Here is a 421850-nt window from a genome sequence, read left to right on the forward strand (position 1 = left end):
TATTATTCATTTGTGTATTTGTTGAGCACTTAGTATCAGATGATCCTAGAGAAATAATTGGTCTTGATATCTGCTCCAGACAATCTAGTTAGGGAGGCAGCCCCTTTGCAGAAAACATTACGTCATTGCAAGAAGGAGTACACAGTCAAATGCAGGAGTTGTATCAGCCTTTCACTGGATGTATTTGAAAATGCTTGGCGGTCGTTTTCTGACCATGGAACACATAATTCTTGGGGCAATGAGCTGGATAGTAATGAGAGTCCACTTTATTTCTCTACACAGTAACATTGGTCTGCCTGCAGTCAGCGAATCCTCCTAAACCTTGTTCATTACATCCGGAGATCATAAAGCAAAAGGGCAAATCAAGATTTCCTCTAAGATGCTTTACCCCCAAAGGACTCTTTCTTACCTGTAACTCTGATAAAGACAGCAAGGATGGACTGCCCAACTGGTACTCCTCAGGAGGCCAGTCAGTGCAGCCTCAGTTTCCTGGTGATCCCTTTGTCTTTAGGGACATTCAGAGAGAGGGGTTCATGACCTCTCTAGGCAACCCACTTCAGTGCTTAATTTCACATCCATCAAATCCTTCCATCCACCCCACATGCTGCAGGACAGACACACCTTCTCTTCTTCTGTCCTCAGAGAAGGAGAATCATGGATTTGGGGCCTCTGTGTCAGAGGCTTTCAGAGAGCAAAACTGTTTGGTCCCCCAGTTTTCTCTCCACTAGGTCCCATTATCCAGGCTCTTTGTGCATGCCACCCCAGGATGTGTTTCTGCCCCTCCCTCCTGTAATGGGCCTTATTTCCCAACCAATCAACAGTCAATATATTCTAGGTATTATGGGGGATGCAGTCATTTAAGAAAGGGACTCTGCCTTCAAAGAGTTTACATGACTAGCACACAGGAAGCAGCTGCAAGGAATACGGAGTACTTAAAATTATGCAGCACAGACTCTGTGATCACTGAAGGAGTTGAGGTCCAGGAAGATAGTGTGGGCTGGTATTGTCAGCCCACACTAACAATAAGGGAGGGAGGATTGAGGTGAGCAAAATACGGGTGGGAGCAGAGAGGGACAGTAAGAACCAAAGTTAGGCAGTGCTATGTGAATTTAAAGCCAGACTTCCTCAGCAAATGATGGGAGAATTGTTCCTTCCTTCCCTCCTTCCTCCCATCCTCCCTCCCTCCCTTTCTCCCTTCCACCTTCCTTCCTTCAATGAATGTCTATCAAGGGCCGGACACTGAGCTATATCCAGGGCATGCAAAGACAAAGAAGGCCTGGTCCTCCCCCTTGAGAATTTTACAGTCTAATATTGAGAAACAGAATGGAAGGTCAGGCAGAGCCTCCGTTATTTAGGTCGGAGCACTTTGCCAAGGCTTCTGTGATGCTTCTTTTCACAACGCATGTGATATCTTGTGGTACTAGGTATCTTTGTCTAATCTCCCCCTTTGCCTTTCTCTTCCCTGTCCTTGAATTGCAAGGCTTTTGAAGACACAGACTGACTTTACTTCACCTTTATTTCCACCTGTGAACTGCCTCACACAGGGTAGTGTCTCTGCACTGATGTGTTGAAGTGCATTGAGTTGAAATCAGAGCAGGGATCTGGCTGTCCCCCTCCAGCCAAGGGCAGCTCACTTCCTGCGGGACTCCCACCTCACCCCACCCCGACCTTCATCTGTGAAAATGTTACATATCTCTCTAAAGCCATTTGCTCAGGAAGGCTCTCCTGACTTTTCTAATTGTACGTGTTTTCCTGGGCTTCTGAGACTCAGTACTTTGTACCTCTCTCGCAGTATGGTTTGTATTGATGTCTTTGGGGATATGTCTGACCTCTTCCCCTGAACAGTAAACCCTTTGAAGCTGAGGACAGTGTTTTATTCACATCTGTATCTCCCATAGCACTAACCCTGTACATGGCGCTTGGTAGATCCTCAACAGTTGAAAGAGCTTTAGGAGAGCAGGTCCTGCAGACCTGGGGAATCGGGATCACTGGAGGTTTCTTTCCTGGCCCCTTCATCACTGTAAGCATTTTCCTTCAACTCTTGCAGAATTTCTAAGTCTCTGACAATCTGTCAAGCCCTAGGTATAAGGGGAACATAAGAGTCCAGCAATCTCAAGGTATGAGGGGAGTACTGTCTCAAGGTGCCTGCATACACGAACACAGCACACACACTCCTTCATTTCAGAGAATACACCCACAGTGATGGATCCTAATGAAACGAATTAAGTCAATTCTGCATCAAGAAAATGGAAGGGAGCTGTAGGAGAGCTCACACTGGTCCAAGGTGCTCCAGCCTGGGTGGAGGTGGCGGGAGGATTAGTAAGTGAAGGAGCACACGTGTCCTTCTGTTCCTTGCTAGGAGGTGTGCTGTGTCTCGTTGCCTCCGGGGCAGGTTTGTTCCCTGCATGGGGCTCTCTATGGATGCTGCTTCTGCATTTCCTGGGCAACTCCTTTCTCTCATTTTGCCACCGGCTCTGCAGAGCTACTCCTAGCCCACCCCTTGCTTACAGCATCGGGACTGCCCACTTAACCCTTCCTGTGGCACCTCTGTCAGTGCCTTCTGAGGGAACCTCTCAAGTCCCAGGGACAGCATCTCTCATACACACACACACACACACACACACACACACATACACAGCTTCTTTGCCAGGAAATTCAGAATTTATATTAACTGTTTTCAGTTCTTTTTTTCAACCCTAGTATTATGGTTGTTTTTTTTTTTAAAGAGCAGCTTTATTGAGCTATAGCTTACATACCATAAAATTCACCTGTTCAAAGTGTACAACTGAATGGTTTTTATTATATTTAGAGTTGAGCAACCATCACGTAATCTGATTTTAGAACATTGTCATCACCCCAAAAGTAATATATGCTATTTTCTCTTTTATTCTAAATATATATTTATTTAGTTTAGGTTTTTTTTCATCTGCTCATTAAAAGAAAAAAAAGACATTAAGGGGAAAGTGAAACTCCTAGAATTACTAAGAATGCAAAGGAGTTATAACTCACAAAGAGTGTTTCACTAAACTGCCATGTATGGCTGAAATGATTTAATTAGCCCGGCCAAGATGCACACTTTGTTGTGGTGTATGCTCTTGAGTGCATGTCCAGGGCCACATCTTTGAACGTTTTCCAGTTTGTTGTGTCTTTCTCTAATGCCACTGGGCTCTTCTGTGGGTTTGGCAGAGGCAATATTGCAAAATCCAGATTGCTAATTCTCACAAGGCAGTCATTTCGTAATGCGCTTAGGATGGTACCACATGCACATGTGTATTTAATACACTTTTTTCTTTTGCTGTGATGGAAATTCTTTAATTTTTATTAACTTAATTTAACGCATGAAGTAATTGCATTAGTCGCTGCATGAGGTAATTGCAGCCACATGGAAGCTCTGGGCTCCTAAAACTCAGCTCCCATCGCCCACAGGTAATATGCTAAGGAGTTGAGCTGAAGACTCTTTTTGAGCCTCTCTCATGACTGACCCAGTGATGTGCTAAAGCTGCAGTCCTTAATCTGGCTGCACAGGAACTTTAAAAATATCCCTGTGCCTGCCCCCATCCTCAAACATTTGAATTTAATTGTCTTAGGGGGAGGTCCTAGCAAGGGTGGTTTTAAAAAGCTCCCAGCTTATTCTAATTTGCAACCCAGGCTGAGAACCACTGTTCTACTAGTGACTAAGTCAGGATCATGTTAATCAGTTGAACCATGTGAAATTACCATCTTCGGGGGGCAAAACCAGTTCAATATAGGCAATTTCATACAATTCAGTCTAATACATGGGCAATTGGTTTTTATTTTTGAGGGGGAGGTAAGATTGTCCTCCCAAAGGCATTCTACAGGAAACCCCTGTCCAGTGACAGGGAAGCCAATGACCTATTCTGTCAAGATGCTGCCCCTTGATGGACAAGACCCCCTGCATCTCCCCTTCCAGTGGAGCTTAGTTCAGAAGCCTGAAGCCGCCAGGCATGAAGGGAAATGAGCTAAGCAGGCCAAGGGTGAGACAACCAGAGGTTTCCAGCGAACATGACAGAGAACCTTGGTCCCTCCTTCAAAGGCATTTACATCTAAGAATATAAATATTTTAAATACAGGGCAGGCCAAATAAAACACATGGTTGAGGGAAATCTGGTGCTCAGGCCTGTAGTTTGTGACCTTGTCCTGAAATGTAGATGTTCATAGAAGAGGGAGGTGGCCCAGAACAGGAGAGGACAGGATACTCAACACAGCAGGCCTAGGAGCCCAGGGAGAAAGCAGCCAACAGCTCACTGCCATGCCTGGTGTGCTCCGGGGGACCCTGTGCGAGAAACAGGGAGGCAAGACACGTTGGCACGGGGCCCTTTGGGGAAGGGAGTGCAGGGGATCCATGAGGGGAGTGTGTAAGCGTTTCGAGAGAGGTTAGCACATCCCTGGCAGAAATGGTACTACCAGGATAGCATTTCCTCCAAGACAATGCACAAGAAAAGGGGGAAGAGAAAAACAGTTTAAGACAATGCCCAGACACCCTCTGACCTGTTTCTCCTCTGGCATTCTGGTTTTCATTCACCGTGGCGAGCACTCACCCAAATCCAAAACACTGGGTGTCCTAGACGCATCGTCCTCACCCACCTCCAATCAGTACCAACTTCCACCAACCCTGGTTCCTAAAGACTCCTCGAATCCAGTTCCTTCCCTCCAGCCTTACCACTACTGCTCCTGTTCAGGTTCAGGCTCCGTTTTCTCCCCCTGGATTATGGCAGTGATTCTTTTTCCAGCCTCTCCGTCTCTAATCTTTCCACCTTGACTCCTTGCAATCTGTTCCAGAATATCCACATAGACAATTCCATCTGGAAAGATCTTTCCAAAAGGAAATCTGAACCACATTATACGCCTGCTTATAACCTTTCAGTGACCCAAAGAATAAAGCCGAAGGTTCTCAGCAGAGCATATAAAACCCCCAGGGTTGGGACCCACTTGCCCCTATGGCCTTCTCAGCCTTCTTTGCCACGCACTTTACATTCTGGAAATACTGAACTGTGTAAAGCTCTCCTGCATACCCCATGCTAGTTCATGCCTGTGTGCTTTTGCTCAAGTTGTTCTCTGTTTGTAATTCCCTTCCCACGTTCCTCCAGCCTTACTCATCCTTTAAAATGTCATCTTTATGGAAAAGCTAAGTACCCCATCTCTCAGCTCCCCTAAGCCTCTGCACATCCCTCTATCTTACAGTGATTTAAGATCTTTCTTCTGTTTAAAATATAGGCATTTACTATATGTTTCCCTCTAAACTTCAGATACGTCCTATAAATTTTGGTATCTTGCATTTTGTTTTCATTTTCTAATTTCCCTTGTGATTACTTCTTTGATCCATTGGTTTTTTAGGAGTATGTTGTTTAATTTCCACATGTTTGTGAATTTCCCAAATTTCCTTCTGTTATTGATTTCTAATTTCATTCCGTCATGGTTATAAAACATACTTTGTATGACTTTAGTCTTTTTAAATCTGTTGAGGCCTGTATTATAGCCTAACACATGAACTATCCTGGAATGTTTCTACTACAGTCAAGAAGAATGCACATCCTGTTTTTGTTGGGTGGCGTGTTCTGTAGATCTCTAGGTGTAGTTGGTTTATAGTGTTGTTCAAGTCTCCTATTTTCTTGTTGATTGATATTCTGTATAGTTGTTCTTTCCATTACTGAGAGTGGGTATGCATTAAAGTCACCAACTATTATTGTTGAATTGTCTATTTTCCCTTCAATTCTGTCAGTTTTTGCTTCATGTATCTTGCGGCACCATTATTAGGTGTGTATGTGTTTATAATAGTTATGTCTTCTGGACGGATTCTGACCCTTTATCGTTATAAAATGTCCTTCTTTGGGACTTCCCTGGCCATCCGGTGGTTAAGACTCCGCATTTCCATTGCAGGGAGCATGGGTTCGTTCCCTGGTCGGGAAACTAAGATTCCACATGCTGCACGGTGCAGCCAAATTTTTTTTAAGAATAAAATGTCCTTCTTTGTCTTTAGCAACATTTTTTTAAAAGTCTACTTTGTCTGATATTAGTATAACCACCCAAACTCTTTTTGGTTACTCTTTGCATGGAATATCATTCTCCACTCTTTTTCTTTCAATCTAAAGTATATCTCTTGTACATATCATACAGTTGGATTGTGTTTTTTAATCCATTCTGGCAGTATCTGCCTCTTTTTTGGGGGGGGCGGGTACGCGGGCCTCTCACCGTTGTTCCCTCTCCCGTTGCGGAGCACAGGCTCTGGACGCGCAGGCTCAGCGGCCATGGCTCACGGGCCCAGCCGCTCCGCGGCATGTGGGATCCTCCCGGATCGGGGCACGAACCCGCGTCCCCTGCGTCGGCAGGCGGACTCCCAACGACTGCGCCACCAGGGAAGCCCATTTTTCTCCTATTTTTAAACTTCTGAAGTATAACATATATGTAGAAGATTATAAGCATACAGCTCCATGAAATTTCACACATTGAGCACACCTGTGTAACCAGCATCTTCTAATCACTACCTTCCCCCAAGGGTAGACACTATCCTGGCATCTAACATCATAGACAAGTTTGTCTGCTTTTGTACCTCATATAGATGGAAACTGATTGGATCCTGACAAGTCCTTTTCTGAATGCACAGTATTCTTCTGCATCTGGTGTCTTTCACTTAACATTACATCTGTGAGATTCATCCACGTTGTATGTAGTTACAGATCATTCATTCTCATTGCTGAATAGAATTCCACTGGGACAATATGTTACAATTTATTTATCCAGTTTTATTCTTGATGGACATGGGGATAGTTTCCAGATTTTGGCTGTTACAAATATTGCTGCTATGAGCATTCTTCTGCCATGAAGAGTGTTTTGCTCACCTATGAGTGGAGCTGCTCGGTAATCGGGTATGTTTATATTCAGACTTAGTAGATAGTGCCAGTTTTCCAAAGGGATGGTACCAATTTACACTCACAGCAGCAGCGCATGAATGGCAGTAGCTGCACATTCATGCCACCTGGATCCTTTCTGAGCCACTGAATTGACCTGACCTGGAATGGTCTACTTCCAACTGTGTGAGCGTTCAAGCAATGGCTAGCCAGACTCTCTGTTACCTGCAGCCCAGAGCTTTCCAACTAAGGCACACTACTAGGGTAGATCCTGTGCTTTGCTCTGAAGACATCTTTCCTTAAAGACAAACCACTTTCTGACCTGGTGGGTCACCCACTGCCATGGCTGAGGCCTTAGTGTTTCTTTAGGGAGTGGCACCACCCACCCAGACCCTCCTCATTTCTTTCCTAGGCTATTGCAATTCTCTGCTAATGGATTTTCTCATTAATCTCCTCACTCCAGTATATCCTCATATATTGTCACATATACCTCACAGTTGAACTCCTGAGGTCTCGTGGATAATCTAAAAAGAACTGAGGGCTTCCCTGGTGGCGCAGTGGTTAAGAATCCACCTGCCAATGCAGGGGACACGGGTTTGAGCCCTGGTCCAGGAAGATCCCACATGCCACGAAGCAACTAAGCCTGTGTGCCACAACTACTGAGCCTGCGCTCTAGAGCCCGAGAGCCACAACTACTGAAGCCTGTGCACCTAGAGCCCGTGCTCCGCAACAAGAGAAGCCACCGCAATGAGAAGGCTGCACACCGCAGTGAAGAGTAGCTCCTGTTCGCCGCAACTAGAGAAAGCCCGTGCACAGCAACAAAGACCCAACACAGCCAAAAATAAATAAATTTTTAAAAAAAGCTTTAAAAAGAACTGAAATTGTTTTCTTTGATAATCCATTTAGCTACCCAAGAATACACTGAAAGTGTTCTTTGCTAACAGCCAACTAATCGCCCAGCAGAGTAACTACCATTAACTGAGAACTCATTTTATTTGCCAAGCCCTGTGCTAAGAGCATCACATATTTTATCTTATTTTATTCTCACAATAAACTTAAAAAAGGTCTTTGTGCCAGTTATCAATTTATGGCCTCTCAGCTCCAATCTACCCTTCATTGCCTGCTCTGTGAAAATCACATTGGACCTTTTAAATACTTTTCCTTTGCTGGGTGGCACCATGTTAAGCCCTGTCAGTAGCAGGTGCCGGAGAGACACTGCAAGAAGGAAGGGGCTTTCCATCTCCATGCTATTGTGCCCATCTCGGATGGCCAGGCTCCTGTAGTGCACAACGGCCAGGGGCTTCCCTAATTCCCCTTCTGGTGTCTCTAGTGAGACACCTCTCCATAAATGGGTTTTTCCAGAACCCTAGAGGGTGGGTTTTAAGCAAGTTTAGAGATTTCCAGCAAGTCCCTCTGTTGCAGCTCCACGGAGACTTCTCTGCTACTCAGTGAGCTGGATCTTCGTCCTAGGAAGGGAGGGGCTTCCTTGGTGCTTTATCTCAGCTGGAGGGGCTGGTGGCTGCCCCTTGTGTCTGCTTTTTTTGAACGCTATAGTTTTCTTCACTTTTTAGCAGCCAATCCCTCCTTACTCCGATCCACTATTATAGTTAATAACTCTTTCAAATTACTGTATAATTTCTATTTCCTGCTTGGATCCTGAAGGATTAGTCCTTGTCTGATTACCCTTTTTTTTTTTTTTTTTGAGTTAATGATTGTTTTTCCTTTTTATTTGTTTAGTTGTCCTTGTTATTATTATTATTTCAATCCCCAAATCTCTGCCAGTTGCCTATATCTCCTCTCTGTAAAGTCAAACATATTAGTTATTCCAACAATTTCACCTTCCTTAAGAAATCTTTCCTTGGAGGCTTCTGATTCACTCCTACACAGACTTTTTGCCCTTTTTACTTGGTCTCCCTTCAACGTCAGGTTGGGAATCTCCTTGGACTCTCCCGTGTGGATCACTCATCCATGTGCTTCCAAATTTTGTCACTTTCTTTTTTCCTCCCTATGTTTGCAAGTGTATGCCTTTAAAAATACCCTTTGAGGCCATAGTTACAGGCCCAGTTTTATGTTCCTTTAGTCTGGCTTTACGCAAATTTTCACTGTTTGCTATCCGTTTTAGAGAATCTGTGTTTATTAATATCACTGCTAAGTTTCTAACAAAGAGCTCATTTCATTTAGGAAAAAAAATCATTTTATTGTTGTTTTAGCAGGGTTTGGGGAGGAGCCAAAAAAAATACACGTGTGTTTATTCTGTTATCTTTACCCAGAATTCCCTGTAGATATTCCTTTGAAATCTACTTTTTATTTTTAACTTACCGGTATATCATTAACAACTTCCCACACTATTACATATTCTTTTATTACATTTTCTTAGATTACTAAAACATTTAAAAATATCTTTGGTAACCTCTGCTGAAGACATGCTATAGTTTATTTAGCAGTTTTTCCTTTGTTGGACATTTAGGTTGATTGCATTTGTTTGCCCCTGATAAATTTTTATAAGGGTTGAGGGGTAGACCAGCACAACAGAGACGGGGGTGCTCACCCAGGACCCTGGCAGACATGACACAGAGACCGCTTGTCATGTTCACAGCCCAGTTATACTCCCAGGGGCTCTGGAGAATCCATAAAAGACTAGAATTATCTTGTTTGATGACCCATCCAGCTGCCAAGGGCAGAACATCCTGACCTCCCTCTTCGCTAGCTGCCTGCTAATCAACAGCTCATCCAAGAAAAGGCAAAGTTCATTATTTCCAACTTCTCTTCAGTTTTTCCTTCTCCCTTTTCTCCTCTATTTTGCATTTAACTCTTAACTTTGCCTTCAATGTATGAAATAGATCTGCTATTGGCTTCCCTTGAACACAAGTACGTAGTGTGCTCTTAATTAATTTTCTGTCTTTGAGTTAATATTTGACACTCTAACCTACCATGTTTCTGTGCTCATTCTCCTGGATAAATCAGTGTGTTCATCCAGGACCATCTTCCATGGATAAATGAGGCCCCATCTAACTTCTGGGTGGGTCTAGATTCTGTGGCACCATCTTGGCTCATCTGACTTCAGCACATAAGTGGGAGAGAACAATTTTAGCATCTCTGGTTATAAAATGCATCAAATAATGGCATAATTACACAGAAATAAATATAGGATGCTCGATGAAAAGCTAAGTTGTGGAGAAATTTACGGGGAAACTGAAAATAATTTTGACCCTTCAAGTCTTTACCCTCCTCTATACATAAACACAGACTGGCATTTCACAGGTAAATGCAAGGTTTTCAACATCCAGCAGTTTGGAGCAATGAAAAAAAAAAAAGGTCAGAAGTAAAACACTTTACACAGTGCCTTTCCTTGTGCTTTTTAAAACGCGAAAGAGGCTCAAGCAACAACATTCTCCTTCTGAGTTGAAACCCACAGGGGCTGAGGCAGCCCTGGGACAGTGCTCCTTTCATGAACTATGAGTGAAGACTGGGCTTATTCATAGAACTCGTTGGGCAGTTAGACCACACCCTTCCTAGGCTGCTGCTTTTGACCCAGTCTGTGGTGTAGGCTGGGCCTTGATGGCATCACTGACCTCCAGAGGGCAAATCGGGACCCTTCTGAAGTGGCCTTTTTGGGGAAGCATGCTGAAGGGGGAGCTTTAAGGTCAGGTAGGATCTGTTGCTCTTGGTAGTCAGGCTTTCAACCCGCATTTCCTGAGCTGCTGCCACATGCAAGGCCCGGGAACAATACAGAGCGCCAGTCTGGTGGGGAGACAGACACGTCCAGCTAGAATCACAAGACAGTCTTTTCACACTCCTTGATCAAATAACAAACCCCTAACCACCAGCTGTGTGTGCCAGCTCCACAATTTCAATAGAGAAGAAGTTTAGGGGAGCCTGTTTGGTTGGAAGGGCATAGCCAGGGAACTGGACGGAACAGTTTCTTCTTAAATTGTATACTGCACACCAATACATATGGCAAAGTTTTCCAAAGATGTTTTTATTTGTGTATATAAGATTGAGAAAATGTCAGTTTTCCATATTTCACCACATTTTAAAATGTTTTTCTTACTTTGTTATTATGCAAGGAGGTAGGGGAGCCATGGGTGGAGAGGGTAGGAGGGCAGCTAAAGCTCCCAGGCCCGCCTTGTGCTGCCTCTAGCCAGGCCCTGCATTAGGCACAAAGGACGTTATCCAGCACTGTCCCCACTGCAGAGGTTACTGTGTCCAGGAGACTCTATGCAAATAAAAAAGGCCATAGAGGGTAATAAATGCTGCAGATCATTCTTCCACTGTTTATTGAGTACCTACTACAAGCCAGCCACAGGATTGGGCCCTGAGGGTACGAGAGTCCTTGTTCCCTGATCTCACGGGGCAGGGAGACCCTAGGAGTGGGGTCATCTGATTTAATACAGGACAGCCAGTTAAATTGGAATTTCAGAGAAACAAAGCACAATTTTTTTTTTTTTTTTTTTTTTTTTTTTGGTGATACGCGGGCCTCTCACTGCTGTGGCCTCTCCCGTTGCGGAGCACAGGCTCCGGACACACAGCCCCAGCGGCCATGGCTCACGGGCCCAGCCGCTCCGCGGCATGTGGGATCTTCCCGGACCAGGGCACGAACCCGTGTCCCCTGCATCGGCAGGCGGACTCTCAACCACTGCGCCACCAGGGAAGCCCCAAAGCACAACTTTTTAGTACAAGTTATGTTCCATGCAATGTTCTGATTTGTTAAGTCAGACAGCAGATAGGAGAGCCCATAAAGAACACAAAGTGCTCAGGAACGCAGAGGGAGAAGAACCTCCTTCAAGTCCCTGCCTATGTGGCATCTCCTCAGGGAGGCCACTGCAACCGGCCCTGCACCTTCATGGCTCTAAAATTACAGTACGTGTGGGTGTGTTTATCATCAGTCTCGCCCGGGAGAATGGGAGCTCCCCCAGCGCAGCGTCCTTATCCATCCTACTCACCGTTCTGATTTCCAGCAAGCAGGTGTTCAGGAAATACTTGTTGAATCGATGAATGTCCCTGGGGAGATGGAAGGAGGGCATGGTGCTCAGGGGAGGTGGGATTGGAGTAGGGTCTTCGCTAAATAGAGGGGTAGGAAGGACCTTCCAGGTAGGGGGACCAGTGTGAGCAGGGATGTGCAGGGGCTGAAGAGCAGGTGGCTGTGTTTTACGGGTGTGTAGGGGATGCGTCTGGGAAGGAGGTGGGAATGAGAAAAGTAGCAGGGGTCTGGCCGGGGCAGGATCTCGTGTGCCTACCCCACTGAGGGGGAACCATGGGAGGTTTTAAGGTTTAAGGGAGAATCGGAGAAGTGTGCGGTCAGAGCAGAGAAGGTGGCCTGGAGGCTATCTCAGCCTCACGAAGGTCTGAGTGAGAGGGTCTGAACTGAGGCCAGGATAGTGCTGGTGGAGAAGAGGGGACCATTGGTGGGTATTTAGGGGAAGAATCAGCAGGACTTGAGTATGCAAAGTGCTAGAAGACAAGGTAACGGATTCTGCCTTGGTTGGGGGGAGAGAGGGTGACGTTTCATCAGGTTCCTGAACACTCCGGGGGGGCAGGGGCAAGGTCTTGGGTTGGGAGGAAGGAATTCTAAGCAGAGCCAATCATCACAAGTACATGTGCCAAGGAGCAATGGGACCCGACCTTGTGGGGAACGGTGGGCACTCTATAAATAACCAAGAACAACTGACCTGCAATTCTCTCCACATATAAATAACAGCTCACACCTTGGCCCCACCAGCTGGGAGGAGCCCTGGGTTATGGCTACGACGAGTCTAGTACGTGATAAGTTTTCCCCCAAAGGGCCATGACCTCAGAGAACAAATTCTCCCTTGGAGAGTCATGTGGGTAGCTCAGCTGTTTCTGAGTGGTGAGGCCTAAGGATTAAAAAGCAAACACGCGGAGATGGACGGTGAGCTAATGGCGTTTGACAGGACAGCGATGATTCTAAAGCCATGTGAGCGGTTGGATAGGAAATTAAGATCATGAGTATCTGCTCTGAGCCAGGCCCAGCCCTAGTCCTGAGGTCTCTGCCATCTGCCCTTCCTGCTTGGGCTTAGAGTGAAGGTCAGGGTTGGTGAAGAGAGGATAGAGTTTTATTGTGGATCTTTGTTTTTACGTATAATTTTATCTTATTATTTTTATTATTTATTATTTATTTATATTTTGGCCATGCCTCGTGGCTTGTGGCATCTCAGTTCCCCGACCAGGGATTGAACCCAGGCCATGGCAGTGAAAGCCTGGAATTCTAACTACTAGGCCACCAGGAAACTCCTTTGTTGTTTTTTGCTTTTACTAAATTGTTTTTTATTTGCATACAGTGAAAGTCACTTTTTTTTGGTGTATAATGTATGCATTTTTACACGCCTATAGATTCTTGTGACCTCAGACAGGATATAGAACAATTCCAACACCCCAAAGGTTTCTCTAGTGATGCCCCTTTTGTATTCAGACATTTTCTCCCATCTTTAGACTCTGGCAACTACTACTCTGTTCTCTGTTCCTATATTTTTGTCTTGTCCAGAATGTCATAGAAATGGAATCATGTAGTAGGTACCTTCTGGAGATTGGGTTTTTACTCAGCACAATGCATCTGAGATCCAACCACGCTGATGCAAATGTCATAGTCTATTCCTTTTCACTGCCCAGTAGTTTTCCGTGTATACATGTAACAGTTTATCCACTCGCTGTTGAAAGACATCAGGTTATTTCCAGTTTGGGGCCATCATCAATGATGCTGGTATAAACATTCATATACAGGTTTTTGTGTGAAATACATTTTCATTTCTTTAGGATAAATGCTGAAAAGTGGATTGTTGGCTCCCATGGAGATGAAGGTTTAACTTTTTTTTTTTTTGCGGTACGCGGGCCTCTCACTGCTGTGGCCTCTCCCGTTGCGGAGCACAGGCTCCGGACGCGCAGGCTCAGCGGCCATGGCTCACGGGCCCAGCCGCTCCGCGGCATGTGGGCTCTTCCCGGACCGGGGCACGAACCCGCGTCCCCTGCATCGGCAGGCGGACTCTCAACCACTGCGCCACCAGGGAAGCCCGAAGGTTTAACTTTTTAAGAAATTGCCTGTTTTCCAGAATGACTGTACCATTTTGCCTACGAGAGGGCCAAGTTTTGTTGTTGATTTTTCTTTTCATTTGTCTCTTCCTTTCTTTTGTTTCTTCTTTCTTTCTTTTAAATTTTTATCGAAGTAGAGCTTACATGCCACATCTTTTTTTTTTTTTTTTTTGGCCATGCCATGGAGCTTGCGGGATCTTAGTTCCCTGACCAGGGATCAAACCCCGGCCCCCTGCAATGGAAGCATGGATTCCTAACCATTGGACCCCCAGGGAATTCCCTACATGCCATCTTAAGTGTAACATGTGTAAAAGTAGATGAACTTTTATCTATATACACACCCATGTAACTACCACCCAGATCAAGATATAGAACCTTCCCAGCACCTCCTCCCATTAAATACCCCACAATCCAGCAGGGGAATTGCTATCCTGACTTCTACCACCGTAGATTAGTGTTGCCTGTTTCAGAGCTGCATTTATATGGAGTCATACTGTATGGAATCTTGTGTCTGCCTTCTCTTCGCTCAACATCACGTGAAGTCCATCCAGGTTGATGTGCGCGGCAGAGTGTCTGTCTTTTTTGTATTGCTGAGTAGTGTTGCAGTGTATGACAATGCCTCAATATTCACTCTCCTCTGATGAACATGTGGGTTGGATCCAGTTTTGTGGCTGTTAGGAATAAAGCTGCTCTGAATATTGTTGGGTGTTTCTGTATGTTTTGGGTAGCCACAAGCACTCATTTCTGTTGGGTGCACACCCAGGAATAGAATTACTGGGTATGTTTAGCACTAGTAGAAACTGCCCAAGAGTTTTCCAAGAGAGGGACCAATTTACAGTCCCACCAGCAAGGTAGACGTTTGCCCTGCAACCGGACACTTGGTGTCGTCAGGTCTTTTCATTGTAGCCATTCCAAGTGGAAGTATAGTCATATCTCATTGTGCTTTTAATTCTCATTTCCCTGATAACTAATGATATTGAGCATCTTTTCACATGTTTCTTGGCCATTTGTATATCCTCTTTTGTGAGGAGCCTTTTGTCCATTTTTAAGGTTGGGTTATCTTGTTGACCTGTCTTTGCAGGAGAATGGAGGCCCTATGAAGTATCTGAACTTAGCCAGTGATCACCTCAGAGAGAAAACTGACATTGGCCTGGGGGCAAAGGATGTTTTTTGTGGTGTGAGTGGGAAGAAGGGAGAGGGGAGCTGTCTCCTCTGAAATCTTGCACAGCCTGGGGGGGTTCTATGTAGTTGGCTCACTGGCCTCAAAGATCTGGAAAGCCCCTCTCCCACTCCTGGTCTTTCTCACAAGCCCCTTTGGTAAATATTGGGAGATTGGGGTCTGGGGAGGGACCAGCCTCTCCTCCCAGATCACAGTGCTGACTGCTCTGCACAACAAGCCGGGCCTGTGATTGACTGAGGACCATTCTGGAGGGCAGAGTGAGACAGGGTGCTGTCTAGTGCTCCTCTATGCAGTGAGACACCCTGAGAGAGGTGTCACCCTGGGCCCCTGGCAGTGTGTCCAATGGGGTTTACGGGACAGCCGGAAGGCTTCACCTACCACACCCCTGGGCCTGTGACTGTGTCTGACTGTGTAAGTTATACCTACATCACTTGTCTTCTGGGGAATACAGTCTAATCACTGAAACAGTTTTTTTTTTTTTTTATTGAAGTGAAATGTGTTTACAGAAAAGTTTAAAAATCAGAAGCTAACAGATAAATTATCACAGAATGAACACACCCATGTAACAACCACCTAGGTCAAGAAATAGAACATTTCCAGCATCCCAGGAGCCCCACCTACCTTCTCCCAATTGCTGTCTTGTTTGTCTTTCTCGAAGGTAACCACTATCCTGGCTTTTAACAGCAGAGATAAGTTTTGCCTGTGTCTGAATGGACGCTGTTTCTGGATAGTGAGAGGGGTGTCAGAGCAAACCTCTCTTAGGGATACCCCTCTCTGTGCGTACTGTTTCAGAAAGTGCTGGGTGTGCTCATTTGTTTAGCAATATTATAGCATTCCCTCACTGAGTTATAAACCACATGTGGTCAGGAATTTTTCCTACCTTGTTTACTGCTATATTCCCAATGACTAGAACAGTGCTTGATACATACGGGGAGCTCCATAAATATTTGCTGAATGAATGAGCATTGTTGAGAGAGCATCAGTGTGTCACTGCTCACACATATGAAGTCCATAGACCTGGATGTGGAGAGGAAGGAACATGGCTGGGGGCTAGAGAAGCAGCAAAGTCCAGAGAAGAAAGGGAACAAGCGGAACCAGAGACTTGGGAGGGAGCGGGAATGGAGAATGGCGCAGCTGGCCAGGCAGACTCATGCCCATGTCTGATAGGTCACAGACAGTTGAGGTCTCCACGGTGAAGTTTACACTAATGCCCTCTCCTCCTCCTAGCCCCAGGGTCTCCCCTCACTTTGAAAAAAGCCTAATCCCAACATCAGAAGCCCCTCTCCTCTCTGCTTATTTTGCTAAAGTCTGCTCTGCCCACCTAAAATCAGGCCCTAACCAGACAGAGTCTAGATGAGACTAAACTTCCTCTTAATGGAAAGACAGGGGGGTCTTTTTCTCTAAGGTCTGGATCTAGCAGGCCAAAGGAAAACACAAAATCCCTTCAGCAATGAGGACATCATAGAGGCCACCAGATGTTAGCTAAGGTTGACTTCCCACAGAAAACAATCAAGTGGAAATTTACCTCATTACGAAGCTTCAATTTCCCTGAAGTTTGGGAGGAGAAGGGAGTTATAAAATGCTGCATAAACACAGTAACCAAGATAATAATAACATAGAGTGTGAGTGAGCTAGATTAATCATTCCAGCTTGGGGGCAGAGCAAAAATCAACACCATTCCAAGCACATTCATTTCATTCATTGATTTTTCAAACGTTGGCTCAGCACCTGCTTTGAGTTAGATATTATTCTAGGGCTGGTTGTACAGAAATGAACAAGATGTTGGGTCTGTCCCCAGATTTTACGGTTTAGTGGAAGTCAGCCAACTTCTGTACCTGAGATCATACGTGCGTAAGTTTTGCCACTCTGGGTCAAAGACGTGCCATCAGAGAACTCCGTCGTCTTTCTTGTTGTTAACCTCAGAAGTTTTGAACTTGCAGTGATGCATCCTAGTTCCCTTACGCTCTGTCTCTCCTAACTCTTGGACCCACCTGCCTTTTGCGATCCTGCCTCTTAGGGTAATGAGTCCTGGAATCCCGTTCCCTGTTGGGGGAACTGGGTGACCTCCTCTTTTGGTTTCATAAGCTTATCTCTCACACTTTAAGGGGGATCCTCTAGTGAACAGTTTCCATGTGTGAACTCACCATGTTTCCTTCAGGCTTGCTCTTCCCACTGTATGTCTCATGCCTTTGAAGGGCATCACCGTTCACTCCATTCTCCGAGTCAGAAAACCGAGATGATGCTCTCTTCTCCCGTCCCCCATTGCTCATGGCCACCATGCGACATCAGAGTGTTAAAGCAGCACTGGGTCCGAGCAGATGGGGGTAGGAAATGGAGTGGGGAAGTGGTTCATTGGCTGTGTTGATGCCTAGGGTCCTACAAAGACTGCTCTGTAACCTCTGGCCCTAACTTAGTCCTTTAGTTCAACTAGGATGGGACCCAGAGATCTCATCATCCCACCTCTGCCTCATTCTCTCCTCCTCCTTTTTAGGTTCTCCTGCCCAAAACAAAACACTCTGTCTCTTTCATTTGGCCAACAAACACAAGCTTCTGTTAAAAACAAGACAACAGGCCCAAAATGGAGTTGCTTATGCTAAGCCCACGTCACCAACCTGAGACTTAATTGTGTTTTTGGCTCTCCCGGAAATAGAATCTTAAACCAGTCAAGCAGGAATTGCCTAATCAGCATTAGTTAGGTAATCTGCCTGATAGGCCCTGCCATCCACTAAAGGAAAGTAACTTTGCAATAACAAACCCACTGTTTTCTGCCTAGTATAACTTCCTTGTTCCTACTCTCTTTTCCCTACAAAACTCTTTTATTTGGTAAACTCCTTGGAGTTCCTTTCTATCTGCTAGATTGGATGCTATCTGATTCATAAATCATTGAATAAAGCCAATAAGATCTTTAATATTTACTCAGTTGAATTTTGTTTTTTGAGAACTTCTATTCATATAAGCTCATGCAAGTAGCTACTTTGGAGATGAGGTGTCTCTAACATGGCAGACAAACCTTATGTTTAGACACTGATCTGATATTTGGTAACTGAATGAATGAATCTATACTATTTATGTTCCAACAGCTTTGAATCACATACGTTGTCACTCTTCTCCCTGATACACTGAAGAGGCCCAGGGTCTGAATTTTCTTTCTTCTTCGCCATTTAAACTGATTCTCCCAAGACACAGTGGCCTTTAGAGGATTCCAGGAGCAGACACAGCACAGCTCTACATAAGGCAGAACAATATGCCTTGTTTTGTTTCAACATATATTTTCAACAATTTGCTTCTCTTCTGTCAACTAACACAGTCTGGCAGGATTTTCATTCAATCATTCAATAATAATACATTGAGAATTTACTCTGTGCCAGTGAGTGTGCTAGAGGCCAGGGTACAAAAGTGAACCAAACACAGTACAATCTCAGCCCTTAAAAAAATTCACAACTCACAGTGCAGTAGAGTCAGTGCTAGAGTGGGGTTGGGGACAGGCCCGGGACAGGAAGAGGCACATGGGAGAGGATCCTAACCCAGGCTTTGGTTTTTTAACCTTTTTCTTTTGGAAACTTCCAAACATATACAAATGTTGTGAGCACAATGAACTCTCATGTAGCAGCCATCATCCAGCTTCAACAGTTATCCATATCCTGCCATTCTTATTTCATCTGTCTCCTGATCCCACATTTTTTCTTGAGTATTTTAAAAACCAACCCCAGATATTATATCATTTCTCCCATTTCGATTTTCTGTTTGTAGCTCTAACCGATGAGGCATGCCCTAACCAGTCTCAAAGGGGACAGGAAGGCTCCCTGGAGGCAGTGGCATCTAATCTGAGGTCTGGAGGAGTAGGATTGGCAGCCACGTGGGTAAAAGTGACAGGGCAGGAGGAGGAGGGCAGGAAGGGGCAAACGTTTCAGACTGAAGGAAGAGTTTGTGCAGAGGTCAAAGGTGAGGGGAATGTGACGTGTTTAGCACTTTGTCACTCACCTGTGGTCTATGGACCAGCAGAATTGGCATTATCTGGGAGCTTGTTAGAACTCTAGAATCTAGAGCCCCACCCCAGGTCTAGGGAATCAGAATCTGAGTTTTTATCAAAGTCCCCAGGAAATTCATTTGCACATCAAGTCTGAGAGGTAGTGGGTTAAGGGACTCTCTAAGGATCAGTGCAGCTAGAAATTAGAACGGCATTGAGGTTGGAGCAAAAGGGGCAAGGTCGGCAAGGCCCCTAAAGCCAAGGCAAGGTCTTGGCGTTTGCCCTGACACCAGAGGAGAGCTGCTGACAGGGTTGAGCAGGGAGTGATGTGGTCAGATTTGCCTTTTAGGCGGCAACTCTGCTGCAATGGGGAGAGTGGATTAAGGTGGAGGAGGTGGGAGCCCCGGAAACGCGTCAGGCTTTTGTTCCCTTCGAAGCTACAGGGTGCAGGGTCTGGACAGGGACTCTGGAGCCCAACAGCCTCGCCTGTGTTGTATTTTCATTGTATTATTCAAACCCCAACCTGGCTTCTTACAAACGGAATAGCTGTGGCTTGAGACAAAGCTACTTGACTTGTCTGAGCCTCTCTTTCCTCATCTGTCCCAAGCATGGCACTTTCTTTTTACGGGACTTTGATCGCAGCATCAAAGAAGAGTGAATGCTTAGAAATAGAGCCTGATTTTGACACGTTTGGAATTCAAATAGCCACAGAAATGCTACAACTGCCTGGCTCTACACCCACCCGCCTCTAGCCCAGACTGCAGCATTTGGGCCCCTTCCCTTCCAGAAAGCCCTGTGGTCGGGGCAAGACCACAGAATTGGGGCTGGAGACTCAGCTTCTAGAGCAGTCAGTTCAGAGCTCCACCTATCCTGGAACCTTTGCTTCTTGAGAGGCAGCGCCCCTGGCCAGCCCTCCGTGCCTGTTCTCACACCTGCCTGCCTGCCTGGGCTCAGGCCAATTCTCTCACCTGGAGTGCAGGTGTGCGGGCATCTGCTTATTCCTCACTATCAAGTAAGCCACTATGTTTGGGACATTGTGCTCTGTGCTTTGGGGACCTGAGGATAAGTGAGGAACAGAACTCTCCTCCCCTCAGCCTGTCAGAACCCTTCCTGTTCTTTGAGCCCAGGTCCACCCCCTCAGTGGCACCTCACCTGCCCATGTTGAGCTCAAATGGCCGGTGAAACTGCAGCCCAGAAACAGCATGGAGGTGAGTTTCTGATAGGGACATGTCACCAGAGAACAGTTAGCAGGCCCTGAGGGGCCCGGATCACCCCTGCCCAAAGGTCATGTGCTGTGAGTAGGGACCAAGCTTAGCTGATCAGGGAGGGCCTGAAGGGGTCATTTGCCTGAGGTCAAAGGGCCAAGGGACCACACCAGTGGGTGCCTGACTCCCTTTCCTTTCTCTCCTGGTGCTGCACCTCCACCAGTGGCCACACGGGGTCAGTGTCCTTTCATGCTTGGGTTGGCACAGTTGGTTGGGAACTGCCCTGGACCCCACAGCTCTCCGTAGCATCTCTCGGCAGAGAGTTCTGGCTAACTGTGCAAAAAACTTCCCTAAGGCTTGGAGCAATGTGGTCAGAGGGACCCAGTAGTCTGGGTGAGGAAGAAGAGCAGCAGGTTATTTGCACAGTCACGTTGTTTCACTGAGAGGAGCCACAGGACCCTGCACAGGCTGGCTCCATGCTCTCTGACTGTATAAAAACAGTAGGCACTCGAGACTTCCCTGGTGGTGCAGTGGGTAAGACTCCGCGCTCGCAATGCAGGGGGCCCGGGGTCCATCCCTGGTCAGGGAACTAGATCCCACATGCATGCCACAACTAAGAGATCGTATGCCACAACTAAAGAGCTGGCGAGCCGCAACTAAGGAGCCCACATGCTGCAACTAAGGAGCCCACCAGCCGCAATTAAGACCCGGAGCAACCAAATAAATAAATAAATAAATAAACAAAACAGTAGGCACTCACTTGGGCCGATGTGGGGTGAGCAGGAAATTGTGCAATAACAGGCGAAAAGCCTGAATTATGCAAGTTTAGGAAGATGGAGTGTCATGCCCCTCAGGAACATCTGGGGATTCCAATCAACTGCAGCCCACCTCTGCTGGTCCTGTTTTTAACAGCTACAGGACACCTAGTCTCAGGTAGTTCTGGTTGTTCGGGTCTCAGGCCAGGCCACGAGGCCCGGGGGGCTCACTTGTAGAGTGTGGTGTGTGCTGTGTATGTGCTGACACAATGGCCAACCACCCTGCCGACAGGGCTTTCTGAAGGAAAGTCCCCAGAGGCCTAATCAAGCAAAGGCATGTCTCACTGGCTGGCAGACCCTCCCACTCCCCAGAGGGGTGAGGTGTTCCTCGGCTTTAAGTTGTTGATGGCTCCCACAGCCTGAGAGATGAGGCCAGGATGGAGACTTTGGAGGTGGAGTGCGCTGCGGACCCCAGGGGACTCTGAGGACCGAGATTGGCCCCAAACCTGGGCCCAGGCCCAGATCTAGGCTTTGTGGGTCTGAAGCTTTTACCATTTGGGTATCTCTTTAAGAAAAATAATATAAAATTACAAGTACAAAATTGTATTTGTAAATACAATTTTATAAGTATTTACTTAGAATGAGATTTTTACTTAGAATGAGAAATAAATATTTACTTAGAAATAAATACTTCCTTAGAATGGGACAAGAGGTGACGTCAAATTACAAATTTTAAAAAACTGACAAATAGCACAAATATCACAAAACCTAGAAAAATAACCTTTTTGTTAACCGACCACTACACCTCTACAGTATCTTTCCAGGTGTTTTTGGCTGCATACTCTTTGATAACCACTTCATTTGTCAGCAATCTTATAATATTTTCTAGAGGAAGAATAGGAAGATAATTCAATCTTTACTATGGCTGATCAAAATTTTATGTAATATCGCTACAGGTTTATGCTTACAAACTCAGGAATTCATACATTCAATTTTGTCAGTCCCAGCAAAGAGAGAAAACATGTGGTGTGCTTATAATTGTAATATGCTGCATTATTAAGTATATTCTTGACAAGAGAGAACCTCCCGGCAGAGGAAAACTTTGACTGGACATTGCTGAGAACCAAACTCGGTCTTTTACATTTATGATGACTGGAGGAATTTTCCACACACTAGCTTCTGATTCTGTACATTTTGAACCTTGTTTCTCTCACATTTCCCACCTACTTCCGGTACTAGGTGCTGCAGGTCACATTCATATTGCAACATGGCCTTTGGTCATGAGTCGTGAGTGGACAGGAGGAACATTGCTAGGAGCCATTCCTACACTGGGGAAAGGGTGCTAGACATTATTTAACGATACTAGGAAGTCACTGCAAATCACATATATAATTGCACTCTGGGCTCAATTTCCCCTTAGCCAGGTACTAAAAATGCCCATAGCCATTCCAAACACAGTCCACCATGAAAGGAAGTGTGACCAAGAGATGTCAAACTGGGAAAAGACTATAGCCTTTTTTTTTTTTTAGGTGATGGATATTTTAATTAAGTCAAAGGGGGAATCTTTTCCCAATGTATACATATATCAATCATCTAAGATGATGGTCTTAATTGATAATGGTTAATATATCTCATTCTTCCAAATTTTAAGCAACTGCTAAGGGCCTCTCCCAGGTCCTTGCCAGTGAGGGGTCCTGAAGCTCATGCTTCATTAGGTTCATGCTAAATCCACCCTTGCCTAGAACCCATCACTCTCTCCCCGCTTCTTCCCTCTTCCAGGAATTGGCTTGCCTTCTTTGCTCTCCACCGCCCAACTTGTGTTCCTTCTGGTGGAGGAATTTCTTCCCCTCCCAGATGGAAGCCAGAGCAGATCTGGGTCCCCAGCCTCTCTAGGACCTTGCTCTTCCTTCCAGTAAATATACGGCCCTTCTAAGCTTTCCACTGATTTGACAAGTAGAGACAACAGACATAGGAAATAAAACAAATCCTTCTAACTTGCCTTAATCTTCTTTCCACTTGGGTGTCCCAGAGAGACAAAGGCACACCTTTGATGGTATTGATGGTGCACCTTTAGCTGTGACCAGAGGGCTGAAGTGAGTAATCATATTTCTGAGGAAAACATATCTGGGATCTCCACAGGCTTTTCTCCCTTGAGTGAGGGTTGAAGCTCTAGGTTGACAAGATGAGATAGAGGCTGGGGTAACTGGTGGCTGATGTTGGGGTCATTGCCATTTCCCCCCCAAGGCCCCACAAGACCCTACCCTGAGTTGTCCTTGGATGAGACCAAATCGCCTGATGGCAAAGGCTGTGTCTTACTTATCTACATGTCCCCTGCGCCTAGCATGCTTCTTGGTATGTAGTTGGTGCTCAATGAATTTGAAGAGCAGAATGGGGTTGGGGGATCTGACTGCTCCCAGGAGGACCCTGAGGGCATAATAAAGGCTGTTTTGTGCCTGAGTGGCCATGGGTGTAATGAGGGTCAGGGGACAGCCCATAAAACGCAGCAACCAGGTAACCGGGGCCAAACCAGCTGCCTTCCTTCCCTTTGCCCACTTTCTCATCTACAACACTATTTTGTTTAACAAGGTTCTTCCTTCAGAAATCAGGCAAAGACCAACTGCAGCCTAGCGTTTATATGCAGGCATTTCTTGGAAAATTAGTATGCTTTAACAAATCCTGAATCCTGAGAAAAATCAATCTGGGAAACAGGGAAAAGTATTATAATTCTCCCGTGAGAATCAAAGCTTAACAGTCAACACAGAGACATGACTGGTTTGAAGGATTCCACTGACATCTAGTGAAATCAGAATCAGAAAGTGCTGATAACTCCGAGTTGAGGGTTGAGGTCGACATTTTTGGGAACAGTGATGGGAGCAGAGATGTGGTCACCATATAATCGGTCTTGCTTAAAGCTGTTATGATATTATGAGTGTGTGTTTGTGGCCCTGTTTGGTGCTTGAGTTACTACTGCAAACAACATAAATATTAATAGGGTTATATACTTTGTATACTTTATTCAAATCCCATGAGTGGTGTTCCAAGAAATAACAAGCTCTGAAAGCAAAAATAAGTTCCTAAATTGGCAATTCTAACACAATTCTGTATAGCACTGTTTACTTTGTTAGAAGATCTGAATGTTACATTATCCAAATATAACACAACCCAACAACACACGTTGTCTTCCCATGTTTGCATATTCACTATAGGCCGTGATTCTTTGTGAATACCACTAATGTTAATATTTCTTATATATTAAACAAAAATTTTTAGATATACATAATAATGAGTAAAGAGTATCAAGAATGTTGAAAGTGTTTTAAGAATAACTTATGGCTTTGGAAAATTTCCAAGAATTCCCAGGAATTTAACTTCTTGTTCCTGAATCCTAAAGTTAGATACCTGTCAAGAATTTGGAAACACTATTCTAGCCTCCGTGAGGATCCAATTTTGAGTTAGGGGACTGAATGAATCAAGTTTTATGGATTAGGACACTGGCTGGGGAGCTGTTAGGGTCACCTCATTGTCTCCTGATAAACATCCAGGTGGAAATCTCAGCCCAGGGCACATAATTCGTGTTTGGGTCGGTGGGTTGCACTGAAGTAAGGAATTAAGAATCACAAGGGATATGGGGGGTTGTCCAATGACCTTGCCCTGGGAGAGCACCCATGACAGACAAGCCTACACCCACTGTTTCCTTACCCATGACCCCCCAGGCTCCCCACAGCCTCCAGCCCTGCAGAAGGGAGCACTCACCTTCTCCCAAGGGAAGTAACTTTCTTTTGTGCTGCCCAGGTCAGGGATTTGGAAGGCAGTACGATTGCCCCTCATCCCTCAGTATCCATCAGGGATTGGTTCCAAGACCCCCAGGATCTCAAAATCCCCCAACCAAGTCCCTTATATAAAGTGGTGTTGTATTTGCGTATAACCTCCTCCTATATACTTTAAATCATCTCTAGATTACTTAGCATACCTAATGCAGTGTAAATGCTAAGTAAATTCGTTGTAAGTACAATGTAAATGCTATGGAGATAGTTGCCAGCACACTGCAAATTCAAGCTTTGCTTTTTGGAACTTCCTGGAAATTTTTAAAAAATATTTTTATCTGCGGTTGGTTGAATCCACAGATGTGGAACATGTGGGTACAGAGGGCCCACTGTATATGATTCTTTAACTTGAATTCTCATGAGGAAAGAGCTCTGGGTCTGATTCAATAACCCAGATTTGAGTCCCGTATCTGTCAAGTACAAGCCTTATCACGCTGGCCTCTGTCTGTTTACATGAGTGTTCCACCAGGCTCTGAGGCTGGGGTACTGAAAAAATACTGGTTAAATAAATGAATAGATAAGCAAATAAATGAGTAGTTGGGAAGGCATTTGTGAAGGAGCTGGAGCCTGATAGGCACAATATCTGGTCATCACAAAAGAAAAATGAGAACTTTGGGTTAAACAAGATGGATTGAAAACATATGTATATCTCTCCTCCCTCCCCACACTCCATTTAAGAAGAAGTTTCATTAAAAAACACTGGGACTTCCCTGGAGGTCCAGTGGTTAAGACTCCGTGCTTCCACTGCAGGGGGCACGGGTTCAATCCCTGGTCAGGGAACTAAGATCCCACATGGGACACGGCATAGCCAAAAAAAAAAAAAAAAAAAAAAAAGAAAGAAATACAAAAGGTGTAAACTCCCAGAGACAAAGATAAGAGATGTCAACAACTGTTTAAAAGACAGAATAGGTGGAACTGGCCTGTCCGGGCCAAGGAGGCTGCAGTAGGTGCCAGCTTCCTCAGAAGGTGGGGGGCGAAATGGGGCAGAGCACGCAGGGAGAGTCGGAACCCACCTCTCCTGTCCTCACCCTTGTGGGAGATGGGAAGTTTATTCACTGCAGAAATAGATCAGACAGACCACCTTCCAGGTCACAAGGCCCAGCGGACTGGAAGGCACCCACTGAAGTCAAGGCAATTGAGTACAAGGCCTCACACTATCCTCTGAGGCCCCAGGGGCCCTTTTCCACCCTGAACTGAGCAGCCCAGCAACTGTAGGTGCTTCCAGGTTGGCAGCTGGAGGGTTCTTCTCTGGAAAAACTGACCAGCTTGACAGAAAAGACCTACAGCTTCTGAAATTTGGGTCCTCCCAACAAAATAAGCAGGTCTCAGCCTGGTCACTCTGTAGAGAGCTCCAGCAGGCCCGATGCCTGGTGCAACACTCAGAGAGGCCCACTCAATCACTCCCAGACAGCCCAGGGTCACCAGAGTGGGAGAAAATCATTAGTAAACCAACAAACACAAACTTGGCCTTGTATTCAAGTTTTAGGGAAAATGCTCAGAAAACACTATCCAGGCATAGCTTGGAGATATTGCAGGTGCGTTTTCAGACCACCACGATAAAGCAAATAAAGCAAGTCACATGAATTTTGTTGTTTCCCAGTGCATGTATTAGTTATGTTTACACTACACTGTAATCTATTAAGTGTGCAATTGCATTATGTCTAAAAAAATAATGTACACCCCTTAATTAAAAAATACTTTATCACTGAAAAATGCTGACCATCACCTGACAATGCAGAGTTGCCACAAACCTTTAATTTGTAAAAACCTCAATATTTGCAAAGCGCCATAAGGCAAGGTATGCCTGTGAATATTTAAAACAACTACCACTCTACTGCAGAAGTAAGAGAACAAGTAGAATTATCCTGATCTGCTAGGAGTTTACATTGAGTTTTGAAAACCATGCTTTTTATGAAAAAAGGCTTATGTGAACTTCAAACCATTAATATTATTCACATAGTTGTAAATTTATGATTAACATAATTATCTAAATAAGGTTTCACAAATCTGATGACTAATTCAAGAATAGGAGGTGTTTTCTATGTGTTTCTTATATTAAAAACAAGTTTTAATGCAAATAAAGTTTCTTTTTTTTTTTTTTTTGCGGTACGCGGGCCTCTCACTGTTGTGGCCCCTCCCGTTGCGGAGCACAGGCTCCGGACGCGCAGGCTCAGCGACCATGGCTCATGGGCACAGCCGCTCCGCGGCATGTGGGATCTTCCTGGACCGGAGCACGAACCCGTGTCCCCTGCATCGGCAGGCGGACTCTCAACCACTGTGCCACCAGGGAAGCCCAAGTTTCTTATTTTTTATTCCTTAGGTGTCAGGAGTTTTAAAGAACAGAAAATACAGTGTACAGTAAAATGCAATCTGATTTGGGATTTTAAATTTTACCCTAGTGAATTTACCTGGCAAAGCATTTTATTGAAAAAAACCCTAATTTCTTTTCCTTAAGAGGGGAACTTATATATATTTTAAATTATATTTTATTTCTAAAGGGAGGCTTATTTATGTTTTGCTTTTTTTGGCTTATGTAATTTTTATCCATACCAGACAACCCCCAATGTTAAAGATGGAGACAAAACAAGCAAAAATAAATAAACAGAAATCAAAAAGAAATTCAGGAAACAAAGATAATGTAATGTACAGAAGAAAACTTAAGCAATTATAATGAACCTCAGAAAGATCAGGAGCCATAAAAAAGAGGGCAACATATACACCCAGAGAACAAAAAATAGTTCTTGGAAATATGATAGTCAAAATAAATTCAGGGGCTTCCCTGGTGGCGCAGTGGTTGAGAGTCCGCCTGCCGATGCAGGGGACACGGGTTCGTGCCCCTGTCCGGGAAGATCTCACATGCCGCGGAGCGGCTGGGCCCGTGAGCCGTGTCCACTGGGCCTGCGCATCCGGAGACTGTGCTCCGCAATGGGAGAGGCCACAGCAGTGAGAGGCCTGCGTACCGCAAAAAATAAATAAATAAATAAAATAAAATAAATTCAGTAGGAGGGGTGGAATGTAAATTTGTGGAAATCTCTCAGAAAGTAGAACAAAAAGAGAGATGGAAAATAAGGTGGTCAAATATCATATACTAGAGAAGTTTCAGTGGAAGAGACCAGGGGAAATTGAGGAAGACACTATCAACAAACTAATACAAGAAATATTTTCAGCAGCTTGAGGCCATAAATCACCAGTCTGAAAGGTCCCACGGGGCACCAGCAAGAAGAATGAAAATAGAGCCAACCCAAGGTACTTAATCTTGAATTGTCAGAACATCCAGAATATAGAGATGATGCTATCGGCTTGTGGAGTCAAGGAATAAAGTCACAGGCAAAGATCAATAGTGAGAAAGGGATGAGGTTTCTCACCAGCAGCGCTGGGAACCAGAAGACAAGGAAATGATCCCTTCAAAATAATGGGAGAAATGCCTTCCAGTTTCAGCTTCTATTTCCAGCCAAGCTCTTAATCTTGGGAGGACAGACTAAAGGCATTTCAAACCTGTAGGGTTTAAAACAATGTACCTCCCATGCACATGTGTCTCAGGAAGCTACTGGAGCAGGAGCTCCAGCAAAATGAGGGAGTAAACCGAGAAAGAGAACTCCAAAGGGAGATGAGGGGAATCTCCAGGATAAGGTTGAAGACAAGTCCTGGATGGCAGCCCTGAACTCCCTCAGGTCCAGGTCAGGGCCGAGGCTGGGAGTTGGGGGACGGGGTGTATCAGAGGAAAAACAGACGTGGCCCATTACCTGGGTGTCAGATCACATAGAGAGAGAGGGGTTTATGGAGAAAAATTAATGATAGGTACATAGAGAAGAAAGCAAACAAAAAAGGCAGTTCTGAATGCACGGGTGGGGTAGAGGTGAAGAAGCTGCACCGGAAAGAGAGTGTAATCTGGAGCCAGGAACCTCAGCTGGGAACAGTATTTACTTAGTAATAATACAAATACTGAATATTGATTTTTAAATACTGCCATACAACTTACCGTGAGGTGGGAGGGTAGAAGTGTGTGTGTGTGTGTGTTTGGGCGGGGGTGGGGGTGGGTGGGGCGTGTAAGAGAGATAAATTCTTATCTTTTGTGGTAGAAGTCAATAAAGGATGTCTAGAATGAAAAATAAAGAAATAGCCTTTTAAAGATGGAGATAAATTTTTAAAAATAGCTACAGGAAATAAAGGTGGCTTCCCCTGGGGTTGGGGCTCAAAGGGGGATAGGAGTGGTGGAGGACCCTTGTTTTTTATTACAAGCCTTGAAATACCATTTAGCTGTGAAAACCATGTATCTGTATTAGTGTGCTAAAAACAAAAACTGATGGCAATTCCCCAAACTTCTGCCCTCCCCCCTCTTTATACTACAACCCAACCAGGCCCTCTGCACTCAGAAACCAGGTCTCCATGCATCTAAGAAAGGGCTTAAGTCCCCTGAAGCCCACCAGTCACCAAAAGCAGAAGCAGCCTCTGTGTCCCTTCGTGAGAGAGAGAGAAACTCAGCCAACAGCGCAGCAGCCGGTGGAGAGGGTTTATTCCCTCACCTTCCCTCTATGCTGCTGGGCTCCTGCCCAGACTTGATTCTTTACTAAATCAAACCCTAAATCTCCTGCCTCACCCTCACACCAGATCCAGCCAAACTAACTTTGCAGGAGGATTTATTAAACTGGAGGCACTTACAAAGGGGGAAAACACACACACACACACACACACACACACACACACACACACACCCCTCAAACCACAAGGCACCTTCGGTTGCTATTGTCCTCTGGAGAGAGCAGGATGGATGGGCTGCCCTGGGAGATCCCGCAGATCGGAAACTCATTACAGATGTGAGACTCAGAGTAACAGGGACACTTGGAGACCTGAACGTTTCAGGAGTTTGGGGGTATTCACGTGTTGCCTGGAAACCAGAGACCAAATAGGAAACAGGCAGCCCCAGGAGAGAGAGGCTTAAATATTTCAGCATCATTTCCAGAGTTGAAGGCTGCCTGCCAGGGCCTGAGGGCAGCTGTGGTCCTTATTTTTCCTCAGTCTCAGATCATCAGAACTCCTCGCACCTCATGACCCACCCGGCCCAATCTCACTTTGCACCTCTTAGAGGTAGAGGTTAGATTCTTAAAGGGCCCACGTTGGAGTCCATGTGTACACACACACGCACACACACACACGGCTGCAAAGCCATTTTCTGGCACTGGCACTGGTTTTTATGAAGCTGGAAGTTTAACAGAAATGATGGCTCACACCTCCAGGCTTCCTGCAGCTGCAGTGGTATCTTGTTCAGGGGGCTCTGACTTACTGCTTCCATTTGTGTGACCCTGGGTGAGGCTGTGTCTGTCTGAGTCCATCCCAGAATCTGTAGCGGGAGCGGAGTGTGGCCAAACTTGGAGACTTCCTGGGACACAAGGGAGCCCAGAGCATGAAACTCAAGTAGCCCCCATCTGAACACACCAACTGTGTCTTTCTCTGCTGCAGACACAGACCGGGCCAAAGGCGTTCCCTTCAATGTGCCCTGCCCCTTACGCTCTGTGTCCTTCTCTGTCACTGCAAACCCGTGTGGAATCCCCTCCCCACTTCCCACCTGAAGACCTCCCTGGGGGCTCTGGCGTTTTGTACTCACCCCTCCTCCACACCCTGCAGCTCTGACTGCAATTCTCATTTGGCTCTAGCATCTGCACACTTGGATGTCTGGGGCATGTGTGTGGTGTGAATTTCAGAGTCAGGCAGACCTCGTTTTCCATCACCAGTTGGATCTGGGGCAACCTAACCTCTCTTAGTCTCAGTTTCTTCATCTATAAAAACATGCACAATCCTTTCCTTTCAGTTGTGAGGATTGGGGATTATGAAATATCTGGGTCCTAAATAGACCTTTCTCCAAAGATATACAAATGGTCAACAAGCACATGAAAAGTTGCTCAACATCATTAGTCATTAGGGAAATGAAAATTAAAGCCACAATGAGATAACACTCCACACCTACTAGAATGGCTGTAACAATAAAAAGGAAAATGAAAAATAACAAGTGTTGACGAGGATGTGGAACAATCGGAACACTCGTACGTTGTTGGTGGGAATATAAAATAGAGCAGCTGCTGTGGAAGACAGTTTAGTGGATCATCAGAAAGCTAAAAATAGACTTACCATATGACCCAGGAATCCCACTGTTAGATATATACCCCCAAAGAATCAAAAACAGATACTCAAATAAAAACTTGTGCATGAATGTTCATAGCAGCATTATTCACAATAGCCAAAAGGGAGAAACCACCCAAATATCCTTCAACTGATGAATGGATAAACAAAATGTGGTCTATCTACCCAATGGAATATTATTCGGCTATAAGAAGGAATGAAGTTCTGATACATGCTACAACATAATCAACCTATGCTAAATGAAAGAAGCCCAAAACAAAAGATCACTTATGTGGTTCCATCTGCATGAAATATCCAGATTAGGTAAATCCACAGAAACAGATTTTTTTGGGGGGCTGGTAAATATTTTATTCAGTGGGGCCCCTGTTACTATTTCTGGTGCAGATCTGACTCTTCTGTAAGGGAATTTCCAATGTGAATGTGAGAAGACAAACCCACAAAGAAGCCCTGGTAAATACGGTAAATAGGATAAATAGCAGGACGTGTGCACAAGGTTTCAAGGGAAATTGGATGACAGAGTGGTTCATTCCACTTTGAAGATTGGGCACCTTGGCTAGTCTTTGAAATCACCAGGTAAACGTGAGCAGAAGCCCCCTCCAAGCAAAGGACATGGCATGGGTAGAAACAGCAGACTAGCACTTGCCAGGGGCTGGGGAGAATAACGGCTTAATGTGTACAGGGTTTCCTTTTGAGGTGATGAAGATGAGCTAGATAGAGGTGGTAGTTGCACAATACTGTGAATGTAGTAAATGCCACTGTATTGTACACTTTAAAATAATTAATTTTATGTTATGTGAATTTTACCCCAATTAAAAAAAAATCTCTACTACAGGCCCATGTTTGATGATGGATGAAGATCTTTGGTTTTCAAACATGGCTGCACATAGGAGTCACCAGTCAATACTGATGCCTGGGTCCCACATCCAGTTTTCTAACATAATTGGCATGAGGAGAGGCGTGAACACAGAGCTTTATGAAACCTGCCCAAGGGATCCCAACACCCAGGACCTTCCCTTCTATTTCCACTGGGCTGGCACCTCTTCCTCCCAGCTTGCAGGCTTGCAGAAGGCTCCAGGGCAGCTAGACAAATTGTCCTTTGCTGACCTTGGCTGTGCTACATCATAATTGCGTAACAGGGTCTGACCTGGTACTTGAGCATGTGAATGTGGGAAGCAGTGAAATGTTAGATTTATATGTGAATGTGTAAAGAAATGTACAAGGCCTCTGGGGTGTGAGATCTGTGTCTATGACGGTAAGCGAGGGTGGCCAGCCACGGCCTTAAACCCTTCTACCTTGAAGGAGGCGTTCCAGTATTTCCTATGCAAGTCACCTGTGGAGCCAACCCCAAAATGGTACAGTAAGCCACGGGAGGAGCGTGTCTGATTCTTCTGGAAAAAGGTGTTGGGGAAATTTTCAACATGATTTTCCAACTTAACTCTGACCAAGCACAAAAAATTGGAAAGTACAGATGGTAGATCTTATGGGGAGGTCACTATGCCATCTTAGAGCCAATGGTAACTAGACAGCCAGGGAAGTACCAGGACTGCAAACACAGTGCCTTGGTTATCCACTGCTGCATGACAAACTAACCCAACACCTCACAGCCACTGAGATGTCTACTCTTAAACAAAAACCTGAAGAACAGAAAACAGGAAGTGTTGGTGAGTATGTGGAGAGATTGGAACACTTGTGCACTGTTGGTGGAAATGTAAAATGGTGCAGCTGCTATGGAAAATAGTACGGCAGTTCCTCCAAAAATTAAAGACAGAATTACCATATGATCCAGCAATTCTGCTTCTGGGTTTATACCCCGCAAAATTGAAAACTTGAAGAGATATTTGTACCCACATGTTCCTAGCAGTATTTTTCACAATATCCTAAAGGTGGAAGCATTCCAAGTGTCCATCAATGGATGAATGGATAAACAAAATGTGATATACACGTACACACAATAGAATATTATTTAGCTTTAAAAAGGAAGGAAATTCCGGGACTTCCCCGGTGGCACAGTGGTTAAGAATCCGCCTGCCACTGCAGAGGACATGGGTTCGATCCCTGGTCTGGGAAGATCCCACATGCCGCAAAGCGACTAAGCCAGTGAGTCACAACTACTGAGCCTGTGCTCTACAGCCCACAAGCCACAACTACTGAGCCCACGTGTGGCAACTACTGAAGCCCGCGTGCCTAGAGCCCGTGCTCCGCAATAAGAGAAGCCACCGCAATGAGAAGCCCACGCACTGCAACGAAGAGTAGCCCCCGCTCACTGCAACTAGAGAAAGCCCACGCACAGCAAGAAAGACCCAACACAGCCAAAAATAAAATAAATATTTAAAAGAAAAAAAAAAAAAGGAAGGAAATTCTGACACATGCTATACCATGAAGACACTTAAAGACATTATGCTAGGTGAAATAAACCAGTCACAAAAGGACAAATATGATACAATTCTACTTGAATGAGCTACTTAGAGTAGTATTGGGTTGGCCAAAGAAGTTCCTTCGGTTTTAAAGTAAAAATAAAAGACACATTTTTCATTTCACCAAGAACTTTATTGAACAACATATTCACCCTTTTGTTCCACTGCCTTCTGCCATTTTTCAGGCAACTTCATAATTCTATCTTCCCTTAACTTTTCATCTTTTTGAGCAAAGAACTGTTCCAGGTGCCTTTTACAGTCTTCCAGGGAATTGAAATTTTTTCCATTAAGAGAATTTTTAAACACCGAAGTAAATGGAAATCCAAAGGTGCAACGCCTGATGAATATGGCGGATGAATCAGAACTTCCCAGCCAAGCTGTAACAGTTTTGCCTGGTCATCAAAAAACATGCAGTCTTGCGTTATCCTGATGGGAGATGATGCATTTTCTGTTGACTAATTCCAGATGCTTTTTGTTGAGTGCTGCTTTCAGTTGGTCTAACTGGGAGCAGTACTTGTTGGAATTAATCACTTGGTTTTCTGGAAGGAGCTCATAATAGAGGACTCACTTCCAGTCCCACCATATACACATATACACAACGTCACCTTCTTTGGATGAAGATCGGCCTTTGGAGTGGTTAGTGGTGGTTCATTTCGCTTGCACTGCGATCTCCTCCATTCCATATCATTGTACAGTATCCACTTTTCATCACCCGTCACAATTTGTTTTAAAAACGGAATTTTTTTTTACGTTTCAGTAGAGAATCACATGCGGAAATATGGTCAAGAAGGTTTTTTCGCTTAACTTATGTGGAACCCAAACATCAAAGTGATTAACATAACCAAGCTGGGGCAAGTAATTTTCAATGCTTGATTTGGATATTTTGAGTATGTCAGCTGTGTCCCATGGAGTATAACATTGATTGTTCTCAATTAATGTCTCGATTTGATCGCTATCAACTTCAACTGCTCTACCCCACCGTGGAGCATCGTCCAGCGAGAAATCTCCATCGTGAAACTTCACAAACCACTTTTGACACGTTCGATTAGTCACAGCACCTTCTCCATACACTGCACAAATATTTTCTTGCATTTCAGTTTAGTTTTTACCTTTCTTGAAATAATAAAGCATAACATGCTGAAAATGTTGTTTTTCTTCCGTCTTCAATATTAAAATGGCTACACAAAAATTCACCTATTTTGATGTTTTATTTATTTATTTAATTTTATTTTTTTGGTTGTGTTGGGTCTTCGTTTCTGTGCAAGGGCTCTCTCTAGTTGCGGCAAGCGGGGGCCACTCTTCATCGCGGTGCGCGGGCCCCTCACTGTTGCGGCTTCTCCTGTTGTGGGGCACAGGCTCCAGACGTGCAGGCTCAGCAGCTGTGGCTCGCGGGCCCAGCCGCTCCGCGGCATGTGGGATCCCCCCAGACCAGGGCTTGAACCCGTGTCCCCTGCATTGGCAGGCAGACTCTCAACCACTGCACCACCAGAGAAGCCCATAAGTTTTTTTTTAAATGCACGCTGATGTGACAGCTGTCACATACAATCTAACAAAATTGTTTCGATTGAAGTTAAAGACAACTAAGCGCTACTAGAGCCATCTTACAGAAAAACTGAATGAAGAGTTTGGCCAACCCAATAAAATTCATAGAGACAGAAAGTAGAATGGTGGTTGCCAAGGGCTGGGGCAACAGAGTTACTGTTTCATGGGTACAGAGTTTTAGTTTGAGAAGATGAAAATTATTCTGTGGATGGATGGTGGTGATGGTAGCACAACAATGTGAATGTACTTAATGCCACTGAAACTTATACTTAAAAAGGATTAAAATAATAAATTTTATGTATTTTTACTCCAATTTTACAAAAAGTTTATATACTACCCCCCCACCAAAAAAAAAAACCAACCCAACCAAGACCCATTATATTATCTCTCATGATTCGGTGCATTCTCTGGGCCTGCCTGAGAGGTACTCTTTCTCCATGTGATGTCCGCTGGGGCTGCAGTCATCTGGGGCTTGGCTGGGACTCACTCATGTGGTTGGCACTCTGGGGGGAACACCTGGAAGGTGGGCTCAGCTGGGACACTGGGGTGACTGGGCCTCTCTCTCCTTGCAGACTCAGGGCCTCATCCTCCCCAAGTGGCCTCTCCAAATGGTCACTCCAGCAGGGTAGCCAGACTTCTTACATGGCAGTCTTGGGCTCCCAAAGGTGCAAAGCCAGGAGATGCCAGACTTTCTTATGGCTCAGGCCCTGACCTGACACAGCACGAGAGCCACCACATCCCACTGGTTAAAGAGATCCATAGGCCCAGCCTGGATTCAAGGGAGGGTCATATACTAGGTGGTGAATACTGGGAGGTGGTGGGTCCTTGGGGACCATTTTTACAGACTCACTGCCAGGCTCAGTATTTCTAGAACTGGAATTTATCACCTCCTCCATTCTCCCCTACCCACATCTCTGTCTGCCCAATCTGCCCCTCTTCTTGGGTTCCTCATCTCGAGGAGGGGCACAACCACCCAGTCCCCTAACACTGAGCCCAGACTCTCCCCTGAAGTTCCCCTCTCTTCTCTGCCCCTCCCCCAACAAACTCAGTCACCAGAAAGGCCTGCTTGTCTGTATCCTAAACACCTCCACTCTCCCCCAACCCCCTGTCATGGTCTTCCTCTAGGACACTGCCATCCCATGCATGGGCTACTGAAAGCACCCCTCTACCTGACTCGCCTCCTGGACTGGCCCCCTCCATCCCTCCCCAACACTCCCCCAGAGAGAGCAAGCTACAAAGTCAGTGGGTCCTGTCCTCTTGAAGTCTTCCCCACCTTCCTGAGTGTTCCCAGGGCACAGACCTAGCTCCTGTGCAGGGCACACCGATCACCTTCCCCGGCCACTCAATCTAAAGTGGCTCCCGGGTGCTCTGCCCGATGGGGCTGGCTTTTATGTTCGTGACAGAACTTCTCCTTACCCACTATCCTTCTATTTATTTGTCCCTCTCCTCCTTGATGCCTCTTCTCCTTGCTTCTGCTTCCTGTTGTGTATTTTCCGTACGTGTAGTCATTTACATGTCTTCTCTTTCCTTAGGTTGAACTGTATGGAATTATTAATGATCTCGACTTTTTTAGATCTTCAAAAAAATTCCAGGTTCATATGGTCCAGGCCGATGGATTATGAGCTACGTGTAAGTGAGTGACTTCGTATCTTGGTATCTTAACGAGTCATTCCCATGTATCAGGCCTCCCCATGTATTAGGGAAGGATTTCAGAAAGTCCGAGGAAAGGCAGGCATGACCCCAGAGACACGAAAAAGCAATACAATGTGAGAGGGACAGGAAGTCCTAGAAAAGAAAGTTCTGAGAGTTTAACCAGGAATAACCTCAGTGAAGAGAGGCATGTCTAAATAAATGGAACAGGGTTCTCTTTAAAAAGCTCTTTATCTGAAAGAACACACATCAGTCCTGGATGGGGGACAGAGAAGCAAGGACAAACTGAAGGGAAGAGCAAGAATACTTTCAGAATAGTGTCAGGAAAGGTAAAGCTGAGCTTTGAAAAAAACAGTTGTTCTCGTTTGGTTGTTTTTGTTTATTGTTTGTGTATTTGTTTCCTATTGCTGCTGTAACAAATTACCACAATTTTAGTGGCTTAAAACAATACAAATTCATAATCTTACAATTCTGGAGATCAGAAGTCTAACTCAATCAAGGTGTTGGCACTCTGTATTCCTTCTGGAGGCACTAGGGGAGAATCTGTTTTCTTGCCTTTCCAACCTTCTAGAGGTTGCCCACATTCCTTGTCTAGTGGCCCCTTACTCCATCTTCAAAACCAGTAACATCGGGCCATGCCTGTCTCATGCTGCCATCTCTTCTATCTCCCTTTATTGCCTCCCTCTTCTACTTTTAACGACACTTGTGACTTCCTTGGCCCACTAGGATAGTCCAAGATAATCTCCTTATTTTACAGGCAGCTAATTAATAACCTTAATTCTATCTGCAACCTTACATTCCTTAATTCCATAGACATCCTCTTTGCTAAGTAACATAACACATTCATAGATTCTCAGGATTAGGATGTGGGCATCTTTGGGGGACCATTCTGTCTGTCATAGTTATTTTAGTTTTCTTTGGAAGAGTAAGAAAGATTAATTAGAAAGGGGTAGACCCACTGCTTGGTGGTAAATGCTGATGGGTGTCAGAGCCCACTCAGATGCTATCTGCTCCATAAAGGGGAAAACAAACAATTTTAAGAGGAAATTGCAACACAACATGGAGTGAGATAGTGTAGCCCGTGAGAATCTTGGTTCACAAATCCAAATGTGCAAGAAAGGTCACATTTCTCCATTTTCTTCAAATTGGCAAGTTCCTATCCTGCCAGGTTGGCAGGAAACCCAATTTGAATTATTACCCAAGGCTCCTCCTTTCCCTGGAATTCAGAGGCTGCACCTCTGAACAATCAATCATTACCATCACTACAGTTCTACCTGCCAGGCACTGCTCTAAGTATTTACACATGTGAACTCATTTAATCCTCATAACAATCCTGACACAAGTAATACTAACATCTCCATTTTACAGGTGAAGAAACTGAGACCCAGAGAGGTTCAGGAACTTGTCCAAAGTCACACAGCTCTAGGCTCGTATGGTTGTGGCTGATATCTTCCTTGTCTGAACTCAGAGTGATCCCTTGAAGGTTTTCTCTGTTTGAATGCCACGTGTGGGTGTGGAAATCGTTGATGAGATGGGGCACCCTGGTACCGGTGCTCTAGCCTCTCCAGGGGTACCAGGCAGCCATCGACCCAGGACTTGCTCCTTCCTGTCTTTTTTTTTTTTAGGAGGTCCATCAAGGCACTTACCCCGCATCCTCCCTATCTTGATTGATGACTATTTTTTTTTGCCTCAGGGAATTCTGTCCCCTAATCTTCCAATTGCCATAAAAATATTTATCATAATCTCTTCAACCAATTCCAGAATAGACAGCCAAGTGAGTACTTCTATTTTGGGCCTCATTATATAAAACTCCCATAGAAGGTAACACATAAGGACCCAGCTACCTTCACCAATCTTGGCACCAGGACATTTATTTTTAAAAAATTTTTATTTATTTGGCTGCTCTCTGAGCTGCAGCACGTGGGATCTTTGTTGCCCGGGCAGGATCTTCTTTGCTTCACGCGGGCTCTTAGTTGCGGCATGAGGGATCTAGTTTTGACCAGGGATTGAACCCGGGCCCCTGCGTTGGGAGCACAAAGTCTTAATCACTGGACCACCAGAGAAGTCCCGGGACCAGGACATTTAAAGGAGAAATTATCCAGTTACACAAGGAAGGGAGTTCCTGGCACCTTTAACCTAGTTCAGATACATCCCAGAGCATGGACAGAACCTGCAAAGAATATCCCCAAATTCTGATTGGTCCTAGTTGAGGAGTCTATGGGAAATAATTAGATGAAGTCATGAGGGTGGGGTCCTAATGGTGGGATCAACGCCCTTATAAGAAGACGAAGAGACACCAGAGCACCCTCTTTCTCTCTCTCTTTACCGCATGAGAACACAGTGAGAAGGTGGCTATCTGTAAGCCAGGATGAGGTGTCTCACCAGAATCCGACTCTGCTGGCACAGTGATCTTGGACTTTCAGTCTACAGAACTGTGAGAAAATAAAATCTCCATTGTTTCAGCCATCCAGACTGTGATATTTTGTTATGGCCGCCCAAGTTGACTAATGTAGATGGGCTTGTAGGCTGGTTCCATGAAAGTTCTTGAAAAGGGCTTATTAATGGAATTCTATCAAGGGGGGGTGGGCAGGGATCAGGGCAGACCTAAACTGACATGTACAGGGTACTTAGGTCTTGTGCCTCTCTTGCTGAGAATAGTGGGTAGGGCTACCAGGAGGGAGTGGAGAATTTTTTTTAGGGTGCAGTGCCTAATTTAAATCAAAGCAGGGAGCAATAGCATGAAGCAATACTTCTTTTCAAAATGCTTTAAACTAACAATGTTTCCCACCCCACGTGACCACCACAGAAGGAACCCTGACCCCACAGCCAGAGCCCATTGGCTCAAGATTATGTTTACAGAGGGCCGGGGTTGCAGAGACCAGAAGGGCTGACCAAATGTCAGCCATTTCAGGGGGGAACAAGCACACTTGCCCAGAAACAGCGAGTCATGTGCATTCTTATCACAGAGGGAGGCTGGAGCTGTGATTTCTCTCCTAACTGGTCTCCCTGCTTCCCCGCAGTCTACTCTCCACATGGCAGTCAATTAGCCTTTTCAATCTTAAGTCAGAATTCTCCAGTGACTCCTCATCCCTCCAGGGTAGAAGCCGAAGTCCTCCCCTCGGAAGTCCTAGGGGGTCTGGCCCCACCTTCCTCCCTCTCAGCTCAGCTCCCGCTGCCCTCCCCTCGCTCACTCCACCCAGGTCCTGCTGGCCTCCTTGCTATTCCTGCAACACACCCGGCTTTGGGCTTTGCACAGGCTGTCCCCTCTACTCACAACACTTTCCTCCAGATGCCCAGATGGCTCCCTCCCTCAACTCCTTCAAGTCTTTGCTCCTGTGTCATCTTCTCAATGAGGCCTACCCTGACTATCCTATTTAAAATTGCAGCCCTTGATGGCCAAAAAGCCCATGAACAGATGCTCAACATCACTAATTATCAGAGAAATGCAAATCAAAACTACAGTGAGGTATAGCTTCACACTGGTCAGAATGGCCATCATCAAAAAGTCTACAAACAATAAATGCTGGAGAAGGTGTGGAGAAAAGGCAACCCTCTTGCACTGTTGGTGGGAATGTAAATTGGTACAGCCACTATGGAGAACAGTATGGAGGTTCCTTAAAAATCTAAAAAATCTAAAAATAGAATTACCATATGATCCAGCAATCTCACTCCCGGGAGTATACCTGGACAAAACTGTAATTCAAAAAGATACATGCACCCCTATGTACATAGCAGCACTATTCACAATACCCAAGACATGGAAGCAACCTACATGTTCACTGACAGAGGGATGGGTAAAGATGATGGGGTACCTATATACAATGGAATATTACTCAGCCATAAAAAAGAATGAAATAATGGCATTTGCAGCAACATGGATGTACCTAGAGATTATCCTACTAAGTTAAGTCAGACAGAGGAAGAGAAAGATCATATGATATCACTCATACGTGGGATCTAATTAAAAAACGTTATAAATGAACTTATTTACAAAACAAAACCAGACTCACAGATTTTGAAAACACACTTATGGTTACCAAAGGGGAAACGTGGAGGGGAGGGATAAATTAGGAGCCTGGATTAACATACACACACTACTATATACAAAAGACATAACCAACAGGACTACTGTATAGCACAGGGAACTCTACCCAGTGTTTTGTAATAACCTATATGGGAGAAGAATCTGAAAAAGGATACATGTATATGTATAACTGAATCACTGTGCTGTATACCTGAAACTAACAGAACTTGTAAATCAACCATATTCCAATAAAATTTTAAAAAATAAAATAAAATAAAAATAAAAAACTAAAAAAAAATTGCAGCCCTCAACTTATGTTTATTGTCTTTCTCCCTTAGCTAGATGGTCAGCTCTCTGAGGGCAGGGGTTTTGGTCTATTTTGTTCACTATTATATCCCAAGCATCTAGAGTAACAGCTGGCCCATTGGATTCCTTAGTAATCTCTGCTGCCACTTCCTGTTCTGCCCCTTCTGGTACAGGGTAGAACCACACTCTCCCCACTCCTCTGGAATGGCCATTGGATTTGTTTTGGCTCCTGAAATGTGAGTACAAGATGACAGGTGCTACTTCCAAAAGGGACGTTTCACAGCCAGTGTGTGACTCGCCCCCTGCATCCTGTATGTTTGCCCTCATCCCTTAGGACGGGGTGGAGCAAAGCCCCTGCAACCTGAGGTGCACAGTAGCGTTGGCAAGAAAGACACCTTGCTGTTTTAGTCACTGAGATGATGGGGATGTTTGTTACTGCAGAATAACCTAGCTGATCTTGACTGATACATTAGGACCTCAATAAATATTTAATGAATAAATAGTCAATGAATCCTTTGGCTGTCTTCATAATAGTCCTGAGTTAAAGAACTCCACTCTAGGTGTTGACAGATATACCATATACAATAATAACATTAGTTATTATCAGTATTATTAGGGTTTTTTTGAGTGCCAAACGCTTAAAAAGTTTGCAAGGCACAGATCTAAGCATTTTACGTGTACATATTCATTTAATTCTCAGAAATTAAATCTGAGATAAGTGCTATTATTATTCCCGTTTGTCAGATGAAACTGCAGCATGGACAAGTTCAGGCCAGATCCACCGGTCACCTCTTGACTTTTATTAGTCAACATTCTGGAGCTCACAGTGGATGAACCCCAGCTCCAACAGACCTCAGTCAAAGCGTGCCAGCTGGCGGTGGGAATACCTGCAGTCATCATCTCCTTATATCTCTGCAGCCTCTGGGTGTGGAATGAGGCAGGAATGTGTGCTCAGAAACAGGGAGGGGCTGACAGCTTAGTAACCTGCAGAGCTGGGTGATAGATCACTTGGATGACTCCATGTCTGGTTAATATCTCAGGGTGTTGTAAGTGGTTTGGCTGCCAGTAAAATTCCCCAAAATATGATTGGGAAACACCCAATCATCCAGGAAAAAAAAAAAAATCCAACCCCCACCTTAGCCCTTTAATTTTTAAATTCTTTGTGTATTCTTTGGGAAAATTCAATCCATATGTTTCTCAGTCTTTTATACACTGAAATGTTTCCTAGGGAGTTTTGACTTCCCCAAACCTCAGAACCTTCCCCCACTTTCCTCTCCCTGTCTTCTGCATTATCCCATCTCTCCCAACACTTTAGAAGTGGGAATTCATGTTCCAGCAAAAGCCAAACTTGGGGGAAACACTAAGGCTATGCCCTGAGAAGCATGAATGGCTTTGAGCCACTGAGATGCCTCCAGGGGCCTCCTCCAGGGGCCGTCACCTCCGAGCCTCACGCAGCATCAGACAGACTGCCCTCATCCATTCCCTGCGTGTCCCACTCCCTGAGCGTTGCTTTTGGAGCCGTGGAGGCAGCTTTTGGGACCTCAATGTCTCTTTACACACTTGGAATCAGGACAGTACAAAGCCAGGTAGTACAAAGCCTTATGTGAAACCAGACAGGGATTCACATTTTGTTGGGAGCCTGGGGTCTTGGCCAGGAGAATCCCAAGATAGCTCTACCCACTCCTGATAGTGGCTTTTCATCGAGGGCCAGCTGGGGACAGGCGAGTGGAAAGGGGAGCGTGTGTAGTGCAGTGGGGCCGAAGTGCGGTCTATGTTGGGGCTTCAAGCCAAGATCCACATGGTAGAAGTGATAATAATTATTAATGCCTGACATTTGTGTAACACTTCATAGTTTTAAAAATGCTGTCAGCAGCTTGATATAGCCAGTATTTTGGAGCCAAAATGTTTAGATTCCCATTCTTTGTCCTAGCTGTGCAACCCTGGGCAAATCACCTAACCTCTCTGAGCCTCCATTTACTCATTTGTGAAATGGGGAAAATAATGATTCCTGTTTCATAGGCTAGTTGTGAATCTCGTGGGCAAACTCCAGCAAACTCACGTTCAAGTTGTAAAGTGCTAACAGCTGAAGGTGGCTGTTGTGGAGTTGACACCTCATCTCACTTGACATTCAAGGGTTTTTTTTTTTCACTTTTTAAAAAAATTGAAGTATAGTTAATTTACAACGCTGTGTTAGTTTCAAGTGTACAGTAAAGTGATTCATTCATATATATATATATATTCTTTTTCAGATTCTCCACCATTATAGGTGTAGTTTCCTGTGCTATACAGGTCATTGTTATTTACCTATTTTATATATCACAGTGTGTATATGTTAATCTCAAAGATGCTCGTCTTGATGCTCAAGAGCCTGACCGCGCCCAAAGATGACAAATGAATTTTCAACTTTCCATATATTTTTTCTACAAAGGAAAGCAGATGTCACTCTCTGGCTCACCTTCCTGTCTTGAGTTCTCCTGGTTGCCAGCAGTGCGTGTGGGTCACAGAATTCTGGGCGCTGGGGGTCTGCTGGGGCCCATTTCTAGCAGGGACCATGGATCGCCCACAAGGGAGAACTCATCCTGATGGAGGAAAGGGTAGAAGTCAGGGCTTGGGGTGGCTGTCTGAAGGGGAGAGGTGGCTTTGAGTACCTCTGGGGAATCCCAGCAGGAAGGTCAATAAACACAAGGGATGGAATAATTTCCCTAAGTTCCTTCTCAGCCCAGGAGGACAGGCCTGCATGAAGCTGAGACCCCCAGGGTGAGGTGCTGCATGGAGAAGCCTCAGTACCATCCGGGGGCCCAGGGGCCCTTCTTGGGCTCCGGGGAGCACTTGGCAGAGGATGCCTTTACAGGGGCTGGAAGAAAGGCGCAGTAAGAGTGGGGTGGGCACCACAGTGCTGCCTTGGTACGGCCAGAGACAGCCCCAGGGACTCCCAGAATTAGGGTACCTTGTAGCAGGCATCCCATGATAGCAGGTGGAGGCCAGGAGGGCAGCCATGTTCGTCCTGTAGTGACTGTGACACTACTTGGCCTGAGGCTCCCGTGCATGGGCAGTGGGGGTCACCAGGTAAAGGCCTGAGCTCCTTAGCATGGCGCATGAGGCTCGACTGGGCCCCTGCCTGTCCCTCCCTTGGACCATCCTTATCTCACCGCTTACAGCCCCCGGACTCTGCCTGAACCTTCTCCTCCCCTACCCTTTCTGCCTGGCAGTCACTTACACCAATTCACTGTTTTTCTCAGGGCCCAGCAGAGTACTTGATAAATCGTGGAAAACATCTATGAAAAAATGAATAAGTGGAGAGAGTGAGGGACTCACCCGGATTCTCTAGTATTCAAACCAAGACCCAAACCCAAGTCTCCAGCATCAGCTGCGTTTGGTGCTTGTGCCCTTCTCCCGGGTTTCTGCAGTTGCTGCCGGAGGGATGACGGCCACAGACACAAAGCCCCGTGAAGCTTGTGTCCAGCCAGCACACTCACCTTGCCTGGAGCAGGCAGGAAGAAGGCGCCCAACGCCCTCTCTGCAGCCAGGGCTTGTCTGCCTGTCGCAGGGGCCTCAGCTTTGCCACTGAGCTGGGTGTTGCTGGTCACTCCTGGTTCTGGTTCCACTGGGCTCTTGAGGTGCCTCTTCCTGAGCAGGAATGAAAATCTGACGAAGCCAGAGAAAGTATCACCAGCCAGTGTGATGCGAGCCTCCTGTGGAGAGGGCTCCAGGTGAGATGTGTTTTTGCTGCACATTAGGATCACCTGGGGAGCTTCAAAAACCACAATGCCCAGGCTTCACCCCATAGCAGAATTGCTGGAGGTGGGACCCAGGTATCAGTAGTCTTTAAAACACCCCAGAAACATGGATGGACCTAGAGAATATTATGCTTAGTGGAATAAGTCAGACAGAGAAAGACAAATACTATATGATATCTTTATAAGTGGAATCTAAAAAGTAATACAAATGAATGTATATACAAAACAGAAACAGACTCACAGACATAGAAAACAAACTTGTGTTTACCAAAGGGGAGAGGAAAGTGCAGAGGGACAATGGGGTAGATGGGATTAACAGATACAAACTACTATACATAAAATAGATAGGGCTTCCCTGGTGGCGCAGTGGTTGAGAATCCGCCTGCCGATGCAGGGGACACGGGTTCGTGCCCAGGTCCGGGAAGATCCCACATGCCGCAGAGCGGCTGGGCCCGTGAGCCATGGCCGCTGAGTCTGCGCGTCCGGAGCCTGTGCTCCGCAATGGGAGGGGCCACAACAGTGAGAGGCCCGCGTACCGCAAAAAAAAAAAAAAAAAGATAGCAACAAGGATATATTGTACAGTGCAGGTAATTATACTCATTATCTTGTAATAACCTATAATGGAATATAACCTGCAAAAATACTGAATCACTATGCTGTATACCTGAAACTACCATAATACAATAAATCATCTCTACTTCAATAAAAAACAAATAATGCCCCACGGGACTCCAAGGTGTGGCCAAGTTTGAAAAAAAGGTGACCTAGGGAATTTTAAAAAAATCCTCATGTCCCAGCCTCACCCTAAACCAATGAAATGAGACTCTCTGTGAGGGCCTGGGCGTTCTTTTGGTTGGTTTTGATAGGTCTCCAGGTGGTAGTAATGTGCAGGGGGCTGAGAACCTCTGATGAAGTCCAACACCCTCATTTAGCCCACAAAGAATCTGCAGCCCAGAAAGGTCAAGGTACTTGCCTGAGGACATGTAATGTACAGTGGGGGTGGGACCAGGCTATGAACCCAGCTCTAGGGTCCTGAATCCTAATCCACTGCCCTTCCTATCACACAGGGAAGCCAGCACTCATGGAGACTCCCTCTAGACATTCATTTCACAATTTAGGTGTTGGGTTGGCAGTTGGTCAAGACGTTGCAAGATCACCCTTGACTGACCAGAGAACTTGCATGCGGCCACCACTCCCCTCCCTGAACTTTGTCAAACCTGAAGGGCAAAGCCCTTTGGAGAGACATCACCCAACTCAGTGGGAACAGATTCAGAGTTCTTGTGATGCTGAGACTGATACAGATGGTGATGATAAGACATGAACAGGTGTGGGGTAAAAATCTAGAAGAGCGAGCCCTACCCAGAGGGATTATCTGGGCTGCACTCTCCCTGTTCTCTTCTGGAAACTGCCTGGGGTTTCTATGCCTCTTGCCCTGATTCAGTTCTCTTTCTGTCCTTCCCATTATGTGGTTCTGTGGGAGCATCATGGGTTTGAAGACAGACTGCCCCGGTTGGAAACCAATACTTATTGAGTGCCTTCCATGTGTAGGCACTGTACTTTCATGTCTTTGTCTTCTCTTAATACTCAGAAGAATTAATACTCCCGTAGGGATCATTAATGCCCATTTTACAGACAAGAAAACTAAGGCTTGGGGAGGTTAGTAGCTTGCTCCAGATCACCTGGGTAGTAAGTGATGGAGCTGGGATCTAAACTCAGGGTGCAAAGTCTGTGCTTTCTCTCCTGGAGCACACTGCCTCCCAGCATGGGCCTCATCCAGTTCACTTCAGTCAGGTCTGAGCTCTTCTTCATCTGTCAAAATCGTCCTCATCTTTTGGGACCTCAGGGACTCACTTCCTGCCCTTGTAACGCATGCCATAGCCTGGACTGTGCCTGGTCTGTCTGCCACCTTCATGGTGCCATCTCTCATTTTCCTCTTGATCCCTGGGTACTCGGCCCATGGGAGGAGCCCAGAAATGTGTAGTGGTCTCTATGGCCAGCAGAGCCACGGAATTCTCCAGCCCTGTGAGGAGACATACCAGGTGCTGGGGAAGCAGAGACCTTGTTCCACTCTGCCCCACCCAAGACCTCACCTCCTGGAATCTCTTCAATTCAAGAGGTCTCCTTCCCAACAGACTTCTTTCAGATCCAAATATGTAACTAGGGGAAGGTAAACCACAAGCCATGATCAGCTTGTCATGAATTTACTTGGGATAAGTAAGTCCACTAACCCGGCTCTTCAATTTTTTTTTTTTTTGTGGTACGCGGGCCTCTCACTGTTGTGGCCTCTCCCGTTGCGGAGCACAGGCTCCGGACGCGCAGGCTCAGCGGCCATGGCTCATGGGCCTAGCCGCTCCGCGGCATGTGGGATCTTCCCGGACCGGGGCACGAACCCGTGTCCCCTCTATCGGCAGGCGGACTCTCAACCACTGCGCCACCAGGGAAGCCCTGGCGCTTCAATTTTATATGACATTTTTATTATTGCCACAACTTTTCAGTAACGTTGAAGGAATTTAGAGATAACAGTCCAATGTATAATCTTACCTACTCTTCTTACACAATTGTTTTCATTTGTGTCTCTTTTTCAACCTTTAGCCAGAGAAATACACAGTTTTAGAATTAGTTCTAATCACGGTTTATAAACAATTTTGTGTTCTGCTTATTTTACTTGGAAGTAACCTACAAGCATCTTTCTATACTCTCATCTTCACGTTGATCCATTCTAATATCTGTAGAGTCTTCTATCACATCTTTGAGCCATGGTTAAATTATTCCCCAATAGTTGAAGATGGAAGTTAATTTTTATAAATAATTGTATGATGGAGATCTTTGCCCATACATTTCTTTTGGAGGGACAGAGAGGCTAGGACTGTTGTGTGTGGAGGTAGGGAGCCAGTGAAGAGACAGAACTCACTCGGGTGGATTTGTGTTGGGGAAAGGCGAGAAATGAGGCTGGAAACAGGGCCGCTGGACTAGCTGTTAGCCTGGGGAGTGATTCTTCTCCAGGTCTGACTTTCTCTGGCTCAGAGTGGAGAACAGTGATGAGGATGAAGGGGCTGATTACATTTGGCAATTTCTTATAATCAGGAAAGGGGGAAAAAAATAAGCTAACGCTTGATTAGGTAAACAACCGAGATCCAAGTTGCTGTGTCCAGACCCTGAGTGAGAGCAGGCTGCCTAGCGTCTGTCTCAATTCTAACAACGCTCTCAGATGAACACAGTCCTGCAGGGTCAGGAAAGAAGCTGCACTGTCTTGTCTCAGCCAAGGGGGCAGGTGATGCTCAGGCCAGACGCTCCCCACAGCACCACTAGGAATGGCTGCTTGGGAGATGAGAGAAGGTCTTTCTCGGCAAACCCGCCGCTGTTCCTCACTTCTGTGGTTCCTCCAGAGGCTCCAGAACATACCAGGAAAACCTGGGGAGACATCTTCTGGAATGGCCAGGGCTTGCTCCAAAAGCCTCTATTGCCTTGGTTCCAGGTCTCCATCACCTTTTTCTCTAGGGTTAGCAATGGGGAGAGGTGGCTGGCCCCTTCTCTGGGTCCCAGCCTCTTGGGCTGTTTGCTAATTTTTGTTTTGGAACTCTGGTGTTAAGTAAAAACATCAGGGATTCCTGGCAAGGACTCAGACAAAATGAGAATTAGAAAAACAGAAGAGTCTCCAAGTTTTCCCAAGCAAATAGCCCAAGCTGTTGATGGCCCCTTTGGAAACAGACAGCTTCAAACCACCTGCCTTTAGCTTGAGAGGCTTTCTCTGCTAGTGGTTCATGTTAGAAATTCTGACCCATATGTCCAACTGAAACTGACTGTTAGATGTTTCCATCTGAATGGAAACATATCAAACTCAATAGGTTTGATACAAAGTTGATCATGTGCCCCGCCCCATTCCCTTGGAATGTACAATGGAGAAAACAGTTGAAAACCAAATCATTGCAGGCAGCGTCCTTCTGAGGGTGAGGCAGTGGCACAGTTTCTATCAATGGGCAAATAAATCTATGTCCATCTCCCTTCCCCTTGCAGGAAGGGGTGGGGAGAATAGGTGAGAGCTGCAGAGAAAGGCTTAGTGGCCACTGATGACTTATACTGTGAGAAAAGTAGGTGGAAGCTACCAGGTATGTTGTGTTAAGTTGGAAATAGTAGTATAAACATGTTACCTTTCTGTCTCTGTTACCCTCAGGGTGGCACCCTTGCCCCTGTCCCTCACTTCCCCCGATGCTCACATGCACCTCAAGCTCCCAGATTGTGGTCTCTGATATCACTAACAGGAACGAGGATTCCACGGAGGACAGCTGAGTCCATGTACTGAGGCTGGAAAAAAGTTAGGATAGGTCTGGAACATCTTGTTGCCAGAAAGCAAGAATGCTTTCAAGGATGTCAGGGGCAGTGTTGCAAGGACAAAGGAGCCAAACCAGGGGGCTTCTGGGCCAAGCTTTGACCATTTGGGCATTAATTAGAACAAGTCGAGCCAGAGAAAGAATGTGGGTTCAAGACAATTCTCAAAAAATTCTGAAGTATGTAGCGCAGTGGTTGGAGAACAAAAGGACAGAGACTACAATGGTGTATGTTAATTTGTATTGACTTTAGTAAGTGGGCACTTCATATAAACAGGTCTTTTGTTTCTTCTATTAATTACATATCTGTTTACCAAGGAGAGATATGTTTTTGTTTCTATCTGTGAAAGCAGGAAAGAATAAATCAGGGAACACTGAGTTAGCCAACTTGTTGAGGAAAAAGTAGGCACTGTCCCAGGATGGGGCTTCTCAGCACTGGGGTCACACAGGACAACTGAGTAAAGGTGGGTCCCTCTGTGTTCCATGGGGTCCTAGAGAGGAGCAGAAACTATGGACTTGGTGCCTCCTCCCTTGCGGTATGAAACTTTGAGATGGTCTCTATAAATTATAATACAACACCAGCAAGGAGATGCACATTTTTAATAATGCTAACAGATCAGCTCAATACATCATGATGACAGGACAATGGGTTAGGCCAACGCTGGCCAAGCAAGATGAGAATTCATCTCATTTCAGAGGGAAAATTCAATGCTGTCAAACTGGAAACCTTCCCCAGAAGTGTGGACTTGAAAAGTCTTATTGAAGAAACAAAGAATAATTATGAAAAGGATCCCCCCTTCCATTTGATTTCTTTTCCTTTGCAACCCAGGCTTACATCCTGACCCAGAATGAATTGTTCGACCACCCAGATTTTGCAACTCCAGCAGTCAAAGTTGGTATTTTTCTTTTTCCTTTTTGTCTGGTAAGATTGTTAAAATCCCTAGGAAGGTAAAAATAGTACTTGGTAAAAATCACTGATATCCTAGGAAGGTGTCAAAACTGGCACCCCAGAAAGGTGTGGAATTCAGGATAAGAAACAAAGTGAATCCCACAATATTAGCACTTTTAGAATAGGTTTTGATGTAAGGGTATCGACCAGCTTTGGAATTGTAATATTTTGTACATTTAATGCATGTAGAGTTTTTAAGAGGATCTGCTATATTAAATTTGTGAATTTAAATTAAATGTTTGGAGGTATTTCTTTAAGTTTGCAATCAATGTTAAATGCTTGTGAAAATCCGATGGGCTAAATTAATGAATTTTTGGAAAAAGTATTTTTAGAACAGTTTCAGGTTCACAGCAAAATAGTGGGAAGTAGAGAATTCCCATTTACCCGCTGTCCCCCAACCAGATGCAGCCTCCCACACTGTCAACATCCCTCACCAGATAGTAGGTACTATAATCAGTGAACCTGCACTGACATATCATCATCACCCAGAGCCCATCGTTTGCTCTAGGGGTCACTCTTGGTGGTGGGCACTCTATGGGTGTGGACAAATGTATAATGCTCTGTATCCACCATTACAGTGTCACACAGAGTAGTTTCACTGCCCTAAAAAGCCTCTGTGCTCTGCCCATTCATTCCTCCCTCCCTGCCAACCCTTGGCAACCACTGAGCCTTTCACTGTCTTCATAATTTTGCCCTTTCCAGAACATCATGTAGTTGGAATCATACAGTATGTAGACTTTACAGTTTGGCTTCTTTCACTTAGTAACATGCATTTAAGCTTCCTTCATGTCTTTTCATGGCTTGGTAGCTCATTTTTTTCCTTTAGTGCTCAATAATATTCCATCGTCTGGATGTACCACAGTTTATTTATCCATTCACCTACCGAAGGACATCCTGATTGCTTCCAAGTTTTGGCAATTATGAATAAAGCTGCTATAAATAGTTGTGCGCAGGTTATTGTTTAGACATAAGTTTCAATTCCTTTGGGTAAATACCAAGGAGTACAATTGCTGGATCATGTGGTAAGAGTATGTTTAGTTTTGGAAGAAACTGTCCAACTGTCTTCCAGAGTGGCTGTACCACTTTATGTACCCACCAGCAGTGAATGAGAGTTCCTGTTGCTTCACATCCTCCAAGCATTCGGTGCTGTCATTGCTCTGGATTTTGGCTGTTCTGATAGATGTGGAGTGGTATCTCATTGTTTACCATGAATTTTTTTTATTAGCTGTGTTAGTAGTGTGTGAATATTTAAAGGAATGCTGATAGTTTAAGGAATGATGATTGTTATACTTTCATAAGATTAATCAATGGACATTAAACCAGGTGTAAAGAGTAGTCAGTATTCCTCTCCATGCCCAGAGGCCCTTCAGACTTGAAATTGCCCTCAGTGGCCTGAACATGCACTGAACATTGCAGGCCTGGGCGAGGGGTAGCAAAAAAGGGCCAAGTTGCTCTCTGTGATAGATACAAGGATTTGCGGTGGCGGGTGTCAAGGGCAGAGGGATTCAGTCAAGGTTGGAGAGAGGGGGACAAAGAAATATGGCAGGAGACCAAAGCCCGGGATTGTGGATATGGCTAAGGAAACGTTTAAGAATGGGCAGTTTAATATTAAGTTTGATGTAATTAGCATCACTGTGATGTGGACCTTCTCCATTTCCACAAATTGGCTACGCTGTGTGAGTGAGCTTTTTTTCCTGTGGAACTCCAGGAAAAGTGACTGAGCTCCACGCCTGTGTCCATGGGGTAGAGAGAAGGAAGAGCTATGGGCAGGGAGAGGTGAGGGGGACTGAGTTACTTAATTAATCTGGGGCCGCTCTACCCAAGGACTTTGTAGGGATTCTGTGGCAGGGAATGGGGGAGGGAGGGTAGGGTTTATATGTGACGTGTGATGCACTAGTCCTTTACCAGCTTGCAAAGTGTTGAAATTCCAGGAAGTTTCGTGAGTTGGTTGTCAAACCATCGGTAGATCGAAATCTGCCACGGAGGGAGGTATTTATACCACGGAAACTGGCACAATCATTACACATCAGCAACTTGCCCAGCTCTGTCCACAGCTGCTTGTTAAACATTTACCCATGAGGCCATTTCTGGTCTGGCTCCGGGCCTCTCTCTGGACCCAGCTCACACACCAGGAGGGCCTAAGGGCTCATAATTCCTGTCTCCTGGCTTTCTGCAAATGCTGCTCCCTTTCCCTGGCTCCTTTTCATTTTACAAGATTCAACTCCAATGTCACCTCCTGGGGAAAGACTCCACTTGGGGCTGCTGCCTGCATACACAGTGCCTTGAATGCTTGAGGAAAAGTGTCTTGATCCTGGGGGTCCTCCCCGACATGTCCCTTGAGATGGGCCTGTGGATTCACTCATTTCTGAGTCAGGAGAGCCTGGCATGGGGCTGGGTCCTCTCTGATCTTCTGCAGAATGATCTCCCAGAGCAGGTTTAGTCTTTAAGGACAGTCACGGAGGGACCGTTTCAAAGACGCTGTCTTTGAAATTAGAGAGGAAATTCTCCGGGGTTCCCTGGATGGGGTGAGGTGAAGGGCGGCTAGAGTTGGGCCTGCTGACGCCACAGGGAATGACAGAGAAGACACCCTCCTGAGCGCGGAGGCCTGGAGTTTCCCTCCGCATGGCAGGAGCGCTGGCTTGCGGTCCCCCTCCGTCGGGGTGGAGGAACCAATCTCGCAGCGTGAACTGGTCCCCAAGCCTCTGGGATGGCTCCCAGCTGTCGACACACGGGCCAGGCCTGGCTGCCTGCTGCCGGTGTGCTGTTGCTCCCAGCCAGAGCCACTTTCCGACCCCGCAGACTTGTCAGCAGGACTGGAAATGGTGACTTGAATGAAAAATTTAAACCGTGGGGAAACTGTTCAGGGCTGCAGAGAGAAGTGCTGCTCTCAGGGCTTTTACAGGGGTCTCTAGTCCCCAAAGATGATACTGGCTCAGGGTGTTCACAACTCACTCCTGCCCCCAGCTCCATCAATTCCGTTTTGGGGGAAAGGGTGGTAGAAGACGCACAGAAAAATGGGGAGATGCCAGCTGAGCTGGCCTCAGGAACCTGCCTGGAACAGGAAACCGAGCTGCTGGCCCCCTGGAGGACCCTGGGGGGAGATGCGGGTCACTGAAGACAGCAGTGATATGGGGGAAGGACAGGCGGGAGGGCCAGGTGGGGCTGGCAGAAGTATGTTCCCTGACACTGTTTCTTAGTCTCGAAGCAGCACCCTATCACAAACACTATTTGCTTTAGAATCCTGAAGTTCATTTAAAAATTCTTATTGACAAGGGTTATAAAATACACAAGCCAATTTTCCTGGTGGTGATAGGACACTGTCCCCATGCCCAGCAGGAGATGGCTTAGAATGAAGTGGAAGGCCGGGAACCAAGACGGGTAAGTCACCCCACATCCTGGTTGGCCAGAAGTCCTGCCCAGGTGCCTGCCCCAACCCTGTGCTTTCTGGTCAGAATGTGCTCTTCACTGCCTTACCTCTCTGGTTTTAGATTTTCCTGAGTGGCCAAGACTTCTTTTCCTGGAAAGCCGAGTGTCTGTTTCTCCCGCTTCTCTGGTGCCCAAGTAAGCCTGCTGTTCTAATGTCACCGCTGCTTTCCTGGGAACCGCTCCAGGGTGGTTGATGGTAGCTTGCAGAAACCCTTTTTGCTCAAAGAAAGCCATCTCTGCGCCAGGTGTGCCTGCCAGGGGAGACCTGGGAATGTGAAATTCCTTAGCAGGTTTGCTCTGAGGGCTGAAAGCAACTGAATGGTTTTAGAGGATCATGTTGAGCTTTTGTTATTCTTGTCATTCTGGCCTGAGATGCTCAAGTATCGTATGTTCCCTTGTGTCTCCTTTCCCCCTTCTCTTGTGACTGAAGTAGGTGCTAAAATAGGTCACAGCCTTGCCTTCTCCACTGAAACAAGCCATGACCCTGAGGATGGAATTCCCATTATGATTTTTGGACATGGTGTCATCCTCAGTGCCTCTTGACATAGATTACAGCCCTGCAAAGAGCTGCTGGGCACTTCCTGAGGGCCAGCGATTGTGCTAAGCAATGCAGGCACCATCTCATGTAATCGTCTCCATAGTCTTATGAGGAAGAGAAGTACTACTATTATCACCATTTTCCAGGTGAGAAAACTGTGATTCAGAAAGTTATGAAGCTGGTCGCATAGCTCACAAGCTGTAGAGCCAGGATTTGAACTCAACTCTTTCAGACTTGGGGGTGCGACACTGCCTTCCAGTGATCTGTCAGTTCTGTCTGATTCTGAAGTTCAGCTCTTTGGACAGTAGACAAACCTTGCAATATCAGTCTCCTTTGGAGAAAGTAGGAAAATGCCATTCCTAGAATATTTCTATCACGTTATTGAAAGGTGAAACTATTTCTATCACATTATTGAAAGGTGAAACTATTTCTATCATGTGATTTCTATCACGTTATTGAAAGGTGAAACTTAATGTAAAGTTTACCAGCTACTGCTGAACTTCTTCTGCCTTGTTTACTCTCTACAACCTGTGTTTTCCTGTCTCCACTTACCTGGAAAGTATTATGTTGAACCATCTGAAATCAGTGTTATTGGTAAAACAGTAAAATATCAACAGTTTCACATGATTTAATCCAATAGTAGACACTGCAACTTGAAAAGCCTTCACTATCTTTACTACTCCATCTCCCCCCATCTCCAACCACGTTTCTTGTCCAAATTTTACCCTCACTTCAAAGTTCAGCTTAAAGAATGCCACCTCCTCCAGGAAGTCTTTGCTGAATTCCCATCTGGAAATCATCTTTCCTAACTGCCCACAGCATCTTGTTTGCATCTCTTGTCACCGTTTTCCAGGCATCATGGTTATTTGCCTGTGTGTGTACATGCCTTTTCTCCGGTGAGGAGCCATGTCTAATGTATCCCTATCTGACTGGCTCCTGGCATAATAGCTGGCACACCGTAGGTGCCTGTTAGGAGTTTGTGGAGCTCAGCTATGTGACTTACTTCTCCCGGTAGGGACGGCGTCTGTCCCAGGGCTCCATGCTATAGCTTGTAAGAGAATCTGAGGTAGGGGTATCACTCCTCTCTGCCCGCCACCCTCCCACCCTGACCCCCACAGCCTCCTCACCTCCACTTCTGCACTCTCCTGGGAAGGTGATGGTAAAGATGCACCTTTGGCCCTGCTGTTCATTCAAAACCTTGGGAGCTTCCCTGGTTGTCACTGGAAGTGTGCCCCCTGTACACCGAGGGCAGGGAGAGACTGAAGAAAGAGGCAGACTGTGGCACATTAAATTGGTAGGCGGCAGGAGTAATAAGCAAGGGGACTGGCATATAAGGCTTGTCCTGGCAGCTGCCAGATAAGTGGATCTCTGTGTACCCTCTGCCAGAATCTTAAAAGTTTACATAGAGGGCTTCACTGGGTTCAGTCATATATACTGTCCAGGTGGTCTCACCAACAGCTTACTATTTCGAGGCTGTGTCCTTGGGCAGCTCCCAGTGCAGGGAAGGTAAGTGCAACGTACATTCCAAGGACCAGGGGAGGGGGTGAAGAGCCTTTGATTGCCACATCCTCCCGATGACCTCCTCCAACACCTGCTTGAGTGGAGAGGGGCCAGGAGCCCTCTCTGCATCAGACTTAATGCAAGGATCAAGTGAGGATGACTCCAAGTGTGCCAGAGACAAGGCCCTCCTCATGTTATCCTCCCAAATCTGGCTTGATGGGCAAAGCCATGAGCCACGGTTTTGGTCACTGTGTATAGGCTAAGGATGGGGTCTGTGGGCCACTGAGTCAGAAGACAGGTGGCTCTGCTCTTTCTCCCACTGATGCCACTGTGGAAAGGATCCCCTGGCAGCCCAGGCCTGGTTAAAGTGGAAGGGATTAGTGAATGTGTATTTCCTCCAGAGAGGTGAAATCCACATATACTGAATCTGCTTTCTCTCCAGCAGATGTTGATTGTGGAAGACTCAAGACCCTTGAGTAGCTCATCTTAAACTCAACAGAGCTACAGGTTCCACTTCATATCTCCTGGTTTCCCCGCCCTTCCTTTCTGAAAGCATGACTGGAAAATGAAGGAGGCAGGGTTTTTAATGACTGACAATCTCCATTTCTTTGTGGGCAACCGCCCAGGGCGGACTCGAGATCCAAGCTAGTGGAGCCAGCGTGCTGAAGAAATGAGGTGGCGAGGGTGAAGAACACAGGCAGAGAGTCTGTCTCCTGGGTGTTCCACGCGCCAGCTGCATGGCCTTGGGCAGCCCTCCCCCCACCCCCCGCCTTAATCGCACACCTCACTTTCCTTTGCCTTACCGGCAAAGGAGGAAGAATACACCGCTCCTCTCTCCCAAACTTACCTGGAGGACAAGGTGGTACATTTGAAGACAATTTGGGGGCACAGCATCCAACCCCAAACATATGTAAAAGTACTTTGAAAAACTCAAAGAGCTGTATAAATGTAAGGGATCGATATTATCCATTTATTCCTTACCTCATCATTGAATGCCCGGGGAATGTCAGGTAATGTGAGTGGTGCTGGGGCACAAAGGTGAGAGGTCCTAATCCTCAAGGAAGTCAGAGAGCAGTGTGGGAGACAGACAGACAGATAGCCATTGCTAGACAAAGACACAGGTGTATGTGAGTGTGAAAGAGACTGGGTGTTGAGGATCTGGTAATGTGAAGACTCCTTGGAGAAGGAAGAATCTTTGAGTGGCAGGAGTTTACTAGGGGAAAATGGTTAGGATGGGAGAGAAGGGTCTTCCAAGCACAGGAGAAGCATAAGCAAAGGCGATATTTGGGGACCTCCAAATATTGTACATGGTCGGGGGGGAAGGGGGCAGGGTGAGGTGCTATGAGAACGGGCAGGTCGGGTCATGGAGGGCCTGGTAAGCCATGCAAGGAGCTGCGGCATGCTCTGGAAATAAGAGGTGAGTGCCAGGAGCGGGTGTGGGGCATAGGATAAATGTGGCTGCAGTGTGCCCTGGAGGACCGCCACACAGCAGCCTCCAGGACAGAGAGCCCAGTGAGGAGCCAGCCCATCACCACGAAAGCAAGATTATGAGGGATTCGCATTCAGGTAGCAGAGGAAGGGGGCCTGTGTGGTCAGAAGCAGAGAAAGTTAAGAAGTATTAAGGATGCTGAATGCAGAGACTTAGGGAAGGAAGGAGGCTGGGATGACACTGGGTGAGGGCAGTGCCATTTTCAGAATTAGGGATGCAGGAGGATATCAGGTTATGGCAGAAGGTGAAGAGTTCTGTTTTGAGTATCTTGAGCTTCTTTCCTTTTAAGTGAGGAATAGCTTTTCCCTCCTTTATACCAATAATTTGTTTCACGGCAATTTGCTTTGTTGCAAACAAAATTCAGGTCATACAGAAAAGTATATAGGTGAATAAAATTTTCTCTCAATTCTGTTACTCAGAGATAGTCAACATATTGGTGAATGTTCTTCCAAATCTTTTTTCTGTGATATATGATTTTTAAAAACAAATTTGGAATAGAGTGTCATACCGTTTTTAAAACTTTTGGTGCTCGGCTATACCCCAGATCAATACAATCAGAATCGCTGTGGGCCGGGGACAAAGGATCAGTGTTTTTTAAGGCTTCCCGATGATTCTAACGGGCAGCCACTGCTGAGAACCAGTGCCTTTAAAGATGAGATTGTACAAGACAGCAGAGCACAGGCAGCCTCCCGTTGATTCCATGCTGCTCCTGAAGGCTCCAGAAAGAAACCCAAAATCTATGTCATAACAAGAGTCAGTGACCATAAGGCATTCTAGACTTCTCCCTAATGCAATCAGACCAAGTCATGATTCAAAGAACTGAGAAGTCTGTATGTTTTAGATGCTCTGCTCAAACCCAATGGATACTTCGCCCTGGCGGGGAGCCACTTCAATGGTCGGATTAACACGTGAACACCTCAAGATGCGGCCCGTAAAGCTGGTCGGTGGTACTGAGGACGTTGTTAATCACAGAGCAGGGTTAACTTCAGAAACTAACAAGAAAAGGGATTCTAAACTCTTGGAACAGGTCTTCACCCTCTTAGAGCAAGAAAAGAAGGTGAAGAGGGAAAAGAGTGTCGCCGATTCACATTAGAGCTTCGAGTCCAAGAATTGTAAACACGTATAGGCTGCCAAATCTCACTCTAAATATATTCCAATGATCTCATGTTTTCATATGCAGTGGAATAAAAAGAGGCATTTTTATTCATCTTGGATGACAGCATTTGAGCTTTTACGGGAGCGTCCTAGAGGGCTTTAGTTTAACCAAGAGGGGCAGTCAGTATCCCAGCTATTTAAAGTCACCACAACAGACAATACATTAATTATCCTGAATGACAATGCTCTATCTTCCTGCAACTTGGACCCTCGAATGTATTGCCCGTATCAGCAGCAAACTCCCCACCCCAGGGGTGAAAGTCTCCAAAGATCCTCTGAGGAGAGCCAAGAGAGGCTTTGGAAGGAGCAGTGCATAGTTTGAGGTGATTAACATTTTGGTTTTGGCCTCTTCATCCGCATGGGCGTCATCTGTTACTTGTTTTCTCTTTGGCCAACGAGATCACACCCAGCGTCCCACAGGAGAAGGCTGGAAATTTTTCTGAAAGCCCTTTTAGGTGAAGCCCAGTGAGAGGGCAAATGAAGCTTGACTCCTTTTATGGCCGTATCTCACAATGAGAGAGAGAGAGAGAGAGAGAGAGAGAGAGAGAATCATCTCTGTTCCCCTGATGTCTGTGGAGCCTGTGTGTTCCTCAGCACTAACTGAACAGAGTCGATCCTAAAACCGGGGACCCTCTCAGTGTCCCCTGGGGTGACAGGACTCTCCAGCACCCCTCAACCCCCTGCCCACCCAGACCCTGCCTTCACCGCCCACTCTGGAGTCTTCACTTCTGCCCCGTCGGAGCATAAGTCAAGCAGCAGGGTAGCTTGGAAATATGACGAATACCTTGGCTGGCTGCTGCTTGAAAAGACAAGCCGAGAGGAGAGGGAATCTAAAGAAACCAGGCTAACCTGTAAGTGCAGCCAGAATTCAGTGTTCCTGGAGCTGGCCGCAGCTGCTCGGACAGGGTCTGAGCCAGGGTCATCTTCCCTGGGGGCAGCCCCGGCGCTCCACGCTCAGAGGAGGAGAGCGCTTCGGTGTCTGTCAAGAGCATGATTCAGAAATTCTTGGATAGTTCCTGAGCCCTCACTGTGAGCACTGTGATGGGGGGTGGGTGGGCAGTGGGGTTGGGGGAGCTTTGCCTGGGCTGCACGGCCCCAGGTTCAGATGCTGCTGTTTGCACAGGGAGCGCGCCCACAGGCGGCGTGCGATGCTTGTGTGTGTGTGCGCCAGCGTGTGTGTGCAGGTCGGGGGCCGGCGAGGCAAGAGAGCCTGCCAAGCCCTTCTGAGGACACAGGTCAAGGGTGCCTCCGGCTCTCAGGTGTGCAGGCTGCTCAGTGCTGGAGTTGTCCGTGTCTCCCTGTTTCTGTTTCCTAGTTTCACTAGTTTAACCACCTCCCCGTGTCTCTGGTCACCTTAGGTCATTTTCAGTGGGTTGGGACCTTGTTGGAATGACTAGCAGAGCCTGCGCTGGCCTCCTCATCAGACACTGCCAGTAGGTAAAGCCAGGGTCCTTGGTATCACACCTGCCTTCTGTCTGCCAAGCCAATGGTTGTCTCAGGGCCACCTGCAGGCAGCTCCTGGGTGTCCACAGAGTCACGACTGCACATGATACGGTTCAGGCTTCGGGAGCTTCAGTCCAGAGATTCTTGTTTTGCTTTGTTTTGTTCTTGAAACTTATGAAGAGATTATTCCAATGGCCACAGACAAGAGATTCTAGGCACTTGCACAGAGTGGAGGGTCCACAGGGACCCTTCTGAGAAGAGCTCTGGCAGGGATCTGGTCTCAGCTGTGACAGGCTCTGGGCACACGTGTATCAGAAGGGCTGCCTCCCTCAAACTGTTAATCATGTTAAAATTAATCACTCCTCTCTCCAAACAACCTCAACACCTAAAAGCATTCTTTAATCAATTTTTTTTTTTGTGGGGGAGAAGCCCTGTGAGACCCTCCCTGAAAGAAGACAGAACATTATTGCCACCTCTCCCCTCTGTCTCCCCCAAAGGCTCCTCCTGACCGCAGTGTCAATCCTCTGAGCTGGCTGGTAGAGCAATTTACCTTTCCTCGAGGCAGGGGCAGATCACCAAGTCAGGCCTCCATCCAGGGTTTTCCTGTCACCAAAGCCATACTAATGCAAATCCATTTTTCATTAGGAGAAAACAAAACTCCCAAGTGACATCAACTGAAAAATGTTCTTTGAGAGCAAGTTATTCCCATTTAAAGCTAAGCACATGACAGCTGGTGACTTTTAGGGAAACTAAAATTTGCTGGGCTGAATTACTGTCAAACCACTGGAGAATTTGTGTTTTTAATTTTCCTTTTTGGAAAAAGACAGTGCTTTGGACTCCAGAAGAGAAGATGAGGAATGGAAAGGTCTGGTCTTCTCTCTAATTATGGCCTTAAAAGACCCTGGACAATCCTCAGCAAAATGATGGTCCCATATCTAGGTACATTAATTTCCTTTACCCTTTACTTGAAGCTCATTTAAGAAGCTGGTTAGAAAACAAACCTCTCTGTCCTACCATTCATTTGGGCTCTGTACCAAAACAGTTGTATGTGTACCCAAAAATTTCCACCATTTCCCCACTTAATAGAAAATATCTGGTACAAAAGAACCCAGTGGTATTTGCTGTGGACTGAATGTATGTGTTCTCCCCAAATTCATAGTTTGAAACCCTAACTACTAATGTGATGGTAGTTGGAGGAGCAGCTTTGGGGAGATACTTAGGTTTAGATGAGGTCATGAGGGTGGGGCCCCCATGATGGGATTAGTGCCCTTTTAAGAAGGGGAAGAGACAAGAGGTCACCTCTCCACCATGTGAGCGCACAACAAGAAGCCCACTGTCTGCAAGCCAGGAAGAGAGCTCTCACTAGGAACAGAATCTGCTGGCACCTTGATGTTGGACTTCTCAGCCTCAAGAACTGTAAGAAGTAAATGACTCCTGTTTAAGCCAGCCAATCTACGGTATTTTGTTATAGCAGCTCAAACAGATTAGAACAATATTCAAGCAAGCTATTAGGTGCTCTGTTACCGTGAACTCCAGGGGATCAGCTATCTGTACACTTGAGCTGCATCAGACATAAAAGAACCATGTGAGACCAGTCTCTGTGCAGTCAGGTTTGTTTCATGCCAGTATAAAGTCAGTTCCTCTTTCCCTCCAGAATCTTCTAGCATTTTTAGAATCTAAAACACATTTATTGTCTGTATGAGCAATACAGAGAGCACCTCCAGAATGTGGGGACATGGTCAGAAAGTGTCAGGCATTGAAGGAAGATGCTACTAGAACTCTCACAATATAACTGAGATTAACCACCTGCAGATGCAACCGGTCCTAGGGGAGGTTTTGCACATGTACTGCTGAGGATTTCATAGTTTGCTACATCAAGATTAGGTAACTCAAAGTTTATTGGAAGATTAAATTACATAAATGACAAAGTAGGTTGTAATAAGGTCATGTTATTTGAAGAGAATTAAATAGGTAGACATGAATGACCCTGTATTGAGCCTTGGTTAAAGAATAAGAATCACATTGGTGTTTACCCAGGAGTGTCAAGAGAATGGTAGAGAAGGCATTCCAGACTCTACCAGAATCTGAGACACACACCCCTCAACACCTTTTCCCTGACTTCTGCTTAACAAGCAATTTTCACAGAGTTTGATGCTCTGTTAGACGCATATACATTAAAGATTGTTAGGTCTTCTTGGAATATTGACACTTTGATCATTACATTGCATCCTTCTTTATCCCTGACCTCTTTCTTGCTTTGAAGTCTGCTCTGATTAAAATAGAGCCACTCCTTCTTTCTTTTGATTAGTGTTAGCATGGTATATTTTTCTCCATCCATTTATTTTTAATCTACATGTGTCTTTTTATTTAAAGTGGGTTTCTTGTAGACAACATACATTTGTTTCTTGTCTTTTTATCTACTGTGACAATCTCTGTCTTTTAATTAGTGCATTTAGACTATTCGCATTCAAAGGGATTATTGATATGGTTGGATTAATATCTACCTTATTTGTTACTGTTTTCTCTTTGTTGCCCATGTTCTTTTCCACTCTTTTTCTCCCTTTTGTGACTTAATTGAGCATTTTATACGATTCCATTTCCTCTCCTTTCTTAGGGTATCAGTTATACTTCTTTTTTTTCTTTTCTTTCTTTTTTTTTTTTAGCGGTTGCCCTAGAGTCAGAATACACATTTACAACTAATACAAGTTCACTTTACAGTAACACTATACTGGGCTTCCCTGGTGGCGCAGTGGTTGAGGGTCCACCTGCCGATGCGGGGGACGCGGGTTCGTGCCCTGGTCCAGTAGGATCCCACGTGCCGTGGAGCGGCTGGGCCCGTGGGCCATGGCCGCTGGGCCGGCGCGTCCAGAGCCTGTGCTCCACGGTGGGAGAGGCCACAGCAGTGAGAGGCCCGCGTGCCGCAAACAAAACAAAAAAAACACTAAACTATTTCTTGGGTAGTGTGAGTGCCTAATAATAAGGAAATAATCCTAATTCCTTCCTGTCCCCTGTATCACTACTGTCACTCATTTCACGCATTACATAAACATACATAAGCATATATATACACATACATATGTGTGTGCGTATATATACGTTATATATATATATGATAGATACATAAACATACATAATCAAACGCATCGTTGCTATTATTATTTTGAACAAACTGTTAGATAATTTAAGAATAAGAAAATAAAAATTTTTATTTTACCTTCACTATTCTTACTTTGATGCTCTTCCTTTCTTTATGTAGAGTGGAGTTTCTGACCTATGTCAATTTTCTTCTCTTTAAAGAGAAGAACTTTTAACTTTTTAACTAAGAACTTTTAACTTTTTAAAGCAGGTCTGCTGGCAACAAATTCCCTCAATTTTTGTTTGTCTGAGAAAGTCTGTTTCTTTTACTTCTGAAGGATAATTTTACAAAGTGCAGAATTCTAGGTTGGTAGTTTTTTCTCTCAAAACTTTTAATATTTCACTCCACTTTTCTCTTGCTTGCATGGTTTCTGTGGAGAAGTTGGCTTAATTCTTATCTTTGATCCTCTATATGTAACGCATTTTTCTTCTCTGGTTTCTTTCAGGATTTTTTCTTTACCTTTAGTTTTCTGTAACTTGAAAATGCTATGTATGCTTAGGTGTAGTTTTTTTAGACATTTATCCTGGTTGGTGTTCTCTGAACTTCCTGGATCTGTGATTTGGTATCTGGAATTTGGGGGAAATTCTCAGTTATTATTGTCTCAAATATATCTTCTGTTTCTTTTTCTCTTTTTTCTCCTTCTGGTATTCAAATTACTCATAGGTTACACTTTTTGCAGTTGTCCCACAGACCTTGGATATTCTGGTCTGGGTTTTTTATTTGTATTTTTATTTATTTTTTCAGTTTTTGTTCTCTTTGCTTTTCAGTTTTGGAGATTTCTATTGAAATAGCCTCAAGCTCAGAGAGTCTCTCCTCAGCTGTGTCCAGTATACTAATAAGCCCATCAAAGGCATTCTTCATTTACGTTTCAGTGTTTTTCATCTCTAGCATTTCTTTTTGGTTCTCTCTCAGGATTTCCATTTCTCTGCTTACATTGCCCATCTGTTCTTGCATGCTGTCTACTTTATCCATTAGCGCCCTTAGCATATTAATCACACATACACACATGATTACATCTCCTAAATCATACATACATACAAGTTTTAAATTCCTTGTCTGATGCTCAATAAATTGACTGCCTTTACAAGCAAAGATATTTGAAAAGATGAGAAGTGCAAATAAAATGTATCTTCCTTACAATCTAACTGTAAAAGGCATAACTAAAACAAGATAAAATGTTCTGTTGTTTGCTCTTTAGTTTCTGTCTGAATTGACTCGCCATGCCATCCTACTTTCTTTAGTGATGAGCAAGAAATTCCACTTACCATGGCTTTCCATACTCTGTCCTATGGCTTTTATTTTCATTCAACATGTCGTTTACTTGTCATGAAATAAGATGCTATTTGGGGCTGATGAGATATTGCAGTGTTTACATTTATTCCTAATTATATAGGTTAGAGGTAATTATTATAGCAAATCACCATAATGGAACTACAAACCTCTCAAGCATCCTGTAACAACAACAACAACAACAAAATGCTAAACTTGAAAATCATAGTAACAACTGCACCAGCCTTACCATAAGGCCTGCAGTGACAACCTGTGAGAAGGAACATGTGCAGGAAAGAAGGGGCTTCAGCCAGGCGCACAAGAGAGAGGATTTTTGTTATAATTCTGGCTAGATGCATGTGTCTGGGCAAGATCCTTCAACCAAGATTCTATTTTCTCATTTATAACAATGCAATTAATTCCTGCCTCACGAGACTGATGTGAGGACTGCATAACATGACATATGCCAAATGTACAGCGCAGTGTCCTGGAGGTTGAAATAAGTGAAGTCTTGTGTGAGACGGGCCCTTCCAGTATTCTCAGGTCTTGACCTCTATGGATGGGGTCCAAAGCATCCCCGATTCCCATCCAGGAGCTCTGTTAGAGTTCGGCTCAAGGACATTATAGTATAAACACAAAGGGAGAAGACAAGTCTGTATGTAAAACAATAGTATAAAATAAGGAGCTATGACATCACGGTTCACTGTCAGAAAGCTGCCTGTGTTCAAATTAACATACGGGAAACTCTAGAGAGGGATCACACTTTAAATTTGCCTGACTGCACCTTCAGCTAGTTGCTAGTGTCTAACGCTTCCTAGAGAGAGACAGACAGCACAATAGCCACTTTCCACAGCAGCAGGTCCTCACATAGCATGCTCATGGCTCAGGAGGCATTGGCTCTAGCTGACCAAGGGAGCAGATTATCACACTGGTGGCTCATCACTGCTGAGTGTTTCCTAGTGCCTGGCCTTGGGCTTTGCATTTTCCATGCATTATCTCATTCAACCTCATAATAACCCTAGGACGGAAGAACCGGTTCATGCTGATTTTATAGATGAGGAGCCAGCCTGGGGAGAGGTTAAGTATGATTGACAGGAAGAGTTGAGTGAAATAGGCAGTTGAACATGGAGGGTGCTGGGAGGTCCCACTTTTTTCTAGAAAGGGTATTGTACTGCTAGCGAGGGCCAACGTAGCCTGCCACTCAGCAACTATTCATCGTTACCAGTTAGTTGTACTGTTTACCAGAGAGCAGGGGTCCTGGGTGCATGGGACGGAAGAGCAGCCTTCCTTCAACAGGCTTCAGTCTTCTCTCTCCTGTGCTCCTACGTTGGGACAGGCCCTTATTCTCTTTCCCTTCGAGTGTAACTACTCCCGGCCTGTTCTCCCGGCTTCCACCCTCAATCCCTCATGCTGGCAGTTAAAGTCCTGACCAGTGTGGCTCCAACCTACTTTTTCAACTTTATGTCCTGCTGCTCGTCAGTGTGGTCTCTTCACAGCCTCAACTATATACTTCTGAGACAGGCTGGGACCTGGGAAAAAAAGACCAAAACCCAACTGCCACTTCTGGGGTGCCGGGAGCAAACGCAGGGTGCTGCACGTGCACACAGCACCACCAAGGGGGTGGGCCGACCACCTAAGCCGCCCTGCAGCCTGAACCACCAATCCGCTCCTACCCTCGCCCCATTTAAGGGACTGGCTCGACGCCCTGTCAGGGAGCAAGCAAGGGAAACTGTGTCCTGTTCTCGCTCCCTGCTGCTGTAGCATGAGTCCCAATAAAGCCTTGCCTGAATTCCTCATCCGGCCTCTTACCAACTGCTATTGATTAAAGAGGCCAAGAACCTGGGTCGGTAACACTTCCAGTTCTTGCTTTCAATTCTCCTCTGGCCGTAAATCCTACCCACACATAAATCTCACCTCTTCCACCCAGCCTTCCCAACCTCTCTAGGCCCCAGCGTGGTGCTTCTCCCTCTGATTAGGCAGAACTTTTCTGGTCTAGCACGTACACGTGACATTTAAGCAATTCGGGATTGTTTGTGCTAATTGTTCTGTGCTTTGTATTTGAAGTGAGGTTGTAGAACTCCAGGGACCAGATTCAGCACAGTGCGTGCGAGGCCTATAGGGAGGTTCTGGCCTGGCACAGACATTGAAAAAAAAAAAGATTACATTTGCATGTTGACAGCACATGAATTTCTTCAGCTAGAAACTGTCCTAAGCAAGAATAACTAAAACAGGAAGCTGCTGGTTGTTCTTTCTTTGAGTCACTTAATAAATCACAACATTATTTGCTGAGCTTTTGTGCTGCTAGCTCTGGGCACCAAAATCCGCTAGTTACAGCTCTGAAAGCCAAAGTCCACCAGGTTGAGAATCAGACCAATCAGAGTTTGAATCCTGGCTCCATCCCTTGCTGGGTGACGACGTAGGCAAATTCCTCAACCCTTCTGACTTTTCCTGTTGTTATTTGGGAAGAAGTATCCCTTCCTCATAGGGTTGTTATAAGGAATACTGAGATATTGCATATAAAGTGAGTAAGATTACTCACTTATGGGATTATGGGATGAATCAAATTGCTAAGTTTCCATGAAACACATTGGGAACGTGGAGTGGTGTCTGTAGGGACACAGTGAGGAGACATAGGGCAGGACTCGAGTGGGCTGGACAGGAGACCAGCGGCTTAGTCACCTTTGCCTAGATTGGCTTTGGGGTCCAGGTACAGGGACTGGGTGATGGGGAGGGAGCTGCCCCCACCCAGCCATCTGTCTGTTCTGACCTCAACTGCTGGGTGAGAGACCCTGCCGGGCTCACGCAGGTGATCACTCGTCAGGCACTTGGTCACTCCTGAGTGACTCTCCTCAGCCCTCCTGTTCCCACCCCGACTGTGAGAGCCCTCGGTCAGAGACAGCCTCCCATTCCCCAGAATCTGGCAGAGAGCAGGCATCCAGCACATACTGGTTTTTACTGGACATTCCCAAGTATATACTTTCCAAGAGTAAAAGAAGAGACTTCTTCCCAGACCAACTTGCTAACTAGCAAATGGATAATTCAAATGTTGCCAGGAAGTCCCTGGCAGAGGTACCAGAAAGGTACCAGAAGCTGCTTTTCTTAAACTCCTCAGAGGTGCAGTGGGTTACATTTTTTGACAGCAATTACATAGCTCAGGGCAGATGGAAGAACAGTGCAAAAGAGAACTTGATTTGAGCAGGACTTTTGCCTTTGTTTTAGCAACTGTTTACCAGATACCATAGTAGCACACCTTGCCCTGGTGTGATGTGTGAGACGCCTCCTTAGCCATACGGGAGAAGGGAAATACTTGCCAGTAAAAGCTTGATTATTTTAAGACACATCAAAACAAAAGCAACGAGGGAAACAATCTGGCTCTAAGAGTTTAGGAGAATTCAGCATCTCTGAAGAAGCTGGTGTTGTTGACAAAGGGAGACTAGGGCCCCGAGGGAGCAGAGGGCCTGCCAACACTGACTGACCCCGTGAGGAGGCAGCTGCTCAGCTGGCCTCCCCGTTGATTCAAGAACCAGCAGGGGCCTGCGTCCCGTTTACCCAAGTGGAGGAACAGAACGTTCCCCCTCGAGCAGAACTGCGGCTGACAGGGCTGCGGGCAGAGGCGGCTCAGGGCGCTCCAGCCATGAGCGAGGGCACTGGCTGACCAGGGCTCCGCCGCCTGCCCCTGCGTCCAGTCTCTACACCACCTTTCTGGCCGGTGGAGGCGCACTTCCTCCCCTTTAATCAAAACAAAACAAACAAAAAGGATCCACATAAGGAACAAATGTTCCTCTCCCTTATTTTGAGACTGTTAATACCTCCTGGCTGTTACTTTTAAAAATTAATGAATTATGGGGGCACAAACAGAAATCTTGCAAGAAATCTATTAAAGTATTCTTTTTGCAGCTCCATCATTCCTTACCAGCACACAGAAGTCTTAAAGGTGGCTTGCCTTTTCCCCATCTTCCTCGTTTTTTCTTTTCTCCATCCCATCTTTTTTTTCCTCTCTTCCCTCCCTTTCTCCTTTCTCTATTTCCCTTGTATCTTCTTTCTTCCTTTTTTTCTTCTCTTAAAAATAAAAGAGATTATTATTATTATATGTAAGAAGTCCGGAAGTTGGACTCTCCCAGGGTTGGGTTAATTCAGCAGCACAAGGAAATCACTGAGGACCTAGGTTCTTTCCATCTTCCTCTCTGCTCTTTGGGACAGCTTTGCTTCCAGGCCAGCTTATTTCTCGGTCATAAAATGGGACCCTCTGTTCCAGTGGAGAAAATCGGTCAAAAGACTAATGGGGAGTGGTTGGGACTATGGCGCATTGGGGCAAATGACCTTGCCAAAGGCTTTTAACAGAACCACTTTCCTGTTGCTTCAAGATATTTCGTTGTTGTTAGAGGGAGGAAAAGAGGATCACGGGGATGTTCTGAAATAACTGCTTCGTGAGTAAATACATTGTTGCAAGCAGTCAAAACATTGTTATTGCTCCAGTTTTGCAGAGGTCAACACTGAGCTGCAGGGAGGATGGGAGGTGGGCCAGAGATCAAATGAGGGTGAAGGCTTCCTCAGCCACTCCACAGCTGCTGGGGACCTTGCTGCGGCCCAGCCACAAGCTCGGCCTCCCATCCCAAGCCTCCTCAGAGTTCTGGGGCGCCGTCTCCTCCTTTCGTGCCCTCGCACCACCTGGCGCATATGCTCATTCTCCCCTTGGCATGCCATCCATCGCATTCACAGGGATGGAGCTGCACACGCACAGCTTAGTGTGCTGTGAGGATGGATCCTCCAATCTCCCCTTTCTAATCCGATTTCTCATTCCCAGTGGTTCTCGGACTATGGCCTGCAAGCCAGCAGCATCAACCTCATCTGGGACCTTGTTAGAAATGAACGTTTTCAGGTCCCACTCCAGACCTGCTGAATCAGAAACTCTGTGGGGTGGGACCCAGCAATCTAAGTCTTAACAAGCCCTCCATGGGATTCTGATGCCTTCTGATGTTTGAAAGCCACAGTCCTAAAGCCTCTGTAATGTTCAGAGACCAACAGTCTAAACATTGGTTTTTAACCCTGGCTGCACATTCATGTCACCTGAGGGGCTTACTGCCTCCCCGCCCCCATGCTTACTTATATAATTGGTCTGGTGTGTAGCCCAGGCTTTGGGATTTTTAAAAGTTCCCTGGATGATTCTGAGTTGCAGCCAAGGTTGAGAACCACTGATCTAAACAAATAGGAAGGGAGACAATCATACTGTAAATGATTAAGTTGATATCCAAAAGTGAGACACATTGACAAAAAACGTAGGGGGGAAAAAGTCTAACATGAGAGGTTAAACTGTGAAATCAGAAGTAGAAAGAAGAGAGATGGTTTGCATTAGACACTGTTACAGATAACCCCGCTCCCACAATTTAAATCAGGCTGAAAAGCTTATTATCTCCTTTGGGAACAAGTATATATTGATAGTTTCTAAACTGCTGGGGGTATTACATGAAAAGTTCTCTTTACTGCTTCAAAACACACAGCTCTCTATGAGACACTTTCATCATTTGATATGTTCCCTTCACTGTCCTTTTCCCTTCTCTGAGTTCGATAGAGGGAACTTGAGCTTGAGCTGCAAAAGAGTGTCAAGTCACCATTACACATAGGATGAGCCCCTGTGAAAGTTCCTTTAGTGCAGAAGGCCCTCCTGCTGGCAGTAAGCTCAAAGAACAAAGGGCATCCATGGACGATTTTAACCAATAGGAAAACTGAATACAAGCCTCTTCTTAAAGAACGAAAAGCATGAAACGAGAAATAAGTCTTCCTTTGAGAGGGGAATTAGGTTTAATTTAGTAAAACTAAGGAATCACATAAAATTTGTCACCCAAGTGCATGAATTATCTTGATTTGGAATGAGACATAGAACATAATTAGCTATGTCATAGCAAGTTAGGCTAGAATCAAAGGTCTCAATTCAAATTGCATCAGGCCATACTATGGACTTTTCTGTAGGCTGTCTATCCCAAAGATCCAGGGAGATATGTGACCACGACCCAAAGTACAGTCATTTAATCTCTTTCAACACAGAAATTCTGATCCTGTATTTGTGTGGTTAAGATTTGTTAAAACATTATTGAGATTGCAAAAGGTCATAAAACATGGCTACTGTAGAACTTAGTGGTCAGTAGAGGTCCACTGGTTGGTTGTACTTACTGTTAATTGCTTAAGATGTAAGACACAGTGAATCTCCAGGTTTTCCTTCCACGCCTATTGGAAAAGTTTCCTGTTTTCACGTTAAAATCTCAGAATAGTATCTGGCAATAAAAACAGCAACTTGTCTCTCTTCTGCAATAGCTTAGTATAGATGCTAACAGTTTCCAAACCTAAACTGTATGAACAACTTGGTTTTGACACGCAATAACAAAGCAAACTGAATAATCGTTACTTTTACCTGAGACTGGGCTGTGGTCAAATCAGCCCAAATTGAATTCCAGTTTTAGTGGGTACCAGGCACTGTCCTCATATTCTGATTTAGGCAATTTGGGGTGGTGTTCAGAAGTCATCGTTTTAAACAAGCACCAGGTGGTTGCAATACTGTTCTTAATAATCAACAATAATACATGAGGGCTCTTTTTTTTTTTTTTTGCGGTACACAGGCCTCTCACTGTTGTGGCCTCTCCCGTTGTGGAGCACAGGCTCCGGACGCGCAGGCCCAGCGGCCATGGCTCACGGGCCCAGCCACTCCGCGGCATGTGGGATCTTCCCGGACCGGGGCGCAAACCCGTGTCCCCTGCATCAGCGGGCAGACTCTCAACCACTGCGCCACTAGGGAAGCCCATGAGGGCTCTTTTTAGGTGGCTTTTCTTCATGTTTTTCTCTACCTGCCAGTCTGTCTATAATGAATATACCTGGCTTACTTCTTCAGTTGGCTTACTGGTTTACAAGAAGATGCTCCTTGGTTCACTATGACTTCACTATGCAAAGACCTCTCCCTTGTTTTACTTAAAATTTCCCCTTCACCTCTAATCCCACTCCCTATAACTGACTCCATGAGCAGAAATGGCAGGCTACGGAGCAACAGTGACAACAACTCTCCCTATAACACTGACAGCTCTTCCTAATGCTGGTCCTGCTCTTGGGGCTTTAGAGACATGAGCTAAGGTGAGTCTCACAACTCTATGAGGTGTCCTTTGCATTGTGTACATTTTACAGATGAGGAACTTGAGAAAGAAGGTTAAGTCATCTGCTCAAGATCATGCAACTAGTAAGTGATCCAGTGCTGGAATTCTTAATTCTTATGCTCTGTATACATACACAATTTCCCTAATACTGCCCAGATGCTCTTTGGCATGGCCTCACCAGTTTGATGAATATAATGTGACAGCTCTTCCGTGATTTTACTTTGAATTTCTCTATTAGTGAGGTTGAGCATCTTTCCATAGATCAGCCACATAGGCTTCCTTCTATAAACTGTTTATTCATATCCTTTAGCACACTTCTCTATTGAATAAATTTTCTTATTACAGAGAAAAAAAAATCCGTGTATATTCTTGATATGAATCCTTTGTTTTATAAACTCCAAATATTTTCTCCCAATCTTATCACCTTATTTGCAGCCAATATGGTAATGGAATCATACTGGACAAACCACTGGAACTAGATAAGGGATTTCAATAAAGTTGCCAGATGTTAAGTATTGACATAAAAATCAACAGCATGGGCTTCCCTGGTGGTGCAGTGGTTAGGAATCCGCCTGCCAATGCAGGGGACATGGGTTAGAGCCCTGGTCTGGGAAGATCCCACATGCTGCAGAGCAACTAAGCCCGTGCGCCATAACTACTGAGCCTGAGCTCTAGAGCCTGCGAGCCCCAACTACTGAAGTCCACACGCCTAGAGCCCGTGCTCCGCAACATGAGAGGCCACCGCAATGAGAAGTCCGCGCACTACAACAAAGAGTAGCCCCTGCTCGCCTCAACTAGAGAAAAGTCTGCATGCAGCAACGAAGACCCAGTGCAGCCAAAAATAAAATATAAATTAAAAAAAAAAATCCATAGCATTGGGACTTCCCTGGTGGTGCAGTGGATAAGACTCTGCGCTCCCAATGCAGGGGGGGCGTGGGTTCCATCTCTGGCCAGGGAACTAGATCTCACATACATGCCGCAACTAAGAGTTCGCATGCCACAACTAAGGAGCCTGCGTGCCGCAACTAGGGAGCTGGTGAGCCGCAACTAGGGAGCTCACATGCTGCAACTAAGACCCCAAGAAACCAGATAATAAATAAATATTAAAAAAAATCAATAGCATTCATACACACTAGTAATTCAGCAGAAACAAAAACTGGTTTACCTAGGAATAAACTAATAAAAGATGTATGAAAACAGTAGGGAGAAAATTGTAAAACATTAACAGACACTAAAAACTCTAAATAAATGGAGAGACATTTCATGTTCATAAATGAGATGAGTAAATCTTTCAAACTGTTAACTCTCAAATTAATCTATAAATTGAAAGCACTTCCAATAAAAATACCAACAGTATTTTCACTGAACTTGACACACTGATTCTAAAATTCATAGAGAGGATGAAAGAGTCAAGAAGAGCTAAGGCAAATTTGAAGAACAATGCAATTATCTCACCAGATATCAAGACTTACACAGCTAATACAGTAATGAAGACAATATGGTACTGGCTCAGGGACAAACAACTAATGAAACAGAAAAGGGAACCCAGAAACTTAGCATGCATACATGGAGAACGGGGTGCTGTGTGAGGTAAAGACAGGCTGACCCCATCAGAGAGTTGTCACTCTCTTTTGGTTCTAGTGCAGGGACAGGGAAAAATTTCAAAGGCATCAGAAAGGTGAGAAAACAGTTGAAAATTGGGTTATGGTTTACCCAAACACTGGGCATTCAGTCCTGTCTGGAGGTTTCGCAAGCTTCTTAAGAGGCAAGCTCATGTGGAATTCTTAGAGCAGAGCAAACACCCCAGCCGATGACTTATAGGAGACTCAACACATGTATTTCTGTACTTCTTCCCATTTAAGGCTCCCTAGGCTGGAAGACGGATTCTATTTTCAGAAATGGTGAGAAGTGAAAGTGTCATTTTTTGGAATCTATGAAATACAGTACTAGCAAAGAGGGCCTCTATGGGGACTGGTCATATTATATCACATACTTGGAGTGGGGAGATACGGTTGGAAATATTATACCCTTGACCTCTTTTCCCCAAGGCCCCATCTGTCAGCATGCCAGGGCACATCCTTGTTCTGGGATAAAGAAGAGCAACTGAAGTTTACCCAGATAGAAGCTTCCCCATACCAACAAAATCCTTGTCAACTATTTTAGAAAGAGGAAAAAAATCAACTTAGAGCATTTATTTAAAAGTTAATGATAAAAATGTAAATATGGAAACAAACTATCCCCACACAATCTATATTTTTAAGTAATTTATTCCAATAGAAATATTTCAGAAAACTGTACTTAAATTCATTTTAAGTTAGATTATGCAAACACACTGAAGATCTCACACTCACATTTGCATATTAAACAGAAACAAAAAGTGAGAGAGGAACCAAGCTGCACGTCACTCCAGGAGGTCATAGTGCAAATGAGTACTTCATCTTTGTACCTCAAGTTAACCGGGATGAAGGAGAATAAAAATGGCTTGTGTTTTCCTGTATATTATCATCATTGGATATTCATCCCCACAGATGCTTTTATCTCCTTTAGATTACACTGTGAACGAGTTCCCCACCCCCTCCCCACATATAACATACTTCAGTCGGCTGTAAAACAATGGATTTGTCAATAATCAAGGTATAGAAACTCTTTTGAGTGTCTGGTGACTTATTATCAGCTACTCTGTCAGACCTAGTAAGTCAATAATTACTGGACTATATCTGTGAATAGTTCTAATAAGTGGTATCTTCATGGGAAAATTAATATTTGTTACCTCATATCTAAAGCACAGCTAAGTACGAAATTTTCTACTTGTCTATTTTGAAAAAAAGTTCAATCCCAAAACATTCTAATTATGTATTCCTTTAATCCCATCACCACTTTGCAGTCCAAATGACTAGAATCAAACTTTAATTTCTACTAACAACCCCTAAGGACGAGTTAACCCTTCATTTGGCTTTAAACACTAAATTTACTTGCCTATTCTAGAACATACTAGCCCTTTAAAAAATGTGAAAATAGCATCTTGACTCAGTTGAACAAGAGTAGCTCCAGATCTTGCAATAATCTCGGAGAAGCAAAATGTTTCCAGGCTTTGCTTTTACTGAGAATTGGCTTACTCTCTTAACTTCTCTTTAATTTATATTTTGGAGCTGTTTTCACTTTCCTGACATAGTATTTTCAAGTAAACAATAACTGGTAGGTTAAGTGACTGCTTGTTTGGTCTGAGTCTTATTTAAATATAAGAATGTACTGAACTAAATCTCACTTCTGGGAAAAGGGACTCTCATTTCGGGATTTCAGTAGCTTTAACAAAACCCAAACAGATCTTTCTGGCTGTACTGCATTCTTTTAAGGATTTTCTGAAAGGACATAATTAAATCTATGTTCAAAACAACAATTTCAACAACACAAAATAAAAATAAACTCAGCTGGATGGATGCTCTTCAAAGTTGTTCTCAGGAGTGCTCATCTAAAGGCTGATTTGGTGGGTTTAATTTTAATCTTCTACCCTGGAAGGAGAGGAGCAGGGACGGAGCTTGTCTGAAAAGACTCAAAGCCAAGGTGGAATGCAACAATTACCTAGAGTGATCTGCACACATTTTCTTAGACCTGCTGTGAGAAAGAGTAAGCTGGTGGAGAGAGGGATAGCACACACTCCTGAAATAAGAGGAGTAACAGGGCAAGTGATTATTGTCATACTCGATGCCCTAAAGTTGGTCTTCAAATTGATAAGGCACTGACCAAATCTTCCCCACACTACATACTTGAGATACCAGTGTAATGAAATTGCTTTCCAAAAGCTTAAAAGTTTGCATGCACAGATGTCTTTCATTGGAATCCTCTAACAAGAGAAAAGTAATTACTTTAGACACAAGCCATTTTTAAGGAAGCAAAACCAGAAATACTTAAATCATTTTGAAAAGGTTGACTTCACACAGAAAATAATTATCACCAATGTGATTAAATAACAATGTTTGTTAGAAAAAAACAGAATACTACTCTGGCTGTAAAATTATAAATTTACTATGTTTGAAAGAAATATAAAAGAAGAGAGAGAGAGAGAGAGAGAGAGAGAGAGAGAGAAAATAAAAGCAAACCCTAAAAGATCACTGAAGAAGTCAGACAAACCTCACCACTTGCTTTGTATCACCTATTCATGCAACAGCTGTACTACTGTTCCACGGGGACACAGTAAAAATTCATCTTCATTTTCAAAAAGGGATCCAATTATTTCAAAAGCCTTTGAAGCAGAGAATTTTTTAAAATTGATGATTATCTTCTGTTAAGCAACGCTGGTACCCCTTGTTTGCAGAAGAAGATAATATGGTGGTTTAAAAACTCGTTGTAAAGGAATGTGCCTCAAAAAAACAGGAAGGAAATCAATAGTGGATACATTCTTCTAAAAAGTTAATGGATTAAATCTACTATTATTGTCGATTTCTAATTAATATGATGTCCTATAGTTTTGTCTTCAGTAGTAAAGGCATATTTAACTTACAGATTTAACCTTAAAAAAGAAAAAAGAAAAAAGAAAAAAGACTTCCGCTCAAATCATTTGGCCAGGTAAATTCTAGTAATCCTAAGAGAGCAATAGGCCGGGCTGCTCTTGGAGGGCCCTGGTTTCAACTAATACATAAGGTGTATACACTAGAGACCGTAAACATTTTTTCCTTCTATAACAGTGCACCTTGGGCTCCTTTATAAATCTTCTAGAAGAGGAATAAAGCCACTTACAGAAACTTTGCAGCTACAAACACCCTAGTTCTTGACATACAAAAAGACACAATACCAAGACAGTCCATACAGAAAGTAGTGCAATAGTCATATGGCATTTTCCACACAGGAAAACATTTGTCATTGAAGTACATGCCTGGGGAGTAAAAAATACTCAAACTCAAATTGCTTGGATCCCTTTTTGCAATGTTTACGCAAATAATATCTACACAGTGAAGAAAATGTAATAGGAAGGTGTGTTTGATTGGTTCTTTTAATTCTTACAGTTTGGAGGTATGGTAAAAATAAAGCCTCTGAAAAAAATAAGCAGAACTCAAAGAGGGAGCATGAGACCAAAAACAGTGCTCTTCGAGGTCAGCAGTTATTTTTATAGTTGTATTTTAAAAACTGTTATGTTACTTCTGCATGAAAAATAAGCTTCCATGTTCAAACAAACAGTTAAATAAGATGTGCCTCAAACTGTATTTTGGGTGGTATTATACTATTACACCAGGCTGGATAATATACCAATCATTATGTTTACCAAAAAGTAGCTTAAATTATAATGGAATTTCCAATGAGGTCTTCTTGACTTGGAGAGAAACAAATGAGCTTAATATTGGTGGAAATTTCAAGCTTTTGAGTCGCTACTTTACAAATTTATTAAGGGTAGGCCTTACAAGAGGAGAAAAATTTCACCTTCCCACTAATACACTGCCTAAATATTTAATATATTTTGGTAACATTTATTTTTCCTTGAATTATTATTAGGTCTCATTTGGTGAATTACAGATAAAAAATTCACCTACACTATTTTAATTCACTTCCTTCACTGATCTTTGCTTCAAATGCTAAATTCACCTTAAAAAGCAATGAGCAATCTTTTGAATGGACAAATTTGAAGACAAAAATAATGGTGACGTCCGCTGCACGGTTCAGTTTCAGTCAGTCAGAGGCCACAAATCTATATATGGACTTAGTCACCAAACCTGAACACTGTTCTCACGCTGCACAAGCAGCCTCATGTTTAGCGCTGAAAATATCAAACACATCTTCCAGTGGAGCTCTCTCTTTGGCAAAACTGTGGGCTGTCAGGCTCTGACTTCCAGGTGCATATCTCCACAGAAACTTATCTACTTTAGCTTATTTATGACAAACAGAAAACATAATAAAAAATCCACAGGGTTTTCATCCACAGTGTTTTTTAAAAAGCACATACACTGTTAAAAACACTTATTTCTGAAGAGAAATAAACAAGAAAATTAAAACAAAAGTCAGATGTGCAAGGTCTACAGAGTAATACTGCTATGCTGGTTATGCAGAGGGCCTCTTCTCAGCGCCCAGTGTGGGCTATGCTGGGAGATAAAATCACTAGCATAGGCCACATTTTGCCCTCTTCCAGCTCATGTCACTTTTCACAAAACCAGAAGTAATGGTATTACTAACTGTGCTATATGAGAAAGATATTTGAACTCTTAATATCCTTTCCAAACAGAACACTAAATTTAAAAACTAAGCACTCAGGGAAAGCTCTTCTACTTTCCAATGGAGAGATTTTTTAGCTAATTATTCTAATAAGCAATATTTTCTATTTAAGTTTCATGGATTCAAGGATGAAATACTTATGATTAAAAAAAAGCATAAAATTCTCCAAGAATACAATCTGAAAAATTTTATGTGAGGCCCAAAGTAATAGAAGTCTATCAGAAGTTACCAGTCAAAAAGCACTTCTTACTCTGGGCCACAGCCAAAATCCATGATGCCTCATGAGTTTGTAACATCCAACACACAGCCTTTTTTCAAGTGCCAGTTTTTTGTTAAAACTCTAAGGCATTTCACCTGCAAACATTTTTTGTAACTTAACATTTATTTCAAAAGTTAAATGCATTATTGCATTAAAGAGCTCTCACAAAACTGCTTGATCAACTACTGACAAAATATGGTTTCATTGTAAGGACCTATAGTAAGTTTTGAGAAAAATGTTTGTAATAAAGGAAGCTTAAGTAGGAAGGAAAAGTTTTGATACTTAAAATTCCCAGCATCTCAGTCTTTCACCTTTTTCCCTTTGAAAATTATTTTGTATGCCTTATAATAAAATACATACATGCATACGTACATACGTCGACTCTCTTTTAAACAAATGTGATCCTGAATCTCATATTGATCAAAAATAATGAAAATGAATAACAAAAAAAATAACTGGCATTGTGCACATGAAACACTGTAAAGGAAACTATCCTGATAAAATATCAATACATCACCCTTGATGATAAAAATCACCTGTGAGTGATAGAAGGGGTAATCCAATTCACTTGAAAAATGTAGTTATTGTAAAATCTTCTTAGAAAAGTTTAGGTAGGGATTACAGTTCTCTACTAAGCAGATCTGTGGTCCAACAATGAACTCATATAGAAGGCCAAGCTTTAAACCCAGCTAAAAACAACCATGTTTTCTGGAGCCCACTTGAAAAAAGTGTCTGGCATATGAACACTCAGCCTTTATACCTCCTGCAGGAAATAATGTACCCCAAAGAGTACTAAATTTCAGAAGTTTAGTGTTTTTAAAAATCTCCCCTCATCCAAAACAACCCCCCCCCCCCCAAATCCCAAACAAACTCCAACAACTCACATTATTAACATTTCTAATTCCTACACTCTTGTTGTGAAAAAGCGAGTGAGGCTGCAGACTAATGGAAGCTCAAGCAAACCTTTCCGCTAGGCTGCTGGTAGAACCCTACTAAGCTGGAGTAGCTTTACACCTCACTTTAAACCCAGCTCCTAATGTAACCCATAAGAAATATGTTTTTCTTTTTAAAGTGTATCTAAAAAAAGGCGATTCTCCCCTCCAAAATTAGTACAAAGTTAAAAGAAATGCAAATTAGCTACGATCTATTCCAAGCACAGCACCGCCAGAAGATTCACACACACTATTTGGTGTTTCATGTTGGTTTTCCTTTCATTCTTTTAAGGCAGTGGTTTCCACAGGTCAGTTCAGAGATAAGAAGCATGGTCCATGGCAGTTTGTTTTGCAACTCCAATTTGTTCTCTGGGAATATCTCACTTCATTCCCTGAAATTAGTGCTTTTTTGGTTCAGAACTCCAGAGGCTGAGATGGAACCTCTGGGCTCTTCCTGGCACAGGATTGGTTTATAGCTGGCGCTCTTTCATCAGGTCCTTGCTTTCACTTAAGATAACAGTTCACCTTGTTTTTTATCAGGCTTTTACTCAAAAGTCATCAAGTTTGTAGGAACCTAAAAAATATAAGCATTACAAACTGACAGTATTTAAAAGGTGTTTTTCAAAGTACTATTTCTTATATTTCCTTGTCATTCTAAGTAAGCCCAAATATTAAAATCTTTCTGACCTAAATATCTTTTTAAAAAAGGAATTTGATAGAAGGTACTGTAATTGTTTATGAATAATGAATAAAATACACTAGAACATTTTTGAGAGGAAGTCACTGAGATGAGTTAATACTTTTTCCAATAAATTGAAATCCGGGTGGGAAAAAGGGCAGAGACAGTATCTTTCTTGTCTAACACAGGGGAGCTCAGGAGATGTTTGCTGAGTGAATAAATGAATGAGGAAAGAGTAAGTATGGCCGTAGTAGTGTGAGATTCCACACAAAATGCTTGTCATCATTTATTTTTTCATTATATGTATTACAATGAATTCCTACATGCAAATTTTAAAATGCAGCACAGATAATTTTATAACAAACATTACTAAGAATTTCTTTGTGAAATCATCATGAAAATGAGTATAAAAGAATAAAACTCATTGCTAGATAAACTCTTACCTGAAACTTTGTGACTCTGAAAAATCTATAGGTTATATAACAGTTTGCTGCTTATAGACTGGATCAAATTTAATTTGATTTCTTTTAAGTCTGAAATTCAACAATAATTCTTAGAAATATGAATATATTTTGTTTTTAAAAATTAATGAACCCTCTAGTCAAGGACTAAAGAGGGCTTCACCATGCTAAAAAAAAATGCTCTTAACTTTTACTACCAGTTTTCCAAAGTTGTGCTGGTAGAGAAATTCATGCATCAGTGGTCATTACTCTGTCCTTTAAAAGAGCTTAACAGTTCCCACACTTTAGCAACCTTTTTCTGAAAACCTGGGATACTAAAAAAAAAAAAAAAAATTAATCTCTTATGTGTGTCAGCTTCTGAATGAAAAATTATTTGACAATATAATCATAACTGAACTATAAATACAACAGTACAAATCCAAGAGTGCTTAAATTAAAGTATAAATTCTCAGGGTCTGGTTCTAAGAAAACCAATATTTTAATAAAGTAACACTTTCATTTCCTCCTAAGTTGCCTGACTATGGTTTAAGGTGTTGTACCTGAGTTAGAGTCTTCTACTAAAAGTTTTCAAATTTCACAGCTTCTATTTATAAATTTGCTACTTCTCTGATTCTTCCAAGTATAGGAACAAACAAATTAAAAAAACCCCATTTATACACATCTGGTTGGCTTATTCAGTAGCAAAGTCCACTAATATAATAAAAAGAAATTGAACCTCTATGCTGGTACGCATACCCTGTCTAGATTAATCTTGAAACTTGAGATTGAAAAGAAATGATACAGTACTTTAAGCTACATTTAAAGAAAATGTACGGCATGGAGCTGAATCCTGAAAAACTTGGTTTAGGCAAAAGAAGGTTTGTTTCCTTCATTCTGTCCCAGACACTAACTTGACAGGGGCAAGAAAGTAATTTTTGCTCTATGGTATTTCATGTCCTTAAGGGACATTGTTAAGAATGGTACCAAATATTGCTATTAGTCTTTCATATATTTTTGAAATAAAAATTGTAAGAGAACAAGGCCCATTCCAACAATATTTAAGAAGAATGAATCTATAGGATGAAGACAGAGTTTGTGTCATCTCAGGTCCACGATTTTTTACTTGTTTGACCCTGTGTAGGTCATTTAGGATTTCCGAGCCTTAGTTTCTTCCTTTATCAAAAAAGGGATAATAACTTGGGTCCTGATAGCACACAGTGGAAAATACATTTATAACCTTTATAAACTTGTATAATGTATTATATTATTCAAAATTAGCTATTGATAACACTTACCATATACTTCTGTATTTCAGTACCTTAAGACAATAAAATTTTCAAATATATTCAACTGAAAACTGGCCTAAAAAAGTCTATGTTTATTTATGTCTGCCCTACCAATTCATGGTTCAACTTTAAATCTGCAACCGGGTTTGGGGTAAACACCACTATGGACTCATTCCCCTTTGTAGCTGAAAGCCTTTGAGTTAGACCATCTTTGTTTCAGTAAAAATAAAAACAAACAAAAAGTCCACATAGTTTTGGGTTTCACTGCAAGCACAGGAACCCGCATAAAATTGTCAATAGAACAAGTAAAGACAAATCAGAATAATTTTTGTTAAGGTGCCATCATATTTTTACCTCTCTAGAGTCTCCTTGCCTCCCACTACATTCTCCCAACAAGGGCTACAGTTCCCTGTTTTGAACACCTGAAGCTTGTTCCATCTTCAGGGTCTTTGTGCACTTACTCTTCCCTCCACCAGAACTTTGTTCCCCCTTATCTTCACATGGCCCTTCCTTCCTGTCATTCATGTCATTGTCATCTCCTTAGGGAGATCTTTGCTGTTCACTCTTATTTATTTAAAGTCTGTCTCTACTCCCATCACTCCGTATCATGTAATTCTATTTTGTTCATACGGTTTTTACTACTTGAAATTTTGTTATTTGTTCGCTTGTTTATTACCCATCTCCTCTCTAAAATGTGGACTTCATGTCTTGCTGACTGTGGTCAACAAGAAATAGAATATGAACAGTTTCCCTACTTCACTCCAAAAATGAGTCCACTTACTTCTCTTTGGAACTCTTTTAAATATATTCGCAATTTATGGACTATTTTGAGGGTTAAGAGAGATGCTTACCTGTTGTTTGTTACTTTGGCAGGCTGCACTCAAGTGCTTAAACCACAGCATTGCATTCATCCTACTGCCAGCTTGAAATTTGTATGAATTTCCTAAAATTATTAAAAACAAAGGGAAACAATAAAAATTGATGACAGTTCTCCGTTTAAGAATTCTATTTCTCTAACACCTGATTTTCCAATACATATAAAACGAAGAGTTCTCTGTGCTACAGTCACGTGCTATCATTTACGCAGAAAGTCACTGTTTTGCTGTTTATGAATTGGCAAAGAAGTATTTTGCCTCCTTAAATGCTCTTTAAAGTATATTTAAATAAAATAATTGTTTGGGGCTTCCCTGGTGGCGCAGTGGTTAAGAATCCACCTGCCAATGCAGGAGACACGGGTTCGATCCCTGGTCTGGGAAGATCCCACATGCCGCGGAGCAACTAAGCCCATGTGCCGCAACTACTGAGCCTGCACTCTAGAGCCCACGAGCCACGACTACTGAAGCCCGTGTGCCTAGAGCCTGTGCTCCGCAGCAAGAGAAGCCTCCGCAATGAGAAGCCTGCGCACCGCAACGAAGAGTAGCCCCCGCTCACCGCAACTAGAGAAAGACCGCACGCAGCGAAGACCCAACGCAGCCAAAAAAAAAAAAATAATAATTGTTTGGCTTCTCTAGATTTGTATGAGTGGATGAGAGTGCAGGATATCACTTCTCAGCACTATTTAGATGATCTAAATATTAGTAGATGCTAATACTGAATTTTTATAGGCCAGAATGCTTTAACATGTTTAACACTTAAATATTAGCTATTTAATGTGATTAAGGATTAATCAGCTAACATCAATATAACCTATGCTTTTAGTTTTTAGTTAACATTTGTCAAAATTATTAGAGAAATTTCTAGGTCTAGTGAGGGCTTATGTGAAAAATCTGAGAAGGCAACTTTTTCTCTTTTAGAAAATTAGAAATTCATTTGTTTCATGTGTGTTGTAGGTATTTAGACCTTATGTTGACTCTAATTCAAAACTGACACATAATAAGGATATTTTATATGTTTATATGTATTAAGGTAATAAACTGAGAAAAGAAGAAAGGACTCATGTAGTATAGGTGCCCTAAGTTGAGCTTAATTCCCCTTTTTCACTGACCTGAGTTCTTTTTATCTCCCAATTCTTACTGAGTGCTACTCTTTCCTTTATAACTGAATTCAATGGCTCAAGAGCCTCATCTATATGCAGGCGTTATACAGCTCTTCTTTGAGATTTTCTCAAAGACTTTTTTTCACTTTCAGAGGCAACAGCTTTCTTCACCAAATGTTTAATTACTAAAATAACACTGTTTTGCTTGTTAAACACAGATGCAAACATTAGATCAACCTAAATAGCAGACGTATCTGATCAGCTGGCCACAGCTGCCATTTACCTACTCTCTCCTCCCTTAAAAAGACCATCAGTACAGACTTCATAAAAACCTTGTACTCTGAAACGGTTCTGTCAAACACACTAAGGAACTGATGGAAGACAAATAATTTGTTAACTTAACCCCATGAAAATGATCTTTTATAAATAATGAAGGCCTTTGGGATTGGCAGGGTGGAGGCTGGGGCTTTGAATTCAGAATGTTGAGTAGGAGCTCCTTACTCTGTAAGTCAACCTATTTCATCTAAAAACATAACATTTTGCTATTATTTTTTTCTGCACTAACTTTTTCTGCATATCTTCTTAAATTTTTACTTAAAGTACCACAATATCCTAAAAGCCGAATATCTGTGGATATGCATTCTAAATAAACAGAAGTCAGAGTATAATTTTACAGTCAGTAAATGGTAATATAACTTCATTTTAGTAGTAGTGAGCTGCTGAAGTGGAAGATTCTGGGCAGATATGGAAGAATTTTCTTTCTGGCTTCCTTTGTGGTGCTTATCAACAGCTGGCAGATTTTACGAAGGAAGAGCTGCAACCACATGAGGATCTGTTCTGATGACCACTGAGGTCTCCACAACTGGCACAGGCAGGGTGAGAAGGTATGATCTGATTCTACTACACAGCCCACCCTCCAACCTCTCTCATCCACTTTTAAAGTTTAAAGTTTTAAAGTTTTTAAAACTCCTATGGTCAATAGCCAACACTTTCACTCATAAATGTCTCTATACATTGTAAGCTAAGTATTATAATTAAAATTATACTTATTTGGAAAGTGGTTTGAGTCAAATTACCAATTAATTTAATTAAAAGTAATGGAATAAAAATCATTTAAAGGAAAACTTCTGCCACATTCAGAGCTTAAGAATAACAATTGATCTCAGAATATAAACGAAGGGGTACTGCATATTGTAAATCTGAGATTTTAAAGTTAACAGTGGTCTATAGATTCTCGAATTCCCTCCTTCCTTTTCTGGTTATTAGCTCTCTAGGGATTATTTGGGTTTTTAATTTCAAGCTTATGCCCATGTAGGAAAGAAAATAAGCTTATTTAATAAGCTTATTAAATAAGCAATTAATAGATATTGATATCTAAAAATATTGCTATCATTAGTATACATTACATTATGTGACACAAATATTTCCCAAGAGATTGAACTACACAAACAATGCCCCTAGTCGTGTATTCCAGTTAAACTATTGATAAATTTTGGCTTATCGAAAGTTGTGTACATGCAATACCTTAAGACCTAGTTATTTTAATGATTCACCTTTCTCAGAGTCAGTCAGCAAGAAGAGATCTGGATGTTCCGGGTCATCAGCCATCATCACCATCCATCCTACTACAGACACGTTCTTATTTGATGTTGATTTGAACTGAGAGATAAAAAAAATAATTAATGGAAACAAAATTTATGGCTTATTCTATGTAAAAATTAACTGTTAGAGAGCATATTTTCAGTTTCTCCTAGAGAGAGACGAGATTTCATGCTGGTCAGGTCTGCTCCCGGTCTCTTACAACTAAATTCCATGTAGGCATGCCCTCTTCAGATAGTCTCTTATACTTTCCAGATCTTTCCCAGCTTCAACTCTTCATCAAAAGTTAACTGTCCTAGCGTCCACTCCCAAAGACCATGATCTGTTAGTAGATCTGGTAAATTTTTCTGTATTGTTTTTTTTTTGTTACTGTGCTACACCTCACCCCTTCGTTATAGGAAACACACTTCCATTTTAATAGAGGTGTTATCTCCACACACACATCCTTTACTGAATATAACTGACATATAACATTGTATAAGTTTAAGGTGTACCAATGTAATAGGGGTGTTATCTTAAACCTGATAACCTGATGATTTAATGAATCAGCACCGCCATCAAAATTCTTAATAATATATTCTTGCCTGTATTTCTCAAAAAGAAGGTATTCTTAGCATGCTTGTTACTTGTCTAGTTATTCTTTATTTTATAAAGTTACACTTTAGTAATGGAAAAAAAAGGGCTGTTATAAAAGCAAGAAATTTAAGTTAATCCTACTCATGAACATAAATGAAAAAATGTTAAATAAAATATTGGCAAACTGAATCTAGCAGTGTATAAAAAAGCTGGTACATGATGGCCAAACTGGATTTATCCCAGGAATATGAGGGTGACTTAACGTTAGAAACCAATGACTGCAACTAAGTTCGGTTTATTTCATGAAAGCAAGCTTAGTTCAACTTTAGATAAATTATTAAAATAAATCACCATATTAACATTAAAAGAAAAAAGTATGATCAACTCAGTCGATGTAAAATAAAACCATTTGCTAAAATATAATGCATATCTGTGTGACTTGGAATGGAACAGAATTTCCTAATTCAATAAGGGGTACCTACCAAACAAACAAACAACAAACCCCCCACAAAACCCGAACAAAACAAAGCAGGAAAGAAAAAAACAAAACAAAACAAAACCCAAACCAAAACCCTGCAACGCATGCTCAAGGGTAAAATGCTAAAAACACTTCAAAATCAGTTTTAAGACAAGGATGCCCACCATTGCTACTTCCATCCAACACTGAATTGGAAGACCTAGTCAGCACACTAAGATAACAGGAAAGAAATAAAAGGTATAAGGGTGAGGAAGAAATAAAACTGCCATTACTCACAGATGATATTATCTACACAGAAAATCCACCAAGTTAATAAGAAAGATCAGCAAGGATGCTTTGAAAAGATCAATATAAAAGTCAACTGCGGGCTTCCCTGGTGGTGCAGTGGTTGAGAGTCTGCCTGCTGATGCAGGGGACACGGGTTCGTGCCCCGGTCCGGGAAGATCCCACATGCCGCGGAGTGGCTGGGCCCGTGAGCCATGGCTGCTGAGCCTGCACGTCCGGAGTCTGTGCTCCGCAACGGGAGAGGCCGCAACAGTGAGAGGCCCGCGTACCGCAAAAAAAAAAAAAAAAAGTCAACTGCAATTTTATACACTAGAATTATAAAAGTCACTTATAGGAAAGGTACCTAGTAATATATGTAATAAAAGACATACAGGAAAGTGTAACAGTTAAAAGACTTTCAAGAAGACCTAAATCAACAGAGAAAAACCATGAGATGAAGAAAAAGGTTCAATGTTGTAAAGATGCCAATTCTCCCTAAATTGGTCTACAGATTCAGTGTCATTTCAATAAAAATTCCAGTAGGGTTTTATGTGGAACTTGAGAAGCTGATTCTAAAACTTACATGTAAGAGCAAAGGATCAGAAATAGCCAAGACACTCCTGAAGAATTAGGCTGGACTTGCCTTGCTACACAAGACTTATAAATCTACAGTAACTGAGACCATGAGCTACTGGGACAAGGACAGACTGACAGGGCGATGGAAGTCTAGAAAGCAATCTGTGCACATAGATGCAAACTCAAACGATAAGAGTGGGCTCTGCAGATCAGTGAAGGAAGAATGGACTGTTCAATAGATGGTGCCAGGAAAATTTCTCATCCGTGCATGCCTATAAAATGAATGCCTATTTCATAACACATTTCACACACACACCCCTCTGACTCCAGGTGGATCAATGATTTTAAAGCAAATTGCAAAACTTTAAATCTATTAGTAGAAATTACAGGAGAATATCTTGATGATCTCCGGTTAGAGAAGTATTTTATTTTAAAAACATGACTCAGAAACTGTTACGCATAAAGGAAAGGATAAATTTTATTACTTTAAAATTAAGAACTATTCACTAAAAACATCACAAAGAGAGTAAAAAAAAAACAAATCAAACAAATTGGAAGACGATATTAGTAACACATAACTGCTAATAGATTAGTATCCAGAGTATATAAGGAACCTTTACCAATTAGTAAGAAAACACGCTATCCAATAAGCAAAAGATTTATCCAGGCATTTTAGAGAAGAAACATGAATGACCAACAACATGAAAAAAACTTCAAACTCATTAATAATCTGCGGTGTGTACATTAAAATCACAAGGTACTATTTCATATTTACTAGGTTAGCCAAAATTAAAAAGCCTGACAACAAGTATGGTGAGGGTGTGGAACAATGAAAAACCTCATTATGCTGTTGGTGAGTACGTAAATCAAGTTGGCATTTTCTTGTAAAGTTGAACGTTTGCCTTCCTTGGTATATAATCTAGAGAACATATGCACAAAAATAGTCATAGTAGCTTTGTTAGATACAGCAATAACCTGGAAAGCATCCAAATATCCATCAGTAGAATGATGAAAAAATTATGGCAGATTCATAACGTGGAAGACTATTCAAGTGTGAAAAGGAATAAAGGACAGCTATATGCATCAACAGTGATGAATCTCATCAACAATATATTAAGCAAAAAATGGAGTGCTTAAAACTATATATGTGAATCCATTCAGGTACAGTTCAAAAATGAGACAATGTGTTAAGGAAACATATATAGTAAAATCCTGAACAAAAACAAGGCAGTGATGAACATGAAATTTAGGACAGTGATAGGCTGTGGGTGTGGCTGATAAGGAAGGAAGAGGATGCTATCTGGGAAGTCTTGGACGGTTCTGGTAATGCTCTGTCTTCTTATGCTGCGTGGAGTTATAGAGGTGTTCATTTTATTTATTATTCTTTAAAATGTACATGTATACTATATATCTTTGCATGTATATGTTTCACATTTTAAAGAAATGGGGAAAAGAAGGAACACATCACATTATTTGTAACAACATGGGTACTACAAAAATGAAAGCCAAAGGGATTAGGAAGTTTTAATACTATGGAGAATCAAATTGGCAATACTACAGAACAGCTGATTTCACAGCTAATAATTTATGTCAAAGCAGATAGCATGATTTTCTAATATTCTTCTCCTAGCCCCCAAAACATCTGCATCAATTGCTTCTTTTTTCAATTAAAAAAAAAGTAATTCAAACAGTATAAGCCCCTTTACATAGAGTACAAATGCCCTCAACCACCAGCTGAATCTCATCCCACTCCCCAGAATTCATCATCCTTTGGGGTGTAGTAGCCATCTGGACCTTTCTCTATGCATTACACCAAAGACTGACTTTTCTGTTGCTGTTGGTTTTTATATACAAATGGGGGTATACTTACTCTGACTTGTGGTTTTTACCTATCAGTATTTCCTTAATAATAAGTATTTTCAGTGTTTGCAGATTTCTGATACTATAAATATTCCAGGAATATTCTTCTATAGATATCTGTGCACTTGTTCAAGGATTTCCATAGGACAGACTTTCAGATAAAGAATCGCTGGTTATTAAGTTATATACTGACTAGAATTGTCCACCACAAAAACAATACCAATTTAAATTTCCACCAACTGTCTATGTTTCCCTACATCCTGGCTAGTGTTATATTATCAATCATTAAAATATCTGCCTAATGGCCAAAAAAATGGGCATCTTCTTTAATCTGTGTTTTTGATACCTAGTGAGGTTCATCACCTTTTCATGTTTATTAACCATTTATATTTCACCTTCTTTATCTCCCTATTCCATTTTTCTACTGTTGTTTTATTCTTACTGAGTTGTGGAAGGTCTTTATATAGGTTACAGATTTCTTTTTCAGGTGTAGCCTTGGTTTTTAAAATTTAACTTATCAAACAGTATTTATTCACTCATTACTATGCAGAGATAGGCTCAAACATATCTGCAAAAAATTTTTTTAAATGAATACACTTCAATTAAAAATAATTTTACAGTGAATGTTTTCACCTTAAAACATTCAAAAATATAGACATAATAAAACCATAGTCCCCCTCCTTTCTTCCCAGTTATTCTCTCTTCCCAAGTCTGCTCTGCTCCTCACAGGCAAAAACATTCATACTTTAGAGAGCAATAAAACATAGAGGTGTAGGCTTCCAGATTTCCTCCTCCCGCATTTATTTATATATATATGAACAGGTATACTTTCATTAGTGACTCTTTTTCCTCCTCCAGCTTTTAATTTTGAAAAGGTTCAGACTACAGAGAAGTTGAAACAATGCTACAATGATTACCCATATATCTACATTTTCCATTTGCTTGATCTCTTTGAACATTTAAATGTAAGCTGCACACATAACATTGGACTCTAAATATTTCAACATGTATCTCCTAAGAATATATTACTATATAACCACAATGTAACATATTCAAGAAATTTAACAGTCACAATCATATAAAGTCCATATTACAATTTCTTTGATTGTCCTAATTATGAGCTTTATAGCTTAAAAAGACTTCCTCCAAGATTAAACCAAGGTACATACATTGCATTTAGCTGTCAAGATCCTTTAGTTTCTCTTAATCTAGAACAGTCCTTCTGTCCCCCTACCCTATTCCATCTACCAAATTTTGGTCTTAAGAATCCAAGCCAGTTGTCTTATAGGAATGTTCCACAATGTGGATTTAATTGTTTCTTCATGATTAAATTCAGGTTAAATTTTTGGCAAGAACACTACATAGATGGTGCTGTGTTCATATAAAAGATTTTAATCCCTTATCTATTGCTTATGTATAGCCAATATTTTCTTGCAATTTGTATTTTAACTGTTTGAAAATGATTAAAATTTTTTTTCCTTCATTGCTTTTAGTTCTGTGCCCTATCTTTTCTATCCTAAAATTGATACTAAATATAAACATGGACTTGTCTCTATACTCTATTTTGTTCTTATAATTTTCTTTAATCTTAACAGTTTAAACTAGAAAAGATGAGGAATACAGTCCATTTCCTCGGCACTCAGTTGGGCTCCCTTCACAGCCCACTGTGCTCTAATTTCTAAACATTTCATATGCATTATTTATCACTTCATATAATTAAAAGCCCAAACTAGCACGTTATTATTCTCTATGTATAAGTACCAATGCCAAACACAAAAAGATATTTAACATATGTATTAGAGGACAAATTCAGTTATTTAATCAATTCTCTAATTTGGCTTCTTTCTAATTAAAGTTAGGAAAAAACAAAAAAAAATTTACCTTATACATTTCACTTCTTTATAATAGTCAAATTTTTTATAAGTGAAATCCAGCCAAGTCTCTGGAAGTGGCTAAGTGAACAGTTAACTATATCTGAAGATGACAATTTAATTTAGCTATATCAACCTTTTTTTTTTTCCCCTCCTTTGAGTACAGCAGTACTAACCAGAGGCAATTACTCTGTAAAACGTTCTAGTGAAACTAAACTGTAGCTTTGTCAGGTATGTGGGCATTATAGTCAATTTGACTAGAATACAAAAAACAGTCCTTCACCTCAATGTGAGGACTATATCTAGATAATTCTAACATAACAGTGCGCAAAAAAGTCAGTGCTCAGGAATTTGTATGATTCCATTCAGGTACAATTAAAGAATGACACAATGTACTGTTTAAGGAAACATATGTGGTAAACTCTAAAGAAAAGCAAGACAATGATTAACATGAAATTCAGGACAGTGACAAGGTATGGGTACGGCTGATAAGGAAAGGTAGGTGATGCTATCATATGGCACTTCCCACATTCATTTAAACCGAAAACATATTCTCCTCTACCCCTGGTGTGATTAAAGGGCTAAAACTGTGAGAATAAAGAAAAGCTTCTCTAATGATAATGTCTGAAGTTGAACTTGTAACTGGCCTCATCCAACCAAACTTCAAACTAGGGATTATTCTTACTAAAAGGAACAAAACAAAACAACAACAAAACAAACAAAAAAACACTGAATCCCAGTAAATTTAGTCAAAGTGTTTGGTGAAGTAATACCTGATATTAAAATGTATACAAGTAATGTGTGTGTGTTAATAGTTTTTAAGAGCCATTGTTAGAATAAAAAAACACGAAGTGATAAATGCCCTCCCCCGCCGCCCCTCCACTGCCTCCAAAAAAAAGAAGGTCTTCTCTGAATTATGCAGTATCACTGGGTAATGTATAAGTAGTAAAAGAACTTAATTTTTTTTTTTTCAGTGGCTTACCTTTCCTCAGTATGGTAAACCACTTAATTCCCCCCCACCCCCAAAATACACAATTTAGAAATAAAATTCCTCTCCAGGGGACTGTGTTAACGCAACATGGAAAATGGAAACTTAGTTTTCCATTTTCAAATACTGTATCACTGGCATAGAAAAAACAGCATGCAAAAAAAAGATTTATAGGAAGATTCTACATCTGGAGAAAAGAGCATTTCAAAGCTTCTTTTAAACACAAGAAGGTGATCATAGTAACCTTAGTAACTATTATTCCTCTTCACTGCTGGGAAAATCACTCAAACAGAGACTGAGGTGGAAAGAACCAGAGATGCTGGTCCGAATTTTTCATATTTTACAAATTAGGAAACGAGACTCCAAGGCGATAGTTTTCAACCATCTTCTGACCCAAAAAACCCAGGTTTGAGAGGGCTTGGAAGTGAAGATAGATACTTGTAGTGTGCAGTTTTGACATTTGCAATGGAAAAATAGCATTCAAAAACGAAACTACAAGATAAGGAAGTTGTTCCAAGACCTTCCTTGGAATGGTCTTACTAAACAAAAATAATTCCATTATAATATTCCAACAAGGAAAGTGTAAGAACTTCTGGGTTAGAATGTGGGAAAAAACCCAAACCCTTGCATTGCATTAGACCTACTTTCTTTACAACCATGAAGAGGCTGTGAAAGTATGCTAACAACTTGGAACAGGAATACTTACATGTTTTCTTTCTGTAGCCTTTAGAGATTTGGCAGCATAGTAGAAAAGTTGTGTCCCACACAAAGCTGCCCAATATTTCGTCCAAGATGCTACCTGGAGAGGACAGACACATGAATATACTACGCAAATGCTACTGGCTTCTCAGTCACTCTGCTTTCTCAGTGCCAAAGATCTTTAGCTCCACTTCACTTCCACCACCTTAGCTTCGAGTTTCATCACTTCTGAAATCTTTATCTCAAATATTCTTATCACGTCCACTCAATACATTCTACTTAGGACTGACCAAACAAAATTGGTTGAATTCTATTTTTTGGGGCTGTCACTCTGTTTTCTATTTCTTCTAAACTTACTACTTAAAATACTTCTTAACGGGATATATTTTCAAGGTTCTCTAAGAACTATATTAGGGAGCAAAGAGAAGTACAGGAGCATCTTGATTTAAACACCCAAAATGTATGATTTAACCAAAATCTATATGGCAGGTATAATAACACTTTAAATTAAATAACATTGTGAGGCAAAGGTGTATCTTAAATTATTTCAAGTGTATTATATATCTGAAATATATTTTATTTCAACTGTCTTCATATTTTTTAGGGTCCTATTCATTTGCTTAATTTTAGAATGTGTATTAAAATATATTAAATTCTTACTGTAGGCTTTTTGCCTTCTTTTAACAAAGTTTTTCTCCTGAGAACACCTTGAATAGTAACAGCTCCTGGATATAAATGTACTGCCAAATCTTCTGATTCTGCAGAACTATAATAATGAAATGAAGAAAAGAACATATAAGCGCTTTAGTGATTATCAAGTAGGTACTTAAATAAAATGTAATTATTCTTAATTTTAAAACTGTTACTTTATTCAGAATAAGAAGACACTGAAAATTATAAAGGCTTACTGATCTGAAATTTGTAAGCTGTCACAAAATTAACAGGAAGTTACTGAAGTCAGCAGATGGTTAAAAAACACATTTTATTGCATATTTGAACAAGTATAATTTAGAAAGAATACAGAGATTCACCCTAGTAAAGATTAAATTAGGGATTTAAGACTTTTCTTCTTAACATGCCACACTGCAGCACTGCTGAAACCCTTTTTTCCCCAGTAGAAACTTAAGTCCTAGTGGGAAAGATGAGGATTCTATTTGTTAAAAGTATTTAAGCATATAAAACTCAAAATAAAAATAGCAGAATCAAAAGGAAAAAAGCAAAAGAAAACCCATGTTTAATTCTAAAATAGGTGAAAGAAGTAATGAAGGCGATTAACAACATATTTAAAAAGCCAACTTTCTGCAATAAAATTTAATGACATTTTAATGTCAGCAATGCATCTAAGTGATTATAGCTTAACAGCTCTCCAAGAAAGGAATAACTCCAAACTCAAGATTTCTTTTTCTTGTATCTTAAGAAAACCGTCACAAAATAATAATCAAACATCTAAATCTCTCTCCCCAACTCATTTAAGGTCCAACAGTTAAAATAAGAACAATTCCTATATAAGTCAATTAAAACATAACACACTGATTAAAAAAAAAAAATCTTGTCATTCCTCCGGTCATTTGACATGAGCTGCAGAATTGCTACAACAGTGAAGAAACCTGAAGTTTGCGAGTTTATCCTTTTTTTATTATTTAGGTGTCTTCAAAGTGACTTAAAAACTTAGAAACCACTAGAAATTTCATGCTGGAGCTATTTATATTCAAGGAGGTATATATTCAGGGAGATTAGACTCCATTAAATTGACATAAAATTAACTTTAAAGTCTGCTATTTTGTTGTATTATGAGAATTGGTGGATTATCCATTACTGTTAACCTCTAGCCCCCAATCAATCTACCATACTTATTTTCTTCTGCAGCTAATGTAGTACAGAAAGAGACCAGGTTTAACAAGATAAACAACTGAATGAACATGAGTTTAAACACAGAAATATTATTTAATAAAAAAGACTTGTCTAAATTCAGGACCTGAAGTTAACCTGAAAAATTCTTAAAAAAGATAAATTGAATGTAGTAAATTCTTCGATTGCAGCCTTGAATAACAAGTGGATTTTTGTACTGCTTATCCAATAATCAGCAACATTAGAAAGACCTGTGCAGTTAAAAAGCGACAGATTTGGAATTATTTAAAAATGTTGACATAAAGATGCAAGTTCTAGCAATTAGCTCTGGGATCAGAAAGAATACTTCAAATTTATCTCTAGATTAAATCTTGGAAAGAAAGTTTTCATGGGCATTTTGTTTAGTTTTTAAACCAATTAGTTGAGAAAGAACAGAAATAATATGAGACCACACCCGTGTAAGCCAATCACCAACACCAGAGGGGAGTTCTGTGACCCCTGAATGCAGGGGAATTGTACCTGCTGGCCTTCACGTGGCTTCGATAGCCATTTCGTGCCACTCTTGTCACCGGGCCGAGAGAATGGTATAATCTGTTCCTGTTGGATTCCATTATAAATTGTATATATTACTTTTACTCACACAATTATCATCAATAACCTAGAACAGCATAATAATTTCTTTGTGTAATACAGCTTTCTAAATCCTACAAAAGGATAGTATGTGATTGCTCCTCTTTCTTTTTTTAAAGCATACAGCATAAATTTCAAATTATTTTTTCTTCTACTATTGACTATAAATACTTAAAGGTGTTTATTAGTTCGAACCATATATTTATATACATTCACTTTCACAAATCTGCTAAAATAATTAAAGAGGTATTTATAACCAAACACTATCAAAGCCTGAAAAATACTTAAAATATCCTTTTGTTCATATTCCAGTTCTTGGATTCCACTTTAAATATGATACCTGGATTTATATAACAATAAATTTTTATTGCATGCCCCTATAAAGACAGCTAAAAGCAATGTGACCTATAAACTTAAAAGTAATGTGGCTTAGGGCTTCCCTGGTGGCACAGTGGTTGAGAGTCCGCCTGCTGATGCAGGGGACACGGGTTCGTGCCCTGGTCCGGGAGGATCCCACATGCCGTGGAGCGGCTAGGACCGTGAGCCATGGCCGTTGAGTCTGCGCATCCGGAGCCTGTGCTCCGCAACGGGAGAGGCCACAACAGTGAGAGGCCCGCGTACCGCAAAAAAAAAAAAAAAAAAAAAAAGTAATGTGGCTTAAACACCTTATTTTCCTTTCTTTTATATAAAATCCAAGAAAACTACCAAAAGAGATGAACTGAGTAATAAATAAGGCAGTCTTCTATTTCCACATCAATTAAAATGAATACATGATAAAGCCAATAAATGATAAAAATGGTATGAGTTAATATTCATCCAAAATGGCACGTGATACTTAACAAAGGAAATAAACACACACACACACACACACACACACACACACACGTAGAAACACTGTTACTTCTTTGCCTAGGAAAAGCCAAAAGTAGCACTGTTGATAAATGATATTTAAAACAGAAAGTATTATTTTAGCAACTTAAGGGGCAACATATTTGATATCTATTTTCGAAGTTCACTATCCACAGGTAGCATTTTAAATCCTAGGTCTTTATTCACTTTTTAATATTTCATGTCTGAGTCTTGCTGGGCAGCATTAATTTGCTCTCAAAATGTCCCAAGAGCCACTGATTTAAACTTGGCACAAGCACAGTACATGCTTTTGGCTGCAAATATCTGCAAAGCAAAACTTCTGTCAAAAGAAAAATACTGTTTTGAGATGTGAAGGTTAATACTGTTAAATACCATCTTCATAAGTAACCTGCTGGGATAAGAACAGATTATTTAACACAACACCATTCTGGTTACTCGCTCATAACTCATGCGATTTGAGGAACAATTCTGTTCATCAATGTTTCTTACCTAAATACAGTACACTCTGAAATCAACATCTGATGATATTATGTTCTTATTAGAGGGAAAGAACTAATAAGACAATTTGTACAGACAGCAAGCCAGAGGCAACTCCTGTGTTTTTCCTGTTTCAGGCAAACCCAAATAAAGAGATTGAAAGAAAAAGTTGAAAGAGAAATAATATGTAAAAACAAATTGTTAAAAATCCCCCAAAACAAAGAGAACAAAACTTAGGAACACTGACAATTAGAGTAGAAAGGTTCAAAAGTAGTTTGAAATATTAGATTTGCAAGTAAAATCTTAATCACATAATGGTGAGAAATCTTTATTAAGTTTCAAGAACAAGGATCTAATTTTCCAGTTACATCATGAAATTTACCAATTCAAGTATGTATAGTTCAATTTCAAATATACAGTTAGTATAATTGTTTTCTATTAAAAAGTGACTGACAGGGAGTTAGGTAACTGAATATATTCAACTTCATCAATTTTAACATGACATTCAAAATTCAATCTAATCTTGTTGCTTAGAAACTTAGATTGCTCAGTTTATATACAAAAGGGAGCAATTATTTTGCTCATGATTCAAGTATCTTAATATGACAATGGCAGAATGGAAATGGTCAAAGACAGTAAAATTCTAATAGATATTTTTTAAATAACAATTATTTACACTGTTTGACTACGTTTTTAGAAAAATCTTATTTTGGAAGATCAATATGGCGTATTTGCCACAAGCAGATGACAGATCATACAGCTTAAAGCATCAAGGAAAAGAAAACAGAACATGACTTACATTATTTCAGTACAAATCTGTGTGCTTTGTGCAAACTTTGAATTAATGACAATTTAAATTCAAACTTTTAGCTGCTTTACTTACAGTATAATTTAAAATTTACTAAGTCATTTTGCTCTTGACAAATTAACTGAGAATGAATGAAGTTGACCAGTCCACTAAATGCCTTAAAATTACTTAAATGAACCATAATTTAAGGAAATAATTTTTTTTGTACACACATGTAGGTAAGCTGTGATTGGTTATTATTATTTTTAAGTTACAATTTAAAATGTACTAAAATTCAAATATATGTGTCAAGCCTCCAAATAAACATGTCGTTACTAGATAACACTAAATTCCAGGCTTAAATATTAACTTTTTTTTTTTTTTGCCACCAGCAGGAAGCCTAAAATAGTCCCTTGGAGATATGTGATAAATATTATGTCTTTAAATTCACATTATCATATACTTTAAGACAGACAAAATAAACTCAAAATAGTTTAAATGGGTAATTTTTCTTACCTTTCAAAAGCAGGCCATGAAGTCTCTTCACTTAGTTCAGAGCCATCACTGCTACCTAAAACCAAAAGTTATCTTATTTTTTAAACATCGTAATTAGGGTTTGGATGTTGTCTTTTAAAAATAAATACTCTAACGGTGCTTATAAAATGACAGTCACATTATTTGTGGGTGAACATCCACATATCAATTCTTCATTCTAATATCATGTGCTTGATTTATTTTGCAATATATTAGAGTTGACAAGACTACCCAAAATAACAAAATAGCATAAAACATTTTTGCATGTATAGTTACGGCTTAAATTCATTAGTAAACACTTTTCCTACCACCAGAGAATGTACATAAGCACAAAATTTTTCCTTATTAGGTTTGCCATAATTTAAGACCAATATAATTATGCATTTCTTACAGGTTCATGGTATACTACTTCCCTTTGTACTTTTTTAAAACCCATTACTACCCTAAGGATAAAAAAGCTTAATGACGTTCAATTTTTGCCTTTGGGGGCAAGGCAGAAGAGGACAGAATCCTTAAATTCAGGAAAAAAAAAAAAAAAGGTGCCATAACAATGTAAAAGTTTCTCTTAAGAGACCCAGAATATCAGTTAAAATAGAAAGTTTTAAATTAGCTTAATCTGAGGGGAAAGAATTTGGAGAGTCTAAAACAGCTTAGGTTGATTTAAAAGTTATTTTAAAGATAATACTGGCTCTCAATAAAATCAATAATTAATATGTCCCTTATGTATCAAGTTGAATCATCTATCAGACTTTCACAACCAGGGTTCTGTGAGAGGCTCAAACTTGACTACTATAAGGAACCCATTATATGTGATGGAATAACACCTCTTCCATGCATTTAGAATGGCATGAGTTATGTCCCATTCTTTGAAGAACTGAGTAACAGTCACTGAAGTAATTTTCTGGTTGTGTGGTTCAGATAAGAAACTGGAAGTAATCTGTTGCTGGCAGTGGGGTCTTGTAGGTTATCTTTTGATGTAGAATTATGTGATAAAGACTGAAAATTTAAGCATAGTTAGTATGACTTATTTGTAGAAAATAAAAGTTTCTTCCAGAAGCATGAAGTTCAGAGTGGATACACCTCCTTTAGCTGGGCAAGACTACTTTAGGTTACCTAGGACATATATACCATGTTAAAAAACGTTAGAGGCCATAGTCCCAAGCACTGGTTAATTTCTCCAGAGTACTTTCTCAAAGCCTCCAAGGGATATATTAATATTGTATGTAAAAGTTACAGCTGAGGAAAAAACCTTTTTGTGATTATGAATTGCATGTGTGTATTAACAACTACCATCTATGGTTATAGACTTTCTTTTCAGAATGTTTTAAAGCAAACACCCTGGAAGGTAATGCCTACGTCTAATGTTTTTAATTTATAAACAAAGATGTAACAATCTCTACTGCTTATCTCCTTAGCCTTGGAATAATTAAACAATAAATACAAAGGCAAAAATTGAATTAGCCTCTTCTTGTTCTAAAAGTCAGGTCTCTAAACTAAGACACTAACTGTAATGGAATGAAATAACTAGATAACTATCTTGTGGTAACAAAAAGAACATCTACGGAAAGTAAAAGCCACAAATAGAGAATAATAATCATTATAATACTTATGATAAGTATTACAGAAAAGCCAAATATTCTGTACTGAATTGAGAGCTGTAATTTTTAAAATTACTATTTTTGGCTTAAAGTGACAGGCTAAATTCCATAAGTGTAACACATTTTTAATTGGAAAAAGGTTCTTCCTCTCTTTCTTGCAAAATTATTCTGTGTATCATTTTTTCAGATTGAGGTTGATATTTACATATAGGCAATTCACAGTATTAACAGAGACGTACTTCAAGAGGCCAACTTGTCTTCTGTTTTGTAAATTTTGTCATCATTTAATCATTTGTATTTATAAAAAGGGGAATATTGGAATAAAACTGCTGAATGGAGCATTCCAGCTCCAAAGCAATTTCACTTTCAGGGTTTGAAACTCTCAAGCGTTAAAGGAAGTCAACATGTTCAAGAAAATGAACTCCTACATTTCTTTATATTGACTGTTCATCAATATTGAAATGATCATATTAATTATAATAGGCTTAGCCTTTGAGAAACCTGGCAATTAATCACAGAAGAAGACATTTTCCTCCGTTATTGCTTTTTAAAAATAAAAATAACACTGTATGGAGATTTCCTAACTCCAAACATCCAAAGAAATAATGCTCATCTAGAAGGTTCAGAAAATAAATAAAAGTTTAGGAAGTAAAACCAAACAAATTCCTCTCTTAATCTCACATCCTTTTCCAGTCCCAATTTTCTGCTCCCACTCCATAATAGCTATCCCTATTTTCTTACCTCTCATTCTCCAATCTCCAAGCTTTGCCCACACTACTCTATAAAGCAAATCTTGTCAAGGTCACCAAGTGACTTTTTTTTGTTTCTTTTACACCTTTATTGGAACATAATTGCTTTACAATGTAGTGTTAGTTTCTGCTGTATAACAAAGAGAATCAGCTATATGTATACATATATCCCAATATCCCCTCCCTCTTGCGTCTTCCTCCCACCCTCCCTATCCCACCCCTCTAGGTGGTAAAAGCACCTAGCTGATCTCCCTGTGCTATGCAGCTGTTTCCCACTAGCCATCTATTTTACATTTGGTACTGTATATATGTCAATGCCACTCTCTCACTTTGTCCCAGCTTCTCCCCCGGCCCCGTGTCCTCAAGTCCATTCTCTACGTCTGTGTGCGTCTTTATTCCTGTCCTGCCACTAGGTTCCTCAGGAACAGTTTTTTTTTCTTTTAGATTCCATATATACGCGTTAGCATACGATATTTGTTTTTCTCTTTCTGACTTACTTCACTCTGTATGACAGACTCTAGGTCCATCCATCCACCTCACTACAAATAACTCAATTTCGTTTCTTTTTATGGCTCAGTAATATTCCACTGTACATATGTGCCGCATCTTCTTTATCCATTCATCTGTTGATGGACATTTAGGGTGCTTCCATGTCCTGGCTATTTATTGTAATTAATGCTGCAGTGAACATTGTGCGACATGTCTCCTCCTGAATTACAGTTTTCTCCGGGTATATGCCCAGTAGTGGGATTGCTGGGTCATATGGTAGCTCTATTTTTAAGGAACCTCCATACTGTTCTCCATAGTGGCTCATCAGTTTACATTCTCACCAACAGTGCAAGAGGGCTCCCTTTTCTCCACACCCTCTCCAGCATTTGTTTCTAGATTTTTTGATGATGGCCATTCTGACCGGTGTGGGATGATATCTCATTGTAGTTTTGATTTATTTCTCTAATGATTAATGATGTTGAGCATTCTTTCATGTGTTTGTTGGCACTCCGTATATCTTCTTTGGAGAAATGTCTATTTAGCTCTTCTGCCCATTTTTGGATTGGGTTGTTTGTTTTTTTGTTATTGAGCTGCATGAGCTACTCGTATATTTTGGAGATTAATCCTGTCAGTTGCTTTGTTTGAAAATATTTTCTCCCACTCTAAGGGTTGTCTTTTTGTCTAGTTTATGGTTTCCTTTGCTGTGCAAAAGCTTTTAAGTTTCATTAGGACCCATTTGTTTACTTTTGTTTCTTTTTCCATTACTCTAGGAGGTGGGTCAAAAAGGATCTTGCTGTGATTTGTCACAGAGTGTTCTGCCTCTGTTTTCCTCTAAGAGTTTTGTAGTGTCTGGCCTTAGATTTAGGTCTTTAATCCTTTTTGAGTCTATTTTTGTGTACGGTGTCAGGAAGTGTTCTAAATTCATTCTTTTACATGTAGCTGTCCAGTTTTCCCAGCACTACTTATTGAAGAGGCTGTCTTTTCTCCACTGTATATTCTTGCTTCCTTTGTCAAAGATAAGGTGACCATAGGTGTGTGGGTTTTCTATCTCTGGGCTTTCTATCCTGTTCCATTCATCTATATTTCTGTTTTTCTGCCAGTACCATACTGTCTTGATTACTGTAGTTTTGTAGTATAGTCTGAAGTGAGGGAGGCTGATTCCTCCAGCTCCGTTTTTCTTTCTCAAGATTGCTTTGGCTATTTGGGGTCTTTTTTGTCTCCATACGAATTGTAAAATTTTTTGTTCTAGTTCTGTGAAAAATGCCATTGGTAGTTTGATTGCTAAACAGATTTTTTTTTTTTTTTTTTTTTTTAGCGGTACGTGGGCCTCTCACTGTTCTGGCCTCTCCCGTCACGGAGCACAGGCTCCGGACACGCAGGCTCAGTGGCCATGGCTCACGGGCCCAGCCGCTCCGCGGCACGTGGGAGCTTCCCAGACCGGGGCACGAACCTGTGTCCCCTGCATCGGCAGGCGGACTCTCAACCACTGCGCCACCAGGGAAGGCCCCCATTGGTAGTTTGATAGGGATTGCATTGAATCTGTAGATTGCTTTGGGTAGTATAGTCATTTTCACAATGTTGATTCTTCCAATCCAAGAACATGGTGCATCTCTCCATCTGTTTGTATCGCCTTTGACTTCTTTCATCAGTGTCTTACAGTTTTCTGCATACAGCTCTTTTCTCTCCTTAGGTCAGTTTATTCCTAGGTACTTTATTCTTTTTGTTCCAATGGTAAATGGGAGTGTTTCCTTAGTTTTTCTTTCTGATTTTTTGTTGTTAGTGTATAGGAATGCAAGAGATTTCTGTGCATTACTTTTGTATCCTGCTACTTAACCAAATTCATTGATTAGCTCTAGTAGTTTTCTGGTGGTATCTTTAGGATTCTCTGTATATAGTATCATGTCATCTGCAAACAGTGACAGCATACTTCTTTTTTTCTGATTTGGATTCCTTTTATTTCTTTTTCTTCTCTGATTGCCGTAGCTAAAGCTTTGAAAACTCAGTTGAATAACAGTGGAGAGAGTGGGCACCCTTGTCTTGTTCCTGATCTTAGAGGAAATGGTTTCATTTTTTCACCACTGAGAATGATGTTGGCTGTGGGTTTGTCATATATGGCCTTTATTACGTTGAGGTAGGTTCCCTCTATGCCCAATTTCTGGAGAGTTTTTATCATAAATGGGTGTTGAATTTTGTCAAAAGCTTTTTCTGCATCTATTGAGATTATCATATGGTTTTTATCCTTCAGTTTGTTAATATGGTGTATCACATTGACTGATTTGCATATATTAAAGAATCTTGCATTCCTGGGAAAAACCCCACTTGATCATGGTGTATGATCCTGTAAATGTGCTCTTGGATTCTGTTTGCTAGTATTTCGTTGAGGATTTTTGCACCTATGTTCATCAGTGATACTGGCCTGTAGTTTTCTTTTTTTGTGACATCTTTGTCTGGTTTTGGTATCAGGGTGATGGTGGCCTCATAGAATGAGCTTGGGAGTGTTCCTCCCTGTGCTATATTTTGGAAGAGTTTGAGAAGGACAGGTGTTAGCTCTTCTCTAAATGTTTGATAGAATTCACCTGTGAAGCCACCTGTCCTGGGCTTTTGTTTGTTGGAAGACTTTTAATCACAGTTTCAATTTCAGTGCTTGTGATTGGTCTGTTCATATTTTCTATTTCTTCCTGGTTCAGTCTTGGAGGGTTGTACTTTTCTAAGAATTTGTCCATTTCTTCCAGGTTATCCATTTTATTGGCATATAGCTGTCTGTAGTAGTCTGTCATGATCCTTTGCATTTCTGCAGTGTCAGTTGTTACTTTTCCTTTTTCATTTCTAATTCTGTTGATTTATGTCTTCTCCTTTTTCCTGATGAGTCTGGCTCATGGTTTATCAATTTTATCTTCTTAAAGAACCAGCTTTTAGTTTTATTGATCTTTGCTATTGTTTTCTTTGTTTCTTTTTCATTTACTTCTGATCTGACCTTTATGATTTCTTTCCTTCTGCTAACTTCGGGGTTCTTTTATTCTTCTTTCTCTAATTGCTTTAGATGTAAGGTTAGGTTGTTTGAGATTTTTCTTGTTTCTTGAGGTAGGATTGTACAGCTATAAACTTCCCTCTTAGAACTGCTTTTGCTGTAACCCATAGGTTTTGGGTAGTCGTGTTTTCATTGTCATTTGTTTCTAGGTATTTTTTGATTTCCTCTTTGATTTCTTCAGTGATCTCCTGGTTATTTAGTAGTGTATTGTTTAGCCTCCATGGGTTTGTACTTTTTAGTTTTTTTCCTGTAATTTAGTTTTTTTTTCCTGCTATCTAGTCTCATAGCACTGGGGGCGGAAAAGATAGTTGATATGATTTCAATTTTCTTAAATTTACCGAGGCTTGATTTGTGACCCAAGATATGATCTATTCTGGAGAATGTTCCATGAGCACTTTAGAAGAAAGTGTATTCTATTATTTTTGGATGGACTGTCCTATAAATATCAATTAAGTCCATCTGGTCTACTGTGTCATTTAAAGATTGTGTTTCCTTATTTATTTTCATTTTGGATGAGCTGTGCATTGGTGTAAGCAGGGTGTTAAAGTCCCCTACTGTGATTGTAACTGTCAATTTCCCCTTTTATGGCTGTTAGCATTTGCCTTATGTATTTAGGTGCTCCTATGTTGGGTGCACAAATATTTACAATTGTTACATTATCTTCTTGGATGGATCCCTTGATCATTATGTAGTGTCCTTCCTTGTCTCTTGTAATAGTCTTTATTTTAAAGTCTATTTTGTCTGATATGAGTATAGCTACTCCCAGCTTTCTTTTGATTTCCATTTGCATGGATTATCTTTCTCCATCCCCTCACTTTCAGTCTGTATGTGTCCTTAGGTCTGAAGTGGGTCTCTTGTAGACAGCATATATATGGATCTTATTTTTGTATCCATTCAGCCAGTCTGTGTCTTTTGGTTGGAGCATTTAATCCATTCACATTTAAGGTAATTATCGATATGTATGTATGTTCCTATTACATAATTATCGATATGTATGTATGTTCATATCACCATTTTCTTAACTGTTTTGCTTTCGTTTTTATTGGTCTGTTCCTTCTCTTGTGTTTCCTGCCCAGAGAAGTTCCTTTAGCATTTGTTGTAAAGCTGGTTTGGTGGTGCTGAATTCTCTTAGCTTTTGCTTGTCTGTAAAGGTTTTAATTTCTCTGTCGAATCTGAATGAGATTCTTGCTGGGTAGACTAATCTTGGTTGTAGGTTTTCCTCCTTCATCACTTTAAATAGGTCCTGCCACTCCCTTCTGGCTTGCAGAGTTTCTGCTGAAAGATCAGCTGTTAACTATACGGGAATTCTTTTGTATGTTGTTTGTTGCTTTTCCCTTGCTGCTTTTAATATTTTTTCTTTGTATTTAATTTTTGATAGTTTGATTAATATGTGTCTCGGCGTGTTTCTCCTTGGGTTTATCCTGTATGGGACTCTCTGAGCTTCCTGGACTTGACTGTTTCCCTTCCCATGCTTGGGAAGTTTTTGACTACAATCTCTTCACATATTTTCTCAGACCCTTTGTTTTTCTCTTCTTCTGGGACCCCTATCATTTGAATGTTGGTGCGTTTAATGTTGTCCCAGAGGTCTCTGGGACTGTCCTCAATTCTTTTCCTTCTTTTTTCTTTATTCTGCTCTGTGGCAGTTATTTCCACTATTCTATCTTCCAGGTCACTTATCCGTTTTTCTGTCTCAGTTATTCTGCACTGATTCCTTCTAGAGTATCTTTAATTTCATTTATTGTGTTGTTCATCACTCTTTGTCTGCTCTTTAGTTCTTCTAGGTCCTCGTTAAACATTTCTTGTATTTTCTCCATTGTATCTCCGAGATTTTGGATCATTTTTACGATCATCACTCTGAATTCGTTTTCAGGTAGACTGCCTATTTCCTCTTCATTTGTTTGGTGTGGTGGGTTTTTACCTTGCTCCTTCATCTGCTGCATATTTCTCTGTCTTCTCATTTTGTTTAGCTTATTGTGTTTGGGGTCTCCTTTTCGCTGCCTGCAGGTTCATTTTTCTTCTTATTTCTGGTGTCTGCCCCCAGTGGGTTAGGTTGGTTCAGGGGCCTGTGTAGGCTTCCTGGCTGGGGGGACTGGTGCCTGTGTTCTGGTGGGTGGGGCTAGATCTTGTCCCTCTGGTGGGCAGGGCTGAGTCCGGTGGTGTGTTTTGGGGTGTCTGTGAACTTAGTATGACTTTAGGCAGCCTGTCTGCTAATGAGTGTGGTTGTGTTCCTGTCTTGCTAGTTGTTTGGCGTGGGGCCTCCAGCACTGGAGCTTGCTGGCTGTTGGGTGGAGTTGGGTCTTAGGGTTGAGCTGGAGATCTCTAGGAGAGCTCTTGCCAATTAATATTACATGGGGCCTGGAGGTCTCTGGTGGTCCAACGTCCTGGACTTGGCTCTCCCACCTCCGAGGCTCAGGCCCGACACCCTGCCGGAGCACCAAGCCCCAAAACCCCGGTTCTTCTCTCTTGGTAACCCTAGTATGATAACGATGTTGACAACAACAACTGCTTTATGGTGCTTACGGTGCCTGAATGGGGGGGCGACCACATTTGTGGCAGTGAGACCTCAGGCTAAACTGAACCTTCTGAGAGAACATCCGAAGGATGTCAGTGCAATGAACTGGGTTCTGACTGCAGACTGTCGATGCTTTGGAGGAGGCTAAATAAAAGTCAGGACATGTTAGAGAAAATTGTTTCTTTTTCTTTGTAACATCAAGTAAATCTTGCAGTGGCTCTGGGAGTGTTGTTACCCTTTGGGATCATTGAAGGGTTGTACTTGAGAATCAGATCTTTCAATACTTGCACCTGTTGAAAATCTGCCACAAGCTTTTCAGACATTCAAACCAAGGAAGCCACTCTTGAAAGCTACGTCATCATCACGCTCACCCTGGCTGATGCGTCTTCGACGTTGCTGGTTCTCCACCCCCCACCATCTGAGGCACCCAGTGACTTTGATCTTGCCAAATCCAGTGATCAACTCCCATTCTCACCTTACTTCTCTTCTGTGCACTTTATATTGATACATTCAACACTTCCTGCCCTTCAGAGACACCTCCTCTACTGGGCTTTTGTGATACCACACTGTTTTTTTCCTTTGAAGTTTCCTTTGATGGCCCACCATTAAAAAAAGAAATTTTTTTTTTAAATCACACTTCCAAATGTTAGAATGTCTTCTCTTATTTATTTACATTCTCTCCCTAGGTGACCTCATCCAGTCTCATGGCTTGAAATACTATAAATATGCTAATTCTTATACGTGTATCTACAAACCTGACCTCACCCCATTAAGCGCCAGATTCATACATTCAATTACCTACCTGACAACTCAATATGGACCAAACATGTCCAAAACAGAATTCTTAATTCCCCAAACCTAGTCATCCTTCACAAATACCTCGACATTTACAAATGGCTGCTCTTCTAGTGTTCTCTGCCTTGGTAACAGCACCACCATCTAACTAGTTGCTTAATCTAAGAAACCGAGAGTCATACTTGATCTGCCCTTTTCCTCATTCCCACATTCCAACTACATGCAGTAACCATTTCAATCAGCACATGTTCTCTTCTCACCATTCCTCAAATGCCTCCCCCTTTGAAGTCAAACCATCAAGCACTTTTCAAACAATTACGAATTATTAACTTCAGTAGCTACTAGCAGTATCATCTCATTATCTACTTTGCTACTTAGCTTTTATCAATTTTTTTCTACTTGTAGTAGGGTTAATTACTCATTCCCAGCTGAGTTTTATTAAAAATCTTATTTTTCATTAAGTTGGAACCCTCTCAGAGAATTATTTCTCACCTATTGATATTCCACTAGAAAGAGTAGAGCTTTCAGCTTGGCCTCGAGATGGTGCATGGGGCTCCATGACGCTATCATCTAATAGATGTCTTGGCCCTGCATTTGGGAACGTTGCACTCTTAAACTCTGCTGTGTTCATTTTATGAATGAAACTGGAAACAAAGAGAAATATTTTTCATATCTTTTATTACTGTTACTAATTCAGGATATAAAAGATACTCTTATATAAAGATTCAGGATATAAAAGATTTATCTGCTATCCTGAACTTACTTCCGAACTCTCATACTAATGAACACACAGATTTTATCATAAGAGCCTCAAACTAACAGTTTAGGGAAAGCTTTTTAGGAAACTAGGCCATATCTTCCTATGTAACAGAGAATACTTTAATTTTATCTTGATTCTTGGGTACATTAAAAATTGTTTTCACATTCACTTTTGGAAAATAGCTATTAAATTTTCACAAAAATCATGGCAAAGGTGAACCTTGGGCTCCATTTTGAGAAAACAATCTTGCAAAGCTAAACAACAAATCAGTTTCCCTTTCTTTATATTTAGGAATAAAAAGAACAATTTTTATAGGCTTCATTTACAGTGACTTATTTGGGTTAAGATAAGTGATCACTCTTGATACTTATGATAATTTAAAATGAAAATGGTATATTGCTTTCCTGATTTTATTTATCATGATGATCTGTAATGTTCATTTCTCTCCCCCAGATGTGAAGGCACTGTTGGAAAAAGCTCATTTCCAAATTAAGGTAAAGGAAGAAATAAATGCCTTTATGCAAACAAGATATTTTACTAAATCAGAAAAAGACTACTGTTACACAAATAAAACTATGCAAGGACACTATTTTCTGTCCAACTAGTAAAATAAATAGAAAAGAAAGCCAACTTAAAAAAAAAACACAAAAATTTGAAAGATAAAATTAAAAATGCTGACTTATAACCCAAGCTATGGCACTTCCTATGTCCATGTGGAATCAGGTTCCGAGGGGATGGTGGTGTCTGTGGTAGCAAGGCTCCTTCAGCTGCCACACTTTTTCTTCCACTTTGTGGAGATGCTCCTACTTCAGGACCTAAGGGTTAAATTAAAAAAGAGAGAGAGACACACACAGACATAGACACAGACACAGACACAGACACAGACATAGACACACACACACACAGGGAGAGGGAGAGGGAGAGGGAGAGGGAAAGAAATTGTTACATGGTTTAAAAAAATTGTTTTATTTGTAATCCTTTGATATGAAATATAAAATGTGGTTTAAATTTTAATATTAATTGTATTTAACAGACTGAACAAGAGAAATATTTATTTTCTGAATCTTAAAACACAAACCTCAATACATACAATATCCATTAATTTCTATCTATTTTACTTGCACTAAGTAGCCAGTATAAATATCCTCCCCATTTACAGAAGCAGCAGCAGAATTAGAAGAGAAGGGGTAAGGATCTCATATCACAGATGAAACCTGGACTAAACACTCAGGTCTTCTGAATCCTAGTTCAGTGCTCATTTAATTTTACACATTACTTCTTCACTCTTAGTTTCAGCTTCTTCTTAGATAAAAAATGTGTAGGGTAGGTAGGTCAAGCATTCAAGTTAGAATTTAAATCTATATTGACACTGTTCAAGCTTATGGGAATTAAAAAAGTGGAACTCAAAAATGTACAGATTTGCAAAGTATCACTTTAAGACTGAAAAGAAAAGCAAACTTAAACAGATTTAGACTGAAATGATTTCCTCTGCTTGGAGTACTCTTCCCCTGAGACACTGTCATGGCTTTGTTCCCTCACTTCCTTCATACTTCATTAGAGGGGTCTCCAAATATTTTTAGAATATACAATAATATAAAGCTTAGTGCCAAGGTCTGTTTTAGAATTTTAAAAAAGGTTATTACTTATGAATTCTTAAAAAATAAATAATTCTCTTCAATTTTATATTTTTGATTATGTGTGGTATACATATAAATCCCCATTGTAATGCAACAGATAAAAATTAAGGGACTAACACTATTTTTTAATACTTTCAGTACTTGGTCCAGTATTAGAGTGAAATTAAAAAAAAAAAATTAAGCCACTAAAATTGACTCTTATAATTATTCAAATTAGAATTTCCCACTTAGACCACGGAAATTTCTAATGTAATCAAGCCTTGTTGCCTAGGACAGTGTATTCTTAACTAAAAAAAAGAGTCGATATTCATAAACACTTATTATTTTCTGTTGGTTATATCTATTTTTCTTGATTAGTTGGCATATTTATTTATAAATTTATTTGTATTTATTTGTACGTATTTATTTGTACAAACTACAAGTAAGGAGTTTTTGATTAAACAAGAAAACCAACAGAAAAACGGACATATTTTAATACCAAAAAGAAAACTGTGCATGCAGAATAAAATGTGCTAAGTGTTATTCACTTTGGAGTGTATTCTTTCTTATTAGGTTATCTGGTTTATTACTCGGTAATGAGAGAAAGCTGCACTAACCTACTAAATCCTCCCTGGAAGCAGCAGAACGTGGTGTGCTTGTCCCTGGTTCTATCTTTAATGAAAGCCTGAATTTCAAAAAGAAACAAAGCACATAAAATGATTAATATTTGACAAAATAATATTAAAATCATGTATTTTCTACCAAAAACCTTAAAACATTTTTATAACATAATCTCAGCTATATATTTTTGTTCAAGAGCAATCTTTAATTAAGTCTCCTTTCTCTTTCATACAAAGCTGATCTTATGGTGATTCCAGGATATATTAGGGAGGGAAAAAAACATCAAAAACTCATATTTAAAATCAGAGAAATCTCCCCAAACGACCCCAATGTTGCCAAACAATTCAACACATTTAAAGATATTTGATGAATGACTAAAAGGTGATTTAACTTGAGGTTATATTGATACTTGACAATTAAATTCAGTAACTTTCACATATATTATTAAATATATTATGCAAATTCTTTCTAGAATCTTTACTGGGTGGGCTAATGGCCTCTGTAACACTGAAAATTTAAAAAACACCTTATTTAAAAGTAACCATCCAAAAAAAACAACCAACTCAACTTATTAAAAGAAAGATCTACCTACACAAATAAAAAGGTTATTTACAAAATCCAGGATAAATCCCTTTCCTAAGTCAAAGTTTGTTAGTTGGTACTTAAGTTCCATTTAGGATAAAATATCAGTTTTGAGTTCCATGGCAAAAAGAGATTATAATTCCTATCAGTGGAAACTGTTTCAGGAAATAGGATACTAAAGCAGTTGTAGAAAATATTTTGATGTAGTCCATGAAATACATTTTGGTGTACTCTGTATTATTATTAAGCATTTGTCTGGAAATTAATAAAGACTTTTTATTTTTCAGTGTTCACCAACTGGAAATGGACAATGAAACCGCGCAATACAAATGATATCATACATGATATTATAATGATAAATCTATTATAGGTTCTTAACTTGTATTTCTTTGATAGAAGAAATTATATATAATTGTATTCCAATTATTTGACCATGTAAAATGCATGTATTGAACAGATGTTTGATTAACCAGAACTCTCTGCTCTTTTTCTTTTTACAGAGTCGCTGACTTTAATTATTTGGGCGCCAGACTGTGCTGCATTCATTCACTGAACACCTGTTTTGTGTCGGGCACTGTGCTCTCAGCACTGGAATATAATGGAGACTAGGGCAGACATGGTGTCTCTTCCCTTCTGAAGCTCACAGTTTAGTAGGTGGAAGACAAAGAAGTAAACAAAACAAGTACTATTTCCTAACACAGAACCAAAATAGAAAGGGACAGAAAGAAGGCTATGGGAGAATCACATTGCTATCAATATCAGCTGATAACCAAGAGCAGTATAAAAGCCGAAGCATTTAAACAGCACAGCAGTGAAGGCTAGTCAGTGTCAGTTGCCTGTATCATCATCAAAACACTATATATAACAGTGATGCTGATTCACTGAGAAAAGATATTATGCTCAGTATTAAAATGAAGTAACTTTGAAAGATTTTCACCCCAATTAAAACATATACATGTAATTTGTAATATTGATATTGGCTGCCTATATAGATGAAGTTGCCGAAAACAGAGGCCTATGGATAAATGAAGTATCATTTTTATTTAAATCTTTCATCATAAAAAACCATTTTTTTCCTAACTTATCACCTTAATGGCTGTTATGTTAAAATGCTCTGATTTTCAACACATTTAATCGGTAGGTTCATGCAATACAACTGTATCTTTAGGAAAACACTATCTTCTTCAGTTCCCCATATGATGCTCCAACACCACCAAGAGACTTGTAGTTCCCCAAGCAAACAAAGTTTCCCACCCTATTCCTTTGATCATTTCCATACTCTGGAACACCTTTCTTAACTCTTCACGTGGAGCTAACTCCTACTCACCGGTTCAGATGCAGCCTCAGGTAATAATGTCACCTCAAGCTGTTCATGTTTCTTTTCTCTTCACTTTTCCCACTTAAAGCTGAGTTAGGTCTCCTCTCATCTATGTTCCCATAGCATCCTGGGCACATCTCTAGTATAGTACTGTTTGAATTGTTTCGTAATTATTTGTTTTGTGGATGTATTTTGCATTAGACTGAGCTTCTTAAGGGCAAGAACAAGATCTTACTTTTGTAATCCCAGCAGCTAGCACAATAACTCGTCAATACCAAAAGCTGAATAAATATTTGTTAATGAATATAATGAGAAGGCTGCTCGAGTTCTAGCTACTCATGAAAACAAAAATCAGTATAATAGCATCTGCTTTCCTACCAAAATGAAGCTATCTTATAATATGTCAGGTTATAGACAGCTAAAACTACTTAATGGCTTAACTGGCCAACTCTATCCTTTTAGAGTTAAAATTCACCATCCTCTATAATTATGCAACAATTTCTTAGACTTTATTTCTACTGAATAAACTTTAACTTCTTTTAAATCCATTAAGTTTCTTGAGCCGGATATAGAAATTTTAATAAGTACTTACTCATATTTTGAGTTTTAAGATAATCTTCTGTACGTAATTGGACAAAACATGAGTGTTTTGTGCTATGTCAGTAATTAGAGAGATGGAAGAAATAGTGATAAATATGACACAGACCATCAAACTCAAGAAGCTTACAAGCTAGGCCAACATCAGATCTGTGAAACAACTCCAACCTTAAAAAGCCGATCCACTGACTTCATACATTTTCAAATGAATTACCCTGAGAAAATATTCTGTAAAATAAAAATTGATATAGAAATATAAAGTGGTAATAATATGGTATGGTGGAGAAGGTGGCAATAAAGGTGTTTTCAAACATTAATAAAGGTTTAGATACATTTAAGTATAAATACAGAGCTTCTTAATATATTTAATATTAGAAGAAAAGTTATTGCTAGTTGTTTTCCAGAATTTCTAGTCTTTTATTGGTACTAATTCTGTACTGCAGAATTCTTTAAAAATTAGTGAAACTTAGGGAACAAGGAAGTTGATCATCACTATCATACGGCATAAGAAAAATTTTATATAATGCATTAATACTGAAAAATAACCTAGTCTTTCACTTCGATAAAATTTTAATGTGTAACCTTTTACTGGAAAAAATATTTGTGGAAGACACCAAGTTAAATTTGAAAGCTTGGGAACAGCACAAAATTTTGAAATTAACAAATGAAGCTACAAGGAAGATGACAAGTCTCAAGAGAAATAAGCTCTTTATCCTCCTATCTTTTGGGAAAAAACCTGGCAGTCATGATGTATAGCACACCACTGAAAAATAAAAAAGGGTTAATGATTTAAAAAATCCTTCCTCCCTTGGGCAGGACTGTGGATGGTTAAGGAAAAGGAAATGGATATCAGCTGTCTTAAAAGTAAGTTTAAAAATCTTTAATGAAGAAGGATTTGCTTGAGTAGAAAAAAGGGCAAGTGTGGTGCTATACTGAATAAATATGTCTCTAACCCAGAGTCCAGAAGGTTCAATATTCTCTCAATACGCAAAAACAACTGAAAACGAGTTCAAAATTGTGTTAAAAATTACCATTAAAAAAGGAGTAATTTTTCTATTCACAGACTGTTTCATTAATTTTTCAGCCTATTCAAAGATAAATTTCCATAAAGATTTAATGCTTGAATTTAGAGAGAAAGGAAAAAATTTAAAACTAGAACTACCAAACATCAGCTCTCAACAACTTGAGAAACATGAAATGCTTTTTAATGGAAGAACAGAGGAGGTACTTGTATATTGGCTCAATCACATCAAGTGATTAAAGAGAAATACATGTAAATAACCTTCACCATTGTAAATGTACAACTGGATTAGGCATATGCATGATAAGATGTAGGATTTCGATGTTTACATACACGGTGATGAAAGGGTGGAGGACAGGACAAAGTTATACAAACCACTTCAGAAGATCCAACCTACTTGTAATTATCATCTTCCACAAACTTTTGTAGTTCTTCTATATACTGAACGGAGTTCAGGTATTTTTGGACGTGAGGCAACATGGGGATATCTAGGCAAAATGTGATAAATAATTATCTGATAAAGTACATCTTAGGCAGAATTTTTAAAGTTAAGCTGAGAAAAATATATTTAAAGGTAAATTAAGGCCACATGGCACCGAAATTTAAATGAACTCTAGAAGGACATTACTGAAGTAAATGTTATTTAATGTAAAACTGGAGGTAATTTAGAAAACTACAGTTGTATATTGTTTGTATAGATTAAAAAAGAAGAAGAAAAAAAAAACCCCAATAGCCCCATTTACAAAGTCCCACGTACTTGAGTAACTTCATGGAAAAAAATCAGAGACATCATTGTGATTTATATTCAAACCTCATCTAAATACAAGATGTAAGGCTCTTTAGGTTTTTGTATTTTTAAAGAAGCCTGGCTCACATCTGTAAAGTAGTTTTTTCTTCCCTACTTAGAAATTTCAAATATGATTAATTTAACATTACAATTTGATGTTATGTTAAAAAAAATTGAGAAAAGTATAAAACAAGAGATTATTTGATATAGCTTTCAGATAATGTAAACTCACGGTTTTTAAACACCATAAAAATTATATAGCTATAATAGTCTATCTTTATTCCCTATCAAACTGAAAGCATCCAAACATTTTAAAACATTAAAACATTTTTTTTCTAATCATTTGGGTTTGCAAAAGCTCTTTCTATAAATGTGTTTCCATAAAATACATCTTGCACAAAAATTGGTTATTTTTACTCAACATAGGACTCAAGAAAGCTAAGTCAACTGTTAACTAGGATCAAGGGTCTCAGCTCCCTCCCTAACTAACTAAATAAAAGAACTATTTACATAATAGATCGGGGAGATCAAATGAGATGAAGAGGATAGAAAATAATTGTGAAAATTATGTTAGCAAAGTTGCTACAAAATAACAGAAAAGCAAAAGATAAAACTTAGCATTTTAAATATGAAATACTTCAATTCCTTAAAAGGCAAGATCTTAAACAAGATGCTAAATGTTAAACAGTGAAATGATACAATCATTATTTTCCTTTATATTAGGATGATGTTCCCTGTTGTGTGAAAAGTGGCCATCAACCTGTGTAAATGAATCATACCATTATCAGAAACTCACCATATTCACAGGACTGCTGTAAATCAGAAATTATTCTAAGGATGTTATTCATCAAATTTGATCTTTGCTCATTTTCTAGAATGCTGCCAGTTGATGGGTATGCTGAATCAATGTATGTTAAATCTGACAGGTAGATACCTGAAATGAAATTAGATAAATGAGTGTTTTCCTACTTATAGTTTGGAAGAGTATAGTTTATAGCTGTATTTCAGTATATGCCATATTTAGAATGTATCATTATTAATACACTGCGGCCTTGTTAAAACATGACCACTGAGGCCTAGATTTCTGTGGAGTTGGGGTCAGACATACAAGTATGTTTTCTGTAAATGTCCTCTTATGATACCATTTTAAAATACGGGTTGAGGCTGGAGTTAGAAACTCCAGTACCTACCTACCTATGGGTCTTAATTGAAAGAAACTGAGCTCCTGAACTGGCTCTTTTTTGCGGTACGCGGGCCTCTCACTGTTGTGGCCTCTCCCGTTGCGGAGCACAGGCTCCGGACGCACAGGCTCAGCGGCCATGGCTCACGGGCCCAGCCGCTCCGTGGCATGTGGGATCCTCCCGGACCGGGGCACAAACCCGTGTCCCCTGCATCGGCAGGCGGACTCTCAACCACTGCGCCACCAGGGAAGCCCTAGCCTGAAGTTTTAAGTTAGCCAGCCTAACCACTACCTGGCCATGGGGTAGTTACTTAATATTAGTTCTATACCCCCTTGCCTTGAGTTGATAACTGTCACTTGAGTCTTAATTACTTTGAAAATTGTCTCATTCTGGCAGAAACATCTTGTTTCAAAGATTAACAGCTGTGTCTTTGAAACAGTTCATGTGACTACAAATTGAAGTTAACCTTGCCCTTTCTCTGTACCAACAAAAAGAACATATACCCCCAAATAATTTGGTTGTACTAGTTCTGGATATGCAAGGTCACATCTATAAAAAATATTTCCTGAGAGTTTACTATGCACATGTAAAGTGTAAAAGACAACTACAGCTGGAGAGAAAAATACACTTTCCTACTTTCTCCTCATTACTGCCCATTCATGAACTCTCAGAGTAAATGCAACTAAAATGATGTACCCACTGCCTTCCAAATAAGCCCTATGTTTTTTCTCATGCCACTTCTTCCATCTTAAATGAGACCTAGCCTCAACTCTGCCCATTTAAATCATATCTTATATCCAGGTCAGTGTCAACTGTTCTTTAGTTTTTTCACAGATTCCAAGAAAGGAATTTAGAAACTGTCTAGTCTAAACCCCTCTTTTTATAGGTGAATACTCTAAGGTCCACAGATATTAAGGAAGTGGCTAATGCCCTGTAAACTGTTAGTGACAGAGCTGGATCTCAGAGTATACACTTGTAGCCCAAGTTTTTATTTTATTTTATTTTATTTTTTATTACACTCTGTTACAAACTCATACAGTATCTATACCATTCACTTGATCATTTTTAAGACTTTATAATCTTCTTATTGAAAATCTTTTGTCTTTATATCTTATCTGCTCAAGACTATAAACTCATTCAGGCGGTTGCTCTATCTTGCACTCTAAAAAAATGAAGATCCTGACCAGGATTTTCAGACAATTAGCGCTTAACACAATGTGAAAGGCTGGCATGGCAATCCTTTTATTCATCCTAGTATCATTCCTATTCCATTCAGTAAATCTTAACCGTATTCTTTAAGCCACCTATCATAAATACTTCTTTTTCTTTAGAGATTCTCAACTTCATTTTTTATGACTTCAAATAAATCTATAGCCTGGCTCCCTTCCTTTTCCTCCCATCTTAGAGGAAGGAGAATCCCCTTCCTCTCTCCAAATCTAACCTGCGAATTTGAACATAATCGCTACTGCCTCCTCTAGAATGTCCACTGTTGCCTTCACTATCACTCACCCTCCAATGGCTCCTTTCCCAAAGCCAATGCACACATTTAAATCTCCTCTATTTAAGAAAACAAAATCAAAGCCACCCTTCCTTTAAATCTGATCCCCTCCTCAAGATAGAACCCTTGCCCCTCCCTCTTTCAACAAACACACTGAAAGAGAAACACAGATTAGTACACTTAACTTTTTTATCCTTCATTCTATTTTTATGTAATATTTGGTACATATAAAAGTTTACTTGGGTCAGGAAAATTGTGACAGACTTTGGAATAGGCAAAAATGATTACTAGGTATATCCTCTCTTCAGTGCCTCCTTTTGGCCTGAGCTATTTTACAACTCTGTAAGTTGTTGAAAACTTGTAAAATACAAATTCTTGTCCATAAAAATACCAATGAATTATGTCCAGTGGGATGTAACTGATGATTGCCCCGTGGATGTTGACCAGTTTTGCAACTATCTGTAAATTCATTTCAGCATTCCTGACTGCCTGCATGTATGTGGGATACTTTGAATTCTCCCTTGAAGTGGCTGTAATAGCTTCCTGATTCCCTTATATATTTAATGATTTAAACAAAACATTTGACATGTATTCATTCTGTATGAGAAGCATAATTTTACCTTTTAAAAAGTAACAGTTTAACACATAATATTGGTTGTTATCAAACAATGTAATAAATACCGGTCAACTTAAGAACTACAACCTCAGTACTGCTGCATCATCTACATGCTCTTTCCCTATGTTATCTCCCTGCCTCCTGTCTAGAGGTAACCAACTATTCCGAATTTTAAGATTATTCCCTTGTTTATTTTTTGAGGCACCTGTCTGTATTCCTGCACAATGTATTATTTTACTTTTGCTTATTTTTGAGCTTTAAAAAAATCATACTTTATATATGTGTGATTAAATTAAATAATATCAGTAAAGTTAGAATGGGTACACAGTAAGTGATTTTAAAGTGGTTGTTATATCAATTTTTAAAAATATGGTCTGCGATTGCTTTGCCTTACTATTTTGTTTCTAAGACTTACTCATGTTAGGTACAGCTGTAATTCCTTAAATTGAGAATAAACTAATATGTAACTATATCACAATTTACTTATTCATTTTATTTGATAGAGTTTTGAGTTACTTGCCCCCTCCCTCCTTGTTGCTACAGACATTCTTGTAAATGTCTCCTGGTGCGCATGTACAAGAATTTCTCTAGCAGAGATCTATCCAGATATACACATACATGTATGTCTTACATTATAATGTTCAACTTTACAAGACAGCGCCACGTTGTTTTTAAAGCTATATCAATCCATACTCCCACTGACAGTACATAAGTTTCTACTGATCCACACATGCTAACACTTGTAGATAATCTGAAATCCACATCTATCTCGTTGCTGAAACTTATTCTGGCAAAGGCATACATGATCTCCTCATTACTAAATCTTTAGACATCTCTCTTGGTCTCCTCCCTTCTGCTCAGTCTCTCTGCAGTATTCATACTATTCCCTTTGTTTCTTGGTCTTTACTGGCTTGAACCTTCCTCGCGTCCACCCTCCCACCATTCTTCTTTTTCCTCATGTTCCCTGGAATTGGTATTCCCCATGGTTCTGTCACTAATCTTTTCACTCTGCATGTACTTTTTCTGGATTATCTTACTTCTGAGGCTTCAACTGTCACCTAATTGCCGATGACTTTCCAAACCTCTGTATAGAACACACCTCCTGACTTTCATTTTCAATTTAACATGCCAAACTAACCATTATTTGTCCCTAAACACCTGCCATTCCACTTTCCAACCCTGGTTAGTGATATTATTAACTGCTTTAAATAGCTCAAGCAAAGAGCTCAGGAGGAGCTTACTATCTCGTATTTTTCCAGATTAAGCTATTAGTGAATATAATATCACTGAATGATCAAGTAATATATTATATAATATAAATCAGAGGCTAGAAGCTGTCCCAATGTTTTTAAAATCAGGAAATACCATAAGACATATCTACATATGACCCTCTTTTCCTTAAAAAAAAAAAAAAAAAGGGCGGGGGGGAGATCTGGCAACAATGAGGTATAGCTGAGAAGGGTGTAGATACCATTATACGAGCCATTAAGGATGCCAGTTTGTCATAACCCTATTTTCTTCTGCTCTCTTACTTCTGGTTTACTTCACTTACATACATTACCTGCTTCATTCTTGTTGTGAGCATTTGTAGGCCTTAGAGTATGGAACCCCTGCGATACCTATGTATGTCATAGGAATTTAAGAAATAATTAGTTCTGTGAAATAAGTAGAAACTATTGTAAGCTGACTTTAAATAAAGGATGTTGATCAACAAACAGTTGATGGTAGGGCCTGAGAAAGAGAACGTAGCACAAGGTAAGGCAACGAAGAGGGGAAAGCACATGGTATGCATAGAAAGTAGAAACGCACAGGTTTTATCTAGAAGCAGCAATCAGCAATTGTATGATCCAGTGAGAGAGAGTGTGGCCGAATGCTTTGGAGAGAGATTCAAATCCCAGTTCTTACCGCTTAGTATGGAAGTCCTAAGCCACATTACTTAAAATGTCTAAATCTGTGTCTCCTCAGCCACTGAGTTCATCAACATTCTTGATTTAATGAAATATAAAAGCATAGTTGGTACTCAACAATTACTAATTCCCTCTCCAGCACCCTAATTTCATAGCAGAAGAACTGGGCCAGAGGTAGGTAAAGTGACTTGTCTAAGTTCCCATAGCCAGCGGGGAGTCAGAATTCTCTTTTTTCTCCCACTCAGGCCAGGGTTATGTTTGCTTTTAAATCACAGCATCAACTCATAAGAATAACCGTATTCAGGCAAGAGGAGTCATGCTGCAGAATGGGAGGCAGTGACATTATATAACATCAGAATTTAATTATATAACATTAGAATTAAAAAAATGAACAGTTTTATCTCAGCAACATTACACAGTAAGATATAACATATTACAACATCAGGTTTCTTACAACTTTAAAAACTTCTGAACTGGCGACTCAATGTTTAGAAATTCTTCTAGGCTATAAAGAGTATTATATTATTTAGGGGACTGCCTCTTAGAACAGAGTCTAACTCTTGTTCTTTGTAATAAAAAACAAACTCATCAGCCTGCGCCTACTTCTAAGTGAAGTTGAGCACTATTTTTTCAGTGTTCAACTTAAAAGATCTCTGGGCAGCAGACTAAAATGTTTGTTTTATAATTGCCCGCTGAACTATGATAGTTTGTTTCCAGATGGTGCCCTTCCTTCAACCTGCACAGTCTCTCCTTGTTCGGAGCTTTTCAACCTCCTGCTGATCACACTACCCCCACCCCTATTTAAAGCTACAGAGAGGAAATCCTAAAGAGATTTTCCCCCCAAGTCTCCAGCAAATTTTTGGTGACGTAATATGTGGGCTGAACTCGAGTCTCCTGAGAAAGAGAGGGAATCACTATTCAAGGGTACTGTATATACAATCTGGGTCAGCTGCAGCTGGTTACTGAATTTCTCCATGTGGCAGACAGAGCAAAGCCACAATGCTTTCTCTGCTGGATTAAAGACAGCCCGCAGACCAGGAACTTCCACTATACTACTTAAAATTACATAGGTGGCTTGTCAAATTCAATTGATTTGTGCTGTAAGAAGAAAAAGAAGTTCCTTAGTACAGCTTGGATTCAACGGTCCAAAACAAAAATGCAGTTGCCATTAAAGTCACAGACGAACAAACTTCACTGATTTTTAAAAGCAAGAGTAAGAGCAGCAAGTCTCTGGGTTTGCTTTATCAACAGATGCAAAAGGTATTATAATATTTCTTTTACTTTTATTTAAAAATTCTATGTATGTTGAAATGTATAATTATTTTACATTTGTAGTAGAAATTTCAAAATCTCTTATTAAGCAAAGAATTTTGGAATATACTACAATTTGTTTAGTCTGAAAAAGGTTTTGTTTTGCAACTTTATATAAAACTGGTCATTATATACTTTATGATGATTAATGAATTATTTGAGGTTCAATTTAATGGTATTTAGTGTATATGTTTATAGACGGATGCATACATGCTGGGTTTCAGAAAACAAGTACTTTAGTGACATTAGAAATTTTAACAAGTAACAGATTAAATGTATAAGATTTACAGCACAGTGATTAAAAACAAAGGGATACAGACTAAAGAAAATAGATGTAAACATGGTTTGTTTCTCTTTACATAGCTACAGTGTATATGCTAAAGATTTACATATACTGTGAAGATATCTTAAAGTATAGCTACAAAACACAGCTAAGAAGATATAAAATTAACTGAAAGGCTCTGCAACAATACCTCAATTATAGCATAACCAAATATAACCTAAATATTAATATTTCATATTACTAAATATTAAAGATTTAAAACAAGTCTACAGTATTTCTTGCTAAAACTCAAATTTTTAAATAGTTTCATAGGCTTATATGCAACAGTACTTTAACTTGGGCAACAGAAATTAAAACTGCTACAACTGGAATTATGTGAAAAAGCAAAGCGATTGATACATTAAAAAATCCTAAAACCTTACAGATTAGAATTGAGGAGAAGAAATAAAATGTGATAGAAGTATTGTGTAAGTCGTCAGCATTAACAATAGCAACTAAGAACCCAGAAGATACAATTACTTAAATACATAATTAAAAGACCAAAAATATAGGTCAACAAACACGATTCTTTCAATATTCTATCTGGGGGCTTTGTTTAATTGTATTACTAGAATTATGAAAAATAAAATTACTAGTTACCAACAATGAGCTTTAACACCAAAGACACTTAAATTTGTTATGATCTGGGGGTCCTCTGTCCTTTTAAAAATCAAAGAAATTCAAGGTAAGAATCTTCAACAAGCAAAAAATGGTAGAGCTAAATAGGATTTCTTCTACTTTCATGTCCTTTCCTTAAAGATTCAAAACTCTCAATACTGGGAGGATCTCTGTTAAACATATTTTACAAGAAATTCCGATAAAATTTCCAAACAATACTAGATCTGAAATACTGTCATCTCTTTCTTTTTTTGTTGTTGTCGCTATGAAAATACAGGACCTCAGTTAAACCTCAGTTCTTACTGAAGCCTTAGGCAAGCATTTAATCTGAAACCCAGATAACTATTTATCCCTTCCTTAAATATCTCCAGGGGATGAAACTGTTCTCAAGTCTCTTCCCAGAACATAATTCACAATCTAGAAGTCTTTATCTAAGGTATCTTTGGTGCTTCATAAATTTAAGTTCATTGCCTCATGCTGTTTTCAGTGCGTGACACAGCCAGTTAAATGCCTCTATGTGTTTACCATCTGAAAGGAAGTATATCCTAACTTTCATTTCTTCTCCCTACTAGCTGGCAATGTAGCAACTATGAAGAGAAATAGTACCAATAAAATTAACTCAAAGCATGGAAGGCTTTTTTTCTCCCCCCCCTAAAAACAACCAAGCAAAGACATAGATTTAAACTTAAGTATACTGTGACTAATTTACAACATTCTCGTGGGACCTAGGAAAATTTTAACATATACAGAAAGGTTTTATGATGTAACACAGATTTATGGATCTTTCACTTTAAAAACTGAACATATGTGGGAAAATACAAATAAGAGAATGTTTTCATAAAAGGTAAACAGAAATGTATTTAAAAAACTCCTTCTTTACTCATGATGTAGCTAGTCTACTCCTTAAGAAGTGTGGTTCCTTATTCAGCTTTAGGTGACAACGAAGTCATGACTTTTGTAAAGGTTAAGGGAATTGTATTTGTTTTTTTAAAAAATAAACTTTTGGTTGTCTCCTTTAAATATTAACTTAGGTCAGAGTCTCTTATGGTAGACAAGAATTCATCTTATGATTTAATTATACAGGAACCCACAAAGAGCCAAGGCAGAACACACCAAAAGGAAGCTATTGCTATTTTAATTTAGATTTGTATTTTCACATTTTTGTTCTTCCATGATAACACGGATACAAAGTCACATTAGCAGACTTGCATTATATGCTCTTAGTTCTATAAAAATCTGTGTCTGATAGGAATACAAGATCTTCAGTCGGAATACTGTTCAGAAAAGTCTACATGTTTTGAGGTTTCATGATACTCTCTGAATTTTCCTTGTTTTGGTAGCTTATTTCATACTAGTTTATTTAGATAAAATAATTTTATGATCTAAGAGTTTCCATTCCATTCCTGAAGTGACTGAAATGAGTGCATCTGAACACTGGATACGTTAACTACGCAGGAGAAATGCTATACGTTTACCCAGCAGGCTGATGGCTTCTATTTTACTGTCTGCAGTTTTAAAAATAAACCATATCTAAATTCTATGAATCTGCAAGTATAACAAGAAATATTTTATTGGTTTTTGGTACAGGTAACTCTAGTATAGTTAACTAGAGTCCTTTTTAAATAAAATAGATGACACTCGGTCTAAGTTTTCTACTAATGTCAGAAGGCGAAGTATGAAAGCAAAAAACTAAAAGTACTCATCCAAGTGTACTTCTGGCTCTCAGTCAGCAAACAGAAAGCCTTTGACACAAACATGGAATATTACTATGCACCTCCTTCCTATCTTATGTTAGGAAAAGAAAAAGAATTCTGTACATTCCATCCATTCTTTGCTTTATTTTCATTATCACCTGTTTTGCAAACATTACTCATTTCATTTGAAAACACCGAAGTAAGGAGACATGGTCTTAGAAAGCAGTAGTCATCTTTATGACTCTAGTTGAAGAGTCCATATTTCATTGATACAACCTTTAATTTTAGGAGGCTTCATAATCAAGTTAGACAGGTAACTATCAGCTAACAGAATACATATGGAGGGAAAGGAGTGACAGCAGAAAAGTCTGGGATATAAAAATGATCCACAAATACCTGTGCATAATTAAGTTAATGGGTCAATGTAAAGAGATACAAACCACGAAAAGACTGTAAAAGACACGGAACACAAAGTTAAGACTCCTCTGCAGTTACTACATGACGAGGATAAAAATCACAGGTCTAGAAAGTTATGAGTAGAAGATCTGAATCCCAGTTGAGTGTTTTAGCTCCTCCAGGTTTACTTCTTTGCAAAATGGTAGATGTTTACTTCACAGTGCTGTTGTGAATGCAAACAGTTAACACGCGTTAAGCACTACAAAAATATAAGGGATTGCTACAGTGTTGGTGATAGAAAAAAGGTTAGAATACGTTGCCATATGATGTAGTTGTTATTGAAAAACGTGAACCCTGGAGTCTTCTGCCTGAGTTCAAATTCTGGTTTCATGTCTTAGAAGCTGTGAGGTACTTAACATCTGGATGCCAGTTTCTTCATTTGAAGATGAGGATAATAATAATCTACCTCAGAGGGTTGTGGTGAGATGTAAATGATTTAATACGTGTAAAAGGCTGAAACAATGCCTGGCACTTAACATGCACCCAATAAAAATGAACTATTGTTATTGCTGCATTGCTATTTATTAATAGCAGGCATAAACAACTTGGGACCTGGCTCCCCAAAGCAAAAAACAAGTACCTGGGTGGAAAATGGGATAGAAAACTTCTTAGTATATCCACTGCCATCCTTCAGAAACAGCAGACAGGAATCAAGTTTATAAGAGAGAGAAGGTGGGCTATACTATAGCAGCTTGTTAATGAACCTGATGGGGTGACACATCTTACTCATTCTAACTGCTACTACTCTTTAGGGAGGTAACTAAAGAAAAAGAAAGCAGCTTTGGTTCTTGGAACTACTCTTATGGTTTCCTCGAGTGTTTCTATAGAAATTGTACTATAAAAGGCAAGTATGTATCTGCCACAGCAAAAATGGAACATTCCAAACACACATTTTAGCGTATGCGCCACTGCTATAAACACTGACTGAAGAGCCAGGGAACCTGAATTCTAGACCTGGTTCTAATATTACCTATTTGTGTGGCTGTGGCCTTGGCTTTCAACATACCCATGTGAGCAAAGAGGTCTTGTCTTGAATGAGATGAGATGGTCTTTAAGGTACTTTCCAACTCTAACGATCAGATTCAATGACAGATGAGTTTCTTTCCTTGGTAATCGTTATAAAAAATTATTAGCATTTTACTAAAATGAAGTTCAGTAGAACTTCTGTTAGAAAAATGAACCTGCTGAATCATATATAAGTTTAGAGCGTATATATGATTACGATTTAGGAAACACAATTACCCACAATAATGACTGTGAGCATGCTATCATTCTTAAACTTGTCATCAATCCCAAAAGGACATGTTACAAAAACAAACAAAAAATATGATGCTAAAACTTTCTGGTTTTAGATTTGTCTAAAAATATTTTTTTAATTTGATAGATAAAAAAGATACTTATTAGAGAGGGCCAATTTAATTGAAACCGCACAATATAAATAAAAAACACGGGCAACTTTCATACTAGTTAGAGAAGATGTTTTAATTAATGCCTTACCAACATTATGTACCATTTTCCAAGCCTTAAGATAGCAAGTGAACTTTTTAAAGGTAAGAAAAGTGTCTTATCAGGGTCTCAGAAGCCGCAACAGCACCTAACAATATGCCTCAGCACACAGTGGGCACTCACCAAGATCTGCTCATTGAGCTGGGGAACAAAAAGCATTACAATAAGGTGGTAGTTGGAGAGCTCATCTCTGAAACCTAATTTTTAAACAAATAGGAAGGTGCTTAATACTGAATTTAAGAAATTAATAACTTTAATTCTGGCCCAATTTATTAACACCAATAGATATTCAGTTTTTCCCTTAGATACTTTTTTTATGTTACTGACTTTAAAAGTAGATTAATATCAATTCTTTTCTACTTTTTCCCTTCATCTTTTTTTTTTTTTTTTTTTAAAGACGTCATACAACCTCGTTTCAAAATGAAGGCTTTTATCTGGACCCTAAGTGTGCTATTCTTCCTACTAATGGGCATTGGACATTGCAGAGGAGGACAGTTCAAAATAAAAAAAATAACCCAGAGGAGATACCCTCGTGCCACAGATGGCAAAGAGGAAGCAAAGAAATGTTCATACACGTTCCTGGTACCTGAACAAAAAATAACAGGGCCAATATGTGTCAATACCAAAGGGCAAGATGCAGGTACCATTAAAGACATGATCACCAGGATGGACCTTGAAAACCTGAAGGACGTGCTCTCCAGGCAGAAGCGGGAGATAGATGTCCTGCAATTGGTGGTGGATGTAGATGGAAACATTGTCAATGAGGTAAAGCTGCTGAGAAAAGAAAGCCGTAACATGAACTCCCGTGTTACTCAACTCTATATGCAACTATTACATGAGATTATCCGTAAGAGGGATAATTCACTCGAACTTTCCCAGTTGGAAAATAAAATACTCAATGTCACCACAGAAATGCTGAAGATGGCAACAAGGTACAGGGAACTAGAGCTGAAATATGCTTCCTTGACTGATCTTGTCAATAACCAGTCTGTGATGATCACTCTGTTGGAAGAACAGTGCTTGAGGATATTTTCCCGACAAGACCCCCATGTGTCTCCTCCTCTCGTCCAGGTAGTGCCACAGCACATTCCTAACAGTTATCAGTATACTCCTGGTCTGCTGGGAGGCAATGAGATACAGAGGGATCCAGGTTACCCCAGAGATTTAATGCCACCACCTGATCTGGCAACTTCTCCCACCAAAAGCCCTTTCAAGGTACCACCGGTTACGTTCATCAATGAAGGTGAGTTACCTCTTACTGTTAAAAATGGAAGTACAAGGTTAATATGTTTTATGGTTTATGAGACAATGCTCGTAATACATGCCTATTCTTCATTTTGGTGATGTAATTATACATGAACATTAAATTTTCTGTTTTTGTTTTCTATCAACCAAGAATTGATCTTAAATACATCTCTCAGCTCTAAGAGTTCATAGAAACAGTATATTTCGTGGAAAAAGTAGTCTTTCATCCAAATTCTTACAATCTAAATTACTAGCATTGAGACAGGGATGAGTCCACAATCCACTCCTAACCTCTATGACCATCCTCTCGGACTCCAACTAGATCCTCACGACTGTTAAACAATCCTTTCATTTACCTCTTGATGCTCTTCCCATCACCATCTTCCTCAAAAGGAACATGTAATAATTTGCTTTCACTCTCCTAAAGCCTAGAATTAACCCCCTCTTATCTCCACTCTCAGCACATGCACCACCTACAGCTGTGCTGAGATTAAGTCTACTCAGGCCTAGGTTCCTTGTGCTTTCCTATCTTGAAAACATTTGCACAAAACCCATGCCTTCTTGCCCTCAGTCTCAAGAGGAAAAGATATCCCTCCTATTTTCCAAAGCTAAAATCCTACCATTGTACCCTGTAACCATGTAAGTATAAGTAAGTCTTCAATACATTAAAAAACCTGAGAATTGATCCTAATATCTCTACCTCTGTTTCTAATTTCATTCCTTCTCCCCTTCATTATCAGTCACTCATCAAGGTGCCCAGAATAAAAAGATGAAGAATTCATCTTTGTTTCAGTCTAGTAATAAGCTCACTGCTAACTTTCTGAAAACATTTCTTTTACACCTACACCCAATTTCTCATAAGCCATTCTCCTGAATTCTTTACAGGTTGATTTGTTTTCTTGGAGTAAAGGGAAAAAACCCAAATGCCCAAAAGTAAAAAAAAAAAAAAAAAAAAAAAAAAATTAATTACAGTTCATTCACTTACTTTCTGAAAAGGCAGGACAAAAAACTGCGCACAGACTATGAAATAATTTTAAACAACAACAAAAACACAGAACAAAGACAAAGACTGGAAGTATGTACATCACAAAGTGGACGTGTCTTTCTGCAGCAGTGGACACCACTGACCATTCACATCTCTGCTTTCTTGGGCCTCCACATCATAATACTCTGACTCTTCCTACTTCTCTAGGTCCTTCAACTGGCACCTTTTCCCTTCTCCTATGGCTTAAAAAGGCTTTCTTGAAGATACTCTGTTTTAGAGGTCTATACTCCTTCAAGGCTACAAGTATCACCATTGCTCAGATGACTCCTGTATGGAGCTCTCCCTCTTGATTCTAACCAAAGCTAGATGTTTGCATCTGGTTATTCGACCATTACCTCACATGCTGCTGCTTCCTCTACTGAAATGCCTTCTTTCAGCTTATCTGTCAACCTGGCAGATTTCAAGGCTTAGCTAAAATAGTGTCTTAAATGTTATACCTACTCAGATTCAGACAAACGTATCTAGATGGCTCCTTCCCCAAATTGCTGACTAAGCCTTGACTATGTTTTTTACATCATATTACACTGGAGCTATTTGTTTGCATGTCTGTCTCCCTGCTAGACTGAATGCTTCTGGAAGAAAGTGAACTGTCTTTTCATGTCTCTCTCTCAAACATCTAGCCAGGATTAGGTTTGGCATGCTGTACTCAGCACATTGTAAGCACTACAATAAATACTTGAAGAACGAATAAATAAATGAGTAACTAAACCCTAAAACAATCTTTTCCCTAAACTGGCATTCTCCTTTTAGAAATAAGTAAATTATTATTATAAAAGCAATAATTACCAAAGAAAATCTAGAAAACACTAACAAACTTTGTAAAAAGGTTTGCTGAATATCCAAATACTCAGAAATAAACTACAGTTAACACTTTGGTAATAACCTTCAGGTCTTTCTCACCCCTCCCGCCCCCATAAACATGGTAATCAATATTCTTGCAACTTTAAAAATTAACTTTGTTCTTCTTTTTTTTCCTCTATGATTATACTCTCAGGATATAAATTTCTGTAAGTAAAATTGACAGGTAAATGGATTTTGACTTCTCTAGTTTGGTGTATGTTACTACCCGTTTTGGAATTCGCTTGGCTCATCTTTGACACTTCCCTCCTGTCCCACACACGCAGTCAACTAAGTTCTATCCATGTTGCTTTTCAGTCTTTCACGGATGTGTCCCTTATTTCTATTCAGAGCCAGAACTCTAACTTAGATCCAAATTATCTATGGAAGCAGCTAGAGGATAGAGACATCCTGGATTTCTAACTGGGTGACCTTGGCGGGGCTGGGGGCGGGTGGAAAGGGTTCCTCTGTGCCTTAGAATGTCTCTACTCTCTGTAACACAGACACAACATTTCTTATATTCACTGTTGAATTATCAGTTACCTTCACATGTACACACAGTACTTGTACACACATCTAAATAAAATGCCTTCCATCTATAATACAAGCTCCTTCCTGGTAGATGGATACTGTGTCATTTGCAGATGCTAAATAAATGCTGGTTGACTTGATAACTACATTTTTACAGAGATTCTTAAAGTTGTCATTCCAAAGACCTTCATGAAAGTAATTTAACACATTTTATTGTACTGGAGTCATTCATTTTATAGTGTTCTAACTAACAGTAACAACTGGCTAGTGTTCCATTAAATTAGGCAAACGATGATCATTATTAAGATTTCCAAAGGAATAACGTGTATGAAATGATCACCTGGGTATAGAAAGAAAAAAAAATAATTTTTATATTCTTTTAAAATATGTCTTGTGTAAGCTTTTACTGTATACAATTTACCAGTAGTTTTTACATACAATTTATAAGTAAACATATCTGAAGTGTGTGAAATTTTTTTTAGCTGATGGGATGTACAATTATGTAAGTATGGAGATGACTGCCATGGAGTATTTTCTGTGGGTACTGATCTTAACTGGAGGTATCACCAGTTCTAGAAGAAATGATTATTCACATATTCATACACTGACACACGAAAAATGCCTAAGCAAAATGAGATGTGTCAGTTCTAGGTTTTATTACACATTGAGCTGTAGTGCAAAAAAATCTAGTATTACAGACTTAAATCACGCTGAGGATTTAGCATATCAAAGGTCCCATTAAACAGACTTTTGCTTTAATGAAACAATGGTGTATACATCCCAAATAAACCAATCCTTAATGTAAAAATTAAGCACGCGCATAACTTTTTCTGTTATTCATTATTTATTTGTTGTTATAAGTAAACATTAACTTTTTATTTTTTTCTATAAATGTTGGTCTCTGAAATTCAAGGACATAATTAGCTACAAGGGAAACTGCACAGAATTAAGGAAACTTGTTTCCTTTGTTATTGACCCTGGGTAAGTCACTTTGCCTGTGTTTTCTCGTTTGTACAATGAGAGAGTGCTGGTTGGACTGGAAGATTCTAACACCTCTTTCTAGTTCTAATATTCTGTGATTCTTATCAAATATAAACTACTACAAGCAACAATAAATAGACGTGCTATTTTTTCTTTACATATAACGTGCTAAAATCTTTGTTCATATTATTCTTATGTCAGACTGGAAAATATGTCTAAGCTGTTTGGGTACTTGCACAAAAAAGGGCAAAGATGGATGTCTATTGCTGTACTTACATATGCTTCTGGCACCAAGAAGTTCACATTACTGCACTCTACATGTAGGTACATGATCATTCTAAACTCTTTAAACGCATAATGTATATGTATTATTTAAAAAGTGTCCTAGCCAGTCACAAAAAAGTCAAATACTGTACAATTCCACTTATACGAGGTACCTAGAGTAGTTAAATTTGTAGAGATAGAAAGTAGAAATAGTGGCTGCCAGGGGCTGGGGTGAGGGGAGGATGTGGAGTTGTTATTTGATGGGTACAGAGTTTTAGTTTTGCAAGATGACAAGAGTTATAGAGATTAACTGTACAATAATGAGAATGTACTAATGCCACTGAACTGTATACTTAAAAATGGTTAAGCTGGTAAATTTTATGTTATATATATCTTACCAGCATTTTTTTTTTACATCTTTATTGGAGTATAATTGCTTTACAATGGTGTGTTAGTTTCTGCTTTATAACAAAGTGAATCAGTTATACATATACATATGTTCCCATATCTCTTCCCTCTTGAGTCTCCCTCACTCCCACCCTCCCTATCCCACCCCTCTAGGTGGTCACAAAGCTCGGAGCTTATCTCCCTGTGCTATGTGGCTGCTTCCCACTAGCTATCTATTTTACGTTTGGTAGTATATATATGTCCATGCCACTCTCTCACTTCGTCCCAGCTTACCCTTCTCCCCCTCCCCGTGTTCTCAAGTCCATTCCCTAGTAGGTCTGCATCTTTATTCCTGTCCTGCCCCTAGGTTCTTCAGAACCATTGTTTTTTTTTTTTTAGATTCCATATATATGTGTTAGCATATGGTATTTGATTTTCTCTTTCTGACTTACTTCACTCTGTATGACAGACTCTAGGTCCATCCACCTCACTACAAATAACTCAATTTTGTTTCTTTTTATTTATCAGCATTTTTTTAAAAGGTGTTTTAATGACAATTTTATATTTTCGTTTAAAATGGTTATAAGAAAAATGCACCTCAAGAGAACAAACTTACTATGAACTTATGCCAAATAACAGAATACTTTTGTTGGTTTACAATAAATAATCTCCAGAAACATTACTTTCCCTCTACCTAAAAAACAAAATGTTTGAGAATGTAACTATACACTTGGCAAACTGCCATCAAAAAATTCTTAACTGTTAATGTTATTCATTGGCTACATTTTGGGTTAGTCTTTCATAAAAGAAAACATTTTCCTTTTACAAATGGTGTATTTATAAAAATACGTTCATTCCTTGTAGGTGAATGAAGTTGAGAAAGTTCCTTCATAGTATGTTAGAGAATAGATCTGAATACCAGGAAACTTGGATTCTGGCCAGGCTTTTCCTAGGCCCAGTTGCTTCTTTTGTAAAAGAGTTTGTTGTGATGATTAAATGAGGTGATGCATGTGAAAATGCTTTGTGTACAGTCTGAATATCATTATTACATTTTTTGAGTGCACTTTCCAATATATGCCTTGCCACGTATGGGAATATAAAAGGTAAGCTTAAAAAGTTAAATTTGAAAAACAGTCATTAGAAACTAAAAAAAATGCTTTTTAGTGGGTAATAAGCTAATTTTCAATTATTTATAATGTTTCCTATTAGTAAATTTTAAAAATGCAATTGGTTTCAGTGGCATATTTATATTAGCACTTAAACTAAGAGAAACTAAAGAAGACTGGTTAAGCAAAGGGGCTGAAACATGATTCCATTAACCACTTATAAAAAATAATCGGTATATTCTTAAGTAACTTCAATATAAAAGCTCAGGTTGCTAACTGCATTTTAAACTTATACATTAATAAAGTAATTCATATTATTACAAGAAAGAATCTATTATCACTTTAGAAAGTATTTGCCTCAAATTTCCCATTCCAGAAATGCTGTTGAATGTACTTACCTTATGCTTAACTCACAACCCAATTAAAAAGTTTACCTCTTAAAAGATTTTACTTGCTGACCAATTATTTGAAAGCTCTAAATTGGTTATGTCTTTTGTCCTATTTCTCCTATCACAAAGAGCACAGGATTGGGACAAAGTAAGAAAATTAATGAGGAATTCAGCAACAAAAAGAAAACGATTTTCCTTTTAAGTAATTAAACAGTTTCTTTATAGAAAGAGAATAGGTAGGTTAAATAAAGATGGTTCCCAGTAAAGGTGCTATTCAAAGTATGAAACCTCTTGTCTTTTGTAGCCCACTGTTCTGTTCAAAATACGGGTTCTTAATGAAAAAATACATGTTGGAAAATATGTGGCATGACTGGTCAATATTTTTCTTTCTATGATGAATCAGACCTGTTAACTGGAGTTTGTTAGTCTTATACAAATTTTAATCATCAAAGAAACTGAGGAAGAAAGAGACTGGTCCTTCAAATTCAATGTACAGAATTCCATTTTCCCGCTTTGAGAAGAATGCAATTGTGTCATAGAAGATGACTATTTCAAGATTACTCAGTGCAAGTCACAGATGTAGAAGACAAACTTATGGGTACCAGGGGGAAAGGCGGGGTGGGTAGGGATAAACTGGGAGATTGGGACTGACATATACACACTATTATAAATAAAATATTATAGATAACTAGTAAGAACCTACTGTATGGCACAGGGAACTCTACTCAGTACTCTGTAACGACCTACATGGGAAAAGAATCTAAAAAAGAGTGGATATATGTATAACTGATTCACTTTGCTGTACACCTGAAACTGATACAACATTGTAAATCAACTATACTCCAATAAAATTTAAAAAAAAATTACTCAATGCAAACAAAAGGTTAATAAAATTCCTATTTTGAAAGAAAGGTACTTCCAGTCTATACCCTTTGAACCATTAATAACAAATTCCTGAATCATATACAAATATCATACATAAATAAATCAATTAATTTATTTCTGATAATATAAACCAGCAAGTTAAAACTGGCTTCTCAAAAATAAAGCTGCTACTTTTTTACTAGTCATTTTAAGAATTCCTGTTAAGCATTTTGTATGGTACAGAGAAAGCAGTAAAATATTTAATGTAAGAATGATCTATAACCTAATTCTACAGCAGAAAATGAATAAGATATGCAAGTTAATAATGAGAAAATATTTATGCCAAGACCAACAGTATACACTGGGCTAAGACAGGTTAATGGTTTACTTATAAAAATAAACAAATACTAAATTTTGATATTTACTATCTTTACTGACGAGAAAAAAAACAGCTATGAGCACTGCTAATTTTATCCATATGTCTTGGAAAAGAATTTCAACCACATTTTCCTAAGCCTTTATATCAATCAAGTCTAACAGGCATCCAAACTGTAAACATGAAGCCCACTACGAAAAAGTGGGTTGAAAATTAAAGTTGAAGATAATTTTAAATTTGCATAAATTGAAGCCTTATCAAATCAAAGCTGGATCTAGAAAACCCAGAACTCCCCAGTTTTCTTAAACACCCGAGGGCTTATTAAATAGCAGGAAAGGAACAAATGGCATTTTACAAATATTCTGTCAAGATTCAAAACCTTGATGTTTCTAAATATTTTAACAGCAATTCAAATAATCTAATGAAAGTCCAACTTGTGAATATATAGTTAAACATAAAATGTAAACTGTCAAAACTATACTCAAATGAGTGCAGAGCAAACATTTACAAAGATGACATTCATAGAATAAGCAAATTTCTGAAATAAGAGAGGTATCTGTATGTATTGCAACAAAACCACTTCATGTGTGCCTTAACTACAATACTAATAGGTTTTAAAATAAGAGCAATGCTCCTCAGATATCCTTGACTATTGTGAAAGTGACAATTTAGAAAAAAATCTGGTTAACGTGGTAAACAACTATGATGACTGCATTCTTAGACTGAAGAAATCAATTTCAACCGTACAGCCAACGTCAAGAGCTCTAAGTACCACCCTCCAACCACTGACATTTCAGACATGCAAAATTTGTAACTCCGCTGGAACATCAAGCTCTCTTCTGTCTCCACGCCTCAGCACATTTCACCCATGTGTGGCCTTGATCAGACCCTCTACCCCTAATGGCCAAACTCCTACTCAATCTTCACAACTCAGCTCAGATGGAGCCGACTCCAGCTCTTCCCCACAAATCTAGGTTAGCTAATTCTTAGCCAGTGTTCCCGGGTGCCCTGCTGATTCAATCAGAGTACTCAGCAAGCTGTAGTGGAGTTCTCTCCCCCCACTTCCCACTGGACTCTATGGTTGTTTCCTTAACCCTGGAGCCTAAAGATTTCTAGGCTATCATAGATGCAGAAAAGACATTTCTGGGAAAAATAATGCAGAACTGAGGAAACCACTGTGGCTGCCAGGAATCATTTAGTTCAACAAATATTTGAGCACCTAAGTGGGTTAACCTGTGGATACACAACCAAAAATTACAGTTCTTGCTCGTGAGTAAGCAAATAAACACGTTACCATGCATTACACAAAATAATTTAAGATTGGACCTGGAAATCATACTTCATTTAAACTTCTCTACCCTTCTCTGACTTGACTACAATGCGTGTTTTTGTAACATGAAGTAGCTCATACGTGACTGATAAAAAAGGAGAATAATATCAGCAAAACAAAGTGGTCATATTGATTCATATGGAATCTTCCCCAAGCATATTAATGTTCTGTGCCACAAGTAACTGCAGCTGAACACAAAGTATGCTAACAGCTAACATCAGCTGCTATTTTTAGTGCACAGTTTTGCAGAACACGAGATTTTTCAGGAATACGTTATTTTTCTGCAATAGAAATGACTGTATATTCATCTTTGAATAGTCGCATTAAATTTATGAATTAAATAAACATTTATTACACAAGCTCCTTAAATTACGCAGTAAGTGTCAAGGTCAGCAACGAAGAAGAAAAGGGAACAAAATTACTGAAGATGACTACTTTGTAAAGCATTGTGTTAAAGGCTCTGAATACTCTGTAATTTAAATTCAGTAACTGAGAAGCTAGATAGCATAAAAATAATTCACACTGAATTTAAATGGAATGTGATCTAATTTATGGCCAGTCTGAAAAGGGCAAACATTATTTTTAGAATAGTCCTCCCTAGCTTAAGAAACTATTTACGAGCTTTCACAAACTAACAAATATCCTCATGACTATAAAAGCATAAATTCTGAATAAAATTTTAGCAAATCAAAACAATCTATACATAAAAACGATAACATGACAAAGTTGAGGTTATCCCAGGAATAAAAGGTTGGTTTGACATTAAAAATACAATCCACAGAATTTATCATATTAACAAAAGAAAAAAGAAAAACCATATCATCATGTCAGTAGATAAATAAAAAGCCTTTGACAAAATCCTAAATCCATTCATGGTAAGAACTCTCAACAAACTAGGAAATAGAAGGAACAAGAATTTTTAAAGTAGTTATTATGGCTTAAAGGAAACTATGTTCATAATAAATGCAAGACTGGAATCTCAGAAGAGAAATGAAAACGATAAAAAAAGTAATCAAATTGAAACTCTATAACTAAGACATTTAATACCTAACATAAATATAACCCAAGAAAGATAGCATTACATATTTCCAGTTTCCGCAAATTTTTAATAGTAATCTGTAGTGCTTACAAGTCACTGTATTATAATTTTTAAAAACCTGAAACATAATAAAAACATGGACTAGAGAATTGATCATCTCTGATTTTTGTGTGTGGTTTTCAATTTCCTTGTTATTTAAAATGTGAAGGCAACTTAGTTGATTCATTTGCTTAACAAAAATGTATTGACCATCTACTTAATAGTTAAAACAGTGATGACATGAAGTCAGAAGAAAAACAAAAACAGTCTCCATCTTCAAGGAGGAATCTAGAGGGAAGAGTTTATAGTCTCTAAGAATCCCTTCTAATGACGTAACTGTGGAACTGTTTATTTAATGAGATTAATTCTATCCCAATAAGGCCCCATAAGGGACCCTGTATATACTTGGCACAGTATAGATAACACATTCCTCAAAATTTCAACAATCCTATCATCATTACAGTACAGACTTTCTTGGATGAATTTTACTTGACTAAACTCTCTTACTTTCACACATTTTCTAAAAATTCTACATGTCAGAATTTAAAAATTTTTAGTAAAATATAAAATTTGACAACTGAAATTTCTATACTTTTTTGGTTGTTCTAATACATCTTTAGGGTAATTCTTATTTCTGAACCACTTCATATCTTGACATATTTACGGAAAAAAAAGCATCAAAACACTGGAGAAGGGTGAAACTAAATAATGTTCAGTAAAACTAGAAGCTGTCTTTCTTTAGATCAAAAATATGGAAATCACAAGTTCAAGAGTCAAGACACTCTACAAATGATTTTACAAAATGTTTTGTCATTTTAAAATTTATGAAAAACTTATCAGTGGATTAAAAAGTAGGGAGTGAATTCATAAAACTGTGAGATAACATGGGGACAACTGTAGCACAGCAGTTCAGAGCATAGATGCTGGGATTAGAAAAAAGTGGGTTTAAGCGTATGGTTTAAAGACTAGTTAGTTAACTGTTTCATCTATAGAACATCTGTAAACTATCAGAAAGTCATTGTGTAGATTAAATAAGAAAATTACTATCAGTCATATAAATTGATACAACACTTTAGAAAGGCATTTTGCCAACATTCCTGAAGTGTATTCTTATGAACTGTTGTATGAGGGAAAACGTTAAAAGATTCCAAAAGTTTGGGAAACTGGTTTACTTCAGGGCTTCTCAGTCTTTAATATGTGAATGTATATTGTGTTTCCGAAAGGGTAACATAATATTTAGCAGTCTAAAACTTATTTGACTGTGGTATGCCATTTTCACTGAGCATCTCAAGGGACTAGTGTGTTCCACTGAAATCAAATTTTGGAAACTAAAAATTGGGCACTATGAAGAACTGTAAAGCTGTTTGTACCATTTTGATCCAGTAGATCAATCCTGCAACATTTTTATAAGTATGAAAAAATGAAGCCAATAAGAAGACACTTTGTACAGTGTTATTTATAATAGCAAAAATCAGATAAAACCTCAGTGTCCAATGGCAGTGGAATAAACATGATATATCAACATCAAAGATTGCATATTACAGCTACCGTAGGTGCTAGAATGGAGACAATGGAAATGTTTGTTAAAATAAAAAGACAGAATCCAATGTTCTATGTGTGTTAGAATTATAACAATACAAAAATGTATGTATTTGGACAAAGACTTGCAAGAACAGTGGAAGATAAAACAAGTTAATGTTCCAGATAGTGGGACTAGAGTAATTCTTTTATTTAGCTTTTTTTTTTAATATAAATTTAGTTTCTTTAACTTGTATACACAATACATAAAAAGTGGTATCTGTAAAGAAAGATACAAAGGTAAGTAAGACTCTTGACTAAAAATTACTTTAATATGGCTCTTTTTTACTATTAAGTTTCCTGGCAATCAAAGATATTCTGATTACAGGACCATTCAAAGACTGTCAGCATGCAAAAGAAGCTGGACATTCAGTCAGTGGGATTTATATGATCAAACCTGAAAACAGCAATGGACCAATGCAGTTATGGTGTGAGAACAGTTTGGATCCTGGGGGTTGGACTGTTATTCAGAAAAGAACAGATGGCTCTGTCAACTTCTTCAGAAACTGGGAAAATTATAAGGTAAATCAGTGTTTCAGACGTGGGGGAGAGGTAGGAACAAAGCAGCTCTTGCAATAATAGTCATTATATGCAATAAATAAGATACACAGTTAAAAAAAAACTATCCATCTGTTTTTCATTATCTGCATTTGTCAGAAAGACAATTCTCATCTCTGGTTTTAAAGTCAAAATTAAAACGCAGAAAGGAAACTGAAGATGTACTTTAAAATGTTTCCTTTCAGTCTGAATGACTTACATATGTATTTAATTCTTTGCAAAGACTGATCCTAATTTCATTTTCTAAGAAGACAACTGCTTTTTTAATCATGACCACATTTGTGCCCATTATCAAGTACATTTAATCAGAGATAAACAGTCCTAGAAAAACGGTCATGTGCTGGAGGTCCTATACTTTATATTTACTTACTTATTTATTTAAAAGATTGTTTTGATGTGGACCATTTTTAAAGTCTTTATTGAATTTGTTACAACATTGCTTCTGTTTTATGTTTTGGTTTTTTGGTGGCAAGGCATGTGGGATCTAAGCTCCCCCACCAGGGATTTGAACCCGCACCCCCTGCGTTGGAAGGGGAAATCTTAACCACTGGACCGCCAGGGAAGTCCTCTACTTTAACAAGGGGAAAAAATCCTGCAACACAACCCCCCTGAAAATACATTTAGCGTTAAGATCAGGTTTACCAAACTTATATTCTGCTGCATACCTGCAATGGCAAATGCTTACTGAAATAGGATAGTTAATTGATTTATTATGTTTTTCAAATATTAACCTACAATCTTTCAAAGAAGGAGCTTTGAAGATTACTGTTTTATCTTCTTACATTTACTAATTTTATTTCTAATAGAGTCAAAGAAGATAATTTGTTCTAGAACAGATACTATCATTTTTACTGAATATCATAAAAATGTTAGATGTCCTATTTGTTTGACTATGGTGGGGACAGTATCTATATACAAAAAATTGTTTCTTTTTATGAGTATGAGAGAAATCAGGAACCCTTTTTAAGGGCCTGGGTAGTTTACTTAGTTAATGTTTTTAGTCGCTATGAATAATTTTAGTCCCTTCTGCCTTTGTCTTATTTGTAAAGTTTGGAGGTAGTTGTGCAAATAAATGCTGACAAATTAAGAGAAAGCAAAACAAAACAAAGTGATTATATGGGACTTCAGTAGAACAGGTGATCTACAAAAGTGGAAGGTCACATTACCACTTAAATTGTCAATATTTTTATGCTATCAAATGTTTAAAACTTATCTATAAAAAGTTTACTATCTCTATACTTACTCATGTAAGCATGCTCTCTGTTTATTAACAGAAAGGATTTGGAAACATAGATGGAGAATATTGGCTTGGACTGCAAAATATCTATATGCTTAGCAATCAAGATAATTATAAGTTGTTGATTGAATTAGAAGACTGGAGTGATAAAAAAGTCTATGCAGAATATAGCAGCTTTCGCCTGGAACCTGAAAGTGAATTCTATAGACTGCGCCTGGGAACTTACCAGGGGAATGCTGGGGATTCTATGATGTGGCATAATGGTAAACAGTTCACCACACTGGACAGAGATAAAGATATGTATGCAGGTGAGTAAGAAAAAACTGATGTGTATTCTCTGTAGAATCACCACTTTCTACGCATTAAATAGAACCCTGTTATTAAAGTATTGCCATTAAAGTCTTTTCAGAAAGGTTGTTTTGGACTCAAAGAGAATACAACCTGCTGAAAGGAACAGCTTTTAGGAGCTCTTCTCTAAGGCAATCCCAAAGTGTGAACTCTGTGAACAAGGTTCTGTTGTTCTAACTTGATGGGGTGGGGATGGGAAACAAAACATACTCATCTGGAAATAAAACTTCCAACTGCCTAAAATTGCTAACAAATCCCACTGGACCCCTACCATGTGCTAGACACTGTTGTAGGTGCTGAGGAATACAGCAGTGAACAAAGTTCCTGCCCTTTCGGAACTTACTTTCTACAAGGAGACAAGATGATTTGTTAGGTGGTGACAAGTACTTTAGGAAAAGTAAAACCGAATAAGGGAACAGGGGGTGGGTGCCGTTTTATGTGGGTTGGCCAAGAAAGGTAACATTTGAATGTTACCTGAAGGGAGTGAAGGAAACAAGCCATTTGGGTACATTGGGTAAAGGCACTTCTTGGTAAAGGGGACTAGCAAGACGACTGCAGCATGTGGTACAGGAATAGCAAAAAAGCTTTATTCAGAGGGGAAATAGTCTCTTTAGAAAGACTCATTTAGGCCATCACATAATTTTTAATTTAATTTTCACACACTTTTGCCTTTTTAACCTAGGTTTCTGGCTCTGATAAAGACATACCCCTGAAAGTTGATTTATTTTTACATTCAACTGTGTCTTGGCAAGCAGCGCATAGGTCTCTATTTCACACCAGCAAAAGAGGAAAACAAATATGATCATAATACATGCCTTATTTATAGAAATTCATTTGATTGCTAATAGTACTATTTCATATTATTTTTTTGCTATTTTGAAAATAAATTTTCCCCAAACTTTACTCTGTTTATTAGCAACTCCATATCCTTCCCTCCCGATCTCTCCAATCTCTCTCTCTTGCACACAAAAACTACTTGCATTTTATTTACCCTGCTAGCCAGAAAATTAAATCACTTAACAACAACAACAAAAAAGCAGGTACTAAGCAAAGGGCAAAATAAAAACGGCAATTCAAGTGATCTTTCAAGTAGGTGATACTTAAGCAACAGTAACAGAATAAATGAAGAAACAACACTATGAAGATAAAGGTAACTGAAATCAGTAAGAAAAACTCACATTGTTCTAAAAGTAGAATAAGTATTTGATGGTTTACAGAGTACCACACTTAGAAGAAACTTTTACTCTGATGTCTATATTTTTTCCTCAAAGGAAACTGCGCCCACTTTCATAAAGGAGGATGGTGGTACAATGCCTGTGCACACTCTAACCTAAATGGAGTATGGTACAGAGGAGGCCATTACAGAAGCAAGTACCAAGACGGAATATTTTGGGCTGAATACCGAGGTGGCTCATACTCCTTGAGAGCAGCTCAAATGATGATCAAGCCTATTGACTGAAGGGAGACAGTCTCCAATTTAAATGACATAGAACTCTATTTTTCAGTTCCTAAAAATGTAAATGTTACATGTATATTATTTTGCACAATTCATTTCTACAGATATAGTTTTTTAAATGAATTTTACTACAACTATAAAAGGGGATTTATGAATGTAGTCTCATCTTCCCTTAATATACTGCAGATTATTTGTATCTATAATCCAAGTTATTTTAAAAATATTATTGACTAATTACAGGCAAAGTTTGTTCTCTAAAATGTAAATATTTGCCACAATGTAAAACAAATTTTAGCTTTATTTTAAATCAAAATTCAATCATGTTCAAGATCCTTATCAATTTATTTAAAAACTTTATGAAAATGCTATAACTTCCAATGGAAAAATAATTTTAAGATTTCAGCAAAATAATACATTTTATTTATAAAAATATAGACAGGAAATTAGAAGAAAACTCTAGTTTTGCCAACATTCTACATTGAATAAAAGTTACTTCGAAGTGAATTTGTGCCTTTCACATGAAATGATTAAATATGAATTCTTGACAATATATTTTATGTCAATTTCCCAAAAGAATTAAGAAACCCACAGTATTAAAATACATATCTTTAAAAACAAAAAAATAATGTATGCCGTATTTAAATGGTCAATTTATAAAAACAAATATACAAATGAATTTTTCAATATTATCTTCATATGATTTGCTGAACATCAAAATCTCCTGAAATCTATTTTATGTTGTTATATCAGTAAAGTGTTGATATTACAAAAGTGCAGAATATTTAGTGAGCCAATGGTTTAAAGAACTGAATTATAACTCTAAGTTTATTTATTAATACTTTTCCCTCCCTAATTTACTGATCTTTACTATTTAGAAAAAACTTGTCTGCTAGTCAGTCAGAAAGCTTGGACAGCTTTACAAGCATTACTGCATACTTACGGGTGAGACTAAAACAACTTCAAGAAACTGTTAGATATTTTTCCAATACTGAGATTCAACAGCTTCAGAATGGAATACACAGGGGTTTGGCTAGTCCAAACTGACAATTCCAGTGTGTGTGTGTGTGTGTATCTTTAACTCATCTTTGCAACTAACAACTTTATTCCCAATCTTCCAGAACAATTTTCTTCTAGAAATTATGTTCTGCTTAGAGCTGACCTTCCCTTAATTCATTTGTGAACTAAAAATTTTAGAGAAATCTCTTGAGACTTTTGCTCAACCAATCAAAACTGAAGATAATTATCTGAACAACTCAAGTCCATCAACACGACCAATGTTTTTGCTCTGCCACATCTCAAAATAAAACTTCTGGTGAAAGAAGGTAAGAGAACATCAAACCCTGAAACCCTGATGTTATTCTTTGTTTTACCTGTGGTCCTTTCGGGATGGCTTTAAAGTCCCTCTCCACCACCCCCAGAACCAGAAAAATCTGCTGTAAGATTTCTGGGAGAAATTAGGCATCTAATTGTTTCATCAAATCTTAACTGAATAAAATTTTACTAGGGCATTCCATTTATTTGCAGAACTACAGCATTTCACTTAAACATCCAAAACCCTATTAAAGACAAGTCTTAGAGAATTTTCACAGAAGAGGAATATTATTAAAGCTAGAATCGTGAAAGTCAACAAACTAGAAAACTGTGCTGAATGCTAACTGCCTTGGCCACAGGGTGCATTGTGCTCTCCTTTATAGAGGTGATATAGCTCTGCTCTGAAGTTCCTGGAAAGCTTAAGAATGACTTAGGCAAGTGAGTTCCTTGAGATCAAGGAATAAGAAGCAGTATTGGGCTTTCCTGGTGGCGCACTGGGTGCAAGTCCGCCTGCCGATGCAGGGGACACGAGTTCGTGCCCAGGTCCGGGAAGATCCCACATGCCGCGGAGCGGCTGGGCCCGTGAGCCATGGCCGCTGAGCTTGCGTGTCCGGAACCTATGCTCCGCAACGGGAGAGGCCACAGCAGTGAGAGGCCCGTGTACCGCAAAGGGAAAAAAAAAAGAAGCAGTATTATGTCATAGCTAAGCATAGGTCCTAAAGGCAGAACTGCTTGGGTTTGTGGCCCAAATCTACCAGGTACATGTGTTCCCTGGGGCAATTTATGTATTCCTGCCTCAGTTTTGTTATCTATAAAATGGAGATAACAACAGTACCGAGCTCACGTAGTTACTGTGAAAATCAAAGGAGGTAATACATGTGGTAAAACATTTAGAACAATGCCTGACACTAGTAAGTACTCAGTAGCCTTTAAGTACCAGATTACTACTGCTCATCTATGTACTTTCTGCATTACCTATCACGGTGCCTTGCATAGAGTGAGTAATAAATGTACTAAAAGAAACAATATATCCAAATTTTCAGGTGCAAAATTACACTGATCCATGATCTTCATTTGCAAACCTAACAGAGCTATGTCAGCTGTTACAGCAGGTAGTTAAGAGAATGGGCCGTAAGAAAAATTAAGGTAAGAATAGCTATAGTAAAGGATTTCAGCCTAATGAGAATCTTGTCAGAGATTAGATAAGTCACATGTATGGCAGGCAAGGTCCGATAGCTAGCTACTTTACAGGTTACCAAGGAATAAGGTATGGTTGCCTGACATTCAGTAGGATTGAGCTATAACCTTGCAGCTGGTTTACAGAAGGATTATTTATGCTTAGTTATTTTTAATAAATGAAATGAAGCTTATCCTAAAAATGACTTAGACTCTATTCTCCACTCAATGGGATACCATCAATGTCAAGGAAACTTGGCATCTCTGAAGTAGACTTTTAAAACATGAGATATTGGATAAGGCCAATATTAGAAACCATCCTGAAATTTAGTAGATATGAACTAACAAGCTCATCCTCAGGCTCCAAGCCTGGTTGAGTATAAAGATCAAATTTTCAGTCTAATATTCACTTGACTCTATGAGTCATGATACAGGAGTGCTAATTCTTCTAGCATTATATTTCTTAGGACTCCTACTGGTAATAATATAATAAGCCTGTAAAAACTTCCACAATCATGAAAATGTTTCAAATTACTTGTAAACCTTTACTAATGTGATATGATTTTTATATATTTAAATTAATCAATGGTAAGTTAAAAATGATTACATCCTAACAATTTTTTAGTCTTTTATTTAGTGTCTGAGAAAATAAGAAAAGAATGATTCCACTTACGATGATGCCATGACCCCTCCTCAAAAAGCCATCTAAAAATAAGCTCAGTTTTCAATTTTATCAGTGGGGTCAATAGTTATTACATCGTAATTCTATACATAATTACAGGAAAGACTGAAGAATGAACTCAAAATTTAAAACTAAGGACAGATTTCCAAAATATTAATATAATTCCACAATGCTTTCTTTGAACTATACATGAAATGGTTATAATGCATATCTTTATAGCAAGTGAATTTAACCTCCCTTGCCCCAGTTTCTTCACTTATAATATATGAATAATATCATGTATCTTATACATTGTTGTTAAGAATTAGATAATTTATGTAAAGTATACAGTGTTGGGCATAGAGGATTAAGTTGCAAATAAATGTTACTTATTAAGATTTTTATTATTAGTCTCCTGTTAAGGTTTGCTAAAAAATTTACAAAATACATTACTGAAATATCAGCTGTTGGAAACACTACTGGCAAAGCTGCTGCAACTGGGGGAACCTGATTCTGTTTATGATTAAAATGCAGATCTGTATAGCTTCTACACATGATATTTTTTAGAGATACAAGGCCACTAAGAGAAAAACTATGAAAATGGGAAAGAAATCAATGTAACCCCATCCCCAGCCCTTTTTTTTTTTTTTTTTTTTTTGCTATACGCGGGCCTCTCACTGTTGTGGCCTCTCCCGTTGCGGAGCACAGGCTCCGGACGCGCAGGCTCAGCGGCCATGGCACACGGGCCCAGCGGCTCCACGGCATGTGGGATCTTCCCGGACCGGGGCACGAACCCGTGTCCCCTGCATCGGCAGGCGGACTCTCAACAACTGCGCCACCAGGGAAGCCCCCCCAGCCCTTTCATATCACAAGTCTTTGAGTGGTCTAAAGTAAACTTCAGAAAATATACTATTAAAGAATGTTAGAAGAATTTTAAATATATAAAAAAGAATGAGGGTAAAAGGGGATATAAATGAGGTAATGGAAAATGGGAATGTAATTCTGGCTAAAGAAAAAGCTAGGGCTAGCTGCCATTTGGTCAGAGCTCATTCTCAAGATTCCAAAGAAAATGACTGAACATGCTTTATTGCTGTTTTAGAATTCAATATGTAATCTTAACGAGAAGAATAAGGTAAAGTAATCCGTGGTGTGTATTATATACAAATTAAACAAAAGAAAGGAAAATGGAATAAAACTCTTAAAATATGAAAAGCCAATGACATTTTTTGACCATTAGGCATTTTTGAGATCAGTGTCAGAGACTTCTATACGTTTTAACCAAGTAAAATTCTACCAATGGGGCAGGAAAACAATCTCATTAATTCCCAGAGAGCTGCAGAAAGCTTTGGACTTCGTTGAAATTATCTGAATAGAAATGCGAATAAAAAGCTACTATTTTTGAAAATATTTATACATAGATTAGCAAAAATTTCTCAAACTAACGTAAAACTAAAGAACTATATTCTACTCAGAGATCAACATAGGTTAAAAACTAGTGAAACATAAAAGAGGATCAGATAAAATCTGAAAGTCCTTGTAAGTTTAGGCATGCTTTAAACATCTCATTAGCTGTGATGAGGACACCGCTATCAAGGCCTGGTAATGCTATGTACCTCTTTCATGACATAGGATATAGGAGAGATTATTCACAAGGTAATGACATCAACTTGAGCCTTTGGCATTAAAGAGATGTTAAGTTCCACAAAGGAAGGAACAAAGTCCATTTTGATCCCTGTTCTACATCTATCACCAAGAATAGTGCTAAGCAAACACTGGATGGCCAGCTGATGCACCAAAAAGAAAACTGGGGGTGGGCAGGGAGTTGTATACAAAAGTGCACACAAATAAATGTATTGTATTTAAAACAAAAGAAGTTGCTGGAACAATGGGAAGAGCCAGAAAGGGATCATATAATTAATTAAGTCAACCAGTAAGTAAGTAAGTGCCTGCTTTTATTCTATATGCTAAACATAGAGCCCTGGACCAAGACAAATTCAGGGCTTGTACACTGCCGAGGGAAAGAGATTAATGAAAACAAAATGGTGCTTGTCAGAGGACAGGGGATGAGAGGGGCACTATATCCCATATTACAGATGGATATAAGGACAGCTTTTCTCTTCTTAAAAAAAAAAAAAAAAAAAAGGCCTATTATGAAAATCTTTAAGTTGGGGCAGGGGACTTTCTCTACAAGAGATGGAGTCATACGTAGACACATCAAAACAGTGTACTCGTGTCCTACAGAAGGGCAGGAGAGTTTAAAAAGACTTCTCTGTAACATTCTGCTTCTACTTAATAGAAAGCAATGTATAGAACTGCAACAACTTATTTCCATAGTTCTAAAAACATATGCTTTCCTTCTCAGAAAACCACCTAAGCTGGTTGAGCTACTGCATCTTCCCAAAATTACATAAATAAAGTAGAAATGAGGTTAGAAAATGCACATGAAAGAATATTTATCATGTTTCATACAACTAAATTATTTTTGCACAATGTTCTTTTTCTCTCTCTCCAGCAAAGCAAAACTTCCCATGCCAAATTCTGCAATAAGCTCCTTAAGATTGTTCTCCAATGACAAGAACAAATGAGTGCTGTTAATGATTTTCAGATTTAAAGCAATAATTCTCATATAAAACAATTTTTTCCTTGAGATTTGCCAAACTATTTCTCTCCAGAAAAACTGTATCCTTAGTCTAAGAATTTTTCACTATATTGTCCAGGCTGACTAATTTTTACCTTGAATGCAAACCAACAGAAGAGACAATTTTTCAAGGGATGATGAGTTGAAAGCCAAGAAAACATTTTCTACTTCTTATAATTTAATCCACATTGAATTATAAATAAATCTGGCAGTATCAAAATAAGAGTTTTGTCAGCATACAAACCTCCATATTCTTTTTTAAGCTTCACAAAAAATGGTTGGTTCTGATCATAATTTTTAGGGGCAAAAACACCAACAGTTTGGATCATGTCTCTCATGTTAAGAAATAGATAATTAGCCTTCACCTTTTCTCTGTGCACTGTAGATAGATTCTTTTGATTGATACATTTGTTCCAAAAGAACCTTTGCAGACATAATGGATGAAGGGTAGCATTATGCAAATTCTGTATATTTGAAGAGAGATAGTTAAATAGAAGCTACCAATATGAATAATGAGCATTATCTTTCAAATGTCTTCGGGACAGGTTATCTCCTATCAAATGTACAGCATCTTGTAAATGTTGACATTTTTGGCATCTACCTGCACTGGGCCTAGTTTAATATGACTGGTAAAAAATTCTGAAATAAAGAAAAGTTAAATTTAAAAATCACAATCCTAATTCATTTTAAATTAGAACAAAATATGAACAATGTAAATATTAACAGGATATAAACTATTGTAAAATCTTCATTCTTCAATACACTTCGGTATTGAAGATTAGGAATGAGAAAATTAACCAGCTGTCTATGACATAAATAAATCAAGCAGTCAAAAAGTTGTATGAAGTTGAAAATGCTTCACATTTTCTTAGGAAAAGCATGTATGTTTTGATAGATGGAATGAATACATTTAATCTCAAAGTTTGCGATAAAATGAAACTGTCACTACATTAAAAAGACGATTTTCATGCTGGAAATGAACTAAACTGAGTCACAATAACTTGTCTGACAAACGTTTCAATGTTTCACTTTCCCTTCCCAAGTCTACCAAATGTTTGTGCCAAATGTTCCACAATCATCTTACATTCTCAGATGCTTCTTCACAAATTGGTATAGGGATGAATAATTATATGAAGAATCCAATGTATAAAATTATGTAGATGCTAAAGTGTATGTTCTCTATTTTAAGTTTTTGCCATTTCCCACCCCCCCCCTTTTGGCTTCTAATTCTTGAATAACCCTCAGAAACATGCATCTTGCGTCAACAGAGAATATAAGAAGTGGAGGAGGAGAAATCCAGTAAAAAAAAAAAAACACAAACAAAACCCCCAGGTTTCTAGGGTGGTGGAGCAGTGCAGATAATGCAACACTGTGATCACTAGTAGACTAAGCCAGGAAATAAGATGGGGATCAGGTATGGAAGAAGGGGAAAAACGATGAATTTACTTCTGAACATGCTAAATTAAGAGTTACCAATACATATCTCGTTCAATCAGTATTTGAGTATTTGAGTACCTAAAATGTTACCAGGCTGCAGGAATTACAAAGACAATTAGATATACAGGTCTAGTCTAAGATTTGGGAGTCATCAGGCAATATACAGAAAAAAACTGCATGAGACTACTCCAAGTGAGCATATAGAGGAAGAAAAGAAGTGGACTGAGACCTTTATAAGAACAGATTTAAGAGAAAGGCAGAGAAAGAGAAATCGATAAAACAAAAGCCAGAAACGCAGAAGGCAAATCAAGAGAGACTGGTGCTACAAGTGGAGAATTTCAATAAGCAGAAATAACTAGCATCAACCTCCCACAAAATTACAGGTAATAGTGAGAAGGGAGATTCTGGGTCATGAGAATATATAAACTGAAAAAGAACTGAATTGAGGAGTCAATGGAGACCAAACTGAAGACACAGGAAAGATCATGGTTCTATTATTTTCTCCAAACCAACTTCTGCACCTCAATATTTGCCTCATTTGCTTTAACCCACAGGAACAATTACTCTGTTTTAGGTACCAGTGCTGGGAGAAAACAGGTATATTCTTTAATGGAAAACCTTTCCAGATTCCACTATTTCAACGATTTCCCACCCCGCCCCTGTACGTGCATGAGAGTACGCTTATGTGCACATGCACAGACAACATCAAATCTTGTACTGAAGTCTCTACTGTGAATAAATATAAAACAAAGACCTCTGAACTAGACATCAGAGCACAAAGATTTATACTGTTATTTTCTCATTTTCAATAGGAAATAATCTTTTTCTAAAAAATACAAATTATGAAATTTGAGAAAAACATTTCAATGAGAAAAAAATGCAATCATAGAATCAGTAAATTTTAGAATGAGAGTTTAGCAGGTATAATTGGAAAGAAGCTAGATCAGAACTTCAGATTTGTCATTAACTAGGTTTTAGGATTATGAGCCAGCTCTTTTACCTTTCTGGACTTCAGTTTTCTCAATTGTAATATAAGTGAATTAGATACAAGAGACCACTGTGGTCCCAGCCAGCCTTAAGAAGAACATGATTCTGGTCCTATGTGTGCTATTTCTAGGTAAAGAAAACAAGGCTTAAAGAAGACAATTCAATGACTTGAAAAGTTAGTATGGTAGAGCCATTTTGGAATTTACGGTTCCCAATTCTCAGTCTAATGTTCTTTATGCTATAAAAAGTTTATGTTTTTATGGAGTATGAAGATATTGATGACTTTTTAAAATCCTCTATTCTTCCTCTCCCCAAATTACATCTTTCAAGAATGGGCACAGCCAAGGTGACAAGTGGTAAAAAGTGAAGCACATGCAGAATGTCTTTCCTAATATCCAGCTTACAGCCTCTCTGATTGAGTCATGCTTATTATGGCCCTGAACTATTTATCAAAGAAACAGACAAATGGTATGTAGTGGCCACTATCTATACAATGCATAGGAGTATTCTGCCTTCAATTCAGGGTGTACAACATTCCCCATTATCACTGGAATTCTAGAATGTCCCACAATGGTCTAATAAGTTCAAGTCTTCTCTGACAAACTAAGGCTGATGCCGTAGAGCAGCTGAATGACAGTGTCATCAACTGTCTTTGTCCCTACTTTGTGTTCCGGTCACTGGTATTGTAAAGACTTCAAAGTTTACACTGTAGAGTCTCCTAAACTAGTAACAGGTTTTTCCATTATTTTCAAAAATAGTTATGGTGAAATCCAGTATGAGTAGTTACATAAAAGACAAAGTGGAGATAGGGGAGCAAAGGGGATACTGGGACAAAGCAAATGTTATCATTTGATTACTCTCTACATGGGATCAGACCAATTTATTTTAATGCATATAATAGGTGTATATAATATAAAGTATTTTCTGTATTTAAATTTACATATACATTTAAAACGGTATAGTTTCAGTCTTTTTTATTCAAATACCTAATAAGGCACTACTATTCATATTTTGTTGAACATAAGCTTATAATGTTTAGGTTCAATACTTCTTGGAATTCATCAACACTGTAAACTATACAGTAAAGAGATACATTCTTAGGCAAATAATATGTCAAATACAGATTTGTCTGTCTCAGCACTGAGCTAAATTTCCACAGCTAAACAGCTAATTTCTTCCAGGAAAACAGTAACACCAATATTCATTGAGACTGCTTTTCATAATTCACTGTAAAATATCTGCCAACTACATAAAGCGAGAACTCACAATGTTGAAAATAAATTCATTAAATCTTTTGATCAATTTCTTTAGTTAATGTTAAACATTTTGACAGCATTAAACTTCACTGCAAACTATTGGTTCATTCTTTAAAAGCATTACTAAAATAGGTAAAACATATTGCTTTACCATATGGTCCATCTCTAAGAAGACATGAAAATACACTCCAGGTAATAAGTTAACACATTCCTCTAGTCTATTTTTTCAACTTAACAATCCTTTAATTTCTTTAAAGGACACACGAACTTTTAAAATATATTGAATTTTATATAAACTACTGATTAAGGCAGAGCAACAACCAGGCATAATGAACACACATGATGTAACTCACCTAAATAGGGAATGCAAGGTGTCATCTTTAAGCTACTTATATAGTCTCTGAGTCTTTTGTAGTTATCTTCTTTACTCATTACATATTCTAATTTTTCAAAGGTAGTTTTGTCTTTTCGACTTAATAACTAAAAAACAAACAGAAAAGCCTAAGTTATTTCCGAATCCAATTTTATTATAGCAAAGACTTGAAGTTATAGTTACTATAAATTTGAATTTTAATTTCAAAGTTATATCTTCTTTAATTATATTTTGGTAGTATATAAATAAAACAAAATCAAACATGTCTATTAATATAATAAACCCAAATTCATTATTTTTAAAATACAATATACTTTGTATGTACATAAAATAATTAACTTACTAAGTAGTAAATTATACATTATTTCTTATCTTTACTATTTTAAATGGCTAAATAATTTTTATTAATCATTTTCCTAATTTAAAATAATTATGGGGCTTCCCTGGTGGCGCAGTGGTTGAGAGTCCGCCTGCCAATGCAGGGGACATGGGTTCGTGCCCCGGTCTGGGAAGATCCCACATGCCGCAGAGCAGCTAGGCCCGTGAGCCATGGCCGCTGAGCCTGTGCGTCCGGAGCCTGTGCTCCGCAACAGGAGAGGCCGCAACAGTGAGAGGCCCGCGTACCGCAAAAAAATAAAAAATAAAATAATAATAATTATGTATTCATATTCAGCTCAAATGCCCAAATATTTTCATGCATTGTCCCCTGCCTCTTCAAAGATAAATCTTACATAATCATTAAGAAATAAATACTGCATTTCATAATTTAAGGAATAATTTTCCTTGATAAATCTAATCATGGCTAGTCCTACCAGTAACTATAAAACTATGATTTAGGGTTTCCCTGGTGGCACGGTGGTTAAGAATCCGCCTGCCAATGCAGGGGACATGAGTTCGGGCCCTGGTCTGGGAAGATCCCACATGCCGCGGAGCAACTAAGCCCGTGAGCCACAACTACTGAGCCTGTGTGCCACAACTACTGAGCCCATGTGCCACAACTACTGAGCCTTGCTCTAGAGCCCGTGCTTTGCAACAAGAGAAGCCACCACGATAAGAAGCCCACGCACCACAATGAAGAGTAGCCTGCATACCGCAATGAAGAGTAGCCCTCGCTCTCCGCAACTAGAGAAAGCCCATGCACAGCAATGAAGACCCAATGCAGCCAAAAATAAATAAATTAAATAAATTAATTAAAAAAAGAAAAACAACTATGATTTACATGTTTGGATTTTTGACATTTTTTTCTTTGATCCCTTTGATCAGTGCTATATTGCACACAGTTGATCAATCAACAGCAGCTGTTTTAGGAGGCTTGAGGAGTAGATTTGTAGTGGGTGCCCTTTGAGAAAAAATGGAGCTATCAAGGGGAATAAAAGAACAAGCAGGGTCAGTCACCCAAAAAGTATTAACTAAAAGATTCAGAAAATATGTATTTTTAAGTATTCCAAAGACTCTGAAAAAATTTTTTTCTCTTTAAATATGTGAAGTTACTATTTCATTATGATGTAATCAGATTTCACTTTGCATCATAAAATATTTACGTTATTTTATAGTAGGCAAAACACTTCCACCAATAAAATTCTAATTCTCCTATGAGGTTAACAGAAAAGTCAGAGGATTGATTTAAAGATGAGGTGACTGAGATTCAAAGGAGAAGCAGAACATATCAACACTCATCAGTCATCCACTCACAAAGACTAGGTCCTGTTTTTCAGGGTCCTGTTTTTCAGTCTGGTCCTGGAGACAGAAAACTCTAACACCTGCTCTTTCTAGTATTACAAGTAGTACAGTTGGAATTGATGTTGGAATCTATTTTTCACAGGCTCCAAGAGACAGATTACCGTTGGATAATCTTTATCAAGAAAATGTCTGACCAATATCCCTCTCTCTTTAAAACACAAGAGTTCAAGGAGTTCTTTGCCTGAATGCTTTAGATAGATTTTCCAGGGTCTGAAACACTGGTTTCACAACTTTTTGTGGCCCAGCTTCAACACACTTGATCGGCATTTTCAAGATTATGTGCAACTCTCTGCTTGAGTGACCTGTAAATCCAAACATCCTTTTCTCTCCCACATAACAAAGCATTTAAATGTGCAAAATATACTGACACGACATAGCAGGGATAAAAAGAAACTTATTCTTTTCTTCCAAAGTCAGTCATTCTAAAACTCTGGTACAGTACCAGGAGAAACAAATTACTTGGGACTCATAACTGATCTTGACACATCTGAAACACAAAACTAAAGAACCACACAGTCTAACATGTATAAAAATAACTTATATTTTGGAATTTTCATAACAAATCAATAACTAGACTGAAAGGATTCAATCTCCAGTGGCATAGCAGAGACTTGTTTTCAGAAGACTATTGTTTTCAGAAGACTATTTTAAAAGGCTGTGGTAAAATATACATAATATTTACCACTTTAAACATTTTGAAGTATATAGTTTAGTAGCAGCATCGGCCAATCACTGCAACCAAACTGGAACTCCACACCCATTAAACAGAAACTCCTCATTGCTTGCTCCTCCCAGGCCCTGGTAACCACCTTCTACTTTCTGTCTCAACCAATGTGACTACTCTTGGGACCTCATATATATGGAATCATTCAGTATTTGTCCTATTGTGTCTAGCTCATTTCATTTAGCATAATATCATCAAGATTTATCCATGGTGCAGCATGTGTCAGAATTTCATTCCTTTTTAAGGCTGAATAATATTTCATGCTATGTTTACACCACATTTTGTACATCCATTTACCTGTTGGTGGATATCTGGATTGTTCATACCTTTTGGTTATTGTTAATCATACTGCTTTGAATACTGGTGTAAAAATATGTTTGAATCCCCACTTTCAATTCTTTTGGGTATACATCCAGAAGTGGAATTGATGGATAAATGGTAACTCTATGTAATTCTAATTTTTTGAGGATAAATCCTATTATTTCTAATCATTTTTTTCTGACTGTGCTGGCTAAGATCTCTATGTTGAATAGAAACGGTGAAAATGGGCATCCTTTTCCTTGATGTTAAAGCGAATGTTGCTAATATTTCCCCCACTTGGATTTTTTCTGGTACATTCCCTTTGTCAGTTTTAAAGAAAACCCCAAACACTCTCAATTCTTCATTCATATGATCTTTATTATCTTCTAACGTGACCTGATACCCTACCCCTCCCAATCCTTTCCAACTGTACCCTCTAGGACTCAGGGTCCGTTCTCTGCAAAAGTCCCATCTTTGACCTTTTCTTGAAGCATTCTCTTTCTTTTCTTACAAACGTTGTAACATCAGTCTGGAGTTCAGTTAGGTGCCGTTCTTCCTCCTTTCTCTTCACAATTCCTTCCAGCTTATTGTCACACTATCCTCCCCAAAATCTTCCAGCTTCTAATTAAGTTCAAGCACTAGATCAGTGCTGTCCAATCAAATTTTGTGTGATGATGGAAATGTTCTACGTCTGTGCTGTCCATACAATGGCCACTAGCCACATGTGACTACTGAGCATTTGTAACATGCTAGAAAGACTAAGGAACTGAACTTTAAATTTTATTTAATCCTAAGGATTTAAATTTAATAGCCACATGTGGCTAGTGGCTATAGTACTGGACAAAAGAACACTAGATTACAACACTTATATTACTGTCGTTAATAGAGCTACAAGTTATTTCCCCATCATTAAGATTTTAGTAGTTGGAGAAGAAGAGTCTATGAACCAATATTATTCTTATATCCTGATGATTGCAGTCTTTATACAGACGATACTCCCAATACCCTGGTTTCTAAGTTTCTTCACTCCTCTTTGAATCATCTCATCTTCCACCACTCAGCCTCCACTCCCTAGGACGTCCTGAACCCAATAAATATTTGAGGGCAACAGGATTTCCACCAGTTACCATACTACCTTTTCATTGTTCATTATCTCTTTCCTTTTACTTGGGTTAAACTCCTCATCTATCACTAAAACAACTTTTACTTTTGACTACTTCATCTCTTATACTATCCTTGACCCCTCTGTGGTACAAACAAGCCTAAAAAAATTCCATCTCTGCTTAAATACAATTATCTGCACTTCTCCAGGTTAATGCTGAACACCTGAACCTGGCTGGAGAGTACATAACTTTCCTGACTGGTTTCACTGTAAGTTCACGACCAAAAATCTCAAATGGACCTTCATAAGACCTACCAAACCTACAGTATTTCTCTAGTTAATTCACTCTCACACTCTCCTAGATGACTTTCATCCTTTCCTCCTTCTGCAAACCAAGACCTCCCCCACTCTCAACTAATGACCTTGCTTCTTATGTCTTATGAAATAAAGCATCAGAAGAACTTCTGCAGAATCCCACCACCAAATCTACCAACATACCTGTGTCTGTAACCAAATGCATCCCCTTCTCTCCTGTTAAAATGGATAAACTGTTCCTGCCCCACTAGAGTACTGGACCTCATTCCCTCGTGCCTAATCTAGTAGGTATCACTGGAGTGACTCTTTCTTCTCTTACTATTTCCTCATTCTATTATATTAGATCATTGCACCAACATACAAATATATTGTCATGGATCTCATCTTCAAAATGAAAACAAAACGCCACGAACCTTTAATATCCTATTTCCCTCCAGCTACTGCCAGATTTCTCTACAGGACCTCACCCCAGTCCTTTACAGCAAAATTCCTCAAATGCATTCTCTGTACTTACTGTCCCATTTTTTTCTCCACCATTCTCTCAAATCCAATCAGTCTTTCACCCCACTACCGTACTGAAGCCACCTCTACCAACGTTCCAATCCTTTCCAACTGCCAGATTCAATGGTCATCTCAAAGTTCTCATTTGACACAGGTGAGCACTCTTTCTTGAAACACCTTCTTTACCTGACTGTGGAAAACTTCTACCCGTGATATTTCCTTTGTTGATTACAATCTCATGTTTTAAATACTATCTTTACGCTGATGATCACAAAAATGTATCTCTAGCTCTAACTGTTCTATTAAACTTGTATACCTAACTCTGATCTTATAGTTCCACGTGAATATTTTATCAGCCAACTCAAAATTGATATGTATAAGATAGAAGCCCCCCCAACACTCCTTCTCTATACCTCCCTGAATATCAGTAAATTGCATCTGCATTCTCTTATTCGATGCCATCTCTCTGAATTCAGCTCCTGTCATCAACTACTCCTTAGCTTGTTTCACTCTGCCAACACTGACCACCCTGCTATTCTGTGAACATTGTCAGGCCCTTTGCACTGGCTACTTGTTTGGAATTCTCTTCTCTCAGATACGCACATGAATGTTTCTCTCAGTTACTCTAGGTCTCTACCCAAATCTCACTTATCAGAGCCTCTTACCACACATCATAGAAAGGAAAGCACGGAAGTATTTTATATCTCACTTACTCTGCTTTACTTTTCTACAGAGCGTTTATCACTATTTATGATATATCATTCATTTATTTACAGCTTATCTTTCCCCAGAAGAATGTTAGCTGTACAAGAATGGACTTTGTCTGTATCATTCACTATGCATGTCAAGCAATTAGACAGTGCCTGGCACAAAGTGGAATATTTTAAAGTTTAATATAAATACCAAAAATTTTATTCAGATTAATAATAGAGCTGTTACTAAATTTAAACAAAATTATTCTCCATGCAATACATGAGGGAGACAACGAAAATAACTTCAAGGAAAATAAAAATTAACTTGAGGGAAATGTATCTCATTTCTAAACCACAATATAAACCAGAGTATAATTCTTTTCCCTAAAACTTCAAAGATGGAATTCATAACTGTATATTTATAATCATTTCCATTCCCTCATTAAGTTCAAATTTTAACAAATAAGGCCATCATTAAAAATAATTTTTAGAGTAGGAAAACCGTTCACTCAGGTGTTTCTAAAATACAAATAAAATATAAAGAGGACCATAAACTCTTCCAAGCTAATGTTTTTCCAGTATAGAAATCTACCCTGATTTTCATGAGAAACATCTGTCTCTTCAGATACTATGAAAAGTGAAAACAGCACTAGGCTAATTAAAAACAAAGTTATATTTTATCAAGTAAAAAAGTGTTTTAAAGTCAGTCAAGTCTTTATTACAGGACAGTAAGAACACACTAACCCTTTGTACAAAATGTAGTAAACTAAATCATTCCTCTTTTACATTAAAGAACAGTATTAAATATGAACAGATTTAACTGAATCTAAAATTTCAGTTATATAAAATCTAAATGAAAAATATCTAGAAACCTTGAGGCCAGTATCCGGTTAATCAACTGTAAAAGTACACAAATTTGCACAAGTAAAAATTCACACCCTGACCTTGTTAAAGTAATAGAACCAAATATGATTAGCATAATACCACAATGTGCAGAAACACTGCCTACTTTCATGTTAACTATCAGATTTCCCATTGTTCCTAAGGAAACAACCTGAGAGTTTATTGACTAAAAAATAATGGAAATCTGAATCAGTAAAATTTTTTTTGAAAATTACAATTTGTATCTTCCTCAAATTTTCCAAAAGCATAATCTTTACATGATTAACACCATTTTTTTTTGCATTTACACTTTCCCATCAATAAGCTTGAAATGCTATGTTGTCAAAGATGTTTAAAGAGGTTCTAGAAAAATGAGTTCCTAAAGAGCAGAAACGAAGCACCAAGTTGTTAATTTACCCAAAAAATACCTAACAAGCCTAGTGAAATACTTATTTAAGGAGAGAGAAAAAAGTATGTAGGTTTCAAAGAACAGTACAAAGTACTTCAAAAATCCTTATCTATTATCATAATATTAACCTTACTAAGAACTATAAAAGGCACTAACACATCTTTACTTCCAACAGGAAGTCTAACCTTTCATTAACTAAGGAAAATTACTCACCGCCCATGTTTTAGTCAACCTGAAAATTGGGGCACTCTGTAAGCCAGAAACCACTGCCATAAGTGCGTGGAGGTTATTCAGCTCGTACAGTTTCTGGAAGATTTAAGAAAAGCAGGGAGGAGAGATGAAAAATAAACAGCATGAATACAAGACAACTTTAACAACAAGTATAATCTAGGCAACTGGTAGTGTTCTAGTACTTATTACCCTCATTGTTGAGATCTGTCTTTGGGGTATCCACTATATTTACAGTAAGCTGATTTCGGCCCACAATAGAACTTCCACATTCTAACTTGGCACTGCCCCCAAGCTCTGGGAACAAATCTACCTCTAGTTGTGTAATACATTAAGAAAACCAAAATTATGGCTCAGTATCAAGGTTACCTGGTATGACCATGCATCCTCATTTCTTGTAAGCAGTTTCCTTCCTTATACTGAAATATTACTAGCCTCTGCCTTATGATCTGAGTTTAAAGGAAGGGTCCATGCCCAGGATCCTGATCTGGTGTCCTACTCAGGATCCCCATTATTCCAGGGCTAGGGTTCAAACCTGCTTTCCATAGCCCTCCTCAATTTCCTGCTTCCTCCTGGCTGAATCTTCAAATCCTTTGTTCCTTGTTCATGTTGGGATATCCACCTGCTTCCCAATACCAGACCTTGCTTTTTACAGCCTCCGTGCAGAAGGCTCCCATCTAATGCTAGGTTCCAACCGTTTACCGAGAGATCTACTATTTTTGTCAAATTATTGCTAATTGCCCAGGTTTCTTCAAACTATCAGACGCTTACATCTCAATGGTCTTATCATTTAAAAACTGTCCTCACCATGAAGCGACTCCAAGGCAAAAATGGCCTGTTCTGAATATGAAAACCAAGGCAAAGTGAAGGGTTCTATTCCTCTGAAGAACCCTAACTAATACCACCTTAACTCAGGTCTCAAAGAACCCCCATAAAATTTCAAGAAATATGAACTCAAGTAAGAGAAAAAAAGGAAAAGGAAAAGGATAAATACAAGGAAACAATAATTCACAAATGGAGAACATCAGGTATTAGCCTCAAATAAAATGAAGATTAAAAATGAAGGCATTATCTAGAAAGCAACATAAAAGCCAAAGGGTCTTTTAAAAAATGTGAAATAAAAGGTAAAGAGACATCAAAGGAAGAGCAAAAAAGGCCAACATTTATCTTAATGGAGCTTCAGACGGACATGATAAAAAACAATGGGGTAGAAACAATATGAGAGATAATGGTGGATTATTTTCTCAAATTACCAAAAGACACTAATTCCCAGGGCTAGTAAGTTCAAGAAATCCCAAGTAGAGTAAATTAAAAACAAAAACAACTGTAAGTCTGGAATAGCATTTTTCAAGAAAAAGGATGACATAACAATGCTTCCAGACAAAAGAAAGAGAACTTTTTAAAAAGATTTAAAAAATGGTGCCAACAGGATTATTCATATGGAAAAATATGAACTGGAATCCATAATTCCTACATATTATATCTAAAATTTCAGATGAATTAAATATCAAAATCAAAGCTGTAGAACTTTTAAAGAATAATATAAGAGAAAATCTTTGATATTCTCAGAGGTGAGAGTAAGATATTTAAGTGAGATATTCTTAAATCAGAAAATGAAAGTTACAGATTAATACATTTGACTATTAAAATTAAGATCATCTATATCAAAAGATAACATGAAAAGAGTTATAAGACAAGTCACAAATAGGAAGATGTATGCAAAGAATATAGCAAAGAACTTTAGTATCTGGAATTATATTTTTAAAACTGCTATAAAAATCAAAGACCAATACTATAATAGAAAATTGTTCAAAGATCTTGAACAGACATTTCAGGAGAGAAAACCTAAACAGCCAACACACAAAAAATGTTATTTTTCACCAGATTCAATGAAAGTTAGTGGTGTAACTGTCATTTCTTTGAAGATAAATTTGTCTTTTCTCTCTATATTTCTAGGGCTTTAACCTGCAGTTGAGCACCAAGAGACTCACACATGAATGCTTTATAAGCAGTGGTACTTATAACAGCAAAAATCTAGAAACTCCTGCCCAAGTTTCTAGGCTGTCTGCCCTACAGATTTCAGATTTGCTTTTCCCCCCACCTAATCACACGAGATAATTCCTTAAATCTTTTTATACATTATATACATATATATATGTGTGTGTGTATTTTTTTTTTCTGTCTCTACAGAACCGTAACTGAAACAACCTACTAAAAGAAGAGAAAGACCTGCCAGTTTTATAAAAACTGAATACAGAAGGCGAGTCTAACTACAGGGATTTAAGAGACAGAAATGAGACAAAAAAATTATGAATTTAGGGCTTGAGATGAAAGTAAACACCGTCAAAAATAACTCAAAGCCTAAGAGTCTGAACTGGAATTAAATGATTATTTGATGAGGATAATGGCAGGTTTGATGGACAAAATTTGGTGGTTCTGAGTGGAACATACAACAAGTACATAAAAAAAAAAACTAACAAAAATACCAGAAAACAATAATGCAAATTCAGGATCTATGGAGAAAAGTCATGGACTTCTATTAGCTAAAACCCAATATTTATCTAACATATCACAAAGAATGTTTTTAAAAATTTTATGACACTTCTGCAAAATATCAAATTTTCAGAAGGCTAGCTCTGCCACCTAGTGCCATAGAATGTTAGAATACAATTGTTCCAAGGTGCTCAAGGGGGAAATATGGAAGAGTTATGACTTACAATAATTACATTTTTACAATAATTTACAATTGTAAAAATGATATCCTCATTTTATTCCATCTTTGTTCACAGGTGAGATAAGTTATGCATTTATTATAAGAGTAATGACGGATATGGTTACAATTATACCTCTTTTTAGTTAACATAAATTTGGAGTTGTTACAAATTTTAATAAAATCTTGAATGTTCTATTCCATCCTCCTCTCTAAATTTTGACTATCCTTGAAATCCATGTTTTATTTCTCTTGCTGCATCTATTATCTACGTTGCTCAATTAAGGTATTTGGTTAACATCCTCATTTATACTATTTAAAAAAAAATAAAGTCTTATCATTCTCCATATGGTTGGCAGAGTGATCTATTTCAAAGGCAAATAATTGATACGTATTTTCCTACTTAATCCTATAAGGCTTTTTCAATCGCCTGCAGAATAGACCAGTATTTTATAAATATTAAACTTCATCATAATCTGACCTCTGCCCAGTCAAATATTATGTAATTCAGCTTCTCTGAGAGAGGGAGGAAAAGTATAAAAGAAAGGGGAGGAAGACAGGAGGAATAAAAGAAAAGGCAAAGGAAACAGGCATTCAATTTAAAAAACAGACTTATATTAGTCAGTAGGCCATATTTTCTAGGGTCGATAAAAAGTGAACATAGTGTCACAGGCAAACATTTACTTACAAGAGTTGCTAAATGATTAAACTCAAAAATAGAAACACAAGTTTGTCTTACCTTAGCAGTTTTAATATAGTGGCTCAAAACTTCTGCTCTAATTTTTAATGTTTGAGCATGAAGAATCTCTCTAACAACCCAAAAGCTTACCTGCAAATAGAAATTAAAAATAGTTGAATAGCAAGATTCTTTACTTACTAGGATCAAATTAATGACAAGAGCTATTTGAGAAACAGATAGCTGTTAAAAAAAAATACTTTCTCTTTCCCTTGATTCACCACCAGGACATAAACAATCTTCAAATGTTGCATACACTTCATATATACACAGACAGATACAGAAATGTATATAAGTGTGTACACACACATAAAAACATCACTACAATTTTTAATTTATAAAAGCTAATACAAATTTTGAAGGAAAAGAGAATGCAATAAAACCAGAGTGATGCAACATGAGCACTATAAAAGTGTTTTCTGCTGTATTTTGAAACACTTTGGCAGAAATAGACAAGCTCTAAGATCAGACATTGTAAAACATGCTATAGTATGTTTTACTGTGGCTGTGTAATCCCATGCTGCCATTTTATTTACATTGAGTAGAATCATAAGTGTAAAGAATCTCAAGTACAGTTTTACTGGTATGAATAAAATGAAATAAAATATCATAAAGAAAAATATATCTAAGTCACTCTAAAATTAAGATTGTATTTTTTAAATTATGTAATGTTTTCTAATTCAATGAAACCATTTTCAAGATTTCTTTTAAAAAACATTAAAAATCATTCATCAGAATGCTGACTAGATCTGTAACATTACTAAAATGCTCTACTCTGGTGAAAATAGTGGGCTTATCATATGATATAAAGTAATATGTATGTAACATATTCATGTACTATGAAAGCAAAATCAAAGCACTATCAGTTGGTTCAAAATTATACAAACCTAAATACAGGATGCAGTTAGAAATCTTAGTGCAAAGGATAAAGCCACTGCCTGATATTTTGTCACCTTTTCTTAGTGAGAAATATTTTAGATTTTACTTGCAACTTTCACCTCTAAACAAATGTGTAAATGTAAAATGTATATATTTTACCAAGCCATCTTTATATTTGTTACTATACTTGAGCTACTAATGGCAATAATTATCCCTGATTCTAATAAAGTTTACTTCTACAGTATATCTAAAGTTATACTTTAGATATTTTAACAACCTTAGCAAATATTAATTACGATTCAATCTAAACTGCATAATCATTGATTTAATTAAATTTTATGTCAAATACTACAGTAATTTAAAAAAAAGAATCTAAAAAAGAGCGGATATATGTATTTGTGTAACAGATTCACTTTGCTGTACACCTGAAACTAACACAACATTGTAAATCAGCTATACTTCAATAAAAAAATTTTTAATTAAAAAAAATAAAAGTAAAAATAAAATTAAAAACATGGCCACAAATTCTTTGTCACTCCTCACATTGAAAGTTGGGGTGTATGTCACCTCTCGTTGAACCTAGACAAGCTCATGACTGCTTCAAGAAACAGAAAATTAACAAAACTGATGCTGGCTTCCAGGAAAAGGTCATAAAAGAACATGCAGCCCCTGCCTTGATTGCTGGAACATTCTCTGGGACTCCTAAACTACCATGTAAGAAGTCCAACTACCCTGAGAGCACCATGCCAGAAAGGCTAAGTGTAGGTGCTCCCCAGTTGAAAGTCCCAGCTAAAGCCAACCACACCTGAGAACACTGCCCCAGAATGATCAACACTGAGGCATAGATTAATGAAATTACTGGACTTAGAGGAAAAAAATCTTTAGGCCGAGACAAAAAGAGAAAGTGATTTTTAGGGAAAAGAAAATTTAATTATCATCAGACTTTTCAATAGCAACACTCTGCCAGAAAAAAAAATGGAGTTAAAAAAAAAATGGAGTACTATATCAAATATTATCAAGAAAGAAAATTTCATACAAAGGACAGGCAAACTTGTCAACATGTAAAAAACTCAAGAATTACTGTTCCGATGAACCCTTCCCAAGTAATTTCCTGGAGAACGAGCTTCAGACAGTCAAATGACTAGAGAAACATCAACATGAGGATGGTAGTGAGCATTAAATATGCACTTATTCACAGAAATAAGAGTAATGAGGGTTAAAAGAAGGAGAGTACGTTATATAATGCCTATATGCCCAGACAATATATACAATTATAAAAAATACAACATTTGCAAAACATATAGTTACCTCTTTATAGGAATATTATTGGTATTAGTATTGTTATTCTGAGACTGTTATTTGTTATGTAGGCTAAAGCAAATGAGTCACATAGGATACTGTATCATGCCCTGTGTTCCCTGAAAACCAGATTGTGGGTATGGAAGAAAGGATATGCAGATATAATATGGAAAAGGTGAAGTAAAACTCTGGTCCTGAATTTGAATTAGAAGTATTAATAAGAACTCATGAGATATTTTATCTTTAAATATTTGTGTGTGTATGATATATAGATATCCTAGCTATATCTGCTGAAATGGCCTAGAAATTATGGTCACCCTAGTAGCAATGAGCATTTTTAGCACCCAGGTCCATTTCCCACTATAAGAAACCACGGTTTATTAAAGAAATGTTGATTCCAGGCAGAGGGCAGGTGATGGACAAAATGAACATGCAACATCTTTTCACACAAATAGCAAAGAAACTGTTAACAAGATTACTAGGGTCTGCCAACCTGAAGAGACTTCCATTGGCCAAAGACGGGACAATGTGAGTTTCAATAAGGGTAATAATTGCAATGGGTTGAAACACATCATCTTTGTTTACATTTATGAGTTCAAAATAAAATTAAAATAAACTACTTGGTCTTCGTTAAATGACAACACCAATTCATTATCTTCAGAACTGCTAAATAAAGAGAAAAAAATCCAATATTTATCCTTCCTTGCCATAGGAAATGGACCCCTGGGTATGCAAATACGAGATGAGGGAAAAATGTCTCTTTATAAAAGCATTCCCACTAATAAATAAAAAAGAATGAAATGAGAATTCACCTTTTAACAACCTCAAATAATGGATCTAGACAACTGCTAACATCAAGAAACAGACCTGATGAAAAAACCCAACACAACCCAGACTCTTGCCAAAGGCACTGAACCCAACTGAACCTTTGAAACCCAGCTAATTTCTAGAAAACACAGAACATATTAAACTGTACTGAATGCAGTCTAGACTGTGGGAGACTCTAGAGGTTCCTCCACAGGTAAATAGTAAGGAAAAGGATAAAGGGAGAAACTGTAAATTAAAAAGTGGTGGAGAGAGGAACCAAGGTGGCGGAGTAGAAGGATGTGCTCTCACTCCCTCTTGTGAGAACACCAGAATCACAACTAGCTGCTGGACAATCATTGACAGGAAGACACTGAACTCACCAAAAAAGATATCCCATATGCAAAGACACAGGAGAAGGTGCAATGAGATGGTAGGAGGGGCACAAACACGATTAAAATCAAATCCCTTAATCGCTGGGTGGGTGACTCACAAATGGGAGAACAATTATACCACAGAAGTCCACCCACTGGAGTGAAGGTTCTGAGCCCCACGTCAGGCTTCCCAACCTGGGGTCTGGCAACGGGAGGATGAATTCCTAGAGAATCAGACTTTGAAGCTTAGTGGGATCTGATTGCAGGACTTCGACAGGACTGGGGGAAACAGAGACTCCACTCTTGGAGGGCACACACAAAGTAGTGTGCGCATCGGGAGCCAGGGGAAGGAGCAGTGACCCTAGGGGAGACTGAACCACACCTACCGGCTAGTGTTGGAGGGTCTCCTGCAGAGGCGGGGGGGTGGTGGTGGTGGCTCTGGCTCACCATGGGGACAAGGACACTGGCGGCAGAAGTTCTGGGAAGTACTCCTTGGCGCGAGCCCCCCCATAGTCTATCATTAGCCCCACTAAAGAGGCCAGGTAGGCTCCAATGTTGGGTTGCCTCAGGCCAAACAACCAACAGGGAGGGAACACAGTCCCACCCAGCAGCAGACAAGCGATTAAAGTTTTACTGAGCTCTGCCCACCAGAGCAACACCAGGCTCTACACACCACCAGTCCCTCCTATCAGGAAACTTACACAAGCCTCTTAGATAGCCTCATCCACCAGAGGGCAGACAGCAGAAGCAAGAAATACAATCCTGCAGCCTGTGGAACAAAAACCACATTCACAAAAAGATAGACAAGATGAAAAGGCAGAGAGCTATGCACCAGATGAAGGAACAAGATAAAACCCCAGAAAAACAACTAAACCAAGTGGACATAGGCAACCTTCCAGAAAAAGAATTCAGAATAATGATAGTGAAAATGATCCAGGACCTCGGAAAATGAATGGAGACAAAGATCAAGAAGATGCAAGAAATGTTTAACAAAGACCTAGAAGAATTAAAGAACAAACAGAGATGAACAATACAATAACTGAAATGAAAACTACACTAGAAGGAATCAATAGCAGAATAACTGAGGCAGAAGAACAGATAAGTGACCTAGAAGACAGAATGGTGGAATTCACTGCTGTGGAACAGAATAAAGAAAAAAAGAATGAAAAGAAATGAAGACAGCCTAAGAGACCTCTGGGACAACATTAAACACAACGACATTCGCATTATAGGGGTCCCAGAAGGAGAAGAGAGAGAGAAAGGACCAGAGAAAATATCTGAAGAGTTTATAGTCGAAAACTTCCCTAACATGGGAAAGGAAATAGCCACCCAAGTCCAGGAAGCGCAGCGAGTCCCATACAGGATAAACCCAAGGAGAAACATGCAGAGACACATAGTAATCAAATTGGCAAAAATTAAAGACAAAGAAAAATTATTGAAAGCAGCAATGGAAAAACGACAAATAACATACAAGGGAACACCCATAAGGTTAACAGCTGATTTCTCAGCAGAAACTTTACAAGCCAGAAGGGAGTGTCATGATATACTTAAACTGATGAAAGGGAAGAACCTACAACCAAAATTACTCTACCTGGCAAGCATCTCATTCAGATTCAAAGGAGAAATCAAAAGCTTTACAGACAAGCAAAAGCTAAGAGAATTCAGCACCAACAAACCAGCTCTACAACAAATGCTAAAGGAAGTTCCCTAAGTGGGAAACACAAGAGAAGAAAAGGATCTACAAAAACAAACACAAAACAGTTAAGAAAATGGCCAAAGGAACATATACATCGATAATTACCTTAAACGTGAATGGATTAAACACTCCAACCAAAAGACACAGGCTTGCCGAATGGATACAAAAACAAGACCCATATATATGCTGTCTACAAGAGACCCACGTCAGACCTAGGGACACATACAGACTGAAAGTGAGGGGATGGAAAAAGATATTCCATGCAAATGGAAATCAAAAGAAAGCTGGAGTAGCTATACTCATATCACATAAACTAGACTTTAAAATAAAGAATGTTACAAGAGACAAGGAAGGACACTACACAATGATCAAGGGATCAATCCAAGAAGAAGATATAACAATTATAAATATACATGCACCCAACATAGGAGCACCTCAATACATAAGGCAACTGCTAACAGCTATAAAAGAGGAAATTGACAGTAACAGAATAATAGTGGGGGACTTTAACAGCTCACTTACACCAATGGACAGATCATCCAAAATGAAAATAAATTTCATTTTAAAGCTTCATTTTCAGAAGCTTTAAATGACACAACAGACCAGATAGATTTAATTTATATTTATAGGACATTCCATCCAAAAACAGCAGATTACACTTTCTTCTCAAGTGCGCACGGAACATTCTCCAGGATAGATCACATCTTGGTTCACAAATCAAGCCTCAGTAAATTTCAGAAAATTGAAATCATATCAAGCATCTTTTCTGGCCACAACGCTATGAGATTAGAAATGAACTACAGGGAAAAAAACGTAAAAAACAGAAACACATGGAGGCTAAAAAATACATTACTAAATAACCAAGAGATCACTGAAGAAATCAAAGAGGAAATCAAAAAATACCTAGAGACAAATGACAATGAAAACACAATGATCCAAAACCTATGCGATGCAGCAAAAGCAGTTCTAAGAGGGAAGTTTATAGCTATACAAGCCTACCTCAAGAAACAAGAAAAATCTCAAATAAACAATCTAACCTTACACCTAAAGGAACTAGGGAAAGAAGAACAAACAAAACCCAAAGTTAGCAGAAGGAAAGAAATCATAAAGATCAGAGCAGAAACAAATGAAATAGAAACAAAGAAAACAAGAGCAAAGATCAATAACACTAAAAGCTGGTTCTTTGAGAAGATAAACAAAACTGATAAACCATTAGCCAGACTCATGAAGAAAAAGAGGGAGAGGACTCAAATCAATAAAATTAGAAATGAAAAAGGAAAAGTTACAACAGACACCGCAGAAATACAAAGCATCCTAAAAGACTACTACAAGCAACTCTATGCCAACAAAATGGACAACCTGGAAGAAATGGACAAAATCTTAGAAAGGTATAACCTTCCAAGACTGAACCAGGAAGAATAGAAAATATGGACAGACCAATCACAAGCACTGAAATTGAAACTGGAATTAAAAATCTTCCAACAAACAAAAGTCCCAGACCAGATGGCTTCACAGGTGAATTCTATCAAACATTTAGAGAAGAGCTAACACCCATCCTTCTCAAACTCTTCCAAAAAACTGTGGAGGAAGAAACACTCCCAAACTCATTCTATGAGGCCACCATCACCCTGATACCAAAACCAGAGAAAGATACTACAAAAAGAGAAAATTACAGACCAATATCACTGATGAATATAGATGCAAAAATCCTCAACAAAATACTAGCAAACAGAATCCAACAACACATTAAAAGGATCATACACCATGATCAAGTGGGATTTATCCCAGGGATGCAAGGATTCTTCAATATACACAAATCAATCCATGTGATACACCATATTAACAAATTGAAGAAATAAAAACCATATGATCACCTTAACAGATGCACAAAATTCAACACCAATTTATGATAAAAATGCTCCAGAAGGTGGGCAGAGAGGGAACCTACCTCAACAAAATAAAGGCCATGTATGACAAACCCACAGCAAACATCATTCTCAATGGTGAAAAACTGAAAGCATTTCCTCTATGATCAGGAACAAGACAAGGATGTCCATTCTCACCACTATTATTCAGCATAGTTTTGGAAGTCCTAGCCATGGCAATCAGAGAAGGAAAAGAAATAAAAGGAATACAAATTGGAAAAGAAGAAGAAAGGCTGTCACTGTTTGCAGATGACGTGATACTATACATAGAGAATCCTATAAATGCCACCAGAAAACTACTAGAGCTAATCAATGAATTTGGTAAAGTTGCAGGATACAAAATTAATGCACAGAAACCTCTTGCATTCCTCTACACTAATGATGAAAAATCTGAAAGAGAAATTAAGGGAACACTTCCATTTACCACTGCAACAAAAAGAATAAAACATCCAGGAATAAACCTACCTAGGGAGACAAAAGACCTGTATGCAGAAAACTATAAGACACTGATGAAAGAAATTAAAGACGATACCAACAGATGGAGAGATACACCATGTTCTTGGATTGGAAGAATCCATATTGCGAAAATGACTATACTACCCAAAGCAATCTACAGATTCTATACAATCCCTATCAAATTACCAATGGCATTTTTTACAGAACTAGAAGAAAAAAATCTTAAAATTTCTATGGAGACACAAAAGACCCCGAATAGCCAATGCAGTCTTGAGGTAAAAAAACGGAGCTGGAGGAATCAGACTCCCTGACTTCAGACTATACTACAAAGCTACAGTAATCAAGACAATATGGTACTGGCACAAAAACAGAAACACAGATCAATGGAACAAGATAGAAAGCCCAGAGATAAACCCACACACCTATGGTCAAATAATCCATGACAAAGGAGGCAAGGATATGGAGAAAAGACAGTCTCTTCAATAAGTGGTGCTGGGAAAACTGGACAGCTACATGTAAAAGAATGAAATTAGAACACTCCCTAACACCATACACAAAAATAAACTCAAAATGGGTTCAAGACCTAAATGTAAGACCAGACACTATAAAACTCTTACAGGAAAACATAGGAAGAACATTCTTTGACATAAATCACAGTGAGATCTTTTTGATCCACCTCTTAGAGTAATGGAAATAAAAACAAAAATAAACAAATGGTATCTAATGAAACTTCAAAGCTTTTTCACAGCAAAGGAAACCATAAACAAGATGAAAAGGCAACCCTCAGAATGGGAGAAATATTTGCAAATGAAGCAATGGACAAAGGATTAATCTCCAAAATACATAAACAGCTCATGCAGCTCAATATCAAAGAAACAAACAACCCAATTCAAAAATGGGCAGAAGACCTAAATAGACATTTCTCCAAAGAAGACATACAGATGGCCAAGAAGCACATGAAAAGCTGCTCAACATCACTAATTATTACAGAAATGCAAATCAAAACTACAATGAGGTATCACCTCACACCAGTTAGAATGGGCATCATCAGAAAATTTACAAACAACAAATGCTGGAGAGGGTGTGGAGAAAAGGGAACCCTCTTGCACTGTTGGTGGGAATGTAAGTTGATACAGCCACTATGGAGAACAGTATGAAGTTTCCTTAAAAAACTAAAAATAGAATTATCATATGATCCAGCAATTCTACTACTGAGCATATATCCAGAGAGAACCATAATTCAAAAAGACACATGCACCCCAATGTTCACTGCAGTACTCTTTACAATAGCCACGTCAGGGAAGCAACCCAAACGCCCATCGCCAGACGAATGGATAAAGAAGTTGTGGTACATATATACAATGGATTATTACTCAGCCATAAAAAGGAACGAAATTGAGTCATTTGTTGAGACGTGGATGGACCTAGAGACTTTCATACAGAGTGAAGTAAGTCAGAAAGAGAAAAACAAATATCGTATATTAACGCATGTATGTGGAACGTAGAAAACTGATACAGATGAACCGGTTTGCAGGGCAGAAGTTGAGACACAGATGTAGAGAACAAATGTATGGACACCAACCAGGGAAAGCCATGGGGGGGTGGGGATGGTGGTGTGCTGAATTGGGCGATTGGGATTGAAGTTTATACACTGATGTGTATAAAATTGATGACTAATAAGAACCTGCTATATAAAAAAATAAATAAAATAAAATTCAAAAAAAATAGTGGTAAACATTTAACAAATTAAAAAAACTGGCAAGGCTAAACTAGCGATCACATTTATGTGATAAAACTACAAAACACCAGACAGTGGGAACTATAAAAGTCAAGACAGTGGGTATTGCTGGAAGAAGAAAGGGTGTGGACTGAGATGAGGCACTTGGAGGAGTCTGTAGAGTAGTTAGTAAAACTTCATTAAACCATATATTTGTTTTGTGTGTTTTTTGGTATCCATGTTTTATTTTACAATAAGTGGTTTAAAGTAGGAAATAAGAGAATAATACAAATGACTGGAGAGATTTGAAAATGATAGAACTTCTGAAAATGAAAAAAGAAATATGTGAAATTAAAATTAGGAAGAACTAGAATGAAAAGGTACACGAAGAGAGTGGTCTCTGTTTTTCTTATTCACTAATATATCCCAAACATCAAGACCAATGCCCAGGACATAGTAGGTGCTTAATAAATATTTAATTGAATGAGAATGAAAGCTGAAGTCATTTTATACCAGATTGCAAAGTTTGATGATACCAAATGTTGACAAGGATATGCAGTAATGAAAGCTCAATGCAAATTTGGTACCATCATTTTGAAAAAAAAATTAGACACTGTCTTGTGTAGTTAAACATGGATATACTCTTTATGACACAAATTTTACATCTAGGCACATACTTTTTCAAACAAATCATAGTGTTTTTCACCCACTTTATTGTATCAGTTTAGTAAGTCTAAGCAGCAATGTTTTTCAACTGCTTTTTTTTGCAGAAAAAGATCAAAGTACATATCATCTAATACCAGTAAATATTATTTCAGAAAACTTTAATTTCTGTATTGGGTTGAAATGTAAAATATTTTATCTTATTGTGGGTCACAGTCAAAAAGTTTGAAAGCCGCTGCCTAAGAAACTACTGCACATGGGTACCAAAAAGACTCTTAGAATATTCAGAGCAACATACTTCATAACAGAAAAAAATTAAGAGACACATCTCATGTCCATCCTCAAAAGAATAATAAATTCTTTCTGATACATTCATGCAATGAAACGCTAGAAGATAGCACTGAAAGTACAATGAACGAGAGCTACATACATGACCGTGGATATGGCAGAGAAACACACAAGTGAAAAAAGGCAACCAGAGAAGACTACATATAGTCTGATGATATATTTTTCAAAGATGAAAAACAAGCAAGATATACAACATGCTGTTTAGGGGTACAAATATTTCTGGTAAATCTATATATATGGGAATTATGAGACGAGTTAAAATTTTTTTTAAATCAAGTTTAAAAAAATACAAAAGATAGAAGAAAATAAAACTTTTTAGATAATGGTTACCCCCCTTAATTGAGGATAGAACAAAGAATATGTAAAATACTTCAACAGTTTTGGTAATATTCTATTTCTTAGTTTAGGTGGTGAATTCACAGTTGTTTATCAGAATATTTCCTAATATATATTAGATTAACCATACGAACTTGCCGGTTTTGTAGCCTAAAAATGGTCAAACATTGGCAATTTCATAAGATTCAAACAAACATTTAACACATTCTTAAAAATGTATCAAATATTTCATTAAGAAGTAAATCCTGGAAAAATTTTATTCATAGGCTATTTTTAACTCTAGTTGCTTTAATCAGGGTTTTATAATCATATAAAAGCATTATGAAAACCTTTTATTTGCAGCCAAACATATGTTAAGCTTTTAAAGACAGTTTCTTAATTTTTTATCATGGAAATCTTTAAATGTATACTGAACTAACAGATGATAGTAACGAAGTCCCCAGCACACATCAACTGGCTTCAACAACCAAGTTATGGCCAAGCTTTCTCACCTCCACCCTCACTCTACCCTCAAGTGCCCCATTAATACTGTGAAGCAAATCATGGACAATATATAATTGCATCTATAAATATTTTCTAAAAGGAGTATTTTTATAAACATAACCTAAAATCATTATCATTCCTAAAAACATTAATTTCCAATTATTAGTCAAATTTCCGATTATCAAAAGGTAACATTTAAAAGAAACTTAGACAACCCTTCCCCCAATAAAAAAAAAATCAGGAAGCCACTGGCCAGAAGGCATGAACACAAGTTATCAGAGAAATAGCCAAAATAGAGTGATTATTAAAATTATGATAGAGTCAAGTCATAGGAGATTATACAGACACTTAAAATGTTTTCAAAATGATTTTATGATACAATAACATTTCATGGTATGTTAAGACAATAGGACTGTAAATTACATGTACAGCATTATTTCTATGAGATTAGTAAAAAAATAAAAAATGGAAGAATATATACTAAAAATGTTAACAACAGTCACCTCAGGGTGATTTCTCCCCCCACCTTTTAATAAATTTCTACCTTGTTACAGTTTCCCTGCAATGTATGTTACTGTTTCGATAATTAATAAAAAACCATAGTTTTAAAAGGATGGGGGAGAGTTCCATTTCTGGTAATGTGGAGAAGCAGGTATCTTTGGAAATGCTCATCTGATTATAATTACAAATTATAAAAACAACTATTAAAAGCACAAGAGAGGAACCAAAAGAAGGCAGAAACTGGAGAACAGATCTTTGGAAAAAGTAAGATGCACTGGGTGAGAATTGCACTTATAAAGTTTATTGTCTGAGGACATTCACCAGTTACAATGTGGAGCACCAGAAACTCAAGCAGAAGGCCACAGTCTTAATGGCTTTGAAAGTCAGAGGACAATTGGCTAGAAAGTGAGGGGGGAAATTCTGGAAAGGCGAGAAAAATCCCCCAAATCTATATAAAAACTCCATCCAGGGGCTTCCCTGGTGGTGCAGTGGCTGAGAGTCCGCCTGCCGATGCAGGGGACATGGGTTTGTGCCCCAGTCTGGGAAGATCCCACATGCCGCGGAGCGGCTGGGCCCGTGAGCCATGGCCGCTGAGCCTGCGCGTCCAGAGCCTGTGCTCCGCAATGGGAGAGGCCACAACAGTGAGAGGCCCGCGTACCACAAAAAAAAAAAAAAAAAAAATCCATCCAAATCTCTGGCTGACCATGCAATTGTGCACGTACAAGGGAAACTCGAAGAAGCCCAAATGAAGATAAAATCTGGAAAGACTTCTCCAAGGAGAAATATGTTCTCCAAGGAGAGACAGAATTTAGACTTTGAGTCCAGCCAAGTTAACTGCTTGATAAAATAAAAATCAATACTTTTCTAAAGAAGACAACAAAATCCAGAATCTCTGTAACATATTATCCATAATGATGACAATACAATTGAAAAAATTACCAGACACACAAAGAAACAGATTCAAAGTTAACTGTTAAGAGAAAAAGCATTAAAAAGAAACAGAGTCCAAAATAACTCTTTTGTTGGAATTAGTGGCAACTAAATGCAATGTGGGATCCAAAATGGTATCTTGGAACAACAACAAAAAGGATATTGGTGGGAATACTGAAGAAATTTGAATAGGGCCCTTAGTTTAGTTAATGGTATTGTACCCATGTTAATTTCCAGGCTCTGATAGCTATATTATACTTACCTAAGATGTTAAGATTAGGGGAGGTTAGGGATATACAGAAACTCTCTTTGCATTTTTTTCTAGGTCTAAATTGAAAAGCAGTGATTGTCAGACCAGACCAAAAAACAGGAAGACCCAACTATATGCTATCTACAAGAAACTCTTTTTTTTTTTTTTTTTTTTGCGGTATGTGGGCCTCTCACTGTTGTGGCCTCTCCCATTGCGGAGCAGAGGCTCCGGATGCACAGGCTCAGAGGCCATGGCTCACGGGCCTAGCCACTCCGCGGCATGTGGGATCTTCCCAGACCGGGGCACGAACCCGTCTCCCCTGCATTGGCAGGCGGACTCTCAACCACTGCACCACCAAGGAAGTCCTACAAGAAACTCATTTTAAAAATAAAAGACTCTCTGTAACTTCCTTTGTAATTTGCTACCTTCAGATTTCCTAACACCCTCCTAGGAGAAAATGACAGTAATGGAATAACTAAGTAATGGAGCTTATTGTAGATCAACTGTAATCTTGATTAAGCATAAGAGCTTTTGGTACACTGTGACATATTTGACTCTAACAACCTTTTGGCTTACTTAAGAATAATATGAAAAAAAAAGAGAAGAATATGAGTGCTTAAAAATCTAAAGTCAAGGGCTTCCCTGGTGGCGCAGTGGTTGAGAGTCCGCCTGCCAATGCAGGGGACGCGGGTTCATGCTCCGGTCCGGGAAGATCCCACGTGCCGCGGAGCGGCTGGGCCCGTGAGCCATGGCTGCTGAGCCTGCGCGTCCGGAGCCTGTGCTCCGCAACGGGAGAGGCCACAACAGTGAGAGGCCCACATACCGCAAAAAAAAAAAAAAAAAATCTAAAGTCAAATTTATGGGTATTGTTACAATGTTTTTGTATGGCGAAGAAAAAAGTTTTACTGTGATGATAAATTCTGACCACCTCAGAAAAATTTAAAAACTTCTAAATAGCTTAAATAAGGAATTCAGTATAAGACTGTTTGTCTAGGCCCCTTAATAATGGTTTAATCTAATTTAAAAAAAAACTTTAACTCATTTCCATTTTGGGTATACAGTGAACCAAATAACTTGAGAAACTATTTGCTATAAACCCCATTTTTAAACCCCAACCATTTTTTAAAAAGTGTATAACTAACTTGAAAGGAAAAGAAAAGATTTCACTAGAGGTCAAAAACAAAGGAAATAAAGGCAAAAAAGGAAAGGGTACTACAGCTGTCCTTGGAAGATTTCCTCTCAAGAGCATAGGGACTAGGGATTTAATATTCCTTCAAAGTCATAATATAAGGCCTCACACCTCTACCGTCCCGTCTGTTCCTATCTAAGGGATCTTCAAAGGGCTACAATTTTGGTGAAAAAGTAGACTAAACAATTCACCTACTGACAGAGGGAGATGACACAGAAGAAGGAGAAAATTAAGCCTTTCACAAGAATTTGTAACTTGCCCTTAATTGGATTTGGAGCTTAAACTTTCAGTACAGAGCAGTACAGATGTTCCCCAACCAAAACATATAACATAAAAAAATAGTCCTACTTCTGTAATAGCCCTTGGTATTGGCAAAAGCAAACAAAATGCCTCTTAGACAGTATACACCCTCAATCTAGGCAGCAGCAAAATTCCCGCCGCTAAAGCTTAAATGAACATGAGCTCTCAATTCAAAATTACAAAATCATAAGAAAACAAACCATTTTGAGTAAGGATCAGCAGATACAGAGAATTAGTTCTCCCAGGACTTTGGATAATAACAGAAATTATAAAATAAAAAGTTGAAAATGATTTAAGAAATTTTAAAAATAAGAAAAAAAATGACAGTAGTGTAAAAGCACACAGATTTGAAACAGATTTGACACATCTGAAAAGAATTAGTGATCTGAAATACAGATCTGAGGAAATCATGCAGAACAGAGCACAAAGGGATAGATGAAATATGAAAGGTTAAGATACAAGTAGGAAAGAATGTCAAGTTCCAGTAAGTTTCCAATAGGAATTACAGAAGGAAAAAAACAGAGATCATGCAGAGACAATATTTGAAGAGATATTGGCTGAAAATGCTCTAGAATTGATGTAAAAACTTAAAGCTATTTCTTAATGAAAATTATAAACTGAGAAATTGAATTTCAGAAACTAAATATCAAAATTTTATAAGCAACTCACATGATTAAATCTTCTTGTAAAGGCAACCGCATTTGGTGCAGAACTGTATTTTTCCTTTTTATTCCATCCACAACTTGAAAGCTCCTGAAAAATTAAGTTGAAAATTAAATATAAATTCATGAAATAGCCCAGTTTTCCTGTTGCATTAATGGTTTCAAAGCATTAAAGACAGTTGTGTACTTTCCCAGAACTGTTTTATTTAATATGAACACATTTAATAGCATAACCATTCAGTTAAAACACAAAAGGAAATTTTATTAGAATATAAGAGGGCAAAATTACTTGTCTATGTGAACACAGATAATTAGACTTATACTCCATATGCAGAATGATGGGTTCTTCTTTCAAGAGGTTTGAATCCCAAGAGGAAAAATCTATCTACAATGAAAGCTGAGCATCCCACAACATAGAGTGAAGCCCACTAGTTGTCAAGCCCCAGTCATTCATTCAGAGCTTCCAATCAGCTTTCTAGTACCTCAATCTTTGAGCTGACAGCCAACGACCCCAGGTATCTGAAGAAACCTCTAATAAAGGGGTGTTTGATCCCCCACAAGGTCTATCAATAGAATTCAAAGGGCACAAGAACTTGGATGTAAAAAAAAAAAATTAAATTTTTGTTTTACACTAACCTCTAACTGAAATGACGTTCCTTTTAATTATACATGCAGGCTACAAATTATAGAAGAACTGTCAATACACGTGACTTTGTCACTAATAAAAATCACAGATATTTTCATAGCACATTACAACTGGTACAGATATCTCAAAAATATCATTTACCCTCATCACTACTTTGAAGTTGTAATCTCATCACCTATAAATCTTACTTAATATGTTAATAAAAAGGCACATATATTGCCATAGAACAGTTTTTAAAAATATTTTAATAAGTGTATCTTATTAGGACTGATTTCCTTTGATATTAAAGAAGCGTTCAGTTCCAGAAGCTTCAGTTTGCCAAAAGGGTTCAAGGTTCAAAATAGGTTAAGAACCCTGCTGTAATACAACCACCACCACCAGAAAGAGACAGAATCCATAGGAAAAAAGAAAAACCTCTGAAGAAATCAAGTTAGGTCAGAGAACAAAAGAAAACTGAGAAAAGAAAAGGACAAAACCATATAATTATTACTTTCAGACAGATATTTCTCCCATTAAATGGCAAAAACAGAAGGATACAAATAAGAAATATTTAGAAAACAAAATAAAACTTTTAGACATGAAAATATAATACAAGAAATTCAAAAAAAATCCACAGAAGAGTTGTGAGATAAAGGTGATAATATCTTTTAAACAATAAGCTAAAAGTAGGAGCAAAAATATTATGTTAATTAGAAGAGTCAACTTCTGAATAATAAAAAGAATTTTAAGAGAATACAGAGAAAATAGAGGAAAGTAACTTATCAAAAAAAAAAAAAATGCTAATTCAAGAAAATACCTCCAGAACTTGAAGGACAAAAGACCTGTCTAATGCCCATTACAAAAGATTAAAAAAAAAAAAAAAAGAAAGAAAAGAAAAAGAAGACTCAAACCAAGGCCTAGCATCAAAAACCTGTAGCACATTGGAGACAAAGAAATAATAAAATCTATCAGTTCAAAAACAGAATGAAACAAAAACAGATCACCTACAGAAAAATAGGGATCAGAAGGTATCAGAAATCTCAATAGCAACCCTAGAAGTTAAAAGACAACTGAAACAAAGCCTTCAAAATCCTAGAATTCTTTATCCAACAAAAATATCAATTAAGTATGAAAGTATACCACAGACATTTTCAGACATGAAAGTCTCAGAGAATTTGCCTTATATGCACCTATTATCAGAGAGCTAGTAGAATATGTGTTCCATCAAAACAAACTAGCAAAGAAAAAGGAAGACAAGATCCAGGAAACCGAGGAACCAACATAGAAAGAAAATATTGGAAATTCCCAGATAAACAGTAAAGGGAGATCCTGGGACAAAGCAATGAGCAGACCTTAAGAACAACAGTCCAGATCGTAAGTAGCAAGGATGGAAATTCGAAGAGACATCTCTGAAAGATGAAGCAATATCTGGAGTGTTTGAACACATTGAGAAAACACACTCACTACATTCACTTCTGGCAGAAAAATTAGTGACAAATGTAGAGAAAGCTAAAGTAAGTTATTTAGCTCAAGGAAAACAAAATTTAAGTAAGTAATCATGGCTCAACTGTTCTTTAGCTTTCTCTACACTTGTAAAGAATGGTTGAGCCAGTATTACTTACTCATGTCAAAATTGTGACATAACTACACAGAAAGAGGAGGAAGTAAATTGTGTAAATGTGAGAGGAAGAGAAAATAAGAGACTGAAATCATCTTCTATAGTAGAGAATCAATAAATCATAACCAAAATTGAAAAATCATAAGCAATAGGCATTTAGACATATTATCTTAAAAACATAAATTCCTCCAAATAAGAAACACAAAGAGACTTGGATGGGCGTGGGGCTCAAGGGTGGAGGCTGGAAGGGTGGGAGCAACAGGATAGTGCTATATTTTGTTCTCCTATGGAAATATATGGCTTCTTAAACATGATATATGCATATCTTCAATAAAATTTTAAAATAAAATAGAAACAAAAAAGAATGAATTGATTCAAGGGAAGACTGAGGAAATAGTTGTGATGATATTATAATACTTCAAGAAAAAGGTAATGTTCCTTGAGTAGGGTAGTGTCAGTGGATATTGAAAAAAACTGGTAAAATATTCAAGATATTTTGGAGGTAGGCAGGACTTGGTCAAAAACTGGATCCACACAGTGTAAGCTAAGAATGACGTATCCAGAAGTACTACAATTCCCAAGTTTCTGGCTTGAGCAATTGAGACAGGGAATACTGAAGAAAGTGATGAAAATTATCACTTTAACACAATAGATAAACAGTAAATGCTCTGAAGATACGAATTACTTTTTTTAAACCTAAAATTAAATTGCAACTTTCAAATTCGAAATTACTGATGGAAAAAAAAAAATGACAGAAGCAACTCTACAGTAAAAGAAATTTTTGGTACTTGATACTCAGCCTAGATACATGCTCATTGCACATTATCTCCCTGTAGAGATAGAAAATATTTAGTGGTAGATATTAACATAAAATGACATATAATAACTATATTAAAAACATCAAACTTCTAGAAGACATGTTTGTTCTTTCTAAAAATCACAGCCTATTTATACAACCATATAAAGATGTCACAGTTTAGGACAAAATTCCTAGATTTAAATCCATCAACTCTGAATTTGTTTTTTAACCAGTTAATATAATTTCCATATTTATATTAATTCTATAATCAAAGTGTCTCTAACAAATTGCTATTAAACTTATCAAGCCATTTGATAAGCCATTTTCCTATTATAAGTAAGGTTACATTATAATGAACATTCTTGCACCTTTTCCGACATTTCTGATCATTTCCTAAATATATAGTCCTAGAAGTGAAGTCACTAGGTCAAAGAATAGGAACCTTTCAAGGCCTTGATCCTTGTCAAACTGCCCTTCTGAAATACTGAATCATTTATACTAGCACTACTGAGTGTCAGTTCACAAGTCATATCAAAACTAGGTATATTTAATTCCCTTTCTATATATTATACTTTAATTTCCCCAACTGTAAGAGGAATTATGGTCGCTAAATGTATTTGTTAAATAGAAAATGGGGGTTAGGGGGCCGTAAATCACCTATAAACCCACCACCCGAATAAACCTATGTAAACATCTTCCCAATCTTCTTTATGTGCATATGGGGGCTGGCTTTTGTTTGTTTAAAGTAGCCAATACACCTGTCCTTTTCTGTGTGATCTCATCTTCTGATTTTGTGCTTAAAAAGTCCTTTCTTCCTGAGAACATGTCTTAACAGCAGCAATAAAAATAACAGTTAAAACTAACATAGAGATCACTATGTGCCAGGCACTGTTCTAAGTGCTTTAGACATATCAACTCATTTGATCCTATCTTTATCATTATAATTTATTATGATAAGAAACACAGACAAAGGTATTAGTGAATTGTGGCCTTATTTTTTACATTAAAATTTTTTTTAATGCTTTTCTGATTCCTCAACTAAGAAATGCTAAGACGTTTTGAAAAATCCATTCAGTTTTTGGGACATTTCAACACCATTAGCTTAATGAAAAAATGCTTTTCCCCTTTAATAGAACTCTGTTTGAAGCAGACTGAAAGAAGGCAGGAGTTAAATGAACCTCCAGTCACATTACTTGGGAGGAAATAGGTTAAAATTCCATTGGAGCCCTCCATCCTAAAGAAACTTATAATTAAAAAATAAGAACAAGCAGGTTCTTAAAAACTTAAGATAGTAGTCTCTGCTTCAGAAAACATTTCCCCTTTGAAACAATGTTACATTACTAGCCCATCTAAGACAACAACAAAACTAGGGCTATAAAGATAGAGAACAGCATAGTGGCTGCCAGAGCAGCTAAGCCCATGTGCCACAACTACTGAGCCTGCGCTCTAAAGCCTGTGCACCACAACTACTGAGCACACATGCCACAACTACTGAATCCCACGCGCCTAGAGCCCGTGCTCCACAGCAAGAGAAGCCACTACAATGAGAAGCCCGTGCACCGCAACGAAGAGTAGCCCCCGCTCGCCACTACTAGAGAAAGCCCACACGCAGCAACGAAGACCCGACGCAGCCAAAAATAAAAAAAAACAAAAAACAAAAAGGTAAAACGTCACAGAACTATACAGACATGTCTTGTACAAACATCCATTTCCTGGGTTTGATACCGTGAATCTAAAATTATCCTTGTACTATTTTTTGCAACTTCCTGTGAAACTGTTATTACCTCAAAATAAAAAGTTTAAAAAACAACGAAAACAAAAACCAAGTTAATGGATTATGAAGTAGGCATTGCACTGGGACTCCAGGAACTCATCTAGTACTTTCTTCTTAAACCTTGACATGCATTTATGGTTAACTGGCCTTACAGGAATTTTGCCCTGCCCCATCTCAACCTCCCAATAGCCACTAAATATCTCTGTGAGAAAAAAGATGCTTTTCCCATTGTCTCTGCCTCTTTTTGTCTCAGAACCTAGACTCTTTCTCCAAGTGACACTATACAATCTAAGAAATAAATTCTCCTACCAGATCATCTGGTATTGACAGCTTATCAGCCAGGTCAAGTTATTCTATACTAATCCATTTCCCACGAACACCAAAAAGTTAAAGTAAACTTAGTGACTCAAAAGACGTTTTTTTGGGAGTCTAATTTATGAATAAGACTGATTCAAGTTGAGTACACTGCGTAAATAAGCCTCTGTTTTAGCAAAGGCTAAATGAAACAGACTGCCTTGATGCCTCTTAAAATTTGTTCAAATGGATTCAACCTTCAATTTTTAAATCAGGCAGTGAAGAGAAATCTTCTAACAGTAACTCACATATACAAAGGCGATTTCTTAATAGTCATTAAAAGTGTATTTGAAAGTATATTCATGGACTGATTTTGAGCCATTAAACAGATTATTTTGGAAGCACGTGGGAAGGCAAACACCACAACTGATGACCACCTACCCTATGAAAGAACTACTGAATTTCTCAGGAGCCACAGCTTCTCTTACGTCTTGTAGGTTTGTTCTGTAAAGTCAAATTCTTGATCTAAATTTCATCTTGTAGGTTCCAACACTTTTAAAAGCACTGCTCTAAGGGTGATGTTGTAGGGATACCTATAGATAGAAGAAGAGAAAAGGCCAATATAGACCAGCATGTAGACAGAGACTGAGGCAAGGAAAGAAAAAGCAATGGAATTTGTAAAAGACTGTGGGGTGTGGGGGCCCTCAGAGTGAGAAGATGACTGCTGCTGAGGCATTCCTAGGCTCCAAAGCTGGAAGCTTTACAGGGGCATAATACAGCCACTAGCATTCAGCCTGTATGGCTCTTTGGAAAGAAGTCTCAGCCATAGATGAGCGCTCACCCTGAGATGAGGGGCTCACCGCGATTCCTATATTCTTAATGGGTAGAATAAGCCCTGAAACTATATAATTCTAATGGAATATGTTAAATCAAAAACACCACCTCACTTTTCTGTAACGTAATGTACTCACATTCTTTCCTCCCCCAACCTCCCTCCTTCCAATACCTTAAAGCCACCTCTATAGGGAGATCAGAGAGAAAGGCAGAAGCTATCTTCTGCCACTGATACTGTGATATACCTACTCTCCTAGTCAACAGTTATCTTCCCTAGTTCTAATCTAAGCCTGCCCTTACTGTATATAAAGGAAGTTCGCAGTAAGGAACAGCAATAATATGAACTGACAAAAGAGCTAGCTTTTTCTAGTCCACAAGAAGAGTCACATGTCTTCTTTGCTTTCTTCAAACCTCCCACTATATTCATGGATTTTTACATTTTAATTCTAATGAAAATGATAATTTTCATTAAAACAAGGATAGAATTATGATATTCCTGATGTTGGAATTTTGGATGCTGCCAGGATTATAGGCTGTTTGCATACAGAAGAAATTTCGCATAGAGAAAGCTCTTTATACATAGTCAGAAATATCTCAATTGTAAGTTTTCCAGAAATGTTTTAATAAGATTCAGAATGACCTATTATGTACTTTCCCTCATTTAACCAGAATTCTTCCTCAATCTCTAGTGCATCCCAGTTATTCAGGAGGGCCTTATCTATCCTTTGTATTTAATGTGTTTATTGATATAATCTAAATGACTTATTATATTGACCTACCAGAACAAATAATAAAGCGTGGAACATTCTTCTTTGAATGTAATACACATCACAGGACTTTCAGTCAGAGCCTGTCACTTTATAAACACTTGGGAACCTCATGAGAGAGGTAAACGTTATTCAACGTAATGACTACAGTACAGATTTCAAGCGCAGTTCACCCCCCTTACTTAAGACTGATCAAAATCACCAGAGAATTGCTATTGGAGAGAAAGCCTGATTCCAAGAGAGCTTTGTGTCATAACTCATCCTGTGTTGAATAACATAATACTCATTCTGAAGAGAAACCCCATCGGCGTAATGAACGTGGCAATGCCTCCAGGAGAAATACAAGCTTTATAGAGCATCAGAGAATTCATAATAGAAAAAAACCCCCAAAATCCTATGAATGTAATAAACATGGAAAAATCTTCAGAATACAGTCATTGCTTCCTCAACATGAAAGAACTCACAATGGAGGGAAGCCCTGTAAATGTGTAAGAGCTTTCTAAAAGAAAAAAACCCTTCACAATCAGAAGAGAAATCATACTGGGGCAACCTATGCATATAAGAAATGTGGGAAAACTTTAACAAGAGCTGAGTTTCAACTAAATACCAGAAAATTCATACTTGAAATTAATGAGTGTTTCCCTTATGGTAAACTTTTGCCCTTACTGAACACTGAAGAATTCATACTAGGGAAGAATATGGTTCTGAATTGTGGGCAGAGGGGAAAAAAATTCTGCTTCCATAGAGTGAGTGTTACTTTATAAAAGTTACATTCTTGGACTGGGTAACAGACTTTTGCAAAAATAACTCCAAACATGATAAACAATGGAAGACGATATGCCTGTAGGCTGTACAGGATAAAGTCTTGGAATGGTCACTCATCAAACGCAAATACTGAACAAGTATTATTCAAGCACTATAGATACATCAGTGAAAAGAGCAGACAAGTTTCTGCCCTTGTGGAAGTTACGTTCTAGTGAGACCCCCAATCTCTAAGAACTTGACTTATGACCACCCCCAACAATTATCACCTCCTTAAGACTTCTGCAGTTTTGGTCAAAGTCCTATTTATTACTGATTGACAGCTACACTTAACTGAAGCTCTTACTCTGAAGTCACCCCCCAAAATTATTCTACTTCCAGGAATTTCTCAAAAGACCTAGAAGGTATTTTATTTTATTTATTTATTTAAATAAAATTTATTTATTTATTTATTTTCGGCTGTGTTCGGTCTTTGTTGCTGCGCGCGGGCTTTCTCTAGTTGCGGTGAGCGGGGGCTACTCCTTGTTGCAGTGTGCAGGCTTCTCACTGCGGTGGCTTCTCTTGTTGTGGAGAACCAGCTCCCAGCACGTGGGCTTCAGTAGCTGTGCCTCGCGGCTTCAGTAGTCGCGGCATGCAGGCTCTAGAGTGCAGTTGAAGCACACGGGCTCAGTAGTTGAAGTGCACGGGCTTAGTTGCTCTGTGGCATGTGGGATCTTCCCAGGCCAGGGCTTGAACCCGTGTCCCCTGCATTGGCAGGTGAATTCTTTAACCACTGTGCCACCGGGAAGTCCCTAGAAGGTATTTTAAAGGTCAAGTAGTCCAAAATCCCTTATTTCACACATTTAATTTTTTTTTTTTTTAAGAAAGGCTGAAGATATGAAATAGGTTGTATTACTGGCACAATCTATAGATGGCAAAGTTGAAACAAAAATGCATCTCTTCTGGCTCATTGCTTTTATGTTTTGCCACTAAAAATTATCTTTTGGGATTCAAAGGGCTTTAAAATTAATTTTAAAGGAAGTGAAATTAAGTAATTAAGAATTTTCTGAGCACCCATTCAGAGAGCTGTGAATGTTGGACACTGATTAAAAAAGAAAAAGAGGCAGCAAAGTACATGGAAATTTACCCCCAAAACTGGTTTAAATTAAAGAACAACAAGAACAAAAAGACAGTAAGCAACTCTGGAAGTGAGAGTTGTAAGGACATATTAACAGAGGGTGAGTGCAGATGATGGAACTACTAGCTTTTCTCCTTCCTCGTAATCAGTATAACTTCAGTGCCAGCAACCATATTATTGTGTTTCCTTCCAGTCCCTATCACTAAGAAATGGCTACTTATTAGGAGGAGGGGAGAAGAATGAAAAGACTGGTTTTGTGTGAGAGGGATCACACTATCCACAGAAGCTTCCAAATTTGGCCATGCTGCTTAGGCCAAAGGGCAAGTGAAGATTCTTAGGATTTCTGTAGCACTAGCTATGGGAATATCAGGGCAAAGTGTTCAGATGAAGGGGGATCCACCAGTATATACAGATAACAGATTGAGCTGAGACCTGTCTCAGGCCCAGCAACCATGTACAGGCACTAAGGAATGTTCATACTTCTAGAGCCAATGAGCAGCAGCCCTGAAAAAACACTGTGCTCTTTTAATAAATAACCTTCAGAGTTCATAGGGAAGGGGAAGGGGAGAAAAGTTATTTAGGAAGTAAAATCGACCGGAGATACTGGAGAAGAGAGGAAAGAGGATGCAGGGAGAAGGGAAAAGAATGACTCGAAGGTTTCTGACTGGTATTAAAAATGGATAAATGGTACAAATCACTCAGACAGGGGACCTTAAAAACTAAAAACAGAGCAAACATGTAATTATATTCCTACTAAGTAGTTTTTAAAATTACTGGACTTTTCCTTTACCATTAAATTCTTTTCATTGGTGAACATGTTTTTCTATTCTTCTCTACCATAAAACAAAAAACTAAGAAACAAAGTGTCGAAATCTGTTCTTTTGTTTTCCTTCACTCTGAGGTAATTTCAAGTGTGATACAAGGTTGGAGAAAAACCAGACTTAGCATTATGTTTGCTTCAGATCTGCTTATTCAAGATGTGATTTCGTTGTCCAGTATTTTACTGACGACTAAGACCAGTCCCTATATAATAAAAAATAATTTTTAACATCTCAAAGATAAGGCCAATAGTTTTTAGAGGGAAATAAAAGGCTTGGAATTTTTCTTTTTTCCCTGAGCAATTCTGAGGTAGACAGTGTAACAGACAGGCAGATAAGCAGCTTTATTCTGAGAAAACCACTGTGCTTCTTATAGCTGCCCCTTTCTTTCTACAAGTCAAGAATAAGTTTAGGGACAAAAGTTTAAACAAATTCTGCTTGATATGAAAGACTTGGGAATACAGAATGCCACAAACTGGTAAGAATGACAGGGACCTACTTAGGGAACAGAATTAATAGGAGTTATATATTTTAATAAGTTTCAAATAACTCAGAAATTGCCTCTATTGTAGAAAACTGAGTGAGACCTGTGTGGTTCAATCACCAATTTGCAAGAAAAATCACTAAACCACATAGTTGGATTCAGAATCTATAATCTTCAAAGCTCAAATTTAGAACACATTTTATTTCAGAAAATGTGAATAAATCATCACCTGAAATAAAGTTACATGTGGATATTCACACATAATAATGAGTTTTGATTGAAACAGTTTTAGTGTAACTTAACTAAAGATCTTTTTAATAGTCTCATAATATATATATATATAGTTTTTTAAGTTTTACATAAATTATATATAAAGTAGAATGAACATTGGTATAATGGGCAGAAACATGAAGATAAATTTACTGGGTTCAGTGATAACACTATCTTTTCATATCTGAGGTTAAATTTGGATTTAACAAAAATAATTCATTCTTTAGTAAAGTTAATATTCTAACTACATAATAAGGTAGACACCATTTTATGCTAATAAATGAGACTAATACATTAGATTGGCCACCATCGTGGCTTAAAAAATCTTCTGTCGAAGTTATCAATAGCAAGAGTTTCACATAATAAACAATATCTGTACAAACAACATGGAAAACAATTTGGCAGTATTTAATAAATTTAAGGATGTTAATGTGCTACAACTCAGTAATTAATGCCCTAGAGTATAAACATGGATGCTAGTCAATGATGTTAGACATAAGAAGCTAAAGAAGAAAAAAAACAGGATACCACTTACATAAAAAAATCTGAAACCTGCAAAAGCACATATTGCTAAGGGATACATATACTTACAGAAAATCTGTATCTAAATGCACAGGAATGATACAGATCAATACTGGATAGTGGTTCCTTTGGTGGGAGGAGGGAAGAGAGGTGAATACGGGAGGACGCAGAGTGGCTTCAACAGTACTGCTTAGGCTGAAGGTTGAGATGAGAGGTTCATCTCATTACATCTGCCTTGTTGTATGTCTTAAATATCTCAGGATAAATTAGAAAACATTTTTCTGCCAGATGACAAAGTCCTGTTTATGCTGCCAGATTTAATGTAATCTTGATGATTATATGAGATGGATACATCAGAATATTTTGGTGCTACAGCATTTCTTCCAAGGGTTCCTATTTCAATTTTTTAAGACATTCTCTCATTGAACAAACATTTACTAAACACTGTTCATTTTCTCATTCTAAATACTGAGCTCCCACTACATGCCAGACAGATAAAATAGTGAAAGCAAAAGTATCCGACCTAAGTGTCCTCATGTAGCTTAAAACCTAGCAGAAATGGCAAGCAATAAACAAATAAGCACATGATTAACACCACTTTGTACCTGATCACGCCTTCCTTCTTAAAAATGTCTTTCACTTGGTTCATCGAATTTCACACTAACCTAGGTTTCCTCCTAAATCACCGGCTGCGGCTTCTCAGTTTCTTTTGTTAGCTCCTCCTCAACACTAAATAGGTCCCTTCTTTTCTGCATCTGTATTCACTCTCTTGGTAATCTCACCTATGCTTTAAATATCCCTACACTGACAACTCCCAAACTTACACTTCCAGTCTGAACTGAAAATATATGCTAGTATATGTTACGTAACTTAACATTCATCTGTGGCTGTCCAACAGGCAGGTAAAACTAAACATGTCCAAAGCTGAACTCAGGGTCTTCCTTCAAAACCCGCTCCTCTGGCCCTTCTCCACAGGCTACACTGCGCAGTCTATTCTATATAAATGGCAGCCCCAGGAGCTATGAACACAATACTAATAATTTTCCATCTCAGAGACTATCAACTAGATGTGTCCGGTGTCAGGCCAAAAACCTTGTCATCATCCTTGACTCCTCTTGCACATACAGTGCCTGACAACTTCTCACCACCTCTTCCCTCACACCCTGATGCAAGCCACCTTCATCTCTCACCTGGTCTCCTCGATTCAGTCCTTGGTACCAGCCCCTCCCCACCCCCAGGCTTGCTTCCCCACATACCCTGGTCAGTAGTCAGGAAGAGCTACTTAAAACCCAAGTCAGAAAATGTCACTTGTTTGCTCAAAACCCTCCCCTACCTTCCGATCTTTTTCAGAGGAATGGTTTTCAAGGCACCATGCCATGCCATCCAGCCCTCTCTACGTTTCTCACTTTCTACTAGACCCTCGCGCTCGCTCACTGCAGCTCACTGGCTTTTGCCCTGGGCTTCACACCTCACACTAGTAATCTTTTCCCTTATGTGAGCATAATAAATGGCTTACAATGGGTAGATGCATAATAAATGTTAGTCTCCTTTAAAAAAAAAAGCCTTCCTTGATTTCTTTCTTGTCTCTAAAATACAACACACAGTCATATTATAAAGTCATAAAATAAAAGTATAATGAAAAGTATCCAGGGCCATTGCAGACTTGTATATACTACAACAAACACACTATATTTTGTTCCCGAAAGAACTAAGAACGAAACTTACGGTAGTAAGTATCAGTACTGTTTTCTCTGCCCGGAACACTCTTCCCCTAAACACCAGTACGGCTTGCTCTCTCACCTCGTTCAGGTCTTTCTCAGACGGCACCTTTTCAGTGAAGCCTTTCTGACCATCCTATCTAAAATCACAGCTCCCACTGCCCTTACGCCGCCCTGTCCTCTTCTGGCTGTTCCATGTTTTTCATGACACAGTGCTAGTTCACCTCACTCAAATGTAAGATGCATGAGGGCAGGAATTGTAGTCTCTTCAGTGCTATAAGCCAGTGCCTGGCACAGAATAGACACTCAGTAAATACTTGTTGAACCACAACACATACATGTAAAACTGCAACTGACAAGGCCAGTGAAGAACTAGGAAATGCTGGGAGAGCCTGTAGGAAGAGAAGAAAGGCTCACCTGAGAAAGTCAAACTTGATCTGAGAACTGAAGGATGAGTAGCAGTTAACTAGGATGTACACAGGCTCAGTGGTGAGAAGGGCTAAAAGGCCACTGTAGCTAGACCAGAAAAAGGTGGAAAAGGTATAAGATAAGGCTGCAGTGGGTAAGAAGAGGCAAAACTCTGAAGAGATTTGTAGATGATATTAGGATAGTTTGTCTTTACCCTCAGAGTGACAGGAAGCCACTGAAGCATTATAAGCAGAGGAATCCGATAAGCAGATTTACATGTTGAAAGATTACCTTGGTTATTGGGTAGAGAAAGTTTAGAAGGGTCTGGGTGGATGTGGACAGATCAGGTAAGAGGGCACTGCAGTAATTCAGCTGAGTTACAGTGGTGTCTTGGATTGGGATGTTGAGAGTAGAGAGAGAATGGATAAATAAGATACTTAGGTTAAAAAAAAAATCAGTGGGGTTGGTGTTAAATGAGATCAGGAAGTGGGGTCGAGGGAATTTTTAAGGTTCACTTCTATGAAGTTTACAAAGCACTGTTAGATGTCCCAGGGAAATAAAAATTTCCCATTGACTTGAAGTTTATGTCCTTAAGTAATAGTCACTGTCTAGATCTTCAATGTCAAACCCCTCTCCACAAATGACTATCAAGCACAAGCACTTGCAATGTGACAACTCCACATAAAGATGTGCTGTAATTATACAATATACACTGAATTTCAAAGTCTTAGTACAGAAAAAAGAGAGTACAACATCTCAATAATTTTTATACTGATTACAAGTTGAAATGATAATTATTTTGGATGCAGTAGGTTAAATACAATTATTAAAATTAATTTTATTTGTTTCTTTTTAATTTGTAATGTGGCTACTAGAAAATGTAAAGTTATAGAAATGGTTCACATTATATTTCTACTGGATGGTACTAATGTTGTATGAAACAGAAATACAGTAATTGCAGTTTATTCAAAAGGAAAAAAATAGGGGCTTCCCTAGTGGCGCAGTGGTTGAGAGTCCGCCTGCCGATGCAGGGGACACGCGTTCGTGCCCCGGTCCGGGAAGATCCCACATGCCGCGGAGTGGCTGGGCCCGTGAGCCATGGCCGCTGAGCCTGCGCGTCCGGAGCCTGTGCTCCGTAACAGGAGAGGCCACAACGGTGAGAGGCCCGCGTACCGCAAAAAAAAAGGAAAAAAATATGTCTAAGGAGAAGATGGCTGAACTTCAGGGCAAAAAAATGTAATTTTTATAAAGAATTTAGTTTGCTTTGTTTTGTTCGGGGATGTGAGGAACTGAATATTTCAGTTACTATCATTTAAATACAAAAGCCATTTTCTGTTTGTGCCTTATTTATAGACTAGATTGTTTCTCTTCCTCTGTTGCTAAACTAATGGTTCTATTGAGGGTGTCCTCCATGGTAAGGGAGGAAAGTTAGAAAAACACAGAGTTGTGGAAATGACAAAGACTCAGAGATCATTCAGGCCCATCCTTTCATTTTGTTAAGTGACAGACTTGAGATACTCAGACATTAAGTAACTTACCTGAAAAACACAGGACTAATACTGTCTATACTACTGAAGATACAGATGTTTTCTGTAACATCTACGTTATAGTTGACTTGAAAATACTGCAACAAATACACTATATTTTGTTCCCAGAAGAACTAAAAAAATATCTTATGGTACTGAATATGTCGGTATTATCAATGACTTAGTTTTGAGATACAGAATCATATTAATATTCTTACCTGATAAGAGTGGGAAAAGCATCAGTTTTTAGAGTCTGAAAGCCAGTTCCAACACTTAGCTGTGTATCGGGGACAAATGTCATTCTGTTTTCTCATCAGTAAAATAGATACTTCAGTAAAATGATGAAGCCAAATCAACCAAAATGATTCAAACAGTACTATCTATGACTCAACAGTGTATAGCTATGAATGCCACATGAGTTTTTGAGGCTGAGTAATATACAGAGAAGTTACATCAAAAGCTTTAAACATTTAAAAATTAATATACAGTGTAATTTGTCACTTCAGAAACTTCTTAATTGGGGATACTATAATTCACCATCTTGTATATTTTAAAGGAAAGTTCTTAAAACTACTCACATCTGGCTGAATGGCTTTAAATACTGGAACATCCATTAGCGTTATCTGACCCTGATATAAAAAGTAAAAAAATTACAATTTCTTGGCATTCCATAATGTGACATATATTTGCAATTAAAATTATATTCTGTACTAAAACATATTGAGTACTCAAATCTTTACCAGAAAGAAATCCCAGTTTTATAAGGGCTTAAGAAAATGAAAATTTAGCCCTTATATCATTAAATATAATTATTTCTAATTATCTCATGCCTATTCATATTGTTTTGTGAGATAAATAAGGTAAAGCTACAAAATAAACAAAACTAATTTTAAACATTTGAACATGGTCATACATTAAATCCAAATTAAAAAAAAAACCTTGGATCTACTGGTTCATAGAGCAGTGTTGTTGTTGTGACTATTAAATCATATCTACTCAAACAGTAATATAAAATATGACATTAATGAAAAGGTATTCTTCCCAATTTATAAGAAGTAACTGACTCTACACTAGTGGCAACTCATATTGAAGGACTTCACAGGGACCTATCTCAACTGTGGCTATAGATGTAAAACAAAATCTAGCAATATACCAAGGAATAATGTGCTATGGCCAAACACAGTTTACTCCTGGAATGCAGAGTGATGCAATATCAGGAAATCAATATATTCTGCTAACAAGTTAAAGGAAAAAGCACAAATAAATGAACACTTACATCAGTTAAGAATTAAAAGTTTTTCTAGGTATCCTTCATGATACTGCAATAATGCCTTCAACTTTAATTTTTTAATTTACGAAAAAGTAAAAATTCTTCTTACATATGTCAATAAAGTACAGTTAGCTTGGGGAGGTGGTATTGGTAGGGACAAAAACAATTACCATGAAGGTAAATACTTATTATTACTTACCAAGTTGATAGTGTAACTTACGAAGCTGCTCTAAAAATATCAATGGATTTTCTTACCTTCTCCTGTTCATTCCTCTGCTTGTTCCATTGTTGTGCTACTCTCCCCATTGATTCCCACATCCAGTTTTTTTAAAAAAATCTCCTCTGTTGGGCCTACAAACTCTAACTGAATAGCACCAATATGTAAATTATGTGCAAAAACTGGAGAACAAGAGGTGGGAGGCTTACCGCATATTCTTCTGGTGTAACCTTAAGGACATCAAATACCACAGCATCAAAGCTTTTCTTCAATTCAGAACCTTTGTCACTCAATGACTCAGAACTGCTACTTTTCTGTTAAATTGAAAAAAAAAACGCAGCCATTTAAAAACTGTCTTTCAGTTAAGTGTCATGGAAACTAGACCGGCCTTAAAACTGAGGAAGCTAAAAGTGAGTTAAATGCTGTAGAAAAGTTGGGCAGAACACACTGCTTCCTTGGAAGAGCACTAGGAAAAGGGTCGGGCAACTTGAAATCTAACCTCAACTTTAGGTTTTTAGGTTCTCGAGTAAGTTTTCCTGTCTGTTTCCTCACCCTGACATCCTATCATTTCCAAAAGAAATAAAAGATATTATCAATAACAAGTTCAATGATTTTCAAATGGGGTAAAAGAAGTTAGGGGAGAAGGATACACCCATCTACAATTTTTAAAACTAATTTTTATTAAGAAAAAGACAAATTATTTTCCTAACATAAACCACAGGAAAACATTCAGAACTCCATTAACTAAATAACCCAGTCTAGTTTGTTAAGTGAATGTCTGTCTGTGATAGTACAATTGATACTCTTCTTCTTATTATAGTACAGATTTAAGCATTTTCTGCTTTAATTTTGAATTTGCTGTTGCTATATGCAGAACAAAAGGCGGCTTTTGGCCCTGAAAATCTTATTTCTGTTAAATTTCCACTTCATCTGTACTACAAAATAAAAGTGTTATTTTGCAATCAGTTTTGGCTGAAACCAGAGTATCATCCCTGTAAGAACATTTAGATCACTCTCTGTTAAACGGTGGTAGGATATCAGGCTACAGTCAGTGGCAGAAAAAACTAACCAAAGTTTCGTTTACAGAGGTATAATATTATGTATGTCAACCTATCAGTTATTATACATCAATTTTGAGCACCTGTCATTATGCTTCATTTTTACTTCCCTTGCAGTAGCAACTAAATATCAAAATCATTACAAAGGAAGGGATCTGTCATTAATTTTGGAAAATTCTCAACCATTATTACTTCAAATATTTCTTCTGCTCCTTTCTCTTTCTCCTCCTTCTGGCAGTCCTATTACATACATGCTACACCTTTTGTCATTGCCCCACAGTTCCTGAATACTGAGTTCCATTTTCCTCATTCTATTTTTTCTTTGCACTTCAGCTTGGGACGATACTATTAACATGTCTTCAGGTTCACTGATTCTTTCCTTAGCTGTCTACTGGTCACCAGTCTACTGGTGAGCCAATCAAAGTCACTCGCCATTTCTGGAACAACGTTTTCGATTTCTAGCATTTCCTTTTGATTCTTAGAATTTCAATATCCCTGCTTCTACTATCCATCTATTCTTGCATGTTGTCAATTTTTTCCATTAGAGCTATTAGCATTATTAATCATGGTTATTTTAATTCCCAGTCCGTTAATTCCAAAATCTTTGCCATATCTGAGTCTGGCTATGCTGCTTGCTCTGCCTCTTCAGCCTATGTTTTTTTGTTACTTTTAGCATGCCTTAAAATTTGCTGAAAGCCAGACATGATTTAGTGGGTAACAGAAACTGAGGCAAATAGGCCTTTAGTGTAAGGGTTTACGTTTATTTGTATAGGAGTTATGCTGCTTACTATTTGTTGTGGTTAGAGGTGCCTTCACTTTCCTCTAGTGACCCTGTTTTGGTCTCTGGGTTTTTCTAGAAACTCCTCCTTAGATAAGAGTCTGTGCCTTGCAGTTCTTTCAGCTGTGATCCTTTACTATTATACAGGAGCCCTGTTGATGTGGTGGTAAGGTGTGGGAAGAGGAGAAGCGTTCCATTGCCCTACAATCAGGTACTTTAGTGAGCCTGTGCCCTTGGGCTGTGACCTTAGGTGCTTCTCAGTACCCCGGACTCCCCTTAGAAAGTAAGACAGGAAGGCTAGAGGGCCCAGAGTTGGGTATTTCTCTTTCCCCAAGTAGGTTAGGCTCTGGTAAAGCAGTCTCCCCTGAGGTCAGGTGGGGAATACAATGTGCTGGGCATATTTTAGGATGATTACTTCCCCCTAGTATATTTCAAAATGGTTACTTTCCCCTCCCTCTGCTGGAAACAGGAGGGATTTTTCTCTGAACCTCACTGTGAGAACTTGGTGGGGCTCCTGGAGGTAAAACTCACAAAAGTGGGGAGGGAGACCTAAAACTGAGCCCCCAGGAGTTCTTAACTCTCAAGCTAGTCCACACACTGCCTCCAGCAGTTTGTCAATTACAGTAAGCTTTCCTACCCTTTCCTGGCTCCAGGGAATTCTGCTCTTGGTAAACAGTGATTCTCTGTATTTGCCTCTTTCTCCAGTTTTCAGGGCATCACTGTCAATTTACTCTGTGACATCAGTTCTCTGATAGAGCTAAGAAGAGTTATTGGTTTTCAGTTTGTTCAGCTTTTATCAAGCTGTGAGGACAGGAGTAATGAATTCCAAGCTCTTTACGTGTCTGAGCAGAAGTCCAAAGTCTCATAAATGGATTTCATATATAGTATCTTATTCCATGTGCTTAACCTCTGTAACTAAGACTAGCTGACAGTATGTTGACAATGTTACTTTATATTCCAAGACAAATATAGAAATTTATTCATGTTAAGCATTCAAATAGACATCAGTTAAGCAGTATATACTAATCCAATAACTACCAAATAATAAATATATTGTCAAGTAAATACATTCATTTTAAACATAATTTGGTAATTTTCTCCAAGTTTCTAACTCATTCAAGACAAGTGAGCAAATCATAATGGCAATCTTATTGCTTATCAAAGTCAGTAATCATTTTCCTCTTTTCCTTCTTACAAGCCATTAGTAGAGGCTTTAAAAATTATGAGTGATGTGCTTCTATCTGCTTTCCCACTACCAATAAATAAGCTGGTAACGACAAGAAGCTAAGCAGTACTGAGACATAATGTGCATAGTAGTAATTCTTTATTCACAACAAGACTAAAAAACTACTGACACTTCTAAATGTCTGAAAAAAGTTTGCCACCACTCTACTGACCAGAAGCTTAAACAAAGGTTAAGTCTAGAAGGCAGAGATAGGAGAAGCCAATCACCCATCAAATACCTTAAGTACTTGTGAGGTTTTCACATTTGTGAAGTTTGCATTTTGATATGTTAACACATCTTTATTTTAAGAGAAGGTAGAAAAACATATATTTTTAATTTTATCTTCTTGCCACAGCAGGAGGACAATTTAAAAGGCAGACCCCCCCCCCCCCCGCCCCTTACTTCTCATGTACTAAATTATATTACTCTGAGGTCTGATGTAATTCATCCACTTTCAGACAGGCCAACACAATTTTTTATATGAGTGAAATGATCTATTTTATTTAACAAACAATTGTGTACTGTTTCCTGTAATATTAGCTCATATGTTTCAGGATACATAGTCATAAATATACTATACATATACACACATACATTTAACATAGTCAAGAAATATGGTCATAAAAATAACATGTAAATATACATATATTACAGACATATTTACAAACATATATAATCCCTGTCTCAAGGAGGAAGAAAAGCTATGTATAAATTTATGGAAAAATTATTAAAAATGTTTTTTTTTAAGTGATAGTTTCAAAAATCAGAAAGCTCCTATCTGTTCAGGGAATCAGGAGAAAACGTCCCTAATTTTTTGAAATAGAAAAGGGTTTATACAAACATCAACAAGATGTAGTATTCTTTCATTAGAATGTAAATTTCACATAAAGAATTAGTAGCAGTTAAATCCATTAGAAAGAAAATTTAGGCTCATTTTGATGGAAGTCTTAAATGCAGGGCTGAATGTGTATTTAGTTAATATTTAGTTAGTAGGTAATGAGGAACCATGGACAGTTTGGGAATAAAATAAAGTATAACAGCTATTTTAAGAATATTAAAATTGAATTACAGTCAAATGTACCAAAAATAGCAGGGAATAGAAGTGCAAGATCAAAATAAAAGGCCACTATAGCATTCTAGACAAGAAATAATAAATGACCAAACTAAGATGGTACTAGTAGAAATAAGGAGTAAAGGACTAGATCTCAGAGATAAGGTGTGGTGGACAGGCTCTAAGCCGGCTGCCAGGCCTCTCTATCTCTTGGTGGTCACCCCGCTGTGTAATCCTCTCCACTTGAGTGTGGGCAGGATGAGATGTCACTAGATGATTACATTACAGAGGATTCTAACTTCTGTTTTGTTAGCGGACTCTCCCTGCTGTGATGTGAAAATGGCTGTGGTGGGCAAGGGGAAGCAGGTTAATGCCAAATCTACAGATCTGAACTCTGATGCTAAGGAAACGGTGATGCTACTAACAAAAGTCAGAGAAAGAGGGTGGCCTATTTTCTTTACAGGTAGTGCAGCAGAATAGAAACAAAGTAACCTGATTTTGTTCATATTGTAAGTAAAAAGTCCATCCATCAGAAATGCTTAATAAAATTCATAAGGGAAGCCAGAGCTAGAATTAAAAATACAGAAATCATACTCCAATAAAGATGTTAAAAAATACAGAAATCATCTAATAAGAAAAATAATTGAAACTACTGACTTAGAATAGAATATTTTCAATGACAGCAAGGCCTAAGTAATTGGCTTGGGCAAAATGAAGTTATCAAGGAACTCTGAGGTCAAGGCGTTAAAGTGTCATAAACATTTATTCTCATCCTCTATGGTAAGAGTAAAATTAAGGAGAAATATAGAAGCTAAATACAAAAGTTATTAAGGAAAGCAGGCCAAGTACCCTAGATTTACAGACAAAGCAAAAAAAAGGGGGGGGGGTAGGTGAGCACCTAGTTCAGTCTTTATCTCCATCTTTAACACTCTGAGCTACATCACCGGAGTAGCTGTCAACATTCCAGCCTAATAGGTCTTTGATCTCCTTCAACAGGCTTGGAATCAAGGGATCTGACAGTGTCAATATTATGTCATTCTTTGCCCTATTTGTACTGTTGCCCTCAAGGTTCATAAAATGTAAAAACACTTTGAAAAGAAATTCTATGCATTCTTTAAAACTAAACCCAAGAAAGGGTTTTAAGTAATCATGATTTGTCAAGTATATGAAGTAGGTAGGGATGAACTCCTAAAACGTACAATGAACACATGGATGGTACAATGAAAATAGTTTTTTGAAAACTGAAAAATCCGTAACGCTTTTTCTCAAGCTCTGATTTACATCTGTGACCAATCATAATGCTTAAAAAATCAGAATGCCAGGTAAGAAATTTTACAACTAAACTTTTTAAATGTCTTACCTCAGAAGCAGTAGCAGCAATATTAACACTGCTTGCCTGCCCGTTCATTAGGTCCATGCTTCCCACAACATCAGTCCCTGACGCTAGTTAACAGCAACAGAAGACTGATTGCTTCACGTCCAAGGCCACAAATACATTATTATTCCTGTAAAAAATAAATAGAAAACTTTAACTGTGTGTCTTATTGGAAGTTTAAGAAAAGAAACCCATGCCTGTCACCATGCCAAGAAATAAAATACTTCAAATTTACTAAACTTTATTTTTCACTTCAGTTAAATCACTAAATCTGGTTTGAGGACAATCCTATTATGCTATTTTCAAATGATCAGAAACACCAAATGGCCAGTGGTCAACACATGTTGCTATTATATTCTTTATCAGCAAAGCAAAGGTATAATTTTTCATTTATTGTGAGAAAAATTCAAAATCTTTTTAGTCTTAAGAAAGTGAAAAGTGTAAAAAACATGTGGCAAAGTAATATATGGTCTAATGAAATAAATTTTAGAGATCTGAATGACATCCCTAACTCAACCATACTGAATAAGTTTAGCAGTGTTGATAATGTAGTTTACAAAGATATCATGAATAATTAAAAATAAATTATTATGGAGCATGTTATAAAAATACCACAGTACATGATATATTTATTTGTATAGGGCTTTAAAGTTTACTGAGTATCTTTACTCCATTATCTCACTGATCTTCACAACTACCAATAAGACTAAGGAAGATATGATACTCATATAACACAAACATAGCCTCTGAGGACACAGGCTGGTAAATGACGGGTCAAGAATAAAATTCAAGTCATCTAAAATTCTAGTCAAATATTCTTTCCACACCACCATAGTTTTTCCACTTTACTGGAAGTCAGAATGTTTACTTGAGAGTCTAATCCCTTTCCACAAAAAACTTGCTGTATATCACTGTGTTGGTAACTTCACCTATCTAGGAGGGAATTTCTTCCTCTCTGTAAAATGACACAAATAAACAGAGTAAGGTCCCTTTCCAACTTTAAATTTCAATGATATCTTTCATAAGAGAAATGGTTAATTGTCTATAAATTAGGTATTTAAAACTATATCTACTTTTTTATTGAAGTGTAATTGACTTACATTATTATATTAGTTTGAGGTGTATAACATAGGGATTTGATATTTTTACACATTACAAAATGACTACCACAATAATCTAGTTACCATCTGTCACCATACAGAGTTATTAACAATACTACTGACTATATTCCTTATGCTGTGCATTACAAAATTGTACCCACTTTAAAAACTTAGTTTGAAATATCAATAATAATTCTCTTGAAATGCTAAGTTTCCTCTCTCTGGAGAAGCAATATAGGACAGTGATTTAGAAGCACAAACTCTAGAAAAAAACTGCTTAAGTTTGAACCCAGGAAACTGTTTGCCTTTTCTGTGTTCAATTTCCTTACCTATAGAACAGAGATAGCAATAAGTACCCACTTCATAGAGTTGTGGTGAGGAGAAATTAATATATTCAAAGCACCTAAAACAGTGCTGACACATGGTAAGAGTGCTATTATAATGACACACACTTTGTCTACTATCTAATGAATCCACACAAGGCTTAAATTCAAGGGAGTCTTCTAATTAAAGAAGACAAAAACCTTAGAAGTATACCTCTCACAAAACACATGTTGGTGGGCATCAGCAAAATCCTGACTGCAGAAATAATGAATGAGAATGCCTAAAATATGTTTCCTAGATGTAGCAAAACATGTTGCTGGTTTTCAAATGCTTAAAAAGTATTACTAATGATAGCAGCCTTCAGTCACATCTTCAATTTATCTTCATTTCTTCAGATATACCCTGAGTACCTGCTAAGAGCAAAACATCGTGCTAGAATTTTTAAAATGAGAAATACATTAGAAATAATGATTTTTTAAAAAAAATTTAGAAAACCAATATGAAAATGAATAGAGCATAGAAATACTCTAATTTCCTTCAATCTACAGTATTTATTTTATAAACTTCATTTATTCTTATTAAGAATCTTACTAAGAATCATTTATATTTATAGTACTATACAAAATGAACTTGATAATCCAAATTCTCTCTGAAGGCAACACTCAATTTGCAATGAAATGTCTTCAAATAATTTCATTTCATTCCACATGCTATGCCTGATTAATTTAGATATGAATTCATAAATCAACAGTGCCCCCTAGTGTTAAGAAAAATTAATCAAATCGTTAAAAAAAATGTATCCTTAGTCTAAAACTTATATATCAGATATATAAATTTTATGGTTAATATCTACTGAAAAAGAGGTAATACACCAGGAAAAAACATTAATACATTTGTAAACTATTAACAGTAAAGAACAGTTTTCTCTGCCTGCTTTTAATCAAAATGTCATTTAAATATCCTATGAAAATTGTCATATTAAAACCCATTACATGAAAAAAAAGTATAGCAAAGCATACCTCAACAAAAATCTTATTCATAATTACTTACAAATGTACTACATGTCAGTATTTAATACTGTTTAAGTACAGCAAAGCCTCATACGATACCATAAAAACACTGCAAGTCCTAAGAGACAGGCATGGGTTTATATTTTTATAATATGTGCCCCAAGACGTTTCTGTGCTTTGCACACAAAAAAGTTCAAATTAGATAAGTCAAATATATGCCTTAATATTATTTACTTTTCCTAGCGCTATGTATAAACAGCACAATCATTCATAATAAACACGAACATCACAGCAGCTCTTTTCTTAATGAAATTTATTATTTCCTATTCTCTTCTGAAACTTCTAAGGACATTTAATCTGTCCTTTAAAAGGGTTTAAATACCAAAACAGGCATAGTACTTCAATATAATCCCCAAATAGGAAATCTGAAATGTGTTAGATTTACCTCCCCTGCTTGAGGTCATAAACTAGATTATTTAAACTGCAGGCACAATCATTCGGTCTCCTAACTCCTCACTTTCTCAATGGTATCCCCACAAAGAAACCAATGCTTTTTTAAAACAGTAAACAAGAGGGTAAAGTTAAAGTGACAACTTCTCACTAATGTAATCTCATTTCATAGTACCAGTTCTTTTCTAAAATAATTTATGCTATCATCATTAAGAATATCATGCTAGGGATTCCCTGATGGCTCAGTGGTTGTGAGTCCGCCTGCCGATGCAAGGGACACGGGTTCGTGCCCCGGTCCGGGAGGATCCCACACGCCGCGGAGCGGCTGGGCACGTGAGCCATGGCCGCTGAGCCTGCACGTCCGGAGCCTGTGCTCCGCAACGGGAGAGGCCACAGCAGCGTACCGCAAAAAAAAAAAAAAAAAAAAGAAAGAAAGAATATTATGCTAAAGACATTTAATAGTTTTACAAAACATGCTCTAGAAGAGCTAAGCAACTATAAGGAAAAAGGTAGTGAAATGTAATTAATTACTGCAATTTCTTTGGAAACATTCAGATAGTACAGAATTGATATGCTTACACATGGCTTAAAATCTCAGTACCAGAAATTCATCTTACTATAACTCTGGAGGGGACTTCCCTAGTGGTCCAGTGGGTAAGACTCCACAGCTCCCAATGCAGGGGCACGGGTTCAATCCCTGGTCAGGGAACTAGATCCCTCATGCATGCTGCAACTAAGAGTTCGCATGCCACAACTAAGGAGCCCGCCTGCCACAACTAAAGACCCAGAGCAACCAAATAAATAAATAAATAGTAAACTGCCAAAGCTGGGACACTTGAAACTTAAAACAAAAAACTCGGCAGAAAAAGAAAAAACTACATAGATAAAGGTTATTTAAATCAAGCACTATTTACAATAGTGAAAACCAGAAGTGACTTTCATGCCTTTGTATATAACCACATTAAAAAATTCAAATAGACAATTATAAGAAAAAAAACATAAGTGACAATTTCAACAAAAGAAACTGAACCTTCTTACTGTAAACTTACAAATTTCATGAGAAAAAAAAGTAACAGGGTAAAGTTAAAACAACATAATTGCAACTCAATATTTAAAAGTTGTTATAGTGCTTGGCTCTCCTTTAAAATTTATTTTAAAATAAATGTTAAAGACATTTTATATTACACTCATGGAAGGTCCAAAGATTTAAATGTCTGTATATCATAGCACTTGCAGCATTTCTGACACTAAGCTAAACTTGCACTGCCTTCTTTATTTTTTTATCTAAGAAAATGAGATTAGTCCCAAATTCCCCAGTACTTTGTTTTAATAATTACAGCCATCAAAAGTCTGATGAGTAACGACAACAACAAAAAAAGATTTTGTCTTTGACATGATTGATACTGAGCTATTTTGACAAAAGTTTAATAAAGAATGTGGTTGCCTCTTCAAATCATTTCTGCTATAGCACTAAACAAGATCACCTTTGGTATTTGCTTATAACATGTTCAAGTTATTACAAAAGAAATTAAAAAGAAAGGGGTTCTGATGAACATCCAGGGTTATAAGAGCTCCCCAATGCCTCCCACAGAGAGGTCATTAGTCTCCTTCTTTTATGCTTCCACTGCTCTTCTGTCAGAATTCTATTGCTATATTTTCACACTGATATATTTAAATGTCTCTCCTTAATGAATTTTGAGTTCCTTGATTTTAAAGACCCATATTTAAAACAAAACACAACAGAAAAACCATTATTTTTCATCTTTGCACTCAGGCACATAAACACAATACTGACCTCAATTGCCTATTTAATCTGCGAAAGATGAATAAATGACTGAACAAAAGCAGTTATTCACAGGATAACATTAGATAAATGCCCAATTAACAATAAAAGTATAGGGAGAATGGCAATCAAATACTCAATACACACAATACTACACACATTTAAAAGAATATGATGACTATTTTCTATTTCCAGCAACATGGCTGAAAAACAACGTAAAAATCTTTGTACCACAAGAGAAATTTAGAAATGGACATTGACATCAGTTGGACAGAAAAAGCAACCAAGAGATGAGAATGGAATTGAGACATACACTCCCCACACCAACCCATCCACACACACTTTTACCTAGAATAAAGCCAGAGAGACTGATAGTCTACCCAATCAGTGATAAGATGGTCTGTAAAAAAAATTCTGGTACAGCAAGATAAGAAACTTGTGTGTCTTGGCCTGGGCTTACCACTGTGGCTGGTGGAGGGTGTCTACAAGATGATAATTTGTAATCCTAGGCATGCTCCAGCACAGACACAGAATTTGAATTTATACTACCAGCATGGCCCAAGACCTTCAAGACTAGAAATTCAAATAAAATGTTCACAAGCCAGTGAGACTTCTGGAACCCAAGGCAGATGGAGGGAACAAAATTTGGGGGGCGGGGGGCGGGGAACATTCCTTCAACCCAGGCAATGCGGAATTCCCCCTGCCAGCAAGCTCAAAATAGAAATTTACCAACTCTATAAGCAAACAACCCACTGTAAGTAAAAGCAGGAAACACAACAATCATTAGGATTATCTCTTGAGAGCTTTAGATGAAAAATTATCAGATACAGGCTATAAAACCAGATTAAACATTAAAGCCAGCGGCCTTAAAAGAAGACACTGAAAATACAATAAGACGTTATAAAAAAAAAGCGAGACAGACGTTTGTAAGGGAACCAAATAAAATTTTTAAAAAGAAAAGGAAGATAGAGTCACTGGAGAATTAAGCATCAGATTAACACAACTAAAGAGAGAATTTGTGAAGTAGAAAAGAGAAATGAAATTATGCAAAAATTCTAACGAAGGCTTAATGATATGTAAAATGTGAAGCAAGACTAAAGAAATGCAAAATAGAACAAGATCTAACACGTCTAAGAGGAGTTCCAGAGGAAGAGAGATAACGAAAGGCAACATTTAAAGAGAGAAAGGCTGGGAAGTTTCCAAGATAGGGGAAAGACATATATCTTCACATTCAGGAACCACAAACTTTGAGCAGGATAAAAAAATAAAAAGAATCATATTCTATATACATCACTTTAAACTGGAGAATACTTATTTAAAAAACAAGTGGGTAAGGTATTTTATTTACATAGGAACGAATTAAATGGAAAGCTTCTCAACAATACCAAAAGACACAGAAGACAATGAAATATTTTCAAAGTGCCAAGAGAAAATAACTGTCAACCTAAAATTCCATACCCAGCTAAATTCTCATCCAAGAGAAGGCAACATAAAGACATTTTTCAGACAAAGAAAGAATTTATCACAAAATTAGTCCATGCAGCAAGCAAGTAAGAATGTTGTAGTATGTACCTGAAATACTAATTTATCTCTAGGTAGAAAAACTTGTCCTGGTTTCTGTTTAACTTTGTATCGAATAAAAGTAAAGTCAGGAATAGAAACAGTTATGTTAATCGAGACTGTTAGGATGATTAATGATTTTAGATGACTGTCAAAATGTTTAAAAGTTTTAAATTAACCTCTATTTAATAACTATTTTAAAAAATAACTTGCTTTTATGTAAAAAAGAAAAACTATTTCTCCTTTTATAGACACCCTACCATTTGTTTCATACATTAAAATACACAAAACGGTACAACAATAACAAACAAAAGCTAACATTTATGGAGTGCTTATTATCCAGGTCCTGCTCTAAGCACTTTTTCATTAAAAATTCACTCAATCATCAAAACAAACCCTATGAAGTTATTATATTACACCCCATTTTTAGAGATGAGCAAATAGGTAACTTGCCCAAGCTTACACAGTAGGAATAGGCAGCCAGAAGGGAGGAAAAAAAGGAGCACAGGTGGATAGAAAAACAAAAGACAGGAAAGAAGGATAAACTGATGGATAGGAAAAAACTAGGATGGGGGGCGGGGGTGGGGGGGGAGAGACAAAATGAGGGAAGAAGGGAACCAGAGAAGAGAACCTGAAAGGTTGTTCTTCCTCTGAGCAGATTTATAAATGGCTAGAGGGGAAAGAGCAGAAATGAGAGAATCGGAGAATGCTACAACTTGTTAAGCTGTGATTCAGCTTCAAGAGTCGCATGATTTCTACAGGAGAAAATGATGTATAGGTTTATAAAGAAACACAGGTTGAAGAGTATGAAGAAAGGGTAAGTAAAAACCATCAAGGGTGCAAATTTAAAAGTAAAGGTGGCCCAGAGAGAAGTTATGATGTGGACACTGACCTGCCTGGTGGGGAGAAGCTTTCTGATGAGCTCTGGAAAGGTTCAAAGAAGTGACAGGACCAGATTGCAGAGGGTCTCAACTGTCAAAAGGGGGAATCTAAATTGGAAGGGACAGGCACTAGGCATCATTAAAGGTTTCTGAGTAGGGAAATGACCTTAGGAAACTAAAACCAGTATTTCAAGGATTACCATGCAGGGGTATGCCACTGGGCTTTAGGCTTTAGTAAACAACACTCCCACCTTCTGCCAAAAAAGCAAAGCATCTGAAGTGACGTGCAGGCCCCTTTCCCACCCAGGCTTCTCTAATCTCTGCTCTCCAGGACCCTCTCCTAGTCTTCTAGTTGTATAAAACTCCCATGATCACATTCTATCCTCTTAACTTCTATCACCTTCATCCTCCATCACCATTCTAATTCAGAATCCCTGAGCCATGAAAATGGCAATCTCAGATGATATTTAAAAGAAAAAAATTTAACAAAATTCATATTAATTTGTGAATGCTGGTCCCGCCCACGCTGAGGGGTAGTGAAAGCAGTTCAGTGGGAAAAGCATAAGATACAGAATACTAACTCTAGGACTTTAACCAGGTATGTGATGCTCGGTAAATTATGTAATCTCTGAACTCTGATTTAATTGTTTATAAATGAGAGACAATAAAATGTACCTCAGAGAGATGTTGTAAGAATTAAACGAAATCATATAGGAAAAACTCAATGCATCTAAAAATGGTAGAGTATAACAGTAAGAACACAAATTTTGGAGTTGGAAAGCCCTAGGCTCAAATCCTAGCTTAGCACTACCAGCCAGCTGTAAGGCCTTGAGCAAGGAACTTTCCTAATATTTAGGCAGAGGCTCACAGTCCATCTATCAGTAATGAGGCTTTAAACAAAAAAACAAACAACAACAACAAACAAAACAAAAGGAGAAGAAGAGGCAGACCTTCTTCTAAATAGAAGACAGACCTTCTAAATTCCAGAAGCATGTGAATATTACAATATAAACTAATGAATTAGAAAAACTAAGTAAACTATGCCTCTAAATGAACCATTTTGAAAGCATATTTTGACACAAGTACACTGGAAAATAAATTTACTAAACAATTAAAAAAAATTTTTTACTTAAAAAATATTCATTTCTTAGAAGTTCTAAGTGTGCAAACATGTTAACTAATAATAACTATATCTTTCAGGACAAAAAGGAGATAAATCTACAAATAGCTTGCAATACTATATCGTTGCATTTAACACTGAGAGGTCCCTTAAGAGAGATACCACTTTGCATGCTGACTGACTAATTTCTAAGGGTAAATCAAACATAAATGTTATAAATCATTTTATGAATTTATTCAGAAGTACACAACTTGAAATTATTCCACGTATCTTTAGTAGTACAGAATAAGTGATAAAAAATTCTAAGCTATGCTTTTTTTTTTTTTTTTTGCTTAATTCTTAATCAAAGGATAACAAGCATTTTTCAAACAATAGCAGTTCACATGGATAAGAACACCCTGAAACTGTAAGGAAAAAAAAAAGTTCTGGAGAAACTTCAATCACTGTAAAGCGAACCACAATGACAGGTTTAGCAATTTCACACACCACCCAGGTTGAAAAAAAAAAGATAATGTCTAAATTAATCTATATATTTAGAAATCTCCTGTCAAAAGAACTTGTTTCCCGGCAAGACTGTTTACTAGATCACTTACCAAATTACTGTTTAAGCTTAAACATCTCTATATTTTTTCCAGACATATATTTTATTTATAAATATTTTAGGTACATATTTAAGATGATTTTCAAAACAAAGTAAGCTGAGATCTTAAATTAGAAGGAAAAAGATGATAGCAGAAAACTGTTTCACTTACCACACTGCCACTTTAATACCCTACCTAGAGTGCATATATTAAAAGGGCAATGAAAAGAAACTGGCCCACTTAAACCTCCCCATCTATGAAACAGCAGATATTATTTCTCATAGTGTAAAGGAAAGCTTAAAAATAATGAAGCTACTTTAAAGAATGTGCTTGGATTAAAACTGTTTTGCCTTAAGTCAATAAAGACTCAACACAAGTCTTTCCGATATAATTTTGTCGCATTTGTACTAAATTGTAGATGTAATGAGATGAACCATTTATAAACTGGCCCACAGCTACAAAGAAAGCTTATATTTCCATGTACCTAAACGGTCTAAAACGAATTAGCTGTAGGGGAAGAGAGACTTTCAAATGACTAGATATTGAAGGGGGAAAAAATCTATTAAATAATGCCTCTAAAGGTTATATTCTACCTCCAGCATAGAAGGTTCACTAAAGATAATTTGCCAAGTGATTCTAATACATAAGAGCTCTGAGATCTCCTATATGACCTGGCCCAAAATATAAATATAAGTTAACCAGAAATTCAGGTAACAGGAAGGAAGTTCCAAGCAAAAAGATGAACCGTGCTTCAAACATTTGTGTGTGTGTGTGTGTTCTGGTGGGTGTGTGTGCATTTTGGCCAGAAGTTCAACTCAGAAGACTAGCCCATAAAAGTCCACTCATAAGACTATACACTACTTGAAATTAAACAAAACCCCCAAAACTGCACAATTTTAGCAATTAAAACATAAAAACAATTCAGTTGAATCAGAAATACATTTCTGAATTTGGCAAAAGTGTGCCACTGTAGGCCTAAGAATGATCAGAGAAAGGAACTCAGCTTGTCAGTATGAAATGGTGGAACAGAAAAACAGCATGGCGAGTCAGTGTGACAGGATCAAGACAGACGTCAGGACTCTATGTCGGAGCCAAGGAGCCAAGATTTCAGGTGAGGCAACAGTACAGCAGTGCCTCCCTAAAAACGCAAGACAAAATGGTCTAAAAAGGAGGGCAACTCAATAGCCTGGACACCCAGGAGATTCTTATACCTGAAACATGAGGCTAAACTGAACATCACAGAACAATCCGTAGGCAAAGGATTATATACAATAGAACACTAGGCAGCCACTAAAATACCACAGGAGGATATACTAGTGATACATGGGGAAATATCCACAACTTACTGCTAAATCAATAAAGCAATCTGACAAACAGTATTTGAGGTATAATCCTTTTTGGTTGTCATTATCATTATAGCATAGAAGAGAGACTGTACTGACATACACTAAAATGTGGCTATCTCCAGGTTTACAAGTCAATTTTTTCCTAACTTTGGAAAATTTTTAAATTAAAAAAAAATTTTAATTAAAAATTTTTCTACAAAGACTTTAATTTTTAAAAAGTACAAAAACACTGTTTTCCCACAGACTGCTTATTAGTTGCAAGAGGGAAAATAAGTAACTATACTGTGAAGAAACTGGACAACACCTTGACTGAGTGAATCAAATTTACCATCACCAATGAGGAGCAGACAGACATCGTGTGCCTCTGATGTGATACTCCGGGAGGGATTCAACATCACTTATGAGTACTCAAGCTGCGAATGCATAACCTGAATCTAATCTCAAGGAAATGGACAAAACTAAACTGAGGAATATTCCATAAATGCGTTCTTTAAAAAATGTCATTGTTACGAGGCACAAAGAAACTGAGGAACCATTACAAACTAAAGGAAAGTCAAGAGATATGACAACTATACATCCTGTATTGGAGGGCAGTAAATGCTATAAAAGATGTTATTGGGACAATTCATAAAACCGGAATACAGACTGTAGATCAAAGTATTTTATCAGTTTCCTGAATTTGATAACTATATTGTGGTTATATAAAAGAATAAATTTGTTCTTGGGCTTCCCTGGTGGCGCAGTGGTTGAGAATCTGCCTGCTAATGCAGGGGACACGGGTTCGGGCCCTGCTCTGGGAGGATCCCACATGCCACGGAGCAACTAGGCCCGTGAGCCACAACTACTGAGCCTGTGCGTCTGGAGCCTGTGCTCCGCAACAAGAGAGGCCGCGATAGTGAGAGGCCCGCGCACGGCGATGAAGAGTGGCCCCAGCTTGCTACAACTAGAGAAAACCCTCGCACAGAAACGAAGACGCAACACAGCAAAAATAAATAAATAAACTCCTACCCCCAAGATCTTCTTTAAAAAACAAACAAAAAACGCATATGCCCTTTAAAAAAAAAAATTTGTTCTTAAGAAATGAAGTATTAAGAGGTAAAGGGAGGGCTTTCCTGGTGGCGCAGTGGTTGGGAGTCCGCCTGCAGATGCAGGGGACATGGGTTCGTGCCCCGGTCCGGGAAGATCCCACATGCCACGGAGCGGCTGGGTCCCTGAGCCATGGCCGCTGAGCCTGCGTGTCCGGAGACTGTGCTCCGCAACGAGAGAGGCCACAACAGTGAGAGGTCCGTGTAATGCAAAAAAAAAAAAGAGGTAAAAGGATATGAGGCATGCAAACTAATCTCAAATATTTCAGAAAAATAGCATGTATGTGTGTGAGAGAGAAAGAGAAATAAATGAATGACAAAGCGAATGGGGCAAAATGTTGAAAACTGGTGAATTTGTATAGAGGGCATACAGGAGTTCTCTTTACTACTCTTATAATAACTTTCCTTTCAGTTTGAAATTCTTTCAAAATAAAAAGTTCTCCTGAATTATACAAAACCTCCTCGACGTAAAAATCTTCAACTTGCAAAATTTCAGAGAATACACATCTAATAAAAAGTAAAACTCTTCCTACCAACAGATGGCGTTAGTAGCCATTTATTTAGTGTCATTTTCAACCTCAGAGCCAAAATGATCTCATGAACAAGCCTTTGGAACTAAGCTACATAAACTCTTAAATATTTTTGCCTCATGCAATAACACAGATGAATATTATTTAAGAGGTGGAAGGTGCTCTGGAGATCTCCCCTTGGAGTACATTTCAAACCCCCAGGTCTTCCTTTATTTTAATATTTGCCTCCCTCATCCCGGGAAATGCGCTACCCCTCCACTCCCCACGGAGAATCACCGCTGTAGTAATTTACTATAAAGCAATGTGAAAGCATTGTATCCTTCAAATGTGCAAGAGTAAAAAAGAAGGGGAGGGAAGGAAAATGGAAGTAAAGAAAAAGAAAAGAAGGGACAGGCAAGTTTGCTAACCCCCTGCTTTATTCCAATCCCCTGATTTTACAGTAAGACAACACTCTAATGGGAGGTCATGTGATCTGGCCAAGCTCACATAATCAGTTAAAGGCAGAGGTAGATCTTAAATACAAGTCTGCTGTTTGCTAAACTTTCGTGCTTTCTACAATGCCAAATTACCCTCTCTCTCTACCAATCCTTAACTGGATGTTTAAATACTGTGGAAATGTGGGGCAGTAGAGGGTAAAATATCTGGTCTCTCTCTCTCTTCACGTCTAACAGAAGTTCATTAGGTGAACATGAGAGAAAATACCACGTACACAGGCTACGAACAGTGAAAGCCTTTGTCACTGGCATTCAGGGAACCACCAACAGTTGAGGGCAATGTAATTAGAGGGTAAAATGCACGAGTGATGGAAAGCAACAGGAACTGAGTCTGGAGAAGTAGGTATAAAGGGCAACGTTTGCCACCGTAAAAAGAAAAGCCTGGGCCTTCCCTGGTGGTGCAGTGGTTGAGAGTCTGCCGGTCCAGGAAGATCCCACATGCCGCGGAGCGGCTAGGCCCGTGAGCCATGGCCGCTGAGCCTGCGCGTCCGGGGCCTGTGCTGTGCAACGGGAGAGGCCACAACGGTGAGAGGCCCAAGTACCACAAAAAAAAAAAAAAAAAAAAAAAGAAAAGCCTGGACTTTATCCTATAGGCAATGAAAAGGCAGAGTCCTTATATATGGGACTATTAAATTATACGATCTTACAAGTTTCATTCAGAAGATATGCACACATGCACATACACAGTGACAGAAAGATACTCCTGTTGAATTCATAAATCTCAACAAATGGATACCCTTCTGATGACTTCAAGTACAACAGACCCTCATGTTTATGAGGGATCTGTCCCAAGACATCTTGAAAAATCCCCAAATTTGAGAATATTACTATGGCATATAACACATTAAAGTATAACTAATTTTTTTACTCCTACAGACGTTCAATGACTCTAAAAACACTTAAATAATTTCTACTTACAGTACCATACAACTTGCAAAGTAGACTCATTCACATCATGAATCTAAACCACCACAGAATCTTACATTTTACTTTTTAGTTTATCCAAAATCCCTCTTCCTAGATGTATTGCCTTTGCTCCTCTTTGGCCACAGCACTACAAGCTGGCTCCCACAGCAGACAGTGCTGGCAATAATAATTAACTACACACAAGAAACGGAGAATAACAAATTACACAGAGATGTGCCTACCAGTGTCAGACTAGGATCAAATATGTGCCCAGAAAAATTACAAATTATCATATTTCATACACCCTCCCAGTCATTCATGGAAGAGTAAAAACCACAAGTGTTAATTTGTGAGAGACAGAGCTCTATTCTATCAGAACTGACTAGACAAAAAAAGCATCATTCTAATAGCAAAGACTCCACTGGCCTTTTAAAAGCAGCAATGCCTTTAACAACATAAATATTTACATAGTAACTTGTAGCTCACAAAACACACCCTACCAGAATTTCAGCAGAAGGATTTCAGGAAATTTTGTTTTAGTAAATTTACAACCTAGTTTTCCATTAGAACATTTTATTAAGAACCAAGAGTTCTGGGTCTCTTAAGATGTTTACTCCTGCGTAAGTTCCTGGGGCCACCCAATGACCAGGAGAAGATAATTTCCTGTATAAATATTGAGGTGTTATGGAGATTGGAACATTCTTCTTTATTTAACAGCCCCCTAAGATAAATATTATGTTCAACTTAAGAAACTGAGGCTCATAGACGTTTAAGAAGAGGAATATCTCTTAAGAGTAAAGAAATCTTTCCTGGAAGTTTCCTCCTTCCAAGTTTTTCCCACCCCTCCCCTCCAAAAGAAAGGCTTCCCTACATGTATCAGTCACCACAATTCCTTCATATTTATTTATGCCAAGGAGGAAATGTGAGGAAAATTTTCACAGAGAATCTGATATTTGAGATGAGTAGATATTGGGCCGATGCAAGGGAAATGGTAAGGACGTTCATGGCAAGAGGAAATAATACTTGCAAAGACAGAATAGGAGAAATTGGCATGATAGGAGAATGTTGGTTAATTCTTTGCAGAAAAAGCATGCATGTGTGTGTGTGTGTGTGTGTGTGTGTGTGTGTGTGTGTGTGTGAGTGAACATGGACAATAAACTGTAAAGGCAGACTGGAGTCAGATCATAAAGCATTAACAGCATGGGAAAGAAACATGCATTTTATTTTCTAAATCAAGATTTCTTAACTAAGAGACTATGAATTAAACCCTGGGGCCATGAAATGCCCAACTCCCCAAAAGCAGGAAAACTGTATGATGAACACACAAAAATATCATTTTCCTGGATCCACAGCTATCAAATGATTTTTCAAAGGGACTCAGAAATGAAAAGCGGTTACCAATCACTATCCCCGGTGACTGAAAGTCACTGTATAATGTTACAGGTAGAGATATGTGCCATAATACTTTCATTTTAGAAAGGTAACTGGCAACATCTGTGGAGGCTGATGGATTAGGGAGAGAACCTTAAAAGCAGAGGGAGCGATAAGAAGGTACTGCCCTACTCTAGCCAAGAGGTTATAAGTACTTACATAAAAAAAAAAAAAACTAATTCCAGAAACTTTTCAAAGGTAAACTTGCTAGAATTTGGGTTGTGATCAAGAAAGGAACTCAGCCTGCCTTACCATTCTACTTCTCATTTAAAGTTCCTGTCATCTACTTGTCACATACCATCATCAGGAAAAGCCATTCCATACAGCAGAGCAGCTGCAAGTGAAAAGGTACCTCTTTCTTCCATTTGCAACCGGCCACCACTGGGAAACTAACCAGAAAGTGTCAAATGTTCCAAAGAGAAAATGCTGATAGCCTAGAACAGGGGCTGGCCAACTATAACCCACAATCTGAACCCAGGCCTGTTTTTATAAATTAAGTTTTATTGGAACACAGCCACACTCATTCATTTCTGTATTGTTTATGATTACTTTCATGCTATAAAGGCAGACCTGAATAGATGCAACACAGACTGTATGACCTGCAAAAAAGGCCTAAAGTATTGACTATCTGGGCCTTTATGCAAAGTTGGCCAACTCCTGGTCTAGAACAAAAACAGGGACAGATTCTACCTCAGAAAGCACTCCTTTAGTACAACAGATGGGAGTAATATGCAGAGGAAGGCTGTAATTGGACGAAATTCAGCCGTATAACATCAGTCTTCTGGGCACAACTGTAGATATATTTGTAGTACCAGCAAACTACTCCTAATCAAATTGAATATACAAAATTCCCAGTATTCCTCTACTTGGAAAAATACTGTTCCTCGTAAGCAACATATTAATAAGGACCAATGTTCTCAACCCATTTCAAATCCTTGTTCTTTTCCCTCATTCTTCCACTAAAACCTACTTTTCTCCCCCAGGCTCTCTTTTTAAAAGGAAAAAGAAGAAAATACTAAAATCCAAGTGTCACCATGTAAGCTGCTGAACTTATCTAATCTGCGAACCAGGGTCTTGGCCTATTTGTGGAATACTGGCAAAAAGGAGGCTAGGTAGACATTTTAAATTAATGAATCTTAAATCTAAATTTCAGATATCAAAGCTCCACTAATTATTTCAAAAACAAACTAGATTTTAGTCCATCAATTAAAATTAAGCTCTACAGGTGGCTTCTACTAGACTAGCGTGGGAAATTATATGTATGGTGGTCATAATTTTTTTAAAACACTTTTTCCAAATGATATGAAAACAAATACTTCAACATATCCAAATTGATCAACTCCAGGTGGCTATATAAAAATCATTATTTCAAAAATGAAAGAAAGAGTCTCATAAACACATCATCCTCACATTCCCAAAAGTCTAAGACACAATTTTCTCCAAAGGATTTTATTTAGCAACTTTTTTTTGCCAATAACATGTTCAACACAGGAATGTATAATAACACAGGTTTCAAATAATAAGCAGCTAAATTGACTTCAGATACTTTAAACCAAGGTTTCTTAACGTTGGTGCTATTGACATTTGGAACTAGGTAATTCTATGTGAGGAGGACTTTGCTGTGCATTGTAGGCTGTTTGGTAGTAGCTGCGGTCTCTATCCACTAGATGCCATTGAACTAGTTTTGGCAATCAAACATCTCCAGATACTGCCAAATGTCTCCTGGGGAGCAAAACTGCCTCAGTTGAGAACCACTGCTCCAAACGAATTAAACTTAAAAAAAAATTTTTTTTAAAACATGTTTACTGGTAGATATTGCTTTCCAAGTCAATTGTTACACAGACATGTTGGGTGTCTGAGCTGGAAGGAACCTTGGAAATTATGTGGTCCAAACCATACATTTTACAGGTAAGAAAAATAAGGGCTATAGAGGGCCACTTGAAAGGCAGTTGAGAGTGTAAGAGAGGCAGGAGCCCATGACCCTCAGTTCCAGGTCAGGACACCAAGAGGACCAAAGAGCCAACTCATTTCCACAGGTGCTTACTAAGCATCTCTTATTATCTTTCAAAGAGCACACATTATTTATTTATTTATTTATTTATTTTTGCGGTACGTGGGCCTCTCACTGTTGTGGCCTCTCCCATTGCGGAGCACAGGCTCCGGACGCGCAGGCTCAGCGGCCATGGCTCACGGGCCCAGCCGCTCCGCGGCATGTGGGATCTTCCTGGACTGGGGCACGAACCCATGTCCCCTGCATCAGCAGGTGGACCCTCAACAACTGCGCCACCATGGAAGCCCCCAAAGAGCACACATTTTTAATTTGATAGAGTTCATTTTGTCAATGTGTCGTTTTATTGGTTGTGCTTTTGGTGTCGTACCTAACAAATATTCGCCTAACTCAAGGTCACAAAGATTTTCTCCTGTTTTTGTCTAAAAGTTTTATATCTTTAGGTGTTACACGTAGGCCTATGATTCATTTTGACTTAATTTTTGTAGACAATGCAAGATACAGACTGAAGTTCATTTGCTTGTATATGGATATCCAATTGAGCCAGCATTTTTTTAAAACAGACTATCCTTTCTTCAATGAATTGCCTTCGTACTTCATTAAAATTCAGTTGTCTATATATTTACTGGACTTATTTTTGGACTCTTCTATTTCACTGATCTATTTCTCTATATTTACACCAATACTACACTGTTTTGATTACTTTAGCTTTATAATGAATTGTGATATCAGGTAGTATTAGCTCTCCAACTTTGTTGTCCTTTTTCAAAGTTGTTTTAGATATTCTAGGTCCTTGCCATTTCTACATGAATTTCAGAATCAGCTTGTCAATTTCTACAATAAAGCCTGCTAAGATTTTGATTGGGTTGCACTGAATCAACAGCTCAATTGGGGAGTGATTTCACCTTAGCAACAATGAGTCTTCCAACCCATGCACAAAGAATATCTCCCCATATATCTACATGTTCTTTAAGTTTTGTTCAGCAATGCTGTGCATAGTTTTCAGTATTTCATACATGTTGCTATTGTCAATGGTATCGGTTTTATTAAATTTCAATTTCTGACTGTTCGTTGCTAGTACAAAGAAGTGCAACTGATATTTATATATTGATCCTGTATCCCATAACTTTACTAAACTCACTTAATAATACTTTGTGAGGCCAGAATAACCCTTATACTTAAACTAGACACAAACATTATGAGAAAAGAAGACTGCACAAAAATATTCCACATGCAAAAGTTCTAAACAAATTATAGGAAACTGAATGCAACATTTTTCTAAAGAAAATATAGTACATGATGACCAAATGGGGTTTATTCTAGGAATGCAAGTTTAGTTTAACATTTAAAAAGCAATGAATGGGGCTTCCCTGGTGGCGCAGTGGTTGAGAGTCCGCCTGCCAATGCAGGGGACACGGGTTCGTGCCCCGGTCCGGGAAGACCCCACATGCCACAGAGCAGCTGGGCCCGTGAGCCATGGCCGCTGAGCCTGCGCGTCCGGAGCCTGTGCTCCACAACAGGGGAAGCCACAACGGTGAGAGGCCCGCATACCACAAAAAAAAAAAAAAAAAAGCAATGAAAGTAATTCATTCTATGAACCAACTAAAAAAGAAAAACCATGTAATCAACTCTATAAATGCAAAAATAAAAAAGCATTTAACAGTCTTAATCTCCATTCCAGATAATACCGGAGCACATTTTAGAAAGGAACTTCTTCAACCCAATAAAGGGCATATCTGAAAAAACTACAAATAATGTAGTTTTAATGGTCGAAAACCAAATGATTTCTCCCTAAGACCAGAAATAAAACAAGGTTGTCTACTCTCACCACTTCTGTTCCACAGTGTACTGGAGATTCCAGACAGTGCAGTCAAGAAAAAAAAAGAAATAAAAGGCATCTAGAATGGAAAGGAAAAAGTGTCTGTTTTTTTTTTTTGCAAACATGACTGTGTAGAAAATCTGATGGAACCTATGAAACTACTAGAACTATTGATAAATTAAGAAGCACTCCCTCCTCTGAAATTTTCTCAAAGTGTTTCTGTAGAACTGTTATAACTTATTCCTTAAATACTTAGTAGAATTCACTTGTGAAGTCATCTGGGCCTGGAGGTATTCTTTTGGTGGGAATATTTCAATCAAAAATTCAATTTCTCTAATAGATACACGGCCATTCAGGTTGTCTATTCTTGAGTGAAGTTTAGTAGCATGTCTTTTGAAGAATTTGTCCTTTTCCTTTGTTATAAAATTTATAGGCATAAAGTTGTTCATAATATTCTCTTGTTATTCTTTTTTTTTTTTTTTGCGGTACGTGGGCCTCTCACTGTTGTGGCCTCTCCCGTTGCGGGGCACAGGCTCTGGACGTGCAGGCTCAGCGGCCATGGCTCACGGGCCCAGCTGCTCCACGGCATGTGGGATCTTCCCAGACCGGGGCACGAACCCGTGTCCCCTGCATCGGCAGGCGGACTCTCAACCACTGCGCCACCAGGGAAGCCCTATTATTCTTTTATTATCTATAGAATCTGTAATGGTGTCACCTCTGTCGGTCCAGTTAGAACTTCATCAATTTTATTGATCTTCCCAAAGTCAGTTTTAGGTTTCACTAATTCTGTCTACTATTTTCTGTTTTCTATACTTAATTTCCACATTGGTCTTTACCGTTTCCTCTCTTCTAATTACTATGTTTTAATTTGATTTTTAATTTCTTAAGGTAGAAGTGGAGGTCATTAATTTGAGATCTTTTTTTTCCTAATATAAGCATTCTGTGCTATAAATTCCCCCCAAGTTCTGCTTTAGTGGAATCTCACAAATTCTGATATGTTGTGTTTTCATTTTCATTCCATACAAAATCTTTTAATCTCTTTGAATTGTGTTATTTAGTTTCCAAGTAAGTTTTCCAAAGTCTTCTGTTAGTAACTTCTAATTTAATTCCATTGTGATCAGAGAGCACAGGATCTCAATCCTTTTAAATTATGGAGACTTGTTTTATGACCCCAAAACATGGTCCATCATGGAGAATGTTCTGTGGACATGTAAGAAGAATTGAGAGGAATATTCTGCTATCGTTAGGTGAAATAGTCTATAAATGTTAATTAGGTCAATTGGTTGACAGTATTGTTCAAGTCCATTATATCTTTGTAAAATATCTTTGTAACTTTCAATGCTCAGGAAAGGGTATTAAAATATCCAACTAAAATTGCAGATTTGACTGTTTCTCCTTGGAGTTCTATCCATTTTGTTTCAGGTATTTTTGAAATTCTGTTATCAGAGGCACAAACGTTTAGAACTGTTATGCCCCCTTGATTAACTGACCTCTATTATTTTGTAATGACATTCTTTATCCTTGGAAACATCCTTTGCTCTGAAGAAATCTACTTTGTCTAATATTACTATAGCCACTCCATCTTTCTTTTGACTATTGTAAGTATAGTATATCTTTTGCCATCCTTTACTTTTAACCTATTTGTATCTTTATATTTAAAGTTATGTTTCTTATAGGCAATGATATAGTTGGGTCTTGCTAAATCCAATCTGTTAATCTCTGCCTTTTAACTGGTGTGTTTAGACCATTTATATTTAATGTGATTACCAATCTGTTTAAAATTAAGTCTATTGCCTTACTATTTGTTTCTCTTTGTCCCATGTTCTTTTTTTCCCTCTTTTTATGCCTTTTTTTGAATTAAATGAGTATATACTCTGATTTCACTTTATCTCTTTTGATGGCTTATTACTTGTAACCTTTTTAAAAACAGAATTGCTTGAGGATAGTATGTATCTTTTCACTTACCATGGTCTACCTTCAAGTGATATTATACCACTTCACATACAGTATAAAATTCTTACAGTAGTATACTACCTAGTATCATATCTTGCTCACCTAACACTCTGTTCATAAATGCTACCTCTTTGTTAAAAATGGGAGAGAAGCACTAGAGAAATGTAAAAGAAATAGTAGCAACAAACTGAGACCTCTTCCTTGGCTTCATTTAAAAGGCAAATAAGAACTGAGAAGGAAATAGATGCTTAAAAACTAGAACTACAACCATAACACCTGGGTTCAAATCCTAGTTCTGCCACTTACATATTGTATAACATAAGGCAAGATGGTTAGCCTTCCTGTTTCTCAGTTTCTACCTCTTTAAAATGAAAGTAACAACAGTACCTTCTTCACCAGGTTATTGTGACAATCCAATGAGTTAACACAAGTAAAATGCTTAGAACAGCACCAAGTAACTATGAAATGGTTAAAAAATAAAGAATACCTCTGAGATATTCTGAGTTCAGTTCCAGACCACCGCAATAAACTGAATATTGCAATAAAGCAAGTTTCACCAATTTTTTTGTTTTTTCAGTGCATACAGAAGTTATGTTTACACTATACTATGGTCTATTAAGTGTACAATGTTATGTCTAAAAAAATGTACATATCTTTATTTTAAAATACTTTATTTGGGGGACTCCCCTGGTGGTACAGGTTAAGAATCCACCTGCCAGTGTAGGGGACAGGGGTTTGAGCCCTGTTCCGGTAAGATCCCACATGCCACAGAGCAACTAAGCCCATGTGCCACAACTACTGAGCCTGCGCTCTAGAGCCCACAAGCTGCAACTACTGATCCTGAAGCCCACGTGCCCTAGAGCCCACATGTCCTGGACCCCATGTGCTGCAACTACTGAAGCCCGTGTGCTGCAACTACTGAACCCTGCGTGCTCTAGGGCCCGTGCTCCGCAACAAGAGAAGCCACTGCAATAAGAAGCCCACGCACCGCAACGAAGAGTAGCCCCCACTCGCCACAACAGAGAAAGCCTGCAAGTAGCAATGAAGACCCAATGCAGCCAATAAATAAATAAATAAATGTACTCTTTCTTTAAAAAAAAATACTTTATTTCTAGAAAACACTAACCAGCATCTGAGCCTTCAGCAAGTCAATCATGTTGTGGGTGGAGGGTCTTGCCTCGATGTTGATGGCTGCTGTTTGGTCACATTGGTGGTTGCTGAAGACTGGGTGGCTATGGCAATTTCTTAAAATAAGACAACAATGAAGCTTGCCACACTGATTGACTCTTCCTTTCATGAATGATTTCTTTGTAGCATGCAATGCTGTTTGATAGCCTTTTACCCACAGAACTTCTTTCAAAAATTGGAATCAAGCCTCAAACACTTCCACTGCTTTATCAACTAAGTTTTTGTTATATTCTAAACCTTTGTTAAAGGTTTGTCACTGTATCTGCATCAGGAGTAGATTCTATATCAAGAAAACACTTCCTTGCTCATCCCTAAGAAGCAACTCCTCATCCATTCAAGTTTTATCATGAGATTGCAGCAATTCAATCACATCTTCAGGTTCCACTTCTTGTTCTAGTTCTCTTGCTATTTCCACCATAGCTGCAGTTACTTCCTCCACTTAAGTCTTGAACCCTTCAAAATCATCCATGAGAGTTGTAATCAACTTCTTCCAAACGCCTGTTCATGTTGATATTTTGACCTCTTCCCATGGATCATGAATGTTCTCACTGGCATCAAGAATGGTGAATCCTTTCCAGAAGGTTTTCAACTGACTTTGCCCAGATCCATCAGAGGAATCACTATCTATGGCAGCTATAGCCTTAGAAAATGTATTTCTTAAGTAATAAGACTAGAAAGTCAAAATTACTCTCTGATCCATGGGCTGCAGAATGGATCTTGTATTAGGAGGCATGAAAACAACACTAATCTCGTACACCTCCATCAGAGCTCTTGGGTAACCAGGTGCACTGTCAATGAGCAGTAATATTTTGAAAGGAATCTTTTTTCTGAGCAGTAGGTTTCAACAGTAGACTTAAAATATTCAGTAAAACATGTTGTAAACACTGTTGGTGGGAATGTAAACTGGTGCAGCCACTATGGAGAACAGTATGGAGGTTCCTTAAAAAATAATTACCATATGATCCAGTAGTCCACTCCTGGGCATATATCCAGAAACGACAAAAACTCTAACTCGAAAAGATACATGCACCCCAAAGTTCATAGCAGCACTATTTACAACAGCCAAGACATGGAAACAACCTAAATGTCCACTGACAGATGAATGGATAGAGAAGATATGGTGTGTGTGTGTGTGTGTGTGTGTGTGTGTGTGTGTGTGTGTGTATATATATATACACACACACACACACACACACACACACACACACACACATACCCATACACACAGTGGAATATTACTCAGCCATAAATAGGGAATAATACCATTTGCAGCAACATGAGTGGACCCAGAGATTATCATACTGAATGAAGTAAGTCAGAGAAAGACAAATATTATATATCAGTTATATGTGTAATCTAAAAATATGATACAAATGAACTTATTTACAAAACAGAAACAGACTCACAGACATAGAAAACTAACTTATGGTTACCAAAGGGGAAAGGTGTGGGGGAGGGATAAATTAGGAGTTTGGGATTAACAGACACATACTACTACATATAAATTAAATAAACAACAAAGACCTATTATATGGCACAGGGAACTATATTCAATATCCTGTAACAACCTGTAATGGAAAAGAATCTGAAAATGAATATATATAACTGAATCACTTTGCTGTATACCTGAAACTAACACAACATTGTAAATCAACCATGCTTCAATAAAAAGTTGTTTTGAAAAACAAACAAAAATTGGAAAGAGATGTGCTACCCTTAAGGCTTTGTTGTTCCATTTGTAAAGCACAGGCAAAGTAGATTTAGCATAATTCTTAAGGGGCATAGGACTTTTGGAATGGTAAATGAGCACTGGCTTCAATTTAAAGTAGATCCCACAAGCCATGTGGTGCAGCCAAAAATAAATGAATGAATGAATAAATAAAGCCACCAGATGCATTAGCTGGTAACAGTAGAGTCAGCCTGTCCTTTGAAACTTTGAAGCCAAGCACTGGCTTCTCCTCTCTAGCTATCAAAGTCCTAGATGGCATCTTCTTCCAATAGAATGCTGTTTCGTCTACATTGAAAATGTGCTGTTTAGTGTAGCCACCTTCATTAATTATCTTAGCTAGATCTTCCGGCTAAGTTGCTGCAGATTCTCCATCAGCACTTGCTGTTTCACCTTGCACTTTTATGTTATAGAGACGGCTTCTTTCCTTCAACCTCATGAACCAACCTCTACTAGCTTCAACCTTTTCTTCTGCAGCTTCCTCACCTCTCCCAGTATTCATACAATTGAAGAGAGTTAGGGCCTTGCCCTGGATCAGGCTTTGGCTGAACAGAATGTTGTAGCTGGTTTGATCTTCGGTTCAGACCACTACAACTTTCTCCATTATGAACAATAAGGCTGTTTCACTTCTTATCTCAGTTTTCAACATGTCTTCCACACTACGCTTAATCATTTCTAGCTTCTGATTTAAAGGGAAAGATGTGCGACCCTTCCTTTCCCTTGAACACTTAGAGGCCAATGTAGGGTTATTAACTGGCCTAATTTCAATACCCTTTCTTGGAATAGGGGGGGCCCCAAGAGAGGGAGAGAGACCAGCGGGGCTGGGGGTGGGCCATGGCCAGTTGGTGGAGCAGTCAGAGCACACACAACATTTATTAAGTTAACTATCTTACACAGGGGTAAGGTTCGTGGTGCCCCAAAACAATTACAATAGTAACATCAAAGATGACTGACCACAGATCACCATAACAAATATAATAATGAAAAAGCTTGAAACATTGTGAGGATTACTACCAAAATGTGACCCAGAGACACAAAGTGAGAAAATGCTGTTGGAAAAATGGCACCAACAGGCTTGCTCAATGCAGGGTTGCCACAAACTTTCAATTTGTGAAGTGCAATAAAGCAAAGTGCAGTAAAACAAGGTATGCCTGTAAATATAACAAGTCCTATTATTCACAATGAATAAGACAGTATTTTTTAATGCCCTGTACACTACCTAAAATAATCTTTACCAACCCACACACTGGGTTGCACTTCTCTAAGTGAATCTACAAGTAAATTAACTACTTAGGCTCTTTTACTTGCAAGAAATTCATTCCAGTTACCCCAAATATCATTTTAGGTATATATTATGGTCTTAGTATTGTTGTAAAAGCTTTGTATGTGTCATCTCATTTAATCTTCACATCAACCCCAAAAGGAAAGGATTTACGATGCTCACTTTTTACAGATGAGGAATGAGACAGAGCAATTAAAACAACCTGCCCAAGTCACACAGCTAGTAAAAGACATAACCAGAATTTGACTGCCAGAAGTCTGACCCCAAAGCCTGCATTCTTTCTTGGGAAAAAAACTGGATGTCGTCTCAAGAAGGGCAGGAGCCACAGACGTACTAGAGTAATGGAAGAAGAGTATCTACAGAGCCAGAAAGCAGAATCTTCAATCTCAGGCTCTGTGCCTGTCTTTCTCTCACCACATGGTTTCTTGCTTACAGCTTTGTGCTTCTCTCGGACAGATGCCCCATATTCTTTTCTGGTTACCCACTGGCTTCCTCAACTCCTTTATCATTTCTGTACTCATAGCTTCTGCTTATACTTACTTTCCAGTCTCTTAAACTTTAGTTTTACAGGATTCTACACTAATGTATCCTTCCAGCATCAGCTCCCATGGCTCAATGGCAAATTAACTCCATGTTTCCTATAAATGGCTGTAATTTCCCCCACCAGACAATCCTAGGTTGTTAGCTGGTTTACAGATTAACAGCCCTTAGGTCAAATGCCCACTCCTGGACCAATCAGGTGCAATATAGTTCTATATGGTTAAAAACATAGCTATTAAAGTCTGTTCCTCTGCAGTGTACTGTGGAAAAAGGAGATTTCCTTCAAAGGAACTGTAGGCACACCAGAATTATAAAACACATGTCTAGGACACTGAGTCAGCTAAGTCACCATTAATCTGGGGCTCAAAAGTCTTTTCAGTATTTTTAATCTATTTAGTTATAGTGTAATTAAGGAGTTATAAATACAAATTTTGGTTGTTATTAAGGAGATCATATAATTTACAGGGTCGCACAAGTAAGACATGGGACACAGGCCCAGCAATTGTTAAGTCAAGGGTGGCCATACTACAGCAACAGTATTATGACTGAGAGAAGGAAAAACCCATTGCCATCTATCATTTTCAATTCTGCTCAGAGACAGAAGTAGTAAACATCAATAACCCTATCCATTCCTATAGCTATGTCTATTGCGCCACATTGAACTGAAGCAGAAGAGGGGGGCTAGATATGTTAACACTATTACTACAGCCAATTCACAGCTGCCCATGCTGCCCACAGACGGCTTCAACAGTACTGCTAGTTCCCTTAAGTTCAAATCTTCAACATTATACCTCTAAAACCCTTTCTGCAGATGAGTTCAACCCTACATCTTTTGGCTTTCTTAATGGCAGAGGAAAGTTTTGAATTGAAAACCTTCTGCTACCTAATTAGCTAAGACCAAGTCATAGGGACAGAAAGGAAAAAGTAAACATATAACTTATTAATGTTACTTTGCTATCAATATTGTTTTAAACCTTCTTGTTGGGAAGATTACCTAATACATATAACTAGAAGCCCCTCTCCCTTTTTTTAAAAGAACACTGGTTCTAAACAGTTTGGATTTTCCCTCCAGTCTTCATTTACAAATTATCAATTTACAGCCTTAAGAAGAAAGGAAACAGAGTGAGAAGCTAAAAGGTATTAACAGTATGTACTACCCCTTAAATTTTAATCTGCTTTACTTCTAAGGACTGAATAACCTGCCTATTTTACCAAGTTATTTCCCACTCCATCACTCCAAAAACCCTTCAATCCAAAGCATGCCAAAAAGACTAATTTCTGTTACTATATCTTCAGTAATGCTGTTCCCCAATATTTAAGTTCTTACCACCTTAATGAAACACATTTCTTAAGGACCACTCCTGCCCTCACTGAGCCTCCCTCCGCTCCTGCAAACTGCTCTTCAATCTGACACATAACTACATACGATCTCATGTTATTTACTGTGGTTTCACTCACATAAAAGACTTCATCTCTCACCAAGAAGATGTAAACAATGAGTGCAAGATCTAAAACTTATTCTTCTATGGTAACATTCACAAGTACTGGGCTCACAGAAAACATTCAGAAATACTGTTGACAAAAAGAAGCAAGTCAGGGCTTCCCTGGTGGCGCAGTGGTTGAGAGTCCGCCTGCCGATGCAGGGGACACGGGTTCGTGCCCCGGTCCAGGAAGATCCCACGTGCCGTGGAGCGCTAGGCCCATGAGCCATGGCCGCTGAGCCTGCGCGTCCGGAGCCTGTGCTCCGCAACGGGAGAGGCCGCAACGGTGAGAGGCCCGTGTACCGAAAAAAAAAAAAAAAAGATATATATTTAATAGATAATCCAACTGATAAATTTTAGACTAAACCCAACCAAAATCCATAGCCTTATTTTTCAAACAAGTACATCTGAATATATCATTCATTCCTTGATCAAAAAACTGTGAGTGTCCTTTAACTTTATGACAACTGGCTATTTGGATAAAAAGACAAAAATTAGATCTTTCATTAAAATAAACAGGATGAATTAAAGATGAAAAACATTTAAGGCATAAAAATACAAGAAGTAAACATAGGTGAATTTTTTTTAATGTTGGCACAGGAAAGTCTTGGACTGATAACAGAAAAACAGAAACAGTAGAAGACTGATAAATCTGACTAAAGAAAACATGACACACATAGAGAGCAGAACACATGTATTGCATCAATTCTAGGATGAATATTTTCTCATCTTTCAACATCTCTGAAATCAGGATGCCTCTTAAAACTAACAGAGTGTCATGGTTTAACTGACAGCATATTTCTATCCTTAACTGTTGTTACACAGTGTATCTCACAACTGAAGCCAACTTAGATTTAATAAAATAAGTGAGGTGACAAAAAAATAAAATAGGGAAAAGATCTACAACAACCAACAAAAACAATATTCTTCATACATAAAGAGCTCTAACATGTTAAATAACAGGGTGCTTCAACTGCACTGGTTATGTTTCATTTCTTAAGTTATGGGTTAACTGTATTTTTTTTTCCATTACGGTTTATCACAGGATATTGAAAATAGCTTCCTGTGCTATACAATAGGACCTTGTTGTTTATCCATTCTATGTAACAGTTTGCATCTGCTAATCCCAAACACCCAATCCTCCCCCAACCCCTCGCCTTGGCAACCACAAGTCTGTTCTCTGTATCTGTGAGTCTGTTTCTGCTCCATAGATAAGTTCATTTGTGTCCTATTTTAGATTCCACATGTTAAGTGACATCATATGGTATTTGTCTTTCTCTTTCTGAGGGGTTAACTGTATTAATCTTTATGTACTTTTTGTTTATCTGACTTATCTCCTTAAAAGACTTTTAAGAGACTGAGCAATAAGAATATAAGATATGAAAAGGAAATTATACACAAATGTCCGAAAACATGAAAATATAAACTTCACTGAAAAAGTTAAAAAATGCAAATTATAACAAGAATTTATTACATTACAGATCAATATTTATGTTTTTAAAGCTAATCACCAAGTCAGTAAGAGTACAGAGAAACAATTATACGCCACGGGCAAAAATACAAATGTACTTAACCTCCAAACAGCAATCCATCCTCCTTTTAGAAATTCATCAAACGGAAATGATCAGAGGGACTTCCCTGGTGGCGCAGAGGTTAAGAATCTGCCTGCCCACTATGGAGAACAGTATACAGGTTCCTTAAAAAACTAAAAATAGAACTACCATACAACCCAGCAATCCCACTACTGGGCATATACCCTGGGAAAACTGTAATTCAAAAAGAGTCATTGTACCACAATGTTCATTGCAGCACTATTTACAATAGCCAGGACATGGAAGCAACATACATGTCCACTGACAGATGAATGGATAAAGAAGATGTGGCACATATGTACAATGGAATATTACTCAGCCATAAAAAGAAATGAAATTGAGTTATTTGTAGTGAGGTGGGTGGACCTAGAGTCTGTCATACAGAGTGAAGTAAGTCAGAAAGAGAAAAACAAATACTGTCTGCTAACACATATATATGGGATCTGAACAACAAAAAATGGTTCTGACAAACCTAGGGGCAGGACAGGAATAAAGACGCAGACATAGAGAATGGACTTGAGGACATGGGGAGGGGGAAGAGTAAGGTGGGACAAAGTGAGAGAGTAGCACTGACATATATACACTACCAAATGTAAAACAGATAGCTAGTGGGAAGCTGCTGCACTGCATGGGGAGATCAGTTGGGTGCTTTGTGACCACCTAGAGGGGTGGGATAGGGAGGGTGGGAGGGAGACCCAAGAGGGACGGAAACAGCAGAAACTAACACACCATTGTAAAGCAGTTATACTCCAATAAAGATATTAAAAAAAAAAAAGAATCCGCCTGCCAATGCAGGGGACACAGGTCTGAGCCCTAGTCCAGGAAGATCCCACATGCTGCGGAGCAACTAAGCCCACGTGCCACAACTAATGAGCCTGGGCTCTAGAGCCCACGAGCCACAAGTACGAAGCCCATGCGCCACAACTACTGAAGCCCGCATGTAGCAACTACTGAGCCCTCATGCTGCAACTACTGAACCCCGCGCTCCACAACGTGAGGCCACTGCAGTGAGGAGTACGTGCACTGCAATGAAGAGTAGTCCCCGCATGCCACTAGAGAAAGCCCACACACAGCAATGAAGACCCAACGCAGCCAAAAATAAATAATAAAATTTAAAAAAAAAAGGAAATCATCAAAAAAGTACAGGAATATGTATTTAAAAAAAGCGAAGTCTATCACTCTTCATAGTATATAAAAGTTAGAAACAACCTAAGTGTCCATTAAGAGATTGATTAAATAAATTATGATACACCCACACAAAGTGACACAATACAGCCATTAAAAATGAGGGTAGAGAGAAACTGTCTTTCGAAGTGATATAACTAACCTTGGAAGTATCAAAGACTTTTTTTTTTAAGAAGATGACTTTTTAATTAATTAATTAATTTATTTGTTTTTCCTGTGTTGGGTCTTCGTTTCTGTGTGAGGGCTTTCTCCAGTTGCGGTGAGCGGGGGCCACTCTTCATCGCAGTGCGCGGGCCTCTTGCTGTCGCGGCCTCTCTTGTTACGGAGCACAGGCTCCAGACGCGCAGGCTCAGTAGTTGTGGCTCACGGGCCCAGCCGCTCCGCGGCATGCGGGATCTTCCCAGACCAGGGCTTGAACCCATGTCCCCTGCATTGGCAGGCAGACTCTCAACCACTGCACCACCAGGGAAGCCCCTACAAAGACTTTTTATATGACCACCAGATTTTTAAAAACTTATTCTTTTTTTCTGGCTTAAAGTGTTTTACTTTTCTTATTGAGATATACACAAATACTGAAATGTATTTATAAATTTTTACTATGTAGACATGCATGCAACCACCAATCAGATAAAGATATAGAGCAATTCCAGCACTCCAGAAGTCTTGCTCCCCTAGTCCGAACCCCTAATCACTGCTCTGACTTCCATCAACATAGGTGAGTTTGACCTTTTCCTGAACTTCAAAAAGAGAATCACACAGTACATGCTCTTTTGTGTCTGGTTTCTTTCAACATTTTGTGATATTCACCCACATTTGCTAAGTATAGCAGTAGTTCCTTCTTTTTCACTGATGTATAGCATTCCAGTATAGAGCATACTACAAATTATTGCTCCATTATTCTGCTGACGGACATTTGGCTTGCTTCCAGTTGGGAGCTATTATGTAAAAAACTGCTATATTTTTCCAGATTTCATAACTTATTTTATTTGTATTGTTTCTTAATTTAGTTTCAGATAGTTATAATAATAAAACAAAAAGGATCAAACCCAGAAAAACATGATAAAGAAAAAAAACCCTGGTACCTCATCATATAGACAACTACCATTTTAAGATTTATGTTTTACATAACTGAAATGATGTTATAAATGCTGTTTTTTCTAAATCAACCCCTTTTCCTTTATTTTCTCCCTTCTTCCCCTCCCTCTCCTTTTTACCTTAGACCAACTAGGTAACAAATGTTTACATTTGATGTGCAACATTTTCTGCTTTACAAGATCACTTATACTCTCTCTCTCACACACACACAGGGTTTTTATTGTTTGTTTTACTAAAATGGGTATTTTATATATTCCTCTGTATCTTGCTTTTCTCAATTAAATATGGTGACAATGTCCTCACATCACTGTTATTTTTGCCATGTCTTTTTTTTTTTAATCAGCTTTGAGATGTAATTCACATACCATACAATTCACCCATTTACAGTATACAATTCAGGGACTTCCCTGGCGGTCCAGTGGTTAGGACTCTGAGTTTTCACTGCCGAGGGCCCGGGTTCAATCCCTGGTCGGGGAGCTAAGATCCCACAAGCTGCGCAGCACGGCCCCCCCAAAAAAGTATACAATTCAATGGCATGTAGAACTATCACTATAGTCAATTTTAGAACATTCTTATTATTTTAAAAAGAAACCCCACACTCCTTAGACCTCCCCATTCCCTAGCCCCAACCTCAAGCAACCACTAATCTGCTTTCTGTCTCTACAGATTTCCCTGTTCTGCACATTTCATATGAATGGAATCATATAATATGTGGCCTTTTGTGACTGCTTCTTTCACCTAGCATAATATTTTCAAGATTTACTGATGATGTAACATGCATCAGTACCTTACTCCTTTTAAGGGCTAAATAATAATCCAATGTATAGATATGTCACATTTTGTTTATTCACTTGTTGGGTAATGGACATTTGAGTTGTTTCCATTTTTTTTGCCTACAATGAATAATGCTGCCATAATCATCTGTGAACAATATTTTGTGGAGACATGTTTTCATCTTCCTTGGGTATATACCTAGGAAAGAACTGCTGGGTCATATGGTAACTCTATGTTTAATCATCTTAAGAACTGCCATGCTATCTTCCAAAGTAGCTATATAATTTTACATTCCTATTAGTGGATGAGGGATTCAATTTCTCAACATCCGCCTCTATACTTGTTATCATCTAACTTTTTGATTCTAGCCATTCTAGTAGTGTGAAGGGGTATCTCATCATGGTTTAACTTCACTTTCCTTATAGCTAATGATGTTGAGCATTTTTTCATGTGCTTACTGTATATCTTCTTTGAGAAATGCCTATTCAGATCCTCTGCCCATTTTTAAACTGGGTTTTCTTTTTATTGAGTTGTTAAAGAGTTCTTAATGTATTCTGAATGCAAGTCTTTTATCAGATATTTGATTTGCAAATATCTTCTCCCATTTTGTGGGTTATCTTTTCACTTTCTTGATGGTGTCCTTTGAAGGACAAGTTTTAAATTTTGATGAAATAAAATTTATGTCATTTTTGTTTTGTTGTTCCTGTTTTTGGTGTCATATCCAAGGTCATGAAAATTTACCCCTATGTTTCTTCTAAAGTCCATGTCTTTTGATGTACATATATATTGATTTCTGTTGGGTCTATACCAAGAAGTGAAATTGATGGATCATACGGCATACACATGTAGAGCTTTAGCAGATGCTACCTAAAGAATTTTCCAAAGTGTTTGTACCAATTTTCAAACCCATCTGAAATGGATGAGTGTCCCAAGTGCTTTCCATTCTTGTCAACACTTAGTATTTTCAGGTTTTTTTCATTTACACTATTTCTGGTGGGTATGTAGTCATATCACATGGTAGTTTTAATTTGCAATTCCCTGAAAATTATGTGTGAGTACCTTTCACTTTGGCCATATGGATAATTCATTTCATAAATGCCTTTTCTGGTCTTTTGCCCATTTGTTTTAAAATTGGGTTGCCTGTATTTTTTTTAATTGACTTGTATATTTTTCATATACTCTGGATACAAGTCCACTGTTGTACTGTAAGTATTGCAGACACTTTCTCCACTGTGTCACTTGTCTTTTCACTCTCTTAATAGTATCCTTTGATGAACATAAGTTCTTATTTAATGAAGAAAAATTTATCAATCGTTCTTTTCTGGTACTCCTTATGTCTTGTTTAACAAAAACCTCTCCCTTCCATAGGGTCATGTAGATATTTTTCTATGTTTTCCTCTAGAAACTTTATTTTTCACCTTCGACGTTACATCTATAGTTCCTTCAAGGAGCACATAATCCCTATGTTACAAAATTATTTCAGAGAAGAGAAAAAAAGGGAGAGCTTCACAACTCATTTTATGAACCTACCACAACTCTGAAGTCAAAACAGATACATATAAATCTCTGATAAATTTATCTACTGATAAAAGTAAATTTTTAAAAAGCTCTAAGGCAGTGGCAAATCAAGTTCAGCAGTTAGAGGGAGAAAAAAACGAATGCAACACAGCTATGTAGGGTTGGACGCAATAATGCAAACTATTAATGTAATACATCCTATTAGCTGATTAATGGAGAAATATGATCATTTCTAACAATACAGAAAAAGCACTTGATAAAATGCAATACTTATGATATTATAAGAAAAAAGTCTTACAAAACTAAGACTAGAAGGTATTTCTTAACCTTTTTTAGTTATATTATCAAAAACTTATAGTAAGGTAGGGGAAATAGGGAGAGGTTGGTAAAATGGTAGTATAAACTTTCAGTTATAAGAAAGTTATAAGAAAAAAGTCTGAGGATTTAATGTATATCAAATGGTAACTATAGTTGATAACACTATATTGTAAAACTGAAATTTGCTTAAAAAGTAGAACTTTAGTGTTCTCACCAAAAAAAAAAAAAAGAAAACTATATGAGGTGACAGGTGTATTAATTAACTCAATGTGGGGAATAACTTCACAATGTATACATATATCAAATTATCATGTTGTGTATTTTAAATATCTTAAAATTTTATTTGTCAATTATACCTCAGTAAAGCTGAAAAAATACAGTTAATAACATCTATTATGTTCTCTTTTCTGCATAATTTTCCTTTCTTGTTAATGTCTCTGTGTGTGTTTAATTATGTTAGTTAGTTAAAATATAAATGCAATAAAGGCAAATGTCTTTGTCTGTAGCTGTATCCCCAGCACCAAGAACTATTCCTGGAACACAGAAAATGCTCCATGGCTTTTAAAAAATGAATAAATGAATGATATCTAAATCAAAATTTGCATTTGGGAAAAATTATAGTTCTTTCTTTTGGCATTTCTCCAGAAATAAGCAGTTATACAGGCCACGTTTGTATGTATAAAAATGTACACATTTATATGTATATAGTACTTATGTATGAAAATCGTTCTGATGATTAATTTTTAAAACCCTATCTGATAGGGGAAAAAACACAAAACCTTCAGTAAGCTGTCATACTTGATGAGATTTTAGAGGTATTCCTATTGAAGTCAGGAACATGAAATTCAGGATCATCTCTCTCAAGTAGGCCCTTAATGCTGACTGGCAATCACACTATATTTCTCTATTCTATTCTCTTCTACTCTATTCTATTCCCTTTCCCACTCTTTGATGATTATGTCACATATTTTCCCTCTTGTCAAACCTCCAATACATACTCCCATTCTTCCTTACTCTCAGCTAATGATCTTGCTTCTCATACATTAACAGAAAACCTCAGATGAGAACTTCCTCAAGCTACCACCATCATGTCTCTGTCCATATATTCTGTTCTTCTCTCCGAATTCTGTAGACAAACTCTCCCTACTCCTAGTAAAGTTCAAAGGCTAATCCTTCCACCTGTGCCACAAGTCTATGTCTATGGCTGATTTCACGCTACAAAAGCAAAGCTGAGTAGTAGTGACAGAGACTGTACTGCCCACAAAGCCTAAAATACTTACTATTCAGCCCTTTAAAGAAAAAACTGGCTTGAGCCTTGTACTGGATCATCTCCGCTCTCATCTAATACGGACACTGCTGGTTGAAAAGGCCCACTAAGTCCCATGCATAAGAAATGAAGTAAGATCCACACAAGACCCATACAACATCAGAGACATATCAGAGACTGATGACAAAGAAAGGATCTTAACAGAAACAGGTCACATATAAAGGATGAAGACTAAAGGGCATAAGACTTTTCAAAAATTATAGTACAATTCCTTAAATTTTGAGGGAAAATTATTTCACCTTAGAATTCTATACCCAGACCAGCCAAATTATCAACCAGGTGTCAGGGTAGAAAGAAGATATTTTCAGCAATACAAACATCTCAAAAATTTCACCTCCTCAAACACCCTTTCTTGAAAGTTACTGAGGGATGTATTTCACCAAAACAAAGGGGTAAACTGGAGAAAGAGGAAGACATGGATCGAGAGACCATAGGCTCTAATGCAGGGAAAAGGCAAAGAGAATTCCCAGAATCATGAAGGGAAATCACAAGCTAAGACCAAGCAGAGTGGAGAGCCCCCTTGCAGGTCTGAGCAAAAGGATGGAGAGCCCTGGGATTTTTCCAATTCAAAGAAAAATCGAATGATCAGTTACCTGATGTGTTTGAACATAACTGAGACAGTTTCTGGGGGAAAAAAAAAGAGACAAATAGGAAACTAAGCAAAAAACAAAAAAGAAAAAATTTTAACTCCAAGAAATATCATCATAGTACACTGCACAGTTCAACAATAAACATGCATACAAAATCATAATAATGCAAACAATAAACTGCATGCTATAACTATATTAGGAGATAAAGGGAGAGGAACTTCAGGTGGCATAAGAACCCAAAACCATAGATAGACTCATCTTCCACAGGAGGAAGCCAACAGATATCTAAAATTGAAAAACAAGTAATATCTTAAAATATGGACATAAATATTATTAAAAAAACAGCTAAAAGTATCAAAAATGGTTGCTCTAGGAGCAGGACCTGGCAGGGAAAGTTGTACAGGGGAGTGGTGTTCTTCATTTTAAGTCTTATAGTACAGCTTTCTTTTTAACTGCACAGTTCTATTATTTAAAGTCAAAAGTTAATTTTTTTTCAAAGAACAAACAAAACTAGTGAGCTTTGTATCATTTAATACTAATTAACTCACTCACTCCATAAATTTTATCTGGGTATTAACTGTGCCAGGTACTTTTCTAGGTGCTCGGAATACATCAGTGAACAAAACTAAGTCCCTGCCCTCATGAAGTTTATATCCAGAGGGAAGAAGATAATAAACAAAATCAATGTATGCTATAATGTCAGATAAATTAATGTTGTGAAGACAAATAAAGGTGAGGGTAGAGTGTAATGGGGATGCTGTTTAAGTAGGGTTTTCAGAAAAGGGCTGTCCAAGAGTCAACAAAAAGGAAATCGAGATAAAAGGGAAAAATCTGTTTTGAGAAAAGGTTATGTAAATAAAATAACAGAAGGGTACCAATTAAGCTCAAGGTGAGAGCTTCATTTTAAGCCTCTCATACTCTAAAGCCATGTATCATTCAAAAGCCAGTACCAAAGTTCCCTGTAGTGGCATACATAAACTGTCAGGCACCGTCAAGCTAAGTCCTATGAACATTGCTGTTCATACTCTTCCTACATCCCTAACTAGCCATTACTTATTAAAGTGACTGACTAAATTTATACAAACTTTTTTCTCTCCATAGAACAGGTGGATGTCACACACTTCAAACTCCAGTGTTTTTATTCCTATTACATAGTTAAAAGTTTTCCTAAATCAAAAGTTCAAGATGTTAATCAAGAAAGATTCCAGATTAATTCCAAGTTACCGAAATTATTCGCATCCGATCTTCATTTTCTCACTAAAGAGAAACCCTAAACCAGAGTTTCAGGCTATTGAATTATCTTTTTATTGAAAACTGAATAACTAAAAAAATGTAGCATCCAGATTAAAGCAACGTTTTATTCCAAATACAGTTGTTACACAATAAAAACCTCATATTCAGAAAAGAGGACTGATTTTAATGTCTTATTCTCAAAACACTTATAATTAGAAGTGAATCCAAACTGCCTTTTTTTATATAGCAAAAAAAGCAGTACTTTTAGATTTTAAGTAGGTCTTAAAGTTTAACTCACAAAAAGAAAACAAATTCAATTAATTAAATCTCAATTAACTGTTGGGCTTAAAGTTTAAAAATTATTTTGAAATTTCTGGAAAAGCAGGCTAGTAGCTGTAGTATAGCACTGGATGCTGCTGCTCTCCCCATCCACACTCCCCAGGTGGTGCACCGCATTATAGTAAGAGCTACAACTTGGGTTTAGGTTCACTGCTTGCTTATCGGTGGTGTGCTAACATCTTTAAACCCATTTCCTCATCTAAAATGGAGATAATAATGCCTGCCTAAGGTCAGTGTTAATTGTTGGCACTCCAGTAAATAAGAAGTACCAAAACATTGAAGTTATCGATAATATATATTAAAAAGCTTTGTAATCGGTGAAGAACTACACCAATGTTTGTCATATTTTAATTTAAAAAAACAACTATCACTTTCAGTCAAAATTCTGATTTTCGTGATAATGGTTATCAGATTCTAAGGAAGAACAACGAGACCTTGGTCCACTCACACATACACAGCCAGAAGAAGAAAAGATGATTTTTTTAAAAATTTAGACTTAAAAAAAAAAAAGAATTAGACTCCCTTATAAACAAGTGTCAAGAGAGCATTTTTAGCAAACATTTAACTATATAAACCAAAAGAATAAAGCTGTTTAACCACATGTAAACTGTGCACCATGTGACTGCAGGTAGAATGTTTATTTTTGGTGTACTTGGGAACCAGATACCCAAAGTACATAAACATCAGCATATTTTTAAAACAACTGTCTTAATGCTTTTGTTCACTGAGTAATAATTCCCACTATTCTTAGAAGGAAAAACACAACAAATATCCTTAACCAAAAAAACTCATCAGAGGGGTTTTTACTTCTGAAACTTTTAAACTAACACTAAACAGTGTTATCTGACAATGAAGCAGTAGACTATTTTTGCCTACTTACCCTTTAAGCTCCATCAGGGCACAGACCTTTTTCTCTGTTGTATCACCAACATCTAGACAACTAACTGGCACCAAATAGGAACCCAATAAACATGTGTAGAATGAATGAATGAACAAACTGGACCTCTGGACAAAAGCTGAAGTGTTTTCAGTTGCAACAGAGCAATTTCACCTGTACATCTATCCATCATTCACTACAAAAAACTACTGTCTCAACTGTAATGACACAAAAAGCTGAAAAAGACAAGAACTGGATACATAAACACACACAAATACATCACTCACGTGTATAATAAAAGTACACGAAGTAAAAGATTAACGAAGCCAGTTTCATAGTAGTTATACTTTCCCTCAGGAGATTTTGGTCTGTTCTTCCTGATAATCAAAATATACATTAGAAAAGCATGTTGCAATATTGATAACACATCACTATCTTTAAAGTTCTGTTGCAATCTGGAATAATTTAGCCAAAATGAACAATATTTCCAGAGTCCCACCCTGAGTATTTTAAAGTCAAATTCCTTAATTGAAAGAAAGGTCAATAAATGAATCAAATGAAAAAAACGTAGATCTTGCCATTTCAAAATTATTATACTGAATTTTAAAAAGAGAAAATCTAAGTTTAAAATAAATTATGTTAAAATTATTTATTCAAAAAGGCATCTTATGTCCTTACACATGTCCCTTAAGCTAGTAAGACAAGTACTTTCCAAATCTTTGAACCTAGATGATAAACTTTATGCCTACAGAGCTTGAGTAAGAGGTTCTTTTTATTAAAATAACACTGTTTGGATAAGTTCCTTTATAATTCTAAAGTCTACAGTAAAATATGCAGCAGTAACAGTAATACACATTATGATTTTACAGCACTAGGATAAGCATAATTATCTGGATGGAACAGGCTTTTACAGCTAGCAAGCTATGACTTGCTATGACTGTAATACTATGCTGCACGGATCGAAAAGTTTCCCAAAATTCTGATGGTCATCTTCAGAGAGACTTACACAAAGTCGATCTGATGGTGAATACAGAAAAACACCAACTCATAAACACTGGTACGAAAACAAAGCTCTCTACAGCAACTATAGCGTTGAAATTTTAAAACCCAGGGCATGTAAAAGATAAAGCTCAATTAATTGCTGCCTGTATTTCCTACTTTACGGTCTTAAACGCCAGGTATTCGATATTCCTTTTTAGCGCTCTCTTAAACAGAAATTTAGTGTTTCAATGGCCCCTCCTCCACAGCTAACATCAGTGCCCTTTCTTCCTCCTCCCTCACCCCTCCCAGTTAAAACAAATTAACATTTGTACTTAGGTACCTCCTATCAGCTCGCAGCTTCTTCCCAAACACGCCCACGTACACTGAAACTGGCCTGCGTCTACAACACAGCTACAGGAAAAGCGCTTTGATGGGGGCAGGTGGGGGATAATGTAGCTCCGCACAGGTTTACTGCTATTTTCCAGATACAGATAACAGCTTCTTACTCCTGTCTCGGGTTTTTTGCAAATCACCTCCAAAGCATGGTGTTTATGAGCCTGCCTAATCCGATACTGCAGTAGAATCCCGGATATTTGCAACTGTTTGATCAGATCGTGGGGAACCTCTTCTTTTTTTCAATACGCCCGTTCCTAGCGGTACAGCACCGGATCTCGGGCAGCGCTCCAGGCCCCGCGTCCTGCCGCGCGCCCGGCCCGGGGCCAGCGCAGGACCGCCCCTCTGGGTCCGAGGCCGGCGGGCGACTAGGGCTACGGACCGCTCCGCAACAGGTCACCCTGACCGCGAGACTGCGGGTCCGCAGGCGGCCAGCTGGGCGGCCGGGCTTCGGGGGCGCAGCTGCTAGGGCCGGGGAGGGGGTGTGGCCCGGCTCGGCGGGTCCCGGCTCCCGGAGTCCCAGCTCCAGCTCACCTGAAGGGAGGCTGAGGCGCCGCTGGGCGCCAGGGTAGCGCGGGCGGAGCCCGGGGGCTTCCGCCACCCAGGAGAGAGGGAGACGAGGCGGGCTCGGAGGGTCGCCGCGCCCCCGGCCTCGGGACAGAGACCCGGAGCCGGGACCCCATGGCCGCCTCCTGACACCGAGAGCGAGCCGCCGAGGGAAGCGCGGCCCTGGGTTCCCAGACGCCGGCCCCCCTCCTCCCTCAGCCCGAGCCCCGCAGCTCTCTCTCCGCGCCGGGGTCGAGCAGCGCCGGGGCCCGCGGCCGGGAGATCAACACACCGCAGCGCCCGAGCCGCCGCCATTCCCAGCGCCGCCGCCGCCGCCGCGGCTCCGCGCAGCCCGGCGGGGCGCAGCGCTCCCACCTTCCCTCCCCCGCACCGCCCACCGAGGCTCCGCACCAGGCCCACGGCGAGGGCACCGACCTGTGCAGCCGCGGCACACGCTTCGGAGATTGGAAAGACGGCGCCGGCCCCCCGCTCCGCCGCTTTGCAGCCGCCGCCGCCTAGGCTAGCGCTCGGCGACCGGAGCAGTCGGCGTCTCTCATTCAGCGCCGGCCGCGCCGCGGCCGCTCAGGGGAGGGGAGTGAGCTGGATCCACCCCATCCGCGCCGGGGGTGGGGGAGGAGAGCGGACTGGGCGGGGGCGCGCGCCGAGCAGGCGGGGCGGAGCCGCGCTCGCGCACCAACCGAGCGCGCTCGCGCGGGCCCCGAGCGCCGCGGCCGGCGGGGTCTTCCCGGCGCGCGCCCAGCTAGCGGCTCTTCAGCTGTGCGGAGACCAACTGCTGCAGGGGGCCCGCGGCCGCGGCGCGCGCCAACAGCCGCAGTCCCTCTGCTGGGTGCCCGCCCAAAGGAGGGGCCGCTACCGGCCAAACGAGGGGGCGGGAAGGGTTGGCGGACGGACAGGTGGGGTCCCCGCAGCAGCCCCGCCATCCGTTCCCCGCATCCGGCCCTCCACGGTGAAATCCCCTGTGGTGGCCGTCTCCTTCAGCGCAGGCACCTCGTCTTTAAGGCCAGAGAACAAAGTCTGGAAACACTTGGGCTCCAGATCAAATATCCTGCCCGCGCCAGCCGTGTTTTTAGAAGTCGCTGCGCACAAGTGAGGGGGTTGCAAATGTGAAGAGCCACCCCACTGCCGTAGGATCATAAATTATAGTGATCAATATTCTCACATATTAAGATTCTAGAGGCGTTAGAAGTAGGCCTTTGTGTGATGCCTTTGGCTTAATGAGCAAATGACAGAAATCTGGCATCCCTTGGGTCTCAGATTGATGAGTTCCAGGTGAGCAGTCTTTTCACGTTGAATGCAAGAACAAGATTCTGAAATATTAAATCTTTCCTGTGAATAAAAAAGGAATGGATTTGGTTAAACTGTGAAAGGGTGTTGTTTCAGAGGGTGCACTGTATGCGGTGGCCTACTTAGAATTAGCACCATTTGATGCAGTGTGACTATAAATGGAAGGTTTTAAGTGAGGCACCTTTGTATATGCTATCATTAGACCGTTAAGAAATGGGTGATTATTGGATGATCTGCAGCTCTTTCTCTAGGCAATATGCAGTAGAATGTGGAAGGAATACTGTGTACCAGCATTGTGCATAAAACATGAAAGGACCAAAATTATTCTCATTTGGTTTCTTTCCTCTCTTTAATAACCACTAAACAGAATGGATTAATCGTGATATTGAAGAATGCTAATTATTTCCTGCTTTGACTGCCTTGTGTCATAGCCCTTCACTCTAGTTAGGGAAGCTTGAATGCCCTTCAACCCCTTTCTCTCAAATAGAGTTACTTCTTTAAAGCCTCCCTCTCCCCCACCCCACACCCAAAGGTAGGTTAAAAAACAAAAGCAACAGAAAAAAAACCATAGGTTAAGTTCATGGTTCTTCATTTTTATTTCATTTACTTTTAAAGAAAGTCTTAAAAAGAATCATGATGAACTCACTAGAAGCAGAGAAACCAAAACAAAAACAAAACAAAAGGGCTTCCCTGGTGGCGCAGTGTTTGAGAGTCCACCTGCCGATGCAGGGGACACAGGTTCGTGCCCCGGTCCGGGAAGATCCCACATGCCGCGGAGCGGCTAGGCCCGTGAGCCATGGCCGCTGAGCCTGTGCGTCCGGAGCCTGTGCTCCGCAACGGGAGAGGCCACAACAGTGAGAGGCCCACGTACCACAAAAAAACAAAACAAAACAAAAAAACCCAAAAATCTTTCAAATGAGAATAGACCAAGGGACAAAAAAAAAAAAGGAAAACAGACTACTGGTGAAAAGGGGAGAAATGTATGATGCATACAAGAAGTTTCCCCCTAGATGTTAATTGCTTCAAGTTCCAAAGGAACAAAAGGCAAAGAGAATTAGCAATTGGAGGAAAAATCCTTCCAGTTGGGTAAATCAAGTTGGGTAAATAATTTAATCTTTTTTAAGTGTTGGTAAGGCAGAAATAGAGACACAGATGCAGAGAACAAACATATGGACACCAAGGGGGGAAAGCAGTGGGGGGTGGGATGAATTGGGAGATTGGGATTGACATGTATACACTAATTTGTATAAAATAGATAACTAATAAGAACCTGCTGTATAAAAATAAAATTAAAAAAAAAGAAGTGGCAAAAAAAAGATTAAGGAAAAGATAGATGGCTATGTGCCGACAGTAATACATACAATTATATATGTATATATTTATAAGCATATATGTATATATATCCCATTATCACTGCTTTTTAAAAAATGGGAAAACTGAGGAACAACAGGGAATTCTATTTTGTATAAATGTCTTGCAACTACTTTAAACTTGAATTAGGGTTTCATAAAAATAAATGAGCCTGTGTTCCCACATCTGCCAATAATTTTCACAGTTTACTGTAAGAGCAGTGAAGTTTTCATTTGGACTCTGAAGAGAAAAAGCCATGTGACTCATGAAGCTAGGCCATGGAGATACTAAATTCTTATACATACTGAATTTCTTATGTTAATAACTTGTAAAATAGTATTTTTATTAACTTTTAGAGTTATGTTAAGTTCAAATTTCTGAACTTGGTTAAGGTTAAGAATTTGTGTATAAAAATACAGAAAAAAGTTCATTCTCAATGTCTTTTTTTTTTTGCCATAGGTTAGAAATTATTTTAGAAAGTCAGCGTCCCTTCCGATTCACTGATATGTAAATGAAAACAATGACTTCTTACACCCAAAGAGTAAGAGCAGCGAATTTTCTTCACCAGAGCATCTTTTATCACTGTTAAATTCTCTGAGTTGCTTTATGTTTCCCACTTTCTTTTGCCAAAGACAAGAAATATGCAAAGTCTTAGTATAACAAAAAGTACTAATGTATAAAATAGAAATGCCATTATATAAAATAGAAATCAATAAGAATTCAATATGCTTAAAAGTAGTTTCAGAAGAATCACCATTATGTAACAGTTTTATTACTGTCCATCAATATATTTCCAAGGAATAAGCCAAGGAACTCATTTAGATGTAGAACAAGCAGTTTCAAAGACAAGAGACCACCACTGCAAAAAAAAAACCAAATCAACAAACAACTCATCTCGTTACAGCTGTCAAAACAAAATCAAACTGGTGTCACAAGAAAGATTATTTCAGTAACCCCTAATTCTATTGCAACCAACAGAATTTCAGTAATAACATATATCTATTATTTCTCTGGGCTGTAACCTTTTTTTCAAATATATATATTGGCTGGACATTTTCAAACAATCTGTTATGTTTGCGATAATCTGATTGAAAATATAGGCAAAGTAGCATATCCAAAATTCAAATGCACAGGGGTCTTTGAAGGGATAGACATTCTCCAGAAAACTGACACCAAGTTACTAGGAGAGCCTGCCACAATTCCCAAATCGAGAGAGACATGCCACAGATACTAAGATACGAAGAACAAAGATAATCACCAGTCCGTTCAAATATGAGCAACAAATTTCAAAAGGCGTAAGGCCTTATTTTACGACTGAGCTATCTCTCACAAGGGCAACTCTATGCAGGGTGTGGATCAGCAGGGATGTATTTACTTAAGATTAATGTTTCTCTGGAACAACTCTTGGGGAGACCAGCTAGTGTATAAATAAATGTTTGCATGAACTAATAATTTTCAATATTAACTTTAAGGACAATTTCAGTAATGCCTCATTTATATGGCAGTGTAAGGAAAGGGGTCAGTGAGGGATTGAACATGATTAGATATTCTAGATAACTGAGGTTTTAATCTGCAAGCGCTAGTAATAGCTTCATTTAAACCACTTGTATTGATGTTTTTTCTGAAATATCACTTGTTTCTCTGCCTTAAACTAATAAAACGTGGGGTAGGGACTTTCCTGGTGGCGCAGTGGTTGAGAGTCCACCTGCCGATGCAGGGGACACAGGTTCGTGCCCCAGTCCGGGAAGATCCCACATGCCGCGGAGCAGCTGGGCCCATGAGCCATGGCCTATGGGCCTGCGCTTCCGGAGCCTGTGCTCTGCAACGGGAGAGGCCACAACAGTGAGAGGCCTGCGTATAGCAAAACAAAAACAAAAACAAAAACAAAAACGTGGTGTAGCTTAACCTATACCTAATGACCCAGAGGTGTCTTAAATACAAAAGCTGTAATACCAAGATGTCCCCAGAAGCTTAGAAGTACTTAGTACCGTTCACTCTACAATAAATAATCATGGCCTACTATGTTCCTGCACTCCTTTGAGTCTAATTGATCTGGACGGTACTAATGACTGATCCCCCTGCTGTCCCTTCTTGCACCACTGCTACAGCACTGATTGTGTGCACACTCACACCTCCCTTTGAACTGTCTTAACATGCTAGCCAAATAACCAATATTTTAAAAATACATGTATAAAGTAGGAGTAAAGAACCTCAGAAAATGCTAAAACAACTCTGATACTTTGGGGCATTTACTTAGTATAGTATAGTATAATACTTAGTATAAGTATTACTTACAGAGTATAGTATACTCTGATACTTTGGGGCATTTACTTACTACCCCCATATACAAGTATTACTTGCATTTACTTAGTATAGAATCCATTTGCCTACTTTCGTATTTTCCACTATATTTTGAAAATTGAGTTTACCAGATAAGTAAATTATTATCGCATTCTACTTCCTTTATAAAAATTCTAGGCATTGTTCTAGATACTTAATGGAAAGTGAGAATCTTTGTCAGTGATGGTCATCACAGTAGTTTCCTTATACTCATATACCCTGCATTCAAATTAAGGTTAGAATTAAAAAACAGCAACAGGAGTTCATAAATCCATACCAGTAATAAATAGATTAAATAAATAGAGAAGAAGGAAGTACTCTCGCTTATGCTAGAATGTTGAATGCCAACAGGTAAATGTGGAGGGAGTACTGGAGTTGAGCAATCATCATTTTGCAATCATAGTAGCAAAGTTTGGGTAAGACAAGAACCATCAATGGATGCCAACTGTAGGGAGAAATTTTGATGAGGAACAGGATATTTGCATCATCTTAGAATTCTACCTATAGACATCCTATTACTTGCAAGGAAGGAAAAACAGTAATTATACACTGGAGAAGTTGAACAAAACCTTGACCAGGTAATCAAAATTAAGATCACGAATGAGGGACAGATGGACATTGTTTGCCTCAAGATGCAATTCCCAGAGGACACAGCATCTAATGAGGAAATGAGGAAATCTAATGAGGAATCTAATGAGGAACTATCAGATAAATCCCAAATGAGGAACTTGCTGTTGTCGTTTTTTTAAGGGGGGTGGGGGCTGTATTCTTCAAGATGTCAATGCCACAAAAGACAAAAGTTGTGAAAATATCCCAGCTAAAGAGCCATGACAACTAAATGCAACATGAGATACTAGATCGGATCCTTTACTGGAGGGGAAAAATTCTATAAAGCACATTATTAGGTTGATTGGAAAACAGATGGTAGATTGATTAAAGTATTGTATCAACGTTAAAATCACTGAAATTCATAACTGTACTGTGATTATGTCCCTAAATACTGCAGTATTTAGGAGTAAAGGACTAGGATGTATGTAAGGTTGGGGGGGGAATATACACACACACACACACACACACACACACACACACACATATATAGAGAGAGAGAGGAGAGATAACAAAAGTTATAAAACAAAAGAGCTAAAATGTTAACAATAGGTGACTCTGGGTAAACGGTGTTTGGGTATTCCTTGTAACTTTTCTATAAATCTGAAATTATTTCCAAATAAAAAGCTTTTTTTAAAAAAAGTTATAATTTCAAAAAAAGCAGCAATAAGCCATCCATAGACTGTAACATCCTAATTATTTTAAATGACCACCTCACTGCCAAATCCTACCTGCTTTCTAAAATTGTTGACTACCCCCATGAAATCGTCTCATCTCTTGGGTTAAAATTATAGAAACAATGAATTTTACAGTGAAAGGGACATCTTATCCAACGTTTTTATTTTAGAGATGAGGAAACTGCAGCTCAGAGATTCAAGACTTACCCAAAATCCTTTAACCAGTTAGCATGTCAGAGCACAATCTTGATTCTACTTCTATCTCAACAACTACTGAGCTTTCTTTCTACCTGAGCTTACTGCTCAGTTTCTAGCACTTTCTCTTTTCCTCTTTGCTAACGCTGTTTCCTAAGGGCGTTGTATTCCCTTCTTTTTATGATTATACAGGGAATTTTTATGACTTTACTGTTTCAACTATCACTGCTCCACTGGTGAAACTTACCCAGACTTCAGTACCACATGTCTAATTTCCTCTATGGCCTCTAGATGAGGACACTTATCATCAGTTCAACCTCTACAAGGTCAAAACTGAAATCACCACAGGAAAAAAATAAAAATAAAACCTATGAAAATACGTCTACCCTTACTGATAATCAGAGAAAGACACGTTAAAACAAGGTATGTTTTGCCTAATAGACTGGCCAGTTAACAAGGTTTATAATATTCAGGTTTAGCCAGAATGTGGACAACAGACTCTGTCAAACACTGATGGCAGGAGTGTAAATGAGCATATCTCTTTAGTGGACAATTTGCCAAAAGCAAGGAAAATTTTTAATGTACGTACCCTTTGACCCAGCAATTTCACACATAGATACTCGTCCTACAAAAATACTGTGGTGACATTCAAAGAACTATACAGGACTGCTCTTTAAGTATTGTTTATAACAGCAAAAATCGGAATACTTAATATCCATCAGTACAGCAGTGGGTAAATACAATTATAATGTTTCCTTGCATACATGAAAACATAGCTCTATATGAACCAACATGGAAAAGAACCCAAACAAGTTGAAGAGAACTGTGTATACCAGTCTCCCATTTCCTTTTAAGTTGGTGCATACATAGAAATCAGCCTGGAGAGCTATGCAAACAAACTATCACAATGGTTACCCCAGGAGAACGGAATTGGGGGAGGAGGAGGGGACTTTCATTTTTCTACTTTATATACTTTATATATTTCTATTGTTTGGTCTTGTTTTTTTGTTTTTTTTTTTACCAGAAGCATGTATAGCTTTTATAAAAGCAAGGACAGCAATAAAAGAACTTTCTTTTTTCTTTTTTTTTTGCGGTACGCGGGCCTCTCACTGTTGTGGCCTCTCCCGTTGTGGAGCACAGGCTCCGGACGCGCAGGCTCAGCGGCCATGGCTCACGGGCACAGCCGCTCCGCGGCATGTGGGATCTTCCCGAACCGGGGCACGAACCCGTGTCCCCTGCATCGGCAGGCGGACTCTCAACCACTGCGCCACCAGGGAAGCCCAAAAGAACTTTCTTTTTAACCTGAAAACTTTTCTTATTCAGTCACCGTTCATATCATTTCTTCTCTTTAACAGGCTTTAGAATCAATGTTAACTCTTTTCCTTCCTTTAATGTTAACTCTTCTCCATCCTTCCATTTACTCCTTAGCCTTATAAGTTTTTTGCAGTTTTACACACCTTCTCCTACACCACTATTTTCATTATGTCACAGGTCTTCTCTACCCTTACTCACCTCCCAGTTGAAAACTCCCCAGTTCCTCATGGTTTACTAAGGCGGCATCCAGGGACTTCTATAACCTCAGTCCACCGTGCTAATTCACCTTATCACCACTCCACACACTAGCCAGGCCATTCTTTGATTTAGTCATTCAATAAGCAAACACTTATTTCTCCTCTTAAGCACCAAATATACTTCCATTCATATCATTCCAGCGCAACTTTTCCATGTCCCTATTGTCTGACATTTCACACTGACATCTCCCTTCTCCAACCCCTGCTGAGGTTATCATGGTATCACTCTCTCACTTTGGAAATTTACTATGTGATGACATACAGTTTTACCAAGTGTGTGTTTCTTGTATCCCCAAATAGACTGTAAGCTCCTGGAGAGCACCATACAATCTCTCTCAATCTCTCTTTCAATCTCTCTATCTCTATCTCTGGATTCATGTTTATTGAGCATTTACAATACAGACAACACATTAAATGTCTATGTCACCTCATTTTGTTCTCAGGACAACCCTGAAAGGCAGGTATTTTTACCATATTTTTGAAAATGAGGCTTAGAGAAGCTCAGTGATTTGCCCAAGGTCATGCTGCTAAGCAATGACAAAGCTGGGAGTCAAATCCAGGCAGTCTGACTCACAATCTCCATGCTGTATTGCCTCCCTAAAAAACTGTGCTTCTTATATATTCTTGTCAATTAACAGCACAACGTCATGTACATAAATGAAGCTTGGAAAATATTTATTGAATATAATATACTTTATGCTAACAATGAACAATTTGACATGAGATACCCAATACATGTTTAATTTTAAAATAGTATTTTCTAGAATCCAGTTTGGTTATAGAAGCTTATTCAAGAGTTCCAGAGTAAAACTGCTTTCAAAAATCTAAATGTTTTTAGAATAATGGGGAAAGTTAAATGGAAAAAAAAGGCATTAGATCCAATTCCCCATTTTGTCCAGCCAAATGTATTAAAAAATATATTATAGGAGATAATTTTCTACCATAGTAGTGTAGTAATAAAGTTGGTTATCACATTACAGATGGGAAAAGCTTACTGTATAACCACTGAGACACTTTCCCCGGAGAGATGCAATTCTATCTGTGGTTTCACATTCCAGAAAGAAATATTCTTACTCCTTCTGAAAATTAGTAACATAAGCATTTAATACCTCTGTTAGATCAACCAATGAATTTTATGTAATTCTTACTGTATTTAATAGACTTCACTTAGAGAGACTTTCTTCATTACGGCTTAACCCAGCATACACAGATTTGAAACTCATTGTTGAACTGGCAATTATACTTGTCTTTAAAAGCCACTATATCTATAACATAGTGGTTGTTATTTAAGAGTATTTGACATGAGAAAGCATAAATAAATGGTGGCAAAATTAGTTACAGATTGACTTTTAAACTGTAACTACAGTTGGAAAACATGACTTTATTAAAAACAGCCTAATATGTTAGTCACTTTTCCAAAAAATTGTTTTAAATTTACTGATATCTACTATAACATAAACAATAGCAGCACACACACTGAAACTAAAACAAAACCACTTTAAAACTAATGGGTTTGGGGGCTGAGTTATATCTAAACATAAATATTTACAAAGATGTACTTATGTTTCAGTACTTTTCTTTCTTAACAACATTATTAATTTTGCAATATAACCACAAGAAAAGCAGGGTTTCTGATAGATTAAAAACAAATTTATTGACTACCTTCTAAACTTGGTGAACTGAATATACATGTTTATATCTGCTACCTCCCAAAATTCACCTAAAATTATAATAAAGGATGAAAAGAATGGAAGAAGAGAGGATAATGAATAAAAATTTTGGGAAGATGAAAAAAATAAAGGACAAATAGATTTAATTAAGTGGAGAAAAATGAAATTAACTGCCTGCAGAGGAGAAGGGCCAAAAGAAGCCAGCTGATTTGCACAGCAGAACTCTGGAAAGTTTAGGAATTGGAGACACTGGGTACTGAGAAAAGTGGGAATGAAAGTGCCTCTAAAAATAGAATTGGACAAAAGTACTAGAAGGAACAATTGGACACACAGCCCCTGTTCCCCCTCAAGCTACCATCCCTCCCCCACCCCAAAGGGAGAATGGACTTTTGTTCTATAGAATATTAAATCAAAGGTATTGAGGAAAGGTATCTGACCTTTACATATGAACAGTCAGTCAAGAATGGCCAAACATCTTAGAAAAGTCTATAACGCAGAGCTGCCCCTACCTCTAAAAACAAACAAAAAACCACAAACAAAAAACGAAACCAAAAAAAAAAAAAAAGCAAGGGGAAATTTTTAAAAAGTTCAATCAGTACCTTACAGCAAGACACAATATTGCATTTATTAAGACTAATACGAGAAAGTTACAATCAAAGAACAGAAAAAAAGCTCTTATGAATTAAAAATGTAATAGCCAATATAAAGATGTCAACAGTAGGTTGGAAGATAAAATTGAGGAAATTCCCCAGCAAGTAAAAGACTCGAGACCTAAGCATGTCATAACTCTACACTCACCTATAAGTGTGAGCAAACCGATGTTGTTATGAATTGCTGATTAGAAGGAAATTAGTAAAATTTCTGCAGAGGGCAGTTTGGCAATTTCTTTCAAAATCAGAAATATAATTCCCTTTAATCCAGAAATTCCATTTCTAGAAATTTTATCCTGCAGATAAACTCACTTGTATACAAAAAGAACTATAGGGCTTCCCTGGTGGTGCAGTGGTTGAGAATCCGCCTGCCAGTGCAGGGGACACGGGTTCAAGCCCTGGTCTGGGAAGATCCCACATGCCGCGGAGCAACTAGGCCCATGAGCCACAACTACTGAGCCTGCACACTTGGAGCCTGTGCTCCGCAACAAGAGAGGCTGCGACAGTGAGAGGCCCGCGCACCGCGAAGAAGGGTGGCCCCCATGCACCGCAACTAGAGAAAGCCGTCGCACAGTAACGGAGACCCAACACAGCCAAAAATAAATAAATAAATAAATTTTTAAAAAATTAAAAAAAAAAGAGCTATATACAAGGACAGTAATAACAGAAGTCTGGAAATATACTAAATGTCATCAGTTGGAAACTGGTCAAAAAATTATGTTACACCCCTACAATAGAATACAGCCAATAAAAAAAATAAGGTCACTCAAGTTATATTCATATGAAATAATTTCTAAAGTATACTGAAAAAAGCAAGATGTGGAACCGTGTGCTTATATACAGAGAATACATTTCTGGTAAGATACCTCAGAAATAATAATGGTGATTACCTCTGAAAAGGGGTACTGGTGGCTGAGGGTACTGGTGAATGGGAGACTAAATTTCCATTGTGTACCTTTTCATGTCTTTTAAATTTTATATCTATTTCTTAAAAATTATTTTAACCTACTGAGTTAGTGCCTCCATTTATCATTTAAAAGGTCTTAATTTCCAATCAAACCTAAAGCCTTAGTATTTTTTTTGGTTGAAATGCCCCAAATTGGACCCTGTACTATAATAAACAATCCTCTTGAATCTGACATTTTATTATAATCAATGACTAGGTATATTGTCCTCTCTGGGTTTTTTTCTATGTAATTTACCTTATTAAAATTTTAAAAAATTTTATTTATTTTTTGGTTTCTGGTTTTTAATGATAGGACAATACTGATAGCATATAAGAGCATATAAGACTTTTTTCATATTTGTTGTGTGTCTACCTCTTTACCCACACTTCTGCCATCACCCAGAGCCTGTGCTAGGATAGTGGCCTTAAGTGCCTATGAACCGGTACCTGTTCCTCCCTTGACCACCAGGGCAAGCTAAACCATTCCACTTCTCCCAGAATTTGGAATAAGGTCACTGAGAAGCAGTCAGTTGGTCTTGGGAGCCAAACTGCAAGGTTATGCAGCACTCAGTGCATAGCAGAAAAGACACAAGGAAGCAGGAAAAGCAAGCCAGTCTCTGTAGAGGACTACAAGAATGATGAGAGCAGGGACAGAAGCCACATGAGAGATATTCCTGACTTCCCAGTTCCAGGCCCACTGGCCTTGCTTCCTTTTATGTCATGATGTTTGTCTGCCATGTCTGTTTCTGAAGCTAGTGTGAGTAGATTTCTATTTCTTGTCCCCAACCATTTCCTGGGTAAAATAAGAAGTATGATGTGTAGACTATTTTCAAGTCTTCTTATTAACAACTGATCTTTTATTTATTATTATTTCTCAATATTTATCCTGGAATAAATAATATCATGTTGGGAGCACGGTGAACTAGGCATTGGTCATCATTTTCCAGTAAACCACAATAAACAACTTAACTTTCCTTTCTGTATCCAGTTTCTTTTACTTTAAAAGTAGGATGATAATATTCACGCTGTCTTCCTCATATCTTTATTCTAAAGATTAAATAATATTATAAAAGTTAAAAAAAACTTTGAAAAGTGTTTCTCTCAGGTTTTATAAGTAACGTTATTTGTTATGTATTATAATGTTAATTTCTAAGCACTTTTCTAAACCACCAACATTAATTTAAATATTTGGTTCTAGCCAGAAGTTGTAAGACCTGAACAATCATAGTGTCTCCATTTTCTTTCCCTTGTTTTCAAATTGCTGCCCAGAAACATCAGGTCAATGCTGTGTTTACCTTGTTCTAGATGCCTTCCAATTCTCTGCTTCAGCAACCCCTGGTCTAGTCTTGCCTGCCAATGTCCAGGTCAGGCTTTTGGACACTGATCAGGGCCCATCTTGCCTAGAAAGGGAATTCAGACAAACTTACCTGGGCAGCATTTAATCGACACACCTATTCTTTCTAGAGGTGTTCATATGATAAACCCATCTTGGGCTCTAAACTCACATTATAGGGCTTCCCTGGAGGCGCAGTGGTTAAGAATCCGCCTGCCAATGCAGGGGACACGGGCTTGAGCCCTGGTCCGGGAAGATCCCACATGCCGCGGAGCAACTAAGTCCGTGTGCCATAACTACTGAGCCTGCGCTCTAGAGCCCACATGCCACAACTACTGAAGCCCGCGCGCCTAGAGCCCGTGCTCCGCAGCAAGAGAAGCCACCGCAGTGAGAAGCCCGCGCACCGCAACGAAGAATTGCCCCCCCACCGCGGCCGCAACTAGAGAAATCCCGCGCGCAGCAGTGAAGACCCAACGCAGCCAAAAATAATAAATAAATAAATAAATAAACAAACAAATAAATAAATTTACTAAAAAAAACAACTCACATTATAAAAGCTTACTGTCCTGCCACAACCACATTTTAGGGAGGTGACTGAAAAATTAATCACCTTTCAACCTCTATCCCTCTAACTGAAGGACAAAGCTCCACCCTATCCTTACAAACACGAGTTCTTTCCTGACTTTCTTTTCCTTTGATATTTATTTCAATTTGATGTTACCTGTACACATGTCTTTCCATTAGGCAGGGCACCAGTGTGATTTTCTCAGGCTTCATATAACCCACTAGAGACAGCAAAAGTAGTGCTTAGCTACAAATGAGTTAGGTTTCAAATGAAATATAAATCCTATTCAATTAACCAAATAAAATTTGTTATATAATCAGCAAACAGAAGTCAAATCTAAAAATAGTATTCAAGATCTAGGACAAGAGATGGAGACAAAAAGTCAGGAAGAAGATGAAATTTTCAGGTAAAGAAATAATTCAACTATTAGAATAGTGGTATTTGCTTTCTACAGGAAGCCTTCCAACATAACCCATCCTGTAGAGAGATTTATAAGAAACGAAGAATCCCCCCTGAATGTCATCAGGAAGAAACGAAGAGTATAGCCAACGTAAAATGAGCTATCAACTTGACAATTGTAACATGCTAAAAATTCCTGTTCAGATGAAAAAAGAATGTGTAATAGTAGGAAAAAATGTAAAAAGAGGAATCTAAAAGGTAATTGTCTAGACTCAAAACTTTTATCTAGTTAAAACAGAAAGGTTCTTAGAGTGGAAAGGGTCAATCTATCTGACTGACACCAAGCAATCTCTTAGCTAATATTTATTCCCAAGATGACTCTATCTACCAGGCATGGTGAGGTGGGAGGTGGGGTGTGGAGAGAGAAGAATTAGGGCTGTATAGATGATCGGTCCTGTTGTCTTGCTAGGTAATTTAATAAATTCTCATCCTGATGCATCTCTTGCCCACTTAGTAAATTCTCCTCAGCCTCTGTATCCTGATTAAATTTCTCATCCTGCAAAGGATGTCCTAGGGAGGACGAGTCCCAATACCTACTGTAACCCAGGAGACCCCTCCAAAAAGAACAAGATCTCTCTCATGTTCATTATTGCACTTGGCATCTGGGCTCCTTTGTGCACCAGATTAACCCATTTTGTAACGTGCTTAATAGAACTTCTGGAAACCATTGTGATGCTTTCTCCATGGCACTTTCTACTTTGCATTTTGTTAATACGTAACTTATTACAGACCTTAAGCTCCTTGAGGATAAGAGCTTCTTCAGATTTGTAGTCCTTTGTTACCACTATCCCAGTGTCTTGCACAGAGAAGGTTATCATTAAATATTTAACGTATCAAGATTAACAATATTGATAATGGACAAGTCACTTTTCCAGAATCCTTGAATGAAAATGTTTGTAGTGGTAAGCCAAAACCTCCTTCAAAATCTACGTCATAGCTTACTTTCTCTTCTTTCCTTAATTCTTTACTGAGTTTTTATTAGTGATACAACAGTGTATACCTTGATGACATGAGGTGTTTTTATGTTGTATCAGTTCCTAAGACACATTATTAGCAGGTGCTTTCTCATCCCAACTAGCTTCTAAGTTCCTTCAAAGTGGGGACCATACCTTCAGTCTAATCACACCATTCATAACTACTCGGCACCCAGAATTGAGTACTGTTGACCACGTGTCTTCCATGGATCAGGTGCTTTCTAAGCGCTTCATGCGTATTTAATCTTTTAACCCTTGTGGCAGCTAGTTCAGGGTTACACAGATGGGAAGTGGCAGCACCAGGATTTGATTCAAGGCAGTCTTGCTTCAGGCACATGGTCCTGACCACTCTACTTACTGCCTCCTAGATAGAAAACATTATTGTGGCTTCCTAAACAATGGGTTTAATCTAAAATATTTATTAAAGGCATGATTTTTGGTCAACAATGGTTTGTGATATAGTCAGGTAGAAGAAATTTTTCTCCTCTATTTGTTGTATTGTTTGTATTACTAAAATATCTCCCTTACTCCTATAATTCGATTTTGTTGTTCTCAGAACTCTCTCACCACCACCAAGTTATCCACAGCACTACAACTTCTTTATAGTTTGGTCATGTCTGACACTAGTGTATCTCTCAGAACACCAAACCCAAAGTCCCTAGCTGCTGCTACCTCACATAGTACAGCAACCTCAGACCCACCTGAGGGCAAGTCTCAGCTCTGCTCCTGACCAACTAGGGGACCTCAGACAAGTAGTTGAAATTCCCTCCGCTTCAGCTCTTCATCAGAAAAACAGGGATAATAAAATCTCCATGTGAGGTTCAGAGATGATATAGGTTAGGGGACTAAGACAGCATCTGGCACATAGTAAATGCTCAATTATTAGTAGTGGTTATTATTTTCTTAGCCATTCACCTATCTCTTGTTGCATGAGTAAATCAACACAGAGGTATTCTTAAAGATTTGCCCTCTCACTATTGCTTATTGGTGCTGTTACTTTTTCATTGTGCTGGTGTTAGTATTGATCAGATTATAAGTCTCACTGATGCTTGATCATTGCTCTAGCTCCCCGTCACACAAGAAAATTTGCTGTGAGTTGGCTGGTCATTTCACCTCCCTTGGTTAGCTCCACAGCAGTCAAGTAGAGAGAACAATGACATCATTGACCTTGGGACATTTCTTGCAAGTAAAGAATAAATAAAAACTTCCCTATCACTCTCCTAATGCAAAGATGTTTACAGCTGGGTCTCATAGGTGCTAAACATTCCTGGAAGTTCATGGCAGATTGTACAAGTTGATCTTTATCAATGAGGAATTATTATGATCCAGATTGTTGCAGTACCCAAAAGGAAAAAGAAAAGAAGTGATTGATGCTTACCACGGTCTAGTCTAAAATCAGGCAGTGTAGCATAATTGAATCTTGCGTTTGGAAGACTTGGGGATTTCCTCATTTTCCTCCCCTCTTCCACTTCCTCCAACCGGATATTTGGATTCCTCTGTGAAGATTGGCAGGTGGTCATTCAGCCTCTGCTGGAGAGATGGAGACCTGGGGATTGGGCTCTAGAACTAGCTGTGTCACTAGCCCAGACAACTCAACAACTGCAAGCACCAGTTTCTTCTATTGTGAGACACCGGCTGTCTATCTGACCTGCCCAGCTGAAAACTCCCCCACCGACCCCAGCAAACAGGCAGGCCACAACTTACAAATGGATCCTGTTCCAAAAGATCATTGAAGCCTTTTATTTGGAACTCAGAAAATATTTCCTGTTGAAAGAGTATAAATGATGGTTGGGATCTCAGGTTTGTCCACAGCACTCTATTTCGTTTATAATGCAGTTAAATTATGATACTAGTCCAAGGGTAAGAGGGAGGAAAAGAATTTCTGCCCCCTTTTCTGGATGCAAGTCAACACTAGACAAAGCTTTGAAATGTGTGCTACTTACTTTAAAACCCTCTCACTTCCTTTCCTTTTCCTCTCTTCCATTTTGTAATGTCCCTTACTCTGGGCCCAGAGACTTCACGTGTGGCATCCCATTCAGGTTCACTTCACTCTCCAAAGCCCTTAACTATTTTTATCCTCCCCATTCCTATCCATCTCTTTCCGGATTCCTCTCCCACCCCATCCCCTATCTCCAATTCCTCTAGTCCCAGATCCCCCATCTTGTCCTCCCTTCAAACTTCCACTCCCTCAGTGAAGCAGTCCTCAGATTAGTGAGAAGGAAATCCGATTTAAATGATATATGAACACCTAAGCACAATAAGAGTTGACACTTAAGTAGTGCTTCCTGTGTGTCTGGCACTATTCTAGGCATGAATTAACTCTTTAGATCCTCAATAATCCCGGGAGGGAGGTGCTATATTATTTGCTTTCCACAAATGAGGAAACTGAGACAGAGAGAGGTTAGGTGACTTGTCCAGAGTCACTACGCTACAGTCAGTGATGGAGTTGGGTTCTGAATCCAGGCAGCCTAACACTGAAGACTGTGCTCTCACACTAAACTTCCCAGCGAGATTTGTCTCTTTAGTATGGCATGTTTCTTTCTTCTTTTTTTTGGGGGGGGGGGCAGGCTTCTTTTTTTATTTTATAAATTTACTTATTTATTTATTTGGCTGCATTGGGTCTTTGTTGCTGTGTGCGGGCTTTCTCTAGTTGCGGCAGCAGGGGCAACTCTTCGTCGTGGTGCGCAGGCTTCTCATTGCGGTGGCTTCTCTTGTTGCGGAGCACGGGCTCTACATGCGCGGGCTTCAGTAGTTGTGGCTCGTGGGCTCTAGAGCGCAGGCTCAGTAGTTGTGGCTCACTGGCTTAGCTGCCCCGCGGCATGTGGGATCTTCCGGGACCAGGGCTCGAACCCATGTCCCCTGCATTGGCAGGTGGATTCTTAACCATTGTGCCACCAGGGAAGTCCCTTGGCAGGCTTCTTAACCCAAATGAATCTTCACGTTTCAGGCAGCATAACAGACAGGTGAAAATATTCCAGTAGTGTTGGAGAGGATTTTCTGTGATAGGGGGCCACAGAACCAGGGTGGCAAAAAAAAAAAAAAAAAAAAAGCTTTGCAGGGCCCAAGTAGATGATGAAATGAATGAAATGGTGGCTTCACAATAGCAGCTTAGGTTGTATGCTTTCCTCACAGGCACAACCTGTAGGAACCTTCTACCCATCCATAGAAAAAACGCTGGCTCCTGTTTCTCTTGGTTCTCCTGTTCCACCTTACTCTTCCTAGAATTGTACAGATAACGAAACAAAGAATGGTTGACATTTCTCATAACACAATTCTAAGAAAGATGATAGTGTCTTGCGATGATAAATGGCAATCAGCCCTGGTCCCTGATGTGTGAAGCCCTCCCTGGAAAGCCCGTACCCCTGTGGAGGGGCAGCACTTCTCAGCCCCAGGTGTTGTTTAGTCTGCAGGCAGGCAGACAGTGTGACTCCAGAGCCTAGGCTCTCAACTGCTTGTTATACTGCCTGGGTACAAGTGACACCTGGACCACATTTTTAACATACTTCATTGTAATATACTCACTTTCATGGTGAATGTTTGCATATATGAATAAATTAGAAAGATGTCTGTACTTACCAGGACTCCTCCAGTTGTAAGTGCTATAAACTCAACTCGAATTATCTTTAAAACACACCCACATGTGTGGGAGTGTGAGGACATGATGTCAGACAGGAATTAAATGTAGGGGCCAAGCTATATAATCAGGCCCCCTTCCTCCATTTCCCAGATCTTGTTTTATTGGTTTGTTGAACTCATCTACTTCTACAGATGAGAAGATAGCACTCCAGATGCACACCCTTCCAGCCCCATAGGTCTAGAAATGCATGTTTCCCCTCCAGCTCTGGCTGAAAAGTCCCAGGAGAGGTTCATCTTGGTTGTGTGTCTACCCCTGAACCAATCACTTTACCTGGAAAGTTGGATCACTCTGATTAGCCAGGGCTTGTTTACTTACTTGTCACCATGATAGGGGACAGTGGGTGGCAGATGACAGCCCCCCACCAAGCTCTAATAAAGTGCAAAGGGACAGTTCTCCAAATAAAGAATGGCTCTGAGCAATCAAAAACTATAGCTGTTCACTATAATGTTTGAGTTATCTTTCTAGCATGAAAATTAGGGAAATTAAAGAGAAAAAATAGCTTATGTTAGATAACTCAAAAAATCAGAACTAGCTTTAGGACACTTTGTCTACATAATGTGTGCCTTCTTGATTATGATAAATGTCTAAATAGGGAATTCCCTGGTGGTCCAGTGGTTAATGATTAGTATAATCAAGCATAACTGATGACAATTAACACTTAATCATAAAATATGTATTAGACCTTGTTCTAGGATACTCTTGATCAAATTCTTCTTTATACGTCTAAAGTTACCATGACACATTTCTCATACTTCTCTCTTTTTGGAGAAAAATGTAGAAATAACTAAAATAACTCTAATTTACCATTCTCAAGTAAAATTTCAAAAAGGTAAATTTCAAAATATTGCAGTAACTGAACATGTCATACTTATATGTTATGAAAAATGCCTCTCTTCTAACTCGTGCTAGTTACCTGTTTACTGTTACAAGAAGAGAGAAAGATCTGGCCATTAGGTCATTTGAACCTACCTCCAAATGAAGTATAGTAGAATTATGACTTGCTTCTCTATAGCCAATCATTCTTGCCCCAAGTAAAAGGTCCTTACTTCCTGTCCGTTTGAAGCAGATAACTATTTGTGGGCAAAACCTCTTACCTCTGCCTGAATCCCTTTCCAAAAGTAAATGTGGTACATCCAGGTCTGTTTGCATTTGTGTGTGTGTGTGTGTGTGTGTGTGTGTGTGTGTGAGACAGAGAGATTGATTGATCCTCTGAAACCATTGTGACATTGGAGAATTTGTTTAGACCTCTTCTGTGACTGATTACACCACCTGCAATGACAATTGGTTTCAGGGAACCCTCTTTAATGATTAATGAAAGCATTCCTGCCTTTTTGTGTCCTACACGTATTTCTGTTAAGGGTGAAGCTTCAAGTTAGGAACAGTGTTGATCTCATATTGGGATGGCCTAAATTCAGAACATCTGAAGCAGTATAGGTAAGTCATTCTTATTCTTTTAAATGAAACGATGTTTTAAAGTATAAACATTTTAAGACATTTAATAAAACTGATGGGTAAAAATTATATGTGATTTATTTTTAAATTGGCATGCTTTATTCAAGAAGCACACAAATGTATTTCAAATAGTATAGAATCATACCCAAATATATATCAAATATGATATATTCAAGACATGCCATAAACATTCCAATTTTAGTCAATCCTCCTTATTTTAGTTTATAAAATATTTAGTATATTCTTTCTTATTAGGAAGAAATGAACTTATATGACCTATGATGAAAATCATACATGTTAAGCACGTGCAAGGGAACACATATTTTCCAAAATTCTTATATAATGTGCACAGCTACGAGGTTTGAATATCACTGCTCTACAGAATAAAATCTCAACTCCTTAGTATCACTTTTAAAACCTTTCACAATCTGATCCCCAACTATCTCTCCAATTTCAATTCTTGGCTATATCTTGGTGTGAGTTTTTAAGACTCCTAAGCAGGATAAATAATTTTTTTTTGCAGAATGCGGGCCTCTCACTGCTGTGGCCTCTCCCGTTGCGGAGCACAGGCTCCGGACGCATAGGCTCAGCGGCCATGGCTCACAGGCCCAGCCGCTCAGCGGCATGTGGGATCCTCCCAGACCGGGGCACGAACCCGTGTCCCCTGCATCGGCAGGCGGACTCTCAACCACTGTGCCACCAGGGAAGACCAGGATAAATAATTTTTAAAACTCATACTTAGACATATAATGTGACTGCAGAACAGCAAAGTGAAAGAGAAGATCTTAAAAGAAGATGGAGAGAAAAAAATATATTACTTTCAAAAGAATGGAAATTAGATTTAACTGTAGAAGTGGAAGTCAGAAAAGTGGTAAAGTAATATCTTTAATGGGCTGAGAGAAAAAAAAAAACCTAAAATTGTATAGCGGGCAAAAAGTATCTTTCAAGAATTGAGAGTTTGCCACTTTATTGAAGGAAATTCTGAAGAACATACTTCAAGCAGAAGTAACATAATCCCCAATGGAAAGTCTGAGATGCAAGGAGAAATTAAGAGCAAAAAAAAAGTGGTAAATGCTTGAGTAAATATAAACAAATCTAAACTACATAAAACAATAACAACACCTTGCTAGGTTAAAAATCAGTATAGACTAAAAGCACTTCTACAATAGCATATAAGTCCAGGAGAGATTAGAAATAGAAGATTCTTATGTTATTGAAAGTGAAAGTGTCAATAAGTGTTATACTTTGACAAGTTAAGCGATCAAGGAAGTCAGGTTCTCCTCCTGGAAAGGCCAGCCAGAGAGAGAAACCCTAGAAAGACCAGGAGGAGAGAAAGGCCCCAGTTTTCCAGCCATCTTGGATCTTGTCCAGATTGCAGCCAGCCCTGCTGATACTACCTAGAACAGAAAGACAAGCCATCCCAGTGGAGCCCCACAGTCAACACACAGAATCATGAAAAATAATAAAATTCTTGTCATTTTAAACCATTGTGTTTTGGGGTTGTTTGTTACACAGTAATAAACACCTGATATAGTACACTAACAAAAAAACCTACAGCAATCATCATAATTAATGGGGACATACTGAAAACATTCTCTTTATTTTTTTTTAACATCTTTATTGGAGTATAATTGCTTTACATTGCTGTGTTAGTTTCTGCCGCATAACAAAGTGAATCAGCTATACGTATACATATATCTCCATATCCCCTCCCTCTTAAGCCTCCCTCCCACCCTCCCTATCCCACCCCTCTAGGTCATCACAAAGCATCAAGTTGATCTCCCCGGTGCAATGCAGTTGCTTCCCACTAGCTATCTATTTTACGTTTGGTAGTGTATATATGTCCATGCTACTCTCTCACTTCATCCCAGCTTACCCTTCTCCCTCCCCATGTCCTCAAGTCTATTCTCTACATCTGCGTCTTTATTCCTGTCCTGCCATTAGGTTCTTCAGAACCATTTTTTTTTTTTAAGATTCCATATATATGTGTTAGCATATGGTATTTGTCTTTCTCCTTCTGACTTACTTCACTCTGTGTGACAGACTCTAGGTTCATCCACCTCACTACAAATAACTCAATTTCATTTCTTTTTATGGCTGAGTAATATTCCATTGTATACATGTGCCACATCTTCTTTATCCATTCATCTATCGATGGACACTTAGGTTGCTTCTGTGTCCTGGCTATTGTAAATAGTGCTGTAATGAACATTGTGGTACATGACGCTTTTTGAATTATGGTTTTCTCATGGTATATGAAAGCATTCTCTTTAAAATAGAGACAAGATCAGGGGTGCATCTATCCCCAGCTCTGTTTAACATCATACAGGAGATCCTGACAAGAACAAGAAGGTAAGAAGGAAGTTAAAGTATAAAGATTGGAAAGAAACTAACCAGTAAATATTACAAAGAATCTACGCAAAAATTAATAATTAATTAATTAGTTAACAAGAGTATTTAACAAGGCTGATGGCTAAAAAATGGTGTTACTATATGCCAGCAACAGTTAGAAAATGTAAAATTTTAAAGTTACCTTTTATAATAGCATAAAAAATAAAGCTCATAGAAATAAATGTAACAAAAGAAGTACATGACAAATGTCAAAAAAATTGTTTTCAAATTTATTGAGTCATTAAAGATGACCTAAATAAATAGAGAGATATTCCATTTTATGTCTTATAAGTCTTAATTTCATAAGCATGTAAATTCTACCCAGATTGGTCTATAAATTCAATGCAATTTCAATAAAAATTACAACACATTAAAATTTTTTTTTGCAATTTGATAAGCTAATTAAAAAATACATATGTGAAACAAGAGGCCAAGAATATCTTGAAGAAAAGCAAGGTTGGGGGTGGGTCTGGGGTAACTGTCTTACAAGATATTGAGACTTAACCATAAAACTGTAAGATCAAGAGTGTAGTGTTAGTTCAGGAATAGCCAAAATGATGAATAAAACAGAATAAAGAACCAATAAACAGACCCACAAGGATGTGGAAAGTTAAATTAGGTCTGTATTATCAGCACAGGTCATGGGGAAAGGATCAACAAATAGTGCTGGGACAATGCTATATCCATAGGGAAATAATTAATTTGGACCTCTATCTTATACCATACCCCCAAATCAATTTCAAATGGATTAAATACATAAAAGTATAAGGTAAAACTATAAAACTTTTAGATAATAACACAGGATAATATCTTCATGATCTCAGGGTAGGGAAAGATTTCTTGAACAAGATTTTTAAAACATAAGCCCAAAAGAGAAAGATTAATATATTTAACTGCATTAAACAGACAAACAAAACCTGCTCATTAAAGACAAGCCATGAACTTGGAGAAGATATTTGTAAAACATAATTGACAAATAATTTATAACCAGATATAAAAGAACTCCTACAAAGCAAACAAGAAACACACAGCTCAATAGAAAAATGAGGAAAATATATTTTAATGTTCTCGTCGCAAAAGAAACGTGGTGCTCAATAAACATATAAAAAGATGTTCAGCCTCATTAGTAATTAGGAAGATGCAAATTAAGATCATAATGTGACACAACTGTATAACCAGATTGGCTAAAACTAAAAAATCTGACAATATCAAGTGTTGACAAGTGGCTTGAGCGATGAGAAGAAACTCTCATACACAGCTGATAAGCATGTAAATCAGCACGATAATTTTTGAAAACTATTTTTAGTATTATCTAATAAATTTGAAGAGGCACACAGCCAATAAACAATTCCACTGCTAGATTATACCTTAGAGAAACTTACATGTGTGTAGCTTGAGTCTTGTATAAGAATGATCTGTGTAGCATGATTTGCAAAAACCCAACCTGGAAACAATCTAAATATATATGAATAGTAAAATGGATAAGTAGTGGTATATTTCAAACAACAAAACAGCATACAGCTGTTAATGATTTACAAATATATTGGTGAATCTTAGGAACATAATGTTTAATAAAAAGTACAAGTCACAGATGGATACCTATTGTATGATTCCATTTATATAAAGATAAAACACATGCAAACCAAGCAATATAGTGTTTAGGGATAATGAACCCTTGTGATAAAACTATAAAGGAAAGCAAAGAATGCTGTTTACAAAATTATAGTCCTTACCTTTGAGGAGGAAGGGAAGAGGATTATGTGGGGAGAGGTTCACAGGTTAATTTGTTTTCTTAAACTTGAAGATTGAGTACTTGACATATATCTATAATTTATTATTCTTTTCAGTCTACTCAATATTTAGCAAAGATTTCATCAAGTGTTCAAAAACCCTCACGTTTAATCAGGATGACCTCAGGGAGGCACGACTGAAATGCCATTGTAACTCACAAAGTCTAAACTAACCAATCGTGGTGGACTTTGCAAAAAGAAGGCCTTGGAAATGCAACAATCTGTTCAGCTTCTCTGAAAGGAAATGGAGAGCAAGAATCTATCAGTGTCCGGGGCTTCCCTGGTGGCGCAGTGGTTGAGGGTCTGCCTGCCCATGCAGAGGACGCGGGTTTGTGCCCTGGTCTGGGAGAATCCCACATGCCGCGGAGCGGCTGGGCCCGTGAGCCATGGCCGCTGAGCCTGCGCGTCCGGAGCCTGTGCTCCGCAGCGGGAGAGGCCACAGCAGTGAGAGGCCCGTGTACCGCGAAAAAAAAAAAAAGAATCTGTCAGTGTCTGCCAAATCTTCCCTCCCCCGCCCCCCCATACACCTTTTCCCATTCACTTCCATCCCCTTAATATTCTCACTCCTCCATCGCCACTGTATTCAGTTCATATTAATTTGTATTCTCAATATTTTTCATTTCCCCCCCTTTTGAGCAGATTCCCAGGCCCCTTCATGTTTCCTTGTCCTGGGGATTTTTGCCAGACAAAATTTACCAGACAGCATGAAGTCTAAGGCTCCTCCTGGGGTTTGTAAAAATCTCAAGTCCCTTGAAGAGGATGTGTCAGATGTTCTGGAGGAAAAGGGCAGGGCACAGCAGACCGGAGAGGGGAGCCAGGAGGTCCTCAGCACCATGGATTACCTTCTGTCTATATGTTTCAAACCTTCTTGCTCTTCTACTTGCCATGTACTTTTTTTTTTTTTTTTTTTTTGCGGTACGCGGGCCTCTCACTGTTGTGGCCTCTCCCGTTGCGGAGCACAGGCTCCGGACACACAGGCTCAGCGGCCATGGCTCACAGGCCCAGCCGCTCCGCGGCATGTGGGATCCTCCCGGACCGGGGCACGAACTCGTGTCCCCTGCATCGGCAGGTGGACTCTCAGCCACTGCGCCACCAGGGAAGCCCTGCCATGTACTTTTGATGCAATGGGACATACTCATATTATAATGTGACTTCTGGCCCAGGACCTTCATGTCTCCTTGCTGGGCAAGCTGGCTCAGTAAGCTGTAGAAGCATTCCTAGCAGCTGTTCTGACACTGGAAAACCAGCAATGACTTAACTATTTACAGAAGTGATTGTAAGCCACTAAACCCAAACAAAATGCATCCCCAGCTCGACTTCTCTTTTATCAGACCCCAAAAATGCCTGAACCATTCCAACGCCACCTTACTCAAGGGGAAGTGTGACTGAAGAGTAGTAGGAGTGCCAAGAGGTGGAAGTCTTAACTGATTGCATTTAAATTAGCTACTTTTGTTGCAAAAACATAGGAATGTATGAACATATTAGGAAGGCCCCTCCCATGGTCTTGAGACCCAAGTGAGGGACCATGAAACTTAAACTTTAATAGCTTCAGTATATCTGCTGGGGGGCTTGAGGGATGTTTGCTGAGTGAGTAAGTGAGCCAAATATGAGACACTTGCATTCTAGGAATCTCTTTTGCAGAGTAGGAATTTTCTATCTTACCCTGTCTATCAGGGTCTAGATATGTTATCTTTTACTAACGCCATACTCATCAAATCTTCTGACAAAAAAATTTATCCCCAGGTACCTTACATGGGGGAGGTGGTGTATACACAGCAGACCTGAGTGAAAGTACGTTTCCCAGTGCAAACAGACAAATTGTTCATCTGGGTAGAAATCCGTCTCTTGGGAGTTTGATTTGTGTAGCTGGGTCCTGAGAAACTGACACCTCAGAGTCCCTGACGGAATTCAGTTTCAGAACATGGAAATATGGCACCCACTGGACCCCAACTCGCAAAGCCTCATTGGCCTTTCTCAGGGAGAAGCACCTAATTCAACAAGCATACCTCAAAACTGTCACGCTGATGACTCAAAATAACTCTCAAATTGGGTGAGAATTATAGATTAACTGGATATACACAGGTGAGATTAAAAAGGGGGGATTGCCTTTTTCCCACTGCCTTTCTACACTTAAAAAAATTAATACTTGTCTTCATAATAACTTAAAATGAGAAAGAAAGGTTACTTGCCAGTATGTGGGATTAGGAAAGATTTTTTTGCAGCTGTGAAACAAGCAGTTCTTAAACCCTCTAGGGCAAAGGCAGCTAAAAGCAGAAACCCCTTAGCAGTTGCTCTAAAATTGCCCAGGGACACATTGGGTATTGCTTCAAGATCGTGACCAGATTCTTCACTCCTTCAAGTTTCAGGTGATTTGAGGGGAAGAGGAAAGGACTGAAGTGACATTAACCATTTACCAACTGAACCCATTCTTATATTTTAAGATTTTTAGGGCTGGAAGCAGGCAGATCATTGCACCTAGTCCCCTTATTGTACAGATGGGGAACCCAGGACCAAGGGAAGTTACTCCTGCAAGGTTACATGGTCAGTGGTAGATGTGGGGACTCTGGAATAGGTTTAGGATACTATTTTTAGGCTTAAGAAATTCAGAATTGAGTGTCACAGAGGCTGTAAAGGAAGATATATCATGAGCCAACCGCTGTCCCAGATTGTTTGCTGAAGGGGAGTCAGATCCCCACCACTTCAGCCAAATTAACAGCTGGTAACAGTTGGAGGCAACTGTCATTTCTTAGAATTTTGAGCTCGCAAAAATCTCGCAATTAATGATATTAGGGAAGGGTTGCTCCTGGTCCCATCCATCATTCATCAGAAGGTGCCTGGGACCACCAGCTGTCACATACAAACTAACTTTTAGCCAGAGCAGAAATTGGAGTTGGAAAGAGGATAAAACCAATATCCACCAGTGGGAAGCTGGCATTTGAAGAAGGTCCCCGGGGAAGGTCGACCTGGTCTTCTTCAAAAACATACAGGAAAGAAATTGAGGGAAGCATGGCAAAACAAGATAAAAAGTCTCAGACACATATCACTAGGGGAAAATGTGACCGTAAAAGAAAATGATAATAGAATACCTCTGGAAAGATAAATAAAGAACTGATAATTGCCTCCCAGGAGGGGAACCAAGTTTTGGGGCTTTAGGTGTAAGAGAGACATTTCTTTTTTCCTGTATAACCTTTTGTACATTTAGGTTTTGGAATCATGTGAATTTTTAATCTATGTTTTAAAACATTAGATTTTAAAAAAGAAAGTAACAAGGGACTCCTCCTTAAAATTATAGCAGCTTTTCAAAAATCCCTGTGAAACAAGGATGTGACTAGCTTAGTAAAATCCAGCCCTAACCAGGGCCTTTTGTGGCGATGCAGAGTGCGTGACCGAGCGTGTGCTGCCTCCAGCCTTGTCCAGGAGCAGCTGCGTCTGACTGTAGCATCACTTTCTAACATGAGGCCAATGCATGCTCCCATTCCTTTCTAGTATTACTTGCTATAACTACTAAATACCTCCCTGAAACCAAATATTTCCTTTTTTGGAGAAGGATTAAGTATAGGCAGAATGCTATTTTAACAGCTATCATCACGCTGTCTAATTCAATATAACAAAGTTCGCATCCTGGCCAACAGCCCATACGAGCATGGTTTTGCTCATATTTGTTGGTATATACGGAGGCAGCAGTAAGGATTTTATACATATACACATGCATATATGGTATATACTCTTTTTCTTTAAAACTTCTCTATATACATATGTCTATATATACATACATATATACTTTTTAAGAAAAAGATTTCAGAGACACAGCATTATAAGGAATCAGGTTTATAGAAAATGGTGTCAAATAGGATATGAACTAACCCACGTAGCATGTAGGATGCAGCAACAGAGATGGGTGTGCAGCATAAAAGAACGTAGTGTTCAAGAGGCAGTGCAGCACAGCAATTTCAAGCATGGACTTTGGAGCCGGGCAGTCTAGGAATCCAGATTTACCACCTAGTTAATGATGCAACTTTTAGCAAATTATTCACCCTGTTGTGACTCAGTGTTGCCATCTGTAAAATGAAACTAATAACAAAAATCTCAAAGTTTCATTATAAAGATTAAGTTAGTTCATAGGTAAGATGTCTGGAATAGCGATTGACCACATGGTAAGCACCAGGTATAAATATTAGCTATTGTCATTCTGCAAAGAACAATTTGGCAACATGGACCCATGCCATAGTCCCTACATGTAAGGATATATTTGATCAAGGACAATCATGACCTGGGTGAAAAAGTCCTCAAGACAATCAACTTCTCTTAATTCCATGCTCACCCAGCAATTATCTTGATTACTAATCCAACTTTCCAGGTATCTGTCCTCAGGAAAGGGGGTATGGTTTTCTGAATGAGACAAAGGTCATCTGTTTCCTGCCCAGAAGGGTCATCTCCATTTAAAAATTAATGCATTAGTATTCTGGTTTACAGGCCCTTCTCATGTGAGTATTTCACTGAGTCTGCAACTCTGGGGATACACTCAGAAAATCTAGTTTGTGGACTTTCCCAACTGAGGTCCAGAATCTGGATCTTTGTGTAGTTACCAAGGAAATATCACCTCAGAGGCCTCTTGGGGACTAGTCAGCTGTCTCCTTCCTCAGATGAAACCTCCCTGATGCTACTACCTCATTGTAGGTAGGGAGCAATCATTCCACATGCTTGCAAAACACTGTGGTCACTTTGCTTAGAAAAATGTTACCTTTTTACACAGTATTTATGTATAGTAATTGTATTTGAAAACCTGCAGGTTTTTTGAACATATATGTGACAAAATTGAACTAAGGAAGAAGTTGGTGATTCTATTTTGAAAGCTAAAGCAGAAACAGAAGGGATTGAGCCTTTCTGTAGGGAAGGAACAGGTAGAAAGTATATTCTCAACTATACTTTCCCCTTTTCTCCTACAAGGTCCTGGGTGTTTAGGGCTTATGTTACAATTTGGTAAATTATTTGGGAAAGAAGGTAGTTTTCTGGTGAGAGTCACTGGAATTGGGATGCCCAGAATCCTAATGCCAGTCTCAGGTTGAGTTATAACAACACTACATTCTAATCCAGTCTCATGAGAGGCCCTCTGTGACCTGCACTAGTCAGTCTCCATCTAGAATAATAGGTTTTATTCTGGGACTCTGGTAAGAGGGTCATTGACAAACTGGAGTTTGTCCAAGGGAAGGCAACCATAAGAACACCATCTCATGTGTATCAGTCAGGATATTTTTAGTTGCAAGTAACAAAACACTAGCACCAAACTGGGCTAAGCAAAAAGGAGAATTTGACTCATGTAAACTGAAACCACATAATTCTGAACCAGAATTGCCTTCAGACAAGGCTTTGCTGTAGGTTCACATGATGCAACCACGACTCAGATTTTCTCTCCACCTGCTTTTTGGATATTGGCACCATTTTCAAGTAGGCTCTTCCCTTCATGGTCTAAGACAGACATCAATAACTCTCAAGGCTTCATGCATCCTCACCCTCATCCCACACCTCAGAACCAATATGCTAAAGTCCTGAGATTTACTCTAACTGGACTGGCTTAAGTCAAGTGCCCACCCCTGCTGCCATCACTGTGGCCAGGAGATTGGAATGTTAGCACTGGCCTTATCCTCTACCCTTGGAGCAGGGAGGAAGTCATGGAGTCCCACTTGGAAATCAGGGCTGGTGGGAAAAGGGAAGAGGAAATGGATGTTCCAGAAGTAACCAACAAAGGTAAGTGCTTCATCACATGATGAACATTTAAAGGAATAGGGATCCTCAGCCTGAGGAAAAGAAGACATAAAAAGAACAAAGTAGTTGTCTTTGAAGATCTGAAAGCGTTGTTTGGAGGCAGCATTAGATTTATTCTGTGTAATTCTAGAATTGATGGGTATACTTGCAGAGTGGCAGATTTTGACTAAATTTAAGGGAATGAAATGTAAAAATCTCCCTCCTTCTTTCCCTTCTCTTCCCTGCCACTCATCTTTTTCCATTTCTACTCTTTAGAGATAATCTCTATGAACTGTTGAATGAAAACCTTTCTTAAGATTAGAGTTGGGCTTCCCTGGTAGCGCAGTGGTTGAGAGTCCGCCTGCTGATGCAGAGGACACGGGTTCGTGCCCCGGTCCGGGAAGATCCCACATGCCGCGGAGCGGCTGGGCCCGTGAGCCATGGCCGCTGAGCTGTCATCTAACTAATATTTCTGGTGTGGTCCTAATCACTAGCAAACAAATAATATACACTAAATTTGCTCTTTCATAGAATACAAGAGTAGTTAGTCAAAATGAGATTGTGTCTTGTCCAGACCTGGTAATAAACTGAATCTTAAAAAAATAAATACCATCTATTGAATGCCTACTCTGCTTCACATACTGCTTACTGTTCAGTGCATCTCATTTAATAAAAATTTCATTACAACCCTCTGAAGTTATTATTATCTCCATTTTACAGATGAGAAATGAGGTCTGGAAAGGTTAAGTAACCAAAGTCACACAGCTAATATGTGGTAGAACCACTTAGAACTGGGGCCTAGTTCTTTCTGACTATAAACCCATGCCCTTTCCATATGATGCTGCCTTTAAGCATGTAAGCATGTTTACGTGTGTATAGTGAGGGCAAGTTCATGACACTATGTGGTGTGAAATTATATTGAGAGCAATCTCAAAATACAAATTTTAATCCTCTTTACATATTTGTTGCACATAGAAACAAACAAACGGGGGAGGGGAAATCATTGTAAAGAAATAAACATGCCATTTGGGTTTTCAGAGGAGTCTTTAAGTTCTTTGATGCTTAGGTATGTGAACTGCAAAACAGCCTTATTTTTTTTTCCTTTTGTTGTGGATTTGTTTTTGAATGAGTTGTATAGCAATGACACATTTGATTGTTATTTCTTGGGCTTGTTTTGAAATGTGTATTGAAGCCTTGTGAACTTTGCAGTTCCTAGGGTCACACATTTTTTCTTAATGACTGCTAAATGATGTGTTTTTCCCAAAACTCCTAAGGGAGTATGACCTCCTTTAACCAGCAGTTCTTAATTTTCAAAAAATATCCTTTATTTTTACCCTAAGCTGGACATTCCTTTTTCTAGTTTCCCTTTCAATTTAGCAAACCTTCATGTGCTTAGCCTCTGTGAGAGATTCATAAAGAAGACATGGTGGGTTGGGTAATTCTTCTATTATCAGCTCTTCAAACACCCTTCCCCATGCCTACCCTTATTACCATCTTATTATAGCACCCTCTTTATGACTTCTCACAATCCATGATTGTGTCATTTATCTACTTGTTTATTGACTGTCGTGCCCATAGGGTATAAGTTCTAGAGGGTAAAGACCTACCTCTCTTCCTCACTGTTGTGTCCCCAGAAACTTAGCAAGGTGCCTGGCACAGGAGGCTCTGAACAAACATTGTTGACTGATTGAATGAACCTAGCAGTGCCTACCTTGTGATAGGTGCTCCATGAATCTTTCTTCATAATGAGTGAATGAGGCCTGAAGTGGTTAAAGAAGATGGCAGAGTTTGATCTGGTCCTACAGTGGAACATTTAATATTTTGTCTGTCCAGAACAGACATTTCTTTTGCGGGGGGGGGGGGGGGGATGCTCCTTAAAATCATGTGGGAGCTACTACCTGTGAAGTGCTTCAGCGGAAAGGCACATGGCCCAAGCTGAGTCGGTCGCTGTTCTCCATTCCTCTTGGCACACTGATCTGTCCCTGGATAAGCACAAGGTCCCAGCCAGTTCAATCAGTGTCTTTTTATCAATGTTTTTCAAACTTGAGCTGGAGAAAGATATTCCTTTTCCCTTTGGTCAGAAAGCTGCAAGGATGTACATCCAAGGCAGCTATGTCTTCTACTCCCACAGAGGAACTGGTCTGAGAGCATGACGCCAGAGGCAGGAGATGAGTAGAGAGCCCTGGTGGCCAGGGTCCAGCTGACACATCCTTTCAAGGCTTAACTGTTCAGCTTCAAATCTGTGAGCCAATCCAGTGTTCTCTCATAAATCACCCCACTAAAGAACAAAATGCTTGAGCAGCTAGATTGAGTCCAGAAATCCCAACTAATACAAATGTGAGTAAGTAGACAGGAGTAGGGAGGGGCCTCTGGGCAAAAACACAGAGCTTATATTAAATATGATTTTTTAGGAAAGCTCAGAACTAAACACTTAAGGATAGATATTTATGACCTTCAGCCAATGCATATTACTGCTCTCTCTAGTATGATCCTCATATGCACAGTTAGCTTTGGCCATAAAGTAGGAAATAAAATGTGATAACATGAGGAAATACCTAGACGTAAAACAAAGTAAAAAAAATGGATACAAATAAATACACTGCAAGAGCACAACTATAGAGCACAACGATGTAGTGAAATTGCACAAACTTTAGACTCATACACTTTGATTTGAATCCAGTTTCAATTTACTAGAAGCATGACGATGAGCAACATTGCCTAACACTTATAGCCTTTGGTTTTTTCATCTGTAAATCAGGGATAAGATCTCTCAGGGTTGTTGACATATTAAATTAAAAAATAGTAGGTAAAACCCTTAGCACAATGTCTGGCATTCAATAAATGTTACTTATATTCTTTATGTTAAAAATAACACTCACTGCATTTAAAATTTAAAAACACTAGAAGAGGGCTTCCCTGGTGGCGCAGTGGTTGAGAGTCCGCCTGCCGATGCAGGGCACACGGTTTGCGTCCCGGTCCGGGAATATCCCACATGCCGCCGAGCGGTTGGGCCCGTGAGCCATGGCCGCTGAGCCTGCGCATCCGAAGCCTTTGCTCCGCAGCGGGAGGGGCCCCAGCGGTGAGAGGCCCGCGTGCCGCAAAAAAAAAATCCCAAACAAACAAACAAAACACTAGAAGAAACACATCTAAGTGTTCATAGTACTTGTGTTTGGATTTGTTGATTTATTTAACAAATATTTATTGAATGCTGACAAGGAACAGGGAGGGACTAGATACTACAACGGGAGACAACAGTGAACAAAATGAAAAAGGTCCTTGACCTCATGGAGCTCAAATTCCTGGGGGATATAGACAATACACAAATAAATAAATTAAATAGTGGGTCACGTGGCCTGAAATGCTATAGTCAGGGAGTGCCTGGTGTTTGTGGGTGTGGAGGTGGTTGTGCAACGGTTTTAAACCCAATGTCCTGAAAAGCTTCACTGAGAAAGTGATAGCTGAGTAAAGACTTGAAGGTGAAGAAGGATGGCAGGACTGTGGATATTTTTTTCCCCTTATATTTGTTTTTCTGATTTTTAAAATGAGCATTTGGAAACTGATTTTTAAATAAAAAAATTTAAATGGAAACTAAAATCCGAATCTTGCTAAAAGTATTTATTATTATAACTTATCTATGGTGTTTTAGCTTTAAAAAATGTTCCTTATCACTTATTCTCAAAACACCATAGCACTGCTGGAAGGCAAGTAATATTTTTCTCCTTGTTTTACAGTTGAAAATGAACTTCCTCAAGGTCATGCAATTTCTAAGTGTTAGAACAGATTCTTGAAATTCAGATATTCATGCTTCAGATCTCGCATTCTCTAATAAATTCCTATTTCTTACAGCTCATATACACAGGATCATCTATCTTCTCCTGAAACTTATCTATTTATCTATACCTCCATGGGTACTGATCAATAACTTCTAACAACTCAGCAGTTATTTATTGTGTTCACTGGAGTGGGAACTGCAATAATATAATAGTCTCTACGCAGAGGGGAGTGTATATAAATTTTTGAGTGGGGTTGTATTATTGAATAAGCCATATAGCAGTAACCTATGTGTTATTTAGTATGATGCTTTTTAAATTACCCTTATCTACATTTTTTTTGCTAAATTGTCTTGCTTAGAATGAAAATTGTCAATGATACACTACTAACATCAATCAAGTTTATGTTGTGGAATAACTTGCATATAGTCACTGTGCTCATTGACACTTCTTACCAAAAATGAGAGTTGGAGGGACTTCCCTGGAGGCGCAGTGGTTAAGACTTCACGCTCCCAATGCAGGGGGCCTGGGTTCGATCCCTGGTCCGGGAACTAGATCCCACATGCATGCCGCAACTAAGAGTTCACATGCCACCACTAAGGAGCCGGTGAGCCGCAACTAAGGAGCCCACCTGCCACAACAAAGATCTGATGCAACCAAATAAAAAAATAAATGTTCAAACAAACAAACAAGCAAAGGTAGGTTAATAGCTAACTGTTGAAAATTAAGAAATGACAGTTAAAAAAAAATGAGAGTTGGAAAATGTGCCTTGAACTTGTTAGGAGTGAGGGACGAGTCGAATATTCCATTCTTCTAAGAGCCTGATTCCAAGTGAATAGTTCTCATCCTGACTTTCTTTGCAACTTTCCTGCCCACTTCCGTGACAGTTTTAGCTCAAACCCAGCATTTTTACTGCAATTCAGAATCAAAACATACAATTAAACTAAATACAGTAGTGACATTCTAACTAAAATGAATAGTTATAATAAAATACCGTTATTAAAAATATTGGCTTAGAGTTTGATATAATTAACCTTAGAGTTTGATATAATTAACCTTATAACAAAAACATACTTTTTCTATTTGTTAGAATCCTGAAAAATATGTCTGAGTCTTAGAAGCATAGCATTAAAATAAAGTAAGAATGGTCTTTTGTTTCTATAATTCCAAGAAGAAGAAAAAAGGGGAGTGAAGAAGAGAGAGAAAATTTCTTAACTGAGAGCCAAATCATTTGCCTCAAGAAAAGAGCCATGATTTCCTAATCTATGTAGATACATGTAGATATGGATGTAAGTTAAGTGAAATAAAATGTGTAAAAAGACTTAAAATAGTACAAAGTAGTTGTCCAAAATCTGTTCATTGCTTCTTCATCTGAATCTGCATTTGCATAGATTGCAGAAAATTTATGAATGATGGGACTTGGCACTCATCATTTCTGCCTTTTGCAAAATCTCTTTTGTTACTATTTCCTCAGTTATAGTAGCTCATTGACTTAGGTATTAAATTCAATAGAATATTTTTAATTGAACACCCAATATATTTTCGAAGCCTTGTATTAATGAGCATCCCTTTAAGTCTCTCTTTTCCTCCCCAACCTCAAAGAAGGGTCAGAGTTGGGGTGAAGGGTTTTCTACCTCAGGATCTTTTCAGAAAGGGCATGGGATATTTAAACTTGTGTCATAGTCACAACTTGTACGAAAGCATTCAAATATTTAAAAAGCAAAGTAGATAGTTTGAAGGGCAAAGAGAAAATAGCTTTGATCCTTCATGATTTCACCAGGAGCCATTTGCATGTTCTGTTTTGCAGAGCCTGCACATTTTTCTGCAGATCATAAAGCGTTCTGTGAACACTAAAGCAGAAAACTCCCTAGAGTGGATGATTAATGCAGGTCCATCTTGTCCTGTCCATTCTATCTCACAAAACTTCCCTGAGCTGTAATTCTTGCTTCTGTGCTTTTTAGACTTCATTGCTGGCAAGCATGGGCTCTTCATCACTGGGGGAGAAGGATCTGAGAACAGAAAAAGCAAATGCAATGCTATCCAATGGGGCAGTTTCTAAGTTCCCTGTTGCCACAGCACCTAAGTACTCAGCTGAAGGTGGCTGACCAGGAATACTGGCAGAAAATGCAAATTCATATTTGAATTTGAATTTGAATTCCTGCCTTTCCCTGTGGGGAATGTGGAAAACAAAACTATTCTATCATTAATTTTAGGGTTCGAGGACTTCACTCTTCAAATCTCTGGTGGAGTGAGAGTGAGGTGCGTGTTAGGAAGAAGGATGGCAGGAAAGATTGAAACCAAAAAGGAGCTGCTCTTCTTTGTCGCCCACATCCAAGCCCCCCAGTAAAACTGAAAACTTAAAACTTGTGTCAAGGGGCTTTGAAACTGACTGATCCTCCATCATTTCTTGGAAAGAAAGAAGAACTAGAAGAACTAGTCTGGGTTGATTCCTTAGTAGAGCAGATCCACCGAGGTAATTTCAAATACAGTTGAGCCTTGAACAATGTGGGGGGCTGGGAAGGGGGTTAGGAGTGCTGACCCTCCTTGCAGTTGAAAATCCATCTATAAGGCCCTCCATATCCACAGTTCAGAATCCACGGATTCAACCAGCTGAAGATCAGGTAGCACTGTAGTAGTTACTTGCAAAAAAAAATCTGCTTATAAGTGGATCCGAACAGTTCAAACCCGTGCTGTTCAAGGTCAACTGTACATGAGCAATCCAAGACTACCCATGTCAGATGACTTTTTTTTTTTTTTACCTATTTTTGAGTTATACACAGCGTAAAATTTACTATTTTAACCATTTTTAGGTGTACAAGTCAGTGGCATTATTACCTTAATTACATTCATGAACAAGTTCATTCATTCATTCCATAGATTTTAATTGAATGCATGCTATGGAACAGGCACTGCTGTCTGTGAACAAAATAAAGATCCCTGGCTGCAGGGGGATTTCTTCATTTTAGCACAGAGAGGTAGAGAACTAACAAAAAACATAATAATTAAATGGACTCTGTGACATGTTGGCTTGTGATAAGGGTTATGGTTGAATTCCAGGTCACAGTGCTCCCAGCATCTGAAGGCTTCTGCGCCCTTCAAACAGCCCTGAGACCTTTGCTCATCCACCTCTTTCCCCACAAAGCCTCGCCTCTGATGACTACTAGTGCTTTTGGAGGGTTCATTGGTTACCTGACTGGGTAATTAATAAAGAAGGTGTGTTCATTTGAACCGATCACTTACTAAATATACAACAAACCCTGAAGGCAGTTGGGCCTGTCAATAAAAAAGGGTGGAGGTCTCGGCTACACCTAAATAGTGTGCTTTTCCCAAGAAAACACCCTTACCTTTGAGAATAAGAGTCAAGGCACAGAATTCAAACAGGAAGACATGCATTCTTCACCAGTCATGTGAGGAGTTTTTTAAAAAGAGGGGGTTGTATAGAAGCATTTGCATTTTGAAAAGTCTTTCTCCTCAAAAACTTATAAGGGCCAAAGAGGGAAGGGGTGAGGAATAAAGTGGTTTATTGTGCCCCATGATGACAGTGGAAAGGGGATCCTGAAATGCTTGCTTCTGTCAAGTGCAAGGATGCTGTCAGAGGTTTCCTATGAAATGTTTAGCTTCTGCCCAGGTTCTTTCAGGTTGTGAGGAACACTTATATACCATAATAAACATTTATTTTAAAAATATGTTGGAAGGATGGTAACTAGCCTTATCATGGCGATCACTTTGAAATATATAGAAATACCTAGAATAGAAAAATGTATAGAAATACACTGTGCTGTGTCTCAGGAACTAACATAGTGTTGTAGGTCAATTATACTTCAAAAACAAACATAGACTCATAAAAAAAGAGATCAGATTTCTGGTTACCAGAGGCGGGGGAGGTTGGGAGTGGAATTGGATGAAGGCAGTCAAAAGGTACAAACTCCCAGATGTAAGATAAATAAATACTAGGGATGTCATGTACAACATGATAAATATAATGAACACTGCTGTATGTTACACATGAAAGCTGTTAAGAGAGTAAATCCTAAGAGTCCTCATCACAAGGAAAACATATACTTTTTCTATTTCTTTAATGTTGTGCCTATATGAGATGATGGATGGTCATTAAACTTATAGTGGTCATCATTTCATGATGTATGTAAGTCAAATCGTTGTGCTCTACGTCAAGTATAGCTCAGTTTATACAACGCTCTATGTCAATTATAGCTCAATAAAACTGGAAGAAAAAAAATGTACAGGGAGGAAAGTAGTAAGTACGTGATTGTGCAATTGGACTGCACCTTGACCATGATCAAAATTAAGATACCGATGTGGGGCAAAGGGACGCTTGTGCCTCTAACTGAGGTACTCTGCAAGCATGCAACATTACTAATGTGGTACCCTAGCTGGAAAGGCATAACCTGGGAAAACATTAGGTAAAATAAACTGGGAGAATATTCTATAAAATAACTGAACCAATTTCTTTAAAAATGGCAATGAAAGGCAAAAGTCTGAGGAACTGTTACAGATCAAAGGAGACTAAAGAGTGGGGTGACCAACCGTCCCTGTTTGTCTGGGACTGAGTGGTTTCCCAGGACACAGGACTTTCCGTGATAAAATCGGAAAAGTGCAGGCAAACGGGAATGAATCAGTCACCCTCATGAGGAGACACAATAGTTAAATGCAACGTATGAAATGCGTGATCCTGGACTGGAGGGAAAATGCTATAAAAGACATTATTGGGACAAGCCACAGAATTTGAAATTTAAAAAAAAATTGTGGCAAAATATAACAGAAAATTACCATTTAAACTATTTTTAGGTGTATAGTTCAGTGGCATTAAGTGCGTTCACTACGTTGTACAACCATCGTCACTATCCATCTCCAGAATGTTTCCATTTTTCCAAACAGAAACGCTGTACCCAATAAATAGTGGCTGCCCATTTTCTCCTTCTCCCAGCCTCTGTTAACCACCATTCTACTTCCTGTCTCTGTGAATGTGCCTCTTCTAGGTACCTCATATAAGTGGAATCACACAACACTTGTCCTTTTGTGTCTGGCTTATTTCACTTGGCATGATGTTTTCAAGGTTCATCCATGTTGTAGCATAAATTAGAATATCATTCCTTTCTATGGCTGAATAATATTCCACTGCACGCACATACCACATTTTCTTTGTCCATTCATCTCTAGATGGACATTAGGTTTGTCCCTACCTTTGGGCTATTGTTTTGTTTTGTTTTTTTTGGCTGCACTGGGTCTTCATTGCAGTGCGCGGGCTCTTCGTTGTGGTGTGCAGGCTTCTCTGGCTGTGGCGCGTGGGCTTAGTTGCCCCGCGGCATGTGGGATCTTAGTCCCCTACCAGGGATCAAACCCACATCCCCTGCATTGGAAGACAGATTCTTAACCACTGGACCACCAGGAAAGTCCCCCTTTTGGCTATTGTAAATAATGCTGCAATGAACATTGGTGTAGAAACACGGACTTTTTTTTTTTTCTTTTTTGCGGTACGCGGGCCTCTCACTGTTGTGGCCTCTCCCGTTGCGGAGCACAGGCTCCGGACGCGCAGGCCCAGCGGCCATGGCTCACGGGCCCAGCCCCTCCGTGGCATGTGGGATCCTCCCAGACTGGGGCACGAACCCGTGTCCCCTGCATCGGCAGGCGGACTCTCAACCACTGCGCCACCAGGGAAGCCCGAAACACGGACTTTATTAAAGTGTTACATTAGTGTAAAATTTCCTGAATTTGATGCCTGTGGTTGTAGAAGAAAATAGCTTTGTTCTAAGGCAATACTCACTGAAATACTGAGGCAAAGGAGTATGATATACACATCCTATTCTCAAATGCTTCAGAAAAAAATGAGACACAAAGGAAATGTGGCAAAATGTTAAAAATTGATGAATCTGTGTAAAAAGTATGTGAGTTCTCCATATTATTCTTGCAAATTTTCCATAACTTAAGAATTTAAAAAATTCATAGAAAGTAAGGGAGAGAGAAATTTTATTTATGACAACCAGGCCTCGTGGAGCTAGAGGAATCTATGAAAAGCCAGCTGTCACAGAGCCTGAAATGTACTAAGAGGAGTGGAAGGTAACTCAGGATTCATCACAGTTTAATTTGGTATCTTGTCCCTCTGAGCAGAACTTGGCCACAGTGCACTTTTCTAGCTCTTTGTTGTTATGGTTTCTCAACTAGTCTGCTTCTTCTTCAACTGCTCCTGTTCCTACCAACTAATTTTTGCAACCTGTCTTGTCCTCTCTTCCTCTTGTCTTCCGCTTGCTCACAGCTTCTGCTTTCTCTTGCTTTCTACTTCCTCTTCTTTAAGTGTGTGTTGGTTGCCACTGCCATCTTCCTCTGGTCCAGGCAGCTGTGATGGGGTCATGTGGAACAGAACATGACAATCTTTGCATAGAAAGAAAGAGCGGCAGCCTTGACATGTAAGCATATTGCTTGGCCAGTTCAGTCCAGCTTAAAACACTATGCCTGTAATACTTGGTTGGTTTAGGGAGTTGGTATTGGGGGCACAGTGGGGAGAAAAGGCAAACCATCAGATCTCACCTCAGGCACTAATGGGTTTTTTTTTTTTGGTCACCCTGCTTCTGGGTCTTAGTTCCCCAACAAGGGATTGAACCCAGGGCGATGGCAGTGAAAGCACTGAGTTCTAACCACTGGACAGCCAGGGAACCCTAATGATTCATTCTTGATTCATCTGGGAAATGTGTGATAAAAATAGAAACTATATATAAAAGTTCAAGAGAATTGAGGAGTCAAGATGTCATTATAATTTTGGAGAAAATTGTCAGAAAACCCTTCCTTCCTTCTTCCCTTCCCTTCCTTCCTTCCTTCCTTCCACAAAAATTAATTATGTGAAAGGCATTATAATGGATACTTTGGGGAATCCAAATTGTGTAAGATGTGGTCCCTGCCACAAGAAGCTTACAGTGTAGGACAAGGTGTTTTAAATTAAAGGTTGCATCCTGTTAGTATGCATCTGAACTGCATTTTTTAAAAAAATGGCATAAAAGGGAAAATTATTTGAGTCCATCACATTTTGCAACAGTAAATATTGTTCAGTGAATTTTTATATGTGTGTGTATATATCCATAGGATTGTGCTATTAAATGTATTTCTACTGTGGGCTACAGAAAAACTGTCTGTAAGCTATTGATCTAGTAGAACTTAAGCCTACAGCTTCAGTGATCACCCATATGCTGATTCGTATCTCCAGTATAGACCGTATTCCTGAGCTCCGGATATGGCTATCCAACTGCCAGCCGGACACGTCAAGCTCAACCTAGCCAACATTGCCCATATCATCTTCCCCCTCAAAAAGTGCCCTTTGCCTACATTGTCTGTTGTATGATATCAATATCCACCAGGTAAGTCAAGCCAGAAGCCCTGGAGTTCTCTATGGCATCTCCTTCTCCACTCAGTGTTCACACCCAACTGGCCAGTTGGCCTCCTCTTCTCCATCCTCACTGATGGTCCTTGGTTTAGGCCCTGAGTAATTTCTCACCTGGTTTCTTGCCACCCTTTGCTAACTAGTCTCTTTGTCTCCAGTCTTATTGCATGACTCACAAGTCTGTGTATCACGTTGCTTCTCAAGTGAACTTCCAAAAGTGCTAATATGACCTTTTCATTTCTGGTTGGAAATCCTTCCATGGTTCTCTGCTGCCTTCATATTAATGTCCAATCATGAGAGCTAGAGTCTTTCTTGATCTGCCCCTGTGGCTTCTTCAGCCTCAATTACTGATCCTCAGCCCCATCTCAGATTCTAGAGGTACCAACTGACTCTGGTTCCCAAACAGCTCAGGTGTTTTCATACTTCAATTTCAATTTTACTCCTGCCTTGAATCACTTCCTTTATTTCTTTGCCTGTGTCTAAATCCTACCGCTCTTTCTAGACACAGCTCTAGTGTCATCTGGTCTTGGGACCTGTTCTGACCACGTGCCAAGGCTTCCCTAGCATCCTGGGTGTGCCGCTGTCCCAGCAGTGACGAGTCCACGTGGTCATTGCTGTCAGGGTTGTCTTGATTACGAACCAGCTGACAGCAAGGACTCTGGTTTGTTCATCTCTGTAAAACATGCAACTAGCCCAAAGCCTGATACACTCAGCACTGACCAAACATTTGTTGAAAGAAAGAGTGAAGATGAAATCTCTTACTGGCCTACTCCTTGATTGTAATGATAGTATAATGATAATGTTAAATAATTCTTGCAAATACTGTAGTTCTCAAGAGTCATTAGACCGGATAAACAAGGTCCTACTGTATAACACAGGGAAATATATTCAGATCCTGTGATAAACCATGATGGAAAAGAATATTTAAAAAATATCTAGGGCTTTCCTGGTGGCGCAGTGGTTGAGAGTCCACCTGCCGATGCAGGGGACACGGGTTCGTGCCCTGGTCCGGGAAGATCCCACATGCTACGGAGCGGCTGGGCCCGTGAGCCATGGCTGCTGGGCCTGTGCGTCCGGAGCCTGTGCTCCACAACGGGAGAGGCCACAGCAGTGAGAGGCCCGCGTACCGCAAAAAAAAAAAAAAAAAAAAAAAGTCTAAATGTGTAAAAAAAAAAAGTCATTAGAATCAGAGGATTACTGATTGGCCAGATGTGCTTTGTCTAATTCTGATTCTATCATTCCCTTTTCCACCTCCCCCTTCTCTGTCTGGTTCCTATAACATGAGAATAAGAGAACATTACCATCTGCTTGTGGGAAACATCCAGGAATTTTCCCACCAACAGATCACTGTTTTTTAACAAAAAAGAAGAAAGTAAGAAAGAGATAGAAAGAAAGAGAGAGAGAGAGAGAGAGAGAGAGAGAGAGAGAGAAAGAAAGAAAGAAAGAAAAAGAAAGAAAGAAAGAAAGAAAAGAAAGAAAGAGAAAGAAAGAAAGGAGGAAAGAAAGAAAGGGGGAAGGAAGGGAGGGAGGGAGGAAGGAAGGACTAGAGAAGAAGGCAAGTGGGCAATGTAGATCAAGTTTATTTTATCTTACACCTTCTTTGTTGTCCTTACTGTCCATCTGTAATGCTTTCTACGCCTTAGGGAGGTAGGTAGGCCAGATCCTTTTGGTGCTTACTTTGGATGTGACCCTGCTTGGAAGCAGGGTGTCTGATCCAAAGTGACTTTTGAGGAAGCTTCCAGTCTGGAGTGTATAATGCATGCACCCAAGGCTACCGTATGAATTCATATGTCCCCAGAGAACCATCTAGATTTTCTCTCTATGCTAGGCACTGGGGATATAGTGACAAAGATGATGTGGCCTCTGTCTGGAGGAGGAAGGGAAATATTTTTCTTTGTTCCTATGCAAACTCTTCTGTTGTTTCAAACTTCTGTTTTCTTGGATTTTGCTTGACGTAAGTGAAATGTAGTGCCATTTCTAAGTTATTCAGCAATTTTGTTTCAAAGGGTTCCACCTCTCTGTGACAAGACAGAGCTATTCTTAATGCAAAGGTTTGGAGCCCAGAAATGGGAGCTCCAAAGGTCAATATATTCCTTATCCAAAATAAATAGGCTGTGGAGGCAAAATGGTCTATGAGGTTTACTTTTTTTTTTTTTGCGGTACGCGGGCCTCTCACTGCTGTGGCCTCTCCCGTTGCAGAGCACAGGCTCCGGACGCGCAGGCTCAGCGGCCATGGCTCATGGGCCCAGCCAATCCACGGCATGTGGGATCTTCCCGGACCGGGGCACGAACCCGTGTCCCCTGCATCGGCAGGCGGACTCTCAACCACTGCACCACCAGGGAAGCCCTAAGGTTTACTTTTTTAATATGTAACATGGATGTGATATTATCTACCACCTTTACATGTGAGGATTCACTGAGCTAAAATATGTGAAGTACCAGCAGAGAGGTGGGTACCCAGTGCTGTAACATCCACAAGTTGTGATTTGCCCTTCTAGTGCATCAGAAAACAGAGGGGACACCAAGGCTGAACCAGGAAGCGGCTGGCACAAACTCAGTGTTCCCACCACCCTTGGAGATGCTGTGGTGTCTGACACAGTAGAGGCACAAGCAGGAATTTTTTTTTTTAAGTGCAATAAATGGCCCAGTTACAGGCTTGTGAATAAAGTAAACGCTGAAGCATCTTTTAAAGTGTTACTTTGGGGCTACACATAATGTGCCTTTCTCATCTTTGAGGGGAGGTGGAAGTCAGGGAACTATAACACGTTTTACCATCTAATTAGTCACTTGATCTTAATAGAAAAATGACTGGGTCCTTTGGGTTTTGCTCTACTTATCTAGGTCATTTCCAGCTTTTTCTCTCAGTAAATCAATTCTCCACCTCTGTTACACAACATCTGGAATACATATGGTTTCTCAAAATGTCAGCATGTGCACCTTTAGAGCAAAGCTACAAAGTATTACTTAGAATCATAACAAACAATGTTTTTAGCTACAGCAAAATTAGGGAGGGATTTGCTTGAAATTCTGTTGTGGTCATTAAAAACCTGACATTTTCCCAACGATATCTCCAATGTGTTTTCAGAAACGGCCCTCATTCCCATGGCTTCACACAAGATCCAATACTTCCCGGATTCTATAGCAACAATTAATTACTCCCTGACCACTGAGTAATGTGAGGTCCTCTTGGCTGGGCTCATTCTCAGATTTGGCTGTGACCTCTAAGTTTCTAAGATGTCCCAAGAGCAAAGGGGCTTCTTCCTGGGATTTTAACTCAAGCTATGGGGGAAATGTGGTTGTAGAGCGCTCTGCTTTTCCCAAGGCTTCGCCTGAGTGTTGTACTGGTGGCAGAACTCTCCCTTATTCTCAGTTTCAACTCTACATGATGCCACACTTGTCACTGACACCTTGCCACCCCCTTGGAAGAGATCACGTCCGCATCAAATAACTCATCTATGTGACACATTCAGCATTTGCTCTGGTCTGACCCTTCCTACTTATTCAACCTCAGCGTCCTTTTGTATCTGTCATTTGCTCTGCCTCTAACAGATCAGTATTTTTTTCATTGCCCCACAAATACTGTTGTCGTATCTGGGCTTTGCTTGTACTCTTCCCCACCTGCTAAGCCCTTTCTTCTTTTTTTCACCTATCCAAATCCTTCTAGCCCTTGAAAGCCCAAATAGAATCTATTTCTTTTAGTGCTCTAATGCTCATTATTCTTCCCGTTCCCAAAACTCCTTTATTATTAATAACTGATATCCATTCATCATTCATTCATTCATTCTTATAATAAGGATTTACGAAGAACCCACGATGAGTTATCACCATTCTAGAGCTCAGGGTACCATAAGACAAAGTCTTTACCCTCTTGGAGCTTTTTTACACTTCTTCTAGTGTGGAAGACAGACCTTACGCAAGTGAAACAAGTGAGTAGCGTAGCTTTACATTGAAACAAGTGCTATGAGCAAAAAATAAAGAGGCAGGATAAGGGCTAGAATGTGACCATGGCAGTGGAGGCTGTTTTTCATTCAGTGGTCAGGGAAGGCCTCTTTGAGGAGGAGACATTTGATATTTGAGCAGAGACTTGAATTATGAGAAGAAATCAGCCATGAGCCAACCCAAGAGAAGGGTGCTCCAGGTAAAGGGAATAGGAAGTGAAGTCCTGGAGATAGAAATGTTCTAGAAAGATGAGGAATGTTCTAGAACAGCAAGAAGGCTAATGTGAGGCAGAGTGTAGCAGGAGATGAGGATGCAGAGGATACAGAGGTGAAGAAACTGTAGGGCTTTAAGGGAGAGGAGAATCATGGGTGACTTCTTAATGTTAAGTCTGAGTACCTGGTAGGGAAAGCCTAGGGGGAGGAAGGAAATAGATTTGTGTGAGCAGGAGAGATGTTGGATTTGGAAACAAGAGTTCATTTTTAGACGTATTAAGTTTGAGATCCCTTTAAGCATCTAAGTGTAGATGTTGGGTAGAGAGTTGGATATATCAAGTCTGAAACCCAATGAGAGGTCAGGCTAGAGTTACAAAAAGCCAAGGGTCTAGACAACAACACCAAGGAAAAGTGTAGATTGAGAAGACGCCAGAGCCCTAGGGCCCGCCAGCATTTAGAGGTCACGGAGAAGTAGACAGAAGGGAGACTCAACTTGTGGCCACTAAAGTTTCCCGCATTTCCAAACACATCCACGGCATTGCGTGGTGGGCTTGTAGTTTCACGTGTGCCAGACCTGTCTTGACAACCAAGACGGCAGACTTTTTGTGATCGCTCTCCACAGGAGTGAAGGTAAAGATCTAAAGCAATTTATTGGTGCCTACAGTCTTGGCATGGTCCTTGTTTACTACGTATTTCTTACTGTTCCAAACTTTCTCACAGTGCTGAGTAAACACTGCCAAGCTATTGGGGGAAATATAGCTACTTCCTTTCTCAAGGACTGGATCTGTGAGTTAGTTAAGAATTCTCAGGCTTATTTTACTGGCAGTAAACTGATGCACAGAGAGATTAACTAATTTACGCACAGCCCACACTGAGTCAATAGTTAGCCTGAGGCCACACTGCAGCGATCAGTAGAATGTGTGCTGACTGCCAGCATCCCCTGGACTGTTGGCTTTTTTTTTTTTTAATTGCTAACATATATGGGTGATCTACTCAGTGCTTTACAGACAGTAACTTTTTTTTTTTTAACATCTTTATTGGAGTATAATTGCTCTACAATGGCGTGTGTTTCTGCTTTATAACAAAGTGAATCAGCCATACATATACATATATCCCCATATCCCCTCCCTCTTGCATCTCCCTCCCACTCTCCCTATCCCACCCCTCTAGATGGTCATAAAGCACTGAGCTGATCTCCCTGTGCTATGTGGCTGCTTCCCACTAGCTATCTATTTTACATTTCATAGTGTATGTATGTCCATGCCACTCTCTCACTTCATCCCAGCTTACCCTTCCCCCTCCCCGTGTCCTCAAGTCCATTCTCTATGTCTGTGTCTTTATTCCTGTCCTGCCTCTAGGTTCATCAGAACCTTTTTTTTTTTAGATTCCATACATATGTGTTAGCATACGGTATTTGTTTTTCTCTTTCTGAATTACTTCACTCTGTAGGACAGACTTTAGGTCCATCCACCTCACTACAAATAACTCAGTTTCGTTTCTTTTTATGGCTGAGTAATATAGATGTGTATATACTCGCCACATCTTTATCCATTCATCTGTCGATGGACACTTAGGTTGCTTCCATGTCCTGGCTGTTTTACAGACAGTAACTCTTAATCCTCACAACACTCCATGCAATTGGCAACATTGTCCCCATTTTACAGATGAGGAAACTTGAGACATAAATGGAGAATTTCATGTGATAAAGTGGAAGATTTGTCTGGCTCCTGATCCATGCTCTTAACTACAATGTTACATGCCTGCTGAAACAGAATATCTGAGAATAGGACACAAGAGTAGTTGGTATTTAGAAAACACTCTGGAACATTTTTTAAATTAATTTTTATTGGAGTATAGTTGCTTTACTATGTTGTGTTAGTTTCTACTGTACAGCAAAATGGATCAGCCATGCGTATACATATATCCCCTCCTTTTTGGACTTTCTTCCCATGCAGGTCAACACAGTGCATTAAGTAGAGTTCCCTGTGCTATATACTATGTTCTCATTAGTTATCTATTTTATACATACTATCAATAGTGTATATGTGTCAATCCCAATTCTTCCCACACCCCCTTCCCCCTTGGTATCCATACATTTGTTCTCTACATCTGTGTCTCTATTTCTGCTTTGCAAATAGAATCATATATACCATTTTTCTAGATTCCACGTATATGTGTTAATATACAATATTTGTTTTTCTCTAACTTACTTCACTCTGTATGACACTCTCTAGGTCCATCCACATTTCTACAAATGACCCAATTTTTTTAGGGCTGAGTAATATTCCACTGTATAAATGTACCACATCTTCTCTATCCATTCCTCTGTTGATGGACATTTAGGTTGCTTCCATGTCCTGGCTATTGTAAATCATGCTGCTATGGACATTGGGGTGCATGTGTCTTTTTGAATTATGGTTTTCTCTGGGTATATGCCCAGTAGTGGGATCGCAGGGTCATATGGTAGTTCTATTTGTAGTTTTTTAAGGGACCTCCATAATGTTTTCCATAGTGGCTGTAACAATTTACACTCCCACCAACAGTGCATGATGGTTCCCTTTTCTCCACACTCTCTCTAGCATTTATTGTCTGTAGATTTTAAAAAATAATTTTATTTACTTACTTATTTATTTGGCTGTGTTGGGTCTTTGCTGCTGCACATGGGCTTTCTCTAGTTGCGGCGAGCGGGGGCTACTCTTTGTTGCAGTGTGTGGGGCTTCTTATTGCAGTGGCTTCTCTTGTTACAGAACATGGGCTCTAGGCACATGGGCTTCAGTAGTTGTGGCACATAGGCTCAGTAGTTGTGGCGCACGGGCTTAGTTGCTCTGTGGCATGTGAGATCTTCCTGGACCAGGGATTGAACCCATGTCCCCTGCACTGGCAGGCAGATTCTTAACCACTGCACCACCAAGGAAGTCCATATTGTTTGTAGATTTTTTGATGATGGCCATTCTGACCAGTGTGAGGTGATACCTCATTGTAGTTTTGATTTGCATTTCTCTAATAATTATTAATGTTGAGCATCTTTTCATGTGCCTCTTGGCCATCTGTATGTCTTCTTTGGAGAAAGGTCTATTTAGGTCTTCTGCCCATTTTTGGATTGGGTTGTTTGTTTTTTTGATATTGAGCTGCATGAGCTGCTTGTATATTTTGGAGATTAATTCTTTGTCAGTTGTTTCATTTGCAAATATTTTCTCCCATTCTAAGGGTTGTCTTTTCATGTTGCTCATAGTTTCCTTTGCTGTGCAAAAGCTTTTAAATTGCATTAGGTCCAATTTGTTTATTTTTGTTTTTATTTTCATTACTCTAGGAGTTGGGTCACAAAAGATCTTGCTGCGATTTATGTCAAAGAGTGTTCTGCCTATGTTTTCCTCTAAGAGTTTTATAGTATCTGGCCTTACATTCAGGTCTTTAATCCATTTTGAGTTTATTTTTGTGTATGGTGTCAGGGAGTGTTCTAATTTCATTCTTTTACATGTAGCTGTCCAGTTTTCCCAGCACCACTTATTGAAGAGACTGTCTTTTCTACATTGTATATTCTTGCCTCCTTTCTCATAGATTAGGTTATGATATGTGCATGGGTTTAACTGTGGGCTTTCTATCCTGTTCCATTGATCTATATTTCTGTTCTTGTGCCAGTACCATGCTGTCTTGATTATTGAAGCTTTGTAGTATAGTCTGAGGTCAGGGAGCCTGATTCCTCCAGCTCCGTCTTTCTTTCTCAAGATTGCTTTGGCCATTTGGGGTCTTTTTTGATTCCATACAAATTATAAAATATTTTGTTCTAGTTCTGTGAAAAATGCCATTGGTAATTTGATAGAGATTGCATTGAATCTGTAGATTGCTTTACGTATATAAAGGTTGGAGAATCCAAGGTTCATGGGATCTCAAGTTTATTCTTTGAAGCTCATAATCATCTTAAAATTCGTTCTACTAAGCTGTTTATTTTTAATATCTCATCATCCATGTTAAGTTAATTTATTAGAGTCTCATAGACTACTCTGAGTAACAATTTTGTTAAACATAGGCAACAGCTTACAGGACAGTTTATCATTTCCAGAGAGGTAAAGCATGTAACTGTACATTGAACCAGTTTGCATTGTCTGATATGTTGACAATCATTACCTAACAATTTAAAGCCTCATGCCATGGACATTGATGTAGCCTACTCTCAACAAGAATAATGCATCTTTTCCCACTGTATTTATGATTCTACACATTTGCCTACTCAGCTCCATAAACAATAATGAAACAAATCAATCATAATGCCAGCACAAGAGCATGAATGACTCCATGTTGCTGGCTGAGAGGAGGTGGGAATGGGTTGTGTTTACACTCCCTAGGCTAGTAAAGAGAAAGGCTTTTGAGGTAGGGGATGGCCCAGAGCCCTCAGAAAAGTCAGTCCATGGAGTATTCTCTGACAACCTTTGCAGATGGTCTCAAGAGCTTATGGGATGAAAGGGAAATGGAGTCAGAGAAGTATTAAAAAAACAAAAACAAAAAACGGAAATGAATCCAGTTCTTGGGTGAAAAAAAAGATACCTATTGAAGTACAAGGCTTTTAGATCATAGGTGATAACATCTAGTAAACTTATTTCTGTTGACCGGGAATTGTGTTTTACTGTCACAGATCTCCTTGAGTTTGCATCATTTGCACAATGAGACTGGTTTCACCTGTTTGCAACTGTTAAACTCTTAGTCATTAGTTAAGTTGTTTAAGTCAATTTTCCCAGCAGTTTATCCTATACACTTTTTTTAAAATCCCACAATAGAAATCAACCAAGGCTGCACACCTGTTGTATATTGTCAAAGGGAAAAAAAAAACAACTATTTGAAGTAGAAATGAGTGAGGCCATTACACTAGAGGGAACTGTAATCTGAATCTTTCATCTGAAAAGATACAAAGAAAGAGAAATATAATTGGGCTAGAGGGTGGAGAAGAGGAAGGTTAGTGGTGGAAGGGTGGGAATTGGGATGAACTTCTAAGGTGTACATCCTTGGGTATAAAGTTGTCAGATTTAGCAAAAAAAAAAAGAAAGAAAAGAGAAAGAAAAATATAAGATGCTAAAATAAATCTGAATTTCAGGTAAACAGCAAATAAGTTTTAGTGTAAGTCTGTCTCATGTAATATCTGAGACAGACTTATACTAAAAAATATTTGCTGTTTATCTGAAATGCACATTTAGCCAAGTGTCCTGTATTTTATCTGGCAACCCTAGTTGAGTAGTGCCTTTTAATCTCAGTTTGAAAAAAATCCTTTTAGAAGACAGATGTCTTCAGGAAACTGGGTCATGGATTCAACAACATAATACTTGCTAATTATGCTGCACAGTGTGATGAGATGATATATTTATTTAATATAAATAAACTAGCAATTGTAATGACTTAAACTTAGCTATTCTGATTTGAAAAATCATCCACTTTATTTATTTGGCATGAGTAGGAATAAACTAAAAATGGACAACACTGATTCTAAGACTTATAGACAAGGAAACATCCATCCATTCATTCATTTACTCATTCTTACTTTTTATCTGTACAAAGGCTTTCTGGTAGTTATGTTTTATTACATTTTATTTTAGTGATCAAATAATTATCATATATAGACTCCCTGATCCAGTTTCTTAAATAATTCTGCATGGTAATAACTTAAATTTAAAGAGATAATAGACCCAGCCAAAGACAAAACAAAGCCCCAAAGAAAGAGCCGACTTGCCACCATCACTTACCACAATCTGTCCAATTCCAATTTGTCCAGGATGGCAATGAACTAGCACATACAGAGATTGAAACAGTATAGGCTTAGAGTTGGGTGCTGAGATTGTAATGGGAGGAAAGAAGGGAGAAACAGCATGAAGGAGAAATAAAGTCTAAGTAAAAGAAGTACAAATGCACCAGATTCTGGCTGAGAGAGGGTAAGGCAAGGATGGGGGAAAGGTAAGGGAAGGAGGGGTGACCTGAGCTTGGTGGGAAAATGAAAGGACGGCACAGAGATGAGTGAGCAAGTGTGAGGATGAGAGTTTGTAGATTGTCCCGTATTTGAGGGGATGTCAGATGAAAGGAAATTTATTTTGTCTAGCTCCAGAGAGTGAAACCAAGGTCAATAAATAGACATAGCAGGAAAACAGATTTTTACACCATTTTGGCAAGAGCTTCCTAAGCTTCAGAGTTGACTGCTGATAGCACAGCCCATCCCTGGAGATGTGTGAAGAAGTAGAGGCTGGCTGACTGGTGGGCAGGCCTGGGGTGGAGACGATTCCTGTCTTGGGTAAGGAGTGGACTAAACAGATGCTCTCCAAGGCCCCTTCCCACCTGTGGTGTATGTATCAATCCAGCAGGGCCTTGCATCTTTTATCAATTGCTATGTCCTCAGTGCCTAGAACAGTGCTTGACACACAGTAGGTCTCAGTAAATCTGTAGGGTCGCAGGGGAAGTGCTTTCTGGAGGAGGTGGTACTGTTTTGGGCCTTGGCCTTGATGTGATAGGGAAAGGGAAATTAGCTTAAATTAAATCAACACACAAAGAGCATCTACATTTGGAGGAGGACAGGCTATAGGGCTCTATTTTGTGGGAGCTACAAATTACATAATCCATGTTTCCCCTGTCCATACCAGCCTGGAGAGGAAAAAGAGAAAAAGATAATAGGCAAAAACAACATTTCTCTGGTTCTCTCATTCTCCTCTGCCTACAGTATTTTCATTCCCTTCAAATTTCTCACCAACTGGGCTTCCCTGGTGGCGCAGTGGTTAAGAATCCACCTGCCATTGCAGGGGACATGGATTTGATCCCTGGTCCGGGAAGATCCCACATGCCACGGAGCAACTAAGCCCATGCACCACAACTACTGAACCTGCGCTCTAGAGCCCACGAGCCACAACTACTGAGCACATGTGCCGCATCTACTGAAGCCCGCGTGCTCCTAGAGCCCGTGCTCTGCAACAAGAGAAGCCACCACAGTGAGAAGCCCGTGCACTGCAATGACGAGTAGCCCCCACTTGCTGCAACTAGAGAAAGCCCGCGCACAGCAACGAAGATCCAACACAGCCAAAACACTAAATAAATAAAAATAAATAAGTTTATTTTTAAAAAAATTCTCACCAACTAGTTCTAGGAGCCGCCAGGGGATGGCCCTCCTGCCTTCTGAACTCACAGCTATTAAAGGGTATTTGATTGTGTTACTTTTCTGTCCTCTGGCTTGCTGTTTTCTCTCCTGCTTTGTCATACGGTGGTGATGTGTCTACATTTCTATCAGCTCCGATGATGCCACAGCTTCCATACACCCCACCAAGCCACCAAGGCTGTGCTGCACCTGCTAAATATGCTCTGCCCACCACCATCAGCGACTGCACTCAAAGTACACATGTTGCGGGAGTGAATAAAAATCTTAAGGGAGAGAACACGGAGTCAGTTGGCAGCAGTAAGAGCAGAAGACACCAACAAGGGAGCCACTGAGCCACCACAACTGCGAAGTTCCAATGGGGGAGGACAACCAGGAGAGCGGCTGCATTGCACAGTGGGAAAGGACATGGCCCTGGAGCCAGAGCAGCTGGGCTGCCTTCCTTCGCCACTCTATGCCTCAGTTTCCCCCTATGTGAAGCAGGGACAATGACAGTGCCTCTCATAAGGCTGTTGTGAAGACTAAGCGAGTGAGCACAGGCAGAGCTCAGAGCTGTGTCTGCCCAGGGAAGCCGTTGGTCTGTGAGACCCTTTATTAATGGTGCTGTCATGATTCTCTGAAGATGTCCAGTTCCCCTTGGGGGCCACTGTTCCTGTTTTCCTCAGTGGCACTGCAGCCTTACGATAAACTTTGAACTGAGCAGGTTTCTGCTCCTTGCAACAGAAGGAGCCTAATTACCACTACAGATTTGAATCCTCAGGTGAATGTAATAACTCAGATTCTCAAGGTGGAACTTTCACCACTATCCTTTGAGAAGCAGTAGAGAATAAAATCAACAGGTAGTCAGTACCCACAGTTATCAAATACCCACAGAGCCATCTTTGTCTTGGGGAAACAAGGGAAACATTCACTAAGTGATGATGAAATATTTGAACATCTGTTCATATCTTCAGCAGAAGTGATGATGCTAGCCCCAAATGTATACATTGTGGAAGCAAACTGCTTTCTTGTCTTGGTGTTATAGGCTGTTCAGCCATTAGCAACAAAAAAAATTTTTTTTAGCTTTATAAGAAATGTAAACAAGGGACTTCCCTGGTGGTCCAGAGGTTAAGACTCCACGCTCCCAATGCAGAGGGCCCAAGTTCCGTCCCTGGTCAGGGAAATAAAGATCCTATGTGCCACAAGTAAGACCCAGTGCAGCTAAATAAATATATATATATATATGTATATACATATATTTTTAAATTTAAACAAATTTTTCTGTACCCTGAGTGGATTCCACATTTTGGTCAAGCTATCCTTTTGTTACCTAAGTGGTCCTCAAAGAGTGGCCTTTAATTTCAAATGTCTTGGGAGGAAATAATTTTTCATTATTATATTTTGAAAGTATTTTTAAAATATCTAGAGCACATCAAGGGAGAAATATGTGCTGGCTGATGGAAATTTAAACCTAGCATTCAAGTGAAAGGTTGGGGCTACAGATATACAGACTTGGAAGGCATTAGTATATAGGTCATAATTAAAGCTCTAGGATCATTAAAGTGAGTGGGAAGAGGGATTGTATAAAGTGAAGAGAGAAAAAGACAAATTACTATTTAGGGCCTTTTTCGAAAAAGCCTTGGTCATCAGCTTTACATGTGGAGCCTGCTGTTCCAGGGCTCCACCCTGGACCCATTAAACCTAAATGACTGAGACGAGGGAAGTTTGTACCTTTTTATGCCCTTCACCCAGTTCACCTACTCCTCTACCTCCCAACCACCAATCTGCTTTCTGTATTTATAAGTGCAGGTTTCGTTTTATTTGTTTAGATTTCACACATAACTGAGATCATAGGATATTTTGTCTTTGCCAGACTTATTTCACTCAGCATAATGCCCTCAAGGTCCATCCAACGTCCTCAAGGTCCATCCCATGCAAACAAAAGTTTGAGTCCCACAGAACGGAGGGAAGGGTATATTTGCATCAGGCACAGAAAAGGGTGCCAAACAGGAGGTGTAACAAATTGCCTCCTGGCTGGCGGTGGTACATAGGTATCCATAATGGATTCTTTCCCAGATTTCTTGGTGGTGGCTTTTTCCTTGACTTGGTTCCTGTAGTGCCTTGGAGCCAGAGAATCAGAGGTGGTGACACATGCAGACGCCGTTAGAGTGAAAGAACGTGGCTCACTTAAAGTAGAAGTGGTAAATTCTCTAAGGCAGCCTCAGCCAGGCCTTCCGTTTATCAGGCTTGGGGCCCCCTCCACATCCCACTGGGTGAGGAAGCCACACCAACACAGTCCAGAACCCACGCACTGTGAGAGACTGGGGGGTATCAGCAAGCCACAGGCCTCTGATCCCAATGTTGCCTTTCCAGAGATTGGGGAAGGGGGTCACATTGGACCTCAGAGTTGACTGGAAGTTCCAGAGGGCAGCCCTATGTGCGCTTGGGGCTGGGCGGGTTGGTGAGGCACGTCTGGAGAATTTAGGTGAAGAGGGAACCCGTGTGCCATCCAACAGAATCATGCTCATATCCAAAGAGCTGCAGCTGGCTTGCACATACCAAGAGGCAAGAGTTGAGTCAAACCAGTTCTGAAGGTGTCACTTAAGCCACTTGCTGGGGTGCTTTGCAGTCAATCCTGTAGCATACTTTGACTTTTACCTTGCAACTATTTTGTGAGGAACTCTTTCTTTAATATATAGCATTTTTCCTTAAGTAGTTCCATCTTCCTCTCAGGATGAATCTGCAAGAGCGACTTTACAGAACTTAATGTTGCCGAGGAGTGACAATTGCCAACATGCAGGAATGGGTGGGATTCCTCGTTACGGTGCATGTCTAGAATTGCTATAAACATAGAGGGGGTCACTTTGGAATAAAAATGTTTATAACTTGATCCCGGCATTGAACAACTGGGGCTGTTAAATCCAACCATACACCACTGAGATAGAATTATGTTAAATAACATAAATGTATTTAAATCCAGCCATACATCACTGGGACAGAATGTGTGTGTTCTTCCCCGTTACCTCCCTGAAGGAGCAAATGTAAATCTTAACTCGAGTATAACTTACACTTTCCTTTAGGAGGGAGGAAAAAGTAGGCCTGGGCAGCTTTAATATAACATTTATAATAGCTATTTTATATGTCGTGGAGGTTAGCATCTTAAAATTGCTTTGCCTTCACAGGCACCAAAGAGAGACGATAGAGCACAAAGGGTGGAGGGTGCTTATTAATGTGTTAAGCATAAATGTTTATGCTTATTTTTCCTTGTTATACGTGCTCATTGGAAATATTTCTAAGATCACAGAAATACAATCCCATCCTCTATAGACAAGCAGGGTTAACAGCTTAAATATTCTTCAAATTTTAGATACACGATCACACAGATGATGAAGAAACTACTTTCCATAAAAGGATAGGGAACATGCAAATCCCTGGGAAGCACATTCCCCGTGGGAGGGATGAGATAAACGCTTGTAATGGGCTGTATTAACCATCCTCGGAGACAAGATGCAAACAGTCAAAGGCAACAGCGAGCTGTGGCGTGACTACCGTGGGTAGCTAGACTTCATCCTTGCATGCAAACCAAAAGCCAAGAGATTTACCGAGCTCCCCGACACAGGCGCATCTGTCCCTTCCTTAAATCCGATTTTCTTACCATCTGTTCCTTTACTCCAGCCTTGGCTGTAAACAAAGTTTACGCACAGGGGTGCATTGTGTTGCCAGGCAGCTCTCCTTGCTCGTCTAAAACAGAGTCAGTTCTGGACTGAAAGACTGTGGGTCCCATTATTATCCATTTTCCCTAACAATATGAACTGTGAGAGCGTTGAGAGTAATTTTAGAAATGGCATTTTTAACTTCACTTGGTAAACGTGATGGGACATAACTATCTGGTTTTGAAAATTCTGTAAGGAAACAACACTTCATGCATTGGGATAATTTATAATAGATTGTGAAAAAGGATTTCGCCTGCCTTGCAGAACAGTAAGGACCTTGTCGGGGTAAGTCCCTACCCACAGTAAACGGATCAAGGAGAAACTGACGTGGCAGCTGCAGCGGGAGGGAACTCACCGCCTCCAAGGTTACAATTTATCATGGCGTTGGGGGGAGGAGAGGAGGGAGGAGGTGAAGATGACTTAAAGATGTGTATCTAGGATGTGACGTTGTGTCTCTGAGAATGTACTAGAAGAGCCAACCATCTGGCAGCTGTGGGGAGGGATCCGCTGATCTCTGGTCTCCAGCTCTAGTTTTTACAGCTATATCATATTTATAATGCAATCTTCCTGGGAGAAGGTTGGAGTGCTACACATCTTTGAATGGACTTGGTTAATCCTTTTACTGTCCCATGAGTAATGAGAGAAGGAGAGAGGAGCAAACAGGAAAAAAAATTCCACACTGAAAGTGGTCACTGCCATGGCGAAGAAGAAAATAACATTCGCTCTGCTAAGCAACACCAGGAAAAGTAAACCTTGTGATTCTTTTCCATTGAGTCTCAGTCTAGGCCGTGGCAGAAGTGGTCAGAATTCACTCAAAGAGGGTTAATTCTGACCATGCAAATCATTGTCGATGAAAAGTGCCCCCATGGCAGGGGAGGGGGCCACAGTCAGAGGACAAACTTTTGGCTAGTACAGCTGGGAGACTGGTGACCTACAGGGAGGACTGTGCAAATAAGTAAATGCATTGAGGATTTCTTGCTGTCAGAAGGGAATTACAAATATGGAAAAGGGAAAGGCTAGAATAAATCCTGTGGTGTTAGACTGGGAGTGGAGAAATCAATGTGAACTCATAGCTTTATGCAGACATGGATATAGAAATAGGTATAAATGTGTGTAGATGTTTGTGTGTGTGTATTCATAGATATCATACATGTACATACACATACACATATGTAGATAGATATATGCTTATATTTCCTAGTTCTGTCTGCTGAGAGGGCTAGAAGCAAAGATATCCCGGTAGCAATAAGCAAACCTCTCTTGCAGAACTGGGCTTCTGAATGTTATTCTCCATTTAATGGAACCAGGGTTCCTTAGAGAAATGGTTGACTCTAGGGCTGGGGTAGGAGAAATAAAAGGTGAGACAGGACCATCTTGTACCACAAACTAAGGCAATGCTTAGAGAATGATGGGGACATATCAAAAAGACAAAAGAGCTGCTTTCAGTGAGCTCCCACTGACCAAGTCTGGGGTGATTTGAGTATCATAGTAATGACAGTTACTGACTTTACCCATTTGAATAAAATAGGAATCCATGAGTCTACAACGATAAAAATTAAACGAAAAAATGGAGGAGAAAGAAAGCCCTATCTTACCATAGAAATCTAAAGGCATTTCTTCACAAAACAGTTGGGAATGACTCAGCAGAGAATCCTGTAAGACACCATCTTCACCAAATGCAACAAGAAAATTAGTAACAGGACAAATTGACATCATGTGTCTCCTGATATGGCGCAATGAGAAGAGCAAGGAATTACTTCTGAGGGATTCTTATTGCAAATGCATAAATCACGAGGAAACATCAGACAAACCCAAATTGCAGGACATTCTGTAAAGTAACTACGTGCTTCAAGAAATGTCAAGGTCATGAAAAAGAAGAAAAAAATGAGGAATTTTTCCAAAATAAAGGAGACTAAAGAGAAATGATAACTATAAAGGACCTGGACCTATTACTGGGTCAACAAGTAAAATTTGTTTTTGTTTTTATTGAAGTATAGTTGATTTACAGGGTTGTGTTAGTTTAGGTGTACAGCAAAGTGGTTCAGTTTTTTATATATAATATATATATGTATAGTCTTTTTCAGATTCTTTTCCCTTATAGGTTACATGTATTACAAAATATTGAGTCTAGTAGTTCCCTGTGCTATACAGTAGGTTCTTGTTGGTTACTTATTTTATATATAGTAGTATGTATACGTTAATCCCAAACTCCTAACTTACCCTTCCCCCACTTTCCCCTTTAGCAGCCATAAGTTTGTTTTCTATGTCACAACAGGTGAAATTTGAATGGGATCTGTGAATTATATGGATGTTGGATCAGTGTTAATTTTCTGATCTTGATGGTTATACTGTGTAGGAGAATGTTCTTGTTTATAGGAAATACAAAATACATGTTGAAGGATCAAGGAGTAAGGGGCATCATGTCTGAAGCTTTTTCTCAAATGTTTCAGGAAAAAACTTTAATGTATGTGTGTATGAAGAATAAGGCAGATGTGATAAAATGGTAACAATCGGTAAATTGAGCGAAAGGTATAGGGGAGCTTTAAGTACTACTTTTACAACTTTTCTATAAACTTTAAATTTCAAACTAAAAAATATAACAACAGAAAAAAAGCTTACTATGAGTCTCTATGTACACAGACCATAGTGAATCAAACTGAGCGGGTCAATTCAAATGGAATAATAATGAAGCTTAAAGCACGACATTCCCTTACTGAGTCCCTGCCCTCAAGTTGCTCACCAAGGGGTGCGAGGGGTACACTGAAATGATGGGGTGGGAGTGCAAGATAAATGGCGCGAAGAGTCAGCTGCTACAGCAATTCAAGGGAGCCAGAAGGTCCTGGACAGGATTGGGGCAGGAGACTGGTGGTCCTGTTTAGCATATAGCCACAGGATTTAGGCATTTCTGAGAACTCTATTTTCTTTTTGATCGCAGTGCAGGTTGGTCTGTTTCTCACCTCCACACTCTTGCTCCTACTGCTTCTCTTCCCTGGAAGGTGGGCAGTTTATGAGCTTGGAGGATCCACTGCGTCCATTTTTCAAGATTTAGCTCATATCCCTTTCTTTGACTTTTCTGACCTACTTGCTCTGCTCCAGACCAAAAATTCCTTTTCTCTTGTGCCTCTATTGTTCTTAGTACCTGTATCACTGCACATGTGGCTCTTTACGGAGCTTGTCAGTTTGTCTGTCCATCCCTCCCAGCCTGAGTCTCCTGGACGGCTTTGTATCTTTATATCTCCAATGGATATAGTGGGAGCTTGGGAATTGCTAAAATAAATTAACCTGAGACTTCCCCTAAATGTGTTTCTTCCTCTCCTTTCCATTTTTACTCCTAGGCTAACTAAAGACTTTCTTTATTCAGTGAAAACATGTCCTGGGCTTTTCAATTTCAGGTAGTGTGAATGCAAATTTGAGGGAAAATATTTTCTTTTCTATCCTGAGACCATCGGTGAAGGTGGAGGGAGAGATGAACCATGTTGGGAACAGCAACAAGATCTACCACACCAGTGGTTAAATTCTTGATTAATGATTCAGTGACCAACCCACATAGAAATATGCAAACTACTCCTTGGGGTTATGCTGGGGAGGTACCATAATGACCACAGCTGATTGTAAGAGCCAACCAAAATTGTGTTAACCACTGATGCTTGGAAGCTTCTCACGTCAAAACAGCTGCTTAGACCTTCCTGCCACAGTAGTATTATAATAATAATTAGTAACAGCTAACATTCCTATAAGCACTCTTCATCCACGCACCATAAGCACCCAGCAAATGTCACAAATTCTGTGTACTCAGGCGTCACCTGCCCCATCTATGGAATGAGGCAGCACCGGGGAGCAGAAAGCAGCTGCTTCCTACAATGTATTATTGAGGCACCAATTGCAAAGCTGAACTCCTCCTCTCCTCCATGGTAATTGCAGTTTGAGGTTTGAAAGAACATCTTTTGTGAGTCGATTTCTGTTCCACCTCTTACTGTATACCATTATGAGACTGCTGTCCTCTTAGGAGCAGTAAATCATCAATCTCCTACAGAATGCTGAGAGGTTTCTGACTGGAAAAACCTCTCCTTGCTACAGTGAATACGTAAGTGCTAAAGCTTTCCTCTGTCTGCTGTCTTCACCGGTTTTAAACATTTGTTTGCACCAAGTGCTGTTTCACCCTTGAGGGAGCAGCCTCCTCACCTCATAGGCCAGCTGGCAGCTGTGGAAGAGTTTTCAACACCAGATTATTTTAAGGCATCTGTAAAGTGGGTGAAAACTAACTCTAGTGAAAAACTGTCTTAAAAAAATGAACCTTTTAGAAAGAAATCAGAATAACAACCAAGCCCTGCAGAACAGCTGGCTCCTCGAACACCCAGACTTTTACATGGTGCCTAGCAGTGTCTGCAAGATTCTATCCTGACAACCGTGTCATGGGCCATCTTTAGCAAAGAATAATATGAACCTGCTTTCACATGCTATTCAGCAGGATGACATCGGACCAAAAAGATTGCTGTAATTGCAGTTTCTGGTTTCAGCGATTTCACACTGAAATGGTAAAACCAAAAAAGCTCATTGGCATATGTTATATAATTTTTAAATGTGTACTTAGTAGTAAATATCAGCTTGATTTCGTAGCTTGTTGATATGACCTTAAAGCAAATTAAAAAAACAAAACCGTTTTATTCTTACACGTAACAGCACAGCACATTTCTCTGTCGTATGAGATCATACACCAGCACGGCTTAGTATGATTGAACCAAAGCAAATGGAGAAGCTTACAGACCATTACTTCTATATCTGCAGGGTAGTCCCCCAATCAGCCCAGCGTCACATAGGAGGCAGGGCTGTTACCCTCTCTTTACAGATGAGGAAAGGAAGGCCCAGAGAAGATGCATGGCAGCCAGACCTAGACTGTGGTTCTCATGGTCCTAAGTTTAGCTCATGAAGTCATGACATCTTTCTGGGTTAAGGATTATGGTTTTAAAACTGATTGCTCATGCAGCAATTCATTATTATAAATAATCTAATAATTCACGATGAAGGAACTAGAAAACCAGGGCTAGCAACAAGTGTGTGACAGCTTGAATTTTCACCAGCTGTATTCATTGGCTCGAGGCCCGGATGCCATCTGACCTTCAAGCTAGCCAAGCACGTGGGTATTTCTTATCAGCCCTCAGAACCAAAAACTCACTGTGATATTTTAGAGAGCCAGAATTTCGTTAGGGAGGGAAAAGGGCGAAGATAATAAAGATGCCGCCTATTTTGAGATGGACTTGTTATTTCTTCCTGGTTATGGCTCTGAGGGTGAGAAGCATCAATGTTATTAATCAAGTATCTTTTGAGCCCTTACTTATGGGTCTAGCCCTGCATATAGATACTGTAGAGAATAAGAAAAGGTTAAGGTATAATTATAGGCTCAGTGGTTTTCTATCTAGTTGTAGAAAGTAGGAACACATAAGATGCTGTCCGAGCAGCGATGGCAAACTTTGGCCCATTGATCAAATCCACCTGCCTCCTGTTTTTGTACAGGGCATGAGCTAGGAATGGTTTTCACAATTTTAAATGGTAGGAAAAAAATTAAAATAAGAATAACATTTTGTGACATATGAAAATTATATGAAATTAAAATTTCAATACCCATCCATCAGAGTTTATTGGGACACAGCCACTCTTGCTTACGTGTGTCTTCTCCGTGCCTGCTTTTGCACTACAGTGGGCAGCAGAGTTGAGTTGTTCTGACAGAGACCATATGGGGCCACAAAACCTGAAATAGTTACTATCTGGTCCTTTCACAGAAAAAGTTTGCTGACCCTGAGGTCGTTAATAATGGTGCTAAGTGGGGTGGTTTAGAGTCAGCTGAAGACCCAGAGGACTTCCACGAGGAGAGAGAATTTTGGGTGGGAATAAAGCTTCAAGGAGAAAGTGCCTCCAAGTAGAGCTTGAAGGATAAAGATATTGAGTCTTGCGGTTGGGGGAAAGGCTAGCCAGATGTGGCTGTCCAGATGTGGCTGTCCACTTGGCTCCACATTGACAGCAATGTGACCTTGGTAAGTTCTTTAACTTCTATACCTCAGTTTCCTCAGCTATTAAACACAAATCATAATACCCACTTCCCAGGACTGTTGTATAAAGGCCACAGTTAAGATTTCATATGCAAAGTTAGCACATTACCTGGTACAGAGCTGGAGTCTCGTCAATGTTAGCTGTTGATAGTGGTGATTGCCGTTCGTTCTCACATTTGGATATCTATTAATGAAATAAGGCAACAGTTCACCTAAAAATTAAACCCTTCAGAGTTTATTAGTGAAGAAGCTTTTAAAATCTTAGAAGATGAATTCAAGCAATTGAATCCCATGAAGTTGTTAAAATGATGTCAAAAAGAATTATAGCACAGGAATATATTCCCAGTGTGTTCTGTGAAGATAAGTTTCATAAACATGAAAATTCTATTTTGCCAGTGCATCCAGACTGGAAACTCTCTAAGAGAGTCTAGCGAAAGCTATTGACCCCTCTCCTTGATAAATGCACGCTGCAAGTATACACTTGCTTTTGCATACAATCTTAGGGCTTAATGGATCCCTTGAAGCCCATCCCTGGCTTCTAGGTTAAGAACTCATGCTCTAGTTGCTCACTCATACTTATAAAACCCACAAGATATTGATATGTGAACTAGAATGCTAAATTATTAATTCATGAAGAAGAAATAATGTCAAGTGAGCTAAAACCCTTGTATTGGCCAATCAGCTCATTATCTTGCTATACAAAAGCTACATGAAAAGCCAAAGCACAATTAAAACTGAGAATGGAATCATAGCAAAGGGAATTAGAGAATAGTCTTAATAGCTCTTGTCGCCAGACTATGACAGTCTAATGCATCAGTTTCCATTGAGAAGTACCCCTGCCAAGGATGCTGGAACAGTCAATCCAGGCCCTCTGCTGTGGACAGTTCTTGATGTTTGTTCTCTCTGCTTTCAGACACAGTGAAGGCTAATCTACTTCTATCATCATTCTTGATAAATAAAGGTACAGTACAAGCAGTTAGACACCCGCATGCAGACATGAGAATTTCCTTACACTATACCTAGTCTTTCTATATATATAGAATATCTATATCTATATCTATATCTATGTCTATTATCTGTCTATCTATCTATTTATGTATCTAGTCTCCCCATATATAAATTCCAGTTTAGGGTGGGTTTGTTGTGTTAATTTTTCATAATTTCCTTTCAGGAGGGATCTTTGTTCAAATTCAGGAGGTACCTTACTGTCCCCCACCTTTCCCCTACCTCCAATCCATGATGACTCCAGAAGAAAGGGATCCATTGTTTCCTTTCTCCTTCCTTCCTTCCTGTCTCTTTCTCTCTCTCTCTTTCTTAAATAACTTTTAATTTTGAAATAGCTTAAGATGTAAGTATAAGAAATTTCAAAAGTAGTACATAGAGTTCCCACATACCTTTCACCCAACTTTTCCCAATGAAAATACCTTACATAACCACAGCACAGGTCAAAACCAGGGAATTACATTGGTATAATATAAACTCAGGAATAGACCTTAGATTTCACTAGTTTTTGTGTTTTTTTAATAAATTTATTTATTTTATTTTTGGCTGCGTTGGGTCTTCTTTGCTGCGCGCGGGCTTTCTCTAGTTGCGGCGAGCAGGGGCTACTCTTCGTTGTGGTGCATGGGCTTCTCATTTCAGTGGCTTCTTTTGTTGAGGAGCACAGGCTCTAGATGCGCGGGCTTCAGTAGTTGTGACACATGGGCTCAGTAGTTGTGGCTCGCGGGCTTTAGAGTGCAGGCTCAGTAGCTGTGGCACACGGGCTTAGTTGCTCCGCGGCATGTGGGATCTTCCCGGACCAGGGCTCAAACCGGTGTCCCCTGCATTGGCAGGAGGATTCTTAACCACTGCACCACCAGGGAAGCCCAATTTCACTAGTTTTTACATGTACTCTTTATGTGCGCGCACGTGTGTGTGTGTGTGTGTGTGTGTGCGTGTGTGCGTAGTTCCATGATATTTTAATACACATGTAGACTGAGAAACGAACACCACAATCAGGATACCACAAAGAAACTCCCTTGTGTTACTCCTTAGCAGTCAGTAATTTTCTTTTATAAATACTCCATTTTCAGTGTTAGAAATCTTAGTCCAGCAGACTTTTGCTATTTCAGGCACCTGAAGTTCTTATGCAAATGACCCTGAGGGACAGCAGTTGTGACCTCACCAATCCCTTTCCCTGGGGAGTAAACACATTCACTATTACCAAGGCCTCAATGGCAACTTTTAGACCCAAATTGTCTTGAGTTTCATTTCTTTTCTTTTTCTTTTTTTTTTTTTGCTACACGTGAGCCTCTCACTGTTGTGGCCTCTCCTGTTGTGGAGCACAGGCTCCGGACGCGCAAGCCCAGCGGCCACGGCTCACGGGCCCAGCCGCTCCGCGGCATGTGGGATCTTCCCAGACCGGGGCACGAACCCGTGTCCCCTGCATCGGCAGGTGGACTCTCAACCACTGCGCCACCAGGGAAGTCCATCTTTTTTTTTTTGGTTAAGCCACTAAGTTCATGATAAATTTTTTACAGCAGCAATGGAAACTGATATACACCATTAATTATGATGTTAGGTGTGGCTTTTCCGTAGATGCCCTTAGTCAGGAAGTTCCTTTTTTATCTTGAGTTTGTTGAGTGTTTTTATCACAAGAGGGTTTTGGATTTTGTTAAGTGCTTTTTTGGCATCTACTGAGATGATCATGTGGTTTTTATCTTGTATTCTATTGATATGGTATATTATATTAATCGAATTTCACATGTTATATACACTTTGCATTACTGGAATAAATCCCACTTGGTAATTAATCCTTTTTGTAAGTTGCTGGATTCAGTTTTCTAGTATTTTGTTGAGGATCTCTGTACGTATATTGGTCCATAGTTTTCTTTTCTTTAGATGTCTTTGTCTTTGATATCAGGATAATACTGGAGTCATGGTGAAACCATTTGACTCAGATTGGGACTTGAACCCATGGTCTTTTAACTGAGATCACACACTTGGTCTCAGGACTTAATGAAGCTCAGGTTCTTGATGTCTCATTGCAGAAAGAATTCAGTGAGAGACAAAGCGATAGGTAAGAAGTGGGTTTATTTAGAGAGAAACACACTACACAGACAGAGAGTGGGCCATCTCAGAGGCGAGAGCGGCTTGAGTTTCATTTCTGAATCTCTGAATATTTTCTGTCTTTGAGCAAATTTTTTAATGTATATTCCTGCTAATAGGTAAAGTCCAGTAGGATTTTTGAAAGTTAGGATTTCTGACCAAAATTTCTTTGACTATAGTTGCATAATAAAAAATGTCTTAAATCTGTGAGATGTGTTGGTATACACCTTCATACAAATCTAAACTTGTTTCCTCTGGGCTCTGAGGTTTCCTATACATATGTCCTTCACATTGGCTTTTCACCTTGGTGAGTTGCATGTGGACACATTTAGGGCCAATGTCCTCTTATAGAAAATAACACCTGAGGTTACACTCTTCTGAAGTCTACTTTCAAGGAGTTCAGTTTCCTGGTAAATTTTCAGAGCAGTACACTGTTGTTTGCCTCAGAGTTTGCATAAGTACTTTTTCATGACCATCCCCTGAGACAGTCAAAAACTAAATGGTTATTGGAGGCAGCCCAACAAACTAAGTGTTTTAAATAAATAATGACATGTGCATATTGAGTGTAACTATCATAACTGTCTATTTAAGGTCATTACAGAGAACAAAGCAATAATTCAACCGAGGAGAGCATAGCCGAAACATTCTCCAGGACATAATTAATTCTTAGAATAAAAAATCTGGGAGTTGATCAAAGATAAGAGGATGCTTGTCCCATGACGTGGAGAGGAAAAAGGAACCCACAATTGGTGGTGGGAATGTAAAATGGTAAAGCCACTTTGGAAAACAGCTTGGCAGTTTACAGTTAAAAGTTAAACACAAAACTACTTGGAAATTCCACTCTTACCTAAGAGAAATGAAAATATATGTCCACACAAAGACTCACGTGCAATTGTTCATAGCTGCATTATTCATAGACCCAAAAGCTGGAAATAACCTAACTGTCCACCAAGTAGTGAAGGGATACATAAAATGTGGTATATCCATACAATGGATGCTACTCAGAAATAAAAAAGGAATAAGCTACTGACATATATTACATCATGGATGAACTTTAATAACATCATGTTCAGTGAAATACGTTAGACACAAGAGACCACATATTATATGATTCCATTTGCATGAAATGTCTAGAAAAGGCAAACTTATAGAGACAAATTAGATTAGTGGTTGCCTGGGGCTGGAGATGGGAACAGAATGAGGGCATAAGGGATTGTGTCGGGGGGATAGAAATGTTCCAAACTGATTTATAGTGATGTTGCACCACTTGGTAAAGTTACTAAAAATAATTGAATAGTGCACTTGAAATAGGTAAATGTTCTAATATGTAAAGTGCATCTTGAAAATGCTGTTTAAAAAAACAAAACAAAACAGGAAAGTAACCCATGTTTTTCTGGGAGACAGAAGGATCAGCTAGGGGCAAATGCTCTAAGAAACCCTGACCTTGGGAAGGGATTTTTCAAACCTCAATTTGGCTGAAGCATATGTTGCCAGTCACTCCGCAGAGGCCTCAGCTATCCTCACTGTATTTCTCTCTTTAGAAGGTGTTCTTCCCCTCTCGTTTCTAGTTTGAGACTAGAAACCGTTTATAGTTCTGGTGGGTGCATGAGTGGAAGGACCAGCACTTTTGCTGCCTCTTATACCCTCTGCTTCTCTGAATGGAAAGGGCCAGTTCTGCAGATGCTTGCCGGAAAATCTTAGTGGGAGCAAGAAGTTTGTCAGTCCAGTCGTAGGGTAAATCTGGCTCGAGGAAATGGGGAAGGGGGTTCACAGGCCTGAAGAGAGAGAGTCCTGGAGACACAAGGGAGAGAAGGGGTGGATTCAGCCTACCTGATTCCCCTGGGGGGAAGGCCCAAGGGGTGTAAAGGGGGCACCCAGGCCTGCAGAGAACCCATTCCTCTGGGGAACCTCACACTGCGATGAGAAGCTTCCCACCTTCCAGGGACTTTTGCTGCTCTCGGTAGTCCTGTGTCACCCGTGATATATGCAACACAGCATGGCCAGAGGAAGCTGAGCTGACCAGAGGGTAAGCAAGTGTGGTGTAGACCAGGAGAGGAGCCAGGGAAGTGGAGACACAGTCACGATGCCTGTCCAGTGTCCAGAAGAGGATAGCTTGGGCTAAGAAGTTACATAGGTTGAATAGAGTTGTAAAGTTTGCATTCATAGCTATCATTTATTAGCTCTGGGTTCTTTAGCAAATTAACCTCTAATAATGATCTATTTCTATGTACATTTTGTAGTATACTATACTATCATATTATTCTATAATTATAATTTGCCTAGGGTGGCTGCATTCAGCTGCAGGGTCAGCTGAGATGCTGAACCAGTTGGGCCTCCCTCACCATGTGGTTCTTTTTATTCATTAGTTTGGTCGCAGAGCCTTAAATGGAGGCTGGGTTCCAAGAAGATAAGCTCCAATGTGCAAGAATTTATCAGCAAGTCATGTTTGCTGATGGGTCATTGGCCAAAAAAAATCACCTGAGTCAGCAGGCAATCAATGTGGGACGGAAGTCTGTGAAGATGTGAATACTGGGGGGTCTGATTCATGTGGGGACCAGCAGTACAACAGTCTACCACACTTTCTAATCCTGTTTCTTCATCTGTAAAATGAGGATGATAATATTTCATTTGGCTTCTTATGCAGAATAAATGAGATCATATACGTAAAGCACCTATCGAAAGGTCTAGTACCTAGTAAGTAATCAGTGGCTATTTGTTTTTATCATTATCACTAACATGGTTATTATTATTATGATTGCTATTGTACTTTCCCCTCAGATTTATCAGAGCGTCGGGAGATGTGAGAGTGAACCAGGAGGGCCTGACCTAATGTAGGAAGTCAGGAAAGACTTTCTTGAAAAAATGAATTTCTTTTTAAAGTTTTATTTATTCTTGGCTGCGTTGGGTCTTGGTTGCTGCGCGCGGGCTTTCTCTAGTTGCGGCGAGCGGGGGCTACTCTTCGTTGTGGCGTGCAGGCTTCTCATTGCGGTGGCTTCTCTTGTTGCGGAGCACGGGCTCTAGGCATGCGGGCTTCAGTAGTTGTGGCTTGCGGGCTCTAGAGCGCAGGCTCAGTAGTTGTGGCGCACGGGCTTAGTTGCTCTGTGGCGTGTGGGATCTTCTCAGACCAGGGCTTGAACCCGTGTCCCCTGAATTGGCAGGCGGATTCTTTTTTTGTTTTGTTTTGTTTTGTTTTGGTTTGGTTTGGTTTTTTGCGGTACGTGGGCCTCTCACTGCTGTGGCCTCTCCCGTTGTGGAGCACAGGCTCCTGACGCGCAGGCTCAGCGGCCATGGCTCACGGGCGCAGCCGCTCCGCGGCATGCGGGATCCTCCCGGACCAGGGCACGAACCCGTGTCCCCTGCATCGGCAGGCGGACTCTCAACCACTGCACCACCAGGGAGGCCCTGGCAGGCGGATTCTTAACCACTGCACCACCAGGGAAGTCCCTGAGAAAATATTTCAACTGAGGTCTGATAGATAAATAAAAATTTACTAGGCTAAAGACATGGAAGCAGCCTAAGTGTCCATCAACAGATGAATGCATAAAGAAGATGTGGTGTATATATATACGATGGAATATTACCCAGCCATAAAAAAGAATGAAATAAAGCCATTTTCAGCAACATGAATGGACCTAGAAATGATCATACTAAGTAAGTCAAAGACAAGTATCATATGATATAACTTATGTGTGGAATCTAAAAATAGTACAAATGAAGTTATTTACAAAAAAGGAAACAGACTCACCAACATGGAAAACATTGGAGTTTTTTTATGGTTACCAAAGGGGAAGGGGAGGGAGGGGTATATTGGGAGTATGGGATTAACAGATGCACACTACCATATATAAAACAAATAAACAACAAGGACCAACCAGGGAACTATATTCAGTATCTTGTAATAAACTATAACGTAAAAGAATAAAAAAAATATATAGCTATATAGATATATAAATGTATAACTGAACCACTTTGCGGTACACCTGAAACTAACACAGTGTTGTAAATCAACTATAGTTCAATTAAAAAAATTTACTAGGCTAAAGGAATCCATGGGGAAGAGCATTCCAGGAGAGGGAACAGTGTGTGCAAAGGCCCTGAGGTTGGGTGGGCGGGGGGGAGTATGTAGCAACTACCACAGACATGAAAACAGCTGATTATACAATGTTAGCATTGTAAACTTAGAGATATTTCCAGGGTGTTATGAACAGGTCCACCTTTAACATTTGCAGGGCCCGGGGCAAGAGTATAAAGAAAGGCCCATAGACTAAGTATTTAAAATTATAAAACTAGCTAACAAACTATCAATACAATATGTTCTATCCTCCTACCTTATCCTCCTACCCCTGGCTTCCCAACCCCAGCTCCATCCTGAACCCTGAGGGTTAGGTGCACATGCATGAGGACCCCTCAGATTGCATATCCAAGCTTCTCCCCAGCAGCAAATAGCCATTGCCCAGCCACCTCTCAGCACCCCTCAGGGTGTGTTTGCCAGCTCTGTGGTCCACTTTCAGGATGGACCTAGTCTGGAGAGCTGTAGGTCATTCCAGGATCATTCAAGGAACATTCTGGAATCTTGAGTACCCAGAATATGGTCCAGGAGGGAAGGTCCAGTCTCTGAATGGACACATCCCTTTGGTCCATGGGTTGTTTGTCCTGTAAGGAGGGGCCAGTCAAAAGGAGGGTCAGAGGGGAACCCCTAAAACACAGGCCCAGGCTCGGGCCCCTCACACCCACAATAATACTGGTTAATGGGACCTAGGGAAAATAAATGAGGCCACGGGAGGGGAAGGCTTCCTGGTGGAGGAAATGCCCAAGCCCAATATCTTCCAGCAGAGGAAGCATCTGCTTCAAAATTGAAGTACATGACATAATAAATCTAATGTTCCTTGAAATCAAATATGAAATGTTACAATCAGGTGGCAGATGTTTTAGCTTTGGTTAAGGCATTTCTCTTTTAACTCTTTTATTTGGCAAGATTGCAAGTATTCTGATCAATTGCAATTTCAGTGAAGTCTTACTCTACTAGGATCAAATATGGCTTAGGGAAGAGCAGAGGGGTCTGTCCACTCATTTCTAAGTTGTTATCATGCGGATAAGAGAGATTTTTTAATTTAAGGGCTTAACTATGAAAACTTTTTTAGTGACTCATACAATGAGATTTAAATGCAGCCCTTAGTGTGAAATACCCATTTGCTAAGAGTGGAAAGGGGGAAAATATGATTGGGTGAACACAGATTGGAATGCAGAAATGTGAGCCCTGACATATCCTTTCCCTTCCAACGAAATGCTGACCTAGGGCAATCGTTCACCCACGCCCCTCTCATCCCCAAATTAGCTGTCCTTGAGATTTAAGCACTAGAATTCTGATAGATGGAAGGATCGGTTCTAACACTTATTTATTTGCCTATTTTACTGTGAACATGAGAATTGTGCCTTTGTTTGTGGAAGTCCAAGGGTGGGGAGGATTAAATGCACTAAAGAGAGCCAGGAAGCCTTACATTTTTAAATATAGCAAGCTCGGTCATTTGGCCCAAGGGGAAATAGCAATGTCAGGAATGAGCTACTAATTACCAGCAACATCCCAGAAGGGAGGCGAGGAGAGTTCCTGGTGAAAGGGGCTTGGGGGCAAAGGCGTGTGACCCATGGGTGGTGTCTCCTCAGCAGCCTCGTCCAAGAGTCTTTGCAAGAACAGGGCAGCCTCTTAGGGAATTTGTTCCTAATTCTTCTTGCCCCATGCAAATCCCAACAAGAAAGGAATAATATAAAGGTAGATGAGGACAAAATATCTGCAACGGAGGAGAAGGGGCGGGGGGTGGGGGGAGGGAGGTGAACTCCAAAGTTGCCAATTTGGAAGACTGGGAGAAAAGGCACACCCATACATCAATATTCAATTTAGGGAGAGTTTATTATTATTATAACTATGTTATCAATAGTGAATTTTTACTGAGTGCTTACTATGGGCTTGGCAGTGGTAAAGTTTATAAGTGTTGGTTCTATAAGGGATATACACACCCTATGAGGAAAGTGATATTATCCCGTTTTACAGCTGAAGACAAAGAGGCTTAAAGGGGTTGGGTCCAGGATGGTAGAGAAGATGATGGATTCATTTTGGATAGATTGAATCAGTTCTAAAGACTGTCAAAAATGAGAAATTGAACCTGGAGGGTGGAGGCAGGGCAGGCAGGGGGGAGAAAGTCATGTAGATCTCCACTGTATACCTTTTTTAATATTTTGAGTTTTGAAGCAAATGAATATGCATGCTATCTGTTTAATAAATAAATAAAAATGTAAAAACAACAAAAATTCAGAAATTGATGTTAGGAAAGGTCAGGACTGAAAAAGTAGCTTCGAGAGTCAGGTGGTGTTGAAGACAAGGGTGTGGCTGTGAGTGGAAAACCTTCAGTGATAGGAACCCAGTAGTAACTGGTAAACCAAGAATGGGAGAGATTTTTCTCTGTTTGTTGTTTTTAATCAGCCAATCAGAAGCAAACTTAACACTCTCTTAGGTCACAGCTTAAGGACTCTTAACAGACAAGAGTTAACTCTGGGTTTGTAGAAGTATTTAGAAGGCATTAAGAGAGATTCTTACCGCCTGAGTAATCCAGGAAACATTTATCCTGAAGAGAAGGCTGAGGCAAACTTTTCTAAAGGTACTAATAGAAACTCTCCGGAATGATTCACAGCCCCATTCTTCCTAGAAGTAACTGGTTCAAGCATTTTAGTAAGAGGCCAAGAAAGATAAGCCACTGCGTGGAACTTAATTATGCATCACTTGGTTTCTTTGATGTTTCCTGAACTAAGTAGGATTATTAAATGTTTTATGTTTAATCTGTACCTATTGCAAGCAGAGGTTGGGTCTAAATGCCCAGGAGAACTATTTCTCCAAAGTTCCAGCACTTCCAGCTTCCTGGCCAGCCCTTTGTCAGCACCAAATCAATGACGAATGAACTGGGAGAGGGGAGGTGTCTTTTCTGAGAAAGGGTTGTCCTCTGTAGGAGAGACAAATGAGAACCACAGAACATCAGCTAACATTAGGCTAATAGGGACCTTGGAGATGACTAGGGCAGTGGTTCTCACACCTGAGCACGCATCAGGATTTCATGGAGGGCTTGTTAATACACAGGCTCCATCCCCAGAGTTTCTGATTCATGTCTGGGATAGGACCTGAGAATCAGCATTTCTAATGACTTCCAGATGATGTTTTATTTCATCACACCTTGAGGCCCACCGAACTAGTATAATCTCTTCATCTTACAAACAGAAAACCAAAGCCCAGAGCGTATAAATAACTTGTCCTAGGTCCCCTAGTTAATGGCAGAGCTAGGATTAGAATCTTAATCTCTTTCTCTTTCCCTCATCTCTAAATTTTCAGCATGTATTTCCTAAAAGTAAAAACACTCTTTCATAACCAGAGTACAATTACAATATCAGGAAATCAACATTAAAACAATATAAACAATCTACAGACCTTATTCAAATTTTGTCAATTGTCCCACTAGTGTCCTTTATTGGACCAGGATCCAATCCAGAGTCACACAAATTTAGTTGTGATGTCTCTGCAGTTTGCTTTAATCAGGAAAAATTCCTCAGTCTATCTTTGTTTTTAGGACCTTGATACTTTTGAAGAGTACAGGTCAGTTATTTTGAAGAATGTCCCTAAGATTCGGGCTGTCTGATGGTTTTTCATAACTAAATTCAAGTTCTGCTGTTTCAGCACAAATAGCACACCTTCTCAGAGTATCATGTCAGGAGGCGCATGAGGTCCATTTTTCCATTTCTAATGATAGGAACCTTGATCCCTTGTTTAAGATGCAATCTGCTGGTTTTTCCCATGATAAAGTTATCATTTCATCCCTCTGTAATGAATAAGTATCTTCTGAGGAGAAACCTTGAGACTGTGTAGGTTTATTTATCATACTTCACCCGCTGATTTTATCATCCGTGAATGATTTGTACCTGAAGCAACTGTTAATGTGGTGGTTGCAAAGTGGTGACTCTAATTCTATCCTTTCTCCTACATGTATTAGTTGGATTCCTACTGTAAGGAAAAGTTTCCCCTTCTCCCCCGTTCATTCATTCATTCATTCATTCATTCATATCAGTATGGACTCACTCATGGATTCTTTTTTATTCTAGAATCCATATGTCTTAACACCTAAGTCCACTCTCTTTCCACTCTAGGGCCCAGCTGCTTATAATAGCATTATTTCAGAGATGACTTCTTAGTTTATCACATTGGTTCAAAAACCTAATTGAAATTTTATTCAGACCATAGATTTTAAGATAGGTCTCCTCTTTCGTGACAGTACAGGTTCCAAGCTAGAGCCTAGGAATATCAACAGTCTTAAGAGTACTACCGCTGTTGCTCTGGGTCATATTTTCCAGGGTCATAATAACAATTTAAATTTTTTGCCTTAAAGCAATGCCTTCATCATTTCCCACCCACCTTAATTCGTCTTAGGCCATGTGTGTAAGGAGTCTAACCATGCTCATATTATGGTCCTTGAGCTAAAGGAGGATCCCATCCTTGAACTCAGAGAATGGGAGAAGGGTAGGCAGAGCTGGTCATGGCCAAACCTAGGTTTCTAAGAAGGAAAAAACTGCTCTAGTTGGCAAGTTCTCTCTTTCCTGGTCCTCCCACTCCATTGTCCCTGGGGTACCTGAAGGAGGGACATTTGATTTGCATTTGTACTTGGTTGTATAAGTCTAAAGGAGAATGCCAACTCACAAGTCAATATTTGCCATTTTTGACTACTAACTACATGATTTTAAAAAAAACGAAAACAAGACTTTACCACATCCTTGATTTCACCATCATGTCATTGTGCAAGAAAAATAAATCAGCTATTTAGCAGAAGCAAGATGTGACTTTTTAAAAAAACCTAAGTGCTTTTTGTTTTTAGAAACAAATATAGCTGACTCAGAACCATAAAGAAATGAAAAATTTCATTTTGGGGTACACATACCTCTGTTCTCTAAGATGTATTCTAAGGGAAATTCCTCTCAGAATTTGGCCACTTATAACCAGTATTAGAATGCTCTGGGAATAAGAACTCAAACTGAACCAGGTTGAGTTGAAATGTCTAACACAGTGGTTCTCAAACTATGGTGATACTGCCCCATGAAGGGGCATTTGGTGGAGGATGGATGTGTTTTTCTGGTTGTCACAATCAGTAAAGTCGGGGTGCTACTGGCATTTAACATGCAGGTGCCAAGATGATAAACATCCCGCCATGCATGGGACAGTTCCATATGCATGAGTTGCCCTGCCCAAAATACCGATAACATCCATGGAGAAACAATCAAAGAGCTTTCCCAGGAATTTGGAATTAGACTAAGACTCCACCTCAGTGTAACTGCTCTCTTGAATTGAGGAGTTGTAACCCCAAGAACTGTTGGCTGTGGACCTGATTTACATAGTGGATTGGGCAGTAGAGAGAGCTCATCTACAGTGAGAGGGGACTGACACAGATACGTAGATAGAAACGGGGAGAAGCGACAGAGTGAGACTCTTGCTGACACTCTGCTTCAAGCCCTTGGCTCTCTTTACACTTCAGGCCCATCTATAACCCTGTTGTTGGTTTCTGTGACACCCTGTTGCTTGCAGACAAGGGTGTTAACTTCGGAGAAACTGCCCTCTTCCGTCACCTGGATGAGCAATGGAGAAAGCTAGTGTGTCCGGGGCAAGAGGGAGGCATCCATGCACCACTGGATGCTGCCTGAAGGCCTTAAGGTTCCTGGTCAGCTACTGCTGGACCAACCAAATGTGGCCTGAGAGGTGGGTGCTAGGAGATGGGTCTCTCCAGAAACTGCATTGTGACTGGAGGGGGCAGGGCAGTTCCAGAAGAGGAGGAAGTGCTGGACAGCAAATTGTACAAGAGCTCACAGCATTCCCAGTAGGAGGTCAGCCCAGACTGAGACTGGAACTTCTTAAATCTCTTCCATGGAAAGGACCGGCATGAGTTTGGATTAGGTGAGCCTGTTTAATGTAGACCTGACTGCCAGGAGGTTACATCTATGGATTAGGGGTCAGTTAGGAAAATAGCTCCCAGCTGAAAACAGGAAATTCACTTTCTTTAAAAGGAAAACAAAATCCCTCACACTCAAGGGAAAACATCTCTTAAAATGCTAGCCTTGGTTTCTTAATTAGCTTTTTATCTTCTCAAGTAGGATACTCAAGTTTGTGTTGAAGATGGTAGGTTTCATTTCTGTTACTATTAGAACTCCACGAGATAGAGGGGGAAGTGGTGGTTTCGTGGTGTATTTCTGTGGGCCGCTGCTTCATTTCTTGGCTGTAGTTTCTTTAGCTTTTTGAAAAGAGACATCACAGAGGGAAAATATAATTCCAAGAACTTTGGGGTTTGCTAGCCAGAAACCATTTAACAATGATAAAGGTATGGTTCGGGAGGGGCAGTTGTCATTTTCACCTGCCATTTCCAGGCAGTGAGTATAGACAGATGAAGGAAATGTGGTACATGACATGGTGTTCTGGGACGTGGCTTGGGTTGTGAGATCTGAGTTCTTCCCTGCAAGGCTTCCATCCCAATCTTGCTTTTCTTGGATTTCAAAGACAATGCTGGGATTCCCTCGACTGATCATCAACGCTTTTCACCCGTGATTGTACCCTTGTTACTTCCCACCCAGCATTCCCTTAAGAGTCCTCTCATTCCTACACCTGTCAACATAGGATTAGCTTCAGAACCGCTTGCTTTAAAACATGCATCTTTCAAAAAATGTATCTCACGTTCAGGAATGGAAACAATTTTAAGAACAAGGCAAAAATCAAGTCGTGTGAAACACTCATCTGATTAAACCCCTACAGCTGTCTCAAGGAAGATGTTTCTTACGTTAACATGTCTTCAGCAGCAGAATTTTACCAATTCGGTCATTCTTGTTATTCAACCCTTCCAAGCCCAGAAAGCTCTAGACTGACAGGTCGAAAATAGTACCTGACAGATGGAGGGCAATCAGTAAATGTTAGTTGAATTGAATTGAAGCCAAGCCTGAGTTCTAATCCTATTTGTGCTATCAGTTATCAGGGTGAGCTGGGCCTTGCTTTTTGCATTTGTCATAGGGGAAGATTAAAGGACTATCTTATCTGTAAGGTCTCTTGCAACTCTAAAATCTATGAGAAATAAAATGTTTTGTAGTGCAGTTAGTATTCTGAGCCATTTCTCAAGGCTTTTGTCTAACTTTTTGAGAGTTAGTTACATTATTGACCCCTGTGCCCCTGTCCAGTTTGCTTATTACATGCTCAGTGGCCTTCTCTCTGATCCATGAATAGGCCAGGTTCTCCTGCCCCTGAGAAATTGCTCTTGCTGTTCCCTCTGTCTGGGTTGCTTTCCTCCCACACTCTGCAAGGTTGGTTGCTCCTCAGCACTCGGGCCTCAGCTGAAATGTCATCTTCTAAGAAGTCTTTCCCGACGACTTGAATATCTCCCCAAGCCTGACACTCTCTATTACATCATCCTATTTATTTCTACGCAGTGCTTATTACAACTTATCTTTATCTTATACGTTTACTGTTTGTTTTAACTCCCTCCCCCTAGACTACAAGCTCCACAAGGGCAGGAAACTGTCTATATTCTTTTTCAATATGCCTTCAGAACCAGGCTTCCAGGAACCCATATACATATAACGCCTTTTCCAAAATAGAAGAGGCTGCCTCTTCCTCTGAGAAGCCCCAGCCCCTTGCTGGGCACCTGGCTTGGTGAGCCAGGCATGGGATGGATTTCAGCCCTTCCTAGTCCCTTCACCAGGTACCATTGTTCAGTGAACAATCTACACAACTGTGTGCACTCTCTCTGCCTAGCACCATGCAAAGTGCCTGCAGATAACAGAAACATGTTAGTTGGATGAATACATCAACTCTATTGAGGTTGAATTTACTTACAATAAAATGCACCATTTTAAGTGTTCAGTTCAATGGATTTTGATAAATGCATGTACGCAGGTAACCACTACTGCAGTCAAGATATAGAAATTCCATTACCCTAAAAATTTCCCTTATGTCCTTTTGCAGTTGTCTCCCCTCCCACACACCCCACCCCACCCTACCAACCTCAAGCAATCATTGAATCTTTTCATGGTATTTAGTTACATCTCGCCTCTTGGCAAAATAATTGTTTAAAAAAATATTTATTGACTTATTTATTTGGCTGCACTAGGTCTTAGTTGCAGCCTGTGGGATCTCCCCTGACCACGGATCAAACCCAGGCTCCCTGCATTGGGAGGGCAGAGTCTTAACCACTGGGACCACCAGGGAAGTCCCTGCAAAAGAATTTGAAACTGACCTTAAAAGGGAATAAATATATCAAGATCAATAAAAGGGAAGGAATAAAGAGGAGAAAGCAAGATTAACAGGCACAAGGGAGATATCCCAAGGATAAGGGTCGTAGAGCATCTATGAGTGACCTTGAAGGCTGAGGCTTAGCTGTAGCCTCCTTATAGGCCAAGACAAGGAGGGAAAAGTTGTACTTCAATTATCATCTGAGAGGAGGAAGCATTTCATTCATCTCAGGGGAGGTGAACTTTCCCTAGCACAAAGATCCGAGATATTCCTCACTTGGGTTACCAGATAGAAGTTTTGGGAGCATACTCTGAATGGCATCTTCAATGAGAGTTTCATAGCAAATGCAGTAGGGATAGTCACATGTCTATTTCATCCAGATAATCTTCCGTAAACATTCCTATAGCAAATATTAGCCCTAAATAAGATGATCTCACTGGGTTTTTTCAGAAAAGTGGGATAGTAAACAATTCAAAATTATCTTCTCTAGTGAGATCTGGAACTCAGGAATCCTTTGCTGTCATGAGCAGAGCATTTGCTTTGAAACCCAGGTGGGCAGGTAGGAGGGTTAATGCCCAGTTGTAAAACTTTAAAGGGCTTGGCCAGGATCCCTGTTTTGATCAAAGGCCTCCCCATCCCTGCCTGGAGCTGTGCTGTGAGCGGGGGATACGTCTGAAAAAAAGCCAGGATTTTCTCAAGGAATAAGTTTTGGAGCTGAGCCAACATGAGCCATGGCTCCGATGAGATGCCAAACGTCTGCGTAGTAGAACGTTCAAACACTAGAAATTGAAAGATATTGTGGGCAAGTGTCGACAGCTTCTCACTGCAGCCATAGACATTTCTTTGTAATGTCCTTGGGAGACTGAGTTCTAAGCCACCTCATACTTGCCTGTTGATGGGTTAGAGAGGCCCTGAAGTTAATACCCTCTTTCCTACTGGGTTCGAATCAACTGAGAAATAAGACAAAGGGGTCAAGCAAATGGGAGCTAAAGTAATCTGTTCTGGGGAAATGCGCCTGGTGTCTGTGGGCAAGTGAATTTTCCAGGTCTGAACCCCAGAATCAGGCAGCCTTTCACACCCCATCATAGGCAATACCTGGCCAGCACAGGCTTCTGTAAGAAGTGGGACAAGGAGGAACTGAGAACATCTGGTCCCTAATGGGAATTTGCTCCCAATGGGGGGAGGGAGAAAGAGGAAGGGGCTAGGCACCACCACCTCCCATTCATCCTTCAAACTCACCAGCCAGTTGCTCTCTTCCTCTGGGCTACCAGAATAATTTATTCCCAATTTATTTGTCTGTTGGGACAAATTAGACACAAAAGTACCACGGAAGGGCTTGAAGGCATGTGGTGGACTTGTTTGATATTATTTAAATGTTGGGGGCTGCCTTCTCAAGACAGCAGTCTTTGTGCAGCATCTTCGGAGGCTGAGGTTAAACCTTTCTTTTTGAAAATAAGTAGCTACCAGCATTGTTTTCTTTCTACTTTTTGACTATACCTGCAGTTAATTTTGGCAGAGGGTGTGTCCATGTTATCTGAAAGTGGTCTCAGCCATTACGATCTATATTAAAAGAAAGAGGAAGCGGGTGGGTCCCAGTGCACCTTTGTTTTACACCACTTAACACTCACTTGTTCCTTCAAGGTCATGCTTTTCACTCCTTGATTTGGGGGCTGGTATTTCAAACAAGATTTTGCTAGAGCAATAAGAACAGTGATCTTGACATATTCATGTTGTGGGATCTGCAGATGGTTCTGCTCAGTGGAGTGCTGGTAAAGGCATAAAAAAAAGACTCCCTGAAATAAAGCAATTCTGATTTATAGTGTTTTCTGTCGTATTCTCCAATTTCTATGGGGTAAATTCTCCCTCCATGGTTGGTTTCAAGATATCAATGTGGCATCACCAAACACAGAGTTGGGAAGAGGCACACCATCTTATGGTATTTCCACCAAACAGATATAATAGACCCAAATAATCTCAAGAGAATAGATATTATATGTTAGTTTTTTTAAAGCCAGTAAGATAATTAGGAAGTGATACATTATGAGCATTTATTATTTGTTTTCCATATAATTTAATTGTAAGTTTATATAATTTAATGTGTAATAATGGTTGCTTTTAACACATTAGCTCAAAAAATTCCTGAAATTTAAGGATCACTTCTTGTAAGCTGGTACACGCCAGCTCCAGCACATCACTGGTTCTGATTAACATAATTAAAAGCCAAAAAAAGATCAGCATCACTACGAGGGGAAAAAGTACCAATCAATGGTCAATACTGCAAAGTCTACGTTGGACAGAGCCCCAACCCTGCCATTTCTTGGGGAAAAGAGCTTCATGTTTCGATGGGCTCTCCAGCAACCTCAACGGGCCTACAGTTTTGAGAGAATAGAGAGGATTTGCCCTTTGAAGAAAATGGGATAATTTCTACTTTCAGTCAATCTAGAGAGAGGAACAATTCCACAAGGCTTAGAGCCCACCTGTCAGAACTTCGACAGTTGTGACAACAAATGTTTTGACATTTGACGTCAGTTTGAGTCTTGAGCAGTTTGCAGTGTTTCAGGGATGCTGTGGCTGGTGGGGCTGATGACTGACTAGGCTGCCCAGCAAGGGAGGTGAGAGGGAGACCAGGGCGGACAGGCTGTGGCAGAGTCAGAACGGACCCCCTCCTATGTTCATCAGGCCAGAGGTTAGAGCATCAGTAATCTCCCCACAAAGAAAAATCTGGAAATGTTTTCATCTCATTTTAAAGGGGACTTTTTAACCTTAAAGATAGTCAGCAAATGGAGATGATCGTATCAGAACAAGAAACTAGCATTTCCTTCTTTTTAAAAGAAAACAAGATTATTTTGTCTCTGACATACACACGTGCAGAGTGGAAAGAGAGGTGTGTTTGGAGTCAGCACCCCTCCAAGCAGCTTGGAAGGGGGCAGAGCACAACCTTTAAAAGAATGACATAGCCATGGGACGTGACAAAAACTGGTTAGAACCAACTAGGTCCAAGATGGCAGAAGATCTGACTTCCAGTAGACCTTGAGCCTCCTTATACACTCATTGTAATGCATTAGCATGCTAAATGACACACCCACCAGTGCCATGACAGTTCTGAGGCCAACTATAAGAGGTCAAAAAGTGGGTGGTGGCCCAATTCCTGGAAATCCCTGCGCCTTCCCCGAAATAGTTGGAATAATCCTCCCACTCATTAGCCTATGAAATTTCCCAGCCCATAAAAACTAACCAAGCCATATTTCAGGGCCTCTCGCCTTCTGAGATGGCCCACACTCCATCTGTGGAGTGTGTTTCTCTCTAAATAAATCCACTTCTTCCCTATTGCTTTGTCTCTCACTGAATTCTTTCTGCAATAAGACATCAAGAACCTGAGTTTCATTAAGTCCTGAGACCAGGTGTGTGATCTCAATTAAAAGACTGCAGGGGTGGGGAACCTCTCTGGTGGTTCAGTGGTTAAGAATCAGCCTGCCAGTACAGGGGACACGTGTTCGAGCCCTGGTCCGTGAAGATCCCACATGCCACAGAGCAACTAAGCCTGTGCACCACAATTACTGAGCCGGAGCTCTAGGGCCCGCAAGCCACAACTACTGAGCCTGTGTGCCACAACTAGTGAAGCCCATGAGCCACAACAAGCCACCCACAGTGAGAAGCCCACGCACCACAACAAAGAGTAGCCCCCGCTCGCAGCAACTAGCGAAAGCCCAAGCACAGCAACGAAGAGCCAACACAGCCAAAAATAAATAAATTTATATTTAAAAAAAAGACTGTGTGTTCAAGTCCCAATCTGAGTTGCTCAGTTATAAAATAACCTAACCTCTGTTCCCTCCTCTGCAAAACCGGGCAGAGTGGGCTTAGCGGTGTCCTGTGTCACTGTGAGGTCAGATGAGAGTGTGTGTGTCCAAGTGCCTTGCATGCTCTAAAGCACTACCAACCCTTTAAAACCAACATGCTGCCTTTGTAAAATTAAAAATTCTTTTCTTGTCTTTTTAAACATTTTCTTGCCAGAGTGTACAGGACTTTGGAATGAGAAACTTGCCTTGCAGTCCCTACTCTGTTAGCTCACTGCTCACCCTGCTGAGAACAGTCATTTCTCTGAGAGGCAACTTCCTCATCTCCAAAATCGGGGGAGAACCAGTTGATTCCCGTTAACATTCTAAAATCCCCTTCACTCTTGTCTTTCAGCTCCTCTTACTACAAGCTTTATCTGTGCTTTGACTTAAAAGCTAACTCTCAATTCTTTCCACATCTGTGAGGCCCCGTTGCTTATAAGAGGCCCTCTTCACAGGGGTAACATTTCTATCTTTGTTTTCAGACCTTGACGGAGGACAAAGAGGATGATTCTGTTTTCTCCCTCAAGTTTCTGAGTCAAACCAAGGAAAACAAACACAAAAGATCCCAAATCACAGCGGTTATATATCCCTTAATATGGTAAAGACCCTGAAAAATGACCCGGGGTTCTTCCATCAATTTGGTCTATTTGCTGAGTTCAAGGTCATTTCAGGTTCAGCAGAATGTCATGCTGTTTTCCCAGCCTTTGGACAGCAAGAGAATGCAAAGCATGTTTTGTAATTAGGTTTTACACACACAGGGTTCCAAGATAAATTCAATACATATGTTCTGATTCATTCACACTTTACTCACTAAATATTCAATATCTAAGAAGGCTTCAGCGTGTTAATGAAAAATCTCATCAAAGTATTCTTTCCTTTGAACTCAGCAGTAATATTTTCCTAAGAATAAGAATGAATAATAGCCAGTAGAGTTTGTGGGTGTTTGAAACACTGCCAAAATCCCTCTTTTCTTAACTTCAGGGTTCCTTTAAAATGGATAATGTACGTAATCATAACTTTTAAAAAAATTTCTATACATGGGGTGTGTGTGTGTCAACTATGCAGGTATGTGCCAGGAATTGTGCTAAGCACTCTACATACATTGTCACTAATGCTTATAACAATGTTTGAAGGTAGGTATTACTTCTCTTATTTATAGGCTCAGAAGGTTTTATGGTTTGCCCAAGGCCAGAGCTGACAGTCACTATGCCAAGATTCTACTGAACTCTCTCTGTTTAAATCTTCTTAGTTAATTTTGTTCAATTCAGCAAATATTTATCGAGTGCCTCTATGTGCCAGGTGCTGTCCCAAGCCTGAGAAGAAAAACAAGGAAAGACCTTGAGATGCTCCCAGTGAAGGGCTTCTTATTTTTATCCATCAGCATGTGATTGGAGACGGAAGGTAATTGGCGGGTTTATGGGGTTGTGTCAGTTAGGATGTGTTTGACTGTAAATAACAGGAAACCCAATTCAAACTTCCTTAAACAATAAGGAAGACACACAGTGGCTGAGAATGCTAGTTATCCCCAAAGATTCATTTCCCCCTTCTACCAAAAGAACCCCCAATTTTTAGCCAGACGTATGACGTCCCAGAATAAAGACATTTTTCAGCCACACCTGAAGCTAGGTGTAGCCATGTAACTAAGTTCTGGCATGTAAACAGTGTTACGTGTGTCTCCTGGGAAGTGACTTTCCCTTTACTCTTTCTTGCTGACTGGACTCAGGTGTGATGGCAGTAGTTGGAGCAGCCATTTTGGACTACAGGGGAAGACATTATGTGTTAAGATGGCAGAGCTACCAGATGCAAAGTATACTATCCCTGGACTATCTGCCTGGACTATTTTTTTTTAAACCTGAGAAAGAAATAACCCTTTAGCTTATTTAAGCCACTTTTCCTGGGGTTTACAGTTACTTGCAACTGAACCTAATCCTAACTCATATATTCCCATCGCTCGAAGTCTAGAGGTAGGGTGGCTTCAGTGTTAATTTGATTCGGCAGCTCCGTGGTAATATCAACAAATCAGTTTTGTTCTAGGTCTTTGTTTTGCCTTTGGTGTCGATTTCATCCTATGGCTGAGGCAAGATGGCTGCTAACAAAAAGACCGATATGTGCTTCCTTATCAATTTTCAGAGAGAGAGAGAGAGAAAGAGTGACATCCAGAAGTGTTCCCATAAAAACAATGTAGTTCCTTTCCCAGAAACCCTCCGACATCTTCTTGCTTTTCACTGCCCTTAATAAGGTCAAATGCAGCCAGGGGAATGCCATGAAATGATTGGCTTAGTTCTGATAAAACCAATCACTGTGACAAAGGACCTGGGCTTACACTAATTGACTTGAAGTGATCAGGGTCCACTGCTGGAGGTGGTGTATTTTTTCCTTTTAAATTCGGTACAATATATTCATTTAGGGTCAGTACAGTCATTCTTGGCACTGATGAATTTAACCTTCACAGTTTATACTGTCCTTGAAGGGATCCAATGGTCCACTGTGTAAGGGGGTTAGCATAACACCTTCCTTGTGTGGCTGCTAAGAGGAATCAATGAAATGTGTAGCCCCCCTATTTCAGGAAATAGGAAGAGGCTGGTGGGCGAGAGGGAGTCATTTTACTGGTGAGTCCAAACAAAGGATCCACGGAGTCCCCAGATAAATCCCTTGGAAATGTGCATGGCTTGTCCGTACTACACCCCAGGGTGGTGTGACTCAGGGAGGGCTACTACCTGTGAATTTCTCTTCTATCCCCAACCCCTCCTCCAAGGCTACTTGAGGTGCCTATAATTCCGGGAATTTCTATTCTTTGGGATGAAAATATCTTTCCAGAAAGTCCTCAGTAACCTAGAGGGAGCGACACATTAAACCGCAACACAGATATGCTGACTGAATAAGGTCCCATTCCTCAACCCCCAGCACCGCCACTACCTCCTCTTACACCAGGGACACTGAGCAAAGTGGGCATCTGGGGTGTCATCATAGAAAAGAAAAAGTTTCCAAGTTCTGGCTAATCAAAGGGGGCACGGTGGGATATCAAAATGAGGGTCCCGAGTCGGTCAGGAGAGGAGACAGGGATAATAAGAGTGATCAGGAAGTGGAGATAGTGGGAAAACATCAAAGTCAATTTCAATGACTTAATAATTTAGCCCAGGGCTAGCCCCATGCAATCTATTCTGAATGACAAAATAGCTATCATTTGAGCCTGTGGCTGTTGAGAGACCACAGCTCTATTACTTCCCATCTTGGATGCACCACTGGTTGCCAGAATCTTTGAAGCTTTGTTTCTCCCTCAGCTATCTGGCCTGTGGCATGCCCACATGGCTCAGCACACAACCTTGTTAAGATGACAGGACTCCATTATTCTCCCCCAGATGGAAAGGAGGACATTCATTCAGTACGGAAATCGTGTCAGAGAAGGAGCGAAACCAGAAATACTGGCCCAAAATAGGATTAGAGGAAGCTAAGTTAGAGTGGAAAACAAGTCTTTTCTAATATTTTCAACCAACTGTAAGAGCAATTCTACAGTAAATATCTTTTTTTCTGTAGTAAATTTATTTGAGTAACATCTTCCAACGGGGCGTCAGTTCATTAACTTATTTAAGCTTATCGCTTACAGTAATTAGATATGTGACATTTAATCCCAAACTGTCGGGACCTAACTTATTTTTCTGAAGGGCCATTCCTGAAGTTCTTCTGAAGTGTTTTATTTTACCCTTACATTAGTATTTCTCTAAGTGTCATCACTAGACCATTCATATACAAATCACATGACGGGGAAGGGTGGTGTTGATGGGGTTGAGGGATAAAAATGCAGATCTCCAAGCTCCACCCACAATCTACTAAACTAGACTCTGGGAACAGGGCCTATAAATGAACATTCTAAGCCAGTGAGTCATGTGATTTTAATACACTGCAGGTTTAAGCACATTGATTCCTAGAGCATGCCAATCATGATACCTTACAGTTGATGGTACTCTATGCTTTACAAAGACTTTTGTATAGTATCTCATTTGAGCCTCACCACAAGCCTCAGGGAAGAATGTCAGAGCTGGTATTATCATTTCCATTTTATGAAGGAGAGCCCACAGCTCTGTGTGGTCAAGTAACTTGCACGAGGTCATGTGCTCATAAGTGGGGTAGCCTGGACTGTAATTCAGGTCTTACAGCACCAAATTCAGTGCTTCTGCCATTACCCCGATGGTAACAACATTCCAATTGACTAAACGTGGAATTTCATCTTTAGCCACAGCCTAAAGGGAAATAGTCTGAGCGGCCACAGGAAGGAGCATCATTTATGGAAAGGGAAAATAAAATTATAAAAACTTGGAAGAGATCAACAGCCAGCATACATAAGGTCATTAGTGGTCTAATCATAATGTGGAATCAAACTACAGGTATAAGATATAATTATTTTTATTACATAGTTAGATTTGGCCTGGTTGACTCTATAATCTGAGCAGGAACAATCACGTTTTTACAGTAGTGAACCATGTGATCAGAAATTCAAGTAAGTTACATTCATTTATTTTTAGTGATAATGGTGTTGGAAGGCAGCTATGCTCACCACTATACCACCAGTGCTCGTTTTTTAGTGATAATGGTATTGAATGAAAATCCATGTGACTCAAATCTGAATCAAGGACATTCGGGGAATTATTCACACCTCTTTTCCTTTTGTCAGCAATCCACGATGTCCCAGTTTCATTCTGAAATTTTAGTGGAATTAAATCTGAGGAACTCAAAAAACTATATCATGAAGTTTGGTTCAATTACAATTTTTAGCCAAGCCAAGCCTGCTAATGAGACACACGTGGGCGACTAGTTTCGCAACCATAGTGTTAGGCAGATGGGTAGTCCCTGCTGAACCCCTACGTACATGGGTGATGGTTAATTTTATGTGTCAACTTGACTGGACCACGGGGTACCCAGATATCTAGTTAAATATTATTTGGGGTGTGTCTGTGACAGTGTTTCCGGAAGTGATTAGTATTTGAATTAGTAGACTGAGTAAAGCAGACTGCTCTCCCTAACGTGGGTGAGCATCATCCATTCTGTTGAGGGCCTGAATAGAACAAAAAGGTGGAAGGAGAGCACATCTGCTCTCTGCTTAACCTTGTCTAAATCGGGACTTTGATCTTTTCCTGCGCTCAGATTGGAACTTACACCATTGCCCCCCACCCAGGCCCTCAGGTCTTGAGGCCTGGATTGGAACTACACCTGCTTTCCTGGGTCCCTGACTTGCAAACGACTGATTGTGGGATTTCTCAGCCACCATAATGGCATGAGCCAATATCTTATAATCTCAAAATCTCTCTCAACAGAGAGAGAGAGAGAGAGGGGGAAGGGTTGGTTTTGTCTCACCTTGATGTCTCGGTGGCCACACTGTGGGGCCATTTAGCCTTGACCCCTTGCCAGCCGCTGAATTTCTAACATAATGCTAAGGAGACCTAGGTTTTGTGTTGGGCCTCTGGGGCGGTTAGTTCGGCTTTGCTTCATGGCCTCGGGCTTGGCAACCTTCTTACGGTGTGAGAGCATTAAGTGGCTGGTTCATAAAGTTGGAAGGCCCAGACCCTTTTGCAGCATTGCTTCAGAAAACATCCTCTGGTGAGACACTGCACAAGCTGAATAAGTCCTTTGTTAACTTGGAGTCTGCACGAATGTCTACATCACATTTGGTAAAAAATGTAGATTACACTGCTGGGCTTACATCGCTGTAATTAAAACATTTTGTTAATAGTCACTTATGGATTAATTATAGTTGATCCGGAGTTAGAATAAATCCAGGCCATTTTGGGGCAATCTGGGTATACCATGTGATTGTATTTCTCTAAGTACCAGTCAGGCTGTATATTTTTCCATGATCCCTCTTGTCTAATCTTCTGTTTTTTATTTTTTTGACCCCAGAAATGTATCTGTCCTCCACCACTGGAATAAATATACGAGCTTGTTTTCTAATTTTCAAAATAGTTTGCGGTTGTTGTTTATTCTTTGAACCATCTAAGTTTATCAAAATGTAGGATGCATGTAATAGGTATGAATTGTTCCACTGCACTTAAGGTGCAAGAAAAATCACTTTGCTTTGTAGGCCAGGATTAACTCTTTGAGCCCAGTAGTAATTATTTAGGAAGGGGGTCCTCGCCCCCTGCCTCCCCAGGTTGTACCAGGCCCTCAGGGCCCTCTCAGTCTAGGAAGATTGGGAAAGAGGCCTCTGTCATTAATCCATTTGGTCACCAGAGAAGATGCTCCTGGCCCCAGTGTGCATAGACCTCCCGACAGCTGGTAGGCCCTGTAGCTGTACTCTCTCCTCACCAGGCCAAACAGCATGGCAGCTGCTCCCAAGCTGAGGGGCTTGGTGACTGGCCTTGATAATATCCCTGCAGCCATCCCCCACTCAAGGCCCTGCCACCCCCTGGGCACTGTGTGTCCCCCTCTCCTAGTGACCTCAAACCAGAGAACCAACCACTCTCAGCCTGGCATCAAGCCTCTTCCCAACTCCAGACACCTCATCCCCCCATCTCCCCCACCCCAGCCTCCTCCTGCCTGGGAACCAGGCTCGCAAACAAAAGCTTGATCCTAAAACACAAAATGCGTCCCTTGGGAGCCAGGAACACAGGAACACAAAGGCTGACTGCCTTCTCTGAGAGGGGTAAGGGGAAAATTCTCTTCAGTCTTTGCTCTTTGCTGATGAGTCCACAGCAGCAAAAAAAAAAAAAAAAAAAAAAAAAAAGCTTCCACAAAACCATAAACCACCAAAAACAGTCAAGACACCAGATACTTTCTCAATAATTCACTCAAAGTATGACATATATGTATATATAATTATTCCCCTGTTTTTCCTACAGTTTTGCTTAAATAATGTTTCTTTTATCTATTGTTATATTGCTTATACTCCCTTCCCTCCCCCAGTATATTTTGTCCCTAAAGCTGTTGAATTTGTTTCTGGAATATCTATTTTATTCAATTAGTGATTTTTCCCCCCCTCATTGTTTTGATGTCAATACCATACAATTTTCATAAAGATTTAGTTGTTATATGTTTCAAAATCTAATAGGATACTTCAATAAATTAAAAAAATTTGATATTCTTGACTGCTCTTTCTTTTGGACTAATCTCACATTATTTGTCAAGCTGTATAAATTATCTTTAGGGAACTTTAATTGCACTAAATTTGCATACTAATTTAAGATATATTATCTTTACTGTATTCTCTTCTTAACCAGAAGCAAGGAAATTTTGCCATTTTTTGGTCTCCCTTTACTTTTCCTATTATGGTGTTTTACATTTCTTTCAATTAGATAAATATTTTTTATTCCAAGTTGAGTCAATCAAGAATTTATGTTTTTTGTTACTCTTATAGAATGGAATCTCTTTTTCTATGTGTACCACTACCGTAAAGAATAACACCGAATTTGGGGGATTTGTCTTATACACCATAGCTCTTTGTTACCTCTTGTCTCCTGGGTTTTATAAGTATGTAATAATATCGTCTCTCAAAGATACTTTAATTATTCCTTTCCTGTGTAGATGCCTCTGTCTCTTACCCTTCTCAGAACGTTGTTGTCAGCCCTTCAATATCATGCTGAGTGCAATGAGGGGCAGAGGGCATACTGGCTCTGATTCTGCTTTGAAGGGATTCTCCATTTTATATAACATTGGCTCATAGTTTTGGTTTTTTTAAGAAACTTTAATACAGAAACGCTTTTTGTTAAAATATTTAGAGTTTTCAAAAGGAATAAATGTTGATTTGATTTATCTGTTGGCATATTGAGATGATGAAGTCATTTTACAAATTTTTCCTATCAGCATGATGATTTAAAACCTATCCCTTGGGACTTCCCTGGTGGCGCAGTGGTTAAGAATCCGCCTGCCAATGCAGGGGACACGGGTTCGAGCCCTCGTCCAGGAAGATCTCACATGCTGCAGAGTAACTAAGCCCGTGTGCCACAACTACTGAGGCTGCACTCTAGAGCCTGCGAGCCACAACTACTGAAGCCCACACATGTAAAGCCTGTGCTCCGCAACAAAAGAAGCCACCGCAATGAGAAGCCCGCGTACCGCGATGAAGAGTAGCCCCACTCACCACAACTACAGAAAGCCCGTACGCACAACGAAGATCCAACGCAGCCAAAAACAAATTAATTAATAATAAGAAAATAAATTAATTACAAAAATAAAATTTTTTTAAAAACCCAAAAAACAAAAAAACCTATCCCATGGATATGTGGGCAATGCAGTCATATCTGGATTTGGCTCATAACTCAAAGCTTAAAAAACAAAGAAGCAAACAAACAAGTAAACAAATCAACCCAGTAGCTCAGAAAGGCCTGAGCTTCTTTATGAAAGAAGCACAGTTTACTTGGGAGTGTTCATTCCCAGGAGGTCCACCACTAGCAGTCCTTTGAAAGGTGCTCAACTGATACCCAGACCATTTCTTGACCCCTCCTGCCCACTCCTGCATTTAATTGTCCCGTGGATTGTGGTGAGGCCTCTGCCTGGCCCTGAGGATGTACCTCTCTAACAATCTTCAGCTGAGCTTTGCAACCATGGTGCATTCTTTCTGGTCATTCAATCACAGGGATAAACATTTTAGTTACTGCCTCATACTATGAACCACAGCAATTTTATGTCATAAGATGACTTTCATGTCCTACTGTAAGTAGGGTTGGGCTTTTATTGCTAGATGTACACTGACAATTAGCAATAAATAGTAGTTTCTGGTAAGTGGATACTGGGGTGAAATATTACAACCCTGAGTTACACAATCTTGGTTAGAAGAATTGTGTGATGACCTGATATATTTTGGACCAATAAATATATAATAATATATAAATATATTGTGACCAATAAAAATTTGGACTGTGCCCAACACTCTGTATTGGGCAATGATGGATATTTTTTCTTCACAAGTATTTTGTTAAAGAATCCTTTAAAAAAAACCCACACATATCAAGTTGGCACAGCTTGAAAAAAAATTTAACCCATAGTAAGTGAAGGTGAGGGTATTTGGCAATATCTATCAAAATTGTAAATGCACATGTCCTTTTTCCCAGTAATTCCACTGTTAGGTAGTTATTGCTCATATGCAATTAAATGTGTGTGCAAAGTATAAGGACATAAACAGTGTATTTATAATATATAGTATCAAAAAATCTAGAAACATCTTAAATATGTCTAAAAAATGGATTGAAGTAACCCTATGTAAATAACCTCTCCCTTTTGCTTAAGGAAGATGGATACATAAATCATCATAAAAGAGTGTGGATGTTCAGTAACAGAGACACACCCAAGGTTTTATGGAGCACTGGGGAAGTTGCTGAGGTGAGGGGTCAGGAATGGATTTCCATAGAAGATGACGTTGGACCAGTAGGGAGGGTGTTTCAGGCCTCAGGAACAGCATGAGGAATGGTATGATGGTGGGAACGGTAAGCAGTTCAGTGTTGCTGGAACATAAAGGCATGGAGACGCTAGGAGTGAGGCTGGCTGGAGAGGTGGGCAGGGGACCAGTGAAGAAAAGTCTTGGGTGTCATGGGAAGGAGCTTGGACCTGATCCTGGCAGTCAGTGGTTCTCACCCCTGGCGCACATCAGTTTCCTAGGGAATTTCAAAAAGAAATATGGATGTCTCCTCCCACCCTGTCAGTTAAATCAGAATCTCTGTGGGATGGAAGCTGGGCACTGACATTTTTTAAAAAGCTTCCCAGGTGATTTTAATGTGCAGATAGCATGGAGTAACTGACAGGAAACCTTGAAGGGTTTTAAGCTAGAGATAGATGTGCCTTTAGAAAAATGGTCTTGGTAGTTGGACTTAGAGTATGAAAAGGCAGGCAGGGAGCCGGCTGGCAACTGTTGCAGTGAGCAGGTGAGGGCTGAAGAAGACCTGATGGTGGGCAAAGGTTGTGGGGATGGAGAGGAGAAGCTTATGAACACCTGTTCAGGAGATAAAATAGTTTGAACTTTAAGATTCAGTGACTGGAGAGGAGGTTGGAGGTAGTCAGGGTTGACCTGAGAGTCCTCACTTGGGAAACTGGAAATGCCTCAGACAGGCAGACAGGAAGAAAGGGTCTGGGGAAACTGGTGAGTTCCACTTCGGACATGTGGAATGGGAGGTGGGACCTGGATGTCCAGGCAGAGATCAGGCCGATGGACAGACCAGTCTAATGCTGGGGGTTCGACTAGGTGGAAAGAATTTGCAGTTTGCTAGCTGATGGAGGCTTGTTTTAGCTTTTTATCATTTATTCAGAGTAGCCTCCCCAAAAGTCACTTTTCTACCTCACAAAGGTGTTTTGGGTGTGAAAAGCAAGGGGTGGGCAGCACCCCAGATCAACTCCTGAGATAGGGTGTGATGTGTATCTCCCAAGTGCCTTGAAGTCAGGTGGCTCTCAGAGAGTTCTAAAATTAGCAGAGCAGCTGTGCTTGGTGGGTGGTAATGCTGGGACTCACTGGGCCGAGAACTGGGCCTTCCTGCTGTGGACTCTTTGTGTGAGTAGGTCAGGGATCAAGCAAGACTCTGTTTCTTTGAAGAATTCCCCCAGGAGCTGCGTGTCATGCCAGTGTGCTCTAAGGGGACAGAAGATGTCTTCTGTTGCCAGGTGAAAGGGAAAGATGGGGAGGAGTATACTAGAAGGAGACCCACTAGAAGGAGAGTGATTTTTCAAGGAAGTTCCCTGTAGAAAGGACACCCTTAAAAGCAGGTGAGGAGGCAGTTTGCATTGGAGGAGTGAGCATTAGGTTTGAAACTGAAAACTCGCTGTGCCGCTCTGTGTTTTGCACAGGAGAGTGCTGTGCAAATGCTTCCTGGTTGTGGTTTTGACTCTCTGGAGTGGTTCAGCCCCGGCCTCCAGATCTCCAGATTAGGGCTCTGCTGCCAGCTCCACCAACCACAGGATTTGGGCAGGGGGGCCCAGGAGGGGTGTGTGTGTGTGTGTGTGTGTGTGTGTGTGTGTGTGTGTGTGTGTGTGTGTGTGTGTGTGTGTGTGTGTGTGTGTGTGTGTGTGTGTGTGTGTGTGTGTGTGTGTGTGTGTGTGTGTGTGTGTGTGTGTGTGTGTGTGTGTGTGTGTGTGTGTGTGTGTGTGTGTGTGTGTGTGTGTGTGTGTGTGTGTGTGTAAAATCTCAAACCTCAAAACAAATAAATGGCTGGGGAGACTCAGAGGCGAAGGGTAGTAAATGACAAAATATTTCATCCTAGTTCCATCATGTTGGATTTTCCCCTCCTTGAGCTTTGGTCTGCAGATTATTACACATGCAAAGGAAGGACGTCTGAGAAAACTAAAAGTGACCAGGTATAGGACTCACTACCTAACTGAAAAACGAATCAGTAACAAGCTGTCGGGAAATTATAAACCCAGGGGTATTAATTTATGTAGCATTTGTCTGGGGATGCTTTTTCTACAAATACCACCATAATCCCAGATAATCCCAGAAGATATTTAGTAGCAAGATTTAAAAAGTAATCTTGACGTGTCCTTTGGGTTAATGTCCTTCATTTGCACAAGTAGTCTCCATTCTCTGTCCAGAGAGGCGCACCAAGCTCTCTCCGTAACTACTGGGTATTGGTGAGAATGCCAGGAGTGGCAGTGAGAGGGAGGGAGGGTATAAAAGGGGAAGGCAGGTGGGATGTGAATGGGGCAACACTTAAGGCCTGAAAAGCAGGACTTTTCAGCTGGGTCTCCTGGTGTAGTACAGAGCTGGAGAAGAGAAACTGCCCCAGAAGCTCTGTCAGTTTGGCCCATGTGTGCCCTGATGTACATTATCCTAGGCCGAGCTGTATCTGTGCTCTGAAATGCTTCCCTTGCTTGAAATATTCTCTTCTGTAATCTTAGGTGTGTTTTCTTGGATGAATTTAAGGGGAGCTTCCAAAGCCAGGAGAGCAAGAGAGCAGCAAGTTCCCTGAGAAGGGAGGGCAGAAAGAGTCCCAGTGGAGAGGAAAGACTGCAGGTGGAGGTGAGTCCTAGAGTTGAGGGCTTTGGAAGAAAGGAGTTGGAGGCAGCTGGGACTGATGATGCCATACAAACCCTCCTTTCTCTTTATACTTCCCATCTTTGTCTTTCTTAATTTTATTGAACACTCAACATTCAACCCATTGACTTTACTTTTTATAGCTGGCAAAGGCCTTTACAATCCTCCTCCAGGGGCCAAGAGAAACCACTGGGCCAGTGTACTCTGTGTCTCTCCCTCACATTTAATGAAATGGTCCAGGGCAACACCCCGCCTCCTGCCCAGAACAGGCCCCAAGCCCCAGAGCCGGGGTATCTCCCCTGCTTCTCAGCTTCTCCTCCTCCAGCCCCTGACCTGGGATCTTGGTGGCTCCTCTTTGCCTTTCTTCAGTCCCCTTCCCTTTATAGCCAGGCTTCAGGGTGTGGTGCATGGCCAGTGGCTGCTTATACTGCAAAGCTACTCCTGGGCAGCTTGAGGCAATCTCAGGCTACTTGCCAGGTAAAGGAGAGGAATTTCCAAGCATGCAGCTGCCTTCGGGAATCATCTAGGGGAGCTATTTATTGTGAGGGACAGGAGGCTCCACAGAGAACCTATTGCCCACCTTTATCTGTGCTCACTTTTCATGCATTCAGATGCAGAGGCTAAACCACAAAACCCAATACAACATAAGATCAGAAAGTGGGCATATCAGCATTTCTGCATGTATTACATACAACGTTCCTTTTACCTTGACCAGTTGAGAGCAAATCTGCCCTATCTGAGGGCACCGGAATGGCATAGGCAGTATGTCTCTTATGTGGCATTTCAGCTTTATAAAGCTTCTCAAAGAGGTGAAGCAGGATATTTTGGTGATAACTTGCTAAAGGAACACATGACTACAATAAAGGCTGATGATCTAGACTCAGGAATTCCATCCCTTCTTATTCCTACTTGGTTGACCATTTGGAGACGCTCTCAGGATCTCCCTTTGCTTCTCCATAAACGGTAAAGGAAACCAACAGTTACTGAGTAACCAGTTCCATGTACGGCGCTAAACACTTCATATAGGTATATCTGTGTAATTTAATCCTTGCAACCATTCTGTGAGATAGGCGCCTGTGATCCCACTTTACAGATGAAAACTCTTTAAGAGTCACCACGAGGTAAAGTAACTTGACGGAAGTCTGAGGGCTCCTACGTGATGGATCTGGGATCCTAATCCAGCCCATCTGGTGTCAAAGTCCATGTACGTTCTTTACACTATGCTGCCTCCCAGTAAAGAGTTAAATCCCTCTTCTTATCAGGTTTGAAAGAATGAATAAGGAACTACATGAAAAAGCTTTGATAATTATAAATCTAAGTATCTGTAAGTCAGATTTTTTTTTTAATACTTATTTATTTGTTTATTTGGCTGCGCTGGGTCTTAGTTGCTACGAGCAGGATCTTCGTTGCGGCATGCAGGATTTTTTTTAGTTGTGGCATGCGGGATCTAGTTCCCTGACCAGGGATAGAACCTAGGCCCCCTGCATTGGGAGTGCAGTCTTATCCACTGGACCACGAGGAAAGCTCCTGTAAGTCTTAGATTCTTAAGTATGATGAAAAGAAAATGGAAAGGGATCAGTTAAAGTCTCATAAATTCAAAATGTACTGCTGAGGAATCCTCAAAATTAGAAATTGTAAGTAAAAACAGAGACCTCAATCTTTTCATTCAGAAGAAGCTACTGAGGCTCAGTTTGCCTACAGATTCCAAACTGGTTAATGTGTATGTGCACATTGATAGAACAGCTTCCCAAGCTAGAAGAGCTCTCATCATCAAAAAATGAAGGGTTTATGATAACCACAATTTTAAAGAGGGCTATTAGTAAAGGAAATACAGACTTCCGATAGATTAAAACAGATTTTTAGAAAGAATCCATGACTGCTTTACAAAGTGCCTGTGTGATGGACAAAGACAGGGACATTAATTTCTATTTTCTGCAAGGGAAGGTTTATCTCATTTAATTCAAATCAACCCAACATTCCTCAGGATCTGGAGCCCTAGATCATTCTCCAGATTTGAGCCAGGCCAATGTTATAACATGTACAGGCTTAGACGTCTGAGCAAAGTCATATCATCCCAGAGGAAATGTTAACACCTCACAGAGGCTCTGAGTATAATCCATGACTTCGATTGTTTTGTAAAGAAAGCAAGACTCAGGACTGGCCTTTGAATTGTGACACTCCTCCTAGCACTGCAGCAACCTCGAATCAACCTAGGTTCTCTGACTAGGTTGGTTTCAGTGCATTTGGTTCTGAAGTGCTCTAAACAAAGACATATTTTCCCTTCTACTCTAAAAAGATATCTGGTCTACCAGCAGAGTCCTATGATCCGGGATGCCACCAACATAAAGAAAATCCAATGTCTTCTTTTCACAGTCTAACTCTTTTGGATAAGATGATTTTCCTATCTGACTACATTTTTCATGTTGGCTAACTCCAGCTGAAGAATATGTCAGAGCCCATGTGGGCTCTCGGCTGAAAGTCTTGGAAGTTGAGGCTGTACACAGAATGTGTAGCCCCTTTCTGGGGAAGAGAGAGGGAGTATTCATAGAATCTGAGCTGGGAGGGGCCTTGGAGAGAATGTGCGGTAGGCAGCCTCTAAAATAGTTCCCAATGAGGCCTGCCTCCTGGGATTCATGCCCCTGTGTACTCTCCTCCCTTGGGTGTGGAGCTGGATGTAGTGAGTCAATTCTATGGAACAGAATACAGCAATAGTGATGGGGTGTCACAAAGACTCTGACTTCCATTTTGCTTGCCCTCTCTTGCTCATGCTAATGAAAGCCAGCCGCCATGTTGTGAGTTGCCTGTGAAGAGACCCCTGGAGGGAGGCCTCCAGCCAACAGCCAGAGAGGGAATCAGGCTCTTATTCCAACAGTGACTCTTAGTCTAGAATTCAGAGAGGAATTGAATCCTGCCAACAACCTCCTGGGTGAGCTAGAAAGCAGATCCCCTCCACACTGAACCCTGAGATGACTGCAGCCCCAGCTGAAACCTTAATTGCAGCCTCAGAGAGACCCTAAGTCAGAGGAGTTGGCTATGCAGTGCCTGGACTCCTGACCCACAGAATCTGTGAGATAATAACTTTATTGTTCTAAGCTGCTAAGGTTCAGGTTGATTTGTGTCATCTTAGATAACTAATACTTCATCTAATCCAACTTCTATATTCTCAGTGAGCTGATGGAGACCTGGAGAGGTTTAGTACCTAGTCTGAGCTCTCACAGACTCAGACCAGACCAGAAGTCAGGTCCTGGAATTCCCGGGCGGGGCTCTCTCACCAATTTACAATGGCCTTTTGCAATTTGGTGTCACAGAAATTTGCCTGGCATGGCCTTATTTAACCCCCCTTTAAATGAGCCCACACTTTTTCCTAATAGGATAACTCTGTTTCTAGCTGGCCAGGAAGAGGATGGGGCAGAGTCTGGAAGCCTAATCTTGAAGCCAATCTGTCCCTTTCATGGCCCCTGGGCAGGGGTCCCTACTCCCAGCCCAGCCATATTCCAGGCACTGGGCTTTCTCTTCTAGAGTTGGCCCTCTGTATCTGCAGGTTCCACATCCACTGATTCAATCAATCTCATATTTAAAAATATTTGAAAAAAAATTCCAGAAAGTTCCAAAAAGCAAAACTTGAATTTGCTGCATGCTGAAAGCTATTTACATATCATTTACATTTTATTTACAACTATTTACATAAATTACATTGTATTAGGTATTATAAGTAACCTAGAGATGATTTAAAGTATATGAAGGGGACTTCCCTGGTAGCACAGCGGTTAAGAATCTGCCTGCCAATGCAGGGGACACGGGTTCAAGCCCCAGTCCAGGAAGATCCCACATGTCACAGAGCAGCTAAGCCCGTGCGCCACAACTACTGACCCTGTGCTCTAGAGCCCGCGAGCCACAACTACTGAAGCCCACGCACCTAGAGCCTGTGCTCTGCAACAAGAGAAGACACCACAATGAGAAGCCCACGCACCGCAATGAAGAGTAGCCCCCGCTCACCACAACTAGAGAAAGCCCGCGTGCAGCAACAAAGGCCCAATGCAGCCAAAAATAAATAAATAAATAAATTTATTTTAAAAAATAAATAAAGTATACAATGGGAGGATGTGCATAGGTTATATACAAATACTATGCCATTTTCTATAAGGGACTTGAACATCTGGGGATTTTGGTATCCTGGGGGTTGGGGGTCCTGGAACCAATCTCCTGCAGATACCAAGGGATGACTGTAGCTGAAAAACCTTGACATTTCCAAATCTCTCTGGCTCACAGATTCTAGCATTTTTACAGCCTTTCTCTCTCTTTCTGCAATTTAGAGCTATCTTGTCCTGTTAATTCTTAGTGAAATGAGCAGTCCCTCCTTATCCCATTCTCAAGTCACAGATTTACGTTGTGTGCTGCCTTTAGCCCTGGGCCTTCTGAGGAGAGGAAATGAGGTGGGTCTGGGAGGGGCAGCACAGTTCCAGCAGCACAGCTTTGAGTGTGTGGATAGAGGATGGAGAGGATGGAGTGGGGTGAGCCTGGGTGAAGCTGGGAGCAGAGGGTTGGGCCGGGCCTGGGGAGTCTGGGCCAAGGCGAGGTGGAGACAGATAGGGAGTCTTTGTTGGGAAAAGGGCCAGCTGGGGTTGTGTGCTATGGATTTGAGCAATGGTATAAGGGTCAAACCACCCTGAGAGGCAGGAGGGGCACACAGCTTGGGAGACAGGACAGCTGAGAGCCGAAAAAAGGGCAAGGCCAGGCAGGGGATCAGGAATTCAGGCCTCAAACACAGGTATTGGCATGAAGTAGACCTTGATGATACTCAATCCTGGGCCTTGATGTGAAAACAGCTGTCTGCCCAGGTGGCCTGTTTGCTCCCAGTTACAGCAGAAACCAACCCCGGGGCATGGATATCCTTCATCTTCAGTGACTTTCCACCTCATACCAAGTGCCTTCACACTCAGAGAAAGGAGGAAGCAGGGTCAGGGCTGTTTGCCTTTCATGCTCCACAGACTGGCTCCCCAGTGGCCGCTGGGGTGAGGGTGAGGTGGAGGGGAGGGGCCGGTGGTGAGTTGTGGTGGTGGTGAGTTGTGGTGGTGGTGTATGTTTTCTGCTTTCCGGCATATCTGTGTCTAATAATGATAGAGAAAGAGGGAGGTGGTCTCCTCAGTGTTTGGCTGTTTTAAGATTTGGGGAGGGCTTCCCTGGTGGCGCAGTGGTTGAGAGTCCGCCTGCCGATGCAGGGGACGCGGGTTCGTGCCCCAGTTCGGGAAGATCCCACATGCCGCGGAGCGGCTGGGCCCGTGAGCCATGGTCGCTGAGCCTGTGCATCCGGAGCCTGTGCTCCGCATGGGAGAGGCCACAACAGTGAGAGGCCCGCGTACCGCAAAAAAAAAAAAAAAAAAAAAAAAAAAGATTTGGGGAGCAGTGGTTGTTGCTGGGAACAGGGGGACAGCTGCTTTGTAAGATTCCAGATGGATCCACAGAAATCTTCGATGCTAGAAAGGTTGGCAAGCAGGAGAAATTGTCTACCTCTTCCTGCCACCTGGTGGATACTCCAGCTAATTTATAGACCATTTCTAAGCAGATTGTTCCTGAAATGACCTTTGTATGGAATGGAGCATGGGTCACAAAATGGCAGCCTGCTGGGTCCTAGCCTTGGATAAATTTTGATTCAGCTCAGTATTTTAAAAAAAAGAAAAAAAAGAGCCACTCAAAAATCAGGACACTTCACTCAAGCCCAGATTCCTGGCCTCTCTGGCCACACGGAGCTGCATTCCCTATGGTGTCACGGCAAGGAGCCAGGCAGCCTCCTTCAGAGGGAGCAAGCGCTCTCTAGGGTCCAGGCCTCTCTGGCCCTCACTCACATGACACAGACACAAACACTTGAACCCTGTCTTTTTTACTCATTTACCTTATCTTCCTGGTCCCTGTACCCACGTGAGATTTTACTCCATGAAACTGAAGGATCACCTGGGCCCAGAAGAGGATACAAGCATCATAATGCAAAGACCAAAATTCCTATACTTCAGATACATTTTTGATACCTGGGAAAGGATTTTCATAATCTTCCTAATTACATATCTGCTCCATGTTATTCTTTCTTCTGTGTTGTACTTTCAGGAGCTCTCATAATAGAAATTGTCTGAAAGAGCCAACTGTACTTATATAATTAGCATAATAATATTGGTCAAAGACAAATTAGCTCTGCACAAACATAAGATGAATAGACCGAACCAGTTCTCATTAACCAAAAGAGGTCATACAATGTAGATTATATCCACAGATGCTAGTTTGATCAAAAGTAATGTGCTCTGATTAAAATAGAAAGAAAGTAGCTGAATTATAATAACAGAGAAGCTGCTAAACTCACTGTTGATTTCATCAGGAGACAAGGGATTGGGGACAACTGATGATGATTCTTGAGTCTCGCACAAAAAGAGGCACAGTAGAGTAATTTTCCCATCTAGTGTCAAATTATTAGCCATTCAAATGAACATTCCTAGTTAAATTCAATAGATAAATTGCTTCTGCTCCACGTTTTCTTTTTAAGTGCACTTTATATGATCACACTCAACTACCACTACATAAAACAAATCCCTACACACAGCTGTTCAATATATTCAGATTTAATTTAAAAATGCTTCTCAAAAAGATCACTGGGAACCAGTGAATTCTAATTTCTAGTTTGTCAGAATTGTTATTTTGCTCTATAATATTGAACAGGTGCTTTTTTTTCCTCCCACCCCCACCTCCCTTTTTCCACATCTCCCACTCTGGGAATCATGGACACCAGGGCTTGGGTTCTAGGTCTGTAACAAAGGCCTTTTGTATGAATACTGAGGAATAGGAAGAGAGACTGTGAAGGTCTGTGGCCTAGAAGACTCTTTAAAAGTATTGAGCTATCAGCATTCCTCAGGATACTCTCCTGGATGTCACAAGGGGTTATGGTTTTTGGAGGATCACATGAGGAAAAGTAGTTAACTTTAAAAAGCAGATGAAGTTTTAAAAAAACAAACAACCAATCAAAAAATGGGCAGAAGATCTAAATAGACACTTTTCCAAAGAATACATGCAGATGGTCAAAAGGTGCATGAAATGATGCTCAATATCTCTAATTATTAGAGAAATGCAAATCAAAACTACAATAAGGTGTCACCTCACACTGGTCAGAATGGCCATCATCAAAAAGTCTACAAACAGTAAATGCCGGAGAGGGTGTGGAGAAAAGGGAACCCTCTTGCACTGTTGGTGGGAATGTAAATTGGTGCAGCCACTATGGAGAACAGTATGGAGGTTCCTTAAAAAACTAAAAATAGAATTACCATATGACCCAGCAATCCCACTACTGGGCATATACCCACAGAAAACCATAATTCAAAAAGCTACATGCACCCCAGTGTTCACTGCAGCGCTATTTACGATACCCAAGACATAGAAGCAACCTAAATGTCCATTGACAGATCAATGGATAAAGATGTGGTGTGTGTATATAGATACACACATATACATATATATATATATACACACAATATATATATAATGAAATATTACTCAGCCATAAAAAAGAATGAAATAATGCCATTTGCAGCAACATGGATGGACCTACAGATTATCATACTAAGTGAAGTAAGCCAGACAGACATATACATACACACACACACACACACACACGTATATATATGGAACTGATTTGCTGTGCTGTACACCTGAAACTAACACAAGATTATAAATCAACTAAACTTCAATAAAAACAAAAATAAAAAACTATATGTATCAAAGTAGAAGGAAAGAACATAGATCAATACAGTGTTTCTAATTAGAATGAGGAACTAGGTCTAAAAAGGATTTAACTGAGAAACCAGGACTCATTGTATTACTCAAACATATACCCTATGGCCGTCTCTGTGAGTAGGCAACTGGTTCTATGGCATGATTACGGGTTACCAGCAAATGACTGTCCCTAAGGAAAGGAATCAAATCCATTTACACTTGCTGTTCTGGTGTCCTGCATTAATTTAATCAAAAGATGTGTACGGAGCCTGCCGCAATGCAGAGACCCTGCCTAATAAATACTGATAACTGAACAATGCCCCACTCTCAATTTGAAGTTTCCTCTATTTAACGGCTCTCCTACCTGCCTACCATAGAGACTGAAATCTGAATAGAGATGCATTTCAAGCTGTATGTGTGTGAGAGGTGGGCAAGCACACTGAAAACAAAACATCTATACCTGTGTGAAGACCACCAAAACGACGATACAGAACCCCTGCTTATACACATGCATACATCACACTCTCACTTTGTGGGTGTGCAGTAATTTTCTCTCTAACCTCACCCCAAAAATCTGATTTTTTTTTCTTTTTTTGGCCATGCCACGTGGCTTGCAGGATCTTAGTTCCCCGACCAGGGATGGAACCCCTGCCCCACTGCAGTGGAAGCACAGAGTCCTAACCACTAGACCACCAGGGAATTCCCACAAACATCTGATTTAAAAAAAAATTTTTTTTAAAGATTTTTTGATGTGGACCACTTTTAAAGTCTTTATTGAATTTGTTACAATATCGCTTTTGTTTTATGTTTTGGTGTGTTTTTTTTGGCCACAAGGCATGTGAGATCTTAGCTCCCCAATCAGGGATCAAACCCAGAAGGCGAAGTCTTAACCACCGGACCACCAGGGAAGTCCCTGTTTTGTTTTTAATGTGACGTGAAATTAAGATTTTTTTCCTTTTCCTTCAGAAGATATCAGAGGATATCTGCATCGTGGGGTGTGGAGATGTTAAAATCCTACTGTTTATCCTTGCAACTCCTGTTATTTTCTCCCATCCCAAGCATGAATATTTACCTCCAACAAAGCCAAAGTTGAAACGCTCAGTTCTTTATTATTTTTTAAAATAATTCATAGTTGGTGAAATGTGCAGTTTTTGAAAAAAAAGAACTCAAAGTAAACAAGGGGAAGACTGATTTCTTTTTAACAGACTTGCTAGCGTGGGACAATTGTGCTGGCAAGGGCAGGACTGAGATGCTGAGGGGAGCTCCTGGACCACTACCCAATGTCCCATAGCCTGCCTCGCCCCCTGGAACTGAGTGCAAACAGCAGTCTTAGCTGCAGCAGAAAGGGATGTTTCTCCTTCTTTTTCCTCCTTAAATCAAGGACTTTTCCTCACCAAGGACTCAGAGAGGGCGGGACACGTTTTCTCTCTTTGGTTAGAAAAACACACACACACACTCTACACCTGCAGCTTCTCCTTTCAGGTCCATCACAGCCTCCCTTTTCTGCTTTGCTCAAGAGATGGAGAAGCTGCTCCACCTAATGTCCTGGATCATCCGAGTCCGACATCCCAGCCTAGTTCAGTTCCTAGGATACCCAGGCCCGCCCCCCCCCCCCCCCGCCCCGTCCCCGCCCCAGGCCTTGGCAGGGAATCCCCGCTCCCTTTAAAGCACGGAATCATGACTCTTGCTGAGCCCCCAGGACTTGCTCTTTATCACTCTGGGGGCATTTTCTTTGAATGCAATCCAGTCTTTCAGATTCCCACGTCTAAGAAGCTGCTCTCTGTCCAATGGAACATTCTGTTGCTGTTCGCTGTGAAGCAGTCTTATTTTGTTCTTTTCATTAGGGAATGTTTCCATCAGGGGCCTGCCCGTTGAAAAGGCTCCCTGCTCAGAAAGAGGGTGGCTTTGTCTCTCCCACTTTCGTGACCTCTGTCAGGAGTTCTTTGAGGCTCCAGACAAGACATAATGGGGAGAAATGCTTAGAGCTGCACTGATAAAATTTTGAGATTTGCAGGGAAACTACTAGCCATGTTCCCTGGATATACTAAAATGTCATCTCTATATTTCAGACGTGACTGGATTGTTTAGTTAATGCTAGAGGGGAAAATAGAGTTTTTCTCAAGGGAGAGAAGGAGAAGGAGAAAACAGGCATATGGACAGCTGACAGCATTCCAGCCACTTTGTCACAAAGAGCTAAATCCACCATTATTTGATCCAAAAATCATCAGCTAATTTGAGTCCCCTGGGAATGCTGGGGCTCCAGCAGAGGTAGCAAAAGGCCCCCTCATATGGAGGCAGAAGTATAAATTCTATTCTATTAACTCAATTTCTTAGGAAGGGAAGTACAGCTCCTTAACATTCGTTATTAATTATGTGTCAGGCACTGGACGTGTGCTTTTATGTATGCTATTTAATTTAATCCTCACAGCAACCTGGAAACTAGGTATTATTACCGCTGTGCATCTTTGGATTTATTTGATTTATTTTTATTTACATTCACGTCACTCACATCCTTACTTGGTCAGGTCACTGCTCAAATATTTTCTTTGACAAGCCTTTCCTGAGCCCCCAGTCCATAACCACAGCACCTGACATTCTCTGTCTTATTTGGATGACCCCTTTGGAGCTGTTACCTTCTGGGTGAATTCCTCCCAGTTCCAATTTGTTAATTCTCTCTTCAGCTATGTGTAGCTTAGTATTTATCCTACTGCGTTTAAAATTTTTTCAATGGTTATTTTTTCATAATTTCTAATCTTTATTTCATTTCTGCCTGTTTCAATGCAGAATATATCAGTGGCATATATGCAATGCCTTCATTTATCTCTTAAAGGATTCTAAATGTATATATTTTCAAGTCTTTTTCAGAATTTTTTATTATTCTGTTTTTTTCTGAAAAAAACTCATTCCAATTATTGATTTTATTGGCTATCTTTCTTGGTGTAAGATTTCTTCATGCATTTTAAAGTTGGGTTTACAGGATCATCAATATGTTCAATGCCTTTCTTTTTTCTCTATGCAACCCCCTTCTGGGGTTTGAGTTTTTTCCTGGTTCCAAAGGCACTAAGCTATACCCCTGGCACTGGTGAGCAGCAGGTTTTCCAGGCTCACTTCACAGGCCAAGGAAGCCCTGCCCTGGCTTCTCGTCGTGAGCTCTGAGCATGACTATGGTTCCCATGCCTTGTGTAGAGCACTCTTCCCCTGTGGTGTATCTGCCGAAGCCAAACTTGCAGTTCCTACTACTTACTTCCAGATCAGCCTCTACTCATCACTTGGCATTTCAATTCCAGGACCAGGGACATATGTATCTCATTTTTGAGTGTGGTTACGACTTTCAAAATTCTCTTGTATATGTTGTCTATTATTGCTATGTGTTGGAGCAGAGGGGGCTTCAAAGCATTCACCTATAATACCACTGAATCTGGTGAATGGGAACAGGAACTGGGAAAAGTAGTAATAATGGCATAGAACCGGGAGGTGAAAAATGGGCAATTATGTACAGGTTGGAAGAGTAAAGAACTTGAAAAAATGGTGAGTTCAAGTATCACTGGTGAGTTGTTGTGCAGGAACCCCAGTTATCAAAATGGAAAGAAAAGCCATACAATTTAGAGCTGGGTTAAATGGCCATGGCTTCCCAGGTCCTCCCTCCCTTTCCTTCCTTCTTCTCAAACCCCCTTTCCCTCATGCCTTTTCATGTTGGTGATAGCCCTTAGGATGAGCAACCATTCTGGTTTGCCTAGGACTGTCCTGATTTTAGCATTGAAAGACCTACTTCCCAGGGAAGCATCAGTCCTAAGCAATCTGGGATGGTCCATCACCTGAACTCCCTACCTTTCACCTTGTGAGAACTAAGAGAAGACCTCTAATGCCAAAATCAACTTTACTAAGGGATAAGCTTGTGAGACAGTAATACGAGGGTGAAGAAACAGGAGTAGGCAATGAGCCTCTGCAGTCTTGGCTTGGGTGGAGGAAGCCACAGCCCAAGAAATACCTTTCACTTTGAACTGAGTAGAAATGTTGACTAGAAAGGGCTCTTTGAAGTATATGATTCTCAGAATTTACTTACTTGGAGAAATTTGAACAACCAGTGCAAATGGTGTTTATAATTCCGTATATATTGGGTTCTGAAATTACTTGCTTTTAGAAAGGGAGGTTGTATAAACATTATTTGATTTGATGTCTCTGTAGTCTTCTCGAGTTCAATAGCCATGCTGTCATTATTTAAATATGTAATATTAGATAATATTCAGTTCCGCTGACTCCACATTCATTTTCAGTGATCAAAATCATACATCATTTCACTATATTCAAAGTACCTTTATCTTAGGAATTGGTCAGTTTTATATCACCGCCACAGCCAAAAATACGCTGCCAAGGTTGCCCTTGACTGACAGCAGTCATGGCTAACACAACACTGATTTTGTTTGAATGATGGTGGAGGTCAGTGGTGTGTAGCAGCAATGTAGCTTGAAGGGAATAAATTAAGATCGATAAATTCAGTCCAGTCATGGTTGTACTATTTCTCTTTGAAAGAATACTTTCCCATCCTCTCTTGCTGCAAGGAGTGAAATGTTACCAGCTGAGACCAATGAGACACAATAAAAGTTGGCTGGCAGTTTTCTAGGAAATATTTTGCTTTTCTGATAAAAGGGACAGACTTGAAGGAAAGCTTGCTGCCATCCTTTTTCCCTTCCTATCTGGAAGATGGATGTGATGGCTGGAACAGAGGTAGCCACATTAAGTCCAAGAGGCAATAAGCATAATCATGAAAAGCAATATGCCTAGTAAGTCAAAGTGAGAAAGAGAGAAAGATCCTGAGCCCTTGATAACACAGTTGACTCTCAGGTCACCCCTAAGACCATACCTCCGGACTTCTTGTTTAACAAAAACAAATGTCCTATTCATTTAAGGCACTGTTGATACATATCTCTTTACTTGCCACTGAAAAATGATTTCATACTGAAAAACAAAGTAAATAATGCTTGTAGTAATGGTATATGGCTATGGAAATGGGATAGATGGTGCCAGACTTGCCATGGTTTTTAGTGGACTTTCTTCATTCCATAGCTCTTTATGCTAAATAGGAAAGGAAAGACACTCTTTTGGTTCCCCTCAGTGCTCAATGATTATCAAGTGTCAGTACAAAGAAAGCATGCTACAGTGTACTATCACTGCAGTGGCTGTTCAGGGATGAGTCATGTAAGTCTACAGGTAGATAATGCCATACTAAAATTCTTCTGTGCATCTTGAAAATATAATCTCACTTGTGCTATATTGTTATGGGGCAAAAGGAAATAGCCTGAGGAACAGCAGATCTTCCAGCGCAATGTTTTTGCTGGGAATCTGGACTAAATCCACTGCAAGAGCAAGACAATTGCCTGTAGTGGGCTGGGAGTTATACCCATGAACGTGCTCCCATCTATGGAATAAGAAGAGGATGTGGGAATTCTCTGGCAGTCCAATGGTTAGGACTCAGTGCTTTCACTGCTGAGGGCCTGGGTTCAATCCCAGGTCGAGGAACAGAAATGCCGCAAGCCACATGAGATGGCCAAATAAACATTTAAATGTGAATAAGAAGAGGATTAAATTCACAGAAAGATAGACAATATGAAGAGACAGAGGGCTATGTACCAGATGAAGGAACAAGATAAAACCCCAGAAAAACAACTAAATGAAGTGGAGATTGGCAACCTTCCAGAAAAAAAATTCAGAATAATGATAGTGAAGATGATCCAGGACTTTGGAAAAAGAATGGAGGCAAAGATCAAGAAGATGCAAGAAATGTTTAACAAAGATCTAGAAGAATTAAAGAACAAACAGAGAGGAACAATACAATAAAAGAAATGAAAAATACACTAGAAGGAATCAATAGCAGAATAACTGAGGCAGAAGAACGGAGAAGTGACCTGGAAGACAGAATGGTGGAATTCACTGCTGCGGAACAGAATAAAGAAAAAAAGAAATGAAGACAGCCTAAGAGACCTCTGGGACAACATTAAACGCAACAACATTTGTATTAGAGGGGTCCCAGAAGGAGAAGAGAGAGAAAGGACCAGAGAAAATATTTGAAGAGATTATAGTCAAAACCTTCCCTAACATGGGAAAGGAAATAGCCACCCAAGTCCAGGAAGCACAGAGAGGCCCATACAGGATAAACCCAAGGAGAAACACGCTGAGACACAAAATAATCAAACTGGCAAAAATTAAAGACAAAGAAAAATTATTGAAAGCAGCAATGGAGAAACGACAAATAACATACAAGGGAACTCCCATAAGGTTAACAGCTGATTTCTCAGCAGAAACTCTACAAGCCAGAAGGGAGTGGCATGATATATTTAAAGTGATGAAAGGGAAGAACCAACAACCAAGATTACTCTACCCAGCAAGCATCTCATTCAGATTTGAAGGAGAAATCAAAAGCTTTACAGACAAGCAAAAACAAAGAGAATTCAGCACCACCAAATCAACTCTACAACAACTGCTAAAGGAACTTCTCTAAGTGGGAAACACAAGAGAAGAAAAGGACCTACAAAAAGAAACCAAAACAATTAATAAAATGGTAATAGGAACATACATATTGATAACTACCTTAAATGTGAATGGATTAAATGCTCCAACCAAAAGACACAGGCTCGCTGAATGGACACAAAAACAAGACCCATATATATGCTGTCTACAAGAGACCCACGTCAGACCTAGGGACACATACAGACTGAAAGTGAGGGGATGGAAAAAGATATTCCATGCAAATGGAAATCAAAAGAAAGCTGGAGTAGCTATACTCATATCACATAAACTAGACTTTAAAATAAAGAATGTTACAAGAGACAAGGAAGGACACTACATAATGATCAAGGGATCAATCCAAGAAGAAGATATAACAATTATAAATATACATGCACCCAACATAGGAGCACCTCAATACATAAGGCAACTGCTAACAGCTATAAAAGAGGAAATCGACAGTAACACAATAATAGTGGGGGACTTTTAACACCTCACTTACACCAATGGACAGATCATCCAAACAGAAAATTACTAAGGAAACACAAGCTTTAAATGACACAATAGACCAGATAGATTTAATTGATATTTATAGGACATTCCATCCAAAAACAGATTACACTTTCTTCTCAGGTGCACACAGAATATTCTCCAGGATAGATCACATCTTGGGTTGCAAATCAAGGCTCAGTAAATTTCAGAAAATTGAAATCATATCAAGCATCTTTTCTGACCACGATGCTATGAGATTAGAAATCAGTTACGGGGGAAAAATGTAAAAAACACAAACACATGGAGGCTAAACAACACGTTACTAAATAACCAAGAGATCACTGAGGAAATCAAAGAGGAAATCAAAAAATACCTAGAGACAAATGACCATGAAAACACGATGATCTAAAACCTATGGGATGCAGCAAAAGCAGTTCTAAACGGGAAGTTTATAGTAATACAATCCTACCTCAAGAAACAACAAACATCTCAAATAAACAATCTAACCTTACACCTAAAAGAACTAAAGAAAGAAGAGCAAACAAAACCCAAAGTTAGTGGAAGGAAAGAAATCATAAAGATCAGAGCAGAAATAAATGAACTAGAAACAAAGAAAACAATAGCAAAGATCAGTCAAACTAAAAGCTGGTTCTTTGAGAAGATAAACAAAATTGATAAACCGTTAGCCAGACTCATCAAAAGAGGGAGAGGACTCAAATCAATAAAATTAGAAAGTTACAACAGACACCACAGAAATACAAAGCATCCTAAGAGACTACTACAAACAACTCTATGCCAATAAAATAGACAACCTGGAAGAAATGGACAGATTCTTAGAAAGCTATAACCTTCCAAGACTGAACCAGGAAGAAATAGAAAATATGAAGAGACCAATCACAAGTAATGAAATTGAAACTGTGATTAAAAATCTTCCAGCAGGGCTTCCCTGGTGGTGCAGTGGTTGAGAGTCCATCTGCTGATGCAGGGGACATGGGTTCGTGCCCTGGTCCAGGAAGATCCCACATGCCACGGAGTGGCTAGGCCCATGAGCCATGGCTGCTGAGCCTGCGCATCTGGAGCCTATGCTCCGCAACGGGAGAGGCCACAAGAGTGAGAGGCCCATGTACTGAAACGAAACAAAACAAAACAAAACAAAACAAAACAAAACAAAAAACTTCCAACAAACAAAAGCCCAGGACCAGATGGTTTCACAGGTGAATTCTATCAAATATTTAGAGACGAGCTAACACCCATCCTTCTCAAACTCTTCCAAAAAATTGCAGAGAAGGAACACTCCCAAACTCATTCTATGAGGCCACCACCACCCTGATACCAAAACCAGACAAAGATACTACAAAAAAAGAAAATTACAGATCAATATCACTGATGAATATAGATGCAAAAATCCTCAACAAAATACTAGCAAACAGAATCCAACAACACATTAAAAGGATCATACACCATGATTAAGTAGGATTATCCCAGGGATGCAAGGATTCTTTAATATACACAAATCAATCAATGTGATACACCATATTAACAAACTGAAGAATAAAAACCATACGATCATCTCAATAGATGCAGAAAAAGCTTCTGACAAAATTCAGCACTGATTTATGACAAAAATTCTCCAGAAAGTGGGCATAGAGAGAACCTACCTCAACATAATAAAGGCCATATACGACAAACTCACAGCAAACATCATTCTCAATGGTGAAAAACTGAAAGCATTTCCTCTAAGATCAGGAACAAGACAAGGATGTCCACTCTCACCACTATTATTCAACATAGTTTTGGAAGTCCTAGCCATGACAATCAGAGAAGAAAAAGAAATAAAAGGAATACTAATTGGAAAAGAATAAGTAAAACTGTCACTGTTTGCAGATGACATGATACTATACATAGAGAATCCTAAAGATGCCACCAGAAAACTACTGGAGCTAATCAATGAATTTGGTAAAGTTGCAGGATACACAATTAATGCACAGAAACCTTGCATTCCTATACACTAATGATGAAAAATCTGAAAGAGAAATTAAGGGAACACTCCCATTTACCACTGCAACAAAAAGAATAAAACATCCAGGAATAAACCTACCTAGGGAGACAAAAGACCTGTATGCAGAAAACTATAAGACACTGATGAAAGAAATTAAAGATGATACAAAGAGATGGAGAGATATACCATGTTCTTGGGTTGGAAGAATCAATATTGTGAAAATAACTATATTACCCAAAGCAATCTACAGATTCAATGCAATCCCTATCAAATTACCAATGGCATTTTTTACAGAACTAGAAGAAAAAATCTTAAAATTTGTATGGACACACAAAAGACCCCGAGTAGCTAAAGCAGTCTTGAGGGAAAAAAAACGGAGCTGGAGGAATCAGAGTCCCTGACTTCAGGCTATACTACAAAGCTACAGTAATCAAGACAATATGGTACTGACACATAAACAGAAATATAGGTCAATGGAACAGGATAGAAAGCCCAGAGATAAACCCATGTACCTATGGTCAACTAATCTATGACAAAGGAGGCAAGGATATACAATGGAGAAAACACAGTCTCTTCAAAAAGTGGTGCTGGGAAAACTGGACAGCTACATGTAAAAGAATGAAATTAGAACACTCCCTCACACCATACACAAAAATAAACTCAAAATGGATTCGAGACCTAAATGTAAGACCAGACACTATAAAACTCTTAGAGGAAAACATAGGAAGAACACTCTTTGACATAAATATCAGCAACAACTTTTTTGACCCACCTCCTAGAGTTATGGAAATAAAACCAAAAATAAACAAATGGGACCTAATGAAACTTAAAAGCTTTTGCAAAGCAAAGGAAACTACAAACAAGACGAAAAGACAACCATCAGAATGGGAGAAAATATTTGCAAACGAATCAGCGGACAAAGGATTAATCTCCAAAATATATAAACAGCACATGCAGCTCAATGTTAAAGAAACAAACAACCCAATCCAAAAACAGGCAGAAGACCTAAATAGACATTTCCCCAAAGAAAATATACAGATGGCCAAGAAGCACATGAAAAGCTGCTCAACAGCACTAATTATTAGAGAAATGCAAATCAAAACTACAATGAGGTATCACCTCACACCAGTTAGAATGGGCATCACAAGAAAATCTACAATCAACAAATGCTGGAGAAGGTGTGGAGAAAAGGGAACCCTCTTGCACTGTTGGTGGGAATGTAGATTGATACAGCAACTATGGAGAACAGTATGGAGGTTCCTTAAAAAACTAAAAATAGAATTACTATATGACCCAGCAATCCCACTACTGGGCATATACCCAGAGAAAACCATGATTCAAAAAGACACATGCATCCCAATGCTCATTGCAGCACTTTTTACAATAGCCAGGTCATGGAAGCAACCTAAATGCCCATCAACAGATGAATGGATAAAGAAGTTGTGGTACATATATACAATGGAATATTACTCAGCCATGAAAAGGAATGAAATTGAGTCATTTGTAGAGATGTGGATGAATCTAAAGACTGTCATACAGAGTGAAGTAAGTCAGAAAGAGAAAAACAAATATCGTATATTAATGCATATATGTGGAACCTAGAAAAATGGTACTGATGAACTGGTCTGCATGGCAGAAATTGAGACACAGATGTAGAGAACAAATGTATGGACACCAAGGGGGAAAGCAGCGGGGGTGGTGGTGGTGTGATGAATTGGGAGATTGGGATTGACATGTAAACACTAATATGTGTAAAATGGATAAGTAATAAGAACCTGCTGTATAAAAAAATAAAATTCACAAATTCACAAATTCAAAAAAAAAAAAAAAAAAGAAGAGAATTCAGCCAGTGCTCAAGTGAACAATGAGCCCAACCCAAGGCAGACAAAATAGCCTCTCTGTTGAGGGGAAACTAGGTCTTATCTTGGTCAAGGATGAGTAAAGTGATCAAAAATGAATTAAGTGGGGAAATGCTGGAGAACAAAGTAGAGGGAACATCATCTCAAAGACTCAGAGGAAGAACATGCCTGTGAAAATGCTTTACTGCAGGAACCACATTTGGGGAAATGTGTGGCATCCTTAATAGACACAAAAAATGTAAGCAGGAAGAAAAAAATACTAATAGAAACCCAAAGAAACAAATATGTTAAGAACGAACCATGCGACTTCTGAGTACCATTAACCTCTAAGGACCTACAGTGGACCACCACTGCACTAGGAGCTTGGGCTCAGAGGTGACATAAGTATAGTTCTTGACCATCAGGCGCTCACAGTGCAGTGATCTCATTTCAACCAAATACCTTATTCCAAATTGAATTGTAACAGTGAGCTATGATATCATGAGATCCTACTGCATTTAAAAATGTTTATTTTCTGGACACAGCCACTCTATTTTTGAAAGAAATTAAATTATCATCTCCAAAGTAAGTAAGTGCAGCAGGGAATGCACAGAGGAATGGAAACCACTGAATGTTTTTTTGAACTCTGGCTGTTTCATGCAACACACTCTAAGAAAATCCACCATTCTTTAGAAGATATATTTCTCCCAGCTTAACAAGGTAGTGATGAAAGGTGCTCAGGAAGAGAGGTCAGGTAATGAGAACAACAAAAGCTGATGCCTCTATCTAACCACCATTCAGCCCTTGGGTTGAGCCATAAGCTATTTGAGAACTCAGATGACTCTGTGCACCAGCACAGGGACATATCAGGGAAGTTTACTCACTGCCTCTGCTACTGACAACTGTTGATCCAACCCTGGCCACCCCCCTACCTTCGGTCTTCCCCCGCCCTCCTCTGAAAACAAAAATTAAGCCAACGCACTCAGAACTTCCTATCTTCTCTTCCTCACCTCTGAGGAAATATTAGTTCACATCAGAAGAGTGCAGGGGGAAGAGGACAACCATTTCTTAACCCATTAATGAAGCTCTTCTCACAGGACCCGCCTTCTGGGTCACACTGATGGACCTAAGGGTGGGAGCGGGCCACAAGCTGGGCCAGTTATAGAGCCCATTACACCCTGGGCACGGTGGCTGGATAAAGGACAGACAGCTGGCCCATGGGGCCAACTGCAGTGTACCTTTGGAATTTATGACCTAAGGACCATAGAGCACAGTGCCCATTTCCTCTCTGTGGTGGAGACTAGCAGCTCAGAGCTCATCAAGATGGTGTTTCCTGCCGTGGGGAGGAAGCTGGCCTACAGTAGAAGGAATGATACCAACACCCAGAAATGCAGTATGACAGATGTGGTCCCAGGTATTCTCAAGGAACAGCCACACCTCGACCTTCCTACAGTCATATTAGGCTTCCAGATACATTTTACTTTGAGTCTCGAGCTTATACTGGGTTTTGACATTTTCAACAAAAAACAAAACAACCGTCACCCACCGATTGTTACACCCTTTGTATGTTTTGGTTTTCCAAAAGAACATTTTTTTCCTGATTATAAAAATGAGACTCATAAAAAGTCAAACAATATTGAAATGTATATTTTAAAAATTAGTGTAATTCCACCATCCAGACATAACCACTGTCTTTTCATATTCTTGAAAGTATTTCTTTCTTTTGAAATACAGATAATTTTATGACTACAATTTTATAACATACCATTTCACCTAAAAATATGTTTTTGTTATTTTTATAAAATAATACTTCTAAATCTACATTTAAAAAATGGGTACCTAGAATTTTATTACATTAAATCATCTTAATGTACCCTGTCCCTTTTGTTGGACATGTAGGTTATTTCAAAAACTTCACTATTATAAAGAACACAACAATGAACATCTTTGTAAGTACAGTTTGGAGCAGTTGATTACCTCTTTAGGGTACATTTCTCACTTCTCAAATTCTAATACTATAACTTGTTTTACGGGACTCAACAAGTTTTGGCAACTCTTCCTGTGGCCTGTCCTATCAGTTTCATATATGTCCTCTTGATTCACTCATTCATTCACAACGCCAACAAACACTTACTGAGTGTATATTATGTGCCAGTCATTGTGCTAGATTTGGGGGAAACAAATGTGGATAAATTTTGGGTTTTATCCTTAAGGAGGAAGGAGACACTAGCATCTATTTAAATCTGACCCTGTGCCAAACACTGTACAGGATTCTTTATCTCACTTATTCTTCATTTAAAAAAACGAAACAACCCCCCTGTGCAGTGGTATTATCTCTTTTATATAAATGAGGAAAAGGAAGTCAGAAAAGTTGAGTAGCTAGTCTAAGATTCTACAGTTAGTAAGTCCAAAGCTGGAATTCTAACCCAGGTCTGTCTGATTTCTTTCTGTCACATGTAGTTTAAGGAGAGAGATGTGAAAACAAATGACAAAAGCAAGCTGTAAGGGCCTTGTAAAATCTGAACAAATGGATGTATTTAGGTCCATCAACCGTGATGACAGCAGTCAGGCCTTAGGCAAATCTCGCAGGAGGCTTTTTATAGGCCAGGTTAAAGGGTCAAAACCCAACCTTAAATGATTTGCCCAACTCCACACAGCTCCAGAAGGCCCTTGGTAAGCAAGAATATTTGCCAAGTGGGACGCTGGGGAGAAGTAGGAGGCTGTTTCTAAACAGATCCTGTTTAGAGAAGCTGAAACCAGCAGGTGTAGTGCAGGGTTCCTGGAAAGCTCAGAACAGCAGTGAGAGAGCAGACAGTCGTATGAAAGAAGAGCTCGGAGAAAAAGGCAAACTGTTGGGAGGTCTGAGGGTTCAGACATCCTGAGTGGCCTCACCCCTTGACTAGGTGATTCCCCAGCAACCCTCGGGATAAGCATGCATTTCACTGGAGGCTGGGCATGGAGGAGCCCAGAAGCATTGCTTACCGGGCATGAGGCTGCAACAGTGGATTAAGCTTGGACAGCCTGTGACTCAGAGTCTGCTGAGGGCTTTAGATTTGTCTGGACAAGACCCACAAAGCTGACCAGGCAGCACCCCACGATGTGCAGCCAGGAAGTACTTCCCCAGTCAACAGGCTTCAGCTCTTTCTCTCCCTCCCTAAGACCTAAAGTGCTGAGCGTGCGCATGTGGGGAGTTTGCCTCTGGAGCTGTTATCTCCATCCCTCGGTTCCTTGTACGTGTTCCACGTGGACTCCTTGTCCTGAGGCTGAGACCCCACTGGAAGGATCATGGCAGAGTGCAGTGAATTTCCAACCTATATCAAACCCCTTTTTTACACACAAAATCTTGAATGGAACACCAACAGATAAAGCAAACAAAACTGGAGCTGCTCCCGTCTGAGTGGGGACTGCGGATGCCAGGATCCCCTTCCTGTCCCAGGATGCTCTGTGGGGTACACAGTTTAAAAACCACTGCCATAGCTGCAAGACCCCTGAATTTAAAGTTAGAACACCCAGGTTCTAATCCAGGCTCTGCCATGTAGAAAGAGTGTGGCTTTCAAGAGGTCAATTAATCTCTCTTAGACTCCATTTTTTTCATCTGTGAAATGAAGATAGTAATTCTTGTCCACTTCAGAGGTTGCTGTGAGCATCAGGTACAACCACATGGGTAAAAGCAGCTGTAAAACGCCATAGAAGTGTGACATTTTCCTTTCCCTGACTTCACACGTGCATGGCCCATGACTGGTCCACATCCTTGGATAGGGGATGAAGTCACACCACTTGGGACCCAAACAATGTGATTTACTCACTTTTAGGGTTTCCAAAGAGAAACAGTCATTTCAAAGGCATATTTCTTAGGTTTTCCTCCCCTTCGTGTTGTTATTCTTGGATTGCCCTCTTCACTCTTCTCTGACAGACAGACAGACAGACCTACTTCTGTGCCTCAGTCCGCACACCAGGAAACCCAAACCTGCTGCCCTCAGGAGCTCTCTTCTGCAGTCTTCTGTAGCAGGAGCTCCATGAGTGCCAGCTGATTTTGTCTCTCGGATTTATGACTTTCTGGGAAATCCCTTTTAGCAGGGAACAACCAGGCCATCTCCTCTCCCCCTCTAAGCATACCCCAGGTCCATACAGAGCAAAAACGCCGAGTCTCTTCTCTGAGTTGTGCCAGAGAAACCGTTGTGTCTGGCGGTTCTCCCGCTGCTTGGTACTGTCTGTGGCAGCGCTGCATGTGGCGAAAGGCAGTCTGCGGTAGTGATAACACACCCACTCCAGGCCCTCCCACCAGCAAAGCCAGAGATCGCCGGAAGGAGGGTGATGGTGGTGGGAACAGTGGTTTATCGGTGGGGTTCATCAGAGGGGACCATGTCAACTCCTCAGTCACGGGCTGACTTCAATTGTGGGCTTGGTTTGGAGGGTGGTTTAGTGAATGATGGTGCCCAGGCTGTTCTCAGCTGCTCCCCAGCTGCCCACACTGCTAGGGCTCTCCTTCTATTGTGTGGTACTCAAGGTGGGTGACCTGAGTTGTAACTCCACGTTCCCAGATAGTCACCCGCTAAATATCAAAGGTATATGTATGTTTGCTGTATTAAATTGGAGAGACTTTGTTTTCTGGGTAGGATCTCAGCCAGTGGTGTGAATTCTATTGGTAGAGTGATTTCAGGCCAACCCCTTAAGAGAGAGCAAGCTGGTTCTCCTAAAGGGCCAGTGGCTTGGATGGCCCATTACGGGCAGGGTAGAAACTGGATTTCAAATGGGGGAGATAATTCTACCCCACATCCCATAGATGAATGGAGTTTAATTTAGCAGCTACTCAGAAGAGATTTACTTCCTCCTTTGGCACCTGTTTTGACATTTCCTATAGTTTCCTAGCCCACTTGACTTTAGTGGAGCCACAGAGACTCTTTCTGGAACTGCATAGCCCATCTTTGCATTTTCTTTTTTTCTTCTTTATCAGTAAAATCTTGGCACCTCATTTTATTTTTTTTTAATTCTTTCTTTCTTTTTTTATTGATATATAGTTGATGCACAATATTTTATGTTACAGGTGTACAATATAGCAATTCACATTTTTAAAAGTTTATACTTGATTTACAGTTATTCTAGAATATTGGCTATATTCCCAGTGTTGTATGATATATCCTTGTAGCTTATTTTATACATAATAGTTTGTAACTCTTAATCCCCTACCTCAATCTTTCCCCTCCCCCCTTCCCTCTCCCCACTGGTAACCACTAGTTTGTTCTCTGTATCTGTGAGTCTGCTTCTTTTTTGTCATATTCACTAGTTTGTCATATTTTTTAGATTCCACGTGTAAGGGATAACATACAGTATTTGTCTGTCTCTGTCTTGTTTCCCTAAGCATCACATTTTCTTTTGAGTGACACAGTCCAGTGAAGAGGAAGGATAAATAAGGTAAAAGAAGTGAGCCCACTAGCAGAGAATTCTAGGCCTGAGAGTCCTGGCAGCAAGATCCACTCTTCTTGCCAGAGGGGCCCTTGTGGCTTTCAGTGTTTGGCCTCTTCCCACTACTCAGATCTGTTCCTTGATGGTCCTCTAATATGTGGTCATCCCTCAGGGCCAGGTTTCAGGACTTTGGTGTTCTCCCAGAGGATGACGGAGGAAGAGACATTTCTTTGCCTCTTCCACTGTGTCTGCTCCCACAGCCCATCCCCGTGTGCGTCTTTCCGCGGTGCCAACGAGACATCACACATACTCCCTGCAGCTACTACCCCAGCCGTCTACACAGGTGGGGCTTCCTGTCATTCAGCCTGCAGGCCGGTTGTGAGTGTGGTGTCACCTGGTGGCCTGGGTCCCAGCAGACCATCCTGACCTTGAGCTCACCAGCTTTCAAGCTGAAGACCAGAGAACTCACTGGTGAATGAGTGTAAAATGTGTTTTGTGCCTACACCCAACATTAACTCTACACACCACAAAGGTATCAGGGAGTGGATGGGATAATTGACATCTCAATTGGTTAACTGGTTTTAAATTCCTTCCCCACCAGACCTTTTACCAGAGCTTTTCATTTCTCCATTTTTCTCCTTTCATTTTCTCTGTCTAACCTCTACTTAGGGAGCTAATCAACCATGACAAGAACAAAATGCCAGCAGCCAGAGGAAGGGGAAAATAGGAGCCGGGATGCTCTGCACACTGAACCATGGGTTCTTGACCTGATCGTATCCCATCTCACAGAGGAAAGTGGGCTCACTGTCCTTCTCCCTGCTTATAACTCAGGGCACAGACCTCCTCCATGAGGCCCCTACCCCCATGGGGTCCACCTGCCAGGGCAGAAGTGCAGGAAGTGTGGTTTTGCTACTGGGGTGGGAGGGGAGGAAGGAGCTGGCTGTTGCCAAGGGAATAAGGAGGCCTGGGTGAGTCCAGGATGTTCTCAGCCTCAGAACTGGCCGGTGAGCACTGAGACATGCACATCCCCACAGGTGCAGGATGTAGAACAGAAGTGGCCCTGGGTGAGGCTGACAGGGCAGCTGGTGACCCACTTTGCATATGCTCATGGGAGGCTAAAATTAGGTTCTGGCTCACACCAGGTGGAAGGACCACATTTAGCTCTTCTCCGCCACTGAGCTGGGGGCTTGCTATGCTTTGGCTACGATGGAGCCTGGCTTGCCCTTTCAGAGTCATACATTGGGCTCCAGGTCATCATTGTGTTGGGGTAAAGTCAGGGGAAAATCACAACTACTTCCCTTTCCCCCAAGTCTGGACATAATAGATTTAAAATCTGGCTGAGGGGCTTCTCTGGTGGCGCAGTGGTTGAGAGTCTGCCTGCCAATGCAGGGGACACGGGTTCGAGCCCTGGTCTGGGAAGATCCCACATACCGCGGAGCAACTAGCCCCGTGAGCCATAATTACTGAGCCTGCGCATCTGGAGCCTGTGCTCCGCAACAAGAGAGGCCGCGATAGTGAGAGGCCCGCGCACCGCTATGAGGAGGGGCCCCCACTTGCCGCAACTGGAGAAAGCCCTCACACAGAAACGAAGAGCCAACACAGCCATAAATAAATAAATTAAATTCAAAAAAAAAAATCTGGCTGAGGGATTCCCTGGTGGCGCAGTGCTTGAGAGTCTGCCTGCTGATGCAGGGGATGCGGATTCATGTCCCCGTCTGGGAAGATTCCACATGCCGTGGAGCGGCTGGGCCCATGAGCCATGGCCGCTGAGCCTGCGCATTCGGAGCCTGTGCTCCGCAACGGGAGAGGCCACAACAGTGAGAGGCCCATGTACCGCAAAAGAAAAAAAAATCTGGCTGAAATGGACAGAAGGATTGTCAAGTCTTGCTTAGTCATCCCTATGCCATCACGTCCTTCTCTCTCTTCGCTTTACCCCAAACCTAAAACGTCAAGATCCCACAAGAGAGGCCTCAGCCTGGCATTGCTCATGGACTTTACATGACCCCTTGCCACTAACCCGTCTCCTACAACATTACTTGCTGTGCTCGTCACTCTTCTGACCTCTGACTCCATGATGGGCCTTCCTTTCTGTGGTCCAGCCTCTTTCCCTTACCCCCAGTGCTCAGTTTCTCTGGCCTTCAATTTTGCTTCCTTCCTTAACTATGGTTTGCATTTCTTTTGCAGTGAGCCACCTTGAGCCATGCAGGTGTGGGTCCAGCTGTGCAGGACCCAGGAGGAGGGCACCTGGAGGAGGGAGAGGGGTGTCAACCAAAGAGCCCATGGGGAGAGGAGGTCTGCGGGCTGTGTGCCAAGTGGAGATGTCTGTGCCCCTCGGTTTTGTCAGTGACCCCTGGCAGCTCTGGCCTCCTCTCAGCTGTGGGATCTGAACAGACCCCTAAAGTACCAGCCAGGAAACAATGGCCCTGTTTGCCACAGCACAGGAGCATCCATGTTTTGCTAAAGGCATGGTGCCTCCACTGTATTTTCGAAAGACTACACGTTAGACAGAGGAATTGTTTTTTCTTTTTAAAAAGGGATGGGGGTGGGGAGGAAAGGGTGGTGGTTTTAGGCAGGATGTGAGGCATCCAGTCAGCTGCTTTACATCAGAGGTTGTCAGGGCTGGATGAAGTCCTGTCCACAGCGGTCTCTGTGACCCTGGGGGAGTGCGCTGGGGAGGAGGCCAGACAGGGTAGAGACGGAGGAGTGCTCAGAAGCCCTGCCCATCTCTACCTGGGGCAGCCTGCCAGGCCCGGTGAGTGACAGCACATCCACTTGTTTGGTCCTGGAAACCACGGGCTGTTCCCTTGTCAGGAGAAAGCTGTAGATTTGAATGCTTTCAAAATTAAGAGGCTGCTTGTGACTGGACACTGGTCACTAGAACGACAGATGGGCAAGAAGAGGGACTGAAGAGGATGGGCACAGTGTTCAGGAAACCGTCACCCATCATCCCAGATGGCCCGTTTTTTTGTTGTTGTTGTTGTTTTTTCTTTTCGGTACGCGGGCCCCTCACCGCCGCGGCCCCTCCTGCCGTGGAGCACAGGCTCCGGACGCGCAGGCTCAGCGGCCATGGCTCACGGGCCCAGCCACCCCGCGGCATGTGGGATCCTCCCGGACCGGGGCACGAACCCACGCCCCCTGCATCGGCAGGCGGACTCCCAACCACTGCGCCACCAGGGAAGCCCTGGCCTGTTTTTTAACATGGTCTTTTTCCCTAGCTTGCTGACAGTGTGACCTCCACAGAGCCAGCCACCGTGCTGAGCATGCTGGGGGGTGCACCAGTGACCGCAAAAGACACAGAAGTCTCTGTTCCCAAGGATTTAAATATCTGAGGGGGGAGGTGAGATAGGACCCAGGAACAGCCAGCAGATTCTGTATGAACAAATATAAGAATTACGCGGGGATAGATAGCCACGGGGCAGACGTCCCCCAGCAGCCGTTACAGGCACGTAGACAAACACAACTACGGGGACCCTGAGATCAGCCTTGGAGATTGATCCAGATTCCTCAGATCTGTTGGAAGCTCTCAAATATTATTTCCAGTGGTTTATTCTGGAAGAGATGTTGGCTCCTCTGGGAATCACTCTGGAGCACAATCCCTCTAGAGACCAGCTACAAACATCAGGGATCAGGTCCCTGCAAAGCAAGATCACTCTATGTAGGTGGTGGACCAGGACCCCATAGAAGAGGACCAGGAATAAGGTGGCCTCAACAACAGTGAAAAGGCTGACCCCGTCCAAACCTCCACTCTTAAATCAAGCCGGTCATGCCACTGACCTCACACCTGAGGCACTGTTTTGTTTGCTTATCTTTTTCTCCTGCGTGGAAGGAAACAGTTGCCAGGAAAGGTAAGTTATAAAAGAAAACTACTGCCTTATCCTGATAAACTGGGAACAAACACAGAGCAGTGAAAGCTCTAGGGAGCAGAACCAGGGGTTCTCACCCTGGGCACCACTGGCATGATGGCCTGGAGAGTTCTTTGCTCTGGAGGCTGTCCTGTGCATGGTAGGATGTTTAGCAGCATCCCTGGCCTCTGCTGACTAGGCCCTGCCTCTAGCTGTGACAACCAAAAAGGCCTCCTGACACTGTCAAATGTCCCCTGGAGGAAAAATCACTTGCAGTAGAGAGTCACGACTAGAGATGAGGGTGTTGGGCTTCCAGGCTGCACCGGGGACACACCCTCCCACTTGCTTTGGAAAGGGCTTGACTTCCAAAATGGGAACAGAATCACAGGAGGGTCAGTGAAGGTCACGGGGTTCAGCGTGGCTCAAATTCCAACGACATGTGGTGCTTTCTCAAGAAAAAAAAAATGTTTGAGGATTTCCAGTGTTGATGTAAATTACTTTTATAGGATCGTTAGTTAAATATGTACACGCATGAAACTGGGCATGCATCCCACAGGCTTGTAACTTCTACAACTATAAAATCAAAAGAGCGTCACGATTTTGACAACCAAACGGCAAACCAATAAATCTTAAGTTAACAGCATTACTTTAACAAGACAGATGGCGTGATTTTGCGGAGTAAATTGCCCCTCACTTTGTCACTGGGTACCGAGTCACTTTTGGGGTTAGGTATCGTCCCCTAACTCACATCTCATACAACATGGTCTCTTCAAACTCCTGTGAAAACTCTGGTTGTGAGCCTTCCGTGAGGTCACTTGGCAAACGCAGACTCTACTCTTGAGGGTCACCTGTGCTTTCACCTTAGTGTCCTGAGACAATTGAAACAGCACATCAGGACCCCAACGTAATCATAATCACAGAGTGATCCTGGCACTGTCAGCTCTAAAGTGGACACACAGAGGACCCAGGTGATGTGCATGTTCTTTAGATTCTCATCAAAACGGTAAGAATTTCTTATTTAAAAAAAATTAAAGTTCCCACAGAGAACTCCCAAGAATACACCAGAGACTTTCGGGGAGTTCTAATTAGGGCTGATCCTCTTTGCAGATGAGGATCGAGGCCCAAAGAATTGCCCAGGGAAACGGCTGCTGAGGGTCAGGGATTGCTGGAAAAGGGCTCTTCCTCTCCTCGGGCTGTCTTTCCAGCACTACATTGTAGAATTCTCATGTGAAACTACACATAAGATTTCGCTTATTGTTTTAAGTGTTCATTCAACTGAACATGTTCATTTTTTAAAGGAACTAAATTGAACTAGGAAGTTTCTTTTTTCAAATCTCAATATTTAGTATTTAATAGTTTGTGTACATGTGTGCAGGTGTGTGTGAAATATAACATACATACACAAAAGTGCATTAAAAATTAATATCCAGTTTAGTGAATAACTGTAAAGTGAAAACCCATGAAACCACAGCCAGGTCAAGAAATACAACGTTTCCAGTGCCCAGAAGTCTCGCGTATTCTTTGCTATCACAATCCTTCCTTTCCTCTAAAAGTAACCGCCATCCTAACCTTTCTTATAATGACTTCCTTGCTTTTCTTTATAGTTTTACCCTCTCTCTATGCATCCCTAAACAACAGACTGAGTTTTGCCTGTTTGTTTATGAGCTTTCTACCAAATGTGTCTTGCTTCTTTTGCTCAACATTCTGTCTGTGAAATTCATCCCTGCTATTGCAAGTGGCTCTAGTTCTCACTTATCCTTTCTATGTTGGGCAGACAACCTGGTCTCCAGGTTGGGGCTCTTAGGAACAATGTTTCTCTAGACATTCTTGTATATACTCTGGTGCACAGGATACATATAGACATCTACCTCCAGGGCATTTTCCCACAGTGGCATTTCTTCACTTGTGAACAGGTTGTGTGAATCTTCAACCTCAGTAGACAATGGTGACTATTTTCCAAAATCACTGCTTCAATCCAAAGTTCCACTATCGGTAGTTCCCATTATTCTCTGTCCTCATTAGCGCTTATTATTGTCAAACTTTAAAATTTTAACTGTCAGGTGGGTGTATAGGGTTATCTCATTATGGGTTTAATCTGCATTTCCCCGATTACTAAAAAAATAAGGCACCTCTTGCCACAGTTATTGGCCATGTGAATTTCCTTCTACGTGATGTGCCTGTTCAAATCTTCTGCCATCTTTATTGTCAAATTTAAAATTTTTTAAAATAAATTTTTTATCTTCATCAAAATTTTGCTTGACACAAAAGTATATCCATGTTCCAAGGTACCTCTGCTTACCTGAGGACTATATACAGTTCAAGGCAAAATGTCTTAAGTTCTATAAGCTTGAAAGTGATTGTTTTTTGTATTTCAAATCATTGAAAAGATAACAGTAGAGGTTCACAGAAAGATACCTATCCAGATCTATTTTTCTTGTCTCCATTTTCCAAATCTAACATCCTTTCATTGAATTTTGCTCCCTCTGTTTCCCTATATTTTCATTGAGAACAAACATACCCTTATACATCACAGTCCTTTGTTAAAATCACCAACTACAGACAAGGTCATTTATTATTCTATTCTGTGTCTCTCAGCGCCATGTGTTGTATGCATTGCTACAAGTTAGCTAAATGTCAGTAATGAAGTGGTGCCTCGATTATGTATATGACAATGCAGCTGAGATATTATTAAGTAAAATACGTATATATGGCTCTAATAGTTATGCATATCTTAAAAAAAAAAAAAAAACAGTTCACCCAAGCCTGAGCTCTAGCTTTTGCTCACCTTATCTCCTTTAGACATTTGGGTATGAGCTCACTGGCAAAGAGTGAAGCCCATACAATCTACCATTAAATAAATTATTCAGTAATCTGTGATGCCCTTGTAACATGAGAATCCCCTATTAAAAAAATAAATAGCTGCACTGCCTACGGAGGCATGTGCCTACTATATATAGTCTTTATAGAAGTTGCTTTGCTAGTGAACCCAATTAGGCCTCCCTGGTAATCTACAGAATTGATGTTTGTTGCAGGGTTTTATACAAGGCATTCATTACACACTTATGTGTGGGTGTGTGATGCATACACACACACCCAGAGGACCAACAGAGAAAGCCCAAGCAGGTGTGAGTTATTTGTTAGAGCTGTCTCATTTTCCCCCTTAACACATTAGACACTCAAATAAGGACAAAATGACTACAGGTCGTCTGTAGATTCAATGATATGCATTTCTGGCTGTATCCAAGCAACTGGGTCTCTATTTTTTTCAAAGTGAACATTCAAATTGTCTGCTAAAAACATCGATTTCCCTCCCAGACAAATAAAAACTTGGACACGGAGTTTCCCCTCTTACCTCTCATTTTTCCCCAGGGGCGAGTATGATGGCCGGAAAGCTGGTGTGGGACCTGGGCTACGTGGAACTGAGGAATCGAGGTGGAAGCTTACAGATCAGAACTGGGCAGAGAGGCTGAATGAATTCTCATTCTGGAAGGGCTGGAAGAGATATAGTCAGATGTCTATTTCTCATAGTTTAATTTTTTGATTAGAAAAATATTTTATGAATATAGAAACATAATTGGTACTTGGACAAAGCAATTCCCTTTATAATGGACCCATGAAGGCGAGAATAGCCCGTTAACTACACTATTCATGCAGTATATGTCACGTTAACTTCTGAGTTGACAATTACTGAAGATTTTTCAACATTGTGCATCAAGTCATCTATCAAAAGCAGACAGTGATAGAATTCTAAGCATATTGAAAAAAAGGGTGGATTGACAAGTGAAATGGAATTACGTGAAAAGCAGCAGAAATTTGGTGGAAAATTGGAATTTTTCCAACACTCCACACAGTTGTTTAATAGTAAAGAAGCTTCTGACAAATAATACACAAGACAGAGAAAGACACAGTATGACATCACTTATATGTAGAATCTAAAAAACTACAACAAACTAGTGAATATAACAAAAAAGAAGCAGACTCACAGATATAGAGAACAAACTAGTGGTTACCAGTAGGGAGAAGGAAGTGGGGAGGGGCAAGGTAGGGGTAGGGGATTAAGAGGTACAAACTACTATGTATAAAATAAATAAGCTACAAGGATATACTGTACAACATGGAATATAGCCAATATTCTATAACTATAAATGGAGTATAACCTTTAAAAATTGCAAATCATTGTATTGTATACCTGTAACTTATATAATACTGTATAGCAACTATAGTTCAATTAAAAAAAAGAAGTAAGAAAATAAAATAATGTATTAGGAAAAAAATAAAATAATATATTAGGAAAAAAATAAAATAATGTATTAGGGAAAAAAACAATACACGAAAGCTGCACAAATCAGTTTACAATTAAAAGTTGAAATATAAAGATAGATTTAAAAACTTAAATTACCACAATGAGATTTCACTACACACCCATCAGAATGACTAAAATAGGAAGTACCGTAGTGACAATATCAACTGCTGGCCAAGATGTACAGAAACTGAATCACTCATACATTGCTGGTGGAGAACATTTTGGTAGTTTCTTACAAAGCTAAACATGCAACGAGCACATGACCCAGCAACTGCACTCTTGGGCAATTATCCCAGAGAATAAAAACTTATGTTTTAACTTTACAGAAAAACCTGTATATGAGTATTCATAGCAGCTTTATTCATAATAGCTTCAAACTGAAAACAACCCAGATGTCCGTCAGTGGGTAAATGGTTAAATTAACTATGGTACATCCATACCTTGGAATACAGCCCAGCATAAAAAGGAACAACTTATTAATATATGCAAAAATTTGGATGGATCTCAAGGGAGCTGAGTCAAAAAAGCCAGTCCCAAAAGGTTACATAGGTTATGATTCATTTATATATCATTCTTAAAACAACAAAAATATAGCAATAGAGAACAGGTTGCCAGCGGTTAGGGCTGGGGGGTGGAGGAGGGAGCAAGAAGAAGATGTGGGGGGTTAGATGTCGGGGGCAACACAAGAGATAGTGATTGATAAACAAACCTCCACATGTGATAAAATAGCAAAGAACTCATACACACACACACACACACACACACACACACACACACACGATGAAGGAAACATGAATAAGATCTGGGGATTAGACCAATGTCAATATCCTGATTCTGATATTGTACCATAGTTTTGCAAGATATTACCACTGGGGAGGACTGGGCAAAGAGCTCATGGTATCTACCTGTATTATTTGTTACCACAGCATGTGAATCTACCTCAAAATAAAGTGTTCAATTAAATTTTTAAAATTAAATGCAATCTGGTATTCTCACAATAGGCATCTGTTAACCTTATTGTAGACAGAAAGAATTCAGATGTGCTGCTATAGAAAGACCAGTGGAGAGGCGCCACAGCCTGGAAAAAGTTCAAAGTGGAGGACAAAAGCAGAGGCTGGAGTTATTCCTGCACGTGTGTGTGTGTGTGTGTGTGTGTGTGTGTGTGTGTGTGTGTGTGTGTCAAGGGAAGGTATCAGCAGAGGTTATTTTTGGGGTTCCAGGGCAGGGTGAAGAGGGAGCTCTTAGAAATAGGGATCTGCTGCATGCCAGTGAGGAAGCTTCCAGAGGCAAAGGAGGGGGACAGATGGCAGCTCCCAATGGGGCCCAAGTTCCAACCATGAGTTGTTTTTTTTTTGCGGTATGCGGGCCTCTCACTGTTGTGGCCTCTCCCGTTGCGGAGCACAGGCTCCGGACACACAGGCTCAGCGGCCATGGCTCACGGGCCCAGCCGCTCCGCGGCATGTGGGATCTTCCTGGACCGGGGCACGAACCCGTGTCTCCTGCACCGGCAGGCGGACTCTCAACCACTGCGCCACCAGGGAAGCCCCAACCATGAGTTTTCTAACTTCAGTAATTCAAACGTACACCATTAGATAGAGCTAAAATTACTCCAGCTGCTGGACCCCAAACTTTTCTCCATGTGTGTGAGTGTGTGTGTGAATGTGTGTGTGTGTGTGTGTGTGTGTGTGTGTGTGTGTATGTGTGTATGTGATGGATTCAAACCACAGTGGATTATCTTTGGGTGGCTGTGTATTAGTCACCACAGCTTCAATTGTGTTTCTGTTTGGTTATCAAACTGCAATTCCACTGATACCCTCTCCATGAGTGTATTCTCTGTGAGCAACATGAAAAGGAGCTCAGATTGAATTGCAAACTTGTCCTGAATTTATAATTATAATATGACCTTCCTTATTCAGGCCTCAATTAACTCAGCTTTAGGATAATCCACAGTGAAGAAAGAGTTGAAAAAGAAAGAAAAGAAATGGGGTGAGTCAAGGCAGGCACGGGAGTCTGTTCTCTTAGACCTTGGGTGAGCTCAGCGGAACCTTAAGACCTGGGCTTACTCTGGGCCTCACCCCATCCCAGAGCCAGATGTGAGTGGAAGGGACTGATAATAACCTACTGACTGGTTAGAGTGGGGCTAGGAATCTAGGAGATTAGTGAGAAAAACAAAATAAACTTAGTACTTAGCATTCTGTTCAAGATTGCAAACTTCAATACTGATTTTTTAATAGCATTTCACAACCTGTACCTTACTGGTTCTTTATTCCCACTTCAGAAAGCAAGCAGGTTCTACAGCATATGTTTCTTAATAGCTCTAGTTCTGATTATCTGTCATCTTGGTTCATTTGCTGTCCTTCAAGCACTCATTGTTGTCCTGTGTTTAAAAGACACTTGATGTACTTTATTTAGATATCTTAATAAACCTCTATCAGGAATCTTCAGGTTGAACAGTGAGGTTTATATTTTTCACTCTCCTGATGGCCCACCAGAGTAAAATAGATGGCTTGGGGTAAATATGGCAAAAAGATGAGTTTGGGGGCCAGACCGATCTGCACTTGCCAATTCTGTGACCTCATCAAGTTATTTAACTTCTCTGAATCTGTACGGCAAAACAGTTAAAAGTACAGGCTTTAGGAAGATGTGGTACATATATACAATAGAATATTACTCAGCCATTAAAAAGAATGAAATAATGCCATTTGCAGCAACGCTGATGGACACAGATATTGTCATACTGAGTGAAGTAAGTCAGACAGAGAAAGACAAATATCGTATGATATTGCTTATATGTGGAATCTAAAAAAAATTATAGAAATGAACTTATTTACAATACAGAAACAGACTCACAGACTTAGAGAACGAACTTATGTTTCCGGGGGAAGGGTGGGGGCAAGGGATAGTTAGCAAGTTTGGGATTGACATGTACACACTGCTATATTTAAAATGGATAACCAACAAGGACCTATTGTATAGCACAGGGAACTTTGCTCAATATTATGTAACTACCTAAATGGGAAGAGAATTTGAAAAGAATAGATACATGTATATGTATAACTGAATCACTTTGCTGTACACCAGAAACTAACACAACATTGTTAATAAACTATGATCCAATATAAAATGAAAAGTTAAAAAAATTTTTTTAAAAACCAAAAAAAGTATGATATGCACCAAGGGGAGAGAAATTTTGTGAACTTTGTATATTTCACCCAGAAAAGACCAGCAATGCATTGCTATTATATCAATGGGATTCAATTATATAAAATAAAATGTGCTCTATAAACATTAAAAAAAGTACAGGCTTTAGGATCAGACCACCTGATTTGAATCCTAGCACCACTACATACTGCCTGGGTGTCCTTGAATAAATTGCTGAACTTCTTTAAACCTTAGTTTCTTTACCTGTCAAATACATGTCACAGCTAGTTTCCCTCCTTCCTTGGTAATAAACTCTTGGTTTTTAGCTGCACACATGGCCTTCTAAATAGAGACCATATTTTTCAACCTCCCATGTAGCTGGGTGTGGCTATGTGACTACCTTCTAAAATATCATGTGCAATTTCTGGGAAGCATACTTAAAGGAAGGGCGTGTGCTCTTCTTCACCTCTTCCTTCTTCTTGTCTCCTGGAATGCAGATATGATTGCTGGAGCTAAGGAGTTTTCTTAGACCATGAAAATGAGGGCCAATGGAGGATTGTCTGGAACCAGGGCCCAGAGGTCCATGGGGCCCAATCCTGGGCTATGAAAAGAGCTCAGCACTGCCAGCTCTAACCTGGAGCACCATGCTAAGCTTCCCCCCTAGTCAGCTGGAGGACCTGGAGCCCACCAAGGCGGAGCACAAATGCAGAGCAAGTCCTCGCCATAATAACGGCATGGAAAGAAGAAAGAAGAGTATCAGATGGCAGAGGAAAGATTCCAGTTGACCCGATTCTCTACACACAAAATGCTGAAGGCAATCCCCCACCAAAAGAAAACAAAACAAAACTCAGGAAACTCAGTTCAATTGCAGGGTACAAACCTCATCGACACTACAGAAATCAGTTGCCATTCTGTACACTCACAACAAACTATCCGAATGAGAAAGGAAGAAGACAATCCCATGGACAATGATGGTAACAACACAAAGAAAATACCTAGGAGTCCATCTAACCCATAACCTACAAGACCTGAAACTCAGAAAATGGGATGAGAGACATATCGATGAAAGAAAATGAAGACAACACACACCCAACATGGAAAGATAGGTGATGCTCATAGGTCAGAAGAGTCCGTCTTGTGCAAATGATTCCACGCCCCTGAGGCAATCCATAAAATGGATGCTATTCCTCTCAAAATACCCACAGACTTTCTCAGACAAGTATAACCAAGAATTCCGAAATGTGTCTGGAAACACAAAAGAACCTAGAGAGTGTCCATATGCTCTTCAGAAAGAAGTGAAGATTTCAGACGTCCCATGCTGCCTGATTTCCAACTAGACTGCAAACCTACCATCATTAATACAGCATGGTATTGGCACACAAGACATCCACATAGATCCAAGGAAGAGAACAGAGAGCCCAGAGAGAAAGCCACGCTTGTGTGGTCAATTCGTCTCTGACAAAGGAGGTGAGAAGGTCCCATGGGGACAAGATAGCTTGTGCAATGAATGGTGCTGGGGAAACTGGACTGCTCCATGCACAAGCATCACACTGGATTCCTTTCTCGTACCACCTACAACAAGAACCTGACACTAAATTGACTACTGCAATGTAAAACCTAAAGCCAGGCCAGGCCTAGAAGAAACCCATAGGCAGTACGTTCTTGGACCTCAGTCTTAGAAACATGTCTGTGGATCGGTCTCCTTGGGCAAGGGAAACAGAAGCACAATAAAGCCAGTTGGGGCTCCAGGCGACTGAAAAGGGTTTTCGATGGCACAGGCAAAGTATCTGTACAACGAAAAGGCAGTGGAGCGAATGTGAGAGAACACTGATTTGCAAACGATGTAACTGAGACGGGGGATCATCTGGAAAACAGACCGAGAAATTGCACAATGCAAGCCTTCAAGACACAAAAACCCTAACCCGAAGCTTAACCCTAACAATGTATGTGTGTTTACATATGTGCACCTGTAGGTATTCTATACATAATATACCTAGATTATATATAGTAAAAAAAAAAAAAGAAAAGAAAAGAAAAGAAAATGAGGGCCACATTCTAGGGCTGGCAGAGTTGAAAGCTGAAAGAAGCTGCTGTCCCTGAACAGTTTGAACTTATTTTTAAATTTTAATGTGAGAGAATACAACCTGTGTATTTAAGCCACTGTTAACTCAGGTTTTTTGTCACATGTATATGAACCTAATCCTAACTGCTGTAATAAGGATCAAAATAGCTACCAAGGAACATGAATGAAAAAGGACCTTCAAAAACTCTTTCCTCCATTAAAAACAATGAGAAAACTTGCCAAAATGGTCAGAATCAACTCTTTCCAAAACTCTGAAAATTAACAAAAGGTGTTTTGGTTAGCCTATTTATTCAATCCATAGGTATTTATTCAAGAAAAACCACTGGATCTCAGTAAGAACATCAAACTTTGTGACATTTTAACATGACCCCTCTCCAGCTCCATGGTGACCTTGAAAACCAAAAGCTTCCAATCGTGGTGAAAACTAGAAACCTGCCAGCCACTGGAGTGAGCAAAACAGGATTGAAGCACCTTTAAAACCTCATCCCCAGAGAATGGTCATTATTTGAGTTGTCTGGTGATTTTCTGAAAAACCCCACTGGCAAGGCTATCTCTATTTGACCTACCTTGGAGCTCACTCAGTGTGAAAAGCCTTTTACTCTGATATGTTTGTTGACAACAATTAGAGGCAATTATTTAACTTTACGGCTACCTAAAGCAATGGGTAACAGTGGGGCAAACAATAAGCTAAGCAAAAAGTTTAAAAGGAAAAACTGTGGAATGAAATGTTTATAGGAGCTTTGAAAAACCCTGACACATTCTCAGGAATCTACAAGGTCATGTGCATATGTTGGGCTGTGCACATGTTCGGCAAATACCTGAGAAGGCCCAAAAGTCTCACCTCTGGCTGACCTTGAAGCTCTGAAAAAGGAGGAAGTAAAGGCTAAGACAGAGTTGTCAACTGCCTGGCTTAGTATTGAAGGTGTGCTTCAACATTCACACAGAGTCCTCAGTAAAGACTGGGAGACTTATTAGTTCTAAGCATTTAAAGACATCTCTGTCATTAGCAATCATTAGCTGACCACTAAGCCAATTAAGCAGAGACTTCAGTGGCCAACTTAACAAAGAAAACAGACTTAGTTCAGAAAAGCCACTAAACAAACAAACAACACCAAATAGCAGCAGCAAAACAAACCTGGGAAGGGTGGAAAATCTGATTTCACATTATATAGAGTTGTCACATATAGAGTTGTCACATTATATTATTTAAAATATCTAGTGTTCAACAAAATATTACCAGACAAGTAAATAAGCAAGAAAGTACAGTCCATACACAGGAAAAAGCAATCAATAGAAACTGTCCCTGAAGAAGTCTAGATATTGGATTTACTAGATGAAGACCTTAAATCAGTTATTTTAAATATATTCAAAGAACTAAAAGAAGTCATGTCTAAAGAACTAAAGTATAAGAATTATATATCACCAGATACAGAATATTAATAAAGAGATAGAAATTTCATATACATACATACATACATACAAAGAACCAAATAGAAATTCTGATGTTGAAATGGAAAATTCACTAGGGGAGCTCAAAAGACAATGTGAGCAGGCAAAAGAAAGAATTAGCAATCTTGAAGATAGGTCAATTGCAATTATCCAGTCTCAGGAACAGAAAGAAAAAGAATGAAGAAAAATGGATGGAACCTCAAAGACATGTGTGGGACACCATTAAGTGTACCAACATATGCATAATTGGAGTTTCAGAAGGAAAAGAGAAAGGGCAAAAGAACCTTTGAAGAAATAATGGCTGAAAACATCCCAAATTTGATGAAAAACATCAATCTACCCATTCAAGATGCTCAGCAAACTCCAAGTAATATAAACTCAAAATACCCACACCTGGACACATCAAAATCAAACTGTCAAAAGCCAAGGCAAAAAGAGAATCTTGAAAACAGCAAGAGAGAATTGACTCATCATATACAAAAGATCTTCAATGAAATTAACACTTACTCCAATTAAAAGGCAGATATTGGCAGAATGGATAAAAATAAACCAACATGATACAACTATATGCTTTCTATAAGAGACAAATTTTAGACACAAATAAGTTGAAAGTAAAACAATGGAAAGGATATACCATGTAAACAGTAACCAAAAGAGAGCTGGAGTAACTATACTGATATCAGATAAAACATTACACAAATTAATTACACTATGTTTTTTTTTTTTTTTTTTTTGCTGTACACGGGCCTCTCACTGTTGTGGCCTCTCCTGTTGTGGAGCACAGGCTCCGGACGCGCAGGCTCAGCGGCCATGGCTCATGGGACCAGCCGCTCTGCGGCATGTGGGATCTTCCCAGACCAGGGCATGAACCCGTGTCCCCTAGCATTGGCAGGCGGACTCTCAACCACTGCACCACCAGGGAAGCCCTAATTACACTATGTTATACTAATATGTGACAAAATTGTTGCTAGAGAAAAAGAAGAAAATTTTATAATAATAAAAGGGTTAATCTATAAAAAGATAAAACAATTACAAATGTATATGTACTTATCAACAGAGTCCCAAAGTACATGAAGCAAAAAAGACAGAATTGAAAGGAGAAATAGATAATTCAACAATAATAGTTGGAAACTTCAAAACTTCACTTTCAATAATAAATATAAAAATGAGACAGAAGATCAACGAAATAGCAGAAGACTTGAACAGCAGTATAAACCAACTAGACTTAACAGATATTTGTAGAATGCTCTACACAACAACAGCAAAATACACATTCTTCTAAAGTGCACATGGATCTTTCTCTAGGATAGCCCACATGTTTGGCTATAAATAACTCTCAATAATATTAAAAGGGTTAAAATCATACAGAGTAAATTCTTCAACCACAATGGAATGCAATTATAAACCAGTAACAGAAGGGAATTTGGGAAATTCACAAATATGTAGAAATTACACAACATATTCCTAAATAACCAATGGATCAAAAGAAAAAATGAGAGAGAGAGAGAGAAGGAAAGAAAGAAAGAAAAGAAAAAACAAGGGAAATTAGAATAAAGATTCTGATATGAATGTAAATGAAAACACAACATACTAAATCTTATGGGCTACAACAAAGAACATTCATAGAAGGAAATCTGTAACTAAATATTTTAAAAGAAGAAAGATCCCAAATCAATACATAATCTTCCACCTTAAGAAACTTGAAAAACAACAAATGAAACCCAACACAAGCAGAAGGAAGAAAGCAATAAAGGTGAAAGTGAAAATAAATAAAATATAGAGAAGAAAAAAATTAACAAAACAAAAAGTTGGTTTTTTGAAAAGACTAAAAAATTGACAAAACTTTAGCTACACTGATCAGGAAATAAGAGAGAAAGCTCAAATTATTAAAATCAGGGATGACAGGGATTACATTGACCTTACAGAAATTAAATAAAAATAAGGGAATACTATGAACAGTTGTATTCTAACAAATTAGATAACCTAGATGAATGGACAAATTCCTGGAAAGATACTATCAAAACTGACTCAAGAAGAAACAAAATCTGACTAGACCTATGACAGGAGATTGAATTGGTAATTAAATATCCCCCCCCAACACACACACACACAAAAGCCCTGAACCACATGGCTTCACTGGTGAATTTTACCAAAAGTTTATAGAAAAGTCAACACCAAACCTTCACAAACTCTTCCAAAATATAGAAGAGACAGGAACACTTCCTAACTCTTTCTATGAGGACAGTAGTACCTTGATACCAAAACCAGACAAAGACATCACAGGAAAAAAACCAAACAAACAGGAAACTGAATCCAGCAATATATTAAAAGATTATATTAAATTATGTTTTATAATATATATTAAATGACATAGTAAATGTAAAAGGCAAGCACATAGTAAGTACTCCAGCAATGCTCATTTCTCTTCTGTTTTCCCATGAATGAGTGTGAAAGAATCACCACTGTTCATCAATCTGGTTTCCCTCTTCTATGTATAACAATCCTCATTATTTGTGAGTTCCATATTTGCAAACTCACCTACTTACTAAAATTTATTTGTAATCCACAAATCAATACTCATGTTGCTTTCATGCTCATTCATGGACATGAGGAGAGTGGTAAAACATTTGAGTTGGCTGACACACATGTTCCCAGCTGAGGTAAAACAAGCTTTCTTGTTTCAGTTCTTATACTATAAACATGTATCCTTCGTGGGGGGGTTATTTAGTGATTTTTTTCCCCACATTTTTGTGCTTTTTGTTGGTGATTTCACTGTTTAAATGATTCCCAAGTATAATGCTGAAGTGCTGTCTAGTGTTCTAAGGACATGAAGGCTGTGATATGCCTTATGGAGAGAACACATTGTATTAGATAAGCTTCATTCAGGCATGAGTTATAGCGCTGTTGGCCATGAGTTAATGTTAATGAATCAACAATATATATTAAGTAAGGTGTCTTTAAATAGGTACTCTCATAAAACAACATTATTATTGATCAGTTGATTAAAATGTTGTATCCAGAGGCTCATAGGAACTTAACCTTGTATTTCCCCTAGGAGCAATGGTTTAATATTTTCTATTTGCAATGACTTTATAGAACGTTACTACCATAAATAACAAGAATCAAATGTTCATGTATCCTGCTGTAATAGATTCAAACACATGGCTACAATATTTGCAACTCCTTCCACCAAGAGACTATTTCCCCATACCTTGAATCTGGGCTGGCCTTGTTACTGGCCTTGCTTGACCAATAGAATGTGGCAGAAGTGTTGTGCAAGTTCTGGAGCCTGGGTTCAAGAGACCTGGCAGCTTTTGCCTTTGTCCTCATGGACCACTGTCCTGAGACTAACATGTAAGGAAGTCAGCTGAGTCTACTGGAGGATGAGAAGCCACATGAAGACCTGAGGCACCTCAGCCAACAGCCAGCACGAAATGCCAGACATGTGAATGAGGACATCTAGGACTTTTCAGCCCAGCCGATCCAACCAAGTACAGCTGCACAAGTAAGCTCAGGCAAAACCAGCAAAGTAGTTGCCCATTCAACTCACAGAATCCCAAGAAATTATAAACGGTGTTATTGAAATCATAAGTTTGCAGTGGGGTTTTTTTTTGTTTTGTTTTGTTTTTTACAGGAGCCAATATCTGATACACCTGCCTGCTCAGAGTTCAGTGTGGCTATGGGACTTGCTTTTGCAAATTAAATATGACGCATGCCATCTCCATTTATTTGCTCTTCCTTGCTTTTTCTCTGCTGTGGCAATCAGGGAAACATGCATTGATAAGGAAGAGCCTTAAGATTGAATGGAACACTGAGTCAACATGTGAGGATAGTTGCTCTGGATAACTGTTCAGACCTCAGATATGGTGTGAGCCATAAATGAACTTTTGTTGCATAAATCCTAAGATGTGAGGGCTGTTTGTTACTATAGCATATCTAGCCTATCCTGATCAACACAGTTGAGATAGCCGGACTGGAGATTTAAACAGACATTTTCTATACAAGGTATTTTTCCCACCCGCCCAAGAATTTCTAGACCCATTTAGAAAAAGAAATTTAGGCTGATAGTTCAATGCAAAGTTGGTTCTCTAGGATTAATTACAAATATTAATCAGTCTCTTTGAATCCATTCATTCCACATACATCTGTTGGCATCCTTACTGGTTAATTGTACAAAAGACATTCCTGAGCCACCCTGGTGCTAATGTAATAGCTCTTTGGAGAACAAAAAGGTGATCCTGAACCAGGTCAGTAGATACAGCATGCAGAGGAGAACAGAACACCGGTCAGCTGACCTTGCTGTCTTTGCTGAGCTGTGTCCCATTATCATAGTCAAGTTCACCTTACAGCTCAACTAGCTTGCAACAATTTTCTCATGTGTCAAATGAAATGAGAAGTAAAATGTGCCCTGAAATCTAAATGGCTGATAAAAACCATGGTCCTTAAAAATAGATACAGTCATTTAAGACCTGGTTACCTTCCCTGTCTTTGATATTTCAATATACTACATAGGAATATATGTGAATATGGAAAAATATTTGCATCTTTATTTTAAAAAAATACACAGCAAAACCTCTAGTTATCTCTATAGGTGGAGCCCTGCATAGGGGCAGACACTAGTTAGGTTTGCAAGTTGTAGCACTGCCATGGTCTGAATGTTTGTGCCCCCCGAAATTCATATGTTAAATCCTAAAGCCCAGTGTGATGGTATTAGAAGGTGGGGCCTTTGGGAGGTGATTAAGTTGGAAGGTCAAAGCCCTCATAATGGGATTAGTGCCCTTTTAATAAAAGAGGCCCCAGAGAGATAACCTAGCCCCTTCTGCCATGTGAGGATACAAAGAGAAATCTGACCTGGAGGAGGGTCCTCACCCGACCATGCTGGCACCCTGATCTCAGGCTTCCAGCCTCCAGAACCGTGAGAAATAAATTTCTATTGTTTATATGCTACCCAGTCTGTGGTATTCTGTCATAGCAGCTGAGTGGATTGAGACAAGCAGTTGGTGGGTTTCTACACAAAACACCCTTAGCTTAACAAGGTGGGGCTGTGTTAACAAGAAAGGAAGAGCCTCACTGCTGAGAAAGTTAGACATGGGCTTATCTCTGGCTATCACACTGTAAAGACAGAAGATGGACTTACATGTGAGATAGGAGAGGGCTGAGGACATTAAACAGTGCTTGACAAATTTTGGATACACATGGACTAACAATGAATGCCAGTATTCCACGTTGTGGTTAATGTCTTTGGCTGCTTCAGATTGGTGTCCGTTAACATTAGAATTTATACCACTGTACGGGCCAGGTGTTTCTGAATTTCCTTATAGTTTGTTTCACCAAGTGTAAATTGTTCACTATCTTTTCTGCAGAACAATAGCAGCGCCTTCCTATGGCTACAGTCCTAGCCTCTGTACTAGTGCAATTCATTTTCCCAAACTGCTTGGCCCACGGTTTCCACTGATTCTGGCCAGAGCCTTCTTCCTTTGCCAGCTACCCCTTTCCCTACAGTTCTGGATGTTGTCAGCCAAAGTTTAGGACACTGGCAAGGATTCAGCTTGAGCCAAACCAGAAGAAATGGATTTGAATTTGAGCTAAAAGAGGAATGATTTGGAATAGGCATAAAGGAAGAATTCTTGATAAACACTTATCTTCAGATTTGGAAACCGATGCCCTGATGAGTTAGGCCAGCCACAGACCCCCTCTTCTGTGATGAAATCCTCCATGTGTGACCTGCTTGTGACTAAGTACAGTTGGGCTGCCGCTGCTTCCTTTCATGCCCAACCAGTCCCATCCCACTTCTGCCACTCCTCCGCCCCCCATTAACTCCAAAAGCACCAACTAGTAACAAAAATCTGACTGAAGCTTTCATGGAGAAGCAAAGAAGGGTACATGCACACCACTCAGCCACAGTCCATCCCCTTTAGCATCTCTGCCCCCTCTCTGAAGTTCCTCTCCCAACCTCTTTTTCTACCTCTCCAGCCCATGCTCACTCCACTTCCATCCCCCAGATTCCCTCTCAGAGGGAATTCAGCTGGAATTTAGAGGGAATTCCCACCACCTTGCACAGTCCCCTGAGAAAAACAAACCAGCAGAACAACATTCAGCATAATAAAAGATCTGGAGGTCCCCCATCTGGCCATCAAGCCTCTGGGGATGGAGGTGGAGGGTAAGCCTCAGACTCCCACGAGGGGAGCCCCAAAACATGAGGTTGAGTTCGGGGTGACCCTGGCCCTTTCTTCAGCTCTGAACTCTGGGGCAGATCATGGCACCCCGAGGCTCCCTCAACCAGCTAGGAAACATTGGTTCAGGCCTCCCCTGAGCTCAAGGGAGGAGGTTGGCCGTGTGGTCTTGGGTTGGTCTCTAGGGGCCACACGGTTCTGCGGTGAATCAAAGAAATCGTGTTACCAAGAATACAATCACCTGCTAGAAGCCAGGACGCTTTCCCTGGAGACAGAAGTTCTTGTGAAAATCAAGAATAAAGGGAAGAGGGACAGGTGAAAATGATGGCAGCAATATTCAACAGAAAATACTAGGAACTAAAAGACACAGTTTCTCATTTGATCTGACCTCAGACTGGCTGTTTGGGACCTTGGGAAAAATCACTGGGGTTTTTTTTTTTCCTCCACTTCCTCCACTGTAAAAATGGAGGTGCCCTTCCTACCTCATAGGGGTCATTGGGAGGCTAAAATGAGACAATGCGAAGGAAAGGGTGTTGAGCGAGAAAAGGCTTAGCAGTGAAACAAACAAGCTAACCTGCATTTCTTTTGAGCCCGAATATAGACTCCGGGATACAGTCTGACCAGCTTTTCCCATGCAAGTTGTTATGGTTCCCGACTTGTTAGTACTTGTGCAGAGCTTACTCATTGTTTGAAAAGAAAGCTCCTTTTATTGTGAAATTGTGAAATCGTTGCTCTAGCAAACCATTATAGCTAAAAGAGTAGGATCGCTCATATGAATGTCAGAATTCTCCCTTGTGCCAAGGCGAGGTTGTTTCAAGGGATAGATGAGCTTGAAGGAGCAAGTGGGGTTGGGGCCAGAACTGAAGAGATTCTTGCTAGAAACGCAGCTGGAACCAAGCCCAGGAAGGCCCGAGAAAAGCCAGAGTGTCTCAAGAGGGATGGTAGGTGGGGCTACAGGAAGAGAGGGGAGTGCTAACAAGAGCCCGTTGCCTTCGAGAGCACACCAGAGTTTTCAAAATGCTTATGCATCTGTTATTTCACTGACTTCTCTAAAGGACCTTGTGTTGTATGCATTACGCTGACCCTCATGAAATTGCCATACCAGTTCAGAGAGGTTAAGCGGCTTTCACAAGGTCACACAGTCAGTAGTAGAGCATGGCAAAGAAATGAGGTGGGGTAGTCTGGGACATGAGGACATTCGAATCTTTTCCCCCCACAACTTCTCCAGGACTCCCCTTTCCACTGTCATATGTTGCTAAAGGCAGATGCCAGTCTCAAGAGAGGAGTAAGTTGTAAATGTCACTTGGAGGTCTAGTAGGGCCAAAGTTTCAGTGGAAAGACAAACAAACAAACAAGAAGCCTAACTTTTTTTTTTCTTTAATCCCTAACTCCTTGTTTATCACCGAACCAAACTCAGTTTATGTGTCTCGCAGGTCTGCTCGCCCACCTGTCCTCTGGCTTCAGCAGCTACTGTTAATAACCTGGGGTGAACACTGGGCTTCTGCATGTTTTTTACTTGTCTGACACGAAGCCCAATCTGAATGAATGAAGCGTGGGGTCCGGGGTCCAGCTTCCCCGGTGACTGCTTACAGGAGACAGGTAACACAGTCAGAACTGCGGAGGAATTAACACGCCATGGAGAGAATCTTGTGACCAGAGAAAGACAGGAGACAGGAAGGAGCCCGCAGATAAAGTCCTTTTTCTTCCTCTTCCTACTCTGAGCTGTGGACGGATCCCCTTGGCCTGTCTGGAAGACATCCTGTGCGACCAAGCTCAAGGCTGCATCATCTTGTGCAGCCTTACATTTCCTTCCTTTCCCCTCACCCTGGATGCCTTGATATTGCGCCTCCCAATTAAGCCTCAACACAAACTTTGCCACGATACTGTTCTCTAGGAAGTTGAGGTAATCCCTCTGACCCTAACCCCCATTTCCTACCTCGTCTGTGGAAGGATCCCATTATCGCCGTGAAGTCTTTGGACTAAAGGCACAGGGCCGCTTCCCTTGGTGAAGTCTAGATCCAGGGTAGGATCAGCAGCATTTACGAAGTTGCCATTCCGGGCGGAAGCCTGAACCAGGTGCTCTGGATGAACACAGAGCCAGCTGGAGGCAACTTCTCAGGTGAGGCTCCCTGGGTAAAATGGTTCTTTAAGGCCCACAGGGACCACCCACAAAGAACTGCCCTCGTTAACACAAATGAGACAGCTCTGTAAGAAAAGAGGGGCTTCGTGCTGCAGAGCAACTAAGCCTGTGCACCACAGCTACTGAGCCTGCAAGCCACAGCTACTGAGCCTGCGCTCTAGAGCCCGTGAGCCACAGCTACAGAGCCTGCAAGCCACAGCTACTGAGCCTGCGCTCTAGAGCCCGTGAGCCAGAGCTACGGAGCCTGCAAGCCACAACTACTGAGCCCACGAGCCACAACTACTGAGCCCGTGTGCCACAACTACTGAAGCCCGCACGCCTAGAGCTGGTCCTCTGCAACAAGAGAAGCCACCGCAATGAGAAGCCCATGCACCGCCATGAACAGTAGCCCCTGCTCGCCACAACTAGAGAAAGCCCGCACACAGCAGCAAAAACGTGACGCAGCCAAAAAATAAATAAATTTTAAAAAAGAAAAAAAGGAAAGAAAAGAGGAGCTTCAAGTTAGAATCTCTAAAACTAGGGAGCCATTTATATCCAGAAATGATCCATGTCTATAAAATGAGATTAATGCTCCCCCCACTTAAATAGTGAATAGATGAAGAAGAAAAATAACCTTGACACTTGTATGTGACAATCCATTATGTACATAAAAAAAAAAGTCCCAGGATCATGATCCCCATGTAGTCAAGGCATTTTTAAAGCCCCCAGCAGAGGGTTCTGGAAATGTCAGGTGCCGTTGTTATCCCCAAGTGGGTTTGGGACATAAAAGAAAACACTTTGGGATCAGCCATGGTTTCCACGCTCTGTCCTCCTCCAGGAATCTGTCACACTTTGCATTTGGTAACTTTACCCGGCAGGGCCATGCAGAGGCCGAGTTTGAGGCCAGGGCACAGCTGTAACCTGAGCCTTCCCAGGGAGTGGCCCTGGCTTGTCCCCAGGGAGAGAGCTGCTGTCAGGAGAGCAGAGCCAGCTGGAGCCAGAAGGAGGTGACACAGCCCAGGCCCCCTCCCTACACGTGTGAGAGCCGCATCCTGCTGGAAAAGTGGGCTCTGGCCTGGATGCAGACCAGGGAGCGACGGACCCCGCTCCCTCCCGGCTTCCTTTCCTCTACCTCCACACTGTGTCCCTGGTGTCCGTCTCCTTCCCTTCCTCTCTGCTGAAGGTCTCAGGCATCTCTCCTGTACAATGTAAGCTCCACACTGACCTCCTGACCTCCAGCTTTGCTCCCCTCTCAGCCAGGTCTGACAGTCAATACATCAGAATCATGGGGGTGGAGGTGAGGGTGGGACACATGCAGGAGTTTAAAATGCAGATTCTCAGGCCCTGCCCTGACCTAGTGAATGACACTATCCAGATAGGGTCCAGGAGTCTGTATTTTTAACAAGTGTTCCAGAAGATTCTGCTGCAGGCTAAATCATCCTGTCCTTGGCTGCCAGTCTAATCTTATTTAAACACAGATTTGCTCCTTGCACCCACTTGGTATAGGCACTTGAAGTGGGGGATGGGAAGAGGGTGGGTGTGTCTAGAAATGCCAGGTGAACTGGTGGGATTGGCCCACCCACAGTCTCCTTATGTGAGGGACCGAGGTGCTGCCTGGCCTGGGAAAGAGCTCTTCTTAAGAGAGGCGGCAAGACAACCTTGACTGTGTGAGGAGTGCAAGCCTCAGTGAAGGCTGAGGAAAAGTTGGTGTTTGACACCGAATTGATGCCTGGCCCTGACCTAGGGAGAGAGGGAGCTGTAAGTAGAAGCTGGAAAGACCATTGCACTAAACTTTAACACACACACACACACACACACACACATACATACACACATACACAGCAGCAGCAGCATTTTTTAGAGGCCCCTTTGGGAGGGCATTTCTCCCGCTTCTCCAAAGGGTGACCCTAGCCCCGTAGGATATCATGTGGCCGATGATGCCCGGCTGGAGAACATGAGGACTGCTTGAATGGGAGCAATGCCTGTGAAGGGACACCAGATGTCCTGCTTTAGAACGAAGGTTTCCTCCCCTCCCACATATAACCTCTACCTCCCATTTAGATTCATCAACCTCTTCCCGAAGCAGGTTAAGTCATTCCAAACTTAACCTCTACCCGCTGCACGGGGTTAGGCTGCAACTTCTGTGGCTGGTCAGACAACTGGTGATTGAGGAATTTAAACCCTTACCAGAAAAATGGAGAGCAGGAGGTCGAGGCAAGAGAGAAGCTACTAGATCCTTTGTAAACACTTCGCACTCACTACAATAAAATAAGAGGATGTCACATAGAATAATGACAATATTTGTGATACTTTTGCTCATCTTTATTAATTTCCATTAGAATTTGCAGAAAAATGTCAGGACCTTCTTTCCCTATATTTTAAGGGAAATCTTTGTGAATTAATTTTGCTTTACCCCCTGTGCTATACACACTAAGGCACTGCCCTTGTTTGTTTTCTTGTTTCTTGGTTTAAATATCATCCTGTTTTTCTGGGGTTTTTTTGCGGTACGCGGGCCTCTCACTGTTGTGGCCTCCCCCGTGGCGGAGCACAGGCTCCGGACGCACAGGCTCAGCGGCCATGGCTCACGGGCCCAGCCGCTCCGCGGCATGTGGGATCTTCCTGGACCGGGGTACGAACCCGCGTCCCCTGCATCGGCAGGCGGACTCTCAACTACTGGGCCACCAGGGAAGCCCCCATCCTGTTTTTTTTAAACCCAGAATTGTGAGCTATTAGCTGTGGGACTGTTCACAGGTCTCCCAGCTGCAGCGTCACCTGGGGAAATGAGTAACTTGGATGTTTGGACAGAAAACACACACTTGTCTTCTTGCCAGGATCACAGAGTCCTCACTGCCTGAGATCTGGGCCAAAGCTCACGCATCTCTGCTTCACTCCTCCTGGATCCCACCCACGTTCAAGGCCAAGGTTGATCTCCCCCTCTTTTTTTCCTCCACTCCTTCCTGGCCATCTGCTTTCCGTCTCTAACCTCTGTATGTTTGTTAGAACTCCTTCAGCTAAAAGCTCTGGAATCAAAGGAAGAGCTGGAGGAACCCGGGGAAGCCCTGGGACCTCAGGGAAGGCAGGTGTGGCCTTGACGCTGCCCTCTCTCAGCCCCTTATCACTTTCTCTGGCTCCTTCAAGTGGCAGAAGTTGTGGCTCAACACCAAAGAGAGGAGGGAGAGTCTGACCTTCTAACTTCCACAGAAACATCCTATGGATGGGCTTCAGGCCCCCAGCAGGGGCACAGACCCACTCCTGCACTCACCTCTGGGGAAGAAGAGGGATGCTATGACTGGTCACTCTCTTCACTCACCTCCTTACTCTCATCTGCCTATAACCCAGGCTCCACGGAATAATATTTGGAAAATGGAAATCGATCTTATCACCTCCCTACTTAAGATCCTCCAATCACTTCCCATTCCACTCAGAAGAGAATCCAGGAGTTTGGTCCTGGCCTAGAAGACCACAGGATCTGTGACGTCTCCACCTCCATCTCCTACTTTCTCCCCTCCTACAGTTCAGCTGCACTGGCACCTTCTTGCTCATCCTCAGATACAACAAACTCCTACCTGCCCCAGGGCCCTGGTACTTGCTCTGTCTGGAGTGCTCTCCCCCTGGAGCCTCCCATGGCTGACTCCTTCCCTGCTAACATGTCACGACCCCAGAGAGGCCTTCCCTAATCACCTGTGTTCCTCCATCACCCTCAATCCCCTTACCTTGCTTTATTTTCATCACAGCACAGATTGCCATCTGCATCTCTCACAATTATTTATCTACTTGTTTACAGCTGTCTCCTCCGACCAGAACATCCGCTTTAGAGCCCAGGGACCTGTTCTCCTTGTTCATGGGTGTGACCCAGCCCAGCACCTGGCACATAACTAGTGCTCAACAAATGCTTACTGTAAACAATGAATCCAGACCTGGAGGTGAGGCGGCTTAGGAAGGCTGGGCCATGGAAGTGGCACACCCACTGGCAGGCAGCTGGATCCAGGAGATAAGCGGGCCTAAGGCTTCGACAGGTGAGCAGTGTTTCCTGGCGAAAGTGGGGTGTCAGCCACCAAGAGTGGGTGCTCTCCTCTGCCACCTTTTCCAAACTCTTCGTCCCCTTCCAGTTTCCATCTCATTCCCATTTTCTGCTTTTCTCAGATTCTGTCTCATTCAAACCTGCTTTCTTACCTTTTTGATTTTGTAATGCCTATTAACTAGATTTGAATATGCCAATGCTTTACTTACAATTGAGAAAGCAGCTAGATGTTAACCTGCCTTCCAATGCACAGAGATAGTTTCCTTAGCTGTTGTCAAACGTTGGAAGCACTTTTCTTTCTGGTTTTTAGGAGCCTAGTACAGTTACTACTTAGATGAATTTGCCATAAAAAAATCTTATAAGATGATACAACATAATGATATTCCTTTGTTAAGCAGCTCTCAAACCATGTAAAATGAGAGGGTCAAAGGAAAAGAAGCTGACCCTTAGATACGTAACCAATTTTCTTTTGCGTCTGAATTCATGTTTGTCTGCCATACTACAAACTTCATAAAATATCCCTTCCACAGTACCAGATTCTTAATTAAATGAACACCACTGCTGCAATTTTCTGATAAATAAAATGATCATTTCCACATGAATTAGAAACGCCAACTTGTTAATAGCTTCCCTGAGGTTTTGTTACAAAATCAGCACTGTTTTTGTCATCGTTCAGGCATAATACATACCATGTTCCAATCTGGAAATGAGAATGTTCTTCAAGCAGTCGATTCCCAAGTGTGGACTGGATATTCCATCAGACAGTTTTCCCCTCATTCGTATTATAATCTGTGACAACAGTTAATTGGTTAGAAAAATATCTCATGTAGTTTTACTATAGTGAAACGTACCCTATTCAGATCAGTTGGAAGATGAAGCTGATCTGAGCTTATTAAAATTACAAAATTTATAACGTTAAAAAAAGACGAGATAGCAAACTTCCTAAAGGCAGAGAGCTGATTGTACCTGTCTTTGTATACCTAGTATTTAGCTGGCTAACTTGGGCACGGCCCTTGGCCTCCCAGTGCCTCATTCTCCTCATCTGTAAAACGGCCATAATATTAGTACACAACATTTCATAGGCTTGTTGTGAGGGCTAAATGCTAGGAAAGCACTCAACCAAGGACCTAGTATGTAGTAAACACCTAGAAGATATTACCTATTGTTGTTAGGCTTAAAAGGACTCAAACATTACTGCTTGATGGGAATGAAATGCAACTTGCTACCTTTCAACAACTTGAAAGGCTCCCCAAGTCCTTCCATGAGATCCCTTTCAGCTCACTGCTTTGTGACCACCTAGAGGGGTGGGATAGGGAGGGTGGGAGGGAGGGAGACGCAAGAGGGAAGAGATATGGGAACATATGTATATGTATAACTGATTCACTTTGTTATAAAGCAGAAACTAACAAACCATTGTAAAGCAATTATACTCCAATAAAGATGTAAAAAAATAAAAAATAAAAAATAATAATAAAAGCCCTAGTACCCTTTAAAAAAAAAAAAAAGAATGGATGACCCATTTATAGTTCACAGCACCATTTGCATACCAACAATTACTGTGCTAAAGTCCTTTAAAGAGCTGATTTCTTAATTAAACCTGACATTCCCCTTGCACTCCTGTTTGTCTGCTGAATTTTCTTAGTAAATCTTTTAAGTGGGGTAGAAGAAAGTGTCAGTCTATCCTCACCATGTACATTTATCCATATTTTAGGTTAGTGGCATCTAAAAGAGTGAAGTTATGCTATATTTTAAATCAAAAGAGCAACACACAGAACCATTGCTATAAATGATACACATTTGTTTTTGAGATGGAGCCTTGGTATATTCTCAGTTCCATGTCAGTCACCTTTCTCTCCTAACCACCTCCTTTGCCTTAAACTCCCTTATTTAACATTATTTCCATCTTGGAACAGAGTCTTTGAATTCATTATGGGGAACTGCAGTTTCCACTTTGTTTTTTATAACTTATTATTTAGAAAGTCCCCTAGTTTTGTTTTTAAGCTTAACTAGGCATTTTATTATTTTGATGACTCGTTTCTTAGCTCCAGTTAGGTGACAGCAATAGCATGGGGAGAATTAAAACAGAACCTTCAGGGACTGAGCTAGCCAAGACATGCCCAGGCTGCCTCAGATACGTGTGGAGCCTAGAAGAAGAGATCCAACGGAAGCCTGCAGCCCTGTTGCCGAAAGACCTCTCCGTGCCCCTCCCACTGCAAGCCAGGCAACCTCTGCCCATAAAGTGCCTCTACCTCATTGCCTTTTTTTTTTTTTACATCTTTATTAGGGTATAATGGCTTTACAATGGTGTGTTAGTTTCTGCTTTATAACAAAGTGAGTCAGTTATACATATACATATGTTCCCATATCTCTTCTGTCTTGCGTCTCCCTCCCTCACACCCTCCCTATCCCACCCCTTTATGTGGTCACAAAGCACCGAGCTGATCTCCCTGTGCTATGCGGCTGCTTCCCACTAGCTATCTATTTTACGTTTGGTAGTGTATATATGTCCATGCCTCTCTCTCACTTTGTCACAGCTTACCCTTCCCCCTCCCCATATCCTTAAGTCCATTCTCTAGTAGGTCTGTGTCTTTATTCCTGTCTTACCCCTGGGTTCTTCATGACGTTTTTTTTTTCTTAAATTCCATATATATGTGTTAGCATACGGTATTTGTCTTTCTCCTTCTGACTTACTTCACTCTGTATGACAGACTCCAGGTCCATCCACCTCATTACAAATAGCTCAATTTCGTTTCTTTTTATGGCTGAGTAATATTCCATTGTATATATGTGCCACATCTTCTTTATCCATTCATCCGATGATGGACACTTAGGTTGTTTCCATCTCCTGGCTATTGTAAATAGAGCTGCAATGAACATTTTGGTACATGACTCTTTTTGAATTATGGTTTTCTCAGAGTATATGCCCAGTAGTGGGATTGCTGGGTCGTATGGTAATTCTATTTGTAGTTTTTTAAGGAACCTCCATACTGTTCTCCATAGTGGCTGTACCAATTCACATTCTCACCAGCAGTGCAAGAGTGTTCCCTTTTCTCCACACCCTCTCCAGCATTTATTCTTTCTAGATTTTTTGATGATGGTCATTCTGACTGGTGTGAGATGATATCTCATTGTAGTTTTGATTTGCATTTCCCTAATGATTAATGATGTTGAGCATTCTTTCATGTGTTTGTTGGCAGTCTGTATATCTTCTTTGGGGAAATGTCTATTTAGGTCTTCTGCCCATTTTTGGATTGGGTTGTTTGTTTTTTTGTTATTGAGCTGCATGAGCTGCTTGTAAATTTTGGAGATTAATCCTTTGTCAGTTGCTTCATTTGCAAATATTTTCTCCCATTCTGAGGGTTGTCTTTTGGTCTTGTTTATGGTTTCCTTTGCTGTGCAAATGCTTTGAAGCTTCATTAGGTCCCATTTGTTTATTTTTGTTTTTATTTCCATTTCTCGAGGTGGGTCAAAAAGGATCTTGCTGTGATTTATGTCATAGAGTGTTCTGCCTATGTTTTCCTCTAAGAGTTTGATAGTTTCTGGCCTTACATTTAGGTCTTTAATCCATTTTGAGCTTATTTTTGTATATGGTGTTAGGGAGTGATCTAATCTCATACTTTTACATGTACCTGTCCAGTTCTCCCAGCACCACTTATTGAAGAGGCTGTCCCTTCTCCACTGTACATTCCTGCCTCCTTTATCAAAGACAAGGTGACCATATGTGTGTGGGTTTATCTCTGGGCTTTCTATCCTGTTCCATTGATCTATCCTTCTGTTTTTGTGCCAGTACCATACTGTCTTGATTACTGTAGCTTCGTAGTATAGTCTGAAGTCAGGGAGCCTGATTCCTCCAGCTCTGTTTTTCGTTCTCAAGATTGCTTTGGCTATTCGGGGTCTTTTGTGTTTCCATACAAATTGTGAAATTTTTTGTTCTAGTTCTGTGAAAAATGCCAGTGGTAGTTTGATAGGGGTTGCATTGAATCTGTAGATTGCTTTGGGTAGTAGAGTCATTTTCACAATGTTGATTCTTCCAATCCAAGAATGTGACATATCTCTCCATCTATTTGTATCATCTCTAATTTCTTTCATCAGTGTCTTATAATTTTCTGCATATAGGTCTTTTGTCTCCTTAGGTAGGTTTATTTCTAGATATTTTATTCTTTTTGTTGCAATGGTAAATGGAAGTGTTTTCTTGATTTCACTTTCAGATTTTTCATCATTAGTGTATAGGAATGCCAGAGATTTCTGTGCATTAATTTTGTATCCTGCTACTTTGCCAAATTCATTGATTAGCTCTAGCAGTTTTCTGGTAGCATCTTTAGGATTCTCTATGTATAGTATCATGTCATCTGCAAACGGTGACAGCTTTACTTCTTCTTTTCTGATTTGGATTCCTTTTATTTCCTTTTCTTCTCTGATTGTTAAGTTCCTCAGAGCAACACAAGGCTTGAAAGTCCAGTTCAGACATAGAATTTTTGGCCTCCTTGGAATTCGGTAATAGAATGCAGTGGCACAGGGAGAGAGTCTTGCTGCCCGGCCTGCCATCCAACCCCCTTTTATTCCCAGCAGGCTCTGGTGGCATGAAAGCTCTCACATGAGGCAGGTGGGTACCCAGCTCTGTGTCCAAGCAGACCCACTGCAAACAGCTCCCCCTTGGCCATTCCAGGAACTGGCAACATGGTCTATCCAGGAAAGACAGACCTGAAAAGGGGCTTATGTGGCCCCAAGTACTTGGGAAATATTCCAGAAGGGAGGATGTGGGTTTATCCCATGAAAGTGCTGCATCAGGACCAGGATTCCTCTTGCCTGGATCTAAAGGCAGTGTTTACTAGGCATTATCATTCTTCTTATTGAGGAGGTAGTTCCTGACCCCAAAGTGGGTATTGGAGAAAGGAGTCCAGTCAAATATAAGTGGATTTTTTTTTGAATACTGTGGTGTATTCTGCTCATTATAAAACTTTAGATGAGGTTAAAGAAGGGAATGAGTTTGGGGACTTCCCGGGTGGCGCAGTGGTTAAGAATCTGCCTGCAAATGCAGGCGATATGGGTTCGAGCCCTGGTCCAGGAAGATCCCACATGCCGCGGAGAAACTAAGTCCGTGTGCCACAACTACTGAGCCTGCATTCTAGAGCCCTCGAGCCACAACTACTGAAGCCTGCCACAACTACTGAAGCCTGTGCACCTAGAGCCCATGCTCCACAACAAGAGAAGCCACCGCAATGAGAAGCCTGAGCACTGCAACGAAGAGTAGCCCCTACTCGCTGCAACTAGAGAAAGCCCATGGGCAACAAGGAAGACCCAATGCAGCCAAAAATAAATAAATAAATAAATAAATAAATTTATTTATTTTTTTTAAAAAAAGAAGGGAATGAGTTTAGATGCTAGTGTTGCTACAAATGCCTCCCTGGAGGAGACCTGAACCAGGTCTCAAATGAACATCTGGGGAACATCTGTCCACTATATTTTTTATTAGCATTTATGATGGCCTTTTCACTTCATGACATCATCAGTCATATCATGTATTTTCTTAGACATTTTTCCTCTTTAAGTTTTTGTCTGGAAAACCACCCTGGCAAGACCTCAGTTTTCTGCCCATCTCATTTTTGTGTGTCCCTCAAAATGGAGACAACTCCTTAAAGATCACCACTCCCACTCCTTGCCTTCATGGCATGTGGTTAAATAGTTTCTAAAATGTTTAGATTGGACTTCCCTTGTGGCGCAGTGGTTAAGAATCCGCCTGCCAATGCAGGCAATATGGGTTCGAGCCCTGGTCCAGGAAGATCCCACATGCCGTGGAGCAACAAAGCCCATGCACCACAACTACTGAGCCTGCAGTCTAGAGCCCGTGAGCCACAACTACTGAGCCCGCATGCCACAACTACTGAAGCCTGCGTGCCTAGAGCCCACGCTCCTCAACAAGAGGAGCCACCGCGATGAGAAGCACACACACTGCAACAAAGAGTAGCCCCTGCTCACTGCAACTAGAGAAAGCCCGTGTGCAGCAACGAAGACCCAACGCAGCCAAAAATAAATAAATGTATTTTTTTAAAAAAGCACGGAGTGCAAAAATAAAATAAAATAAAATGTTCAGATGAATTACCACATTCAAGGGCCAAGAAGGTTTCAGGAGTTTCAGAAGCGAAATGTTTGTCTGAAACAAGCTGCTTTGGATTATGTTTACATGACACAGGCACGTTCCTCCTGGCCTTCCAAGTTTCGCCCAGAATCGTCCCCTCAGTCCTTTGCTTGGTGTCATTACAAGTAACAAATCAGAGTGTGAACATTTTCATTTTCTCTGTCTATCTCCAAAATGCCATTCTGGGATGGCCTGGTGGTGACTTAGGAAATAAATCTCAAGGCTCCGTGTAGCTGTCCTGTAGGTACTTGTCTTCCCCATGGGCCAGAGAGCATCCTTTGTGATGTTCATGTGATGTTCATGTTTATAACTGTAGAGTTTATTCTTTGGTTTAGGGCATGAAATGATGATCGGCTTACGCAGCTCCAGAGTTAAAGCAGAGAAGGTGGGGACACAGATTTCTCAGGTCTTCAATGAAACAGCTGAAGATCATTGTCCTAGCTTTTTGATGAAGTGGAAAGAATTTGGAATGTGAATCAGAGCAACTGGGCTTGATCCCAGAGCCCTTCTTCTGTCCTTTGTTGCACATGCACTTGCTGAAGCCCTTGGTGGTCGAGGCATCCGGGATGCCCAGGTGGGCGGCACCACTTTCAGTGGGGGACTGTGACTTGGGTCCAGGTTTTTAGCCTCCCTCAGCCTCCCTCTCCCCTTCTGTAAATAGGCAATGACACAGACCCCTCTCAGGGAGAATGGGGAAATGTAAGAAGTGGAAACAGCACATGTGGCACTTACGTGGTCAAAATAAATCTTGCAGAGTCAGTGTCCTGGAGTCCAGCAGCTGCCTGGAGGAGCCAGGTGTGGTCCTGTTCTCATCCTGGGCTGGGGGCCCTGCACTGGCTGTAGCTGCTGCAGAGCAAGTTCTCCGTGGCTAGCAAAGTAGCGGAACTGCCATTTCTGTAGTACAAGAAGAAGATTCTTGCAAGTTTAGCACCCTTCTACCCAACAAAGAAATGCATTATCTCTTTTTTTTAAAAAATATTTATTTATTTATTTTGCTGCACCAGGCCTTAGGTGTGGCATGCGGGCTCTTAGTTGTGGCAAGCATGCAGGATCTAGTTCCCTGACCAGGGATTGAACCTGGGCCCCCTGCATTGGGAGCATGGAGTCTTAATCACTGGACCACCAGGGAAGTCCTGCATTATCTCTTCCTTGAGGCCCTGTTAAGTATTGGAAAACACATTACCGAATCTAACTTGAAAATATAATTTTTAGAAAGTGACAAACATTTTAGAAAAATGAAAATTTAAAGGGTTCTAGATGCATCGGGAGCTCAGTTATGACCTTCCCCAAGATCTCTCATCTCACCCAGAACCCATCTGCCCTCACGGAGCTGAGGGAACCTTCATTTTCCTGAACTCTCACGAACAGTTTCCCTCTGGATCCAGCTCCATGTAATTGGGCAGCCAGTGTCTTGGGGACACAAAGAGGAAATTCTGAGCCAGGCCCTGTATTTGCTGGGAAGGTAGAGGGACCATTTCCAATTTTTCACTTCTTGCTCAAAGCGCAAAAATGACAGGCCTGTGTGGCCTAGTTACTGCTTTCTGTCTCTCCAGGCGCCAGCACTCAGCTTCCTCCTTATTAATGTTCTGTGATGGTCCGCTCCTGGTGCTGTGTATCCATCACACAGGGTTCTTAGAGGGCAGACACCAGCAGGGAAGGTGTTGTGGGCTCACTCTCACAAATATCATCGCTTGTATTATCAGAGCAATTACAAAATACTGCTCTTAAAAATGCAATAATAAAACACCCAACCTTGAGGACTCTCTATATAATTTATTTGTCTGCCAACTTTCTATTTTTACAATAGAAGGTTGAGCCATGAGGGAAAACAAACCCCAGAGAAGTTTAGTTACCTTAAGTTCTTCCAGGAGATCAAGAAATTTAGACATTTTCTATCTTTTGTTTAAAAAGAAAAAATTTTTTTTGGCCTCCCTAATTCCATGAAAAATAAAAAGAATGAAAGAAATTGTGATTGACAGCGCAAAGACCTGGAGTTCAGGAGGCTCAGAGGAATGGGGGTGGGAGTGGAGGGGGTGTGTTTTAGGCTCAAATCAGAACCATTTAAGAAAAGAAAATGACGTGGTTGCAGAATGCAGGTTCTATAAGAACGGCTGGAAAATGAAAATGTCATTTCTTACAGAATTAATCCAATGCTGCACAACTGTTTGAGGATTCCTAAAAGTCCAGGTTGATGCTCATAAAGAGCTTACCTTCTGAAAGAATGGGGTTCAGTGTTCCAGTGAGGTCAGGAAAAAGAAAAATAAGAAAAACCAGGCCCGGGAAAGCTGTCGACGAGGCTGAAGGCAGGGGACAAAATGCTCAAAGAGTTGCTGAACCTGAAGCCACACCAAGCCAGCCGCGATGCTCAGAAAGGAAGGAGGAACTGCTGACTACAAGTGTCTCCTCCTGGAACAGTAGTGCCCAAAAGCTTTGGCTGGTATCTCTCCAAGTGTGGCCTACCCACCATGCCTTGGGATGGTGTTTGTTAAAATGCAGACTCCTGGGACCCGTCCTTGTCTTCCCGAATTAGAACCTTTCGGAATGAGAAGGTGGAATGTGCATTTTATAACATAGCCCAGGGGCACGTTATTCTCACGTCCCTCTCCAGTGCCCTCTTACGCAGTCGGACAATAAACACCAGGTCCCCGCTGTGTGTGGAGAAACATCCCAGGAGTGGTGTGGATGTGCTGCTCCAGAGCCTCACACCTCACCTGTTCCCCTTCTCACAAGCAAAAAGCAGATTCAAATTGGGCAGATGGTGCATTGCCCAGACGCGGAAGAAGCGTCAAGTCAGAAGCAGGGCGAGAGGGCAGGTTCCCACAAGTATCAGAGAACCTCGGGAGAAAATGCTAAACAGCTGTACCCAGGAGGGAGACGAAGTGGTGGGGCAGGGGAGGGCCCCATTTCATGCCAGCGGGCCTGGGCCCTGCCTGCTCCTCTCCGCTACTCTGCCCCTTTCTCCCCCTCTTGGCTCCCCTCTCCCGGCAGAACCTCCCAGTCCCGCCCCAGCACCTGCAGGAGAACCCCAAGACCAGGACGCAGCAGGCTGGCTAACTAGCAAACCAAGAAGGCTGACCGCAGGTCTGGCCTTGACCACTGACTACCTTGTGCCTCCTCAGTTCTCTCAGCAAGAGCCCCCCTCCTCCCTCTCCCCGCTCCGCCCCACCCCCTCCTTTTACCCCCGTTCCCGTACATCTGTGGCCAAGCCCGTGCGTGGCCTTGGAGCCTGCTCTGCGGGATGCGAATCCCTGAGGAGAAAAGTTTCTGGAAAGCAAACAGAAGGCTTTTGTCGGAACCCGAGCCGGGGTGAGGCCGCAGCGGACCTCCCAGCTCGGGGCTGCGACGCCGGGGTCCTCTGTCACAGATGAGGGGCCCTCCTCCTCCCGGGACGCCCTTCCTAGAGAGGTCAGCCCGCCGCTGGCTCCCGGCTCCAGACAGAGTGCGATGCCTGCGCCACCCAGTGGGCGCCACGGGAACTGCACCCCGCGAGCCCGGCTCCCTCCCGCCGCTCACGCTGGACACCGAGACAGTTAAGAACAATGCCTGGCGCCGAGTAGTGCGCGGTGTTAGGTTGCTGTCATTCCTGTGCCAGGAACGAATCCACTTTTAGCGAAAGAAGAGACCGGAATGGCAGTAATATCAACAGCGCGGACGAAGACAGTAACACTACTATTTCGGCGGCGCTTGAAATTTTCCCCAGCGTCACGTTCTGGGCCAGCGGACTCTATCACAGCGCGTGGCAGAAGTGAGAGGTCTGCAGGACTATTACCAGTCTATGTCTTGGGGACCTTGAGGTCCATGCCTTAGAAGCATTCATTTATTCACTGAGCTGCCCTTGTCCTTTAAACTTCAGTCCCTGAAATCCGAAGGAAGCTACCCAGGAAACTGCACCCTCCTCTGCGGCCCGGGGAGCTCTCCTATGGGTCTCGGTGCTTTTTATCTTTTCGCCTCGGAAAAGCAAAGGGATATTTTCCGCTGGCAACTTCTCCTACCTGTGGGGGCAGAGAAAGGCTCAGAGAGGGGAAGGGAGGCTTCGGAGAAGGGGAGGGTGTTGTGGATTTCACCTCCTTGCCCTGAGGATGCTGCTTCCAGCCGGGAGGTGATAGAACACCTGAATCCATCGGGCTTGTCCTCTGCCCACCAGCCCTTGACATGGCCCCCTGGCTGATGTGGGAATAGGACAGTGGTACCTGGCAGCCAGAGCAGGACTCCTCCAGCCGACCAGGTCTGCATTCCCACACCTGAGGCTGCCTTGAAACTCTGGATACCTCCCCAGTGGGGTTTGGGAGCCTCACTGAACACCATTTGTAGAAAATCAAGTCATTGTGAAGACATGTGTGTATATATGTACGTATGTATGCTTCCTCACACCAGGTACTTGCATGACTTTCCCCAATACTTGTTCAAGTGTGCCCACATGTCTCCCCAGAGAAATTTCCCCTCAGCACCCTAGGACCACAGCCCCTGATCCACCTCCTCTACTCTGGCATTATTCTAGGTAGAACAGGGTAATGGAGGGAACAACTGACTCTCAGAGCCAAGGAAGGGAGGGGAAGTTGTAGAAGATGAGATGTGAGAGGTGGCCAAGGGCCAAAACAGGTGGGGTCCTGACAGCCATAGTAAGGGGTGTGACTTATGTTCTGAGTCTGAAAAGGAGGGATGTGATCTGATTTTACATTTTTTTTTTTTTTTTTTTTGGCTGCTCTGCATGGCTTGCAGGATCTTAGTTCCCTGACCAGGAACTAAGAAAGCACCAAGTCCTAACCCCTGGACCACCAGGGTATTACTTTTTTTTTTTTTTTTTCTGATTTACATTTTTTAAAGATCTGGCTGCCATTTGGAGAACTGATGAGGGGAGTATGGCAATAACACGAGCAGGGAGACTGGTTAGGAGGCCATCGGAAGTGATGATGTAGCTTGGCCTAGGCCAGTAGCAATAGAGATGGTGGGAGGAGGTCAGATTTGGGATATGTATCTGAGGGTGGAATGGACAGGAATTGCTGATGGATTTGGATATGATGTGTGAGGGAAAGAGAGAAATAAAGGATCCTTTTCAGGGTTTTGTCCTGAGCAACTGGATGGATGACAGCTCCTAACATGTACTGTTAGCCAGGCTAACTCTTCTGAACCCTTGGCATATTTTAAAGCCATTACAACTGGACAACAGGGGACTTCCCTGGTGGTGCAGCCAATAAGACTCCGCGCTTCCAATGCAGGGGGCCCGGGTTTCAGGGTGTCCATGGGCCCTCAGGAGCCATCCACGGGCCATTTTGGTGTTACTGTCAAACCTCCCCTCACCCATCAGCAACAACCAGATGTTACCACATCCCATAGGGTCTGACAGGACCTCTGACCAAGTCTCCACAGGTCCCAGCAGCCTCTCTGGCTGCGTGAGGTGGCAGTTGCACCACTGGAAAAGCAGACTCGCTGGAGGGTAAGAATGGAGTCGTTTTGGAATGGCTACGTAGGGCAGAGCTCCTCACCCACCCCTCCACCCCCGCAGGTGTTGCATCTATAAATGGTTGCTTTGGGTACGACCCCATGTGGAATAGGAGGATGTGCCCACATGAAGTCTTTTGCTCTTTCATTCATCTCTAGGTGATGTTATTAACCTGGATATTCTCTAAGTTTAAAGACAAGAGTAGCTCATCGTGGGCCCTGGCGGCTGTTGCTGTTTGTTTAGGCTGCCCCAGCTTCCAGCATGCCTCCTCTTTGGAGGGAACCCCCTTGTGTGAGTCTCGGCAGGAGGCAGGATCCATCAGGCCCTCTGGGAGTTGAAGGCCCAGGTGTTCCCCCATCTCCCCACCCCCACGGAGCTTGTGGGCTCCCCGTCCTGGCCCGGGCAACTGGGGGCTCTGACCTAGGATGGGAAAAGCGCAGGGACAGAAGAGAACTCATCTGGGGCCGTGGCAGCTCGACCAGAAGACCATCTGTGAAGGCAGCGTTCCGTGCCCAGTGGCAGCAGTCCTGGCAGTGGCATCCTAACCGTAGCGTGGCCTCAGCTGGGTCTCCTGCCTTGGGACGTCTCCCCAGTGTGGGTCTCCAGCTTCCCCGCTGATGACATCTGTGTGCATCCCCACATCCACTGAGGAAGCTCCTTCTGTGCTTAAGCCAGTCAGCCAGTTCCGTGCCCCCCACCACCCAGGCTCTGCTGGAGTGGCTGTGCTGAGCTTTCAGATGCCGTCTCGCTCTGCCTACAGTAATATGTTTGGGGTTCTTCTCCTGGTCCCTGAAATTAGGATTCCTGGCCTGTCAAAGCCTTGCTATGCAACGCCTGCCAGATCCCCACCCGTGTCCCTGAATGCCCGTGCCTCACAGGAGGAGGGCTTCTATCCCAGCGAAGCCTCTGCGGCCGAGAGCCCCTATGTAGGTAGCAGCCAGCCCCCAACATAAAGGTTATAACTACTGCTGTCATGTCCCAGGGACAATGCTTTGACATTCCTGGCTCTAAATGAGTCATCAAACCTCCCAGTCTCATGTCCCTGATATTTTTTTCTGACTTCACAAGACCAGCTGAGACTGGAGTCCTCCTCCCAAGGAAGGCTGCAAGCCTCCAAGTCGGAGACTACGCTGGGAGGCCCCCAGCTTCTCCTGAGTGGGGCCTGGGCTATGGCTGGTGATGGCTGCGTCAGGATAGAGATGTCACAGCTTTTCCAAAGGCAGCAGATGACTGCAGGGTCCTCGGCACTGTGCTGGAATATACCATCCTTTTTGAGAAGGAAGGAAACCCAGCAGCTCCCGACTCACGACTGTGTCCTCCTGCAGACAGCATGCAGCTGAGGTGTCCAGTCGTAGTGTCTGTATGCTGGGCTCACATCTCGTGGCCACTGCCCCACCCACGGGCTGGGCAGAGCTTCCCTGGTACATGCTACTCACGGCCCCGAGGATTGTTGAAACCCCGAAACACTTCCATCCTGGGAGGTAAACAGCTGCTCCTCTGAGCCCACCCCCCAAACCAACGGTGACCTGCCCATCATTACCCTGGTCCTCCCCCAAGACCCCACAGACCTCCCCATAACCCAGCAACTGGAGGGTCACAGCTGGCACAGACGCAGGGTTGGGCCAGTGGTTAAATATTTTGGGTATCACCCCCGCCCTCAGGGGTTCTCAGAGCCCATTTTCTCCTGACGTGTCTCCAGTCACCACCCACACGACTGCACAGTCCCACTACTTCTCACCCCCAAACTAATAGCCAGCCTGTCTTCCTCACCTGCTTCAAGTCCTTCCTTCTCCAGGGAACTGTCCTGATCCCACAGGCCATGGATCTTGCCCTCATACCCACATCACACTGCCTTCCTCCAGGCTCATATGGACCCAAGGACCATATGAAGATCCTCGAGAGTCTTAAACTTATCCTTGCCCAGTTGACGGGATATAGATTCCTGTCTTATTGTTACCTGGGGGCAGGTAAGTGATGTCAGGACCTCTCGGGCCAGGGCCAAAGAGGGGAAGGTCCCAGGAAGGCCAGGACATAGCGAGTAGGACTGGCCTGAGAAGGGAAGCTCTTGAGAGAGGCCAAGCCGGAAGAACTCCAGGGCTAGGAGACGTGAACAAGGCTGAGCCGGCCAGCGGTCAGAGCAGGTACACACGGGTGGGGCTGAGGCAAGCGGAAGGTCAAAGGGTGGGTCACACCCAGAGGGGAATGAGGCAGCGCAGAAGGAGGTGTGGTAGGTGATCAGCTGAGTCTCAACCCCTGCATGGGGGTGGGGCTTGGGCCTTGCTCTGCGCCACGGTGGATACCTGGGAATGGAACTTTGGAAACTCGAATCACATTTTCCCATAATGTGATATGATTGCTTAGAAACTACCTTCCTCAGCTGCCAGGGATCAGTGGCTTCTGACACAGACTTCATTTCTTCGTTCCATGTATTTTTAATTGGCGTATAATTGCTCTACAATGTTGTGTTAGTTTCTGCTGTACGACAAAGTGAATCAGCTGTATGTATACATGCATCCCCTCCCTCGCGGGCCTCCCTCCCACGATGACTTTAAATCTCTCTGTTCCCTGTCAGTTAGCTAGCTGAACTTTCTACGGTGGCACCGATGAAGGTCACCATTCAGCGCCAGACCCAGGTCCCGAGGGAGGGATGTCGTTGCCATGGAGATGGAATCTGGGCTTGGCGCTGCTGGCTTGGCCGCTGGGTGTTCCCGGGGTTGACTCACAGCCCAGCCCAGAGCAGGAGGACATCCTTGTGGACCCCAAACCTTTCCTTCCCCAGCTTGATCCAGACCATGACTTCTGCTGGCCAGCTCTTTACCCTTGGTACCTGCTGCGTGCCACCAAAACCTGGAGCCCCGGGAGCCCACAGCCAAGCCCACAGGAGCCAACCTTTGGCCTCCTTGGCTCTCAGCCACACCCCAAAGACCCAGAGAAAAGTGACTCAGGTTGGACACAGTGGCTCCCAATGACCTCAAGTGACTCAAAGACAACAGAATGAGGTTGACACCCGGTGTTTCACTTACCAACTCGCTTTGTCATTTATCCGGCAGTGACTGCCATCATTTCCCAGCAGGTTTATCCAGCTATTTAAATGTGGGCAAGCTGGCTAAAATCCTCTCACTCTGGCTGCGTGTCAGGATCAGTCACCTGGGGGAGCTTTGGCAATCACTGAAGCCTCGGGCCTCCTGCAGAGATTTAATGGGGCCAGGGTGGAATCCTGTGCATCTGTGTGTTTCCAGAGCTTTCCAGGTGATTCGAATGTGCAGCCAGGTTTGAAACCCATGACTCTAACATTTGATTCTCTTGGGGAGAAGGATGCTAAACTGACATACTATTTCCACCCCCAACACGGCCGTGACCACATCTGCAGCCTGGTCCATGCCCTCGGCTGGTGGGCCTCTGGTGTGAACTGAACTATGCTCATTTCTGACCCATAATTCTTTTTTTTTTTTTTTGGCCGCACAGCACGGCATGTGGGATCCTAGTTCCCCAAGCAGGGATCGAACCCGCGCCCCCTGCAGTGGAAGCGCAGAGTCTTAACCACTGGACCGTCAGGGAAGTCCCCCATAGTTGTCTCTGTATCCAATTCTTTCTCCTTCAGTTTTCAAAACGTTTATGTTTCTACTTCATTCTCTGGACTGTGAGTTGAGAGTCTCATTCTATAGAAAGCTTCTGAAGGCAAATTATTACGTTACAAAAAAATCTAGTCATGGGAAAGTAGGTTGAGAAGGAAACAAACGTCAGCTTATTGTTCTTAGACAGTTATGGATCCTTTACCTACACTCTGTTTTGTTTTGCTTATATGTTTTTCTTTTTCTTTTTTTTTTTGCTTATATGTTTTTCTTACATCAACACTTTGTTATAAATCTTTTGTTTGTCTGTCTTAGCTTTTTAATTTTTGAGACTTTCGAACATACACCAAAGTAGACAGAATGCTATGATGAGCTATCACACACCCGTCAAACCCCAGCAACGTCCAAACTGGCCCCATCCCCCCCACTCTCAACAATTTAGCCCATCTTCTGTTATTCTGAAGCAAATCCCAGCTATCATACTATTTCAGCTGTAAAAGTCTTAGTAAATCACTCAGAAAGAACTCTTTTTGTATCGTAACCAGTAATTCCTGGTGTTCGAATTCCCCAATTGTCTCAAAATTATCATAAATGGATTTTTAGAAAAACAGTTTGAATCAGGGTTTAAATAAGGTTCACCTGTTGCAATTGGCTGCTATAACTTTTGTTTTAATCTATAGGTTACTCCTGTCTTTTTTTTTTTTTCTCTCAATTTGTTTGTTGAAGACACTGGGTTGTTTATTCTGTAGATTTGTCCACAATCTAGATTTTGCTGATAACCTTCCTATGGTGTAATTTTACAGGATCTCTGTCCCTATTTTTCCTGTAAATCGGTACTTGGATCTAGAGCTTAATCATATTCAGGTCTGGTTGCAGTAGTGGGATATTCTTCCAACAGGAGGCACGTGATGTCTGTTTGTCTCTTTCTGTGATATTAGATGCTGCAGATTCAATGCCTGAATCTTTTGAAATATCACTCTTTCAAAATAGTCATATCTGATTCTATCATTTTCTCCTTCATAGAAGTATTCCTACTTATAAATAAAGGAGGAATAATAGAATCAGATATTACTGTTTATCTACTGTTTGACACCCAGGATAATTGCTTGATTTCCTCCCTTTATTTACCATTTTCAAAACAATGAATTGCTTTCTTACCATCCTCCAACAGTGAACAATCAGAGTTTAGTTTAGTTTTTAGTATTACTATGAATTCATGGATTTTTAACACATTTGATGTGTTTCAATTCGTTGCAGTTAATATTCTTACTGATGCTCAAGTGGCCCCATTTTTTTTTTTTTTTTTTGCGGTACGCGGGCCTATGGCTCACGGGCCTAGCTGCTCCGCGGCATGTGGGATCCTCCCGGACCGGGGCACGAACCCGTGTCCCCTGCATCGGCAGGCGGACTCTCAACCACTGCGCCACCAGGGAAGCCCAAGTGGCCCCATTTTGATCAGCGGGAGTCTCTTCCAGTTGGCTCCTGAATCTTTTAAACATTACTTGAGAAGACTTGTACATTTTCTGCTTAGACCTAGAATCAGCCATTTCTCCCAAAGCTCTGATGCCTTTCGGTGGGAAATGGTATTTGGAGACCTCACTTTGGACGTGCAAAGTTGACATATTCTTTTATCTGACCAAAGTGTTCCCAGATTTCAGTTTCTCTATCCTGGTCTTAGAGTTAGAGTAGGTATTGGCTTTAGTTCTGAGGCCACTAGCACTGAATCCACAAATGCTGATGCTCACTAGGTGGGGAGAGACAAAGACAGTCGTAAGGTGTAGGCAGCAGGTAGAGGGGGAGGCAGGTGGGGGAAGCCTTCTAGACCAGCGGTCCCCAAACTTTTTGGCACCAGGGACCAGTTTCATGGAAGACAATTTTTCCACGGCCAGGGTGGGGTGTTGGGGACCCCTGTTGTAGAGCAGTGTTTCTCAAATCTTAATGTGTGTGCGAATTACCTGGCGATCTTGTTGAAAGGCAGAGTCTGATTTAGCAGGTCCGCGGGGCATGAAATGTTGCACATCTAAAAAGCCTCCGAGGGATACAGGGATGCTTGTCCACGGCCACACTCTGAGCGGCCAGGCTCTACGAGCAATAAGCAGTAAGTGGGGTATCAGCACTAAATGCTAAAGGAGCTCAGAGCAGGGGTGAGGGAGCCGTCATAGAGGAGGTGGCACTTTTGCTGTGACTTTTTTTAAAAATCAGGAGCCACAGCAACAGAGAAGTGGCATCTTCACTTTTAAATTTAAAAAGATTATTATTAAGGTATAACATTCATAGATCAAAGGGAGCAAATCATAAGTGTACCGCTTGATCCAGTTTTTGAGATAAAATTCACACACCATAAAATTCACCCCTTTGAAGTATACACTTCAGTCATCTTTCATACAGTCACAGAGCTGTATAACCATTGCCACTAACTAATTCCAGAACATTCCCATCATACCCCCAAAGAAATCCCATATCCATTAGCACTCATTCTCCACTTCCCCCTCCCCCAGACCCCAGCAATCACTAATCTACAATATTTTCTATCTCGGTGGATTTGCCTGTTCTGGACTTTTCATATTAATAAAATCATACTATTATATATATAGTCTTTTGTGACTGGCTTCTTTCATTAAGCATAATGTTTTCAAGGACCATTCATGCTGTAGCATGTATCAGTACATCATTCCTTTTTATGGTTGAGTAATATACCATGGTATGGATGGGTCACATTTTGTTTGTCATTCATCACCAGCTGATAGACATTTGGGTTATTTCTCTCTTTTAGCTGTGATGAATAATGCTGCTATAAACACTCATGCACACGTTTTCTGTGTGGCACATATTTTCGATTCTTTGGGGTGTATACCTAGGAGTGGAACTGCTGGGTCATAATGGTAACTCCATTAAATCTTTGAGGAACTGCCGAACTGTCTTCCAAAGCAGCTGCACCATCTAACATCTGCAGTTTGATGCATAAATTTTTATACATAGCACACACCCATATCGCCACCACCCAGATTAAGAAATAGGATGTTATCAGCACTCTAGAACCCTCCCCTGACTGAACCTCTAGTTTGACCTCTGTCACCATTGATGGCTGGGACTTTGAGAGGTAGAACTGGGGAAACATTTCCACAACGAACCAGGCAGGGCTTTAAATCCAGCTTTAAATCCTTCCATGTGGACAGGTACGCACCTCTTCCTGTTGTACCAAGGCCTGGTGAGCAAAGAGGTTTCCTCCCTCCTCACCTCACTTCCTGCACAGCCAGTGGACCCTTTCAGAGGAATAACAAGTGGCAGGTTTGGGATCCTCTGGGAGCCTCGGGAGCAGCTGAAGTGAGGAAGCAATGTGCCTGATGCCCAAGATTCATTCTGAAGGACAACTTCAGCCCGAAGCACCCTGGTTAAGCCTGCTGTGTGGCCCGTGGCTGCGATGGAGGAGTCTGCCTTTGCAATGGTCCTGTCACCATCCTCCCTGCCCCCTTAGTGTCCCCTTACCTCCCACCAGCAGGCCCTCCAGACCCCAGCCCGCCCATAGCCGCCGAGGCAGGACTTTCTGAGCAGGTCTCTGGCCATCAGGGAACCGTGCAGGGCAGCGGGCAGCACAGCCTTCTGTTCTGCGGCCCGAATCTGCAGAGTGTGCTCGGCCAAGCGATGTTCCCGGGAGGTGGCCCTTGCAGAGGCAGGCCTGGTGCTGCCACAGCGAGCCCCGGCCCCGGGAGGCCCTTTCTCCTACCTCAGTGGTTCTCCTGCATCCAGCCCTGCAGTCCATCCTTTTCCCCTAAACTGGCCTTCTCCCTCTGGCCTTCTCCCAGCACACACAGGGAATCACACACACACACACACACACACGCACTCAAAACTGCTCAGAGAGATTAATCTCTGACCTGCAAATCTTTTATTGCCAATGACCTTTCCATACTAGCACCCACCCCCGCCCTGGAAGTCCCTCCTGCCAGCTCCTCTAAGAGACTGTGTGAGACACCCCTTGGCAGGTGCTCCAGCCTCTCTCTCAAAATACCACCCCCGACACAAACAGCCTGAAATTGTCACGTCCCTCCAGCCCACTGTCTGGGAATCTACCACTCAGAGGTGAATTTGGGTAATCTTGAAAAGATACACATGTCCCTGGGAGGATCAATCTGCCATATATCAGGGTGTGTTAGCTTAATGGATTACTCAGCTGCCAACACGGAGCTGAGAAGGGCAGCTGCAGGCCTGGGGGTGTGGACGGGGAGTGGAGGGGTAGAAAACTCTGGAGCATGGCCTCCACGACGGGCAGGGTGGGCTGGGGCGTGCTGCAGGAGCTCTGGGAGTGCCCCATGCAGTCCGGGGCTCTGGAGAGGCTAAGTCCCAAGTCAGGGTCTAGAAAGGCAAATGGGAGGAAGCCAAAATGAACTTTTTAAGGTTCTATATTTTATATGCACCAGGCAGGGGTTGGAAGCCAAACTGCCTTCCTCTTCCCCGGGGTCCCCTCGCTCTTCCCACACTTTCTTTCCTCTCCTCCACGCTGCCCTTCCCCTATTTCTTTCCTCTGACCCTAGAACAGAAAGTAATCTCATTAGTTCTCTGATTTGAAAGTCTTTAGGGGGCTAGCCTTAGAATCTGACTATTGTTATGCCACCACTTTTTGGGAAAATTGCATGGTCTAGCCCTGTGCCTGGCTCAGCAGGTGCTCGACCAATGCTGGTTAAGTAAATAAGGGAGTAAAGGAAAGTCACTTCATTGTGAATCCCAAATGCCAGACTGGGCGGTGGCCTTTTGGAACCGATCCCTATGTGGGTGACCACTGGCTTGCCGGTGGGCACAGATCAGAGGTGTCAGGTGTCCTGGGCTCCCACAAGATTCCAAAGATGAAGCCGGGGTGGGACCCGGGACCCAGACCCCTAATCTTGTGTGATTTCCTTCCTTGTGTCTTTGCAGCTTTTCCTTCTGGAGAGGTCAGTGGGGCAGGGACTGATGGGGTCACAGTGCCCTCTGCTGGTCAGTTTTCGTAGTCGGTTTTTACATACTTGGGTTTACATTTATGTTTACTCTTGTTTTGAATGGGCTTGGGAGAGGCTGGAAGGGTGGGTTTCTGGTTTTATTCCAGGCCCACTCTTCATGAATGTCAAGACTGAAGGTGGCGCTCAGTGATAAAAATAGATGTCAGGGTGGGCTCCCAGGCATTAATAATTTAATTGACAGTAGGTTTATATTTTTTTTGCAGTACGCGGGCCTCTCACTGTTGTGGCCTCTCCCGTTGTGGCGCACCGGCTCCAGCCGAACAGGTTCCGACAGCTATGGCTCACGGGCCCAGCCGCCATGGCTCACGGGCCCAGCCGCTCCGCGGAATGTGGGATCTTCGTGGATCGGGGTACGAACCCGTGTCCCCTGTATCGGCAGGCAGACGCTCAACCACTGCGCCACCAGGGAAGCCCTGACAGTACATTTTGTTTCTGTTTTAACAACCTCCCTGGCCGGAGTGCCTAAGTGTCAGGTGGAACTAGCTTCTGCTTCAGTCTTAGTGCTGCATCTCTGATGCCAATGGGTTCTCTCACATGCTTTTAAGAGGCACAGGTCTGGTTTTCCCTGAGTGAGCTGAGAGACCTTCCTCCAAGAAAGAGAAGCAACAGTGCCCACAGGAGGACTGGCTCCTGGACAGAAGTTGGCATTGAGTTTTCCCTCCTCATCACGAACCTTGGTTCCCCCCAAAGCCCAGCAGATACTAAAGAGCTCCTGGGTCGAGGGGTAGCAGGCAGGAGAACCATCCACAGGGGTGAAGAACCCAAGGCCACTAACCCAAACTGCAGCAGCCCCTTGCTCAATGAAGCCCCCTATCTTCCATACACCTGCTGGCCCAGCATAGAGCACTGCTTCTCAGACTACAATGGACACTGGAGTCACCTGAGAAGTCTTGTTAAAATGCAGGTCCTGATTCAGTAGGCCTGGCATATAGCCTGAGACTCTGCATTTCTAACAGGCTCCCAGGTAATGCCAATGCTGCTGGCCCAGGGACACACGGGGAGATTCTGACATCAGAATGCTCGGGTTCAAACTCCAGCTCTGCCACTTATTCTGTGACCTCAGACAGATTACTTTCATTACCTTCTCTCTCTGAGCCTGTTTCAACCTATACAAAATAGGGAGGATGACCATTTAAATGACTTCAGAGAAAGACAGACAGAATGATTTCATGCGGTAATCGTAAGAATAAAATGAAACAGTGCAGGTGAAGATCTTAGTGCAGAGCCTGCAGTGCCCAGTACATGGCAAATATCTTTATACTCATGTGTCCGTTCAGCAAGTCCCTGTCAACTCCCTGCTATGCACTTGGCACTGCCCTGGGCCCTGCCGTAGAGCAGTGACGGAAACACAATCTCCGCTCTCAAGGAACTCACATCCGAGCAGAAGAAGACAGACCACAAGTGAAATGGATAGTGTGTAAGTCGGTGCTAAGTGAGTTGGAGAGGAAAATAAAGCAGAGTAAAGAGGATAAGGAATGCTGGAGGTGGGGATATTGTTGTTTGTACAAATGGGGAAAGTGCCACTGAGAAGGTAACTTGGAGGTGACGGCCACACGGATAGCTGAGGAAATGGGCAGGAATGTCTGTGAGTGCAAAGGCCCTGAGGCAAGAGTGTACACGGTACGTGTGAAGAAGAACAAAGAAGCCAGTGTGGCTAGAGCCCAGAAAGTAAGGGGGAGAATAGTATGTGAGTGTGAAGGTAGCAGGGTTGACGCCACAGGGCATTGCAAGTATCAACTTTGGATTTTGCTCTGAGAGAAATGGGCGAACACTGGAAATTCTGAGCATAAGAGCAATGAGATCTAAGTGACATTCTAAAAGGACAAGTTTGGCTTGTTGGGGATAGACTGCAGGGGCTCCTTCTCTACTCCAGACCACTGTAATTCCTCAGAGGAGAGAGGAGTGTGCAGAGACCCCTGGTAGCAGTGGTGGGAGAATACGTATCGAATAAGGGTCACTCATGGGTAAAAACATAAAGCCATTTTCATTTTGTTTTCTATTGTCCTTTTAAATTGTCCTTTTAGTGGTGTTAATTCGTCCCCTTCCTCTGGATGAACACATAGCCAGGGCATGACTTCACTGGCCACTCCCAGGAAAGAGAAAGGTCCAAGGTGCTTCCCATCAGAAAGGATTTGGGGAGATCTCACCTGACTTTGTTCGTAAGGGTCCTTCCTGGGCCACCTTTCTCTTCCTTAAAAAAAGAAAACTGTTATTAGTTTTATTATACAAACAATGTATGTTCCTTGTAGAAACTTTAGAGATTATAGATAGGCACAAAGTATGACATAAATTGTCATAATCCTACTACTCAGAGAAAACCACTGCTGTTACTCTATCCTTCTAAGTATATATCCTTCTAAGTCTTTTCAGTTCATGCAGGCCTCCCTATGTGCACACACACACACACACCAAATTTTTACCAAAAATGGGTTTGTACTTTATTTCATAACTTGCTTTTTTTCATTTAACATTATATCATTAACGTCTCTTGATGGCATTAAATATATTTCAACAACATATTATTCTTAATATCAGTGGAGCATTCCATTTTATAGATGTGCCACAATTTATTTAACCAACTGGTGTCCACTTATGTTGTTTCTGATTTTTAAATATGTATATCATAAATGACTCCATGATGAGTATCCTTATAACTAAATCCTAGTGACCATCTGTAATGTTTTCCCATCTTTTAAAGCATCTGACATGTATCACTTAATTGCCCTCAGAAATATTGCATGGATTAGACTTATATTGGAGTTGCTCATCTCCCCACAAATTGATAAAAAAGTGTCAGGTGGGCAGAACCTTGCACCATTCTGCTCCATCACCTGCTGAAGGCATATTCTTCACCTTCTGAGTTCTCTAGAGTTGGAATTGGGGTTGGGCTTTCAGACTCACTGTTCATTCTCCAGAAGTGAGATTTTTTTTTTTTCTGGTACGCGGGCCTCTCACTGTTGTGGCCTCTCCCGTTGCGGAGCACAGGCTCCGGACGCGCAGGCTCAGCGGCCATGGCTCACGGGCCCAGCCGCTCCGCAGCATGTGGGATCTTCCCGGACCGGGGCACGAACCCGTGTCCCCTGCATCGGCAGGCGGACTCTCAACCACTGCGCCACCAGGGAAGCCCCAGAAGTGAGATTTGATTTCTGTTTGGTTGTGTTTTGATCTAATATAGAGGGAAGTACCAAAGAGTCCCATTGATCACACGTATAGGAGGGTAAATGACCTTTCAAATACTGAAGGGGGTTCAGGGAGGCTCTAGGGGTCCCTGGAGCCAGACAGGGCAACTCCCCTTAGGAAGATGGGTGGGTAACCCATTGTCATGGAAATGGATATACTCAGACCTGTTGCATCTGAGAGAGATGGGGCTCCCGTCTGTGGTGGTGGACACCTGAGCCCATCCTCACCCACCTTTTGGGGCTGGCTGCGGCCTGTGACCGAGAGAAGGGAAGCTGTGAGTGGGGGTCATGCCAGGGCCCAGGGCAGTGATGGGAATGGATGACACAGCCTGGCCTCCTCCTGGGCCCAGCCCTGCCTGCCTGATGGCTGCCAAATGACGCACCCTCCTGTTTCTCTGGTGACTGCTTGAGTCAGGGCCTGGGGCTGCAGCACCTGTTACCTGCGCGTGAGCTAGGGTGAGCCGCTTACCCCTCACCCTGCTGGAATCAGACACCGAGGTTACAGGGTGGGATGCTGTGTTACAAGGGACCACTCTGTACTCTAGAACAGGCAGTCCCAATCCCCATACCATTTTTATAATTTCTTGTTGATTGATTTCTTAATATACACATCCTTCCTCCTCTCAGAACATTTATTTTTTAAAATCAGAGTAGATCAAAATTCATTTTATTGCAGACCTGGTTCTGACTGGAGGCAGGATGGAGAATTGAAGCCTTTTAATCTGAAAAACACAGTTCTGACCTCATCATCATTGTTCTCAGAGCAATTTTTTTTAAAGAATTGAATTCCTCTGCATGTGCTCTCATCTAACTCTCATTACACCCCCTTTGAATTAGGTGTGGTTATGCCCTCTTCACCCCCTTTGAATTAGGTGTGGTTATGCCCACGTTCCAGATGGAAAAGCAATCTGAGAGGTGAAGTGACTTACCTGCGACCACGCCACTGATTCATGTCCAGATCCAGCTGACTGCCTTCTATCTCATCTTATTGCCCTTGGAAATACAGCTAGCCCTAGAGAGCCACAGAGCACTGGCCCAGGAGTCAGAAAACCTGGGTTCTGGTCCTGGCTTTGCTATAAATGGGCTGTGTGCCTGAGGGTACCTCACTGCACCTCTCTGGGCCTCAGAATCCTCACTGTAAATTGAAGAGATTTGACCAATCTCTGACATTCCTTCTAACCGTGGGGCCTCAGCTCAGGCTTGTTAGGTGGTAACAGAAAGCCACTCTGCTTAAACAGAAATGTGCACCTCGGTCCAAAGGTCCAGAGGCTTTCATGAAGCCAAGGCAGGGGCCAGCACCAGCCCAGCAGGGCCTGAGCCAGACAGTGGCTCTCCCAGCTCCCTCTGCGGAACTGCACCAATCTCCACTTCTCTCAGTCCCTCTGTTTCATTCTTCTCTCTCTGCAAAGTGATTTATTTATTTTTTCTGTAGATCTGCATCTTTGGCCAATGGTGGCAGAGGCCTCTTCAGCTCCCAATTATAAGTCCAGTTCTGGGGGCCAGCTGAGTCTCACCAAATTCCAATTTCAAATTCCCAGGGAAAGAAATCGATTGGGCAAGTTGAGTTGCCTGTCCACCTTGCTTGGATCAATTGGATGCTGCCGCACAAAGCAGAAATGGTGGCCCAGGTCAGGCCAATGCCCCCCAAGAGGCTCTGTACGCGGGACAGGAATAGCATCTTTGGGAGAAGACACAAGGTTAAGTATAATTCCCTTCCAGATGACATGACATTGAGACCTACAGAAAAAGCACAAGCTCACCAGCAAAGCTGGCCCAAGAGCACATTGGCAGGAATGGCAGGCTGTGGCTCCCCAGACATCCATTCCCAAGGGCAGACATGACAGCCAGGCAGAACTATCCCCCCCAACACACAGTGTCGTCCTTCTGCTGCCTCTGAGTTGGATGACATGGAACTAGGGCACGGGGGACCTTGGAAAGGGTCAAGGGACAGGGACTGCAGAGACCACTGCCACCAGTCCTTGGGGGCTTGATTAGCAGTGTACGATCATTTGCACAAAAAAAGACTCAGCACTTCAACTGATCCTGACAGCCCTGTGTCCTTGATGACCTTGTCTTAGTTCTTAAAACTGGCACGTGTGGGAATTCCCCGGCAGTCCAGTGGTCAAGACCCTGGGGCCGGGGGTTCCTCCCATTGTACAACATACACGGGCGTGTGCGCGCACACACACACTCACACTCACACGCACACTTCTGGGATCACGCAGAATGGCATCTGATATCTTCAGGGCCTCCCTTCCTCTCTTTTGACCTGGGACATTTTCAGAACCAGGTGAAGAGGAGGGAAGCAGGGATGAGGGGGGAAGGATCATCCTTAGGAAGACCCTAAGGATTACCTGAAGAATTTTCCACTAAACCATCAGGAAGCAAGAAGAGAGGCTGGAGTCTGAAATACACTGATTTCAATCCAAAACAGTGACACTCCTTGCACACTCAAGTTTCAGGCTGATATTCAACGCTTTGACTCCCGCTTTGGCTTTAAATGAAGATTTTACTCTCTGGGTAGAGGGAGACAAGGGCAGGGTGGTATGCAAGAGGGCAGCAAGCATTTGCTGTGCAGCTCAAGGAGTGGGGAGAGGCTGAACCGGAGCCGCTCATAGGTCCTGCGGTGACACTAAGTTGGAACTACGTCCTCAGTCACACAGGACTTGAAGCACAGATAAATCAGAAAGCACGTCCAGATGCCGAGGGTGAAAAGGATGCCCAGGCCTGGTATGGAAGTTGCCTGTTATATGGGGAGAAAGTCAGGAGCCTGAGGCAAGGTCAGCTCAGCAACTGGCAAGGCACCCTCCACTCCACGGGGGCCTCTAGGCAGCAGCCTCCAGGCTGGGCTAAGCAAGTCCTCCTTCGTGTGCCACGTCCTCTAAGGCTGAGTGGATGTGATGTGGGGCAGAGCCTGCATAACCATAACCACGGGTGAGATTTGATGGGAATGCACCCCTGACCACACTGCCTTTGGGAGGACGGGGCACCGGATTGAGATAAGGGGCTTCCATGGATCTACCTACCGCTGATTGTAGTTGTTCTTTGGGGGCACACAAAAAACATTTCTCCTATGGAGGACAGAAGCGGCACCAGAAAGATCATTTTTCCCTGGTCTAAGATGGCCAGGCTGCTGGGCACCTCATCAGGTCTTGCTATAGGAAAGGACAGAACAATACAGTTGCACTTGGGAACAGGTGCATCCAGGGTGGAGTCCTACTTGGTCATGGTTTCGGAATCACCCCAGGCCTATAGGGCAAGACCCCAGAGAGGACTCAAGACTAGGGAGGCATCCTGGGGCCAGGAGAGGAGTGGAACCAGTGCTTTACAGCAAGAGGTAAGAGAGTGAGAGAGCCCAGGGGAGGTCGGGGGGAACAGAAACCCAGGGGTGTAACACTGGGGCAGGGGCAGGGAGGGCTTCATTACACAGCAGGTATCACATTGGTGAAGGGAATCCATTGGATCTTTTTTTGGTTGTTGTAGTGCCGTCATCTTTTTGTGAAGGGCAAGTGGTACTCCATCAGCTCCATCCATTTTCTTCCGCCGGATCTGTGGGTCTGTGTCCATCTTTCCTATCAGCCTGAGTTCTTGCTGCTCCTTTGGTCCTCTCCTGAGAGGACTGGGGAGTCAGGGAGGGGCAGAACTGGGGAGATAATTTTCAACAGGAAAGGAGATAACCGGTAGTATGGTTGGCCGTGGAAGGCCTTGACTACAAGCCACTGGGGAAGAGAAACCAAGAGAGCTCCTTGAAGGGTCTGGGAGTCCACTGAACCCCCAGGACACTTCGCAAAGCGAAGGGAGGAGATTCTTTAGGGTTGAGGAGAGACGGGTGCAGGTTACACTCACCGCTTGCTATTCTTCTGTATATTTATTAAAACATCCATCTCCTCATCCACATCCTTTTGCATTTCCTTCAAGAGAGAATTCAAAGCTAAAATCATCATCATGAAGGGCTTTTGAAGTTCCTTTTCCTGCCTCACTCTGCAGACCACTCAGAGACCACCGCAGCATCTTACTTCCTCAAGAATCCTCACCAGCCCTGGGTAGGGTGGCTCATCAGGATGTGCCTGACACGTGCTACCCCTCCCTGTGACCTCACCCATTCCATAGTGAAGCTGAAGCACAGGCAGAGTCATTGGGGGCTTGTCCAAAGTCTCCATGTGAGTCAGAGGCCAGGATCTATTTTACCTGATCTCACACTTGAATAAAACCCTTAGCTGCCTTGGTTCAATGCCTATGCAATCTTCCCCGGTGGCGCAGTGGTTAAGAATCCGCCTGCCAATGCAGGGGACACAGGTTTGAGCCCTGGTCCGGGAAGATCCCACATGCCACAGAGCAACTAAGCCCGTGTGCCACAGCTACTGAGCCTGGGCTCTAGAGCCCAGGAGCCACAACTACTGAGCTTGCGAGCTACAGCTACTAAGCCCCACACTCCTGGAGCCCGTGTTCCACAACAAGAGAAGCCACTGCAATGAGAAACCCACGCACCACAACGAAGAGTAGCCCCCGCTCGCCACAACTAGAGAAAGCCCGCGCACAGCAGCAAGGACCCAACACAGCCAAAAATAAATAGATAAAGTAAACAAATTTATAAAAAGAAAACAAACCCCGTGACCTCCCCCCCAAAGACGTTTCTGACACCAGTGTTTTGACCCCTGCCATGTACGTAGATCCTGTGTATCTGCGTTTGTTCCATATTTTACCCAACTCCTGGCAAAAATGGTCAACGCAAAATAAAGTAGACAGTAGCTCAAATGGCACCTCACAGTTATTATTAAGAACTGAAATAATAATAAAATCTTCTTGGCAAATCTTAGATCCGTAAAATTTGACCTGGAAAAATTGGATAGAAATAGTGGTCACAAAGAACTTCTAAGATGGTGACAGTATTAGTGACAATATCTGTTAAGGACAAAAACAGGGTTGGATTGAATATCACAAAATATAAATGAAAAATAATTTGCTTTGGGGCTTCCCTGGTGGCGCAGTGGTTGAGGGTCTGCCTGCCGATGCAGGGGACATGGGTTCGTGCCCCGGTCCGGGAAGATCCCACATGCCGCGGAGCGGCTGGGCCCGTGAGCCATGGCCACTGAGCCTGCATGTCTGGAGCCTGTGCTCCGCAACGGGAGAGGCCACAACAGTGAGGGGCCCGCCTACCGCAAAAAAAAAAAAATAATAATAATAATAATTTGCTTCTAGGAAAACCATTTTAATAAAAAATGAAAGATCTGGGGAGAGTTTACTGATCTGGGGTAGAAAATTGATCAAGGAATTACACCGTCAGGATGGAAATGATTTCCAAAAAATATCTTCTTGAAAAGCATTTAAAAATGTTCGTATACATTTTGAATAAGACATTTGTATTTGTAAATAAAGTCAAATATCCTTGAAGTCAATATTCCCCCGGGTCTAAAACATCAGAGTCAAAACGTCCCATATTCTTAAAAGTCTCACCATCACTTCAAACTCATCACGTTCCAAACTGACCTCTTCACTTTCTCTTCTAAATTAGCTGCTTCCCAACTAGCCTGTCACTGTCACCACTTTTTTCTAATCGTCCAGATTAAAACTTTGGTGTTATCATGCACGCTTGCCTCTCCTTCATTCTTTATACTGAATCAATCACCAAGAATGTTGTCTTTCCTTCGCTGCATCTTTCAGATTTTTACCCTTTTCCTTCTGTTTCTACACTTGGTCCAGCTTTCTTCACCTTGAGCAGAGATGCGGCTTCCAGTTTGATATTCTTGCTCCAGACGGCCCCCACCGACTCCCCCGGTGCCCCCAGGCCACCTTGCAAGCAGCTGCCAGCTCAGCTTTCTGAAGTGCTGCTCCTAGCATGTTCTTTGATTAAGAATCTCCAGAGGCCTCTTACTGCTTACACAACCAAGTCCCAACCTGTCTGCCTGTCTTTCAGAAGCCTTCATTATCCACCGCCTTTGTACCCATTCCATTTTATTTCTCACAGTTTCCCCCCATGATCCCTCTTTTATGACCGATCTCCCCACTGACTGAGAAGCTTCGCGTTCATCCTGCTTCCATGCTGTGTGCAAGCTGTTCCCGTGCCCGAAATAGCCTCCTTTGTGCCTTGTGATACCCAGTCCTACCCACTAACAAAACACTTACTGTGTTTGCATTTTGATATGGAAATAAGACATGCCCTTTGCAGAAAATTTGGACAATACAGAGGAATATAAAAGAAAAAATTAATCTCATCACCTTTCAATAACAGCAATTAACCCTTTTGGTATATTTCTTTCCAGTCTTTTTTCTATATATTTACTTACCAATTTCTTTTCACCTGTTGAGATCAGCCTGTATATATTACTTGCATCTTGCTTTTTTACTTCTCATTAAAAGTATTCTTTCTAAATTCTGTCTCCTATAGTGAATGTTCATTATATAGATGTATCGTAATTCTATTGGCTATTCCTCTACTTTTGAAAATAGTGGTTGTTTACAATTTTTTGCTATTATAAATAATCCTGTGATGAACTTCTTTTTATATATATCCATGCTGGCATTTCTGATTATTCTCATAGGTTAAATTCTGAGAAGTCAAGGAGTTGATAAGTCATGGAGTTTTGATATTTTTGATACCTATTGTCTAATTCCTTTTTAGTTTTGTACAATCTTGTACTCCAAACAGCAGTACAAGAGCATTCTTATCTTGCTTTATAATTGTCATAAATTACAACTTGGCTTATTTGAATGTGGCAGTTATCTAAGTATTGTTTTCATTTGCAGTTATTTGATTACTCATGAGGTAAAACTTGTTAATATATTTATTGCTTTTTAGTAAGATTCCCCTCTGTGGACTGTTCACATATACCCTTTTCCCATTTTCCTAGTTGGTTCTTATTGATTGTGTGAGCTTTGTAGGTTACAGATAAAAAGCTTTTTTTCTATGTCTATCATATTTGTGGAAAATTATTTCTCCAAAACTGTTGCTTACTTTTTCACTCTGTGTATGGTGCTTTTCTGTTATAATTTTTAAATTTTTTGTATTGTTAAACATTAACAATATTTCCTTTGTGATTTCTTCCATTGTAATTATATTTGGACCATCCAGTTAAATACATACTTCTTATTTTTATTTTTAAAATTCACTTTATATACTATTTCAGTTTATAGTGTTAACTGAGTTAAGCTTTTCCCTTATATAGTCAGGCAATATTCTTTTTTTTTAAATTAATCTTTATTGGAGTATAATTGATTTAAAATGTTGTGTTAGTTTTTGCTGTACAGCAAAGTGAATCAGTTATACCTATACATATATCCACTCTTTTTAAAATTATTTTCCCATATAGGTCACTACAGAGTATTGAGAAGAGTTCCCTGTGCTATACAGTAGGTCCTTATTAGTTATATACTTTATATATAGTAGTGTATACATGTCAATCCCAGTCTCCCAAATTATCCCTCCCCCCACCACCATTTTCCCCCCTTGGCGTCCATACATTTCTTCTCTACATCTCTCTCTATTTCTGCCCTGCAAACCGGTTCATCTGTAGCATTTTTCTAGGTTTCACTAGAAATACAATATTTTTCTCTTTCTGACTTCACTCTGTATGACAGTCTCTAGATTCATCCATGTCTCTACAAATGACCTAATTTTGTTCCTTTTTATGGCTGAGTAATATTCCATTGTATATATGTACCACATCTTCTTTACCCATTTGTCTGCCGCTGGGCATTTAGGTTGCTTCCATGACCTGGCTATTGTAAATAGTGCTGCAATGAACATTGGGGTGCATGTGTCTATTTGAATTATGGTTTTCTCTGGGTATATGCCCAGTAGTGGGATTGCTGTGTCATATGGTAATTCTATTTTTAGTTTTTTAAGGAACCTCCATACTGTTCTCCATAGTGGCTGTATCAATTTACATTCCTACCAAAGATGCAAGAGGGTTCCCTTTTCTCCACACCCTCTCCAGCATTCGTTGTTTGTAGATCTTCTGATGATGCCCATTCTAACTGGTGTGAGGTGATACCTCATTGTAGTTTTGATTTGCATTTCTTTAATAATTAGTGATGTTGAGCAGCTTTTCATGCGTCTTCTTTGGAGGAATGTCTATTTAGGTCTTCTGCCCATTTTTGGATTGTGTTGTTTGTTTTTTTTAATATTGAGCTGCATGAGCTGTTTATATATTTTGGAGATTAATCCTTTGTCGGTTGATTTGTTTGCAAATATTTTCTCCCATTCTGAGGGTTGTCTTTTCACCTTGTTTGTACTTTCCTTTGCTTCGCAAAAGCTGTAAGTTTCATTAGGTCCCATTTGTTTCTTTTTGTTTTTATTTCCATTACTCTAGGAGGGGGATCAAAAAAGTTGTTGCTGATATTTATGTCAAAGAGTGTTCTTCCTATGTTTTCCTCTAAGAGTTTTATAGTGTCTGGTCTTACATTTAGGTCTCTAATCCATTTTGAGTTTATTTTTGTGCATGGTGTGAGAGAGTGTTCTAATTTCATTCCTTTATATGTAGCTGTCCAGTTTGCCCAGCACCACTTATTGAAGAGACTGTGTTTTCTCCATTGTATATCCTTGCCTACTTTGTCATAGATTAGTTGACCATAGGTGTGTGGGTTTATCTCTGGGCTTTCTATCCTGCTCCATTGACCTATATTTCTGTTTTTGTGCCAGTACCATATTGTCTTGATTACTGTAGCTTTGTAGTATAGTCGGAAGTCAGGAAGTCTGATTCCTCCAGCTCCGTTTTTTTCCCTCAAGACTGCTTTGGCTGTTTGGGGTCTTTTGTGTCTGCATACAAATTTTAAGATTTTTTCTTCTAGTTCTGTAAAAAATGCCATTGGTAATTTGATAGGGATTGCATTGAATCTGTAGATTGCTTTGGGTAGTATAGTCATTTTCACAATATTGATTCTTCCAACCTAAGAACATGGTATATCTCTCCATCTGTTGGTATCACCTTTAATTTCTTTCATCAGTGTCTTATAGTTTTCTGCATACAGGTCTTTTGTCTCCTTAGGTAGGTTTATTCCTAGGTATGTTATTCTTTTTGTTGCAATGGTAAATAGGAGTGTTTCCTTAATTTCGCTTTCAGATTTTTCATCATTAATGTATAGGAATGCAAGAGATTTCTGTGCATTAATTTTGTATCCTGAAACTTTACCAAATTCATTGATTAGCTCTAGCAGTTTTCTGGTGGCATCTTTAGGATTCTCTATGTATAGTATCATGTCATTTGTAAACAGTGACAGTTTTGCTTCTTCTTTTCCAATTTGTATACCTTTTATTTCTTTTTCTTGTCTGATTGCCATGGCTAGGACTTCCAAAAGTATGTTGAATAATAGTGGAGAGAGAGGACATCCTTGTCTTGTTCCTGATCTTAGAGGAAATGCTTTCAGTTTCTCACCATTGAGAATGATGTTTGCTGTGGGTTTGTCATACATGGCCTTTATTATATTGAGGTAGGTTACCTTCTGGAGTGGTTTTATCATAAATGGGTGTTGAATTTTGTGCATCTATTTTCTGCACCTATTGAGATGATCATATGGTTTTTATTCTTCAATTTGTTAATATGGTGTATCACATTGATTGATTTGCATATATTGAAGAATCCTTGCATCCCTGGGATAAATCCCACTTGATCGTGGTGTATGATCCTTTTAATGTGTTGTTGGATTCTGTTTGCTAGTGTTTTGTTGAGGATTTTTGCATCTATATTCATCAGTGATATTGGTCTGTAATTTTCTCTTTTTGTAGTATCTTTCTCTGGTTTTGGTATCAGGGTGATGGTGGCCTCGTAGAATGAGTTTGGGAGTGTTCCTTCCTCTGCAATTTTTTAGAAGAGTTTGAGAAGGATGGGTGTTAGGTCTTTTCTAAATGTTTGATAGAATTCACCTGTGAAGCCATCTGGTCCTGGACTTTTGTTTGTTGGAAGATTTTTAATCCAAGTTTCAATTTCATTACTTGTGAGTGGTCTGTTCATATATTCTATTTCTTCCTGGCTCAGTCTTTGAAGGTTATACCTTTCTAAGAATCTGTCCATTTCTTCCAGGTTGTCCATTTTATTGACATAGAGTTGCTTGTAGTAGTCTCTTAGGATGCTTTGTATTTCTGCGGTGTTTGTTGTAACTTCTTTTTCATTTATAATTTTATTGATTTGAGTCCTCTCCCTCTTTTTCTTCATGAGTCTGGCTAATGGTTTATCAGTTTTGTTTATCTTCTCAAAGAACCAGCTTTTAGTTTTATTGATCTTTGCTCTTGTTTTCTTTGTTTCTTTTTCATTTATTTCTGCTCTGATCTTTATGATTTCTTTCCTTCTGCTAATTTTGGGTTTTGTTTGTTCTTCTTTCTCTAGTTCCTTTAGGTATAAGGTTAGATTGCTTATTTGAGATTTTTCTTGTTTCTTGAGGTAGGCTTGTATTGTTATAAACTTCCCTCTTAGAACTGCTTTTGCTGCATCTCATACGTTTTGGATCGTCATGTTTTTGTTGTCATTTGTCTAGGTATTTTTTAATTTCCTCTTTTATTTCTTCAGTGACCTCTTGGTTATTTAGTAACATATTGTTTAGCCTCCATGTGTTTGTGTTTTTTACCTTTTTCCCCCCTGTAATTGATTTCTAATGTCATAGCATTGTGGTCAGAAAAGATGTTTGATATGATTTCAATTTTCTGAAATTTACTGAGGCTTGATTTGTGAACCAAGATGTGATCTATCCTGGAGAATGTTCCGTGCGCACTTGAGAAGAAAGTGTAATCTGCTGTTTTTGGGTGGAATGTCCTATAAATATCAACTAAATCTATCTGGTCTGTTGTGTGTCATTTTAACCTTATGTTTCCTTATTTATTTTCATTTTGGATGATCTGTCCATTGGTGTAAGTGAGGTGTTAAAAGTCCCCCACTATTATTCTGTTACTGTCGATTTCCTCCTTTACAGCTGTTAGCAGTTGCCTTATGTGTTGAGGTGCTCCTATGTTGGGTGCATATATATTTATAACTGTTATATCTTCTTGGATTGATCCCTTGATGATTATGTAGTGTCCTTCCTTGTCTCTTGTAACATTCTTTATTTTAAAGTCTAGTTTATGTGATATGAGTATAACTACTCCAGCTTTCTTTTGATTTCCACTTGCATGGAATATCTTTTTCCATCCCCTCACTTTCAGTCTGTATGTGTCCCTAGGTCTGACGTGGGTCTCTTGTAGACAGCATATATATGGGTCTTGGTTTTGTATCCATCCAGTGAGCCTGTGTCTTTTGGTTGGGGCATTTAATCCATTCACATTTAAGGTAGTTATCGATACGTATGTTCCTATGACCATTTTCTTAATTGTTATGGGTTTGTTTTTGCAGGTCCTTTTCTTCTCTTGTGTTTCCCACTTAGAGAAGTTCCTTTAGCATTTGTTGTAGAGCTGATTTGTTGGTGCTGAATTCTCTTAGCTTTTGCTTGTCTGTTAAGCTTTTGATTTCTCCATCAAATCTGAATGAGATCCTTGCCAGGTAGAGTAATCTTGGTTGTAGGTTCTTCCTTTCCATTACTTTAAATATATCATGCCACTCTCTTTTGGCTTGTAGAGTTTCTGCTGGGAAATCAGCTGTTAACCTTATGGGAGTTCCCTTGTATATTATTTGTCATTTTTCCCTTGCTGCTTTCAATAATTTTTCTTTGTCTTTAATTTTTGCCAATTTGATTACTATGTGTTTCAGCGTGTTTCTCCTTGGGTTTATCCTGTATGGGACTCTCTGTGATTCCTGGACTTGGGTGGCTATTTCCTTTCCCATGTTAGGGAAGTTTTTGACTATAATCTCTTCAAATGTTTTCTCTGGTCCTTTCTCTCTCTCTTCTCCTTCTGGAACCCCTATAATGCTAATGCTGTTGCATTTAATATTGTCTCAGAGGTCTCTTAGTCTGTCTTCATTTCTTTTCATTCTTTTTTCTTTATTTCGTTTCGCAGCAGTGAATTCCACCAGTCTGTCTTCCAGGTCACTTATCCGTCTTCTGCCTCAGTTATTTTGCTATTGATTCCTTCTAGTGTATTTTTCCTTTCAGTTATTGTATTGTTCATCTCTGTTTGTTCTTTAATTCTTTTAGGTCTTTGTTAAACATTTCTTGCATCTTCTCGATTTTTGCCTCCATTCTTTTTTTCTTTTAATTTATTTTTGGCTGCGTTGGGTCTTTGTTACTGTGCGTGGGCTTTCTCTAGTGGCGGCGAGCCGGGGCTACTCTTCGTTGAGGTGCACAAGCTTCTCATTGCGGTGGCTTCTCTTGTTGCGGAGCACGGGCTCTAGGCACATGGACTTCAGTAGCTGCAGTGCTTGGGCTCAGTAGTTGTGGCTCGAGGGCTCTAGAGCGCAGGCTCAGTAGTTGTGGCGCATGGGCTTAGTCACTCCGCGCCATGTGGGATCATCCTGGACCAGGGGTCAAACCCGTGTTCCCTGCACTGGCAGGTGGATTCTTAACCACTGTGCCTCCAGGGAAGTCCGCAGACCTCATATTAAGAGGTTCTGATATAATTGCTATGGGGTGCAGCCAGGTGTAAAGAGGAGCTGTTCAAATCCACAGTACAGGTGATATCAGCACATAACCAATGTTAATAACTACTGCTAAAGTGCTAAGGACCTGGTTCTCATCAGGAGCAAGCATCTGAATCACTTAAGAGTTTTGAGCAACTGTGCCCAAACTTGGAGGTTTTTATTCAGTTCATCTGGGCCAGGGCCTGGGTAAATGGACTTTAGAAATCCTCCAAAGTGATTCTCAGTGCATCCCTGGCAGAGAGGCTGTTACAGGATTATCTATGTTGGCTTCTTCATTTGTCTGGTTATCCTTGGGCTGTACCACCTTAATTTGATTATTAAGTTGGCTTCATTACGATTTTAATATCTGGTAGAAGTAATGCCCCCTTACAACTCTTGAAAAATTTATAAATAAATGCTTTTGTCTATTTATGCTTCTGCATTTGTTGTTCTCAAACTTCTACCTGGGGAACACGAACAAAACCCCAGGGTGCCAGGCCCATCAACACAGGGCCTGAGCTCTGTTTCCTATATTTGTGCTCCTGGTGATTCTGAAACCCACCAACGTCTGTAAACTGCTATTCTAGAATCTAGATGATCCTTTTAGTAATTATTGAGTTCAAAAATAATCTTACTGGGCTCTTGGTTAGATTCACATTAAACTTCCAATGCTGCCTTAAGACTCACCTTAAGGCTCACTTCCTCTAAAAGGACTTTTCTGGTTACCCCAACCCACATTCGTTACTCACTTCTCTAAACCCCTGGTTAGTTGACAACCAGTCATCATTTAGCTTGGTACTTACTTGTTATTTAATTCTTTTTTGCAATAGAGTTTGGGTCTCTTATTAAGCTGTAAGCACTTACAGGGCAGGCTCTGGCATCTCCTTGCATGATTCCTCGTATGGTACTGGCCCATGGAGGGCACTCAGTAAATGCTTACCTTTATAATCTCCACAAATTCCTGGAGTTTTTCAAATTCCTGGTCCATTACATCTTTTATCTAGTGAGGAAGAAAGGCAAAGAGCACATCATTGAATGTGGAGTTGTCTTTCAGGCATTTTAAGCTAAGGGCTGCAGCTGCTCCCCTGGAATGAGCTAGATAAAGATTAAGGAATGTTCTAATAATGGCCTACTAAAGCCACTTTCTTCCCAAGAGTCTGTGAAGGGACTAGGGTGAGTGTATCATCAAGTCAACACCAGCAGCAGCCTTGGCACAGCTTGGATCTGGTCATTGCAAGGCTGCCATGTGGAGCTCAGACCACAGCTTCAATTACACGTTCTTGCTTGAGCATTTCCTTTGTTCATAAATATGCTATAAGTGATTCCGTCAGAGAAACAAGAAGAGGATTCTTGCTCTGCAGCTCGCTCAGGGGAGGAGTATTAGGACAATGGAATTGGTCCCTGACTGCCCCCCAATTCCAGGTCAGTCTCTCTCACTCTGTCACTAAGGTTGTATCTCCCCACCCTTATCAATGAGATATCTTAGAGAGCCCTTATCATTCAAAATTTGGGTTTAAGCATGAAACAAGTAAGAAACAGATAACCTAAGCTGCTGACACGTAAACATTCTAGGGGATTTGGGCTCAGTTGGTTTGATTGCTTTTTCCATGCAATTTCTGATTTTCTTTACTATTCAAAGTTAGGCATTGCATTTTCCTTGAAGCTACACTTTTTCTCCATGAGCTGAAAAGTCTCATCCTGTTACCTGTTTTATCTCCTTCATTTTTTCCTTGAGCTCTTCCCTCACCTCCCTGAGTTCATTCTGAGAAAATAAAATAGAGAAGGAGTGAAGAAATGTCTTGGATGGAAGGGAAACAGTCAAAAGGAGGAAAGGAAAGATCCTGGGGCATTGCCAAAAGAGGAGCAGAGAGATAGATGCCAGCAGGGAGGAAAGAAAGGATGCTATTAAGAAAATAGGATAGTGGGACACACAGACATCCAGTACCTCCAGATGTGATGCACTTTGAAAAGGTCATACTTTCACTCCTGTGGTGTGAGAACCGAAAAATGTATGGCCTAAGTCTAATGGTGAGGAAGCATCAGACAACCCAAATTCAGGGTCATTCTACAAAATAAATGATTTGTCATCAAAAATGACAGTGTCCTAAAAGACAAGGTCGAAGAACTGTTCCAGACGAAAAAAGACTGAAGAGACATGGAAACTAGATGCAAGGTGTGATTCTGGATTGGATCCCAGACCAAAAAAGTTATCTTCTCTTTTGTTATGAAAGACATTAGTGGGATAACTGGTGAAATTAGAATAAGGGCTGTAGGTGAGAACTGTATCAACATTAATTTCCTGCTTTTGATGTTTGGATAATTGTACTGTGGCTGTGTAAGAGAGTGTTCTTGTTTTGAGGAAATATATACCGAAATTTGAGAGAACCACTTGCTCGCAGATGGTTCAGGAAATACATATGTTATATATAGGTGTGTGAATATGAAAGAGAGAAAAAAAACCCAAGATAAAATGCCAACATTTGGGAATCTGGGGGAAGGGTATACTAGAACTCATTGTACCATTTTTTGGAAAATATTCTGTAAGTCTGAAATTATTTTAAAATAGAGAGAACCAGAAGGAAAGGAGTCACAGGGGCTGGAGCAGAACTGTAGATGCTGGCAGTTCACCTGCTGCAGAAGTTGTTCTGTTGGCCCCACCTGTTCACTGGGCTGATCCAACTTCCTGTCTCCTGGGTCCACACACCTACCTTTAGCTCCTTTGTCCCTCCTGGTTTGGTAAATGGCCCTTCTTGTTTAGCTCCTTTGTAGTCATATGTCTGTTGGTTGGAAACAGAGACACAGAATATTGGAAACTGCAGGCGTGGGAGGGTGAGGCAGGAGGGATGACCCCGAGTTTCTGCTCCTCCCTTTGGGTCAGCACAGAGGTAACCTGGCCTCACCTGTGCAGGAGTTTCCTCCATCCTTCTCCCCTCTCTGAGCTCATCTCATTCCACTCCCTTCCTGGCCCACTGGGCCTCAGCTTTCTGTCCCCTCCACAGACATACTCATTCCCACCTCAGGGTCTCTGTGCGCACTGCTTTTTCTGCCCACGGCGCTCGTCCTCAGCCCTCCAGGGGCCGCAGCCTTGTCCTACAGCTCTCAGCTCAGAGGAAGGCCTTCCTGACGCCCTCAACCCACAGCAGCCCCCGAGTCACATCTCCCTATTTTAATTCCCTGCATCATAGGTAAAACTGCCGAATTTTTCCTTATTTATTTAGGTATCTACTTTGTTCTGTGAGAGCAGAGAGCTTGTCTCTCTCTCAATATATCCGCCAGCACCTGGGACAAGTCTTGGCCACCAGGAACAGCGAATGACCCTTGACTCCAAGTCACCTCCCCATGCGTCTCAGGCCTGGCTGCCGGTATGGCCTCAAACAAGCTTCTTACTCTGATCAGCTCTGGCTTCAATTCCAGGCAAACTGCCTTGTAGTTCTTGTTCTGCAGAGACAGGAGGCTGGGATTCAGGCTGCCAGGCATCAGGACTGGGGAGGACCCTCCACCCACCCAACCCTGCCTGTCCAACTGTGCTTAGGCTCAGGCCCACCTACCCCCAGCGCCTGGGCCAAGATAACTCACATTTTCTCATGTTCTACTCCTCTCATGAGTGACACCTGCCTGTTCGGCAGGCAGCCCTCTCCCTGGGGAGCTGGCGGGGGTGAGGGCTGGCGGGGACACTTTAAGATAACTCAAGGAAGCCGTCTAAGTATTTTTTCAGGAGCATTGACTTTGGAGGTAGACAGACAGACTTGAATTCTAGTGTCAGCTGCCCTCCTTACCAGCTGTGTTGACTTAGGCACGTTATTTAGCTTCTCTGAGCCTTCACTTCCTCGTCTGTAAATTGTGGATGATAATTACCTTTATCTGATGAGGTTCCTGTGTGCCTTAAACACGCGGGTAAGATGCGGGCCTGGCTGGGGTCATGGCTCCGGAGTGGCCGGGATAGGGGTGGGGCATTTCGGTGTTCCTTTTCCTGGCGGGGGTCCTTCCCACCCCAAGCCCAGGGGTCCATTCCCCACCCTCCTTCCAGCCTGAGAGGCCACGTCATGCTCAGAGGTAGAAAGAAAAGCCGAGGGTTCGTTGGGGACTCTCTGTACCCCCCAACTCCATCCAGTGAGAGTTCAAAGAGGCCCCACATTGGCCAGCAATGTTTCTCCTTTACCAGGTTTGTTTTCTTCAGTTCTGCCCTCTTGGCCGACATGATGGAGGAGGCCAGAGTGTTCTTCAACTTCCCAACCTCCCCACAATGGGCCCCCGGGACCAGGCCACTGCAGGTTACAGGCTGAGGTGAGGGCAGGATGCCCACCTCTCTGTGTGTGGAACAGCTGAGGTCACAATGCCCAGGACCTGCATGCCGGCCGCAGTGTCGCCGCAACTTTGAGCCTGGGGTGACTCGGCCGCTGAGAAGAGGACCTCAGGTCGGGTTCCAAAGCCACAAAGTCTCCCTCCTGCAAGGGGAGAGGGGCTGTTCTGGAAAGCCCACCCTGAAGGACCACAGCCAAACACAAGGCATGCCCCAGGAGAAGCAAAAATTGCCGGCTCCTTTCCCAGAGGGACCCACCCAAAGACCAGGAGGAGGTGTCTGCCCTCAACAATGAGCTTCTCCTGGAAGCCCACACACCTGCTCTCCTGACCCTTCTTCGAGCCTAAAGCTATTTTGGGTTGGGATGCCCTGAAGTTTCTCCGGTTCAAGGTGCACGTACTGTGCTAATCCGGGGCTCTCTGTGCTGGGGGAGGGGTGCCAGTCTCGGCAGGACGATCTCTGATGTCCAGGCCTGACTGCACAGCTGGCTCTGTCCCCTCTCCCCTCCTACACCCAACTCCATTCTTTCCTCCTGGTTTTTCTACTATCCTGGAAGAGCGTTAGGGCAAGAAGCAGTATGTGGACAGTGCAGTTGGTGAAAAGCTCAGATGATGGGCGATGAAGAATACTGAGGCCATCCTGAGGGTAACTATGATTTGTGTTTTGAGAGTCAAAGGGATGTAGCCTCCCTGGGACCTAAAATTATTCAGCATCCAGGTTAGCAAGCCTAACTGGATGCTGAATAATTCTCTTTCCTCTTATCCTTGGGCACGCCTTCTTCCCTCTACTACCTGCTACAGAAAGGGCCAACTTGGAAATTCCTAGAACAGACAGTACAGGAAATGATGCAAATTGCACGTGAAGTGCGTGTCCGCACCCCGGATGTGACTTATCACCCTCACCTTCCCATTTCCTGTGCCTATGCCTGTCCTTCCCAGAGGCGCTGAGCATTGGAGCTTCTTCGGAGTCACTTGCAGCATTTCTGATGCGTTTCCTAGGGGGTTATTTTGCAGCTCCCAACCTGGTGAGAGCCTTCAATCTCAGCCCATCACAACCAAAGGAGAACGTCTGTCACTGTTCAGTGGGGGAGGGGAAGAGATGGGAGGGGAGGAGAGGAAGTGGCGGGGAGCTTCCCAAGCTCCTCTCCCCCTTGTAAATGAGGGGTTGGAAAGCTAAGGTCCTTTGACCACTGTGCTCGGTCCTCCCAGATCCGCTGGCCACATGGCAGGAGGGCCCTTTCTCCAAAGGTTTCCAAAGTTCCCATAGGCTTGAGCAGGAAACTACAGTGAAAATGATGGTCTCCTTCTCAACGTTTACCAGCTCTGCGAAAATGGGCACCTTCTCGTCTTTGTTTGGGGCTGAACTCCTCCTGGGCCTGCAGCAAAGTGTCCTTTGCTTGGCTGAGCAGTTGTTAAATGAGTCTCCTCTTGGCCACGCATGTCACATGAGCCCACTGGCCCATATAGCAGGAAATTGGGTGTGAAAGGAATCAAGGTCTCATTGTGAAAACTGCTTTGTAAAGTAGAAAATTATACACACACACACACATCATCATCATCATCATCATCATTTGGACAGAAATTTAACTACAGACCCACAGTTCCAGGCTTGTGCCTTCGTATAGTACTTGCTACTCATGTCCTCAAATACATCATTGTCGTCATCAGTATGTTCTGGAAGGCCTGGGAATATGTTTAATGAACCTAAATAAATGAGTCTGTTACTTTCTTCTCTAAGATTTTGCAACTGCGTGAGGCCCTAGGTGGAAACAGCACTGTGATGTGGAAGTGGCTGTGGTATGACTTTGTTATATGCAGGCCGTAGGCCATTCTTTTTTTTGTGTGTGCTACGTGGGCCTCTCACTGTTGTGGCCTCTCCCGTTGCGGAGCACAGGCTCCGGAAGCGCAGGCTCAGCGGCCATGGCTCACGGGCCCAGCCGCTCCGCAGCATGTGGGATCCTCCCGGACCGGGGCA

General features: G+C 40.5%; 3 protein-coding genes and 3 long non-coding RNA genes across 24 annotated transcripts; 3 read left to right on the forward strand and 3 right to left on the reverse strand.

Annotated features, from left to right (window-relative positions):
- Nucleotides 1-49556: 49556 nt before the first annotated feature.
- LOC117201296 (uncharacterized) lies at nucleotides 49557-54979 on the reverse strand. Its single transcript, XR_004483298.1, has 2 exons — nucleotides 53398-54979; nucleotides 49557-49914 (listed from the first exon to the last, which is right to left on the reverse strand). It is a non-coding gene; the product is annotated as an uncharacterized LOC117201296 (long non-coding RNA).
- Nucleotides 54980-73266: 18287 nt separating this feature from the next.
- RALGPS2 (Ral GEF with PH domain and SH3 binding motif 2) lies at nucleotides 73267-387952 on the reverse strand. Of its 7 annotated transcripts, XM_033428158.2 has the most exons (25): nucleotides 386648-387952; nucleotides 380469-380568; nucleotides 359843-359982; nucleotides 297623-297697; nucleotides 252045-252104; nucleotides 251719-251870; nucleotides 196319-196463; nucleotides 191056-191160; nucleotides 189938-189988; nucleotides 175031-175114; nucleotides 160215-160304; nucleotides 156751-156843; nucleotides 149853-149979; nucleotides 114111-114248; nucleotides 112925-113015; nucleotides 109006-109073; nucleotides 107452-107587; nucleotides 106505-106656; nucleotides 96824-96878; nucleotides 94063-94140; nucleotides 92356-92461; nucleotides 91703-91795; nucleotides 84338-84443; nucleotides 81661-81752; nucleotides 73267-78978 (listed from the first exon to the last, which is right to left on the reverse strand). In XM_033428158.2, exons 7-25 carry the CDS (start codon nucleotides 196373-196375, stop codon nucleotides 78949-78951), a joined length of 1752 nt encoding a protein of 583 aa, XP_033284049.1. In that variant the 5' UTR covers nucleotides 196376-196463; nucleotides 251719-251870; nucleotides 252045-252104; nucleotides 297623-297697; nucleotides 359843-359982; nucleotides 380469-380568; nucleotides 386648-387952; the 3' UTR covers nucleotides 73267-78948. The 7 variants fall into 7 exon arrangements, 6 of the variants coding, with proteins under 6 accessions (XP_033284049.1, XP_049556921.1, XP_049556927.1 ...); XM_049700964.1 differs by lacking the exons at nucleotides 380469-380568; nucleotides 386648-387952 and having other exon boundaries at nucleotides 251719-251867; XM_049700970.1 differs by lacking the exons at nucleotides 251719-251870; nucleotides 252045-252104; nucleotides 380469-380568; nucleotides 386648-387952.
- ANGPTL1 (angiopoietin like 1) lies at nucleotides 119459-143577 on the forward strand. Its single transcript, XM_049700993.1, has 6 exons — nucleotides 119459-119776; nucleotides 124821-125666; nucleotides 136763-136956; nucleotides 138267-138537; nucleotides 139849-141355; nucleotides 143146-143577. Exons 2-5 carry the CDS (start codon nucleotides 124844-124846, stop codon nucleotides 140034-140036), a joined length of 1476 nt encoding a protein of 491 aa, XP_049556950.1. The 5' UTR covers nucleotides 119459-119776; nucleotides 124821-124843; the 3' UTR covers nucleotides 140037-141355; nucleotides 143146-143577.
- LOC117201295 (uncharacterized) lies at nucleotides 307914-324887 on the forward strand. Of its 2 annotated transcripts, none has more exons than XR_004483297.2 (3): nucleotides 307914-310573; nucleotides 318025-318126; nucleotides 324517-324887. It is a non-coding gene; the product is annotated as an uncharacterized LOC117201295 (long non-coding RNA). The 2 variants fall into 2 exon arrangements; XR_007473036.1 differs by lacking the exon at nucleotides 324517-324887 and adding an exon at nucleotides 321142-323332.
- Nucleotides 379472-386677, forward strand: LOC125961919 (uncharacterized). The gene is made up of 2 exons (XR_007473030.1): nucleotides 379472-379774; nucleotides 384818-386677. It is a non-coding gene; the product is annotated as an uncharacterized LOC125961919 (long non-coding RNA).
- Nucleotides 387953-391147: 3195 nt separating the features above from the next.
- On the reverse strand, nucleotides 391148-419986 carry TEX35 (testis expressed 35). Of its 12 annotated transcripts, XR_007473018.1 has the most exons (10): nucleotides 418910-419871; nucleotides 418285-418353; nucleotides 417282-417338; nucleotides 416517-416576; nucleotides 406947-407011; nucleotides 406527-406710; nucleotides 406127-406255; nucleotides 404030-404778; nucleotides 402069-402112; nucleotides 399230-399280 (listed from the first exon to the last, which is right to left on the reverse strand). XR_007473018.1 is itself a non-coding variant. In XM_049701026.1 (7 exons), the coding sequence occupies exons 1-7, from the start codon at nucleotides 419051-419053 to the stop codon at nucleotides 394499-394501; spliced, it is 543 nt and encodes a 180-aa protein (XP_049556983.1). In that variant the 5' UTR covers nucleotides 419054-419871; the 3' UTR covers nucleotides 391148-394498. The 12 variants fall into 12 exon arrangements, 7 of the variants coding, with proteins under 7 accessions (XP_049556983.1, XP_049556985.1, XP_033284054.1 ...); XR_007473016.1 differs by lacking the exon at nucleotides 399230-399280 and having other exon boundaries at nucleotides 399297-402112; XR_007473017.1 differs by lacking the exons at nucleotides 399230-399280; nucleotides 402069-402112 and having other exon boundaries at nucleotides 402706-404778.
- Nucleotides 419987-421850: the final 1864 nt, after the last annotated feature.

The sequence above is a fragment of the Orcinus orca genome, chromosome 1 (assembly GCF_937001465.1).
Source record: "Orcinus orca chromosome 1, mOrcOrc1.1, whole genome shotgun sequence".
Classification (NCBI taxonomy): Eukaryota; Metazoa; Chordata; class Mammalia; order Artiodactyla; family Delphinidae; genus Orcinus; species Orcinus orca.

What these genes read in the sequence shown, in the direction of transcription:
- ANGPTL1 (XM_049700993.1), top strand. Translation starts at nt 124,844, where the DNA reads ATGAAGGCTTTTATCTGGACCCTAAGTGTGCTATTCTTCCTACTAATG. An exon ending in GGTTACGTTCATCAATGAAG is followed by an intron (nt 125,667 to 136,762) that starts GTGAGTTACCTC and finishes TTCTGATTACAG; the next exon opens with GACCATTCAAAGACTGTCAG. An exon ending in GAAACTGGGAAAATTATAAG is followed by an intron (nt 136,957 to 138,266) that starts GTAAATCAGTGT and finishes GTTTATTAACAG; the next exon opens with AAAGGATTTGGAAACATAGA.
- RALGPS2 (XM_033428158.2), bottom strand. Translation starts at nt 196,375, where the DNA reads ATGGACCTAATGAACGGGCAGGCAAGCAGTGTTAATATTGCTGCTACT. An exon ending in TTCCAGGGAGGATTTAGTAG is followed by an intron (nt 107,588 to 109,005) that starts GTTAGTGCAGCT and finishes TTTAACCCTTAG; the next exon opens with GTCCTGAAGTAGGAGCATCT. An exon ending in AAGAAGGCAAAAAGCCTACA is followed by an intron (nt 91,796 to 92,355) that starts GTAAGAATTTAA and finishes TGTCCTCTCCAG; the next exon opens with GTAGCATCTTGGACGAAATA.
- TEX35 (XM_033428161.1), bottom strand. Translation starts at nt 419,053, where the DNA reads ATGCCTGGCAGCCTGAATCCCAGCCTCCTGTCTCTGCAGAACAAGAAC. An exon ending in GGCCTGAGACGCATGGGGAG is followed by an intron (nt 418,354 to 418,909) that starts GTGACTTGGAGT and finishes TCCAACCAACAG; the next exon opens with ACATATGACTACAAAGGAGC. An exon ending in AAATGAAGGAGATAAAACAG is followed by an intron (nt 416,577 to 417,281) that starts GTAACAGGATGA and finishes CTTCCTCACTAG; the next exon opens with ATAAAAGATGTAATGGACCA.